At 39.1% G+C, this 576,716-nt stretch overlaps 2 protein-coding genes and 1 pseudogene across 7 annotated transcripts; all 3 read right to left on the reverse strand.

Annotated features, from left to right (window-relative positions):
• Window positions 1-3,594: 3,594 nt before the first annotated feature.
• On the reverse strand, window positions 3,595-4,277 carry LOC149252756 (uncharacterized; annotated as a pseudogene).
• A 125,769-nt stretch (window positions 4,278-130,046) lies between these two features.
• Window positions 130,047-460,539, reverse strand: LOC149252757 (P-loop containing nucleoside triphosphate hydrolases superfamily protein). Of its 6 annotated transcripts, none has more exons than XM_089459801.1 (6): window positions 460,177-460,539; window positions 459,326-459,446; window positions 336,369-336,453; window positions 335,654-335,696; window positions 263,478-263,557; window positions 130,047-130,903 (listed from the first exon to the last, which is right to left on the reverse strand). In XM_089459801.1, exons 4-6 carry the CDS (start codon window positions 335,692-335,694, stop codon window positions 130,401-130,403), a joined length of 624 nt encoding a protein of 207 aa, XP_089315927.1. In that variant the 5' UTR covers window positions 335,695-335,696; window positions 336,369-336,453; window positions 459,326-459,446; window positions 460,177-460,539; the 3' UTR covers window positions 130,047-130,400. The 6 variants fall into 6 exon arrangements, with proteins under 6 accessions (XP_089315927.1, XP_089315925.1, XP_089315926.1 ...); XM_089459799.1 differs by having other exon boundaries at window positions 335,633-335,696; XM_089459800.1 differs by lacking the exon at window positions 336,369-336,453.
• Window positions 460,540-523,245: 62,706 nt separating this feature from the next.
• On the reverse strand, window positions 523,246-524,037 carry LOC149252758 (peroxisomal fatty acid beta-oxidation multifunctional protein AIM1-like). Its single transcript, XM_089454267.1, has one exon. The coding sequence runs from the start codon at window positions 524,035-524,037 to the stop codon at window positions 523,246-523,248; it is 792 nt and encodes a 263-aa protein (XP_089310393.1).
• Window positions 524,038-576,716: the final 52,679 nt, after the last annotated feature.

Raw genomic sequence — 576,716 nt, forward strand, 5'->3', positions numbered from 1 at the left:
TCTGTTCTCGTTTCTTCAATAATGTAAACACTCACTGGAAATCATAATGTGCATAAGAAAGCCCTTTTGTAATATTAATGAAGCATGCCAACATTACGTATGAAGCAAAGTGCAACAAAGTATCATTGGAAAATAAATGTTGGTGAATGGTAAATGGAGTGATAGTGGTGAAGAAATGGAATCATGGTAGTGAATATGTAGTGAATATAGTTCTCCCCCCCCTCAACTGAATGGGTTGCATGTCCGCATGCAACTTAACATGGCTCATGAAAGGAAATGTAGCATGGTGAGGGAATTTTCCAAAATATTCAAGTTAGCATATAAGGAATTGCATGATTAAAGATTAGAAAACAACATACCTCTACTTACCCAAGAATGATGAACTATGCAATAGGAATGTAGCTGCTGCTGCTGCTGGATCAGGAAAATGTGACTGATGTAACCGGATCCTGGGAAATGAAGGAATCTGAACTGCTGATGCTGAATCATGGAAAAGATAAATGCTGAAAGTGGTACTGTGGTACTCTCATAGATCAGAATGCATGCTGTTGTAACTGCTGAGGGAGTCATGAAAAAGTGTATAGTCTTCACCTGCTACAAACCCGATGGTACAATTCTAAACATGCAAATGAATGTGTCGATGTCGAGCATGAATAGAAATCATTGGACTACCGGCCATTGATGTATGCCGTTAACCAATGCGAGGCAACTCACCATTGATGTCAATGAGTGCCAAGGTACCGGAGTACATCTTGCGAAGTGCGAATGGATGTGTCGAGGTCTAGCCACTTGCAAGATCTGAAGATCAAGGGACATTGATGTATTCCCATGATCGCCAGCGAGAGAGCTTGCCATTAAGGCATGCAAGCCTCTAGGTACTCAAAATGAACTCTAGTCTATTTCCCAGATAAGGTGTTGATGTCGACGAGGCAAGACTTGTTGAAAGGTGGGCCTTAAGGAATCCCACATCAGTCAACGCGAGTTTGTACAAAAAGATTTGGTAGGACTATAAATGGAAAGAACTCACGGACAAGCAGTGTGGATCAGCATGGCTAGGAAATCAAGGCAATGTAATCATGGAAAGGGAATGAGTTTTATTCAAAAGGAAAACTAGAAGGTAAAACTAAACTGAAAAGGATAAATGGATGTATGCGATTCAGAAAAATAGGCGTGCATGAAGTCATGAAAGATAAGGAAATGGAAGATGGGCTGCAACACAAGGATGGTCTAGGCGTTTGGAAGGAAAAAGGGGAGTAATCATGACGCAAAAGGATTTTTGTGTAGTGGAAAATGTCATGATATGTGCAGTGAAGAATTAGTTCCTTCAAGCGTCCAATGATGCATGTTTCATTGTGATTTCGAAAAATCACTTTGCAGACTCTGAAAAACTTAGCACCATTCCTACATAAAAATTGTCACCTTTGTGTTCCATCTCCATCGATCATTCCTGTATAAAGTGACTTCAAAAACAAATTAGCTCATTCTCAAGAATTTATGAAATGTCCATTTTTTTAATTATTTTCTGAAATTACTCTAATTGTGGATGAAAAAGGTGTCGCCTCGTAATGTTGAGCTTTCTGCATAAGCTTCTCGTTGTCCTACACATAACACCAATCTCATTTCACTTGTTAGTATATGCATCCTAACTTTTGCCCATAAATTCACAAAAATATCCAACATACTTTGATTTCCCCCCAACTAGAAATATTGCATGTCCCCATGCAATGTACTCATTGATTGTGCAATACTTTTTCAAAATGTTTTTAGTGGTTTGCAGGAAAATTAATTTAAAACATTTGAAAAGGCTGTTGTATTTCTGAGGGAACATGTAATTAGTTTATGAATGAATGAGGAAAAGTGATTTTGATTTTGATTTTTTTTTTTATATTTTTATATTTTATATATATATATATATATATATATATTTTTTTTTTTTTTTTTAATTTTTAATCTTTTTTATTTAAAATTTTTATTTATTTTTTTATTTTTTATTTTTTTATTTTTTTATTTATTTTTGTTTTTTTTTATTTTTTTTATTACAAACAAAACTAATAATAAAAAATTGACGCTGATTAAAACAAAATAAAAATATATATTAGAGCTTTGCCTTAGCTTTTCCCGCTCGGTGTTCACACCCTATGCTTTGTATATTTCATTTTCATTTCGTGGAGAACGCATCTTAAAACGACAACTTCAAATTAAAACTATTGGACGTTTGCAAACCGAAGTGATATGCTACATGATGATCGTTTGATGACTTGCAGTTCGCTGGCTAGGCTTTCCATGTGTCTTTGCATGCATCTGAATACAAGAAGCGCCGATCTATGGACTTTTACGCCTCAAATTTATGAAAATATTATTGAATGTGGCAAAGAAAGAAAGCACTGATCCGGACTACAGAACACACATATAGCCCAAAAACAAAAATTCCCAATTACAAACCACAGGAGGTCATTGGAAAGATGCAATTGAATAGGAGGCTCTGGAAGAGGAGAATTTTAGAAAGGCAGGGGATTGATACAGTCTTGACATTCCGATCACATGACTTCGGGTGAATTTTCAGTTGTTTTGGTTGAAATCCCAGTAATTGGAATGCTGCCAGCAGTGCCTGCTCATCGACGGTCTTATCTCAGAGCTGTCTCTTCAAATCATAGCTAGAATTCTTGGGCTGCTGGAAAGACAAGGCTGCCGTGCCTTTTGCTAATCGCAGAGCTGCAAGCAATCCAAGGACAAGACCTATAACCCTGTACCAGACAGACCAGAATGATAATGATCACCTCAATGAAGTTATACTGGAGGCACGGGAGCGATTGGAGAAGAGACTGAGGGCATCATCAACATCGAATAGGAGGGATAGGCGGGTTAATAATAGAGAACAGGTTTATGTTGGTGGTTTAATTGCTGAAGCAAGGGAACCATCGGAGCTTTGTGAAAGACCTGTCATCGGCGAAATGATGGGATTGGCCGAAAAGAACCGTGTGTTGTGCATGACTCTGGCAGGAGGTCGTGGGATCGAAGCCGTTCCAAGAAATCTTCCAAAGAAAATTATGACATGTTTTTATTTACAATTTGTACCATGCATAAGCAAAAGGATCAACACGTGGAAGGAGGATCCAGAGCCATAACAGTCGCAGTCAAAATATTTCCAGTCAAATCTTCATGGATATGTAACACAAACCAAAGGATACATGCTAATTATAATGATGTCGCGGGAAAGCATATAGAGATGCATACAAGTCAAAGAAATAACCTCTCGCTACTTTGCATTGCAGATATTTCGATGGAGGTCAGGAATTGTATCCCTGGATGATAATCAATTTGAAGATCCCGTGCAAGTGGTAGAGGCAATGGCATTCGGAAGAGCATGTGCTAGATTTGGCCTGGGCTTGTATCTATACCATGAAGATGGAGAGTACTATCTACACGGCGTGAGCAGCAGCAATGGAACCGGGCCAGCAAGGCTACAACAGGGGGCACTGGTATATTATTGCGCAATGCAAACAAAAGTAGGGAAGACCCTGCTATCAGTGTAGCTCAATCAAAACAGCAGCTAAACCAATTTTATAACGTTAATAACTCTCCTAAGTTGCCACATCAGAACTTCAACGACAACGACAATTCCTGCATATTGCGGCAGTGGGTGGCCAAAGACTGGAGAGCTAGGGTAATGTCGAAGGAAGGCTCAAGCTCGAGTGAAAACTTCAGAAGCGTCGGACAATTCTCACCTATTTTTATCAAACCAAACGGAGTAATTCCAAAATGACCCTTTAAACCCAATTCTTGGATATTCTCACAGTTTTTAAGGCTTTTCAGGGTATCATCAGACAAATAGCGTTAAGCTTATTACAAACTCTAGTCATGGCCTCCATACCTGAATCCTGCAAATTGCGTATGGAAGTCAAGGAAACATTCTCGAGCATGGTACAAGTTTTCACAAAACTCACAAACCCTACATTTGAAATGCATTCCTGTGGTTTGGCAGGGTTCCCTAATGATAATATACGTAGTTTTTTAAGGCATTTGGAGGCCATCTGGAGATCTTGATCGTGAAATTGATCAGTGCATCGAGAGAGATTCAGCTGCTTAACATGTTTGAAGCGAGGAAGAAGAGAAGGGAGGAGTACACGCGACCTGATTGTCAACCTCTGGGCTAATGATGTCGGCACCTCGTTCCAGTCTTTGCAGACCATGGAAGCCGAGAGCTGGTCCTGGGAGCATTCAATCCGCATTAACATGAGGGACAGCATTCCTTTGTCCCTGAGCGCGATCTCCATGCTGCTCTGTCTCGTCCGGAAAAATCAGACAACGTTGCTCCCGTGGGTAGGTCAAAACTCAGATACTCAGACACTGAACAGGGCTCGGTTTATCAGCGACTCAGCGTGGATTTGTTTGATGTTTTGTATATACAATGAATGATGCAGAGTTGTTTTTGATTTCGCTGGTTTTTTTTTTTATGTTTTGTGTTGTTTTGTTTTTATGAATGCGCTGGTTGGTTTTGTTTCTTTTTTTATTAAAAGTCTAAAAAAATGGAATTAATCCTATCTTTGAAAAACAAAAATGGTAATCCTATCTTTAAAAACAAAAAAATGGTTAGTTGTTAAAATTAATTTTTTTTTTTTTTTTTTTAATCAATGAAAAACTAAAGTTGAGAAAGAAACTAAACTTTCTCTTAATTTTTTTCTTTTTTAACAAATGGACATAATAATTTGCATATCGAAAGATGTTGGTGATGAAGCATATTGCAAAACATGAATTTATTCTTGAAATTAGTCTAAATCATCCCTATTTTATGATCCTCGAGATCGTACAAAGACGCAGGAGGAGAGCATACTTATTCTAGGTAAAAGAAAAACTGAAAATGAAAGCAAACGTTGAAAATGAAAGCCTAGCTACTCTATACTAATTAGAATTTACAAATTAGTTACGTGTAGGTAAACTTCCAATGAAGCCACTCACGTAGCAGTAACAACAATAGATTCAGTAGCAATTTGTCAGATGAAAAATGAAAATATTCAAGAGTGAATGAGTCTAGTTGCTGTAACTGCAAATTAACTAAAAAATTAAAAAATGAATCTAATCTAGTACTTACCTGGAACCATTGTTCGATGAAGCTTTGATAGGCACAGTTTCTCTCACTCAGATCATGTTGTAACTCCTGTTCTTCTTCGATCTGTTGTTCTTCTTCCTCGATCTCCTGTTCGAATGATTGTTCGCCATCAGATATGCAGGATTCTTCATATGTTGAATCTTCGTTTATTTCTTGGGGAGTAGTTGAACTTTCAATTTTTGTCAAGATCTCCTTTTCCAGGGAAGAGGGGATTATGACTTCTGCAAGGATCTGAGTGAGTAGTTCCAAGCTGACACTCATTATAAAACCATGTTGAAAGAGAAAAACAAATAAAAATCAGCACACTAAAAATTGAATTAAAAACAAAAGGACCACAAAAATAATCTTGAATTCAATACTCAATTAAACCCTCTTACAAGGACTGCTCATTAATTGAGTAATCGAATGCTTCAATTATAACCATGAACCATGAATTCATCAAACATTCTTCACAGTTGCAAAAATCAAACACACCTACAGAAATTGAAATTCACACTTGCATAAATGTAAACACACCCTACATGCCCTGATCCATAAGAGGTTGAGCCCGTTACGGTATCTCGAATGCCATGCGTAGGTTGTTCCCCACGTCTTACTGCCTTAACACCTCGGAGTTAGGAACATGTCTAAACACACTTGCATAAAAAATCAAACTAAACTTCAATCCATCGTGCCTCCCCAGCAACGGCGCCAAAATGTTTGGGTGAAACTATGTTCGTTTAATCCTGTTGTAGTACTTACCCAACTATTTAATTTGTCAATCCGAGGTCCGTAGACTTACGAGACACATGCACTATATATGCAGGACTGAAGTGGAACTAATCTAATCTAATCTAAATTACTGAAATCAAATTAATCTAAGAAAGCATTGAAACATTAACTATGAAAGCAGGAAGTTGCATAAAAGAAAAGCAATACAACATGTGAAGAAGTGAATGACAAACAACATATGTGAGATCACAACAATAAAACTATGTCAAATTACATTACAAGAACTAAATCACAAATCATGAAAGCATAACAATGAATCAAAGTTAATCTCCATTCTCTATTATTCCTTATTCATCCTTCCAATGAAGAGAGAGCACTCTCTTATATACATGAGGAAGATAACCTTTCCATAATTACATATCCAATATTCTCTCAAGCACTCTCAACTAGTTTCCCATTATTACAAGATATCATCGCACAAATCTCTCAAACATGATCCCACAAATCTCTCACATATCTTGGATAAGATATGCCTCCATGATTTTCTCCTTAGGATAAGATATGCCTCCATGATTTTCTCCTTAGGATAAGATATGTCTCCATGATTTTCTCCTTAGAAAAAGGCTTGCATAATTATCTCCTTGATATGGTGGAGGAGATATTAATTCTTCACATATTTCCTACACATCACAAAACTCACATATTCTTGAGATAAAAACATGTACATTTTCTAATAATTAATCATAAATTCACTTATAATACAAAAATGAATAAAATGGAAAATAAGAAGGTGAAACCCAAATGTATGTATGAAAATGATATGATAAAAGGTTAGTGGAATGATGAAATGTAAGGAATAGTGAAGAAAAAGGTGGATTAAAATATGACATTTCTGAGTCCCAACACAATCAATGCAAAGGTTGAAGGTCACTTGGATAGGCCTAAAACTCAGTCGAACACTACTCCTAGGGATGCTATAAGGGAGAAAATAAGAAGAGGAAAAGAGGCAGTGGGAAGAAGTAGAAAGGAAAGCAGGCTTCTATAAAAAAGAAGAAGAGACCACAACAGAAGCATGGGATGTAAGAGAGGATACCAGAGCCATGAAGGAAATGGACATTGACTAAGTTTCTCAAAGGATGAGCAACACTTTCAGTCGGGGGCTGATGGTGAGCCTCGTCATTGGGTACTTATATGGGCCTTCATTGGCCTTAATTCACCTCCTAGCTTAGTCAAACCAACTATTCTCACAACTTATTGCATACTTTTGATTATATTTTGTTTTATGAGATGAGTTAGAGTTGGATATTTTTCTTTGTGGTCTAATGTGCATGTAATGCAAGAATATAGGATAAAAGCAAGGAAAAATGCAGGAATAAAGGATAAAAGCAAGGAACTGTTGCAAAGACCTTGGTAAAAACTCAAATGGGACAAGGGAGAGGAATTATAGGAGGTAAATCTACCTCATTTACTACCCCTCCATTCGAATATTCCTCCATCAGCTTGGAGTGCAAACAACTAGATCATGAGGACTAGAAGGCAACCGACCAAGTGAAAGTGACAGAAACCAGTTTATCTTGAGTTGGGAGCCGAGCCTCCCTAAGGGGAAGGAACGTTGGAGACTTCAGATGTATAAGTAGAGAGGCTTAGGACCTCAATAGGATTCGGATTTTTGATTGAAAAACTCTAATTTATTTTTGAGCTGCAAGACTTGTGACAGTTTGTTATGTAATCTATTAGTGTCAGTGTTTGCATACTTCCATCAGGGATCAAATTTCCTCTTTGCATTTTCATTTTAGGGGTCCCATACTAAATTTTTTACATCATTTCATTAGGTCATGTCAAACTGATCCACTGGTGGTTCTCTTCAGAAAATATAATTTCTCCCTCATGAAGTATACTTGCTGACCCTTCTTCAGGTTGTCTTCAGTCATGGTTTCATGGTCAATTTGAAATCACATTTTCATTAGGTCATAGGGCATGTTTTCATTAGGTCTTAGGGTTTCATTTCCAAGGTCAAGGGCATGATTTAGAGGTGTAAATAAAGGGCAGAAAGGGTATGAGGATGATAAATAAATCCAGCATGATGGCTTGTAAGTCATAGTCACTATATAATTATCTTTTTAACTAATGTAATTTTCACCTCAAAAAACATGTTTTTGAGGTGAAAACAAAGTATTTTGAGTAAATTTTATTTCTTATGTAATTTTAAGTCACTTTAAGTAATAAATGATCCTGACTGCACCAATGCATCTCTCCTTTCTACAAGACAAAGAAACACTGCAAAAAATAGTTCAAGTTAAGCATCATCCACCTGAAAAGGAACAAAGAAGGGAAGGCATTAAAAACAGAGATTTGGAAAAGGTCAAGAAACATTAGAAAGTGGGTTTTTCTAGTGAAAACCAAAATCTACTCCTATATAAGGTGTCATATTTCATTTTCAAGTTCATCATTCTCATTTGGCAAAAGAGGAGTCAAAAAGTGAAGAAAAGAGGAGCGTTTGAGTGATTTTCGAGCCAAGGAGAAGTGGCTTTGTGCTTCTGGAGTTTGGTGCTGTGTGTTTCGGGCTAAGGAGAAGTGGCGGTGCAGTTTTGGAGTTTGTGTTGTGCGTTTCAGGCAGTGGAGGTGGTGCTACGCATTCATGGGTGGCGCTGCGCGTACAAGATGAGCGTTACGTGTAGGGCATTTTCAACAGTAAAAAATAACACTGCCTTGCGCGTGCAGGAGGGTGTTGTGCGCCTGTAGCATGGCGCTGTGCGTTGAGTAGCAAAGACCAAAAAAGCCTCCAACTTCATAAAAACTTCCCAAGGCACCCTCTCATCTCTCAAACAAGTAAGTTCCCTCACTATACCTCATCATTGAAGTTGCACTTGAAGTGTTTGAAGGAATTTACCATGACAAATGTGAAACCCTAGTTTCTCCCTCAATTACATTCTAGAAACCCTAATCCCCTCTACTTCTCCCACCACCTATCACTAAAACCCTAAACCCCTTCCCTATATCACTCCATAATATTCTATACCCCCTCATCCTTCATCCCACAATTTATATTTCAAAAGGACCCAAACCCCTCTCCCTCATTTTCATGATTCATATCCTCCACTTCATTTTCTAGCCCACTAAAATACCTCACAAGGTCATTTCCCATTCCCCCACTCCTAAATAAGTCTCACTCACTCCCTTCATCCATTTTCTAGGAGTGCACAGCCTCAAACTTTGTGAACATGGATAGAGAAGACAGAGACTATGAGGAGGAGGAAAACACCGACAGTGACAGTTCGACAGATAAACCTCGACATCAAAGAAGACCACACAAGGGAGGTAGAATTATCAGGGAAGAGCCATCAAACCTTAGAGAGTTGCAGGCCTCTCAGTTGGTTGTCACTTGTTTCAGACATTTAGGGTGCTATGAGTTCTATGAGCAGGTAGAGAGAGATTTTGATTTGACAGAGCATGACGAGCCGGAGCAACATTATACTCAAACAATTGACTTAGAGGCTCATGATGAAGAAACAATAAAGGACATCATCATACGGGAAAAGGAGGCTCAAGTCCAAGCATTGATGGACAATTTGGAGAGAGCCAAGTATGTCATCACATATTTGGAACAAGAAAACAAGCAGTTGAGTGACAAGTAGGTCTTCATGGAGTTGGAACTTCTCAAGGTAAAATGACAAGGTGACAAGGAGGCACCGGTCACTTTGTCTCCTATTGAGAAGGAAATTGAGGATGATAGAGATACTTGGCTTGAGAGAGTCAATTTTCACCTAGAGAAGCTATTGCAGAAGGCCAATAGGGACAACCAGATGATCAGGCACATGGCCTACCATTACAGGACCCGAAACAAAATTTGCAACATGAGGGTCAAAAAGATGAAAGCTAGGCTAAGGTGGGCTCTAAAGGGAAAAAAAGAGGAGGATAGGATTAGGTTGCTTGCTGAAGCTTCCTTGGCTCATCAATATGCTTGATGGTGGTGCTGCTCACCAATTTTGGTCAGGTTTGGAGGAGATTTTGCATTTTGGAAATTACACACACAGAAAATTCGGCTCAACGCGCAGCGCCACTGGTGCTACGCTTTTCCTAGGGGCATCGAATGGAAAAATGGCTTGAATTTTTAGATTCAAATCAATTATTACATGCACCCTGTGGATTTGCTAAGTCTTTGGGGCAGAACTGGTCCACCAAAAGGTCAAAAAACACCCTAAAAATTACCTTTCTACCACTTTTTGGACACACAGAAGCAGTCTTGGGAGAATCAACTTTTGAGTGGTCAAATGAGCTTCAAATGAAGAAATTCTAGATTTTTTCCAAAATTAGACTTGAAGACCTTTCCAATGAGCTATCATGAGCTTAATTTGGATGTCGGGAAGGCTTCCAAAACAGACCTGACCGTGGCGCTACACGTTGGGCCAGTGGCACTGCGCATAGGGAAAATTTTGCACAGGATGGCTATTTTTCTATGTTTTGATTATGTTCGTGGATTTTTTCTCATGGAGGATGTTTTACTGATGTAAATGATGACTTGGCTTGTAAATATGATAGATAATTAGTAGTGGATGGTAGATTCATTACATTAAAAGTCAATTTGAGCTCAAATGAATCGGTGTTTCACTTTTAGAGGCAAGTTGTTAAGATGCCTATATTCTCGTTTCTTGTTCATTGTTGGTTAGATTAGCTCCTCATCTTAGGGATTCGACCCCTGAGGATGGGAGGAGGTTGAAACAATCCCTATATCTTCTTCTTCTTTCTCATTGTAGAGGGTTGCACTCAGTTGGATGCTTATGCCTTGATTGTACATCATTTTGTAGCAGTTTAGCAGGAGATTAATAAAAATTGCAGCTATTTTTCTGGGATCCATGTGGTATGGAGTTTTAGTACGTTTTCTTCTCTTGTGGTCATATGTTAATAGGTTTTGTGTATTTCGTTAATCATTTCATTGCTTCTAAGTGAATGTTTTCAAGTTGATAGGCAGAATTCATTACATCACTTCTCTGCTTTGGGGAAATATTCACCATTATATGTTTTCTACAGTTTGGGAAGGATCCATGGTAATCACATGCTCTTCCTAGCCTCTCACCAATCTTAAAACATCTCACCCATCAAGCCCTAGAGTGCTAAACCTTATGCCTACCTTGCCCCATTGAACACCCTGCAATTTTGACCTAATTCCCTAGCCCTAAACTGTCTAGCTCCTCCTGATCTAGCAAAACCCCTTCAAAATCCAATCAAAACTTTGTGCTACTATACCTAGCCTAAAATCCTTTTCCTGATCCAGTCATCTTGGCTGAGATCCTTACAGAGAGAGCCCTCTCCCAACCTAGTAGGGCTAGCTACTTGGCTAAGAGTGGTTTGTGGTTACCCTGGCATTGCCTTCCTTCAACCTGAGGTTCAATCCAGGTGATAACATAGTGGCGACCATACTAGGGAATGAAAGATTAATGTGTTGGCATTATGATTTCTGGTTTGGCTCTATGGTTCATGTGTTGTACTTGATGGCAACTCATACAGGTGGCAAAACTCTGATCAGGCTCTCAAAATGATAAAAATTAAGAGGTCTGCATGTGCTCAGTGAAAAGCGTGCGTACCCACAGGTACACCGTGCAGGAAATGCGGTCATACTCGCAGGTTACCCGTTCAGAAGGTGCGGTCCCCCAGTTCACTCACTTCAAGGCAGAGAAGCGCGCTCATATGGGGTTTCTTATGTATGGCCCATAGTATTTAGCCTGTCGTTCATGACCCTATGGTTTTGGCCCGTGGTATAGGATCTAATTTAGCCCCGGTTTGGATCCCTTGTTTTGGTTATTTGATGGTTTTGTCCCATGGTGTGAATGAGGGCTTGACTATAAATAGGGAAGGAGATCACTTGGCCAATGTATCTTTTGCAAATTGAATATCTTAAGATCTGAAATATTGGGTTATCAGTTTAAAAGCTTGATCTATATAAAAGTGAAGTTGAAAGTGAATCTATGAAGTGTGATCTCTCGGGCGCATGATCAGATCTGGGCATCTGACTATCTGTGGCACACTGGTGGACTCCCAATTTGGCCCTAATCAGAGGTTCGCAGGTGATTAACGGTGCAAGTGCAGGGGTACGCATAGCAGAAGAAGGCACAGTGTGTGGGTATGCAGCGCGACAGAAGTCCAGGTGCGGTGGTTCGCAGTGAAGAGAAAGCAGAAGCGCGAAGGTACGCTGTGGACAGAAGCCGCAGGTGCGGGGACACAGTGAAAGTACGTGGCGCGATAGAAGAAGTAACTGCGGAGGCACAGTGAAAGTATGCGACGCGATAGAAGCAGTGACTGTGTAGGCACAATGAAAGTACGCGGCGCGATAGAAGCAGTGACTGCGTAGGCACAGTGAAAGTACGCGGCGCGATAGAAGTAGTGGGTGTGGGGGCATAGTATAGGTACGCGGCGAATTTAAAGGCACAGTGTGTGGATACGCAGTGTTGTTCAAGGCTCTATGTGGGGATACGCAGAGGTGCATGAGGTGAAGTGCGCAGCAACGCATGCCAGATAAAGAAAAACTGCGGATCTGTATTAAGGCATTTATTTGACTGACCTTTCTCTGTTGATAAGGTGTTCTGGATTTTGTTTACTGATCTTGTTACTGCAGTTGACTGGGTGATTTACTTGTACATGATGATCACTTGATGTTTATGGATCCAGTTTGAAAATTTATGAAAAGTGATCCTTGAAAGAAAATAAGTAGGGGGTTGTAGCTCCCTTCCAGGAGAGACTGGAAAACGAGAGAGAGTTGTAGCTCTCTGCAGGTTGTAGCCTGCGTACTGGTAAAGGACTGCACCAGTACAAAATCATTGTAAAAGGAGTTTCTAATTTGAAAGAAGATAGAGACATATTGCAGCAGGTGGTTTTCACCCACATTGGGTTTCCACCTTATATCTGGTGTTCTTTGGTGTGACTATCTGTTTTTCTTGTTCATGCTCATTATTTTATGGTACTGACATACAAAAATAATTCAAAGTATAAATAAGGAAGATTTATTAAAAGAACTTGATAATACTGATTCACCCCCCCTCTCAGTATTATTTCCAACAATTGGTATCAGAGCAGGTCCTTCAGAGAAGCTTGATCGCTTGAAGGAAGATCATTCATCATGAGCAACTACGAGAGGGAAGCATCAATCAGGCCACCAATTTTTGATGGGACAAACTTCAATTATTGGAAGGTAAGAGTTACTGCCTATCTTCAATCTCTTGGTACAGAAGTTTGGGATATCATAGATACAAGCTACACTTTTCCTTCAGCTACTCCTACAGATCCAGCCAAAAAGAAGAAATATGAAACAAATGCTAAAGCAGTCAATACTCTGTTGGGATGCTTATCTCAAACAGAATTCGTGAAGGTTATGCAATATAAATCCGCAAAAGAAATATGGGACAAGATTGTCTTGAGCTACGAAGGAGATGAACAGGTAAAGCGTGCTAAACTTCAAACCCTCAGGATTCAGTATGAGAATCTCAGAATGTATAATGATGAAAGTGTGGCTAACTATTTCCTTCGGGTAGACAAGATTGTTAATTGCATGAAAAACTTGGGTGAAGAAATAAAAGAGGCTATTGTGGTTGAAAAAGTTCTAAGATCATTGTCCCCCAAGTTTGAATCTAAAGTCTCTGCAATAGAAGAAAAGGAAAATCTACGAACTCTTACTATGTCTCAGCTACACGGAATTCTAACTGCTTATGAAATGAGAAAGGGAGGTCCATCAGACAGGAGAGAAGCTGCTTTCAAGGCTTCAGGCAAAGGAGACTACTATGAAGCAAGTCACGTGCCAGAAGAAGAAGAAGAATCAAATTTTGTCAGAAATCTTCAACGGGGTACTGGAAGGTTCAGAGGTAAGTTACCTTTTAAATGTTTTGCTTGTGGAAGAGTAGGTCATTATGCTGCGAAATGTCCTCATAAGGATAAGATTGACAAAGGAAAGGAACCTGCTAGATGGAACAAGAAACAGAATGCAAATAAGAAAAGCTACTACACTCATGAAGATAGTGATGGTCTATCAAATAGTGATGAAGATGAACGAGGTAATGACTATAAACTTTTAATGGCATTTGAAGATGATGATTACATGGATGCTATAGATGTGGATAGCTTTTATGAAGAAATTTCTAGACTCAAGACATGTATAGAAGAAAAGAATATGATCATTGATACTCTACAATTTCAAATTGATGAAAAAGAAAAATATCTTGAAAAGTTAGAAGGTGAAATTGTTGGTCTTAGAAAAGAGATTGAGAAAACAAAGGCTATTAATCTTAAGTTTGTCAAAGGATCTGAAACTTTGGATGAGATCATCAATGTACAACGTTCTCCTCTAAACAAGACAGGTCTGGGGTATAATGGAGAAACTTCTCAACCATCCACCTCAAAGAGTTATCTTGATGCAGCAAGAAGGAATGAGCAAAAGCACAATGGAGATCACCAGGTAAAACAGGGACGAATTACATCAAGAACAAACAAAGACTATCAGGTAAACCAGGGGCAATCCGTCTTAAGGATGAACAAAAGCTACAACCAGTCATAGGTAAAATCCTCTCAATTTGCTTCAAGAATGGATGACAATAGAAATTACAATCATTTGGCCGGAAGATTTGATAACCGCAGAAGTTTCTTCAATGGACAATGCTTCTCTTGCCATAACTTTGGTCACAAAGCAGCTCAATGTGTTGCATATAAAACAATCATGACTAGAGAAGCTCAAAAACAAAGAAGTATGACCGGGCTTACAAAAAGGACCTATAACAACTTTTCAGCTCTTGAAAATGAAGTTGAATGTTCTATTTGCAATAACTTTGGTCATGAAGATTCTGAATGCAGGAGCAGGTTTAAGCAGACAAAGGAACAAGCCTCAAGCACCAAAACATGGAGAATAAAGGAACCCCAAACAGAAAGATGTGGGATAGCATTTTATGCAGAGGGACAAGAAAATCTATGGTACATTGACAGTGGATGTCCAAAGAATATGACAGGCGATAAAGAAAAACTTGAATCATATTCTGCTTTAGAAAAGGGAAAGAAAGTTTCTTTTGGAAATGATACTCCTGCAGCTATAAAAGGAAAAGGCACTGCTCAGTTAAAAGAAAAGGTCAAATCTGGAAATGTTTTGTATGTTGATGGATTGAAGCATAATCTTCTGAGTATCAGCCAGATGTGTGATCAAGGAACCGAGGTGATATTTAGATCAAATGGATGTCTTGTTCATGATCTTGATACAGGTGAAACAGTGATCAAAGGTAAAAGAACTCCAAATAATATATACATATTTGAAGAAGGACAACAACAATGCTATTTGAGCAAGGATGATGAACACTGGTTATGGCACCGGAGGTTGGGGCATCTAAGCTTTTCACAAATAAGGAAAGCATGCAAATATCAGGCAATTCGTGGTCTTCCAGATATCAAAATTCCAGACAACACCATATGAAAATCATGTCAGTTTGGAAAGCAAACCAGAACTAACTTTCCGGAGAAGGAAGGATCAGCTAGCATGCCTCTTGAGCTAGTACATACAGATGTATGTGGTCCATTCAGGAAAAGGACACCTCGAGGAGAAGAATACTTGATATTATTCATTGACGATTTCTCCAAGTTTGTCTGGTTAGGACTTATGAAGCACAAAGATGAAGCATTCGAAAAATTCAAATCCTTTAAAGCCTTGGTTGAAAATGAATTAGGATACAAAATTAAGTGCCTCAGGTCCGACAAAGGTGGGGAGTTTACCTCAAATGAATTTTTCGATTTCTGTGAAGAACATGGGATAAGAAGAGAATTCTCTACAGCTAGAACTCCTCAGCAAAATGGAGTGGTGGAAAGAATGAACAGAACAGTCCAACAAATGGCTTGTGCTATGCTTGATGAGTCTGGAACTCCCGCAAATTTCTGGGGTGAAGCTGCATATGCTGCGGTTGTTATTCTCAACAAAACAAATGTCCGGGTGAATAGCACTCAAACTCCTCATGAGCTCTGGTATGGTGAGACTCCTATGGTAAAGCACTTCAAAATCTTTGGGAGCAAATGTTATATTAAGAATACTGATGAGCAACTTGGCAAACTTGAACCTAGAGCAGATGAAGGCATTCTTCTTGGTTATTCTCCACACAGCAAAGCATATAAGTGCTACAATAAAAGACTTGGAAGAATTGTTGACAGCATTGATGTAGTGGTTGATGAGAAGGGATACATTCCTAGGCAAGTAAATCATGAAAATATCGAAGAAGATGAAGACTACCCTCAAAGACAGAATGATAAAGAAGAAGAACCTCAAGAAGAACCAGAGGAGCAGATAAGGATAGAAGAGAAGACTCCATCCAGGTACGTTCAGAAGAATCATCCAGAATCTCAGATTTTGGGGCAAAAAGAAGCAGGTGTTCAAACAAGAAGAACAATTACAGAAGCTTCAAGCTATTTGGCATTACTCTCTTCCACTGAACCACAAAATGTGAAAGAGGCATGCAAAGATGAATGTTGGGTCAAAGCAATGGATGAAGAACTTGACCAGATCGAAAAGAACAACACTTGGGAGTTGGTTCCTAGACCAAAGGATAAGAATGTTATAGGGACAAAATGGGTCTTCAAAAATAAATTGAATGAAAATGGAGAAGTAATTAGAAACAAGGCCAGACTTGTTTGTAAAGGGTATGCGCAGCAAGAAGGGATAGATTTTGAAGAAACTTTTGCTCCTGTTGCAAGACTTGAGGCCATCCGAATGTTCCTTACTCTCTTAAGCTTTCAAAACTTCAAAGTATTTCAAATGGACGTGAAATCAGCCTTTCTAAATGGAGACTTGGAAGAAGAAGTATACATTGAGCAGCCAGATGGTTTCATTCTTGGAAATGATCCAAATCTTGTATGCAGATTGAAAAAGGCTCTCTATGGTCTCAAACAAGCTCCAAGGGCTTGGTACTATCGTTTGGACAAATATCTTCATCAACAAGGCTTTTCAAAAGGATCAGCAGATAGCAATCTTTATATAAAAGTTGAAAATGACAAATTGCTAATACTTGTTGTGTATGTAGATGACATTATCTTTGGCAGCAATGAAGAAGCTATGAGTCAAAGCTTTGCCTTGGTAATGCAGAAAGAATTTGAAATGTCCTTGCTAGGAGAACTGACATATTTTCTCGGTTTGCAAATCCAACAAAAAGAAGAAGAGATCTTCTTGTCTCAAACCAAGTATCTCAAGCAGATTTTGAAGAAATATGGCATGGAAGATGCGAAACCAGTATGTACACCCATGGTCACAGGATGTAGCCTCAGTGCAAATGATGAATCAGCAGCAGTGCATCAACCAACCTTCAGATCTATGATTGGAAGTCTACTTTATTTGACAGGTACCCAACCAGACATCATGCATGCAGTGGGAATAGTTGGAAGATTTCAGGCAAATCCAAAGGAAACTCATCTTCATGCAGTAAAGAGAATATTCAAATATCTTCAAGGAACTCAAAACTATGGCTTATGGTATCCTAGAGATACAGATCTCACACTTCATGCTTATACAGATGCAGATTGGGCCGGAAGCGTGGATGACAGGAAGAGCACAAGTGGTGGTGCATTCTTTATGGGTTCCAGATTAGTATCTTGGTTCAGCAAGAAACAGAGTTCGATTGCCTTGTCTACAACTGAAGCGGAATATGTTGCTGCTGCATCTTGCTGCACTCAACTCCTTTGGATGATGCAGACCTTGCAGGATTTTCAAATCACTTGTACACCACCTATCTCCATCTTATGTGATAATACAAGTGCAATCAGCATTTCAAAGAACCCAGTCATGCATTCAAAGACCAAGCACATACCAATCAAGTATCACTTTCTCCGGGAACAAGTGCTTGAACAAAAGGTCAAGTTGGAGTATGTTCCTTCTAAGGAACAGGTTGCTGATATACTCACCAAACCATTGCCCAGGGAGGCCTTTGAATACCTCAGGCAAAAGCTGGGGGTTGTTGATGCATCATCTTGTTGTTGAATCTCATCTGTTGTTGTATGTGAGGATCATATGGGGTATACATTTGATGGCACAGGTTCAGGGGGAGCATATAATGCATTGTTGGCATTATGGTAGAAGTACAAAAGGAGATCATGGATGCTGATCCAAATATCGTTGCAATATGTCTCTATCTCTTTCATGTTCATTTATGGTGTTTGGTGATCATTCTTTTGTAGATCTGGTCTATAATCAGGGGGAGCATGTTCTCAAGGGGAGTATAACCCTTTGCCCTTGATGTCAAAGGGGGAGAATGACATGGAGAATCTTGAGGTTGCCATCAAGTCCAAAGGGGGAGATTGTTGGCATTATGATTTCTGGTTTGGCTCTATGGTTCATGTGTTGTACTTGATGGCAACTCATACAGGTGGCAAAACTCTGATCAGGCTCTCAAAATGATAAAAATTAAGAGGTCTGCATGTGCTCAGTGAAAAGCGTGTGTACCCGCAGGTACGCCGTGCAGGAAATGCGGTCATACCCGCAGGTTACCCGTTCAGAAGGTGCGGTCCCCCAATTCACTCACTTCAAGGCAGAGAAGCGCGCTCATATGGGGTTTCTTATGTATGGCCTGTGGTATTTAGCCCATCGTTCATGACCCTATGGTTTTGGCCCGTGGTATAGGATCTAATTTAGCCCCGGTTTGGATCCCTTGTTTTGGTTATTTGATGGTTTTGTCCCATGGTGTGAATGAGGGCTTGACTATAAATAGGGAAGGAGATCACTTGGCCAATGTATCTTTTGCAAATTGAATATCTTAATATCTGAAATATTGGGTTATCGGTTTAAAAGCTTGATCTATATAAAAGTGAAGTTGAAAGTGAATCTATGAAGTTTGATCTCTCGGGCGCATGATCAGATCTGGGCATCTGACTATCTTTGGCACACTGGTGGACTGCCAATTTGGCCCTAATCAGAGGTTCGCAGGTGATTAACAGTGCAAGTGCGGGGGTACGCATAGCAGAAGAAGGCGCAGTGCGTGGGTACGCAGCGCGACAGAAGTCCAGGTGCGGTGGTTCGCAGTGAAGAGAAAGCAGAAGCGCGGAGGTACGCTGTGCGACAGAAGCCGCAGGTGCGGGGACACAGTGAAAGTACGCGGCGCGATAGAAGAAGTAACTGCGGAGGCACAGTGAAAGTACGCGGCGCGATAGAAGCAGTGACTGCGTAGGCACAGTGAAAGTACGCGGCGCGATAGAAGCAGTGACTGCGTAGGCACACTGAAAGTACGCGGCGCGATAGAAGCAGTGGGTGCGGGGGAACAGTATAGGTACGCGGTGAATTTAAAGGCACAGTGCGTGGATACGCAGTGCTGTTCAAGGCTCTATGCGGGGATACGTAGAGGTGCATGAGGTGAAGTGTGCAGCAACGCATGCCAGATAAAGAAAAACTGTGGATCTGTATTAAGGCATTTATTTGACTGGCCTTTCTCTGTTGATAAGGTGTTATGGATTTTGTTTACTGATCTTGTTACTACAGTTGACTGGGTGATTTACTTGTACATGATGATCACTTGATGTTTATGGATCCAGTTTGAAAATTTATGAAAAGTGATCCTTGAAAGAAAAGAAGTAGGGGGTTGTAGCTCCCTTCCAGGAGAGACTGGAAAACGAGAGAGACTTGTAGCTCTCTGCAGGTTGCAGCCTGTGTACTGGTAAAGGACTGCACCAGTACAAAATCATTGTAAAAGGAGTTTCTAATTTGAAAGAAGATAGAGACATATTGCAGCAGGTGGTTTTCACCCACATTGGGTTTCCACCTTATATCTGGTGTTCTTTGGTGTGACTATCTGTTTTTCTTGTTCATGCTCATTATTTTATGGTACTGACATACAAAAATAATTCAAAGTATAAATAAGGAAGATTTATTAAAAGAACTTGATAATACTGATTCACCCCCCCTCTCAGTATTATTTCCAACATAATGACCCTGGTAATATCTTTCATTTGAATTCTTAAACTTGTGGATGATGAGTTTTATAATTTATTAGGCCGAATTGGAAAGTTGTAAAGCAATATATAAAATTTCAAAATTTGAGCATACTGGCTTTGAGAAAGTACACCAGATCTAATCCAGATCCGAATCCTCCAGTCATTGTCAGTGATCCTAACAAAATTGGGTGGAAATCTAAGAAAGTTGAAGAGAAATTTAGTGTAGCAAAAGAACAATCAAGTGAAGTTTTCATTCCTCGTGCCCATTCACTCCCGGAAAGGTTAGACACTCTGCAAGATATTGAGTTTGATATTCATTTTGAGAAAAGTCTATTTCGCAGTAAGTCTTTGAGTTGGATTGATCAAATAGTTGTTGATTCTTCTGTATCTCTTGATAACCCCTTTGAAGACTTGTTTACCCAAAGTAAATCAGGGTCACAGCTTATTCATGCTCTCGATCAGTTACAAAATCTTACTTCAAACGTAGACATTTGGGCGAAAAATAGGCCATCTTTTGATTTTCGAAATATCTCTTTTACATCTACTGCAACTCAAAAAATCCCTTACCCACTGCGTTCATCTTCACAGATTGTTCATACTACTCCAGTTGTTGTTAATTCCCCTTTGAATATACCGAGTACCCCAATCCTTGCTTTAAATCCACCTCCCCCACCTTGAGTTATGGCTGCCCGATATGCACCCCTTGTTTTACCTCAAAATCTTGGTGCCATTCCCGTTGATTATCAAACCAAAATACCTTTCTTTGATGCCACTCAAACCATTATAGCTCAGCAACATGTAGATAAAATGAATGATTTCTTTGACCTCCATGAAGTAGAAATTGAAGATGTGACAATGAGGTTGTTTGTACAAAGCTTTGGAGGCGAAGTTCAGAAATGGTTCAGAGCCTTACCAACAGATTCTATCACCACTTTACCAATCCTCCATAGGCAGTTCCTAGATCGATGAGAGGTGAAGAAGAATCCACTTCAAATTTTGTCTAAGTATGAGAACATCAAAAGGAATGTCGATGAGAGTGTGCAGGACTATTGTGTGAGGTTTACAGTATACAATGATATTCCTACAAACATTAAACCACCGGAGGGATTGGCTTTTCTCAAGTTTCGAGATGGTTTCGATGCTGATATGGCATATTAGTGGTGGGAACACAATCCTACAACACTAGAAGACATGCAAAAGAATGTTGTGAGCATAGAAGCAAACTTGCTGGCCAAAAGAGCAAGAATGAGATCTGAGAAAAGAGTGACAATAAAAGAAGAAGCATCTACTTCAGATGCAAAGAGGGATACATTGATTCGAACAGTGGAAAGGATGGTTGACCAGTTATCCGTCACAGATAAACCTGAACCTCAAATCCGGAATCCAAATTTTAGAGTACAGCAACAACCCCAATTCCGAATCAAACAGAGAGAAAAAGAAGCACCAGAGCAACCAGCACAACAACAATAGATCAGAACTCCCTTACAACAAAAATATGTTTAAGGAATGGAAGAAGAAGATGAGGATGATCCAATAATTGAAACAAATCACTTTTTCACTGCTGATGGTATGCCCATATTTCTGACCGAAGATGAAGAATATGTAGAAGTTCCAGACATTCAAAGGGATGAGGATTACATCTTAGAAAATGATGTGGTTTTGGAGGCTAAATCTGATGATTATCAGCGTGGTTATATGAATTCTTTGACTGCACAGCAGAGGCAGTACTCTTTAAGGAGCAGAGATGTACCGTCAATCCCATTCAGAAAAGAAAGGATGTGCAATCAAAGAGTGATTCCTCAAACATTCAGAAGAAAGGCAAAGAGCTTGCTGATCTGAATCCCAGTAAGGTACCATCAACAAGTGTCACTGCAAACGAGAAGAACAATCAGCAAAAGGTAGTGCAACGAAAGAGCAAACAGATAAGAAGGACATTGGTGTCAAAGAGGTAGAAAAATTTTCATCCTTTAATTTAGAAAGTGAAATTGCTAAATTAAAAGTGTCCATTCCTTTGATTGAGCTTGTTAAGAATAGCAATTATAAACACCATGTATCTAGAATATTGCAAATAGATCCTTTGTCTGACATGGTGAATGTCGAGGATGATCATTCTAAACTCATTTTTGGTCCATCCATAGAAGGTCAGCTTGAAGATAGCGAAGATACTCCCTTTTATTCGAGTCTTAAACTGCACGAGTATGTTCTCCATAATGCCATGTTAGATTCCGGAGCTTCCCATAATTTGATGCCCAAAGCCATTATGGAAAAGTTGGGCTTGGATATCACCCAGAAATATCATGATTTGTAGTCATTTGACTCTAGTAGAGTTCGTTGCATTGGTCTCATAAAATATTTGGTGGTTTCTTTAGATCAAATCCCAGCCAAAAATGTCTTGATGGATGTGGTAGTTGTTGATATACCACCTCGATTTGGTATGCTCTTATCTAGATCGTGGGGTGCTAAACTCAAAGGCACTTTACAACTTGACTTCTCTTATGCTACCATCCCTGTTTTCGATCAATTGAGGAAGTTGTACCGAGAAAAGAAAATGAAGTATATGATCACTAGTAAAGAGAAGCATGTGAATCATCTGATAAATGTTGTACATACTGATTTAGAGTCTTTTGTTTTGTACTCTAATAGTGGATTGAATGATGTAGATATTTAGCTTGTAGAGGTAGATGATGTACCAGAAAATTCTGAGAATTTTAGGGCAATTCTTAATCAGGAAAAGAAAAATAGCAATTTCTTCTGAGCAGCTTACACAACAACAAAAGATCAGTGAAGAGCAGAAAAATCAAGTAATCAAAGAAGGTAAGGTTGAGCAAGAAATAGAATTCCAGCATCTAGAAGATGAAGCCGGCCTCTGGAGCATGGAATTTGATGCTGCTATGGGTAAAGACGGTGCTGGTATTGGAATTTGGATTCGAAGCCCTGCTTTCCAGCCTGCCAAAGTACCAAGTAATGTTAGAGTATGTTCCTACAAGTTATCTTTTGATTGCTATACTAATGAAGTGGAGTATGAAGCGTTGATTATAGGTCTGAAAATTTTGAAGAAACTGGGAGCGAAAAGAATTTCTGTTTGTGGTGATTCAGAGTTGGTGATTAAACAAGTAAAAGGAGAATATCAAGCAAAGAATCCACGGATGAGAGCCTATAGAAATGTAGTTCTGGATATTTTGAAGATGTTTTCGGAATACACCTTGATAGTGGTACCCCGGACCCAAAACATCATTGCAGATTCACTCACTACTGCGGCCAACAATTTGAAGATTCCAATGAATTCTAGCAAAAAATTTTAAATTCATGTCAAACATACACCTGTTGTTCCTGATAATTTGAGGTATTGGAAAGTTTTTTGGGATGACAATGAAATTAATGCCTTTTTGCAGAATGAAGGAAAGTTTAAGAATGCTTTCATTGATGATGTTTGTGATTCCGATGAACAAGATATTGAGGTAAATCAGATGGAGGTTTTACAGCTAAAGGATAATATTATTCCTAGAGGTCTCATACCTTTAGAGGAGCTCTTTGATCAGGATGATGTGGTGAGAAAACCAACCTTGGTTCCTACGGACAAAGGAGTTGAAGATGTAAATCTTGGAATAGCTGATCAGCCCAAGCTTGTAAAGTTATCAAAAACATTGTCTCCCGAAACAAATGCTAAGTATGTTAAGTTACTCTCTAAATTTTCTGATGTTTTTGCGTGGGATTATTCAAATTTGAAAGTGTATGACAAGAATATCATTCAACATACTATTCCTATCAAGCCGAATCAAAAACCTTTTAGACAGAAGTTGAGAAGAATTAATCCAAAGTTGTTTCCATCCATCGAGAAAGAGGTAAATAGATTGTTTAAAGTTGGCATTATTGTTCCAATTAGATTTTCTGATTGGATTTCAAATTTGGTCCCGATACAAAAGAAGACTGGAGAAATAAGGTTGTGCATAGATTTTTGGAACCTCAAAAAAGTGTCCTTAAAGGATAATTACCCTCTTCCTAAGATGGACCATATTCTGCAAAGAGTAGTTGGAGCATCACGGATGTCACTACTGGATGGCTACTCAGGCTATAATCAGATCTTGGTGCATGAAAGAGACCAAGACAAAACTACCTTCACAACACCATGGGCAACTTTTCAGTATGCCAAAATGCCATTCGAGTTGAAGAATGTCAGAGCCACTTTTTAGCGGGCGATGGACATAGCTTTTGCTAATGAGAAGGATGTTTTCTTGGTAGTCTATTTAGATGATTTGACGGTATTTTCTGGTTCTGATGATGAGCATTTGCACCACTTAAGGATTGTCTTTCAGAAATGTAGGAAGTTCGGGATTTCTCTAAACCCGAAAAAGAGTCTTTTTTCCATGGACGAAGGTAAAATCCTTGGTCATATAATTTCTAAAGATGGTATTCGCATTGATCCTTCAAGGGTGGAAGCAATCTAGCAAATAGACTTTCCGCACAACAAAAAGGAGATTCAAGCTTTCAATGGTAAGATGAATTTCTTACACAGATTTATACCAAATTTGGCTGAGCATTTATGTGAATTAACTAATATGTTGAAAAAGGACAGCACTGTGAAATGGACCGAGGATGCCATGAAATCGTTCAACTTGGTAAAGTTTGCTTTGACCACAGCCCCAGTTTTGATCAGTCCTGATTATACTCATGATTTTATTATATTTTCATTTGCATCTGAGCATACTATGGTTGCGGTGTTGATGCAAAAGAGGGATCAGGTGGAGCAACCCATTGCTTTTTTTAGTAGGACTATTAGAGATGCTGCCTTGCGTTACAATATCATTGAAAAACAAGCTCTGGCTCTTATTAAATCATTGAAGGATTTCAGAGTATACATTCTGCATTCACATACCATAGCATATGTTCCTAACATAGTTGTCAACGATGTTCTCATGCAAATTGATCCGGAGGGAAGAAGAGGTAAGTGGATAGCAATAATGTTGGAGTATGATCTTGAGATTAAGCCTACCAAACTGATCAAAGGACAAGGTTTGGAAAAACTAATGGCTGAATCAAATTTTCATGCTCTAGACATAAATCTCATTGCAGCAATGTCAGATGACGAAGATGGTGAATCACTCATTCAAGTGTCAGAAATGTTTCTCAAAACGCCTTGGTATTCCGATATAGTTTATGTTCTTAAACATCTTTCGCTACCTCCTGGAATGTCAAGAAGTAAAGGTAGATCACTAAAAATAAAGTCTGCAAAATTTTGCATTTTAAATAGTGCTCTCTATTGGAAAGATCCTGGAGGAGTTCTTCTTAATTGTTTGGTTGAAGATGAAGCTCAGCAGGTCATGAATGATTTTCATAGAGGTGATTGTGGTAGTCATTTGTTTTGGAAAACAACAGCTAACAAACTGTTGAGAGCAGGAAATTATTTGCCAACTTTGTTTTCATATTTATATAAGGCAGTTATGGGTTGCCATGAATGCCCAGTTTTTCAAGGAAAAAAGAAGTTTCTTCCTCTTCCTCTGAAGCCAGTTGAAGTAAATGCACCTTTCTAGAAGTGGAGACTTGACTTCATAGGAGAAAGCCATCCTACATCATCAGCACAACACAGATGGATTTTGACAGCTACCGACTACTTCACCAAGTGGATAGAGGCCATTCCGACAAGGCAAGCCACAGACACGGTAATTATCTAGTTTTTAGAATCTAATATCTTGTCTCATTTTGGTTTCCCTCACAAGATTATAACAAATAATGCAGCAACATTTAAGTCAAAAAGGATGGTCGAGTTTAGCAACAAGTACAATATTACATTGGGTCACTCCATGGCATACTACTCGTAGGGCAATGGATTGGTTGAGTCATCAAATAAATCCTTGGTGAACAATATCAAGAAAATGTTGGAGGCAAACAAGAAGAATTGGCATCGAAAGCTTGTTAATGCTTTGTGGGGCGACATAGTGAGTGGTGAGAAATCAATACGTATGTCACCTTTTCAGTTGGTTTATGGTACTGATACAGTATTTCCCACATAACTTGCAGTCCCGGTCATGAGATTATTATAGGAAGCTAGCAGCGAAGAGGATGATATTCAGCACATAATTAGTCAAATGATTCACCTTCAAAAAACAAAGGAAAAGGTTTCCCAAAACACTTTCCGGTTGCAGGAGAAGATAAAGAAAATTTATGACCACAAAGCCAAAGCAAAAAAATTTCAGCTGGAAGATGTAGTGCTGCGGTGGGATGCACGGAATGAAGAAAAAGGAAAGCATGGTAAGTTTGACAATCTATGGAAAGGACCGTATAAGATCTCAGCATATCGAGGACAGAATGCATTTTTGTTAAAGGAAATGGATGGTCAAGAGTGCTCAGGAGGACAAGTGAATGGTAGGCTCCTGAAACACTACTACTTTTGAGGTTGTTCCTTGAAGTTACTTCACCTTCATTGTATCAGTTACTTTTCCTTGCAAGATTTCAAGTACAATGTCATCTAAGCTTGGGGCCCGGAGTGAAGGCTATAAATCTTGAATGGTTTGTGTGGCGTTTGGTTGATTTGGTTTACGGTCAAGATTAGAGTCGGTTGTGAGTCAATTTTCAATTTGCATTGAGTCATTTTTCTTTAAAATTGTAAAAAAAGGGTTTTCCTTGTTTTAGTCTTCTGTTTATTTGACCGTATTATTCCAATTAGCTAGGCACTTGGTCTACGGTGTTCTTGTGTTATAGATCTAACCCGGAAATATTATAGATCTGATATGAAAATATAAGATAATGCAAATAAACCCAGAAATAATATGAAATGATTCTTTATTGATCAAACCCTTATGGTAGGGAAACACCATACATTCACTCCTTAAGGAAGGAGAACACTCCACAAGCCATATGCCTATTCATACAATAATCCTTCACTATATTTCTTGACTATCTTCTCCATGTGGAGTCTCTAGCCTCTATATAGGCCTCATACATACAATACCATGGATCATTACCATGGTTCCCTCATACCATCAAACTAATACCATGGGCCCATTACATTATTATTAACTACTTGTGGTCCCTTACATGATATGGGTTAACCACCTTATTTATTACTATGGCCCATCCCATTATTACATTATTACCTTGGGTACCTCCCTTGGTACCCCATATTATCCCCCTAGGTATATAACATTCCACCCCCCTAAGAATGTTTCATCCCCGAAACATGGGAAGAACACAAATAATAAGATCTACTCAAAAGAGTAGTCCACTGGTACCATGCACGTGCATCTAGCCATCCAAGAGAAAGGTGAACCCTCGATCTCGCTGGTGCCTCGCTCGCTTGAGATGGAAGTTGACCGTGGAAACTCTTCTGTGTTGATGTGTAGTAGGTGGATCTAGGCTCCTTGCTATCCATCATATGGGGGTTGTTGTCCTTGTGGCTAGTTGGTTGCCATCTTGGTGGTTGTTTTCTTGCGGGGTGATGTGGGTGATGATATGTTGAAGTTTTAACCCACGGTGTCTTTTTCTTTAATTCACTCTGTTGTGGTGCCTGTTGTCGTGTCTTCTTTTCCAATATGACTTCAACCAGTGAGCCCTCCTCTGATGTATCAGCACCTGTAACCTTTTCTGCTTCAGCCTCTGTTTGTGTTTGATTATCTATCATTACTAGCTCATCATCTAATATGTCAGACTCTGGAACATCTTCTGCTTCAGCCTCCTTGGACTCTACCTGTTTATTAATGGAAATATCCTATAATGTAATTTTCTTCTTTTTATACCAGAGCTTCAGGAATTTCTTCTGCACATTAATATTTATAGTACCCACTGATTCCATCCAAGGGTATCCCAAAACAACATCCATGTTATCCATATCTGAAGCATAAAAATCACCATGAAACACATACTTATCCATAGAAAGCTTCAAATCCTTATAAATTTGAACATCCTTATCATCAACCTGTGTATTTTCAATTTGTTTTGCTGGGACTTGCAATTTTTTTGCCAAGTTGACATTTATGAGATTTTGCTTGCAACTCGGATTTATAGACACAATGATTTTCTCCTTTTGAATCAATCCATGAACCTGCAGTAAGGAGACACCCGTAGAAATTAACCCCTTATGTGTCTCATTCTCCTTTTTTCTAGCCCGAGACCATTTGTCCAAAAAGACTTTTTCAAATTCTGCATCTGGAAGTTTGGTCAACTGCTTGTAGTCAAGTGATAAATTCCATTTTTGAGCCTCATCTCTCATATTAAGCACCACTGGAATCTTCCAATGTGTCCCATGTGTGGACTTGTATCTTTGTATGAATTCTTCAATAGTAGGACCATCATCTTTTCCTGTAAAATATAGAATCGCCATGAAGAGGGTTTGAGAAAAAATTCGCTTACTTGGCGAAAATTTGAAAGGGCCACAATTCCGTCAATATTGCTCAGAATCCTTATTATGACCTATTTTTGGAAATGGAACAACCATTCTGCAGCTGCCCATGTGATAGAAATCTTGATACAAGCACTATAATTTCAGATCTGCGCTGCAACTCTCCCGTCGTCACCAAAATTTCTGCAAAAAGAGCTGATTTTAAATCAGCGATATCTCCCTCATCCGGACTCCAATTCGACTGATTGTTTTTTTGAAATTAGGTATTTTTTTACAAAGATTCCAGATCTACAATTAGATTTTGCCGATCTTGCACCAGGACGTCCAGATCTGTGCCACAAACTCACTGCCCTGAAAAATTGTCTGCAACCCCACTAATTTTTAGATCAGCGATATCTCCTTCATCCGGACTCCGATTCAACCGATTTTTTTTTGAAATCGACTATTTTTTGACAAAAAATCCAGATCGGCAATTATATTTTGCATATATTGCACTAAAACATATAGATCTGATCTTCAAACTCGCCGCTCCTGAAATCCTGCAAAAAAAAAAAAAAAAACTAATCTTGTTATAGCTTCGATACCACTTGTTATAGCTCTGTTGGAAATAATATTGAGAGGGGGGGTGAATCAGTATTATTAAAACTTTTCAATATACCATCCAAACTTATTCTTTAGATATTGATGATTAACTTATGCATAATAATGAACAAGAACATGAAAAACAGATAGTCACACCATAGAACACCAGAATTAAGGTGGAAACCCAATGTGGGTGAAAACCACCTGCTGCAATATGTCTCTATCTTCTTTCAATTAGAAACTTCTTTTACAATGATTTTGTACTGGTGCAGTCCTTTACCAGTATGCAGGCTACAACTTGCGGAGAGCTACAACTCTCTCTAGTTTTCCAGTTTCTCCTGGAAGGGAGCTACAACCCCCTACTTCTTTTCATTCAAGGACCACTTTTCATTAATTTTCAGACTGGATCCAAGAACATCAAATAAACATCAAGTACATGTGAATCAACCAATCTCCTTATACAATCAAACCAATGAGCCACCCAAACTTCTCAGAATGTTGTAAACAGAAAACCAACACCAGTATCCTAAACCCAGAACACAGCAGCAAATAGAAAACAGGCAGCCAACAAATATTTCAAAACAGGTCCGCAACTTCACCAATATAAACCTGCGGATACCCGCACTTCACCTTCAGCTGTTCTGCGTATACCCGCACTTCGTCTTCTTTTGTACTGCGTACCCCGCACTGTGCCTTCAGCTGCTCTGCGTATACCCGCACTGTGACTTCCTCTGTACTGCGTACCCCGCACTGCGCCTTTAGCTGTGCTGCGTATACCCGCACTGCGCCTTCTTCTGTACTGCGTACCCCCACACTCTCGCTTTAGATCGCCTGCGAACCTCTGATTAGGGCCAAATTAACAGTCCTCCAATGTACTACAGACAGTCAGATCCACAGATCTGATCATGCGCCCGAGAGATCACGACTTGGCAAAGATTCGCCTTCAAATTTTACCTTGATTTAGATCTAGTTTTTAAAACTGATAACCCAAAATTCAGATCTTAAGATATTCAACTTTCAAAGATGCATTAGCCAAGTGATCTCCTTCCCTATTTATAGTCAAGCCCTTATTCACACCATGGGACAAAACCATCAATAACCAATACAAGGGATCCAAACCGGGGCTAAATTAGATCCTATACCACAGGCCAAAACCATAGAATCAAGAACGGTGGGCTAAATACCACGGGCCAAACATAAGAAACCCAACGTGAGCGCGCTTCTCTACCTTGAAGTAAGTGAACTGGGGGTCTGCACCTCATGAACGGGTAACTTGCGGATATGAACGCACTTCCTGGCCGGCGTACCTACGGGTCTGCACTTTTTGAACCATTCACCTGTGTACCTCTTAATTTCCAACATTTTGAGAGCCTGAACAGAGCATTGCCACTTGAGTGAGTTGCCATCAAGTACAACACCTGTAACATAGAGCCACACCAGAATCATAATGCAACCTTAAGATAACCAACGTCATTCTCCCCCTTTGACATCAAGGGCAAAGGGTGATGCTCCCCCTAAGAACATGCTCCCCCTGAATATAAACTAGATCTGCAAAGAAGCACCATAATCCACCAAACACCATAAATGACCATGAAAGAGATAGAGACATATTGCAGCAATATTCAGACCAGCATCCATGATCTCCTTCTGTACTTCCTCCATAATGCCAACAATGCATTATATGCTCCCCCTGAACCTATGCAATTCGATCTTCGACCAATCCGCAACCCAGCATATGTACGCATATACCCCAGATGAACCTTGCGTACAACCAACAATCAGAAGAGATTCAATCAACAAGATGATGCATCAACAACCCCCAGCTTTTGCCTGAGGTATTCAAAGGTCTCCCTGGGCAATGGTTTGGTGAGTATATTAGCAACTTGTTCCTTAGAAGGAACATACTCCAACTTGACCTTTTGTTCAAGTACTTGTTCCCGGAGAAAATGATACTTGATCGGTATGTGCTTGGTCTTTGAATGCATGACTGGGTTCTTTGAAATGCTGATTGCACTTGTATTATCACATAAGATGGAAATGGGTGGTATACAAGTGATTTGAAAATCCTGCAAGGTTTGCATCATCCAAAGGAGTTGAGTGCAGCAAGATGCAGCAGCAACATATTCTGCTTCAGCTGTAGACAAGGCAATCGAACTCTGTTTCTTGTTGAACCAAGATACTAATCTGGAACCCATAAAGAATGCACCACCACTTGTGCTCTTCCTGTCATCCACGCTTCCGGCCCAATCTGCATCTGTATAAGCATGAAGTGTGAGATCTGTATCTCTAGGATACCATAAGCCATAATTTTGAGTCCCTTGAAGATATTTGAAAATTCTCTTCACTGCCTAAAGATGAGTTTCCTTTGGATTTGCCTGAAATCTTCCAACTATTCCCACAGCATGCATGATGTCTGGTCGGGTACCTGTCAAATAAAATAGACTTCCAATCATAGACCTGTAGGTTGGTTGATGCACTGTTGCTGATTCATCATTTGCACTGAGGCTACATCCTGTGACCATGGGTGTACATACTGGTTTTGCATCTTCCATGCCATATTTCTTCAAAATCTGCTTGAGATACTTGGTTTGAGACAAGAAGATTCCTCCTTCCTTTTGTTGGATTTGCAAACCAAGAAAATATGTCAATTCTCCAAGCAAGGACATTTCGAATTCTTTCTGCATCACTGAAGCAAAGCTTTGACTCATAGATTCTTCATTGCTACCAAAGATAATGTCATCTACATACACAATAAGTATTAGCAATTTGTCATTTTCAATTTTTATATAAAGATTGCTATCTGTTGATCCTTTTGAAAAACCTTGTTGATGAAGATATTTGTCCAACTGATAGTACCAAGCCCTTGGAGCTTGTTTAAGACCATAGAGAGCCTTCTTCAGTCTGCATACAAGATTTGGATCATTTCCAAGAATGAAACCATCTAGCTGCTCAATGTATACTTCTTCTTCTAAGTCTCCATTCAGAAAGGCTGATTTCACGTCCATTTGAAATACTTTGAACTTTTGAAAGCTTGAGAGAGCGAGGAACATTCGGATGGCCTCAAGTCTTGCAATAGGAGCAAAAGTTTCTTCAAAATCTATTTCTTCTTGCTACGCATACCCTTTACAAACAAGTCTGGCCTTGTTTCTAATTACTTCCCCATTTTCATTCAACTTATTTTTGAAGACCCATTTTGTCCCTATAACATTCTTATCCTTTGGTCTAGGAACCAACTCCCAAGTGTTGTTCTTTTCGATCTGCTCAAGTTCTTCATCCATTACTTTGACCCAACATTCATTTTTGCATGCTTATTTCACATTTTGTAGTTCAGTAGAAGAGAGTAATGCCAGATAGCTTGAAGCTTCTGCAATTGTTCTTCTTGTTTGTACACCTGCTTCTTTCTCCCCCAAAATCTGAGATTCTGGATGATTCTTCTGAACATACCTGGATGGAGTCTTCTCTTCTATCCTTATATGTTCCTCTAGTGCTTCTTGAGGTTCTTCTTCTTCATCATTCTGTCTTTGAGGGTAGTTTTCATCTTCTTCGATATTTTCATGATTTACTTGCCTAGGAATGTATCCATTTTCATCAACCACTACATCAATGCTGTCAATAATTCTTCCAAGTCTTTTATTGTAGCACTTATATGCTTTGCTGTGTGGAGAATAACCAAGAAGAATGCCTTCATCTTCTCTAGGTTCAAGTTTGCCAAGTTGCTCATCAGTATTATTAATATAGCATTTGCTCCCAAAGATTTTGAAGTGCTTTACCGAAGGAGTCTCACCATACCAGAGCTCATGAGGAGTTTGAGTGCTGTTCACTCGGACATTTGTTTTGTTGAGAATAACAACCGCAGCATATGCAGCTTCACCCCAGAAAGTTGCGGGAGTTCCAGACTCATCAAGCATAGCACGAGCCATTTGTTGGACTGTTCTGTTCATCCTTTCCACCACTCCATTTTGCTGAGTTCTAGCTGTAGAGAATTCTCTTCTTATCTCATGTTCTTCACAGAAATCGAAGAATTCATTTGAGGTAAACTCCCCACCTCTGTTGGACCTGAGGCACTTAATTTTGTGACCTGATTCATTTTCAACCAAGGCTTTGAAGGATTTGAATTTTTCGAATGCTTCGTCTTTGTGCTTCATAAGTCCTAACCAAACAAACCTGGAGAAATCATCAATGAATAATATCAAGTATTCTTCTCCTCGAGGTGTCCTTTTCCTAAATGGACCACATACATCTGTATGGACTAGCTGAAGGGGCATGCTGGCTGATCCTTCCTTCTCCGGAAAGTTAGTTCTGGTTTGCTTTCCAAACTGACATGATTTGCATATGGTGTTATCTGGAATTTTGATATCTGGAAGACCACGAACTGCCTGATATTTGCATGCTTTCCTTATTTGTGAAAAGCTTAGATGCCCCAACCTCCGATGCCATAACCATTGTTCATCATCCTTGCTCAAATAGCATTGTTGTTGTCCTTCTTCAAATATGTATAGATTATTTGGAGTTCTTCTACCTTTGATCATTGTTTCACCTGTATTAAGATCACGAACACGACATCCATTTGATCTAAATATTACCTCGGTTCCTTGATCACACATTTGGCTGACACTCAGAAGATTATGCTTCAATCCATCAACATACAAAACATTTCCATCTTTGACCTTTTCTTTTAACTGAGCAGTGCCTTTTCCTTTTATAGCTGCAGGAGTATCATTTCCAAAAGAAACTTTCTTACCCTTTTCTAAAGCAGAATATGATTCAAGTTTTTCTTTATCACCTGTCATATGCTTCGAACATCCACTGTCGATGTACCATGGATTTTCTTGTCCCTCTGCATAAAATGTTATCCCACATCTTTCTGTTTGTGGTTCCTTTATTCTCCATGTTCTGGTGCTTGAGGCTTGTTCCTTTGTCTGCTGAAACCTGCTCCTGCATTCAGAATCTTCATGACCAAAGTTATTGCAAATAGAACATTCAACTTCATTTTCAAGAGCCGAAAAGTTGTTATAGGTCCTTTTTGTAAACCCGGTCATACTTCTTTGTTTTTGAGCTTCTCTAGTCATGATTGTTTTATATGCAACACATTGAGATGCTTTGTGACCAAATTTATGGCAAGAGAAACATTGTCCATTGAAGAAACTTCTGCAGGCTACCAGCCAAATGATTGTAATTTCTATTGTCATCCATTTTTGAAGCAAATTGAGAAGATTTTACCTGTGGCTGGTTGTAGCTTTTGTTCACCCTTAAGATGAATTGCCCCTGGTTTACCTGATAGTCTTTGTTTGTTCTCGATGTAATTCGTCCCTGCTTTACCTGGTGATCTCCATTGTGCTTTTGCTCATTCCTTCTTGCTGCATCAAGATAATTCTTTGAGGTGGATGCTTGAGATGTTTCTCCATTATATCCCAGACCTGTCTTGTTTAGTGGAGAACGCTGTACATTGATGATCTCATCCAGAGTTTCAGATCCTTTGACAAACTTAAGATTAATAGCCTTTGTTTTCTCAATTTCCTTTCTAAGGCCAACAATTTCACATTCTAACTTTTCAAGAAGTTTTTCTTTTTCATCAATTTGAAATTGTAGGGTATCAATTATCACATTCTTTTCTTCTATACATGTCTTGAGTCTAGAAATCTCTTCATAAAAGCTATCCACATCTATAGCATCCATGTAATCATCATCTTCAAATGCCATTAAAATTTTATAGTCATTACTTCGTTCATCTTCATCACTATTTGATAGACCATCACTGTCTTCATGAGTGTAGTAGCTTTTCTTATTTGCATTCTATTTCTTGTTCCATCTAGCAGGTTCCTTTCCTTTATCAATCTTATCCTTATGAGGACATTTGGCAGCATAATGACCTACTCTTCCACAAGCAAAACATTTAAAAGGTAACTTACCTCTGAACCTTCCAGTACCCCGTTGAAGATTTCTGACAAAATTTGATTCTTCTTCTTCTGGCACGTGACTTGCTTCATAGTAGTCTCCTTTGCCTGAAGCCTTAAAGGCAGCTTCTCTCCTGTCTGATGGACCTCCTTTTCTCATTTCATAGGTAGTTAGAATTCCGTGTAGCTGAGACATAGTAAGACTTCGTAGATTTTCCTTTTCTTCTATTGCAGACACTTTAGATTCAAACTTGGGGGATAATGATCTTAGAACTTTTTCAACCACAATAGCCTCTTTTATTTCTTCACCCAAGTTTTTCATGCAATTAACAATCTCGTCTACCCGAAGGAAATAGTTAGCCACACTTTCATCATTATACATTCTGAGATTCTCATACTGAATCCTGAGGGTTTGAATTTTAGCACGCTTTACCTGTTCATCTCCTTCGTAGCTCAAGACAATCTTGTCCCATATTTCTTTTGCGGATTTATATTGCATAACCTTCATGAATTCTGTTTGAGATAAGCATCCCAGCAGAGTATTGACTGCTTTAGCATTTGTTTCATATTTCTTCTTCTCGGCCGGATCTGTAGGAGTAGCTGAAGGAAAAGTGTAGCCTGTATCTATGATATCCCAAACTTCTGTACCAAGAGATTGAAGATAGGCAGTAACTCTTACCTTCCAATAATTGAAGTTTGTCCCATCAAAAATTGGTGGCCTGATTGATGCTTCCCTCTCATAGTTGCTCATGATGAATGATCTTCCTTCAAGCGATCAAGCTTCTCTGAAGGACCTGCTCTGATACCAATTGTTGGAAATAATACTGAGAGGGGGGGTGAATCAGTATTATTAAAACTTTTCAATATACCATCCAAACTTATTCTTCAGATATTGATGATTAACTTATGCATAATAATGAACAAGAACATGAAAAACAGATAGTCACACCATAGAACACCAGATATAAGGTGGAAACCCAATGTGGGTGAAAACCACCTGCTGCAATATGTCTCTATCTTCTTTCAATTAGAAACTTCTTTTACAATGATTTTGTACTGGTGCAGTCCTTTACCAGTACGCAGGCTACAACCTGCGGAGAGCTACAACTCTCTCTAGTTTTCCAGTTTCTCCTGGAAGGGAGCTACAACCCCCTACTTCTTTTCATTCAAGGACCACTTTTCATTAATTTTCAGACTGGATCCAAGAACATCAAATAAACATCAAGTACATGTGAATCAACCAATCTCCTTATACAATCAAACCAATGAGCCACCCAAACTTCTCAGAATGTTGTAAACAGAAAACCAACACCAGTATCCTAAACCCAGAACACAACAGCAAATAGAAAACAGGCAGCCAACAAATATTTCAAAACAGGTCCGCAACTTCACCAATATAAACCTGCGGATACCCGCACTTCACCTTTAGTTGTTCTGCATATACCCGCACTTCGTCTTCTTTTGTACTGCGTACCCCACATTGTGCCTTCAACTGCTCTGCGTATACCCGCACTGTGACTTCCTCTGTACTGCGTACCCCGCACTGCGCCTTTAGCTGTGCTGCGTATACCCGCATTGCGCCTTTAGTTGTGCTGCGTATACCCGCACTGCGCCTTCTTCTGTATTGCGTACCCCCGCACTCTCGCTTTAGATCGCCTGCAAACCTCTGATTAGGGCCAAATTAACAGTCCTCCAATGTACTACAGACAGTCAGATCCACAGATCTGATCATGCGCCCGAGAGATCACGACTTGGCAAAGATTCGCCTTCAAATTTTACCTTGATTTAGATCTAGTTTTTAAAACTGATAACCCAAAATTCAGATCTTAAGATATTCAACTTTCAAAGATACATTAGCCAAGTGATCTCCTTCCCTATTTATAGTCAAGCCCTTATTCACACCATGGGACAAAACCATCAATAACCAATACAAGGGATCCAAACCGGGGCTAAATTAGATCCTATACCACGGGCCAAAACCATAGAATCAAGAACGGCGGGCTAAATACCACGGGCCAAACATAAGAAACCCCATGTGAGCGCGCTTCTCTACCTTGAAGTGAGTGAACTGGGGGTCCGCACCTCATGAACGGGTAACCTACGGATATGAACGCACTTCCTAGCCGGCGTACCTGCGGGTCCGCACTTTTTGAACCATTCACCTGCGTACCTCTTAATTTCCAACATTTTGAGAGCCTGAACAGAGCATTGCCACTTGAGTGAGTTGCCATCAAGTACAACACCTGTAACATAGAGCCACACCAGAATCATAATACCAACAAGCTCTGATACCACTTGTTATAGATCTAACCTGGAAATATTATAGATCTGATATGAAAATATAAGACAATGCAAATAAACCCAGAAATAATATGAAATGATTCTTTATTGATCAAACCCTTATGGTAGGGCAACACCATACATTCACTCCTTAAGGAAGGAGAACACTCCACAAGCCATATGCCTGTTCATACAATAATCCTTCACTATATTTCTTGACTATCTTCTCCATGTGGAGTCTCTAGCCTCTATATAGGCCTCATACATACAATACCATGGATCATTACCATGGTTCCCTCATACCATCAAACTAATACCATGGGCCCATTACATTATTATTAACTACTTGTGGTCCCTTACATGATATGGGTTAACCACCTTATTTATTACTATGGCCCATCCCATTATTACATTATTACCTTGGGTACCTCCCTCGGTACCGCATATTATCCCCCCTAGGTATATAACATCTTGACATCTCCAAGGAGCTACCATCCCCAATAAGGCCAATGTTAATGTCAGTATTTGCATACTTCCATCAGGGATCAAATTTCCTCTTTACATTTTCATTTTAGGGGTCCCATACTGAAATTTTTACATCATTTCATTAGGTCATGTAAAACTGATCCACTGATGGTTGTCTTCTCTTCAGAAAATCTAATTTCTCCCTCATAAAGTATATTTGCTGACCCTTCTTCAGGTTGTCTTCATGTTGTGGGGGAAAGTATCCAACTCGGAATGACCCTAACCCACTCTAAGGGTGACAGTTCCTTAGCAACAGCTGAAAGCAAAGCTATCTAAAGTTTCTTCTTTATGACATGCAAGAGATAAAAGGGAGAGATCCACTTACCAATGTCTTGCGCAAATGGTCGATCCAATCTCCTTTGTTTGCCGCTTGCTCCCAGCTCCAAGTCTTTTCACGGGCCCAGCTACACGAGATCCTGCAAATAAGACAAGAAGAGGAAACTACAAGAAGCATGCATTCATAATCGATTCAAGGATTAGCATAAATCAAAAACGCAAGTAAGACAATTCACCATTGAAACACATGCGAATAGAAGAACCTCAAATGCTTTATTAATATATGGAAGTAAGGTTCAGGAGGTGATACAACCATGAGAGGTCCAATCTAGCATCACCTTCCCGACGGAGAGAAATCTCTTCTTCACCTCCCTCAAGCAATCACCCAATACTCTCAACTGTAAACCAACAGCAATTCTTTGCACAAAATTCCGGCCTCTAGATCCCATGGGATGAGATCCTTATATAGAGTTTTGGAGTGAAGATAAGTCAGCTTGATGTGTGACTTGTTGTCCTCTTCAACTCCAGTTGTTCTTCAGTTCTTCACTTGGAGTTTCTGTCTTCCACTTGGAGTTTTAGAAGCTCTTAACTCATCATTAGGCGAATCTTATGATCAAGTGTCTTTTTGGAAGCTTCCTGGGCACTGGCACATTGAGAAAAAGATTTCTCCACATGTCCAAGTACGCCCAACGCAGGTAGCCTTTGTTGCACTTGCTATGCAGCGCAGGTAGCCCTTGTTGCACTTGCTATGCAGCGCAGGTAGCCTTTGGAGCAGCTGCTTTGATCCAAAATTGACCTGTTTTTGAGTGTTTTTCAGTGGAGAACTGATTTGCAGTGCTGTGGTTTGCTGACCTTGTTCCTCTAAGGGTAAGAACAACATGTTTAGGGACTTTGGATCCCTTAGATTATTGACATTTCATGCTCTATGCTGTAAGGCACAAAAATGTCTATAACAGTTGCCCCCTAAAGTATGAGGTCGTTTATCGGGTGAAATGCTTTATTAGGAGGATCCGAAGTTCATTCAATCGTCGGGAGGTGACCTGTAACAAAAATACAATACAATACATTATCTTTTCATACTTTCTTTTCATGATCTAGCTGATGCGGGCATTTCCCATGCTCAGCTTTATAAATACATTTGCTGTACATAAACAGACGATCGTCTGATAATAGACTGATAATTCTCTGCTTCTAATTATCATCCTTTTAGTAGGATGCTCATCTGCTGCACATGTCTATGTTTTTATCTCCTGAATATATATCGCAGCTCGGATGGATGAAACTAGATCCGGGGTCTTCAAACTTGTCCGATCTTCACTTTAGTACAAGTCGATCCATGTGAGAATTTCTTGAAGTCGAACATGGAAAGACATCGCTTGATTACCAGTCAATAATGTAAACTGTTAACAAGCGCGAGAGGAATCACCGATAATGATGATGACCCTCAAGGTACTGCAGCACAATTCACGTGGTGTGAATATAGGATCTGACGTCGAACACCACGCAAAGTCTCCTGGTCGAAGGTCATTAATGTATACCTATCGCCGGAAGTGAGAAACTTGCCATTGAGGCATGCAAGCTTCAAAGTACTGAGGGGGTGTTCCTAGATCAACTTCTTGGATAATGAGCTGATGTCGACAAGAAGTGATCCGTCAAAGGCGGGCCTTAATGAATCCCACATCAGTGACACGGAACGGAGCTAGTGATGATGGTGAAAACGATCTGTGAAATATGATTCAGGGTGGCGGTCATGGAAGGATGAAAGATGATGTACGGTAGTGGATGGGACCCGGTTGACACTTTCTGAATGACATCTCTTGAACATATAACGACACTGATGTGATGGATCGGTAGCATTACCCCATGTATGGATGGTATGGCGAGACCATGGTGAAGGGACCGGTGAATGATAATAACCCAACCCGATATTTTTACGGAGGCAAAAGTGTCATGTTCAAGAGCGACTTGCTACCATTAAGCTTTGAGGTTCTTCCCAATTTTTCCCCAGTCATTTCTGACCAGTACCTCTTTATTTTTGTCAAGCTTGAGGAGGATAACATATGCTTGTTCTATAACCTGCCCTTCGAGCAAGCCCATCGCTATGTTTTAACGAGCCTAACGATAGGGAAACTCGTTCTCGTCTAAAGACAAGTTTGTCGCTATCTAATATTTTTAACGAGCCCAGCGACAAAGACAACTCGGTCCTTTTCATTTTTAGAGAGTCTGAAAAGGGTACATAAAGTGGACTCCAGGGGTCCTTTTTCGTCATCTAATCCCTTAAGTCCAAAAAAGTATAAAACAATACAGAAGGGATGAATGTTCGATATCTTTATCGAGCCGAACTAGACAAGCGCTCGATCTTTTTGTGCAATAATCCCTCAGGTCCAAAAAGATTAAAATCTAGAGGAGGGATAGCTCTTCCGGTCCTTTTAACGAGCTGGAAGGCCAAAACTCGGCAAACTTTTCATTTTTTACGAGTCAGTGAAAAGAGCTTAAAGAAGACTCGTATTTCGAGGAACGAGTGATAAACAGGGATAGTAGCAGATTCCAGGTACAGGTTGGAATTTTCCAATCACGGCAGTATTACAAGGATGGCTAGGTGGGATCACTCTTCGCAGCTGTTCCTCAAAATAGGTAAACAATCAAGTGGATGTGAATGATCGGCCAAATGAAAAGTGGAGGTGACGGTGCACAAACACGACCAAGGCTTTTATGGCTGATGAATTTACGGTCTCAAATGGTTATTTACCGGTTCATTTTTTCTGAATGAGCTTGAACTCTGGGGGGAAGCCTGCTCACAAGCTTATGTTTATTTTTTAACGAGCATGAATTTCCGCATTAAAACTGCTCGGATCTTGCGTTTATTTTTTAACGAGCATGAACTTTGCCAAAACTGCTCGTATCTTGCGTTTATTTTTTAACGAGCATGAACTTTGCCAAAACTGCTCGTTTTTACCAGTCATAAAGTAGGAAGGTCTCATGGAAGATTCCTATTTTTTAAGGAGCTTCATCTCCCTACGCTTTGCTCCATATCCTCTCTTCATGCAAGCTGGGTATCGGCCTATCCTACGGGTTAGAGGGGTTAGTCCTACCTAAAACTAAAAAGCCGCCCGCGCTTGCATTCCAAGAGGTTTGCATGCCCCCAGGTGTAAGTCTAATTTCAAGGCTGCCCCTACTTTTTCCGTCAAAAACCTTTGTTTTCAACAGGTGAGGCTTACCTCTTTCAGGTTACCCAAAGATTGTTCTGCTAATTCTTTCAAACAGAAACTTTCTTCGACGATGTCTATCATTAGGATACACAAAGATGGTTACAATTTGTTGCAGCAATTGAATCCCTTTCTTTGGAGGCTGCCCCTACTTATCCTCTAAAACATTTGTTTTAATGGGTGAGGCTTGCCTTTTATCCAAAGATGGTTACTACTTGCTGCTGCAAACGGATCCCCTTCTTTGGCAGAGCCTACTTATTTAGACAAAGGTGAGTAACGGGCCCCCGTCCTCCCACATAACTTTAACAAAAGAATCTTTTTCCAGAACAACCCCATTCCTAACAGCCCCTTCTTCCGCATGAGAGCTCTTCTCGGCTCTTCAGTTTTACGAAGAAGAAGGAGGGGACGGGGTACAGACTAGTCATATTCTCCCGCGGAAATTCTACTCTACACCCAAAGGTTTTTTCTGCCTCCAGAGCAGACCAGGATGCATGCCCCCTGGGTTCCAGCCTTCCTTTCCTGAATCACTCGTACTCATCGGGAAGAAGAACCGGAGGTAGAGACCTTTCTTGATCAAATAGACCATTCAGGATAGGTATGTGACTACTTGCGATGCGTGATCCCGGAAGTGAAAGTTGGTCTACGAGCTTGACCATTCTTCCTTCGTATGGAAAACACATTATTCGAAAGAGCGAGGAGACTATTGCTTCCATGCAATATATGTAGTCTCGTCCAAGGAGTAGGTTATAATCCAAGGGTCCTTGGACAACCATCAAATTCATCTTGACAGCCTTCCCTTTCAGTGTAATAGGCACATTAGGTAGAATCCCTAATGATCGACTGGTTCCTTTGTCAAAACCCGAGAGATGCCTTGTCTCGGGCAAAAGCGCCGGGCAACCCAGTGCTTTCCAAGCAATAGAGGACAGGATACTCACAGATGCCCCTTCATCAATGATAGTTCCAGCCATCACCATTTTGTATATTTGGACTATAATTCTAAACGGTATACTGGCTGGTAACCAGGGTCTGCCTAGTTGGTTCCAATCAAAGGACACAACTAGGTTGCTTGGTGGTGGGACCGAATATACGGCCGGATATGATCCTGACGACGCTCCTTCCTGCGATAAAGGAGTGGGCACATTGCCCTGATGTTCATCAGAATCGGTGTTGATGAAGAGAACCTGGACGGTGTCATCCTTACTCTCTTCGGTGAGGGTGTCAACTGAAGATGAATCCTCAGTGACTGTGGTATTTGAAGATGAAACTTCTGAAGGGAGAACCGGGTCAACTGCCGTTTCGACCTTTGGACTTTCGTCCGGTCCGGATTCAGTAGGTTCACTTTCAGTGACTGACACTTCAGCTGGCCCTATGAGCGGGGCAGCTGTATTTTCGACCAACGAAGGACTTGGCGCGAGTTTTTGGTATCCAGGAGGAAGTAGCAACGGTGCAACCGGTTGATCTTCCAAAACTCTCTTTGCTTCGTCTAAAAAGGGACAACGGCGAAGGGTGTGATTGCCTTCACACAGTTCGCAGGGGAATCTCATTCCCCTTCGTCGTCTGGAACCTTCACTTTCGCTGGTCGACGGTAAGCATTCAACCTGGTTGTCAGAGGTTGACGCTTCCGAACTGTGCAAACGAGGGGACCAGTCCCTTAGTATCCGGGGAATACTGGGACAATCACGGTGGAGGTGGTTCCCTCTACATATGACACATGGCGATTTGGGCCCGGTCCGTGCTGTGTGTGGGTTTTCGTTAGATACCTTTTGCTTGCCCCTAGGCGCCTTTGGCTCCTTCTGCTTCTTTTCTTTCTTCTTCTTTTCCTTCTTCTTTTCTATGGGAGCCGCGCTTTTGACGGCTTGACCTTTCGAAGAAGAAGGATCGGAGGAAGGCGTATAAGAAGTGGAAGGCTGGAGGGTAGCTCTAGACTGGTCTAACTGTTGACTCGACTGTTCAGGAACCGTGGTGGTCTGAACTACAGCGGTTGAGAATAGCCAAACTGGCAGGCCAATTGTCAGCCCTGGAAGCGACAATGTGGCCATGTGGGGCGCACCAACTTCTCCCCAAGAGGAGAAAGGGCTAGGGGTCCCATCATGTGGAATCTCTTTGTGGGTGTGTTCCATGTTCTCAACCTTAAGATCAACGCAGGAATCAGGGGTAATTATGTTCCGTTTAAGATGAATTTTATATGACGACGCTTTAGACACAACTTGCTTTTTCACTTTTTAAGAGTCGAGAAAAAGCTAAAGATGACTCTAGTCTCCTTCGATGTATTAACGAGCCCGAAGTGACAAATGCTCGGATGGACTTTTTCAGTTATAGAGTTTGAAAAAGGCCAAAAGAAACTACTCTGGAGTTCTAGGCAAGGGTGTGCCAAACCTTTCGCGAAACCACAGAATACGTTTTACGGTACGAGTGGTCGATCTTCGTGAATGCTGTGTTCACTGCATCGCGATCAGTAGGGCGGCCGACACGGCTTCCTATGGATAAAGGCTTTGTTCCTATAGGGATCCCCCAATATACGCGACGGTACGCGGGGGCACAAGTCCGTATTAGTGCTATCGTCCCTCAGGAGGAATCACCCACCTTCGTAGAGATCAACAGTCACTATGTTTAACGACGTCGGTTCACGTCTCTACCTAGACCTCTACTGTGTTTCGTTATGTTTCAAAGCGTTGTTAGATAAATTCAGTTCTTTTTAGGTTGATCTTGCTTAGCAGTTTGCCTTTATGGATCACCACGTGATGTATGATACAACTCCTAAATGCAGTCTAAGAATGATAAGCAAGCTTTTTCAATTCTTTCAACTTATGAAAACCTTAACTACTGAAGGAAAAGAAAGACATCATCTTTTCAAACAGATCATAGAGCACACACTGATGCACTTTTCCTAAATCGACATGCAAGCTGTCAAAATGCACATGCACAATGCAAGTATTTCTTTTCTTCTTCCTTAATGTTGATGTATTACAAAAAGAAAGCTGTTGTATAATTTCGAATTCAATTTCAAGCGAAAGCAAACAAGTTTTGTCCAATAATCAAAAGAACACCTTAAGATTCACTTGTTTCAACACAAGAAATAATGAAATTCGAACCATATAACGAAAGCAAATGCTCAAGCAGCTATGAACAGCAATAAACTAGCTCTTGGAATCACAACGACACTTTCTCACAGGTCTAGATCCAAGAGGTCATAGCAAGACTAGTTCACTTTCGCTACGGGAAACTGTGAATGACAGCAAGAAATACAATAAGAACAATCACGGTTTCTTCATACAACTGAGGAGGAATGAAGGCAAAGAGAAGTGGCTTTAGCTGGGTATACAGGTTGACAACAGGCTGCAAAAACAATACTGAAAACTGGGCAACAGACAGTGGGAAATCCCAGCTGCACAAGGCAAAACTGGATCAGCGCAGGTGCTGCACTGTCAATCTGAGATGCAGCGCAGGTAGCCCCTTTGGGACCTGCGTTGCAGTGCAGGTAGCCTTTGTTGCAGCTGCACTGATGAGACAACTCTCGTCTCTCTCAGATTCCGGCTCACAGTTTGCTCAAAAATCAATGGTTTTTGGCCAAATCAGAGGCTGTCAGTCAAGTATACACTAGAGGATGATTAAAGGAAGATGAACACTATCACAAAGAGCTAAGAAGAGTCCTTGTGGATCAGCTCTTCAAATCGTAAACATGCCCAGCACTGGGCTAGAGTAGCTGCCCTCTACTTTGCATTCGAAGGACTCGAATGCAGTTCGATTCGGTACTCTCTTTGTTTAAGAAATGAATAGCAATAAACACAAGCTACCAATAAGACACGCTCCCCAGTGGAGTCGCCAGTCTATTGTGGGGGAAAGTATCCAACTCGGAATGACCCTAACCCACTCTAAGGGTGACAGTTCCTTAGCAACAGCTGAAAGCAAAGCTATCTAAAGTTTCTTCTTTATGACATGCAAGAGATAAAAGGGAGAGATCCACTTACCGATGTCTTGCGCAAATGGTCGATCCAATCTCCTTTGTTTGCCGCTTGCTCCCAGCTCCAAGTCTTTTCACGGGCCCAACTACACGAGATCCTGCAAATAAGACAAGAAGAGGAAACTACAAGAAGCATGCATTCATAATCGATTCAAGGATTAGCATAAATCAAAAACGCAAGTAAGACAATTCACCATTGAAACACATGCGAATAGAATAACCTCAAATGCTTTATTAATATATGGAAGTAAGGTTCAGGCGGTGATACAACCATGAGAGGTCCAATCCAGCATCACCTTCCCGACGGAGAGAAATCTCTTCTTCACCTCCCTCAAGCAATCACCCAATACTCTCAACTGTAAACCAACAGCAATTCTTTGCACAAAATTCCGGCCTCTAGATCCCATGGGATGAGATCCTTATATAGAGTTTTGGAGTGAAGATAAGTCAGCTTGATGTGTGACTTGTTGTCCTCTTCAACTCCAGTTGTTCTTCAGTTCTTCACTTGGAGTTTCTATCTTCCACTTGGAGTTTTAGAAGCTCTTAACTCATCATTAGGCGAATCTTATGATCAAGTGTCTTTTTGGAAGCTTCCTGGGCACTGGCACATTGAGAAAACGATTCCTCCACATGTCCAAGTACGCCCAACGCATGTAGCCTTTGTTGCACTTGCTATGCAGCGCAGGTAGCCCTTGTTGCACTTGCTATGCAGTGCAGGTAGCCTTTGGAGCAGCTGCTTTGATCCAAAATTGACCTGTTTTTGAGTGTTTTTCAGTGGAGAACTGATTTGCAGTGCTGTGGTTTGCTGACCTTGTTCCTCTAAGGGTAAGAACAACATGTTTAGGGACTTTGGATCCCTTAGATTATTGACATTTCATGCTCTATGCTGTAAGGCACAAAAATGTCTATAACACTTCAGTCATGGTTTCATGGTCAATTTGCAATCATGTTTTCATTAGGACATAGGGCATGTTTTCATTAGGTCTTAGGGTTTCATTTCCAAGGTCAAGGGCATGATTTAGAGGTGTAAATAAAGGGCAGCAAGGGTATGAGGATGATAAATAAATTCAGCATGATGGCTTGTAAGTCATAGTCACTATATAATTATATTTTTAACTAATGTAATTTTCACCTCAAAAAACATGTTTTTGAGGTGAAAACAGAGTATTTTGAGTTAATTTGTATTTCTTATGTAATTTTAAGTCACTTTATGTAATAAATGATCCCAACTACACCAATGCATCTCTCCTTGCTACAAGACAAAGAAACACTGCAAAAAACAGTTCAAGTTGAGCATCATCCACTTGAAAAGGAACAAAGAAGGGTAGGCATTAAAAACAGAGATTTGAAAAAGGTCAAGAAACATTAGAAAGTGGGTTTTTCTAGTGAAAATCAAAATCTACTGCTATATAAGGTGTCACATTTCATTTTCAAGTTCATCATTCTCATTTGGAAAAGAAGGATTCAAAAGTGAAGAAAAGAGGAGCAGTTAAGTGAGTTTCGGGCCAAGGAAAAGTGGCGATGTGCTTATGGAGTTTGGCGCTGTGCTTATGGAGTTTGGCACTGCGCATTTCAGGCCAATGAGAAGTGGTGTTGCACTTTTGGAGTTTGCCCCTGCGTGTTTCGAGTAGTGGAGGTGGCGCTGCGCATTCAATGGATGGCGTTGCGCGTACAAGCTGAGCGCTGCGCATAGGGAATTTTCGACAGTGAAAAATAACACTACGTTGCACGTTCAGGAGGGCACTGCGCACGTGTAGCATGGCGCTGTGCGTTGAGCAGCAAAGACCAGAAAAGCCTCCAACTTCATAAAAAATTCCCAAGGCACCCTCTCATCTCTCAAACAAGTAAGTTCCGTCACTATACCTCATCATTGAAGTTGCACTTGAAGTGTTTGAAGGAGTTTACCATGGCAAATGTGAAACCATAGTTTCTCCCTCAATTATATTCTAGAAACCCCAATCCCCTCTACTTCTCCCACCACCTCTCACTAAAACCCTAAACCCCTTCCCTATATCACTCCATAACATTCTATACCCCCTCATCCTTCATCCCACAAGTTATATTTCAAAAGGACCCAAACCCCTCTCCCTCATTTTCATGATTCATACCCTCCCCTTCATTTTCTAGCCCACCAAAATACCTCACAAGGTCATTTCCCATTCCCCCACTCCTAAATCACTCTCACTCACTCCCTTCATCCATTTTCTAGGAGTTCACGGCCTCAAACTTTGCAAACATGGACAAAGAAGATAGAGACTATGAGGATGAGGAAAACACCGACAATGATAGTTTGACAGATAAACCTTGACAGCAAAGAAAACCACACAAGGGAGGCAGAATTATCAGGGAAGAGCCATCAAACCTTAGAGAGTTGCAGGCCTCTCAGTTGGTTGTCACTTGTTTCAGACATCTACGGTGCTATGAGTTCTGTGAGTAGGTAGAGAGAGATTTTGATTTGATAGAGCATGATGAGCCAGAGCAACATTATACTCAAACAATTGACTTCGAGGCTCAGGATGAAGAAACAGTAAAGGACATCATCATACGGGAAAAGGAGGCTCAAGTCCAAACATTGACAAACAATTTGGAGAGAGCCAAGTATGTCATCACATATTTGGAACAAGAAAACATTGAGCAGTTGAGTGACAAGCAGGTCTTCATGGAGTTGGAACTTCGCAAGGTAAAATGACAAGGTGACAAGGAGGCACCGGTCACTTTATCTCCTATTGAGAAGGAAATTGAGGATGATAGAGAGACTTGGATTGAGAGAGATAATTTTCACCTAGAGAAGTTGTTACATAAGGCCAATAGGGACAACTAGATGATCAGGCACATGGCCTACCATTACAGGACCCTGTTAGCGCTTGAAATTTCACCTCAGGCTGAGAAAGGTAAACCTCAAGGCAACATCAAACCACTTAGCCTCGTAGCTAGCCCTACGGGGCTGGAGAGGGCTCTCTCCGGTCTATCTCGGTGAAATCTTCAATGGATGAGATGACCAATAGGGTAACACTGATTTTAGGCTAGTAAACTGATCAAAAGGGTTGATTTGGAATTTTTAGGGTTTTTGGTGGCAAATTGAGGGGATGGCAATTTTGGGTGCGGGGATTGGACACAGTTTCTGCAGGGGGTTCTTTGGGGCGAGATAGGAGACAGTATTGATGCCTTAGATTGAGGTGAATGGATGAGAAATACAGGTGAGGAGCTAAGGAGAGCAAATAATAACTTTGAATTCTCCTTAAACAGTAGAAAACATTGAAATTAAACAAACTTAAAAGCAGAGCATGACAATCATGAATTCTACTTTAACACTTCATTTGTTTAATGTGCAGAAGGAAAAGAAAGGAAATGATTTCACATAACACACTTACAAGTACATAGAGAAACACACCATCAATACATGTAACCACAAGAATCCCAAAAAGGACTGCAAAACCCTGGTCTTCCTTAGCCAAAAATTGCAGAGATACAGTGAATAATACAATGATAGCTTATCCCTCAAGAGTCCAACCATGAAAATGAGCAAGAAAGTACATAATATAGATCATCTAACCTCTTTCCCTGCCTCCATGGGTCGAGCTCACTATCCTAGGAGCTGTTTCAACCACTTCTAAACTAAGCACTACAAACTAGGTAGTCAAAACAACTTGCCTCTATAAGCTAGGAAACCAATTCAATCATTTAATTTCACCTTTTTCATGAATGAATCTTCTAGAAAAGGTACATAAGAATAAAAGTGTCATAAAAGTACAATAATTACATCAAAGAGGATAATAATCCACCCCAAAAATTCAAACAGGGTCAAACTGCATTTTTCTGAGCTGTACAGTGAAATTTGGAGAAGTTTGCCTGACGGGTCGCGCGCCTCTGCCTGACGGGTCACGCGCCTTTGGGACCACATTTGGGGCACTTCCAGGTGGCCAAATTGAGCAAGAGTATGCTTTTTGTAAAGGTCTATGAGTATACTTTCTAACCCAACTGGAATTTCTGAATTTGGTGGTCATTTGCCCCTCCAAAAGTGCAATCTCCCAAGACTGCTTTCTGTGTCTCAAAAATGTGGCAGAAAGTCATTTTTTGCTCCTTTTTTGACTTTCTAGAGGCCCAAAACTTCATAAAATCTCAAGTCCATTTATGAGAATATGTAACTTCTCATGACAAATCTGAAAACGCTGAGTTTTTGCAAAATGGAGTTGCCAGGATGAAGGGTCGCGCGGGGGGTGAGACCCGTTAATGGAGAAAACCTGTAATTGCCTGAAAAAGCCAAAATTTACCCAAAATGCTCAAAATTTCTTGGGATTTGTGCTATGGCTAGGCTATTTAGTGCCTTGGTCCTTCAGTGAAGCCTCGGCCAAGATATGGAGGGGATCGGGCCTCTTTCTCCTTTTTTGTGCCTTGGGCAACCGCCTTTGGAACATCTTCATCTTTGCCTTGCACACGTGCATTCTCGCCCAATAATGGTTCTTCATGTTTCTTAACAATTTCTTCTCTTGGTTGGCCTTAGCCAACAACCTCTCCAAGTATGAATTTACCCAGATGAGCATGGACTCTCGCTCAGCGGGCAATGGATCACCGGGTCTTCTTCGATTCAAGTTGCGGTCACTACGAATCCTCCACAACTCATCAAGAGCTTGTTCATCCTCCAACTATTTGTTGCACTACTCCAGGTATGAGATTGTCCATTGTGCCCCCTCTAATCTCCTCTGCAAGGCATCAGTTTCAGCTCTAAGGTGCTGAATGATCTCCTTTGACTCTCGGCTAGGAGAACTGACATCAAGATCAATAAGCTCTATATCCGGAACACCTGATGGTCCCTCATCAATCTTGGGCTGTTTGCCCCTCCCTGGTACCTGTGCTACTGAAGAAAGCGAGGCCCCTTCCACCTGATGTGGAGATAACACTCGCTGAGCTGATGAAGAAGGCGAGACCCCTTCCACCTGCTGTGGAGAAAGTACTCGCCGAGCTGCTGCAAATAAGGCCCTCTGGCCTCTCTGATAAGTAACCAAAGGTGAGGAGCTGACATGTCTAGTGACAGGGATGTCATGCTGCTGTGATGGTCCTCTCTCCTCGTGAATAACCTCAGGATGTGGCAGTGGTGGTGCTGTGAAAAGCTCACGAGAGATGAACTCCTCCCATGAGATGCCCTGCTGAGCCAACTGATGTAATACCACAAGCTGAATCAAACCATAATGGTAAAGGCTCCTATACTGCTGTGCCGGGCTCTTCCTCTGCATCATGGACACCATCCTCTCAATGTTCTGATAGAAGAAAACATGGATGTTCATCATCCGTACCTGTGTGAAGTGCATCAAGAGGCAAATATGGTATGAATATACCTGTGAAAATCTGCCCTCACAGGTAAAATAGAGCATGATGAGCCTCATCATGGGAGCATACTCACTCCTGAGAAATCTGAAGGGAAACACTCCTGTCAAGTGCCTCATGAGTGCTGGTCTAACAAAAGGCTCAAAATGAACACTGTCCAGCACCTTGCGCTTATTCCATACCTCTCCGACATTAGGTATACCTGTGGCCTGTGAAATCACCTCGGGTGTCAATGTAAAGTCCACCCCGGCAAGGTTGACATGTCCATCATGCAAATGTAAAACAAATAAGAGAGCTAACTCTCTGTGATGCTGAATTCGAGAGATCCTCTCACAAAACTCATAGCAAGACATGTACTGGAAACATGAAACTGCCATGGGACAAGCCTGTAAATCTGCCAAAGAAGTAGGCTCCTCTCTCTTATGATGACCACCCTTTCCACCCTTATGAGGCCTCCTCTGTATCTCAATCTCTGAAGCTGATGCCTTGTCATCACTCTGCTCATAAGTTTCGGTTTCTGACATTGTTAAGGAGCAGAGTGGCTAAAATGTACTGCTGTTTCTGCCTTGTAAAATGCTGATTTATATGTTGTTTCAAGGGGACAAGGAGCACGGTGGAAATGTTAGGGGAGGGACACTTTTAAAGGGAAAATGGGAATAAATATATAAAACAGGGATTCAAAGGAAAAAACATTGCAAAAATCATTGCATATGCATCATTATATACATTGTTTACATGGGTAATGAGAGGTAGGGTTAAGGCTTAATTTTTCATTTTTTAGGGAAGAGGGGTAGGGTTTGGATTTTTCTTTACAAATAAAAGGGAAATTTATATAGAAAGACAAGGAAAATGACATGGGAAATGGGGAAAATGATTACAAGGGGAATACCTTTCAAACAGCATAAAACCCTAGGCATATTTTACAAATTTAAAATGCAGCAACATGGAGCTTTTCTCTTGCACATGGAGATCCTTTAAAAATGCAATTAAGATTCCCATTGACCATAACAAGCAACCATTCTTAAGTTGGAGAGCCTACCTTAGGCAATTTGGCGATTTCTGAGGGTCCTTGGATAAATTTGCAGTCGGTTTGGTAAGCAGGGCGCTGACGGGTCGCGCGCCTCACCCAACGGGTCGCGCGCCACTGACGGGTCGCGCGCCTCACCCAACGGGTCGCGCGCCACTGACGGGTCGCGCCCATTGAAAAATTACACTGCCGGAACGCGCTTGACGGGTCGCGCGCCTCTGACGGGTCGCGCACCTGGTCTGACGGGTCGCGCGCCTGTCCAGCTCTCAAATTCGCTCAAACACTCGCCCAATATCTCTTGCAAGTGAGTTAGATGCACAATGAGGGTGAATGGAGGGAGATTGGGCTTTTATAGCTTTGATTTGAAATAATTTCATGCCCAAACCCACTTTCTAATGTTTTTCTTTGACACTTTATAAAATTGACTTTTCTTGGTTTCCTTTGTCCTGAAATTGACTGATTTGATGCTTTTCTTTGATGCCTTTTGCAGAGATATCATCTGAGGGATCTTGGCAAGGGAGACAGGGTTACATGCTGTCCTTGGAAGCTTTTTGAAATTTCATCACTTTTTACAAAAATTTGAAAAATGACCTTGGCTTTAAAAACAGAGTTTTTAAATCCAAGGTGAAAAATCAACTGTACAAGATAGAAATTAGCGAAGAAACACCTTTTAAATCATCCCTCTAGCTTGCTGAGCAGTTATTGACCTTCAGAGACATGACCTTGTAAACAAACTTGACCAAAACCCTAGACCTAGGAATTTGACCTCAAGCTAAGACAAGACAAGCTTGAAAGTGACTAAGGACTGAAATGACTTGATTCAGCAATGCCAAGAGGGGGACAAATACACCAGCTCCTCCATCAGGGTTATGGCATGCCTAATGGGATTCAAAAATTGACACTGATGAGACACCTACTTATGCAAATGCAAAGAGCTTTGATCGCTGATGGAGGGCTAGAAGACCAACTCTAACATTGGCTCCAATGGGGATGGTAGCTCCTTGGAGGTACCAAGAACCTTAGACCTCTTGGAGAGCAGACCAGTGCTTTATCATCATTGGGCAATGGAGTCAATATTTACACATGTGACCCAAAGTTGGACAACTTTATTGACTTTGACAATTGACTGAAATTTGAACTAACTTTGACACAAACCGACTCACTTTATGCAGAAAATAGACTGACTGAAACAACTTGAAAAACTCACACCAACTAATCACCATCTTCAGAATTATAGCCTTCACCGCGGGCCCCAGACTAAAGGTGGAAGATCAGTTCACACTTGCTGCAGAATAAAAGTAAAGTGGTAATTACAATGAGAGTGATTAGAGCAGAAAATGCTCAAGCATGATACCTTTTGAGCAGCCGGCCATTCACCGACCCACCGAGACAATCATCACCGTTCATTTCTTTGAGAAGGAAGGCATTTGGACCACGGTATGCTGCAATTTTGTAGGGACCTTTCCACAAGTTGTCGAATTTTCCATGTTTCCCTTTGTCTTCATTTCGGGCATCCCATCTCAAAACAACATCATCTATCTGAAAATCATCTAGTTTGGCTTTTTTGTCATAGATTTTCTTTATGCGCTCCTGCAACTTAAGGGAATTTTGAAGAACCTCCTCTCGTGTCTGCTGTAAATGAATCATTTGACTAATCCGCCGTTGCATAGGATCCTCCTCGCCACCAGCTTCTTGAAGCAACTTTGCTACTGGAACACTAAGTGAAGTAGGAAACACTGCATCTACCCCATAAACCAGTTCAAAGGGTGACATACCAATTGACTTCTTTTGACTTACCCGATCAGCCCATAATGCATTTACTAACTTTTTGTGCCAGCTCTTCTTATTTATTTCCAGCAATTTCTTTATGATGTTCACTAGAGATTTGTTCGAAGATTCGGCCAGCCCATTACCTTGCGGATGGTAGGCGGTCGAATGCCCCAAGCTGATGTTATATTTGTAGCAAAAATCAACCATTTTCTTCGACTTAAAGGCTGCTGCATTATCTGTAATCAACTTATGTGGACAGCCGAAACGTGACAATATGTTATTCTCAAGAAAAGAAATAATTACCGAATCCGTGGCCTGCCGGGTGGGAATGGCTTCAATCCACTTCGTGAAGTAATCTGTGGCGGTCAAGATCCATCGATGCTGCCCAGAAGATGCTGGGTGGATTTCGCCAATAAAATCCAAGCCCCATTGTTGAAATGGTGCGCTGATTTCAATGGGCTTGAGAGGTAACGACTGTAATTTCTACTTTCCTTGAAAAATTTGGCATTCATGACAACTCTTAACTGCTTTATATACATCAGAAAATAAAGAAGGCCAATAGAAACCAGCTCTTAAGATCTTATTGGCCGTGGTCTTCCAAAACAAGTGACCCCCACAATCACCTTTGTGAAAATCCTCAACAGCTGTCTTAGCTTCTTCCTCAACTAAACAATTCAGCAATATGCCACCGGGGTCTTTCCAAAAAAGTGCAGATTTGATAATGCAAAATTTGGCAGCCTTTAATTTCAATGTTCTAGCTTTGTTTCTAGGCATCCCGGGGGGTGAAGACACATTTTGAAGCACATATACAATATCAGCATACCATGGAGAAGAAACAAAGATATCCGATACCTGTAGAGCTCAATTCTCTTCGTCTTCATCGGATAAGGCAGCAATCAAATTAATGTCAAGGACATGAAGATTTGTTTCAGCCATCAACTTAGCAAGTCCCTGACCTTTAATCAGCTTGGTAGGTTTAATTTCCACATCATACTCTAATAGTGCAGCAATCCACTTACCCCTTCTTCCTTCCGGTTCCGTTTGTACTAAAACATCCTTAACAGCTGCATTGGGAACATATGCCAAAATATGAGAATTCAGTATGTATACCCAAAAATCTTTCAAAGCTTTTATCAGCGCCAATGCTTGCTTCTCAATGATATTATAATTCAGCGCTCCGTCCCTTATGATGCGGCTGAAAAAAGCTATGGGCTTCTCAACTCCATCTCTCTTTTGCATCAACACGGCTGCCAACGTATGCTCAGAAGCAAATGAAAATAAAATAAAATCTTGTGTATAATCCGGGCTAATCAAAGTTGGGGCTGAAGATAAAATTAATTTTATCAAGTTGAAAGACTTTACCGCCTCTTCGGTCCATTTGAGTTCGCTGTCCTTTTTGAGCATGTTGGTTATCTCTCTAAGATGTTCGGCAAGATTGGGAATGAAGCGACGCAGAAAATTCAGTTTGCCATTGAAGGACTGAATTTCTTTCTTGCTTCGGGGCTGCTCTAACTGCTGAATTGCTTTCACCCGTGCAGGATCTATACGAATGCCATCTTTAGAAATAATATGGCCCAGCAGCTTGCCTTCGCTCATAGCAAAAAGGCTCTTCTTCGGATTCAACGAGATACCATACTTTCTGCACTTTTGAAACACCTTAGTCAAATGAAACAAATGCTCTTCATCAGATTTAGAAAACACGGTCAAATCATCAAGATAAACGACCAAAAAGACATCCTTCTCATTAGCAAAGGCCATGTCCATTGCCCGCTGAAATGTAGCCCCAGCGTTCTTCAATCCAAACGGAATCTTGGCATAATGAAATGTACCCCATGGAGTAGTGAATGCTGTCTTGTCTCGGTCATCTTCATGTACCAAAATCTGATTATACCCGGAATAACCGTCAAGCAATGACATCCTTGATGCCCCCACTACCCGCTGCAATATATGATCCATTTTGGGCAGCAGATAATTGTCCTTTAATGACACCTTGTTCAGATTTCTGAAGTCTATACACAAGCAAATCTCACCGGTCTTCTTTCTCACGGGTACCAAGTTGGAAATCCAATCAGAAAATCGGATTGGCACTATGATTCCAGACTTATATAACCTGTCGACTTCCTTCTCGATCAATGGCAACAATTTAGGATTAATCCTTCTCAACTTTTGTCGGAAAGGTTTTTGATTTGGCTTTATGGGAATGGTATGCTGAATGATACTTGTGTCATAAGTTTTCAAATCTGAATAGTCCCATGCAAAAACATTAGAAAACGAAGACAACAATCTGATATATTCTTTCTTTACCTTGGGCGACAATGCTTTCGAGAGCTTCACCATCTTTGGATTTTCGGCTGTCCTGAGATTCACATCTTCGACACCTTCTTCCGTTGGCCTCAAAGTTGGTTTGCGGGCCACATCATCTTGATCGAACAATTCTTCTAAAGGAATTAATCCTTTAGGAATGTAATTGTCCTTGAGCTGCAACACATCCATCTGATTTACTCCTTCAGCTTCCGTGTCTATTGAGATGTCTTCGAATTTACCCTCAATTTGCAGAAAATATTTGATTTCTTCGTCATCTTGGAAAACTTGCCAACACCTTTGATTATCTGGAACTGTAGGACGATGCTTTACATATATCTCAAACTTATTGCTGGAATTCATGGGTATTTTCAGATTACTTGTTGCCTTAGCCAATGCATCCGCAACACCATTTTGAATCCGGGGCACACATGTCAAAGTATGTTCTGAAAACAGTTTTAAGATATCTAGGACAGCATTCCGATATGCTCGCATACGAGGATGTTTGGCCTGAAATTCACCTTTCACTTGCTTGATAACCAACTCGGAGTCGCCATATATCGCTATCTTCTTTGCCTTCAACTTCCGAAGGATTTTCAGACCAGCAATAAGAGCCTCGTATTCCGCCTCATTATTTGAACAATCAAATGCCAATTTATATGAACATACCCGTACCTTGCTTGGAACTTGGTTTTGAACTGAAAATGGGCTTCGAATCCACACACCTGTACCAGCACCATCGCTGCCCACTGCGCCATCAAAATCCATGGTCCAAAGACCATCTTCATCGTCTTCTAAGTGTTGAAAATGTGATGTTGATGCATGCTCTGTTTGCTGCCCATTTGTTTCAGTTGTTGGCTTTATGATAGCAGACCTTTCTTCACTTTCCTTTCTCAAAACTTCTCTGAAATTTTCTGAAATGTCTGGTATATCTTCTGCTTGAACTAACTGACTATCTATCCCATTGAAATTATCCGCAAACAAAACAAAATATTCTAAATCTGTTTGTACATAATTTACAGGATGATTGACGGGCTTTTCCTTACTAGTGATCATGTATTTCATCTTTTGTTCCCAATATAACTTCCTCATCTGACCAAAAACTGGAATTGAAGCATAGGAAAAATCGAGCTGAAGTGTACCTTTGAGTTTGGCTCCCCATGACCTCGAAAGCAACATGCCAAATCGCGAAGGAATATCTGCCACCACCACGTCCATCAAAACATTCTTTGCCGGGATTTGATCTAGACTCACCACCAAGTCCTTGATCAAACCAATACATTTCACCCGGCTGGAATCAAACGAATACAAATCATGATACTTCCTTGTGATGTCAAGTCCCAGCCTTTCCATAATCGCTTTGGGCATCAAATTATGTGAAGCTCCCGAATCAAACATGGCATTGTGTAACACATACTCATGTAGTCGCAAACTGATATAGAACGGAGGAACATCACTCTCGGGAGACTCACCATCTAAAGCGGGCCCAAAAATCAGCTCAGGCCGATCATCTTCTACATTCACCGTGTCTAGCATTGGATTGAAATTCAGCAACTTGGAAATTTGGCCTCGGTAAGTGTTGTTCTTCATGATTTCCGTCAAGGGAATAGATACCTTCAACTTTGCAATCTCATTCTCTAAACTGAAAGCTGAAACCTTCTCACCTTCTTTGGCCGGATTATCTCTTTTTTCACCTCTATCTCTTGGTGCATTTGATGGCTGGTCTATTTTGCTTGCTGATAATGATTGGCCTGCTGGAGGATCGATTATTTCTTTCCCTTTTTTCTGCGGGACAGCAGAACCATTCTTTGCCGAAGCTTCTGTTCTCTTCTGGATGGGATTTATGGGAATCACTCGGTTTCTCAACTGCCTTTGCTGACCTTGCTGCGCTGATAAAGCATGCAAATATCCTCTTTGATACTCTTCGGATTCTTCTTGAAGTGCTGCATCATTTGACAAAATATAATGCTCATCTCGGGGAATGATGGAGTTACTCACCAACTCTTCCTCTTCTGTAATATAAGTGGGCAAATCATCAGGAGTGAAGAAGTGATTTTCCTCTCCAACATTATCACCTTCATCCTCTGATTCTTGGCTAACAAAATTCTGCTGAAAAGGAGGTTTCATTTGCTGCTGAACTGCTGCCTCTTGTGCCTTTGTTTCACGCTGCTTGATTCTATATTGTGGCTGCTGTGCACCTCTGAAATTAGGATTACGGATCTGCGGTTCCGGCTTGTCAAGACGAACATTTTCAAGTGCCCTCTTTATCTGTTCAACATCACGAAGTAGCTGATTTGAGGTGGATGCTTCCTCTTTGATTGTGACTCGCTTTTCTGCCTTCATTCTTGCTCTTTTATCATTCAAATTCGCTTCAACACTAACAGCAATTTTCTGCATATCCTCCAAGGTAGGTGGATCTCTGTCTCTCAATGAGTAGGCCATCTCCAGATCGAAACCATCCAGGAACTTAAGAAGTGTTGATTTTCTAGATGGCCTCAAATCATCAGGAATAGCATTATAAACTGTATTGAATCTGATTATGTAATCTTGAACGGACTCACCCGGATTACGCTTGAGGTTGTTGTATTCGGCATTAATCTGAAGCAGATCTTTTCTGATTTCCCATCGATCTAAAAACTGATTCTGAAGTGCTTCCAAGGTGGCAATGCTGTTAGCTGTCAACCCTCTGAACCACTTTCTAACTTCTCCCCCAAATGTTTGCATGAACAATCGCATGGTAACATCTTCTTCATCTATCTCATATAGATCGAAGAAAGTGATCATTTTGTCAATATGTTGCTGAGCAGAAATACTCTGTGGAGTACCATCAAACATAGGGATTTTACTTTGATAATCGGCTGGCATATCATGAATATTTTGGGGAAGAGCAAGTGGGGCAAATCGGGCAGCCATTGCTTTAGGAGGGGGAGTAGGATGAGTATGAGGAGGAGGAGTTGTGATAGCAGGGACTATAATAAGAGGAGCTGTAGTTTGTGGAGTTGGGGGAGTCGGAGGGGTAGGAGAAGTAGGAGGGGTATGGGGTGTAGAAGGAGAACCGACTGTGGATTCGGGATAGGTGATTATAGGCGAAACTGAAACATAAGGAGGATAAGATTCTTCGTGAGCCGTGATAGTGGATCCAATATGATCAGAGATATTCTCAACAAAATCAGCAAGGGTAGTAGCTTGAATATGCGTCTGGAGATGTCTCAAGATGAAATTTTCGACCAACTTGTTGTGTCTCTCAAATTCGATAGCAGCTGCAAAATCAGGGTCAATGACCAGAGAATCGAGCGCACTTTCAGACTTGGCTTTAAACAGAGACAACTCAAAGCTTTCGTCAAAATCAATATCTTCGAGATAATCAAAAATGGCTGGGCATGAATGAGATTTGAAAATGGGTCTAGGATCTGCAGCCAGCTTGTTTTTCTCAAAAAGACTAGGAAAGAAAAACCATTCAGCCTGTGAAAACTCTCAACCTATCATCAACGGCTCAGAGTTAACAATTATACTGGGATAAAGTGTCAATGAAGCGCTACGTTCACAAGCTCACAGAGATTGACTGAAGCAGCGTTTATCCACTAACGCTGATGTAAAACAAGAGCGTTTTCGAAGGCTACCTGGCGTAACTTCAGGCTCCGTCTAAGACTTATGAAATAACACATCAATGAGCAGACAATTAGTTTGTTCTCCCCAGTATGGTCGCCAGTACGTTAGCACTTGAAATTTCACCTCAGGCTGAGAAAGGTAAACCTCAAGGCAACATCAAACCACTTAGCCTCGTAGCTAGCCCTACGGGGCTGGAGAGGGCTCTCTCTGGTCTATCTCGATGAAATCTTCAATGGATGAGATGACCAATAGGGTAACACTGATTTTAGGCTACTAAACTGATCAAAAGGGTTGATTTGGAATTTTTAGGGTTTTTGGTGGCAAATTGAGGGGATGGCAATTTTGGATGCGGGGATTGGACACAGTTTCTGCAGGGGGTTCTTTGGGGCGAGATAGGAGACAGTATTGATGCCTTAGATTGAGGTGAATGGATGAGAAAGATAGGTGAGGAGCTAAGGAGAGCAAACAATAACTTTGAATTCTCCTTAAACAGTAGAAAACATTGAAATTAAACAAACTTAAAAGCAGAGCATGACAGTCATGAATTCTACTTTAACACTTCATTTGTTTAATGTGCAGAAGGAAAAGAAAGGAAATGATTTCACATAACACACTTACAAGTACATAGAGAAACACACCATCAATACATGTAACCACAAGAATCCCAAAAAGGACTGCAAAACCCTGGTCTTCCTTAGCCAAAAATTGCAGAGATACAGTGAATAATACAATGATAGCTTATCCCTCAAGAGTCCAACCATGAAAATGAGCAAGAAAGTACATAATATAGATCATCTAACCTCTTTCCCTGCCTCCATGGGTCGAGCTCACTATCCTAGGAGCTGTTTCAACCACTTCTAAACTAAGCACTACAAACTAGGCAGTCAAAACAACTTGCCTCTATAAGCTAGGAAACCAATTCATTCATTTAATTTTCACCTTTTTCATGAATGAATCTTCTAGAAGAGGTACATAAGAGTAAAAGTGTCATAAAAGTAAATTAATTACATCAAAGAGGATAATAATCCACCCCAAAAAGTCAAACAGGGTCAAACTGCGTTTTTCTGAGCTGTACAGTGAAATTTGGAGAAGTTTGCCTGACGGGTCGCGCGCCTTTGGGACCAAATTTGGGGCACTTCCAGGTGGCCAAATTGAGCAAGAGTAGGCTTGTTGGAAAGGTCTATGAGTCTACTTTCCAACCCAACTGGAATTTCTGAATTTGGTGGTCATTTGCCCCTCCAAGAGTGTAATCTCCCAAGACTGCTTTCTGTGTCTCAAAAATGTGGCAGAAAGTCATTTTTTGCTCCTTTTTTGACTTTCTAGAGACCCAAAACTTCATAAAATCTCAAGTCCATTGCTCAGCATATGTAACTTCTCATGAAAAATCTGAAAATGCTGAGTTTTTGCAAAATGGAGTTGCCAGGATGAAGGGTCGCGCGGGGGGTGAGACCCGTTAATGGAGAAAACCTGTAATTACCTGAAAAAACCAAAATTTACCCAAAATGCTCAAAATTTCTTGGGATTTGTGCTGTGGCTAGGCTATTTAGTGCCTTGGTCCTTCAGTGAAGCCTCGGCCAAGATATGGAGGGGATCGGGCCTCTTTCTCCTTTTTTGTGCCTTGGCCAACCGCCTTTGGAACATCTTCATCTTTGCCTTGCACACGTGCATTCTCGCCCAATAATGGTTCTTCATGTTTCTTAACAATTTCTTCTCTTGGTTGGCCTTAGCCAATAGCCTCTCCAAGTGTGCATTTACCCGGATGAGCATGGACTCTCGCTCAGCGGGCAATGGATCACCGGGTCTTCTTCGATTCAAGTTGCGGTCACTACGAATCCTCCACAACTCATCAAGAGCTTGTTCATCCTCCAACTGTTTGTTGCGCTGCTCCAGGTATGAGATTGTCCATTGTGCCCCCTCTAATCTCCTCTGCAAGGCATCATTTTCAGCTCTAAGGTGCTGAATGATCTCCTTTGACTCTTGGCTAGGAGAACTGACATCAAGATCAATAAGCTCTATATCCGGAACACCTGATGGTCCCTCATCAATCTTGGGTTGTTTGCCCCTCCCTGGTACCTGTGCTATTGAAGAAAGCGAGGCCCCTTCCACCTGATGTGGATATAACACTCGCTGAGCTGATGAAGAAGGCGAGACCCCTTCCACCTGCTGTGGAGAAAGTACTCGCCGAGCTGCTGCAAATAAGGTCCTCTGGCCTCTCTGATAAGTAACCAAAGGTGAGGAGCTGACATGTCTAGTGACAGGGATGTCATGCTGCTGTGATGGTCCTCCCTCCTCGTGAATAACCTCAGGATGTGGCGGTGGTGGTGCTGTGAAAAGCTCACGAGAGATGAACTCCTCCCATGAGATGCCCTGCTGAGCCAACTGATGTAATACCACAAGCTGAATCAAACCATAATGGTAAAGGCTCCTATACTGTTGTGCCGGGCTCTTCCTCTGCATCATGGACACCATCCTCTCAATGTTCTGATAGAAGAAAACAAGGATGTTCATCATCCGTACCCGTGTGAAGTGCATCAAGAGGCGAATATGGTATGAATATACCTGTGAAAATCTGCCCTCACAGGTAAAATAGAGCATGATGAGCCTCATCATGGGAGCATACTCACTCCTGAGAAATCTGAAGGGAAACACTCCTGTCAAGTGCCTCATGAGTGCTGGTCTAGCAAAAGGCTCAAAATGAACACTGTCCAGCACCTTGCGCTTATTCCATACCTCTCCGACATTAGGTATACCTGTGGCCTGTGAAATCACCTTGGGTGTCAATGTAAAGTCCACCCTGACAAGGTTGACATGTCCATCATGCAAATGTAAAACAAATAAGCGAGCTAACTCTCTGTGATGATGAATTCGAGAGATCCTCTCACAAAACTCATAGCAAGACATGTACTGGAAACATGAAACTGCCATGGGACAAGCCTGTAAATCTGCCAAAGAATTAGGCTCCTCTCTCTTATGATGACCACCCTTTCCACCCTTATGAGGCCTCCTCTGTATCTCAATCTCTGAAGCTGATGCCTGGTCATCACTCTGCTCATAAGTTTCGGTTTATGACATTGTTTAAGGAGCAGAGTGGCTAAAATGTACTGTTGTTTCTGCCTTGTAAAATGCTGATTTATATGCTGTTTCAAGGGGACAAGGAGCACGGGGGAAATGTTAGGGGAGGGACACTTTTAAAGGGAAAATGGGAATAAATATATAAAACAGGGATTCAAGGGAAAAAACATTGCAAAACTCATTGCATATGCATCATTATATACATTGTTTACATGGGTAATGAGAGGTAGGGTTAAGGCTTAATTTTTCATTTTTTAGGGAAGAGGGGTAGGGTTTGGATTTTTCTTTACAAATAAAAGGGAAATTTATATAGAAAGGCAAGGAAAATGACATGGGAAATAGGGAAAATGATTACAAGGGGAATACCTTTCAAACAGCATAAAACCCTAGGCATATTTTACAAATTTAAAATGCAGCAACATGGAGCTTTCTTCTTGCACATGGAGATCCTTTAAAAATGCAATTAAGATTCCCATTGACCATAACAAGCAACCATTCTTAAGTTGGAGAGCCTACCTTAGGCAATTTGGCGATTTCTGAGGGTCCTTGAATAAATTTGCAGTCGGTTTGGTAAGCAGGGCGCTGACGGGTCGCACGCCTCACCCAACGGGTCGCGTGCCACTGACGGGTCGCGCCCATTGAAAAATTACACTGCCGGAACGCGCTTGACGGGTCGCGCACCTGGTCTGACGGGTCGCACGCCTGTCCAGCTCTCAAATTCGCTCAAACACTCGCCCAATCTCTCTTGCAAGTGAATTAGATGCACAATGAGGGTCAATGGAGGGAGATTGGGCTTTTATAGCTTTGATTTGAAATAATTTCATGCCCAAACCCACTTTCTAATGTTTTTCTTTGACACTTTATAAAATTGACTTTTCTTGGTTTCCTTTGTCCTGAAATTGACTGATTTGATGCTTTTCTTTGATGCTTTTTGTAGGGATATCATCTGAGGGATCTTGGCAAGGGAGACAGGGTTACATGCTGTCCTTGGAAGCTTTTTGAAATTTCATCACTTTTTACAAAAATTTGAAAAATGACCTTGGCTTTAAAAACAGAGTTTTTAAATCCAAGGTGAAAAATCAACTGTACAAGATAGAAATTAGCGAAGAAACACCTTTTAAATCATCCCTCTGGCTTGCTGAGCAGTTATTGACCTTCAGAGACATGACCTTGTAAACAAACTTGACCAAAACCCTAGACCTAGGAATTTGACCTCAAGCCAAGACAAGACAAGCTTGAAAGTGACTAAGGACTGAAATGACTTGATTCAGCAATGCCAAGAGGGGGACAAATACACTAGCTCCTCCATCAGGGTTATGGCATGCCTAATGGGATTCAAAAATTGACACTGATGAGACACCTACTTATGCAAATGCAAAGAGATTTGATCGCTGATGGAGGGCTAGAAGACCGACTCTAACAGACCCGAAACAAAATTTGCAACATGAGGATCAAAAAGATGAAAGCTAGGCTAAGGCGGGCTCTAAAGGGCAAAAAAGAGGAGGATAGGCTTAGGTTGCTTGCTGAAGCTTCCTTGGCTCATCAAGATGCTTGATGGTGGTGCTGCTCACCAATTTTGGTCAGGTTTGGAGGAGATTTTGCTTTTTGCAAATTTTGGAAATTGCACACACAGAAAATCTGGCTCAATGCGTAGTGCCACTGGCGCTGCGCTTTTCCTAGGGGCATCCAATGGATAAATGGATTGCATTTTTGGATTTAGAGCGATGATTACATGCACCCTATGGATTTTCTAAGTTTTTGGGGCAGAACTAGTCCACCAAAAGGTCAAAAAACACCCTAAAAATGACCTTTCTGCCACTTTTTGGACACACAGAAGCAGTCTTGGGAGAATCAACTTTTGAGGGGTCAAATGAGCTTCAAATAACGAAATTCTAGGTGTTTTGGAAAGTAGACTTGAATACATTTCCAATGAGCTATCATTATCTCAAATTGGATGCAGGGAAGGCTTCCAAAATGGACCTGAAAGTGGCGTTGCGCGTTGGGCCAGTGGCACTGTCGTAGGGAAAATTTTGCACAGGATGGCTATTTTTCTATGTTTTGATTGTGTTCGTGGATTTTCTATCATGGAGGATGTTTTATTGATGTAAATGATGACTTGTCTTGTAAATATGATATATAATTAGTAGTAGAGGGTAGGTTCATTACATTAAAAGTTAATTTGAGCTCAAGTGAATCAATTTTTCACTTTTAGAGGCAACTTGTAAAGATGCTTATATTCCTGTTTCTTGTTCAGTTTTGGTTAGATTAGCTCCTCATTTTAGGGATTCTACCCCTGAGGATGGGAGGAGGTTGAAACACTGCCTATATCTTCTTCTTCTTTCTCATTGTAGAGGGTTGGACTCAGTTGGATGCTTATGCCTTGATTGTATATCATTTTGTAGCAGTTTAGCAAGAGATTAATAAAAATTGCAGCTATTTTTTTGGGATCCATGTGGTATGGAGTTTTAGTATATTTTCTTTTCTTATGATCATATGTCAATAGGTTTTGTGTATTTCGTTAATCATTTCATTGTTTCTAAGTGAACGTTTTCAATTTGATAGGAAAAATTCATTACATCACTACTCTACTTTGGGGAAATATTCACCATTATATGTTTTCTACATTTTGGGAATGATCCATGGTAATCACATGCTCTTCCTAGCCTCTCACCAGTCTTAAAACATCTCACCCATCAAGTCCTAGAGTGCTAAACCTTATGCCTACCTTGCCCCATTGAACGCCCTACAATTTTGACCTAATTCCCTAGCCCTAAACTGTCCAACTCCTCCTAATCCAGCAAAACCTCTTCAAAATCCAGTCAAAACTTTGTGCTACTACACCTAGCGTAGAATCCTTTTCCTGATCCAGTCATCTTGCCTGAGCTCCTTATGGAGAGAGCCCTCTCCTGGCCTAGTAGGGCTAGCTACTTGGCTAAGCGTGGTTTGTGGTTACCCTGGAACTACCTTCCTTCAACCTAAGGTTCAATCTAGGTGAAGACTTGTGACAATTTGTTATGTAATCCATGGTTTTGATAATAAGAATGAGTTTTTTTTTTAGCCAACATTGAGTTAACTCAGAGGGTTGAAGCTCTTGGGTTAGGGCCCAACCCGAGCAGCCAAAGCTCCTCTTTATTGTACATGTATGCTAGCATAAATTCCTCGTTTTTTGTTCATTTTCTTAAGTAGCTGCATTTCCATTACAGCAGTATAGCATAGATGATTCATGGTTTAACTATTCATTTGTTTAAGTAGTTGCATTTCCATTACAGCAGTATAGCATAGATGCTTCATGGTTTAATTGTTCATTTGCTTAAGTAGTTGCATTTCCATTACAGCAGTATAGCATAGATGATTCATGGTTTAATTGTTCATTTGCTTAAGTCGTTGCATTCCCATTACAGTAGTGTAGAGTAGATTGGTTGTGCTTTAGTTTACTTCCATTTATGCCTTCTTTCAATTAGCAACTTAGCTAGGAGAAGAAGATCACCATAAGGTTGTCCACAGGTGTCTTGGCCTCACCTCCTCCCTCTGGGATCATGACTTGAGGAAAAGACCCTTCAGCAACCCCAAAAACACAGGTCTCTAGTTCTCGCATGAGCTTTGGAGTTTTTTGTTTGATGCAGTTACTCGTTTTATTTCAATGTCATAGTTTTCCTTCACTCTCGGTCCACCTCACCCTCACTGGTTTTTCTATCGTTTTCATTGAAACCTCCTTCAGCATGTTCTTCATGCATAATTTCCTTACCGTTTGATCCAAAAAAAACCTGACCAATCACCGTCCGATTCATTAGTTTATCCAACGGTCGCCTCGTGTGAAGTCTTCCACCTACTTTATGCACTTTAAATCCCCGCTGTCGATCTGCCTTGCCTAATCCGACGGCTATCGCATCACCCACTCGCCAACTAGCTTGGCCAATCTCCATCGTTGATCTTCCTCGCCCTATTCGACGACTATCATGAAATCTCGTGCGGATTCTTGCAGAACCGTTATCTGACTGAGAGCACGCAAGAAAAGTGGTTTTCCCATGTTATGTGTTGCCCAGTTAGGCTAATCATGTAAAATTTAGAAATACAGTTTATAGCTTTGAGGGTGTGCGAGAAACTGCTTACCGCCTCCGAAAACCCGCTCCATCATTTTCGCACGTTTCTCCCATGATCAGATCTCTGTTGTCCATTCTCCATTAATCCTGTCCGTCCATCTATTAACTTAGTTCCCTACGATCAAATCTTCGTCATCCATTCTCCGTTAATCCTATCTGTCCATCTATTAACTTAGTTCCCTGCGATAATATCTATGTCGTTCATCTTGTTCGTTAACCCTATTCGTTCACCTATTCACTAAATCACCTGTGATAAGATCTTCGTCGTTCATCCAGTTCATTAACCCTCTTCATCCATCTATTCACTTAAGCCCCCGCTATAAGATCTCTGCCGTCCATCTTCTGTTCGTTGATCGATCCAACAGTCCCTATGCACTACTATGTCCTTACGTCCTCCTTTCACCAATTTCGATCTCCGACTACTTTTCTGCTTGAAAACCGATTTAGCTTAGTTTCCTTGCTTACACCTTCATCTAGTTTTGATGCTCTTTACTTCTGCAACTTAGATAGCAGCATTAGGTTAGTGATTGATTTAGCAATTCTACTTAGCATAGTTGTTTAATTGGTTAATTAGGTTATGGTGTGGGTTAGAATTACATGTTGTTTTCTTCAATACTGCAGTAGAGTAGCTCTCTCTTAGAATAGATTTGATCTTCTTCCATCAAAGAATTAAGCCTCTTCTCACCCTATATAAGTTTTTCTTGGAACCCTTGGGGTCTCTTTCCAGATGAGCAGTGACAACAGGCAGGACCTTCACTTTTACTTGTGCATATAGCACTATCACCTCCAAGTTTGTACGAACCTCTGGTTGATAAGTAAAGCTAGTAGCCCTGGGAGTTGCATAATTCTTGTTGCAATACCTAGGCTCATTACCCTTACCCTTAATGCTTGATGGGGCATTGTTGTTGAAAGTTACATTGTTCCCTATATCCTTCTATTTTAGAAACAAAAAAATTCTCTTATCCCCATTCATATTCTTGGAACAAACACTATCTGCATACCATATGTTTTCATGATTATGTGTTGATAGAGCAAGTCCACATTCCACGCTCTTTCCAAATTTTTGTTTACAACTCTTTTTATCTTTTCAAAAAGTTGACTTACAAGTGTTCTGAGACTTAGATGGGTACTCACTCCTGCTTCTGCACTTACTTGCCTTTTGCCCAAAATTATTAGATTTGAAACATTCAACGTCATCATTAGGGGAGAGAAGGCATTTTGATTTCTAAGAGAAGAGTTTTGAGATATAAAATTTTAATACATATTATATCTAAAATTTTCATTTCTTTCAACTTTGATCCTTTTACAATCAACAGCCTTATGTCCAAAGATGTGAAATTTATGACAATGATCATAAAATAAATGAGAGTACCTGAAGTTGGAAAGTTCATGAGGTTTTGCATGAAGGTACCTCTATTGTCTGGCTCATTGATTCATTCTCCATTGGTATGGTTCCTTGGGTAGATGGAGTTATTATTCTAGTGATGGGTTCCTCTCTAGCTTGCTACCTTTTTATCTTCATTGATACTTTCTTGATACATGTTTGCATAGCTCTAAGGTTACTAAAATCATGCGGACCTGAAGTTCATCTTTCCCATAGAAGATTCTTGTGGTCTAGAGTATCCCAGGCCTGTTTTGTTTCTTGAAGACCTTTGAATGTTTACAATTTGATCTATCTTTCTTGTTCCTTTTGTAAATTTTTCATTTATACCTTTCTTGATTTTCATTTTCTCAAGATCTGTTCTCAAAGAGATGACCTTTGCCTCGAGACTCTGAGGTTTGTCTTCCCATTCATGGATCAAATCTTGAAGAACTTATTCCCTTCATTTAACTTCTTCGAATTTGACTTTCTAGGAAAACATTTCCTCTTTCCATGTGTTTTAGATCGTTTCCTTCTTTGTCTTGAACAAATCTTGTTTTAAATTCTTGTTCTCTTTTTCTAGTTCCTTGCATGTTCCTTTTTTTTCTTCTAGTAAAGAGGCTAAACTATCTTTGCTTTTAATGGCTTCTTCAATTTTTTCTTTTTGATAAACAAACTCCTCATTGTCAGAGTAGTACATACCTTCTTCGGCATGTTGTAGCTATTTTTTTTGTTGCTTTTTCTTCCTCCTTGCCTTCTTTAACTCATCAAGAGCATTGATGAGTTCCCCTTCAAAGTCCACTACTACTACTTCTTCTTCTCCATCTTCTGATTCAATAATATTTTTTTTCTTGGACTCTGCTCCAAATGCCATGAGTAAATACTTATCTAAATCTTCTTTTGAAGAGTTATCACTATATGACTCTGGTGCTCAACTATCCTCTTTGGAGTAGAGCCCCTTTTTCTTATAAAACTTCTTCTTCTCATGTTTTTGAGATTTGTTTCTAAATTTTTTATCATCTTCCTTTTTTTTCCCTTTCTTTGTAAGGGAAATTTACATTCTCCTTGAAAGAGAAAATGGATATCAGAAAGAGCCTCCTACCCAAGATTAGAAAGAAGTCTACTATGAGAGAGTCTATTTAACCTTGCTCTAAAAACCCTTTCAGGCTCAGGAGTGGGGCTAACTAGACTACTTGGATTTCTCCTAATATAAATTCTTGTTGAATTTTATTCAAGTGGAGTCACCACTTGAGCAGGAATCTAATTCTATCCAATAATGTAAAAACCAAAAGTTAGTCAATTTCCAAGTACAAGATGACGTGTCCATGGCAACGACGCTAAAAATGTTGTTGTTGCCTAGCACATACACCTAAGTTGGTATGATAAAATCCCTTAACCCCACAAGGTGTGGTCTTGGTGGAAAAACTAAGAGATAGCGTTGTCACCTATTCCCAAATCTCTCCATTTAAGCTCTCTCCTAATTAAAGCTAAGGGGGGTGGTCTCTAATGGAAAGTTAATAAAGGAAATGTGAATTTTAAGATACTAAAGTTAGAGGGAGATGCTTATCAAAAATGACTTGACTCTAATATGTTAACAAGCATATAATATATGAGCATTATTCAATGATGTATTCAAAGTATAGACTAGTACCTTAAAGAAAATGGCAATTGCTTGCTCAAAATAAAAATGAAGATACAATGATAGATAATCCTACAAAATCAAATGTTAGACCAAGATGAGCATATAAAAATCAATTGCAACTATAAAGGAAATAATACTTGAAAGTAAATGCTCAAATGACAATATAATGACATAAATTACTCATGAGCTAAATCACCATCAGAGCAACAAGTATATGAAATAACTTGAAAATATAGTTGCACCAACAAAGGATATTCCAAGTACAAGAAAAAAAATAGTTGTAAAATTAAAACATCTAAATACTTTCAATATTAAGCCAATGCTTCTCGAGAAAAAGATGATATTTTCAAATAAAACTCAAATAATTTCAGGATAGAATATATAGGAGAGTTGTATTGCAAGTAAAGTAAAAATGTGATGTAGAGATGCTCTTGGTTTATTTTATTAGTTGTATTCTAACTCAAAGTTTTAATTGAACTCGGTCCCCAGACCTCATCCTCTCCCAGAAATCTAGATCTCACAATGAGGATTCAATAGGGGTGGACGGTCCCTAAATTCTATACAGCCAACTTAAGTTGGAGGTTAATTTTAGAAATTCCAATTAGCAATAAAATGTGCCTAACTGAGATTCATGTAAGTTACTTTCTCTTGAAATCTTGATAGCAATGCTTCCATAAATGAGGAAGTAACCAAAGTAAAATTACACCAATGACTTTAATGGAAAACAAAAAATGGTGCTTAATGTGAACAAGTGAATTAAAGTGATGCAAGTAAGTTGCTTGGAAAAGTAATTGTTTCAAGTAGGCAATGACAATATAAGGCTCCAAGGAAATATCAACATTACTTAAAATAACAATGTAGCAAAAGTTGACAAAAATGAAGCATGTAATCAAGTAGTCATGAAACAATTTACCAAACTTAATGGAAATGAATTAAATAACTAATTCAAGGCTTGCCAAGAATGTAAAGTTCTTGCATGTAAAGAAATATTTTCTCAAATTAAAGCGTTAACTTATAGCTCAAAGCAACAATAAAAACAAGGATGCAAAGCTCAAGTAAAAATGTAGAAAACTTAAATTAGTAAATGAAATGGAGTTTTGAGGTTCTATTAATTCCCAAAATTTACCATGTATGAATGAGTATTAACAAATGAAAAGTGCATTCAAGAGAAACTAAATTGCGAAAGTTAAGAATGCAAATCAATCCACCCACAAGTGTCCTCCTTCTAAATGAGGAGGTGGAATACCATCTATTGAATCCCAAGCTCCCTCAAGCACAAGAGGATTATTTTATTAGAGTTATTACAATGAGGAGAAGGCCTTAAAAGGCTGCCCAAAAGATGAAGGCGAAAGTTTTACGTAATCGGAAAATTTTGTAACCAATGTTAGTAATGATCTCCTTGAAATCTAAAAATTACAAGGGGAAAATCAGCCTTAAGAAGCCCACAGACCAGCTTTATGTGCAAATCTCAAATGAACTCGGCCTTGCAGAAAATGAGGGACTCCAAATTCTCACGAAATCCTTGGAAAAGCATCCAATCATGCACCAATGGATCCTACAAATACTTATTATGAGTTTTTAGAAAATTTCCCTCAAAAATTTGTTGCAAATGAGTTATCAAATCCTCCAAATATGGGTTGCAAAACAAGAAAAATGTTAGTGGAAAAATCAGCAAGATAAAATGTATATGTACAATTATAATTTACAAAAGGACTAAGCTAAATAGTTTGAGTATCTTTGATAATCCATCTTCAAGCTCTTAGATAGCAAATGAAAGCAATGAAGTACAATGTTTTAAAAGAGATTTAAATTTTGAAGTACTCAACTTATGTACAATCTATGTCCCAAAACCCCTGCAAAATCACTTTGTAAGATAAGACTATGAAGGCTCAAAGAACAAATGATAGCTCCTTTGATAATGTATCAAGAGTGGGTTAGTCTCTCCAAATATTCCCCTCACGCTTGATTCTTTGATCCCAACAAGATGTTCCCTCTACAAAACTTCAATCAAGAATTAGTTCCATATAGATTTAGCAAAAAACAATGATAAGAAACTCTAGAGATTTATTTGAAACCAACTAGAGCATTCTATACCTAGAGCATACTTATAAATCAAACGTTAACGCAAGATAGCTCTACATTGACAAATCTACAAGAGCATATGGAAACAAATTAGATCAAATCATGAGTAAAAGTAATTATACTAATGATCAAAAATTCATCACACTCCAAAAGGAAGAACACCTCATGAATGAAACCCCTATTGAAAAGTGTAACTAGTTTCAATTTTCATGATGACATGTGTAATCATGATTTTATGTAATTGATATATAGAAGAAAATAAATTTATTTTTTTAATGATTGAGTCATGGGCATGCTCAAGGAATTTTATTTTTGGTAGAAGCTCCCATTTAAAGCTATTAGGTTTGGTCATCATATCATAAAGTCTATAGAGTCAATGTCAAAGTTCAAAGACCCTTTTGGGCATATTACACATTGTAAAATGAAAACTTAATTATGTCACAAACCCTCCAAGACCTTGTCACAATCTCCTCCTCATGTTGGACTTCAAAATAAGAAAAGGATGCTCCTTGGAAGACAATTCGGCTTACCAATGGCACAAATTAGCTTATTTGATGAACAAAACACTATATATAGGTAGCTCAACTTTCGTTTGGAGAACATAATTTCGGTCAAGGAAATCTGAATGAGAAAAGGTGTGAAGATCACAAAAGAAGAATTTTTATCACCAAGTGAAGATAGAGGAACACAATCGAGTTCATTTGGATTTATTTTTGGGATAATACCTCCACACGTGCAAGAATATAGTGTTTTCATCTGTAGTAAGGGATGAGATATTAAAGTCATCTTGAGAATACAAGTCTAGGAGGAAATTAAGTGGATCCTCTAATCAAGTTAAGGATGAAATAGTCTCCATATCAAGAAAAAGAATTTGAGAGAATATTTCTCCCAAATACTGAAACTAGGGTTTCCAAAGAAGAATCCAAAGGTGCAGATATGACCCGAGCATTGACTTCTAAAGGTTAGCCGAAGCAGTGACAGGAGGGAAGGAGTTTGACTATCTCAAAGAAGAAGAAGAAGTTAATAAAGCCTTGTGACTTGGTCTTGGAAAAGTTTAGTGTCAAGTGTCTTGGTCATGGTCTTATTATTTTCCAATTGAAGTCTCTATAAGAAGAAGAATTCATTTGGGTTTTCCTCTCAAGTTGGAGAGGTTTTGGCCCTAGCTGATCACCTACATTTTGTGTCTCTTGTTTCTTTATTGTTCATGCATTGGTAGATATTTGATGAATAATAAAAATATAATAATATAAGTAAAGAGAAGATCATTATCTGAATAAGTAAAAAGAATTCACAAGCAGTTATCACTAGAAGTGAAATCACCTAATTGTTATTCCCTAGATTTCTCAACATGGTATCGGAGCTAAGGTGAAAAAATCACCGAAAGAGAATCTCATCAAGGTACACTCAAGCATTCAAGGACCAAATCTCGAGGAAGGAATCCAAGCGAATCTAGAAGCCCATCTTGAAGTCAATATATATAAAGAAGTATCAAAAACCTGGATCGAAGAAGAAGTATTCACCAAAATAAGTTATGGGATCCTCGCTCAAGTCATCATCAAAGAAAAGAACCTCAAAGACCCTATTTACAATCAAGAAAGGAAGGACTTGTCTCATCCAAGTGTAGCTATATCAATGTCATCATCAAAGATATCAAGGAAATATCCTTCTCTCTGAAGCAGAGGATTTCATCTCAAAAGAAAATCCTTATCCTTGAAGAAGATCATCCAAGAAGAATTAAGAAATTATCAAGAAGTCATCATTGATCATCATCAAAAAGGACATCACCATCAAAGAATCTAAAGTGATCTCCCTCTTTATGGAGTCAAAGATCATTCTTGAAGAGAACTATCTTCATCAAGTTGAAGTTATTTATTATCTATATCATCATCAAATTAAAGAGTCAACAAGTAGGCATTCAAAAAGTAAGTATATGCTCGACACCTAATCCTCTAAGGGTTGGTGTGGAAGCTGAACAGTTAATGTAAGGAAACTAGCTCACAAAAAGATAGAAAGATAGATCAACGCCTTAGAATTCAGCCTCTTCAAGGGGGAAAACTCCTTTACATTACACAAATGAACATTTCTTGGATGATACAAATGACTAAACCTCCCTTCTATATATAGGAGTCTAAGGGGTCACAATATAATCAAGCCGACATAACAGTAATAACATAAGGGCACAAAAATAACAATAGTGGGTTTCTATGAGGCATACTAATAAAAATATGGGGACAATAGGGGCACAATAATAACAATAAGGGATACAGTGACAATAGTAATGGGGGAATCACTAGTATTATAGGGGCCTAACATGCCCCTCTCCTTCTAAAAATCATTTTCCTCAAATCTTGAGTAGTTCTAGATGCTTCTATATAAAATTCTCATCCTCCCATGTGGAATCTTCAGCGGATAAGTTCTTCCACTTGATGAGATACTCCGAAATTGATCGATTTCGTAGTTGTTGAGTTCTTGTTTCTGTCACTGCTTCCAGTTCCAATATGATTTTTCCTTCCTCGTCAAGTTCTGGCAATATTGTTTGAACTGGAAGCTTGTCACCTATAACCTTCTTTAAACATGAAACATGGAAAACTAGGTGCACTTGGGAAGTTGCAAGAAGCTCCAATTTGTATGCCATGGTACCAATCTTTTGCAACACCTTGTATGAACCATAATACTTTGGTGATAATTTATTATCCTTCTTAGCTTGCTTGAGGGACATTTGTTTATATGGTTATAGCCGTAGGAATACACATTCACCTACATCAAAACTTCTTTCACTGCAATGTTGATCTGCCTATTGTTTCATTCTATTATGCGCCAATGTGAGGTTATCCTTTAAGAGTTGGAGAACTTGTTGTTGATGCTCGATGTGATGTTCCATTGCTTGAACCTTAGAATTTTCTCTTAAATATGATGTGATGGATGGTGGATGATATCCATAAAGTGTCGTAAATGGGATCATTTTTGCTGCAGTATGGAAGGAAGTGTTATACCACCATTCAGCCAGAGGCAACCATTTGACCCATTATCTCTGTTTATCAGATACAAAGCAATGAAGATATCCTTCCAAACATTTTTTTACTATCTCAGTTTGCCCATCAGATTGAGGATGATAAGATGAGCTATGAGCTAACTGAGTACAGTGAAAATGGGATCTCTATCGCTTACAATAATCTTTGGGTTTCTATGTAGCTTTTGAATTGTTTCCATAAATGTAGTAGAAACTATACTGGCTTTAAATGGATGTGATAATGCACAAAAGTGTGCATACTTGGTAAGTTTGTCAACTACTACCATGATGACACTCTTTCCTTCGGACTTGGGTAAACCTATGATAAAATCCATTGAAACCTCCTCCCAATGTTGGCTTGGAATGGATAAAGGTTGTAATAGACCTCGAGTCTTAATTGTTTCAACTTTATTTTGTTGGCAACCAAACATTCTGCCACAAACTTTTGAATGTCTGATTTAAGGCCATCCCAAAAAATTTCCTTCTTAACCCTGTGGTAAGTTTCTAAAAATCCTGAGTGCCCTCCTAAGGGAGAAGTGTGCAATTACATAAGAATATTTTGTTTTAGTTCGGAATTCTTACATAGGTATAAGCGATATTTGTACCATAACGAATCATTTTTCCAGCTAAATGTATTAGATGTACTGGGATCTTGTTGTAACTTTCGAATGAGTGCCCACACTTCTTCATCATTCTTCCATTCCTCCCTTTTTCCGTTTATACAATCTGGTTGGATAATAGAAATGGTGCACAACAATGCTTCCACATACTCATCCTTTCTTGAGAGTGCATCTGCCACAACATTTTGCTTCCCTTCTTTGTAGATGATTTCAAAGTCATAACCCAACATCTTTGTGACCCATTTTTGTTGCTCTTCAGAGGATAATATTTGCTCTAAAAAGTATTTAAGACTATCATGATCTGTTTTTACCTTGAAGTGTCTTCCCATTAGGTAGGGTCGCCATTTCTTAAGTGCATGTAGTATTGCCAACATTTCCTTCTCATAAATAGCTTTGTGTAAATACTTTCACTTGATTGGATGACTTTAGAAAGCAATGGGTCTTTCATCTTGCATTAAAACATCACCAATTCCATTTCCTGAAGCATCACATTCCACAATAAAGGTTTTTGTGAAGTCCAACATAGCCAAGACCAGTGCTTGGCACATTGCCTCTTTAATGTGTTCAAAGGCATTTGTTTCTTCTAAAGTCCATGAAAATGCATATTTCTCCAATAATGTTGTTAGAGGTGCTACTATTCTCCCATAATTATTAACAAACTTGTGATAAAACCTTGTCAACCCAAGAAATCATCATAGATGCTTTATGGATGTGGGGATTTTCCATTCCTTAATGGCTTTAATTTTGCTAGGGTCTACCTTAACACCTTCATGAGATACAATATGACCCAGATATTCCACCTCTTGTACTCGAAAGAAAAATTTGGAGCTTTTTCCATATAATTGTTTCTCCTCCAATAGTTTGAGCACCCTGTCATCATGTTCAACATGATACTTCCAAGACTTGTTGTAGATTAGTATATCATCAAAAAATACTAACACAAACTTTCTAAGGAAGGGTTTGAAAATGGAATTCATCAAGCCTTGAAATGTAGAAGGTGCATTGATAAGGCCAAAAGGCATGACAAAAAATTCATAATGACCCTCATGAGTTCTAAATGTTGTTTTCAGAATTTCTTCAGTCTTCATTATGATTTGATGATATCCTAAACGAAGATCCAACTTGGTGAAGTAAATTGATCCATGCAATTGATCCAATAATTAATCAATGACAGGAATGGGAAAATTATCTTTAATAGTGAGCTTGTTGGGCTCCTTATAATCTGGACACATGCACCATGATCCATCCTTCTTGTGCACCAATACTTGTGGAGTAGAGAAAGAACTTTGACTAGGTTGAATTATACCAGCCTCTAGCATTTCTGCAACCATACGTTCAATTTCACTCTTTTGGGCATAGGGATATCTATACGACCTGATGTTTGGAGGAACAGTTCATGTAATCAAATGAATAGCATGATCATGATCATGAATAGGTGGGATACCTTTGGGAGTCTCAAATACCTGGAATGATTGTCCAATACTTTTTGGAGATATGGAGAAATAGATGATTTCGATGTGGGAACCTCTAGTGAACATAAAATTACACCTTGTTGTTCCTTCTTTAAAAGTTGTCATACCATTAGAGTTGATTATCTTTCCCGGTTTCCCTACAATAACCCTTAATTCAACTTCCTTTCCTTCCGCACAAAATTTCATGAAAATTTCTTGAAAATTAAAAGCTATTGTACCCAAGGATTGTAGCCATTGAACTCCTAGTACAACATCAACACCACCCATTGGAATGGAAAGCATTGGGTTATTCAATACATATTCTCCCATGGATAGCTTCATATTATGGCACTTTCCAAAGAAATTTATGGTTCCTCCACTTGCAACCATCACTTGACACTCTGGTGTTGGATATAGGAAGCAATTCAATTCCTTTGCTATCATACAATGAATAAAATTATGGGTATTACCCGAATCAATCAACATTATTACCTTTTTCTTCTTAATATGTCCTTCTATCTTGATAGTTTGAGGAGTGGTAATTCCAGCCAATGCATTACAAGATATGGTCGGATTCATTTCTTCTTTATCTAGGGTTTGTTCCTGGAGTATATCCTCTTCTTTTGACATTTCTTGTTCCTTTTCTTCCTCCTCTTCACAATATATGTAGAATAATTTCTTCTCAACACAATTATGACCTTTAGTGTATTTGTCATCACAACTGTAACAAAGCCCTTTTGCTATTTTTTCTTCCAATTGTTGTGGTGTCAACCTTGTAGGTTGTGGAAGGCTAGGGACAACAACACTTCCATCTTTATAGTTGTGAATGGTAGGCTTCCTGGTTGCCATAATTTTTCTTTCCATTTTTCTTGCTAACCTAAATGCCTTCACCAATTAATCAGGTTCCCAACGGTGAACCTCATGTTGGATATTATCCTTTAAAGTCCCTATGAACACATCAATCGTATGCTCCTCTAGAATGTATTTTACCCTTATGTTCAATTTTTGGAAGTCCTCAATGTGCTCCATTATTGAACCCTTTTGTTTGAGATTTATCAATTGGCTAAAAAAGGTGTTGCTTTTTTTATCCTCATAATGTGCTATCATTTCTTCCGTAAAAATTGCCCAACTGAAAATTTATTTACAAGAGAAAAGCCATCGATACCATACAAACTGATTTGGTTTCAAATATAAAGTTTCAATACGTACCTTTTGTGTGTTTTGCACATTATGGAGATCAGAAAATTGCTCCATCTGTAGTATCCATGTTCCGGGATCCTTGCCATCAAACTTTCTCATATCGATTTTTGGAACATGGTGGGTCTTCAATCCAACATTAGAGTCTATAAAATCATGATTAACATTTATTTTGTTCTCATCATGAGTTTCCTTTACTACCCTTTCACCATTAGTGACCATTTCTTGTAGCAACTTATTAAAATTTATCTTCAATTTTTTCATCTTATCGTCCATGCCATTCATCTTAGCTTCCATGCCATCCATCTTAGCTTCCACTCCATCCATTTTAACTTGCATGCCATTCATATTAGCTTCCTGTTAAAATTCGCAACCAGGGAAAAACTTCATGTGGGTCATCTTATTCATGGCTGATAATATTTTTATTAGAGTCCTTTCGTCAAGAGGTGTAGGATTGATATAAATATCATCTGATTCCGATAAGTATTCATGGAGATATGAATTTATTTTGATTATGGAATTATTATCAAGCCGACTTACAACTCATGTAGGCTCAGAAGCCCAACAGTCGCATCTATTCACCCACCAACATTGTGTATAAATATAAGAGGACTTTTCCTCATTTGGTCTCACTCATCTCATCACATCTCTCTCTCTCTACTATGCAGATATGAGTCTCTTCTCTACTGTGCTGAAATGGGTCTCTCTCTCTCACACATGTGAAGTCGGAAGCTGTTGAATTTGAAGCTGCAACTGTAGAAGTAAAGATTGACTTGCGTGGCCTAGAAGATCTCATCATCTGAACTACGCTGTAGGTTCATCTGAACCTCCTTTGAAATCCGCAACTTTTGGTGGTGGAATGAAGTCAATCCGACGAACGGTTTGCAAGATATCGACTGCCCTAGTTTGAAGCCGGAAACTGCTGAAACTGAAGCTGCAACTGCAGAAGTAAAGATTGACTTGCGTGGCCTAGAAGATCTCATCATCTGAACTGTGCTATAGGTTCATCTGAACCTCCTCTGGAAGCGGAAACTTTTGGTGGTGGAATGAAGTTAATCCGACTGTCGGTTTGTGAGATATGGTCTGCCCTAGTTTGATAATGAAGCCGCTAATGTTGATGCTACTGATCTAGGGTTTGTTACTGCTGATATGAATCAGATTTATTGTACTATTTCTCTCTGCTGAATTATTGAAGATAAAAGAAGATTTGATCAAAGGGTTTCCCCACACATTGTGGGGTTTGTCCCTGGCTAGCCGCCACATCTTGTGTCTCTTGTCTTGGCTTGTTTTCTATCGATCGTTTAATGTTCTATCTGCACTTTACTCTATGTATATGTGATTGCTAATCTGTGGAATATAATAAGAAAAGAAGTAAATTGTCATAAGCATAGAACATACCATAATTTAACATGGTATCATAGCTGAGGTGAAGACAGAGCCCAAGCAAGAGCAAGAGCAATCATTGAAGAGAAGATTGGCAAGGCTATCCTAAAAGAACTATGGGGTCCTCAACACTCTTTCCTGCCGAAGACAAGCTCCGTGAGAAAGTTGACTATCACGGATGGAAGATGTCTATCGATCTAACCCTTGAAGATCAAGGAGTGATGGACCATGTAAGAGGCAATATTGTTGAGCCTTCATCAAATGCATCTGTTGCTGCCTGGAACAAATGGAAAAATGGAGAAGTCAAAACAAAGAAGATCATCCGGGACTCTATCGACAAGCGCTTGGTGGCCTACATCTCTGATCTAGACACTTCCAAGGAAATCTATGACAGACTCGTGAGTTTATTTAAAGTTAATGATGCAAATCAAGTTTTGTTTCTTAGAAATAAGTTGAGGGAAATCAAGAAGGGTAAAGATGAAAGTATGCAAGCATACTTCTTAAGAATCACCGAGATCAAGAACGATCTCCTATCTATTGGGGAAACCATTACTGACAGAGAAATGGCACTCACAACTCTCGGAGGATTACCATTTGAATGGTATGTGTTCAGGACTACTCTTCTGAACAATAATGTAATTCCTAGTTTCGAGGAATTAATGGCTAGATGCATTCAAGAACAAACAAGGGTAGAAGAGCAGGAAATGCCCTTGCCTAAAGGTCCTCCTGCTGCTTTTTCTTCTCATGCTAAGAAAAGGAATAATTCTGGGTCTAAAGAAAGGCTGGATTTAAGGGTGGAAGAAAAGGATGATGTTTCATTTGCAATAAAGCAGGTCACTATGCAAGGGAATGCCCTGATAGAAAGGACTCTCACCGTGACGATGATCAAAATCCCTCTCATGGCAAATCAAAGGAATGACAAATTCAACAGCAAAGGTAAGAGGAGAGCTAGGGATCGAGGAAGAGGACAACCATTCAAGAAGGCTAGAAAGTCCAGGATGTATTAAATGCACCTGACCTCAAAAAGAACCTAGCGTCCATCTCGGCAACGGAAGACAAAGGCTACAAGGTAACCTTTAATGATGGCAAGGTACGTATATGGAAAAATAATGTTAAAGATGCCTTTACTCTTGGGTTTAGTGTTGATTCATTATATCAGGTCGATGGAAGTCTGCTAGGTGTCATGTCTTATGACACATCTCTTCAGTCTGATCTTTGGCATTAGAGGTTTCCTCCCCTTCATTATAAAGCTATACTCGGTGTAAGACAAATGGTGACAGGGATGCCCGAATTCTGAGTAGAGAAAGAAGGTGTATGTCCAGGATGTGCTGAAGGAAAGCTCAAAAGGGGACCATTCCCCTCAAGCCAAAGCAAGACCTCTGATATATTACAATTGGTTCACTCAGGCATACCTGAGGTTGGCATTAAGAGGGAGACTACTACACCACATACTCCTGAGCAGAATGGTGTGGTGGGAAGGAAGAACCGCACGATGATGGAAGCTGTCCGGGCCATGATCAAAGACTTCTGAAGTTTCTATGGGCTGAAACTACAATCACCGTCGTATATGTACAAAATTGATGCCCTCATCAAGCATTGGGTTCCAAGACTCCTGAAGAAAAGTTCACCGCAAGGTGAACAATCTTCCGATTTTGAGGAGCTCTCAAGAAGCCGACACCAGGGAACCGAAAGAAAAGGATGATGAATCAATGCCTGATGTAGAAGAACCCATGGATCTGATTGATTCTCATCCACATGAGCCTTCCTCTTCTAGGAAGAGGCCTTCATGGCTTAGGGGGATACTTGATGATGCTGAAGGACATGCTGCACCCTGAGGAACCTTCCGTCAAAGTAAGAAACTTAACAGGTATCAGGGATACTTGACCATCATGAGCACAATCATACAAGATGAGCCTTCATCATTCTCAGATGTCATCAAGCATTAAGTATGGAAGGATGCTATGACCGAAGAATATGAGTCTATTATGGAGAATGATGTCTGGGAAGTAGTTCCCAGACCCTGGACAAGACAATTGTTACTTCAAAATGGCTTTACAAGATAAAGCATGCAGCAGATGGAAGTACGGAAAAGTATAAGGCTCGTTTTGTTGCTCGTGGAAGGAAGGTATAGACTATGATGAGATATTTGCACCTGTTGCCAGATATACGACCATCTGCTCGATCATAGACCTTGTGGCTTCACAAGAATGGAACCTACATCAGATGGATGTCAAGACCGCATTCTTGCATGGTTATATCAAAGAAGAGGTCTATGTGGAGCAACCTAAAGGATTTGAGATTTATGATTGAAAATCTCATGTATGCAGGTTGAAGAAGGCTCTATATGGGCTGAAGCAAGCACCCCGAGCATGGTATGAGAGGATCAATAGCTACTTGATGAAGTTGGATTCACTAGGAGTGAAGCCGATCCTATCCTTTACTTTAAGGTTGAAGATGACAAGCCTCTCATACTAGTGTTGTATGTGGATAACCTCTTTCTAACAAGTGCAGACCCTCTCAATCACAAATGTAAGAGGGAGCTGGCTTCTGAATTTGAAATGAAGGACCAAGGACTTGAAGTATGGCAGAAGCCAAGGGAAATTTTCCTATCTCAAGGGAAATATGTGGTAAAGATATTGGAAAGATTTGGTATGATGGACTGCAAGCCTGTGACTACCTCGAGGATCTTAACTTTTAGAAGTTATATGGTAGTGATGTCGGACCAGATTTGGGAAATGCCTCTGAGTTTCATAAACTCATTCGCATTGATGTTCCTGGTGAACCTCCGTTTTGCAGTTAGCACTATGAGCTCATATTTGGTTGAGCCTCACTGCATTGATGCCAGAAATCTTCTGAGATGTCTTCAGGACACAATCTCTCATGGATTAAGATACACTGCCAGGAGATGTGAGACTACTTGGATATACTAATGTTGATTGGGCAGGCAGTGTGGTGGACCGTAAGAGCACTTCCGAGTGCTGTTTCACCTTGGGATCTGCTTCGATATCCTGGATGAACAGGAAGCAGAAGTCGGTGACTTTGAGCACCGCCGAAGCAGGATATATTGTTGCTAGCATGACCTCATGTGAGGCAGTCTGGTTGCGAAAGCTCTTCAGTAAGCTGTTTGGATTTACATTGGATACCACTGTGATTCTCTATAACAACCAGAGGTGGGATTCGATTATTGAGGAATCCCGTATTCGTCGATTGCTCCAGCAGATAGACATCATCTGGGATATGGTAAGTTGATGAGCAAGGAGGCTCCATCGCATTAAGATGATGTACAGGTTGATACACCTTGTCAAAGCCCCGAGGAAAGATCTAATCTATGATTTTCCCAAACGACTTGGAGTCGGTAAGAAACCCTTGTACAAGGGTCCTGCATGTTGCATACATTGAACTCTGGGAGCTTTGAGGGCTTGCGGTTATTACTGGAGCAACATACGACCACAAGGTGACTCACCCTCCCCTGGTGGTGCACACTGGAACAAGATGATTCGCTCTCTTATGGGACAAGATGATTCGCTCTCTTGTGGAATAGGATGATTCGCTCTCCTGTGTAGCAGGATGATTAGTTCTCCTGTGAGGCCTGGATTGATGTGTTCTCCATGGCGATTGTAGCAGGATTGATGTGTTCTCCTGTGAGGCCTGGATTGATGTGTTCTCCATGGCGGCCTGGATTGATGTGTTCTCCATGGCGATTGTAGCAGGATTGATGTGTTCTCCTGTGAGGACAGGATTGATTAGTTCAGTTGTCGAGGCATCCTACCCATGCAGTCTGGGACTCATGGGAAGTACCTCTCATCTGATCAATGAGCAGGGAAATGAAGTTAGGGACCATAGTAGTACCGATGGACGCATCATTGTAACTACCATACTCCCTACGCTAGGATGACCTCCATTGATCTGGGATCAATGATACTGGTCTGGGACCAGTGGTAGGAGTTGTACCATACTATGACGTTGACTTCGGGTCGATTGAGACTGGTCCGGGATTAGTGGTACATACTCTGAGACTGACTTTGAGTCAGTATGATACATCCTCGATCATTTCTTCTTCTTCATAATTCGGACAAAAGCAGAGTAGAACAGAACAATGCAAGAGCAGAGCAGAACAGAACAAAACAGTACAGATCAGTGCAGGGCAGAACAAGACAAAGCAGAACAGGCAAAATAGAGCAGAGCAGGGCAAGGGTCAGGCTGTACAAGGCAGTGCATTTGATGGATGAATAGTAACGACCGATAGACAGATTGCAGATGAAGTTCTCCATGGTTGAGAGGGAGTGTTAAAATTGGAAACCAGGGAAAAACTTCATGTGGGTCATCTTATTCATGGCTGATAATATTTTTATTAGAGTCCTCTCGTCGAGAGGTGTAGGATTGATATAAAGATTATCCGATTCCGATAAGTATTCATGGAGATATGAATTTATTTTGATTATGGAATTATTATCAAGCCAACCTACAACTCATGTAGGCTCAGAAGCCCAACAGGCGCATCTATTCACCCACCAACGTTGTGTATAAATATAAGAGGAATTTTCCTCATTTGGTCTCACTCATCTCATCACATCTCTCTCTCTCTACTGCGCAGATATGAGTCTCTTCTCTACTGTGCTGAAATGGGTCTCTCTCTCTCACACATGTGAAGTCGGAAGCTGTTGAATTTGAAGCTGCAACTGCAGAAGTAAAGATTGACTTGCGTGGCCTAGAAGATCTCATCATCTGAACTGCGTTGTAGGTTCATTTGAACCTCCTTTGAAAGCCGCAACTTTTGGTGGTGGAATGAAGTCAATCCGACGAACGGTTTGCAAGATATCGACTGCCCTAGTTTGAAGCCGGAAACTGCTGAAACTGAAGCTGCAACTGCAGAAGTAAAGATTGACTTGCGTGGCCTAGAATATCTCATCATTTGAACTGCGCTGTAGGTTCATCTGAACCTCCTCTGGAAGCCAAAACTTTTGGTGGTGGAATGAAGTCAATCCGACTGTCGGTTTGTGAGATATGGTCTGCCCTAGTTTGATAATGAAGCCGCTAATGCTGATGCTACTGATCTAGGGTTTGTTACTGCTGATATGAATCAGATTTATTGTACTATTTCTCTCTGCTGAATTATTGAATATAAAAGAAGATTTGATCAAAGGGTTTCCCCACACATTGTGGGGTTTTTCCCTGGCTAGCCGCCACATGTTGTGTCTCTTATCTTGGCTTGTTTTCTATCGATCGTTTAATGTTCTATCTGCACTTTACTCTATGTATATGTGATTGCTAATCTGTGGAATATAATAAGAAAAGAAGTAAATTGTCATAAGCATAGAACATACCATAATTTAACACTTCCACGCTATTCATCTTGGCTTCATTTACCTTTAGTGAGAGTGAAATTTGTTGTACTTGGTCTTGTAATTTTGATATATCATGTTGCATTTCTTCCTCTTATTCGTAAGTCATGCTAGAGATTTCAGGTTGCTTACTAGGTGTTTCAATTTTCTTTCTTTGGGGCATCAATTAATTCTAATAATTCTTCATTATTCCCTTTGGATCCCTTCAAACTAATTTTTCAAACCAATCTTATGCAAAATTTTAAAAACTACACACCTTTTTTCCACTTTGTAAGAGCTCGATATTGAATCTATTGCATCTTTGTAACTGTGGATTTTTAATATCTGAAATATTGTCCTACGGTAGCCCTTTACGTCCTCTTTCTAACCCTACAAGTCTGATCAAGATTGGATTCTCCAAGGAAGCGTTATGCCAAATCTCCCACGGTGACCTGATTATAAACTAGTTCAGTAGAGTGAAATTGTACGACATGCCACGTGTCACTGTTTCAACCTTAGTACCCAAAACTTATACACAGAAAACTACAAGCCATCCTCTTTCCGAAACTTCTGACGAAATTTCAATCTGATGCTCAAAACAAAAGTTATGACAATTTTCCCTAGGTCACCTGTTTGAAATGTAATTTTGGAGTCTGCACAAACCCTAACTTCCTCAGATCATATCTCCGCAAATATAGTGTGACAAGCTCTGAAATTCGAATCTGAAGTTCAAAACGCTTTTGCCTCAAATGGGTTTTTTGTATAGCTTTTTAAATGTCGCAAAAAAGAAGTTATAGCAAAAATTCCACGATGACCTGTTTAGAGCAGCGAAACCCTAGAATCCAAAGCTCTGATACCAAATGTTAGGAAACCAGCTCACAAAAAGATAGAAAAGATAGATCAATGCCTTAGAATTCAGCCTCTTCGAGGGGGAAACCTCCTTTACATTACACAAATGAATAATTATTGGATGATACAAATGACTAAACCTCCTTTCTATATATAGGAGTCTAAGGGGTCACAATATAATCAAGCCGACATAACAGTAATAGCATAAAGGCACAAAAATAACAATAGTGGGTTTCTATGGGGCATACTAATAACAATATGGGGACAATAGGGGCACAATAATAACAATAAGGGATATAATGACAATAGTAATGGGGGAATCACTAGTATTATAGGGGCCTAACAATTAAAGGGAGTCCAAGAGACCACTTGGAATATGAAACCAAGGGTCACTCCAATGTATTATAAATATGTATCATTATGAATAATAACTCATTCAAGGTTGATATATCCTATCTTCTGTCCATTTCATGTGTCACTAACATGGTATCAGAGGATAGGTCTCAATTTAGCCAGTAACTCCTGATGTTTTCTGCCATATTCTCTATCTCCTATCTTAGTACAAGTCCCATTTATGTACTACTTCATAACTCTTGTGCCATTATATTGTATGCTTAGTCTGTTATTTTCATAATTGAATGCAATATTGTAACATATTGCTGGCTGTATTACTTGTCATATGCTCAACCCTGTCATTACTATGCACACTTTTCCATAACACATAAGTGATATCCTCAGCAACTTGTAATGCATGTAAGTGGTGTGTAAATGGTACATTGTTCATGCATTGGTGAAATGCCACGAGTTCATGTGCCCTCGTCCCCCATCGAGCCTGTGATGATTTTGGAGGAGCTATGTCTATCATGTGATGGTGTGAAGTTGCGATATGTTGCATAGGTGAGTAGGTGATCATTCAAAATGATTATTCATATGCAGGCTCTAATTTTCATCAAGTTCTTGAGTTCCTACCCCCTATTGAGAATTGGGGCGATATAGGTATATATGTTATGCTTTTAATTCTTTTATAAAAAAATTATGTATTTTTCAGTTTTTTAGATGTTTTTGGTGGTACAATGTACTAATATTTGACTATTTATTGACACGCATGTCATGCTTAGTAGAATCAAGGGAGAGCCTCCATACATTCATCGAGGAGAAACGAGAGAGGTTGAAGTTATGGCTGAGCAAGAGGAGGATTATAGCAAGGGGGGTGACCATAATGAGCTAAGGTAGGTGTATTAGAAGCTCCTTGAGGTCCTTACTATGGGTGTTCCATTTACACGTTTATAGGAGGTCTCGTGGCACATGTAGCATACCATTATAGGTGTGTCTAGTCAAATGGGTTTTCTTGTTCATTGAGTGGTCAGGATGTTTGTTTTTTATCGAAATCATCAAGATGTGGAACATGATTATTCATTTAGACTTCTAATCTTATTGTACTCCCTTACGGGAATTTTGGACATTAGTGCTTAGTTATGGGCCTATGACCTTGGGCCTGCATTCTTGATTTTTGACACTATACTAGATTTATATGTTGTTCATGATGACATATGTAAACTTATATTTCAGATATATGTATATGTGTTTCAACTATTATTTATGGTTGTTTGCAATGATTATGAAAATTTTCCCATGTGTTTATGTACATGCATGTTTGCTTATGATTATAAATGTGCTAGATGCCACTCTAACACATAGTTAGGTAATGTATTATCCAATGTATTAGAAATTATAGGGACATGTTAATAAATAATGTAGTCAGATTATTTCCCAAGAATATGTACCCTTACATAGTGATAAAGTAACAAAATTTGCTTGACATCGTAAATGTGATTCAACTGAGGTACCATGAGCTATGAGTACATATTACCACTAGTTGATGAAAAAGTTGAGATATTGCGTCATGTAAGAGTTTAATGATGACACTATATTCAACAACATTGTTAGTAGCAATGCCTATAAAGATTCCCCCTGAACTCACATATCCATCAACGAGTGAGAAGATCACCTAGACAATGGAAACAATGTTTCAGGAACTACGACTGGCGCCATCAACATATCCCATGTAATACAGTGAAATGAATTTTTACTAAGATGCATCCTTAGATAGAAATGAACATATGATACCTAACATGATAAATATGATTCAACTAAGATACCATGAGATTGTAATCTAGATTGACCATTAACTGACAAACCCCTAGAGCTATGGCCTCAAGTAAGAGTTTAATGATGAAATTGTATTCTAGAATGTTGTTAGTAGTGAGGCCTAGAAATATGCCCATGTTGGAATAAGGAATTTCTTGGGGGGGGGGGTGAATCAGTAATAATGGGGTTCTTAAAAATTGTAATGATAATTCTAATTCGTTTCTCTAATGTTAGTTATTTGTGAGAGTTTTCATACACAATACAAATGACCAACAAGAAGGCATTCACAAGAGTATCATACACATATTGGAATGGGTATTTTTACATGGAAACCCAAAGGGATAATACTACCAATATATTTGTTATTATGATGTAAATTAAGCACCTACTTAATTACATCAATTTTTTTGGTGAGCACCCACTCACAGGAGGCACCAACCCCCTTAAGATAGCAATCCCCTACTTTTCAAGAGGCACCAACCTCTTATGAATGTAGGCCACCACCTACTCTAGCCATTGTTCCACCTTTCATATAATTGTCAAAATGAAAACAGGGGTAAATACATATACAGAGAAATACAAATCTAATTCATTACAATATCATACTTCTACTCTCAACCCTCTACTATTCCCTGGCTCTTTCAGCCTAACACAACAGTAAATGCCCACTCAACACCTTTTCTCTACAACATAGGCACACACGACCTCTTTCTACATCATAGGCATAATTATCCTCTCCTTAGCAACACACTCATGCACACAACTCTCCACACTACTTTCTGGAAACAATGAAACTTCCCACACATTGTATAACTACTCTCCACAGTTTGTTCCTCCCCTGCATTATGATCAATGTTGTATTTGTTAGCCATCATTTCACCATTCACGCTGCCTGAGTGTACCTTTGCATGGATTCTCCATGCTATTGTTGCATCTCAATGCTTGAATTCTACTGCTACAACATTAAATCAAAGAATGGTCTTCGTTTAGTCACCAACTCTGGTTGCAGAATAATCAATGGGAAGAATGGGTCACTGTGTGATTCTCCATGCTGAGAATTAAATCTCAGTCAATATGTACTCCCATGAAGTTCTTCCATGATTATTAATTGCTCACAAATATTCAAACGAACTGTAGCATGGCTTCTTTGAACTTTGATCAGATGTCCAATCCCTTAGGCTTTGTTATTTAATTCAATGAAGCGTGCATAAGGGGATCAGAGCGGGCTTGTCTCAGCTTATGGAAGAATCCATTATTTCATCCTATGCAACCATGGTCCTATATATTCTTCGAGCTAGGATTTTCTATAGTTTCCATTATTCCAGCGACCAACTTCTTATGTGCACATTTACTCTTAGCTACCGACTCATTCATCCTTCATACACCTTTGTGCTGCAATTTTAGAGCCCAAAATATCGTAACTTTATTAAGGTGACGTTATGAAAACATGAGATTATGAAATTCTGATCTTGGCCTTTAGTCCTTTTTGTTCACCTCTTATTGTTTTTCCACCATAGGACTGGGTGTTGTGACTAGAGGTATATCACTTTCATGTTAAGCCCTTCAGGATCCTACCAAGGGCCTATCACCTTGTTTTCATGCTCTACACCCTTGGTTCTTTCGGATACATGACCAAGTGCCAACAATATCGGAATCTACCTATATCATAGATTTCTCAAATTTCAATTAGAGAGGAGTTACAAAAACTCCGACCTCTGAAATATAATTCCCACATGGCATCTCCATAGAAATTAGGTGTTAAGCCTTTCTCTACACCCTTGGTTCTTTGTGCTCCACAACCAAACACCGACAACATCGGAAGCTCCCTGTATCAGAGCTTTCTCAAATTGTAATTAGAGAGGAGTTACAAAAACTCCAGCCTCTAAAATATACTTCCCATGTGGCATCTCCATAGCACTTAGGTGCTAATACTTACTTTATGCCCTTGGTTTTTTGTGCTCCATGACCAAACACCAACAACATCAGAGCTCCCTCTATCAGAACTTTCTCAAAAATGTAATTACAGAGGATTTATGAAATCTATGATCTCTTATATACTTCTAGGGTGACATCATGCTTGTGTCATCAACCCCATGTGGAGTCTCCTTAGTGGTGACACATGTCACCAAGATTTTCCCCATTAGGCCACTCAATAATGTTGAAACTCACTACCACATGTCCTCCGTACAACCATGTCATGTTGATGTCATCTGCTACAGTCAACCCCTGAGGGCCAATAAATTGTTGCCATGTGTCCTGTCTGAGGAGAGATAAAAGGGTCCCTCGATCCTTAGTTTTTCAAACGATTTCCTTCGTAAATCCCTACTCCCTACAACCCTCAGTGCTTTTCAAAGAATTCAATTTGTAAGAAGTTATGAAATTCGGAAATTCTGAAGTTCCAAACTTTCTAGGCTCCAATATTCCTACCTTCCCTAGTTCCAAGGTTCTGAAGTTTGGGGTATGAAATTCGACCTGCTTCCTTAGTTCCATGTTATCTCTAGTTTCTTTTAAATAATATCCAAGGCTCTGATGTTCCAACCTTCTGATGTCCCGAAATTTCTACGTCCTGAAATTCCAACCTTTTGAGGTCCCGAGACTCCGACCCTCTGGAATTCTGAAGTTTTGAAATTTAGGGTTCTGATATTCGGCTTGCTTCCTTGGTTCTAAAATTTGACCTACTTCCCTGGTTCTAAGGTTCCAAAATTCTTCCTACTCTTAAGGACTTCAAGATCCTTACTTTTTATATCAATAACTTTTGATCTTGAGATCCATTTATGGACTTCCACATACCATTGGAAATATTTTTCAAAGCACTTTCCAGTGGAGAAGGTCTGATGCAGTCCTTGAGCCCATTTTCTACCTGAAACATGGCTGCAAACTCTCTACCATTCTTTTCACCTCAATGCTATTCCATTTGACATCAATTCCAACATATCAAGTGCCACCAATTAATCAAACAATGTTAATTATCCAACAATCTCCCCCTTTGGCATTAACCTCCCTGTGAAACTAGGCATGGTCTTCTTCATTATTGTTCTTCTCTGATGCACTAGTAAACTTCTCCCCATTTGGCATCAATGGCAAAGGATTCTCTTGAAAAATCCCCCTAAACCACTACAGCCTACTCTTCAATTGATCCCACATGCTGAGTAGCTGCCAACACACATTATAATTGAGTCATTTGGGAGGAGGAGTCATAACCCCTATTTGTTTCTTGATATATTCAAAATGTTCTCTTTCCAATGCCTTAGTAAATATGTCTTCAAGTTGGTCTTTAGTGGCTACATATTCAAGTAGAACAACACTAGTTGCAACTTGCTCTCTGAAGAAATGAAACTTGATATGGATGTGCTTGGTCTTTGAGTGCATGACAGGATTCTTAGATATACTAATGGAACTAGTATTATCACACATGATTGGAATGGGATAAGTCAACTCTACCTTAATTTCCTTTAGTGTTTGCTTCATCCATATAATTTTCAGCAACAAGTGGTAGCTGCAATATACTCTACTTCAACAATTGATAAAGAAATGGAGTTTTGTTTATTGTTGCCCCAGGACACTAAGCAGTTTCCAAAAAAGAATGTTGCACCAGAGGTGCTCTTCCTGTCATTAATATTTCCTGCCCAATCAACATCATTATAGGCCTTCAACTTAAACTCTCTGCTTTTAGCATACCACTATCCATAATTAGTTTCTCCTTGAGGATATTTGAAAATCCTTTTGACATCGATGACATGAATTTCATGAGGGAAAGATTGAAATATGGCCATAAGACCCATTGCTTGCATGATATCTCATCTCGAAGCAGTGAGATACAACAAGGTTCCTATCATTAATTTCTACTCAGTCTTATTTACCTACAGTGTCTCATATTTTTTGCACAATTTTCAGCTTGTAACCATAGGTGTGCTAACTGACTTGCAATATTCCAGCCCAAACTTCTTCAAAGTTTCTCGTAGGTACTTGGATTGGGAGATAAATACCCCATTTCTTTACTAAGAAATTTGAAATCCAAAGAATAAAAAAAATTCTCTGATCATGGACATCATGAACTTTGTCTGCATACATTTTGCAAATTGATGTCCCAATTGTTCCAGGTCGCTGCCAAAGATTATGTTGTCCACATACACTACTACAATTAGTAGATGATCATCTTCAGACTTTATGTATAGATTGTTGTCTACAATACCTTTCTTAAAGCCTTGTTGCTGAAGGTATTGATCGAGTCTTGCATACCAAGCTCTAGAAGCCTATTTGAGTCCATATAAGGCTTTTTTCAGTTTGCACACAAACCCTTCATTTTCGGTGAGTGTGAATCCTTCTGGATGCTCAATATAAAATTCTTCTTCGAGATCTCCATTGAGAAATGCCAACTTCACATCCATCTGATATACCTTGATTTTTTTATGACTGGAAAAGGCAAGAAACATTCTGATAGCTTCCAGTCTAGCTACTGGTGCAAAGGTTTCCTCAAAATCTATCCCCTCTATCTGGGCATACCCTTTGCAAACTAATCAAGCCTTGTTCCTAATTACTCAACCCTGCTCATTTAGCTTATTTTTGAAGACCCATTTTGTACCTATGACATTTTTCTCTTTGGGTCTTGGAACAAGCTCCCAAGTGTCATTCTTCTCAATTTGGTCAAGTTCTTCATTCATAGCTCTCACCCAAAACTTGTCCTCACTTGCCTAGCTGAGATTTTTAGGCTCAACCTAAGATAGCAGAGCAATATTTGCACAACTTGAACTTCCAACAAATTTCCTCCTGGTCTGAACACCAAGTCTTTGATCTCCAAGAATTTGATTCTCAGGGTGTTCTTTCTGTACATATCTGGAAGGTTTTTTGGGCCTTGAAGTTGTGCTCATTTCCACGTCTTCATTATCTGAATCTGTTTCATCTTGATTTGAGGGTCTAATGTCTGAACTCTCTTCTCCATATGAGTTCATGTTTCCTTTGGAGGACTCAGGTTGTGAAGCTATTTCATCTACTACTACATCAATGCAATCCTCAACCCTCTTTGTTCGTTTGTTGTAACACTTGTATCCTTTACTTCGAGCAGAGTACCCAAGTAATATACCCTCATCAGTGCATGAATCAAATTTTCTAATATTTTTATCATTCCTTTTGATAAAGCATTTTCTCCCAAACACCTTTTAGTTTTTAACTGATGCATGTCTTCCCTTCCACAACTCATATGGATTTTTATCACTATTAGGCCTGAGTTGTGTTCTATTTGATAGGTACACTGTTGCTTGTGCTACTTCTCCCTAGAAGATGTGAGGTACATCTGCTTCATCCATCATAGCTCTGGCCATTTCCTGGATTGTTTTTTTCTTTCTCTCAACTACTCAATTTTTTTGTGGAGTTCTAGCCACAAAATACTACCTCCTTATGCCATGCTCTTCACAGAATTCTTCAAACTCTCTTGAAGTGTATTCTCCTCCTTTGTATGATCTTAAGAATTTGATCTTTAGATCTTTCTCATTTTCTACTTGAGATTTAAATTTTTTTAAATGTTTAAATGCTTTTGATTTTTCCTTTAAGTGCACGATCCAAGTGGCCCTAGAAAAATCATCAATAATCAACATAAAATAACTTTCTCATCTTTGACTTTTTGCTCTAGTTGGGATGCAGATATCTGTGTGAATTAGCTCCAGTGGTCTAGATGAAGAGAACTCTTTTGTCTTGAAATGAGTCCTAGTCTGCTTACCAAATTGACATGACTTGTAGATTGAATTATCAGGCCTTGACAGTCTTGGAAAACCTCTCACAACTCCTATCTTTCTAACTCTTATCAGATTGTCAAAATTCATATGAACAAGCCTCCTATGCCATAACTGGGCTTCACTCAACTTTCTCAAATAGAAACTTACTCTGGAGTCATCAAACACATATACATTATTGTGAGTTCTGACTACTTTTCCCACCAACTTTCCATTTTCTTCATTTCAGATCTCACAATCCTTGGATCGAAAGGTCACATTATAGCCATTATCACACATCTTACTTACACTAAGAAATTTTTTCTTGAGACCTTCTACATACAATGCATTTTGGGCTTTATTCTTTTCATCAAGACTGACTATGCCCTTACGCTTAATTCTTGATGGGGAATTATTGCCGAAAGTGACATTGTTCCCTCTATCCTTTTATTTTAGCAACAAAAATTATATTATCCCCATTCATATTCTTGGAACAACCACTATCCACATACCATATGTTTTCTTGATTATGTGTTGATAGAGCAAGTCCACATTCCATGCTCTTTCTAAATTTTTGTTTCCAATTCTCCTTATCTTTTTGAAAAGTTGGCTTCCAAGTGTTCTGAGACTTAGATGGGTACTCAAACCTACTTCTACACTCACTTGCCTTGTGCCCAAAATTATTACATTTGAAACATTCAACATCACTCATTAGGGGAGAGAAGGCATTTCGATTTCTGAGAGGAGAGTTTTGAGATATAAAATTTTGATACTTATTATATCTAAAATTTTCATCTCTTTCAAATTTGATCCTTCTACAATCAACAACCTTATATCCAAAGATGTGAAATTTATGAAAATGACCATAAAATAAATGAGAGTACCTGAAGTTGGAAAGTTCATGAGTTTGTGCATGAAGGTACCTTTGTTGTCTGGCTGATTGATTCATTCTCCGCTGGTGTGGTTCCTTGGGGTAGATGGAGTTATTATTCCAGTGATGGGATCCTCTATAGCTTGCTACCTTTTTGTCTTCATTGATTCTTTCTTGATACATCTTTGCATAGCTCTAAGGTTACTCAAATCATGCGGACCTAAAGTTTAAAGAATATTCCTGTGGTCTAGAGTATCCCATTATTGTTTTGTTTCTTGAAGACCTTTGACGGTTTGGAATCTGATCTACCTTTCTTGTTCCTTTTGCAAATTTTTCATTTATACCTTTCTCGGTCTTCATTTTCTCAAGATCCGTTCTCAGAGAGATGACCTTTTCCTCAAGACTCTGACATTTCTCTTCCCATTCATGGATCAAATCTTGAAAAAAATATTCCTTTCGTTTAGCTTCTTCTAATCTGCTTACAAGGACAAAATTTCATCTTTTCATGTCTTTGAGCTCGTTTCCTTCTTTACCTTGAACAATTTTTTTTTAAATGCTTGTTCTCTTCTTCTAGTTTCTTGCATGTTCCTTGTTTTTCTTTTAGTAGAGAGGCTAAACTATCTCTGCTTTTAATGGTTTCTTCAAGTTTTTCTTTTTGATGAACAAACTCCTCATTGTCAAAGTTGTACATACCTTCTTCAGCACGTTGTAGTTTTATTTTTGCTATTTTTTCTTCCTCCTTGCCTTCTTTAACTCATCAAGAGCACTGATGAGTTCCCCTTCAAAGTCCACTACTCCTACTTCTTCTTCTCACCCTTCAGAGAGTAATATTTGGTTTCTTGGCTTCTATTTCAAATGCCATGAGTAAATACTTATCTGAATCTCCTTCTAAGGAGTTTTCGCTATCTAAATTTGGTGCTCAACTATCCTCTTTGGAGTAGAGCCCATTTTTCTTATAAAACTTCTTCTTCTCAGGTTTTTGAGATCTGTTTCTAAATTTTTTATCATCTTCATTTTTTTCCTTTCTTTGTAAGGGCACTTTCCATTATCCATGAAAGAGAAAATGGATATCAGAAAGAGCCTCCTACCCAAGATTAGCAAGAAGTCTACTATGAGAGAGCCTATTTAACCTCGGTCTAAAAACCTTTTCAGGCTCAGGAGTGGGGATAACTAGACTACTTGGATTTCTCCTAATATAAATTCTTGTTGAATTTTATTCAATTGAAGTCGCCACTTAGAGCATGAATCTAATTCTATAAATCCAATAATGTAAAAACAAAAAGTTAGTCAATTTACAGGTACAAGAGGACTTGTCCATAACAACGACACCAAAAATGTTGTTGTTGCCTAGCACATACACCTAAGTTGGTATGATAAAAGCCCTTAACCCCACAAGGTGTGGTCTTGGTGGAAAAACTAAGAGATGGGGTTCTCACATATTCCCAACTCTCTCCATTTAATCTCTCTCCTAATTAAAGCTAAGGGGGGTGGTACCTAATGGAAATTTAATAAAGGAAATGTGAATTTCTAAGAGACTAAAGTTAGAGGGAGATGCTTATCAAAAATAACTTGACTCCAAGATGTTAAGAAGCATATAAAATATGATCATAATTCAATGATATATTAAAAGTATAGACAAATACCTTAATGAAAATGGCAATTGCTTGCTCAAAATGAAAATCAAGATACAATGGAGAGTTTCGCACAGAGGACAAGGATACAATAGACGGTCGAAGAACAAGTTTTGATGTACTCGGATGAGTGCATCGGTGGGTAGGAGGATCACGGGACTGGTAAGATCTAGGGTTTATAGAAATAAATCAAGTGTTGGATGCCATGGAGGGGCGTAAGGGGGGAGCACCACTCCCTCCTACAGCCAAGCAGTCTCCAACAGCGGCAAGAAATCACTGGAGCAGAAAACGGTTTTTCAGGAGGAGGGAAAATGGACAACGAAGACTCACGGGAGAAGAATAATAGGAGGGAGGAAGCTAGAATAGAAAAAGGAGAAGAGAAAAATAATTAGGAAGCAGAAAACAAGAAAAAAAATGGTCCATGTAAGCCTAAAACCACTATCACACCCAGAGTGGTGTTAAGTGATCTAGCGCTGCAGGCGCATAGGTATCATATGACGACTTACGCAATCATTTGTGCCAACGGAGAGGGTGCTACAGGCACAGATTAAAAATCACTGGAAACCTAAAGGAGACATAGACCTACACCTTGGATCAAAGGGTTTCTTCACTGTAGTTCTCACTAACATTGAGGATAAAGACAGGGTGTTTGAAGGAGAGCCCTACTTCTATGCAGCTGCAAGCCTCTATATGCAGCCTTGGATGATGAATTTTGTCCCGGAACGCAAGAATTTCACTTAGGTCCCAGTTTGGGTACGAATCTACTCCTTACCACTAGATTACTGGCAACCAAAATCATTATCAGCAATAGGAAACAAACTAGGGTGTTTTGTTAAAATATCTGAGGAAACTAGAAGGGGAAAGTACACTTCCTTTTCCCGTATATGTGTGGAGATGGATCTCTTTGGAGCTCTACCGGATGAAGTGATCCTAGAAGTTTTTGATGAAGAATGGGTACAAGCAGTGGATTATGAACATGTTTCTTTTAGATGCCGCAAATGCCATGAAAATGGGCATCTATTCAAGGACTGCCCTCTCAACAATACAGAGAGCAGAAGTAAAGGTATAGTAGGGAAATAAACTGATAGCTTTCAGTAGGTGGGAAATAGAGGTAAAGAAGGGAAAAGGTTACAAAAAAAAAAAACAACAACGAGGAAAAGCAGACAAGCCAGAACAGGTACAAGGTACTAGAAGAAGAAGAGGAGTTAGAAAAGGCAAATCAGACCATGGAGGACAGCCCAGGGGAGAAGGAAAAGGAAGAAAATATGGAGGAGATATAGGATATTAACCAACAAAAGGAGACTATGTTGAGCAACATGGAACTTGAAATGGACCAAGAAATGACCCTGAGTGAGGTGGAAACGGAGGATCATGAACTGCAGGATATTCTTGAAAGAGAACATCTAGATCTGGAAAAATTCCTGAAACAGGGAACCACGGAAGGTATGGATTCATTACCTCAAGAGGAGTTTAATAGAGTGCAACAGCTGTTTCTATGGAGAACTCAGGCAAAAGGGTTGGGAGGTAAAAGAAACCTTGAGAGACAGGACAATGAAGGGGTGAAAACCTTGAAAACCACATCAGGACTCGCTCCCAGAAACCTAGGAAGGAAAAGGGGTAGAAAGAAACAAAACGAGTTACTGATAGAATGTGGAAAACTAATGATAGATTCAGGTAAGATGAAAGATCTAACCAGCTACTCTTTTACAAATCTTTCTTAATGAAGCTCACATCTTGGAATATTAGAGGTCTAGGAAGTAAAAGGAAGCAAAGGAATCTTAACAATAGAATGAAAGAAGAAACACTAGACATGATTTTCATCCAGGAAACTAAATGTTCAATTCAAAAAATAAGAGAAATACACAATAAATGGCTTAATAGATATGAATTTTTAGAAGTCAAAGCAGACAAAACAACAAGAGGTATTCTCACACTTTGGAACCCTCAAAGAATAGGCATAGTGGATGCTGAAGCATCTAGGAATTATTTATCAGTGGTTATTCAGCCTTTGGGAGACAGGGAAATTTATTTAATCACAAATGTTTATGGTCCACAGAAGCCTGATGATAAACTCAAATTGCTTACTTCTCTAGAGGATCTAAGAGATAGACATTCAGGAATACCATGGATTCTGGGAGGGGACTTTAACATGATCAAATCCTTGTCAGAAAAAAAGGGTGGGACTAGAACTCTAGGCAGAGACTCTATAGCATTTTAGAATTTTATAAACAACATGAAGCTAGTTGATACGGATACAAGTAATGGCCTCTTTACCTAGAACAACAAAAGAGGAGGAGAGTCTCAAGTAGCCTTAAGGCTAGACAGATTCATTATCTCAGAGGACCTTATGCTCACAGGCCTTGATATGACAGCAAGGATTCTCCCCTTTGGTGGCTTGGACCATTGGCCTGTTCAACTTGAGGCGTCCTGTATAGGAACCCCAAAAAATAGACCTTTTCGGTTTGAAAATATCTGGCTCACCCATCCAGACTTTATTAGCAACATTGAAAAATGGTGGAAAGAAGATTTGCAGATCCAGGGGACGAGAATGTTTATATTACACAAAAGATTGAAACATATCAAAATCAGGCTCAAAGATTGGAATAAGAATGATTTTGGCAATATATTTGAAGCTAAAAAAGTTGTTGAAAGGAAAATGCAGGAATTTAATCAGACCCTAATCACCGATGGCTTTGATGGCGAAAGAAATGAACAAGCTAACAAACATCAATAGGAATGGGAGGACTTATGCAAAAAAGAGGAAATATTTTAAAGACAAAAATCAAGAGTATAATGGCTAAAACAAGGGGATAGAAACACAAGGTTTTTCCACAGATCTACAATGGAGCACAGGTCTCGCAACAGAATCTCAACAATCAAGGATTCCAGAGGCAACCATCTCAATACCCACAAAGAAATAGAAGTTGTGTTGGTTCAACATTTTCAAGACATAGAAGGGGAACCTCTCTTAGATATATCACAATTTATCAGTGACTTCATAAAGCACAGTCCTAAGCTAGTAACAAGAGATGACAATTATAATCTTAATAGGCCGGTGAATGAAGAGGAGGTCAGTGAAGTCATCAAAGATATGCAGAATGGAAAAGCACCAGGCCCGGATGGTTTCAATGTAGATTTATTTAAAGCATGTTGGAGTATTGTCAAGCAAGATATACTGAATGTGGTGGAGGACTCCAAGAATAATAGAACAGTATTGAAGGCACTCAACACTTCCTTCATCTCCTTGATTCCAAAACAGGACAATGCTATGACACCGAACAGATTTAGACCTATAGCTTTATGCAATGTGGTGTATAAGATAATTTCCAAAATAATTGCCAACAGACTTAAACCCCTTCTTCCTACTCTGGTTTCTGTGGAGCAAACGGGATATGTGGAGGGCAGACAAATTCTCAATAATATCATTCAAGCTCATGAGGTGGTTCACTCAATGATAAGTAAAAGGTAGGTAGGAATGATTATGCAATTGGACCTAGAAAAGGCTTATGATAAGTTAAATTGGGCCTACATCAGGAAGGTCCTTCTAGCTTATGGATTTGACCACAACTAGGTAAGATGGGTAATGGCCCTGGTGACTACCTCTAGTTTTTCAATTCTGGTAAATGGTTCCCCATCAAAGACCTTTAATCCTTCAAGAGGCCTCAGGCAGGGAGATCCTCTCTCCCCCTTTCTCTTTATTCTTATGATGGAAGAACTAGGTCATGCTATCAAGTCCGCTAAAGAAGTGTAGGTTTTAACCCTGTACAGAAATTACCTGCATACGAATTCTTAAACAAAGAAAATAAACAATGCGAGAGCATAACCGATAAAACACATATGCACAGAGATTTTTCCCTGGATCCCAAAACCGGGACTACCAGCTTGATTTTTCATTATATTCCTTTCAATGTTACAATACATATTTATACATGCCGAAGCATCCAATACCATGGACCGAAAAACCATCGCGTCCAATACCATGTGCGAAAATCATGCACAAAACCATAGGTAGGTTCGCCCAACCTAATATAGGGTCCAAAAAAAAATTTCCCGGGGCGCTGCCCCGGACCCTGTAGAGGGGGGCTACCCGCCCCCCTCAAACCCCCCGGACAAGGGGGGCTACCGCCCCCCTCTAACCCCCCGTTTAACTACGTGGGTTAGTCGTGGAAAGAATATAACACAACCCAACAATCTCCCACTTGTTGTTTTCTTTCCACAGGGGGCCACAGGAGAGCTTAGTCATTTTTCCAGCCCTGAAACACCCATTGTTTCTCTACACCAAGAGAACTTCTCAGAGCTCACAGATTTTGTCAATGCATCTACAGTATTCTTCAAAGTGTCCACCTTTACCAGCAACACCTTTTTGTCTTCTATCATATCCCTCACAAAGTGATACTAAACATCAATGTGCTTTGTCTTTGAATGATAAGCAGGGTTCTTTGCCACGAAAATTGCACTTTGGCTGTCACAGTCTATTCTTATAGCTCCCTGTACTAACCCCATACTTGCACACAATCTCTGCAACCAAACTGCTTCCTTGCTTGCATGAGTGGCTGCCATGTATTCTGCCTCTGTAGTTGATAGTGCCACTACATATTGTTTCTTACTCATCCAACTGACTGCACCTCCAAATAGGTTAAACACATACCCACTTGTAGATCTTCTCTGATCCAGATCTCCAGCCCAGTCTGCATCAACAAAACCATGAATATCCAACACTCTGTCCAATCCTGGTCTTCCTTGGTAGCACAAACCATAATCACTAGTGCCACGCAAATACCTGAAAACCCGCTTCACTGCTATCCAGTGCTCCTTCCCAGGTTTTGACATAAACCTGCTCAATACTCCCACTGCATGTGCAATGTCTGGTCTAGTACAGACCATTGCATACATCAGACTACCGACTGCACTTGCATATGGAACACGGGACATGTCCTCTTCCTCTTCTTGTGTCTTGGGACACTGTTCAGCAGATAACCTCACACCTACAGGAATAGGAACCTTCACCGGTTTACTATCCTGCATATTGAACCTCTGCAGTATTGTCTCGACATACTTCCTCTGGTTTAACCAGAGCTTCCTCTTTGCCCGATCTCTTTTAATTTCCATGCCCAAAATATAGTTTGCAGCACCAAGATCTTTCATGTCAAATTTGGAGGACAATTGGGTCTTCAAATCCTGGATAATTTCTTTGTCATTTCCAACCAGCAACATATCATCCACATACAAGACCAGATAAATAACATGGTCACCAATTAATTTAAAATACACACAATGATCTGCTTTGCTTCTAGTGAAGCCAAGTCCCCGTATAAATGTATCAAATTTCTGATACCACATCCTTGGTGACTGTTTTAACCCATACAGAGACTTCTTTAACTTGCATACCAGTTCTTTCTTACCCTTCACCGCAAAGCCTTCAGGTTGCCTCATGTAGATTTCCTCTTCCAAATCCCCGTGAAGAAATGCTGTCTTCACATCCATCTGTTCTACCTCAAAATCAAAAGCAGCAGCAACAGATAAAAGTAATCTAATAGAAGCTACCTTGGCAACAAGAGAAAAAATATCACCAAAATCAATTCCCGGCACCTGGGAATAACCTTTTGCTACCAACCGAGCTTTGTATTTCTCCACCTTTCCTTCTGCATTAGTCTTCTTCTTGAACACCCATTTGCTGCCAATGGGTTTCCTTCCAGCTGGCAACTCTACCAGATCCCAAGCCTCATTTTTGTGCAAAGATGCCATTTCATCAACCATGGCCTCTTTCCAGAGTTTTCCATCCTCTGAATCCACTGCTTCCTTCACAGTTCTGGGATCATCATCAGTAACAAACAAAGCAAAATTTGAACTGAAAGCAGATGGACTATACCTTTCTGGCTGCCTTCTTTCTCGACCTGATCTTCTCACAGCCGGAGTTTGTGGCTCTTCATCTTCTGATTCCTCCTCTGCTGCAGAGTCTGATTCTTCCTCCTTTGGCTCAAACTCTATCTTCTCAGGTTCCTTTGGTTGGACTTCAGATTGAATAACATCTTTTACCTCTCTGAACACCACATCTCGGCTGTACACAACCTTCCGTGTGACTGGGTTCAAAAGCTTATAACCCTTTAAACCATCCTTATACCCAATAAAGATGCACTTTTCAGATTTACTATCCAACTTGGTTCGTTTCTCCTTTGGAACATGTACATATGCATCACATCCAAATACCCTCAGATGTGAAAGAGAGGGTTTCTTACCAGTCCATACTTCTTGTGGAGTCTTATCCTCCAACGCTGATGAGGGTGATCTGTTGATCAGGTAACGTGCAGTATCCACCGCCTCTGCCCAGAATTCCTGTCCTAACCCGGCACCACTGAGCATGCTTCTTGCCCTTTCCATCAACGTCTTGTTCATTCTTTCTGCGACTCCATTTTGCTGAGGTGTATATGGAGTAGTCTTCTGCCGTGCTATACCACACTTCTTACAAAATTCTTCAAATTCCTTGCTGCAAAATTCTCCACCATTATCTGTCCTCAACACCTTTATCTTCTTCTTTGTCTGATTTTCCACCAGAGCCTTAAATTCTTTAAACCTGTCAAAGACTTCAGATTTCTTCTTAAGGAAATATATCCATGTATTCCTTGAGAAGTCATCTATGAATGATACATAGTACACAGACTTACCCAGTGATGGAACCTTCACAGGTCCAAACACATCACTGTGCACAAGCTCTAATATATGTTTCGTCCTCTTACCACCAGAGGGGAAACTCACTCGATTCTGCTTCCCATACACACAATTTTCACAGAAATCAAAATCCAGAGAGCTATCATTCATACCTTCTACCATACCTTTACCATGAAGTATTCGAAGGCCCTTCTCTCCAATATGTCCAAGCCTTTGATGCCACAACATGGTCTTATCTCCAGAGACCACTAGATTTTCTACTCCATTTTCAGGAACCATAGAACTATTGCACCCATCAACAACAGTGCTACCTTGCAGCTTGTACAGATTTCCAATCCGAACTCCCCGCATCAATATCAGTGCTCCTCGAACCATCTTGCAGGTATCTTTCTCGAACACCGTCTTTACACCTGCATCATCCAACTTGCTTACAGAAATCAGATTTCTGGCCAATGCAGGAATATGTAGAACACCCGGAAGTGTTCTAACCCTTCCACCTTGCAACTTCAACTTTACTTTTCCCCGACCAATGATTCTAGCCTTCCTATCATCTCCTAAGAAGACATCACCACCATCGTATTTCTCATACTCATAGAACCACTCTCTATGGGGAGTGAAGTGAAAGGATGCACCTGAGTCAATCAACCATGCCTCATGATCTACATGTGTACTTGAAGAAGCCAAGTACACATCCCCACCTTCATCTGAGGTGGTTTTCGCCTCTGCAGAAGGAGCATCATCAGATCCCTTTCCTTTATCAGGAGCTTTAGATTTACAATCCCTTCTGAAGTGCCCTTCCTTTCCGCATTTCCAGCACACCACCTTTGTAGGTTTTCCTGGAGATTTAGATCTACCTCTAGATTTAGATCTCCCACTCGATGACTTATTTTTGTTTCTGTTCTGGGACCGTCCTCGTACAGACAAGGCATCACCATTCTGGTTGTCCATATTCTTCTGTCTCATCTCCTCCGTCAGCAAGGCTGAGACTATTTCATCAAACTACAAAGCAGTTGCATTGCTACCTATTGCAATAACCAGACTATCCCACGAATCTGGTAGAGAACACAATAGACTGATGCACTTATCTTCATCTGAAATTTTAATATCAACAGATAATAATTGACTTACCACAGTATTAAATGCATTCAGATGCTTTGTCACCGAGTCTCCATCTTTCATCCTCAGGTTATACAGCTTTTTCCGCAGGAACAGTTTATTCACCAGAGACTTAGATTGGTACAAAGTCCCTAACTTGACCCACAAAGCCTTTGCCGTAGCTTCCCCTGATACATTCAGCAATACTGAATCTGAGACACACAATCGTATTGTGCTCTTTGCCTTCTGATCCAATTTCTTCCATTCTTCATCGGTCACTCCCGATGGTTTAGTACCCGGATCTACCGCGATCCACTGATCTTTATCGACCAACAGATCCTCCATCTTGAGTTTCCACAACTCAAAACTCTGACCATTGAACTTCTCAATCTCGATCTTTCCACTGCTCGCCATCTTCTTTCACCACCAGAATCGATCTCGCAGATCTCCCACTGAACAGGGTCTACCACAGGCCCGAGCGAAACCCCTCAGCAACAAAGGCGTCCCCTTGAAGCCAAAACAGCTCTGATACCAAATGTAGGTTTTAACCCTGTACAGAAATTACCTGCATACGAATTCTTAAACAAAGAAAATAAACAATGCGAGAGCATAACCCATAAAACACATATGCACAGAGATTTTTCCCTGGATCCCAAAACTGGGACTACCAGCTTGATTTTTCATTATATTCCTTTCAATGTTACAATACATATTTATACATGCCGAAGCATCCAATACCATGGACCGAAAAACCATCGCGTCCAATACCATGTGCGAAAATCATGCACAAAACCATAGGTAGGTTCGCCCAACCTAATATAGGGTCCAAAAAAAAATTTCCCGGGGTGCTGCCCCGAACCCCGTAGAGGGGGGCTACCCGCCCCCCTCAAACCCCCCAGACAAGGGGGGCTGCCGCCCCCCCTGTGACCCCCCCGCTATGCAATCGGCGCAACGAAGGGGGGCTACCGCCCCCCTCTAACCCCCAGTTTCACTACGTGGGTTAGTCGTGGAAAGAATATAACACAACCCAACAAGAAGTAGGTAAGATCCAGGGTCTCAAACTATCCGGGAACGGACAGGCTTTAGCCCATCAACAATATGTAGATGACACCATGCTACAGGGCATTCCCACGGTCAAGGAAGCACTAGCTTACACACAAATCCTGTGAGACTTTGATATGGCAGCGGGTACAGAGGTAAGCCTCTCAAAACCAAAGGTTTTCTTTTCCAAGACCAACATTGCTATTTAGAGAAACATTTCTAGAATGTTGGGCTTTCAAAGAGATATGCTACCATCCAAATATTTGGGAGTACTACTCATAGAAAAACCTCTGAACATGATAGTATGGGAGCCTGTGATTAATAAGCTGCAGTACAAGACTCGGAAATGGACAAGTAGGTCTTGGAACCTGGCACGCAAGTTGGTGCTTACAAAAGTTGTCCTTCAATCAGTTCCCATCTTCATGTTTTTAGCTCTTCCAGCTCCAAAAGGAGTTATGCAAAAATGCAGAAATATCCAAAGAGATTTTCTTTGGGGAAAAGGGGAAGGAAAGAAGAAATGGGCTTTGGTAGCCTAGGAAAAAATATATAAACCTAAAACACATGGAGGTTTAGGATTGGATGATCCTGAAGTGCTAAACAAGGTTTTGGGGGATAAATTATGGTGGAGATAGATAAAAGACTCAGATGCTCCTTGGGCAAAAATTTGGATCCAGAAATATGCAAGTAATTGGCAAGACAATGACCATATAAGAATGTCTGGAATCATAAATGGCTCCCACATCTTGAATAAAGCTTGGGAGAATAGAGGCATAGTTTAGAAAAATAGCTTCTGGGAAATTACAGTTGGAGACCTTGCATGGTTTTGGGAGGATAAATGGCAACAAGAACCTAAGTTGTTAAGATAAGAATTTGTAGATCTCAAGCATGATACTGACACCAAAGGGTTACTCTGAGAAAATGAATTTTGGGAGTAGACAAATAGCGGAGGAAATGGAGAACTTGGAGAGAAATGGATTATAGGGATAATGGCCCTTTAAAAGCATAGGCTGATGCTCTAACAGCCATCCTGGATCAAAGAAAGATCCTAATATCAGCTGATTCTGACCAAGTAAGACGGGGCAATAACAATGAAGGCACCTTTAACCTTAAAGAGGAAAAATGCATAGCCCTTGAGCTTGATTCTACAAAACTGGATGGACTTTGGAAGAATCTTTGGAAGAACCAAGGATGGATGAAAACCAAACTGTTCATGTGGCTTGTGCATCACAAGAAAATTATGACCTATGAGAACATCCAGAAAAGGGGTGTTTCTGGCCCATCCAGATGCCAGCGATGTAAATCACAAGATGAAACTATGGAGCACCTTCTCAACCACTACATATTTACTTCCACGTTGTGGGATGGGATTGCCTCAATATTCAAATAAACAGATAGGGACAGAGGAAGCATTACCAATACCCTAAGGAATTGGAGGAGAAACTTCTCTGATTATGAAAGAGTCAACAAAGCTTGGGCTTTAGCTCCCAGCTTCCTAATTTGGGACGTCTGGAAAGAACGCAACAATATAATTTTCAAAAATAAAAAGAGTTCCTCCCAGAGTATCATGGAACAAATTTTAAAACAGCTCAAGGAGACGGTTGGGACTTTAATGCAAACACCCCCTCAGAACCTCCCTTCAAATGCTAATGTGCAGATACTACTTCAGTTGGGTATGCAGGGGCTTATTCCTCAGGGCAATAACAGATTGGTAAAGCAACCAGTCACTGAGAAAGATTTCTGGCATCCTCCCCCTCAAGGATATATGAAATGTAACATAGATGGGGCCTCAAAAGGAAATTCGGGCATGGCTGGTTATGGGGGAGTGATAAGGGATGATAAGGGCTGTATACAATACATTTTTCATTGTAATTTGGGAAGAGCCACAAACAATATGGCAAAGCTAATGGCCCTAGAACAATGTTTAGAAATCCTGAAGAATGACAATCTTCAGAACATCATAATTGAAGTAGACTCTGAGTTGATTATCAATTCGATCAAAAGAATCAGTTGTGGTTCGGCTCCGGAAAAAGTCTCAAGACATTGGGGGCTTCTTCAGGTCTATCAAAGAATCCATCTCCACCTTCAGAACATGAGAACAAAAAGGTTCACGCATGTGCGCAGGACTACCAATAAATTGGTGGATATACTTGCCAATAAAGGCACTCTCTGTGCTAAGAGCAGCAATAAGTATAGATGGCAAGAGGTTCCCCAAGGTAGATTGAGGGATGATTGTCTCAACCAAGTGAATGTGGACCGAGAAATCCATCAAAATAGAGGATGCTAGCAGATCACAGCAATTGGGTTTTAGTAGATACACAATCAACATGAAGCGATTTTCCTAGGGTAATTCTGAAAACGACATTCAGCCCTTTGTCAGCTATATCAGCCCAGAACAGCTCAGACCCAGGGTTCTAGGGTGGGTGATGATTTACAGCAAGAGGATTTATTTAAACTATCTTTCACCACAGATCAACTCAGCTTTGCGCTGCAGGGAGATGGGGTGGGGAGTTTCCACTCAGAAGGAATAGTGGAATTCCTACCATAGATATGGATATGTCGGCAATGGACGCAACGAATCAGCGATTTTATAATTCATACCACGACTATGATGGTTTTTGGTTTTTCAGAAAGCCTCATTACCTGAAGCGATTTTCTTAAGTTGAGCCCAATGCCACTTGCTGAATGACACTTGGCGCAGGAAGGAAAGAGAATATTGCCTTTATCAGATGGGTATTCCTCCTGCTTCTTTTCTATCCGATATCCCTCTCAACCATTGGATCAAACGATTGGGGATCAATGGCCGAGATTCAATGTGCATGTTGGTGGGTCTGGGTCAGTTTCTTAGCTTCCTCAGTGGACCCGAAATCTTCTAGATATAAGATCTAATTCATCTTTATGTCCGTCACTAATTATTCTTCACCGCCCTCAAGGTGGTTTTCGGTTTATCGAGTGCCCTCAACTCTGGAAGTGGTTTCCTAGAAATGATCTCGATGCCACTCATCACACAACACATGGCCCTAGCAGGAGAGAGAATACCACCCTCATCGGGCGGGTATTCTCACAACTTCTTGTCTACTCGATATGTATTTCAACCGTAGGATCTTGCAGTGGCGGATCAACGGCCCAGGATCACTGTGCATGTTGGGGGGTCCGGGTCAGATACTTGGTTCCCTTAGCAAGCCCGTTTTCTTTATTTTGTGGGCCATATCTCCTTTTTAAATACACTGCTATGCAGGAAGGGGACACGTACTTTTGTTTCATTTAGTTTCTAGCTCATTGGATCTGGGAGGACGAGTTGAGTAATTTAGTAGTCTCTTGGCTCAGGTCGCGAGCCGTTGGCTATTTTCCCAAGGTGCCTAGAGATAGTCTTATCTCTGGCCATTTTCTACCCTTGGGTTTTTGTATTTTTGTAATCTATTTTATACAGAGAAATGAAAAGAAGGTTAGACTCTTGCTTAAGCAAAAAAAGAAAATCAAGATACAATGATAGACAATCCTACAAAATCAAATGTTAGACCAATATGAGCATATAAGCATCAATTGAAACTATTAAGGAAATAGTACTTGAAAGTAAATGCTCAAATGAAAAGATAATGGCATCAATTACTCATTAGCTAAATCACCATTAGAGCAACAAGTATACAAAATAACTTGAAAATAGAGTTGCACCAACAAAGGATATTCCAAGTACAAGAAAGCAAATAGTTGCAAAAGTAAAACATCTAAATACTTGAAATATAAAGCAAATGATTCTCAAGAAAAAGATGATATTTGCAAGTAAAACTCAAATAATTTCAAGATAGCATATATAGGAGAGTTGTATTGCAAGTAAAGTGAAAATGTAATGTAGAGATGCTCTTGGTTTATTTTATTAGTTGTATTCTAAATCAAAGTTTCAGTTGAACTTCGGTCGCCAGATCTCATTCTCTACCGAAAACCAGATCTCACAATGAGGAGTCAATAGGGGTGGAGGGTCCCTAAATTATATAAAACCAACCTAAGTTGGAGGTTAATTTTATAAATTCCAATTAGCAATAAAATGTGCCTAAGTGAGATGCATGTAAGTTACTTTCTCTTGAAATATTGATAGCAATGCTTCCATAAATGAGGAAATACCCAAAGTAAAATTACACCAATGACTTTAAAGAAAAAAAATGGTAGGTTAATATGATCAAGTTAATTAAAGTGATGCAAGTAAGTTACTTGAAAAATTAATTGTTTCAAGTAGGCAATGACAAGATAATGCTCCAAGGAAATATCAACATTACTTAAAATAACATTGGAGCAAAAGTTGACAAAAATGAATCATTTAATCAAGTAGCCATGAAACAATTTACCAAACTTAATGGAAATAAATTAATAAGCTAAATCAAAGCTTGCCAAGGATGTAAAGTGCTTGCATGTAAAGAAATAGTTTCTCAAAGTAAAGCATTAACTTGTAGTTCAAAGCAACAATGAAATGAAGGCTGCAAAGGTCAAGTAAAAATGTAGAAAACTTAAATTAGTAAATGAAATGGAGTTTTGAGGTTGTGTTAATTCCCAAAATTTACCATGTGTGAATGAGTATTAGAAAATAGAAATTTCATGCAAGAGAAACTAAATTGTGAAAGTTAAGAATGCAAATCAATCCACCCACAAGAGTCATCCTTCTAAATGAGGATGTGGGATACCATGGGATAAATCCCAAGCTCCCTCAAGCCCAAGAAGATTATTTTATTAGAGGTATTACAATGAGGAGAAGGCCTTAAAAGGATGCCCAAAAGATAAAGGAGAAACTTTTACATAATCAAAACTATAGGAGCTAGATTCTCCTTCTTGTATTTTGTGAAAATTTGGCAACCAATGTAGGTAATGAGATCTCCTCGAAATCTCAAAATTACAAGGGGAAAATCAGTCTTAAGAAGCCCATGACCTAGCTTTATGCGCAACTCTCAAATGAACTCAAACTTGCAGAAAATGAGGGACACAAAATGCGCACTGCTTCCTTGGAAAATCATCCAATCGTGCACCAATGGATCCTGCAAACACATATTATGAGTTTGTAGAAAATGTCACTAAAAAATCTACAGAAAATGAGTTATCAAATCCTCCAAATATGGGTTGTAAAACAAGAAAATTATTAGTGGAAAAATCAGCAAGATAAAATGTATATGTACAATTATAATTTACAAAAGGACTAAATTAAAGAGTTTGAGTAAACTCTCCTCTTTTCTAATCCATCTTCAAGCTCTTAGATAGAAAATGAAACCAATGAAGTACAATGTTTTAAAAGAGATTTAAATTTTGAAGTACTCAGCTTGTGTACAATCTATGTCCCAAAACCCCTGCAAAATCACTTTGTAAGATAAGACTATGAAGGCTCAAAGAACAAATGAGAGCTCCTTTGAGAATTTATCAAGAGTGGGTTGGTCTCTCCAAAGACTTCCCCTTACGCTTGATTCTTTGATCCCAACAAGATGTTCCCTCTACAAAACTTCAATCAAGAATTAGTTCCATATAGATTTAACAATAAACAATGATAAGAAATTCTAGAGATTTATTTGAAACTATCTATAGCATTCTATACCTAGAGAATACTTCTAAATCAAACGTCAATGCAAGATAGCTCTACATTAACAAATCTACAAGAGAATATGGAAACAAATTAGATAAAATCATGAGTAAAAGGAATTATACCAATGATCAACAAGTCATAACATTCCAAAAGGAGGAACACCTCATGAATGAAACCCCTATTGAAAAGTGTAACTAGGTTCAGTTTTCATAATAACATGTGTAATCATGATTTTATGTAATTGATGTAAAGAATAAAATAAAATTATTTTTGTAATGCTTGAGTCATGGGTTTCATGCTCAAGGAATTTTATTTTTGGTAGAAGCTCCCATTAAGAGCTATCAGGTTTGGTTGTCATATCATAAAGTCTATAAAGTCAATGTCTTTGAAGACCCTTTTGGCCATGTCACACATTGTAAAAAGAAAATTTGATTGTCACAAACCCTCCAAGACCTTGTCACGAGCTCCTCCTCATGCCAGCCTTCAAACGAACAAAAGGATGCTCCTTAGAAGACAAGTCGGCTTACCAATGGCACAAATCGGCTTAGTTGATGAATAAAACACTATATATAGGCAACTCAACTTTCGTTTGGAGAACATAATTTTGGTCAAGGCAATCTGAATGAGAAAACGTGTGAAGATCACAAAAGAAGAAGTTTTATCACCAAGTGAAGAGAGAGGAACACAATCGAGTTCATTTGGATTTATTTTTGGGCTAATACCTTCACACGTGCGAGAATATAATGTTTTCATCTACAGTAAGGGTCGAGATATTAAAGTCATCTTGAGAAGACAAGTTTAGGAGGAAATCAAGTGGATCCTCTAACCGCGTTAAATAATAAATAGTCTCCATCTCAAGCAAAGGAAGTTGAGAGAGAATATTTCTCCCAAATAATGAAACTAGGGTTTTCCAAAGAAGAGTCCAAAGGTGCAAATATGAGTCGAGGACTGACTTTTGAAGGTTAGTCGAAGCAGTGAGAGGAGGGAAGGAGTTTGACTATCTCAAAGAGAAAGAAGAAGTTATGGAAGCCTTGTGACTTGGTCTTGGAAAGGTTCAGTGTCAAGGATCTTGGTCATGATCTTGGTATTTGTCAATTGAAGTCTCTATAAGAAGAAGAATCTATTTGGGTTTTCCTCTCAAGTTGGAGAGGTTTTGGCCTTGGCTGATCGCCTACATTTTTTGTCTTTTGTTTCTTTATTGTTTATGCATTGGTAGATCTTTGATGAAGAAGAACACTATAATAATCTAATTAAAGATTAGATCCTAATCTAAATAAGTTAAAATCTTTCACAAGCAATTATCACTATAAGAGAAATCACCTAATTGTTATGCCCTATATTTCTCAACATGGTATCAGAGCTACGGTGACAAAATCACAGAAAGAGAATTTCATCAAGTGAAACTCAAGCATTCAAGGACCAAATCTCGAGGAAGGAATCAAAGTGAATCTAGAAGATCATCTTGACATCAAGATCTACAAAGGAGTTTCAAAACCTTAGATCGAAGAAGAAGTCTTCACCAAAAGAAGTTATGGGATCCTCGCTCAAGTAATAATCAAAGAAAATGACCTAAAAGATCCTATTTCCAATCAAGAAAGGAAGGACTTGGCTCATCCAACGGTAGCTAGATCAAGGGCATTCTCATCATCAAAGATATCAAGGCAATATCCTTCTCTCTGAAACAAAGGATTTCATCTCAAAAGAAAATCCTTATCCTTGAAGAAGATCATCCAAGAAGAATTAAGACATTATCAAGAAGTCAGCATTGATCATCATCAACAAGGACATCACCGTCAAAGGATCTAAAGTGATCTCCCTTGTTGTGGAGTCAAGGATCATTCTTGAAGAGAACTATCTTCATCAAGGAAAAGTTCTTTATTATTTATATCATCATCAAATTCAAGGAGGAAGCAAGTGGACACCTTAGGTCAAAGTATTCAGGTGGATTGGTTAAGCGTTGTTAAGTGTTTCTTCCTCTTAGGGTCGACATATACACATAACTGGTGCAGTGAAAGAGGTATCATAAAAGTCATGGTTGATGTGATATTCACACTGGACGACAACGTTGCAGTTGAGAGGTTTTCAAGTCTCTGGTCTGGCAAGTGCCCATGCCGGAGCAATCGAATTTGGAGGTTGATTCCATATATATTACTAGTCTTTAGTTGAACACCAGTCCTCTGCCTGCATACCACAACCCTATGCCATTGGTCTATAATGTTTCGTTTTTAACTCTATTATAACGCTCCACCTTCCATACATTGTCATATGAATTTTTAATATTCTAGGCTTGAATGTTGCCTAAATGATGGCCACTACATTACCCCCATACCTCCTCTCCACACTGGCTTACGTTGGCTCCTCCATATCATGTCCAAACATCATACGTTAAACCTCCCACCACACCTTCGTTGAACTCTGGTCCCTCGGCTTACCACACTTGGCTTCGCCACCTCCCCGCATAGGGGACTCCTCACCTCTTTTATTAACATTTCCACTCCTTGCACCTCACCACCAACTTCTTGTTCTCGATTTTTGACTGGACGCACCCCATTGATTCAGCCTGCTTGCATTAAATGATGATCTTCTTTGCGTCTGGAATTTGTGGGAATCGAACTCCAAACCTTCTTCGCCTCTGTGCCTGGAGGAATCAAACTGATCCCTAAACCTTCTTTTCCTCTGTTCCCTATTGGAATCGATCTCATCTTCTAAGCCATATAGGCCTTTAAATGCCCTGTTCCATGTTATAACGCGCATTTCCTATTCTGAATGATTAATTGTTCCTTTATTATATGCGAAATTTTAGTGATAATGCAAGTGATTGGCTTCCAACATCTTTGAGACCTCATAACCACTCTCGGAAGCCGAAAGGAAGTGATCATAAAGTTCTACTAAGACCTTCAAGAGTTCCTTTCCACCGCCTTTAGCTTCCCCTCTGGTCGTGGTGGACTTTTCCGACATCTTGATGGGAAATCTTCAACGATTTTGGTTTGAGTGGTGTCTATCCAAGTGTCCTGTTAAAATTGTTAAATGCTAGTCATTCAGTTATACATAACGGAGGTGAGTGGGGGCCACTCCAAGAAACGAATATAAATTGGGGTCTCTTGTAGGGCTGTTAAAATTGCATTTGGCATCATATTCATAGCTAGAGTTGTTGTCATTATTCATTATTCTTGGAGATAATGTTTCTTGTTAAAGTTATCAATCTGCTACAACAAAGTCCTTTTGTAGCTTCAGTCTATTATTGAAGAATATTCGTCACCACTTTCTCATTTTATTTCTATGAAAATTATCATTTTGTACTGCAACAATTGGTGGTTGAAAATTATTGTTGATTGACATATTGTTTTGGTGCAGGTTTGCAACAACACTATGCACTTGGGTTCTTATCACTTTTCCCATTTGTTGAACATGAATTGTTTTCTAAATGGTTGGAATTATAGAGTTATTAAATTTTTTAGATACTCTCATACTCTCCACAACTGAGTCTAGTACAGTGAAAATCAACAAGGACACTCTTTTTGACATTCAAATCTGTTTGGAAAATTCACAAAAGAAAATAGAGTTTTTGCAGCTTGAATCATAGCTACAGCAAGATGAGTTACAGAAAAGACAACATTTTGAACCTATTTTTGTTCAAAACATTGAGGCAAACTCCAATCAGTAGCAAGACAATAATGTTGAAGTTCATTCAGATTCAGTACCCAATGAAGGATCAGAAATGCATGCAGATGCAAAAATTTAGCATACACTTCCCAAGACCATCGTCAAGAAGAGCTTGTCCATAACAAACATAGAACTGGTATTAGATATGACAAGGATGTGTTCTTTCATATTCCAGATTACTCAAAGCCCATCCAGTTTCAAAGTGTTGGATTTCTTTATGACAATTCATCTTCAATTGTTTCAGATTTTTCTCCTCTTCCACAGCAACAACAACGGAATGTCAAATGCCAACATTGTGACCGAGTTGGCGATATGAAAGATCAATGTTTTGATCTTCATCCATGTGAGCACTATCATAAAACCACTCATTCTTCACACAGATGCCTCAAAAACAAACCTCCTGCATGAACAAAGATTCATCTCGAATGGATCGCTTCTTAACAATGGGCTTCAACAACCAAAAACATATTTCAGTCATATGTTAGAATTTATTCTAAAGTATTAAACGGTCTTGCAACTAAGTTTTCTCCATCTTCTAACCTTGTATCTGACAAGGGGGGAAATGATGTTCATCTACAAGTTTCAAAAACTCATGAAGCAAGCTTGGGCCACAACCTGCCATACCAGATTCAGAGTTGTAGCCAGAGACAAAGATGCCCTTGAGCATGCCTTTGGTTGGTGGTGAACCTTAAAACATCTATGTGGGGTTGAGACCTCCCTTTTCAGTTTGAAGCTCTCCCTCTTCAAAGCATTAGGAGCACTTCCTCTAGTAGAATACTTTAGCTTCATGCCAGATTCGAAAGAGTTCCAAGAACTGCACTAAGCGTTCTAGTGTTGGTGGTCATCCTTAAACCACCACCTTATGCCAACTTTTTAGAGAGCACATTCAACCTAGTGTTGCCATGCATTTTTGTTGCCATTTTGTATTATAACTCTTTTCTTAGACTCATACATACCCCTTCGGATTAAGGGGGGAATGTGGGACACCTAATCCTCTAAGGGTTGGCGTGGAATTTGAATAGTTAAAGGGAGTCCAAGAGATCACCTGGAATATGAAACCAAGGGTCACTCCAATGTATTATAAATATGTATCATTGTGAATAATAATGCATTCAAGCCTAATATATCGTATCTTCTATCCATTGCATGTGTCACTAACAATATATTTATGGGGCTATTCCTCCTTATTTTTTTATCCTTAGCTTGTAGAGTTCTTGCCTTAGAGAGATAACTTCTCCTGTAGTGCTTATAGAAAACAACTCTACCAATTTTTCATATATTCTTTTGAGGTGTCGAGTTTAGATACATATGGAATGAGGGGATCCTTGATCGATTCTATGAGAATCCTTTGAGCCCTCACTTCCCCTTTCATAAACTTTGCAAGTGTTTGAGCATCTTCTTTCGAGGAGAAGTTATCTTTCTAAGGCAAGAACTCTACAAGCTAAGGATAACAAAAGAAGGAGGGGTTGAGACCTCCCTTTTCAGGTTGAAGCTCTCCCTCTTCAAAGCATTAGGAGCACTTCCTCTAGCAGAATACTTTAGCTTCATGCCAGATTCAGAAGAGTTCCAAGAACTGCACTGAGCGTTCTAGTGTTGGTGGTCATCCTTAAACCACCACCTTATGCCAACTTTTTAGAGAACACATTCAACCTAGTGTTGCCATGCATTTTTGTTGCCATTTTGTATTATAACTCTTTTCATAGACTCATACATACCCCTTCGGATTAAGGGGGGAATGTGGGACACCTAATCCTTTAAAGGTTGGTGTGGAATTTGAATAGTTAAAGGGAGTCCAAGAGGCCACCTGGAATATGAAACCAAGGGTCACTCCAATGTATTATAAATATGTATCATTGTGAATAATAATGCATTCAAGGCTAATATATCGTATCTTCTATCCATTGCATGTGTCACTAACAATATATTTATGTCTACATCTAAATCTGTCAAAATGCCTTTTTGCAAGGAAAGCAACAAATTGGTTGGAGCTTCAAACTATTTTGCATGGAAGAAGATGATGGATCTAAATCTCATTGAAAATGAGGTCATGGAACATGTAAAAGGCTCAATCACCAAACCATCGAAAGAAGATGCTCAAACACTTGCAAAGTTTATGAAAGGGGGAGTGAGGGCTCAAAGGATTCTCATAGAATCGATCAAGGATCCCCTCATTCCATATGTATCTAAACTCGAAAGAATATATGACAAATTGGTAGAGTTGTTTTCTATAAGCACTGCAGGAGAAGTTATCTCTCTAAGGCAAGAACTCTACAAGCTAAGGATAACAAAAGAAGGAGGAATAGCCTCATACTTTATGAGGATATCTGAAATATGGGATCAACTTCAAGATCTGGATGAAATCATGTTTGACAAAGAGATGACCATTGTAGTACTAAATGAACAACCAAAGGAGTGGGGCAACTTCACTTCAATTATTTATGGGAAGAAAGAAGCTACTCCATTTCAAGATATATGGTCTCTATGCAAAATTGAAGAAACCAGATTGAAGGCAAAGATTGATGTGGGACCAAGTGAGAAAAAACAAGCATATGTTGCTATGGCAAATAGAAGTGGAAAGCCTGGGAAATTTGGTCCTTATAAAAAGAAGAAGAACATGGCTAAAATTAAATGCTATGGATGTCAAGAATATGGGCACTACAAAATAGATGTCTTAAGATCAAGAAGGACAATAACAAAAGAGGAAGTGAAGAATCCCATATCACCGAAGAAGTGGAGGAAGTTGAAAGAAAAAGTCCAAGAAAGAGGAAGTAAAATATCTCTACTAAGACTAAGATAGTTTTCCTCACCTAGTTCTTTTCAAGTTTTATGTTGTAAGATATGGCTATCATGAGTCACTAAGGAAAATGATAGGATGCATCACGGCATCATAGAAGCATTAAAAGAAAGATCTCATGACATCATTATAGAGAAGCAAGAAAGATGGCTAAAATAGAAGTTTATGGAGGTCACCTATGGAAGGATATAGCTCTTGGTAACCTCATTAGAAGCATAAGTGGTACTTATGGGAAAAGGAAAAAGTTATCTAGTACAAAGATCATTATACATCAGTCAAAAGGGAACATTTGCTGGATGAGGATACTCAAGATCCTCTATTGGAATCTTCATTGGAAGGTTCACCAATCAAAAGGAAGCAAGGGTTTCGTCAAGAATTCCATCTTTTTGGAATTCATGGGATGATGGTATGATGACAAAATAGGTGAAGCAGATCAAGGGATTGAATTTCTTTCAACCAAGTAAGTCGTTGAAGGAAGTCTAGATGACCTACAGGAAAATGAGGTATATATGCTTGTATTTGATATTGTAGAGTCATGTCATATGATTACAGGGAACATGGATAAATGCTCTATCTCGAGAGCTTGGTCATAAGAAATGATCTCCTGCTTAAAGGATGTAGCAAGGCATGGGTCACACATTAACTAGAAAATCAGCGTAATATCTCCTCATATGAAATATGAGGTGGTTGACAATAATTGGTGGAACTATGATTAAAATTTCATGGGAAGAAAAATGTGTGAAGAAAGAAGGAAAGAGATCGTAGAATATGAAACCATGAAGAAGGCAACCAACATCCTAGAACTGGAAGATTTGACTAGGACATCTCCATGAAAGATATGAAGACTCTTGTGAAGTCTAAAAAGGAAAGAGACCCTTGACAGTATATATCTTTTGGAGATGTGTCAATATGTATTCCAAATGTTGATGCAAATAGAAAGATATCATGATGAAAGACCATCACAAAGGTAATTTTGATTTAATGTTCATTTCTTATTTTTGAACAATATTTGGATGGGCTTATGCAGGGCTTCCAAGGGAAGAGTTGTGGATGTCTTCCACCACTGATGACCATGTAGTTGGATGAAAGACCCTTAAGGAAACATGGCATGAAGAAGGCAGCAAAGCATGAAGGAGGACCAGATATGGACTAATGGATCATTTTCCAATGAAAGGAATAATGACATGACTAACTCATGGATGAAAGTGATGGATGGTCTATGCCATATGAGGAAATCCCCAAAGATGTAGACTCTATGACAAATAAGAAATTCATGACATCAAAGGAAGGAGTTCTACAAGTAGTTGGTTGTCCCATGATCTCCACCTGAAGAGTTGTTGAACGCAAGTCCCCTGTCAAGAGGGAGCTTGGTCAAGTCCCTATTTAAGAGGGATCTTGTGTACATTCCTTTTATAGGAATGATTCCATTCCTTTAGTGGAATGGGTATGTCCTCCCTAAGTTGAGTGGGAGAGATAGACACATCATTCTTGTCTTCACTTGGGAAGACAGAATGGAGGATTGGATTAAAAATATGGTATACGATACTCTTTGAGGATGAGTTAGGGCATCCAAGATAAGAGTAGTCATCGAGGATCGATATTCTTTGAGAACTAGGAATCCAAGGTAAGAATAGTGCTGGTGGAACATACTCTGAGAAAACCTGGGTGGGGTATGTTCTAAGAGAGACAATGATGAAGGTGTTTATACATTATTCGTCTCACCAACATTGTGCTTTGATTTTGTGGAGAGATAGAGTTGTTAATCAAGGCCTTATTATGTGACAATGTTGGTCAATATGATGTTATACAGATGGGTTACTAATCTGATTCTTATGAGAATTCTTCAAATTGAGAATGTCCAAGTACCTTGTATGGATAATGAATACCTCCCTAGTTAAGAGGGAGTGTTGAAAAGTGTAACTAGGATAGGTCTTCATAATGACATGTGTAATCATGATTTCATGTAATTGATGTAAAGAAGAAAATAAAATTATTTTGTAATGCTTGAGTCATGGGTTTCATGCTCAAGGAATTTTATTTTTTGTAGAATCTCCCATTGAGAGCTATTAGGTTTGGTCATCATATCATAAAGTTTATAGAGTCAATGTCAAAGTTTGAAAACCCTTTTGGGCATATTACACATTGTAAAAAGAAATTTTTATAATGTCACAAACCCTCCAAGACCTTGTCACAAGCTCCTCCTCATGTCGGCCTTCAAAACAAGAAAAGGATGCTCCTTGGAAGACAAGTCGGCTTACTAATAGCACGAGTCGGCTTATTTAATGGACAAAACACTATATATAGGCAACTTGACTTTCATTTGGATAACATAATTTTGGTCAAGTCAATCTGAATGAGAAAATTTGTCAAGATTACAACAGAAGTCTTATCACCAAGCGAAGAGAGAGGAAGACATCCTAGTTCATTTGGATCTGGTTTTGGGCTAATACCTCCACACGTGCAAGAATATAGTGTTGTCATCTACAGTAAGGGTCGAGATATTACAATCATCTTGAGAAGACAAGTTTAGGAGGAAATCAAGTGGATCCTCTAACCGAGTTAAGGAAGGAATAGTCTCCATCTCAAGCGAAGGAAGTTGAGAGATAATATTTCTCTCAAATATTGAAACTAGGGTTTCCAAAGAAGGGTCGAAAGGTGCAAATCTGAGCCGAGGACTGAATTCTGAAGGTTAGCCGAAGCAGTGAGAGGAGGAAAGGTGTTTGACTATCTCAAAGAAGAAGAAGAAGTTAAGGAATCCTTGTGACTTGGTCTTGGAAAGGTTCAGTGTCAAGGGTCTTGGTCATGGTCGTGGTATTCGTTAATTGAAGTCTCTATAAGAAGAAGAATTTGTTTGGGTTTTCCTCTCAAGTTGGAGAGCTTTTGGCCCTAGTTGATTGCCTACATTTTGTGTCTCTTGTTTCTTTATTTTTTATGCATTGGTGGTTGTTTGATGAAGAAGAACACTATAATAATGTAAATAAAGAGAAGATCCTAATCTAAAGAAGTAAAAAAAATTCAAAAGCAATTATCACTAGAAGATAAATCACCTAATTATTATGCCCTAGATTTCTCAACAACCCCAAAGTCTTTATTGATATTTCTAAAAATTTACAAGGCAACAACATTTCCGCAAGCACAATAGCTAGTAACATTGAATACATAGTGAGAGCCCATATATTTATTATATAGAAGTTTGGGATCCAATCCCAAGACAAATAGGTGACAATCTCAATGCTCCTTCATGCAATTTCGAATTTCCCAAGTGGCAACTTGATTTCTTCCTTAGAGGCCCACGCAATCCTTGATGAGGGAGCTTCAATTAGATGGGAGGACATGTGGGAGAGTGAAGTGGAGTGGTAGGAGATGACTCTCCACCTCACTCAAGTAAAATCTAATCCAATATCAAGTCAACTCATGATATCTCCTTGAATCTTGAGTTAACTTCCTCAAATCACAGATCTTATCACTGGAACTCATTGTCTTCTCCACAAAAAAATTGATTTGCTTGATTTGTGGCTTATGTGGAGTCCACATCATTTGGTAACTCAATTTTGACCTTTAGATGAATTTCCACATCATTTGAGCATGTGTGAATATTTATTTTTCTCCATTTATTTAATTGTTGGACTAATTTATTGCCACATTTTCTACAAATTTAGGAAAAGTGGGTTTTGAGGGTTCAGAACTTATTTTTTACCCCTCAAAGTGTGTCATAGTATAAATTTGAAGGTGAGAGGCGTAATTTTGAGCAAACATACCTAATACAACTTCTATAGACGTCACTTATTACATTTTACATTCAGATTTTATTCAAATTTCTGCCCTGAGGGAAATTTATAAAATTAAAAATTGATCCCTAAACCTAATCAAATTCCATGAAATTCTACGAGTGATCTATTATGGTAATATACACTTACTCTAGACACTAGGACTCACCTAAGGCCTTGTCATCAATCTGCACTCCGAATTTGGCGTTATACTTGGAGGAAAAACTCAATTAATTATTAAGTCCTTGTAAGCACCTAATAATTAACCAAGTAAAAAAAAATCACAGAGTAAACTCACTTGATAACAAGGTCCCAAGTTTCCTAGGCCTATTACATGACTCAACTCATCATACTATCATCACTTTACATCATCCTAGTAGGGCTTGTGAAATCTGAGTACAACAGAAGAAGAAATAGAGTTGAAAAACTATGATGATATAGTGAACTATGATGGTACATGAAGCCTTCTATACATCCTTGGGCTTGGAGTCTTAAAAAAAATTGGGTACACTTCGATAGTCAACAAGATCAAATGAGATATCCAAGACCAATAACCACAAAAATTTCCACCTCTAGATGCCAAGTCAAATCATTCTTCCTACCACCGGATTCACTAGTAAGAAACCAACAACAAGAGATGTACCAAAGCAGATCTTCTTCTAGACTTCGGCCTGCTTCATCTTCTCCATTTTCTCTACAATATTTCAGACCAAAACCATCCAAGTGTGTGTGTCCAAATGAGTTCCATCTACCCTCTATTTATATAGATTAGAGGGGGTGCGAATAGACACGTCCATTGGGGCGGAGCCGACTTGACATGTAGGCCAACTTGACATCTAGAGGGGTTTCTATTCCAAAATATACATTTAAAATTTTCTCTTTTTATTCTTTTACAATAGGTCCAAAATAGGACTTTGACTCTTTGACTCAAAAATCTAGAAGCATGAAGAACATGCTTATTTAGAAAAATAATAATAATTTTATTTTTCTTTCATTTTGTCCTTTTACATAAAAATGTATAATGGTACAAATTATGAGGAACAAAACTAGTTACATTCCCCAACAAGGAAGTGGGGCTCGAATTATATCCTCACTAGATCGAGTTGGACAACTTCTATTGTGGGGTCCGAATTATTTGTGGAGGCCAAGTAGCTGGATATCAGGGTTGAAATTGTGGATATTGCCAAGTTTTTACTAGGGGCCGAATTAATTGTTTCTCAAGGGGCCGAGTGTATACCAATTTTTTGTGAAGAGGTTGAATTCCTTGCTTAAATAGGGGCAAAGTTTGTATTTTTGGTGGTTGGTTAGTGCATAGTTCAAAGGGACGAATTTTCTTTGATTTGTGGAGGGCATGGTCATCATTTCCAGGAGGGTTGCATTGGATGCCATCTTAAGAAATTCATACCCAGGTTCTTCATTCTAAATTTGTAAAGAAACACTACCCATTTAATAGAATGAAAATGTTATTTTGGGAGCGAAATTTTTTGTGCAAGATTGTCCATTATATGTTTGTTAAAAATTATGAATATTTATGTTGTAGTAAATTTTTGAGTATGTTCAAGTGTGCATGCAAACTGTTTGTAAAATGTCTACTACAAGAAAAGATTAAAAATTGAAGAAAGATAGCATAGATTTGGGTGTTGGTACATTACATATTGTTTTAGGGTAAGTTAGGGTTTAATTACCACAAATAATTTATTTTAAGTATTCATTAGCTTGGATGTCATTGTCCTAGAGTTAGAATTGTTTTGAATATATTGGAACACAAAAGAGTCATTTGAAGTGTCTTTTTCATCCATAATTTAGCATTGATGTCTAGGGTTTTACTGTTGTTATATGCTCTTTTACCACCGAAAATTTGTTGTAATTAATTCTCTTATTTACTCTCATCATAGCCCTTGATTCTTCATTTCATTATCATAGATTGTGAGACTAATTTTGTTGTTGTTTTATGTTGAGAAATCTAGGGCATCAAGTATTAGGTGATTTCTCAGAGAGATAACTTCTTGTGAATGCTTTTTACTTCTTAGATTAGATTCTTCTCTTTAGATTATTATTGTGTTCTTTCATCAAATAGTTCCCAATGCATAAATAATAAAGAGACAAGAGACACATAATGTAGTCTATTCACCAAGGCCAAAACGTCTCCACTTGAGAGGAAAACCCGCACAAATTCTCCTTCTTATAGCCTCCAATTGACGAATACCAAGACCAAGACCAAGACCCTTGACCTATTCAACCTCTCCAAGACCAAGACACCTAGCTTCTTGATTTTGACCTCTACTTAGAGTCAAAGATAATCAACTGCCTGCTCCTTCTACTTATGCCTTAGCTTCCTTGTCTTTGCTTTAGACCTACATCTCCTCGGCCCCAATTCAGAGGCCTTAGTACATGTAGATGGCCTTCTTTTTCTCCTTGATTTCCTTCGCTTAGGGTAGATATCTTTCCTTTCTTAACTCGGCTTCTCCTTCTTCTGCAATTCAGCTAGATAGATGACTAGAGTATTTCGGTCCTTTTCCTGTAGCAAACAATCCTGCAATCTTGTGTGTGTAGGTAAGTTGGCCCATAAAACAGTCCCAAATCAACACAAAACACTTCGCTACTTTTTCTTCTTTCCTTGCTGGAAATTCAACTCCCTTGATGACCCTCGCACTTCAGATCTTGACCGAACTCATCTCTGAAATTTTGTGTTGGAATGGAGTACGAACAACCCTATTTATAGTTTTCTATCATCATAATAAGCCGACATGTTGGAGGATGAGACGACGTGTCATTTGTAGGAGAATTATCTTTCTTGAAGCCAACTTGATGAGGAGACTTAATCTTGGTCTTGGAAGGCTTTCTAACAAATTTAAGGACTTATATAAATATATAATATGCCCAAGAAGGACCCTTCACACATGACATTGACTCAATTTGACTTTATGACCTATCCTAAGGACTCACAATGGAACTCATACCAAAAATAATATCCCTTGTTCATGAAACCCATGAGACAAGCATTACAATAATAATTTTATTTTTCTTCTTTTCATCAATTACATAAAATCATAATTACACGTCATTATGAAGATCGAACCTAGTTAATTTTCAACACTCCCTCTTAAATATGAAGGCATTTATAATGGTACTTGGTCATTCTCAATCTAAATAATTTCTCATAAGAAGAGTCGGATTGGTAACCCATTTGTATAGCATCATATCAACTAGCATTGTCACATAACAAGGCCTTGATTAATAGCTTTATCTCTCCACAAGATCAGAGCACAATGTTGGCGAGACCAATGATGTATAGACACCCTCATCATTGTCTCTCTCGGGACATACCCCACTCGGGTTCTCAGGGTGTGTTCCACCAAGACTATTCTTGTTTTGGATTCCCAATCCTCAAAGAATATCGGTCCTCAACGACTACTCTTATCTTGGATGCCCTAATACATCCTCAAAGAGCATCAAATGCCAAATGTTTACCCAATCCTCCATTTTGTCTTCCCAAGTGAAGACAAAAATTATGTGTTTATCTCTCCCTCTTAATTAGGGAGGACATATCTATTCCAATAAAGGAATGTACTCATTCCTAAGGAAGGAATGTACCTAAGCTTCCTCTTGGCTTAGGAATTTCCAAGTTTCTTCCAAGAAAGAAATGTGTTTCCAGGCTCCCTCTTAATTAGGGACCTACAACAGCTCCTCAGATGGAGATAATGGGACAACCAACTACTTAAAGAACTCCTCCTCATGATGTCATGAACTTATTTTCGTTATCTAGGAGTCTTCATGTTTAGGACTTACATATGGCACCGACCATCCATCACATTCATCCATGAGTCAGTGACGTCATCATCAGAAAGTGATCCATCAGTCCATATTTGACCTTCCTTCATGCCATGTTGCTTTCTTCATGCCATGTTTACTTAAGGATCTTTCATCCTACTACATGTGCATCGGTGGTGGGAGACATCCATTGATCTTCCCTCGGTAGCCCTGCATAAACAAATCCATATATTTGTTTAAAAAATAAAGGAATGAACATTAAAAACAACATTACCTTTGTGATGGTCTTTCATCATGACATCTTTTAATTTGCATCAGCATCCCGCATACATATCGACACATCTCCCAAAGATATATATTGTTAAGGGTCTCTTTCTTTTTCAGACTCCATTAGAGTCTTTCCATGGAGATATCCTAGTCAAATCTTCTTGTTCTTTCAGATATTGATTTCCTTTACCATGGTTGCATATTCCATGATATCTTCCTTCATTTCTTCACACATTTCATTCCCAGGAGCTTCCAATCAAAGTTCCTCAATTGTAGTCAACCACCTCATTCTTCATATGAGGACATATTATATTTATCTAGTGAATGTGTGACCCATGCATGTTTGCATCCCTTTGATGGAGGAGAGCATTGATCCATGTTGCCTGCAACCATATGACATGACTTCCACAATATCAAATGTAAGCATACATACCTCATTTTTTCCTTTGGGTCATCCAGACTTCCTGCAACAACTTTCTTGATTGAAAGAGCTTCAATCCCTTGATCTTCACTTTTATGTCATCATACCATCATCCCATGAATTCCACAAGTTTGGAGTTCTTGATGAAACACTTGTTTCTCCTCATGATTGGTGAACCTTTCAATGAAGATTCCATCAAAGAATCTTGAGGATCTAAAGTATCCCCATCAACAGATGTTTCCTTTTGACAGATGTATGATGAACCTTGTACTAGATGACCTTTGCCACTTATGTTCCCAATGATATTCCCAAGAGCTATATCCTTGACTTCCATAGATTATATCCATTTTTCATGCTTCTCTATGATGATGTCTTGAGCTCTTTCTTTCAATGCTTCCATGATGGCTTGATGCATCCCATTTAGTGAATAGCCATATCTTACAGCAGAGGACTTGAAAAGTACTTAGGTGAGGAAGACTATCTGTTAAAATTGGCAACTAGGGCCAAACTCCATGTGGTTCATCTTATTTATGGTAGCTGATATTTTTATTGGATCCCTCTCATCGAAAGGTGTAGGATTGATCTAAAGATTATCCGATTCCGACAAGTATTCATGGAGTTATGAATTTATTTGTGTTATGAGACATATTGTCAAGTCGGCCAGCATCTTATGTAGGCTCAGAAGCCCAATAGACATGTCTATTCATCATCTACGTTTTAGTATAAATATAAGAGGACTTGAAGTCATTTTGACACACACTCTTCATGTGATCTCCTCCTCTCCATGTCTTTGGGTCTTTGGTGAAGGAGAGACACTAAGAGTACGTTGGGCTAATGATGCCCTAGTCACAGTGGCTGATGCCCTAGCCACTGGTCTAGAAGAGGCCCTAATACGCTGTCCAATAAGCCCTTATACGCAGTCAAATATGGAGGCCCTAATACACTTATACGCGGTCAAAGATGAAGGCCCTAATACACTTATACACAGTCAAAGATGGAGGCTCTAATACGCTGTCCAAGAGGCCCTTATACGCTGTCAAGGAGGAGCCTTAATACGCTGCCTATAGAAGCCTAAACGCAGTCCTATCACGCAGTCAATAGAGACCTATTCATGCAGCAAAGGAGACCTATTCACGCAGTCAAAGGAGACCTATTCATGCATGCAGACCAGATGTCATATGGCATGATAAAAATCATGCATCTCTGAAGTCTCAGCATAACACTTGATAAATGAGGACACAGCATATAGATGCAAGGATCTCGAATAGAGGTATATTCTCGACATACCTGTAGGTGCTAGATCTCGGTTGATATAGCAGAGAGGATCTTGGATGAGGTGGCATGAAGTCTGGACAATCTCGGCATAACAAGTAGTCTTGACATCAAGATCTTGATGGCACTCCTGTAGCAGACTAGTCATTGGACAACAATGATAGATCTACTCTCTCAGCTCGATGAAGATAATGTTATACGTTGTCTCTTCCATATATATATTACAGTCTTTCCATGACCTGATAATGAAACAAGGGTCCGATGAAGGAGGTTATATCATCACAGCATGAGGCAGTCTCATCATACTTCAATGAAGAGTGATAATGATCATAGTCTTGATCATGACTGTAATTATAAATCATGATCATACATAGATGTGATCTCATAGTCTCGGAGGAACTCAGTGCAGCAAGTGATCCTAGTGATACTACGGTAAAGGCCTCTATGTTGCAGCAGTGATGAAGATCATGGTGTTGCAATAGCGATAAAAATGCAGCATGATGGGCATGTTAGTAAAGACGCAGCATGATGGGCATGTTAGTAAAGATGCAGCATGATGGGCATGTTAGTAAGGAGCAGCATGATGATGGGGGCAGCAAAGTGACGCTGTATGATGGGAGCAACATAGTGATGGGAGCAGCTCAGTGACCAGGTGTAGCACAATGATGGGTGCAACATGAGTACGAGCTGCAACACTATGAAAGGTGAAGCAGTCACCTTGAAGAATCAGTTGAAGCAATATGTCTTCAACTGATCTCATGCAGATATCAAAAGTCAAAGTGTTGACTTCTATTGTAAATGTACTATCTCTCTCTCTCTTTCTTTGTTGAACTTTGAAGAACATAAAAGAAGAATTGATCAAGGGTTTCCCCACATTGGGGTTTGTCCCTGGCTAGCGCCACATCTTGTGTCCTCTTGTCTTGGCTTGTCTTCTGCAATTTATGTTTATGTTCTATCTGCAGTTTACTTTAATGCTGATGTGATTGCTAATATGGAAAAGATATTGTCCTAACTGAGAAAATTGAAATAAATTGCTCTAGCATAGAACATACCTAAAATTAACACTATCTCAGTGATAGAGATCTCTTACTTCCTCTTTCTTGGACTTCTTCTTTTCAGTGCTGTCTACTTCTTTGGCGATATGGGCTTCTTCTCTTCTTATTTTGTTGTCCTTGTTGACCTTAGGACAATCTCTTTTGTAGTGCCCATATTCCTAATACCCATAGCATTGAATTTTAGACATGTCCCTTTTCTTTTTCCAAGAACTAGACTTCCCAAATTTTCCCTTTCTTCTTGTCACTGTAGCATAAGCTTGATTTTGAACATCTGCTCCCACATCAGATTTGGCCTTTCATTTAGATTCTTCAATCTTGCATAGTGACCATAGATCCTGGAATGGAGTAGCTTCTTTCTTCCCATAAATACTTGAAGTAAAGTTACCCCACTCCTCCGGTAGTGCATTTAATACAATTGTAGTGATTTCTCTATCAGAGATTACTTCTCCCAGATCTTGTAGTTGATCTTGGATCTTGGATCTTGGATATCCTCATAGAGTATGAGGTTATTCCATCTTCCCTTGACATCTTCAGCTTGTAGAGTTCTTTCCTTAATGAGATGACTTCTCCAACAGTGCTTATGGAATATAACTCTACCAGTTTGTCATAGATTTCTTTTGAAGTTTCAAGTTTAGATACATATGGGATAAGGGGATCCTTGATGGCTTCTATGAGAATCCTTTGAGCCCTAACTTCCCCATTCATATACTTGGCAAGAGCTTGAGCATCTTCCTCTCTTGGTTTAGTGATAGAGCCTTTGACATGTTCCATAACCTCATTTTCGATGAGATTCAAATTTGTCCTTTTCTTCCATGCAAGATAACTTGAAGCCCTAAACAATTTGTTGTTTTCCTTGCAAATGACATTTTGACAGATTCAGATGTGGACATAAATATACTTACTTGATAGGATGCACCTTCTTCTTGTTGCTTCCTTGATGTTGATGATGATGTAGAGGATAGAAAACTTCTCCTTAATGAAGGTAGTTGATCCCACAGAGAGATGATACCGCCTTTAGTCTAAAACACTTTGACTTGAGTAGATGTAGGATTTTGTCCTTCTCCCTCTTGATGACGATCCCAATACTTCTTTGTAGACTTATTTGATCTAGGGTTATGATGCTTCCTTTGACTTCAAGATGATCTTCGTTGTGATGCCTTCCTTGAGATTTGATCTTTTTGTGTCTCTTGATAAGATGCCCTTCCTTGACTTAGTGACCTTAGCTCCGATACCATGTTGAGGAATCTAGGGCATCAAGTATTAGATGATTTCTCAGAGAGATAAATTCTTGTGAATGCTTTTTACTTCTTAGATTAGATTCTTCTCTTTAGATTATTATTGTGTTCTTCTTTCATCAAACAATTACCAATGCATAAACAATAAAGAGATAAGAGACACATAATGTAGGCTATTCGCCAGGGCCAAAACCTCTCCACTTGAGAGGAAAACCCGCACAAATTCTTCTTCTTATAGAGACTCCAATTGATGAATACCAAGACCAAGACCCTTGACCTATTCAACCTCTCCAAGACCAAGACACCTAGCTTCTTGATTTTGACCTCTATTTAGAGTCAAAGATAATCAACTGCCTGCTCCTTCTACTTCTGCCTCAACTTCCTTATAGATCTCGACTTCCTTGTCTTTGCTTCAGACCTGCAACTCCTCGGCCCTAATTTAGAGGCCTTAGTACATGTAGATGGCCTTCTTTTGCTCCTTGATTTCCTTCGCTTAGGGTAGAGACCTTTCCTTGCTTAACTCGGCTTCTCCTTCTTCTGCAATTCGGCTAGATAGATGACTGAAGTATTTCGGTCCTTTTCCTGTAGCAAACAATCTTGCAATCTTGTGTGTGTGGAGGTAAGTTGGCCCATAAAACAGTCCCAAATCAACACAAAACACTTCATTGCTTTTTCTTCTTTCCTCTCTGGAAATTTGGCTCCCTTGATGACCCTCGCACTTCAAATCTTGACCGAACTAATCTTTGAAATTTTGTGTTGGATGGAGTACAAACAACCCTATAAGCCGACATGTAGGAGGGTGAGCCGACGTGTCATTTGTAGGAGATATAATTATCTTTCTTGAAGCCAACTTGAGGAGGAGACTTAGTCTTGGTCTTGGAGGGCTTTCTAACTTATTTAAGGACTTATATAAATATATAATATGCCCAAGAAGGGTCCTTCATACATGACATTGACTCAATTTGACTTTATGACCTATCCTAAGGACTCACAATGGAAGTCATACCAAAAATAAAATTCCTTGCTCATGAAACCCATGAGGCAAGCATTACAATAATAATTCTATTTTTCTTCTTTTCATCAATTACATAAAATCACAATTACACGTCATTATGAAGACCGAACCTAGTTACTTTTCAACATTGTAAACTAGTGTATTGTTGCAATATCTGATTTTTCATGCTAATTTACTTCAGCCAAGTGTAATTTCTTGATTCCATGTGTTTGGGAACTTTTATTGAGCCTTTATTGGTTGACCTAAGTCTCTAGAAGGACTATAGGACCCTTTGAACTCAAATCTGGAAATTACCTTCAAAATCCACCATAAACCTAATTATTTGATCCTCTTAGTTAGTGGTATAAGAAGTATAAGCCTTAGGGGATTCTTGACTTGGTTTGACTAAGCCATTTGATCCCTAAGATCTACCAGGAGCCTCTATTGTGTTGGATTACTTAAATCACTAAAACTCTCCATGTTACTCATTGTCTTGATCATTTAGTGAAGCTTTGCACTAGAGTGCAAGATTTTGCTATTACATTTCCTATACTTCTTTCTTGATACAGCTCTTTTAGCACAAAAAGAAATCTAAACAAGTCAGTTTCAAGAGAAATTATGTCTATATATTAGATGCATCTCATTCTTTCAGGAAGGCGGCCTCATTACATTTACTATTTTGCATCATAGTTGCAAAATAGAACTATATATGCCAAAGACCAAAAATACACAGTGATAGCTATCTCTTTTGTTAAAAACTCAATGATATCACACATGTTGGCCAATTTTAAGACGAATGGCAATATATACTATATTGCAACAGGGGAAAAAAAAGATGACTTCAGGATTCTAGTAAAGTTAGAGGTAATTGAGGATGATTTGAACTTGTGATATTAAATGTTGTTTGAAGATTGTGATGTTCAGAAATATGCAAGGAATCTATCTAGCAGAACTCAAACAAAGAAAAACAGAAGGTTAACTAACAATTGAAGATAAACATGAAAATGCACGAAATGAATTTGTTTCTAAAATGTCGTTATGTTCGACTTTAAGTAGATGTGTTGAATAAGCATTCAAAGAGTGATTTTATCTGTCAAAGCAGTATAGGTTAGGCCAATCAAAATTTTTATGAATTAAAAGATATATCAGAAAATAGATAGAAGAAAAAGCATAAAAATCCGGCTGGCTGAGCATTTTTTTTCATTTAAGACACCCAAAATAAATACATATCTAGAGGATCAGCAATTAACTCTTTTCTGCTGTAAATTTATATTTGAATTGGTTCTAAGAGTATTCTTGGTAAGCAGACCCGAGATTGAAAATTATTGCAAACGCAATCAAGATTATGAAAGGGATAATTAATAGCATAGCTTCTGATGCTAGGAAAAGCTTACTCTCTCTGTACGTCTTTCTGTGCAATAAAGTTAGATAAATTGAGAAAGAGGAACATAAATATTCCTTGTCAGCAATAAGAATATTTTCTCTCCATACAGGAAAAAAACATATATTATGATAAGAGAATTTCATTGTCACTAATTCAAGATAGTATCTGACAGTCTGAAAGTTTCCGCTGGATATTCTCTACGATGAGATCAGGGTCCAAAGTAGCATCTATGCAAAAGACACCTTCTGCATCATCAATTTGTAACAAGTCCATCTGAGATTGCAGGAGAGCAGGAGACATAAAGTGGGCACCTTCTTTTGCCCTGCCTTCTAGACGTGATGCAATCAATTCTACCGGGGCTTGAAGACACAAGAATACAACCCTTTTTGAGAACAAGGCTTTTGCACAGTTTCCCACTTCAATAGACGTAGAGAATGAATTTCCATCTATTTTCTCACATGAAGTTCCATCAGAGGAAGCTGACTCATGCATTGGATCAGCAGTTCGAAGGATGTCTCTGTACTTTGGTTGTAGAGCAGAACAAGCTACAACGACAATCTTACCCTCTATTATATAATCTATCATAGCATCACGGACTGCCTCTAGCCATGGCAGACGATCTTCATCTGTCAAGGGAATTCCATTACGCATCTTTTCTGTAGAGTGAAAATTAAAGGAAAATCATAAATATGCTAAAGCGTTCTATCAATCATCAAAACAAAATTTCAGATATTTTTAGAAAAATTCAACTCTAAGAGTTGCTGGTAAAGAACAAGTAATTCCAAGCACAGAATGTTAATGAAAACATCAATTATGCCATTTCCAATAGAGGCACCATTGTATGTTATATACACAATACCGAATACAGAGATCAAGATTGCCCTATACAGCAGCCAACACCATCTGTAACTTGCACCTTAACTCAATAATCACTTACTAAATATTATGTATGTTAGACAGTAAATTTTTTGCAAACTGTCAATGCTTATTTCATTTGTTAAATGTGTGTATCAAACTAGGGGTCAATTAGCCAGTGCAGGTCATTTTGATGCATGTAATACGGATCAATGTTGCACGACTCATACTCGTATAAGACTTGTCACTCTATCGACTCGTCGACTCGTATAAGACTCGGGAACGACCCGTATAAGACTCGTCAAAATACAAAAAAAAAAAACGTTAAAATATAGTAAATTAAGCACAAAAAAGAAACTAATGACAATTCCAATCCTTGTAAGTTATAAAAACCACAATATATGCAATAATTCATAACATCATCTCATATCTATAAAAGTACAACATAACATATTCGATTTTTGCAAGCAAAACATTTAGATATTGAATAAGAAAAGGACTCATGATTCCATAATTAAAATAAAAAATGTCAGCAAGTTCAAAATTCAAATACATATGTCATAAATGATAAATGATTATCTCATAACAATCTTTAAAGCATTTGGGATCAGTGGCCATCTAAAAACCAGCAAACAAATCAATGTGAAAAGTGCCCAAAATGCTTTTGGAACACTCAAAATTGTTAGTATACAAAACCCAAAAAACACCAAGTGAAATGATAAAATGAAAAATATCAATTTCTACACTATGCAACTAAGGAAAAGCCAAAGTAACTTAACTTTTTCATCGCTGATTTTATTGTTGTTAGGACAACAACTAATTTAACCTTCAAATACTAAATTTAGCAATGAAAATCTCCAAAATCAAACCACGAGATATTGAAGAGAATTTTATGTGCAAGAAAAGAAGGAAATATCTTGGAGAGTTCTTCAAAGGATTGGAGGTGAAACTTGGTGCAAAGTGGGAATGAGCTTTTTTTCTATTTGAAGATGGGTACTCCAACCGAGGAGGATCCCAAGTCTTGAAATTTTGGGGCACTTGCTATTCCTTAAGATCTTTGCCAAGAAAAATTATTAGTAGATAGATGCCCCCTACACATGAAACCTTGGAAATAAGTCAGCCAACCGAGATGAACATATAATTTAGGATTTCGAAGTTAGAAAAAGAAATAGACTAATCAAATAACCAAGTTTGAAGAGTCTATTCTCACTGGGTGAAAACACCTCTTCAAAGGCCTATTACAACAATAATAAAGAATTCCTCATTTCCAAAAAAGAAAAAATAAAATAAAAAAATAAAAAAATAAAATTGCCTTTTGCGGGTCGACGGGTCTTATAAGGGTCCGATGCGGGTCTTATGGCAAACCTGCGGGTCTTATACGGGTAGTTGGGTTTAATAAAACACCCACCAAGTTCGGGTCTTAAGCGCGAGTTCTATGTGAGTGACCTCACTCATTATAGACCCCGCCAAGACCCACGGGTACTCGCGGGTCTTATACAAGTAGCAAGGTTTAATAAAACACCTGACGAGTCCAGGTCTTAAGCATGAGTTCTATGTGAGTGACTTGACTCGTTATAGACCTCGCCAAGACCTGCGAGTACTCGCGAGTCTTATACAAGTAGCTGGGTTTAATAAAACACCCGTCGAGTCTGGGTCTTAAGCACGAGTTCTATGTGAGTGACCTGACTCGTTATAGACCTTGCCAAGATCCGCGGGTACTCGCGGGTCTTATACGGGTGGTGCTTCACTGATAAGGATTAGCTAACCTGAAATTCAATTTTTTTAAACAAAATGACCTATATAGGGCCCTAAAATTTAAAGCCATGCTTGCCATTTAAGGTTGACAGTGAACATCCATCACGCTGGGCATCAACATCTTGTTTGAAATGGAGTTCTTGTGGGCCTCATGGAGACGGTATGAGAAAGCTCCATCCAGTTTTGCAATTGTCTAGCATGAGATTGAATACCAGAGAACAACCCCAAAAACGAGGACATCATCATCCCAGGTATGCCCAAACAGAGACAAGACGTTCCCAATTAAGGGACATCCTAGGAGGGATGGCTCACTGTCTCCAAACTGACATTTAAAGATGTACAACACATTTCTTATTTTTTTCTTGCATCGTGAATGTGTGCAACATGGGACTTGTTGACCATTGGAGTGGCACCTAAAGATTTTTTGAAGACTCCATGGCCCAATGATGTACCAAAGGCTACCTGTACAATCAGAGATCATCATATTACCAGAGTTTTTCAACTCTACTTCTTTTTCTTATCATTTTTTGTTGTACTCAGATTCCACAAGCCCTACAGGGATCATGTAAAGTGATGTTAGTATGATGATTTTGAGTTATGTAACAGGCCTAAGTAGCTTGGGACCTTATCATCAAGTGAGTATTACTCTGGGAGGTCTTTTTACTTAGGTAATTATCATCTCCTTACGAGGACTTAATAATTAATTGAGTTTTTTCCTCCAAACATAACCTCAGAGTCGAAGTACGGCTTGATGGTGAAGCCTTGGGTGAGTCCTAGTGTCTAGAGTCATTGTATATTACCATACTAGATTGCTCGTAAAGTTTCGTGGAGTTTGGTTAGGTCTAAGGGATCATTTTTTTATTTTTTAAATTTCCCGCAGGGCGGAAATTTGAATAAAATTTGTATTTGAAATGTAATAAGTGGAGTCTAGAGAAGTTGTATGGGGTATGAGTAATAAAAATTGCACCTCTCACCCTCAACTTTCGACAAAGACACACTTTGAGGGGTTAAAAATATGTTATGGACTCTCAAAACCCACTTTTCTTAAGTTTAGTGGAAAATGTGACAATAAATTATGCCAACGATTAAAAAAATGGAGAAAAATAAATATCCACACATGCTAAATGATGTGGAAATGAAGTGGAAAATCATGGAGGAAGGTGATGTGGACTCCTAATCAAGGAAAAGATGTGCTCCAAGAAAATCGAATCTTTGGAGGGAACCACGAGTTTCTCAAAGGGAAAACGCATTTATTGAGGAGAAGAATTCGAATTGTTGTAGTGAGTCATCATTTTGGTGGGTTTTGACTTGGAGTTTCATTGGAGATGAGTGGAGAGTGGTCTCCTACCACTCCACTCCCATATACACTTGTCCCTCTTCATACTACGAGTTAGCTCCTCTCAAGGATTGTGTGGGCCTCTCTGGGAATTTGAATTGCACGAGGGAGCTTTGGGATTGTCATCATCACACTTGGAATTTGGTTATACATTGGGATCTCCACTCATTCTCCTATATAATTGAGCCTTGGGCTCTCATATTGTATCTTTGCAACGAGCTATTGTGCTTGGGGAAACTTTGCTTCTATGTACTCTTGTTCTTCATTTGAAGAAAAAGACTTTGGGGTTCATTCGTGATTGTTATTCCATTGGAGCATGTGTTTGGTTCATTGATGGTATAATCCTCTCTACTTGTGCCTTTGATTTGTATTTCATTTTCGCATATGTTTTTATAGAATTGTAGATGTATAGCTATCTTACAATTACAATTGGTTTATGAGTATGCTCCACGTGTATACTACCTGCAGTTGTTTTCATATAAATTTCTAGAGTTATATCACTAATGTTTATTGATTTAATCCATACGAGTTAATATGTGTTGGAAGTTTTGTAGAGGATCATTGTTGAATCAATTAGTAAGCATAAGGGGAAGTCTTCAAGGGACCAACCCACTCTTGACATTGTTTTCAAGGAGCTCTAATCGTTATTTGAATTTCATAAGTCTAATCTTTAGAAGTACTTGTTCTTGCAAGGTTCTCTTTTTACATAGTTCATGCATAAGTTAAAATATCAAAAAATCTTTTATATTTTTTTATCTTGTGCTTTCATCTCTTTACTTAGCTAATAAAGAGCTTCTTAGAAGTTAGACAAGCGATGGGGTGTTTTCCCTTCACTTGATTTAGTTTTCGTATATTATTTTGTAGCGTTATCACCCACTTATATGCTCTCTTCTTCACACTAACTTTTGTTTTAGTTTTGTAGCTCTAACATTCTTTCTTGTAGGTCCTCTCAAGCTTCAAGTCTCATTCCAAGGAGGGCGTGGGCATTAGGAGAGTTTATGAAAGAGGCTAGAATGTGTATAATTTTGGAGCTTGTATTCTCTAATTGTGGAACCTCTTCATCTCTTTCGAGGCTCCCATATTTAAAGGAATTTCCTTGTTGTTTCAAGATCTCACATTGTATTTTCCCATCAATTCCTTGGGCATCCCTCTAAGAGGCTCTAACCATCATTGTAAACCATAATAATAAAATTTCTCTTTTGTGGGAGTGTGGATCCTACCCATTGGCATCCTTATCTCTCCATTTTAAGGAGAGAATTTGTGGTTGGATTGACTTGTTGGCTTTGACATTTCCATTTTCTTTCACATCACATTCATGCTTTAATTGGGAAGTAACACAAATCACATTTCCTTTTCTTCAAGTTTGCTACATGTTTTAAGCTTGAACCACTTATCATTGTTGCTACAAGTTTTAGGTTTAGATTTCCATTTGCAAAACAATTTACCCTTACTTTATGCAAGCATCTCTAAGATTTTTTAGCAAACTTTGATACATTTAGCTTGACACTTGTCTAAATAATTCATGCTTTATTGTTATGTCACATTTCCATTTTGAGTATATTGAAGCATTGTGTATTGGACAAGTTTATTTTCCAAAGCAACTATTTTCTTTCATGTCAAACTAATCTTCTTTTCTCAAGTTTAAAGTTTTTTTTGCAAAGCTATTGTGAGCATCAATCTTATCTCAATTCATTTTCAAAGCATTGCAATTTACATTAAGAAATTTTACATGTGTTTTATTTGCTCATTTTGCAAGCACATACATTTCAAGTTTCATTTTCTTTAGTTTGTTATTGGTTCATCATTTATCTTTAACAACTCACAATTTTAATTGTTCGTGAAGCTTATGCATCTTGTGTTTACTTGAACAACTATACAAGTGATCTTGTGGAGCATATTTACTTGAAGCAATTCTATCTTTTACATTGCACTTGCAACCTCACTTGCATATCATATTAGACATTCTAATTTAGTTGCATTTTAAGTAAATTCACCTCCAAGCATAAGCTTGGTTAACAAAAATCATAGGAAAAAGACTTTCTTGGAAAGTTTTTCCAATTGGTACAAAGTAAGGTAAATGCGTGTGACCATGCAGTTATGAATGTGGCTTGTCTTCTTGTAGAAACGAAGACACGCACTGACTAATAAGACTCAAGGGAAGAGTATCGTTAACAACACCATCATGTCCTCAACCCCTCTTTCTTACAGTCACCCAATTTTTACCCTTTGGGAAGAGCTCAAAAGGAAGATCTGTTATGAAATCAGCTCACAAAAAGATAGAAAAGATAAATCAACGCCTTAGAATTCAGCCTCTTCGAGGGGGCAACCTCCTTTACATTACATAAATGAACAATTCTTCGATGATACAAATGACAAAACCTCCTTTCTATATATAGGAGTCTAAGGAGTCACAATATAACCCAGCCGACCTAACAATAATAATATAAAGCCACAAAAATAACAATAGAGGGATTCTATGGGGCACAGTAATAACAATATGGGGACAATAGGGGCACAACAATATTAATAAGGGATACAACTACAATAGTAATGGGGTAATCACTAGCATTATAGGGACCTAACATGCCCCTCTCCTTCAAAAAAGTGTTGTCTTCAACGCTTGAGTAGTTCTTGATGCTTCTGTATAAAATTCTCATCCTCCCATGTGGAATCTTCAGCGGATAAGTTCTTCCAGTTGATGAGATACTCTGAAATTGATCGATTTCGTAGCTGTCGAGTTCTTGTCTCTATGACTGCTTCCGGTTCCAATATAATTTTTCCTTCCTCGTCAAGTTCTGGCAATATTGTTTGAACTGGGAGCTTGTCGCCTATAACCTTCTTTAAACATGAAACATGGAAAACTGGGTGCACTCGAGAAGCTGCAGGAAGCTCCAATTTGTATGCCATAGTACCAATCTTTTGCAACACCTTATACGGACCATAATACTTTGGTGATAATTTATTATCCTTCTTAGCTTGCTTCAGGGACATTTGTTTATATGGTTGTAGCTGTAGGAATACCCAATCACCTACATCAAAACTTCTTTCGCTACGATGTTGATCTGCCTGTTGTTTCATTCTATTCTCTGCCAACACGAGGTTATCCTTTAAGAGTTGGAGGACTTGTTGTTGATGTTCGATGTGTTGTTCCATTGCTTGAACCTTAGAATTTTCTCTTAAATATGATGTGATGGATGGTGGCTGATATCCATAAAGTGCCATAAATGGGGTCATTTTTGTTGCTATATGGAAGGATGTGTTATACCACCATTCAGCCAGAGGCAACCATTTGACCCATTGTGTCTGTTTATCAGAGACAAAGCAACGAAGATATCCTTCCAAACATTTGTTTACTATCTCAGTTTTCCCATCAGATTGAGGATGATAAGATGAGCTATGAGCTAACTGAGTACCAAGACAAGAAAATAATTATGTCCAAAAATTTCCAATGAAGATGGGATCTCTGTCACTTACAATAATCTTTGGATTTCCATGTAGCTTTTGAATTGTTTCCATAAATGCAGTAGAAACTGTACTGGCTTTAAATGGATGTGATAATGCACAAAAGTGTGCATACTTGGTAAGTTTGTCAACTACCACCATGATGACACTCTTTCCCTCAGACTTGGGTAAACCTGTGATAAAATCCATTGAAACCTCCTCCCAACGTTGGCTTGGAATGGATAAAGGTTGTAATAGACCCGAGGTCTTAATTGTTTCAACTTTATTTTGTTGGAAAACCAAACATTCCGCCACAAACTTTTGAATATCTGATTTAAGGCCATCTCAAAAATATTCCTTCTTAACCCTATGGTAAGTTTTTAAAAATCTTGAGTGCCCTCCTAAGGGAGAAGTGTGCAATTCCATAAGAATCTTTTGTTTGAGTTGGGAATTCTTACAGAGGTATAAGCGATCTTTGTACCATAACGTATCATTTTGCCAGCTAAATGTATCAGATGTACTAGAATCTTGTTGTAACTTTCGAATAAGTGCCCACACTTCTTCATCATTTTTCCATTCCTCCCTTGCTTCGTTTATCCAATCTGGTTGGATAATAGAAATGGCACACAACCATGCTTCCACATCCTCATCCTTTCTTGAGAGTGCATCTGCCACCACATTTTGCTTCTCTTTTTTGTAGATAATTTCAAAGTCATAACCCAACATCTTTGTGACCCACTTTTGTTGCTCTTCAGAGGATAATCTTTGTTCTCAAAAGTATTTAAGGCTATCATGATCCGTTTTTACCTTGAAGTGTCTTCCCATTAAGTAGGGTCGCCATTTCTTAAGTGCATGTGGTATTGCCAACATTTCCTTTTCATAAATAGCTTTGTGTAAAAACTTTCCCTTGATTGGACGACTTTCAAAAGCAATGGGTCTTTCATCTTGCATTAAAACAACACCAATTCCATTTCCTGAAGCATCACATTCCACAATAAAGGTTTTTGTGAAGTCCGGTGTAGCTAAGACCGGTGCTTGGCACATTGCCTCTTTAAGATGTTCGAAGGCCTTTGTTGCTTCTGGAGTCCATGAAAATGCATCTTTCTTCAATAATGTTGTTAGAGGTGCTTCTATTCTCCCATAATTCTTAACAAATTTGCGATAATACCCTGTCAACCCGAGAAATCCTCGCAGATGCTTTATGGATGTGGGGATTTTCCATTCCTTAATGGCTTTAATTTTGCTAGGGTCTACCTTAACTCCTTCATGAGATACAATATGACCCAGATATTCCACCTTTTGTACTCCAAAGAAACATTTGGATCTTTTTGCATATAATTGTTTCTCCTCCAATAGTTGTAGCACCCTGTCAACATGTTCAACATGATCCTTCCAAGACTTGTTGTAGATTAGTATATCATCAAAAAATACTAACACAAATTTTCTAAGGAAGGGTTTGAAAATGGAATTCATCAAACCTTGAAATGTAGAAGGTGCATTGGTAAGGCCAAAAGGCATGACCAAAATTCATAATGACCCTCATGAGTTCTAAATGCTGTTTTCGGAATGTCTTCAGTCTTCATTCTGATTTGATGATATCCTGAACGAAGATCCAACTTGGTGAAGTAAATTGATCCATGCAATTCATCCAGTAATTCATTAATGACAAGAATGGGAAACTTATCTTTAATAGTGAGCTTGTTGAGCTCCCTATAATCCGGACACATGTGCCATGATCCATCCTTCTTGTGCACCAATACTATTGGAGCAGAGAAAGAACTTTGACTAGGTTGAATTATACCAGCCTCTAGCATTTTTGCAACCATACGTTCAATTTCACTCTTTTGGGCATAGGGATATCTGTACAGCCCAATGTTTGGAGGAACACTTCCTGGAATAAGATGAATAGCATGATCATGATCACGAATAGGTGGGAGACCTTTGGGAGTCTCAAATACCTTGGAATGATTGTTCAAGACTTTTTGGAGATCTGGAGAAATATATGATTCCGATGTGGAAACATCTAGTGAACATAATTGTGCAATTACACCTCTTTGTTCCTTTTTTAGAAGCTTTGTCATACCGTTAGAGCTAATTATCTTTCCTGGTTTCCCTGCAATACCCCTTAATTCAACTTCCTTTCCTTCCGCATAAAATTTCATGAAAAGTTCTTGAAAATTAAAAGATATTGTACCCAAGGATTGTAGCCATTGGACTCCTAGTACAACATCAGCACCTTCCATTGGAATGGAAAGCATTGGGCTAGTCAATACATATTCTCCCATGGATAGCTTGATATTATGGCACTTTCCAGAGCAATTTATCGTTCCTCCAGTTGCAACCATCACTTGACACTCTAGTGCTGGATATAGGAAGCAATTCAATTCTTTTGCTACCTTACAATGAATAAAATTGTGGGTACTTCCTGAATCAATCAACACTATTACCTTTTTCTTCTTGATTTGTCCTTCTATCTTGATGGTTTGAGGAGTGGTAATTCCAGCCAATGCATTACAAGATATGGTCGGATTCATCTCTTCTTTATCTAGGCTTTGTTCCTGGAGTATATCCTCTTCTTTTGACCTTTCTTGCTCCTTTTCTTTTTCCTCTTCACAATCTATGTAGAATAATTTCTTCTCAGCACACTTATGACCTTTAGTGTATTTGCTATCACAATTGTAACAAAGCCCTTTTACTCTTTTTTCTTCCAATTGTTGTGGCGTCAACCTTATAGGTTGTGGAAGACTAGGGGCAACAACACTTTCATCTTTATAGTTGTGAGTGGTATGCTTCCTAGTTGCCATAATTTTGCTTTCCATTTTTCTTGCTAACCTGAATGCCTTCTCTAATGAATCAGGTTCCCAAAGGCAAACATCATGTTGGATATTATCCTTTAAAGTCCCTATGAACACATCAATCCTATGCTCCTCTGGAATATTTTTTACCCTTATGTTCAATTTTTGAAACTCCTCAATGTGCTCCATTATTGAACCCTTTGGTTTGAGACTTATCAATTGGCTAAAAAAAGTGTTGCTTTTTGTATCCTCATAATGTGCTATCAATTCTTCCGTAAAAATTGCCCAAGTGATAATTTGTTTACGAGAGCAAAGCCATTGATACCATACAAACTGATTTGGTTCCAAATATAAAGTTGCAATACGTACCTTTTGTGTGTTTTGCACATTATTGAAATAAAAAAATTGCTCTATCTGTAATATCCATGTTGCAGGATCCTTGCCATCAAACTTCCTCATGTCGATTTTTGGAATATGGTGGGTCTTTGATCCAACATTAGAGTCTATGAAATCTTGATTAGCATTTCTTTTGTTCTCATCATGAGTTTCCTTTACTACCTTTTCACCATTAGTAAGCATTTCTTGTAGAAACTTTGTCAAATCTGTCTTCAAATCTTCCATGCCTGTCTTCAAATCTTCCATGCTTGTCCTTAAACAATCCATCTTAGCTTCTACGTCTTTTTTTAAACCATCCATCTTAGCTTCTACATCTTTCTTCCTCTTCTTCATGAGTCATGCTAGAGCTTTCAGGTTGCCTACTAGGTGTTTGCATTTTCTTTCCTCGGGGCATCAATTACCAATAATAATGCTTTACTGTGCCCTTTGAATTCCTTCAAACTAATTTTTCAAACCAAGATTATGCAAAATTTTAAAAAAAAAACTACATGCCTTTTTTCACTTTGTAGGAGCTTGATATTGAATCTGATGTATCTCTGTAATTTCCGATCATCTAGTTTTGAAATTGCGACCTGCAATAGCCCTCTGCATCCTCTTTCCAATGCCACCAGTCTGATCCAAATTAGATTCTCCAAGGAAGAGTTATGCCAAATATCCCACAGTGACCTGATTATAGACTAGTTCAGTAGAGCGAACTTGTACGACGTGCCACGAGTCCCTGCTTCGACCTTTGGCTCTGAAGAATATATACAAGAAACTACAGTCCGTCCTCTTTCTGTATCTTTTTACGAAATTTCAATTCGATGCTCAGAGAGAAAGTTATGTCGATTTTCCCCAAGTCACCTATTTGGAATGTAATTCAGGAGTCTACACAAAGACCAACTTCCTCAGATCATATCTCTGCAAATATAGTGCGAAAAGCTCTGAAATTTGGACCCGAGGTTTAGTGCGATTTCGTCTCAAATGGGTTTTTTTTTTAGCTTCTGAAACGTCGCAGAAAAAAAGTTACAGCAAAAATGCCACGATGACCTATTTGGAGTAGCGAAACCCTAAAATCCAAAGCTCTGATACCAAATGTTATGAAACCAGCTCACAAAAAGATAGAAAAGATAGATCAACGCCTTAGAATTCAGCCTCTTCGAGGGGGCAACCTCCTTTACATTACATAAATGAACAATTCTTCGATGATACAAATGACAAAACCTCCTTTCTCTATATAGGAGTCTAAGGAGTCACAATATAACCCAACCGACCTAACAATAATAATATAAAGCCACAAAAATAACAATAGAGGGATTCTATGGGGCACAGTAATAACAATATGGGGACAATAGGGGCACAACAATATTAATAAGGGATACAACTACAATAGTAATGGGGTAATCACTAGTATTATAGGGACCTAAGAAGATCTCTCACCTAGATTAGGCATTTAGATTAAAAGTAACCAAGATAATTGCATCAAATTTTAGTTTAAGTTCATTTCATATTAACACATCTTATTGTTTTATTTGAAAATAATCATTACACTTGTCATTTATGAATATGTATTGAATTGGATACTTTGGGTAAGTATCATGTCATTGTGCAAGGAGAATTTTAATTGGTTTCCTTTGCAAGATATTCTTTCTTTGTATACTTTTGATTAATAAGTGATCATATATCTTGAAAGCATTTTAATATCTTGCATCGATATTTTATTTTGCTAACATCTTTTGTTTCTTTTTCAGGATTACTTGTGTTTCAGTTTCAAGCTCCTTATTTTATTTTGAGCAAGTATCATTCATTTTGAGCAATATTTTGAAGGAACTGGTTTTACATATGCTTATTATTATCTCATGTGTTGATGGTTATTGAAGTTGATTTTAACTCATATTTCTCTTATTATATTTGTTTGTAATCTCAAAAAAAGTAATCCATTTCACTCTAACATCTCTTAGAAACCTCACATCTTTTAACTTAGTTTTCCATTTAGGGACCAGCCCCTCCCGTTAGCTAACTTAGGAGATAAATTAAATGGAGAGAGTTGAGAATAGGTGATAGCCCCTTCTCTTAATTGTGCCACCAACCACACCTTGTGGGGTTAAAAAAAATTCTTGCTAACTAGTAGGTGTGTGTGATAGGCGGCAACAACATTCTTTTGTCACCGTTGTCGAGGACAAACCTTCTTCTACCTGGAAAATCGACTCACCTTTAGTTTTGGCATATTGGACTTTAAGATCAGATTCTTGCTCAAGTCGTGACTCCACTCTATTCAAATTTTGCAAGAGTTTCTACTAGGAGAAATCCAAGTGGTCTAGTTAGCCCCACTTTTGAACCTGAAAGGGGTTTTAGAGAGAGGTTAAATAGATTTTCTCATAGTAGAACGCTTGCTAATTTTGGGCGAGAGGCTATTTCCAATATTCATTTATTTTTTGAAGAACAAGTAAAGCTAAGCATCATGAATGATCTTTTTGCTCCTTGTAATTTTACTAACATAAATAGCTATCCTCACAATGTCCCTGACAAGGCTATTGAAAAGTTGTCTTCTTTTCAATGTAACAATGCCATTAGTGCTGCATCACATGTCAATAATTTCAATGTTTGCATTTTCAAGTGGTGTAACATTGTTAACTATGAGAATGTGAAGATGGGACTTTTTGTTCTCTCTCTTGAAGAGGATGTTCTTGATTGGTTCACTAAGCAACCTGCTAACTCTTATGACTCCTTGCAAGCAATCATCAATGCTTTCATAGGAAAATTAGGAGAAAAAATAAAATAGTCACTTGATCAATGCCATTAGCAACATGAAGAAAAATGAGAATGAAACCATGGAGGAGTTTAACAAGATATTTAATGAATTGGTGAAAAGCATGTCTGCTACTATTAAACCTCCAGATGAATTTCTTCTGTGCTCATATTTGGATGCTTTTAGTGTTGACACTGCTTATGGGTTGATAAGGAAAGAGTTTTCAAATTTGGGTCTAGCTCAAACTGAAGCCTTGAAGATGGAAAGGGCTAAAAAGAAATCAAGAAAATCTAAAATTCCTAGTTTCAATAGAGGGCCATCAAAATCTAATGATTTCAAAGAGAAGGCCAAGGAAGGGAGTACACATGATCCTATCAAAGAATTAACTCAACTCATTAAGACTATGGAAAAAAATCACACTAAAGAGATGCAAGCCATGCAAAATAGGTTGGTGGCCATGGAAAGATCACAAGTGCAAAGATTCCAACCTAGGCCAAATGATAGATGGCAAAAGAATAAAGGCCCTCCACAAGATTATAGGCCTCCAAATCCATTGGAATCCACCAACATGGTAGATCAAATTCCCCCTTTTTGTAGGCCATGTGATGAGTTTCATGAGGAGGCCACATGCCCATATGTGAAGAGAATCATGGAAAGTGGCATGTTAGGAGATGAACATGTAGGAACAAGTGGTCAAATCAATATGTTCTCCATGGAAGATCAAGTATACACCATTGAAAGAAATCAAGAGATTGACCATAGGCCTAATAATCTTGGGGTTGACAATATGATTGCAAATTTTGACAAAGTCACTAAGATTTTTGGGGAAAAGCCTACATTTGGACAAATTCTTGCTATGGAAAAACACAAAGGGATGACTTATCAGAGAAGGGATATTCAAAACCGGAATAATCACAAAAAAAATTCTCCTCCTACTTCAAAATTAAATTTTGACTTGGGAAATTGGGTGAATAATGCAAAGGTTTCTATCCCAGTGACAGAGCTTTTAAAGATACCATCTCAAAGGGAAAAGTTACTAAGTGCCATTTAAGTTACTCAAAGGAAATAAAAACCTAATGATGAACCAGAAGATGAAGAAATTATATTGAAAAGTATGAATTGTTATGTGGGGAACAAAGGTCATCTACCATTTTATGTTTCTTTGATAGTAAATGATCGTCTTTTACACAACTGCATGCTTGATTCAGGGGCTTCATCAAATGTCAAGAACAAGAAAGTCATGGAGCAACTGAATTTAGGGTATCTAGGCCCTATCACAACATATGTTCAATGGATTCTAAAAGAATTGAAGTGTGTGGGATAATTAAAGATTTACAGGTTTTCCTATCTACATACCCAGGCAGAATAATGATTATGGATATTGTTGTGATAAATGTTCCTGATTCAAGGGGAATGCTCCTATCAAGAAAATGGGAATCAAATTTAGGTGGTAGCCTTCAAATGGATCTATCATATGCCACCATCCCCATACCAGATAATACCTTTGTCAGACTTGATCAGTAGTTAGAGAAAAGATATCATGTTGAGGATCCAAGGAAACCCAGGGTCATACAAGCCAAGAAGTGATGCAGTGTTGACAAAATTTCTTCCCCCCCTAACAGAACAGATACAAAATGAAGAAATTAGGCATAGCTCAAAAATCTTGGGTACTTCAAATATTCCATCGGAAAATTTCCAAGACAAGGCGGTAGGATTAACAATCATTGCATCATCATCACCATCGCAGCTAACCAAGAAGAAAGAAAAAAGCAAAAAAAGATATAAAAAATGAATCACCAATTTTGAGCAGGATCAAGCCTCATCAAATCAATAGTCGAAAAGGGAAAAGGAAGAGGCTTGATATAATTGATGGCCACAAACAGGTTAATATTGGGGCAAGTCAAAGTCCAAGATAGTCAGGATTAGACAGGGCACATCAGAGAAAGAACCTATGGATTTGTATGTGAGTAGGCAGGTTCTCAAGATGGATTTCACCGAAGACATCTGATGCCACGGGGCATCTCTTGTGTTGTATTTCTAACCCTATCCTTTGTCATTTTGGTTAAGTAGTTTTATTTCATGAATAAATTGCCATTTATGCTCTTAGAATAAATTGTCATTTCTTCATTTCTGCACTTGATTTCATATGATGATATTTTGAATGGATACTGTTGATATATGTCTTTTGTTGATGGATGCAGATTCCCAGTTCTTGCACATATCACTTCCTATCTAGCGTGCATCCCCATATGGAACCAAATGCTGACCACTGGAGTGGAACTTGAAGACTTTTTGAAGACTCCATGGCCCAATGATGTACCAAACGCTGCTTGTACCATCAAAAATCATCATATTACCAGAGTTTTTCAGATCTACTTCTTTTTATCATTTTTTGTTGTACCTAGATTCCACAAGCCCTACAGGGATGATGTACAGTGATGTATGTATGATGAGTTTGAATCATGTAACTGACTTAGGTAACTTGGGACATTGTCATCAAGTGAGTATTACTCTGGGAAGTTTTCTTCACTTGGTTAATTATCATCTCCTTACGAGAACTTAATAATTAATTAAGTTTTTTCCTCTAAGCATAACCTCAAAGCCGCAGTCTGGTTTGATGGTGAGGCCTTGGGTGAGTCCTAGTGTCTAGAGTCATTGTATATTACCATACTAAATCACTCGTAAAGTTTCATGGAATTTAGTTAGGTCTCGGGAGTCAATTTTCATTTTATAAATTTCCCGCAGGGCGGAAATTGGAATAAAATTTGTATCTGAAATGTAAAAAGTGATGTCGAAAGAAGTTGTATGGGGTATGAGTAATAAAAATTGCACCTCTCACCCTCAACCTTCTACTAATACACACTTTGAGGAGTTAAATATATGTTTTGGACCCTCAAAACCCACTTTTCTTAAGTTCAATGGAAAATGTGGCAATAAATTAAGCCAACAATTAAAAAAATGGAGAAAAATAAATATCCACACATGCTAAATGATGTGGAAATGAGGTGGAAAATCATGGAGGAGTTAAAGTGAAGTCCTAAGGTGATGTAGACTTCTAAAATCAAGGAAAATACGTGCACCAAGAAAATCAAATTTTTTGAGGGGACCACGAATTTCTCAAAGGGAAAACACATTTATTGAAGAGAGGAATTTGAATTGTCTTAGTGAATCATCATTTTGGTGGGCTTTGATTTGGAGTTTCACTGGAGATGAGTGGAGAGTGGTCTCCTACCACTCCACTCCCATATACACTTGTCCCTCTTCATACTATGAGTTAGCTCCTCTCAAGGATTGCATGGGCCTCTCTAGGGAATTCGAATTGCATGAGGGAGCTTTGGGATTGTCATCATCACACTTGACATTTGGTTCTTCATTGGGATCTCCACCCATTCTCCTATATAATTGAGCCTTGGGCTCTCATATTGTATTTTTGCAACGAGCTATTGTGCTTGGGGAAGCTCTGCTTCTATGTACTCTTGTTCTTCATTTGAATAAAAAGACTTTGGGGTTCATTCATGATTGTTATTCCATTGGAGCATGTGCTTGGTTCATTGATGGTATAATCCTCTCTACTTGTGCCTTTGAGTTGTATTTCATTTGCTCATATGCTTTTATAGAATTGTAGATGTATAGCTATCTTACATTTACAATTGGTTTATGAATATGCTCTAGGTGTAGACTATCTCTAGTGGTTTTCATATAAATTTTTAGAGTTATCTCACCATTGTTTATTGATTTAATCCATATGAGCTAATGTGTGTTAGCAAGCGTGAAGGGAAGTCTTCAAAAGACTAGCCCATTGTTGACATTGTTTTCAAGGAACTCTCATCGTTATTTGAATTTCATAAGTCTAATCTTTATAAGTGCTTGTTTTTGCAGGGCTCTCTTTTTACATCGTTTATGTATAAGTTAAAACATCAAAAAATCCTTTATATCTTTTGATCTTGTGCTTTCATCTCTTTACTTAACTAATCAAGAGCTTCTTATAAGCTAGACAAGTAATAGGGTATTTTCCCATCACTTGATTTAATTTTTGTATATTATTTTGTAGCATTACACCCACTTACATGCTCTCTTTTTCACACTAACTTTTGTTTTAGTTTTGCAGCCCTAACATTCTTTCTTGTAAGTCCTCTCAAGCTTCAAGTTTCATTTCAAGGAAGTCGTGGGCATTAGGAGAGTTTGTGAAAGAAAGAGGCTAGGCCATGTATTATTTTGGAGCTTGTATTCTCTAATTGTAGAACCTCTTCATCTCTTTCGAGGCTCCCATACTTGAAGGCATTTCCTTGTTGTTTCAAGATCTCGCATTGTATTTTCCCAACAATTCCTTGGGCAGCCCTCTAAGAGGGTCTAACCATCATTGTAAACCATAATAATAAAAATTATCTTTTGTCGGAGCATGGGTCCTACCCATTGGCATCCCTATCTCTCCATTTTAGGGAGAGAATTTGCGGTTGGATTGACTTTTTGCCTTTGACATTTCGATTTTCATTCACATCGCATTCATGCTTTAATTGGGATGTAACACAAATTACATTTGTTATTCTTCAAGTTTGCTACATGCTTTAAGCTTTCACCACTTATCATTGTTGCTACAAGTTTCAAGTTTACATTTCCATTTGCAAAGCAATTTACTCTTACTTTACGCAAACATCTCTATTATTTTTTTAGCAAATTTTGATACATTTCGCTGGGCACTTGTCTAAATAATTCATGTTTTATTGTTATGCCACATTTCTATTTCAAGTATATTGAAGCATTGTGTATTGGACAAGTTTATTTTCCAAAGAAACTTTTACTTTCATGTCAAACTAATCTTTTTTTCTCAAGTTTAAAGTTCTTTTTGCAAAGCTATTGTGGGCATCAATGTTATCTCAATTCATTTTCAAAGCATTGCAATTTATATTGAAAATTTTTATATGCATTTTATTTTCTCATTTTGCAAGCACATACATTTCAAACTTCATTTGTTTTAGTTTGTTATTGGTTCATCATTTATCTTTAGCAACTCACAATTTTAATTGTTCATGAAGCTTATGCATCTTGTGTTTACTTGAGCAACTATACAAGTGATCTTGTGGAGCATATTTATTTGAAGCAATTCTATCTTTTACATAGCACTTGCAAACTCACTTGCATATCATATTAGGCATTCTAATTTAGTTGCATTTTAAACAAATTAACCTCCAAGCATAAGCTTGGTTGATAGAAATCATAGGAAAAAGACTTTCTTGGAAAGTTCTTCCAATTGGTACGAAGTAAGGTAAAGATGTGTAACCTTGTAGTTATGAAGGTGGTTTGTCCCCTTGTAGGAACGAAGACACACTGGCTAGTAAGACTCGGGGGAAGGGTATCGTTAACGACACCATCGTGTCCTTAGCCCCTCTTTCTTATAGTCACCTCAATTTTTACCTTTTGGGAAAAGCTCAAGAGAAATATCTTTCACCTAGATTAAGTATTTAGATTAAAAGTAACCAAGATAATTGCATACAATTTTAGTTTGGTGCATTTCATATTAACACATCTTATTGTTTTACTTGCAAATAATCATTACACTTGTCATTTATAATTATGAATGTGTTGAATTGGATACTTTGGGCAAGTATGATCTCATTGTGCAAGTAGAATTCTAATTGGTTTCCTTTGCAAGATATTTTTTCCTTGTATGCTTTGGATTAATAAGTGATCATATATCTTGAAAGCATTTTAATATCTTGCATCGATATTTTATTTTGCTAACATCTTTTGTTTCATTTTTAGGATTACTTGTGTTTCAGTTTGAAGCCCCTTATTTTATTTTGAGCAAGTATCATTCATTTTGAGCAATATTTTGAAGGCACTAGTTTTACATACGCTTATTATTATCTCATGTGTTGATGGTTATTGAAGTTGATTTTTAACTCATATTGTACATATTATATTTGTTTGTAATCTCAAAAAATGTAATCCATTTCACTCTAACATCTACCAGAAACCTAACATCTTTTAACTTAGTTTTCCATTTAGGGACAACACCACTTAACTAACCTAGGAGATAGCTTAAACGGAGAGAGTTGGGAATAGGTGACAACTCCTCTTAGTTGTGCCACCAACCAGATCTTGTGGGGTTAAAGGCTTTTCTCACTAACTAGTAGGTGCATGTGATAGGAGGCAGTAACAGCACTACATTTTTCAATTGTGGGTACTTGTGCACGGCAGATTTTGCTTGATGGCTTAAATTTTTTTTGTGTCGGACTACAGAAGTTTAAACCTTGGACAATTGTTCATTCTTGGGCAGTGATAGTTTTATTTTCTTTTCTGGACAGATATTTCGCAGTTGGGGGGAACTATTTCAAAGAGTGTGCAGCTAGGAAGACAATGTTTTACTGTGGGAAACATCTTGCACTTCTTAGAAGCTGTTTTGAATTGGAGGCGGTGACTTTTCTCCCATGGGTGGAGATTTTCAACTTTGGACAGCAATAGAGGCAATCAGAAACAACCACAAGTCCCCATAGTGAAAGGACTGCACAGTTTGGCATAAATAAGGGAAGAGGCATAAAGATTAAAAAGTGCAACATTTAACATGTGAATTGCAAAGAAATTATTTGAGAGTCAAGGCTCATAGCTAGATCTATGTGGTTATGGGACGTCTGTAGGTACTAAATCTAAAGCTGACCCTTCATATGAAGAAAACGGTATATGAACAATACTTTGTTGAAGGAACAAATTCTTCTTCTTAATAATCTTTATTGGTGCTGAAGATAATTTTACAACCACCCACACTGAGTCTTCTTAAAGTATGCAATCTCTTCCTAGTATTGCACAAAAAATAAAGACGATGTTAGCTGTTCTATGTTGTGCATGTCATTACAAATGAAACTATATTTGTATGTTGTGCAAGTCATTGCAGATGCAATTCCTCTTTGTAAAGTTGCAAGTTTGATTGTATAAAGAAGATACAAACATGTTTATCAGACATGTTGTTGTGTTCATCCTATGAACTGTAGAAATTTTCTGGTAATTGAGCATATGACACAACTTAGAAAATTTCACCTCTTTCCTAGAGGTTTCCACGAACTTAACCCTGTAAATTTTCAACCTTAGGGCTGTTATGAAATATAAATAAAACAGCAGCAACATCAGACAATATTTCACCTCTTAATAATCCCAATCCACTAGGCAATTCAAGAGAAAGATACCAAAGTGTAACCACAAGTTTCAGTGCTCTAGGCAGTCTTCACATGCATAACATGGTTCCGAAATTAACTTTATGACCGCTGTAAATACATCAACCAATCTGCCCTATCTACTTCAATATTAATGTTAATTAATAATTTCTACTCAAACTTGTGTCAAATCAGCAAGACATACAAGTGCTGGAAATTACAAAACCATGGAAAAATAGATGGCTGAAACTCATATCTGCAATAGAGACAATTTTGGACACTTGAAAACTTCATATATATGTATAAAGATGAAGTTCAAGTGCATACCATACCTTCATCTCAAGGCTAGTATGATTCTCTAGCTCTCCAAAACCCTAGCTAAAGAAAACAATGAAAACCCTATCACACACCATGTAGCTCTAACAAGCATCACACAAGCAAGTCCTCCAATGCAAGTCCTCTAAGTCTCCAAGGAATCAAACCCTAATCCTAGTATTCAAAATGCTTTAAAATCTCCAAGAAATCCTACTAACTCCAAGGCGAGAGATAAAGTACAAATGAATATGCACAAGAAAGAGGAAGACAAGGGTGCTCCTCTTAGTCACATCTACAAAATAATAAATGACCATAAGAATAATGAAAGGACTCTCTGCTTTCGTCATATATATGAAAGGTAAGGGAGGTCAACAAAACACAACGTTCCACGAGGATGTGTCCCCCAGGGTGGGGAGCGCTCCCCCACGCTCTTAGGACGGGGAAACTGCTTGGGAAACATTTCCCCATGTTTCCCTCTTAAGGGAAATTTATTAAAAAAAAATTGCAAAATCTTGCTTGAAATTTTCATGAGGTTCTAATCATTTAATCTTGTAGGCCGAAAACATTTTCAAGAGGAGCCGTGGGCTTGAAGAGCCTTTTTTTTCATCAAATTCTGAACGAGCAACATTTCTTTGAGGCTACAAAGCCCTCTTGGGGTTTATAATTTTCGTTATTTTTATTTTCATAAGCTAACCCCTGGTTTCTTGTAGTGATCACTGAACTATTCAAGGAAGATTTTATCATTAATTTTGCCATCGAATTTTTGTGAGTCGAAAAAATTTAAAAAGTTGATTTTTTGTGGTTGATCTAACTTTGTTTTACAGAGAGATCTGAGTTACTTTGAAAGAGGGTTTCTTCAAATGGATTTTGTGGAGGACGATGAGCCGTAAACCTTAAGAAGTTACCCTTAAATTAATTAAAATTTAACTCAAAATGTTTGTGATTAATTTTTAGCTAGGCCAAGAGTCTTAGCTGCTCCTAGATCACTGAATCCGTGAGCATTTGTTGATTGTCATTGCATCTCTTTGGATGCAATGAACCAAAAAGGCTTTGATCCTTTGTTTTGAAGGTTTCTAATTACATTGTTAATAGATCAACCTTGTAAGCTTGAGGAGAAAGTTCTTATTGAGTTCTCTTATCATTGTGAATCTCCTTAAGTTATATAAGTGTTGAATTGGGGTAGCATCGGCTGTGCTCTAGCCACGAAATTTGGTGGAGAGGTTGGGGCACATGAGATATCCAATACCCAGAAAGGGTTTGGGCAGATTCTAAACAGTTCAGGAGATATTAAAATAATTAATATTTTTAATGGAGTCCCTAAGTCTAAACTTAGGGAAATTAAAATATTAATGTGGATTAATATGAAACTTTATTAGAATGGTCCAAAAGACATGGATCAAGCCAGATTTAATCTTAGCCGTTGATTAGGGACTTAATCTCGGTCATTGATATGTGAACAGGAAAAGTATAAGAGGAGGCTTGAGGGTCACTTGGAGAATACACCAGATGATCAGTCATTCTATTCTCTAGAGCGGAGTTTGCTAAGAGAGATAGAATCAGTGATCGGGAGAGCAACTGAGGGGCATTGAGTACAGAGAAACAGAGAAGGCAGAGATTGTGCCGGGAGAGCAGCGTAGCAACCAAGGAGGGTGACGCAGAGCCAGCAAGGGCTCACGCAGGGCCACGCAGAGGCAGCCAAGTGCTGCGCAGAGCACCAGAGGGGCCAGCGCAACTGACGCAGAGGCTCCCAGAGCTGACGCAAGGCCTCCTGGGGCTTACGCAAGGCCAACGTGAGACAGAGAGGGGCTGACGCAATCCAGTTTGGGCAGACGATGGGGTTGCAAAGCAGTTTTGTGCTGAGGAGCTGCCGGAAGGGTTTTTCCGGGGTTTCAGCCAAGAGATTTCTCTCAAACTGTGAGATATAGCTGATAAGGAAATTCTCTGTTGGGTAGGCCAGTTTTGGCACCCAGATTGTACTCTGATATTGCTTAATAGGAAAACCCTCAGATAGTTGCACCGGTTTTCCCGCATTGGGTTTTTCTGGGGACATTGGTCCAAAAATAATGGTGTCATGTGGTGTGTTTGTTCTTGTCTCTTTTAGTTGTTGATCTGTAATATGTTGAGAATGCACTGGTGTTTATTTTCAGTATTTATTTTGTAAATAACTTGTTAAAGAAAAAAAATAACAAGTAGGTAGGAATAAATCAAGAAAAGTGCATGAAGGGTTTCTAAACTAAGTAAGTTTAGAAACTTCAACATGGTATCAGAGCGTGATTATAGATCACAGGAAGACTAAAAGACATCAGCTGAGCGGAGCAATAGCAGCAGAAAACAGCTTTCCTGAGTTGACAGAAGTTGTTTCTAGTAGCGCAGAAGCCAAGGAAGTGTGACGCAGAGCCAACCAGTGCCACGCAAAGGAAGTCGAGAGCTGAGCAGAGCCTCAGAGAGGCCAGCGTTGCTGACGCAGAAGGCCAGAGGGCTGACGCAGAGCATCCCAAGGCTAATGCAGACCCATCTGGGGTGACGCAGAGCCAGCGTGGGGCAGAGAGGGGCTAACGCAGTTCACAGAGAGGCAGTTGCTGGAGTCTAGAAGCCTGTAGAAATATTGCAGAGTGGAGCTGGTGAGGTACAGAACAGTACCTGACAGAGCAGGGCCAAAGAAGTTGTTACCGAGGGTTTCTAGCCGAGGAACCTGGATCAGCAGTGCAGTTGCACAAGACCGTCAAAGTAGGGGACATCTCGATAAGCGGCAGAAGGATTTCCAGGAGGAAAATCAGGACTCAGAGGGAGTCCACAAGAGAACTTCCATACGGGAAGTAGAGACTCAGAGGAGTCGAACCGAGAACTTCTAGGAGGGAAGTAGAGGAGCGTCATGGCACTACACGGGGTAAGAGACCAGGATAGACTGGATGGAGCATCGAACTTCGCAGTCTGGAAGGCCAGAATCTTATCAGTGCTTGACAGGAATCGTGTCAAGAACTTCGCCTTGAAGGTTATAGCTATCCTAGTTGACCCCAATGATAATGACAAGTATGAGGAGGCAATGGCGAGGGCCAAGTGCATTATCCTTGACGAGGTCAAGGATCATGTGGTACCACATATAGCCAAGAAGGAAATGACAGTTGAGATGTGGGAGGCTCTCAAGAACCTGTACCAGCATACTTCTGTGCAGAGAAGAATGCTGCTCGAGAACCAGATGAGGTCGTATCAGATGAAGAAGGGTCAATCGATTGACTCCTTCCTCGGAGGACTGAACGAGATCCGAGATCAGTTGACTGCTATAGGAGCGACACCGAATCAGGAGCTTATGGTGAGAACAACCCTGAATGTTGTCTCAGAAGAGTGGGAAGTGTTTGTCTAGAGCATCCTGGGCAAAGGGACTCTCCTACCTTGGGATGAGATGTGGGCAACTCTTCACCAGGAAGAGATCAAACGACAGTCAAAGACAGGTAGCAGCAGCAAAGGGATCAAGGTCAAGCAGGAGGAGGAGGATGTGGCCCTAGCATCTGAGGGAAAGCAGGAGAAGCGGAAGAAGAAAGATCTCTCCAAGATCAAGTGCTTCCACTATGGGGAGATGGGTCATTATGCAACCCAGTGCCCAAGGAAGAAGAGTAAGGGAGAGTCTTCCGAGACTAAGGCAATGCCAGCAAGGGCAGAGAAGGAAGTTTTGACAAATGATGACTGTGCCATGAGTGCACACGCACCACTTAAGCAGAAGTGGGGAGATATCGAGCTGTAGTCAGGCGGACTACAGGCAATGAGGGGCAGGATCCTTGAGGTACCCAGCCTCTTGGATTAGACCTTGCTACGGGAGCCCCGACGAGGAGTAGCGGGACTGGCTGAGTGGGTATAGATGAATGCAGATGGAGCGGCAGAGAGAGCTACAGTGCAGGAGTCCTGAGACAGCGCAGAGCTAGCAGGCTGCAGCAGTGCGAGAGGCACAGGAGTGTTGCACCAGTGTAGGAAGGCACAAAGAGGTGTGCAACGGTGCGAGATGCAGAGAGTTGTTGCAGCAGTGCAGAAGTCAGAGAGGGAGAACTTGTCAGTGGCAGAGGGAGCTTCAGCATCAGTGGGTGTCTCTAGCCCGACAGGGAGGTCAGATTGGGAGATCAATTACTTACTTCTCAGTAACTGAGTTGTAGTGCAGCAGTGGGCTGCACGATGCAACATGATAAGAGGAGGTGCAGTGCGGATGCAGTGTTGGGAGAAAGGACCAACAATAGCACAAATGCAGAGGGAGCTATCATATAGATGCAGCGGTGGCAGTGGCAGAACCATGGGCAGCAGTACAGGATGCAATAGTGCAGAGGATGTTGGGCAGGAAGGCCTAGCATCAGCACAGGTACTGATGTTGGATGATCAGAGTAATACTCAGTGAGGAGTATTGCTAGAGCACAGTCCTCGCTAAGAGGGAGTGTTGAATTGGGGTAGAATCATATGTGCTCTAGCCACGAAATTTGGTGGAGAGGTTGGGGCACATGAGATATCCAATACCCAGAAAGGGTTTGGGCAGATTCTAAACAATTCAGGAGATATTAAAATAATTACTATTTTTAATGGAGTCCCTAAGTCTAAACTTAAAGAAATTAAAATATTAATGTGGATTAATATGAAACTATGTTAGAATGGTCCAAAAGACATGGATCAAGCCAGATCTAATCTTAGTCGTTGATTAGGGACTTAATCTCGGCCGTTGATATGTCAACAGGAAAAGTATAAGAGGAGGCTTGAGGGTCACTTGGAGAATACACCAGATGATCAGTCATTCTATTCTCTAGAGCGGGGTTTGCTAAGAGAGATAGAATCAGTGATCGAGAGAGCAGCTGAGGGGCATTGAGTACAGAGAAACAGAGAAGGCAGAGATTGTGCCAGGAGAGCAGCGCAACAACCAAGGAGGGTGACGCAGAGCCAGCAAGGGCTCACGCAGGGCCACGCAGAGGCAGCCAAGTGCTGCGCAGAGCACCAGAGGGGCTAGCGCAGCTGACGCAGAGGCTCCCAGAGCTGACACAGGGCCTCCTGGGGCTGACGCAGGCCTAGAAAGGCTGACGCAGGGCTAGTGTGAGACAAAGAGGGGCTGATGCAGTCCAGTTTGGGGAAACGCTGGGGTTGCAGAGCAGTTTTGTGCTAAGGAGCTGCCGAAAGGTTTTTTCTGGGATTTCAGCCAAGAGATTTCTCTCAAACTGTGAGGTATAGCTGCTAAGGAAATTCTTTATTGGGTATGCCAGTTTCGGCACCTAGATTGTACTCTGATATTGCTTAATAAGAAAACCCTTAGATAGCTACACCGGTTTTCCTGCATTGGGTTTTTCCGGGGACATTGGTCCAAAAATAATGGTGTCATGTGGTGTGTTTGTTCTTGTCTCTTTTAGTTGTTGATCTGTAATATGTTGAGAATGCACTCATGTTTATTTTCAGTAATTACTTTGTAAATAACTTGTTAAAGAAAAAAAATAACAAGTAGGTAGGAATAAATCAGGAAAAGTGCATGAAGGGTTTCTAAACTAAGTAAATTTAGAAACTTCAACAATAAGAGTCCTTCCTTCTTGTCTTGAAGGACCTCTTTCATTTGTAATCATAATAATAAAAGCTAATCTTTTTCTTGAGGGGGCTTGGAATCTCATTCCAAGGCATCCTTTCTCCTTATTTAAAAGGGAGAAGTGACTAACTTGCTAACTCACTAACTTAGATCTAGTGACTAACCATTGCATATTGCATTGCATCCTAATCGCATCTATTAACTTGCATTTTTCTAAATCGCTACTTGATCAAATTGCATTGGAATATTTATTGTCTCGTTTCATTTGCTATTTATGATTTAAGTAGTCTCTCTAATCATTGTTGTTAGCAATCTCATCTGCCATCCTTAAGTTGTGTTTACATCATATAATTTTCACTTATTTCCTTGTCTAAAATAAGTGAAGATCATCTTAAATAAATACATCTAAAGCCATTGTGGGATTTTTCTATAACACCTAATTGTCATATCTAAACCTTGTTTCATTCAGAGTTTACTGTTGCTTCATTTATCATTGTCATAAGCTAATCATGCGCTCTTGGCATTTATTTCTTTAAAGTATTTTGATACCAATGTATCTCATTAAAGAATTGCATCTTGCATTTGCATTTTAGAGTTAGTTTTGCATCTTTAAAATCTACCTCCAAGCATAAACTTGGTTGAGTAGAAAGTTAGGCAAACCATCTCCACCATTCAATCTAAGAGCTAGACCCTTACTCAATAGTTAAACAGGGGACCTTGTAGTTCTCTTGTGGGAAATCCCTTGTAGGAACGAAAGCACTTGGATCATTAGAAGTCCTAGGTAATGAGGCCTTAGCCTCCTTTCCCGACACTTCTTTCTACAACCTTGTTTAAGACTAGTTTCTAACAATTGAGGAGAAGGCATTCACCTTAGATTAGGCATCTTAACTAAAATTGACCAAGATCTTTGCATCTCACTTAGTGTAATCTTGCATTCATCTAACTTTCATCTCATTTGAGCATATTGTTAATTGTGAGCATTATATTTTCGCTTGCAATATTACATTACTACTCTTGTACTTGTCATTTAATTTCCTTGCTCAATTTCCTTTGATAATGTCATATTTTATTTGAGCATCTCTTTGAAGTGAAGTACAAGTTTTCATTCATCATGCAAACTATATTTTTTGCTCATATTTCAATATCGTTCTATCTTTTGTACTAGCACTCGCCTTGCAGCATAGCTGTTATTGTAACTTGAAGGATTCATTTATTTGCAAGTATCTTGATTCCTATTTGAGCATTCTTTTAAGGCATTGGTCTACCATCTCTTCATCTTGCATTTGCCTTATTGATCTTAATTGAATCTATCTCATCTACTTTGCTCATAAATATTTACACTTTCTCTAATTAATAATCAGGTTACATTAATAATCATTGTCTGGGCCTCAAATCTCCTAGATTTGTTGTTACAACAAGCTTTCCTTCATTATTCATCCTTTAGGGACTACCCCCCTTAGCTTAACTAGGAGAGACCTTAAACAGAGTGAGTAGCAAATAGGTGATAGCCCCTGCTCTGAGCATTGCGCCATAAATATTACACCTTATGGGTGTTAATTTGGCATCTCAATGACAAATTCCCATCATTGGCCTAGATTCCTCTTTTCAAAAGGACCAAAATTGACCTTTGAAGCATTGAATTTGGATAAGGGAAAGTGTTATTTTGAAGTCAAGCCCACAATGATGCATTTGATCAAGTCGACCTAGAAGCTAAATGACCCCTCCTCCAACGCATATAAGTACAAGTGACCTCAAGCTCATTTGGACATCACATCACAACATATCTTCTTCTCTCTCATGTTTGATTGGCTCGTACAGGTCTGAGGTAGCTTCTATTCCACACGTGCGAGGGTCCTAGAAGGCATTTTTCTGCGTTGACTTTTTGTTGGAGGCTTTGACATCAATTTGACCGAGTTTGACTTCATCATTTGACTTGGTTTGACTAGGAAAATTCTGATTTCTTGAGGCTAAGTTGACTAGCACAAAAACTGAGGTGATCTGACCTATTTGACTAGTGTTGACTTCAGGGTTGACGCAAGAATAATTGCAGACTTTGACCGTAGAGTTTCTCTCTCATTTGATAGAGTGTGACTGGGTTTTCTATCACTGTTTTGGGTTGACTTTGACAATCTTTGGAGGTCAAATTCATGGACTATTGAACGAGCTCTTGGAAGGCTAAATTCACTGTTGACTTTGACTGGTTAGGGCACACTTTGACAGTTGTTCACTTGGACAAAATTGCAGGTTTTTTACAGTTGACCAAATTTGACTATTTCATCGTTGGCATATTGGTTTTTGGTTGGTTGATTTGTTGGTTAAGTCAAGGCTTTGAACTTGACTCTTGTTATTGAATTTGGATCATTGTACTCTCTACTGAACATTTGAAGACAATCTAATAGAAGAAGAATTTTCAAAGGGTTTTCCCCATGTGGAGTTTTTCCCCAATCTTTGACAAAATTGATGTCTCTTGTTGATGCTATTGATTGTCTCCTATTGTCATTGCATTTATTGTTCTATCTTCAATTACTGTTGATTATTGGAAGAATTAATTGTTATACTAGAAAGATTGCTTAATGAAAGATTGAACTGGGCTAAAGTAATTGACATAGCATAGAACAGTGCAAAATTAACATGGTTTTAGAGTTAAGGTGAAGGACAAAGCCCAAAGGAGACAAGCTAGACAAATCATCTTTGGATAAGTTGAAGGAATCTATCTAATCAAGTCAAGATGACTGCCTCATTCTTCAAGGAAGTTGATGTTGACACCTAATCCTCATGATTGGGTGAATATAATGTAAACAGATAAAAAAAGTAATATGAACAGTCATCGAGAGATGAACTGAATAGTCTCTCCCTCATGTATTTAATGAAGACTTACCTGAAGGAATAAACACGAATCAGTTTTGCTTTGAGGAGTTATTGCCTAGCCTGACATGGTATCAGAGCCAGCTCCCAAAATAGTTGTAACTCCCTTCTGCCTACTGCTCTATGTCCACTGTCCACTGCCCCTGTGCGCTCTGTCTGCCATAATTAACTCTGAATTCTCTGACCTAACAGCCTCAGACCTGAAAATCCTCTGAATCGCTGAGTTGAATGCCCTTGAGGCCGTGCTGCTGCATTGAATGGTCCGAGTAGCTATGCGGAGGAGCAGTGAAATGCTGCTGGTGCGTGAATCGACTCCATGACCATGTTCACTGCGTGAATCAAAGCCTCTATCTGCAAAAAAAAAAATCTGAAGATTTAGAGATCAGCTGGACGACTTGCAATCATGGTATTTACGCTGGTATGGCTATGCGTTGAAGTTTCTTTGGCAATCTGTTGAAGTTTCTGGCTATGCGTTGAAGTTTTTTGGCCATACGTTGGTATACAAGCGTGGTGTTCACTGGTTTATGAAGGGCAAACGTTGAAGTTAATGCCATAAGTTGAACGATTTTACCATTGTATTAACATTGTTTTAATATTGTATTAATGTTGTTGTATTAAGGCTGTTTGGTATGGTATTTACGCTGTTGTTAAATGTTGTAAGTTAACGCTGCCTCCATCGCATGAATTGCGTCTTCCTCCATCGAATGAACCTCTGATGCGTTGGTAAAACTTTGTAATGATGTGGCTGTGGGGTACGAGTGGCGTCGCTTGAGAGATCGAGCTGATTGGGAACGACGAGGAACGCTGCTCCAGTTATTGTGTCGGTATATACCTCTGCTATATACGTTGTTCTTGACACTGCTGTTCAGTTGCTTTTTGAAAACCGTGACGATCCTTCAAGATTTGTAATTATTTTTTATAAAGCCGTGTAAAGGACTATGACTGTTGTGATATATAGATGAAGTGCTAAAGTCTAATTTTATGACCTGGTGGCCTTTGTTAAATGATGGTATGCATTGAATACTAAAAGCGCTGTCCTTATTCCAAGTCGAGCAGTCAATGGTTTTTTTTGCAGTATTGAGCGTGTGGGCTGCTTAATCATTAATGCATTTACCCATCGATCATTTGTAGCTGTATTTCCTTGCAGGGATGACCAGGGTGGTAGGTAGGCAAAGAAATGTTCATCCATCTGCTTGCGAATAGAAGATATGTGGGTGCAGCGTTATCAAAATAGATAAATACTCTGTGTATTACGAAATGTATTCAAATATGGTATGGGTTTCTGTATACTTGTGTATATATTCATGCACATGGTATTGAATTGATATGCGGTGAATTTAAGTTGGGAGTACTGCGTGAAGGGCCACTATCACACTATTGGAACACTAATATAAACTTTGTTGTATGCGTTGTAAAGCTTTGTGTCCAGCGCTGCACAGTTTTTTATATATATTTATGGTATATTTAGGCTGCCATATATATATATACACAGTCACTCATATTTCTGCTGTCTCACCCATATATTCTATACTTTAACGCTGTCCAGATGAATGCCAATTGACATTTGAATTTGTTGTCCCGTCTTATTCTTTTCCCATTAAGAGTAAAAGTTTTGCAGCAGAAGTTTTTTGTTACAGTATGCATTCAATAGGAAGAGGTGGTCGAAGAGGAAGAGGAAGATATTTCAGAGGCAAGGGGGGCAGACACTCTCAAGGAGAAAAGGCAGATTTGCACTGCATACGCTGCAAGAGAAATGGATCACATGATGCCTCTACATGCAAGTTACCATGGGACACAATTGAGCAGCAAAGAAACCAACAAAAAGGTAAAACTGATGATATAGACAAAGGTAAAGCACCTGAATCCGCTCACTATGTTGTGGCACAATGTAACATTGGCGTAAATGAAGATTTATTTAATGCTTCACTTGCTTCTTGGAAAAATGATTGGTGCTTGATTCAGGAGCAACCTGCCACATGACTCATAGAAAAGATTTTTTTGAAGATTTCACTGACAATGTTGATGGAGCAGTATACTTTGCAAACCAATCAAAAACCAAGCCATCACGGCTTGGCACAATTAGGCTTAAACTGCCTGGTCTTCTAGACTTTCTTCTGCATCATGTTCTATATCTCCCACAACTCAAGAAAACTTCTTGTCCTTGGTTCACATCCACCAGCAAGGTCACTCCATTCATATGTTTGATGGCAAGCTTGAGGTAAGAAAAGCATCTAACCACTCACTTGTCATGAGGGGAATAGAAGAAGAAAGGCTTCTCAAGCTGCAAGGAACCTCTGCTCATGCACAACATTTCTCATACAATTCTCATCATGAAGAGGGTACACTTCCATCAAGTTTATTATGGCATGCTAGATTTGGACATTTGAACTATGACAGCCTTCGCTTGTTGAAGAAAAATGGTGTTGCTGGTTTGCCTACAATTCCTAGGAAACTTAAGCAATGTGATGCTTGCATTCTAGGAAAGCATAGCAAACAGTCTTTTCATGATTCACATTCAAGAGCACATAGAAAACTTGAACTCATTCATTCAGATTTATGTGGTCCAATCCCTGTTCCTTCTGCAAATGGAAACAAATATATAATGACATTTATTGATGACTACACCAGAATGTGTTGGGTTTATTTATTGAAGAACAAATCTGATGTTTTTCAAACATTCAAGAATTTTCATAAATGGATTGAAAATGATGCACAATCTCATATTGGGTCTATTCGCACTGATAATGGAAAAGAATACACATCAAATGAATTTGAAAACTATCTTCGCCAACATGGGATCAAACATCAAACAACTGTGCCTTATAATCCCCAACAGAATGGTGTAGCTGAAAGAATGAATAGGACAATCTTAAATATGGTACGATCCATGCTCTTCTTCAAAAATGTAAAGATAATGTTTTGGGCTGATGCTGTTCTATGTGCTGCATATATAAAGAATAGATGTCCATCTAATGCTATTAAAAACAAGACTCCTTATGAAATGTGGTATGGACATGTTCCTTCGGTAAAGCATCTCAGGGTCTTTGGTTCCATCTGTTATGCCTTGATACCAAAGGTACATAGAAACAAACTTGGTTCTAGAAGTCGTAAGTGTATCTTCTTGGGGTATTCAAACACCTCCAAAGCATACCGTCTCTATGATAAAGTAAATAAAAAGTTTGTTGTATCTAGAGATGTAATTTTTCTTGAATCATCCAAAACTGACAATGTTGTTGAGTGGCAACTTGATCGCTTAGATAGATTCGCAAAAGCAAAATCATTTCAAGAATTTGATAATCAAATTCCACATCTTGAAGGGGGGATTCCTATACTAGATCAACATGTGGAATCTTCTTCTGAATAACACTCTCCCCCGCATGAAACTCCAACAACAGATGATGCTTTAAGTGATGTGATTGATAGAATTGGGAGACTCAATCTTGATTCAGTCCCAACTCAATCAACGGAGTAGCCTGGACCATCTAAGAAAGGTCCCCCAAAGTGGCTGACAAAGACACTTGAAAGTGTTCATCCTGATGAGGTTGGAAAGACAAGAACTAGAAATTCAAACCGACAAAATGGAGGTGATGTGGATGACTCTAATTCACCTGTTGATATGGATGTTTCTTATGATTGTGAATTGAACTTGTCTACAGATTTTGAACCAACTTCCTTCAAAGAAGTTGCTTCTCATGATGAATGGAAAGAAGCAATGCAAAAGGAGTATGATGCCCTCATAAAGAACGGCACTTGGAAGCTGGTTGATCCTCCATTAGGAACCAAACCAATTGGCTGCAAGTGGGTCTACAAGAACAAGTATAAAGCTGATGGCTCACTTGACAAGCACAAAGCTAGGCTTGTGGCAAAAGGTTTTGCACAGAAGGAAGGGGTCGATTATGAGGAGACTTTTGCCCCCACAGCAAAATGGGCTACCATCCAGACACTCTTTGCACTAGCAGCTCAGAACGGTTGGAAAGTCCATCAAATGGATGTAAAAACTGCTTTCTTAAATGGAGATCTAAAAGAGAATGTTTTTATGTCTCAGCCTGAAGGATTTGCTGTGAAAGGACATGAACATAAAGTATGCAAACTTGTGAAGTCCTTGTATGGCCTCAAACAAGCACCGCGAGCCTGGTATGAAAAAATAACTGAGCATCTTCTGAAACTCAATTTCAAACATTATGATTTTGATGATGCAAATTTATTTGTCAAGAAAGTTGGAAAAACAGTGGTATATCTTGTGGTATATGTAGATGATCTTTTGATGACAGGGAACAATGAAAGCTACATTGCATCCATAAAGAAGGAATTGGGGAAAAGTTTTGAAATCACTGATTTGGGCTATGTTCATTACTATCTTGGCATTGAAGTAACCCAACATCCGAAGTCCATATTTCTTTCTCAAAAGAAATACATTGGAGATCTATTGAACAGGTTTGGCATGACAGAATGCAATCCTCTTACTACTCCAATGGAACAAAACTTAAAGCTCACATCTATTGAAGGAAAAGAATTTGAGGATGCAACAAAGTATAGATAGCTTGTAGGAAGTCTCAACTACCTAACTACTACCAGACCAGACATTTCATTTGATGTTGGAATCCTCTCCAGGTTTATGCAAAAGCCTTGTGAGGGACATTTGTCTGCTGCAAAAAGAGTTCTAAGGTACTTGAAGGGAACTCAAGACTTTGGAATCAAGTATACATAGGTGGATGACTTCAGCTTGATTGGATACTCTGATTCAGACTTTGATGGAGACAAAGAAACTAGGGTATCTACTTCAGGATATGCTATGAGTCTTGGATCAGGAGCTGTCTCCTGGAGATCACGCAAACAATCAATTTCAGCAGATTCCACAACAGAAGCAGAATACGTGGCAGCAGCTGAAGCAACAAAAGAAATTGTGTGGCTCAGGAAAATTCTTGAACATTTGTAGGTAAAACAAGTACAATCAACTCCACTCATGATTGACAATACCTCTGCAATAAAGTTGGCCAAGAACCCAAAGTTCCATGATCGAACGAAGCACATCAATACTAAATATCATCTGATTCGACATCATGTTGAGGCCAAAACAATCCATCTCTGTCGTTGTTCCACAAATGAGCAAGTTGCAGACATCTTCACCAAAGCACTTGGAAGAGAAAAGCTTGAATGATTCAGAATGATGCTTGGACTCACCAACATCCCTTCAGATTAAGGGGGGGAATGTTGACACCTAATCCTCATGATTGGGTGAATATAATGTAAATAGATAAAAAAAGTAATATGAATAGTCATCGGGAGATGAATTGAACAGTCTCTCCCTCATGTATTTAATGAAGACCTACCTGAACGAATAAACACGAATCAGTTTTGCTTTGAGGAGTTATTGCCTGACCTAACAGCTGAGAAGCTGAGAGACTCATCAAATTTTGTTGCTTGGAAGATTAGGTTGGAAATCATATCGGATGACAATGATGTCTTGGAGTACATACAAGGAAAAGTTCCTAAGCCCCCAGAAAATGCTCCCGCTGCTGCTAAGAACAAGTACAAGAAAGGTGAGTTAAAAGCAAAGAAAATTATTCCTGATGATTTACAAGATCATTTACTTGCCTATGTTTGAAATTTGAAGAAATCTAAGGATATGTATGATAAGTTGGTCGGCATGTATGAGGTCAACAATTTGAATGAAATCATCTCCTTGAAATATCAACTCAAAGATATGAAAATGAATAAAGGAGAATCTGTGCAATCCTATATCATGAGGATATCTTGTCTTAAAGATCAATTACAGAGGATTGGGGAAACTGTGCTTGACAGGGAGTTGGTGTTGGTAACACTTAAAGGTATTTCTATTCCTCCTATTTGGGAAACCTTCATTACCACCGTAAGCAATAACAACAGTTTCTCGCCATTTGACGAACTTGTTGGAAAACTCACTCAAGAAGAAACCAGGATGATTTCAAGAGGTAGGATACAAAAGCATGAAGAAGGAGAGCCCACTACTTTTGTTGCTCATAACAAGAAAAAGAAAGGAAAGGGAGGTTCATCAAGCTCAAAGAAAACCGTTCCCCAAAACTCTAATAGGTAGAATGGAAGGGAAAAGGAATTGTTGCACAATGAATGCTACATCTGTCACAAGAAAGGACATTATGCTCGAGATTGCCTTGAGAAGAACAATGCTCCAAGATACAACACTAGAAGTGACAATAGTAGGTTCAATAATTAAAGAGGGAGAGATGATCGAAGGAATGATTGTAATGGAAGAGATGGAAGAAGAAAAAGAGATGCTCTGAAGGATCACGAAGAAGACCACCATCATGAAAAGAAGTCAAGAAATTTCAGATATGAAAGTAATGTTGCTACTAGTCAATCTGAATATATCCTTATTTTGGTGACTTCTGCAATCTCCTTCCTGCAAGTCGTCCTGCCTCCCTCTATTGAAGAAAGTGTAACTAGGTTCGGTCTTCATAAATATGAAATGTACTTTTGATTCTTGTATTTTGTAAAAGAAAGAAAAATTATTATTATTATTATTATTATTATTGAGCTTGGGTTTCATGCCCAAGAAACTTGTTTTATAGGTCAAACACTAATTGAATGTGCTTCTAGGATTGCTTATTTTCCATGCAAGCACATATGAGTTCATTTACATGCTAAATTCTCAAAGTTTTACAAGCTATCTCATTTTTCATTTGTGAAACATTTGCATGTAAATATATTTTAATTGGGGGATTAACACAATCTACACTCTCATCTAAGCATTTTAATATAGGAAGGCCCCAAGCTTCATTAAAATTTTACCTCCAACATAATTTGGTCGAAGTAGACATCTTAGGGACTCTTTATTCCTCTATTGACTCTTCACTGTGAGATCCATATCATTGGGCGAGGGTGAGCCTTGGAGATTTAAGAGTTCAATTGCAATCTTGTTGTAGAAGTAGTTAATAAAATTAACCAAGAGCACCTTCCATCACATTTACTTTACTTGTCTCTTGATGTTTTGAGTTGTTCTATTGCAAAGTTTATTTTCAAAAAACATTTCAAAGCAAATATTGTGATTCTTGAAATTGACAACAAGTGCTTGCATTTCATGCTCAAATCTAATTCCATATTGACATCTTGATTTAGCATTTAGCATCTTACTATTTTACTTTTTTTTAAGTAAATTTTTTAATTGTTGAGTTTTTGCAAGATATATTTTGATTCATGAATTGATTTTATATCTTACAAATATCTTGTGCTAACATCTTTTGTTTGCATTTCAGGGTTACTTTGCTTTCATTATTTGGAAGCACTCCATCTTTACTTTGAGCAAATGTATCTTTTATTTTGTTGAGCAATTTATCTTCAGGAACTGGTTTTATGGTTTTATCATGTTAATGATTTTTAATGCTCATATCATATTTTGCTCATAATTCTTAAAAGTAATCCACTTTCATTTTAACATTTCTCCTAAAATTTCATATCACTTTTAACTTAATTTTTCATTAGGGACCACCTCCATTAGCTAACCTAGGAGATAGCTTAAACGAAGAGAGAAGGGATTTAGTGTGACAACCACTTTTCTGAGTTCCTTGCCACCAACCACACCTTGTGGAGTTGAAGGCTTTTCTCATTAACCTGTAGGTAGGTGTAGGCGGCAGGAGCAACATTTTTGGCATTGTTGTCGTGGACAAGCTTTCTTGTACCTAGGAAATTGACTAACTTTTGGTTTTAGCATATTTGAACTTTAGATCTAGATTCTTGCTCAAGTGGTGACTCCACTCAACCCAAATTTTGTAAGAGTCTCTACTAGGAGAAATTCAAGTGGTCTAGTTAGCCCCTCTCCTAATCCTAAAAGAGTTTTTAGAGAGAGGTTGAATAGACTTTCTCGTAGTAGAGCTCTTGCTAGTCTTGGGCAAGAGGCTATTTCTGATATTCTTTTTTTTTTTTTTCAAAAACGGGTAGAGCCTAGCATCATGAATGATATTTTTTCTCCTTGTGACTTCACTAACATAAATGGCTATCCTCACAATATCCCTAACAAGGCTATTGAAAATTTGTCTTCCTTTCAAGGTAACAATGCCATTAGTGTTACATCACATGTGAAAAACTTTAATGTTTGTATCTTTAAATGGTGTAACACTGCTAACTATGAGGATGTGAAGATGAGACTTTTTGTTTTATCTTTAGAAGAGGATACTCTTGATTGGCTCACTAAGCAACCTGCTAACTCATATAACTCTTTATAAGTCATTCTAGCTGCATTTTTAGATAAGCTTGGAGAGAAGAAGGAAAATAGGCATTTGATCAATGCCATTAGCAACATGAAGAAAAATGAGAACGAAACCATGGAGGAGTTTAACAAGAGATTCAATTAATTAGTAAAAAGCATGCTTGCTACTATTAAACCTCCTCATGAATTTCTTTTATGCTCATATCTAGATGCTTTTGGTGTTGACATTGCCTATGAGTTGAGGAGGAAGGAGCCTACGAATTTAAGTGTAGCTCAATCTGAAGCCTTGAAAATAGAAAGGGCTAGAAAGCAATCAGGAAAATCTGAAATTCCTAGCTTCAATAGAAGGCCATCAAAATCAAATGATTCCAAAGGCAAGGCCAAGGAAGAGACTACACATGATCCTAATAAAAAATTAACTCAACTCATCAAGAGCATGGAAGCAAATCACATTAAAGAAATGCAAGCCATGCAAAAATAGGTTGGTGTCCATGGAAAGATCACAAGTACAAAGATTCCAAACTAGGCCAAATGATAGATGGCAAAAGAATAAAGGCCCTTAATAGGATTATAGGCCTCCAAATCCATTGGAAACCACCAGCATGGTAGATCAGAATCCCCCTTTTTGTAGGCTATGTAATGAGTTCCATGAAGAGGCCACATGCCCATATGTAAAGATAATTATGGAAAGCAGCATGTTGGGAGATGAACATGTAGGAACAAGTGGTCAAATCAATATGTTTTCAATGGAAGATCAAATATACATCATTGAAAGAACACAAGAGATTAACCATAGGCCTAATAATTTTGGGGTTGACAATATGATTGAAAATTTTGACGAAGTCATTAAGATTTTTGGGGAAAAGCCTACATCTAGACAAATTCTTGCTATGGAAAAACACAAAGGCATGACTTATCAGAGAAGGTATATTCAAGACCAGAATAATCACAAAAAATTTCTCCTCCTACTTCACAATTAAATTTTGACTTGGGTTATTGGGTGAATAATGCAAAGGTCTCTATTCCAGTGACAAAACTTTTAATGATACCATCTCAAAGGGCCAAGTTACCAAGTGCCATTGAAGTTACTCAAAGGGAAGAAAAGCCTAATGATGAACCAGAAAGTGAGCAAATTGTATTGAAAAGTATGAACTGTTATGTGGGGAACGAAGATCAAATACCATTTTATGTTTCTTTGATAGTGAATGATTATCTTTTACACAATTGCATGCTTGAATCAGGGGCTTCATCAAATGTCATGACCAAGAAATTCATGGAGCAACCAAATTTAAGGGTATCTAGGCCCTATCACAACATATGTTCAATGGATTCTAAAAGAATTGAAGTGTGTGGGATAATTAAAGATTTACAGGTTTTCCTAGCTGCATACCCAGACAGAATAATGACTATGGATATTGTTGTGATAGATGTTCCTGATTCATGGGGAATTCTCTTGTCAAGAAAATGGGCAATAGAATTAGGTGGTAGCCTTCAAATGGACTTATCATATGCCACCATCTCCATGCCTAACAATACCTTTGTCAGACTTGATCAGGAGTTAGAGAAAAGGTATCATGTTGAGGATCCAAGGAAACCCAACAATGAGATTATCTATAGATCATGCCAAGCAGAAAGTGATGCAGTGTTGATAAATTTTCTTCCCCCCCCCTAACAGAACAGATTCAAAATGAAGAGATTAGGCATAGCTGAAAACGTTGGGGTACTTCAAATCTTCCATCAAAGCATGTTCAAGACAAGGCAGTATAGGATTGACAATAATTGCATCATCATCACCATCACAACTAACCAAGAAGAAAAGAAAAAAGCGAAAAAAGAAAAAAGATATGAAAAATGAATCACCAGTTTTGAGCAGGATCAAGCCTTTATGCATCAATAGTCGAAAAAGGAAAAGGGAGAGGTTTGGTATATCTGATGGCCACAAACAGGTTAACATTGGGGCAAGTCATAGTCCCAAGATAGTCAGAATTGGACAAGGCACATCAAAGAAATAACCTATGGATTTGCCTGTGAGTAGGCAGGTTCTCAAGATGGATTTCACTGAAGGCATTTGTTGCCATGGGGCATCTTTTTGTATCATATTTCTAACCTTATCCCTTGTAATTTTTGATTAAGTAGTTTTATTTCATGAATAAATTGGTATTTATGTTCCTAGAGTAACTTTTCATTTTTGTACTTGAAGATATTTTGAATGGATATTGTTGATATATGTATTTTGTCAATGCATGCAGATTCTAGGTTGTTGCACACTATCACTTTGTATCTAGCATGCATCCCCATATGGAGCCAAATGTTGACAACTAGAGTGGCACCTGATGATTATATGAAGACTCCATGCCCAAAGATGATTCAAAGGACACTTGTACCATCAAATATCATCAGATCACTAGAGTTTTCAAACTCTATTTCTATTTCTCATCATTTTTCTTATACCCAAATTCCACATTCTACGGGGAATTCTAATAAGTGTACAGTTCATCAGGAAGTTTGAGGCATATGCAGTTCATGGTAATGTTAAATTCTTAAAGTAAAAGGATGAAAATGAAAAATAAAGGAGAATATCACTTTTGCTTAAATTTTTAACATTACCATGAAATGACTCAGGATGTTTGAGAGTGGTTTCGCCCTCATTGGATTTCGGATGGAGAAAGTAGAATTTTAGATCTCACTCAAAATCCAACAGACTTATCTGTTTTTCAGGATTTCAGGATTGGGGGGATTGCAATGTTTCCAATGGATTTTATCATGTACTAGGGTATGGAACTTGTATTTAATCAAGAGAACCAAGCCCTCTATGCAGGGGAGACTCCCAATAATCAAGAGCATGTAGGGTACTAGGGTATGAAACTTGTATTTAATCAAGAGCACTAAGGTCATTCGGCTATGTAGTAGGAGACTCTCAATCAAGCACGAGACAAGAAATTAGAAATTTCTCGTGGCTAATTTCGGATATTTCTATTTTCATTATGTGATCATTCATGAGTAAATGTGATGTAAATTTAGATACTTATAGTTTATGCATTGACAATTGACAATTTTATCATAATGTAATAAATTAGAATGTATCATATATGCTCTATGATTGCACATATTTCTTAAATGTCCTTTTATATATATATATATATTCGTGTTTCCCCGTTTCCAAAATTTGGGGAGGTCGCGTTTCAAATCGGTTCCTGTTTCGAAAACTCGTAACCGTTTCCCCGTTTCGTGCAACCTTGCTATGGGCTCTCATATTGTATCATGTTATGATCTATTGGGCTTGAGGAGACTCTACCTATTTGTACTTGCATATTTTTAATATAATCAAGACTTCGGGGATACATGGATTATGTTTTCTTGGTGCTATGAGGTGAATTATTTTCATGCTATTGCTTTTATGTTCAATTCCTTTTGCATACTAAATGAATATTAGATTTTATTTTGCCATCTTATTTGGATTGGTGTGTGCAAGTTTTATTGCACACCCATTGATTTAGAATAATATTCTAGGAATAAGCTTTCTAAGTCATTTTCGGAGAAATGTTTGGTTATCCTGTTTATTATATTGCTCTAATCCATGTATGAACTAATATATCTTTCAAGTGTGTAGGAAAGATTTTTGTTTTGTGTGCAGGTATCCATCTGGAAGTAGGGGAAATCTTCACGAGATAAACCAACTCCTGGAGCCATAGCGACCCAAGACTTAGCCATCTTTCACTCCAAATTCTTCCATCCAATGAAGCAAGAGGGAGTTTATTTACTCTAAAATTATTGATCATCATTTAAATACTTATTTGATTCTATCTTTTTTCAAAGTCATATTTGTTATTCAAGAGCTATAATCAAAACTAGGCAAATATGGGGCTTAAATTTGTATTCTAGTTTGTTTGTTTTGATTTCTTTTCAACTAATTCTTGGTTTTCATTTTGCAGCCCATAAGCTTGAAGCATTGGACAACAAAGAACTTCGGGGAGGGACATTAAGAAACTACCTACTTGTGTGCATGCAAGACCCTCTCACACATTTCAATGATCGATTTTTCAAGGTAAGTCGTGAGCACTCAAGGTAGGCCGTGAGCATTTTAGGGGAAGCTGCAAGTTCATTTAGGTTGTGGGCCTTATTGAGCTTTGTAACTATCTTTTGAAAGGTCTTTGGAGCCTTGTAGCTTGTTGTTGTATATTCTTGAGAGAGAATCTAGTCTTAATAAATTTCTACACTTTGTAAAGATCTCTTTCATATTGTGGGCAACTCTTTAGAGGTATTTTAACCCATCTCAAGCGCTAGTAAAATAAAATTTATGTTTTGAGGGAGCTTGGGATTCTTCCCATGGCATCCTCCTTTCTCATTTCAGGAGGGAATTCTTATGGTTTGATTGATTTTTTGCTTCTAGTTTTCTTAACTTCTAAACACTTAACTTCATGCTTAAGAATTAACTCATTCCAATCCACATGCAATATTTCCTAATTTTAAATCTCTCACATGCATATCTAATTTTACAAGCTATCTCATTTTCCATTTGTAAAGCATTTGCATGTAATTATATTTTAATTGGGGAATTAACACAATCTACACTCACCTAGGACTTTTTGTTGATCAGTGGTTGACATTGATGTCAACCCAAGCAACACCACGGGCTACCCCGATCTTGCAAGGGAATTTTGACTTGACAACTTACTCTATTTTGAGTCAAGGATCTTCTAGATGGATTCTAATCGTTGAGATGTTTCTGTTGATATATGGCACGCCAAGTAATTCTTCACGGTTTGAGAGATATTCATGTTTGAAGTTAGTAACCCCAGTTAGTGGGTTGAAACCCAAAGGGGTTGTGGCATGACACTCATAATTGGTTGTGGTCATTGAATAGTGAATAATTAACAGTGTAACAGGAATCAGCGAGTACTCACGAGTACTCGTGATTCCCAATCTGATCGCCCGTGAAACAATCCGATCCGAAAGTCTGCGAGTCAAATCGCATTGACCGAGTTGAACTCGTGGTCAACGTGAGTTTGACTCGCAAGTCTGCCGATTTTTCCAATTTTCTCAATTTTCCTGATTTTGCCGAGTCCCACCAGTTTTGGGTTTAGGGTTTATCGGGTTTCGGATTGTCGCTTTATCGGATTGTTGCCATTCCACCATCGACGCCGCAGAGCCATTCCACCTTCGACGTCACAGAGCCATTCCACCGTCGACACCGCAAAGCCATTCCACCGTCCACGATGCCGCAAACTCGTAGAGAAGCCGACGGGAATTGGAAACGGGAATTGCAGAGATTAATCCTCCAATTGATGCCGTAATCAGAACAGGAATTCTTCCTTACCTCGTTAATTTCCTGCGAAGGGCAGACACACCGAAGCTTCAGGTAACGATTGTCCACGACTCCACAACACTTTCACAACTCTGATGCTTTTGACAGTTTCCTACAGAAAGCATGATAATGCTGACTCGATATCCCACCCTATTATTAACCATAAGGGTGCCTTATCCAAACTGATCCCTTTGTTTACAAGATGATCCACAACCCAATTATCTCTTCACACGTGAATCGTGATGCACTAAGTGAACCCTTAGACAATTTAGCAGTGAATAAATTCTCTTGAATATGGATTTTAATTTGAGATTCTGAGGGAAAGAGGCCAAATGGAGATGTCGAATTATATTATGAGAGTCACCCACAATTTTTATTCTATTTAGTTTGAGAGAAGTAACACAGAGAAGCCCTTGGAGGAGGGCATAGGCTTCCCAAGACTCCAATCTTGGTGGTTATATTTGGAATGCTTTCAGTATACTAAGAAGATAAAGCATTTCATGTATCAATCAATATGTTTTCCTGGTTTTATTGAAAGGCAACATTTCTATTTTTTTAGAATAACAGTGATCCCCAATACTGCTCCATAAGTTATAACTTATAACAGTGATCCTCACACCTATCTATCTCCTAGTACATTAGAATACTGCTCCATAACATTGATCCTCACTCACCTTTTGCATAGTCTCTATAATATATATGTTTACTGACATTTGTCTTCATTTAATTTTTTAGATTTCTAGCATATTTTAAATTTTTGGATCATTTTTAAATTTGATTTTTTATTGTCTTTCATAGGAGCCGCAAATTAAATAGAAGCCACGACTCCAAATCTTAACAGAAGCCACAAATTAAACACAAGTCCAAAACAACAACAATGCCGAGGGAGAAGGACTTTGCTTGGGCTTATTGTGACAAGATACCTGGAGACCCCAGGCTCCTTTGTAGATTTTGCAAAGTGAAATGTAATGGAGGCATTTAATAATTCAAGTTCCACCTTGCACAAATACTTAGCCATGATATAGGTCTTTGCAACAAGGTTGACGATAATGTCAAACACCAAGCAACCTTGGCCATTGATATGTTGAGTCAACATAATGCCAAGAAAGCAAAGCAAAATAGTGAAATAGGAACTCTTGGAGTTGATGGTTTTTCTACCACTAGCCCCTTGTCACCTCACTTTGTTGAATCCTCAATGTCGTTCCCAAGTTTCCCATACATGCCTCCAAGGCCAAGTCAAACTCAAGGCCAAACGAGTTCTTCCTTTAACACTGGAGGTGGAAACATAAACACCTTTTTTTCTCCCCACACAAAACCCGGTTCCCAACCTACCTTGGATGCCAATGGTTCGAAAGAAAATATCCATAGTCAGGCAAGGAAGGCCATTGCTAACTTTTGGTACTATTCTGACATACCTTTCCACTGTGCCAGAAGTCCTTATTGGCAAGCTATGATTGATGCAATTGCTATTGCATGTCCAGGGTTCAAAGCCCCTACATCAGATAGCCTTAGGACAGATATGTTGTTAGAGAGTGTTGAAGATGTCATGCTTGTGCTAGCTGAGTTTCGAGGGTGCACCATCATGAGTGATGGATGGACAAATCAGAGGAATAGAACTTTAATAAATTTCCTTGTATCTTGTCCCGCAGGCACCATGTTTCTCAAATCAGTGGATGCTTTAGACAAGGTTAAGACTGCCCAACTTATCTGTGAAATGATGGAGGAAGTCGTTCAAGAAGTGGGAGAAAACATGTTGTACAAATTGTCACCAATAATGCAGGCTGCAGCTAATTATATGGCTATTGGTAGACTTTTTGAGATTAGGCACCCCACTATTTTTTGGACCTCTTGTGCTGCCCATTGCATAGATTTAATGCTTGAGGACATTGGTAAGCTTCATTGGATACATGAGGTTGTGGAGAAGGCAAAATCCATAACCAAATACCTATACAACCACACTATTGTCCTAAACACGATGAGAAAATACACTGACGGTAAAGAAATTGTTTGACCTGCAGTGACTAGATTTGCAACAAATTTCATATCTTTGCAATCTGTGGTTGAGAAAAAGATAAATCTGAAGAGGATGTTCTTGGGACCTGAGTGGATGGCATCTAACCATTCCAAGACCCTTGAAGGCATCAAAATTGTTGTACTTGTGTTTAATGATGGTTTCTGGAAAGATGCAGAAGAGATTATTGCTGTGACGGAGTCCCTTGTTAGAGTTCTCAGGTACTTCAAGTTTTTTAACTTTTTCATTTTTTAAATTTCATTTCAAGCTTCTTTCTATTTACAATGTTTCATATTTCTTTAAATTTGAATGCTTGAACTTTCAAGATGGTTGATGGTGACAAACCCGCTATGGGTTACATTTATGAGGTGATGGATCTCACAAAGGAGGCCATCAAAAGAAGATATGGGGATGAGACAAAGTATATGCCTCTTTGGGACATTATAGATGCACGTTGGGGTAGGCAATTGCATTCCCCCTTACATGCTGCTGGGTACTTCTTAAACCCACAATATTTTTATGATAAGAGCAAATTTAATGAGGATGGGGAAGTTGGCAGAGGACTTATGACATGCATGGAAAGGTGCTTCCCTGATCCAGAACATCAAAGTCGTGTCTTTTCCCAACTACAAGATTATAGGGCGCCATCTAAATTGTTTGCCTATACCAGTGCTATAAGAGAAAGGTCTAAGATGTTGCCAAGTACCCAACTTGAAGGCTTCATCAATTCATTAAATTTGTTTAAACTTTATTTTGTATGTTAAATGTTTTATGAAATTTTCTTTTCATTTTAAGTTTTTACTATTTAGTACTACTCACAAACCCTTACCACTTGCTAGGTCTTTGGGGGCAAAACTTTGGTAGTGATATGCCAGATTTGAAGAGATTTTCCATTCGAATCTTAAACCAAGCATGCAGTGCTTCAGGTTGTGAACGCAACTGGAGCATGTTTGAGAAAATACATTCTAAGAAGCGCAACCGATCGACACAAAAACGCTTGAATGACCTTGTATTTTTCCATTACAATCTACAACTTCGCAACAAACAAATCCTAGGTGAGACTCGAGAGCTTGAATTTGAAGGTTTCATAATCTAGTTCGTACTTTAAAGTTCAAACTTCAAACTTCAAAGTGAAACTTTAATTCCCGTTTCAATGTCTCATGATAATGACAGGTATGGATCATTCACCAATCGACCTTGAAGAGATAGATTTGCAAACTACAAATGCGGCAGACTGGGTCCAATTAGAGGAGCCTCCTCTTTTAAGCCTTCATGACTTGGAGAACTTTGAAAATCAAGCAAGCGAAGGAGTGGAAGGAATCGCTTCTAGTTCTCACTCTTAAGAGTCTTAGACTCGTAGTTGCTGATTTTTTTTTGATTAGTATGTAGTTTTTTGTAAACTTTTAGAAGCATATGCTTCTAAGTTCTGGTTCTATGTACTATGTAGTCACTGGTTAGAACTTAGGACTCAGGGGTCAAGATTTAGTGCTTTGGATCATGTTTGGACTCATAACATATATGAGATACTTATTCATTCATGATATTTTGGACATCTATTGATATTATGCATTGTTTGGACATGCCTTTACCGAATATTAATGAAAAATGTTTTTTTTTTTTTTTAATTCAATATATGTGTATATTTTTATTTAATGAATTCAGCGATTTTTTGCTGATTTTTTCCTAATCCGATTAAAACTCTTTGCTCTTTTGCCTCGCCGATTTATTGTCGATTCCGAGTCTGGTAACATTGATAATTAATAAATATTTTTTTCTCCTAAAATCCCTCCAACGTTCACTTGTTGAGGACCCTCTCAACTCAAGACATTCATATAAATAATGACCCTCATATCCTCCTCTAGTAAGGATTTCGTGGCTTCAAACAGGGCATCGTGGCATTTTCGCTATAACTTTTTTATGCCAAGCTTCAGAAGCTGAAATTAAAACCCATTTGAGCCGAAAGCTTAATGAACCTCATGACCAAATTTCAAATCTTGGTTCGCTATATTTTCAGAGATACGATCTGAGGAAGTTAGGGTTTTTGCAGGCTCCAGAATTCCATGTCAAACATGTGATGTTGGGAAAATCGTCATAATTTTCTCTCTAAGCATTGGATTCAAATTTCGTAAATAGTCACAGAAAGAGGACGGATTGTAGTTTGTTGAGTAGTGTTTTCAGGACCTAAGGTCGCAACAATGACATGTGGCACTTCGTACAAGTTCGCTCTACTGAACTAGTCTATAATCAGGTCATCGTGGGAGATTGGGCATAACTCTTTCTTGAAGAATCCAATCTTGATCAGACCTGTGGGGTTGGAAAGAGGACTCAGAGGGCTACCACAAGACGAAATTTCAGACCCTGGAGATCCAAAATTACATAGATACAACAGATTCAATATCGAGCTCCTAGAAGGCAAGAAAAAACATGCATTCAAGGATCACTGCAGTAAGGACCACACATCAACAGTCAAGGGTAAGTCTCCTACAGCAAGGTATGTATGATTAGTGTTTACATTTGAATTTTGAGTATCATCTCTGACATGTTTTTGCAGGACAACGTAAGTATATACAGTGTCTCGGTTATATCTCTATGTCTCTATATGTCACAATTAGTTTTTCGAATGTCCTATTCTTGATACTACACATTTTTGCTACATATTCTTGATGCTACACCAAGTTTGGTAAATCTATATGATGTTGTAAGTTCATGTTACTTATCTTGTCATAGTTGATGGAATGGTATCTGTTGTTGTACTTATAACTTGGTCCATCACAAGTCTAGGGTCTATCATCAGTTTTTATTGTATATATCTTTAGGTCAGTTTTGGATATAGTCTTGCATAGAGTCCAGGCCTATATCAAGAGTAGGAGTCATTTTCTATTGTTGTAACAAGTCAACAACAAAAGTGACAAGCACACTTCAGGTACGCATTGTAATTTTAATTTGTATTTATTCATTATTATGCACTTACATGTGTTTTGCAAGAAGAGGTAAGTTGAAGGGTATTTTGTTTTGTTTTGGGATTGGTTTCGTTGGGCACATTTTGCATGCACGTAGAAGAAGATTCAAGTACAACTTCAAACAAGAATTCAAGAGCTAAAGTATCAAATCAAAGGAGGAATTGCAGCGGGACATCCTTTGAAGACATGACAACCATCTGCATATTGTGAATAAGTATCAAGGCCAAGAGTCAATGGGACATCCTTTGAAGACATGAAAGCCATCTGCATATTGTGAAGAAGTATCAAGGCCAAGAGTCATCATTGTAAAGTTGTAAAAGAGTCATTTGTGAAAGTGTCGTCATTGGAAGAGTCATTATTGTAAATGAGTCAATTTGCCTAGAGTCGAAAAGGCATTATTGGGAGGCATAGGAGTTTCTGTTGGGATGATGTCATGGTGGGGTTGCAGGTCATAGTGTGATTGGGTGTTCGGTCAAAATCATTGTAAATCATATTGTATCATGGATCGTTGTCCCTAGTGTGAATCCACACTCTTGTCTCATTTCATCATTATAGGATGGCAGGGAGGTGCTAGGCTGGTGCATGAAGTCACCTACAGGTTGGAGCTTGTGAACACTTCAGGGTGGTAGGTTGGTCTAGGATGTTGGGGCATCCATTCAGTTGACTACTGAAGAAACCAAGGCGTTGGGGCATCCTTCCAGTGGGAGCTGGAGAAGAATGTTTTTCTAGAATTCTAAGAAGTTGTTGCTTTCATTTCAGTTGGGGCTGAAGATTAAAGAATTTATTAGAAAAGCGTTCGGTGGTTTTTGACCCGGAGGGGGTTTTCCACCTAAAATTTTTGTGCCTACTACGTTCTTTTATTTATTGTTATTACTGCATAAAGATTAATAATAATTGGGAGTTAACTAATGCTCTAAAAATATTTAAAGTGATAATTGCTAAGGAATACTGATTCACCCCCGCCTCTCATTGTTTCCAACAATTGGTATCAGAGCCAAGTTCCTTCAATAGCAGTCTAACAACTGGAAGGAGATCATGGAGTATACTAAGAATAGAGTTCCTTTGTTCAATGGAAATAACTATGCACTTTGGAGTGGAAGAATGCAGGTTCATTTGCTAGCACAAGGATACGAAGTATGGGAAATCGTTGACAAAGGCTTCACACTAACCCAAGATGAACAAGGTAAGAAAAATATGGTATATGATGCAAAGGCTAAAGATCTTATTATCAGTGGTCTTATCGAATCTGTTTATCTTAAGGTATTGAGTTGCAAAACTGCTAAAGAGGTATGGGGCAAGCTTGAAAATATATATGCAAGTGATTCAATGGTGAAAGAAGCAAAGCTTCAAATTTTCAGGGCAAAATTTGAGCAACTCAAAATGAGGGAAGATGAAGATATTGTTGCATACTTTCAGCATGTTGATGAAAGAACAAATAAATTGGAAGGTTTGGGAGAACCTATTGAAACGAAAATTTTTGTTTGAAAGATCCTCAGAACCTTGCCAGCAAGATTTAACCCTAAGGTATCTGTCTTGGAAGATAGATTGAATATGACCAATCTCAACATAGATGAATTGCATGGAATTCTTACGGCATATGAAATGAGGATTGAAGAAGAGGATGGCACATCTCACTTAGAAACATCATTTGCCGCATCCAAGAAGAATAGTAAGGACAAGCAAACTCCGAAAGCAAAAACTTGCAATTGTAAGGATGAGGAAAAGGAAGAAGATGAAGAAGAATTCTCAGATAAAGAGTTTGCCTATTTCACGCGGAAAATAATAACAGGTACGGGAAAATTCAAAGGTAAACTTCCATTAATATGTTTTGATTGTGGTGAGGTTGGGCATTTTGCAGCGAAATATCCTCACAAAAATGAGGTTTGTTACGAAAGGAAAGAAAAGTCCTAGGAAGTTCAACAAGCAAGGCAAGAAGAAATGGTTTAAGAAAAGTTTCTTCTCCAAAGAAGATAGCTCCTCATCTGAAGAAGACAATGATAACGAAGAAGAATTCAACGAAAGAGTATTGTTTATGGAAAAATGGTTTAAGAAAAGTTTCTTCTCCAAAGAAGATAGCTCCTCATCTAAAGAAGACAATGATAACGAAGAAGAATTCAACGGAAGAGTATTGTTTATGGCCAAGCACAATAAGCAAGAGGCACCTGACGAAGAAGGAGACAAAGAAGAAGAAATGACTGAGGTTGAGTTTCAAAACAAAGTGATCAAGGTTATCAAAGGGCTCAATGCTAAGAAGAATCACGTCAACACTCTTGAAGACGAATTAAAGACAGAAAGGGAACATGTCCTAAATCTTAAAATCAAGGATGAAGAATACAAATGAATTGAAGAATCGCTCAGGAAAGAATTAAAGGAAACCAACAAGGAAAGAGAAGCATTGGAAGCTGAAATCGTTTCTTTACAAAAGAAAGTAAAAAATGGAAAAACTCTTCAAAACTACGCCAACAACTCAAAGACTTTGGACGAACTCATCAGCAACCAAGCGATCATGCAACGACAAGACTGGTCTTGGTTATAAAGAAAAATTTGAAAAGGAGTCAAGTCCTTCTATGACAACTAAAGAAGATTGATATGCAAAATCTACCAAGAAGGTAGATCTCCTGGCTAGATCGAGAGATCAAGACTCATAGGAAGAACCTTGGAAGACAATTCCTCGAAGAAGATTTCCTCTCAGGTACCAACCTATCTTTTATGGTCATTGTTATTCATGTGGAAGGTTTGGACATAGAGTTGCAGAATGTCGCATATATGTTTGGAATGAATACAATTCCAAGAGATCCTTCAGAAATGGATATGCCAGAACTCGGCATAATATCAACAAATTTGATCATTTGAGAGATGATGTCGAATGTTACAAATGTAACAATTTTGGACATATGGCTATGGATTGTGAAGTTCAACACAGGTACAACTATTATTGGCAAAACCCTAGAAGCAAATTTGCAGGGTCACGAGATAGACACTAAACGGAATCTTCTATGGATAACATTGAATGCTTCAAGTGTCATAACTATGGGCACATGGCTCGAGATTGCAGGAATAAGAAGGTCTAGAAAAGGAAACAGATATAGGAAGACCAAGCAGATAACAAGGTTTCAGCAGTTATGCTTTCAGGATTTGTAAAAAAAAAGGTCATGAGGAATTAGCAATTGCTTCAGATAATGACTCGAGTCACGATGACCCATCAGGTGACTTACAATTTTGAACAATCTGTCTTGTTGACTCCTTAATGTTTGTAGAGGAGGAGTCTATGCAGCAGTATATGGCACAAGTCTACGATTGATAGGAAGGTAGTTTGAACAAGATGGCAGTTTCATTACAGGTTTAGGGGGAGAAAAACAATTGAAGGATTACAGGTTACCAAGAATAAGGCAAGATTACTTTGCAATGGATATGCAAAAGTTGAAGGAATCGGTTTTGAAGAAAAATTTGCCCCTGTTGCCAGAATGGAAGCTATCAGGATGTTTCTCACTTATGCATGCTCGAGAAAAATCAAGGTCTACCAAATGGATGTCAAGTCAGCCTTTCTAAATGGTGAATTGGAAGAAGAAGTTTACATTGAACAACCCGAAGGCTTTCTACTCACTGACAAAGAAAACTACATTTGCAGATTAAAGAGGGCACTATATGGTCTCAAGCAAGCTCCTAGGGCTTGGTATGATCATCTTGATAGGTACCTACATCAACGAGGATTCAAGAAAGGAAGCGCTGACAACAATCTCTATGTGAAAGTGGATCTAGATAACCTAACGATTATCGAGATATATGTGGATGATATAAGCTTTGGAAGCAATGATGACAGATTAAGTAAAGACTTTGCCACAAAAATGCAAAGTGAGTTTGAAATGTCTATGCTTGGCGAGCTGACATAATTTTTGGGGCTTCAGATTTCTCAGCAAGATAAAGGAATATTCATATATCAAACCAAGTACATCAAAGAAATGCTCAAAAAATTCTAGATGGAAGATTACAAGCCAGTCCTTACCCCCATGATAACAAGTTGCAAGTTAAGCTTAGAAGATTCGTCAAAGGATGTGGACCAAAGATTGTATAGATCCATGATTGGTAGTCTCCTATATGTGACAGCCTCCCGGCCTGATGTGATGCAAACAGTTGCACAAGTAGCAAGATTCCAAGCAGCACCAAAAGAATCTCATATTATTGCCGTCAAAAGAATTCTTCGATATCTTAAGGGCACAGCGGAATATGGTCTATGGTATCCCAAAGGAAATGATCTGGTTATCCAAGCTTATACAAATGCAAATTGGGCAAGAAGTGTTGATGATTGTAAGAGTACCCGCGAGCAGCATTCTATCTAGGCGGTTGCTTGTTTCATGGTTAAGTAAAAAGCAATCTTCAATCTCGTTATCCATAGCAGAAGCAGAATATATCGCAGTAGCAGCTTGTTGTACACAAGTTCTCTGGATGAAGCAAACTTTGCAAGATCTTCAAGTCAAGTTTGATGAGCCTATTCCCATCTTTTGCGATAACACCAGCGCCATCAGTATCTCCAAGAATCATGTGATGCATTCCAAAATGAAGCACATTCCGATTAAATATCATTTCGTTAGAGAGCAGGTCACCGAAAGGAATATCAAGCTTGAATATGTTGGCACAAAGGAACAAATTGCTAACATCTTTACCAAACCATTACCTCGTGAAGCATTTGAGTATCTTCGCCAAAAGCTTGGGATTCTCCCAAGTTTTCATTAGACTCTTTCTCTTATCTACTCGAGTAGAAAGGGGGAGTGGAGGTGTGTATAGGTCCGCAGGATGGCTGTTTGTCAGAGGGAGTTACTGTTTGCCATTGATGACAAAGGGGGAGAGAAGGCAATAGGAAGAGGTGTCATGATCGCAGGGGGAGTACTTGTGTTGCCATCAATGCCAAAGGGGGAGATTGTTGATCAGTGGTTGTCATTGATGTCAACCCAAGCAGCACTAGGGGCTACCCCGATCTTGCAAGGGAATTTTGACTTGACAACTTACTCTATTTTGAGTCAAGGATCCTTTAGATGGATTCTACTCGTCAAGATGTTTTCGTTGATATATGGCACGGCAAATAATTCTTCACGATTTGAGAGATTCATGTTTGAAGTTAGTAACCCCATTTAGTGGGCTAAAACCCTATGAGGTTGTGGCATGGCACTCATAATTGATTGTGGTCATTGAATAGTCAATAATTAATAAATCTTTTTTGCCCCTAAAATCCCTCCAACTTTCACTTGTTGAGGACCCTCTCAACTCAAGACATTCATATAAATAATGACCCTCATATCCTCCTCTAGTAGGGATTTCGTGGCTTCAAACACGTCATCATGGAATTTTCGCTATAACTTTTTTTATGCGAAGCTTCAAAAGCTAAAATTTAAACCCATTTGAGGAGAAAGCTTGATGAACATCGTGACCGAATTTCAGATCTTGGTTCACTATATTTTCAGAGATATGATATGAGGAAGTTAGGGTTTTTGCAAGCTCCCAAATTCCATGTCAAACATGTGACGTTGGGAAAATCGTCATAACTATCTCTCTAAGCATTGGATTCAAATTTCGTAAATAGTCACAGAAAGAGGGTGGACTGTAGTTTGTTGAATAGCGTTTTTAGGACCTAAAATCGCAATAGTAACACGTGGCACTTCGTACAAGTTCGCTCTACTGAACCAGTGTATAATCAGGTCATTGCGGAAGATTGGGCATAACTCTTTCTTGAAGAATCCAATCTTGATCAAACCTGTGGGGTTGGAAAGAGGACTCAGAGGGCTACCATAGGACGAAATTTCAGAACCTGAAGATCCGAAATTACATAGATAAAACAAATTCAATATCGAGCTCCTAGAAGGCAAGAAAAAACATGCACTCAAGGATCACTGCAGTAAGGACCACACATCAATAGTTAAGGGTAAGTCTCCTACAGCAAGGTATGTATGCTTAGTGTTTACATTTGAATTTTGAGTATCATCTCTGACATATGTTTTTGTAGGACAACGTAAGTATATACAGTGTCTTGGTTATATCTCTATGTCTTTATATGTCACAATTAGTTTTTCGGATGTCCTATTATTGATACTACACATTTTATGCTACATATTCTTGATGCTACACCAAGTTTGCTAAATCTATATGATGTTGTAAGTTCATGTTACTTATCTTGTCATAGTTGATGGAATGGTCTCTGTTGTTGTACTTAGAACTTGGTCCATCACAAGTCTAGGGTCTATCATCAGTTTTTATTGTATATATCTTTAGGTCAGTTTTGGATATAGTCTTGCATAGAGTCCAGGCCTATATCAAGAGTGGGAGTCTTTTTCTACTGCTGCAACAAGTCAACAACAAAAGTGACAAGCACACTTCAGGTACGCATTGTAATTTTAATTTGTATTTATTCATTATTATGCACTTACATGTGTTTTGCAGGCAGAGGTGAGTTGAAAGGTATTTTGCTTTGTTTTGGGATTGGTTTTGCCGGGCAAATTTTGCATGCAGGTAGAAGAAGATTCAAGTACAAGTTCAAGCAAGAATTCAAAAGCCGAAGTATCAAATCAAAGGAGGCATTGCAACGGGACATCCTTTGAAGACATGACAACCATATGCATATTGTGAAGAAGTATCAAGGCCAAGAGTCAACGGGACATCCTTTGAAGACATGACAGCCATCTGCATATTGTGAAGAAGTGTTAAGGCTAAGAGTCATCATTATAAAGTTGTAAAAAAGTCATTTGTAAAAGTGTCATCATTGGAAGAGTCATTATTGTAAATGAGTTAATTTGCCTAGAGTCGAAAAGGCATTATTGGGAGGCATAGGAGTCTCTGTTGGGATGATGTCATGGTTGGGTTGCAGGTCATAGTGTGATTAGGTGTTCGGTCAAAATCATTGTAAATCATATTGTGTCGTGGATCGTTGTCACTAGTACGGGAATCCACACTTTTATCTCATTTCGTCATTATAGGGTGGCAGGGAGGTGCTGGGCTAGTGCATGAAGTCGCCTACAGGTTGGAGCCTGTGAACACTACAGAGTGGTAGGTTGGTCTAGGATGTTGGGGCATCAATTCAGTTGACTACTAAAGAAACCAGGGCGTTGGGGCATCCTTCTAGTGGGGGCTGGAGAAGAATGTTTTTCTCGAATTCTAGGAAGTTGTTGCTTTCATTTCAGTTGTGGCTGAAGATTAAAGAATTTATTAGAAAAGCATTTGGTGGTTTTTGACCCGGAGGGGGTTTTCCAACTAAAATTTTTGTGCCTACTGTGTTCTTTTATTTACTATTATAATTTATTACTACATAGACACTCATAATAATTGAGGATTAACTAATACTCTGAAAAGATTTAAAAGTGCTAATTGCTAAGGAATATTGATTCACCCCCCTTCTCAGTATTTCCAACACTTTTAGTATAGGAAGGCCCCAAAGCTCATTAAACTTTTACCTCCAACATAACTTGGTTGAAGCAGACATCTTAGGGACCCTCTATTCCTCTATTGACTCCTCACGGTGAGATCCATATCATTGGGCGAGGGTGAGCCCTGGGATTTAAGAGTTCAATTGCAATCTTGTTGTGGAAGTGGTTAATAAAACTAACCAAGAGCATCTTCCATCACATTTACTTTACCTGTCTCTTGATGTTTTGATTTGTTCTATTGCAAAAATAAATTTCACGAATCATTTCAAAGCAAGTATTGTGATTCTTCAAATTGGTAATAGTGCTTCATTTCATGCTCAAATCTAATTCCATATTGACATCTTGATTTAGCATTTAGCATCTCCTATTTTACTTTTTTTTTAAATCATTTTTTAATTGTTGAGTTTTGGCAAGATATGTTTTGATTCATGAATTGATTTTATATCTTACAAATATCTTGTGTTATCATCTTTTGTTTGCATTCCAAGGTTACTTTGCTTTCATTATTTGGAAGCACTCCATCTTTACTTTGAGAAAATGTATCTTTTATTTTGTTGAGCAATTTATCTGAAGGCATTGGTTTTATGGTTTTATCATGTTAATGATTTTTATTGCTCATATCATATTTTGTTCATAATTCTTAAAAGTAATCCACTTTCACTTTAACATTTCTCCTAGAACCTCATATAACTTTCAACCTAAATTTTCTTTAGGGACCACCCCCCTTAGCTAACCTAGGAGATAGCTTAAACGGAGAGAGAAGGGATTTAGTGTGACAACCCCTTTTCTGAGTTCCCTACCACTAACCACACCTTGTGGGTTGAAGGATTTTCTCACTAACCTGTAGGTAGGTGTAGGTGGCAAGAGCAACAAGAAGAAAGTGTATGTTAAACACCCAAGCTGGAAAAAGGTAACGCAGATTGGAGTTCGAAGTAACAAATTGTACCGGTTACATATCGATTCTCCAATGACATTAATAGGCAGTGACAGTAGCAGTGGGAAGGAGTTGACTGAATTATGGCATAGGAGAATGGGACATCTTCACCATGGAGCACTCAAGATGTTCAGGGAAACGGTAACAGGGTCTCCAAAACTTAGCACGGAACACGATGATGTGTGCAGAGAATGCGTACTTAGGAAGTATGCTAAGGCAACATTTTCAAGAAGTGACAGCAGAGTTAATGGCATGTTAGGACTTATACATTCAGATATTTGCGGCCCAATGTCCTCTAGAGCTCTCAGCAATGCCAAATATTTCGTCACCTTTATTGATGACCATTCTAATAAAACCTGGATCTATTTCTTGAAGACCAAAGATGAGGTCTTTGATCGTTTCAGAGTTTAAAGCTCTCATGGAGAATGTGATAGGGATGAAGATCAAGGTGTTTCACTAAAATAATGGTGGAGAATATATTGATAAAGAATTCGCAGATTTATGTGCGAAGGAAGGCATCAAGGGAGAATGGACAACTCCATATAATCCACGGAAGAATGGTGTAGTGGAGTGAAAAAACAAAAACATTGTTGGAGTTGCAAAGGCTATGTTATATGACCAGGATCTACCCAGATTTCTATGGGCAGAGGCATGTAACGCAACAGTATATATCCAGAACAGGAATCCTCATAGAGCATTGGGGAAGAAAAGCCAAAAGGACTCTTCACAGGGAAGAAACCAGAAGTTAGCCACTTCAAAATTTTTGGCAGCGTTTCTTATTGCCATGTGCCAGATGATAAACGTACCAAATTGGATTAGACCGCAGAGAAGGGGTTCTCATTGGGTATAGTGAAACCTCAAAGGCATACAAAATCTACACTCCTAGCAATAGGAAGATTGTAGTAAGGTGAGACATGAAGTTCAAGGAGGATCGAGCTTTCAGGAGATCTCGTGAGATGCCTGCAAGTGATCAGAATCAGTTAGCAGAAGCTCCTTTGGTCCAGCAGCAGGGGCAGCCAGTGGGACAGGCAGGAGGATAGTCACAAGGATCAAGTACTGTGACCAGTACCAGTATTTCCTCAGGTGTAGGAAATCCGGGGAGTTCTCAACAGATGGAGCAACAGAGGCAGAATGAGGAGGAGATGATTGAACCTCCCACAACTAGTGGTCGAGCTAATAGAGAGGTTCGTCAAACATTGAGAGATGCGGAGGAATTTATTAGAACTCCTAGAACGAACAAAAAACAACGTAGACAGCCTGACAGGTACCAAGCATTAGTAGCTCAAGTTCGAAAACCTTCCAGCTTTCAAGAGACCGCACAACATCAGGTATGGGTAGATGCCATGGTAGAAGAGTATTGTTCTATCATGACGAATGATGTTTTGGAGGTAGTGCCAAGCCTGGAAGACAGATCAATTGTAGGTTCTAGATGGATCTACAAGATCAAATATGCTGCAGATAGCAGTGTGGAGAAATACAAGGCTAGGTTCGTGGCAAAGGGGTATGCACAGAAAGAAGGGATAGATTATGAGGAGACCTTCGCCCCAGTTTCCAGATACACTTCTATCTGGTCAGTTATATCCCTAGCAGCTCAGATGGGATGGCAGATTCACCAGATGGACGTCAAGACAGCCTTCTTGAATTGGGTGATAGAGGAAGAAGTGTACAGAGAACAGTCAGACGGCTTCAAGACACGTGGGAGGCACACTCATGTCTGCAAACTGAAGAAATCTCTATACGAACTCAAGTAGGCTCCCACAGCATGGTATGGTAGGATTGACGGCTACTTGCAGCTGATGGGATTCGTCAAGAGCGATGCAGATCCAAACCTTTACTATTTGATGGTAGAGGGTGAGCGACTCATTCTAATTTTGTATGTGGATATCTCTTTTTGACAGGATCATCAGGGCTCATAGAAGACTGCAAGAGGAACCTAGCAGCAGAGTTTGACATGGAGGACTTGGGGTTGATGCACTATTTCTTAGGATTGGAAATATGGAAGAAGAATGGGGAGATCTTCTGGATAAGGAAGGTACACTACAGATATTCTGAAGAGGTTCAGAATGCAAGATTGCAGACGCATGTCTACACCCATGATCACCAACTGGAAGAAGAGAGATTCATCAAATGACAAGGATGTCGACCCCACCTTGTATAGACAACTTACTGGATCTCTCATGTATCTATTTAATACGAGGCCAAATATTTGCTTCGTAGTCAACACCTTAGTCAGTTCATGGTAGAACCAAAGAGGGTACAATGGGCAACAACGAGGCACATTCTGAGGTATGTGCATGGCACATTTGAGTATGGATTAAGATATATCCAATGAGATGATGTCAGATTATCTGAATTTACAGATGCAGATTGGGCAAGCAGTTCAGTGGACAGGAAAAGTACGTATGGGTACTGCTTTAGTGTTGGATCAGGAATGGTTTCTTGGTATAGCGGGAAGCAGAAGTCAGTGGCACTGAGCTCTGCAAGAGCAAAGTATATGGCAGCAAGCACAACTACTTGTGAAGCTATATGGCTTCGGAAGCTGCTAGTGAGCTTGTTCAGGCAGAAGATGGAGGCGACCAGTGTATACTATGATAATCATAGTTTCATAAAGTTCTCTGAGAATCCAATGTTTCATGACAGGCTGAAACACATAGATATTCGATGTCATTTCATCAGAGATTGTGTACAACGTGGAGCAGTCCAGCTACAGTGTGTTCCCATAGAAGTGCAGGTTGCAGATATACTCACGAAATCTCTAAGAAGAGATAAGTTCGTCTATTTCAGAGAGCATATGGATATGGTGGAGAACCCGTTTCAATAGCAGAGGCAGATTACCTTGGATGATTCTCAGTTGCAGCAGCAACAGATGAGAGGGAGCTATAGTGCAAATGCAATGTCGGTAGCAATATGGCACTGTCAGCAGCAGCACAGATGCAGCATATATCATTGTTGCACAGTGGTTGGTGGGAAGCAGCAATCAAACATCAGCAACGTGACAGGAGATGATGCAGAGACAGGGTGTGCATTAGCACAAGAACACATTCCTCGCTAAGAGGGAGTGTTAGTTTTTGTAGCATCCGATGTGTTCTAGCCATGAAATTTGGTGGAGAGGCTAGAATACATGAGATCTCCAAAACCTAGAAATCGATTTTGGAAATTCCGCCTAGAAATGACTTAATTAGATTATTAACTGTTATTTTAAATATTTCCTAAGTTTAAACTTAGGGAATATGGTTGATTAATCAATATTAATTAAGTCAAGGTGAGAATCATCTAGAAACTCACATGGATCAATTCAGAAATGATCCTAGCCATTGATTAAGTTTTAATCTTGGTCGTTGGTGCTCAAATAGTGGATTATAAGAGGAGATCGATGTGGTGATGGAGAATACACCAGTGCAGATACCCGGTTGCCTAGGCAGCTCGATTTTCTCAGTAGCAGTAGCTCAGCAGAGAAGATAAAGCCAGAGGGTGAGTAGCAGGTGGAAGAGGAGGGTAGGAGTATTTTGGGAGGAAGGTTTCCAGTGTCTGAAAGAGGCAAAGGAAGGAAGGTCGAAATTCTCAAGGGCTAGCGTAAGATTTGCGTAGACGCTGGGGAGGTAATTTCGGAGGCAGAAAATAGTTGTGGGATGACAGAAAACTCCTCACTAGATTTTGTCAGTATTTTCCTCAGATTAGATCGCCAGTTGGGAATCTAAATAATTGTACTCATACTTGTTGCTGAAGAATAATAATAAAACCCTCATTTGTTGCATCAGTTTTCCCACATTGGGTTTTCCCGGGGACAATTGTCCAAAAACAATTGTCTAAATTCTTGTGTGTGTGCTAGAATTTCTCAGTTTCCAGTATTTTATTTTCCGCGGTTATTTTTATGGTGAAAATTGCAATTGTGATTTTATTTGTTGTTTTCCATAGCAAATAAACTGCATAATTAAATTTTCAGTTAGAAGAATAATTTCCAGTAGCTGCAATAGATAAAATTTCACAAAGAATTCGATGGGCACTCGAAGAATACACTTGTGAGAACCACAGAGAGTTCAATTTCCTTGGAGAGTTCGATTTTCCAGAGAGCCAGTAGTGTTGGGAGAGTTTGAGCTTCAGTATGGAAGAAAAGACAGGGAGGGGTTGAAACAATGAGTCTAGAGGAAAGTTTTTCCAGATCTAGAGAGTCAGCTACAGGAGGTCGAGTTTCTCAGTGAGGTTGCACAGTCCCAGCACAGAAGTTTCAAAGGCAGAGTTCGATTTAGCCAGTCAGAGGGTCGATTCAGTTGCTAAAGGCCGAGAAGACTTCCGGAACGTATCAACGAGTCATTCTCAGAGGCTGGATTGGGCAGACGGCTTGATCAGTTGCAGTTCCACGCAGAGCGTTCTAGTGTCTATGTAGGTTGACGCAGAGGCTAACGCAGGGGTTTCGTGGAGCCCATTCAAAGCCAGTTTCGGAGCTAGATAAGTTTCGGGTGAGACAAAATTTGTCTCACTAATTTTTGTGGCCATTTTTCCTATAATGGATTGCCAGTTTGGGCATCTAGTTGTACTAAAAAAACTTCTCACTGCTGCATAATAATAAAACCCTGAGTTGTTGCACCGGTTTTCCCACATTGGGTTTTTTTGGGGACTTTTGTTCAAAAATAACTGTCATATTTTTCTGTGTGCTAGATTTTCTTAGTTTCCATCTCTATTTTCTTCCGCAATTTATTTGTGAAAATCACAATGTGAATTATTTGATATTTGTCGTAAAAGACAACAGATAAATTGTTAAATAAATTAACAATTGGAAAAATAATTTCCAGTCGCTGTGATAGATGAAATTTTCACATGGTATCAAAGCATGAGTGATCAGTTGGGAAACTTAGAAGCGGAGAAGGGAATTTCACAGTTCAGAGGCTACAGCCGACTGTAACTCAGAGGCTGTGCAATACCCAAATTGGCAGTTCGAATTTTTGGGTAAGGAAGTTCGTTTTCAGTTGCAGGCTTGCAGAAAATTTGGAGTTGCCCAGGATAGTGATTACAACAGTTAGAAGGAGTTGCAGTAGCTCATATTTTCGTTTTTCAAAAGTTCAATTTTTCCAAGCAAATTGGCAATAGCTGAGTGCAAATTTTCTCACTCCAGAAGGGAGTGCGTATAGCAAATCTAGCAACCAAGCAGAGGGAAGGAGGGAGTTTTCGACAGAATTAGAGATGGCCACAACAGGGCTCAGAGACCAAGATAGATTGGAGGGAGCCTCCAACTATGTCATTTGGAAGGCTAGGATGTTATTCCTTCTAGATGAATATGGTCTGAAGACCTATGCAGAAAGTGTGGTAGCAGTTCCCCAAGACCCCAATCAGCAGAAGGAGTACAAGAAGGAAATGGAGAAGGCCAAGAGGTTGATTCTGGATGGTGTCTGAGATCACCTAGTCTCACATGTGGCAGAGAAAGGGACAGCCAAGGAGATGTGGGATGCTTTGTCTGATCTATTTCAAAGTTCTTCCAAGTAGCGAAAGATGTATCTCTAGAAAAAGTTGAGGAACACTAGAATGTAGAAGGGCGAGAGCATAGATGCCTTTCTCACTTGATTTCAAGAAGTCCAAGATCAGCTGTCAGTTGTTGGGTCAGCACCTCAACCCATAGAGCTTGTACGATTGGCACTAAATAATGTCTCAAAGGATTGGCAAGTATTTTTCCAGAGTATCTTGGGCAGAGATACCTTGCCAAGGTGGGACAGGATGTGGTCCGATTTGTAACAGGAGGAATTGAGCTGGGCTCTGTTGAAGAGTACCATCAGCGGCAGCAGCGGCAACAACATGAAGAATGAGGAGGAAAATGTGGCCCTGGCATCTAAGGTTCCCATTCAAGGGCAGGGGGAGCAGAAGAAGAAGAAGAAGAGAAAGGCTTAACAAAGGTCAAATGCTTCAGGTGTAGTTTGGTCACTACAGCACACAGTGTCCTATTAGGAAGAAGAACAAGCCGGAGAAGCAGGACCAAGAGACAGCGCCAGCAGAGATTGACAAGTTGTCTTCTAGGTTGGAAGAAGATTTTTCCATGTTTGCTGCCATACCTCCAAGAGAGAGGTGGGGTGACTTGGACCTATAGTCCCAGAGATTGCATAGATTAGGCAGGGTCCATTGAGGAGTCCACCTCATGGATCATTACCGGGCTATGGGAGCCCACAGTATTCAGTAACAGGATGGATCAGTGTCAGAGATGCAGTCAGATTCCAAAGTGAAAGTTGCAAACTAGTAGCAGTCAGGTGTTGAGGAGCGCAGTGCAATGTTGGAAGCAGTTCAAAGTGGCACAGTTCAGAGTCAGCAGCAACGCAAATTCTTCAGTGACAGTGTAGGGCTAGTAGCAGTCAAATGCATCATATTGAACACAGTTGATTCAGTATTTTGGATGCTTCTCAGTTGCAGCAGCAACAGATCAAAGGAAGTTGTAGTGCAGATGCAGAGTTGGCAGCGATATGAAAGTGTCAGCGGCAACACGGATGCAGCATCAGAGTTGCGCAGTGGTTGGTGGGTTGTAGCAACCGGACATCAGCGACATGACAAAGGATGATTTAGAGACAGAGTGTTGTAGCAAGGTATGCAACACTAGAACACAGTCCTCGCTAAGAGGGAGTGCTAGTTTTTGTAGCATTGGATGTGTTCTAGTCATGAAAATTGGTGGAGAGGCTAGAATACATGAGATCTCCATAACTTAGAAATCGTTTCTGGAAATTGCACCTAGAGATGGCTTAATTAGATTATTAACCTATTTTTTTATTAATCAAAATTAATTAAGTCAAGGTGAAAATTCTCTAGAAACTCACACGGATCGACTCTGATATGATCCTTGCCCTTGATTTAGTTTTAATCTTGGTTGTTGGAGCTCCAACAGGGGATTATAAGAAGAAGTCGATGGGCACTTGGAGAATTCACTTGTGAGAACCACAAAGAGTTTGATTTCCTTGAAGAGCTTGATTTTCCAGAGATCTAGCAGTGCTGGGAGAGTTTGAGCTTCAGTAGGGAAGTAGAGACAAAGAGGGGCAGAGACATTGAATCTGGAGGAAAGATTTTCTAGATCTGGAGAGTCAGCTATAGGAGGTCGAGTTTCTCAGTGAGGCTGCGCAGTCCCAGCACAGAAGCTTCAGAGGCAGAGTTCGATTTAGCCAGACAGAGGATCGATTCAGTTGTTGGAGGCCAAGAAGATTTCCCGAAGGTATCAGCGAGTCAATCTCAAAGTCTGGATTGGGCAGACTTCTTGATTAGTTGCAGTTACGGGGAGAGAATTGTAGTGCTTGCGCAGGGTTGACGCAGGGGTTTCATGGATCCCATTCAGTGCTAGTTTAGAAGCTTGATCAGTGTTGGGTGAGAAAAAAATTGTCTCACTAATTTTTGTAGTCGGTTTTCTTGTAGTGGATTGCCAGTTTGGGCATCCAGTTGTACTCAGAAATTTTGCTCACAGCTGCATAATAATAAAACCCACAATTTTTGCACTGGTTTTCCCAAGTTGGGATTTTCCGAGCACTTTTGTCCAAAAATCACTGTCATATTTTTTATGTGTGTGCTAGATTTTCTTAGTTTCCATTGTTATTTCTTCCGTAGTTTATTTGTAAAAATCACAGTGTGAATTATTTGACATTTGTCGAAGCAGACAACAGATAAATTGTTAAATAAATTAACAATTACAAAAATAATTTCCAATCGTTGTGATAGATGAATTTTTCACATAGAGAAGTTGTCTGTCAAAGGGAAGGAAAAAGGAAACTCTCAAGAAGGCCCGAAGAAGAAGACCTATTGATCTAGGGTTTCCACATTCAATGAAGATCAAGTCTACATCAAGCTCGCATCACAAGACGATTTCAAGAAGGGTGTTGATCTCTCTCTGGAGGCAAACCTACTTGGAAGGCATCCTTGAAGGAAGCATCAAGGGAGTCTCCTCAAAGATCTTAAAGACATCGACATCAATAAGGTTGGAGATATCATCAAAGGGGGAATCTTGGTATTCAAGTAAGTATCATACTATTTCATATTGGCTAAATCTTCAAGTCATGTGAGTTCTTTCTACAAGGAGATCAATAAGCTCATTCAGGCATCAAACTATGTAGCATGGAAGAAGAGGATTGACTTGATACTGACAGAACAAAAAGTGATGGAATATGTCACTGGGCAAATTACTCAACATAGCAAATAAAGGACACAAGAACTAGCAAAGTACAAGAAAGGGGAAGTAAGGGCACAAAGGATCATAGTTGAATCAATCAAGGATTCTCTTGTTGCTTTTGTCGCAAACTTGAAGAATTCCAAGGCATTGTATGACAAGTTAGTGAATTTGTACTCTGTAAGTACAACAGGTCAAAAGATGTCTTTGCAGAACAAGCTATATAGAATGAAGAAATCGAAGGATGAGGACATGACATCCTCATGAGAGTCTCTCAGCTGAGAGATCATTTGCAAGGACTTGGAGAACCGATCACTGATTCAGAAGTGACCATATGTGTTCTAAATGCATGGCCACCAAAATGGAGCAACTTTGCAACAAGTACGTACTCCAAGAAGGATTCAACTCCCTTTGATGAGTTTTGGGCACAATGCATACTAGAAGGATCAAGGATCAAGGTCAAGGATGACAATGGATGAGATGAGCAATCTCATGCCTTTCTAGCCCAAGTCAAGAAGATGGCCAAGGGAAAGTTTGGCAAGTCCAAGAAGAAAGATATGTCTAAGGTTCAATGTTTAAAGTGCAATGAGTTTGGACATTACAGAAGGGACTGTCCAAATCAACAGAACAATAAGAGAAAGGATAGGAGTGAAGCTCATGTAGCCGAAGCAGTGGGAGAACCCGAGAAGAAGGCGAAGAAGGAAGAAGTGAAGGATCATTACTACGAAAAGAAGGTTCACTGACTTCTAGGTTCTTTATGAATGTTGGTTTTTCCTTTTAGATGATATGTTTTGCATAAGCATAATAAGATAGAAGCATATGATAGTAGCATGTCTGGAATTTATTGAGTTGGTTAGTCTAGACCATCTAAGATATGACAACATACCGTTTTGCATATTTTTCATCCAAGATGATATCTAACATTATCTTAAAGGTTGTCATCTTGCTGAAATGGGTCATCATGATCCAGGAAGGACCATCAGTTTGAATGTCCTTGGGAAAAGCATCATGACAAGGTTATTAGAGATTCCATGTAATGTGGAATCTATAAAGGGATGAAAGAATGCAATGGGTTAGGATGCAAACTTTTTTAAGATATGTGAATAGCTAGATGATTGAATGAAAGCATAAGAATGTATAGAAGAAAACTTTGGATAAGATTCACATGTACAAGAATCTTATGGAATGAAGTTGGTTATAAAGATATGCTTAAGTATTAATGATGCTAGAAGAGAATAAAATTTGAATTTTGACTTACTTAAGGATGTACAAAAGAATTTAAGACTTTCTCTAGAATACATGTACAATAATGATTAACATCCAGTATAGTCTTTGGAAGAAAAGTTGTAACTCGGTAATCAAGTTCAATCCTTGGGCACTCTTATGCATAAAGGAAGTATCAAGTGGAGATGCTCAATGAGGATGTTGATGGTATGAGCTCACCATGATGAGGTAATTCTATTTCATTTATGGTTTGGTTATCTGGCTAACATATTATTTTTGGCTACCAGGAAAAGGATGTTGCAGGAATACATAATGACAGTTGGGGCAAGGTCAACTGTATGAATGAAGAGTATTGAGGGAAGCTCAATATCTGGTACCTGGCAACTATGAAGTCAAGATGAGTCCATCTTGGAATTGAAAGGGTAGTTGTGTGAGAAGATAACTTGAAGGTCAAAGAAGATCACTTTCATGATCAGATTGAAGATTGGGAAGGCTAAATGCAATGGCTTCATGATTGAAGAAGAAAGTGATAAGCAAGGAAGAATGCTTGGATCTTGTCACAAGCTCGATACAAGAGATGCGAAGGAAAGAGAGAGCCATGTAGCTATGGAAAACTAGTAGCTGATACTTTGATGAAGACAAGTTATGAAGGCTTGTGGTGTTGGCTTCCATTATTGGAAGGAATCTCCTCTGGTTTGAGAGGGAGAAAAAGGAGTCTCCTTGAATAAGGAGCAAGGTTCTATTCTCAAGATTAAGGGAGAATAGGGATGTACTCTTTGGTTGAGAGGGAATGATGATGAACATCACATGTGCATTCTCCTCTTCAGGTGATGAAGAAAAGAATTTTGGAGGATTGGATACAAATTTGTGGTTTCCTTGAGGATACAACATCCAAGAAAGGAAAGGTGCCAACACTCTTTGAGGATGAGACATGAATCCAAGAGAAGAGTGTTCGAAGAGGACCGATATTCTTTGAGGACTCAAGTATGGAGATCCAAGATAAGAATAGTCCTAAAAGGACATACCTTGTGGACATCCAGATGGGTTATGTATCTTAGAGAGGTAGTTCAGTATCACACATAAAGCCTCCCAGCATAATGCTCTTGAATAAAGAAGATCTTGTCCCGTCCAAGAATTTGTCATTTTACTCAAAGAATGTGATATTTTTGCTTTTTCATGATTAAGTCCAATGGTTCTAGCCTTGTCATACCCAGGGCTCTTGAATCTTTAGGGGCATCAATTATGGCAGAAACCATTTCATCCCAATAAGGTGAGAGAAGAACATTGAATGGTATCCCACATGCATAGAGAAACCAGTAAAGTTTTGAATCCAAATCATTCCTACACCCTTCATCAAGGAAATCTGATATGGTTCTACGCCACAGAGAGATGTTTGGTGACCTTTTGCCTCCATATCCACTTCCATGGGAGGATGTTAAAGGAGTTCTTTTTGCATGTTGATGTGATTGTGAGCTTGGTTCAAAGAAACCCTTTGATTTTTGAGATTTGTATTGGGCTTCCTCCTCTTCCCTTATGTATTTGGCTCTATGTGTTGTTGACACACTTGTACAAGTTTTGATTCCTATTGCTTTATCTTCATCCCATGCCCTTTTCCCTCAGAGGTGCCTTCTAGCACGGGTGTATGAACCTGTGTATTTTTTGTTGCAATGGGGGCAGTCAAAGTTAGTGGTTCCACCCCTTTTCTCTGCTTCACGCCTAGAAACATATTTCCCCAATGGGGTTTGGTCTTGTTTAGTTTTTTAGGCTGAATCATGTTCACTCTCTTCCTCCTCACCAAGGTTCTCCTCTTTGAGGTTTTCATCAAATCCACCATAACCCACTTCATCCTCTTCTTCATGCTCAACCCTCCTCCTACTCTCCAACACCAGAATAACCAAAAAAGGAACCAAGAAGAAGAAAATGCCAAGCCCTATAACCATGATGTTTGAAATTTGAAGTTTTGAATCTGCAAAAAAATGGAGGAATGGGAATGGGACTAGAGAAATTTTATTTATTTATTTAGCAATGAACATAAAAAAAAGCTAGATCAAAGTGTAGATCCTACCTCTTTTGCCTTCAATCCCATGCTCCAATCTCCCCTTGCAAGATCCTCAAGCTCCTCTCTCACCAAGCTCCTCTCTCCAAGATTCAAATTCTCTCTTGCTCCAAGTTCAAACTCTCTTGCTCAAGCTCCCACTCTCTGTGGATGAAGTGAAAATGGGAGGGGAGAGGGTCTATTTATTTTTTCCCCTTTCCCTCCCTTTCCTCTCTCCTCTCCACCACCGACGTCGCCCTCCCTCTCCGTCGTGACCTTTTTTTCAGCTAGCCAGGAGCATTTTTCAGAGGGGGAGCTCTCGGGAGTGATCGCTCCCCGAACGCTCCCCCTCTAAAAAAACGCTCCCGGAGCGTATGCGAGTGGTCAAGCAGAGAACGATCCCGACTGCTCCCGAAAATGCTCCGGAAAACGCAGGAATTGTTTTTTTTCAAGGAGCGCGCTCCCCCCGCAACCCTAGCCAAAAGAGTCAACATCATGTTTATAAGACCCTTCCGGGCAATTTATAATTATAAAAATAATTATGTTTTAGTCTAGAAAAACCTAGAATCTCCAAGAGTAAAGTTGCCCCTAGGATCCTCAAGTTGGCCTAAAGGAGGGAATACAAACCCTTGAGAAGGCTATATAAAGAACAATTCAACTTCATTTGGAGACACACTCACTCAACAAGTTCAATCTACAAGAAAGAGTTCGATCTATAGCTAGGTAGGCGCAAGAAGGAGAGCGAATGTCAAGAAGGAAGAAGGATGAAATTTCATGGTTTTTGGGTTCTATCTCTCTCACATGTGCAAAATTCTAGGGTTTTTGGGTTGCAGGAAGAGGCTGAAGTTGCAAGACCTAGTTGTAGTAGTACGAAGTGCAACATCTTATAGCTGGGAGGAAGGAAACTCTATATATACCTTACTGACCTTAGGAAGAGTAGCCTTGCTCTTGGAAGGTCCCAGAAAGAGGTCAAGTGAGGGTTTCTTCAGGAGCTACAAGGCCGAAATTGCAAGGTCAAAGTTGCAGGTCCAGTAGCAGCGTTGTAGCTAGCAAATCAAAGCTGCAATGTGCAATAGTTTGGCATAGATTCAAGAAAGGACTTGAGGAAGGGTTGACTTGATACTAGGAGAAGGACTTGGTCTAGGGATTGGGTCTTTGTATCTCATTTGAAGCAAACTCTAAGAAGATAAGAGTTTTTGGGTTTCCCCTTGGAGGGGTTTTTCCCTAGCTGAAAGCCTATATCTGTGTCCTCTTTTGTTGCTATTTCTTGATATTGTTTGATGAAAAGATCTAACTAAAAGAACATAAAGAAGATAAAGATTCACAAGCAAGTATCAAGGTTAAAGAAAATAAGTTTAATAAGTTGCCACTTTATCATTTTCTAACATCACTGCTATATCATAATCAACATGCTCTCATTCCCCAAAGCTTCGGGCAGTAAAATAAAAGAAAAATCAACAAAAGGCAAAAGGAAAATGAAGAAGGGTGCAAAAAAAAAGGTTAGGGTAACTCATGTACCACAATTTCTCCCTCCTACATTCATACACCCAAAAATGTGGGCATCCCTTATCATTACCACCCCTGAGCCCATGGCATTTGGCCTTGAGACCCCTGTGTCCCAATCCACCTCATCATCATCCACATGACACCTACCACTTGAGGGATGTACCTTGGACATGTCTTTCCCTTTAGGGAATAGGAACACCTAATAAGGTTGTTTATTAACCACTCCTACCTAGGGAGGTAACACTGTTACATGCTCAAAGCCCCAAATTTGGAAGGGAACCCCATTATGAAGTATCATTTGTGCCCTTCACTAACAAGCTTGATTCACTTAGATGCACTAATGAATTATTGTACTTGAAGGTGAGGAGACGCATTGGATCTTATGCGTAATTTCCAAGTGGTTTCAACATGGGTTGGGCAACTTAACTGGGGCCCAAACCCACCAGAGGATCACATTGACACTTGTAGGGGATGCGTTCGGAGCCATGGGACTCTGTCATGTGATATAGCATTATCTCATCTTATGGGCGCTCTTAGCGTCTTTAGCATCTTCTTCATTGCCCCACATTATATGCGAGATGATGCACTTGGAACAATAGTGCCCCGAGCTGGCTTAGCAGTTTATATACGGTTTGGCATCTGATCTGAGGCCCAAAGGAGGTTTGTCTCATCCTTGAGACATGGGAGGGCAAGCACAATCTTTCGTTCCCTCATTTGGAGCAATCTACAAGCTTATTTTTCATCAGGAAACCCATGAGACCATTACTTATGCCCCAAAGCCACCTTGGAGCACAACATGATCATTTACTCAGATATTAAGGGGCCAACCCCTTGTCTATCATTCACAGAGCCCTCTCCTTCATTATGGCACCTTGAGGATGTTGAAGAAAGTGTAACTAGTTTAAGTCTTCCTAATGACATGATCTTTGTAAATGATGAAATAAAAGAAAAAAAATTATTTTTATATGCCTTGCTAGATGGATTTCATGAGAGAGAGGTTTACTTGTTAGTGGCTCCCATTGAAAGCCTTAGGATTTATTATTAAATCAAAGAGTCAATGTCATGTATGAAGAAGCTCTTTTTGAGCCTATGTTTAAATGTATACAAGTCTATAGAAATGTCTAGAAACCATCCAAAGACAAGCACAATCCCTCTTGAAGAAGTCGGCCTCAAAAAATAGTTAAAGTAGTCAAGTCGGCTCACATATGGAGACAGGCATGTTCAGCATGACAAGTTGGCTTATTTATGATGAGAAACCACTATATATATGCGGCTAGGGTCAACACAGAAAGACGGATTTCGGAAAAGCATCTTTGTGGTTTTCAGATGGGTACAGAGATGAAGTCTCGGCCTCCCTACAGTCTTGAAGATCTTTGTCTCAGCATACCAAATGTAGTCACAATCTTGGCTTATGTGTGATGTGGAGGATCTAGGTGATCTCACGGTGATACCCTCTCGGCATACACTCTAGGCACAGTCACAGTCTCGGTATGGTTGTGATGATGAGGATCTCGGTGTGGGATACATCCTAGACAAAGTCATGACCTCGACATAGTTGTAATCATGATCTCAGTCATGAACTTGATGAAGACATAAGTTACAAGGTCAAGATAATGATGATGACCTCGGTATAACTCTCATATATATATATATATATATATATATGGAGCAGTGATGAAGATCTCGGTGAAGGTGCGCAAGGGTGCAGTAGTGATGAAGATCTCAGTGAAGGTGGAACAAGGGTGCAATAGTAATAAAGATCTCGATGATGTAGTAGTAAAGGCCTCAGTGATACAGCAGTGATGACTTTAGTAGCAGTGATGATGACCTCAGCAATGACGAAGAAGAGGATTGGTGTCTTGGTCTTGGAGTGGCTACTAGGTCAAGGGTCTTGGTCTTGGTCTTGGTATTTGTCAATTGGAATCTCTATAAGAAGAATTTGTGAAGGTTTTCCTCTTAAAGGGTGAGAGGTTTTAGCCCTGGCAGAGAGCCAACATCTTGTGTTCTTGTCTCTTTTGTGTTTGGTAACTATTTGATGAAGTATACACACTCTAATAATAACAAGAGAAGATTGTCCTAATAAGAAAAGGTAAAAAGTACCTCACAAGTAGTTATCATCGTGAGAAGAATCTTATTAACTCAACTTGGCCTAGATTCTTCAACATGGTATCAGAGCTAAGGTGCTGAAGTCAAAGGAAGGGAAAAAAAGAGACATTCAAGGATCAAGTTTCAAGAAGGGCATCTAAGTTATGAGGATTGGTTCACAGTCTAGAATGAAGAACTGTCTCGAATGGATTTACCACAGAGATAACTGAGTCAATTTAGAATAAGCCATACAGCAGAACAACTCCAATAGATACTTGAAGTTCTCGGTTGGTGATATGACTACAATCTCGGGTTCCCGTCGGGTGACATACTACCCACAGTCCCGGTATCTTCCACAGATCATTCATGGCTCGGCTAGTTTACCTCAGGCTCAGATTCAGACTCCCTTCTTAAATCTTTAGATGGTGATTACAGACCTACAACTCGGGTATGATCACATTCTCCCACAGTTGGATAACTTATACTTAATCACAGTCAAAAGAAGAAAATGCAGTTTTCGGTACCTCTCACGGTCTCGGTGCTAATTCAGTCTTGAAATAACCACGGTGCTAGCAACAAATTTGGTTTCATTACAATCTCTGTCATACCACGATGATCTCAATAACTTATAGTTTGGAGTAGTTTCGGTGCTTGGTGCTAGATAGTGCAAAGGTCTCAAAGGAGATCTTTGGAAAGGGATTTTAGTTGTTCATGCTAGGCAACTCAAGCAAAGATCTACAAGTCAAAGTATCTAGGATTCTACACCAGCAAGGAGCATTATAACAAGACCACAAGGATCTACAATAAAATCACATCAACTCGAAGATCACTCAAAGGAAGCATCAGTGCATCTTCAACGTGATCAAGGTGAAGATTCTATCTTCTCTTGCCAAGTAAGTATCTTCATTATATAATCAAGTTTGGTTAAATGACTTCATGTTTGCAAGGAGATCTATAAATCTGTTGGATCATCGAAATTCCTTGCATAAGAAAGGAGGATAGATATAGTCCCCGGAAGAGAAATCATTGATGTCTATGGAAAAGCCTCTAAAGGTCAAGCATTGTTTGAATGCAAGTAAAAGGATCAAGGGACTCATAGGTTCTTCTAAAATCAATCAAAGTTCCTCTCATCCCTATGTAGCGGGAGAGGAGACATAAAAAGAGATATATGAAATGCTAGAAGATATATTCTCTGAAATGCAGTAAAGAAGGTCATATCACTTAGACCTGATCTACACAAAATTGAAGGTATCAAATAATGAAGGAATATATTCATGAGATCTCAATCGGGAGATCTAGGAGAGATGATAAGAAGATAATCATCATTGTTCTAATTGACAAGCAAGGTAACAAATGACATGAAAGTTACCTCATTCAACTTGTGGTCTCTATGCTAGATAGGAAAAGGCAAGTTGAGGGCAAAAGTGTTGAAGGTTAAAAGACTCAAACATTTGCAGAAAGGAAAGGGAAGTTTGGTCCTCAAACAAGACAAAACAATATAGCTAAGATTCAATGCTATAGAAATATTATGAAAAGAAAACTCATATCGCCAGAAAGATGGAGGAAGTTGAAGAAAAGGGCCAAGGAAAGAGGGAGTAACAGATCTCTATTATGATTGAGATGGTATCCCTCACAAAAGGGTCTTATCATAAGCTCCTCAATATTTTGATATGGCCATGACAATAAGATGCATCGTGGCATCATGGAAGCATTAGAAACAAGAGCTCATGACATCACCATGGGAATCATGAAGGACAAAATCCATGGCAATCAAACATGGAGGATATAGCTCTTGGGAACCTCATTGAACATTGAAGGAAAGGATGAAGTCATCTAGGACAAGGCTCATCATATATCAAGTCAAAAAGGAAACCTCTGCCAGATGGGGATATTCAAGATCCTCAAGATCCTCAAGATTCTCTGATGAAATCCTAATCAGAGGGTTCACTAATCTAGAGAGGAAGCAAGTGTTTCACCATGAACTCCAACGTATGGAATTCATGGGATGATGGTATGATGACATAAGAGATGAAGCAAATCAAGGGGTTGAAAACAATTCAATCAAGGACGCTATTGAAAGAGGCCTAGATGACCTGAAGGTAAAATGAGGTATGTATGCTTGTATTTAGTATTATAAAGTCATGTCGTATGGTTGCAAGTAACATGGATCACTACTTCTATCTTGAGAAGCATGATCAAGGGAAAAGTATGTCCTCCTCTGAAAGGATGCAGGAAGGCATAAGACATATTAGATGAAATCAACATAATATGTACTAATATGAAGTATGAGGTGGTTGACTACAATTAAGGAACTCTGATCGGAAGCTCCTGGGAATGGAATGTGTAAGAGGAAGAGATCATGAGATATGCAACCATGATAAAGGCGATCAACATCCAAAAGACCAAGAAGATTTGACTAGGAAATATCCCAGAAAGATAAGAAGACTCTGATGGAAGTCTGAAAAAGATGTAGACCCTTGACAATGGATATCTTTGGAAGATGTGTCAACATGTACGCAGGATGTTGATACCTACAAGAAGATGTCATGAAGAAGAGCCATCTCGTAAGGTACTATTTTAGTGTTATGTTTTGATTTCTTGAATAATATCTGGATGGGTTTATGCAAGGCTATTAGAACAAGAGTTGTAAGTGCAAGTACAACTAGCATTCATGTGGTGGATGGAAATTCCTGAAAGAAACATGATGAGGAAAAAGTAGCCAGATGACGAAGGTTCCAGATATGTATCAAGAAGGCCACTTTCCATGGAGAAAGGAATGACATGACGAACTAAGAAGGAAAGTGTTTGATGGCCGATGCCCTACAAAGAAGAAGCTCGAATGAATTTCATGACATCAAGGAAAGAAAGTGATCAAGCAACTGAAGGACCCACAAAGAAGAAGTTGTTGATGGAAAGGAGAGTCCCTAGTTGAGAGGGAGCTCTGACAAGTCCCTAATTAAGAGGGAGCTTGGGCAAGTTCCTGGTCAGAGGGAGCTTGGGTACATTCCTTCACAGGAATGGGAATATCTTCCCTAGTTGAGAGGGAGAGATAGACACAACATTCTTGTCTTCACTTGGGAAGAAAGAATGGAGGATTGGGTAATCATCTGGCATCCGATGCTCTTTGAGGATGTGTAGGGCATCCAAGATAAGAGTAAGAAAGAGGATCGATATTCTTTGAGAGTTGGGAACCCAAGATAAGAATATTCCTAGAAGGTCATACTCAGTGAACACCTGGGTGGTTATGCACCTTGAGAGACAATGATGAATGTGTCTATAATCATTGGTCTTGCCAACATTGTGCTCTAATTTGATGAGAGATAGAGTTGTCAATCAAGGCCTTGTTGTGGAAACAATGTTGGTTACTATGAAGCTATACAAATGGGTTACCAATCTGATTCTTCTTATGAGAAATTCTTCAGATTGAGAATGACCAAGTACCATTATGAATACCTCCCTAGTTAAGAGGAAGTGTTGAATAAAGTGTAACTAGGTTCGGTCTTCATAATGACATGATCATTGTAAATGATGAAATAAAAGAAATAAAATTATTTTTATATGCCTTGCTACATGGTTTTCATGAGCAAGAGGTTTATTTGTTAGTGGCTCCCATTGAAAGCCTTAGGATTTATGATTAAATCAAAGAGTTAATGTCATGTATGAAGAAGCTCTTCTTAAGCCTATGTTTAAATGTATACAAGCCTATAGAAATGTCTAGAAGCCCTCCAAAGACAAGCACAATCTCTCTTGAAGAAGTCGGCCTCAAAAATAGCTAAAGTAGTCAAGTCAGCTCACATATGGAGACACCCCTGTTCAGCATGACAAGTCGGCTTATTTATGATGAGCAACCACTATATATATTCGGCTAGGGTCACCACAGAAAGACGGATTTCGGACAAGCATCTTTGTGGTTTTCGGATGGGTACAAAGATGAGGTCTCGGCCTCCCTGCAGTCTTGAAGATCTCTGTCTCGGCATACCAAACACAGTCACAGCCTCGGCTTATGTGTGATGTGGAGTATCTAGGTGATACCCTCTCGGCATACACTCTAGACACAATCACAGTCTCGGTATAGTTGTGATGATGAGGATCTTGGTGTGGCATACATCCTAGACACAGTCATGACCTTGGCATAGTTGTAATCATGATCTCAGTCATGAACTTGATGAAGATGTAAGTTACAACGTCAAGATCATGATGAAGACCTCGATACAGCTCTCATATATATATAAGCCCCAAGGGTTAGCTCAACTGGTTGAGTCCTCGTTGTTAAGTACCTCAGTGATCGGAGGTCACAGGGTCAATTCTCCTCGACGCCCTTGGGGTTAGGCCCTGCTAGTTTGGCTGAAGGGCTTTAAAAGATTCCCTTCGAGGTTGATCTGCCCAGATTTTCCGTGGATGTAATGGCCACCTGTGAACCACCTATAAATATATATATATATATGGAGATCTCATTGTTGTGATGAAGATCATGGTGAAGATGTAGCAATGGTGCAACAATGATAAAGATCTCGGTGAAGGTGTAGCAAGGGTGCAACAGTAATAAAGATCTCAGTGGTGCAGTAGTAAAGGACTCGGTGATACAGCAATGATGACTTCAGTAGTAGTGATGATGATCTCAGCAATGACGAAGAAGAGGATTACTGTCTTGGTCTTGGAGTGGCTACTACGTCAAGGGTCTTGGTCTTGGTATTCGTCAACTAGAATCTCTATAAGAAGAATTTGTGCAGGTTTTCCTCTCAAAGAGTGAGAGGTTTTAGCCCTGGCAGAGAGCCAACATCTTGTGTTCTTGTCTCTTTTGTTTTTGGTAACTATTTGATGAAGTAAGTATACACACTCTAATAATAACAAGAGAAGATTGTGCTAATAAGAAAAGGTAAAAAGTACCTCACAAGTAGTTATCATCGTGAGAAGAATCTTATTAACTTAAGTTGCCCTAGATTCTTCAATAGAGGACTCAACTCAGCCTTCCAACGACCCTTTACACCATTATTTCATCATCTCGGCTCACTTATGGATGGCTTCATCAATTTATCAGCTACTTGGTGGGCTTGTCACCAAGGACTTGTTATTTGCACATTATTTTATAATTGTAGGGGCTATTAGGCTAATTCGAATTAGGAAAAGGATTGTATAAATAGAGATGACTCTCATTGTGAGAGATCATCATCATCATCACTTGGACTTATCTTGTAATAAAAATCTCGCACTTTTTCTTGGATGTTATTGGAGACTTCTATTGATGCATTTCGATATCTTTGGAGGCTGAAATTTCAATCTTTCTTGGAGCTACTTGTTCTTCTATGGTTGGATATATCTCTTGTCATCTTGTAAGTGCTAATTTTGTTGAAGATTTTTCTTGGAATAATGTCTAATGTGTGGAATTATTGCAACTAGCTAGATCTCTTATGCCCTAATTTATTGAATATCATTTTGAAGGATGGTTTCGTTGTAAATTGCACATGTTACTAATTGAATGACAATAGATGAATGTTCCTAGTGGATGGGATTTTGTTCTTTTTCCATGAAAAACCATAGATATTGAGTAGGTAATTGTTGAAGAGTGGTTGCTAGGGCATCATTCTTTGACCTCCTTGAAGACGAGTTTGGCAAATCTTTAATCATCATAGATTCCATAGCCCAAGAATTAGGCACTAGTCCAAGAAAGATCGGTGATCAGCCTTCCCTTTTCTCTCTTTTTCCTCTCTCCAAAATATTCAGCCCCTTTTCCTAGACAGTCATCTAGGGCAACCTACGAAATTCTTTAGAGGTGGAATTTTTCAGATCCGCTTGGTTAGAAACCTGTGTCGACGTCTCTAGAGGATCTCAAGGTTTGGTAGAATTCTCACGGTCGGATCTCTAGAAACCTTGTGCCCTAGGTGTGATCTTGAAAGGAAGCCTTGTTGGTTTTTCCTTGGATAAGGTGATCTTCATGAGGGCCTTATGAACATAGTATTCAAAGGAATAAATCTTACAAGACCCTTTCTTTTGTCTTATCTTGACCTAGTGAACAACTTAGGAATTTCTTCCCACGATTATTCATAAACCCTAGGTCTTGCGTCAGCCCTAATTGGGTCTCTCAAGGACAACGAAAGCTCATTTGAAGTGATAAATCGCCTTGCAAAGCTTCTTGAGGGGTCTTATCTCATCTTGAAAGTCTTGACTCTAGGCATACCTAATCTCATTGCATAGTTCAAGCCCTAGGTCTTTCTTGGAGAGCTTTACTTTCATCAAGCTTTAATTGAGCCTCTCCTTGAATGGGCATAATGGAATCACTTCACATAGATCATTGATCATTTCTTTTCAAGTGATTACTATCCTACTAGGACTCCTCCCATCGATGAAAGTCTGTAAAGAACAGGGGGCACTAACTAAGCTACCCATTGGGTCTTGGTCCAGTTGTCATTCGATCTAGTAGTTGTCCCATAGGTTCCCCTCCTTGGACCCCTGCTAGATTGCGTGGCAATAAGAACCACTCTCAAACATCCTGAAACAATTCACTTTTTCTTTAAGAATTTAATTACATAGAATTAGTAGGGCTTAGACAAATTCACTTGCCCAGCACTTGGAGTCCCTTCTAACACTACGAAATAACCCTTAGCTACACTCCAAATTTCCTAACACCTCCAACTTGCTAAGTGAAATGACAAAGAAAGAAGGTATTATGACCCAAGCACGAGAATTTTTAGTAAACCATGTGAAAAATCAGCAAAATTCAAAATTTTTCAGGCCAAATAATCAGTTGGCCGAAAAAATCATGATTTTTGGTGTATTGCTGAAAATTAGCAATGTTATCAACACTAATATCTATTATCAACATTAACTTAAATATTTCAACATCAAAAGTTAAAGTGAGAGCCAAATTTTAGGATGCTTGGGGATGGAACTATACCCATAGGACCTTACATGGATAAGATATAAATTAGCATGTTTTTCAGCTTATAACACAACAATTTTTTCAACATTTCAACATATATTCAACTCAAGACCTTGTATCCCTTCTTCCTACACCCCTCGAGTTGGGAATTGTGGGATTCTAAAGTTAAAACTTTGAAGAAGAATAAGATGCTTAATGTTGCCAATTGATTATGTTACCATATGGGGCCAATTGATTGAAAACATCAAATGGCAGCAGTTGTTGAAGCCATATGCCAATAGAAAGCAAACTTCAAAAAGGATTTGTCCCAGCCAGTTTAGTGAGCCTGAAAATTCAGATGAGCAAGGTATTCATTTGATTATAGTTAATGATTTTCGAACTCTAAAGGCCATTTAGAGCACTATGTTTTATGTATTTTCTCATATAGCTATATGTATTGTAGAACTTGCTGAAATTTGATGACTAAAAAAAGTTTCCAACAATCCCAACCCGGTTTTAATTTCACCTTATCACTCCCATTCAGTTAAACGCCCTTTCCCAAAAACATACATTCAACATATAGAATTCTGGAAATGAAATTTTTGGATTAAAACACATGGGACTGTCAACACATGCTGAAAATAAATATGGACATAACCAGACCAGAAACACACATAAAAATACACAGATTTTTGGTCAACTTAGACCCAAGCAAAACCCCTTCAATCTTATCTGGGGAAAACATGTTAGAGAGCTCTTCAAATTTATTTATCTTTCAAGTTCAGGAAAAATACATTTGCAGACAAAACAAAACAGCAAAATACAACTTATCTCTTCAACCCAAAACTCCTTGAAAATCGTGCCCACTTTGCCTCAATTTCCGTGCCCACTTGAAGCTGAAAATATGTACTGTACGGATACAATTGTACGAACTATACCATACGGACTGTACGGATTTCCATATCGCTGTATGGATTTTTTTTTTTTAAATCAAAAACTTCTCTCGAACGACATGCAGCTCAAAACATTCAATGTTGTTCACACTGTACCTTCTGTTGTCTTCTAAACCTTGATTTCCATGCCCATCTTTGCCCAAAAATCACTCCTTTAGATTGCTGCGACAAATTTCTCCTTCAAAACTTTACTCCAGCGCTTAGCCTCCTTTCTCCAATCTGCGCATGAAGAATGAACGCAGACTCTCTTTTCTTTTCCCCCTTTTGTTTCTCTAAATGACTTTTGGGCAACCCTAAGATCTAATGGCTCAGATTCATTTATATCAAGGGATGAGAATAAATGTGCATTTAATTCTCACTTTCTATTTTTTAACTCGCCCATTAAATAAAGTACCCACATTGTACTTTATGTCTAAAGTCACTTTTCACTTTATAATTTAACATTGACTTTACCACTTATAAAGTCACTTTCACTTTATAAAGTCACACTTAGGAAAATAATTATTTTGGACACTTTTCCCTAGGTAGAGACTAACCCATGGGAAACCACTTGTCTAAGGTACATTAAAAATCAACACTCCCTCTTACTGAGGAAAGTGTTTCTCACCACACCCATTTTGTCGCTAAAATGGACATGCTTGCCTCTTGGCAAGGGCTTCATGAGAGCATCAGCCACTTGCTCATCTGTTGATATATACTCTAGCTTCACTGCCCCCTTCTGAACATAGTCCCTGATGAAATGATATCTGATGTCAATGTGTTTTGACCTGTCATGAAACATTGGATTCTTCGTGAGTTTAATGCAACTCTGATTATCACAGTGAATAACCGTTGGTCTCAAACCCTGATCAAATAGGCCATACAACAACTTGCGAAGCCAAATGACCTCACAACTACCCTGGCTAGCAGCCATATACTCAGCCTTAGAAGAGCTCAAAGCAACTGACATTTTCTTTTGACTAAACCACGACAATACTGTCGAACCCAATCCGAAGCAACACCCTAAAGTGATTTTCCTGTCAAAAGCACAACCTGCCCAATCTGAATCTGTGTAACTTGCCAACCTCACTCCATCTCCCCGCCTATAGTCTAGACCATAATCAACAGTCCCCTGCACATAGTGAAGAATGTACTTTGCAGCTACCCAATGCACCTTCCTGGGCTCAACCATGAACTGGCTAAGTGTGTTTACTGCAAAGCATATATCTGGCCTAGTGTTGACCAGATACATCAAAGACCCAATAAATTGCTTATACAATGTGGAATCCACCAAACTAGAATCTGAAGCATGAAGCTTCTTCCAGTTGGTGATCATAGGTGTAGACATGGGTCTACAATGTGCCATGTGAAATCTTCTCAACACATCCACAGCATACTGCCCCTGCCCCAAAAAGATATGCCCCTCCTCCTGCCACACCTCAAGCCCCAAAAAGTAATGCATCAGCCCAATGTCCTTCATCTCGAACTCCATAGCAAGATCCTCCTTGCAACCACTAATCAGTCTCTTTGCCCCAGTAATGAACAAGTCATCAACATACAACACAAGAATGAGCAGATCATCCCCTACAACAATGTAGTATAGGTTCGGATCTGCATCACTCTTTGTGAAACCCATCTATTGCAAGTAAGTATCAATCCTTGAATACCAAGCTCTCGGAGCTTGCTTAAGTCCGTAGAGTGCTCGCCTCAACTGGCATACATGGGTCTCCCGCCCAAGTACCTCAAAGCCCTGTGGTTGCTCAACATACACCTCCTCCTCTATAACTCCGTTCAGAAATGCGGTCTTCACATCCATTTGATGGATTTGCCAACCCATTTCTGCAGCAATAGAAATAAGGGACCGGATAGAAGTGTACTGAGCTACAGGAGCGAAGGTCTCATCATAGTCAACTCCCTCTATCTGTGAGAACCCTCTAGCCACAAACCTCGCCTTGAACTTCTCAATGCTGCCATCCGCACCTCGCCTTGAAAATTCCATTACTGCAGCAACTGATTTATTTTACCTACTTATTTTCCAATAAGTTATTTATGAAATCCCTTCAGTAAATATTAAAATAAATTCTACTGCAGATATCACACCATAATACAGAAACAAAATATATGCACAAGAATCAAACACATCAACACAGATATTTTTGGACAATTGTCCTCGGAAAAACCCAATGCGGGAAAACTGGTGCAGTGAAGGAGGATTTTATTATTAAGCTTTTCTCAAGTACAACTACGGTGCCAAACTAGCTCACCCAACAGAGATAAATCCTTCGGCGCCTCCCCTAGGCTCAGCGTTTGTCCAACTAGCCTCTGCGCAGCTCCTAGACCCTCTGCGTTAGCATCTGCCTCACTACGTCAGCACTTGGCCTCTCTGCGTCACCCACGCAGGCCCTCCAGTGACTGCGCAGTCCAATTGCCTCTGCGTCTTCCTCTTCGAACTCTGTGTTGGTCCTCTAGCATTGTCCCTGCCTTTCTGTTACGTACTCGCTACCTCTTGCTGCAATCCAGACCTCTAGTTTGAATTTCTCAGCAAGCCCCGCTCCAAAAATCGAACTGACTAGTCTCCCTCGGTATATCTCCAACTGACCCTCAAGCCTTCTCTTATACTTTTCCTGTTGATGAATCAACGACCGAGATTAAGTCCCTAATCAATGGCTAAGATTAAAATAGACTTGATCTTCGTCTCTTAGAAGCTTCTCATTCTTATCTTTATTAATACCCATTAATATTTTTATTTTCCTAAGTTTAGACTTAGGAACTCATTAAAAATATTAATTATTTTAATAACTCTTCATCCGGATGGAATTTTCCAAAACAATCTCTGGGTCTTGGAGATATCATGTGCTTTAGCCTCTCCACCAATTTTCACAGCTAGAGCACATCCGATGCTACCCCAAATCAAAACTCCCTCTTAGCGAGGAATGTGCTCTAGTAATACTCCACAACTGAGCATCACCCTAATCATCCAGCATCGGTACCTGTTGTAATGACCCATTTATAGTAAATTAAAATTTATGAAATTAAATTAAAAATTAAAAATTAAATCATTAAAATAAATAAATAAACTTTATTTCAAATTAAGATATTCAAATAAAATCAAATCAGATTTTGTTTATAAAAATCAACACGTATCATAATTTGGACACGGAGATGGAGGAAGTCGGTAAATGGAGACTTATAAGAAGGAAGGGGCAGTTGGAGGCAAAAGGGGGGAGAAAGACGAGGAAAATTGATACAAAGAGTTTATGTGGAACGACTGAGCCTTGCTTGTTCTGAGGTTTCTGGGCACGGGGGAACAGTCTGCTTCAACTGAGAAGCTTACTAGACTGAGTAAACGAGGTTCTGCTCAGTTTAGCTGGGTGGTTTCGGTCTTTTGGTAACCGAAATAGGAGCAATTTGAGGTATCATAACTAATTCATTGACGGCCTTCCTTCATCAGTAAGTTAATTCAAAACCTTGTCCAATGATTCAAAACCATCGGCAGCAACTTCTGAGCATGGGTGCAATATGGTTAGATGACAATCTTCCTTTTTGTCATCCCTATTCCGCTTGGTGTTCACAAGTTGAACAGAACTTATACTTTCTTGACTGTAGAGTTTATCTTCTTGGATTCTTTACCTTCAATCTGAGCGTGTAAACATCACCTTCTTATAGACATCGGAGGTAACTTATGGGAGCGAACTCCATAGATGCTATCAGGCTCATTAATATTTGTGGTTGCTGCTATCAGCACCGCTATATGATCTGGTAACTGCTCTTTTCCTTTTCTTTATTTGCATCTCTGCCCTCTGAAATGCTTCTAAATTTTCATCCACTCTTCCATAGTTTTTGATTCTGTCACCCTTATTGATTTCTGTTTCCAGTATATATTAACTATAGTAGGTTACTATTTAAGCCTCTGCAAAAGCCTCTGTGGTCCCATACAACTCCTCGCAAGCAAAACATATTAACCAATTCCTGCATAAACAATCCCATTAATCCCTCACTCTTTCTACATCCATCATACTGATTCTTGATCTGCTCACTACGCCACTTGCTGTTTATAAAATTCAGAGAAGAAAAGCAGGACCATCACAATGGAGGAGAAGAGTGTAATGACACCATCAGATAGAGTCTTGCTGCAGAAATCCTCATTGATCTTTGGAAACGCGTCCAACTGCCGGAGCCTGTTGATTACTTGCATTTTTACCCCCTAAATTCCTTCAATTTATATTAGAAATCTGCCCAAATATTCCTAGAATGAGTATCCTATGTGCCCTATCAACCAGGGCACCTCAAACAATTAAACGTCAAATGATTTGTCGAAGAAAAGAGAATAAGCTTTCGTCACAGGTCTGCAGCTCCCTCATCTTGGATTCTTCTCCTGAATTTAATTATGTCCAAAGTGGTGGCTAAAGCAGCAGAAGGAATGATGACAGATCTCTTCCTGTTGCCATCATCATCAGAGCCGAAATGAAATTTCTCACCCAATTTATGGAATATAACAAAGTCTTGGGTGCGAGAGAGTTTCGCTGCACCGCGAGATTGCAAGATCACACGTTAGCTTCAATTACTCGCACCATTTTCCAAGCAATAAGGCAAAGTAGTGAAGGTGGATGTGTTATGCTTCTACAACAATGCGGGCCACCAAAAATTTACTGCGTACGGTGTCAAGTATCTAGTTAACAAACTAAGCGTTGAGCCACGGGGAAATATCATAAAACAACCAGACGCCAATCACCTCCGTAAAATATGCCAGCGTGTTATTATGTAGACACGCGTACCAAACTTGGGTCATCATGGCCGAGGAAATAATTTTATTAAGGTTCAGGTGTCAAATATATGTAAGTAACCACCGGGAATAAGAAATAAACGTTAACGTAGTGAAATTTCAAGGTATATCCAAGCCAACGATATACCATATCCAAACTTTAATACAAATCCATATCACATATATGTTATATATATATTATACGATGTTAAATGCGGAAGTGTCGGGTAATGTTATAAGCCATATATGATATATTATATCGTAAATATATCATACGATATATATCCAACCATATCCAGCATTAAACTTACCATATCAAAATATGCAAAATTTATGTCAAACCGTGTAGAAGGCGGAAGGGTCGGGCGAAGGTTTGAACCACCGACCTTCCAAATTTATTTTTTATATAAAACGTGCCACCTCCGCACTTGTGGCTCCGATGTTGGGGACATCTTAGCTATCACTCGGGTCAAAGCCACACATAGAAAAAAAAAGGGCCAATTTTCTGCAACAAGAAAGTGTGACCATACTGTAGAGGCTGAGCTGCGTAAATTGAGAGAAAGTCGAGTAAAACCCTAGCTGCGAGTCGTTTCAGAATTGATTCGCACACAAAGGGAACTGAATTTGTTAGTGAGTAGTAGAGATCCGCTAAAGGTGGAGGCTGTTGCATGAAAAAGGAGCCCATAGATATGAATTCTGGCCGCAGCCACTGGGAAAGGTATGTCGAATATAGTGAAGGAGCCGTCAGGTGGAAGAAAGCCACAGAGGGCTATGTCGAGCAGAGTGAGGGTCGTCGCAACATAGGAAGCCGTCAAAGTCTTTGAGCCAGTTCCCCGTGTGTAGAAGAAAGGTTATTCGTAAAACCCTAGCCAAGCCGTGCACAGAGGAGGCCGAGTTGTGACTTGTGGTTTTACCCCATTCTAAGGCCGTGTCGTCACATGCCATTCACATAGTGCCAAAATCTTAAATTTTTATTATTTACAGGAGATTCCGAGCCAAAATAAATCTGGCAGTGCTCATGGCTGCTTTGACTCTTCGTAAAAACTAATTATATTTGCTGGAACATTCCCATCTTGAATCAAGGACAAGAAAGTGTCGGTCTCCGAACATTCTAGACTGCAAAACTAATGCACAAATCAACTCCAAATCAAACTGCAATAACCCCTTGAAACCCAAATGAAAACCCATTCAGATTGTGATATGAATGCCAACAAAATGAACTTTACTTCAAAGACAACAAAACTGTAGCAACATAAATCCTGCTCCAGCCCAGAAACAAATGAATAAAAGAGAGCAGACTCAATATAAAGGAAATGGATTATTACCCAAAAAAGTTGAACTTTTTTGTCACCAGAGTTGAACCTGTAATAACCATATGGTTGAAAGTTCTATAGGTACTTGTTCATTGACCAAGTGGAGAAAACCATCCATATGCACACAAGTCCAAGGAGACATGGTGTGGAAGTCTGATGAGTCTGCAAGTGTGAATAGTGAAGCAAACATCTTCAATAAGTTTGCAATAGAATCCTCTGAAAATCCATTCTTCCCATAATTCAAGCCACTTTCTGTACTGCAATGGCCTGTATTCCTCACTCCATATGACAATATCCAGCACCAGGGCTGCTTCTAAATTCTAATCACTTGCAGCATGCTATTTGCTTCTTTCAATTTATTGAAGAGAAGAGTTTGTAATAGCTAGATCATTTCATTGTCCCCTCAGAAAACTGAGGTAGTAAATTGAACTTTCAGTCATAACCATAAACTTTGAAAACCTTCCAACATTCCACTTAATCAAGTGTACATGCTAATTACTAATGTAAACTCAGATGAAATGATCATAGGAGTGAAGATGGGCAACAAAGACAAATATTACCAGTCTTTGAAAATATAAAATAGAGGCTCCATTAGTACTCTCATATCATCACTTCGTTATGACTGGTGAGAAGCCTCACTGTTATACCAATAAGTATAGAATAGCATAATAATTCATGTCATCCCTGGGTTTTGGCATTCTTTGCACTAACAACCAGTGATACTGCTGTTGAAAAACTCCCGGAAACCATTACTTTTACACAACAACTCGTGGGTAACATCTAGCTCCTATTTGGGGACATGTGGTGCTTGAGCTGTGCATGAGAACCCCAAAATTTCTTAACCCCATCTCTCTTAGTTTTTGCTCAACATCTGAAATAGAACTACAGCAATTTGGAATAGCAAATATCAAGATAATAAAAAATAATAATAATAATAATAAATAATAAATTTAAACCATCCAATCAGTACCTACAGGCTACAAGTATGATTGAAACTGATACCAGAGTGTAACTGTTCATGGTGGTTTGAAGCTAATTATAAGGATAGTTTCTCAAAGGACACCAATGTCCATACAATCAGTTCAGCAGAAAGAAAATGCTACCCAGAGAACAATTTATACCTCAGATTACATAACGGATATTTCCCAGACATACTGGCATGGAAGGGAAGAGGGCCTTTGGCATGTAGATTTAGAATATTTAAAAAAAAAAAAAAAAAAAAAAAAAAAAATTATCAATCCATAAAGAAAACATAGCCTATAGTTATAACCACTAGGAAGCATGTACTTGCTGGTTTAGCTTCCGAACTCTCGGGTACCATTTCCTTATAAATTGATACATCCTTCTATAGAACTGCTCCTTACGAGTTCGCAGAAGTCCTTGGTTCGAGGTTATTGACTGGTCAACGTTATTTAGTTTAAAGTGTCAAATTCTGGAGAAGGTTGCATTAAGCATTCTCAATTACCAATTGATATTTTAAGTCCACCAAAAACCCTTTGAATTCTGCAATCTGTGATGTTATCTGATTTTCAATTTCATGGATTATTGCAATAAGTTTAAAGAGGCAATCCCTGTTACAGTGGATGTGTTCTTCATTACTTCTTAAATACTCTGTATTTTTGTCAAATTCTCGAATCCATAAGTTGCCCTGTAGAAATAACACCCTCAGCAAGTAAAATATACACTGTCAAGAGTAACTACCGCATTCCTTGTACCCTGTGAGCACTAAAATTAGGAAAAGACAATTTGGACTCTTCTAATATGAAAGTTAATGGACCTAGGAAGAATTTAAAATTTGCATGAAGGGAGGTGTTTCATATTATATTATATTTCGATTAAAAAAAAAACAAGGATGATATTGTACCTCTAAACTCTTTTAATCAAGCATTCAAGGAATCTTAGATTTCGTGAGCAGAAAATGGCCGAGCTGATATGAAGACACAGTTATCTACATGGACAGCACATAAATTAAAACAAAAGTGATATTCTGAGTTGAAAAATTCTAGTGATTTTGATTCAATGCGTGGTAGTTGAAGAGATGAAGATAGTGCTCCTGACATTTCTAGGGAGAGCAGATTATTGTCCCCTGTTAACACTCATAGAATTGAGATTTTTACAAAAAGTATTTTGGGGAAAGAATTGCAGAATGCACATTCTGATACTGAAGAATCTCTGAGCACTTCTGTAGAACTAGTGAGAGAAGACATTAATGATTCCTCAGTGTTTGAAGGCAATATTTTGGCAGATGAAGAAACACACTTGGATTTGCAGAACCAATATGTTGAAACTTTTTTTACCATGAATCTCAGGACATAGAGAGAGATTTCCTTAAAAGAATACTTCCAATTAAACTAAGTGGCTGGTATATCTTGAATAAAGAATAAAGATTGGGACTTAATGGATAATTTGTTTAAAATATAAAATAATATCGACATAGCAATATAATTGATTCCAATTAGTAGGTTATATACCTTATCCTCTGTTATGATAAAGTCTGAGAGCATTGACTTGATGAAAATGATGGGCAAACAGAAGTATACGGACAAGGGAGGCAAAGGTGCTTCTATAGCAAAGTGAGACATAAATCTAAAACACCCATGGAAATACATGTTGAATGTTATATTAGTAATATAGACACTAGAGGTACAATGGAAATGTACGATGGATCTAGTGAATTGGGCTCTTTAGAGGACATGGCAGGATCCAAATTCCACAATAATACCTATGAGCTAGTGAATTTGTAGAACAAATATTAAAGCTAGTACAAGTAGTCATAAGTGATATTATGGAAAAATAAGAAGCAAGAAAAGGTCATAAAGCTACATATTTTTTGTTGTAAACAAAACAAAAACATAGGAACTCAATTAAATTTAAGGACAGCTTATCATCCTGAAATTGATGGGCAAACAAAAAGAGTAAATCAAGTACTTGAAGATATGTTGAGGATGTATGTCATGGATCAGCTATTTGGGAAGATACGGAGATTATATGTCAAAATTACCCCAACTTGTGTCAACTTTGAAGAAACTTTAAACCATGTTTTGTATATATTTACCTTACTTTAATCAGAAACTCAGAACCATTTTAGAATGACCATATATAAGCATGAACTTTTATGACATGATATCTGTTTAATTCCACTAATACATGGATACTAAGAAGGAATATGTTATTGATCTTACTCAATTATAGTTATCTAGGTAAAGTTTAAATATTTGAGTAATTTTGATGCCGATGAAAATTAAGATATTATAATTTTGTTTCATTTATGCATATCAATATAATTTATGAGATAGAAATCAAAGAATGATTACATTTTAATATGAAAGCTAATGACATGAATAAAATATGGCAAAGTATGTTATACTGTAGTTGACATGTATGAATTATACATAAGCTATTTGTTTTGAATATGTTAATGCACATCTTATAAATGCATGGACAAGTGTTTATGATTGCAGATAATATCCGTTACCAAAATGACCACGTGATGACAGAAACTTCAGAACAATTAAGGCTCAAAGAGATTCCATGATAGGGTATTAACCCTGATTCTACTGGGAGGGGTGGAGGTATTGCCCACCGTTTATCCTCCGAATCCTAGAATCATGGGAGGACTGTGCGAGCCACGCTCCCCTAGACGTGTGATGATGACTGTCGGATGCCTACTAGGGATCAGGTCGGTATAGCCGACGCTGTCATCCTTGGAGCTTATGAATGGTTAGGTCAGTATAACTGACGCCATGGCATACTCCAGTAGAGGACGGATAGGATGGGAGTGGAAGAGATTAGGAAGGATAGGATGATTATAGAATAGCTGAAAACCAATTGAGGCAGAACATGGATATTATAGTTGTAAAATATTAAAAATATTAAAGAAAACAAATTCAATTTTGTAATATAAAGACCTATATACTCATAATAATCATTAATATATTTTAGAAACCCTAACTTCGGGACGAAGTTTTTGGAAGGAGGGATGTATGTAATGACCCACTTATAGTAAATTAAAATTTATGAAATTAAATAAAATTAATTAAATTAAAAATTAAAAATTAAATCATTAAAATAAATAAATAAACTTTATTTCAAATTAAGATATTCAAATAAAATAAAATCAGATTTTGTTTATAAAAATCAACACGTATCATAATTTGGACACGGAGATGGAGGAAGTCAGTAAATGGAGACTTATAAGAAGGAAGGGGCAGTTGGAGGCAAAAGGGGGGAGAAAGAGGAGGAAAATTGATACATAGAGTTTATGTGGAACGATCGAGCCTTGCTTGTTCTGAGGTTTCTGGGCACGAGGGAACAGTCTGCTTCAGCTGAGAAGCTTACTGGACTGAGTAAGCGAGGTTCTGCTCAGTTTGGCTGGGTGGTTTCGGTCTTTTGGTAACCGAAATAGGAGCAGTTTGAGGTATCATCAACCACAGGATTACAGGTAAGTACTCTCATCAGTTCTGTTAGTTAAATTTATAATTCAGGAAATTTTATCACAGGCTCATGATGTTTAATTTTAGAAGCCTTTACTGTTTTCTGCAATGTCTGTAAAATTCCGTACAAACCTTACATTAAAATCTTGAATAGCCCTTACATTTGGTATCAAAGCGAGATTCAAACTCTCGGATTTGTTTCTGTTAAGTCCGTTAAAGATATGGGTGCCTAATTTAAAAATCTCTTAAAAAAACAAAAAAAAACAAAACAAAGAATAAAGAGCCAAAAGTTTGTGGCAATATATTAAAGAAAATCAGAGTTCACTCGAAAAATATACAATCCTTACAGTCCTTAAAATGAAATCTCTCTAAAAGAAGAGTGCATTATTAATCAAGTTAGCTAGAAATTTGAATAGCCCTTACACCTGTGTTGATGTTTGGCCTTCCTACCCAACATCCTTTGCACTGTTGCATCATGTACTGCTGCCCATGGCTCTACCACTGCCACTGCTACATCTGTACTGCAACTCCCTCTGCATCCGTGTTGTTGCTGGTCCTTCCTCCCAACACTGCATCTGCACTGCAACTCCCTCTGCATCCGTGTTACTGCTAGTCCTTCCTCCCAACACTGCATCTACACTGCAACATCATACCCATTTCTGCTACTGAAATGGATTCTTTATCATCCCCATCTTCTCCCTGAAATAAGCAAACTTTGTTCTTCCAAGGGCCTTGGTAAGGATGTCTGCCACCTGTTCTCCTGTAGGAGTGTAGCTCAACTGTACAGCTCCTCATTGGACACAGTCTCTGACAAAGTGACACCGAATATCAATGTGCTTTGACCGATCATGAAATACTGGATTCTCAGAGAGCTTGATGCAACTCTGATTATCACACATGATCCTAGTCGCTTCCATCCTTCTTCTGAATAGGTTCACAAGCAGTTTTCTAAGCCATATGGCTTCACACGAAGCTGTGATAGCAGCCATATATTCTGCTTCAGCTGAGCTCAGAGCTACGAATTTTTGTTTCCTATTGCACCAGGAGGTCATTCCCGATCCAATGTTTAAACAGTACCCAAAGGTACTTTTTCGATCCACTGAACTTCCAGCCCAATCTGCATGAGTAAACCCACTCAATCTGATATCCTTACTTCTGGTGTACAAGAGTCCATAATCGACTTTTCCTTGTAAATATCTGAGAACATGCTTGGTTGCTGCCCAATGAGCCCTCTTGGGTTCCACCATGAACTGGCTGAGGGTGTTGACATCGTAACAAATGTCTGGCCTAGTATTGACTAGATACCTCAGGGACCCTATGAGCTGCCTGTATAAGGTGGGATCAACATCTTTGTCTTCTAATGCATCAATTTTCTTCCAGTTGGTGATCATTGGAGTAGCCATTGGCCTACAGTCCTGCATCCTGAATCTCTTCAGAATCTCTGTAGCATATCTCTCTTGTCCAAGGAATATTTTATCCTTCTACTGCCAAACTTCCAACCCTAGGAAATAATGCATCTGTCCCAAATCCTTCATGTCAAAATATGTGGCTAGATTCTTCTTGCAGTCCTCAATGAGCTTGGATGAAGATGTCAGAAAGAGATCATCCACATATAATACTAATATTAGAGGCTCACCTTCTACAACCAGATAGTAGAGATTTGGACCAACATCACTCTTGACGAACCCCATTTTTTGCAAGTAGCCATCAATTTGACCATACCATGCTCTAGGTGCTTGTTTGAGCCCATACAAGGCTTTCTTCAATCTGCATACATGAGACTTCTTCTCATGTGTCTCAAAGCCTTCTAGCTGTTGAATGTATACTTCCTCTTCTATTAGCCTGTTCAAGAATGTTGTTTTGACATCCATCTGATGAATCTCCCATCCCATCTGAGTTGCAAGAGATATCACGGTTCTAATAGATGTATACCTGGCTACTGGGGCGAAGGTCTCTTCATAGTCAATTCCTTCCTTCTAAGCATACCCCTTAGCCACAAACCTGGCTTTGTATTTTTCCACACTGCCATCTACAGCATATTTAATCTTGTAGATCCATCTCGAACCTACCACTAATCTGTCTTGAGGCCTAGGCACTACTTCCCAGACATCGTTCACCATTATAGAGTTGTATTCCTCTACCATCGCATCCATCCAAACTTGATGTTGAGCGGCCTCCTGAAAACTGGAAGGCTCCCCATCCTGAGCTACTAATGCCTGATATCTATCTGGTTGTTTTCGCTCCCTTTTATTGTTTCTTGGTGCACCGATGAAATCTTCTGCATCCCACAGAATCTGTCGAAGTTCCCGGCTCGTTCTTCCTCTGGTAGCAAGTGCATCTGTTAGCTCCTCCTCTTCCTGTGATTCTTCCTGTTCTGAGGAAGAATTCTTGGCTTCTGCTGGTTGAAGTGGCTTGACCAATGGCTCATCTTTTGACTGCTCCTCGGAAGGCATTTCTCGAGATTTTCTTAAGGCCCTGTTTTCCATGAACTTCACATCTTGTCGAACTACTACCTTCCTGCTCCTTGGAAGATAGATTCTATAAGCCTTAGCGTTCTCGCTATATCCCACTAGATATCCTTTCTCTGCAATTTGATCTAACTTCATCCTTTTCTCCTTGAGTATACGACAATATGCTAAACTCCCAAATATCCTGAAATGGCTGACTTCAGGAGTCTTCCCGGTGAAGACTTTCTCTGGAGTAATCTTGCCCAATGCCCTATGAGGAGTTCTATTCTGGACATAGACTGTCGTGTTGCATGCTTCTTCCCACAGGAATTTTGGCATATCCTGATCATACATCATGGCCCTAGCTGCTTCCACGATAGTCCTGTTCTTCCTTTCTACTACTCCATTCTGCTCCAGATTGTAAGGAGTTGTCCACTCTCTTCTGATGCCCTCCTTGGCACAAAAATCAGTGAAGTCCTTATCGACATATTCTCCACCATTATCTGAGCGCAAAACTTTTATTTTCTTCCTTGTCAAATTCTCCACCAGAGCCTTGAACTCTTTGAATCGACAGAAAACCTCGTCCTTGGTTTTCAGAAAATAAATCCAAGTTTTCCTGGAGTGGTCATCAATGAAGGTGACGAAGTATTTGGCACCACTAAGAGCTTTAGTGGACATTGGTTCGCAAATATCTGAGTGTATCAATCCTAGTACACTCTTGGCCCTGTTTTTACTTCTAGAAAATGTTGCTTTGGCATACTTGCCCAGAGCACATCCTCTACATACATCATCTCGTTCTGTACTAAGATCTGGAACTCTTGTTATAGTTTTTCTAAGAATTCTCAAAGCCCCATGGTACAAATGTCTCATTCTTTTGTGCCATAGTTCATTCAAATCCTTGTCTCCATTACTGCCTATCAGTGCCATTGGTGATTCTAGTTGTAACCTATACAACCTATTACTTCTGATTCCGATCTGCACTTTCTTTTTCCAGCTCGGGTGTTTGATGTATACTTTCTCCTTAATGAAGAAAATGTCATAGTCCTTGCCTTGAAGTTGCGATATGGAAAGTAATTTCATCCCCACTCCTGGCACATGTAGCACATTGGTAGCACAGAACCGCTCTCATGTTTCTGTTTGAAAAACTATGGTACCCTTCCCTACTGGAGTACACTTTGCCTTATTCCCCATGGTGATCTGAAATTTCATCCTTTCCTCCTGATAATCTGAGAAACATTCCTAGATTCCTGTCATATGCCAGGAGACTCCACTATCTATATACCATACCTCTGATGATGTAGAGATTGTCACACAAACAACTTCTTCTTCCAATCTGGAAGCTAGCATAGAGAAATTGAAATGACTATCTCTTGTGCACTTTTTTGAAAATCTGCGCTAGTCTCCTAATGTAGATGCCTCTGCATCATGATCTCGACCCATAAATGATTTTCCCTTCCTATCCCTGATTACTACCTCTGATACCATGTGAAAATTCTATTACTGCAGCAACTGATTTATTTTACCTACTTATTTTCCAATAAGTTATTTACGAAATCCCTTCAATAAATATTAAAATAAATTCTACTGCAGACATCACACCATAATACAGAAACAAAATATATGCACAAGAATCAAACACATCAACATAGATATTTTTGGACAATTGTCCCCGAAAAAACCCAATGCGGGAAAACCGGTGCAGCAAAGGAGGATTTTATTATTAAGTTTTTCTCGAGTACAACTAGGGTGCCAAACTGGCTCACCAAATAGAGATAAATCATTTGGTGCCTCCCCTAGGCTCAGCATCTGTCCAGCTAGCTTCTGCGTAGCTCCTAGACCCTATGCGTTCGCATCTTCCTCATTGCGTCAGCACTTGGCCTCTCTGCATCTCCCACGCAGGCCCTCCAGTGAGTGCACAGTTCAGCTGCCCCTGCATCTTCCTGAGTAGCTCTATGTATGCCTCTTTGAACTTTGTGTTGGTCCTCCAGCACTATCCCTGCTTCTCTATTATGTACTCGCTACCTCTTGCTGCAACCCAGACCTCTAGTTCGAATTTCTCCACAAGCCCCGATCCAGAAATCGAACTGATTGATCTCCCTGAATATATCTCCAACTGACCCTCATGCCTTCTCTTATATTTTTCCTGTTGATGAATCAACGACCGAGATTAAGTCCTTAATCAACAGCTAAGATTAAAATAGACTTGATCTTTGTCTCATAGAAGCTTCTCATCCTTATCTTTATTAATACCCATTAATATTTTTATTTTCCTAAGTTTAGACTAAGGAACTCATTAAAATAATTAATTATTTTAAAAACTCTTCATCCGGATGGAATTTTCCAAAACAATTTCTGGGTCTAGGAGATCACATGTGCTTTAGCCTCTCCACCAATTTTCATGGCTAGAGCACATCTGGTGCTACCCCAAATCAACAGGCACCACTTCACAGACATTGTTCTTAATGATAGAGGCATACTCCTCCACCATAGCCTCTCTCCATACCTCCTGGCTGGCAGCCTCCTCATAGCTAGTAGGCTCAGAGTCAACAATGCCAGTAGCCTTGGCTACATAATGTAGGAATTTACAGGGTACGTTCCTCAGATAGAACACTAAAGGACACCGCTCACAAATAGATCACAGATCAATACACCAGTATTCTTGACGTGGTTAAAACCCTCAAAGAGGGAAACAGTCCACGGCTTGAGCCAACGCGGCCACTTCAGGCAATTTATTAATAAAAGAATGATGATTTACATTAACTTCTCTAATGAACGGTTACCCTACAAATGACCCTCCATGCTCTTTAAACTGAGATCATGGACCAATCGGGTGTTAAGCCACGGATCAAGTGTCGGTAATACCGAGGAGAGAATGAACCATCAGATCACTTCATGTCTAGAACATATCGTGACCATTGGATTGTAAGTTACAAAAGTACATTGTAAAGAAACACACTTTACCTAACTCTACAGTAAACCAAGTTATACTTAACTATTTCCTATGTGTCGAAATATCCTAACATCCCCCCTTACGAACAACTTGGGATAGGATTGAAGGATGTACAAATATGACACAATAGGAGAAGGAAAGAGGCATTAGAGCCTATCCCCCCTTAGTGACAACTTCCTGAACTCCAACCATAAATCGAAGTTTAGTAAACTTCACCTCTATGAAAGCCTTTGTAAAGATGTCTGCAACTTGATCATTTGTTGAACAATATTGCACTTCAAGAACATGGTCATGAATGAGCTTTCTGATGAAGTGCATGTGCAGTTCAATGTGTTTGCTACGCTGATGTTGGACTGGATCTTTGCATAGTTGAATGGCACTTTCATTATCACACCAAAGTGTAATCGGATGCTGCTGCTGAAAGCCAAACTCTGACAGGATCTAACAAAGCCACAGGGCTTCCTTACTAGCTTCTACGGCACCACGATACTCTGCTTCTGCTAAAGAAAGAGAAATGGCACTTTGTTTCTTGCAAGCCCGTGTAATAGGTCCTGAACCAAGAGTGAACACATAACCTGCAGTAGACTTTCGATCATCAAGGTCACCAGCCCAATCAGAATCAGTGAAACCAACCAATAGAGGAGATGCTTCTGCACTATAATGAATCCCAAACTGATTTGTACCTCGAACATAACGAAGTATTCTTTTAGCTCCTTTCCAATGACTTTCATGTGGGTTTTGCATAAACCGAGCAATAAGGCCAGTAGCAAACGAAAGGTCAGGACGAGTATGGATCAGATGCAAAAGTTTTCCTACAAGTTGACGGTATAAGGTAGCATCAACTTCAGGGGAAGTACAAGTGACTGAAATTTTGGCTCTAGACTAAAAGGGAGAAGGGGCTGACTTACAATCTTCCATGTGAAAATGGTGTAGAAGATCACAGGCATACTTGGACTGGCAAAGGGAAATACCTTCCTTGGATTGCAAGACTTGAAGACCAAGAAAATAATGCAAGTGTGATAAGTTTGTCATTTCAAACTTCTTTTTAAGGTTGGACTTCACATGGTTTATAAGTTTGGGATCACTACCAGTAAGGATAAGATCATCAACATAAAGAACAAGAATGATAAGAGACTTGCCCAATTTCTTGGTGTAGAAAGTATTGTCAGAATGACACCTAGAAAAGTCAGTTTCTAAAAGAAAGCTATCCATTTTGGCATACCAAGCCCGAGGGGCTTGCTTTAAACCATAAAGGGATTTCTTAAGCCGACATACAAGGCTGGAGTCTATTTGTATAAAGCCAGTAGGTTGTTCCATATAGATTTCTTCATGCAAGTCCCCATGCAAGAAGCAGATTTAACATCCATCTGATGGACTTCCCATTTGAAAGACGCAGCAAGGGAAAGAACAAGACGGATAGAGTTCATTTTGGCAACAAGGAAGAAGGTTTCAGTATAGTCAATGCCTTCAACTTGTGAAAACCCCTTAGCAACAAGATGAGCTTTATGTTTATCAACTTTTTCATCTGGTCCATACTTGGTTATGTAAACCCATTTGAATCTAACAAGTTTTCGTCCCTTTGGAAGAGGAACAAGATCCCATGTATCATTTTCCAATAATGAACGATATTCTTCATTCATAGCTGCGTCCCAATCTGGATGGCCTGAAGCTTCTGCAAAGGTGTCAGGATCATAATTCGTTGCAACTTGAGCCAGTAAAGAAGAGGCTCTATCGAACTGAAAACGTGTACGTCGCTAATCTGTAGGATCACCGACAAGAGCACCCACTGCATCCCGAGTAGCACGGACCCATTTTGGAAGCTCAGCAGCTGAAGGAGGATCCTGAGAAGGTGGGGGAGGATTGTCATCCTCGTTGTCATCATCTGAAGAAGAAATATTTTTAGAAGTAGAAGGGATAGAGAGAGGTGGCACGTCCGTCGAACTAGGCTCGTAGGCCGATATATTTTCAGCAAACTTTACATCTCTTCTAATGATAACATTTTTGGACTTAAGTGGAATAAATCTATATCCTTTGACATCTTCAGAATATCCAACAGAAATACATTTTTCACTCTTAGGTTCTAAAGCTTTATGTTTCTCATCTGGAATATGGGCCCATGCTTCACTTCCAAAAACACGAAAGTGACTTACATCTGGTTTTATTGAGCTCCATGCTTCTTTTGGAGTGATATTCTTTAAAACCTTAGTAGGAGTGCAAAAGTTGATGAATTTATTGTTAACATATTCTCTGCCATTATCAGATCTTAGCTTAAGAATTTGATGTCTAGATTGTTTTTCAACAAAGGCCTTAAAAGCCAAGAACATGTTAAATACTTCTCTCTTGAGTTTTAAGAAGAATACCCAAGTGCGTCTGGAGAAATCATCAATGAAAGTTAGAAATACTTGTAGCCAGAGAATGAAACAACTGGAAGTGGACCACATAAATCACTATGCACAAGCTGTAAAGGGGTTGAGGCATGCCAAGAGGCACGTTTTTCAAAACTATCCCAATGATCTTTTCCGAGTACACATCCGGAACAAACACCATCTCTACAAGATACCATTGGAAGACCAGTCACCATATTTTTTTTACATAGATTATGAAGGGAGCGATAGTTCAAGTGACCAAATCGCTCATGCTAAAGTTTGCTCACTTCATCATTATGAGAAACAAATACCGAGGGAAGATTTGATGACCCAAAGTTGTTAAACTTATACAACCTTGTAGAATCATCAGCAATGCCAGTAGCTAAAATCTGTCTAGGATCTCTTAGGTCCTTAATTACAACATCGTGAGGTGAAAATTCAACGATTTACTTTCACCTGAATGAGTTATCTGATATACAGATAGAAGGTTGCAGGATAAGGCTGGAACAAATAATACATCATTAAATTGACCATCGTCTAGATGAACAGTTCCAGTCCCTACAACACTAAGAGATCTATCATCAGCAACATATATATTTTTGGTGTTACAATCATTTAAAGAAGAAAACATGGATTTTTTTTGGCCATGTGATAAGAAGCTCTAGAATCAATGAGCCACTCACGAGAATGAGAAGAAGAAGATACATTTAGTGCATAACTAGACCAAATGGATGTTATGCTTCTTCATTGTTGTTTCCAAGGCTTCCATCTTCTTAAAGCATTTGGATTCTAAGTGGCCATCTCGATTACAAAAGTGGCAATGTCTATCAGTCTTCTTCGCTTTGTTTTTATTTGCCTTATCATTTTGTTGAAATGATTTTTCATTTTGAGACTGAAATTGCTTAGGACCCTTGTTTGGTTTAGGACCATTCTTTTTCGGATACTGCTTCTTAGGATTCTTTGAATTTGGTTGTTGCTAGGTGGCTAAGGCTTTCTTAGAAGAGTTTCCAAGATTAAAAGACCAAGATATGAGAGCTTTTCTTGTTCTCTTATTAAAGAATCACAAAGGAATCAAAAGAGGGGGACTTGTAGTCTTCTCCTTGAGAAATAAAGGCTTCTCTAGTAGAATGGAAGGTGAAAACAAACACGGAGTAGGCTGGTCCCAACTTAGTAAGAATGGAATAGATAAGGCTACCATCTTCTTTCTTAACCTTAACACCTTCCAAGAGAAGTCTAAGGGTCTTGAACTCGGACAAAAAATCTTCAATAGAAGAAAAATTATTGGGGTCCAACGTAAGCAACTCATTTTCGAGTTGATGGGCTCTAATTTCATTTTTAATTCCAAAAACTTTAGTGAGTTGTTTCATTGCTTCAATAGGAGTATCAAGTTCTGCAATATGGAATCTAAGGTTTGGAGAAATAGACATCGCTATCAACCCACGTGCTTGATCTTGCCTATTTTCCCATTTGGCTGCCTTATCTTCATCTTGAGGTTTGGTTTCTTAGCCTGAGGCTATTCTGTAAAGACCTTTACTTCTAAGTAAATCCACAATGTAGGACCACCACTGGAAGTAATTGGTGTTGTCAAGAATAACTTGGCATGGACTTTCCATTTTAATAGAAATTAAAGCTATAGATGCTGAAACTAAGTGTTCCAATGGAAATATCTTGAAAAATTAGGCTGATTCAAAAAAAAGGGCTCTGAAAACGGCTTCCGGATGAAGAAGTTATGGCTTTTGAAGAAAAGTTGTTGAAGATGCCGACGAAGTGCATGAATGTGCGGAAATGAATGATAATTTTATATTTAAAAAAAATCCCCACCCCCTTTCCAAACTTAATCTAATTAGCTCACTTTAAAAAAAAAAGATTTTATGCAACTCACTTTTATAAATAAGTGAAAGTCACTTTTATGATGGTACTTTATGAGCTACCCACTAAATTGTAACTTAAATAAAAGATAAAGAGACTTTAGAATTATAAATGACTCACTTTTTATAATGGGTGAGAACACTTTTACATAAAGTAACTTTAAAACATAAGTTACATGTGCTTTTTGAAAAAATAACTCAACAAAAAGAAAGACTTGAAATCAAGACCTCTATTCTCATAAAGTAACTTTGGACCAAGTGAGCTAGTTTAAAAGATTAGTAATTTTTGGAAAAGAGGAAGGGGTTTTTTTTTCAGTCACTAAAGCTTTGGGTGCGTGCTTACTTGAAAAAGCTTTTTTTTGCCTACAAAACAAAAGCCACAAAACCCAACACGGACATACACAAAAAAACAAACCTTACGGCTTGAAGTTAGCTTTAGCCGAAAACTAAATATTGTCCCCAATGTTTCTGATTTTACGAGATCACACTAAGGCACGGCGGAAAAGAGTGTTGGCTTGTATGGGCCTGACGCAGGTTCAGAGGTGACTTAGCCAAGAAAACCCCGGTACTACTGGCCCTTTCAGCAACAGTCCGTGGAGCGCAGACTGAGGTCTCACCCGTAGTATGGGAGGGTGCTAAAACCAGGTTTTTGCACCCTTGGGATGTTTGAGGGGCTTCTGGAGGTCCGCGGTCTGACCTGTCGCTACGCGCACTTGCGATCCCTTCGCAACCTACGGTGCGGCTTCCACGCAGCCCTACTCGAGGCGCGACCCGTATAATACCCAAGTTCCTTGCTAATTAACCGATTACTTAACTTGTGTGCGTAAGATTTATGGTTATTACAGCATATTTAGCAATCATATCAGTGTGCGCAATACATAAACGAATACAAACATAAAGAAGATAATGCACAACAATTACACAGAAATAAGAATCAACTTCTCTTTTATTAATCTTCAACCTTGCTTACAAACTTGACACCGCCTTGCGCACTCAGCTGCAGGGGTCCGCGCACTCAGCTGCGGACTCTACTAGGCCTCTATGCACTCAACTGCAGAGGCTCTTCCTACTACTACGACCCAATACACTTAGAATCCTACTCTAAGCTCGAACCGTTCCTTCGCTACTCTCTATCATCAACTACTTTTACAACTTAGAGCCTTCCTCTATTTATACAATCCCATGGTCCACGGACTATGGGTAGGCCGACATGACTTTACATTACATTACATTACTCTAGGGCGGACAACCCTATGACTTAACCTCTACTTCGTGCTCCGCGCCCGCAATTTGCGGAGTTTTACAAAACCTTTGACCAAAACTTAGGCTTTGAGCCCCAAAACCTGCTATGGGGGGATTCCATGCCCAACAGGCCCCCAACACAATCATCATGACTCGTCCCGAGTCACTCTGCTGGTGCAGCGATCTTGGCACGGAGACCCTCCAACTGTTCCCACACTGCCCGGAGGTCTACGGTGCCCTATTCTGCTATTTGTTGGACCTGCTACATTCGTGCTTCTGAATCATCCGCGTTTGAATCGTGTCCTTTCTTTGGTACCGGCTTCTAGTGCATGTGTTTATAGTCCCGCGCCTTTATCCGGCTCCTTGGGTCGCGAAGACTGTGCTTTGGCCAGTTAGTCAGATAGCCGGCCCACCCGTGTAGGGCTTCAGGCGACTGTCGTTAACTTTTCTTGGGAAGGGTTCTCCATTGAGTTTGACTAGCTGGATCGCTCCTCCGTCTGTGACCTCTTTTACCACATATGGTCCCAGCCAGTGCATTCTGAATTTTCCCGGAAATTTTTCAAACTTACTGTCATACAGTAGCACTAAGTCGTTTACCTTGAAGGTGCGCAACTTGATATGGCGGTCGTGCCAGGCCTTTTCACGTTGCTTTTGTACCTGTTGATGAAATCCAGCCAGAAACCGTTCTTCCTCGAGTTCTTCTAATTGCACGAGCCTTTCTTCCAGAGCTTCGCGGTCTGTCATGCCTATGAGCGCTGCTATTCGCAAACTAGGTACGATGTATTCCATCGGCATGATAGCTTCCGTACCATAGACCAACCGGAAGGGTGTCTGTCCCGTCAATTTCTTGCACGTTGTCCTGTACGCCCATAACACAGTAGGTACGCGCAGGTCCCAGTCGTTCCACTGCGCATTACATACTTTGGTCAGCGCAGTCTCCAGTATTTTATTGAATGCCTCTACTGTGCCATTGGCCTGTGGGTGGTACAGTGTACTTTTCTAATGATACACCTGGAACTCTTCTGTGAGCGCGCTGATGGTTTCATTCAGGAAATGTGTTCCGCGATCGCTCATTAAGATTTTTGGACAGCCAAATCATGTCAACATGTTTTCGAACAAAAACTTTGCAGTCGTGGCGGTCGTGCAGTCCTTGACCGGCTGCGCTTCCGCCCATCGTGTCAAGTACTCCGTCGCGATGATGATGTAGTGCGCCCCTGTCTTTCCCTGAGGTTTGATCAGGCCCACAAAGTCAATTGCCCATTTCTCAAATGGTTGTAGTGTCATTTGGGGATTTAGTGGCATCTCATCCCTTCGTGATGGTTTCCCCGTCCTTTGACATATATCGCAGGCCTTACAGTGTGCTTTCGAATCCTGGTACAAAGTCGGCCACCATAACCCTGCGTGAAGAATTTTTTGTGCAGTAACGCGTCCTGCATAGTGTCCTCCTGCAGCGCCTGCCTATGCTTCCATGAGGATCTGACCTTGTTCAAATTCGGGTATGTATCTTCGCAATATCTCATCATTGCCCATCTTGTAAAGGTGCCCCGCGATGACAGAAAAGTCCGCCGCGCGCACCACCAATTCCTTCTTTTGTTGGATTGAGTAGTCCTTCGACGCAGTCCCTGTTGTTAGAAAATGGATTATATCTTCGAAGTGTCCGTCCATGACGCGTACTGCAAAGAGCTATGCATCAGGTAGTCCATCCTCCAAATTTGTTGGTTCCTCGCCCGTCTTAATTCGTGACAAGTGGTATGGTCCTTCGTTTAAGCGTCCCAGCTTGACTATGACCTCAAAATCATACTCTTGAAACAGTAAAAGCCATCTGTATATTCGCCCCCCCAACACAGGCTTGTTCACCAAGTATTTCAACGCAGAATGGTCAGTATACATCTCAAAATGTCCTCCAAGTAAATAGTGTCGGTATTTTTGGAGCGCGTACACCATTGCCAACCCCTCACGCTCGGTGGTAGAGTAGTTCTTTTCCGCTTTGGACAATCTTCAACTCGCAAACGCGATCGGGTGATCTACACCCTCCACGCCTTCCTGTGTGAGTACGGCTCCCAACGCGATACATGACACATCAACATGTACATGAAATTCCACGTCCCATTTCGGGAAGACCAGGATTGGCGTGGAGGCCAGTTTCCCCTTTAGGACATCCAAACTCTTCATGCAATCATCATTCCAGCAATATGTAACATCTTTTTTTAATAGCTTTTCCATTGGCGCGGTTATTTGGGCATAACTTTTGATGAACTTCCTATAGTATCCAGTGTGTCCCAAGGTAGCGCGCAGTTCTTTAACACTTCGTGATGCTTCCAAGTTTAGGATAACGACAATCTTCGCAGGGTCCATCATCAGTCCTTGTTTGCAGACCACATGTCCCAACAGGTTTCCAAAGGGAACGAGGAATGTGCACTTCTTCAGGTTCAGCGCAATCTAGTGCCGATGGCAAGTATCCAACATCAACGTAAGCTTGCTACAGTGTGCTTAACTAATCCAAAAACAGTCCAGTCATCCAGATAGAGCTCCAAAAACTTGTGGATGTATTCTTTGAACACGGCTACCACAATGCGCGAAAATATAGCTAGCGCGTTCTTCAATCCAAATGACATCACGGTGTATTGAAAGCAGCCCCATTCTATTGCGAAGGTCGTCTTGCTCCTATCTTCCGGTGCGATCTTGATCTAGTGGTACCCTGAGAACCCATCCATGAATGAGTATGTTTCCTAACCGCCAACATTCTCCAGTACTTCATCTGTAAATGGTGTTGGAAATGGATCATGTAAACAGGCGTCGTTCAGCTTCCTGAGGTCCACGCATATTCTTATTTCACCCTTCTGTTTTTTCTCTTGTACTACCATAGGACTCACCCAATCGGATTCTTCCACTGGTTCAATAATTCCCACTACGAGCATTTTGTCTAATTCGTCGCAGACCTTTTCTTTGTACTTCGTGTTCAAGTGGTATGGCCGCTGCTTAACTGGCTTTGTGTCGAGTTTCAGGATGATCTTCATCATCCCTAAATCGCCCACGATCCCTTTTAAGTCTATCATTTTTTTTGGGAACAAGTCTTGGTATTCACGGAATAATTCAGCGACTTTATCGACCGTGGCATCGTCCCAATAGTCCCCAAGCGTTGCGTACTTCGGCTTTGCCTCCATTCCAATGTTGACCTGCTTTGTCTTTAGCGGCGCGATGATGTCAGGGTCTTCAAGTGATGGTCTGCAAATCTCGCGAGAGCCTTCCATTTCTGAAATGTTAATGTTTCGTGGGTCCTCATCATCCTCTTCAACATTTACGTTATAACACTCCAGTGCGCCACTTAACTGTGTCGCCCAGTCTGGCTGAAGTACTCCCATTGGCTCCTATGGTATTTTGAAGATAGCGGCTTTTACTGCTTGTAGCACATTGTCAACAGTATCCGACCAACGATCTTCAAATGTGAATGTTAACAAAAATCCCTCGTGCAAGACATCCCATTCGCCCGTACCATGGCGTAGTTCCGTCTCAGTATACCAATTCATGGGTATGACGTCCAAGGTATGGTAGAATAAATGCACCCATTCAGGCTATGGCTCTTCCCCGTAGACCTTGGTCCATTTCGCAAGGTGCGTGCATGGATCATCTCATCCGTCATATTTGTCTACTAGTCATAATTATGGTTTTCCAAAATGCAGGCACATCATCCTTCTACATCCGCGCCAGTCCTCGAAATTTCCTTGATGCGTACCCCACCATCGTGCAGGTGTTGCGCGCAGTGCCCACTTCAGCGCATCAAACCGCTGCTGTTCTGGTACTGCACTTTCAAATTTGCTCAGAAATTCATCCACCGTTGTTAATCCATCATATGTCGGCAGCTCCCTTGCCTCTGTTGTCACGTAACGCAATGATCTAATCATCATGTTGCAATTAAGCATTGTTACTTCGTGCAGCTGATTCTGCCATCGCTCTATCTCTTCGTCTGAATCCGAAGTGCAGGAGCTTTCGCGCTCCCACGAAATCCTTCCATCTGCAGTCGGATTCACCCAATCCTCTCCTTGTGCAGTTATCTTGTAGATACAGTCGAGATCGTCATCACTATCGTTGTCGCGCACCGGTTCAGTGTATTGCGCTCCTTCGGCTGGATCCAACGGTACTACTATGCGTAGTGACTTTTTCTCAAAGATCATTTTGCGCTTCTTCAGATTTATGACCCTGTTCATATCGGTAGCCCAGTCTATTCCTAGTAGCGCGGGATAGGGATTACTGTCATCGACAATCTCTATCACTTCAAAATCCGCCTGCGCGCTCGCACCTTCAATATCGACTGTTACCCCTTGCAATCTTCCCATGGGAAAAATCTTTTGTTGGTTCGCCATTCGTAACTAAATAGGGGACCATTGTAACGCGGGTCTGCCCATGCGTTCCCATGTTTGCTTTGGTAGTACATTCGCGTCCGAACCCAGATCCAGGATTACCTGATCCATTTCGTACTTGCCTATTTGCACAGTCAACCTCATCTCCCTTCCTGTGCACAATGCATGCTTTCCAAGTTTTCGGACCACGCATGGTTCTCCTGACCCTGCGCACCTAGTAATAAGTTCCTGTAGCCCTTTGACTACCTTGTTGTCGCACAACAGTTTCATGCATGTCTCCAGAAAGGTAGTGAGCATTGAAGGATCCATCCTTGGTTCTAGTTGATCCTTACTACCTGAAGTGGAGGCCTCCGTGAAGCTCTTCTTAGCTTCCATGAATGTCTCCTTCGCGCGTTCTAAGTCAAACTCAGGTTCCTTTGTAGGAGCCTTGCGAACCCACGCATTGTCTTCTGGCTGCTTCCCTTTATCATCTCCCGTGGCCATACCATCCTTGAGCATCATGTTTACATTTGGGTCTTCTTCGCGCGGTTCAGACCTCATCATTTGTAAATTCTGGGTCGGAGGGGGCTGGAGTACCCCCTTTTCGCGCATCTTTGCTATCAGCGAAGGGCAATCTTCTGCCTCATGATCAAACTGATTACAGTACCAACATGATATCCTAGTTGGGTTTGTACAATCGCGGGCATAATGCCCTGGCCCTCCGCAATTGTAACAAATTATCTATCCGCGACCCCTTCCTGGTCCCATTCCACCTCGACCCTGACCGCGCCCCTGAAACCCAGTGCGTGCCATCCCTGCATTTGGGTCGAGGGCTCGTGTTTTAGTCTATACCCTGTAGGCAGGAGTCTGATCCATCATTAGTTCATAGCTTCGGCAAGTGCGTTCGTCATGGCCTACCGACCTACAGAAATTACAAAACAATTGCTGGGACGTCTGCGTATACTTCTGCAACAGATGACAATTATCCGTGGTATGTTTTCCTCCTATCTGGCAGATCACGCACCATAATGCAGACGCCGCGCTCGGCCCCGCCTGTGCCTCCGGTCTTAATGGCATTGGCCCTCCCCCTGCCAAGTAGTTCGCGAACACTGGACAGTGGTCCTTGTCGTGCCCTTGGCCTTTGCATTTTATGCACCATACTTCCTCGCGCACCTCTGGCCGAGTTGTCCTATCCTATTTCAAACTTTGCATCTCCAGACACAGATTCTGCAGTTGCGCATGGATTTGTTGGACTCCCAACCCAGGGTCTTGTATAGGGGTCTCATGCAATCTCATTTCCATCTCCAACGCTTCGGCCTGGGTGGAAAGTTTTTGTTGTGACAGCGTCGTCCTTAAGTGTGGCGTAAGTGAGGCCACAAACCATGCGCGATGCTGTGCATCTGTTAACATCATATTGGCTTCGCAGATCGTACTCTTCAGCCTTTGGTCCAGATCCCAGGGGGTCTCGCCCGGGAGCATCGCGATCTCCTTAAACCCGATGATTGATTGTGTCTCTGACTTTGGCCTGCTAAATTCCTTGTTCAACGCGGTCTGGATCTCTGCAATTCCTGCATTCGGGTGGTCATTAGAATGCTTGATATACCACGTTAATGCGCAATCCTGCAGCGCGCTCACCAACATAGCCTTTTTAATATTATCATCCACGACGCCCTGTGCTTCCCATACTGCTCTTACCACGAACCAGAATTGGTCCGGATCTTCATTCCCTACTCCTCTGAACACTGGTAGTTTGATCACACTTGCCATACTGAGCTACGGTGGTGGCGGAGGTGGAGTGGGTGGAGATGGAGGTGAGGAGGGTGGAAGGAGTGGTGGTGTGCGCAGGGGTGGTAAACGTGGAATTCTCTGTCTTATCAAACTGACCGCACTTCTCGGAGAGACTTTTGCGAGCTCCTCCTCACTTTCCCGCGAGGGTGAAATTAAGGGACTGTTTTCCAATTCCTCACTACTTCCGCTTCTGTAGATCTTTCCGCTCCGCGTAGTCCCAAACATTAATTTATTCGCATAACCCGCTTTTCACACAATAGCATCTTAATCCAAGTGTTCAAAGATTTAATATACTTACCTCGCGGTCCCTTGAGAAAACGTCGCTCTACCTCGCTATAGCTGACGGTCGTGTCTATCGCGAACTCAGTGATAAATCCTCCTATTATTCGGTCGAGCCAGTGGTCCACAGCTCACGCTATCTTATCTTCTGAGGCTTCTAGTTTGCGCACTAGTTCCGGAGTCCACACTATTGGTTTGTCGAGCCTACACCTTCCCTGGCTGTCTGCTAACTTTGCAATCCACTCATACAGCTCAAACGGAAAAGATGCAAAGAAAATTTCATGGATTTCAGTGTACAAGTAGCGATCCAACCATTGTTCCTTAGATACTCGCGGATTTCTATTTTCCTGCGCCGCGAACTCGTGAATCTTCTTGTCCAACCACTCTTCAATTTCTTTCTTTGTAGGATTCCAGTGGCACGACATCAGACATCCTTTATGCAGATCCCGGTCCCGGCAACGGAACCATTTGTTGGCTTGTATGGGCCTGACCTAGGTTCAGAGGTGATTTAGCCAAGCAAATCCCGGTACTACTGGCCCTTTCGGCAACAGTCTATAGAGCACAAACTGAGGTCTCACCCGAAGTAGTATGGGAGGGTGCTAGAACCAGGTTTCCGCACCCTTGGGATGTTTGAGGGGCTTCTGGAGGTCCGCGGTCTGACCTGTTGCTACGCGCACTTGCGATCCCTTCGCAACCTGTGGTGTGGCTTCTGCACAGCCCTACTTGGGGCGCGACCCATATAATACCCAAGTTCCTTACTAATTAACCGATTACTTAACTTGTGTGTGTAAGATTTATGGTTATTACAACATATTTAGCAATCATATCAGTGCACGCAATACATAAACGAATACAAACATAAAGAAGATAATGCACAACAATTACACAAAAATAGGAATCAACTTCTCTTTTATTAATCTTCAACCTTGCTTACAAACTCGACACCGCCCTGCGCACTCAGCTACAGGGGTCCACGCACTCAGCTGCGGACTCTACTAGGCCTCTGCGCACTCAACTGTAGAGCCTCTTTCTACTACTACGACCCAATACACTTAGAATCCTACTTTAAGCTCGAACCATTCCTTCGCTACTTTCTATCATCAACTACTTTTACAACTTAGAGCCTTGCTCTATTTATACAATCCCATGGTCCGTGGACCATGGGTAGGCCGGCATGACTTTACATTACATTACATTACTCTAGGGCGAACAACCCTATGACTTAACCTCTACCTCGAGCTCCATGCCCGCAATTCGTGGAGTTTTACAAAACCTTCGACCAAAATTTGGGCTTTGAACCCCAAAACCTGCTGTGGGGGGATTCCATGCCCAACAAAGAGCATACGCATGAGCAAAATCATTCCTTTCTGTTTTTTATTTGCCCAGATCGCACAGAGTCACGGGGCAAAGAGCATACACGGAAATGAAAGGTATAGTTCCGATAATAAAAAAAAGAGAGATAAATAAACCGAAATAAACAAAGAGATGAATAACTAGAACTGCAAATAAAGACTGTATACCTCCTGATCTTAAAAATGACTTAGCTAGGGCTACCGGAAACCTTTTTGCGTGAAACGAAAGGGGTTTATCACTAGAATAGATGCTCCTAACACAATACAGCAGTCCTGTTGGCCCAAAAGTAGTCAGAAACAATAGATCTAGGAAGCGATAGTCTGATGCAGTTGTACCGCCTTCAGATTTGGATCACCAACGGATGCGGCCCTCAAATAGCTCCGATACTATGTAGGAACTTACAGGGTAAGTTCCTTAGATAGAACACCAAAGGACAACGCTCACAAATAGATCACAAATCAACACACCAATATTCTTGACGTGGTTAAAACCCTCAAAGAGGGAAACAGTCCATGGCCTGAGCCAACGCGGCCACTTCAGGCAATTTACTAATAAAATAATGAAAATTCACATATGCTTCTCTCATGAATGTTTACCCTACAAATGACCCTCCATGCTCTTTAAATAGAGATCATGGACCAATCGGGTGTCAAGCCACGGAACAAGTGTCGGTAATACCGAGGAGAGAATGAACCATCAAATCACTTCATGTCTAGAACATACCGTGACCGTCGGATTGTAAGTTACAAAAGTACATAGTAAAGAAACACACTTTACCTAACTCTACACTAGACCAAGTTATACTTAACTATTTCCTATGTGTCGGAATATCCTAACACATAACTGCAAAACCGCTCAGGTGGCACACTCTCCTTGTTCACCCTCTTCGGAGGACCAACGGAATCTGCGTCCTTCGAGGTGTCTTGAAGCCACTTGGGCCTCCTCTTCCCTGAAGAAGCTTCCTCAAAGGGAACCTCATCCTCTACCCCCAGTCTGGTGAACTTGAAGGTTTGCTAACTGACCTTGGTGTGCTTGTACCAACACCTGTCCTCGAAGAACCTATACCAACACTAGTGCATGTGTCAGCTGAAGTGCCATGTGAACTCTGTACCAGTGGACTCCATAAAGAAGTGCTCAGTGAACTCGCCGCTTGTGCCCCAGATGTCACTGATACTGAAGTACCTCCTGTATTAGTTGATCTAGAACCCTGAGGTCCTATTCCCTATAACTGACCTCCCTGCTAAGGAGAAGTCTTTGACTCTCTCTCATCATACTCTCGTGATCTCCGATAGGCTCTCTTGTTAAAATTGGCAACTAGAGGCAAACTTCATGTAGGTCATCTTATTCATGGCTAATAATATGTTCATTAGATACCTCTCGTCGAGAGGTGTAGGATTGATCTAAAGATCATCTGATTCCAATAAGTATTCATGGAGATACGAATTTATTTTGATTATGGAATTATTATCAAGCCGACCTACAACTCATGTAGGCTCAGAAGCCCAACAGTCGCATCTATTCAAACATCAACAGTTGTGTATAAATACAGGAGGACTTTTCCTCATTTGCACTGACTCATCTCATCACATCTCTCTCTCTCCACTGCGCAGAAAAGAGTCCCTTCTCTACTGCGCAAAAAAGGGTCTCTCTCTCACACATGTGAAGCCAGAAGTTGCTGAAATTGAAACTGCAACTGCAGAAGTGAAGTTTGACCTGCGTGGACCAGAAGATCTCCTCATCTGAACTGCGCTGTAGGTTCATCTAAACCTCCTCTGAAGGCTGCAACTTTTGGTGGTGGAATCAAGTCGATCCGACGGACAGTTTGTGAGATATCGACTGCCCTAGTTTGAAGGAAGCTGCTAAAACTGACGCTGCAACTGCAGAAATGAAGTTTGACTTGCGTGGACCAGAAGATCTCCTCATCTGAACTGCGTTGTAGGTTCATCTAAACCTCATCTGAAGGCTGCAACTTTTGGTGGTGGAATTAAGCCAATCCAACGAACGATTTGTGAGATATCGACTGCCCTAGTTTTGATGATGAAGCCACTAATGTTGATGCTACTGATCTAGGGTTTGCTACTGCTGATATAAATCAGATTTATTTTACTATTTCTCTCTGCTGAATCATTGAAGATAAAAGAAGATTTGATCAAAGGGTTTCCCCACACATTGTGGGGTTTGTTCCTGGCTAGCCGCCACATCTTGTGTCTCTTGTCTTGGCTTGTTTTCTGTCGATAGTTTAATGTTCTATCTGCACTTTACTTTATGTACATGTGATTGCTAATCTGTGGAATATAATAAGAAAAAGAAGTAAACTGTTATAAGCATAGAACATACCATAACTTAAGATGGTATTAGTGTTGAGGTGAAGACAAAGCCCGAGCAAGAGCAAGAGCAATCACCAAAGAGAAGATTGGCAAGGTTATCCTAAAAGAACTATGGGGTCCTCATCACTCTTTCCTGTCGAGGACAAGCTCCGTGAGAAAGCTGACTATCACGGATGGAAAATGTCTATCGATCTAACCCTTGAAGATCAAGGAGTGTTGGACCATGTGAGAGGCAATATTGTTGAGCCTCCATCAAATGCATCCGCTACTGCCAAAAACAAATGGAAAACAGGAGAAATCAAAGCAAGAAGATCATCCGGGACTCGATTGACAAGCACTTGGTGGCCTACATCTTCGATTTGAACACCTCCAAGGAAATCTATGATAGGCTGCTCAGTTTATTTGAAGTTAATGATGCAAAACAAGTTTTGTTTCTTAGAAATAAGCTGAAGGAAATCAAGAAGGGTAAAGATGAGAGTATGCAAGCATACGTCTTAAGAATCACCGAGATCAGGAACGATCTCCTATCTTTTGGGGAGACTATTACTGATAGGGAAATGGCACTCACGACTCTTGGAGGACTACCATCCGAATGGTACGTGTTCAGGACTACTCTTCTGAATAATAATGTAATTCCTGGTTTCGAGGAATTAATGGCTAGATGCATTCAAGAAGAAGCAAGGATAGAAGAGCAAGAAATGCCCATGGCTAAAGGTCCTCCTGCTGCCTTTTCTTCTCATGCTAAGAAAAGAAATAATTCTGGGACTAAATCAAAAGAAAAGGCTGGACCTAAGGGTGGAAGAAAAGGACGATATTACATCTGCGATAAAGCAGGTCACTATGTAAGGGAGTGCCCTGATAGAAAGGACTCACACTGGGACGATGATCAAAATCTCTCTAATGGCAATCAAAGGAATGACAAATTCCATAGCAAAGGTAAGAGGAGAGTTGGGAATCAAGGAAGAGGACAACCATTCAAGAAGGCTAGAAATTCCAGGATGTATTAAATGCACCTGATCTCAAAAAAGAACCTGGTGTCCATCTCGTCAATGGAAGACAAAGGCTACAAGGTAACCTTCAGCGATGGCAAGGTACGTATATGGAAAAATAATGTTAAAGATGCCTTTACTCTTGGGTTTCGTGTTGATTCATTATATCAGGTCGATGGAAGTCCGCTAGGTGTCATGTCTTATGACACATCTCTTCAGTCCGAACTTTGGCATCGAAGGTTTGCCCCCCTTCATTATAAAGCTCTACTCGGTGTAAGACAAATGGTGACAGGGATGCCCGAATTCCGAGTAGAGAAAGAAGGTGTATGTCCAGGATGTGCCGAAGGAAAGCTCAAAAGGGGACCATTCCCCTCAAGCCAAAGCAAGACCTCCGATATATTACAGTTGGTTCACTCAAGCATATCTGAGGCTGGCATTAAGAGGGAGACTACTACACCACATACTCCTAAGCAGAATGGTGTGGCAGAAAGGAAGAACCGTACAATTGTGGAAGTTGTCTCTATGGGTAGATGATGTAACAATGCCTGATGTGGAGGAACCCATGGATCCTATTTATCCACCTAAGCCTTCATCTTCTAAGAAGAGGACTTCATGGCTTAGGGGGATACTTGATGATGTTGAAGGACATGTTGCACCCCGAGGAACCTTCCGTGAAAGTAAGAAACCTAACAGGTATCAAGGATACCTGACCATCATGAGCACGATCATACAAAATGAGCCTTCATCATTCTCAGATGTCGTCAAGCATCAAGTATGGAAGGATGCTATGACCAAAGAATATGAGTCTATTATGGAGAATGATGTCTGGGAAGTAGTTCCCAGACCCCAGGACAAGACAATTGTTACTTCAAAATGGCTTTACAAGATAAAGCTACAGCAGATGGAAGTACGGAATAGTATAAGGCTCGTTTTGTTGCTCGTGGTTTCTCCCAGAAGGAAGGTATAGACTATGATGTGATATTTGCACCTATTGCTAGATATACGACCATCCACTTGATCATAGCCCTTGTGGCTTCACAAGGATGGAACCTACATCAGATGGATGTCAAGACTGCGTTCTTGCACGGTTTGATCAAAGAAGAGGTCTATGTGGAGCAACCCGAAGGATTTGAGATTTATGATTGAAAATCTCATGTATGCAGGTTGAAGAAGGCTCTCTATGGGCTGAAGCAAGCACCCCGAGCATGGTATGAGAGGATCGATAGCTACTTGATGAAGCTGGGATTCACTAGGAGTGAAGTCGATCCTAACCTTTACCTTAAGGTTGAAGATGACAAGCCTCTCATACTAGTGTTGTATGTGGATGACCTCTTTCTAACAAGTGCATACCCTCTCATTCACAAATGTAAGAGGGAGTTGGCTTCTGAATTTGAAATGAAGAACCAAGGACTTGAAGTGTGGCAGAAGCCAAGGGAAATTTTCCTATCTCAAGGAAAATATGTGGTGAAGATTCTGAAAAGATTTGGTATGATGGACTGCAAGCCTGTGACTACCTCGAGGATCTTAACATTCAGAAGTTATGTGGTACTGATGTCGGACCAGATTTGGGAAATGCCTCTGAGTTTCAAAAACTCATTCGCGTTGATGTTCTTGGTGAACCTCCGTCCGAACATATGTTTTGCAGTTAGCATTGTGAGCTCATATTTGGTTGAGCCTCACTAGATTGGTGTCAAGAATCTTCTGAGATGTCTTCAGGACACAATCTCTCATGGATTGAGATACACTACCAAAAATATGAAACTGCGTGATTATTCGAATGTTGATTAGGTAGGTAGTGTGGAGGATCACTGGAGCACTTTTAGTGTTGTTTCTCTTTGGATTCTGCTTCGATATAATGGATGAGCAGGAAGCAGAAGTCGGTTGCCATAGGCACCGCCGAGACCAAATACATATCTATGAGTATGATCTCGTATGAAGCTGCCTGGTTGGGGAAGCTCTTCAATAAACTGTTTGAACACATACCACTATGATTCTCTATAACAACCAAAGGTGGGATTCGTTCATTGAGGAATCATGTATTCGTCGATTGCTCCAGCAGATAGACACCATCTAGGATATGGTAAGTCAATGAGCAAGGAGGCTCCATTTAATATGATGTACAGGTCGATACACCTTGTCAAAGCCCCGAGGAAAGATCTAATCTGTGATTTTCCCAAACGACTTGGAGTCGTCAAGAAACCCTTGTACAAGGGTCCTGCATGTTGCATACATTGAGCTCTGGGAGCTCTGAGGGCTTGCAGTTCTTACTGGAGCAACATACGACCACAGGGTGACTCACCCTCCCCTGGTGGTGCGCACTGGAACAAGATGATTCGCTCTCTTGTGGGACAAGATGATTCGCTCTCTTGTGGAACAGGATGATTCGCTCTCCTGTGTAGCAGGATTGATGTGTTCTCCTGTGAGGCCTGGATTGATGTGTTCTCCATGGTGATTGTAGCAGGATTGATGTGTTCTCCTGTGAGGCCTGGATTGATGTGTTCTCCATGGCGGCCTGGATTGATGTGTTCTCCATGGCGATTATAGCAGGATTGATGTGTTCTCCTATGAGTACGGGATTGATTAAGTTCTCCTGTTGAGACATCCTACCCATGTAGTCTGGGACTCATGGGAAGTACCTCTCATCTGATCAATGAGCAGGGAAATGAAGTTAGGGACCATAGTAGTACCGATGGACGCATCATTGTATCTACCGTACTCCCTACGCTAGGATGACCTCCATTGATCTGGGATCAATGATACTGGTCTAGGACCAGTGGTAGGAGTGGTACATTCTATGACACTGACTTCGGGTCGGTTGTTACTGGTCTGGGACCAGTGGTACACACTCTGAGACTGACTTTGAGTCAGTGGAGGATGTTACTGGTCTGGGACCAGTGGTAGGAGTTGTACTCACTATGACGCTGACTTCGGGTTGGTTGAGACTGGTCTAGGACCAGTGGTACATACTCTGAGACTAACTTTGAGTCAATATGATACATCCTCGATCATTTCTTCTTCTTCATAATTCGGACAAAAGCAGAGCAGAACAAAACAAAGCAGAGCAGAGCCGTATAGATCAGTACAGGGCAGAACAAGACAAAGCAGAACAGGCAGAATAGAGCAGAGCAGGGCAAGGGTCAGGCTGTATAGGGCAGTGCATTTGATGGATGAATAGTAGCGACCGACAGACAGATTGCAGATGAAGTTCTCCCTAGTTGAGAGGGAGTGTTAAAATTGGCAACTAGGGCCAAACTTCATGTGGGTCATCTTATTCATGGCTGATAATATGTTCATTAGATTCCTCTCGTCGAGAGGTGTAGGATTGATCTAAAGATCATCTGATTCCGATAAGTATTCATGGAGATATGAATTTATTTTGATTATGGAATTATTATCAAGCCAACCTACAACTCATGTAGGCTCAGAAGCCCAACAGTCGCATCTATTCAAACATCAACAGTTGTGTATAAATACAGGAGGACTTTTCCTCATTTGCACTCACTCATCTCATCACATCTCTCTCTCTCTACTGCGCAGAAAAGAGTCTCTTCTCTACTGCACAGAAAAGGGTCTCTCTCACACATGTGAAGCCGAAAGCTACTGAAACTGAAGCTGCAACTACAGAAGTGAAGTTTGACCTGCGTGGACCAGAAGATCTACTCATCTGAATTGCGTTGTAGGTTCATCTGAACCTCCTCTGAAGGCTGCAACTTTTGGTGGTGGAATCAAGTCAATCCGACGAACGGTTTGTGAGATATCGACTGCCCTAGTTTGAAGGAAGCTGCTGAAACTGAAGCTACAACTGCAGAAGTGAAGTTTGACCTACGTGGACCAGAAGATCTCCTCATCTGAACTGCGCAGTAGGTTCATCTGAACCTCCTCTGAAGGCTACAACTTTTGGTGGTGGAATCAAGCCAATCCGACGGACGGTTTGTGAGATATCGACTGCCCTAGTTTTGATGAAGCCGCTAATGCTGATGCTGCTGATCTAGGGCTGCTACTGCTGATATAAATCAGATTTATTGTACTATTTCTCTCTGTTGAATTATTGAAGATAAAAGAATATTTGATCAAAGGGTTTCCCCACACATTGTGGGGTTTGTCCCTAGCTAGCCGCCACATCTTGTGTCTCTTGTCTTGGCTTGTTTTCTGTCGATTGTTTAATGTTCTATCTGCACTTTACTTTATGTACATGTGATTGCTAATCTGTGGAATATAATAAGAAAAAGAAGTAAACTGTTATAAGCATATAACATACCATAACGTAACACCTCTCCTCCTCGAACTTCACATCCCTCCTAATCACCACTCTCCATTAAGAAGGAATGAAGATCTGATAGGCCTTCGAAGTCTCGTTGTAACCATAAAGATACCCTTCTCTGCCATGGGTTCCAGCGTTGCCCTTTGCACCTTGGGGATATAAGAATATGTGAGACATCCAAAGATACGAAGATGTCCCACATGAGGCTTCTCTCTAGTGAAAGCCTCCTCTGGAGTCATATTCCCCAATACTCTATGAGGACTCCTGTTTTGAAGATAAACATCAGTATTACAGGGTTCAGCCCACAAAAACAAAGACAACCCCTGATCATGAAGCATAGCTCTAGCAACCCCAACAATAGCTCTATTCTTCCTTTTAGACACCCCATTCTACTGAGGGTTGTAAGGAATCGCGAAATCTCTCCTAATGCCCTCCTGTGCACAAAGGTCAAAAAAACCCACCATCGGTGTACTCACCACCATTGTCTAACCTCAACACCTGAATATTCCTACCTGTCTGCTTTTCCACAAGAGCTTTGAACTCTTTAACGCGACTGAATCCATTCTAATCACCACTCTCCATTTAGAAGGAATGAAGATCTGATAGGCCTTCGAAGTCTCATTGTAACCCATAAAGATACCCTTCTCTGCCATTGGTTCTAGCTTCGTCCTTTGCTCCTTGGGGATATAAGAATATGTGAGACATCCAAAGATACGAAGATGTCCCACATGAGGCTTCTCTCCAGTGAAAGCCTCCTCCGGAGTCATATTCCCTAATACTCTGTGAAGACTCTTGTTCTGAAGATAAACAGCAGTATTACAGGCCTCAACCCACAAAAACAAAGACAACCCTTGATCATGAATCATTGCTCTAGCAACCCCAACCATAGCTTTGTTCATCCTTTCAGACACCCCATTCTGCTGAGGGTTGTAAGGAACTGCAAACTCTCTCCTAATGCCCTGCTATGCACAGAAGTCAGAAAACCCACCATCGGTGTACTCACCACCATTATCTAACCTCAAGACCCGAATCTTCCTACCTGTTTGCTTTTGCACAAGAGCTTTGAACTCTTTAAAGCGACTGAAGACCTCACCCTTGGTCTTCAGGAAATATATCCAAGTCCACCTAGAGTAGTCATCAATGAATATAACATATACTCATAACCACCCAAAGACACATGAGACATACGGCCACTAACATCAATATGAATAAAGTCTAGTATACCTGTAGATCTGTTGTCGCTCGCTGGGAATGGTAACTTGGTGTACTTACCCAAAGTACTCCCTCTACAAGCCTCATAATGCTCGACACTGAAATTACGAACTCCAGTAGTGATCTCCCTCAGTACTCTCAAAGCTCCATGATGCATATGCGCCATCCTCCAGTGCCATAACTCGCACAAGTCTCTACTGCTGGTGGTACTAGTGTGAATGCTACCAAACGTGCTACTCACCAATGCTCCTGCCGACTGAAAATTGAACCTGTATAGTTTCCCAGAGCAAACTCCAATCATTTTGGCCGAAGTGATGGAAGGTCCCCTGGGATGCATCAATACCTGCCCTCCTGAGAAAGTGATGTCAAACCCCTTCTCCTCCATAGCAAACACTGAAATCAAGTTCTTCTTCATCCCTGGAACATACAAAACATCAACGACCTTCAAAGGAGGCAAAGACTCTTGCTCAAAGGTCACAGTCCCCACACCAACAGTGCTCACAATGCGGTCATCTCCTAGTACAATCTCAATATCAAGTGCCCTCTCTACAAGCTCTGAAAAGAACTCCCGTGCACCTGTCATATGGCGGGAAGCCCTGCTGTCTATGTACCACACATCAGATGATGTACTCCTACTAGATGTAGAAGTAATAAATGCAAAGTCCTGGTCAAACTGTGAAGCAAACTGCTCCACCTCTGCTGAAGCTGTAGTACCCTTCTTCCCCTTGTTCTTCCTCTCAGGACACGTAGCAGCATAGTGTCCCATCTTCTGACATGCCCAACATTTGACTTTGAAAATATTTGTATATTTCTTCTTCTTCTTCTCCTTTCCCTTAGCTCCATCTGATGAGGCCCCTTTCTTGGCCTTCCCTTTGTTCTTCCCCCTGGCTGTCAAGGCTACATCCTCCTCATCTGCTATCTTCACCCCACCACTACCAGTCTTCTGTATCTCATGTTGCACACAATCATCCCAGAATCTGTCCCAATTGGGAAGATTCTCCCTAGAGGTAACAACGTCTCCAAAGACCTCCCAAGACTTAGGAAGTCCCGCTACAGCTATCCTAACTAACTTTGTGGGTGCAACTGTCTCACCAATAGCAGTGAAATCATCACGTACATGTTTGACCCTGCCAAGATAATGAACTGCATTTTCAGTCTTTGTCATCCTGATGTTCTTCAATTGTTCTTTGAGTACCATCTCCCTGCTCTCATTGGTACCCTAATAGAGAATGGCTAGAGTTGTCCACATCTGATATGCATATGTGTTTCCTCTCACCTAAGGAACCACATGATCCTTCATACTGTCCATCAAAATCCTTTTTTTTTCATTATTTTTTGTGAATTTAGCAAGTTCATCTGCAGTAGTAAGAGGTACAACCACTTGTCGCACTATGTCCCAAACTATTGCCTCCTCAAACACTGTCTGAATTATGTCCTTCCAAATGGCATAGTTGGATATCCCATCAAGTCTATCCTCTATCCTTAAGAACATGGCCATGACTGCTGTCCAAAATTTACAAAACCAAGAAAATGGAGAAATGAAATTTCCAGCACACCTTACTCTCCCAAAAGTTCAGTCTGTGTGAAATTCCACCTTGTTGTCCCAAAATATCAGTTTGTTGTCCAAAAGTTCAGTTTGTTGTCCAAACCACTATTTCCTGTCCCAAACTACTATCTATTATTCAAACAACAATTTTCAGCTTGTAGCTCTGATACCATGTTGAAATTTGATGACTAAAAAAAGTTTCCAACAATCCCAACCCAGTTTTAATTTCACCTTATCACTGCCATTCAGTGAAATTCCCTTTCCCATAAATATACATTTGACATATAGAATTCTGGAAATGAAATTTTCAGATTAAAACACATGGGACTGTCAACACATGCTGAAAATAAATATGGACATAACCAGACCAGCAACACACATAAAAATACACACATATTTTTGGTCAACTTAGACCCAGGCAAAACCCCTTCAATCTTCTCCGGGGAAAACCTGTTAGAGAGCTCTTCAAATTTATTTATCTTTCAAGTTCAGGAAAAATACATTTGCAGACAAAACAAAACAGCAAAATACAACTTATCTCTTCAGCCCAAAACTCCTTGAAAATTGTGCCCACTTGAAGCTGAAAATATGTATTGTACAGATACAACTGCATGGACTGTACTGATTTTCGTACCGTTGTATAGATTGTACGGTTTTTTTTTTTTTTTAAAACTTCTCTCGAACAGCATGCAACTCACAACATTCAATGTTGTTCGTATTGTACCTTTTGTTGTCTTCTAAACCTTGATTTCCATGCCCATCTTTGCCCAGAAATCACTCCTTCAGCTTGCTGCAATAAATTTCTCCTTCAGAACTTTTCTCCAGCTCTCAGCCTCCTTTCTCCAATCTGCTCATGAAGAACGAATGCAGTCTCTCTTTTCTTTTCCCCCTTTTTGTTTCCCTAAATGACTTTTGGGTAACCCTAAGATCTAATGGCTCAGATTCATTTAGATCAAGGGATGAGAATAAATGTGCATTTAATTCTCAACTTCTATTTTTTAACTCACCCATTAAATAAAGTACCCACATTGTACTTTATGTCTAAAGTCACTTTTCACTTTATAATTTAACATTGACTTTACCACTTATAAAGTCACTTTCACTTTATAAAGTCACACTTACGAAAATAATTATTTTGGACACTTAGGAGCTAGAGACTAACCCATGGGAAACCACTTGTCCAAGGTACATTAAAAATCAACAGAGCTTATATGATGATGTAACTCTATTTACACCCTCACATGCAATACAAATGAGCAAACTTTTCGCCTTTGGTGTCCAATGGTTAGGATTTACTTTGATGTACATGACTATATATATGTAGATTCTAACTATCTTTTATTTGACCAATTTAGTTTGTAATTTTGGAGTAACTCCATTTTGGTTTGGGTCATAATTTTGGGGCAAATCAATTCCAATCTGGTTCTGCTTATAATAACTTTGGCAAACATAACTTCTTAGAATTGAATTTAGATGATGGTCAACAAGCACTTGATGATGTAGAGCTTGAGAGTGATTGATTCCTTCGGGAAATAATGGATGAGGATGAGAACCTCAACTCTATAGACGATCAAGATAAATGGCCTTTGTATTCTATCTTCTTCTCTTCCGATCATTGTATTTTTGTTTCGACTAGTGAATTGTATACTGTAAAATTAATAATATTAAATTCAGTTTCTAATTTTATTTTAGACCTTGGCTCATAGTGTAGTACAAAATCAAGATACTTGGTTTTGTCTCATCAAATCAAATTAAATCATATATATATATATATATATATATATATATATATATATATCAGTGTAACAGGAATCGGCGAGTACTCGCGAGTTAAAATCTGATCTCTCATGAAACGAGCAGAGTCAAAACTCTGCGAGTCAAATCGCGTTGATCGAGTTTGACTCTTGGTCAACACGAGTTTGACTCGTGAGTCTGCAATTGGGCCGATTCTGCGTTTTTTTCCCGAGTCCCGCCAGTTTTGGGTTTAGGGTTTATCGGGTTTCGGATTGTCGTTTTATCAGATTGTTGTAAATCTAGTCACACTGCAGAGCCATTCCACTGTCGACGCCGCAGAGCCATCCCACCATCGACGCTGCAGAGCCATTCCACCATCCACGACGTCGAGGACTCGCAGAGAAGCCGACGGGAATATGAAACGCGCAGACCATGAGGATCACTGTATTAGCCTATATACATAATACAGTGATATACATCAGGCAGAAACCTTGATGTGACATACACCGCAGGTAGAACTATACACATTTGCAAGGTTCCAGGCAGTATTCTGCATGGTGCTTATTGCTCGCCCTTGTTCTCATGAATGGGTGTTGATATATTATAGTCATTAGAGACAATGGATTGGGTAATTCTTCAACCGTTTTAATATTCTATAAAAGAAAGTGTTTCAGGGGTTTCAGACTGCTGTCTTTGGCCACCTTTTTTGGATACGGGCAAACACTTTTTATTAGTAAGCTACACATTGTTGCCAATTGAGCTTTTAAATTGCCTTTATGATGGTTACTATTAGGAGATAGATAGAGTACTCAGTAAACATTGGTTTACTTAGTATTTTACTATTTTGGAGTTCTTTCTTTTCCAACGACACTGGGAGTGATATGACATGGAAGTCTACCTGTTAATTTTAGGTATGTTCTATGCTAGAGCAATTTATTTAATTTCTTTTCCATATAGCAATCACATCAGCATAAAGTAAACTGCAGATAGAACATAAATATAAATCGCAGAAGACATGCCAAGACAAGAGGACACAAGATGTGGCGCTAGCCAGGGACAAATCCCACAATGTGTGGGGAAACCCTTGATCAATTCTTCTTTTATGTTCTTCAAAGTTCAGCAGAGAAAGAGAGAGAGAGAGTACATTTACAACAGAAGTCAACACTTTGACTTATCTAGATCTAGCATAGATCGTTTCGTATAACGATGAGATCAATTGAAGACATTCTGCTTCAATCGATTCTCCAAGGTGACTCCTTCACCTATCATCGTGCTGCATCTCGTCCATTTGCTGCACCACTACATATGGCACCATGCTGTACTAATCATGATTATCATCATGTTGTCCATGCTACCCATGATCTCTTACATCATTCTGTTGTCCAATGCTCATATCATCATGCTGCTCATGATCACTGTGCTGCCCATACATCAAGTTGTCCATGACCGCATACTTCACGCTGCCCATGTGTCGTGCTGCTTCATGATTTCATCATACTGCCCATTTATCATGATCATGCTGCTCATAAGGCTGCCCATGTTTATCCTTCTGTTGCTTCATTATGAAGTTCATACACATATCAGCCTTCGCTGCTTGCTATGGCTTGCAGCGTAGCAAAGCAGCGAGGCTATATTATTTCCATATAGGGTAGGTTGTGTATCAGGGCTGCATATGTCCATGACTGCGTATGGATATGACCGTTCCATACATCATCAAGCATATATATATGATGGCGTCCCCATTCCATACACAATGTATATATATGACTGCGATGACTGTGTGGCCACTATAACTTCATTCCCATATGCGTATATGACTACGTGGTAATGCTGTGCATGACAGCGTATATACCATCCACACTGTGTTACAACGTATGAATGTTTGTGCGTATATAGCTTTATGACTGTGGCTGCTCCAAGCATTACGTTGAATGATCTGCGTGTTGACTGTCAGACCCACATATATGACGTGCCATGAATGCGTTGCATTGTTGCAGGTTCTATATCTGCGTTAACCTCAGCGTGTATCTTCTACGCTGCCAGATCCACATATATCACGTGCCATGAATGCGTTGCATTGCTGCGGGTTCTATATCTACATTAACCTCAACGTGTATTTTCTACGCTACTAGATCCACATATATCACGTGCCATGAATGCGTTGTATGTTGCTGCGGGTTCTATTAACCTCTGAGAACAGCGTGTATCTTCTACGCTGCCAGATCCACATATATCATGTGCCATGAATGCATTGTATGTTGTTGCGGGTTCTATTAACCTCTGAGAACAACTTGTATCTTCTACGCTACCAAATCCACATATCTCATCCACGTAGATTGTCTTTGCATGATCAAGCCTAGGCTATCTGCAGCATTTTCATCACGTTGACTGCTGCTTCAATCTTGACATTGCCAGGACTACATTTCACCATAATGCTACTACGTTCACCATAATTGCGTTTCACCATAATGCCATGGCTACCCAAATTACTCGCTTCCTGTTGTTCTACGCTGCCAGATCTATAAGGCAACGTAGGTTTCTTCTTGGACTGCGTTATGAGATCTTGAGCCTTCCTGTTGCTGCATATTTAGTGACAGCTTCTAGGGTTTCTTCCATAGCAGTGTTTAGATCTAGATCATTATGCTACTGCAGCTAGGACATCATAGCAAATACTCTTAGCGTTTTCTCCTTCTCCAAAAACCCAGACGTGGAGAAGAGATCACATGAAGAGTGTCAAAATGACTTCAAATCCTCTTCTATTTATACCAAAACGTATAGGTTGAATAGACATGACGTTTGGGCTTCTTGAGCCTACATATGTTGCTAGTTGGCTAGATAATAAATCCATAATCAAAATAAATTCATATCTCCATAAATATTTATCGGAATCGGATGATATTTAGATCAATCCTACACCTCTCGACGAGAGGGATCCAATAAAAATATCAGCTGTCATAAATACGCTGACCCACATGGAGTTTGGCCCTAGTTTCCAATTTAACACTCCCTCTCAACTAGGGAGAACTCCATCCGCTGATCCATAAGCTCGACTGTACTATCTCTGCCATCAGTGCCCTGCACTGCTCTGCCCAGCTTTTCCCACCTCTGCTCAGCTCTGTTGGCTCTGCTCTGCTCTGCTAGCTCTTGCTCTACTCTGCTCAACTCTGCTGGCTCTACTCTGCTCAACTTAGCTCTGCTGAAATATGAAGAAGAAGAATTGATCGAGAATGTCTCATACCATTCTCCATTGACCCGAAGTCAGTCTCAAAGTGCGTACCACTGGTCTCAGACAAGTCTCAACTGACCCAAGGTCAGCGTCATAGTGGGTACCACTCCTACCACTGGTCCCAGACCAATATCCCAGGCTCAGAGAGTGTACCACTGGTCCCAGACCAATCTCAACTGACCCGAAGTCAGCATCATAGTATGTACCACTCTCACTGGTCCCAGGCCAGTCCTGCACTGACACGAAGTCAGTCTCAGAGTATGTACCACTGGTCCCAAACTAGTCTCAACCGACCCGAAGTCAGCATCATAGTAGGTACAACTCCTACCACTGGTCCCAGACCAGTATCGCAGGCTCAGAGAGTGTACCACTGGTCCCAAACCAGTCTCAACCGACCCGAAGTCAGCGTCATAGTATGTACCACTCTCACTGGTCCCAAACCAGTCCTGCACTGACAGGAAGTTAGTCTCAAAGTATGTACCATTGGTCCCAGACCAGTCTCAACCGACCTGAAGTCAGCGTCATAGCAGGTACAACTCCTACCACTAGTCCCAGACCAGTATCATTGATCCCAGATCAAAGGTCATCCTAGCGTAGGGAGTACGGTAGATACAGCGATGCGTCCATCGGTACTACTATGGTCCCTATCTTCATTTCCCTACTCATTGATCAGATGAGAGGTACTTCCCATGAGTCCCAGACTGCATGGGTAGGATGCCTCGACAGGAGAACTTAATCAATCCCGTCCTCACAGGAGAACTAATCATCCTACTACAATTGTCATGGAGAACACATCATCCAGACCTCACAAGAGAACTAATCATCCTGCTACACAGGAGAGCGAATCATCCTGTCCCACAAGAGAGCGAATCACCTTGTTCACAGGAGAGCGAATCATCCTGTCCCAGTGTGCACCACTAGGGGAAGGTGAGTCACCTTGTGGTCGTATGTTGCTCCAGTAAGAACCGCAAGCCCTCAGAGCTCCCAGAGCTCAATGTATGCAACATGCAAGACCCTTGTACAAGGGTTTCTTGACAACTCTAAGTTGTTTGGGAAAATCACAGATTTGATCTTTCCCCGGGGCTTTAGCGACCTGTACATCATCTCAGTGCGATGGAGCCTCCTTGCTTATCGACTTACCATATCCTAGATAAGGTAGTATCTGATGTCTATCTGCTGGAGCAATCGTCAAATACGGGATTCCTCAATAATCGAATCCCACCTCTGGTTGTTACAGAGAATCACAGTGGTATTCATCATGTGTACAAACAACTCACTGATGAGCTTCCCCAACCAAGCAACTTCATACGAGATCATACTCGTAGATATATATCCGGTCTTGGCGGTGCTTACAACAACCGACTTCTGCTTCCTGCTTAGAAGCAGAATCCAAAGAGGAACAGCACTAAGAAGTGCTCCAGTGGTCCTCCACACTGCCTGCCCAATCAACATTCGAATAATCATGCAGTTTCATATTTCCGGCAGTGTATCTCAATCCATGAGAGGTTGTGCCCTTAAGACATCTCAGAAGATTCTTGGCACCAATCCAGTGAGGCTCAACCAAATATGAGCTCCCCGTGCTAACTGCAAAACATATGTCCAGAATCCAACTCCTCCTTACTTCTGCAAATGAGAGGGTCTGCAACTGTCAGAGATAGTTCGTCTGCATAAGGTGCCGGTATGAGAGGTCTATCATCCACAACCTTTGGATAATGGTTTTGATCGGTTTCACGCCTTAGTGAATCTTAGCTTCATCAAACAGCTATCAGTCCTCTCATACTACGCCCGGGGCATTTTGCTTCAAGCCATAGAGGGCTTTCTTCCACCTGTATACATGAGATTCCCGTTCATGAATCTCAAACTCCATGGGTTGTTTCAAACCTATGGACCTGCTACGTGAGGCGAATGGTCCCCTTGTAATATTTTCCTTCGGTACATCTCAGACATGTACTTTTATGCTCTTTTTGAATTCAGGCTTCCCTGTCACCATTTGACTCACAGACCTCCGGTGTTATGTGTCAATGGACATGGTCCCCAGTGGACTTCTGGTAACTTAATACAACCCTGAACTCAAAAGCATCTTAGAAAATTCTATTTTCAAACACATACCTTTCCATCGATGAATGCTACCTTAAAACCTTCGACTTCCATTCCTGGGGTTCCTTGCTTCCTTGAAGAGTCGGCCGTGTCCCTGATGACCTGCATCTCTGCTATTCGGACACTCCTTCGCATAAGGGCCGAACTTATGACCAAGACATCTGCCTATCCTTCCACCCTTAGATCCGAACTTCCCAATGAAGTGATCTTTAGGTAGGCCATCAGAAGTTCTGCAGCACCATTATGATAACATTCTCTGCTTCGACTTCACCCTGGGTGAATTGTGAGGATCCCATTGATCCTTTCGTCCTTGTCCCCACTGTTTTTGGTGATTGCTCTTTCACTCTTGCTTGGGAATTGTCTTCGCCTCAGCTCAGATACCATGTTAATTTTAGGTATGTTCTATGCTAGAGCAATTTATTTAATTTCTTTTCCATATAGCAATCACATCCGCATAAAGTAAACTGCAAATAGAACATAAATATAAATCGCATAAGACATACCAAGACAAGAGGACACAAGATGTGGCGCTAGCCAGGGACAAACCCCACAATGTGTGGGGAAACCCTTGATCAATTCTTCTTTTATGTTCTTCAAAGTTTAGCAGAGAAAGAGAGAGAGAGATAGTACGTTTACAACAGAAGTCAACACTTTGACTTATCTAGATCTAGCATAGATCATTTCGTATAACGATGAGATCAATTGAAGACATTCTGCTTCAACTGATTCTCCAAGGTGACTCCTTCACCTATCATCGTGTTGCATCTCGTCCATTTGTTGCACCACTGCATATGGCACCATGCTGTACTAATCATGATTATCATCACGTTGTCCATGCTACCCATGATCTCTTACATCATTCTGTTGTCCAATGCTCATATCATCATGCTGCTCATGATCACTGTGCTGCCCATACATCAAGTTGTCCATGACCGCATACTTCATGCAGCCCACGTGTCGTGCTGCTTCATGATTTCATCATACTTCCCATTTATCATGATCATGCTGCTCATAAGGCTTCCCATGATTATCCTTCTGTTGCTTCATTATGTAGTTCATACACATATCAGCCTTAGCTGCTTGCTATGGCTTGCAGCCTAGCAAAGCAGCTAAGCTATATTATTTCCGTATAGGGTAGGTTGTGTATCAGGGCTGCATATGTCCATGACTGCATATGGATATGACCGTTCCATACATCATCAAGCGTATATATATGATGGCGTCCCTATTCCATACACAATGTATATATATGACTGCGATGACTGTGTGGCCACTATAACTTCATTCCCATATGCGTATATGACTGCGTGGTAATGCTGTGCATGACAGCATATATACCATCCACGCTGTGTTACAACGTATGAGTGTTTGTGCGTATATAGCTTTATGACTGCGGCTGCTCCAGGCATTACGTTGAATGATCTGCGTGTTGACTGCCAGATCCACATATATCACGTGCCATGAATGCGTTGCATTGTTGTGGGTTCTATATCTGCGTTAACCTCAGCGTGTATCTTCTACGCTGCCAGATCCACATATATCACATGCCATGAATGCGTTGCATTGTTGCGGGTTCTATATCTGAGTTAAACTTAGCGTGTATCTTCTACGCTGCCAGATCCACATATATCACGTGCCATGAAAGCGTTGTATGTTGCTGCAGGTTCTATTAACCTCTGAGAACAGCGTGTATCTTCTACGCTGCCAGATCCACATATATCACGTGCCATGAATGCGTTGTATGTTGCTGTGGGTTCTATTAACCTCTGAGAACAGCGTGTATCTTCTACGCTGCCAGATCCACATATCTCATCCACGTAGGTTGTCTTTGCATGAACAGGCCTATGCTATCTGTGGCATTTTCATCACGTTGACTGTTGCTTCAATCTTGACATTGCCAGGACTGCTTTTCACCATAATGCTACTGCGTTCACCATAACTACGTTTCACCATAATGCCATGGCTACCCAGATTACTCGCTGCCTGTTGTTCTACGCTGCTAGATTTGTAAGGCAACGTAGGTTTCTTCTTGGACTGCGTTATGAGATCTTGAGCCTTCCTGTTGCTACGTATTTAGTGACAGCTTCTAGGGTTTCTTCCATAGCAGTGTTTAGATCTAGATCATTATGCTACTGCGGCTAGGGCATCATAGCAAATACTCTTAGCGTTTTCTCCTTCTCCAAAAACCCAGACGTGGAGAAGAGATCACATGAAGAGTGTCAAAATGACTTCAAATCCTCTTCTATTTATACCAAAACGTATAGGTTGAATAGACATGACGTTTGGGCTTCTTGAGCCTACATAAGTTGCTGGTCGGCTAGATAATAAATCCATAATCAAAATAAATTCATATCTCCATAAATACTTATCGGAATCGGATGATCTTTAGATCAATCCTACACCTCTCGACGAGAGGGATCCAATAAAAATATCAGCTGCCATAAATACGCTGACCCACATGGAGTTTGGCCCTAGTTGCCAATTTAACACTATCGTAGTAGTACTGAAAAAAGATCCCATATGAGTCCATGAACTATCCCATTCAAGTACAGATTCATGAAGGATCCCAGCCTTATCCAAGAAAGAACCAGATCTAGTGCATATCTGACTGTATCTAGTAATCTACAGAGAAAGGGGTAAGGATCTGGTAACATAGATAAAAGCCATAAAAAAATATTAGGATGGTATTCTGTCAAGTATGTAATTCATTTCTAATCAGCATCTCTCCAGCTACCAACAGAAATCCAGAAGAACAAAACGATGATAAACCTAGTCCATCCAAAAATCTGGAATACCTAGAGTGTTGGTATAACCATAGATGAAATGTAAGTATATAATTAAACTATATTTATTGTGCTTCCTAGAATTAGAAAAGGTTTCAAACAAACAACAATACTGCTCCATAACAGTGATCCTCACACCTATCTATCTCCTAGTACATTAGAATATTGCTCCATAACAGTGATCCTCACTCGCCTTTTGCATAGTCTCTATAATATATATGTTTACTGACATCTGTCTTCATTTAATTTTTTAGATTTCTAGCATATTTTAAATTTTTGGATCATTTTTAAATTTAATTTTTTATTGTCTTTCACAGGAACCACGACTCCAAATCTTAAGAGAAGCCACAAATTAAACACAAGTCCAAAACAACAACAATGCTGAGGGAGAAGGACTTTGCTTGGGCTTATTGCAACAAGATTCCCGAAGACCCCAAGCTCGTTTGTAAATTTTGCAAAGCGAAATGTAGTGGAGGCATTTATAGATTCAAGTTCCATCTTACACAAATACCTGGCCATGATATAGGTCTTTGCAACAAGGTTGACGATAATGTCAAACACCAAGCAACCTTGGCCATTGATATGTTGCGTCAGCATAATGCCAAGAAAGCAAAACAAAATAGTGAAATACGAACTCTTGGAGTTGATGGTTTTTCTACCACTACCCCCTTGTCACCTCGCTCTGTTGAATCCTCAATGTCGTTCCCAAGTTTCCCACACATGCCTCCAAGTCCAAGTCAAACTCAAGGCCAAATGAGTCCTTCCTTCAACATTGGAGGTGGAAACATAAACGCCTTTTTTGCTTCCCGCACAAAACCCGGTTCCCAACCTACCTTGGATGCCACTGGTTGGAAAAAAAATATCCATAGTTAGGGAAGGAAGGCCATTGCTAACTTTTGGTACTATTCTAACATACCTTTCCATTGTGCCAGAAGTCCTTATTGGCAAGCTCTGATTGATGAAGTTGCTATTACAGGTCCACGGTTCAAAGCCCCTACATAAGAGAGCCTTAGGACAGATTTGTTGTTAGAGAGTGTTGAAGATGTCATGCTTGTGCTAGCTGAGTTTCGTTCATCATGGGTAGAAACAGGGTGCAACATCATGAGTGATGGATGGATAGATCAGAGGAATAGAACTTTAATAAATTTCCTTGTATCTTGTCCCGTGGGCACAATGTTTCTCAAATCAGTGGATGCTTCAGACAAGGTTAAGACTGCCCAACTTATCTGTGAAATGATGGAGGAAGTCGTTCAAGAAGTGGGAGAAGAAAATGTTGTACAAATTGTCACCGATAATGCAGCTAATTATATGGCTACTGGTAGAATTTTTGAGATTAGGCACCCCACTATTTTTTGGACCTCTTGTGCTACCCATTGCATAGATTTAATGCTTGAGGACATTGGTAAACTTCATTGGATACATGAGGTTGTGGCGAAGGCAAAATCCATAACCAAATACCTATACAACCACACTATTTTCCTAACACGATGAGAAAATACACTGAAGGTAAAGAAATTGTTCGACCTATAGTGACTAGATTTGCAACAAATTTCATATTTTTGCAATCTGTGGTTGAGTAAAAGATAAATCTGAAGAGGATTTTCTTGGGACCTGAGTGGATGGCATCTAAACATTCCAAGACCCTTGAAGGCATTGAAATTGTTGCACTTGTGTTTAATGATGGTTTCTGGAAAGATGCCAAAGAGATTATTGCTATGACGGAGTGCCTTGTTAGAGTTCTCAGGTACTTCAAGTCTTTTAACTTTTTCATTTTTTAAATTTCATTTCAAGCTTCTTTTTATTTACAATGCTTCATATTTCTTTAAATTTGAATGCTTGAACTTTCAGGATGGTTGATGGTGACAAACCCGCGATGGGTTACATTTATGAGGCGATGGATCTCGCAAAGGAGGCCATCAAAAGAAGATATGGGGATGATGAGACAAAGCATATGCCTTTTTGGGACATTATAGATGCACGTTGGGATAGGCAATTGCATCCCCCCTTAGATGCTGCTGGGTACTTCTTAAACCCACAATATTTTTATGATAAGAGCAAATTTACTGAGGATGGGGAGGTTGGCAGAGGACTTATGATATGCATGGAAAGGTGCTTCCCTGATCCAGAATATCAAAATCGTGTCATTTCACAACTACAAGATTATAGGGCACCATCTAAATTGTTTGCCTATACTAGTGCTATAAGAGAAAGGTCTAAGATGTTGCCAGGTACCCAGCGTGAAGGCTTCATCAATTCATTAAATTTGTTTAAACTTTATTTTGTATGTTAAATGTTTTATTAAATTTTCTTGTCTTTTTAAGTTTTTACTATTTAGTACTTCTACTCACAAACCCTTGCCACTTGCTAGGTCTTTGGTGGCAAAACTTTGGTAGTGATATGCTAGATTTGAAGAGATTTTCCATTCGAATCTTAAACCAAGCATGCAGTGTTTCAGGTTGTGAACGCAACTGGAGCATGTTTGAGAAAATACATTCTAAGAAGCGCAACCAATTGACACAAAAACGCTTGAATGACCTTGTATTTGTCCATTACAATCTACGACTTTGCAACAAACAAATACTAGGTGAGACTCGAGAGCTTGAATTTGAAGGTTTCATAATCTAGTTCGTACTTTAAAGTTCAAACTTCAAACTTCAAAATGAAACTTTAATTCACATTTCAATGTCTCATGATAATGACAGGTTTGGATCATTCACCAATCAACCTTGAGGAGATAGATTTGCAAACTACAAATGCGGCAGACTGGGTCCAATTAGAGGAGGCTCCTCTTTTAAGCCTTCATGACTTGGAGAACTTTGAGAGTCAAGCAAGCGAAGGAGTGGAAGGAATCGCTTCTAGTTCTCACTCTTAAGAGTCTTAGACTCTTAGTTACTGATTTTTTTCTGATTAGTATGCAGTTTTTTGTAAACTTTTAGAAGCATATGCTTCTGGTTCTATGTACTATGTAGTCACTAGTTAGGACTCAGGGGTCAAGACTCAATGCTTTGGATCATGTTTGGACTCATAACATAAATGAGATACTTATTCATTCATGAGATTTTGGACATCTATTGATATTATGCATTGTTTGTTCATGCCTTTACCAAATATTAATGAAAAATGTTTTTTTTTAATTCAATATATGTGTATATTTTTATTTAATGAATTTAGCGATTTTTTCCCGATCCGATTAAAACTCTTCGCTCTTTTGCCTCGCCGATTTATTGCCGATTCCGAGTCTGGTAACACTGATATATATATATAGATATATTAACAAGTGCATATTTCCAAAGTAGAAAAAAGAAGTGGAAGGGTATATATAGTGGAGTACTACATCCTCTTCCTTGGCTCTACTAAAGTAGAAACAAAGTCGGAATATCCTAGGGCATCGTTAATTCTTTGGTGTCTATTTGCTGAACAGGTTCATGTAATCATAGCTTATATACCAGCGCCTCTTCCTCAAGTGAACTTTGGATTTTTTCTATAAAAATTATGTAATCAGACCTGGTGTAAGGGCAAATCAAGCATGGCTTGTAGGAAAGGACTGTATGTCCTGTCACACACTTAAACAGCACGCTAATTCCCCTGTTCGGCAGGTTGGTCTTAACTTGCAAGAGAACTGTAACTAAATTAGATAAGCACTTAATTCACCTAAAAGACTTATTTTCTGTTTTATGGTTCATGCTTCTTGTCAGTCATCATTAAACTCCGATCTGAAAGGAAATACAGGACTGCTCTAGTTTCAGTTTAGAGGCTTTAGTTCTGAGGCAAGTTACGTATCACTGTTGAAAGGTTTACTGAGGTTTCAAACAAGATTTTGACTATCATGTGATGTTTGATCTATCCACACATCTTTTCCAGCCTGAAAAAAGCATAGCGTCACATTGGGAAAATCAATATATTATAAATGGAGAAATACCTTTCCCTTCACATTGATGATTGGCCCTTCATAACTCATAGTGCATGAGCTTGATTTAGAGAAGCCCTCCTTTGGGTGATTTTCCATCATCTAAGTGTGGGAACTGGGAGCCTAGGTGACAATGATTCCCCTTTCCAAGTTTCCCTCAATTTGCCTCGTGTGTTGACCTTGTCTATCTAGCGTGACAAATCAAGCAGTAATAGACACTTAGACTGCAAGCTTCATGTTTCTCAAACAAAATACCAATGTTTCATATACCTTTTGTTTATCCTGGAACTCTTTTGGTTGCACTCCAATGTAGCATCTTTGATGAATTTTGAAATCTTGACAACATATTTACAACATGTTGTTCAATACATTTGTCGAGTGCAAGGTCAAGGAGAAAAAGGATCCTTAACAAGCATCTAATAATAATGCATCTTCTGTGAGCTAAATAGTTTTCATGAATATAAAGAACAGAACTAAACTTAAAAATAGGCATACCATATAGAGATTAGAAGTTGTGAGCCAGCCCCTAGAGTTAGCTCAAGTGGTGATTAGCCAAACATGAAATCTCTCCCCCAAGTTGGGGAGGTCACGGGTTTGACTCTGTTGAACCCATTGGGAATAGGTGCTTGGATTTAAGCACTGATTATTTACCCCTTTTACCATCCATGGATCACGGGGAAGTACTTGTAGGGTTTTCTGCAAGGTTTTCCTTGGAAGGAAAAAACTAGAAGTGCAAGCCATCAAACATAAAATTATCAATTCAAAGGGAAATTCAGTGTGTTGATAAAATAGTATGTGTACAAAATTTATCTCAGCATCAATATAAAGTTACATAGTATAAATCTTGACTTGAAAATCTTGTTCACTACCTTCTTTACCAAGTTTGACTGTAGAACAATAAATAAGATAGTTCTTTCCTAGCACATCCACTATTAAAAGAAACTATGAATGAGTACCCAAATAAACAAATCTCTCATCTAATTGCTAGAGTACCTTTACTAGAAGTGCAAGCCATCAAACATAAAATTATCAATTCAAAGGGAAATTCAGTGTGTTGATAAAATAGTATGTGTACAAAATTTTTCTCAGCATCAATATAAAGTTACATAGTATAAATCTTGACTTGAAAATCTTGTTCACTACCTTCTTTACCAAGTTTGACTGTAGAACAATAAATAAGATAGTTCTTTCCTAGCACATCCACTATTAAAAGAAACTATGAATGAGTACCCAAATAAACAAATCTCTCATCTAATTGCTAGAGTACCTTTATTCTCAAAACAATGAAAGTCATCAGCATCAATGAACATACAATGTATGCCTTTCGCAAGACGTGACCCAATTGTCCTGTTTGCACAAACAAGTGAAGAAAACAAAACGTGAAACTAAAGCCATATATATTTACAACATTTCCTAATACATAGAAAAGTTACTACTGATTTTAGGTTATAAATATGATGGAAAAATCAAATTGTCAATTCCATATATTGAAGTAATCGTTGGTAAAAGATGTTTGGATTTATTTGCATGGCAATCCTCAAAACAAAAGTTTGATGCAAAATAAAGTATTAATTTCCAATGAATGATCAGAAAAGTAGGTCAATGGGGTTGATGAAAAAAATACAATCAACAATAAGCACCTACAACAGTATCAAAGGTTCGTCCAAAAGCATAAAGTAAGCTCAATTAACAAATACATGAGGAATACATGAAAATGCATGATCAAGAAATGTCAAAATAAAGAAGGAAAAGTAGTAAGCGCTAGATATAACAGTGAGGCCCTATCTCAATATTAGCATCATATCCAGAAATACAAGTAGAGAAAAAGGGAGGGGAAGGGGATCCTTTGTCACCATTAGTCATTGAGAAGGGACAGATATGAAGCCTGACAATGTCATTTCAAGATTGCAGAGAAGACCAAAGGAGGGCAAGTTTTGAGATCTTAGGTGGACTCCCACCATATACTAAAACTTCCCTTATACTTGAAGTCATTGGAAAGAATCCAATGATGAAACAATAGTGGGAAATTCTCTATGAAGGCTGAGTCTGACTCTAGGGTCTCATAGAGCTAGGATGCATGTTGTTATAACCCTTTTTGCCACTTTATGTCAGTGAGAGGAACCTCATGACAACCTCCTTTAGTTGTTGGCCTGAATGTAGCCCTTCTCCTCCTTGTTTGAGATCAGTTATCAACCCATCACTGCCACAGCCTTGGCATCTTGTGTACCAATCACTCCCTTGCATGTGTGCATCCTATCAGCCAGTATACAGCTTGTCTTCTTCCTGGGAGCGATAGAGGTCAAAATTCTAGAAGTGGTCCTTCCTGAGGAGATCAGCTCGAGTTGTCTCATCCTAAGTTGGCTGGAGGTCAAAAATTGAAGAAGTTTCCTAACTTCTCTTGGCCCTAGGTGTCTACACTCTAGATACATCCTCCTAGATCTAGGAAAGACCTATCTAGTGAGACCTTCTCAAGGGTGAGAGAGGAATAAGAGTGAATTAGCTCAGTAATGCTGCTGAAATATCACCAGAATACTCTTCTTTTGCATCTCAAAGGAGCCCAATTTGTCTATATGTCAAGGGAAGAGGAGAACTGAGGGATTGGAGGAGAGAACATGCTACAACTGACGTATAATTCCTTATGTATTTTGCTATGATATGAATGCAAGCTGATTCCTTCTCCATTTCATGACTTTATATGTGAGAAATATGGTTTGTTGACTATATTAGTTCATACTGCATGCAAAATTGCCTGTTGCAGAGGCAAACCTTGTCCTTGTTTGTTTGTGCTTATAGTTATAATAGATGAGGATTACAACTCATAAGTAGGCAGCCTCGAACTTTGTGATTGTCTAGATACTCATAGTCTAACATTTCCCTCTCCCAACTGCAAGCCTGAGTAACTATACCAATAAGCAACCTGCAATGGTATCATCTGCAATCGAAAACCTTTGAATTGAGCATCAATGAAGATATGCCTAAAAAATGCCAATATGGATGTTGAATGGTTCATCTAAAATGAAATTTGAAAAAGAGTAGAATTTCTGAAGTGAATAGTTGTAGTGCCTGAACATTCCACTAGGAATTTGGTGAACAAAAAGGATAAACAAAATTCTCTATATTTAGAGACAATTAGGTGTGGATCAACATCCCAATGAATAATTGATTTGGATTACTATAGACAGTCTATTGAGGAGACCAGTTGCTATGCTAGAATTTCTAAATGCTAATTGAATTTTGATTGTGATAGAACTTCAAACCTTGAAGAAATCATCCCAATGAATAATTGATTTGGTTGATAGTAGATACTCTGTTGAGGAGAGTGGTTGCTATGCTGGAATTCCCAAATGTTGATTGAATTTTGATTGTAATAAGACTTTGAAACTTGGAGACTAACTATCATCATTGCTATTTGATATTCCCCCTGCAGTGTCAAGTGCAAGGTGAGAAGTTTGCTGAAGGGATCTGTTAACCCCCAGGTTTACCACTTTGCAAATCTAGAGCGTTAAGGGCAAGCACATTTCATTATGCTGGTATTCAAAGGTATTTCCAAAGACAACTTTGCATGCGCCAGGGGTGATACCATAGAATTTACGTATAAGATTAGTTTGGTGATGAGATCCTGTTGCATAGGATGTCCATCAAATTAGAGGGAGTTACAATATTTAGCAATGCTCCTACATTTTAGGAGATAAGGTTGGCATACTTGCATGTCAGTGATGATGGTATACTTGAGAGCCTTGCAAGTTCACAATTTTGATAAGCTATTTGTTGGAAATACTAATAGGGGGGTGAACCAATATTTCTTACCAATTAGTTTATTTTAATCTTCAGAACATTAAATTTGCATTAACAATAAAAACATATGAACAGTAAACAACACCATTCAACAATGCGCAAACAACAAGACAGTAGACAACAGAGATTTTTAGGTGGAAACCCTTCCGGGAGAAAAACCACCAAACACTTCTTAATATTTCTATTCAAAATATTTAAATCAAAGTTTTCAGCTCCAACTGAAGGAGGCTCCAATCCCTTGGTTTACAAGCTCCAACTTGAAGGATGCTCCAACACCTTGGTTTACTAGCTGCAACTGGAAGTATGCTCCAACACCCTGGTTTACAGGCTCCAACCTAAAGGATACTCCAACACTTTGTTTTCCAGTTGTAATCGGAAGGACGCTCTAACGCCCTATGTAGGCTCCAACCTGCCCTAGCACCACCCTGCCACTTATTGCTGCCTCACACACACACACACCTATGTTAGTGAGAAAAGTCGTTAACCCCACAAGGTGTGGTTGGTGGAAAATTTAAGAGATGGGGTTGTCACCTATTCCCAACTCTCTCTCCATTTAAGCTCTCTCCTAGGCGAGCTAGGGGGGTTGGTCCTTGAATGGAAAGCTAAGTTAAAAGTGATGTGAAGTTTCTAGGAGATGTTATGGTCAATTTGGAATACTTGAGATTATGAGCAAATATGATGAGCAATATGAAATAAAATATAATTCAATAACCATCAACACATAAATAAAAGATGAGCATGTAAAACCAATGCCTTCAATATTGCTTCAAAATAAATAATGCTTGCTCTAGAAATGAAATGTTTCAAAGTGAAACACAAGTAACCCTGTCAATCAAATAGATGTTAGAAAAAGATGATATCACTTGCAAGATTTAAAATTGCTCTTAAAGAAATGCTTTCAAATTATAACCATTCACAATTCTAAAGCATGTAAAGAAGTAATATAAAATAACTTGCAAAAATGAAAATAGGCTAAAACTTCAATTGCAAAATGAAAGATATGGTACTTTCCTAATGAGATATTACAAGATAATCAATTCAAGGCATTTTCATCATGACAAGCATATAAATAAATTGCAAGTAAAATAGCTTGAAAAAATAAAGTGAATTAATATGAAATGCACTTAACTAAGGTTAGATGCAATTATCTTAGTTAATTTTAAGCTAAATGCCTATTCTAAGTGAGAGAACTTCCTCTTGAACAATTGCCAAAGGGTAAAAATTGGGGTGACTATAAGAAAGAGGGGTTGAGAACACGACAATACCCTTCCCCTGAGTCTTACTAGCCATTATGAGCCTTCGTTCCTACAAGGGGACAAGCCACCTTTATCACTGCAGGGTCACACACTCTTTACCTTACTTCGTACCAATGTTGAAAATATCGGTATCAGCATAATATCGGCGAGGATCCAGAAAACATCTTATCGACAATATCGGCAAACATAAAAAAATGCATAACATATTCATTTTTTTTAGATTTTTAAACATATAAAGCAATAACAACATGAAATAAACACATTGGCACATAAATATGAAGAAAGCATTGATATATATGATGTAGTGGATGTAAAATAAAAATGATACATCAAAGGCGATACCAAATCTTGTTGATCCCTGATAATTGTCCAATCAAGGACTCAAATGTGGAGAACCAATACAAAATAACATCACATATATAAAAGTATCTCATCATCATGAGTTATATGTAGCAAAACAAATAAAACTAGCAGCTATCTATCTAAAATCAATGCCCTCTCCCCCTTTTACAGGAAAACATGATGGGTTGTTTTCCAGGCCTGCCCCTAGTAGTAGAAGGCCTTGCCCCTGCACCTAATGTCAAATAATGATTGTTGGGTATGGAGTTGTGCTCTCTTATATCTATAGCAAATGGTGCTGACACTGATGCTCCCACAGTCTCCTCCTACTCCTCCTCCTCCTCTTCCTCCTACTCCTCCTCCTCATGCTGCTTCTCCCCCGAGTCCTCCTCCTCTTACTGCCCCTGTTCTAATGGTTCCTCTGGATCTAACCATGCAAGTGACTCCTCCAAGATGGGCACCTCAGACTCCACCCTCCACTAAGACAATACATCAATATTGTCTAAGGAAATGGCATTTGGATCCATTGGTGTTTCTATTTGCTTCACTCGAAGTCGGATATTGTAATGCACATACACTAAATCATTGAGGCGTGAGAACTCTAACCTGTAAGAGTGTCAAAAAAACTAATGAGTCTTGAATCTTGACACTTGAGGGTCATAAATTAAAATTACAATAAATGTAATTGCTCAACTAAAGGTTGAAGTTCAAATTTTATACCTGTTGCACTTTTCTTAGTGTATTTTCTCAAATACACTCCAATTGTGCTCACACCCTAAAGAGCTACATGTTTAACTCTGGATTCTTATGGCAAATTTCTGCAAATTTGATGCCCTTGCACCATAGCTTCGCCACCAAATATATACAACAAAATAAAGAAATAAAAAAAGTCAAAAACTTAAAACATAATTGAACTTTCAAATAAAAGTTTGTCATGTCCCTTCCTAAATTATTTTGGAACAAGATTAATTTTTATATTATGAGAGCCAATTTTGGGGATAGTGGGTCCCATTCGATTTTATTAGAAGATTAGACTTAGGAAAAGTTATTTTTGTTGTGGTTAAGTTACACATGGGGGCCACCCACACTAGGGAAATACGCACTCCTTAGTTTGATTTGCATGGAGGTGCTTAAGTTTTGCATGGAGGTGGAGAAAGAATTGGAGGGAAAACTGCTCCACAAAATCTATATAGGGAAGGCAGCTCTGCTCATCTCATTCATCTTTTTCGCATATCGATTTCTCTTTGGTTGCTTGAACTGCTTAGCCAAGTCACTTATTGTTCAGCACGAGTTCTTCAAGCGAAGAGCTCACCCTTTCTTCGGGGGACTTCGAGTGCCACCCTAGGAAGGTTTTTCTTCATTCTTCAGGAGGAGGATCTCATTGTGATTTCCAGCAGTTGCATTCATCTCCAAGTGGTGCGTATTACTAGAGGATGCAGTGAAGAGGAGGCCGAGTTTGCTTGTGGCGTCTTGCAATGGAGTTTGGGTGAGAGATTTTCTAAAGAGGAGGCACAGGAGGATTGTTGCCATTTTGGAGAGTTTGGGAGCAGGAGGAGTGCGTTATCTTGCAAGGTGACTTTCGCACTTCTTGGGCCAGCGCAGAGGCAACACTTGGTGCTCACGTGGAGGGTAGAGTATTAGTCTCAAGGGAAATACTTGGAGAGGTGATTGCTTCATTTTCAGAGCTTGGAGTAGGATTTCGTTGGTGTTCCTTGCAGGTCATATTTCTTGAGCAGCTTGGAGGGCATAGGGCATATTGGAGCCTGAATTTAGGAGGTTGGATTCAGGCCAAACCCTTTTTGGGTTTTTGTGGGTTTGGGCCAAGGAGCTTGGGACTAAAGTTTCAGCATTTTCTAAGCACCAGAGATGGGGTTTCTTGCAGTTCCTTTCCAGCCAACAGTGCAATTTCTGAGGGACAGCGTAGAGCATTAGAGGAGCAATGATTTTCCAGCTTTGAGATTATTGTTTATCACTTGGGTTCTCTCAAGCTTGCCCTTGAAGCAAGTCCGGGTGCATTTCTCCATACTATTACACTTGCTCCATTTCATTAATAAAATGGTTCAATTGGTTCTCATTTCTGGAGTGTATTGAGCATTTGTTGATTGTTTGATTTGTTCTGTGTACAAATCGTTTTTGCTTTTGCATATCACTGTTTGTTTAAGTTTGGAACACTACAGTTGTATCAGAGCTTAGATTCTGGCTCAGTCGTGGGAAAACTTTTCTATGAGTGAGGAGGACCAGCAAAATATTACTTACAGGAGGCATAGGTATCGGAGCAGGGAAAGGGAGTTGGTGTTGATTTTTGGGTAGCGTCGGGTGTGCTCTAGTTCCGAAATTTTGTGGAGGGGCTAGAACACATGAGATCTTGAAGACCCAGAAATTGTTTGGAGAAATTCCACCTGAAGTGCATCTTATTCAAATAATTAATTATTTTTAATGGTGCCTAAGTTAAAACTTAGGAAATTAAAATAATTAAAGTGAATTAACATAAATATGGGTGAGAAGATTCTAAATGACGAGGATCAAGTTTAATTTAATCTTAGTCGTTGATTAGAGATTAGATCACGGTCGTTGATTTCTCAACAGGAAAAGTATAAAGGAAGGCTTGGGGTTAGTTGGAGAACACACACACACAGAGCAGCACTTGAGCTAGTTCGAAATTCTGGGGCGTGGTTTGTTGAGAATTTCAGAGTGAGTTTCTAGTGTAGAGAGGGGCAGTTCGGCAGAGGGACTTCAGTCCAAGGCCGAGAATACATAGCAAAGAGGCAGAGCAGCACCAGGAAGAGACAGCGCAACTCTAGAAAGGGTGACGGAGAGACTAGAGAAGCTAACACAGTCACTTAGAGGCAGCACTGGGGTTTCTGTCAGGCAGAGAGAGCAGTTCTGCAAATCGAATTCTGAGCCAGGAAGGCTCACTGGGAGGGTGATGCAGCTCCTAGAGGAGGTGATGCAGTTCCAGCGCGGAGCTTGGAGCAGCCATCGCTGCATAGCACTGGGGATAGCACAGTCACTTGTGGGGTTTGTTCATCTAGTTGATGGATTCGCCAAAATATGTCTCTGGATAGAGGTACTTCTGTCGGGTTTATTCTCTATTGGGTGAGCTGGATTTGGCACCCTAGTTGTCTTCAGAAATCTACTTAATAATAAAACCTTCATATCTGCTGCACCGGTTTTCCCGCCTTGGGTTTTTCTGGGGACGTTTAGTCCAAAAATAAGTGTGTCCGTCGTGTGATTTTCAGTACTTGATCTGTATATTGGTGTAGGTTGCAGTGTATTTGCATTAATATTTTCTAAATATTTCTGAAAAAACTTGTTAAAATAAAGAACACAAGTAGGTAATGCAAATCAGTTCACTGCAGTAGGATTTCTAGTTTGTTAGATTCAGAAATTTTCACAGTTGGAGATTACTCCAAACACAGAGGATCGTGAGAAGACTGTGGTAGTAGAAGATATGGATGAGCTTAAGAGTAGGGAAGAGATGGCCTTTGATAGTCTCTTGAAGGCTTTGAGTGATTTGGCAAAAAGGCAAAAGGAGATGCTGGATGAGATCAAGATGCAAAACCAGGATCGAAGCACTCACCGGGAGTTTGTAGTTGGAGAAACTTCAGGGGCCTCTCAACATTTCGATCACCTTTCACCTACTGCGCAGCAATCATCCTTGAGTGAGCCAACTCGAGCTACTTTGCACTCTTTTATACCTTTGGTGGAGGAGAGGATCCATCGTTGATGGGGGAGCATTTCTGTGAGTGGCAGTCCATGGGGGCAGACTTCCAAGGGTTTTAACTTTCAGAGGCTTTTGCAAGCTCAAACAAAATGAAAAGGGGAAGGGCTATGGCACGCAGAACTATGAGTTGCATCGTTCTATTGGGAAAATGTATTTTCCTACCTATGATGGCACTACCAAGTGCACAACACGTGCTTGGGTAGAGAAGTTAGACACATACTTCCATTTGAACCGGATGACAAAGGTAGAGGCCATCAAGATGGCCACATTGCACCTGGAGAGTGAGGCACACGATTGGTGGTTTCATGGTTTGCCCACTCTAGGGGCATGCCAGCGTGACCTCCTATGAGGATGTCACGCAGAGAGTAGTGGAGTTCTTTGATCGGAGGGATCCAGAGGCTCACTTCAGGGAGTTGACCCATCTTAGACAGACAGGGCATCCAGAGCATTATATCTCAAAGTTTTTGAGGGTCTCAATCATGGTACCTGATTTGTCAGATGCGAGGAGAGTATAGACATTTATGGAGGGGTTGACAGAGCCATTGCGGGGACTGGTGAAGTCACGCAAACCATCTACTCTTCTAGAGGCGGTATCTTGCACTCGAGATTTACAGGGGGTTATTCCCAAGACCTGAGCCCCATTTCCTTCACGCACTCCCTGCCCTCAAAAGGGAAGTGACACTAGAGCACCCACAACGCAGAGACTAGCCCAAGGGCAGGGTCAATTGGATGACGAGACCAGGAGAGACCTCAGGAGGAGGAAGTTGTGTTTTACATGCCGAGAGCCTTGGGCACTAGGCCATCGGTGCACAGTGGGAAAGGCCCATTACATCGAGGTCTTCTCAAACAGTGATCAGGAGGATGATGGGGAGTTGGAGCTTGGTGGAGGAGACAGCAAGGATCCAGCAGGGAGGGGACCACCACCACCACCACCATAGGGAGGAGCATATTTCGCACCAACCAGGGGAGTCATAGCTTCTTTGTGTGGGATTCCCAAATTTTTTACCATGAGGATCAGAGGTACAGTGCAGGGGTAGCATGTCTAAGTTTTAGTAGACAGTGGGGCCACCCACAATTTTATTAATGCCCAGATGGTCCAAAGGAGGGGCATAACCACTACAGAGTTTGAGGGGTTTTCAATCCTAATACCAAGAGATAGGATTATGCAATGCACTCGATATGTTCATGCTTTGACAGTGGCTATGGGGAACTATTCGATGACAGACCACTTTTTCGTGGTGGATGTACCAAACACCAATGTGGTACTGGGTGTCCAATGGTTGTATTCCCTTGACCAGGTTACCACCGATTGGAAGCAGCTTGTGATGGAGTTTGCTAGAACGGATGGGGCAAGCATTGTACCCCCCTCAGATAGTTTCGGCCCATAGGATGGAGGTCGATTTGAGGCATGGAGACGTAACATGGGCAATAGAGCTGATGATTTCAGAGTTTGGGGGGCAGGCCATGCCACCACATCCAGATATACAGGCAGCACTGGATAGATATCCGATAGTCTTTGGAGATAACCGTCGGGACAACCACCTGACACGGGGGTTCGAGCACACTATAGAGCTGGAGCCTAGTGTGCAGGCAGTCATTACTACACCCTATAGGCATCCCAAGGCCTATAAGGACGAGATCGAGAGGGCCATTAGGGAGTTATTGGCGTTGGCTCACATCAAACCAAGTTCCAGTCTGTTTTCTTCTTCAATTGTTTTGGTGAAGAAGAAGGACGGGACTCGCCGCATGTGTATCGACTACAAGGCCCTCAACAAGAAGACGTTGAAAAACAGGTATCCCATTATGTGCATTGATGAGTTTATGGACGAGCTTAGAGGAGCCAAGTACTTCTCTGAGATAGATTTGTGGTCAGGGTATCATCAGATTCGGGTGAGAGAGCAGGACATCCCGAAGACAGCTTTCAGATGTCATTATGGGCATTTCGAGCTCCTAGTCATGCTTTTTGGGTTGACCAATGCACCGGCTACTTTTCAACCGTGCATGAACCATGTGTTCAGAGGCCAGTTGAGGAGGTTTGTACTAGTATTCTTTGATGACATTATGATCTACAGCAGGACATGGGATGAGCACTTACAGCACTTACAGACAGTGTTACGTATATTGGAGGAGGAGCAGTTCTATGCCAAGATGTCCAAGTGCGAGTTTGGGCTGACAGAGATGCTTTACTTGTGACACATCATAGGTGCAAATGGGGTCAAGGTGCACGAGGAGAAGATTCGAGCCATTCGGGATTGGCTAGAGCCTCATGTGACAACGTTGAGAGGATTTTTTTGCATCTGTACCTATTATCGAAAGTTCGTGAAGGGCTTCTCACAGTTGGAAGCACCCCTTACTGATTTGACTAAGAAGGGGGCTTTTGCGTGGACAGAGGGAGCTCAGGCAGCATTTGATCGCCTCAAGGAGGTAATGAGTTGTTGCCTGGTATTGGCCCTTCTGGATTTTACTCAGCCTTTTAAATTGGGGTGTGATGCATTAGGTATGGGGTCAGGGTAGTGTTGTCCCAAGGAGGGCACCCCATTGCTTTCGAGAGCCGAAAGCTTCTACCTCATGAGATGTCGTATTCCATATTCGACAAGGAGACGTTAGCCATAATGCATGCATTGGCCAAGTTTAGACAGTACTTGGTGGGGAACCGATTTCGGGTGAAGACGAATCACAACAGTGTTTGCCATTTCATGGGGCAGCAGGGCCTCAATGATAGACAGCAGAGGTGGGTCAACAAGGTGCAGGCCTACGATTTTGATATTGAGTATGTGCGGGGAAAGCACAATGTGGTGGTGGATGCACTATCCAGGAGACCAGCAGGGCTTTCACTCATGAGCATTTGTCATGATTGGAAGGCTCAGTTATTGGTAGAGTACTCCAAGGATCGTTGGGCGTGAGAGATCTTGGAGAGAAGTTATGCAGATGAGCGCTACAGGGTGATGAATGAGATTATTTATTATAAGGGGCGCATATTTTTTGTTTCGAGATCCCAGTTGAGAGAGCGCGTCCTTCGAGCAGCTCATGATTCTCCTCTGTTTGGGCACCAGGCATTTAGAAAGACTTATATGGCAGTGAGAGAGCGCTTCACTTGAAAGGGCCTCAAATGGGACATGTTGAGGCATGTGCAGGAGTGCGAAGCTTGCCAGAGGAACAAAGGAGAGTTGACCCATCCAGCAGGATTGTTGCAGCCTCTTCCCATCCCTAAGGGGAAATGGGAGAGTATCTCTATGGATTTCATCACCGGACTTCCCTCGGTGCAAGGGAAAGATTGTATTTTTGTGGTGGTCGACCGACTGACCAAGTTTGCACACTTCTTTGCCATACCGACATGATATTCAGCTTCACAGGTGGCAGAGTTGTTCTTCAAGGAGGTCTTTCGTCTACACGAACTCCCTAAGACTATAGCCAGTGACCAAGATAGTCGATTCATGGGAGGATTTTGGTAGGAGCTTTTCAGGCTAGTCAACACCGAGCTCACCCCAAGCTCCAACTATCATCCACAAACCGATAGCCAGACAAAGAGGGTGAGCCAGTGGTTAGAGGGCTATCTCAGGAACTATGTGACAAGGCAGTAGAGGGCTTGGATTCAATGCTTGCATCTAGGAGGGTATTGTTACCAGTGTTGCACCAATCGCGATAAAATCGGATTATCGCGATTTTTTTAAATCGCCAATATTATCGGCCGATAAAATCGCAGTTTTTTTCCGGCAATTTTTATGAAAAAATCACGATTTTTTCATAAAAATCGCGATTCGATTTCAAAAAATCAGCGGACCCTCCGGCAGCGCGTTATATAGCCAAAAAAGTCGATTTTTATAATTCATTTGGACAGCAGAGAGAGGCACGCCGGCAGCGACGGTGGTTTGGAGACTTGGAGGAGAAAAACGGAGCTGAATCCGCTGATTGGAGGAGAAAAACGGAGTGAGAGCTATGGAGGAGACGAATTTTCTCCATCAAACCGGTATGGGCACCAACATTTTGTGTTTTCTAGCTTTGTTTTGGTTTTTTTCTATGTTTTTGGTTGGGTTTGGAATCTGGATAACCCATTTTTTCTCAAAAGAATTCAATGGGTTATCATTATCAAATATTTTTGAATTGATTTGAATCTTGATGGGGTTTTTGTCATTTGATTTTTCATTTTGTTTGTTAAAATTTCTTAAATTTTCAAAATTTTAAAATTCCATGTATGTAATTTTTTTTTAGTTTTTGTACAATGTAAATTGTAAGTTTGTAACGTGTAAATTGTAATCCTTATAGTTATTTTGCCATAGGTTCACCGAATCACCATTCGACTTCAAGTTCAAAGTTCAAAGTTCAAAGTCAAACATGCCAAGGAAATTGGACCCTTTGTGAGAATTTGGTGACCCTGATGGAGGGATTGATAGAATCAACTTGTCTTGCAAGTTGTGTGGGCAGCATATGTCAGGGGGGGTGTATAGATTGAAGTATCACCTTGCATAAATCCCTAGATTTGATGTAAGGCCTTGCTTAAATACAAATCTGGAAATCATTAGAAGAGCCATGAGATCATTGGAAAATTTAGAGCACACTAGAGAGACCAAAGCAGAAAAGAAGAAGCAACTAACAAAGTCAGGTGAACAAGGAAGTGGCACTGGTTCTACTTCAGCATCAACCAACCTGGTAGCTGCCTCATCACTTTTTATTCCTAGAACCATGCCTGGTTCACAACCATCTATCACTTCAATGATTAAAAAAACTGAGAAAGAACAAGCTAACAAGTTGTTGGCCAAATTTCTCCTTTGGAGTGATATTCCTTTCAGCATTATAAGGAATAATCCATTTTTCCAGCCTATTGTTGATGCTATTGCAACTGTTGGCCTAGGGTACAAAATCCCTTCTTATCATGACTTTAAAGGCCGGATTCTTCAAAATGAAAAGGTTGACTGCACCAAAAGATTGGAGGAGTTTAGGGCATCATGGGCACAAACAGGATGCACTGTGATGTCAGATGGTTGGACTGACCAAAAGGGGAGAACCCTTGTAAACTTCTTGGTTAGTTGTCCCAAGGGGACTATGGTTATGAAATCTGTTGATGCATCTACACATGTCAAAGATGCAAAATTTTTATGTGATTTGCTAGATGTGTTTATTTTGGAGGTGGGTGCAGAACATGTTGTCCAAGTCATAACAAACAATGCTACAAATTATGTTGTTGTTGGCAGGATGCTTATGGAGAGGCATCCTACTTTATTTTGGACACCTTGTGCTACACATTGTATTGATTTGATGTTGGAGGACATAGGAAAATTTCCTTTGTCAAAGATATTGTTGACTCATCAAAAAGCATTACAAAATTTATATATAATCATACATTCGTGCTTAGCTTGATGAGAAAATTCACCAACAACAAAGAGTTGGTGCGCCCCGCCATTACACGGTTTACCACCAGTTTCATATCTCTTCAATCCCTCTTGAATTCTATGTGGGATGTGAAGAGAATGTTTCTTTCAGAGGAGTGGTGTGCTTTGACAATGAGCCGCAAACCAGAGGGAGAGGCCATATGCAGACTAGTTTCATACCAAGAAGACTTCTGGGCGGAAGTGCAGGAGGTATGCACCGTTACTGAACCTTTGGTAAAGGTTCTTCGATTAGTTGATGGTGAGAAGCCCGCAATGGGCTATTTGTATGAGGCCATGGACAGGGCGAAAAAATCCATTCGAGCCTACTATGATGATAAGGGAGATGAGGGGTTTCAGAGACAACTCCTCCTATGGGGAGTGATTGATGAACAATGGAACAACACACTCCATCGCCACATTCATGCTGCAGGGCTCTACCTGAACCCCACATTTTCTTACGCATGTGGGTTTGTATTTGATGCTGAGATCATGGATGGATTCTTAACCTGTGTTCAGAGGATGGTGCGATCTCCAGCAAAACGTACTGAAATATCCAAAGAAATTGAGACATACAGGATGGTAGGTGGCACATTTGGCTTTGACATGGTTGTGACTGATAAGACGACTAAAATGCCAGGTATTTTTTAGTTTGCTTCAAATTTCATTGTCTCTTCAAGTTCATATCTTCATACTTTGATTCAACTTTCAAATTTCATTTTTTTCTTATGTTTATTTAAAATTTTATTTGTAATTTTGTTGTAGATGCATGGTGGAGATTGTATGGTGCCAAGGTACCCCTTTTGCAAAAACTTGCCATTCGAATCCTCAGCCAAACATGTAGCTCCTCGGGATGCGAGCACAACTGGAGTGTATTTGAAAAAATACACAACAAGAAGCGCAACAGGTTAACACTTAAAATATTGCAAATTTCCAAATAATTTTTTGAATTCATTAAACAATATTTTTTTTTATAATTATTATTTCATGATATTTGTACAGGTTGGACTCCCAGCGACTTAATGACATGGTCTACGTCTACTACAATCTTCGATTGTGGGTGAGGCAACTTGAGAGGACACCTGATATGGAGGCCATCTCATTGGATGGGATTGACACCACTGCTGCATGGAGGGTTGAGGCCGAGAGGCCTCTCATGGAGTCTGCTGATGATTGGTTAGTGCAGGAGGTAGTGGAGGGGGAGGAGGAGGAGGAGGAGGTGGAGCAACAGGAGGAGGAGGTGACACCACCTACCCAGGCTACCCCTGCCACCAGTAGAGGACGTGGTCTACCTCCTATAGCTCCTACTCCTAGTTCTTCAGCTTCTAGAGCACAGCAGAGTCCACTGCCAACTCCACCGGCATCTACATCTAGAGGGAAAGGGAAAGCTATTGCATTTTCTCGCAAGAGGGGCAGAGGAAATCAATAGTATTAGACTTTAGTTATTTGGTTCATTTCATTGTATATGACATTATGACTCATGATATGACTCATGAGATACATTATTATATTTTTTGTTGATATCATGAGTCAGGACTTACTATTCAGGACATGATTCACTGTTATGTGTGATGTAGCACTAGAAATGATATTAAACATCTTATATATTAGTTATTTTATCATATTTATGTGTCAATGTATTTATTTTATGTTGTAGATGCTTTAGATATTAAAAAAATTGAAAAAAAATGAATATTTTTGTATGTTACAATTTTTTCCCGATTTTTACCGATTTTTTCCCAATTTTTACGATTTTTTCCGATTTTTTCCCCGCGCCGATAATATCTCAATAATGATTAAAGCAACATTGATTGTTACAACACCACCCATCACATGTCCACTGGTATGACTCCTTTCCGCGCTTTATATGGTTATAATGCTTTGTCTTTTGCTGACATTGTTTTTGGAGACAGAAGGGCCCCAAAGGCTAAGGATTAGATCCTAGAGAACCAAGATATCTTCAAGGCTCTTAAGGAAAACTTACAGACAGTGCAGAACCAGTAGAAGATGTATGTTGATCAGCATCGAGTAGAGAGGCATTTCGAGGAGGGTGTTATGAAACCAGCTCACAAAAAGATAGAAAAGATAGATCAACGCCTTAGAAATAAGTTTCTTCGAGGGAGCAACCTCCTTTACATTACACAAATGAACAATTCTTGGATGATATGAATGACAAGACCTCATTTCTATATATAGGAGTCTAAGGGGTCATAATATAATCAGAGCCAACATAACAATAATAATGTAAGGGTGCAACAATAACAATAGTGGGCTTCTATGGGGCACAATAATAACAATATGGGGACTACATGGGCACAACAATATAATAAGGGGGTTGTACTAATAACAATAACGGGTTACACTAGTAGTATAGGGACCTAACAAAGAGGAACTTGGTCTACCTTTAATTGCAACCTTACCATCAATCCACGCTGAAGGACAAGGGGGCCGAGAAGCTGCAGCCAAGATTCTTTGGACCTTACAGAGTGATCAAGAGGGTTGGAGAGGTGGCTTACAAGTTGGAGCTACCACCGGGGAGCAGGATCCATAACATTTTCCATGTGTCATGCCTCAAGAGGGTGTTGGGGAAGCAGGTTACAGCAGCTGTGGAGTTGCCTTCACTTGATGATGAGGGGCATTTGATTTTAAAGCCAGAGGCCATCTTGGAGACCAGGGAGAGGAAGCTCAGAAGAAGGGTCATCAGAGAGTATTTGGTGTGTTGGAAGAGTTTACCAGATGAGGATGCCACTTGGGAAGGGGAGCACATACTTGAACATCCAGCATTGAAGTTGCTCGGGGACAAGCAAAATTTGGGAGGGGAGGACTGTCATGTCCCTTCCTAAATTATTTTGGAACAAGATTAATTTTTATATTATCGGGGCCAATTTTGGAGATAGTGGATCCCATTCGATTTTATTAGAGATTAGACTTAGTAAAAGTTATTTTTGTTGTGGTTAAATTACACATGGGGGCCACCCACAATAGGGAAATACCTATGTTACCCGATCCGTCAACCTTGGGGGCTGGATTCGCAGATCCCCAGATCTGATCCGGATCCGGATCCAGATTCGCTTGGATACGCCTAGGAACCGGTTTAAAAATGTTTCCTTCGCCATAACACGCATCCCAGTGTTTAAACTACAGTTCGTGTGATTTTTAGTTTTTTACAATACAAATAAAAGTTTTTCTCTGTTTGTTTTCGCTGAATTCCGGTCTTTTTGTTCACAGGGGAAATTCTTCCCCAATTAATACCTACCTTAAAACCTGGCTTGTAAATGGATCCGGTGTGTTGCTTGTACCCACCACTGGGGGCACCCTCGTTGGGTCCTACCGGCACCAATAGAACATATCAGTATTGGACAAAAAGAGTGTTAAAACTCTGGTTCAGGCTTCAACGCTATAACCCATCTTTGCTGATATCATGTTCATTGTATTAAACACATTCAACGCTATAACCCAACATTGATGTTTTCTTTCCATCGCACAACATAAGTTAGAAATATAGTCAAATACTATTTGTATAAAAAATCAGGGCCAAAAAATTAATGTTTTGGAGATTATTCACGCGGACAAATGTCGCAACTCAACTTCTAGGAATAGCAAAGAAGGGTAGTATTAATAACTATATAATTTATAAACATATTAAAATGATAGTATAGATATCCTATAAAAAATTAAATTTATAATACTATAGTTTATAGGATTATATAAAGCAAAATAGAATCTGCCTCTTTCCTGAGTTTGACCGAGAGTTAAATGACCCACCTAATATTCAACCCAGCTAAGACACAGCCATTAGCGCACCCAACAACAAATCACGTTTTTATTAATGGTTAAGATGGCGGGTGGAGAATGACTCCACATTAAGTCCACTGTGTTGTTTCATGGCTCGTGAACTCTCCCATTTGTTTTAGGCATCTCGCATGACCCCGCATTATATATATTAATTAAGCTTTATTATATTTTAAAGTTACTTTTTATATTTAGATATTAATTAAACTTTATTATATTTTAAAGTTACTTTTTATATTTATATATTAGTTAAACTTTATTATATTTTAAAGTTACTTTTTATATTTATATATTAATTAAACTTCATGATATTTTAAAGTTACTTTTTACATTTATATTTATACCGTTCAAAATTTATAATTTATAATTATTATAAACTTGTCTTTTAAAAATTATAATTTAAAATTAAGTTCTATTACTTATATTATAATTTGTGTTGCAGGATAAATAGAAATATTAAAATTTATATATTTATAAAATTAAATATATTAATTTATTGTATCATATATTTAAAATATATATTAAATATTATACAAGTTATACATTTAAAATTTTGTATTTTTACAAGTTGTAATTTTTTTGACTAGCTACTGTTTATCTTCTCCAAAAGTAAGTAAACATATTAATGGCTCAAGGTCTAGAGGCATCTTGCAAGTTTGCAAGTCACCCTTATTACAAACCACACACAACTTACAAATTATTTTTAGAGGTGGTCAATTTTGTCTACACATAATGATGTAGCGACATGTTGAGGTCTTCAGATTGTACCAATAGAGGTTAGACTAGTGACCATAAATATTGTAGCCTTTTACCTATCATGGAAAATATTTATATACTATATATACCTACCGTTTCCCCACCGTATCCAGATCCTGGCTTTTAAAAAATCTGACGGATCGTATCCAGATCCAAATCTTGGTAACTTAGGGAAATACACACTCCCTAGTTCAATTTGCATGGAGGTGGTTAAGTGAGGGCCACGATGGAGGAAGAATTGGAGGGAAAAGTGCTCCATGAAATCTATATAAGAAAGGCAGCTCTCCTCATCTCATTCATATTTTTGGCATATTGATTTCTCTTTGGTTGCTCAAGCTACTTAGCTGAGTCACTTGATGTTCAGCACGAGTTCTTCAAGCGAAGAGCTCACCCTTTCTTCCAGGGACTTCGAGTGCCACCCTAAGAAGGGTTTTTCTTCATTCTTCAGGAGGAGGATCTCATTGTGATTTCTAGCAGTTGCATTCAACTCCAGGTGGTGTGTATTACTGGAGGACGCAGTGAAGAGGAGGTCGAGTTTGCTGCTTGTGTCTGGTAGTGAAGTTCGGGTGAGAGATTTTCCGAAGAGGAGGCATAGGAGGATTGTTGGCATTTTGGAGAGTCTGGGAGCTAGAGGAGTGTGCTACCTTGCAAGGTGACTTTCATGTTGATTTTTGGTAGCATCGAATATGCTCCAAGTCTCAAAATTTGAGGGGAAGCTTGGACACATGCATTCTCCAATACCCAGAAATCGTTTTGGGAAATTCCACCTGGAGACAATTTTATTAAAATAATTAATTATTTTTAATGGGACCCTAAGTCTAAACTTAGGAAATTAAAATAATTAATGGGTATTAATCTAAATTGTGGGTGTAACTTCTAGAAGAAGATGAGGATCAAGTCAAAATGATCTAATCCATTGATTATAAGTTAATATGGTCTGTTGGTTGTCCAACAGGAAGATATAAGAAGAGGCTTGAGGGGCACTTGGAGAACACATAGAGAGAAGATCAGAAGTTCGATTTCCCGAAGCAAAGCAACTGTCGGAGAGATTTTCGATAGTAATCTTTTGCAGAGAGGGGCAGGGATAGTATCCGAAGAGAAATCTTTCCCGGTCGGAGAATACTCAGCAGAGAAGAGAGAGGGAGATCCAGTAGAGGCAACGCAAAGCCAAAATGTGTCAGTGTATACCATTTTTGCAATGGCTCTCTTGTCTTGTCTCCTGTTGTATCTACAATCATGCCACTCATCAGAAACAAACATTTGCTTCAACTCAAACTGGCATCGAAGCAAAGACTGAAGAGTAATAAAGTTGGTGGCAAAACGTGTGATTGCAGGATGCCGCAACTCCTTGTTTCTAGTGTATCTCCTCATGAGACTAAGAACAAAAGCATGGTTATATATAAACTTGGGGACGCTCCTAACCATATCAATCACCTCCTTGATGAAGAAGAGTTTCCCCATATCCTCAAGCAATAAATCGATACAATGTGTTGCACACGGAGTCTAGAACAATGTGCGGCGCCTCTCCATAAGCATCCTGTCGGTAGACAAAAAGGTAGTCGCATTATCTGTTATGACTTGCACCACATTTTGCACACCAATCTCTCGGATGAACCCATCTAACAACTCACATATCATTGTTGCATGTTTTATATGTGTTGATGCATCCACTAATTTAATAAACATGGTACGTTTACGACAATGTACCAAGAAATTTAGAAGGGTCCTACCCTTCCTAGCAATCCAACCATTAGACATCATTGTGCATCCAAAGACTTCCTATGTTTGTTTCAACTCTGCCAATCTAGAGTTGATGTCCTGCTTTTCTATTTGAAGGATTGGCCCCCGCAACTCCTCATATGTAGCACTTTTGTACCTGGGCCCACAAGAGCAATAGCATCACACACTGGCTACCAAAATGGATTGGCTGTGGTGATCCTGAGAGGTAAGTCGCTCCAAAAAAGACACCTCCCCATAACTCTATCTGCGTATTGCTTCTCCATTTTTTTAACAACTGATTTTATGGAAGGTTGTGCTCCATGTCCTGTTCGTGGAACAAAAAATGATGACCTCCCACTCCCAGTAACACTAGCACTAGCAGGTGACGTTGTGGAGCCCCTCCCACTATCCTCAGCCTCAAAATCAAAAGAAGATATCCCAAAAGATCTACCTACACGTTCAGCCTTGTTTCTTTCTTCCTCTTCCTTCTTTCTGTCTTTTTCATCAATTGCTTCAGGAGCTTTTTGTATAAGCTCTGCACTAGAAACCATACAAAGCCCAACATCATGTCATAGAAGTCTAGCCAGATAGTATTTCAATCGCGTAACACCTCCTATCACCTTGGTCCCACACAATTTGCATGATAGATATGCCCGATTTGTCCCACCATCAAGCTCCCCATACTCCAAAAAATGGGTCCAAGGCTTTTGGCATAGTTGTAGTGAGCTAATTTAAACCTAGGACACCAAAAAAACAAAAAATTGGCATTAAATACCCATACACAAAAAATAATAAGTAATAACTAGCTCATTTAAAAAAATATATTTTTTACTACATTATTTGCAATGTGAATGAAAAATGGCAATAAGACAGTGCATAAGAAAGTTAAAAAAAGAAATGAAGCTTGCTATCCAAATATGGAGAAAACCATTGCATTGGCTCATGGGCATGAAAATCATAGCAAATGGAAAAAAACAAAGAAGTAAAATGTTGGTAGGCAAAGAGGCAAGCAAGCATAACCCTAAATCTATGAAAAAAATCATTAACATAGGGGTTTTCAAAAACATACCCGTTAATGGAAGAAATGAATTTTGTCTCACTGTTCTTCAATCCTTGATCCATAAAAAATTCTTGGTTGGTGGTGATAATGATTGTTTGATCCTCAATCCCTCCTCGACAACCACCACAAAGCTCTTCCCCTTCCTTCTCCAAGACACAAAAAACCAAAATGAGTAAATGAAATTAACAAAATTGCTTTTTCTAGCGACGGCCTACCCTGCCTGGCGATTTTTTGGGTCGTTGCGCAATATTTTGCCAAAATATCGGCGATATTTCGAAAATATCGAAATATTTTCAGGCAAGGAAATATCACAATATTTTCTCAGCAATATTTCGGCTTGCCGAAAATATCACTATATTTCCAAATATCGCCGATATTTCGGCGATATTATCAACACTGCTTGGTACCAATTGGAAAATTTTTCCAACAAAATATTTTCCCTATCATGTCTATCAACCAAGCTTATGCTTGGAAGTTAATTGCATTAAAATTCAAACTATCCTAAAATGCCTAAATTTTATGCAAGTAAGTTTTCCCAAGAGAGATTTGCAATGCTTCAATATAATGGAAATGAGATAGTGCTCAAAGTAAATTGCAAATGTTACTTCAATGGGAAAAAGAAATTTGCTTGAAAATGAAATAAACTGATGCAAGGAAGTGTGCTTTGAAAAAGAGGAAATTCCTCAAGTAAATGAAAGTGCTCACAATGATATAACTTAAAAATTGTTGAAGACACAAGCATAATCTTCAAAAGAAAATGAAATTGTAAATTGCTCCAAGTAAATGCCGCAAACCATAAACTTATAGCAATGGGAAATGAGATGAAACTAAAAAGTGAATGCTTGCTTGTAAAGTATGCTTGGACAATAAATGAGAAAATTAACAAATGAGCTTATAGTGAGGAAATTGTATCCCAAAGAAAGGAAATTGTTAAGCAACTAAATTAAACTTGCCACATAACTCCAAATACTTGCATGTAAGAAATGAGTTGCTCTAAAGAAAAATATCAACTTGTATTTCAAAGTAAGAATGAAACGCAAAGCAGCAAATAAAAATTGTAGCAAAATTTAACTTAGAAATTGAAATGTAATGGTGAGGTTGTGTTAATTTTAAAGCATACAAAATGAGCTAAAAAGGAGAATTAGAAAAGACGCAAAATCAATCCATCCACACAAAATCCTCCTAAAAGAGAAGAAAGGATGCCTTGGGTAAAACCCAATCTCCCACAAGAAAAAGAGATATTTTATTAATTTGTTACAATGGAGTTAAAGCTTCTTAGATGGCTGCCCAAAAGATGAAGGGAGATAGTACAAGATTTGGAGCTAGAAATCGGCATAATATCCCTCCAGCAATAGCAACCCCAAGGGCCAATGAAGACTTGCTAAAATCTGAAAATTACAATCTCCACAAAGGCCCATGGCCTATCCTTATTTGCAGCTCCTTCTAGTGTCTACAGCCTCCTTGAAATAAAACTTGGATGCTTGAGAGGTCCTACAAAAAAAATAGTTAGAGTTCAATAGTCTTTCCCCAAGGCACTTGTGTGAAAACTCCAACTATGTGCAGCAAACTAAGACAAAATTAGTGTAAAAAAGCATGTAAGTATGATACAAAATAATATACAAAACCAAATCAAGTGATGGGAATGAACCCCATCACTTGTCTAGTTTGGGAAATGCTCTTAAATAGCTAAATAAATCAATGAAAGCACAATTTTATAAAGAGATTTAAACTATTAGGTATTTTCTTGTATACAAGCTATGTCAAAGAAAATCCCTGCAAAAAAATCACTTCGTAAGATAAACTATGGAATTCAAAGAACCAATGAAAGCTCCTTGGAAAATGTGTCAAGAGTGGGTTGGTCTGTCCAAAGAACAATTGCTCAATTATCAAATTCCTCTCAATAGATTCACTTTGACCATTACTCCTTTGTATATCCACCTTTGTGTTCGTTTTACCAAAAGGTCAAGAGCATCCCCCCTTTATGTCATCTTCTATTTTCTTATAACACCAATCCTTCCACCGTCATCCTTTCCACTGTCTCAGGGTCCTAATTAACAAAATGTTTTTCTTTCTAATTCTCTATCGATCACAGGTGGAACGAATCCCAACTTCCACACTGCTCTTTTATTTCCTAGAGGTGGTCATGTTTATAAAATTAAGAGTGATAGACTAAAGTACAATATTTATTTGATTCATGAGAATCATAGCTTTTAGCAATTTATTTTTTTAATGCTAAAATTTAAAATTAATTATTAAGGTTGTTTGGGAATGATTTATTGAAATGATAATGGCATATGTCCTTTCCAATAAATTTATTTAGTTTCTTTTTAGTGAATATAATATATATACAATTTCTTTTAGTTACTATAATTAAAATTTCCTTTTATTTTGTATAATCCATTGTATTAACTTTATTTTGGAATTATATATTATGATGATGGTACACATATCAAGTACCCCATTCGATATAATCATTATATTCTGGTGAGTTAGGTATTTACTTCAAAAATCAATTCATTACCCTATACTTAGTCATTTTTCAATATTAGCTAGTATGTATACTAGTGCAGTGCATGCGATGCATGCATATGTAGCAATCATATGTATACTAATATTTCTATGCCCCCCCATAATTCAAGATGGGTCATTACACTTTGTCAAAATAGAACTACCTATGGAGCTGGTATAATGTTACATTTATCCTTATCAGCGATTTATCGCTAGGGGTCCGAAATTTAAATTATCAACAATATCAAAGAAAATATCGGAAATTATTAGGAAACTTTAAAAAATACAAAAATAATCATTTTTTTAATTTTTTTAACTTCTAAAGCAACACCAACATCAAACAAACATGTTGCCACATAAATATGAAAATAAAATCGATATATAATATGTATAAGGTGTCAAGTGGTACATCATATATCGATATTGAAATATGCTATTTGTCTTGAGTCATAAGATTTGACAGAATGGTACAAAATCACATTAACACAAAAATCATTGCATCTCATGAGATGAATCATGTCAATTAAAACAACAGATTTCCCCTTGTTTCCTTGATAGAAATTGGTCACAACATCCTTGGCAATGTTATAACTGACCAAAACTAGACCACAAGATTGGTCTACCAAAAAAATACATAAAATAGTCAAATTTTGTGAAGAACATATAATTCTTGTGCATCCATATGTATCCAAACTATTATACACAAATATGTGAAGTTTCTCATGTGTATACTAAGGGTGTGTATAACCAAAATAGTGCCAAGTGTTATCCATCTTTAAATCAAAATACATCAACAAAGAAGCTCTAAAAGGCCTCTAGAGTCCCAAAAAAATCTTGCTACAACAAATAGCTACCTAACATCAAAATCATTACCTATATTTGTATCCTTCTCATCAAGATCACCCTCTAAATATTAAAATAAGATAATAAAAAACTTAGCATGCCTAATAAGTGATTTTGCATGAGTGAAGTGTACATTTTAATTAGGGTCATGACAGAGGAGTTCAACAATCAATGTCACTAACATTGAGGTACATAGAGGGCTTGATGCTCTTGATTAAATGTAAGTTGCATACCCTCATACATCAAAGAATCTAGTAGAAACATTGCAATCATGCCAACCCTAAAATCCTGAAAACTATGAAGTCTGTTGAATTTTGAATGGGATCTAAAATTGTCCTTACTCCATATGTAATCCAATGAGATTGGAACCACTCTCAAACATCCTAAAACCATTACTGGTAATATTAAAAATTTAAGTAAAAGAATAAAAATGAAAGAGAAAGGAGAATGTCACTTTTATTTATATCTCATGAGATGAATCATGGGAAATGAAAACAATAGATTTACCGTAGTTTGCCTAATCGAAAATAGCCACGGTATCCTTAGAGCTCAATCCCCTAACTCACTTTTAAAAAATGAGAATTAAATTTTGTTATAAGTTGAAAATCACAGAGATAGAGAAATAATGTCTAAATTATCACGATAATTACCTAAATTATTGTGATAAATTGAAATTATTGTGATAATTTCAAAAGGACAAATTATCGTGATAAATTGAAATTATTGTGATAATTTCAAAAGGCCAAATTATCGCAATAAATATTAATGACATTATTTCCGAGATTGGTTTGGGCAATATTATCATGATAAGTGCAACACTGGCTCTAAATACAAACACATGGGAGAATATTCCTCCAAGTGGCTCATGTATGCCCCATATGCTAGCAAGTATTCAATTGTTGATGTGAACACTCTATGATGATGTGGCATCCATGCTATCATGTATCTCAAGGTAGTGTGCATGGATCTTGAGGTACAAGGCATGAACTCTAGTGTGTAGCACCCAATCCTATCATAATGGATGAAACTCCAAACAAGATGTAAGGTGCAAGAACTTAGATAATCCGGGTTAGCAAAAATAACATGAGCTAGACATACCAACTTGAGTAAGTAAACCATGATCGTACAAAATCATCTCCTTCACATGTGTCTTAGGAATAGGATAGAGGGTATTTTCCTAAGTTTCTAAGCTAAAGTATGTAAGGGTGTTAAAATTTATGGAATGGGAGTAGGGAAAACTTATAGAATAACTTTTAAAGTTATGATGTGTTGAATTTGTATCTGGTCCAACTAGCCTCTTTTGACTAGGAATCTTCACTTATTGTTGCAAGCATTTGAGAGGGAGTCATTTTTATTAATTTTTTTAGTACTTTAGCATCTTTCTCTTCCCCTTTTTGAATATTATTTTTTTCCTTTTTGTAGTTCTTAGTCCTTTTTTCTTTAGATGGGCATTCGGATGTAGCACTTTAGGGGGTGGACCTTTTATTGAAGTAGTCGGACTTCTTTTATTTCCCTTTTTATGCTCTTTACCTCTCAGCCACTGTATTTTGGCTTGATTTGACTAAGGTTCACATGTTTTTAATATTTCCTACATTTTTCATTTGGACTCTTTTTAGTGACATTTGATAAGTTATTCGTAAGTTGAGGAATGTAAATTTTGTATGAATGAAATGGAAATCTAAAGGAAATCATGGACATATTTAAGTATGAAGGTGGCGTGATTAAGTTACCTACTTTGATACTTGTCAGTACCTAGTGGCTTAGTCTAAGAGACATTTGTCAAAGAACAATTATGCCTCCCATAGTTAGACGAAGCAAGAAGGTAAGACTTTTACCTAGATATTGATAATAATGCTTCATATATATGTTGCAACACACTTTACAAACAAGTCAGAATCATCATCACCATTCTAAACTAGAAAACAACACATGGAATTTTAACAATTGGAAACAATGATGATGGAGCTATGTCTACTAGTACATACAAACTGATGTATTTGGGAAGCAATAATTGATATACCACTATTGAATGAATCTAAAGCACAATTGCATGGAGTGTAGGAGAAAAGCAAGCTTGGAACGAAGGAGCTAGAACACAAACCTCGTACATGCAACAACATCACACTCGGCAAAGTGTCTCTAAGGTAGTTACCCTAAAGGAACACTTCACATCGCAATTTAACGTCAAGTTTCACTCTTAAGACATTGGCACAGATTTCACGAACTGTTGTCATTCACCCAAAAACCATTGAGTGTTGGGTTTGAGACTTCTCATAATCTTCTCTCATTTCTACTTCAACATGTCCCACTTGGACATCCTGGACTAGCAATATAGATCTTTTTGTGAGTTTGGAACTTAAAACTTTCCTTCACCTATGAAACCTTTGGGCTTTCACCTTTAAAAGTGAGTAAGTTAATTAAGTAAAGTCAACCTGAGATGAGCTTTCACCCTATACCCAAATGATTAGGCTTACGTTGACATAGGAATTGTGAGAAATCAATGCTTACAGGAATTAGGGTTTGATTCCTCTTTTTCGATAATTACTTGTGAATTATGTTAGCTTCTTTTACGTCTTTATTAGTTTATCTTTCATCAAGAAATTACCAAATTATGTGTATATGAAGACCACAAGAACAAGAGACACAAGATGTAGGCACTCAACCAAGGCAAAACCCCTTCAAGGGGAAAACCCAATCCAACTCTTCCACTAGTAGATTCAAATCAAGATGAGACAATCCAAGACCTTTTAGACCAAGACAAAGACCCCCTCCAATCACCAAGGCATCCCTTCCCTTCAATAGATGATCCCTTTCAAAGTCTCCAAGTGACATCTTTCCAGTAGCAGCTTCAATCCAGAATTCCGGCCCCCGACAACATATTTTTGGTCCCCAGCTAAAGAATTTCGGACCTACAGTAGACTCAAAATTTCAGCCCTAGCGAATGCCCAGAAACTTCACACATGTGAGAAATAGATAGCTCAAAAACTCGGATTAGGTCTTCCCAGCTTCTTTCGTCCTTCTCTAGCTACTTCGCTCTCTTTTTTGCTTCTCTTCCTTGAAGATCGAACTTGTTGAGTGAGTGTGACAAATAGGTCAAGTTGCCTCTCTATATATAGCTTTTTGTTGGGTCGAATTACCCTAATATAGGCCGACTTCATGGGGACAAGGCTGACTTGGTGTGCACGTGACAAATAACCTTTTTGACTCAAAAATAATTCCTTTTACATGATACAAAAGCCCAAGAAGGGTCTAATAAAAATGACAATGACCCTAATGACTCAAGACAAAACCTAGAAGCCTTAAATGGATGCTTTGACCTAGAAAACATTGACCCAAGCATGAAACCCATGCTTTAATAAGTCATTTTCTTTGATAATTAAATTTCTTTTGACAAGTACAATTATGAAGACAAATACTAGTTACATCCTTCAACACACCCTCTTAACTAGGGAGGTATTCATAATTACATATATATAAGAGTACATGGAAGATCTCAAAATGATATGAACTACGAAGACTTCTAGCACACGTAGTGCTACAGATTAGATACCTAACTAGGGTATTCTAATCGGTTGGGACTAAAGTGGACTCAAGCTTTAGCCACTATAGGTATCATCAGGCTTTTAAGCTATACCACCGACCCAGGGATCTAGGTGTGTATCCAAGGTTGGAGCTCCATGACTAACACCATCCTCCCTAGTTCGAGATCTAGACATCAATACATAGGCCTGCCAATGTCCTCCCATGCATCTTGCCATAAGATGCTTCATCTCTCCCTATCAACTAAATCTGTAACATCAACCAATCCAAGCATGCTTCTAAAATATTCAACCTTCTTATTCGAAATAGATTTCGTCAACACATCAGCTACCTATTCATCTATCGGAATATATTGTAGCTTCACAACCCCATCTTGTACTAAACTCCTAATGTAGTGGTACTTGTTGTCGATATGCTTCATCCTTGCATGGAATACAGGGTCTTCAGACATCTTGATGTTGCTTTGACTATCACAATTTGTGTTGATTTGGGGTAGCATCGAATGTGCTCTAGCCACGAAATTTGGAGAGGTTTGGGCACATGAGATCTCCGATACCCAAAAAGGGTTTGGGCAGATTCTAAACAGTTCAGGAGATATTAAAATAATTAATTTTTTAATGGAGTCCCTAAGTATAAACTTAGGGAAAATAAAATATTAATGTGTATTAATATGAAACTGTGTTAGAATGGTCCAAAAGACATGGATCAAGCCAGATCTAATCTTAGCCGTTGATTAGGGACTTAATCTCGGCCATTGATTTGTCAACGAGAAAAGTATAAGAGGAGGCTTGAGGATCACTTGGAGAACACATTGAGGGAGACCAGTCAGTTCAATTTCCGGAGTAGGGTTAGCTGAGAAATTGAACCAGTGGTCTGGAGAGCAGTCAGGAGGCAGCAAGTACGGAACAAAGAGACGGGAGATTAGCGCAGAGGCAAACGAGGCAAACGCAGGGCCAGAGGAAGCCACGCAGAGCCAGCAAGGCCAGCGTCATCCACGCAGAGGCTGCAGGAGTGACGCAGAAGGCCAGAGAGGTTGCGCAGAGCCTCAGTAGGCTGACGCAAAGGGTTTCAAGCCAACGCAGAGGTCAGTAGGGCCTACGCTGGGTTTAGAAGAAGTGATGGAAAATTTGTCTATCTGTAGGTAAGCCAGTTTGGCACCCTGTTGTACTACAAAATTGCTAAATAATAAAATCCCCCCTTGCTGCACTAGTTTTCCCACATTGGGTTTTTCCGGGGACATTAGTCCAAAATAACTATGTCAATGTGTTGATTCTTGTGCATATGTTTGTTTCTGTATTACGATGTGATATCTGCAGCAGTATTTATTTTAATGTTTGTTGAAGTAATTTCATGAATAACTTATGGTGAAATAAGTAGGAAAAGTAAATCAGTTGCTGCAGTGATAGAATTTTCACATGGTATCAGAGGAAGTAATCAGAGACAGAAAGGGAAAATCAGTTATGGGTCGAGACCACGATGTAGAGGCATCCACCTCAGGGGACTCACGCAAATTTTCAGAAGATTGCACAAGAGAAAGAGATTTCGACTTCTCTATGTTGGCTTCAAGATTGGAAGAAGAAGTGGCGTGCATGACTAGTGTTGCATCATCAGAAGTATGGTATATAGACAGTGGAGCCTCGTGGCATATGACGGGAATCAGGGAGTGTTTCTCAGAATATCGAGAAGAGAAGATGAAATTTCAGATCACCATGGGGAACAAGGCAAAGTGTACTCCAGTAGGAAAGGGTACCATAGTTTTTCAGACAGAATCGGGAGAGCGGTTCCGTGCCACAAATGTGCTGCATGTACCAGGATTGGGGATGAACTTACTTTCCGTGTCACAACTACAAGGCAAGGGCTATGACGTCTACTTCATCAAGGAAAAGGTATACGTCAAACACCCGAGCTAGAAAAAGAAAGTGCAGATTGGGATCAAAAGTAATCGGTTGTATAGATTACAACTAGAATCTCCAATGGCACTAATAGGCAGTCATGGGGACAAGGACTTGAACGAACTATGGCACAGAAGGATGGGTCACTTGCACCATGGAGCTCTGAGAATTCTCAGGAGCACTGTAACAGGAGTTCCGGATCTGAGTACGGAACGAGATGATGTATGCAGGGGATGCGCTCTAGGAAAGTATGCCAAGGCGGCATTTCCTAGGAGAAAACACAGGGCCAAGAGTGTACTAGGATTGATACACTTAGATATCTGCGGACCTATGTCCGTCAAAGCTCTCAGCGGTGCCAAGTATTTCCTTACCTTCATTGATGACCACTCGAGGAAAACTTGGATTTATTTTCTGAAAACCAAGGATGAGGTTTTCTGTCGATTCAAGGAGTTCAAGGCTCTAGTGGAGAATCTGACTGGTAAGAAAATAAAAGTTTTGCGCTCAGATAATGGTGGAGAGTATGTCAATAAGGACTTCACTGATTATTGCGCTAAGGAGGGCATCAGAAGAGAGTGGACAGCTCCCTACAATCTGGAGCAGAATGGGGTGGCAGAAAGGAAAAACAGGACTATTGTAGAAGCAACTAGGGCCATGTTGTATGATCAGGATATGCCAAAATTCCTGTGGGCGGAAGCATGCAACACAACTTTCTATGTTCAGAACAGGACTCCTCATCGGGCATTGGGCAAGATTACTCCAGAGAAATTCTTCACTAGGAAGATGCCTGAAGTCAGTCATTTCAGGATATTTGGGAGTTTAGCATATTATCGCATACCTGAAGAAAAGAGGAAGAAGCTAGATAAGACTACAGAAAAGGGGTATCTAGTGGGATATAGCGAGAACGCTAAGGCATACAGAATCTATCTTCTAGGGAGCAGGAAGGTAGTAGTACGACGAGATGTAAAGTTCATGGAGGACAGAGCTTTCAGACGATCTCACAAAATGCCTTTCGTGGAGCAGTCAAAAGAGGATCCGTTGGTCATGCCTCTTCAACCAATGGAAGTGAAGAATTCTTCCTCAAGTCAAGAAGATTCTCAGGATGAGGAGGAGGAGCAAACAGAAGCACCTGCTGGCAGAGGAAGAACTAGCAGAGAACTTCGTCAGATTCTGCGTGATGTAGAGAACTTCATCGGTGAGCCAAGGAACAGTAAGAGGGAGCGAAAACAGCCAGACAGGTATCAGGCGTTAGTAGCTCAGGATGGGGAGCCTGCCAGTTTCAAGGAGGCAGCTCAGCATCAGGTCTAGCTAGATGCGATGGTGGAGGAGTATAACTCCATAATGGTGAACGATGTCTGGGAGGTGGTGTCAAGGCCTCAAGACAGATTTGTGGTAGGTTCAAGATGGATCTACAAGATCAAATACGCTGCAGACAACAGTGTTGAGAAATACAAGGCCAGGTTTGTGGCTTAGGGGCATGCTCAAAAGGAAGGGATTGGCTGAGGAAACCTTCGCCCGCGTAGCCAGTTATACATCTATTAGGACCGTGATATCTCTTGCAGCCCAAATGGGATGGGAGATTCATCAGATGGATGTCAAGACAGCATTTCTGAACGGGGTAATAGAAGAAGTATACATTGAACAACCAGAGGGCTTTGAAACTCATGAGAAGAAGTCTCATGTATGCAAACTGAAGAAAGCCTTGTATGGGTTGACGCAGGCACCGAGTGCATGGTATGGTCGAATAGATGGCTACTTGCAGAAGATGGGGTTTGTCAAGAGTGACGCGGATCTGAATCTCTACTATCTGGTCGTAGAGAACGAGCCACTTATCTTAGTATTATATGTGGATGATCTCTTTCTGACAGGATCATCTAGACTCGTTGAAGATTGCAAGAAGAATCTAGCCACAAAGTTCGATATGAAGGATTTGGGATGAATGCACTACTTCCTAGGGTTGGAAGTTTGGCAGCAGAAAGGAGAAATCTTCCTTGGGCAAGGGAGGTATGCTACAGAGATCCTGAAAAGGTTCGGGATGGGAGACTGTAGACCTATGGACCTATGGCTACGTCAATGATCACCAACTAGAAGAAGATTGATGCATCAGAAGACAAGGATGTCGATCCCACCCTATACAGACGGCTCATAGGGTCCCTAATGTATCGATTCAATACCAGGCCAGATATTTGCTACGCTGTGAACACCCTCAGTCAATTCATGGTGGAACCAAAGAGGGCACACTGGGCAGTAGGCAAACACGTTCTCAGGTATTTATAGGGAACAGTTGATTATGGGCTCTTATACACCACGGGGAAGGATATCAAGTTGAGTCAATTTACTAATGCAGATTGGAAGGAAGTTCAATGGATCGGAAGAGTACCTTTGGGTACTGTTTCAACATTGGATCAGGAATGATCTCCTGGTGCAGTAGGAAACAGAAGTCTGTGGCTCTAAGCTCATCTGAGGCAGAATATATGCCAGCAAGCACAGCTTCGTGTGAGGCCATATGGCTTGGAAAACTGTTGGTGAACCTATTCAGAAGAAATATGGAGGCAACCAGGATCATGTGTGATAATCATAATTGCATCAAACTCTCTGAGAATCTAGTATTTCATGATAGGTCGAAGCATATTGATATCCGGTGTCACTTTGTCAGAGGCTATGTCCAACGAGGAGTTGTACAGTTGAGCTACACTCCTACAGGAGAACAAGTGGCAGATATCCTCACCAAGGCCCTTGGAAAGTCAAAATTTGACTACTTCAGGGAAAAGACAGGGATGGTAAAGAACCCCTTTCAGAAGTAGTGTGTTAGCAGCATGAATGAAGAGGGAGTTGCAGTGCAGATGCAGTGTTGGGAGAAAGGACCAGCAGCAACACAGATGCAGAGGGAGTTGCAGTGCGGATGCAATGTTGGGAGAAAGGACCAACAACGGCACGAATGCAGAGGGAGTTTTCATACAGATGCAGCAATGGCAGTAGCAAAGTCATGGGCAGCAGTACAGGATGCAGCAGTGCAGAGGACGTTGGGCAGGGGGGCTTAACATCAGCACAGGGACCAATGCCAGATGATCAGGGTGATACTCAGTAAGGAGTATTACTAGAGCACAGTCCTCACTATGAGGGAGTGTTGATTTGGGGTAGCATCGGATGTAATCTAGAAACGAAATTTGGTGAAGAGGTTGGGGCTCATGAGATCTCCAATACCCAAAAAGGGTTTGGGCAGATTCTAAACAATTCAGGATGTATTAAAATAATTAATATTTTTAATGGAGTCCCTAAATCTAAACTTAGGGAAGATAAAATATTAATGTGTATTAATATGAAATTGTGTTAGAATGGTCCAAAAGACATGGATCAAGCCAGATCTAATCTTAGTCGTTGATTAGGGACTTAATCTCGACCGTTGATTTGTCAACGAGAAAAGTATAAGAAGAGGCTTGAGGGTCACTTGGAGAACACACTGAGGGAGACCAATCAGTTCAATTTCTGGAGCGAGGTTAGCTAAGAAATTGAACCAGTGGTCTGGAGAGCAGTAAGGAGGCAGCAAGTACAGAACAGAGAGATGGGAGATCAGCGCAGAGGCAGACGAGGCAGACGTAGTGCCAGAGGAAGCCACGCATAGCCAGCAAGGCCTGCGTCATCCACGCAAAGGCTGCATGAGTGACGTAGAAGGCCAGAGAGGCTGCGTAAAGCCTCAATAGACTGACGCAGAGGGTTTCAGGCTGACGCGGAGGTCAATAGGGCCTACGTTGGGTTCAGAAGAAGTGCTGGAAAATTTGTCTATCTGTGGGTAAGCCAGTTTGGCACCCCGTTGTACTAGAAAATTGCTAAATAATAAAATCCTTCCTTGCTGCACCGATTTTCCCACATTGGGTTTTTCCGGGGACATTAGTCCAAAATCACTGTGTCAATGTGTTGATTCTTGTGCATATGTTTGTTTCTATATTACGGTGTGATATCTGCAGCAGTATTTATTTTAATGTTTGTTGAAGTAATTTCATGAATAACTTATGGTGAAATGACTAGGAAAAGTAAATCAGTTGCTGCAGTGATAGAATTTTCACAATTTGTCACCGTAGGATCCAGAGGCTTTCCAAACAAATCTTGCAAGAGTTTTCTTAGCCGAACAACTTCTTTTCCTACTTCACATGCAGCAACATATTCTGCTTCAACACTACTTAACGCAACAGGATCTAGTTTTCTACTCATCCATGAAATCATTACAGATCCCAAACTAAAACAACCACCGGTAGTGCTTCTTCCATCATTCTCACTGCCACCCCAATCGGAATTGGTAAACCTCTTAACTTGACTTCCTTTCCATCATATTTTAGACAGTGATCTATTGTGCCACGTAGATATCTCAAGATATGCTTCGCAACTATCCAATGGTCAAGACAAGGCTCCAACTAAAATTGACTAAGAACATTTACAGTAGAACATGTAATGGCCCACCTACAATTACAAACAAAATGCGAATATTAGTATACATATGAGGCAGCCATATGATAGCTACATATGCACGGACCTGCATGTATTGCACTAGTATACATACTGGCCAATACTGGGGAAATGTCTAAGTTTAGGTTAATGAATTGATTATCGAAGTAAATTCGTAACTCACCGGAATATAAAGAATATATCAAGTAGGGTATTTGATAGGTATGCCACTATATTATATATATATATATATATATATATATATAGATATATATATATATAATGCAATGGATTATAAATTAAATGCAATTAATTTATAATTTAGCTTAACTAAAGTATATAAAGTAATTTATTAACTTTTAATTAAAGTGATTTAATTAATTCACAAGTAAAGTAATTTAATCAAAACAAGATAATGATAAATTATAAATTAGAGAAAGAAATAACTATACCCAAACGAATAATTAAAATCCTATGCCCAAACACTCCATTTAAAAAATTCAACCGTCTCTACACAAAGGAAGACACTAACATCAAAGGATGGAAGGCGGTGGTTAATTTGGAGGTAGTGGACATCAAACGAATATAAAGAAACTAAGGGGGAGGGGCATGAAAGGGGGCATCTAAATTTCTGGTTTAACGGATGCAGGAGGAAGTGTTAAGAGAGTCACAAACAAATAGTAAATATTGAACCTTGATTGTTCTTGGGGTTTTGGGCATAGGGCCCAGAAGAGAGTCACAAACAAATAGTAAATACTGAACCTTGATTGTTCTTGGGGTTTTGGGCATAGGGCCCAGAAGACGAGTCTTCTAGATCTGGGAACCGGACAGGTTGATCCCAGATAGGCTGGGAGGAAAAGTCAGTTTGGTAGCAGGAGTGGGAATAGCAATAGCTCAAGAACATCTCCAAACGAAATTACAGGTAAGTACTTGCTAATGATTTATTAATATTTAGGAATGTCTAGTTGCTTCATTAATTTAGGACTTCATTTCTGGATGAATGATTAAATTAGGGTCTTCATTCTGCGATTGTGAATGTCGAATTTTATTCTCTGGTTAATCCATTAAATTTAGGGTATTACAAAACATATATCAAATCTCATATTTACCAAGTACATTAGAGAACCCACCAACTTACGATAGCTAGTAGGATCGATGAGACTAGAGTCGGAACTTCTCAAATTCTTGAGATTAGTGATCATGGGAGTAGTCATAGGCTTAGAATCCATCATACTGAACTTTTGTAACATCTTGATTATGTATTTACCATGACCCAGATATATTTCACCGAGTTTTTGCCAGACTTCCAAGCCCAAGTAATAATGCATGAGTCCCGGATATTTCATTTCGAATTTTGTTGCCAGCATTTTCTTGCATTATAGTATTTTGTGCTTCACACTTGTAATAAACTAATCATCCACATATAGTAGTATAATGATTGGTTCATTCTTCACCACCTTGATGTAGAGGTTTGCATCGGCAGAACTTTGGACAAACCCAATTCTTAAGACATATGCATCCATCCTTGCATACCATGCCTTAGGAGCTTGCTTCAAGCCATATATGGCTTTCTTGAGTTTGCAAACATGTGTATCTCTTCTATTTATTTCAAAGCCTTTTGGTTGTTCAATGTATACTTCTCCATCAATGGTTCCATTTAGAAATGTTGTTTTAACATCCATTTGATGGATATTTGTTAAAATTGGAAACTAGGGCCAAACTCCACATGGGTCGTCTTATTTATGACAGCTGATATTTTTCCTGATTCCTCTCTCCAAGAGGTGTAGGATTGATCTAAAGATCATCTAATTCCGACATGTACAAATGAAGTTATGAATTTATTTTGATTATGGTCAAATTATCAAGGCCGGCCTCTTCTATATGTCGGCTCACCTAATCCAATAGTCACATCTCTTGACCCCCACAAAGTAGTATATATAGAGGTGCTTTCTCCCTCACTCAACACACATCCAAAAAGGTAATATACCTCTGAAATTTTCGGTGGAGAGATGTGAGCCTAAGCCACAGCAAGGAGAGCCTAAGGACAGCGTGGAAGAGGGAAAAAAAGGACAGTGTACTTCTGTGATTGGGCCGCAGGAGTTGTAGGGACAGCGTGGCACATTTGAAGGGTTGTTTTGCTTGTGTTAAGGGTTGTTCTTAGGCTAGGTTTGCAGGACAGAATTGGAGCTAAACCGCAGACCTAAAGACAGCATGAAATAAGCCTTAGGGAAAACGTGGTTTCTCTGTTTGCTGTAGGTGATAGCGTGGAGGAGAAAGGACTATTTTAAGGTGTGAATAGGGTTGTCTTAAGTGCGGATTAGGGCCAGCGTGAAGGGTTGTCTAGGCCGAGGAAAATGGAAGGATAAACGCATTTGTTGAGGGCATTTATGTGGGTTTGTTGTGGAGACAAAAGCTACAGCAAGTTGCTGAGCTAGGCCGCAGGCCATAGCCAGCAACTTGAGGTTGTTCTAGGTGTTGCATTGAGGGTTATATAGCCAGCAAGGAGCAGCGTTGTGATGCCTGTGATGCAGCGAAGGAAGGAGGGTCTTGTGGAAGGAAAGTCGCAGTCCTCTAGGTGACTGTTGGAGCAGTTTTAGGGCTGACATATTTCTATGTTTATGCCCTAACCAGTATACAGAATTGCAGAATAGAAATATTCAGCCCTCGGTGCCAGAATTGCAATTTCATTGACTCAACTTCATGGTTAAGAACTTTGATGTCAGATCTCCTATTTGGCAAGTCAGTATTGACTTTAAATCATTGTACTCTATCTCTCTCTCTCTGTTGAACTATTGAAGAATATATAAGAAGAATTGATCAAGGGTTTCCCCACATTGGGGTTTGTCCTTGGCTGGTGCCACATCTTGTGTCCTCTTGTCTTGGCTTGTCATCTACTGTTTATGTTTATGTTTATGTTCTATCTGCATTTTACTATCATGTTGATGTGATTGCTAATATGGATATGGATATTGGGCTAATAGAGAAATTGAAGTAAAAATGCTCTAAAGCATAGAACATACCATTCTTTCCTAAATTTAACATGGTATCAAAGCTTAGGTGAGGACAAGCCCAAGCATAAGAGATTGCAATCACCAAGAAGCATCTGAGGAATTTCATTGACTTGAATTAAACCTTCAGCCCTCTGTGATAAGTCTAAGGTCAAGAATGACAAATCTGTGACATTCTCTTAAGATCATGGGCACCAATCTAGGAACTACTCGATCATCACGAGCAAAGGTTGGAAGTCATCAAGGTATGTTCCTGTATTCATAAGATGTGTTTTGAGTAATGTCAAGATATTTTCGGAGGATTATTTAGCAGTCCTAGCTTGAGACTGTATCATCATCATAAGCATATAGGAGGATATACTTAGAAATCGAAATCTTCTATGATCTCTGGAGATAGGGCCGAACCACTGTAGATCCTTGTTTGAAGTATTGCAACCCTCGCTTTAGAGGACTGTATCATTCCTAGAATCTGAGATTCTCGTATTTTAAGATCCATGGAACGTTTCAGATGACAGATATATCCATCTCATCCCTTTTTGGTTCATTGCATATCTCTGAGCATTTGAAGCTGAGTTGTTAAAGGGTATATTGAAGTCAATCCAGTTTGAGCATGAGCACTGGATCTTTGCTGAGAACAGTCATATACCCTTTGTAGAGTTCGTTGACAACTCTGAATATAAGTATCACCCTTGATTATCCTTTGCGACATACATTCTAGGAAATCTTTCAGATCAAGGAGCAATATTGGATCAATGACCGAATTTCTCTAACTATTGCAGCAGTCTCTTGGGGATATATGTATATCGACACATCTATCAGTCATAATCCGACAGTTGAGCAAAAGTCTGCGAAGGCACTATGGGAGATGTATTGATCGCTTGATATTTCAAGGCAATACATCCTTTCTTCTTAATACCAACTCTAAGGTTTTGAGTGACCTTGCCCTGAGCTTGATTTGAATCTTGATCTCTAATGATGATGTAATTCTGGTAATGTTTGATTGGTGGTCTTCAAGAAGGTATCTCGGCTCAGTAAACCCTGACAGTTATATACATCCGTCTGAAAAGAATTCTGGGCTATATTATTGTTGTTGGTAAGTAAGGCAGCCCATACTCTGTGCTAAGGGTTCAGTGCACTAATTTGAAGTTTAAAGTCAAGCACTCGGAATTTTCTATTTTGAAATGTGGCTCTTGGTTGATAGATCTATTTTGAAATACTGAAATCATTCAAAGCTCAGTTTATAATGAAACATCTATGTTCATTTTGGGTAGCATCGGATGTGCTCTATCCACAAAAATTGGTGGAGATCTCCAAGACCCAGAAATGGTCTGGGCAAGATCTAACCAGTTTTGGAGATATTAAAATAATTAATATTTTTAATGGAGTCCTTAAGTCTAAACTTCAGGAAAATAAAATATTAATGTGAATTAATATAGAACTGAGTTAGAATGGTCCAAAAGTCATGGATCAAGCCAGATCTAATCTTAGCCGTTAATTAGGGACTTAATCTCGGCCGTTGAATTGTCAATGTGAAAAGTATAAGAAGAGGCTTGAGGGTCACTTGGAGAACACATCGAGTTGATCAAGAATTCGATTTTCTGGAGTAGGGCTTGCTGAGGAAATCGAAGGAGTGATCAGAGTTGTAGCTGAGGAGCAGTGAATACAGTAGCAGAGAGGTAGAGATAGTACCGGGAGCATCAGCGCAAAAGTCGGGAGAGGGTTGACGCAGAGCCAGCTAGAGGCCACGCAGAGGCAGCCAAGAGTTGTGCAAAGCCTAAGGAGGGCCAACATGGGAGACGCAGAGGTTCCAAAGGCTAACGCAGAGCCCCAAGAGGCTAACGTTGGGCTGACACTGGGCCAGAGGGGTTGACGCAGACCCTAGAGGCTGATGCTGGGAGATTTCGTGGGGCAGATTGGGGCTGATATCTGTCACCGACTGAGAGGTACTACTGTTGAGGGCATTCTCTGTTGGGTGAGCCATTTCTAGCACCCAGATTGTATTTTGAAACTGCTTAAGAATAAAACCCTCTGATAGCTACACCGGTTTTCCCGCATTTGGTTTTTCCGAGGACATTAGTCCAAAAATAACGGTGTCACTTATGTGCTTGTTTTTCCTTCAGTTGATGATCTGTATGTGTTGAGACTTTACTTGTATTTATTTTCCATATTTACATGGTAAATAACTTGTTAATTAACAGAACAAGTAGGAAGAAATAAATCAGATAATGCAGGAAGAATTTCTAACAGATAGACTTAGAAATTCCAACATGGTATTAGAGGGTGGTTGCAGATCACAGGATAACTGAGGGCATCAGCCGAGCAGAGTAGTAGCAGTAAAAACAGTTGTCCCAAGTGACAGAAGTTGTTCCTAGAGGAAAAGCAGCAAGGAAGGGGTGACGCAATGCCTGCGTCATCAGTTCGAGCCGGGAAGAGGATCAACATAGTGGCAGAGAGGAGCAGACCTGACCTATGCAATGCCCGATCATTATTCGTAGTCAGGAAGGATTGACGCCCGTGGCCAGGAGGTGCGGATTTTGCTGATGCTAGGATTGCGCAAAGCCTGGAGGCTCTAACCTTCAATTTGTTGGGGCATAGGAGGTTGTGGGTAAGTTGCGGAGTGAAGCTGGTGATTATTGTGGTTAGAACAGTACCTAACAGGGCAAGACGAAGGAGGAAGGAGTTGCCGCTGAGGATTTCTAACCAAGAAATCCGGATAAGTAGTGCAGCTGCACTAACGATCGAAGTGGGGGCATCTCGACATTGGTAGAAGGGTTTCTAGGAGGGAAATCGAGGCTCAAAGGGAGCCACACCGATAACTTCTAGGAGGGAAGTAGAGAAACTTGGAAGAGTCGAAAAAGGAGCAGCGAAATGGCAGTGAATGGGGTAAGAGATCAGGAAAGATTGGACGAAGCCTCAAACTTCGTAGTCTGGAAGGCCAAGATCTTATCCTTTCTAGACAGGAATCGTCTCAAGCACTTTGCCTTGAACACGATAGCGATCCCAGTTGACCCGGCTAAGAACGAAAAGTACGAGGCAATGTCGAGGGCCAAGAGCATCATCCTAGACGGGGTCAAGGATCATGTAGTACCACATATTGCCGAAAAGCACACGGCAAATGCGATGTGGGAGGCCCTGACGAAATTGTATCAGCATACTTTCATGCAGAGGAAGATGCTACTAGAAAATCAGCTGCGGTCATACCAGATGCAGAAGGGAGAACAGATAGACACCTTCCTCGGCCGATTGAAGGAGATACGAGATCAACTGACTTCCATAGGGGCCACGCCGGATGAGGAGATGATGGTGAGGACCACATTGAATGCAGTCTCAGAGGATTGGGAGGTATTTGTCTAGAGCATACTGGGCAGGTTGACCCTTCCAGATTGGGAGGAATTGTGGGCGACTCTTCGTCAAGAAGAGATAAAAAGTCTAACCAAGGCTGGAAGCAGAGGTAAGGGGGTCAGAATCAAGAAGGAGGAAGAGGAGGATGCTGCCCTAGCATCTGAGGGAAAGCAAGAGAAACAGAAAAAGAAGGACCTCTCCAAGGTCGAATGCTTCCACTGTGGGGAACTGAGTCACTGTGCGAGCCAGTGTCCAAGGAAGAAAAGCAAGGGAGAGGCTTCTGAGACCAAGGCTGCACCAGCAAGGGCAGAGAAAGAAGTGGAGACAGATGATGATTGTGCCATGAGTGCTCATGCGCCACTTGAGAGGAAGTGGGGAGACATCGAGTTGTAGTTAGACGGACTACAGGCGATGAGGGGCAGGATCCTCGAGGTACCCAACCTCTTGGATTATACCTTGCTACAGGAGCCCCGAAGAGGAGTAGCAGGACTGGCAGATGTCGGTAGAGACAGATGCGGATGGAGCCACAAAGAGATCTTTAGCATCGGGAGTGTTTCTAACCTGACAGAGATGTCAGAGTTGGGAGATCAGTTACTTACTTCTCAGTAACTGAGTTGCAATGCGGCAGTTAGCAGTGGCAGTGCTATGGGCAGCACGATGCAGCATGATGAGAGGGGTTGCAGTGCAGAACAGTGGCAGTGGCAAGGCCATGGGCAGCAGGACGGATGCAGAGAGAGTTGCCATACAGATGCAGCGGTGGTAGTGGCAGGGCCATAGGTAGCAATACATGATGCAGCAGTGCAGAGGATGTTGGGCAGCAAGCCTAGTGTCAGCACAGGGACCGATGCCGAATGATTAGGGTGATACTCAGTGAAGAGTATTACTAGAGCACAGTCCTCGCTAAGAGGGAATGTTGATTTGCGGTAGCATTGGATGTGCTCTAGCCATGAAAATTGGTGGAGAGGCTAAAGCACATGAGATATCCAAGTCCCATAAATGGTTTGGGCAGAATCTAACTAGTTTGGGAGATACTAAAATAATTAATATTTTTAATGGAGTCCCTAGGTCTAAACTTAAGGAAAATAAAATATTAATGTGAATTAATATAAAACTGAGTTAGAATGGTCCAAAAGTCATGGATCAAGCCAGATCTAATCTTAGCCGTTGATTAGGGACTTAATCTCGGTCGTCGAATTGTCAATGAGAAAAGTATAAGAAGAGGCTTGAGGGTCACTTGGAGAACACACCAAGTTGATCAAGAATTCGATTTTCTAGGGCGGGGATTGCTAAGGAAATCGAAGGAGTGATCAGAGTTGTAGTTGAGGAGCAGTGAATACAGTAGCAGAGAGGCAGAGATAGTACAGGGTGCATCAACGCAGAAGCCGGGAGAGGGTTGACGCAAAGCCAGCTAGAGGCCACGCAAAGGCAGCCAAAGGCCACGCAGAGGTAGCCATGAGCTACGCAGAGCCTGAGGAGGGCCATCGTGGGAGATGCAGAGGCTCCAGAGGCTGACGCAGAGCTCTGAGAGGCTGACGTTGGGCCAAATAAGCTGACAGTGGGCCAGAGGGGCTGACACAGACCCTAGAGGCTGACACTGGGATATTCATGGGGCAGGTTGGGGCTGATATCTGTCTCCAACTAAGAGGTACTACTATCGAGGGCATTCTCTGTTGGGTGAGCCATTTCTGGCACCCATATTGTATTCTGAAACTGCTTAATAATAAAACCCTCTGATAGTTGCACCGGTTTTCCCACATTGGGTTTTTCCGGGGACATTAGTCCAAAAATAATAGTGTCACTTGTGTGCTTGTTTTTCCTTCAATTGATTATCTATATGTGTTGAGACTGCACTTGTATTTGTTTTTTGTATTTACATGGTAAATAACTTGTTAATTAACAGAACAAGTAGGAAGAAATAAATTAGATAGTGCAAGAAGAATTTCTAATGGATAGACTTAGAAATTCCAACAATCTCCATGAGCAAAGTTGAAGGGCAGAAGTATCAGCTTGATAGAAAGTCAGTTTGAAATCATCCTCTGAATTAAGCTGGAGATATAGATTTGGGTTGAAAATTGGCTACTTGCAGAAGTTGTCACAACAACATGATCACTTATATTAATAAGCAGAAAAGGCTCCCCTCTTGTTAAGTTGCATCACTGATACACATTATCGGCAGAATGTTGCAATGACCTTGTCAGAGGCTGTATCATTCAGATCAAGGATAGACCTTGCTTCACAGGTTAAACAAGAATAGGGCAATGTTACTAGAGATTCGTTATTTCTGGACATGTATTACTATTATCTGAGGGATAATGCTAAGAAGCCTTGTTTGTATGGACCATGATGATTACCTACCATATTGGGTAATGTTGGGGTCATCCTGAAAGTATGAAGATTTGTAGCTATCAAGGATAGTATCTTGTGCAGTAAAGTTTCTTGTTTATATATGATATCAGTGGCACTATCACAGCTCAACATCATTTATGTTCTCTTGTCAACCCAACATTTTGTATGATATCACTACAAGAATAGTAGCGACGGTGTCATATTATAGGCCCAGCATGTTGATGCATGTGCGATCATTGGAAAGACTATCCGTTGAATCATCATCTTCTATGAAGAGGCTATAGAGATATTCCAGTAATGAAACTGAATCACCTTTGACTCTGATAAGAGGTGCTGCATCTGAAGCTTTCATTCTTAAAGATCAGAATGGCCTTTGTTGAAATAATCTCAAAGAAAGATGTCTTCTCCTGCTTAAAGAAGAACCTTGTCAATTCTTCAGAATGTTCCTCTCTGACCTGGAACTTCCTTGACCCATATGGGAAGCTCAGAAGATTAATCAAAGCTAGGCTCCAGTGGGAGCTATAAAATCTCGGGATTTATAGCTGGCTGAAGACAGACTGATGAATACGATTTGAATTAGAGGGAGCTATGATACAACTATCGATAACATCTGTCCAACAGATGTTAACCCTCTCTTTTATCAAAGTAAGAGGGAGCTTTTCTTAAGGTTGAGACCCTCTCATTCAAATGTAAGAGGGAGTTGGCTTCTGAATTTGAGATGAAGGACCTAGGACCGATGCACTACTTCCTAGGGTTGGAGGTCTGGCAAAAGCCAGGCGAAATTTTCTATCTCAAGGAAAATATGTTGTGAAGATATTGGAAAGATCGGGGATGGTAGACTACAAGCCTGTGACTACCCCGATGGAACTTAACTTTAAGAAGTTATGTGGTAGTGTTGCCAGACCTGAATTTGGAAATGCTTTTGAGTATCATCAACTCCTAGGAGCGTTGATGTTCTTGATGAACTCTTGTCTAGACATATGTTTTGCAGTTAATACATTGAGCCAATATATGGTTGAGCCTCATCATATACATTGGATTGGTGCCAAGAATCTTCTGAGATATCTTCGGGGCACAATCACTCATGGACTGAGATACACTGTCGAAGATGTGAGGTTGCATGGCTATTCTGATGTTGATTGGGCTAGCAGCATGGTGGATCGCAAGAGCACTTCTGGATGTTGTTTTTCTTTGGGTTCTGCTTTGATATCCTAGATGAGAAGGAAGTAGAAATTGGTTGCCTTGAGCACCGCTAAGGCCAAATACATAGCTGCTAGTATGGCCTCCTATGAAGCTATCTAGTTGAGGAAGCTCTTCAATGAGTTGTTTGGACATGTGCTCGATACCACCGTGATCCTCTGTGACAACTAGGTTGGGATCCGATTATCAGAGAATCCCATGTTTCATGATCGCTCCAAGCATATAGATATCAGGTACCACTTTATCCGGGATATTGTACAACGAGGAACAATAAGACTCCATCACATTGAGTCTGATGACCAGGTCGCCGATATTCTGACAAAGCCCCTGGGGAAGGTCAAGTTCTTGGCCTTCTGAGAACGACTTGGAGTCGTGGAGAGACCCTCTTATAAGGGTCCTATATGATATGGACATTGAGCTTTGGGAGCTCCGGGGGGCTTGAGGTACTTCTTGAAGCAATGAGCAACCATAGGGTGAGTGGTTCAGCTTTCCCCTAGTGGTTTGCTGTAACAGGGTGAGTGGTTCAGCGTTCCCCTGGGATAACCCCTAGCAACATGTAGGCAAGATGAGTGCTTCATCCTTCTCCTATTGAGACATCCTACCCATGCAGTCTAGGACTCATGGGAAGTACCTCTCATCTGGCCAATGAGTAGGGAAATGAGAATAGGGACCATAGTACTACCGTTGGACACATCGTGTACTACCGTACTCCCTATGCTAAGATGACCGATATTGATCTGGGATCAATTGGAACTGACTTCGGGTCAGTAAGAGTGTTATGAGACACTCTCTTTTATCTGGTGTTAGCGCTTGAGATTTCACCCTAGGCTGAGGAAGGTAAACCTTCAAGGCTACATCAAACCATTTCACCTCGTAGCTAGCCCTACGAGGTATGAGAAGGCTCTCTCGGGTCAGATTTGATAGATCTTTCAATAGGATTAGGCTGACCAATTAATAATAAAGATTTTAGGCTAGTAAATTGATAAGGGGGTTGATTTAAAGATTTTTGGGGTTTTTGGTGGCAATTGGTGGAAGTGCAATTCAGGGTGCGGGGAATGAGCACAGTTTTTGCAGGGTGATCTTAGGGGCAAGGTAGGAGTGAGTGCTGATGCCTTAATCTGAGGTGGATGATCAGGAATGATAGAGGAGGAGCTAAAGAGGGAAAACAACCAATTTGAATCCTCTCTAGACAGTAGAAAACATAAATATTGAACAAACTAAAAAGCTGAGCATGTCAAAGCATGAATTCAAACTTTACCACTTCATCTGTCCAATTAGAAGCAAAAGAGAGATGTGGAATACATAAACAAAACTTACAAGAACATGTAGAGAACACACCATCAACACAACAATCCACAAGAATCCACAATGATGTCTGCAAAACCCTGGCCTTCCTTTTCCTTAAATTGCAGAGATAGATGTACAATATACAATGAAAGCTTTCTTCCTCAAGAGTCCAACCATGAAAATGAGAAGGAGAGAGCATAATATAGACCATCTAGACCATCTAACTCCTTTCCCCACCTCTAGGGGTCGAGCTCAGCTTCCTAGGAGCAGTTTGAACTAATTCTAAACTAAGAACTAGAAAATAGGCAGCCAAACAACTTGCCTCTATTACTTAGCTAACTCATCCATGCATTAATTTTTCACTTTTTACATCATGGAAGCTTCTAGAAGGGTAAAGAGAGATAAAATCTATCAAAATGCCATGAAAATATTACATTTATCCATCATCTACAAGTAAAAATGGTCAACCATAGTCAAAACAGTGTTTTTTGACTGAAAATGGCAATTCTGGCAAATCTGGAAGTTCTGGTCGCGCCCCTGGAAGTTCTGGTCGCGCCCCTTTACAGCTATTTTTGAGTGGGTTCCACTGGTCCAAATCAGGTGCAAGATGGCTCATTGGAAAGCTTGGCCTGTCTACTTTCCATCCCAAGTGGAATTTCGGAATTTGGTGTTGATTTGACCCCTCAAAAACCATTTCTCCCAAGATCACTTTCTGCAACTCAAAAAGTGGGCAGAAAGTCATTTTTTAGGTGTATTTTGAGCTTTTGGAGGCTCAAAACTCAAAATCAGGCTTCTCCCAAGTATTGGTAATTTTTCTTTTTGAATGCCCTTTCCAAAAATGCCAAGTTTGCAAAATTCCGAGCAGCCCTTCAAACTGGTCTCACCCGGGGTGAGACCAGTTCTTGGGAAAAACCTGTAATTGGCACAAAAAATTCACAAATGACAAAATTTTCTCCAAATTTCTTGAAATTTGGGCTGGGAGTCCCCAATCAAGTACCATGCTCAGTCAAAGAGGCTTTGGCCAAAATTTGGAGTGGATCGGGCGTTTTCCTTCATTTTTGTGCTTTGGCCAACCGTCCTTGGAGCACCTTCGTTCTCGCCGGTATTTTTGACATTTCTCTCAAACCATGACACCTGTGTAAAAAGTGAAAGAGGTTTTTCTTCCTTGGCATGTTGTGGACAAAAACCTCTCTCAGTTTTGCAAAATTCATCTTTGATTGCTCAGAAACAGCTTTTGAGTGAAACTTGTCCCGATGTGTGAAACAAGGGATTTTGTCGAAATGGAGCGAAATGAAGGGGATAGAGGGCTTCTAAATTCTTGGGGAAATTTTTGGGAGTGGGGAGGGATGTTAGGAAGCAGGGGAAAGTGGAATCTCAGAGATTGAGTGAGGGGAAGGGGTCGAAAAGGACAAAACACAGGCCAAACCTAGAAAATTGCCATGTTGTAGCTAGAAACTAGGGTTTGTGCAAAAATGAGGAATTTGGCGGATCTAAGGGATGGGAAGTGTTTGATAAGGTACTTTAAGGATAGGGAAAGGTGTATGAACATCAGGAAACAAGTTTTGCTGGTGATTTGACCATCCAAGTGAAATTGCCTTCAAAACCCTAGGAGAGGGAAATGACCTTGCCTAGGTGCAACTGAAGCATGAAAAAGGTGTGAAATGACTCATTAGACACTGACATGATAATGACAACCCTCTGAATGATGATAGGCTCAGCTGAATGATGACATGGACTAACATTTGGGCAAACCCTAGACCTAATGCCTAGTGACCAAATTTTGCTTGAAAACTCTTTGAAATGACAAAATTTGACCTTGACACTTTAAAATCACTTTGAAAGAGCATATTTGATCACTGGAGGAAGGCTGGAAAGACTGACACTAACATCTGGCACAAACATCGAGTCAGTAGAGAATGGTGTGATACATTCTCGATCACTTATTCTTCTTCATAGTTCAGCAGAGCAGAGCATAGCAGTGCAGAGCAGTGCATTGATGGCAAAGATAGTACCAACTTGCAAATGGATTAGTAGATGGAGTTCTCCCTAGTTAAGAGGGAGTGTTAAAATTGGCAACTAGGGCCAAACTCCACATGGGTCATCTTATTTATGACAGCTGATATTTTTATTGGGTTCCTCTCTCCGAAAGGTGTAGGATTGATCTAAAGATCATCCGATTCCGACATGTACAAATGAAGTCATGAATTTATTTTGATTATGGTCAAATTATCAAGGTCAACCTCTTCTATATGTCGGCTCACCTAATCCAATATTCACATCTCCTGACCCCCACCGAGTAGTATATATAGAGGTGCTTTCTCCCTCACTCAACACACATCCAAAAACATAATATACCTCTGAAATTGTCAGTGGAGAGATGTGAGCCTAAGACACAGCAAGGAGAGCCTAAGGACAGTGTGGAAGAGAGCAAAAAGGATATCGTACTTCTGTGATTGGGCCACAAGAGTTGTAGGGACAGCGTGGCACATTTGAAGGGTTGTTTTGCTTGTGTTAAGGGTTGTTCTTTAGCTGGGTTTGCAGAACAGAATTGGAGCTAAACCGCAAACCTAAAGACAGCATGAAAGAAGACTTAGGGACAACGTGGTTTCTCTGTTTGTTGTAGGTGACAGCGTGGAGGAGAAAGCATTGTGTTAAGGTGTGAATAGGGTTGTCTTGAGCGCAGATTAGGGCCAGCGTGAAGGGTTTTCTAGGCCGAGGAAAATGGAAGGATAAACATAGTTGTTGAGGGCATTTGTGTGGGTCTGTTGTGGAGACAAAAGCTACAGCAAGTTGCTAAGCTAGGTCGTAGGCCATAGCCAACAACTTGAGGTTGTTCTAGGTGTTGCGTTGAGTGTTATACAGCCAGCAAGGAGAAGCATGGTGATGCCTGTGATGCAGCGAAGGAAGGAGGGTCTTGTGGAAGGAAAGCCGCAGTCCTCTAGGTGACTGTTGGAGCAGTTTTAGGGCTGACATATTTCTGTGTTTATGCCCTAACCAGTATACAGAATTGCAGTATAGAAATCTTCAGCCCTTGGTGCCAGAATTGCAATTTCATTAAGTCAACTTCATGGTTAAGAACTTTGATGTCAGATCTCCTATTTGGCAAGTCAGTATTGACTTTAAATCATTGTACTCTATCTCTCTCTCTCTGCTGAACTATTGAAGAATATATAAGAAGAATTGATCAAGGGTTTCCCCACATTGGGGTTTGTCCCTGGCTAGTGCCACATCTTGTGTCCTCTTGTCTTGGCTTGTCTTCTACTGTTTATGTTTATGTTCTATCTGCATTTTACTATCATGTTGATGTGATTGCCAATCTGGATGTAGATACTGGGCTAATAGAGAAATTGAGGTAAAAATGCTCTAAAGCATAGAACATACCATTGTTTCCTAAATTTAACAATATTCCATCCCATAGTTGCAGCTAGCAAAACCAAAGATCTTATAGTAATATACCTAACAGTAGGAGGCTAGGAGCAAAGGTTTCTTCATAGTCTATTCCTTCCTTTTGTGAGAAACCCCTTGCGATGAATCTAGCTTTATATTTGTCTATGCTTCCATCCATGGCATGTTTGATTTTGTAAATCCATTTGGAGGTGACAATCAATTTGTCACTTGGTCTAGGAACTATTTCCCAAACCCCATTCTTCATGATGGATTGATATCTTCCTGCATCGACTTCTTCCAATCTTCCTAATGAGTGGCTTCTTCAAAAGTAGTTGGTTTTGCTTCTATTAATTTCGACATGTATGTTGCATACCCTGAATATCTCTTCGGTCTTTTGGTCTCTAAAAGATCCTTTAGTTGCTCCATGGCCTCCGGCATCTTCAAGTGTAGCTTTTAACCAATTTGGCCTCTTCTTCATTTCAGGAATGATTATAGGTTGAATAAGCTCACTTGGTCCTTCCTCTTCTTCTTCTCGGTTTGTAAGTGCCTTGTCATGATGCTCTTCTTCTTCAAATAGCAATACATCTTCTTCATCGGATTTGATTGGTATATTCTTGGATCCTTTGTAGGCATCGTTTTCATCAAATATAACATCCTCGCTAACTTCAATTTGTCTTCCTTCCTTGATGTAGATTCTATAAGCCTTTAACAAAAGGATATAGCCAACGAAGATACCTTTTATACTTGTAGAGTCCAACTTCTTTCGCTTGTCTTTTGGAACATGGATGTATGCAGGACACCCAAAGATTCGGAGATGGTCTACACATTTTCCCTGTGAACACTTGTTTCGGTGTCATGTTATCAAGGATTCTATGAGGACTTCTATTTTGTATATATATTGTTGTCATGGTTGCTTCTCCCCATAGAAATTTTGGTAGATCTTGATCAAATATCATAGTCCTTATGCATTCTTCAATGGTTCTATTCTTCCTTTCTGCAACTCCATTATGTTCGAGGTTGTAGGGAACAATGAGCTCCCTCTTAATACCTGCTTCTTTACAATATGCAATCAGCTCTTTTGAAGTGTATTCCCCTCCATTGTCGGATCTCAAAGTCTTTATCTTTCTTTCGGTTAAGGTCTCAACTTTGGATCTAAATTCCTTGAACTTTTCAAATACTTCGTCCTTTGTCTTGAGAAGATAGAGCCATGTCTTTCTAGAGTGATCATCAATGAAGGTCACATAGTAAAGATGGCCTCCAAGAGATTTATTAGACATTGACCCACACACATCAGAATGAATGAGGTCTAATATCTACTTAGACCTTGTATTATTGTTTATAAAAGGTTTCCTAGTATTTTTTCCCAAAGCACATCCCTTGCATACTCCTACATGATCTCCCTTGATGTTGGGGATGTCTTTACCATTTGACTAAGAGGGTATTATCTTGTAATGAATATGCCCATATCTTCTATGCCATAGTTCGATAGGGTTGATCTCCATGTGAACTAGGGCTTGAGGAGATGGTGTTATAACCCTATACAAACTCCAAAAACCTTTGCCTTTTCAATACTTGAATCCTTTCCCGAAACCAAAACTTTTCCATCTACAAAAGCAACCCTATCTCCTTTATCTTCTAAACAAAAAATGGAAAGTAAATTCTTTTTCAAACCTGGGACATAGAGTATGTTGTTGAGATGTAGCTTTGCTCCACTTTCTAGCTTCAATGATGTAGATCCAAGGCCCTTGACTGCATAACTGTTGTTGTCTCCTAGCTCCATTGCATGTGATGATGGTTCCCTTGATAGAGTATGAAGTTGTCCACTTTCTCTCGTCATATGTCTTGAGGCTCCACTATCAATGATCCATGCATTGTCATCATCAAGAGTACCTGTAAGTGCAGCCAAGAATCCTTCACTCTTGACTCTCCTAGATAGATTGTAGATGATCCTTCCAATCCAACTTCCTGAAATTTTCATGATATTGAGTCCCATCTTCAAGTAACTTGCCATAGAGGGAGTAACCTTTTCTTCCAAGACTGCTTTTCCCTTTTTCAAATGATAGCCAACAAAGTGATCTTCAACCTTCTTCCACCTTAGCTCTGATACCATGTTGAGAAATCAATGCTTATAGGAATTAGGGTTTGATTCCTCTTTCTTGATAATTACTTGTGAATTATGTTGGCTTCTTTTACTTCTTTATTAGTTTATCTTTCATCAAGCAATTACCAAATTATGTGAACATGAAGACCACAAGAACAAGAGATACAAGATGCAGGCACTCAGCTAGGGCAAAACCACTTCAAGGGGAAAACCCAATCCAACTCTTCCACTAGGAGATTCAAATCAAAATGAGACAATCCACAACCTTTTAGACCTAGATAAAGACCTCCTCCAATCACCAAGTCAGCCCTTCCCTTCAACATATGATCCCTTTGAAAGTCTCCAAGTGACAACTTCCCAGTGGCAGCTTCAATCCAGAATTCCGGCCCCTAGCAACAGATTTTCGGCCCCAACTACAGAATTTCGGACCTACAATAGACTCAAAATTTCGACCCCAGAAAATGCCTAGAAACTTTGCACACGTGAGAGATAGATAGCCCAAAAGCTCGAATTAGATCTTCACAGCTTCTTTCATCCTTCTCTAGCTACTTCGCTCTTTTTTCTGCTTCTCTTCCTTGAATATCAAACTTGTTGAGTGAGTGTGACAAATATGTCAAGCTGCCTCTTTGTAGATAGCCTTTCTTCTGGGTCGAATTGCCCTAATGTAGGCCGACTTCATGGGGACAGGGCTGACTTGGTGTGGAGGTGACAAATAACCTTTTTGACTCAAAAATAATTCCTTTTACATAATACAAAAGCCCAAGGAGGGTCTAATAAAAATGACAATGACTCTATTGACTCAAGACAAAACCTAGAAGCCTTCAATGGATGCTTTGACCTAGAAAACATTGCCCAAAGCATGAAACCCATGCTTTAATAAGTCATTTTCTTTAATAATAATATTTCTTTTGACAAGTACAATTATGAAGACTAATACTAGTTACATTCTTCAACAAGAATTCCTCCCAAGGCTAGGATTTTCCTTAGTCTAAAGAGTGGCGCAAATCACCAAAGTGGCAACGAGTAATTTGCTTTGTAGTACTCTTAGGCTCACCCTAAAAGAGGTTAGGACTTTTCCTTGTAGGGAGAGATTGAGAGATAACAAGATACTTTGCTATAATGTGGAAAATGCATGAGCTATGCAAAAGCAAAGGGATCCATATCCAACATGATCAATCGTAAACTCAACTACTAGTTAACCTTGTGATCCTAGTACATACTAGGCATGCCTATCTCATTTTCCTACTTGCCTTAATTTTAGCTATAACATATACATAAATTAACTATATCAATAACAATACCAAGTTTTGTCGGGTTTGTTGTTGGAATTTCTAAGTCTAACTGTTAGAAATCCTTCCTGTACTTTCTGATTTATTTCTTCCTACCTGTTATGTTAATTAACAAGTTATTTACCATGTAAATGCTGAAAATAAATACAAGTACAGTCTCAACACATACAGATCATCAACTGAAGGAAAAACAAGCACACAAGTGACACCGTTATTTTTGGACTAATGTCCCCGGAAAAAACCCAATGCGAGAAAACCGGTGCAGCTATCTAAGGGTTTCATTATTAAGCAGTTTCATAATACAATCTAGGTGCCAGAAATGGCTCACCCAACAGAAAATGCCCTCGGCAGTAGTACCTCTCAGTCGGAGACAGTTATCAGCCCTGTTGACCACTACATGTCAATGACCCATAGCAGTACACCCCCTTTTTCGCAAAAGGGATAGCACCTGATCGACGTGTTCCTGCCATCTAGCTATCATCGTCAGCCTAAGGATCATCTTATAATGTAAACCCAGTCTGCATGTGTATAATGTAAATAATCTCAGTAGATCCATGTCGTGTATGTAATCACCTAGGTAAACCTAGTTTTCTGGTAATGATCTACATTCCAAGAGGTTTTTTGTCTCACCGATCCATTCTCGAATGGTCGACAGAGTTTTCCTTCAGCCTACCCCAAAGCCGGAATGGATTTTGTCACTGGAATCTTAGGGGAGTCCTAGTGTTCTAGATCGAGTCTATGTAAAAGCGATTTGGGAATATTCCTAACTATTTGGTTAGGTTATTTTATTACAAATTGCTTGATCTGTTAGATTATATTTGTGTCGCAGAACTGGGTAGTCTGTGAGGGTCTTTTGCAAATGGGTTTTCCCCCTTGAGATGTAAAAATGTAAAAATCCATGATGTAAAGTGTCTTGAGGGTTAGAAAAATAATTTATCCCCTCATAGGTCCTAGGTCCTAGGTAAATTTAAGTTTTCCAGAGGTAAAATTCGTGGATCCTTTAAAAAATTAAATCTTAATAGGTCCAGGGACTAAGGTTAATTGATTATTTTGCTAAATTTTATGCCTTGGGTCCCTGGGGTTAAGTCAAAGTCAAAATTTTGAGGAAATAAATGCAAAGTTTTAATTTTTGAATTTATTAAATTGCATTTAATTGAAAAATTCGAAATTTCCTCAATATTTAAAATTTCGACAAATGAGATTAAAAGAAATTTTGATCCTCATCAACGGTCGAGATCACTTTGACAAGGATCACTCGAACTAGTTGTTGGAGGATTTATCTTTAAATAGGAGGTCATTTGTCAGTCAGTCACATCCGATCTTTTGATCGTGTACTAAGCGAAAAGCTCTTTTGTAATCTTTTTTATGAGCAATAAAGAAAGACTTTGGGGTTAATTTCTGTTGGTGTTACTCTTCATGGAAATGCTGTAAGATGTATTATTTTCATGCGTAATTTCTTTTTTGCCATTAATAATAGCTTCTGAAGAGCGATTTGAGTACAGGTATCTTGCTCAGTCGCTGGGGTTTGAATAATAATTTAAGTTTTGAATATAATGGCAGGTATCTCTATTAGATCTGAATTTTATTATTGTTTTCTCGCTCTATGTTGACAGTCGAATTGAGTTTTGCAGCAAAATCCTTGATTATTAGATCATCGTATGTTCGAGGAAGTTCTCGGCTGAACCAGCCAACTCCCGATCCGTGTTTTCTGAAGAGCCCAGTTTGAATTTGATCCTAGGCTTATCACAAGATATTTTTATGGGTGATGCATGAGGGTTTTGAGTTTAGTACCTTCTCTAAAATTCAAAAAAAAATAATTTTTCTGTGCTAAATTGCTAGATCTGGCTGTTAAGAGCCTTAGATCATCAGATCTGGGAGCGAAGTCGGACTCACATTCCCTAGATCTGCCATTTATGTGCATAGATCTGTAATTAATTTTAGTTTTCTGACTTTGGTTTTCAGGGTTTTAATGTTTTTTAGGTCATTGTGTATATCGTCTGAATGTTTTTTGTTGTATTGCAGCTGCAGATATGAAGCTGAAAGCTGTACAGAGTACAGATCTAGGCCCTGGAGGGTAAGATCTGGATCTCTGGAGGCCCATCAGCATAATTCTATAAAGAGATTATTTAATTAATTTTACAGTCTAAGGGTTTCAAGAGCTTCAAATCTGAAAATTTTTATAAGATCTGGGAATTTCGTAGCAAGTGAATTCAAAATTTTATTAAGTTTCCAGAAAGACTTCAAAGGGTTTCTGGGATTTGTTCCCTGGTTCTTTGGGTTTCATTGTGAAAATTCGAAATTTTTTAAAACCCTCTCAGCCATTGAACTCATGTCTGCTTTATCTCTTGACTATTCGTTGGCCATTCACGTTATCTGCTCCATTTCTCTGCTAACCCTTCTCACTGTTTTTCGCAGTTGCCCAAAAGCGACCTCACGCTTCTCCCTCATATAGATCTCTCCTCATGCGCAGCTTTTCCTCTTCCTCCGTCCAAACCTGCAACAAACCCTTGCTCCTTTCTCCATTGCTCTCACCAACCTATCCATCTTCCCTTCCACGTTGCCCACCATTAAACTTTCCGCTGCGTCCTCCTTTTCTGTTCATATACACTCCCTGCGGCTATCCTTTCCTTCCTTCGAAATACACAGCCATTGCCTCTCAAATCAGTTACCACCTGCGTGCTGCCCTTTGCATCTACGTGAAGCCTTCAACGAAGTTCGTTGTTTGTCACCTTTCCGAGCTTCCCCATTGTCCTGTAAACCCCTTCCACGCAGCCTTCCCTTCTCCTGCTTTGCGTGCTGCCTTCAGAACCCTCTCACGTGATTTCTCATCCTGTTGGACCTGCGTTGAAACCCTCTCCCCTCCGCGCAGCTGTATCCACCCTCTCATCGCAGCCTCCTTCCTCTCGACCTGCACACCTGCACTACAAGCAACAAACATAATACGCACAAGACTTTTTCATTTCATTTGCATTTTTGAATAGTTAGGGTTAGCGTATTATTTCATTTGATTTTTGACTTGGTGCGTTTTTGTCTTTTTATTATTTGTTTGTTTCATTTTTTTTGTTACATATTGCTATGAATTAGATTTATCTTTTATTTTTTTTAGTTTGGTTAGATTTCATTTCATTTTGATTTAATTTTTGTTAAAAATCCTAAAAACATCTAAAATATTTAAAATCCTAAACATTAAAAAAAATTCTATCTAAAAAAAATATAAAACTTCAAAGGTCTAAAAACATCTAAAATATTTAAAATCCAAAAACATTTAAAAAATATAAAATTAAAAAACTTTAAATCATAAATCTAAATTTGGTGACTAAGGATTTAAAATAAAATTCAGGGGTTTTTTCGCTTAAACTCTAGAATTTTTAATGTGGCCTATGGCCCATTAAAAATTTTGATTTTTTAACCCTTCGATTAAATTAAATTCCTAAGGAATAATTAAAAAATTTTAACCTAAAGTTCCTTAGTGTCATTTGGTCATTAAATGCAATTTTTATGATTTTCCTATGGTCAAAGTGCGATAAATATTTTTAATCATATTTGGCTGTTGAAGAAAATTTATTAAATCTAGATTTGGGCAGTTAATGAAAACCATTTAAAATCTAGAATATCTTGCGTGATAAAGTGTTCGGCATTTATATGGATTATTTATGATTGTCACTTTTCGTCACATATTGAAAATCATTCTGGGTAACTTGTTTTATTGATGGTTAATTCAAATAGGCACTGGTCTATAATTGTTTCTATCTTGTGGTCGTGTCTTGTTTACGTTGGTGTTTAATCTATCAATCTGATTTAATCATTTAGATTCATCAAGTTGTCCATCATTAAAATCTCCTAGAGCCCGTGATCCGCAGGCTTTCTCATCCATTTACCTTAGGGACTACCCCCCTTGACTTGCCTAGGAGAGAGTCTAAACGGAGTGAATAAGGATTAAGAGTGATAGCCCTTACTCTGAGCGTTGTCGTGTTGCCTAGACATTTTGTGCGACAACAAGCCCCAATCTGCCCCACCAAATCTCCCAACGTCAACCTCTAGGGTCTGCGTCAGCCTCTCTAGCCCAGCGTCTGCCCAGCGTCAGCCTCTCGGGGCTCTGCGTCAACCTCTAGAGCCTCTGCGTCTCCCACGCTGGCCCTCCTCAGGCTTCGCGCAACTCCTGGTTGCCTTTGCATGGCCTCTGGTTGCTTCTACGTGGCCTCTAGCTAGCTCTGCATCAACCCTTTCCCGACTTCTGCATTGATGCTCCCGATACTATCTTTGCCTCCCTACTACTGCATTCACTGCCCCTCAGTTGCAATTCTGATCATTGCTTCGATTTCCTCAGTAAGCCCTGCCACAGAAAATCGAATTCTTGATCGACTCGATGTATTCTCCAAGTGACCCTCAAGCCTCCTCTTATACTTTTCTCGTTGGCAATTCAACGGCCGAGACTAAGTCCCTAATCAACGGCAAAGATTAAATCTGGCTAGATCCAAGACTTTTGGACCATTCTAACTTAGTTTCATATTAATTCACATTAATAATTTATTTTCCCTAAGTTTGGACATAGGGACTGTTGACCACTGGAGTGGCACTTGATGATTATATGAAGACTCCATGCCCAAGGATGATCTAGAAGACACTTGTACCATTAGATATCGTCAGTCAACAGAGTTTTTTAACTCTACTTCTATCTTCTCATCATCTTTCTTGTACCCAGATTCCACACCCTACGGGGAATTGTAATAAGTGATACTAGTAATGATGAGTTTTGAGTCTGTAACAAGCCTAGGATGTTGGGACTCGATCAGCAAACGAGTACACCTTGGAGTGTTTTTTTTATCTAGTTAATTATCCCTTCTTTTTCAGAGGCGGATAATTTTCTAGGTTTTTTCACTCACGTTTTACCCCAAAGCCGGGGTGACGGTTTGAAGGTTGAGCCTCTGACACATCTTAGTGTCTAGAGTCGATGTATATTACCATACTAGATCACACAAAAAATTTCGTGGAATTTGGTTAGGTCTAGGTAGTCATTTTTTAATTTTTTAGATTTCCCGCAAGTCAAAAATTGCAAATAAAATTGTATTTAAATTGTAATAAGTGTAGTATAGAGAAGTTGTATGGGGTATGAGTAATCAAAATTACACCTCTCACCCTCAACTTTTTACTATGACACACTTTGAGGGGTTAATAATGTGTTTTGGACCCTCAAAACCCACTTTTCCTAAGTTTAGTGGGAAATCTGGCAATTAATTAAGCCAAAAATTAAATAAATGGAGAAAAATAAATATCCACACATGCTAAATGTTGTGGAAATGAGGTGGAAAATTATGGGGGAGTTAAAGTGAAGTCCCAAGGTGATGTGGACTCCTAAAATCAAGGAAAGGACATGTGCTCAAATAAAATCGAATTTCTGGCATTAAATGAAAAAACTGCTTGGAAATTCGAATTTGTGAAGTTAATGCACATTTGGGAGGATTTGGGAGAATATTTGGTGGAGATTTTTGTGGGAAATTGTCCCCACATGGGTTACCACCCATATACACTTGTCATTCCACCATAAAATTCGAATTTGGCACATAAGGGAAGAAGAAAATGATGTCCACTTGCCAGAATTCGATTTTTACACTTGGCATTGGAGCTCCATTCAACAAATTCGAATTTCTCTTTGGGATTGTCACCCAATGCCATTTGTCATTGTCATTCTTCATTGGGATTTGCTCCCAACTCTCTATATAATAGAGCCATGGGCTCTCACATTGATAATATTGTTACTAGCTATTGTGCTTGCGGAAGCGCTGCTGCCTTGTACACTTTCAGAAATATCAATAAAGACTTTGGGGTTTCATTCATGAGGTGTTCCTCCTTTTCGAGTGTGATGAATTGTTGAGCATTGGTATAATTCCTTTTACTCATGCTTTGATCTAATTTGCTTCCATATGCTCTTGTAGATTTGTTAATGTAGAGCTATCTTGCATTGACATTTGATTTAAAAGTATGCTCTAGGTATAGAATGCTCTAGTAGGTTTTAAATAAATCTCTAGAGTTTCTTATCATTGTTTATTGCTAAATCTACATGGAACTAATTCTTGATTAAAGTTTTGTAAAGGGAACATCTTGTTGGGATTACAGAATCAAGCGTGAGGGGAAGTCTTTAGAGAGACCAACCCACTCTTGATACATTCTTAAAGGATCTCTCATTTGTTCTTTGGACTTTCAGAGTCTTATCTTACAAAGTGGTTTTGCAGGGATTTTGGCACATAGCTTGTACACAAGACGAGAACTTCTAAATTTAATTCTCTTTTAAAAAAACGTTGTACTTCATTTCTTTCATTTGCTATCTAAGAGCTTGACGATGGCTAAGAAAAAACGAGAGTTTACTCTCACTCTTTAGCTTAGCCTTTTGTAAATTATAACTGTACATATACATTTTATCTTGCTGATTTTTCTTTTAATACTTAACTTATTTTGCAACCATTGTTTGGATTGTTTGCTAACTCTTGTGTGGCAAATTTTGAAGAGCAACTTCCCGCAACATCTAACAAGTGTTTGCAGGACCTTTGGCAAGTGTTGGGGGTTCGATTTCCAAGGATGTCGTGAGCCCTTTTGAGGCTTATTTTGGCCAAGTCGAGTTCACTAGAGGGCTGCCCATTTTTCTCTCTAAGCCGTGGGCATTTGGAGGAAACTCACACCTTGTTTCCCTTGCATAAGTTTTATGAGATCTTGTCACTACTTTCTCAAGAAAAGAGGTCTAGTGTCCAAGTTTCAAGCAATTATTGTGAGGACTCTCCTTGAAGTATAGTTGAGAACTTTGAAGGGCCCTCTTCTCATTGTAATATTAATAAAAGATCTAACTTGCTTGTGGGAGCTTGGGATTTCTCCCATGGTATCCTATCTCCCCATTTAGAGGGAGGCTTCTCTTGGGTGGATTGACATTTGCATGGTTTAAGCTTTCATACTTCATTCACTTACATGCATGCTTTAATTGGGAATTAACACAACCTCACTATCACATTTCATTAAGTTAAAGTTTGTTACAATTTCATTTGAGCTTTGCATTATCTATCTCATTGTTGCTTGAAGCTACAAGCTTACACTTTACTTTGGGCAATTCATCCTTTACATGCAAGCATTTTATATTCTTAACAAACTTTGATTCGTTTCCATTTACCTTGGTAAATTGTTTCATGAGCACTTGAATACATGCTTCAATTTTATGCTACATTGTTATCTTGAATATTGGAGCAATTTATTGTCATTGTCTATTTGAAACAAATTTTACTTTCAAGCAAATTACTTGTATCATTTTAATTCATTAATGAAACACATGCAACACTTGTAAGCTAATTTTATTCCTCCAGTTGAAGTTATAATTGCAACTTATGTTGAACACTATTTCATTCTCAAGCATTGCAAATCAATCTCTTTGACGCATTTGCATGTATCATTATTTTAATTTGGGGAATGAACACAATTTGCATTTCATCTTGGCATTTTAGTGTAGGAAGGCCTCAAGCCTCATTAAAATTTTACTTCCAACATAAGTTGGTTGAAGTAGCCATCTTAGGGATCCTCTACTCCTCTATTGACTCCTCACTGTGAGATCCATATCATTGGGCGAGGGTGAGGTCTGAGGATTGAAGAGTTAAATTGTAATCTTGTTGTGGAGCTAATTAATTAAATTAACCAAGATTACTTTCCATTACATTTACTTTACTTGTGTCTTGACGGTTTGAGTTTTGATATGCCAAGTCTATTCCAAAAGCAAGTATTGTAATCATTTCAAACAAGTGCTTTCTTTGTATGTTTCAAGTCTAATTGCATATTGATGTCTTGGTTTAGCACTTCCTTTCTTTTATATTTCCAAGTTAATTACTAATTTTTGGGTTTTGGCAAGACATGTTTCACATGTTTTGATTTATAAAGTTGATTATCTCAAAAACATTTTGTATCTTACATATCTTGTGCTAACAATTCTTATTACATTTCAGGGTTACTTTGTTTTCTCTTGTGAGAGCATTGCATTTTACTTTGAGCAAATATATCTATAAATTGTCGAGCAAATTCCTTATAAGGCACTGGTTTTATGGTTTTCTAATCATATTAATGATTGACATTGTTATTTCAAGTTGCTCACTTCATATTTGCTCATAAATCCTTAAAAGTAATCTATTTTCACTATAACACTCTCTTAGAACTCACATCTTTTAACTTAACTTTTCATTAGGGACCACCCCCCTTAGCTAACCTAGGAGATAGCTCAAACAGAGAGAGTCGGGATTAGTGTGACAGCCCCTTCTCTGAGTTCCCTGCCACCAACCACACCTTGTGGGGTTGAAGGCTTTTCTCACTGACTTGTAGGTAGGTGTAGGCGGCAGGGTCAACAGGGACTTCATTAAAAATATTAATTATTTTAATATTTCCCAAACTGGTTAGATTCTGCCCAAACCATTTCTGGGTATTGGAGATCTCATGTGCTTTAGCCTCTCCACCAATTTCCGTGGCTAGAGAACATCCAATGCTACCCCAAAACAACACTCCCTCTTAGCGAGGACTGTGCTCTAGTAATACTCCCCACTAAGCATCACCCTGATCATCTGGCATCGGTCCCTGTGCTAATGCTAGCCCTGTTGCCCAACATCCTCTGCACTGCTGCATCATGTACTGCTACCCATGGCCCTGCCACTGCCACTGCTGCATCTATACAACAGCTCCCTCTGCATCTGTGTTGTTGCCCATGGCCCTACCACTGTCACTCCTACATCTGCACTACAACCCCTCTCATCATGTTGCATCGTGCTGCCCATAGCACTGCCACTACTAACTGCTACACTGCAACTCAGTTACTGAGAAGTAAGTAACTGGTCTCCCAACTCTGACATCTCCGTCAGGCTAGAAACACTCCTGATGCTGAAGCTCCCTCTGTCATTGACAAGTGCTCCCTCTTTGACCTCTGCGTTGCTGCAACAACTTTGTGTATCTTGCATTGCTTCCTCACATTGTCCTGGGACTCCTGCACTATAGCTCCTTTTGTCGCTCCATCCGCATCTGTCTCTACCAACATCCGCCAGTCCTGCTACTCCTCTTCGAGGCTCCCATAGCAAGGTATAATCCAAGAGGTTGGGTACCTCGAGGATCCTGACCCTCATCACTTGTAATCCATCTGACTATAGCTTGATGTCTCCCCACTTCCTCTCAAGTGGCGTATGAGCACTCATGGCACAGTCATCATCTATCTCCACTTGTTTCCTCGCCCTTGCTGGCGTAGCCTTGGTCTCAGAAGCCTCTCCCTTGCTCTTCTTCGTCGGACACTGGCTCGCATAGTGACCCAGTTCCCCACAGTGGAAGCATTTGACCTTGGAGAGGTCCTTCTTCTTCCGTTTCTCCTGCTTTCCCTCAGATGCTAGGGCAACATCCTCCTCTTCCTCCTTCTTGATTCTAACCCCCTTGTCGCTGCTTCCCACCTTGGTTAGCCTTTTGATCTCTTCTTGACGAAGAGCCACCCACAGTTTATCCCAATCTGGAAGGGTTGACCTGCCCAGTATGCTCTGGAAAAATACCTCCCAATCCTCTAAGACTGCATTCAATGCGGTCCTCACCAACATCTCTTCATCTGGCATGGCCCCCATGGAAGTCAGCTGATCCAGGATCTCCTTCAGTCCACTGAGGAAGGTATCTATCTGTTCTCCCTTCTACATCTAGTATGACCGCATTCTAGTTTTCATTTTAAAATGAAGCAATTGTACCTCATAACTAAGTTGTCATGTGTTTATCTTGCATTCTTGTTTCACCTCCACAGCCTTCCAATCTTCAATTTTCATTCTTTTATGCCCTAACCATCATTATTTTCTAACATTGGCTCCACCATGGCCACGGTCTTTTTTTTTTTTTTTCCACTTCACTTCTTGTGGTTTTTTTATGGTCACAAATTTTGGTATTCAACTCACTAAAAGTCCCAACTTATTGAATTTTTGATAGACAGAAATTCAGCTGCCATTTTTCACATCTGTAAGGATCCTATTTGTAAGAAACAGTGAGCACTGGAAAAACTGGATCTATGGAAAAATGGATAAAAGCAGTCGATACTTTCATATTACAAAATTTGGCATTTTCAAAGCATTTGTAAATTCAAAATTTACAACACTCATTCACAGTGCGCTTATATATTGTATTTCTTCTTTAAATAATTCTCTGGTTTTCTTAATTGTTAAATTATTGTCTTGATTTATTATGTGCATTTTCCAGACTCTAGTCCTCAACCTAGATTTCTGCACAATGTTCACCATTATAAAGCTTTTATTGAGGTTTTCATAAGTCTCATATCCGAGTTGTCAGCATGTTCATCCCAAATAACTGCTAACTGCAAATATTTCTCCAAGAAAATGAACACTGAAGCCACCAATTAAATTAACCAATTATTGACTATTACTACTTGTCCAAACCCACTTTCTCAAGCCAAACAAATCTACTGAAACTCTTGCATGCTACTAATTCCCATTTTTTTTAACAGTATACAACACATTATCACCTCGTCTATTTTTCAGCATTTTAAGAGGCTGAATTTCCTGATTAAAACCAATCTCTGAAACATCAGTTGGCTGCCTGAACTCATTCCATTTATATTTGTAATAATTTTTTTTTTTTTTTTTTACAATGGATTAGTAATAGCAGCTTATGTTTTAAGAAGCATTTCTCTGCAATACATACATTGTTTTTTTTTTTTTAAATGAACTCGTAAACAACAGGTCATGGTTAATTGGTCAAGTGGATGGTGTTTCATACACCCAACCAATGTTCAAATCCACCCAACATACGATTGATAACTCACCTCATGGGCCATCTTGCTCGTGTAATTGGGCCATTTCATGCACTTAGTGGCAAATGGTGCAATGGTTGAGACCAGGTGAAAGACATGAGGGAATTTAGCAGAATATATAGTAAATTCTTGGTTGATGGAATCTCTGTAGAGTGATGTATACATCCCATCTATCTGGAGTATTGTATACATGGGGAAGTTTGCCAAACAGTGTCAATAGAGAGTATCTTGTCACAAATGAAGGAAAAAGAGGCAAATTTGCCACAGAGATAAGATGGGGTATCTTATTTAGAGATTAAATTTTTTAAGAAAAACAGATTACCAACTCAACATATAACATCAATATATTCCACTCATTAAAATTCCCACTGCCACCAGTGCTCGGATTCATGTAACGGGAATATTGGAAATATGAATGAATCTAAAACAAAGGCCCAAGGCCAAGCGAAAGAATCCATACTTTTCTGATACTGCCCTTGGATAAGGCGAAGTGGTTGTTATCACTACTATCCGCTCCTTCCCAAAACCCTCCGCCGCCTCCTCCTCCACCGCCCACCCATGGATCAGACACTTTGGAACCCCAATTTTCTCGGACTTTCCGCCAGAAGAAAAACCAGACAACAATTTTCTAGGGCTGCGATGGATTACGCTTCATTCCATTAATGCAAGTGCGCAGGACTTGGCCATAAAAGATGTCCATGGTTCCACTTCTGCGAAGCTTTCCATGTCTGAGTCGCCATGACCAGAAGCAGTGCTCCCTCTCTCATATTGACCAACGTAGCATCTTAGTGTTCGAAAAAGTCAGTTCCAGTCCATCTCCAGTCCGATCGAGACCAGTTCCGGGCTCTCACCAGACGGTTTCCGAGCCGAAAATCATGGATCCGGACACAATGGCGAAGGCTTTCGTGGAACACTACTACAACACATTCGATACCAGCAAAGCCAATCCAGTGACGCTGTGTCAGGAAACTTCCCTGATGACTTTTGAGGGGCAGAAGCATAAATACTGTGATGGTTGGGGTCTCCACTGCCACCTGTCTCTCGATGAACGCCCCGTGTGATGGTTGGGGTCTCCACTGCCACCTGTCTCTCGATGAACGCCCCGTCTGTAACCTTTCGAGCTCCAAGCGGTGAAGGCCCGGGAGCGTTCTATGTATCAACATCATACCACTGCATGTTCCATTATCCACCGTCATACCACCGCATGTTCCTTTATCCTCCGGTGGTTGACATACGTCAAAGGTTTAGACCATTAATTTCATCGTTTGACACTAAACGCCATCTAAGAATAAGTTTCAACGCGTCAGGTGTTTAAATCGATGTGTGAGCACCGTGGCTTTTATATGCATGCAGGGTCGTTAGTTTCAATCTAACAGGTGTAGTATTTGCGGAGAAGCATTTTTTTTTTGAAGACCCAAATGACCATCCTAGATATTAATAATACATATGTGTCCTCTGTTTTCTACAGTTAACTAACTAACAAACTCTCAGTGAAATTCCAGACGCAGAGCGAAATAGAAGCATTGCGGTGAAGGTGATCAATCTAGTTGAAAGACCAAGGTGAAGATGAAGGCGAAAGCGTACGTATACTGTTGTGCAGTGCAGTGAAGTGCAGCGGAGTTAGAATGGTTGACATTTTTTTGTTCCTAGGATGCATTAATCTTTTCTTCCAGAACCTCAGATTCAATTTGAAGCATCACACCATAAAATTTCGGAGTCGTCTACGGAATTGCTTGGATTGCCAAAGTGGCTGGCCTTCTTCCTGTAGGAAAAAGAGAGGTTGAATGTGCAAACCGGTGTTGTTTCTAGCTAAATTTTCTGAAGTTATTATCTATCATCAATACGAGTTTCTTTTGTGATAAACTTAGGCTGTCGTTGCAATCGTCGCTAATTTGTATGGTTTACCAAAAGGGTTTGTTCCTTTCAAATTCTGCTTGACAAAGCCATGGAATGGGAGAAATTGTGAACTATATGACGGTTGATGAGAATACAATGAGTCGGATGGTTCAAAGTGTTCATGACTTTGGTCAATGTCAATTCAGATATCAATTGCATTGCTTATTCTCCTTAGCATGATTCGATTTGCTGTGTTAGCCAGCCTGGCTACTATGGTAATTGTGATGGTTATGACTCTATTCTTAGCCTCTAAACAACAGAAATGCATATCACAAGTACTGTCTTCCAAAGATAACCATATGAAGGTTACTAATGAAACATTAAGCAACATGAAAATTATTAAATTACAGGCTTGGCAAGAATGGTTTCTAATATGTTTTCACTGTTTTGATTAACAGGTTATTATGATGTTTACATCGACTGGAAGCTTCTTGTTGTGACAGACAACAAATAATTAAAATTTTGTTTATGACAACTTCAGGATATAACAAAGAAGCAAGCACTGTAGTTGACCCAAAGCAGAGATTTTTATTTATCCTTATAGAAGATTCTTTATTGATGGAATATGATTGGTTTCTTCGCTACTGAGGGCTCGGATCTTATTTATATAGATGCCTAGATTCTTATGAATACAGACTACAGGCAATAACAACTTCCTTTCTGAGAATTGGTATTAAGTAGTCTTTTCGCTTGCTTCAAGAGCTGTCTCCAGTCCTTCTTAACTTAGAATTTTCGGTCATTTGTTTATGCATAGAACTATAAATGTTGGGATGACATTTTCGGATACATATTTTCAGCTACTATATCTTTGTCTACAAATCAGACTTTATATATGTGACTGTAACAGATCTTCCACAGTTCGGTCTTGGTCTTTTGTAACTGTAGCTTCAAGTTGATCTTTTTAACTATACTTACAGTGCCTCCAATCAACTCGGCACTAGGTCCTTTACTTACTAGCTGACTAGCCCTCAAATGTCTCTTTATTCCTTGATGTGACTATCCACAGAAAATGCATAGACTTTTGAAGATTTCGGATTACTAAGGTGACACAGTATTCTTAATTTGAAAGGTGATTTCAGATCTTAATATTTATGCCCAGAACTTCGCTCCTTTTACTAAAGGAGTCGACCTTGAATGGGCTATTAATCTAGCCTCTTGGTCCTTTTAAGAACAGTACTTCTATACTCTTCAAATTACTTCACTGTCTTGCTCAGGCTGCGGCCTAATCACAGGGTTATTTGTTTTGTAGTTATGCTCAGAATGTCAACTTCTTTGCCCAGTTATGACCTTCTAACTGCCCTTGTGCCAAAAGTTTTGAATATGTAAACTTAACACTTAGAGTTAAATAGGAGAACTCTCTTATGTTTATTGATTATAATTCCAGCTATATGATGGTAGCCACTAAGGTCCCAAGTGTTTGAACCTCGCTCTGATACCAAATGTAAAGACTGATATTAAATTTCAACAAGATTGACAGATTTCTTTTGTAAAATTCTATCAAATTAAATGCATTTGCGTACCTGATTCTCCCATCTGGTGTCGATCACATTGCTCCAAGTTTTTTGGTTCTGTTACCAAACCAATTGATTCCTCCCTGCCTATCTGGGATCAACCTCTGTGGTTCCCAGATCCAGAGAACTTCGAAATGGAAGTCCACTGGCCCCCGTGCCCAAAACTCCAAGAACAGTTGAAGATTTTCCAATTTTCAGTTCCAAAATCCAGCCCCTGGCTCATCCCTCCAACAAATTTATTTTTCCCATTCTCTGTATATTCCCCCCCCCCCTTCTCATGCTCGTCTTCTGTCTTTATGTATCATTTCTTGGCGGTCACTACTCCCTACATGGTAACACCTTACCTTGTAACGTGTAATTCTATCTGACCAAAGCTACAGGAATATTGACGAGTATTAGTTTATTTTTAGGATTAGTTTTCTTTAAATATCCTTAGTTTATAATATTTATTTTATTTTGATTTAAATTTCACATTTTAATAATTTATTAATTTAATATTATGCGATATATAAATATATAACCATATTTATAGATAACTTAAATTTTACATTTATTTCTTTATAACCAAATTTACTTTATACTTTTAAATTTATATTATTAAAATTATTTAGGGTATTTTCTCCTTAATTATAAGGCATTAAGCAATATATTTGGTGATGGGTGAGGGTGTAACTTCTATCTGAAGCAATGTCGATTTTCAACATTTATAATTAATTTAGAATATATATATAATAGTGCAATACATGTAATACATGCATATGTAGCTATCATATGCATGCATTGTATGCATGCTAATACTCTAGTGTTCTCTATATTAAAGATGGGTCATTACATAGAAGCAGATTTTGGCCTCGCCTTGGAGCTGTTTTTAAAGGCAAATCTAGATACCTCCTTGAAGCAGATTTCATCCAGACCTTGGTTGAAAGATTGAAAGCATAGTACTGGCATTATCTAGCAGACTTTGGTTGGAAGAGTGGAAGCAGATTCTAGGAGAATTGTCTTACAGATCTCATTAAAAGTCCTTATTCTAGACCTTGAAGACTGCCTGGAGTAGATCTATTGTGCATTCTTGAGGAAGACATTGTTTAAAGGCCTCATTAAGGCATCTCTAAGCATTGTTGAAGATCCCTTGGAGTTTGGTGTGCAGATTTATTAAAGAAGTTTTTGGAGCAGGCTTAGAGCAGCTCATTGAAGAAAATTGGAGTCATCTAGAAGCCTATTGGAGATCATGATGCATTGAAGCCATCATGAGGTGACATTGGAGAAATTGTTTGGGTACCATGAAGAACAGCGGAGACACCTTCATGTGAAGATCAAGGTTGTCATTGATGACGTGACGTGGAGACTAAGTGAAGGCATTGTTGAAGATTGACAAGGCTCGGTGAAGAAGACATTGGGAGCCGTGAAGTACAACTAAACATATCTTGACGAAGTAAAGCAAGGGTTGGAGCCCAAGAGGTTGGAGCCTTGAAAAGACAAGGTTGGTGCCTTGGAGGATAGGGTTGGAGCCCTAGAGGATCAGAGTCCTCAAGAAACCAGGTCAGAGCCTGAACCAGATATAGGGTTGGAGCCCTTGAGGTTGGTGCCTCTAAATTGACAAGGTTGGAGCCTTGGAAGTCCAAGTCGGTGCTTGGCACAATACAGGTTGGAGCCTGGGAGATTGAAGATCGGTGTCTTCATCTAGGGTTGGAGCCCTACATATATTGTACTTGATTTATTGTAAAGAAAAAATTAATAAAAGCATTTATTCTTATTGTTCATTTTGTGTTCTAAATATAAGTGATCTAACTGGTAAAAGTAATAATTGAAAAGAAACACTAATTCACCCCCCCCCAGTATTTCCAACATCTTTAGTGTATTAGGCTTACTTAAATGAGTTTTTAAGAGCAAGATGCCAACAATTACACTGTTGTAGCAATTATATCAGACCTTTGCAAACTCAGATCAGACTTCTGCAATATGTATCAGACTTTAGAAATGCATAGGACAGCCAACATAAATCAACTAGATTGATGAATTAAACCCTTATAATCAAAGTGTGATGTCTTATATGAGTTATTAGCTTATATTAGGGTTGCTTAGGCTTATATTTTGATTTATATGCCACTGAAATCCTAATGTTCAGATCTGATTGCTTGTGACAGTTAATAAAAGAGAGAGACTTAAGGAGAGAAAACCCTCAAGGCCTAGTAGCCTAGCGTCAATAGCAAGCTTGCCTAGTTGAGGCAAGCTTAGGGCACAAAATGAAGAGTATTGACAATGATTTGACCCTTGAATACCTGCAATCACCAATTGTTAGCTTGTAAACAAGGAAGAAGGTCACCAAAACCCCACGGCCAAGACAAGATGAGCCTCCTAGGCTAGCAGCTAGGGAAAATGACTTCAAAATGGTGAAGTGAGGCCTCCAACAAGTGTAATATTCCTGCAAAAACAATGATTAACCCTAAAAAAATAATTTGAATGACAAATTATGCAAATGGATAGGGTTTAGAGGCCCTTTAGGGCTGGGGCTAGGCTTAGAAGGCCTAGAAACCCTTGCGGCTAGGTCCAAAAGTGGCCTTGAGGCTAGCGGCTAGGCCTCCAAGGGCTGGAATGATGAATCAATTAAACTTTTGGCCCTTGAAACCCTTACTTGATGGATAATAAGCCTGCAAAACCAAGATTAGCTCACAAAATGGCAAAAATATGATAGAAAATCACAGCAAACCCTTGCCAAAATTCACTATAGGCCTACAAAACAAAGTATTAACCTTGAAATCACTTGCAAAAATTGAAATTAAGGCCTTCAAGGGCTGTTGCCCAGGATTAGATGCCTAATTAGGGCTGCGGCCCTCTTTGAGAGGCTAAAAATGGCAGGGGTTAGGTCTTTTAGCCCTCTAACCCCAACGGCTAGGCCAGAAATGGCCTCTAGGCCTTGCGGCTAGGCCAAATTAGCCTTTAAGCACCAAAATTTTCCTTCAAACTCAAGAATCCACTTACAACACAACTTCAAAAGATGATTTACCAAGAAAAACCCCAGTTGCAGTAGCAGAGCTGCAAAAAAGCCCTCTATGGCTAGCGGCTTCCTCTTCCAGGCCTAGCGTCCAAATTTGGGGACTTGGGTTGTGCAGATCTTGGTGTCCAAACCCTCGGTCTATCTTTCCCAGCCCAACGCACTTCCCAAAAAGGTTGGACGGCTTCTCTAAAAGCTGATGCTGGCCCTAAAAAGTAAAACCCCAGTAGTTTGGGATGAATAGTGTCTAGCTACTTCTGCTTCAAATTTTCCCTTTGAAATGGTGAGATCAAGTGCCTACAAGATGAATAAATAGAGCCCAAGACAAAATATCTAGAAAAATCTAAAATAAAACCCCAAATTATTATTTGTAAATGATAAAATAATTTATAAAGGTTAGAAATAATTTACAAAGTATTCACAAATTATTTACAATAATTTACAAGAGAAAATTAGCTTTATTAAGAAAATAAAACATTATTAGCCCAAGTAGATTTTTAAAATAATTTGATGGAGAAAATTTTAATTTACTGACCAAACCTTCCTGTCAAAAATAAATCTTTAGATTAAAGCTTATGCCCAAACAAGATCGATTTCTTCCCTCAGTCAGTGTACTTGGGATTTTCCCAAGGGGTGGAGCAACCTGTAACTCAATGCACTTCGAAAGAATAGATTATTAGATCAAAAGGGGTTTGATCCACACAAGAGATATAGAGATCTAGAGATACATGCCAAATCTACTAGACCTAGAGTGCTTACTCTAGCCCAACACCTAAAGCAAGATACTTGTGCTAATAAATGCTCCTGCTACTGGCAATTGTAATAACAATCATGCAATATAATAGTTCAAAGCATATAAAAATAAATCATCTAGCGCATACCACAGATTAGCGAGACAAAAACACCTTGAATTGAACCCCAAAGTCATTATTAATGCAAGATTCTAGCAGAGCTTAGCTCAATACAAAAATTTTCGATGCAGTTAGATCATGATTACAAGAGGAGCTTGAGAGCTTCCTTATATAGAAAAAATGAGAGGGAATAACCCCTCCAAGTGGAAATAACAGCTAGCTTGACTTGATCCTGGAGAATAACGGCTAGCTTGACTTGATCCTGGAGAATAACGGCTAGCTTGACTTGATCCTGGAGAATAACGGCTAGTTGCTTCTTCATCCATGCCATAATCAAATCTTGTCCCTCAATCTTGAAAAAAAATCGAATTTTTTTATGAAGGCCTTGATCCTGGCCCAAAAAATATTTTTTGCAAGCTTTTTTCCTTGAAAAATGATCTTTGAATCAACTATCATGGTCCAAAGATTTAATTTTTCTCAAAAAATTGACTTTTCCTTTATTGGAGAGCCTCATAAAATTATTTTCTTTTGGACCCACGAATTTCTTCTCCAAAATTTATTTTTTCCTCATGGAGGGTAATTAATTTTCTCTTCATTTTTTTTTTACTTTTTCTGGTTAATTTAATTTTTATTTTGGCTAGAAATTAAAATAAAAATAAAAAGACTCGAGGGGATTAATTATTTTTCCACCCTCTAAGTGTATCTAAAAATATTTTGGTAATGGTGTTCTAATTATAAGGAACCATTCACCAAAATATTTCTAAACATGTTTTTACATCAAAATATTACAATATCAACCCTTAGAAGGGGAAATACACATAAACATAGACTCTTGAGACTCAACAAAATTTTGAAACAAGACACATGATCTAGTATGAAAAATACATAGACTCAATAAACACTAGGACTCACCTAAAACATTGTCAATGAGTTCCACCCTAGCTTTGAGTTATATCTGGGAGAAAAACTCTGTCAATTATCCGTGTTTACAAACACACATAATTTGGGGAGGTTAAAAACTCCCTAGGATGAAACCCTTTGAGAAGAATCATAGGCTTACTTAGGTGTTGTTACATGGCTTAATAGTCATACTAGAATCATTTACAATAATTTTGCATAATTTGGGATTACAATGATGACATAGACTCAAAATTTTGTCTGTTGCTATATACTTTGCTTCTCAGACTGTTGACATGTACATGGTCAACAAGGTTCATGAGTGCAAATATGAGATCACTGAGGATACAGGTTTAGGTGAAGCATTTTTTGAAGTTAGGCTCTCTTAAACCTGTGCAAAAGCATAAAATTTAGAAGACAAAATCATAGAATAAAAAAGTACAAGGGAAAGAAAATTGGGAAACTTATAATTTAGATGGGTGTTCTAGTAACTATGTTACAGATCTTAGTAGTTACAACTTTATGCTCGTTTCATACACTCCTATGACTATTCATAGAATTGATAATGCATCCAATAACACTACAGACAGGGTACTGAGTGCAGCTCGTGCACCTTGAAATTGAATCCTAGTTCAAGAACCGCAGAGTTCATGTACTGGACCCCCCCTAGCACTAAATAATAATAATAAAATAGATCATGCTCCCAATACCTCTCCTTGATGCATCACCAATATCAGATGCTATATGTGAAGTATCATCGAATGTTATCAAAGTCAATGCACTACCTTATTAGATTGCTATTCAATAATAATATCTTACCTCTTCCATAACAGAAGAAAAAAGATGCACGCTACTTTAAATAGGTAGGATTAATCATAACAACGTACATAGAAATTTATATTTTTTCTCTCGTATGTAAGATTAATCATAACAAAGTACATAGAGTTATATTTTTCCTATTGTATGTCACAACATGATGGATTGTTTTATTTTCTTGTAACTACATAATCAAAAGCTAAACCACTTGCTAAGAGATCCATCAATGTCTGATTATTCATTAAAAGGTGAGCAAAGCTAACATGACGATGACAACTTGCCTATAATAAACCAATTTGATTTACCATGAAAAGCTTATCTATTATAAAACCTATTTTATTCCATAGTTAATGTACCATTAACATGACCATTGCATGATTGCTAGCTTGAGCGTAGATCCATGGATGTTTCTACAATTTGAAAGTCAAAGATCTGTAGCTTAAACTCGATTTGTTTGCTTTGAGTGAGAAGGAAGTAGAGAAAAAGAAAAAAATTGTTCGTTCATGAAAAGAAAATCAATTAAGACGGTTTCTTAAACATCATACTTTATGTAAACTTATCAACATACCCACAAGTAATACAATGCAAATAGAAAATTTAAACAAGGAATCCAACAATTTTAAAGCATTGTTTACATAATATGTTAAACTGCCTAATAATTTGGTAACTGTACACACTTAAAAGGGTGCAGCACATACGATTTTCCAGAACCTGTGACGCCCATGATAACAATAGCCATTCCTAAAACAAAGAAAGACCATTTTTAGTTTTTCGAACACCTCTCTCTCTCTCTCTCTCTCTCTCTCTCTCTCTCTATATATATATATATATATATATATATATATATTGATTGATTGCTAGAATACATATATCTCTATCAATTAAGAAAATATGCCTTTCCAAAAGTACCTATCCATGTAGAAACTACACTTTGGTGGTCTCTAAAATTTAAATCCTTCTCCTAAGTCATCCTTATCGTTGTTATCTTCGTATATTAAGACAAAAGCAATATCATTGGTAACTCATGGTTGTAGAGTAATGCAAGCTTTTTATGTCAAACTATGTGAATAAATGTAAATTATGCTGAAAATGAACTCATGTAATATGTTGTTAAAGTCTAAAGATTGTAGAAATTTCCATCCCTAGATCACTATTATCCTTATGATCTTAATTTATAAAAATAATTTGCTGATTTTAATTAATGTAGAAATTAATTCAGACCATAGCATCAACCACACAATAACTGAAAAATAAATAGTGGAAGCGTAAAATATTGTTAAAGTCTAAAGATTGTAGAAATTTCCATCCCTAGATCACTATTGCTGATTTTAATTAATGTAGAAATTAATTTCAGACCATAGCATTAACCACACAATAACTGAAAAATAAATAGTGGAAGCATAAAATACATACACGGTGATTTCTCCTTCAAATCAACTTTTCACTCCTTCGATAAAAACTCACAAGGAAACCTCCACATTCTCCTAAAAAGAAGCAGCTGCACAGTCAACAAACCACTCCAAACTGAGCTGTACAGCCTACTGGAAAACAGAAAACAACAAAAACCTATCATATGGCCTTGTTGTATGACTACACAAACTGTTCCATGCAACTGTATGAACTGTATGGATCTTCTGGCTCTTTCCTGAATCCCTGCTCTCTCTTTCTTGGTTGCTCAACCAGCCCAATTGTTCAACTGTATATAAATCCTCTATATTGACCTGTCTTTATACTTCTAGTTGAAACCCCAATCTACCAAAACCATAGTGTCTCCGTGAGATCTACAGTTGAGATTAATCCCTAGCCTAAGTCATAAATGCATGAAATACACTTCATTAGACTTAACAACTAAATATAAGATTTTTCAATTTCACTAAAGTGAATTGCAAAATAAGATTACTTTTTGAAATAACTTAAACTACTTCTAGCAAGTTCACACTGAACCTATGCAGAAGTCCCTATCGAAACTATATTTCTCAACAACCCCTCTTAGCAAGGAAAGAATTCTGCATCAATCCAAGTCTGTCTTTGAATGCCCCAAACTTCCTTTTTAACAAGGGCTTGGTTAAAATACTAGCTACCTGCTAATCTGTGAGAATATACTGGAGTTTCACTGCTCCCTTTTGAATCTTGTCTCATATGAAGTGATATTTGATATCTATGTGCTCGGACTTGTCATGAAGCATTGGACTCTCGTAGATTGATATAACTTTGATTATCATAGTAAGTGACTATGGGTTCCAACTATTGATCAAACAATCCTGCAAGTTTTCCATGTATTCTACCTCTGTTGAGCTAAGTGCTATCAAAAGTTGCTTCCTGCTGAACCAGATACCATCATTGATCCAAAGCTAAAGCAACATGCTAAGGTACTCTTCTTGTTTGTTGTACTTACTACAACCTATGCAATCACTTCACTATCTCCAAGATATCTAAAACTATACTCCATTATGCCTTTGAAATATCTAAGCACATGTTTTGTTGCTACCCAATGCTCCTGCCTTGGCTCCACCATGAACTGACTCAAGTTGACTGCAAAATATATATCTTGCCCAATGTTGACCAAATACATCAAGGAACCTATCAACTCAACTACCTGTACAACATGACATCCACAAAATTTTAATCTGAAGTTGTCACCTTCTTCAAATTGTGAAAATCCTACTGCAGTCACTGGTTTAACATCTCCTACTTGTTATTTCATTTAACAAGTTATTTAATTACATAAACAGTGATGTAAACACTACTGCAGACTACACTGACATACTGATCATAAACTGAAACGATAAATGAGACAAACACACAAGGGACACCGTTATTTTTGGACAACAAGTCCCCGAAAAAATCCAACTTGGGAAAATCGGTGCAGCAGATAGAGGGTTTGTATTATTAAGCAAGCAGAATCGGAGTACAACAGGTTATCTCTCACACCGACAAACCTTACAGAGAAATCACGGCAACAATAAATACATACGAGGGTTTTCCTTGCTCCCCAAGTCACAGCTGATCCAATAAGTGATCTGACACCCTCCCAGCAAACTCTGCACAGTCCCTATGCAATCACTGCTTGGGTTTGCGTCTTGTCTCTAGAGGACTACGTCACCCCTTTTGCTAGATCGATTTGCCGAGTGAAGTTTGTCGTTCAGCCCTCCCGGCTCAAAACCTTGCTTCCCCAACAAAATCTCGGACTACTGACGAATACTCTGCACTGCCACTGCAAGAGCCCCTCTTGGACTGTGTGAGCCCCTCCTGGGCTTCGTAGGCCTCTACGTTGTCTTCCTGCTCAAGTTGCCTCTCTGCCACGTACTCTTTGGCTCGGAACTTACTCTCTGATCCAAATCTCTGCTTCTGCCCCTCTCACTGCAACAGATCACTGGTTCGATTCTCTCAGCAAACCATGCCCCAGAAAATCGAACTGACTGATCAATATGCTCACTCGGTGTATCTCCAACTGACCCTCAAGCCTCCTCTTATACTTTTCCTGTTGATGAATCAATGGCCAAGATTAAGTCTCTAATCAATGGCTAAGATTAAATTAGACTTGATCCTCGTCTCTTAGAAGCTTCTCACCCATATTTTCATTAATACCCATTAATATTTTTATTTTCCTAAGTTTAGACTTAGGAACCCCATTAAAAATATTAATTATTTTAATAAAATACAATCCAGGTGGAATTTCACCAAATGATTTATGGGTCTTGGAGATCTCATGTGTTCTAGCCCCTCCACAAAATTTCGGAGCTAGAACACATCCGATGCTACCCAAAAATCAACACTCCCTCTTAGCGAGGAATGTGCTCTAGCAATACTTCCCAGTAGAAGTATCACATTGATCCACGGCATCGGTCCTCTGCGTTGTTGATGCTCGACCTACTACCCCTCATCCACTGCGCTACTACAACATGTATTGTTGCCCATGACACTGCCACTGTCACTGCTACATCTGTACTACAACTCCCTCTCAATATGCTGCATCATGTTGCCCATAGCACTGCCACTGCTAACTGTTGCACTACAACTCAATTGCTGAGAAGTAAGCAACTAAAAAGTCACCCAAAATCTGACATGCTGGTCAGTCTAGATACCCCGTGATGCTAAAGCTACCTCTGCTGCTAATTTGTGTTGACCCTTTGATGCTACTGCGTTGTTGTTGTATCTACTTTGTGCCTCCCGCACTGCTCAACACTCTACTGCGCTGCTTCAGACTTTGGCACTCTAGCTCTACCATTGTCGCTCCATCATCCCTTGCACCAACTGACTCCCGTCATTCTGCTACTGTCATTAAGGGCTCCCGTAGCCGTATGTGATCCAAGAGTTTGGGCACCTCAAGGATCCTACCCCTGTGTAGTCCTCTCGACTACAGCTCAATATTGCCCCACCTCTTCTCTAGAGGTGCATGAGCACTCATGGCACAATCCTCATCATCGTCCTCTTTGTCAGCTTTCGTTAGAGCAGCCTTTGAGTCAAACTTCTCTTCCTTGCCCTTCATCCGAGGGAACTGAGTGGCGAAATGACCTAGTTCGCCACATCTGAAGCATTTGACTTTGGACATATCTTCATTTTTCCTCTTTTGTTGCCCTTGTTGTCCCGCTGATGCGAGAGATGCATCCTCCTCTTCCTCCTTCTTGACTCTGATTCCTTTGCCACTACTTCCTGCCTTGGTTAACCGTATGATCTCTTCTTGTCGAAGAGTTGCCCACATCTCCTCCCAACTAGGGAGAGAAGCCCTGCCCAAGATGCTCTGGACAAAGGTCTCCCAATCTTTAGTGACTACATTCAGGGCAGTCCTGACCATGAATTCAGGATCTGGTGTAGACTAGTGTTTTTAAAACCGGAACCGGTGACCGGACTGGTCCACCTAATGAACCGGTTTACTGACCGGAACCGGTCTAACCGGGACTGGTTTGGTCTAAACGAACCGGTTTTTAAAAAATACATTAAATAATTAATTTTTAATGAAACAAAACTATTTTTAAGATGTAAAACCATGATTCCAAGCCAATAGAGACAAAATATGCAAAGTTTGCTCATTTATATACCATGCAAAGGTGAATATATCAAAATGGCACCGAGTGCAATACATATCATCGACAAAATAGCAAAATACATAAGAAATGAGGCTCTAAGTGGCCTATAAAGTCCAAAAACAATGCTGCAAGCTATGAGGCCATTGGCCTACTACAAGTCTACAGTGTACACATGATCAATCATCAAGTCCATCACCACTACTAGACACAGGATCATCATCAGGAGCTACATAGACATCATCTGGTTCAGAGTCTAAGGATGCCTCTGCCTCATCTGCAACATCAGTATCAATGCCACCAATGACAATAGAAGTGGACCTAATGGAAGCACGAGTTTTTCGACCTGCACGACTAGTGCCTTCCATTGGTTCCTTGCCTTTCCTTGATGCCGCTACTGATCCTGGTTCTGATGCCGCCACATAATCTGCCTCATCCTCCGCTAAAGCCATGTCGATATCAAAATCAGCCTCAAACACAGGATCTTCAGTCTCCTCCACCCATTCTGATGTTGGATCAATATCGTCCAACACAATGGGATCTAGATCAGGTGATTTGCTCATCATTTGGTTCCTCCTCAGTCGAAGGTTGTATTGCACAAAAACAAGATCATTTAACCGTTTTTGTTCCAAACGGTTTCTCTTCTTCGTGTGTGTGCGCTCAAAAACAGACCAATTGCGCTCACAACCCGAAGCACTGCAAGTTTGACTGAGGACTCTAATTGCAAACCTTTGCAATTGAGGACACTGGCCACCAAATGACTCCCACCAACGTGCTGCAAAGAAAAAGACAATAATTAGTAACTTAGTTTATAATTTGAATTGTAAAGAACGTAAACAATTTTAACTTGAAATGAAAAACAAAATGGAAATTGGAATTGCTTACCTGGTTGGTCCACATCTCTTGCCATCTTTGCCAAGTTTTTGCCAAAAGTACCACTTGCTTGATTGAAAATAGTAAGCTGTCTATGTATTTCCAACTGGTCTACATGGTTAGGGACCATGCGCTCCAAGAAATCAATCAATCCAGCTCTGACCTCCCCATCATGCTGATCTCCTAGCCGATTTTTATAGTGATACCTTGGGTTCAAAAAATACCCGGCTGCATGTATAGGACGATGGAGTTGATTGTTCCATCTGTTATCAATGATCTCCCATATACGGCCATATTTAGCTAACCTGTCATTGTAAGCTGCCCGTATATGCTCCTTTGCCTGATCCATAGCTTCATAAATGTAGCCCATGGCCAATCTTTCCCCATCCACCAACCTTAGCACCTTAACAAGGGGCTCGGTAATTTTCACAAGCTCTACAGACCTTTTCCAAAAATAAGTGTCTAACACTTTCTTTTTGGTGTCTTTTCCATCTGGTCTACGAGCCCACCGAGATTCAGACCATTCTTCAGAGGAAAACATTTTCTGCAAGTTTCTATGTTGACCATTGAGACATTGCAACGTGAGGAAGTGAGTTGCAAATCTCGTAATTGCAGGCCTAACAAGCTCTTTGCCTCCAGTGTGTTTCCTCATTAGGCTCAATACCCATGAGTGGTTGTAAATGTATTTTGTAATGCACTTGGCATGCTCTACAGTGTTTTTTACCCACTCCACCTTGCCTATATCCTCAAGCATGAGGTCTATGCAATGTGCAGCACATGGAGTCCAAAATATGGTCTTATATTTGGCCTCAAGCATCTTTCCAGCAAGAACATAGTTTGAGGCATTATCAGTGATGACCTGCACAACATGATGCTCCCCAACTTCCTGAATAATGTTATCCAAAAGCTCCAATAGAAGGCTTGCATCCTTTACCCTATCAGATGCATCAACTGATTTCAAAAACATGGTTCCTTGAGGGCAAGAAACAAGGAAATTAATGATAGTGCGGTTCTTTCCATCGGTCCATCCATCTGACATAATGGAACAACCTGTTTTGAGCCATGACTCTTTAAACTCAACCAAATACTCATCAATGGAAGATATCTCTTTTTGCAAAAGAGCTCCCCTCAAGTCATGCATACTAGGGCCTTTGAAGCCCTTTCCTGCAGCTATAACAGAGTCCCACATAGCTTGGTAATAAGGTGAGCGAGCAGCATTAAATGGGATATCTGAATCATACCACCATCTAGCAATGTATTGGTGAGAAGTTTCTTTGCATTGTTTTTTCCAATGTTGATCCAAAGTGGGTTGAGAACTTGGCTGGGAGGAAGTGGGATTAGATTTAGAAGAGGCAATGTTGGCAGAAGATGAGAAATAACTTTGGATGTTTGGTCTCTTTGTTCCTTTTGATGGTTGGCCAACTCCAACAGAAGGATGAACATAGTGAAAGGGGTCATTGGTGGAAGGGATAGAAGTGGAGTCTTGAATCTCATAATCATCATACCCACTATCTTTCATAAGATTCATGGCTTCCATTAATTCCCTCTTCCTTGCAATTTCATCTTGGATGGCCTTCTCCCTAGCCTTATCCTCATAAAATTTTTCAAGCTTGGCAATGTATTCTGCCCTAATAGGACCTAACAGTTCTTTTGGTGCATCACATGGCTTTACTTGGCCTCTTACCCCAGCCAAGTGTTGTTTCAACCTAAGAATACCCCCACCTCCAATAGATTTATGGCATAATTTGCATATCATTTTTCCCTCAATTACATCACAATGAACCCATGCACTGTCCTTTCCTTTTGGAGCCATGTTTGCTTGAAATAATAACAATTTGCAAAGAAATCTGCCATTTAAAAAAAAATTGCAGCTAAGCAAAATGGAAAACCAAAGATAAATGTAGGAAAACAAATGCACATGCAAGGCTCAAGCTACAAAATTTGATAGCATAGAGCTAGAGAGTTTATAGCATACATGATAGATCATAGAAGTGAGAAGTTTATAAGTATAACACATTAAAAAAAATTCATGGACAGCAGACTCAAATGAGGAATTATCAAGTGCAAATCCTTACCTGGAAATGCAAACTAGCTCCCTTAGCCTCCTCTTGAAGATGGCAACTCCACTGACAGCTACACACTATCTCCAAAATAGCTCCAACTCCAACTCCAAGATGACTACTTCAGCAAAAACTCCACACTCTCCAAGCTCACAAACACTCACAAACACTCCAAATCAGTTGTGTGAGACAAATGAGAGTGAGAGGGGTCTCTTATAGCAAGTGTGAGGGTGTTTTTGGAGGGAAAATACCTTTCCCTGCCCCCCAAAACCCCTAAACCACCCCTAAAACCAAAAACCGCTGCGCTTTTTGTTTTAACCGGCGGGCTGTCCATAAACCGGCCGGTTTAGGACGGAACCGGCCGGTTTGCTATAAACCGGCCGGTTCCGCCCTAAACCGGCCGGTTTTTACCGGTTAGGGCCGTTTTTTGGGCACACAAGGGTATAAACCGGGTTAGATAGGCCGGTTCGGACCGGCCAGGCCTCCAACCGGCCGGTTAGACCGGTTACTGGTTTTTGTGGCCGGTTTTTAAAACTATGGTGTAGACCCTATGGAAGTAAGTTGGTCTCGAATACCTTGCAACCTAAGAAGAAAGGGATCGATTTCTTTTCCCTTCTGCATCTGATACTGTCTCAACTGGTTCTCAAGCAACATCTTCCATTGAACGGAATTTCCCACATACAAAGTGGTCAAGGCCTCCCACATTTCCCTTGCTGTGTCCTTTTCAGCAATATGTGGGACCACATGATCCTTGACCTCGTCCAAGATCATGCACATTGCCTTTGCTTGAGCCTCCTCGTATTTCTTGAGAGGATCAGCATTGACCGAAACAGCAACCGTCCTCAAGGCATAATCCTTGATGCTATTTTTGTCCAAGACTGCCAGGATCATGGCCTTCCATATGACAAAGTTGGATGCTCCATCAAATCTGTCCTGATCCCCCAGTCCATTTACTGCCATCTCTGCTCAAATTAGTGTCGAACAGGTTGTCTTCTCCTTCTTTCGTTGATGCCCCAGCAAAACTTGGATCTAGATTTCTTTGGCGCTAGAAATCCAATAAGGAACAAGTTCCCTCTAGACTCCCTCCAATTATTGATTTCCTTCACGGAAATCCTTCTGCCAAATAATGTCGAATCACCCCTCTTCGATCCTCCTTTGTTGTTGCTCAGCAAACCGGATCTAGATTTCTTTGGCAAGAAATTTGTTAAGGAACTGACTCCCTCTACCTTGGTTCAGTGTCCTCAGACACTGTTCTGCATCAACAGCAACAGCATCCCACCAGCACCTCAAATCTAATATGCACTGCGTGAGCTAGATCAGCTCCTCCTGGCCACTGTGTCACTCCTTCCCGGTCCAGAAAGATGATGTGGCTCTGTGTGAGCCTGATCTACCCCTCTCTGCTTTTGTGTTGGCCCAGAGAGCTGACGTAGTCACTGTGTGGGCTCCTCCTAGTTACTGCGTCACCCTCTCCTGGCTTAGAATGCTGGCACAGGCACTGCATGAGCCTCTGCGTCACTTCTTTTGCACTGTGTCACCCTTCCTCTGCATTTCAGACTCTGGAACAACGCTGTCACTCGGGATAGCTGCCTCTCTGCAGCATATTTGTTGGATCTCCCGACTGATGGCTTCAATGTCCTATGATCTGCAATCGCTCTGATACCATGTGAAAATCCTACTGCAGTCACTGGTTTAACATCTCCTACTTGTTATTTCATTTAACAAGTTATTTAATTACATAAACAGTGATGTAAACACTACTGCAAACTACACTGACATACAGATCAAAAACTGAAATGATAAATGAGACAAACACACAAGGGACACCGTTATTTTTGGACAACACGTCCCCGGAAAAACCCAACTTGGGAAAACCGGTGCAGCAGATAGATGGTTTGTATTATTAAGCAAGTGGAATCTGATTACAAGAAGTTGTCTCTCACACCGACAAACTTTACAGAGAAATCACGGCAGCAAGAAATACATACGAGGGTTTACCTCGCTCCCCAAGTCACAGCTGATCCAATGAGTGATCTAACACCCTCCTAGCAAACACTGCGCAGTCCCTACGCAATCACTGCGTGGGCCTGTGTCTTGCCTCTAGAGGACTGCATCACCCCTTCTGCTGGATCGATTTGCCGAGTGAAGGCTGTCGTTCAGCCCTCCCGACTCAAAACCTTGCTTCCCCAACAAAAGCTCGGACTACTGACGAATACTCTGCACTGCCACTACAAGAGCCCCACCTAGACTGCGTCAGCTCTTCGTGAGCCACTCCCAGGCTGTGTAGGCCTCTGCGTTGTCTTCCTGCTCAAGCTGCCTCTCTGTCACGTACTCTTTGGCTCGAAACTTACTCTCTAATCCAAATCTATGCTTCTGCCCCTCTCACTGCAACAGATCACTGGTTCGATTCTCTCAGCAAACCACGCCCTAGAAAATCGAACTAACTAATCAATATGCTCACTCGGTGTATCTCCAACTGACCCTCAAGCCTCCTCTTATACTTTTCCTGTTGATGAATCAACAGCCGAGATTATGTCTCTAATCAACGACTAAGATTAAATTAGACTTGATCCTCGTCTCTTAGAAGCTTCTCACCCATAGTTTCATTAATACCCATTAATATTTTTATTTTCCTACGTTTAGACTTAGGAACCCCATTAAAAATATTAATTATTTTAATAAAATATAATACGGGTGGAATTTCTCCAAACGATTTTTGGGTCTTGGAGATCTCATGTGTTCTAGCCCCTCCACAAAATTTCGGAGCTAGAACACATCCAATCCTAAATTAGTGATGACAAGTGTGGCCATAGGTATGCAGTCCTCCATCCAAAACCTCTTCAATATCTCAACCACATACTTACCCTAACCAAGGAAAATCTCCCCTAGTCTTTGCCAAACCTCTAAACCCGGGCAGTAATTCATCATGCCAATATCCTTCATCTCAATCTTAACTACTAAGTCTACTTTACACCCTGTAATAAGCTTCTTTGTACCTGTAAGAAGCAAGGCATCTACATTCAGCGCCAAAACAAGCAGTTTGGTCCCAATAAAAAATGTACTATAAGTTAGGATCTGTTTTGCTTTTGATGAAGCCCATACTGCGTAGATATCCACCGATCCTGGAATAACATTCTCCCAAATCCTACTTGAGTCAATACAAGGATTTCTTAAGCCTACAAACATGTAACTCCTTCCTATTTACCATAAATCCCTAATGTTGCTATATGTACATTTCTTGCTCAATGATACCACAAACAAAAGTTGTCTTCACATTCATCTGATGTATCCTCCATCCCATAAATGAAACTAAAGACATGACTACTCTAATGAAGTGCACTTGGTGACTAGAGAAAATGTCTCCTCATAGTCCACTCCCTCTTTCTGGGAGCATCCTCTCACCACGAAACTCACTTTGAACTTCTCAATGTTACCGTAGCCTAGAAACTTCTTTAGAAGTTTTCTCTCTCGGAATGTGCACCTAGGAGTCTCAAAATACTCCTAAGCATCACTTAATGTTTGAGTGAACCATTGAGGTCTGCTGATAGAAGTAGAAGGGGCTACTGTCTCCCCCTCTTCACCTGAAGATTATTGTACTGCTTTGGAAGTCACCATTAACCTTGGCCCAACCTTTCAAGCTTCCTACTCATCTTCTATCATTGGAATAGGCTCATTAGACTTATCAGATGCAAATTCTTGCTCAAAAGTTGCATCCCAACTCACTAATGTATTCCTCTGCTCTGGAATAAGGACCGTATTACCCACCACCAGTGGGTGACCACATAGGTGAATTTTTCTCCTAAATTTGTCTTCAGTCGACAACCAACAGCCCCTGACAGCCACCAGTGTAGCCGATATTGTGGCAAATTTCTCTGCTCCCTGAGCTAGTCATATGTGCCCCCGCACATCTGTCGAGATCGTATGTTTGAAAGTGAGCCATCCAATCCTAAAGGTATGCTTTTTCATTATGCAATCAAGTGCTTATGCATGTTTTTCTTGGGCACACTTGGGTATGGATTTTTGGGTGACTTGGAAGGAGGAAGGATTTCGATTGTAGTCTTGTTCCCTCACCTTAATTGGGGGGCTTAATCCTCAACCCTAGTCCCATGGGATCTCCCCTACTAGCTTACAGCTTTATGATGGGCACTACTTGGGAAACCCCAATTTTGATAGCGCGGTGTCATTTTCCCATTCCATGTTTTTCACTCCCCTTTGCACATGACATGCCCTATTTCATCATCTTCCCTCTCGGGGTCCACATGACCACTAGGTCCACAAGGCTCTAGTACTCCCCTCCCCTTGTGCACATGTCTGGGTCAGGCCTGGAATGATGCCCCGAAAATTGATGCAGCTAAAAAAATGGGATAAAAGCATAATATGGCCACATACAAAAGGAAATAATACCACAAAATGCAAAAGATGGTCGAGACAATAAAATTTAGCATGTGGGCAAAAGCCAAACATGAGCTCTACCCCTTATCATTATGGCCATCACCCTGGTTCCTAGGGCCCCTATGAGTGCCCCCTGCATCATTAAGGAACCCATGTATGTCCCAACCCCTAGTGGGCGATGAACTGCCCCACCTTAAGGGGGTAATCATTGTTATATCATACACATCATGCTCTCATCCCCTGGAGCCCTAAGCAGTAAAATAAAAGAAAAATCAATAAAAGGCAAAAGGAAAATGAAGAAGGGTGGAAAAACAAAGGTCGAGGTAACTCATGTACCATGATTGCTCCCTCCTACATTCATACACCCAAATATGTGGACATCCCTCATCATTACCACCCTTGAGCCCATGGCATTTGGCCTTGAGACCCCTGTGTCCCAATCCACCTCATCATTATCCACATGACACCTACCACTTGAAGGATGTACCTTGGACATGTCCTTCCCTTTAGGGGTTGCGAACACCTAATAGGTTGTTTATTAACCATTCCTACCTCGAGAGGTAACACCATTACATGCTTAAAGCCCCAAATTTGAAAGGGAAACCCACTATGAAGTCTCATTTTTTCCCTTGACTAACAAGCTTATTCACTCAATTGCATTAATGAATTATTGCGTCTGAAGGTGAGGCGACGCATTGGATCTTATACAGGATTGGCAAGTAGTTTCATCATGGGTTGGGCAACTTAACTAGGGCCCAAGCATACGAGAGGATCATATTGACACTTATAGGGGAAGCGTCGAGAAACATGGGTTTCCATCAGTGTAGCACGACTCTTATAAGACCCACGAGTACACGCGAGTTACGAGTACACGCAGGTCTTGACAGGTTCTATAATAATACAGGTCACTCGCATAGGACCCGCGGTCTCTACCCGTACTTGTCCAAACCCGCATAGAACCCATCTACTCATATTGAACACGTGGACCCGCTCAAAATTCATATTTTCAAAAAAAAAAATCTCAAGATCATAATTTTTTTTTAACTTTTTTATGTATTTTGCCTAGTCTTATACCAGTCTTATATGGGTCGTTCCCAAGTCTTATACAAGTCATCGATTCAATAGCCAGACGAGTCTTATACGAGTATGAGTCATGCAACATTTATTTCCATCATGTGACTAAGCATTATCTCTTGCCATGGGCATCCTCAACCCTTAGCAGCTTGTTGATTGCCCACATTATATGAGAGATGATGCACTTGGACCAGCGGTCCCCCAGCCGATTTTATAGTATATACAGGGTTTGGCAGCTGATCCGAGGCCCAAAGGAGGTTTGTCTCACCTTGAGACATGGGAGGGAAAGCATCGTCTTTCATTCCCTCATTTGGAGCAATCTACAGGCTTATTCTTCATCAGGTGACCCATGAGACCACTACTTGTGCCCCAGAGCCACTTTGGAGCACCATATGATGTTTTGGTTATAGATCAAGGGGCAACCCCCCTAACCATCATTCATGGAACCCTCTTCTTCATCTTGGCACCTTGAGGAGATGAATAGGCCTTCCAATGGCCCTTCTACATCACCATTTTATCATTTTCGGCTCACTTGGGATGGCTTATTCTTCACTTTATGGGTTGCTTGGTGGGCTTGTCACCAAATATATGTTATTTTGCACATTAAAATAATTTTAGGGGCATCTTAGCCTAATTCAAATAGGATAGAGGATCATATATATTTAGATCTCTCCCATTGAGAGAGGTTATTATCATCAACACTTGGAACTTCTCTCTTAGAAGAATTTTTTACTTTTTCTTGGATGCTACTTGGAGATTCTATTGATGCATTTCGATATCATTGGAGGTTGAAGTTTCGATCTTTCTTGGAGCTACTTGTTTGTCTTTGGATGGATATATCTCTTGTCATCTTGTAGGTGATATTTTGTTGAAAATTTTTATTGGAATAATGTCTAATGTGTGGAATTATTGCAATTAACTAGATCTTGTGTGCCCTAATTTATTGAATTACCATTGTGAAGGATTTTTTATTGCAAATTGCGCATGTTACTCATTGCATGACATTAGATGAATGTTCCTAGTGGATGGGATTTGGCTCTTGTTCCATGAAAAGCCTCCTTGAAGACGATTTTGGTGAATCTTTAATCATCATAGACTCCATAGCCCATGGATTAGGCAATGATCCAAGTAAAATTGATGATCACCCTATTCTTCCCTTTCTTTTTCTCTCTCCAAAAAATTTCAGCCCCTTTCCTAGACAGCGAACTAGGGCTCCCTGTGAATTTCTTTAGAGAAGGGGTTTTGCAAAACCAATTGGATAGAAACATGTGCTGGTGTCTCCTCTATTTGACAAAGTTGGGTGAAATTCTCACAGTCAGTTTTCAAGAAAACTCGAGCCCTAGTTGCATCTTTGGAAGGCCATCCTGAACGTCTTGGGTTGGGGGTCTTATTGAGGGTCATTTGCACAGAGAATTTAAAGGAATTGATCATTCTTGACCCTTTCCCTATCCTATCTTGACCTAATGAGCACATTGGAGGAACTCCTCCCACAATTACTCACAAACCCTAGTTCTTGTATAGTTTTCTTCTAGGTCTCTCTCTAGTGAAGTAAAAACCCTTTTCAAGTGGAAAATCACCTTGCAAAGCTTCCAGAGAGGTCATATATCACATTGGAGATCTTGGGCTTAGGCATACTTATCATCATTGAATAACTTTAACCCTAGGTCTAGATCTTCCTCCTAGGTCTTTCTTGGAGAGCCTTTAGCTTCTTTTTGAAGCATTGAGCCTTAATTGAGTCTCTCCCTAAATGGGCCATGGGAATCACTTCATACATTAACATTGATCTCTTCATTACAAGTTATTTCCTCCTTATCGGGTCTCCTCCCATTGGTGAAATTCCATAAAATGTAGGGAACACTGACTGAGGTGATAGTGGCTCTTTGTCCCATTGTTGTCATTTGGTTTAGTAGTCATCCTGTAGGTTCCCCTCTTAGGACCCCTGTTAGAATGTGTGGCCACATTTTTGGCGTCGTTGTCGAGGAGGAAGCAAGTCTACCTCCTGGGTCTAATATTTGAAGAGGTGATTCCTTTAACGACAATATAGATCCTCTTCTAGCGACTCCATTGGAAGAACGAAGCCCTTGTTCTTCATTGTGCTTCAATGTTCAATGCTTGAAGGGTGAAGCAAGCATTTTCCAAGGCAATTTTCATTCACCCTAGCAACTCCCAAGTGATTAGTATACAGTAACCAACAACATGCTAATCCAAAATTTTCCCGCCTTAGATATACCATGTATCCCGCAATGGTCGGGTTTCAAAGACACAAGGGATATGCCAGAGTTCGATGGGGATCCAATTTCCGCAACCAATCATGTAATAAAATTTATAAGCTATATTGCAAAACACAATATAACTCAACTTCATGACATGATGGAATTGTTCATCCTATCTATTTTTCCAAATAGTGATTGGCTTAGATCATGTGAACCTAAGAGCATCTCCTCTTTCTCTATGTTACTTGTGTGTTTCTTATTGCATAAAGGATCTCAAACCATTGAAGAAGCATGTCAAACCTTGGACATAGTGTTTGAGACAACTTTTAGTGAACATGATCGAGATGAGGTCATTCATGGGGATCCCAAGGACCATACTAAAGAAGAAAATTATGAACTAGAAAGAATGTCCTCCAAATGTTGCAAGAAAGAATGGATGAATATAAGAAATCCTGCAAAAAGTTGATAGAAGAATGTAAAGGCAAGGATCTCCTCTTCCATTTTTGTGAGCAAGGAGGAAAGCTCTATGAGATGAAACGTGAATATGAAGAGAATCCTACAAACACCCTTCTCCTTGAACTTTATTACCAAAACTATGTAGTACACACTTTGTGTGATATAGTTCAAGAAAAAGAAAAGGAAGAGAAGCCTTTTTTGCCTGATCAAAAGGAAATAAATAAAGAATGGGATGATCCTGAGGCTACAAATGTAAAAGAGCATGATAGTAAAGTCGACAAAGATTATATAGATGAATTTTGGTCTAAAGGTTGGGGAATGGAGTATGATGATCAAGGAAAAGAGAATGTCATCCCCTTTTTGGCGGGTAATGTTGACCAAGATGAGGCACCTTCAGAGACACTAAGTCACAAAGTCCATCTTGATGAATGGAAGGGTTTCCTCTTTATGTTTCAAAGTGATGCCAATTCTACCGAAAGGGATGTTGCCATTGTTGAAGAAGAGTTTAGCAGCCCTAGTCTGGGTAGGATTGAGGAGGATCCTTCCCCCTATGATGTCATCGAAAAGGGATGGTTCTTCATGTTCAAGCAACATAACCCTCAACATATTATTGATGATGATAACCATGAAGTGGTGTGAAAATTCCCTTGAATAATAGCGAATTAATCACACTGCAATTTCTTCACCAAAATAAAAATACTGCAGAAGCAAAAATACGAACTAAGAAATGATAGCGCACACACATAAAGATGACACCGTTGTTTTTGGACAAAAGTCCCTAGAAAAACCCAATGTGGGAAAACCAGCGCAGTACCTAAGGGTTTATTTTATTATGAAACAGTGAATTCTGAGTACAATCTTTGGAAGCCCAGCTGGCTATCCAAATTGCAATATCTGACAAAAAATATTTAGAGAGAAAAGTTCTCTCCCACCACAAGCAAACCCCGGCCTCTATCTCCCTCTGAAAATTGGCCATCCAACCTTTGCGCAGACCCTTGCAGCTTCTGATATATTCACACAGTTGTGCTGGGAAAACCCGCGTGATCGTCGTGGTTGTACTAGGAAAACCCATGCGACTGTAACTACGACCCATCAGAAAATTTTGTGCACCCCTTGCGGCTGATTTGGGCTAGTTGCGCTGTGGAATACTTCAGTCCCTCGCTTTTTCCGCTTCCGGAACTGGAAATATTCCTTCGGATCATTGTCTCTACCCCTCTAACACTTGATACTTGGTCACCTAATCATTGAGTATCTGCAATAGTGTCTCACTCGTGTGTCCTTCTAACTCAAACTTCTTTCCCTTCCTTAATCTCTGCAACTGGGTAGCTTGATCTACCAAGGAACTCGCACGCTGAGTGTGTTCTCCATCCATCCATTGACCTATTCTTATAATCTTTAGTTGAGACTTCAACAGCCAAGATTAAATTTTAATCAATGGTTGATATTATCTCTAAGTCGATCCATGTGAGTTTCTAGATAATTTACACCTTTCTCAATTAATTTCTATTAATTAACCCCTTTTCCTAAGTTAGACTTAGGAAAAATTTTAATTATGGTCAATTAATTTAATTGAGCCATTTTTAGGTGGAATTTCCAGAAACGATTTATGGGTTTTGGAGAACTCATGTGTTTTTGCCTCTCCATAGTTTTGAGACTATAACACCTCTGATGCTACAAAAACTAACACTTCCTCTTAGCAAGGAGGATGTTCTAGTGTTGAGCTGCTCCAACACCCTATCTCTGCATCATCCTCCCATACACTCTTATGATATCTAGCCACTGTGATTGTCTGCCACTACCCACCAACCACTGCACAACTCTGATGTTGCATCTATGTTGTTGCTGACACTGTTATATTGTTGCCAACTCTGCATCTGCACTGCAACTCCCTCTCAACTGTTGTTGTTGCTACTGCAATTACTGCAACTAAGAAACATCTGAAATACTGAATCAATTGTGTCTTTGTGCTGCATTTGTCTCCTGAGCATTTGATTGCTACTAGCCTCTGCACTGTCCACTAAGGAATTTGTGTTGATGTTGATTCTGCTACTGAGCCTCCTGCTCTGCTGTCAACACTACTCTGCACTCCTCAGCACCTGACTGCAACTAGTATGCAATTGTCACTGTGGAATTTGACTGCATCACTGACACTAACCCATGCTGCTACTGAATATTGTGGGCCCCTGTAGTAAGGTAATGATCCATGAGGAAACACTATTTAATGCTCACCTCAATGAATCCTACCCAAATATCTATGCAGCTTTGGACTCTAATCTACTCGTACTGCTACTTCGACTACTCTGTTGCTATCTTTGCACTACTGTTGCATGTTGAATTTCCACGATCTTGGGTCCAGGATAGAATCTTAAAATCTCTGATGCTACCAAACCAAGAATCTTGGCGATACTACTTTGCACAGCAGAATATAAACAGCAATAAATCACACATGCACAGAATATAGACAACTTTTTACATTTTTCAACCCAACTTCATTATATTAAACAACATATAATACAACAGTCTATGGCTCTCGTACCAGGGATAATGGCCCTCATACATCCACTAGTACAAGATACAAAACTGGGGCTTGGTGTTAGCCCATCGACAACCAATCTACCCTCAATAAGATACTTAGACCATCTGGTTGTCACATGCTCCCCATCTCCTCTCGATCGTACCCTGTACCTCCCCGATCCTACGGCCCCCGATCTGTAGCACTGCCTCTATCAATGATCCAAGTCCATCTGGTCATTGAACCTTGGCTATCCAATCTGCTCACTAGTTGTGCCTCAGTCCATCAAGGGCACAACACATCGAGACTCCTATCGAGTTGTTCACAGCTCCACTTGTGAACAACTCTCAATCTGCACACTATTGCTCCTCATCTACTCAGGGACTTCAGCCCACTATGGTCTTCCTACGTTGCTCTGATGAAGACCAACATAGGGCACAGAGGGCTGCAAACTATCACTGCAAGATTTCCATCTCCCACAATGAACACGGGCTAGGAGGATTGCCCATCATCTGTTGTAGAAGTCCTTCTCCACAAACAAGTCTAGGGCCACTCAAACTGCTCCTGGATGATCAGACCCTTGAGCTCCAACAACTACCACCTAAGAAACAATCTAACTCCATGAAGATGGTGCACACCAGGCTCCAACTTGAGCACTATCATGCTATCCTCAAACAAACCATAAATGCCCAATCCAAGTTCACACTTGGTCCACTCTCACGCTGCCCTCCAACAGAGCACAAGAGACCAATCTTGTTGTAGCATCTACTCCTAGTTATGGCATCCAAACATCTAGGAAACCGCTCCACATGGCTACTAACAGGCTTCTCCAAGTGTCTAATACATCAATGAACAATAACTATAGAAACTGCCATTGGTTAGGGCATCTAACTACCAAGATTGCCCCTCCACTTTGGCTACTATAGGCTGCAATCAATTCCCATCCAAATTGATCCAAAACACGGATCCAACACCTACAAGAATGCACTGAAATACATACCTTAAGCTCATTATTTGAGGTTTGCTCCACTACTGCAATCTAGGCCTGATTAGGGCACAAAACATAGTCCCTTAGCCAGCATTAATTCTGCCCGAAATTGAACTTAAGGAGTATGGTTTCCCTTCCTTGAGGAACCGAGGAGGTTTGTTGCAAGTCTGGGTTGTTCTAGCCCTCAAACAACCCTCATCTCTCCTCCAAATCTCTGCGGTTGCTTCATATTTGCCCTCACAGGCCTGCAGAAGCCTAGTTTAGGGTCTGCCCACCCTCAAACAGCCCTCAAACAGTCCCTCCTTGCCTCGGCCCTCTAGCACAACTCCTCGACCCTCCAACAAACAACTCGGTCACCTGAAATGGGCCTCAAAACAGCCCTACGATGCCCTCTCCTCTTCGTTGTTCAACCTCCTTTTGATGCGGCCTAAACAAGGTCTCCTTTTCTCCTCAACGAGCTATTTTCTTGTGATGTGTTGCACAAATGGATGTAGAGAAATGAGGCCTACATGTGGGCTACATGTGGTGTCAACAAGTCTAATTTGGACACAAGCCAACCTGCTCTTTTCTCCCAAATTAATCCACAACCACATATATTAACTTCAAAAATTCATATCTCCATTTCTACAACTCAGAATCGGATGATCTTCGTTGCGTCGAATTCGTCTCAACGAGAGCTATCATCCTCATCCATCACATGTCGAAATGTGCTCATGGTTTTGTCCCAAATCATGATGGGTGCAAAACCCCAAGCTTGGGTTTCAAGCCCACAAGGCCACTTGTGGAGCTCCTTCCTCCAAACCCTCAATCCACAAGGCTTGGAGTACCTCCCAAGCTACAAAAATCAACACTGCAACTACTACAATAATGGGTCTAATCTCCTCAAATCCTAAAGCACTAGCTTCCATAGGGTTTCTCCCTCTGAAGCTAGACTCCCTCTAAGTCTCAATCTCCCTATGGGAAATCTCGTTGCTCCCTCCTGGCAACTCGCACTATCCTCCTGTATTGGAAACTGGACTAAGTAGCTCTGCGCTGGGAATCTTTTGGTTGGAACTGCAGCTGCATACTGTAACTAGGCAATTTGCACTGCTTATGTCACTGCAACTGTCTCCCAAGTACTAACTACAACTAGCTTTGCAACTATCTAATGACAGATTGCATCTGCTGACACTTCCTTCTACTAGGATGTTGTGGACCCCCGTAGCAAAGGGATGATCCTGCAATAACAACTAGAACTTATCTAACTAATCTCCTTGTTGTTACTGCGCTGGACTCTGCCCATCTGGCACACTGGAGTCTCATACTCCTCCACCTGGATCTGGTGTCGCACTATCTCCTTTCAAGCCTAGTCACTAGTTGGGACCCTTTGCAACTCACCTGGATAAATCATACTTCCTCCGGCGCCTGACTTCGGCAACTTGAAGTCGATTTGCTACCCAGATCGGTGTTCTGGATAACTCGCACAGACTGCTTTGGCAATCTCATATAGCCATCGCTGCAAAGTTGCAAAATCTGCAAAACTCAAAAACTGGGAAATAACCAGGAATCTCCTCCCTTTCCTGCTTGGCTTCCTACACTACTACTCGCACTCCCTTCTGAAATGCGCAGTTTTGCTAACTGTTATTGCTGCCTGCAACTAGAAAATTTGAATTTCTGAAGCTAGAAACCCTTTGAGAGAAAACTCCCTCTGTGTGTGCACTTTCTCTTCCTTCTGGCATTGAATCTGCTCTAGCACACTGCTGTAAACACTCTGTGCCCAGATAAGAATCTTCTCTGCTAAAAATCTAAGTTGCTTTTGTTCTGCCTATGCTGCACTCACGGCTTTTCCGTACTTGCATGGTTGTTCAATCTAAACTCGCGCAATCTACGCGTCTGTATAGGAAAATCTCGTGAGGTTCCTCGCAGCTGATCTGAGCTAACCCGTGCGGCCCTCTGAAAAATTCATTCTATTGTTTCTTCTGAGAAGCGAATTTTTCCTTTCCGCATCTAAGCCTCCTATCCGTCAGTTACGCTCTAATACCATGTGAAAATTCCCTTGAAATGCGGCAACTAGAATTAATTCTCCTCACTGATGAACTGTTTATTAATTTTCTGATTAATAGTGAATTAATCACACTGCAATTTCTTCACCAAGATAAAAATATTGCAGAAGCAAAAAAAGGAACTAAGAAATGCTAGCACACACAGATAAAGATGATATTGTTGTTTTTGGACAAAAGTCCCCAGAAAAACCCAATGTGGGAAAATCTATGCAGCAGTTGAGGGTTTATTTTATTAAGCGACAGTGACTTCTGAGTACAATTTTTGGAAGCCCAGTTGGCTATCCAAACAGCAAGATCTGACAAAATATTTAGAGAGAAAATTTCTCTCCCACCACAAGCAAACCACAGCCTCTGTCTCCCTCTGAAAATTGGTCGTCCAACCTCTATGCTGGCCCTCACAACTTCTGATATATCCACGCAGCTGTGCTAGGAAAACTCGCGCAATCCTCGCGGTTGTACTGAGAAAACCCGTGCGACCGTAACTGCAACCCGTCAGAAAATTTTGCACGACCCTTGCGGTTGATCTGGGCTAGCTATTGTTGTTGCTAACTCTTGCACCTGCAACACAAGTGCAACAGGAGGCAAGGAAAGCTCCCTAGAGACAGCCTATGGGTTGATTGTAGACCAGTGCCTAGGACATCTTAAATAGAGGAGTGCTTGTAAGGTTATATGTGAGGGGTTTGCAGCACTCCAATTGTCACGTAATGAAAGATAATGAGGGGGCTTGGTTCATTCCTCCAAAGGTATGAGTTATGGATTTCAGGTACTCCCTCACACACACAGTTCCCAGTAGTATCACATAGAACAGCAGAGGCCGATTACTTCAAAGGGGATTACAGCTTAATAGGCTTTGTTGAGTAAATGAAAGAGGATTAGGAGAAATCATAACTCATCATATAGAGCCCAAAACATCCAGAATTCTATGTTGAAAACATAGAGCCGCAAGCAATGGGAAATTCTACACTTGTTTGAGTTACAAGCAGAAATAATGGACCGAAGAGAGGATGGATGCTATGATTCTTATAAAGCATTTTAAAGATATACTTCAGCCCTTCATACAAGAATTATGCATTAATAAATCAACACACATGGATCTGTAAGGAAGCATGAAATAATTTCTAGCAGTTATTGTAGCACACATGCAGAGAAGAATATGAACATAATGGAATTAACAGAAGGAAAAACATATTGTAATGCTAAGAAGGAGGAATCACCACCATTTTTGTGATAGTCTGAAGATCTGCCTGTGTAAAGTAATACAATCTAAGATAACAGTCATTCACTTACAGAGTTATAACTATAAGCAAAAATGGTATCACAGAGTTTAGCCCTCTTGGGTGAGAAATTCTGGAACCTCTGTATAATATTGCTTCCCCCTATTTATAAGAGGAGGGGGAGATGGAATTACAGTCTACAAAATATCTGAGCCTGAGCCCCAGCTGTCATGCTAGACTAGCTGTCTCGGTCAGTGTTAGGCTCTGTTGCCCCAAAAAGATTACAATCGGGATCCAATCCCTTTCTTGGAAATAAACAGAAATAAAAGCACAGAGAAAGAAGATGGAGAGATGAAGGAGGAGGTGTCCCCTTACTGTTCCAGTGGAGGCCCCTGATCAAGCCACATCCCTACTGTCATCATGCTTCTCACTGCTGATGAGACGGTTCACTGCTACTCGGCCGGTTTCTGTCAATTCTGCCTTAACTGACTGAGTGACCTGCTCGGTGGGGTAGGAAGCAGAGTGGGAGAGTCGTGTGCCCGAGCGGTCGTTTTCTGTGTAACGGAGTGGAGCACCATGTCGTGCCATTAAGACTTCCTGAGTTCCCCCATACTGATCTGCAGCAGCGCCATGCTCCATTAAAGTCCTTAGCTGCCGGCCCATCCACCCATTTAAATCTCTGTGACAACACTCTCTGCGCAACACAGTCGCAGGCCTTTATCATTAAAAACAAACGAACAGGCGACGTTTTTAATTTCCCCTTTGGCCCCTATGCTTTCAGTTTATTCATTCATGTGATTGGGGGCCTGAACCAAGCACTTAAGGCCTTGACTTGTTGTGCGAGGGCCTTTTTCTTTATAACACATAAGTCCCTCATCGGTCGATTTCCCAGATGTGACAACTTTATGAAATGTGGCTTATGAAATATCGCATCTGGGGCCTTTTCCTTTGTTATCGATTTCTCCCACATATCAGCGCTTCAACTCTCTTTTGCCCAGTTCTATGCTTTTTCCTTGGCGCAGGCTGACAGTCCGAACATGAGGTCCTTATAGACCCTGCCCTAGTCATTTATTGCATCCGAAGGAGGAGTCCCGCATATTGCAATCACACTGCATTGTCACGTGACATCATTACTGCCACGTGTCACCCTTTGAGTGGTGACACGTGGCACCCGGAAGTGGTCCCATGTCACCCGTGAAAACACTAAAACCGAGTGACACATGTCCTCTGCCATGTCATCAACCGTACTACCACATCACTATTGATGTCAGCTGCCCTGTCAGCTCTGAAGACCAATCGCATGCTGCCACATGGCCCCCTGGAGGAGAGAGAAAAAGGCCTGCCCGGCCCTGTTTTGCAAGCCATTCCTTTGTTAATGAATTTCGGCCTTCCCCGACGATACAACACTTTATCGCAAATCGGACCCCGCACAGTCTTTGGAGTTTAGAACATCGCCAATCCGTCGATCACCGAACGCCAATACCACCGTACTGCCACGTGGAGAGAGAAGAGGGGCAGCCTGCTCCTGTTTTGCTCTACTTTCCTTTGTATTTTGTTTCCTCGGCCCCCAGCGGTGCACTACTTTATCGCATGGTTGGCGGTCTTACAGATCTTTAAGTTAAAATCCCGCCGATACGCCGATTGTCAATATCGTGGGACTGCGGGACTGCGATATTGGCATTCGGCGTCGAGAACCCCCGATAATCCTTAAGTGTGAGCCCTGGGACTCTGCCGATGGCCGATTGCAAATATACTCTGCCTGGACACGCCGACTACCGATATGCGATATCGGCAATCAGCAAAGTGTTGTTCCTAGCTCCATTAGTGCTCCTTACCCGCCTGAATGCCGATATGCGATATGTGATAAGCCTCCTGGGTCCCGATTGCGATTTTTCCCTCAGATTTAACCATTTTTTTACTTTCTGAGCTTTCCAAGGTAATCTTAAAATGCTTTAACTTTTGCTCCAAGAGTCCATTTTTGGACTTCCATATACCATTGGAAAGCTCTTTCCAAGCATTAGGCAATGCAGAGGGACCAATTAAGCTCTGATAGCTTCTACGATCCAAAAATTAGCATCAAACATCTCTTTTATTTGACCTTTTAAGCAACTAAAGACTGATGAAGCAGCGAGTGACAACAGCTGCACTGTGGAATAATTCAGTCACTCGCTTCTGCCTCTTTTGGAATTAGAAATCTTCCTCCAGATCACTATCTCTACCCCTCTAACACTTGCTACTCGATCACCTAATCACTGAATATCTGCAACAATGTCTCACTTGTGTGTCCTTCTAGCTCAAACTTCTTTCCCTTGCTTGATCTCTATAACTGGTGTTACAGATCCATTTGGGCACATCAAATCCCAACATTCAAATCAATGTTTTAGGGCTCATCAAACCCTAATTTCAGTTGCTTCATACCCTAAACAAGTCACCCCTTTGAATGCCTCGTTCCCAGACAGTTTCATGACTTGAAGACATCCAGAAGTAGTCTCTAGAGGGACCAGCGCACGTAAGCCCTTACGAAAGTGCGCTGTAGAGCAGTTAAATCCACTGCCAAGGTGCTCTGCAGAGCACTTAGGCTTCCTTTCACCTGCGCTGGGTGAGAATGAGCAAAATTCACATAGGGTTTGGAGAATATTCTTATCTTTTGGATTCATCTAGAAGTTTCCCTCACTTATCAACTCCTATGAGCTCGAAAATGGATGAGGAATGAGTTAAGGTGCATCCTATCCTCTCATCCCTTCCTCCATGGAACTAATTCTAAGTATGGAAGGCCATTCAATGCCACAATTAATGACAAAACCTCCTTCATCTTCCTATAAATTGACCACTCATCTAAGTGATCAGGGCCTAGACTATGTTGAATTATAAGGAGATAATGCTGCTATGAGATTTGGCTTTGAAGCAAGTATTGTGATGCTACAAGTTTGTCATGCTTTTGATGTGATGTGCATGGGATCCAAGCTGGAAGAATGGCTTTGAATTAGACACCAATGGTTGTAATTCCTTCTTCTATCTAATAAAGTGTTTGAAACTTTTTCCCATATGTTTGTATTGTTTCATAATGCTTATGTGTGTGAATTGTATCTGATTCATTTCACTTATATTCAATAGATCGTATGATTTGATCAGTTTTTTGTCTTCTGTTGTGTTCACAGGGTACTTCTCAAGTGGATTAAGTATGGCAAGGAGCGACAGAATCGATACAAGGGAGATGAAAGGAAAGCAGAACTACAGGTAGGCCTTCTATCTTCTCATCTTATCTATTGCTTATAAGAAAAGTCTAAAACACTTTACACTGTTGTTCTAGATACAGCGACTTATCTAGGGTATTAGTATTTATCCGTAGATGTTAAATTCTCCAAAACAAATTGGCGACTCCACTGGGGAAGAATCCTCTTTCCTAGTAGCTTATCCACCTCCTAAGACATCCTTGTAGACCTTATTTGTGTTCATAGATTGTAATTCAGCTGTTTACATTGAATTTTGGTCAAAAATTGAGGTTAGATGACTCTTGAGTGGCCTCTCAGAAATCAGCGCAGGCTTGGTCAAGGGACAGTGCTCTACAGAGCACCCTTGAGTAAGAGACAGTGCTCTGCAGCGCAGTTAGGCCCTCTTTGACCTGCGCTGATCAGCCTTAGGTCATTTCCCACCTTTGGAAAGTGTTTTTGCCAACTTTTCTCTGTTTGTTTGCTTGCTGATTGATCAATGTCTCAGAAAACAAATTTTTATCTCCTTTGCCAGCCTTACTTTGATTTGATTGATTAATGTTTCTTTAATGTTTTCTTTGTCATTATCAGTCTATAGTCAAAGTTAGAATATAGTTGATTAATCTTCATTCGAAAGAAAGTGTCGTAAAGTCTTCTTTTCCTTCGAAACAAAACTGTTGTAAAAGTCTTCGTTCTTGTTAAAGATTGATTGATTGTATGTGCATATTTCTTTTTGTTCATCATAACATTAAGAGATTCGAAAAGAAAAACTTGCATCGTTCATATTGTAGTTTGTGAATGCTTGAAAGGAATAGCTAGGGAAATTGCATTAGATGTGCTCTTTGATCTTTGTCAAAAATCTGATTGCTCTATCGCTACTAGCTAAGGATTTTCATTGCTAAATTGAATGAAAATAATGCTTATCATATTAGTTGCATCTTAGGAATTGCAAACATACATCACGTGGTGAACTTTGAAAGGCAAATTCTAAAGAAGATCACCTTAAAATTTATCTGAATTTACCTAATGGAGCATTGTCACTTAACGAAAAACATTTAGAGGTCTAGGCTAGAGACGTGTTCCGGCGTCGTAAAACAAAGCAGCTGTCGCTAACTTGTCTATAATACATCCCGAATGTGATACCTCATTCCACGTACGTGAGTATATCGTAGCTCGTCCACGTACCTTCGGGTATATAGGGCAGTGTTACAGTATGTAAAGTATATGGGAATGCTCTCACTGTGTGGTTTTGCATTAGAAAACGCTTATACGGATTAGGCCTCCACGTACTTTCAGGTATATATGGGAGGACAACACTAGGTTGCTATCCATCCTTAGGTAACCGAGTCGGCCGCCTTGTACATTGTGATACACCGAACACAGCATTCAGGGAGATTGCCTACCCATACTTCTTGGTTCGCCAGGAGGTATTCTGCAGTTCACAGTTGCTTGGTAAACCTTTTGCCTAGATTATCCCTCTTTTGTTTTGTTATGTTACTTTGATTAAAATAAAATTAATTGACCGCGGATAACATCCTCCACGCTCACTCCTTAGTTGATCTTAGGTTGAAACATATGGCGACAAATCCGGAGTCCACCAATCAAGGAATTCCTTTTGATGGGAATCCTAGTCCTTTTCCTCCATTTGGAAATATTGGTGCTCCATATATGGCTACATTGTCCCTTCCGGGATTTACCATTGGCTTGCCAGTATGGTTGTTTTCAACCTCCTTGGTTCAAAATGTTGTGATTTCTCCGCAATCAAGTACACCTCCAACTGGACAAAATCAACCTCCAGTTGATCCTAAAGTTGACCCTTTTCCTTCTTCTTTGGTTGTTTCTTCCTCCCCTTCTTCCTCTTCGCCTGCTGAAAGTATTTGTACTAGTAACCAGGTGGCTAAGAAGAAAAAGAAAGGGAAGAAGAAGAAGCAAATTCAGCAGAAGGGCAACCAAGAGACCATTGCTTTAAATGCAACATCTGATGAGAAACCGTCCGTCAAACCTCACAAAGTTCGATATCCATGCAAACTTTGTGCGGGAGACCATCTTCTTCGAAATTGTCCTGATATTCCTCAGATCTTAGAAAAATGGTCTTCTCGTTCACATCATCCTGTGTCATCAACTTCTGGAGATCATGCTGGTGACACACCATCAACTAGTGATAGTAAAGTTCATGGAAAGAAGGGTAAAGTTAAGTTTTCCTATAGGTTATGTGAAGGGAATCACCCCATTCACCTTTGTCCCTATCAGGATGAAGCCAAAAAGGTGTTGGATAACCGTCCTGCTTCACCGCAGCGACTTCCATCTGGTTAGAGGAAACTATCCCTTAATCCTTCACTAGTTGATAAAGTGACTGACCAAAATCAACCATTGGTCAAACCCACTCTCTCTAAAAGTGAATCCTATGAGTCTACACCCGACCCAAATCAACAGGTCGAGGAAACAGTTGACCCAATTTCACCTTCAGCTAATTGTACCTTTCCCGAAGAGAGTGAATATGATACCACTCAAGTTCTTTTTGTTTCTTCAAATTCTAATGAGCTTGGGGGCAATCCTCCTGTTCCATCAAGACAGGAGGAAAATCCTCCCGCTCTCGTAACTCAAGGGGTTAATTCTCCCGTTCTTACGGTACCCCCTCCAAGTAGTCTAGTCACTTCCTTTGATTGGAATCGACTGGCAGGATTCTGTCTTCCTTCTTATGTGCCTTTCCAGATCATAGTACAGGTTTGTAATATGATTGTATCAGGCACTATTATAGATGAAGGTGCATCTGTGAGTATCCTTTCCTCAACTGCTTGGCAAGCGCTCGGTTCGCCGCCGCTTGTGCCTGTTACCCAGAATCTGTTGGCTTTTAACAAAGGAACCAGTCAACCATTAGGGATCCTTCCTCAGTTGCCTATTACATTGGGAGGAAAAATCGTTTATCTGAACGTGATGGTAGTCCCAATCCCTTTAGATTACAATTTACTTCTAGGGCGCGGCTATGTTTATGACATGGGAGCTATTGTTTCCACACTCTTTCGAGTGATATGTTTCCCGCATGAAGGGAGAATTGTCATCGTTGACCAGCTTTCATTTCCCAGTCCAAATATGGCTTCCAGTGAACCATCTTCGCTAAATGGTCCTTTTGTACCAATGATATCATCCCCGCCATGGGTTAATTATGTAGCAACCAGTTCCTTGCCTACATCAACTAACGATCAATTCAGTGATGTTGTAGATCATGTACTGGGGGCATTGGAACCAGATCTTTCCTTCATGACCTCTTATGAGTTGTGATCGAAGCATGAGGATAGTTCTTTTACTGTGTCAACCTCATTAAAAAATGAAACAGGCCCTACGAGGATAGTTCCTTGTCTTGTGTCAACCTTGTTAAAAAATGAAACAAGAAATATGAGGATAGTTCCTTGTCTTGTGTCAACCTCGTTAAAAAATGAAACAAGGAGTATGAGGATAGTTCCTGGTCTTGTATCAACCTCGTTAAAAAATGAAACAAGGAATATGAGGATAGTTCCCTGTCTTGTGTCAACCTCATTAAAAAATGAAACCAAGGATATGAGGATAGTTCCTAGTCTTGTATCAACGTCGTTAAAAAATGAAGCAAGGAGTATGAGCATAGTTCCTTGTCTTATGTCAAGCTCGTTAAAAAATGAAACAAGGGTATGAGCATAGTTCCTTGTCTTGTGTCAAACTCATTAAAAAATGAAACAAGGAATCTGAACAGAGTTCCTTGTCTTGTGTCAAGCTCAATAAAAAATGAAACAAGGTCCCCTGGAGAAAAGTTCCAATTCGAGTCTTTGATTAGATCTCGTAAAATCCCAGTCGAGTCTTTCACTTGATCTCGTAAACAAACCTTCATTCCATCCACCTGATAGCCACGAGTAGTCTACTTAGGTGAATGTAATGAAGCTTGGGGGGCATGCACCTAGTGGTAAAGTTAAGTTTCCCTGTAGGTTATGTGAAGGGAATCACCCCATTCACCTTTGTCCCTATCTGGACGAAGCCAAAAAGGTGTTGGATAACCATCCTGCTTCACCGCAGCGACTTCCATCTGGTTATAGGAGACTCTCCCTTTCATCATGTTGGGGGCATGTAAACCAATTCTAAGCATAGTTTTTCGTTTCAAGCTTGTGTAAACATGAAACTGAACCCAAGCATAGTTCCCTATGGTTCAAGCTTGTGTAAAAATGAACCCGTTTTCCATTTTTAACCCTTGTGACTGCCATTCTATCAGCCTCTTTCTTTAGATGAGCCTTGGTTGTTTTCATCCCATCGGCACCATCTCTTTGGCCAATCATATGCTTTCACTTGGTTGTTTTACCTTTTTTGAGGAACAGTTGCAATGAGTGGTCTTATTAGCCAGCCTCTTCACATAAATCAACATGTTTTAAGAAGTTCCAACATCACCGGAACTAGTTGCTATCCTAGACACCACTCATTCCTCAAAGTGGAGTCCTCTTTAAGCTCTTTTCAGATTCTCTAAACATGAAAAGATTGTCGAGCGCTTGTCCTTTCCAACTCGTTAACGGATTGGAAATGATATCTCTCTTGTATTATTTTACGCTTTTTCGGGCTTGAGAGATTAATTTACGAAAAATAACTTGTGGAGTTTTCTTTTTGTCCCTTTTCAAACTCTCTAAACATGAAAAGGACCGAGTTATCTTTGTCGTTAAACTCGTTAAAACATCAAATAGCGACAAACTTTTCCATCTAGACAAGATCGAGTTTCACCTTCGCTAGACTTGTTAAAACATCAAATAGCGATGGATTCGCCCGAAGGGTGAAATTATACAACAAGCATATGTTATCCTCCTCAAGCTTGATAAAAATAAAGAGGTATTGGTTAGCAATGACTAGGGAAAATGGAAAAAAGGGGAAAACCACTTTATGGTAGTAGGTCACTCTTGAACATGACACTTTCACTTCATCTTCGTGACTATTTGGGTTGGGTTATCTGCTTGACGGTTATCATACTTATGGTCTATCACACCATCCATCACTTTTGTTTTGGGTCAATGTTGCCAATTCATTCAGACTATTTGGGTTGGGTTATCTGCTTGATGGTTATCATACCTATGGTCTATCACACCATCCATTACCTTGGTTTTGGGTCAATGCTGCCAATTCATTCAGTGTCGCCAATATGTTCAAGAGAAGTCATCCTTTACAATACCATAAACCTTCATTTTCATGACCGCCATTCCTGAACCTTGTGTCGTCAGTCAAATTCCATCTCTAAAATCACTACACTCGTTTCGTGTCATTGATGTGGGATACATCAAGGCCCTCCTGCGATGAGTCACTTCTTGTCGACATCAACACATTATCCAAGAAGTTGACTTAGAAACACCCATTCAGTACCTTGAAGCTTGCATGCATCAATGGCAGGTTTCTCGCTTCCGGCGATAGGCATACATCAATGGCCTTCGACTGAAAGACTTTGTATGGTGTTCGACATCAAATCATCTATTCACACCATGCAGAATGTACTGTAGTACCTTGAGGATCATTATCATTATCGATGATTTCTCTCGCATCTGTTAACAGCTTACATCATTGGCTGGTAATCAAATGGTATCATCCCATGTTCGACTTCAGATCACATGTTCACATGGTTAGACTCGTACTTGAGCGAACGATTGAACGAGATTGAAGACCCTGGATCTAGTTTCATCCATCCGGCTACGATTTCAGGAGTTCTAAATCATATGTACAATGGCTCTACATTTACGGTCATTCCGATCATGGGTCTATATCTGTAGACGATTGTTTATGTACATGTAATGAAAGTTTATAAGCTGAGCATGGGTATGCCTTCCCTCAGCAATTCATGTAAAATCAAATATCATGATATATGTATTGTAATTGATGCAGGTCACCTTCCACTTTGATACCTCCTCATCACATCGTAAAGAATTTCGTTCGACATTGGCATTTTTCCAACTTCATGCTTTAGGGGGCAGCTGTTACAGATCCATTTGGGCACATCAAATCCCAACATTCAGATCAGTGTTTTAGGGCTCATCAAACCCTAATTTCAGTTGCTTCATGCCCTAAACAAGTCACCCCTTTGAATGCCTCCTTCCCAGACAGTTTCATGACTTTAAGACATCCAGAAGTAGCCTCTAGAGGGACTAGCACACGTAAGCCCTTATGAAGGTGCGCTGCAGAGCAGTTAAGTCCACTGCCAGGGTGCTCTGCAGAGCACTTAGGCTTCCTTTCACCTGTGCTGGGCGAGAATGAGCGAAATTCACATAGGGTTTGGGGAATATTCTTATCTTTTGGATTCATATAGAAGTTTCCCTCACTTATCAACTCCTATGAGCTCGAAAATGGATGAGGAATGAGTTAAGGTGCATCCTATCCTCTCATCCCTTCCTCCATGGAACTAATTCTAAGTATGGAAGGCCATTCAATGCCACCATTAATGACAAAACCTCCTTCATCTTCCTATAAATTGACCACTCATCTAAGTGATCAGGGGCTGGACTATGTTGAATTGTAAGGAGATAATGCTGCTATGAGATTTGGCTTTGAAGCAAGTATTGTGATGCTACAAGTTTTTCATGCTTTTGATGTGATGTGGATGGGATCCAAGCTGGAAGAATGGCTTTGAATCAGACACCAATGGTTGTAATTCCTTCTTCTATCTAATAAAGTGTTTGAACCTTTTTCCCATATGTTTCTATTGTTTCATAATGCTTATATGTGTGAATTGTATCTGATTCCTTTCACTTATATTCAATAGATCGTATGCTTTGATCGGTTTTTTGTCTTCTGTTGTGTTCACAGGGTACTTCTCAAGCGGATTAAGTACGGGAAGGAGTGACGGAATCGATACAAGGGAGACGAGAGGAAAGCGGAACTACAGGTAGGCCTTCTATCTTCTCATCTTATTTATTGCTTATAGGAAAAGTCTAAAACACTTTAAACTGTTGTTCTAGATACAGCTACTTATATAGGGAATTAGTATTTATCCGTAGATGCTAAATTCTCCAAAACAACTAGGTAGCCTGATCTGCCAAGGAACTCGCACACTGAGTGTGTTCTCCATCTACCCATCGACCTCTTCTTATAATCTCTAGTTGAGACACGGCCAAGATTAAATCTTAATCAATGGTTGAGATTATCTCTAAGTCGATCCATGTGATTTTCTAGATAATTCACACCTTTCTCAATTAATTTCTATTAATTAACTCCTTTTCCTAAGGAAATTTTTAAATTATGGTCAATTAATTTAATGAAGCCATCTCTAGGTGGAATTTCCAGAAACGATTTCTAGGTTTTGGAGAACTCGTGTTTTAGCCTCTCCACAAATTTTTGAGACTAGAACACCTCTAATGCTACAAAAACTAACAAGTGGATGCATGCCCGGAGGCTCATTTCCCTAGTTTGAAAGAGGAGTTGATTTCTCCACTCAAAGGAGGGGAGTTGTGCTTTTTCCAGGATATGATGTAGCTACCAACAGGAAGAAGCTTGCTAGGCATATAAGCCCTTTTCAGTATGATTCTAGCAGGGACATACCTTGTTATAGTGATTCTTCTTTCCCCGACCCTTTTCAACATGAGCCTAGGAACATCAAGCAAAAAGATTTTAATATGAGATTGTTGGATTTGATCATTGACTTTGCCATATTTAGGGTTGAGGGAATGGCTCGATGGGTCTGGCCTTATTTGTGAAAATTCCAACAACTGAAATTTTTATTGCAACAATTGAAATTAATTCTTCTAATTGTTAACTAAATTAGCAGTTTATTGCTACGAAAACAAAGAATTAATCATACTGCAATCTTCACAAATAAAAATACTGTGAAAGATAAACTAGAAACTGAGAAAATATTGGCACAAACACAAAATTACGACACAGTTATTTTGGACTAAAGTCTCTAGAAAAACTCAACTTGGGAAAATCGGTGCAGCAGCTGGGTGTTTTTATTATTAAGCAACAGTGAGAAATTTTGAGTATAATAAATATCACCAAACTGGTGAATCTATCCAAGAGGAATATTGGCAAAAAATTATCTGAAGGAATTTACCCTCACTCCTAGCAATCCAGGCACTTGATTGCCTCTGAAAAGCTAGTCATCCAATCAGCTCTGCGCAGGCCCTGCATCACCCTAGCACAGACCCTCAAACGCCCTATTTGAATCAGCTGCCAATCTAGTCGTCATGCCTGCTACTGACTGGGAAAATGCCTCTCCGACCCTCTAGAAAACTTTCCTAGCCTCTAGAACTGAAAACGTCTTCCTCTTTAGCTAGATCGAATTGCCTTCTTAAGGCTCTGCATTGCCTCTATGCAGCCTCCTGGAGAAAATCTCGGCTTATGAAAACCAACTTCACCTCAGCAAAATCGAATTGCCTCTTGAGGCTTCTGCATTGCCATTGTGCAACCTTCGGGAGAAAATCTTGGCATCCTTTTTCTGACTCTTTGGAACTGGAAAACATTTCTCTAGTCTCAACTGTCTCTGTCCCTCTCTGAGACTGCTTCCCTTCTCTAGCTTGAACTCCTTCGGTCGTTGCTCTCTGGAAAGTCAAATTGCCCAAGGAAATCGATCTCGAGTGTATGTTCTCCATATACCCATTGACTTGTTCTTATAATCTCCAATTGGGACTCCAACGACCAAGATTAAAACTTAATCAATGGCTGAGATTATTCACTAGTCGATCCATGTGAGTTTCTAGATGATTCATACCTTTCTCAATTAATACTGATTAATTAACCCCCTTTCCTATGTTTAGACTTAGGAAATATTTAAAAATAGAGTAATAATTTGATTGAGACACTTCTAGGTGGAATTTCCAAAAATTATTTCTGGGTTATGGAGAACTTGGGATGGCTTATTCTTCACTTTATGAGCTATTTGGTGGGCTTGTCACCAAAGATATGTTATTTTGCACATTAAAATAATTTTAGGGGCATCTTAGGCTAATTTGAATAGGATAGAGTATCATATACATTTAGATCTCTCCCATTCAGAGAGATCATCATCATAAACACTTGGAACTTCTCTCTTAGAAGAATTTTGCACTTTTTCTTAGATGCTACTTGGAGATTCTATTGATGTATTTCAATATCTTTGGAGGCTGAAATTTCAGTGTTTCTTGGAGCTACTTATTTGTCTATGGATGGATATATCTCGTCATCTTGTAAGTTATATTTTGTTGAAGATTTTCATTGGAATAATGTCTAATGTGTGGAATTATTGCAATTAACTAGATCTTGTGTGCCCTAACTTATTGAAATATCATTGTGAAGGATTGTTTGATTGCAAATTGCACATGTTACTCATTGCATTACATTAGATGAATGTTCCTAGTGGATGGGATTTGGTTCTTGTTCCGTGAAAAGCCATAGATATTTAGTAGGTAATTGTTGAAAAGTGGTTGCCAGGGCATCACTTTTTGGCCTGCTTAAAGACGATTAATCATCATAAACTCCATAGCCCAAGGATTAGGCATTGATCCAAGTAAAATTGATGATCACCCTATTCTTCCCTTCCTTTTTCTCTCTCCAAAAATTTTTGGCCCCTTTCCTAGATAGCCAACTAGGGCTCCTTGAAAATTTCTTTAGAGGAGGAGTTTTGCAAAACCAATTGGATAGAAAATTGCGTTGGTATCTCCTCTAAAGATTCACAAAGTTTGGTGAAATTCTCACGGTCAGTTCTCAAGAAAACTCAAGCCCTAGTTGCATCTTTGGAATCCCATCTTCAACATCTTGGGTTGGTGGTCTTATTGAGGGTCATTTGCACATAGAATTCAAAGGAATTGATCATTCTTGACCCTTTCCCTATCCTATATTGACCTAGTGAGCACATTGGAGGAACTCCTCCCACAATTACTCACAAACCCTAGGTCTTGTATAGGTTTCTTCTAGGTCTCTCTCTAGAGAAGCAAAAACCCTTTCCAAGTGGCAAATCACCTTACAAATCCTCTAGAGAGGTCCTATATCATATTGGAGGTCTTGGGCTTAGGCATACTCATCATTATTGAATATCTCTAACCCTAGGTCTAGATCTTCCTCCTAGGCCTTTATTGGAGAGCCTTTAGCTTCTTTTTGAAGCATTGAGCCTTAATTGAGTCTATCCCTAAATGGACCTTGGGAATCACTTCATACCTTATCATATGATCTCTTCATTACAAGTGATTTTCTCCATACCGGGACTTCTCCCATCGATGAAATTCTGTAAAAAGCAAGGGGCACCACTAAGGTGTCAATGGGTCTTTGTCCCATTATTTTGATTTGTTCTAGTAGTTGTCCCGTAGGTTCCCCTCCTAGGACCCTGTTGACCACTGGAATGGCACTTGATGATTACATGAAGATTCCATGCCCAAGGATGATCTAGAGGACACTTGTACCATCAGATATCGTCAATCAACAGAGTTTTTAAACTCTACTTCTATCTTCTCATCATCTTTCTTGTACCCAGATTCCACACTGTTAATTTTAGGTATGTTCTATGCTTAGAGCAATTTATTTCAATTTTCACAGTTAGCTCCATACCTTTTCCAGATTAGCAATCACATCAGCATTAAAGTAAACTGCAGATAGAACATAAACATAAATCGCAGAAGACAAGCCAAGACAAGAGGACAAAAGATGTGGCGCTAGCCAAGGACAAACCCCAATGTGGGGAAACCCTTGATCAATTCTTCTTATATGTTCTTCAATAGTTCAGCAGAGAGAGAGAGAGAGATAGTACGTTTTCAACAAAAGTCAACACTTTGACTTATCTAGATAGGAGCATAGATCATCTATAAGAAGATGATACATGAGATCAATTGAAGACATGCTGCTTCAACTAATTCTCCAAGGTGACTCCTTCACCTATCATTGTGCTGCATTTCATCATCATGTTGCACCTCACCGCGCTGCACCATGCTGCACCCATCATCACTATGCTGCATCTCATCATGCTTCATTAATCATGACTGTACCCATTACTGTACTGCATTATGTGCCATTGTTGCACCATGTTGCCATCCTGACCTATGTGTTGGCTGCACCTTGCTTGCTTGTTGTCCCTTGCTTGCTTGTTGTCCCTAGCATGCTTGTTGTCCTTAGCATGCTTGTTGTTGCATGCTTGTTGTCCCTTGCATGCTAGCTGTAACATTGCATGCTTGGTGTATTTGCTGCTAGTACCATACAACTGTCCCAATGTTAGTTAGGTATCCCTTGCATGTTGCTCTCCTTCGGAGAGAGATGCTCCGGCTGTTTCGGCAGTTCCCGACAGTTCTGGCTGTTCCCGGCAGTTTCGGTTGTTCCCGACAGTTCTGGTTGTTGTCGGCAGTTCTGGTTGTTCTCGGCAGTTCCGACAGTCCCGGCAGTTCCAGCTTTTCCACTTTTTTGGCAGGTTCCGACATTTCCGGCAGTTCCGTCTTTTTCGGCAGTTCTAGCTTTTCCGGCAGTTCCGGCTTTTCCGACTTTTACGGCATTTCCAGCTTTTCCGGCTTTTCCGGCATTTCCAGCTTTTCCGTCTTTTCCGACAGTTCCGGCTTTTTCGGCAATTCCAGCTTTTTCGGCTTTTCCGACATTTCCGGCATTTCCGGCTTTTCTGGCTTTTTCGGCTTTTCCGACTTTTCCAGCTTTTCTGCCGTCTGGATCAGGGCAATGTTATTCCTTAGGATCTCTCCTCCTACTAAAACCCAAAGACAAGTAGAGAGAGGAAGAGATCCCAAGTGTGTTGAAATGACTTGAAGGCCACCTCTATTTATACTAAAACGTTGAGCACGTGGGGTTTATTTGGTTGTTGGCTGACCTTGACGAATTGTCTTATAACACAAATAAATTCATAACTCCATGAATACTTATCGGAATCGGATGATCTTTATATCAATCCTACACCTCTCGATGAGAGGGATCCAAGAAAAATACCCGCTGCCATAAATAAGATGACCCACATGGAGTTTGGCCCTAGTTGCCAATTTTAACACTCCCTGTCAACTAGGGAGAACTCCATCCATTGATCCATATGTCCGACTGTACTATCTCTGCCATCAGTGCCCTGCACTACTCTGCTCTGATCTGCTGAGCTTTGCTCTGCTCTACTTTGTTGAGCTCTGCTAAGCTCTCTACTCTGCTTTGATCTACTCTACTGAACCATGAAGAAGAAGAATTGATCGAGAATGTCTCATACCATTCTCTACTGACCCAAAGTCAATTTCATCTAAAGAGAGTGTGTCACATCACTCTTACTGACCCGAAGTCAGTTTTATTGATCCCATATCAATATCACAAGAGAGTGTCTCAAACCACGCATACTGATCCCAGATCAGTTTCATTGATCCCAAATCAATGTCACAAGAGAGTGTCTCAAATCACTCATACTGATCCAAGATCAGTTTCATTGATCCCAGATCAATGGAGGTCATCCTAGCATAGGGAGTACGGTAGATACAATGATGCATCCAACGATAGTACTACTATGGTCCCTATCCTCATTTCCCTGCTCATTGATCAAATGAGAGGTACTTCCTATGAGTCCCACACTGCATGGGTAGGATGCCTCGACAGGAGAACTAATCATCCTGTCTACAAGAGAACGAATCATCCTGTCAGTGGACGCCACGGAGAACTAATCATCCTAGCCCACAGGATAACTAATAATCCTGTTCCACAGTTGCCACGGAGAACAAATCATCCTGGCCCACAGGAGAACTAATCATCCTGTTCCATAGTCGCCACGGAGAACAAATCATCCTGGCCCACAGGAGAACTAATCACCCTGTTCCACAGTTGCCACAGGAAAACTAATCATCTCAGCTCACAGGAGAACTAATCATCCTGTTCCACAGTTGCCACGGGAGAACTAATCATCCTGTTCATAGCGCACCACCAGGGGAGGGTGAGTCGCCCTGTGGTCGTATGTTGCTCCAGTAAGTACCCCAAGTTCCCTAGAGCTTAATGCATGCAACATGCAGGACCCTTATAAGAAGGTCTCTCAACGACTCCAAGTCGTTCGGGAAAGTCACAGATTTGACCTTTCCCCGGGGCTTTGACAAAATGTCTGCAACCTGTACATCAGTCTCAATGCGATGGAGCCTCCTCGCTCATCGACTTACCATATCGCAGATAAGGCAGTGTCTGATGTCTATCTACTGGAGCAATCATCGAATACGGGATTCCTCAATAATCGAATCCCCCCTCTGGTTGTCACAGAGAATCACAGTGGTATTCATCATGTGTACAAACAACTCACTTAAGAGCTTCTGCAACCATGCAGCTTCACACGAGATCATACTCGTAGCTATGTATTCCATCTCGGTAGTGCTTATAGCAACCAACTTTTGCTTCCTGCTCATCCATGATATCGAAGCAGAATCCAAAGAGAACCAGCACTGAGAAGTGCTCTAGTGATCCTCCACACTGCCTGCCCAGTCAGCATTCGAATAATCATGCAGTTTCATATTTCCGGCAATGTATCTCAATCCATGAGAGATTGTGCCCCGAAGATATCTCAGAAGATTCTTGGCACCAATCCAATGAGGCTCAACCAAATATGAGCTCACCATGCTAACTGCAAAACATATGTCCGAATGGAAGTTCACCAAGAACATCAACGCGAATGAGTTTATGAAACTCAGAGGCATTTCCCAAATCTGGTCTGACATCACTACCATATAACTTCTGAAAGTTAAGATCCTTGAGGTGGTCACAGGCTTGCAGTTTATCATTCCACATCCGGAATCCAACTCCCTCTTACTTCTGCAAATGAGAGGGTCTGCACCTGTCAGCAATAGGTCGTCCTCATAAAGTGCCGGTATGAGAGGTCTATCATCCAAAAACCTTCGAGTAATGGTTTGGATCAGTGTTACTCCCAGTGAATCTCAGATTCATCAGACATCTATCAATCCTCTCATACTACACCCGAGGTGTTATGCTTCAAGCCATAGAGGGCTTTCTTCCACCTCTATACATCAGATTCCCCATCATGAATCTCAAACTCCTCGGGTTGTTCCAAACCTGTCGACCTATTGCATGAGGGGAATGGTCCCCCTATAAGATTTTCCTTCGGTACATCTCAGACATGTACCTTCATGCTCTACTTGAATTCAAACATCCCTATCACCATTTGACTCACATCAAGTAGGGCCCCATAGGTAGACCTCTGGTGTTATAGATGCGATATGTCAATTGACATGATCCCCAATGGACCATCCTGCAACTTGATACAAATTGCCAACCCTGAACCCATGAGAAAAAACATCTTTGAAAATTATATTTTTTAACACGTACCTTTCAATCGACGAATGCCACCCTGAAACCTTTGACTTCGATTTCCAAGATAGACACCAGGTTCTTCTTGAGATCAGGTACATAAAAGAGATTCTGTAAATGAATCGAGTTACCCTTATTCAATTGAGAGTTAACATTCCCTACACCCTTTCCGGGATAGGTGGCATCGGCTCCAAGTATAATCCCACGATTATTTCCATCTCTACCAAATTAGAGCGTGCACCTATCTATCCGATGAAGTGCCTTGAAGCACTCTAATCTATAAGCCAAATTCCCAAAGAATCTAAAGGAGAGGGCCAATACAAGATAATGCTTCTTTATCTTATCAGAAACAACATTTGATTCTTCATACCTGGGGTTCCTTGCTTTCTATGAAGAGTCGGCCATTTCCTTGATGACCTGCATTACCTGTCATTGAAGATGATACATGAGATCAGTTGAAGACATACTGCTTCAACTAATTCTCCAAGGTGACTCCTTCACCTATCGTTGTGTTGCATTTCGTCATCATGCCGCACCTCACCGCGCTGCACCATGTTGCACCCATCATCACTATGCTACATCTCATCACGCTTCATTAATCATGACTGTACCCATCACTGTACTGCATTATGTGCCATTGTTGCACCATGTTGCCATCCTGACCTATGTGTTGGTTGCACCTTCCTTGCTTGTTGTCCCTTGCTTGCTTGTTGTCCCTAGCATGCTTGTTGTCCTTAGCATGTTTGTTGTTGCATGCTAGTTGTCCCTTACATGCTAGTTGTAATATTGCATGTTTGGAGTATTTGCTGCTAAGTACCATACAACTGTCGCAATGTTAGTTAGTTGTCCCTTGCACGCTGCTCTCCTTCGGAGACAGATGCTCCGGCTTTTTTGGCAATTCCCGACAGTTCTGGCTGTTCCCGGCAGTTCTGATTGTTCCCGGCAATTCCGACAGTCACGGCAATTCCGACTTTTCCGGCAGTGCCGGCTTGTCTAGTTTTTCTAGCTTTTCCGGCTTTTCTAGCAGTTCCGACTTTTTCGGCTTTTCTAGCAGTTCCTGCTTTTCCGGCCTTTCCGACTTTTCCCGCAGTTCTATCTTTTCCGGCAGTTTCGGCTTTTCCGGCTTTTCAAGCATTTCCGACTTTTCTGGGAATTCCGGCTTTTCCGGTAGTTCCAGGTTTTCTGGCTTTTCTGGCAATTCCGGCTTTTCCGGTAGTTCCAGGTTTTCTAGCTTTTCCGGCAATTCTGTCTTTTCCGGCAGTTCCGGTTTTTCCGTCAGTTTCGGCTTGTTGTCGCACAGATTGTCACGACAACGCTCAGACCGGGGGCTGTCACCCTGATCCCCGATCTCTCCGTTTAAGCCTGTCTCCCGCGGCTAAGGGGGGTAGACCCTATGAGGTGATGGAGACCAACTGTCAACCAGTTGGGCTGGGAGACACGATATAACAAGCACTAAATGGATTTAGTTAAGTTAAAAGACCAGTGCCTCGTGGGTTTGATGTTTGTTTAAATGATTGTTTACTAAATTTTGCAAAGATGTAAACCATGCACAGCAATCATTTATCATCAAATAACTTGAACGATGCAAGATATCCAGTAAAACCACAAAGTTCTTATAATGACCAAAGCTCAATAACGATATCCAGTAATTAAAAATTTTGAAGAGATAAATGCTTTAAACAACCACGCAATTACGAACATTAACCAGATATCATAGTCATGCAGCTAATCTTCCAAATGATAAAAATTTCACATCAAGAGAGTTTGAATCTCAGTAGGAAAAAAAAAACGTGATAAATCGCCAAACCGAGACTGAATCTGGCAAAAATTTCCCACAATATTTTTTATGCTTTTATGATTTAGCAAAATTTTGAAAGAAATTCTTTTCCTCTTTTACTTATTTTTTTTTTTTTTTTTTGAACCCCAAAGTCTTCTTTTATTAACCAGAAATAGATTACAAGAGAGCTTCTTCAGCACAAGACTCACAGATCTTCTCTCAAATGACCCCTAGCACCCTATTTAAAGGAAAAGATCCCAACGGCTAGTTCGAGTGATCCATGTCGAAATGATCTCGACCATCGATGAGGATCAAGACATCTCTTAATCTCATCCGTCGAATTTGTTAATTCATTAAAAAATGAAATTTTGCATGTATTTACTCAAAATATTATTATTTTATTATTTTTTAGGGTTTTTGCTTTATTTTATAATTTTTTATTATTTTTTATTTTTTTTTTATTTTTTTTTTTTTATTTTTTTTATTTTTATTTATTTTTTTTTAATTTTTTTAATTTTTAATTCATTTTTAAATGGATCCTCGAACTTAGCCTTTGGAAAAATCACCTAGGACCTAGGACTTAGGATTCATGAGGGGATTTAAAACATTTTCCAACCCTCAAGACACTTTACATCATGACTTTTACAATTTTACATCTTAAGGGGAAAAACCCATTTAACATAGACCCTCATAAACCACCCAGTTCTGCGACACAACTATAATCTAGCAGATTAACACACTAGGATTCTCCTAAAATTCTAATGACAAAATCCATCCCGGCTTTGGGGTCAGGCTGAAGGAAAACTCTGCCGATCATGGATCGGTGAGACGAAAAACCTTCCGGAACGTAGATTATCACTAGAAAGTTAGGTCCACCCAGGCAATTTACATACACGACTCATATCTGCTAAGATTATTTACAATCTATACATGCAGACTGGGTTTACAATTAAATTGATCAAGCTGCTGATGACTGCAGAATGGCATGGACATGTCGATCAAGCGCTACCCCTTTTTGCGAAGAAAAGGGGGTGTACTGCTATGGGCAGTTGACCGGTAGTGGTCAACATCTGGCTCTACTTGGGGACACGTTGCTGCACTGTAGGAATGTGAGAATCCAGAATCTGCACCCATGCAACACACAACAAAATATAAGTAGCATCCATCCAAAATCATCATATACATTAAGCACAGGAAAGATAAAAGCTCTTCATTTAGTAACTAGTCTAGAAAAGCAAATCTAATCCTAAAACAGAGATGAAAATGCTGAAATGACAAGGAGTAAGGTTAGAAATACAATACAAAGGATGCCCCATGGCATCAGATGTGTTCAATATAGTGTATACTGAGCATTTGCCTGCTTTCAGGCAAATCTGTCGGCTGCTTGTCGGATGTGCCATGTCCAATTCTGCATATGGTAGGACTTTTTGCTATCCGAAAATCAAGCTGCTCGCGGTCGTCTGATGCATCAAATCTTCTTCTCATTCTCTTTCTCTTGCGCTTTTTCTTTGTGGCAGGCTGTATTACTGATGACATGGAACTTTCTGTTTCAAAGCTATCAGATGAAGTATGTAAGATATGCGTGACATGTCTTTCTTTATCCTGCATCTGATCTTTATCATTTTTAAGTCTATCTGGATCACCTTCAATTAACCATCTTTCAATCGAACCAATGACCTCCTCATAATAAGATGGAACTTGTTGCAACAAATGAGAAGGCTCATAATCTGTTGATGTCCCCTAGTTTCTCTCATCTTTTGACCATTGTTGAAACTTTTGAACCTGTATTTTAATGGCATCCATCTGACTAGAGTGTTCAACCTTTATAGCACTGATTTGCCTGGCATGGTCGTCTTCCATATCTTTTATTACTTTATCGTTCTTTTCCTTTATATTCATCAAGCAATACTGCATGGAGTTTATTTCTTCTTTATGATTTGCTTGTATGGCAGCCAACTGATTATTATGATCAAACGTCATGATAGTCATTTCTTCATCCATATTTAATAACTTGGTCTGCATAGAATTAATTTCCCTATCATGATCAGCTTTCATGGTCGTCATATTTTCCTCTAAGCCTGACATCTTGCTTTGCATGAATCTAATTTCTGTGTCATGATTAATCTTCATGGCTTCGATTTCCTTAGTATGCTGATTTTGCATAATCTCCATCTCCCTATTACGTTTTTCCAGGTGGGTGCATAAAGTTCTCACATCATTGGCATAATTAGTTTGATTTATCTCCATATTTCTTACCAGCAGCAATAGATCTTGTATAATTTGCTTATGATCTTCCTTTTCATTGTCAACACTACTATGATCTGCAATGGTACAAGTGGATGGCACATTCTGATATGAAGAATGGTCTTGGACAGATGGACCTTTTACAAGATTACTTTCATTTTGTTGCACAATTTTAGGGGCACAAGGCGAACTATTTGGATCACCATATCTCTCCTTAAAAGCATTGACAATGTCTTGCAAAGAAATGAAGGAATCTTCAGGAAAACTATTAAACCAGTTCAAAGCATCACCCTTTAAAGAATGGACAAATAGACGCATCTTGAAATCTTCATGATTATATTGAGGAAGTCTACAATATATGATCATTACACAAGTAAACCTGTTTAAATGCTGTCTAACAACGACCGAATCACCACCTGAGAACTTAAATAATTTAGAAATGGCCTCTTTTGGAAAATCATGGAGATTATCAGTAACATGACATGGTTTAAATGAATAATCCATGATGAATAATAAGGGATCAAATGGATGATAGAAAGAGATTTCTGCTCAAGAAAATTAAGAGATGAAAGAAGTGGAGTCGCCACTTGAACAATGAATCTAATTCTAAGATCCAAAAAGCAACCAACAAGTAGATATGAGGGAGGCTTCTTGTCTGGGAAAAATAAGAAAATGGAGTCGCCACCCAAACAAGAAACAAATCGAAGAGAAGTTGCTGATATGACAAAATGTAAGGTGATGAAAGAGATCCAAATGATGCCCAAAAATGTTGAATCTGCCAGCTCAAACGCGAGATGAGAAAGAATGATGAGAATGATGAAAAATGAGAAGATGAATATCGTTGAAACGCCAGGAACAGAAAAACTCTGTCCCCGGCAACGGCGCCAAAAAATGTTGGCGTTGTCGGGCCAGATGAAAAGATAAGAAATGAGAAGGATGATTGTCGTTGAAACGCCGAGAATAAAATGTCCCCAGCAACGGCGCCAAAAAATGTTGTCGCACAGATTGTCACGACAACGCTCAGACCGGGGGCTGTCACCCTGATCCCCGATCTCTCCGTTTAAGCCTGTCTCCCGCGGCTAAGGGGGGTAGACCCTATGAGGTGATGGAGACCAACTGTCGACCAGTTGGGTTGGGAGACACGATATAACAAGCACTAAATGGATTTAGTTAAGTTAAAAGACCAGTGCCTCGTGGGTTTGATGTTTGTTTAAATGATTGTTTACTAAATTTTGCAAAGATGTAAACCATGCACAACAATAATTTATCATCAAATAACTTGAACGATGCAAGATATCCAGTAAAACCACAAAGTTCTTATAATGACCAAAGCTCAATAACGATATCCAGTAATTAAAATTTTTGAAGAGATAAATGCTTTAAACAACCACGCAATTACGAACATTAACCAGATATCATAGTCATGTAGCTAATCTTCCAAATGATAAAAATTTCACATCAAGAGAGTTTGAATCTCAGCAGGAAAAAATAAAACGTGATAAATCGCCAAACCGAGACTGAATCTGGCAAAAATTTCCCACAATATTTTTTATGCTTTTATGATTTAGCAAAATTTTGAAAGAAATTCTTTTCCTCTTTTATTTATTTTTTTTTTTTTTTTGAACCCCAAAGTCTTCTTTTATTAACCAGAAATAGATTACAAGAGAGCTTCTTCAGCACAAGACTCACAGATCTTCTCTCAAATGACCCCTAGCACCCTATTTAAAGGAAAAGATCCCAACGGCTAGTTCGAGTGATCCATGTCGAAATGATCTCGACCGTCGATGAGGATCAAGACATCTCTTAATCTCATCCGTCGAATTTGTTAATTCATTAAAAAATGAAATTTTGCATGTATTTACTCAAAATATTATTATTTTATTATTTTTTAGGGTTTTTGCTTTATTTTATAATTTTTTATTTTTTTTATTTTTTTTATTTTTATTTTTATTTTTATTTTTTATTTTTTTATTTTTTATTTTTAATTTTTTTAATTTTTAATTCATTTTCAAATGGATCCTCGAACTTAGCCTTTGGAAAAATCACCTAGGACCTAGGACTTAGGATTCATGAGGGGATTTAAAACATTTTCCAACCCTCAAGACACTTTACATCATGACTTTTACAATTTTACATCTTAAGGAGAAAAACCCATTTAACATAGACCCTCATATACAATAAAATGAGGTCTAATCCTATTGATTTCCTCTGCCCCTCTTGCGAGAAAATGCCACAGCTTTCCCTTTCCCTCTAGATGTAGATGCTGGTGCCTGTGCTGGTGGAGATGGCAGTGGAGTCTGATGTGCTCTAGAAGCTGAAGAACTAGAAGTAGGAGCTATAGGAGGTAGACCACGTCCTCTACTGGTGGCAGGGGTAGCCCGAGCAGGTGGTGTCACCTGGAAACATTACAATCTCCCAATCCTGAAATCCTGAAAAACTGATAAGTCTGCTGGATTTTAAATGAAATCTAAAATTCTATTTTCTCCATATGAAATCCAATGAGGCTGGAACCACTCTCAAACATCCTGAGTCATTTCATGGTAATGTTAAAAATTTAAGTAAAAGGATGAAAATGAAGATTAAGGAGAATGTCACTTTTACTTTAAGAATTTAACATTACCATGAATAGCATATCCATACTAGGGCCTAGACTTGATCATTAAGCTGCCCCACTCAAAAATTATTTGTTTCTTTAAAAAAAAATTGCATGAAAAAACCCAAATGACCAAATGAAAAACCAAATTTTTTTTTATAAAATCGTGTTGTCCTGGCAACCCCGAGCTTTTTTCGGAAAAAAGCGGCAAAAAATAACCGCTTTTTTCGTGTAAAAAGCGCGATTAAATCGGCGCGGGGAAAAAAGCGCGATTTTTTCAAAAAAGCGCAATTTAATCGCGCTTTTCACAACACTGATGCAGACTGGGTTTACAAGTAAATTGATCAAGCTGCTGATGACTGCAGAATGGCACGGTCATGTCGATCAAGCGCTACCCTTTTTGCGAAGAAAAGGGGGTGTGCTGCTATGGCCAGTTGACCGGTAGTGGTCAACACGGCTTTTCCAGCAATTCCGGATTTTTCAGCAATTCTGGCAATTCCTGCTTTTTCGGCATTTCCAGCAGTTCTGGCTTTTCCGACTTTTCCGGATTTTTCGGCAGTTCCGGCTTTTCCAGCAGTTCTGACTTTTCCCGCTTTTTTGGCAGTTCCGGCTTTTCTACCCTCTGGATCAGGGCAACATTATTCCTTAGGATCTCTCCTCCTACTAAAACCCAAGACAAGTAAAGAGAGGAAGAGATCCCAAGTGTGCTGAAATGACTTGAAGGCCACCTCTATTTATACTAAAATGTTGAGGACATCTGGGGTTTATTTGGTTGCTGGCCAACCTTGACGAATTGTCTTATAACGCAAATAAATTCATAACTCCATGAATACTTATCGGAATCAGATGATCTTTAGATCAATCCTACACCTCTCGATGAGAAGGATCCAAGAAAAATATCCGCTGCCATAAATAAGATGACCCACATGGAGTTTGGCCCTAGTTGCCAATTTTAACACACACCCTATGGGGAATACTAATAAGTGATACTAGTAATGATGAATTTTGAGTCTGTAACAAGCCTAGGATGTTGGGACTCGATCAACAAACGAGTACACCTTGGAGTGTTTTTTTATCTGGTTAATTATCCCTTCTTTTTCAGAGGCGGATAATTTTCTGAGTTTTTTCACTCACGTTTTACCCCAAAGCCGAGGTGACGGTTTGAAGGTTGAGCCCCTGACACATCTTAGTGTCTAGAGTCGATGTATATTACCATACTAGATCACACAAAAAATTTCGTGGAATTTGGTTAGGTCTAGGTAGTCATTTTTTAATTTTTTAGATTTCTCGCAGGTCAAAAATTGCAAATAAAATTGTATTTAAATTGTAATAAATGTAGTCTAGAGAAGTTGTATGGGGTATGAGTAATCAAAATTACACCTCTCACCCTCAAATTTCTACTATAACACACTTTGAGGGGTTAATAATGTGTTTTGGACCCTCAAAACCCACTTTTCCTAAGTTTAGTGAGAAATCTGGCAATTAATTAAGCCAGAAATTAAATAAATGGAGAAAAATAAATATCCACACATGCTAAATGTTGTGGAAATGAGGTGGAAAATTATGGGGGAGTTAAAGTGAAGTCCCAAGGTGATGTGGACTCCTAAAATCAAGGAAAGGACATGTGCTCAAATAAAATTGAATTTTTGGCATTAAATGAACAAGTTGCTTGGAAATTCGAATTTGTGAAGTTAATGCACATTTGGGAGGATTTGGGAGAATATTTGGTGGAGATTTTTGTGGAAAATTGTCCCCACATGGGTTACCACCCATATACACTTGTCATTCCACCATAAAATTCGAATTTGGCACATAAGGAAAGAAGAAAATGATGTCCACTTGCCAGAATTCGATTTTTACACTTGGCATTAGAGCTCCATTCAACAAATTCGAATTTCTCTTTGGGATTGTCACCTCATGCCACTTGTTTAATCACTTATACATTGGGATTGGCTCCAATGCCATTTGTCATTGTCATTCTTCATTGGGATTTGCTCCCAACTCTCTATATAATAGAGCCATGGGCTCTCACATTGTATAATATTGTTACTAGCTATTGTGCTTGCGGAAGCGTTGTTGCCTTGTACACTTTCAGAAATATCAATAAAGACTTTCGGGTTTCATTCATAAGGTGTTGCTCCTTTTCGAATGTGATGAATTGTTAAGCATTGGTATAATTCCTTTTACTCATGCTTTGATCTAATTTGCTTCTATATGCTCTTGTAGGTTTGTTAATGTAGAGCTATCTTGCATTGACATTTGATTTAGAAGTATACTCTAGTATAGAATGCTCTAGTTGGTTTTAAATAAATCTCTAGAGTTTCTTATCATTGTTTATATCTAAATCTATATGGAACTAATTCTTGATTGAAGTTTTGTAGAGGGAACCATCTTGTTGAGATTACGGAATCAAACGTGAGGGGAAGTCTTTGGAGAGACCAACCCACTCTTGATACATTCCTAAAGGAGCTCTCGTTTGTTCTTTGAACCTTCATAGTCTTATCTTACAAAGTGGTTTTGCAGGGATTTCGGCACATAGCTTGTGCACAAGCCGACAACTTCTAAATTTAAATCTCTTTTAAAAAAACATTGTACTTCATTTCTTTCATTTGCTATCTAAGAGCTTGAAGATGGCTAAGCAAAGACGAGAGTTTACTCTCACTCTTTAGCTTAGCCTTTTGTAAATTATAATTGTACATATACATTTTATCTTGTTGATTTTTCCATTAATACTTAACTTATTTTGCAGCCATTGTTTGGATTGTTTGCTAACTCTTGTGTGGCAAATTTTGAAGAGCAACTTCCTGCAACATCTAACGATTGTTTGCAGGACCTTTGGCAAGTGTTGGGGTTCGATTTCCAAGGATGTCGTGAGCCCTTTTGAGGCTTATTTTGGCCAAGTCAAGTTCACTAGAGGGCTGCCCATTTTCCTCTTTAAGCCGTGGGCATTTGGAGGAAACTCACACCTTGTTTCCCTTGCATAAGTTTTGTGAGATCTTGTCACTATTTTCTCAAGAAAAGAGGTCTAGTGTCCAAATTTCAAGCAATTATTGTGAGGACTCTCCTTGAAGTATAGTTGAGAACTTTGAAGGGCCCTCTTCTCATTGTAATATAAATAAAAGATCAACTTGCTTGTGGGAGCTTGGGATTTCTCCCATGGTATCCCATCTCCCCATTTAGAGGGAGGCTTCTCTTGGGTGGATTGACATTTGCATGCTTTAAGCTTTCATACGTCATTCACTTGCATGCTTTAATTGGAAATTAACACAACCTCACTATCACATTTCAATAAGTTAAAGTTTGTTACAATTTCATTTGAGCTTTGCATTTTTTTTCTCATTGTTGCTTAGAGCTACAAGCTTACACTTTACTTTGGGCAATTCATCATTTACATGCAAGCATTTTATATTCTTAACAAACTTTGATTCGTTTCCATTTACCTTGGTAAATTGTTTCATCAACACTTGAATACATGCTTCAATTTTATGCTACATTGTTATCTTTAATATTGGAACAACTTATTGTCATTGTCTATTTGAAACAAATTTTATTTTCAAGCAAATTACTTGTATCATTTTAATTCATTGATGAAACACATGCAACACTTGTAAGCTAATTTTATTCCTCCAATTGAAGTTATAATTGCAACTTATGTTGAACACTTTCATTTTCAAGCATTGCAAATCAATCTTTTCGAAGCATTTGCATGTATCAATATTTGAATTTGGCGAATTAACACAGTTTGCATTTCATCTAGGCATTTTAGTGTAAGAAGGCCCCAAGCTTCATTAAAATTTTACCTCCAACATAAGTTGGTTGAAATAGACATCTTAGGGATCCTCTACTCCTCTATTGACTCCTCACTGTGAGATCCATATCATTGGGCGAAGGTGAGGTCTGAGGATTGAAGAGTTAAATTGTAATCTTGTTGTAGAGCTAATTAATAAAATTAACCACTTTACATTATATTTACTTTACTTGTCTCTTGATGGTTAGAGTTTTCATATGCAAAGTCTATTCCAAAAGCAATTATTGTAATCATTTCAAACAAGCATTTTTTTTTCATGTTTCAAGTCTAATTGCATATTGATGTCTTGGTTTAACACTTCCTTTCTTTTACATTTCCAAGTTAATTACTAATTTATGGCTTTTGGCAAGATATGTTTCACATGTTTTGATTTATAAAGCTGATTTTCTCCAAAGCATTTTGTATCTTACATATCTTGTGCTAACAATTCTTATTTACATTTCAGGGTTACTTTGTTTTCTCTTTTGAGAGCATTGTTGTATTTTACTTTGAGCAAATATATCTTTAAATTGTTGAGCAAATTCCTTATAAGGCATTGGTTTTATGGTTTTTAATCATATTAGATTGGCATTGTTATTTCAAGTTGCTCACTTCATATTTGCCCATAAATCCTTAAAAGTAATCCATTTTCACTATAACACTCTCCTAGAAACTCACATCTTTTGACTTAACTTTTCATTAGGGACCACCCCCCTTAGCTAACCTAGGAGATAGCTCAAACGGAGAGAGTCAAGATTAGTGTGATAACCCCTTCTCTTAGTTTCCTATCACCAACCACACATTGTGGGGTTGAAGGCTTTTCTCACTGACTTGTAAGTAGGTGTAGGCGGCAGGGTCAACAGACCCCTGCTAGATTGTGTGGCAACAGACCCTATAGCCCTCTAAAGTCTCATTATAACCCATAAATAAACCTTACCTATTGGAGGGTTCTAACTTGGTCCTCTTCTCTATTGATATATGGATATAAACTAGATAGCCAAAAATATGGAAATCACTCAACTCTGGTTTCACATCAAATGAATGCTTCCTTTCTTATCTTATCCCCCAACATCCTATGCGGACACTAGTTCTAGATGTAAATTGCTATGTTGCATGCCTCTACCCAAATAAACATTAGCAAGTTTTGGTCATGAACCATAGCTTTAGCAGCCCCTATGATGGATTTATTATTTTGTTATGCAACCCTATTCTTTTGTGGTTTGAATGGAACAACCAACTCCCTCTTCATTCTTGCCTCTTTGTTGAAACTCTCGAAATTCTTGGAGGTATACTCACTCCCATTGTCCAATCTCCAGGCTTTGATCTTCTTCCTTGTTTGGTTTTCAGCTTGAGCTTTGAACTCCTAAAACCTACTAAAGTCCTCATCCTTGATCTTTAGGAAGTAGATCCAAGTTTTATGAGAGAACTCATTGTTAGAATATTGTAGCTCAGACAGGTGTTCTAGTCTTGAGAGGTGTCATTGAGGCTAGGAACACGAAGGAATTAATTATCTCCAAGCCCATGTAATTTTTTCCTAAGGGAAATATCTTAATTGTCACTTAGTGATTTTTTTAATTATTTCCTAAGTTTAACTTAAGGAAAGCAAATAATTAATTGACAATAGTTGAGGGTAAGATCGATTTACCCCTAGAAGCTTGTAGAATGTTTCTAAGTTGATCTTAGCCATCGATTGGATCAAATGAACTTCTAATCGTGGCCATTCATGAATGAATGAGAGATTATAAAGGGAGATCGATCGGCAACACTAGAGACAGATCAGATCATATAGATCAATTCGAGTGGGTGATTTTCAGAGACACCAAGAGGGTTTCAGCAGCAGTGATTGGGAAGAAATCGTCGGAGTTTAATCTTCACAGAGATTTTCAATTTCTGAGTATCAGAAGGAGAGTGAATTATTTATGTAGAAGGAAGCCGAATTTGCCAATTTGTGTTTTCTAGTATACCAGTGCGATTTCCTAGAGCGAATTCCCAGAGGCAGTGCGAGTTTTCGGTAAATCGAGATCAAGATTTCTAGTGGCAGTGCGAATTGCAAGAAGAGCAGTGCGAATTGCAAGAAGAGCAGTACGATTGCAGAAAAGGGTAGTGCAAATTGCAAGAAAGGCAGATCAAATTTCTGGAGGCTACCAGATTGCCAGTGTGAATTGTTGGAGGTTGGCAGTGCGAGTTCCAAAGGAGGTGTGAATTGTAGGAAAGGGCCAAGTTAATTTGCAGAGGGAGATAGTGAAGTTTCCCGGATTGATTTGTTCTAAGGTGGAGATAAAAGTATTGTTGGAGGTTTTCCAATGGTAGGCAAGCAATTGTAATTTCTCAATAGCAATTTTTGTTCAAGATAAATAAAATCCCTCAGATTTGAAAATTGGTTTCCCCACATTGGGGTTTTTCCAGGGACGTTTTTGTCTAAAAATATTGGTGCAATTTGTGTGATTGGTTTCTCATATATTTCATCTAATTTTATTTTTGTGATTGGTGTTGTTCATGTTATTATTTATTACTTCCTGCAAAAGAATTAATCTGTAGTGAATAAGTAACTAGAAATAATTAACTAGGTTCATAACACCTTCTGGGTAGATAGAAATTTCACAGTCATTAATGAAGGAAATGTACGTGCTTCTTGTAATCGATGCTACTAACGTCAGTCCACAAGCATCTAAATGTAATAGGTCTAGAACCCCCTTATACTTATGATTGTTGCTTGGGAAAGCAGTCTTGGCATGCTTGCCTAGTGTGCACCCTCTGCATCCACCATGTTGCTCAATATTGAACTCTAGAAGACGTGACTAAATCCCTAAAAATAGAAATGCCCTATGATGCAGGTGCCTTATCATCTTGTGCCACAACTCACACAAGTTGTCATTGTTAGAAACTAGGGCTCAAGCAGGTTCACCCTACATGTAAAGATGACCTTCCCTAACCCCTATCCCTGAGTTGTATATGAGGTAGAATACGTCAAGCTAATGAGGACTTGCTAGTTCTTGAACTCAATTTCAAAGCTCTTACCGAAATTGAAAGCAAGTTCTTCTTGAGGCCTAGAACAAACAAGACATCGTCAAAATCTTAAGTGTTACCTAACTTGACTTAGAAGGGAATAATACCAACTCCCACTTTCAGGTTCTTAGCATCATCAGCAAGCTCAACTTGTATTCTTGAGTCCTACTTCTTTAGACTAGAAAATAGCTACTAGGCTTATGTCATATGACAAGATGCACCATTGTCCATATACCACACATTCCTCGAAACCAATTTTGTAGAAAAGCAAGATATCATCAAGAAATCCTTCTCGAACTTAGCAAGAAACTCATTGACCTTAGTTTCTACAAAGGTTGTTACCTACCTCTATCGTTGCTTCCCTTTACCATTCTACTTCTCTAGACATTGTAATGCATAATGACCATGCATGAGATAAATACAAAATTTCATTTTGCTCAAGTCCTTCTTTCCTAGCTATGACCCTGACTCGTCACTCTTTCCCTTACCCTTGTTAGGTTCTTTATCCTTGCTCTTATTTTTTTGACCAAATAGGGCTAAGTTCTCGTCATTACCCTTCTTGCTAACCATTAACTCCATCTAAGTTTCATCCTAAATATAGTCATCCCATAGTATTTCAAAGTTAAGAAGGTTCTCACAAGCACAAATACCTTTGACAAATGGTTACCATGAAGTCGTGAATCCTTTAAGTTTCATGTTCACTAGCTCTATATCTATAACCTTACCCCAACTATTGCAAGTTGATCACAAACTTGTATGAACTTCATAAGGTAAGTAGTGACTGAGTCTAATATGAACATCTCTATGGATCTAATTTTGTTTCGCAATATCATCTTCCTATTTATGTTCTCACTGTGGTATAGGATTACCAGGGTTTTGAGCATTTCCTTTGTCTTCTTCTTGGATATATGAAGGATCAAATGATCCTTTAGGGAAACTATAATCATTTTCTTGGCCTTCACTTCTTCTTGTGAACTGCCAACTATTATGGATTTGCAGGCAAAGGCACGACGTCATTGACAATATCCCAAAGATCATTCTCTTCCAATAACAGTGTAACCATAACTTTCTATGATAAAAAATTTGAGGCACCATCCAATATGTCCTCAAATTTGAGGCTAATTAACGCCATCTCTAAGATCTACCACACAAAATCCTAGATATAAAAATAAGTCTTTAAAAGAAAAGAAAATGAAACCCTTTAACGATTGGTCCTTGTTTCCAACAATTGATCTACCATTGTAAATCCATGAGAATCCCACTTAGAGAACTAGCATTGTCCATGAGAGGGGCTCCTAGGAATTTGGACGGAAGGGAGCTCTTTTGGAAACCAAGAAGTCTTGAGATATTGGCTTTGAATGGCCTAAGGGGTATTGAAGAAAAAGATTTGAGATTTAGCAAGATTGATTTCCATTCCAGATGTTGCTTGATAGTCATCTGTTATTTTTTTAAAGGCAAGAACTTCTTTAACTGAGAGATGTTCTATTAAAAAAAATACCATCAACAAATTGTTGATGAGAACAAGTTGTAGCTTGGTTATGGATTTTGAGACCTTTGATTCGTCTATTGCTAGCAGTTGAATTGATTGCTCTTCCTAGTCCTTCATCCAATACAATGAATAAAAAAGGAGAAAGGGGATCCCCTTACCTAATGCCCCTTGAGGCCATGAAGGTGATGCAGGGGAGCCATTCAAAAGAACAAAGAAGGAGGCTTTGGAGACTAAAGCGAGAATCCAATGGATCCATTTTTCAGCGAATCCAAAGGCTGAAAGCATATGGAATAGGTATTGCCAACATATGCGTTCAAAAGCTTTAGAAAGATCTAATTGATAATAATTCTAGGATTTTTAGAGATTTTGAACAAAAAGAAGAATTTCATGTGTGTTTCACACAATTTATCAAAGTTCCAGGGAAGCAGTTGTACCAAATTTTTCAAAGGATCAAGATCATCAACCATCAGTTTTTGAGTCATTGTAAACCCATTCTGCAAATTTGTAATGTAAATGATGCTAGTAAGACCGTGTATGTATGTAACAACCTAGGTAAGCCTATTATTTTGGCAATAAATTTCATCCTAGGAGGTTTTTCCTCTCATTGATTTATCTGTGTTTCTAAACACAGATGATCGGTAGAGATTTTCACTCCAGCCTACCCCCAAAGCTAGGGTGGAATTTATCGTTAAAGTCTTAAGTGAGTTCTAGTGTTTTAGTCGAATCTTTTGTAAAAGTGATTTGGGAATATTTTATGCTAAGTGGCTAAATTATTTTATTACAAGTCACTTGATCTACTAAATCATATTGTGTCGCAGAATTGGGTAAATTATTTGAGGGCCTATAACAAATGGGTATTTCCCCTTTGAAGGTTCAATTTTGTAAAATCTTATGTAAAAAAAAACACACACACACACACACATATATATTAGTGCATGGTCCCTCATACTTAGACACCATGGTTAAAATAATTAATTAATTATTTTTCTAGCAAAAATAAGAATAATGCCATCAAGTGTCAATTAATTAATTTTTCTAGCAAAAATAAGAATAATCCTAAGCCGCCCACAGGGATTTGGATTGACGGTGAATGGGTGCACTGTTAAGGCACTCCTTGCGATAGGTCACTGGTTCAAATCCCCCGTGGGTGCTTACCTACCAAAAAAAAAAAAATCCTAAGCCAAAAAATTAATTAATTAGAGACAAAAATTAAAATACTAGAGAAATTAAATTCTCCAAATCGAAAAATTTGTGGGTCTCGAAGAAATTAAGTTTTGGAGGTCCCCCTTCGAAATTTCAAGAAAAATTGGACCCTTGGACCTTGGTGGTTAAGTCAAATTCAATTTTTTTAGGAAATTAGCCCAAAATAATTATTTTTGAACTAATAAAAAATGGGTTTAATGAAAATTCGAAAATTCCTGAAAAATAATTATTTCAACAGTAGAGATTAAAAGATCATCAAAGATTTATAAATGGCCGCGATTATTTTGACGGGGATCAAACCAACTAGCCGTTATTTTCCACTTGGAGGATTTATCTATAAATTAGAGGTCATTTGTGTCTCAAGCTATCTGATATTTGGCTAGTGTAACTTTGTAAAAGTTGATGTAAAGTTATTGTCCCACTTGGGAACGTTTTGATAATCATAATAAAAGAATTTGAGGTGCAGTTCATGGTGTCTTTGTTCTACCGATTTGTGGTATGTGCTGGGTACGAGCATTCCTATACTTTACTTTAAAATTTTATTAAATCGTTATTTCATTGTAGATGATAGGAACATTCTATTGATAAGTTTTTGGCTTATCTTAGGTGATCCGTGTTGATTTGCGGTAGCATCGGATGTGCTCTAGCCACGAAAATTGGTGGAGAGACTAAAGCACATGAGATCTCCAAGACCCAGAAATGGTTTCGGCAGAATATAACCGGTTTGGGAGATATTAAAATAATTAATATTTTTAATGGAGTTCCTAAGTCTAATCGTAGTCGTTGATTGACCAACAAGAAAAGTATAAGAGGACGCTTGAGGGTCAGTTGGAGAACACACCAAGAGAGATTAAGAACTCGATTTTCTGGGGCAGGGTTTGCTGAGGAAATTGAGTTACGTGATCTGAGTTGTCGTTGAGGGGCAGTGAATACATAGCGGAGAGGCAGAGTAAGTACTGGGAGGATCAGCACAGAAGCCGGCAGAGGTTGACACAAATTCATGTAGAGGCCACGCAGAGGCAGCCAGAGGCCACGCAAAGGCAGCTAGGAGCTGCGCAGAGCCAGAGAGGGCCAGTGTGTGAGACGCAGAGGCTCCAGAGGCTGACGCAGAGCTCCAGAGGCTGACGCAGAGCTACGAGAGGCTGACCCTGGGCAAGAGAGGTTGATGCAAGCCCTAGAGGCAGCGCTAGGAGATTTTCGTGGGACAGATTAGAGCTGCAGAGCTGGATAGGGTGACGCAATCCCTATCAGGGTGACGCAGAGCAACATAAGTTGTATTGTTGTTGTGGGATCGTTCATCCGGTGATTTAGCTAGAATATTTGTCTCCGACTAAGAAGTACTATTGCCGAGGGCATTCTCTGTTGAGTAAGCCATTTCTGACACCCTGGTTGTATTCTGAAACTACATAATAATAAAACCCTCTGAATAGCTACACCGATTTTCCCACATTGGGTTTTTCGGGGACATTAGTCCTAAGACAACGATGTCACTTGTGTGCTTGTTTCTTTCAGTTGATGATCTGTATGTGTTGATACTGTACTTGTATTTATTTTTAGTATTTACATGGTAAATAACTTGTTAAGTAACTGAATAAGTAGGAAGAAATAAATTAGATAGTACAGGAAGAATTTCTAACGGTTAGACTTAGAAATTCCAACATGGTATCAGAGCGTGGTTGCAGATCACAAGATAACTGAAGGCATCAGCCGAGCAGAGCAGCAACAACAGAAATAGTTGTCCCAAGTGACAAAAGTTGTTCCTAGCAGAAAGCAGCAAGGAAGGGGTGACACAAAGAGCCTACGTCATCAGTTCGAGCCAGGAGGAGGATCAGCGCTGAGGCAGAGAGGTGCAGACCTGACCTACGCAGTGCTCAGTCATCTATCTCAATCAGGAAGGATCAATGTTGTGTCCAGGAGGTGCAAATTGTGTCGGTGTCGGGATTGCGCAAAGCCTAGAGGCTCTAACCTTCAGACTGTTGAGGCATAGGAGGCTGTGGGTAAGTTGCAGAGCGAAGCTGGTGGGGTATTGTGGTCAAAACAGTACCTAACAGGGCAAGACCAAGGAGGATGGATTTGCTGCCAAAGATTTCTAGCCAAGAAATCCAGATCAGTGGTGCAGCTGCACAAACAATCGAAGTGAGGCATCTCGACATTAGCAGAGGAGTTTCCAGAAGGGAAATCAAGGCTCAGAGGGAGTCAAACCGAGAACTTCCAGGCGGGAAGTTGAGAGACTCAGCAGGAGTCGATCAGAGGACTTCCAGGAGGGAAGTAGAGAGAGTCGAAAGAGGAGCAGCGAAATGGCAGTGAATGGGCTAAGAGATCAGGATAGACTAGAAGAAGCTTCAAAATTCGTAGTCTGGAAGCCAGGATCTTGTCCATTCTAGACAAGTATTGCATCAAACACTTCGCCTTGAAAACGAAAGCGATCCCAGTTGACCCCGCTGAAAATGAGAAGTACGAGGAGGCAATGGCCAAAGCTAAGTGCATGATTCTTGACGGGGTCAAGGATCATGTGATAACACATTGCCGAGAAAGGCATGACAAATGAGATGTGGGATGTCCTGAAGAAGTTGTATCAACATACTTCCGTGTAGAGGAAGATGCTTCTAGAAAATCAGCTGCGGTCGTACCAAATGAAGAAGGGAGAGCAGATAGATATCTTCCTCGGGCAATTGATAGAGATCCGGGACCAACCGACTTCCATAGGGGCCACGCCGGATGAGGAGATGTCGGTGAGGACCGCACTGAACGCAGTCTCAGAGGACTGGGAGATATTTGTCCAGAGCTTACTGGGCAGGTTGAACCTTCCGGATTGGGAGGGACTATGGGCGGCTCTTCGTCAAGAAGAGATCAGACAGCTAACCAAGGCAGGGAGTAGCGGTAAGGGGGTCAGAATCAAGAAAGAGGAAGAAGAGGATGCTGCTCTAGCATCTGCGAGAAAGCAGGAGAAACAGAAGGAGGAGAAACGGAAGAAGAAGGACCTCTCCAAGGTCAAGTGCTTCCACTGTGGGGAAATGGGTCACTATGCGAACCAATGTCCAAGGAAGAAGAGCAAGGGAGAGGCTTCTGAGACCAAGGCAGCGCCAGCGCAGGCGGAGAAAGAAGTGGAGACAGAGGATGACTATGCCATGAGTGCTCATGCGCCACTTGAGAGGAAGTGGGGAGACATCGAGCTGTAGTCAAACGGACTATAGACGATGAGGGGCAGGATCCTCGAGGTACCCAACCTCTTAGATTATACCAAGCTACGGGAGCCCCGAAGAGGAGTAGTGGAACTGGCGAATGTCAGTAGAGACGGATGCAGATGTAGCAACAGAGAGTGCTACAGTGCAGGAATCCCAGGATAGCGTGAGGCAGCAGTGCGAGACGCATGGAGTTGTTGCAGCAGCACAGAGGTCAGTAGAAGAAGCACTTGTCAGCGACAGAGGGAGCTTTAGCATCGTGAGTGTTTCTAGCCTGACAAAGATGTCAGAATTGGGAGGATCAGTTACTTACTTCTCAGTAATTGAATTGCAGTGCAACAGTTAGCAGTGGCAGTGCTATGGGCAGCACAATGCATAATGATGAGATGGGATGCAGAGCAGATGCAGCAGTGGCAGCGGCAGGGCCATGGGCAGCAGCACAGAGGTAGAGGGAGTTTCCGTACAGATGCAGCAGTGGCAGTGGCAGGGCCATGGGCAGCAGTATAGGATGCGGCAGTGCAGAGGATGTTGGTTGGGAAGGTCTAGCATTAGAACAGGGACCGATGCTAGATGATCAAGGTGATACTCAGTGAGGAGTATTACTAGAGCATAGTCCCCACTAAGAGGGAGCGTTGATTTGGGGTAGCATCGGATGTGCTCTAGCCACGAAAATTGGTGGAAAGGCTAAAGCACATGAGATCTCCAAAACCCAAAAATGGTTTGGGCAGAATCTAACTGGTTTGGGAGATATTAAAATAATTAATATTTTTAATGGAGTTCCTAAATCTAAACTTAGGAAAAATAAAATATTAATGGGTATTAATATAAAATTGGGTTAGAATGGTCCAAAAGTCATAGATCAAGCCAAATCTAGTCTTCGTCGTTGATTAGAGATTTAATCTCGTCCATTGATGGACCATCGAGAAAAGTATAAGAGGAGGCTTGAGGGGTCAGTTGGAGAACACACCAAGAGAGATCAAGAACTCGTTTTTCTGGGACACGGTTTGCTGAGGAAATTGAGTGAAGTGATCTGAGTTGCAGCTAAGGGGTAGTGAATACATAACAGAGAGGCAGAGTTAGAACCAGGAGGATCAGCACAAAAGCCGGGAGAGGTTGACGTAGAGGTAGCCAGGAGCTGCGCAGAGCCAAAGAGGTTCAGCGTGTGAGACGCAGAGGCTCCAGAGGCTGACGTGGAGCCCCGAGAGGTTGACACTGGGCCAAATAGGCTAACGCTAAGCCAGAGAGGCTGACGCAGGCCCTAGAGGCAACGCTGGGAGATTTTCGTGGGACAAATTGGAGCTAGAGAGCTGGATAGGGTGACGCAGTCCCTATCAGGGTGACGCAGAGCAGCAGAAGCTGTATTGTTGCTGTGGGATCGTTCATCTGGTGATTTAGCCAAAATATCTGTCTCCGACTAAGAGGTACTACTGCCGAGGGCATTCCTTGTTGGGTGAGCCATTTCTGGCACCCTAGTTGTATTCTGAAACTGCATAATAATAGAATCCTCTGAATAGCTGCAACGGTTTTCCCACATTAGGTTTTTCCTGGGACATGTCCAAAAACAACGGTGTTACTTGTGTGCTTGTTTCTTTCAGTCGATAATCTGTATGTGTTGATACTGTTACTTGTATTTATTTTCAGTATTTACATGGTAAATAACTTGTTAAGTAACTGAACAAGTAGGAAGAAATAAATCAAATAGTACAGGAAGAATTTCTAACGATTAGACTTAGAAATTCCAACAATCCGATTCATTGTTGTTCTAACTGTTTATTCTTGAGAAATTATATAGTGTTTGCAGGTTCCCTAGCGCTTGGGCTCCAAGTTCACAAACTATGGGCACAGGCTGACTATGTTTGGATCTTGAATATTTTATATGGTTTTCTAACTTCGCTAAGGCTGTGGTTTGGCATTTATTTTTCGAAATACATCTAGCCATTGTCAAAATCTACAAAAAAAAATATTTCTCAAAATTTCTCTAAGTATTGTACACTTGTATATTTTGCAAATATAATTTGTATAATATAATTGTAAATTATTTTATTTTCTAACCCTTGTTTTGCAATTGGGGTTTTCAGGGTTTTGAGATTTTGAAATTTTTGTATATATGGGGGTTTTGGGTTATTGTAAATTTATTTGTGCAAGTGAGATCAAAGGAAGAGAGCTGAATTAGAGCTAGATCTAGGCCCTTGAGGGTAAGATCTAGCCTCTAGAAATTTTTTGCAAGGCCAGCAACAGAAGAAATTTTGCAGAAATTGAAGATCTTAAGCAAAATAAATTTTTGAGCAAGCGTTTTAATTTTTTTAGGCCTCCTAGGCCCGGCTTTCTCCTCCAGGCCAACCGTCCAACCCCTAAGCCTTCAGCGCCAACCTTTTTCTAGCCTTAGAGGCTACCCGCAAGCCCCTAGAGGCCTCGACTTGTCCGTTTTACCCTTGTCGTGGTGTTTTTCAGCTTTCTTAGTCCTAGTCATGAGGCCTAGGGCCTTCGGCCCTCCTTTACCCTCGATTCCTTAGGTCATAGCCTTTTTGGGTTTGCGACAGCATCGTAGAGGCTCCCTTTAGGGTACCGTAGGCCATTAGGGCCTCAAAACCATATGTCGCAACCCCTCTAGGGCCTTTCGACCTCTCTTTATCCCAACGGCAGCCTTCTTTGGCTTGTCGTGAGGCCTATTAGGCCTCTAGACCCTACCCGCAGGCCTATTTATGCCTTTTCCCTTCTCTTTTGCCCTCTTCCTAGGCTTAACTTTCCCTAATCCATCCTCTGGTTGGTCATTCAATTTCTGGACTGAATATTGGTGGGTTTTGCAGGAGTATTTGGCATAAATTTTGACTCTCGCAGGTGTTCCAACCTTTGGAAAAATTTAGGCAAGTTTGGCAAAGTTCTTCTAGGCCTAGAGGCCAAGGGTTTGATCTCTAAACCCTATTCTCTCTCACTGTTTGCTACAGCTCTCGGAATACATTCATAACAGTGACTAAATTTAAATTTAAATGCTCTAAAAATCAGATATAAGTTGCCTAAATGCACTAAGAAATTCATGGTATAATTCTATTAGTCATTTTGAGAATTGGGAATTGTTTCTTGGGCATAGATCTAACTGATTTGTTGACTGAATATATATGCATAACAAGTGTGATCAGATCTAGGGTGGTAGGAGGGGGAGGGACTTTCATTAATCCCGAAGGAATCATAGAAGACAAATATGCTTGGGGTCTGGGAAGGAAGACAAATAACCAAGCTGAGGCCTATGGGTTGTTCCTTTGGCTTTCTCTGGCTCAAAAAAAGGGCATCAAGGAAATGCAAATTCTAGGTGACTCCATGTTGATAATAAAGCACATGAGATACAACTCAACAACACAAAACATGATCCTAAACCAAATTATAAAGCGCTCCCAAGGCATGATCCCTCTCTTTGATTGTGTTACATTTTTCCACATCCTAAGAGGGAATAATCAGGAAGTGGACAGGCAAGCAAATTTGGCCTGCCGGATGAATGAGGAAAGTAGTAATGTGAAGGGTATAAAGGAAACGATGTTCATTCCTTAATCATGGTTATGAATTTCAAAAATTTGATCGTGGAGTATACCCATAGTAGGATCAAGAATTTCGGTAAAAAGAGACATTTTGGTTTAATTTGGTTTGCTTATTTATCCCCCTACTCCCCCCTTGTTCCCTTCCTCCTTTCCACTCATCCCCTCGCCCACCACCCTTCTCCTCCTCCGTCACCCCCGTCTCCCTTCCCTTTCTCCCCTGTCGCCCTTCTCTCTCTCCCCGGTCATCCTTCTCCTCAGCCACCCTTGCCGCCACATTGCAACCTGCATTATCCCTTATCTCCCGGCCCCTATCCCATCACCCTTAATTTCTCCTGGCCCTTCCTCGTGCCTCATGACATCTTCTTCATCAGGATAAGGTTGCAGCGTGGCTGCTTTCATTATGTTCGTCCTACACTTGGATTCGGGAGGTCTCCCAGCGTGAGAACTCAGACTTCACCTACTCATACCAGTTGCAGTGGTCGGCGATTCAACAACGACACCATGCGAAATTTGGGAGAGGGTGAGAAGCATTTAATCCCTCTGCTCCGAAATGGTCAGTCTGCGCAAGGGATGAAGGCATGGGATAGGATGATGGATGCATCGAAGAGAAGAGAAATTATTGTGGAGCATTGGGATTTCAACATCATGAGTAGCCATAATCAATTCTGAATCAGAGTTCGAACCAACATCTCCTTTAAATTGAGTAACGGTATGATCTTTTGCTTCAGTATTTGGTTAGTCTCTGCTCGGGTGTTTTATGCTAAGGCCCAGTGGTTGTGGCAGAGGATCTTGGGCAGCCTACGTAGTGCCAATGCCAAAGTTTTCGGCACGGTGGAGTTGAATTGTATTGAGGGAAGTAGGGGGGAGGTGTTGGGCGTTGGGAATGGTGGCAACACAGTCGCTAAGCTCAGAGACTCGGCATGAGTTATTCTGGTCTGTAAGAAGCATAATTGGAGCATAATTGGGTCAGGAGTTCGCAGCATCTTTGTGGGTTGTCGCCGCATCTCTATGGGTTGTCGCAGCATCTCTGCGGGTTACCCTACAGTCAATATGAATATTATTAGCAATTCAGATGAAGAACGCTCGATGTCTGGTCAGGTGGGTCGCGGGGACGTTTGGCACGGGAGGTTTGCAGGCTCAAGCATACTTGCAAAAGCTGCAAGCAGGAGCATTTGGAAATCAAGGAGGGCCTGGCAATTGTGCAAAGACGCATCCACCAGCAGCAGAAGGAGGCACTGGAAATGCAAGAGCATTGAATCGAGAAGAATGAGCGCATTCGACAACCGGAGGATGAAGTAGACGCTCTAAGACAACAAATTGGGCAACTGAAGCTCAACATGGTCGAGAATAGCCCAAGGACTGTTAAAGAAGACACTGGAACTGATCTCAACAGTCCAGCGCCAATGAAAGAGTAAAATGTCCTTTCTCTCTGTTTCATGCATGTTTTTTATGGCAAAACTTTACCTATAAATATTTGCTAAACCAGTACTGCAGAATGTATAGCCATAGGCTAATAGCAAGGGGAATTTTTTTTGGTTTTTTGGGAAAAGATACTTTGGGAAGGGATGAAAAGCATGTTATTACAGAAGCCCTTAGCAGGCTCAGCGCTTTTATGTAATTTTCATGGTTTTTGGCCGCATACGGGTGCGGATTAATATATATCCACTACTCTTTCTGGTTAAAAAAAAACAAGTGTGATCAGATCTGATAATAACCTCATAAAGGGCTAAAGAATCTAAAATTTCAGTTTGATAAACTCGTTTTGGCATTTGGCAATTTTTTGACCCATTTTGGCATATATTCTCATATTCGTGGCTCACTATTATCACAATTTTCTTACTGCTGTCATAAGTGTATTGAAATCTGATATAACACTGAAAAAATACATCATAAGAAGGTTGGTTAGCTTATATTTTCACTTGGCAGGTCATTGGGTGTCTCATTGCTCACATTTGGTTCATATATGCTTGTCATTTTGGAGCAAAAGTAATTTTGTTTACTGCTGTCCTAAATCTATCTTAACAGTGAACTACAAGTGGTTTTCATTGTTTCATGCTCTAATAAGTTCATTGTGGAAAGGATTTGTTTTATTATGTTGTTGTGAAGAGGGTTTCTTAAAGATTGAGATCTAACATCTGCTTGTCTTGTGTTAGCTATAAGACCATTAACATTGCACTAAAATCACTCATAGAATGCTTACACATCTAAGCTTTAATCCTCTAATTTTGTTGAATGGTCTTTTGGCATCTAAATGGAATTATTGTGTTAAGCATCTAATTGGACATTAGGAATCAGTGGATAATTGCTCTAAACACATAGTCTTGTTCTCCCTTTTGTCATCATTGGTCTATTGTTATCCTTGGCTTATTGGCATATATTAAGAAGCTTTGATAATTTTATCGTCTATCTTAAACATTGGTATCTTGAGAATTAATTAGTTGTGAAATATCTATGGTGGTAAATCATTCTAAGTGAGCATCTCTTCATATTGATATAAGATCATCATTGGCATTTACTTTGGAAGATTTTAAATTGTCACAAGTAATTGTCATTATCGTTGAATCGGATAACTGTTCCAAATTGCTATCATTGGTTAAGCATCTTGTGTAAGATAAGTTTATCCCTGGATTGATTTATTGTTTAATATTGGCACTTGATAATTTGGCACATTCGTGGTGATAAGATTGCCTCTCCATTTATTGTTAAGTACTCTTGTAATAGACGTTAATCATAACTAAAGTACTTAAACATTAAGCAATCTTAACCTAAGAATCACTCATAATCCTTACACAAACATTCCAAGTCTAGTTGCATCAATAACGTACCTCCAAGCATAAGTTTGGTTGATAGACATTTAGGACCACCCTTTCTCAATTTAGCTTGAGGGATTCGGCACCTTTCTAGTGGTTAACACATTGACTTTCCAGTTGTCAGAGCCACAATCTCATACAACGCCGAAGGCATCAGGTGGTTGGAACACAGGGGGAGGTATCGTTAATCAAGCCTTTGCTTACTTCCCGTTGGCTTCCATCCACAACCTACTCTAAAGGTTGGTTCCAAAACAATTAGGAGGGAGGTCTTACTTAGAATAGGCATATAGCTAAAATTAACCAAGATTTTGCATTTTCACCTAGTTGATAGGATTTGTATTTCATTTAGGTTAGTGAAGCATTTAAGCAGCGATTGTCTATCAGGTTACTTGGCATATAACTGGTAATAAGTTTTGATTTGCAGTAGCATCGGATGCTCTAGCCATGAAAATTGGTGGAGAGGCTAAAGCACATGAGATCTCCAAGACCCAGAAATGGTTTGAGCAGATTCTACCCAGTTAAGGATATATTAAAATAATTAATATTTTTAATGGAGTTCCTAAGTCTAAACTTAGGAAAAATAAAATATTAATGAGTATTAATATAAAACTGGGTTAGAAGGTTCTAAATGACATGGATCAAGCCAAATCTAATCTTAGCTGTTGATTAGAGATGTAATCTCGGTCGTTGAAGGACCAACAAGAAAAGTATAAGAAGAGGTTTGAGGGTCAGTTGGAGAACACACCAAAGTGATCAGTCATTCGATTTTTTAGAGCAGGGTTTCCTAAGAGAAATCGAATCAGTGATCAGAGTTGCAGCAAGGGGCAGTGAGGAGAAGGTGTTGTCGCACAGAATGTCTAGGCACCGCGACAACGCTCAGATCGAGCGTTGTCACCCTGATCCCCAATCTCTCCATTTAAACTGTCACCCTACAGCAGGCTAAGGGGGGTAGACCCTATGGAAAATGGAATGAAGAAGAACTAGTTGGGAACCAACCAGTTCGGGAGACACAGCAAGCGATCAAGTACTTGATTAAGATTTAGCAAGACTTAGGATTTGATTAGATTTTAAACGATTAATACAAGTGCCTTATGGAGTCAATGATCTTGCTAGGAGAATGAAGACCAAGTAATCGATTAGCAACTACTGCTTAGATGAATGACTATCTTATATGAAATGCAGATCCTAAAACTTAATGTGAGATGCAGGAATCTTGGTTAATTTTAGTTAAATGCCTACTTAAATTGTGAATCCTTCAATCCTTTCTGTGTTGAGCCTGATTTCGTAGTAATTGGCAGAGAGAAGATAAGGAGAAGCACACTAAGGTGTGATTAACGATACCTCTCCTAAACTTCTAACATACCCGGTGCCTCTGGTGCTGCAGAGAGTTGTGGCTCTGACCACTGCAAGGTCACTGTTTTAAGTACTATTAAAACAGGTTCTCAAGAAAAGACGGATGGATATCTATCTGTCTATCGACCAAGCTTATGCTTGGAAGTAAATTTTATCTATGCAAAGCTAACTTATATGCAAATGCACCGGAAGATGAGATGAAGTTAGACTCGAGGATGGGAAAACACTTATGTCGCAAAAGCCCTCAATTACCCAAATGAAATGTTCGTTTTATTAGATGAAGACTTAAAAGATAAACTCTTGAAGATATTACAAGTAAAACACCAACTTATTTCAAATCTTCTTGATACAATTTTAGCTCAAAGAGAACAAAACTTTGCAATTTAATATTAATGTCAACAGATTTTCAAAACTATTCAGCTTAGGAAACAGAGATATGCAATCTATTATAATTCCACGACCGATTTCTTTAACAATCGTTTGAAAATATTCACGAAATGTCTAACATGTAACGAGCATTAAATAATTCAAGCAAATGACAATCAATTTCAATAGATGCACAATGTTCTAGCAATTAAATTTCTAGAGATCCAAATACTTTAAACAACCATGAAATTTAGATGCTAACCAATTTCGATCCTAGATTTAAAAGTTATCTTAATGACCCAAATCTAAGAAAAATTTCCTATAGTTAACCTTTCGATATAAAAATTTAAGCACATTTTAACTATAGAGAGATGAAAAATACTAATACCACAAAAGTTCACCTTTAGATTTTATCCATGACAGATTTGATTAGTCCTTAGGAGAACGTTTCTCAATATGCTAAGCAAGACTTAATGTGGTAAATGATTAATCAAAATCTTTTTTTTAAATGTGACCAAAACAAATCGAACTGACAAAATAATCTTTTAAAATTTTAATGGGCCGAAGGCCACATAAAAAATTTAAAAATCTTTAAGTATGAAAATTAATTTCGATCTATATCCTAGCCACATAGGATAAACTTTTTAGGCTTTTTTTTAGGGTTTTTTAAATATTTATATATTTTTAAGATTTTTTAAAATTAAAAAAATAATAATAATCAAAATCTAAATAAAACAATATAAAATGAAACAAATTAAATCAAAACCAAAATCTAATCCTTCTTTTTATGTTTTTAGATTTTTTTATTTTTTAGATTTTAATAATTTAAAATCATAAAAAGTAAAACAATCTCAAATGAAATCGAAAAAGAAAAATAAAAAGAACAAAATCGTTTTTTTTGTTTTTTATCTTTTTTTTTAATTTTCTTTTTTAATTAACTAACTTTGAAATGGAAACAAATAAAACTAAAAAAAAAAGTGAATGCACTAACCCTAAACCATACATAAAATAACAAAAAAAATCGAATTTTATTGTTTTATGGTGTGTGCAGGTGATGGCAGAAGCGTGGAAGAGAACAGGTCTGCGGAAGAAAGAAGGGTTTCGGATGAGGAAGAAAGGCAGCGAAAGGAAGATGTGACGGCTAGGAGGGTGATGAGAACGCTGTGGATGGCAGCGTAAGGTAGCTGCGGATTGATGAGGAGGTATGGCAACGAACAGCGTGGATGGGCAACGGATGAAGGGAGAAAAGGTCAAGCGGAGAGGAAGCTGCGACAGAGCTGGATGATATGCTGTGGATTGATGAGGAATGCTCGGGGCTAGGGAAAGAGAAGCGGTGTAGATGGATGAGGGAATGGAGTTGTGTGAGGAAAGATGGAGCAAGCAGCGTGAAAAGGATGTGGATATGAGGGTTAGACGGAGCAAGTAGATGGATGGAGACAATTTCGGACAGCAAGGGAGAAAAATAAAACCCAAGGCAAAAAAACCCTAAATATTTTGAAAATAAATTTGCTTGAAAATCCCCAGGCAGCAACCAAAATACCCAGAAGTTTCCCAAAAATTTATGTTTGAAATTTTCTTCAGAATTTTTTAGAAAAAATATGAAACCCTTCAGATGTAAAACCCCTATGGAATTTTTCCAGAGCTAGAATAAAAAATAAATAAATCCTTGGACTACAACAAATCTGGACAGTATCCCTCAGATTTGTCAATGAAACCCTTGCAAGATTATTCCCAGATTTAAAATATTTGAAAACCCTTGGACTGCAAAAACAATCCCCTTGCAAAAAGCTGGCTTTGAGGCCAGATCTTACCCTCCAGGGCCTAGATCTGGCTTCAAAATCAAACTTCACCTTCAGATCTGCAACCTGTACCTGAAAACACAAACACCCAGGACCTGGATATACAAAAATAAATGAAAACCCCAAAAACCCTAGTCAGAAAAATATTTATTTTTTTTACAGATTTATGCACAGGAAGAGCAGATCTACTTGCCTAGACATGTTGTGCGACAACAGGAGGCAAAGAGGCAGAGATAGTGTTGGAAGTCCAGCGCAAAGGCAGAGTTGCAGATGTTGAGCCAGAGGGAGCCACGCAAAGGCAGAAGAGACTGTGCAAAGGCCAGAAGAGCCTGTGTCATCCACGCAGAGGTTGTAGGAGTGACGCAAAGGGCCGTCGAGGCTACGCAGTGCCTCAGAGGGCTGACATAGAGGATTTTGGGCTAACACAGAGGCCAAGAGAGCTGATGCTGAGCTTTAGATTGTGCTGGAGAGGGTTTCGTGGGGCAGATTTTCTAAATATCTGCTTCCGAATAAAGAGGTAATATTGCCGGATTATTTTCTTTGTCGGGTGAGCCAGTTTGGCACCCAGTTGTACTGAGAAAGACTGCATAATAATATAACCCTCAGAATTGTTGCACCGGTTTTCCCAAGTTGGGTTTTCCCAAGGACGATTGTCCAAAAATAACGGTGTCACTTGTGTGTTTGTTCATTCTTTCAGTCGTTGATTTGTAGATATTTGAGACTGTATTGTGTTTATTTTAGTATTTATATGGTTAAATAACTTGTTAGTAATTAAACAAGCAGGTGAAATAAACCAAAGAATACAGATAAAATTTCTAACGGGTAATGCTTAGAAATTTCAACATGGTTTCAGAGCATTGCAGATCACAGGAGAGTTGAAGGCACCAGCCGAATCAGAGCATTTGCAGTGGAAACAGTTGTCCCGAGTGACAGAAGTTGTTCCTAGCAGAAAGCAGCAGAGAAGGGTTGACGCAGAGGGACTGTGTCATCAGTTCGGGCCAAAGAGAGGCCAGCGCAGAGGCTGAGGAGGGCAGAAGGGGCTCACAAAGAGCCACACAGAGACCAGGAGGGTTGATGCAGTTGGCTAGTGGAGCAATTCAGCCATTGTCGGGATTGCGCAGAACCTAGAGGCTCACTCCTTCAGTTGTTGGGGCATACAAAGCTGTGGGCAGATTGCAAGGAGTGAAGCTGGTGGCATGTTGTTGCTGCCGAGACAGAACAGTACCTAACGGGGCAAAACCAAGGTAGAGGGAGTTGCTAACTAGGCGTATTTCTAACCAAGAAATCCAGGTCAGTGTTGTAGGTGCATAGGAGATCAGAGAGGTGTGATTCAACGGTTGGCAAGTGGAAATCCAGGAGGGAAATCGAGACTCAGAGGGAGTCTAGAAGAGAACTTCCAGGCGGGAAGTAGAGACTCAAAGGGAGTCAAAGAGAGAATTTCCAGAGGGAAGTAGAGACTTGGAGGAGTCGAAAGGTAGAACAAAGAGATGGCCATGAATGGACTGAGGGATCAAGACAAGCTGGACGGGGCGTCCAACTTTGTCGTCTAGAAGGCCAGGATCCTGTCCATTCTAGATAGACATCGCATCAAGGCCTTCACCTTGAGAACCGTGGCTATCCCAGTTGACCCAGTTGACAATGAAAAGTATGAGGAAGCGATGGCCAAGGCGAAATGCATAATCCTTGATGGGGTCAAGGATCATGTGGTCCAGCATATTGCCGAGAAGGAGACGGCAAAGGAAATGTGGGACACCTTGAAGACATTGTATCAGCACACTTCCATGCAGAGGAAGATGCTACTTGAGAATCAGCTGCGATCATACCAGATGCAGAAGGGGGAGCAGATAAATCACTTCCTTGGCAGGTTGAAGGAAATTTGGGACCAACTAACTTCCATAGGGGCCACACCGGATCAGGTGTTGATGGTGAGGACTGCTCTAAACGCAGTCTTCGAAGAGTGGGAGACATTCGTCCAGAGTATTTTGGGCAGAGCGAATCTTTCAGATTAGGAAGAATTGTGCATAGCTCCTCACCAAGAAAAGATCAGAGGACTGACCAAGATGGGAAGTAGCAGCAAAGGAGTCCAGGTCAAGAAAGAGGAGGAAGAGGATGCAACTCTGGCATCTGCGGGGAAGTAGGAGAAGAGGAAGAAAAAGGACCTCTCCAAGATAAAGTGCTACAACTGTGGGGAATTATGGCATTATTCGAACCAATGTCCGAGGAAGAAGAATAAGGGAGAGGCGTCCGACTCCAAGGCAACGCCAGCGAAGGCAGAGAAGGAGGTAGAGGAGGATGACGATTGCGCCATGAGTGCTCATGTACCTCTAGAGAAGAGGTGGGGAGACATCGAGTTGTATTCAGGAAGACTGCAGGTGATGAGGGGCAAGATCCTTGAGGTACCCAAACTCTTGGATTATACCTGGCTACAGGAGCCCCGAAGTGAAAGTAGCATGATGGCGGATGTCGGTAGAAACGAATGTGAATGAAGTGGCAAAGGGTGCTAGAAGTGTAGCAGTCTCGGGCAGCGCAGAGAGGGCTGCAGCAGTGCGAGAGGCACAGAGGAGGTTGCAGCAGTGCAGGATGGCACAGAGAGGTTTGCAGTAATGCGAGAGGCAGGGAGCACATGATAGCGGCAAAGAGAGCTTCAACATCGAGAGTGTTTCTAGCCTGACAGGGATGTCAATAGTTGGATGGATCAGTTACTTACTTCTCCGTAACTAAGTTGCAATGCAGTAGCAGTTAGCAGTAGCACGATGCAGCATGATGAGAGGGGGTTGCAGTGCAGATGTAGTGTTGGGAGAAAGGACCAGCAGCAGCACGGATGCAGAGGGAGCTGCCGTACGGATGCAGCAGTGGCAGTGGCAGAGCCATGGGCAGTAGTACAGGATGCAGCAGTGCAAAGGATGTTGGGCGAGGAGGCCTAGCATCAACATAGGTACCAGTGTCGTATAATCAGGGTGATGCTCAGCGTGGATTATTACTAGAGCACAATCCTTGCTAAGAGGGAGTGTTGATTTGCGGTAGCATCGGATGTGCTCTAGCCATGAAAATTGGTGGAGAGGCTAAAGCACATGAGATCTCCAAGACCATGGTTTGGGTAGATTCTACTCAGTTAAGGAGATATTAAAATAATTAATATTTTTAATGGAGTTCCTAAGTCTAAACTTAGGAAAAATAAAATATTAATGGGTATTAATATAAAATTGGGTTAGAAGGTTCTAAATGACATGGATCAAGCCAAATCTAATCTTAGTCGTTGATTAGAGATGTAATCTCGATCATTGAAGGACCAACAGGAAAAGTATAAGAGGAGGCTTGAGGGTCAGTTGGACAACACACCAAAGTGATAAGTCATTCGATTTTCTAAAGCAGGGTTTGCTAAGAGAAATTGAATCAGTGATTAGAGTTGCAGTGAGGGGCAGTGAGTAAGAGGCATAGAGGCAGAGATAGTGTCGGAAGTCCAGCGTAGAGGCAAAGAGGCAGATGCTGAGCCAAAGGGAGCCACGCAGAGGCAGAAGAGACTGCGTAGAGGCCAAAAGGGACTGTGTCATCCATGCAGAGGCTGTAGGAGTGACACAGAGGGCCGTAGAGGTTGCACAGTGCCTCAGAGCGCTAATGCAGAGGGTTTCGGGCTGACACAAAGGCCAAGAGGGCTGATGCTAAGCTTCAGATTGTGCTGGAGAGGGTTTCGTGGGGCAAACTTTCTGAATATCTGCTTCCGAATAGAGAGGTATTACTACTAGATTATTTTTTTTGTCGGGTGAGCCAGTTTGGCACCCAATTGTACTCAGAAAGACTACATAATAATATAACCCTCATAATTGTTGCACCGATTTTCCCAAGTTGGGTTTTTCCGGGGACGATTGTCCAAAAATAACGGTGTCACTTGTGTGTTTGCTCATTTTTCAGTTGTTGATCTGTAGATGGTTGAGATTGTATTGTGTTTATTTCAGTATTTATTTGGTTAAATAACTTGTTAGTAATTAAACAAGTAGTTGAAATAAACCGGAGAATACAAATAAAATTTCTAATGCATAATACTTAGAATTTCAACAATAAGCAAGAAGTTGACTCCATAAGGCACTGTTCTCACATTCAAATCAAATCTAATCCTTAAGTCTTGCGTAGTTTAACCAAGTAGCTAGGCCACTCAATCGTGTCTCTCGGACTTGTTGGTTGCCAACTTGTCATTCGCCTTCACATTTCCATAGGAACTACCCCCCATAGCCTGTTGTTGGGAAACAGTTAGAACGGAGAGGTCGGGGATCAAGGTGACAGCCCCCGACCTAAGTCGTTGTCGCAATGCCTGTACAATCTGAGCGGCAACATTTTTTGGCATCGTTGTCGGAGACCATCTTGTTCTAGGCGCTTCAACGACATTCTTTCTTATCTTCTTCTCATTTTGATTTTCTTACAATATCATCTTGTGATCTTTCATCCTTCATTTTAGCCGGCAACTCCACAACATTTTCTAGCACTTTTCTTTCATCATTCTTGATAATTTCACCAACTTGTCTTTTTTCCTCTCACTAATCATTTCATCTTTTCTATCCACACCTTTAGCACCTAAACATTTCGATTGGTTTCCTGTTTGGGTGGCAACTCCACTTATTCATCCATTCACAAGAGCTTATTCTAGAAGGAATCCTAGTAGCTTGGTTAACCCCACTGCCGATCTTGAAAAGTTTCTAAGAGCCTGGTTAAACAAATTACATTCTAGAGAGCATTTAATATTTCTCGGACAGGAAGCCCTCCCTGATCTCCAATTGCTTTTCGTTAATCCCATAAATCAAGACTTCATGGTTAATTATTACAGGCCTTGTAACTTTACCAACATCCAAGGATATCCTCACAATCTTCCAGATGATTCTACCATGAACAAGTTTTTGATCTTTCAAGGAAATAATGCCAAAACTCATATAAAGAAGTTCAACGCTTTTGTTCAGAGATATGCTCATGCCGCTACTTACAACCATGAGGATGTTAGAATGACACTGTTTGTTCTTTCAATAGAACATAATGCACTTGACTGGTTTCATGACAAAGCAAATAATGCTTTTGATTCTTTAAGAGCCCTCACTGATGCATTCAGGGATAAATTTGGGGATAAAAGAGAAGGAAAATACTTGGTTAAAGAGTTTAATACTATTAAGAAGAGGGAAAATGAAACAGTTAATAAATTCAATCAAATATTTAATGGTCTTCTAAAGGATATGACTCAAGAGTACAAGCCTCCTAACAAGAGAGCGTTAGAATAGTATCTTGAAGCCTTCAATGTTGATACTCAATATGAGATTAGACATGCCAAGCCTGTTACTTTAGCCGCTGCCCAGAGTACAAGCTGAAGAATTAGAAAATGATAAGAAAGCTTCAAGTAAGTCAGAGATCCCAGGTTTTGAAAGAGGTCCAGTCAAGTCTAAAGGGAAAGAAATTAAGGAAGAAGAACATGACTCGATTAAAGAATTAACTCGAATAATTAAGTAAATGGAAATTGAGCATGCTAGAACGATAAGTGATATGCAAAATAAGCTAATTTAGATGGAAAGAAGTCAAATACAAAATATGCAGCCCATAAATAACAATAACAACAGGGGAAACAATAATCCATGGCCAAGAAAGAACCCTCCAAATGATCAAAGTCCTCCTACTCCTCTTGAATCTGCTAATGTTGTTGATGAGCCTATCCCTTTCTGCAAACCTTGTGAAAGTTTCCATGAAGAAAGTGCATGTGCCTTTGCTAGAAAAATATTAGAAGAAGGCAGAAATCAACAAATAAATAATGTGAGTCAATATTCTTCCCAAGAAAGTCATTGTGCAGACATGATTTCTTCATCCTTCGCCATTAATAACTTCAGTGATGAGAAGGACCCCATCACACAAGCATACGGTGAGAAACCATCACAAGAACAAATTCTGGAAATTGCTAGAAATAAGGGTTACACTTATCAAAGGAAGGGTAAAGAGAAGAGTAAAAATAAACAGGTTGCTTCCGAAACACATAAGTCAGGATTAAAGGTGGATTGGGCCACGTGGATTAATAGTATTAAGATGTCAGTCCCAGTTATAGAGCTTTTGAAGATCCCATCACAAAGAGCTTCGTTCTTCAAAGCTTTAGGCATGGCTCAACAAGAAAGGATTGACACACAACCTAAAGATGAAGAAATCAAGTTAAAAGATTTAAACTGCTACATGACTAATGAGGATCATCAGACGTTTTTCCTGACCTTGGATGTCAATGACCGCTTACTTCATAATTGCATGCTTGACTCTGGTGCCTCAACAAATGTTATGACTAAAAAGGTTATGGATCAACTAAATCTTACAATCTCAAGACCTTATCATAACATCTGTTCTATGGATTCGAAAAGGATTGAAGTCCTTGGTGTAGTTAAAGATTTACAAGTTTCATTGGCAAATTATCCATATAAAATCATCACCATGGATATAGCAATTATTGATGTGCCAGATGTGTGGGGAATGCTCTTGTCCAAAAAGTTTGCAGCTGACTTAGGTGGATCTATTCAGATGGATTTATCTTATGCCACTATTCCCGCAGCAACAGGTGGTATGGTCAGGTTATACAGGGAAGTAGAAAGAAGGTATCATGTCAAGTTTCCAAAGAGGCTGGAAAATGGTGAAGAGGTTATACCATAGGATCATCCACCGCACTATGAGACAGAGTTCATCGAGCCGGTCTATCACTTTTCTCATCTCCCATCATATTTTCCGCGCAGAAAGAGAAGCAAGTTTCAGTTTAACAGAGATATGCAGCATAGTGATGAACAGTTACACCGACCAAAGAGGGTCAAGTTTCAACAAGGGACATCTGATAAGTAGCCTATTGATCTACCTATCAGCAAGCAAATGTTCCAGATTGTGCCACACTGATGACATCTGATGCCATGGGGCATCCTTTGTATAGTATCTCTAACCCTACTCCTTTTCATTTATGTCGTTAGCTAGTTTTATTTCATGCATTTAAGTTATATGTTCTTTATATTTTCTAGTTTGTTAGAGTAGACTTTTTCTATTCCAGCGAATTTTCTATGTATGCATGATGATTTCGATTTTGAATGGATATCTATTTGATGGAATTTTGTTTGCTTGGATGCAGGATTTTGGGATTCTCACGTTACTTCATGGAAGCAATGTGTCCCCATATGGAGCCAGATGTTGCACACATTTTATCAAAGTTCCAAGGAAGCAGTTGTACCAAATTTTTCAAAGGATCAAGATCATCAGGCATCATCTTTTGAGTCATTGTAAACCCATTCTGCTAATTTGTAATATAAATAACGCTAACAAGACCGTGTATGTATGTAACAATCTCAGTACGTTTATTATTTTGACAATCAATTTCGTCCTAGGAGGTTTTTCGTCTCATTGATCTATCTGTGTTTCTAAACATGGATGATCAGCAGAGTTTTTCTGTAGAATTTTCTCTACAAATCAGCTAGCTCACTGATATCATGTAGAAATTTCACCTGTAGATCCAACTGATATATGCAATGTACTAAAGCATAATACTAGATCTACATCTACCATAAACTTAGCGGAAGCTAATCAACTATGAGCAACATCAAGCATGAACACATATAACTGATAAGAAGGAATCAATCACACATAACACAGAAAATATAACCTGGGGAAAGCACCAGCATAAAACCCCATCTCTGTATTATCAATCAAGTGGAAATCCTCAACAACATACAAAAAGAATCAACTCAAAAGCTATCCTACTCTCTCTGTACTCTAATGATGTAGCTCATGGACTACCTAGGCCTGAATATATAGGCTACACAAGTCCTCCAAGCTCCTATTTCCTTGCGCAGTTTTGGTTGGGGTCCAATTACAAAACACATGTAAATTGGCCTAATCATACCTGCTGTCAACCTCAGGTCCAACTACACAATACTTGAGGACAAAGATTCCTCCTGCATGCAAGGAATATTCACAAGGAATATCCAAGCATCTGATAGTACATTGTCCCACATCTGATCTCAACTGGGTCTCTGACAGAACTGACATGCATCAGTTATCCATGAGAAAATACTCAGTTATTTGAAATTGTTGACACCTAATCCGAAACGGATGGGTGAACTGAACAGTCATCTAGAAGATGAACTGATCCATCATATGTATGTATATAAATAATGTGTTAGCTAATGAATAAAATCAATCAGTTTTGTCTCTCGTTCAATGTGGAGTTACCCTGGCCTGACATGGTATCAGACCCCAGGTCCTAGTCCCTAAAATTAGCTGTAACTCCTGCCTCTGCACCCTCTGGCCTGAATACGCTGCCTCTGTCATGCGTTTCATTCTCTGCCAGTTTCTACCTCTGTACTACGTGTCAGTAGGTCTCTGCGCATCCGTTTTTACTCTCTGTCGTTGGCGTTGTGAAAGAGCACCCCATATTCTCGTTGGCGTTGTGCGTTTTCTCTGATTTCTTGCCTGCCTGACAACACTCAGCACCCCATATTCCAGTTTTCTGATTTGCCTCTCCAATAAGATGCTGAAGCCTTGAGACAAGCAAAGGCTTTCACATGAGACGTATTGGGGATGTGTGGCCCATGACAAAGATCTACGAGAGGTCCACATCTGTACACTGTTATTGTTTTATCCTCAGGCAGTTTCGTTATAATTTCAACCTTGAAAGGATTATCAGCGAACATTTCAAGAGCCTGCTGCCTTGATACTTCTATCCGTTCAAATGGTTGTTTTTTCCATAGCAGCTTTTGTAGCCTGAGCATGAATCTTTTTGAACTCGTCATCGTTCAAGGTAACATCGTCATAGAAGGCGTCGTAATAAAATCCCTCTCCTCGAGCTGTACAGGGTCCAATACATAGTTTGCAGCCATACTCCATTTCAAGAGACTCCCCAAGGATGTGAGCACCAGAATGCCAAAATGTATCACGTCCTCACCAATACTCTTTCCACCTCTTCCACGCTCCATTCAGTCATTTACGCTCCATTCATTCAGGTTTGCAACCTGCCGAAGCCGTAGGGGTCTGTCATGTATCTCCGTTCCGTGGAGGTCTACCTCTTATTTCCGCTATAAATACTTCAAGCCTTTATCGCACGAGACATTGTCTGTTTTCTCTGCTGCTTCCTCTTCTTCTGATCTGATTCGCATATCCAGTTTGCTTTAATTCATTCATTTTTGCCTTCGGCTTCGGTTTTACAGCAACCTCTGTGGCCCTCAAATGAGAGATTCTTACAACTCTGAGAAAAGAAGACACGGCAATCCTTTATTGATATACATGTGTCTGCTGATTAACGCCAGAACGTGACCTGTGAAGAATTGGGGGCAGATCTAGAGATCAGTGATTGGAAATTATTTAGGGTGTCTTTTCACTAACAAAATGGTGCTCAGTTCTTGATTTGTCTATTCGTGCCCGCCCAACCTATTAGCGCTCTACACAGAAACAATGTGTTTTAATTGCAGCTTTGTGTAAAAGCCGATCATATGTGTTTAAAAAAAAAAAAAAGATTGGTTTTTATACGTTGTTTTATGAAGTTATTGGGCGACTCAGAAAATTCCTTTACAAGCTGCCGAAGTCATCGGGATCACACTTCCAAATTTTAATTGAAATTGTGTTTGGAAATGAGATCCTTTTGCATCTCTGTTTGATTATGGTAAATGATTTGCGCAGTTTGACTATGCATATAACCAAATGACTTGCGCAGTTTGTTTATGTATATGACTTTAAACCTGATTCATCTCAAAAAGTTTGAGAATGACAAGAGAAATGATTTTAATGGCAGTATAATGTGTGCCGTTGATATGTATTTATGATGGCAGTTTTTGTATTGTAAGCAGTTTTTCAAAGGGGTTATATAAGCAGTTTCAAAAGCATTCAAAGTCATATCAGTCAGAACATTTGCACAGTTTGTTTTTATGCTGTATTGAAGCACAAAGTGTTATAATATTTCAATGAAATTCAGATGCCTTCAGTCACACATTAAAGGGATTTGAAGGCTGTAACGTAAGGAAAGTTTTTTTTTATCAGCAGAGATATTTTGTTACAGTATGCATTCAAGAGAAAGAAGAAGATATTTCAGAGGCAGGGGGGGCAGACACCCTCAAGAAGAAAAGGCAGACTTACATTGCATTCGCTGCAAACAAAATGGATCTCATGATGCTTCTACATGCAAGCTACCATGGGAAAAGATTGAGCAGAGAAGAAATCAGCAGAAAGGTAAAACTGATGACACAGACAAAGGTAAAGAACCTGAATCCGCTCACTATATTGAGGCACAATGTAACATTGGAGTAAATGAAGATCTGTTTAATGCTTCACTTACTTCTTCGAAAAATGACTGGTTGCTTGATTCAGGAGCAACCTGTCATATGACTCATAGGAAAGATTTTTTTGAAGATTTCACTGATAATGTTGATGGAGCAGTATACTTTGCAGATCAGTCAAAAATCAAGCCATCAGGGCTTGGCACAGTCAGGCTTAAATTGCCTGGTCTTCCAGACTTTCTTCTGGATCATGTTCTATATCTCCCACAGCTCAAGAGAAACTTGTTGTCCCTGGTCCACATCCGCCAGCAAGGTCACTCCATTCATATGTTTGATGGAAAGCTTGAGGTAAGAAAGGCATCTGACCATTCACTTGTCATGAGGGGTATAGAAGAAGAAAGACTTCTTAAACTGCAAGGAACCTCTGCTCATGCACAGCATTTTTCATATATTTCTCATCATGATGAAGGTACACTTCCATCAAGTTTATTATGGCATGCTAGATTTGGACATTTAAACTATGATAGTCTCCGCTTGTTGAAGAAAAATGGTGTTGCTGGTTTGCCTACAATTCCTAGAAAACATAAACAATGTGATGCTTGCATTCTAGGAAAGCATAGCAAACAGTCTTTTCATGATTCACATTCAAGAGCACATAGGAAGCTTGAACATATTCATTCAGATTTATGTGGTCCAATGCCTGTTCCTTCTGCAAATGGAAATAAGTATATCATGATTTATTGATGATTACACCAGAATGTGTTGGGTTTACTTATTGAAGAACAAATCTGATGCTTTTCAAACATTCAAGAATTTTCATAAATGGATTGAAAATGATGCACAATCTCATATTGGGTCTATTCGCACTGATAATGGAAAAGAATATACATCAAATGAATTTTAACACTATCTTCGCCAACATGGGATTAAACATCAAACCAGTGTTGATAATATCGCCGATATTTCGGCGATATTCGTAAATATCGCGCGATTTTGGTGAAAACGAAATTTCGGCTGGAAAATAGCGCGATATTTTCATGTTTTTAAATTCTCGCGAGATTTCCGAAATTTCGGCGATATTTTCATAAATATCGCGCTACGACTGTAAATATCGCGGGTTAGGTTTAATCGGGTTATAAAATGGTTATAGTGTTTTGCTTTTCCCGTCACTTTGTTAATGTTTTCGTGCGAGCTGGAGAGAGACGGAACCGGTGGCGGTCGGTGCTGCGAAGGAGGGTTTACCCGGTGCAATCGTCCGAGTCCCGACGTCTTCACTGTTCAATAATACAACCGTCAACGCAACGCTGCAGCCTGCAACACATTATATTGGTAATATGATATATCTATTGAGAAGCATAACCAGAACATACAAATAGCGTGGAGTTTTCTTTATCTTTTGAGTTACAAAGACCAATAATTTATTCTTGTTCATATATCTCTAATACTCTAAGACTATAAGTATGCCGAGACAGAGTGAGCTACTATAGGATCACCGAGATCCTTCTCACCACAATGATGCTTAGATTGTGACTGTCTATAGAGCATGTCGAGAGTGTATCACAAAGATCCTCATAATTATGCCAATGATGTGTGATGTTATTTTAATTTTTGTTTGAGTCCTTGATTGGACAATTATCAAGGATGTGTGATGTTATTTTAATTTTTGTTTGAGTCCTTGATTGGACAATTATCAATTTATCACTATCAGGGATCAGCAGGATTTGGTATCGCCTTTGAAGTTTGATGTATCATTTCTATTTGACATCATATATATCAGTGTTTTCTTCATATTTATGTGCCAATGTGTTTAGTTCATGTTGTTATTGCTTTATATGTTTAGAAATCTGAAAAAAAATGAATATATTATGCATTTTTTATGCTTGCCGATATTTGCCGATATTTTGCCGATATTTTCGCCGATATTTCCGATAAGATATTTTCCGGACCCTCGCCGATATTTTCCCGATACCGATATTATCAACACTGCATCAAACAACTGTGCCTTATAATCCTCAACAGAATGGTGTAGCTGAAAGAATGAACAGAACAATTTTGAATATGGTACGATCCATGCTTTTTTTCAAAAATGTAAAGACAATGTTTTGGGCTGATGCTGTTCTATGTGCTGCATATATAAAGAATAGATGTCCATCTAGTGCTATAAGAAACAAGACTCCTTATGAATTGTGGTATGGACATGTTCCTTCGGTAAAACATCTCAGGATATTTGGTTCCACCTGTTATGCTTTAATACCAAAGGTACATAGAAACAAACTTGGTGCTAGAAGTCGTAAGTGTATCTTCCTGGGGTATTCAAACACATCTAAAGCATACCGCCTTTATGATGAAGTAAATAAAAAGTTTGTTTTATCTAGAGATGTCATTTTTCTTGAATCATCCAAATCTGACAGTGTTGTTGAGCAGCAACTTGATCGCTTGGATAGATTCACAAAACCGAAATCATTCCAAGAGTTTGATAATCAGATTCCACATCTTGAAGGGGGGATTCTATACTACATCAACATGTGGAATCTTCTTCTGAAGAACAATCTCCCCTGCATGACACTCCAACAACGGATGATGCTTTAAGTGATGTAATTGATAGAATTGGGAGACTCAATCTTGATTCAGACCCAACTCAATCAACAGAACAGCCTGGACCATCTCAGAAAGGTCCCCCAAAGTGGCTGACAAAGACACTTGAAAGTGTTCATCCTGATGAAATTGGAAAAACAGGAACCAGAAATACAAACCGACAAGATGGAGGTGATGTAGATAACTCTAATTCACCTGTTGATATGGATGTTACTTATGATTGTGAATTGAACTTGTCTACAGATTTTGAACCAACTTCCTTCAAAGAAGCTGCTTCTCATGATGAATGGAAAGAAGTGATGCAGAAGGAGTATGATGCCCTCATAAAGAATGGCACTTGGAAGCTGGTTGATCCTCCATTTGGAACCAAACCAATTGGCTGCAAGTGGGTCTACAAGAACAAGTACAAAGCTGATGGCTCACTTGACAAGCACAAAGCTAGGCTTGTGGCAAAAGGTTTTGCACAGAAGGAAGGGGTCGATTATGAGGAAACTTTTGCTCCCACAGCAAAATGGGCCACCATCCGGACACTCTTTGCACTAGCTGCTCAGAACGGTTGGAAAGTCCATCAAATGGATGTAAAAACTGCATTCTTGAATGGAGATCTAAAAGAGAATGTTTTTATGTCCCAGCCTGAAGGATTTGCTGTGAAAGAACATGAACACAAAGTATGCAAACTCGTGAAGTCCTTGTATGGCCTCAAACAAGCACCACGAGCCTGGTATGAAAAACTAACTGAGCATCTTCTGAAACTCAACTTCAAACATTTTGATCTTGATGATGCAACTTTATTTGTCAAGAAAGTTGGCAAAACAGTTGTATATCTTGTGGTATATGTAGATGATCTTTTAATGACAGGGAACAATGAAAGCTATATTGCATCCATAAAGAAAGAATTAGGAAAATTTTTTGAAATGACTGATTTGGGCTATGTTCATTACTATCTTGGCATTGAAGTAACCCAACATCCAAAGTCCATATTTCTTTCTCAAAAGAAATACATTGGAGATTTGTTAAACAGATTTGGCATGACAGAGTGCAATCCCCTTTCTACTCCAATGGAACAAAACTTGAAGCTCACATCTATTGAAGGAAAGGAATTTGAGGATGCAACAAAGTATAGACAGCTTGTAGGAAGTCTCATCTACCTCACTACTACCAGACCAGACATTTCATTTGCTGTTGGAATCCTCTCTAGGTTTATGCAAAAGCCTTGTGAGGGACATTGGTCTGCTGCAAAAAGAGTTCTAAGGTACTTGAAGGGAACTCAAGACCTTGGAATCAAGTATACACAGGTGGACGACTTCAACTTGATTGGATACTCTGATTCAGACTTCGATGGAGACAAAGAAACTGGGGTATCTACTTCAGGATATGCTATGAGTCTTGGATCAGGAGCTGTCTCCTGGAGATCACGCAAACAATCAGTACCAGCAGATTCCACAACAGAAGCAGAATATGTGGCAGCAGCTGAAGCAACGAAAGAAATTGTGTGGCTCAGGAAAATTCTTGAAGATTTGCAGGTAAAACAAATACAATCAACTCCACTCATGATTGATAACACATCTGCAATAAAGTTGGCCAAGAACCCAAAGTTCCATGATCGTACTAAGCACATCAATACTAAATATCATCTGATCCGACATCATGTTGAGGCCAAAACAATCCATCTCCGTCATTGTTCCACAAACGAGCAAATTGCAGACATCTTCACCAAAGCGCTTGGAAGAGAAAAGCTTGAAAGATTCAGAATGATGCTTGGACTCACCAACATCCCTTCAGATTAAGGGGGGGAATGTTGACACCTAATCCGAAACGGATGGGTGAACTGGACAGTCATCTAGAAGATGAACTGATCCATCATATGTATGTATATAAATAATGTGTTAGCTAATGAATAAAATCAATCAGTTTTGTCTCTCGTTCAATGTGGAGTTACCCTGGCCTGACAGAAATAATAGTTGTCACATGCATGCAAGCATCAACAAACTATATTTCATTAATTTAACAACTTGTTAAATTAATCTAACTAAACTTGACTAAGTTAAACTAAGTCAACTGATCCTCTCAATATAGAACTCATCCTTAATTCCTCAATCGGTGGAGCAAATCAAGGACACATTCCCCAATCAGTGGAGAAATAATTGCATGTTCTCACAAAGACTTCAAGTTTGCTTTTCCTTAACTAATTAACTCATGGAGAATTAATTAATTAATATTCCAAACTGCTGGTAAGACCAAAATCGAATTTACTTCTTATAGATAGACCAGGGACTGCTACAATTAGGAAGGGACCCAGAAATGCTATTTTTAGGAGATGTTATTTTTAGCAGTTTCACCTCTCACCCAAGGTGGCCAAAATGCTCATTGGCCAAACTGCTATTTTGAGCAGTGTTTTTTTAGCACTTCTATTTTTAGCATTTCCTGTTGCACATTTTTCAACATTTTCCCTCCAGCGTCACCCCAAAGCTAAGGCAGCATTTATCGTTAAAGTCTTCGGTGAGTCCTAATGTTTTAGTCGAGTCCTCTGTAAAAGTGATTTGGGAATAGTTTAAGCTAATTCGCTAAATTCTTTTATTACAAGTCACTTGGTCTACTAAAATATAGTGTCACAGAATTGAGTAAATTATTTGAGAGCCTATAACAAACAGGTATTCCCCCTTTGGAGTTGAATTTTGTAAAATCTTATGTAAAACAAATATATATATTTTAGTGCATGGTCCCTCATACATAGACACTGTGGCTAAAATATTTGAGGGTGGAAAAATAATTAATCCCCTCAAGTGTCAATTAATTAATTTTTCTGGCAAAAACAAAATTAATCCTAAGCCAGAAAATTAATTAATTAGAGTCAAAAATTAAAATGCTAGAGAAATTAAATTCTCCAAATGGAAAAATTCGTGAGTCTCAATGAAATTAATTTTTGGAGGTCCCCCACCAAAGGAATATTGGAAATTTAAAAAAAAATTGAACCCTTGAACCTTGGTGGTTAAGTCAAAGTCAATTTTTTGAGTCTTAGCTAATAAAAAATGGGTTTAATGAGAAATTCGAAAATTCCTCAAAAAAATTTATTTCGACGACAGATATTAAAAAATCATCAAAGATTTATAAGCGTCGATGTTATTTTGATGGGATCAAGCCAACTAGCCGTTGTTTTCCACTTGGGGGATTTATCTATAAATTAGAGGTCATTTGTGTCTCAAGCCATCTGAAATTTCACTAGTGTAACTTTGTAAAAGTTGATGTAAAGTTATTGTCCCGCTGGGAACTTTATCATAATAAAAGCCTTTCGGGTGCAGTTCATGTTGTCTTTATTCTACTGATTTGTGGTATGTGTTGGGTACAAGCATTCCTATATTGTGCTTTAAAATTTTATCAAATCTTTATTTCATTGTAGATGATAGGAACATTCTATTGATAAGTTTTGAGTTTATCGTAGGTGATCTGATTCATTGTTGTTCTAACGGTTTATTCTTGAAAAATTATATAGTGTTTGCAGGTTCCCCAACCCTTGGGCTCCAAGTTCACAAACTATGGGTACATGCTAACTATGTTTGGGTCCTAAATATTTTATATGGTTTTCTAACTTTGTTAAGGCTATGGTTTGGTATTTATTTTTTGAAATACATTAGCCATTTTCAAAATCTACAAACAAATTATTTCTCAAAATTTCTCTAGGCATTGTACACTTGTATATTTTCTAAATATAATTTGTATAGTATACTTGTAAATTATTATATTTTCTAACCATTTTTTTGCAGCTGGGGTTTTGAGATTTTGAATTTTTTGTATATATTGGTGTTTTGGGTTATTGTACATTTATTTGTGCAAGTGATATCAAAAGAAGAGAGTTGGATTAGAGTTATATCTAGGCCCTTGAGGGTAAGATCTAGCCTCTACAAATTTTTTGCAAGGCCAGCCACTAAAGAAATTTTGTAGAAATTGAAGATTTGAAGCAAAATAATTTTTTGAGCAAGGGTTTCAATTTTTTTAGGCCTCTTAGGCGCGACTTTCTCCTCCATGCCAGTCATCCAGCGTCTAAGCCCTCAACATCAACTTTTTTCTAGCCTTAGGCTCCTAGAGGCCTCAGCCTGCCCCTTTCCCCCTTGTCGTGGTGTTTTTCGGCCTTCTTAGGCCTGCCCGTGAGGCCTAGGGCCTTCATCCCTCCTCCTTTGCCCTTGATTCCTTAGGTCACAACCCTTTTGGGCTTACGACAACCTCTTAGAGGTTCCCTTTAGGGTGTCGTAGGCCTTTAGGGCCTCAAAACCCTAGGTCGCAACCCCGACGACAGCCTTCTTTGGCTTGTCGTTAGGCATATTAGGCCTCTAGACCCTAGCCGCAACCCTATTTAGGATTTTTCCCTTCTCTTTTGGCCCTCATCCTAGCCTTAATTTGCCCTAATCCATCTTCTGGTTGGTCATTCAATTTCTGGACAGAATATTGGTGGGTTTTGCAGGAGTATTTGGCATAAATTTTGACTCTTGCAGGTGTTCCGGCCTTTGGAAAATTTTGGGCAAGTATGGCAAAGTTCTTCTAGGCCTAGAGGCCAAGGGTTTGATCTCTAAACCCTATTCTCTCTCATTGTTTGCTACAGCTCTCTGAATACATTCATAACAGTGACTAAATTTAAATGCTCTAAAAATCACATATAAGTTGCCTAAATGCACTAAGAAATTCATGGTATAATTCTACTAGTCATTTTGAGAATTGGGAATTGTTTCTTGGGCATAGTTCTAACTAATTTGTTGACTGAATATCTCTGCATAACAAGTGTGATCAGATCTGATAATAACATCATAAAAGGCTAAAGAATCTAAAATTTCAGTTTGATAAGCTCGTTTTGGCATTTGGCAATTGTTTGGCACATTTTGGCACATATTCTCATATTGGTGGCTCACTATTTTCACAATTTTCTTACTGTTGTCATAAGTGTATTGAAATCTGATATAACACTGAAAAAATACATCATAAGAAGGTTGGTTAGCTTATATTTTCACTTGGAAGGTCATTGGGTGTCTCATTGCTCACATTTGGTTCATGTATGCTTGTCATTTTGGAGCAAAAGTGATTTTGTTTACTGCTGTCCTAGATCTATCTTAACAGTGAAATACAAGTGGTTTTAATTATTTCGTGCTCTAATAAGCTCATTGTGGAAAAGATTTGTTGTATTATGTTGTTGTGAAGAGGTTTGCTTAAACGTTGAAATCTAACATTTGCTTGTGTTAAGTTATGGTATGTTCTATGCTTATAACACTTTACTTCTTTTTCTTATTATATTCCACCGATTAGCAATCACATGTACATAAAGTAAAGTGCAGATAGAACATTAAACGATCGACAGAAAACAAGCCAAGACAAGAGACACAAGATGTGGCGGCTAGCCAGGGACAAACCCCACAATGTGTGGGGAAACCCTTTGATCAAATCTTCTTTTATCTTCAATAATTCAGCAGAGAGAAATAGTACAATAAATCTGATTCATATCAGCAGTAGCAAACCCTAGATCAGTAGCATCAACATTAGCGGCTTCATTATCAAACTAGGGCAGACCATATCTCACAAACCGACAGTCGGATTGACTTCATTCCACCACCAAAAGTTTCGGCTTCCAGAGGAGGTTCTGATGAACCTACAGCGCAGTTCAGATGAGGAGATCTTCTAGGCCACGCAAGTCAATCTTTACTTCTGCAGTTGCAGCTTCAGTTTCAGCAGTTTCCGGCTTCAAACTAGGGCAGTCGATATCTTGCAAACCGTTCGTCGGATTGACTTCATTCCACCACCAAAAGTTGCGGCTTTCAAAGGAGGTTCAGATGAACCTACAACGCAGTTCCAAAGAGGAGATCTTCTAGACCACGCAAGTCAATCTTTACTTCTGTAGTTGCAGCTTCAGTTTCAGCAGTTTCCGGCTTCACATGTGAGAGAGAGAGAGACCCATTTCAGCGCAATAGAGAAGAGACTCATATCTGCGCAGTAGAGAGAGAGAGATGTGATGAGATGAGTGAGTCCAAATGAGGAAAAGTCCTCTTATATTTATACACAACGTTGGTAGGTGAATAGATGCGACTGTTGGGCTTCTGAGCCTACATGAGTTGTAGGTCGGCTTGATAATAATTCCATAATCAAAATAAATTCATATCTCCATGAATACTTATCGGAATTGGATGATCTTTATATCAATCCTACACCTCTCGATGAGAGGAATCTAATAAAAATATTATTAGCCATGAATAAGATGACCCACATGAAGTTTTGCCCTGGTTGCCAATTTTAACAGCTTGTCTTGTGTTAGCTCTAAGACCATTAACTTTGCACTAAAATCACTCATAAAACGCTTACAAATCTAAGCGCTAATCTTCTAATTTTGTTGAATGGTCTTTTGGGATCTAATTGACATTATTGTGTTATGCATCTAATTGGACATTAGGAATCATTGGATAATTGCTCTAAAGTAAACACATAGTCTTGTTCTCCCTTTGTCACCATTGGTCTATTGCTATCCTTGGCTTATTAGCATATCTTAAGAAGCTTTGATAATTTTATCGTGTATCTTAAACATTGGCATCTTGAGAATTAATTGGTTGTGAAATATTTGTGGTGGTAAATCATTCTAAGTGAGCATCTCTTGATATTGATATAAGATCATCATTGGCATTTACCTTGGAAGATTTTAAATTGTCGCAAGTAATTGTCATTATTATTGAATTGGATAAGTGTTCCAAATTGCTATCATTAGTTAAGGATCTTGTGGAAGATAACTTTATCCTTGAATTGATCTATTGTTTAATATTGGCACTTGATAATTTGGCACATTCTTGGTGATAAGATTGTCTCTCAATTTATTGTTAAGTACTCTTGTCATAGAAGTTGATCATAACTAAAGTAGTTAAACATTAAGCAATCTTAACCTAAGAATCACTTATAATCCTTGCACAAGCATTCTAAGTCTAGTTGCATCAATATCGTACCTCCAAGCATAAGCTTGGTTGATAGACATTTAGGACCACCCTTTCTCAATTTAGCTTCAGGGATCCAGCACCTTTATAGTGGTTAACACAGCGACCTTGGAGTCATCAAAGCCACAGTCTCTGCAGCACCGGATGCATCAGGTGGTTGGAACACAGGGGGAGGTATCGTTAATCAAGCCTTTTCTTGCTTCCCATTGGCTTCCATCCCACAACCTACTCTAAAGACTAGTTCCAAAACAATTAAGAGGAAAGTCTTACTAAGAATAGACATATAACTAAAATTAACCAAGATTTTTCATTTTCACCTAGTTGATAGGGTTTGCACTTCATTTAAGTTAGTGAAGCATTTAAGCAGCAATTGTCCATCCGGTTACTTGGTATATAATTGGTAATAAGCAAAGAGTTGACTCCATAAGGCACTGGTCTCACATTCAAATCAAATCTAATCCTTAAGTCTTGCTAAATTTAACCAAGTAGCTAGGCCACTCAATTGTGTCTCCCGAACTTGTTGGTTGCCAACTTGTCCTTCGCCTTCACATTTCCATAGAGACTACTGCCCATAGCCTGTTGTTGGTGTTGATTTTTGTAGCATCGGATGTGCTCTAGCCTTGAAACTTTGCAGAGAGGTTAAGGTACATGCCTTCTCCAAAACCCAGAAATCGTTTCTGGAAATTCCACCTAGAGATGATCTAATTAAAATAATTAATTTTTTTAAATGGTTCCCTAAGTCTAAACTTAGGAAATCTGGTTAATTAAAAGGTATTAATTAAATCAAGTGTGAATCTTCTAGAAAAAGACAAGGATCAACTCCAAGTTAATCTTATCCATCAATTATGTTTTAATCCTAGTCGTTGGAGCTCCAACGAGAGATTATAAGAAGGAGTTCGATGTGGTTGGAGAAAGACACTTGAGTAGTTCAATTTTGCTAGAGAATCGATTTCTTGAGTAGCAGTTGTGAGTTGCCAGAAGTGATTTAGTAAAGTCGAAGCAGTGAGAGAGGGGCAGGGATAGTAGACTAGAGGAAGTTTTCCAGATCCATGGAGTGCAAGGCAGAGAAGGTAGAGAGCAGTTTAGTGAGGCAGCGCAGTGCCACGCAGAGGCAGCGCAAAGCTTTAGAGGGAGTTCAAATTCAGTGGGAGATTTTTTTCACTAACTTTTGGCCAATATTTCTTCATATCGGATAGCCAGTTTGGGCATCCAACAATTTGTACTCAGATTTACTACTGCATAATAATTAAAACCCTCAGCTGCTGCATCGGTTTTCCCAAGTTGGGTTTTTCCAGGGACATTGTCCAAAAACAACTGTGTTGATGTGTGTGTTTATTTCTCTCCAGTGCAGTATTTAGTTTCCGCAATATTTTATTTTGTGTAGGCTGCAGTGTATGTATTTCAGTATTTGCCGTAGAAAACTACAAGTAACTTGTTCAAGTAATTTAACAAGTAGGTGAAATATTATCAGTTTGCTGCAATAGGAATCGGGTAACCGATTTTTCACATGGTATCAGAGCACAGATCGTGAGCAGGAGAGCTCAGAGTAGAAAGGAAGAGGGAGTTCGAAATTACTGCAGAGGCAACAATTCGAAACCCCAGAAGGCAGCGCAGTCCTTGGGCCAAAGAGGTCAAAGTTTTTGAGTGAGATCGATTTCTCTGAGTGAGTCGACAGAGAAATTCAATTCTCCAGATCAAAGCTTTCCAAAGGCAGAAGGGAGCAGTGTTGTTTCCTTGCAGAGCAAATCTTTAGCTAGGACGCAGATATTTTGCAGCAGTTGCTGACAGAATAGAGTCATAGGGAGAGAAGAGCACATACTGAGGGAATTTCTTCCTCACAGGACTTCCAGCCAAGAAGTTCGAATTTTTCTAGCAGAACAGTGGTAGTTGTGTGCGAGATTTCTCACTCCAGAAGGGAGTGCGAATAGCTGAGCAGCAGCTGCACAGAGAAGAAGAGGGAGCAGTTCAACTTTTTCAGAGAGATGGCATCAGTTGGGTTGAGAGAGCAAGATCGGTTGGACGGAGCCTCCAACTATGTGATCTAGAAGGCTAGGATCTCCTGCCTTTTAGATGAACATGATCTCTAGATGTATGTCAATAGTGTGGTAGTTGTACTTGCCGATGCAGATCCACTCAAGAAGTACAAGGCTGAGATGGCGAAGATTAAGAGGACCATTCTCTAAGGGGTTTGAGATCATGTAGTATCCCATATAGCCGGCAAATATACTGCCCGACAGATGTGGGAAGCCTTATCTACGCTATACGAAGGATCTTATGAGCAGGGGAAGATGTACTTAGAAGAGAAGTTGAGATGCACGAGGATGCAGAAAGGGGAGAGGATACCCCTTCCTTAAGAGGCTTTAGGAAGTCCGAGATCAGCTCGCTTAAGTAGGGTCAAGGCCCCAACCTACAGAGTTTGTTCAATTAGCGCTAAATAGCGTTTTTGAAGATTGGCAAGTGTTTGTCCAGAGCATCTTGGGCAAAGAACACCTGCCAGATTGGGAACGTGTATGGGTTGATCTGCAGCAAGAGGAGATGAGGCGTGATCTGGTGAAGGCCACAATCAATGGCAGTAGCAGCAATGGGACAAAGGTCGTGAAGGAAGAGGAGAGTGTGGCCCTTGCATCAAAGGGGCAGCAGGAGCGGCGCAGGAGGAAAAAAAGACGTTTCAAAGATCAAGTGCTTCAAGTGTTGTGACATGGGCCACTACAGAACTCAGTGTCCTCTCAGAAAGAGGGACAAGAAGGAGAAGCAGGATCGGCAAGCTGCACCCGCTGATATTAACAGGCTTTCCTCTAGGCTGGAGGAAGAGTTTGCCATGATTACCGAGATGCCTCCAGGGGTGAGGTGGGGTGATCTAGAGTTGTAGCCTTAGAGAGCTACAGGATGGGCAAGATCCTTAAGGAGTCCACCTCTTGGATCAAGACCTTGCTACGGGAGCCCATAGTCAATAGTAGCAGGATGGACCAGTGTTAGGTGGTGCAGTTAGGTGCCAGAGTGACAGATGCAGTGGCTAGTAGCGGTCAAATACTGAGCAACACAAAGCAGAGTTGGCAGTAGTGCAGTTGGCACAGAGCATAGTCAGGAGCAGACAGCGTAGAGTCTAGCAACAGTCAGAACTCGGACGACAGATGAATCATACTAAACACAGTTAGTTTAGGATTTTGGATGTTTTACATTGCAGATGTTGCAGTTGCAACAATAGAAGATGGAGAGAGGGTTGCAGTGCAAATGCAGTAGTTCACAGCAATTCAGCAAGGTTAGCAGCAGCACAGATGCAACTCATGTCAGAGTTACGCAGTAGTTGGTGGGCAGTAGAGCCAGACATCAGCAGTGTAGCAGGAGATGTTGCAGAGTCAAAGTGATGCTCTAGTGGGTTGCAGCACTAGAGCACATTCCTCGCTAAGAGGCAGTGTTGGTTTTTGTAGCATTGGATGTGCTCTAGCCTTGAAACTTTGCAGAGAGGCTAAGACACATGCATTCTCCAAAACCCAGAAATTGTTTCTGGAAATTCCACCTAAAGATGATCTAATTAAAATAATTAACTTTTTTAAATGGTTCCCTAAGTCTAAAGTTTAAACTTAGGAAATTTTGTTAATTAAAGGGTATTAATTAAATCACATGCGAATCTTCTAGAAGAAGACGAGGATCAACTCCAAGTTAATCTTAGCCATCAATTATGTTTTAATCCTGGCCATTGGAGCTCCAACGAGAGATTATAAGGAGTTCGATGTGGTTGGAGAAAGACACTTGAGCAGTTCAATTTTGCTAAAAAACGATTTCCTAAGTAGTATTTGTGAGTTGTCGAAAGTGATTCATTAAAGTCGAAGTAGTGAGAGAGGGGCAGGGATAGTAGATCGGAGGAAGTTTTCCAGATTCGGGGAGTGCAAAGCAGAGAAGGCAAAGAGAAGTTCAAAGAGGCAGCGCAGTGCCACGCAAAGGCAGCGCAGAGCTTCAAAGGGAGTTCGAATTCCAATTGGGAGAGACGAGATTCAATGCCAGAAGCCGGGGTGTGAGACCAGAGGGCCAGGAGGTCGAATTTCCAGACAGCAGGAGGTCAGCAGAGGGATTGACGCAGAGCCCAGCCAATGTGACACAGATCTGCATAGGCTTGGCGTAGAAACTGCGCAGAGGCAGTGTGGGGCCAGTCAGCAAGCCCCTAATTAGTGTCAGATCTCCCAGATCAATGTGAGATTTTTCTCACTAACTTTTTGCCAGTATTTCTCTGTATCGAATAGCCAGTTTGGGCATCCAACGATTTGTACTCAAATTTACTACTGCATAATAATTAAAACCCTCAACTGCTACACCAGTTTTCCCAAGTTGGGTTTTTTTGGGGACATTGTCCAAAAGCAACTGTGGTGATGTTTGTGTTTATTTCTCTCTAGTGCAGTATTTAGTTTCCGTAGTATTTTATTTTGTGTAGGTTGCAGTGTATGTATTTCAGTATTTGCCGTAGAAAACTGCAAGTAACTTGTTCAAGTAATTTAACAAGTAGGTGAAATATTATCAGTTTGTTGCAGTAGGAATCAAGTAACCAATTTTTCACAGTTGGGAGACAACTAGAACAGAGAGGTCAGGGATCAGGGTGGCAGCCCTCAACCTGAGTCGTTGTCGTAGTGCCTATACAAACTGAGCGACAACAATGTGCAAGGAGAATCCCATCAAGGATTTGTCTTCCATCTACATAACCAATTTGTTCAAGTGAGATAAAGGATGGTAGCAAAGGATTTATCTGATTAGCAATAACCTTCAAAATAATTTTATAAATAACACTGGAAAGAGATATAGGTCTAAAAGAAGATATTGAAGCTATTCTTCAAGCATTTTCCACCAAATCCACCACTTTTTTGTTGATGATTGACCAACATGATTGGAAGAATTCAATTGTGAATCCACCAGGACTAGGTGACTTTATCTATGGCATATCCATTACTTCTCTTTCAACTTTTGCGTGCTCAATCTCCCTTAGCAAAGTGTGGTTTTGTTTTGAAGTGATAAGTGAAGGTATATTTGAGTAATTCTTCTTCTTGCTCACTTGCAATCTCGTTGAGGCTCATTTAGAAGATTCTTAAAATAAGATACGAATTCTTGCTCTATATCTTGATGATTTTCAAGTTTTCCCCATAATTGAGATTTGATGTAGGAGATTCTATCTTTTTATGGTGTTGTATCATTGATTTATAAAGGAATTTGTTATTTCTTTCTCCTTCCTTCAACCAATGTACTTTGAATTTTTGCTTCCAAAGAATCTCTTCTTGGATAAGCCTTTCTTCCAATTTAGGTTGAGTGGTAGTTTCTTTGTGCATGAGTTACTCGATTCTCCTTGTCCTTATTAGTTGTTGTTGCACCTCCTCCATATCTTTTATCCATTTTGCTTTTTGCTTATGGACATTTCCAAATTCCCGTTTATTCCACTTCAGCTGATTTTTTGTGTTTTAACTTGAGGTTGAACTTGTACATGGGGGCTTCCTTCCACCAATTCTCAATGTGTTCCATGAATGAGGGATGACGTATCCAGAAATATTTGAATTTGAAGGTTACGTTTTTGGGGCCTCCTTTCCAGTCCATATTTAACACTATTAGCCAATGATCTAAGCCATAACTTGGAAGGACTAAAGTGCCCAATGAGATTCGAAAGAGGATTAGCAATTTTGACAATAGAAATTGATCCAAGCTAGAGGTGACTTGGGGTTCCCCCCCTATGATTGTTCCATGTGTAAACACCATTAGATGTTTCCTAGTCAACCGGTGTTAAATCATCTATCATTGCATTAAGCAGATAAAAATCTTCATCGAGTCATCTTAGGCCTCCCTTCTTTTCATCCAAATATTTTATTAAATTAAAATCTCCTCCTAATATCCAAGCAGAGTCCTTTATTAATTAATGAAGATTTTGCATATTGTTGATGAAGTTGAGTTTATCACTAGGGATGTTGGGTCCATAAACATTCATTATAAAACCAAAGCCAGTAGATTCTATTCTCTAATTGTTGTCAGGGTTCTTTGAGTAGCAGTCAAATCAAAGAGTGTGACTTCATACGAATTCCATAGAATGGCTAATCCTCCTGAAGCTCAACGTGCATCCACTGCCATCACTTGGCATCCTTTGCAAACTATATTTGCAACTCTATTCTATTCAAACCCCTCAAATTCTATGAGAGAATTTTCATTGATAACTTTGTAAGTAGGGTTGGAAGGATTCTATCGTTAGTGTTATCCTTCCAAAATTTACTAGAAACTCTCTCATTTCCTGTATTAATTGTTTATTGTTCTTTCATCCAACCTTTTTTTCTTTTTTACCTATTTTTGAGTTTTCCTTTTGATCAAATTTTTAACCCCAATGAAAAAGAACCACAATATGAGTTACCTTCGTAAGCTTGTGTCATGTCCCCAATTTTGATTTTCCACATTAGAGACGATTTTGGAAAGAGGGGACATTTTCGGCTTTGGGATTAAGGAGAAAAGGGGAAAATTGCAGCTTTAGTGGAATGTGAGGGCCACAAGAAAGAGAAATTTGACCCAAGGAGGGAACTCGCACTCTTGGAGGAGAGAGAAAAGAGAAGGAAGTGTGAATTAGGAGAGAGAGAGAGAGTGAGGACCAGAAGGGGAGAAAAGGCCAACGAATTATAAATAGAGCTTGAGGGCCTCACTTTTGGCATCTTTGGTCATTTTACAATTCAAATCTAGTTCGCTTGAGCTACTTAGCCAAGACAACCCATGTTGTTTAGCACAAGGAATTTCCAAGCGGGAATTCCACCCTCATTTCAGAGAACTTCGAGTGTCTCCCTAGTGAGGCAATTTGGGGAGCTCAATTCAAAGCTTCCATTGGACATCATTACAAGAGTTTACTCAGCAGTGCACATTTCTTGGGTGCAGAGGTATATTCATGGAGCACATTGTGGGAGCAAACGTGGGTTAGAGGATTCAGGTTTTTGCAGGGAATTCTCTTATTGTTAGACCGGAGTTTGGACATTGATTTTCCAGGCTGGATTGGAGGTTATTACCTGGGTCAATTTTTCTATATTTTGACAAGGGTATAGAAGCTATCTACCAAGTGTTGTGCAGGGGGTTTAGAGAAGTGGAGCTGGTAGAGATAAGGGCTGGAAATAGGTGTTTCTCAGTGGAGAATTTAGCTAGAGTTGGGAGAAATCTTTTGTGGTGGATTTGGGCATAATTCAGTAGTATCAATACTGTGGGGCGTTTTTCGGCTAGATTGGACAATTTGCACTTGTTGGGGGTCACCGGGGGTTAGTGGATTCATCCCAAACCCTTTTTGGGCTTTTGTGGGTTTATTGAGAGGAGTCTCCGACTAATTTTACATAATTTTCCAGGCGATTTTTGGGCCTAAAATCCTCATTGTTATAGCAGGGTGTATTGTTAGTTAGCTAGTAAATTTGCATCACTTTGTGGGTTCAGTTTTGGCTTGGAGTTGGGCCAAACCCTTTTTGGGTATTTCTGGGGGTTTGGGGGGGAGTCCATGATAGAAATTTCGAGGTGATCTAGGCATTCTTTAGAGAAAAATCTTCAGCCCCATTCTAGCAATAGCAACAATAATTTTCTAGGTAGTACACAGTACCAGTTTGGGCCAGTATTTCCTCCGGATCAAAGTTGTATCACCTGGGGTTTGCATAGCTTGCATAGCAAGCCCAGGTTCCATTGTTCTCACACTTGTACTCAATTTTTCCCCATATTAATAAAATGGCTTAGATTTTATGCTTCTATGGGTACTTTGATTTCATATTTTCTCTGTTGTTCTTAGCACATGTTTGGATATTACTATTAATTTTTCCATTATGAATATTACAGTGGTATCAGAGCATGATCTTGGCCAGCTGTGGGGAAGCTAGCAAGATCATGAAGGCGTTGGGCATGTATGCACAAGGACGGGTGAAACCATAGACAAATCCATGGCTCAAGGAAGATTTAGTATGCAGGAATTCTGGGGTGGAATCTGCTAGAACGATGAGAGGTTGGCCAAGTTGAGGAAGGTAGCGAACCAGATCCATGCTCATCCTTACAGCAGAGACACTAGAAGTGCGCAGCCCATGGGGGTGCAACCATTTACACCATTTGGGGAAAGTCGACAGAATCACCCACCAAACCTCCTCAAAACGAGTGGACAGTACAAGGGCAGTTAGAGGGTGAGACCAAGGGGTGCTTCTGTTGGTGGAGACCTAGATTTAGATATCATGGTCTTAGGGAGGAGGTTGAACATGAGGTAGAGAACACATAGGAGTGTGAGGAGCATGTGGATATACCCAGTGAGATGCGGGAGTCACCCTTGTTGGAGATCCCCTTGCTAGCTCTGGTTGACACCTTAGTGGAGGGAGTAGAGCATACACTCAGAGGGTCGTCTATTGAGGAGGTGCCACCCATGGATGAGGTACCCAGCATTGTGATCAAGGTTTCAGATGATGGCCGCCCACAGCAAATTGATGAGGTGCCTGGAGGCATATTCGTCATTGACGAGGTGCCAAAAGGCACAGAGGAGTCTACAGTTATGACCGAGTCTACAGATGATAGTCACCCACAGCAATTTCGTCAGTTCCAGGTCGGCCTTCTAACATTGAAAAATAAAGCCACAACAGTACAAGAGGCCATTTTGTAGTAGAACGAGGAGTTGGAGGGCATGAGAGCGGTTTGTGCCAAGTCAACGGCCAAATTGACTCTCATTGGGGAGCGGTTGGATTCCCTAATGTTACAGCTAGATTACGCATTGGAGCGTCGAAGCAGCCCTCTTCAGACATACATAGATGGGGCTTGTAGCACTAGTAGGTTGCCTTTGCACATTGAAGAGCGACAGGCAGAGTCACCTCGACATATTTTGTGTTGACCAGGATGGTGAGATGAGGCGACATGAGTTGCGCATGGTGCAGCATTCACAAGATGGAGGGCTTGTTCTGTGTATGGGAGTTTGTGCATTCGATCCCTCTCTTGGGGTTGGATGGCGAGAAATTCTGAGTTGGTACCCAATGGAGTGGGCTAGACTCATGGAGATGGTTGTAGTCCGGAGTGAAGCTCAGCGAAAGCTCTCAGACACTAAGGATACTATAGGCTCAGGTTGGCATTGGGATCCAAGTGGGCTTTCCTATCCGACTGAACGCATACATTCCTTAAGGGAGTTCCAATCAGGGCTAGTGGCTAGGCGGTTTGTGAGCAGACTCAATGGGTTGTTTTGGCATGTCGGTTGTGCTTGTGGTCGTAAGATGATTAGCATTCTCTAGCAGGAGTTGGTCAGAGGTGGCATGGGTAGGCTACCAAACTGGGCACTGTATGGAGACGATGCTCTCCCATTGATGTATTTGGCACAAGAGCCACCGAGGATCAGCACAGCAGCGATATTCCTTCTTCCAGGTGCGGAGTTAGGCCATTCGGGTCTACCAGGACAGATGAGGAGATATGACGTGTGTCATGGTGGGTTCACTAGCAGAGTGGCAAATATTTTGGCACATGCGGGATACCTTATGTTACAGGGTGGTATGACAATAGGTAGTGGTACCCAGGACTGCACCAAGTTATGTCAGAGAGTCCAATGTTATGCAGAGGGATGTGGCCTGATGCATACAAACCCAATTTTAGACCATAGCATCTAGTGGTGTATAGGGCTATGCAGCGAGGAGCAGTGGCTTGCAGAGGAGCATGGAGATGCATGGTGGTGTGTCGTAGAATGTCAGTTTGCGCTATGGAGTAGGAGTGGCTCACATCGCATTGAGTACACGCAGGGAGTATCAAGTACAGTGACACAGTAGGATACGAGACGACAAAAGATGGTATGGCAGTAGCAGAGGGCATCCAGTGGTGTACAAAGATAGGCCGCAGTGTACAGTGGCATGCCGAGGAGTACAGGGATACTCAATGGTATGAAGGGGCGTACAGTGTCGCACAATGGGGTCTTGGGATATTGCGTCCAAGGAGACTTATGGACGGGGACACCAAGCACATCTTTGGGTATAGTTCACCCAGGATCGATGAGGATGCAAATGAGCTACATTTGATGATATCCGCGGGGACTCACACGCCTGTCCCTCTTCTACATGACTTATAATGACAGATGATTTGGTTGTTGTCCTTTGACACTCTGGGCACGAGCAGCAAGGTATGGGGAGCTCACCTGAGAAATTTGGATGGGACTCAGCGCACCAAGGGAGAGACTTCTCAGTGATGGTATTAGGTAAGGGCACGAGATGACAAGTACTGGTTTGGGGAGTGCATGGTTTGCTGTGGAGGTAGTGTATGTTCTACCCTTGAGTTCACACTAAAGGGGATGCATAACACATTTTGGGCAAGGCACTCTGAGGTGTTATAGGAGCATATACAGCAGGTGGTTGACCTTTCTTATGAGCGGATGTTTAGTCATCGGGCAATAACAGGGTGCGCTTCCGGGAGACAGGATAGCAGATCCCGCAGTGTGGTATGGCAGGCGCAGCTCAGCTTTGCATGCACTAGATTGATTCATGACATGTGGAGTCTATATATCGATTGCATGCAGGGAGAAGAGTTGTGTACCAGGTGGATTCTAGTAGTCATCAAGACTATGCCGCAGCAGATCTGGTTATGGGATCCAGAGATTTAGTTGGCTGACAAGTTGCTCCATTTCGTGATGAGTAGGATTAGGGAAAAGGTGATCTAGCTCACTTTGGGGTTGACACATGGGGGATCGTTGAGGCCTCCATTGTATGGTGAGGCAGACTTTTCCTGTTGTTGCTTAGGATCGAGATTAGCGATGGATGGGCAGATATTGACATCATGGAAATGCCTGGGTAAGAAGAGCTTGGCCTTCATCGATATTACATCATTAAGTTTAAGGGGAGGACACAATGTGCGCACAATGGGCAGTCTGTTAGAGTCAAGTGGCACAACGACAACATGGTGGCACCCTTCTGAGACTAGCATGGGACCCGGGGATCCTAGTACTTGACAACTCAGCAACCTTTAAGGATGAGTTGGCTACTATAGGGGGAGATCACTCAGATCTTCCGTTGGGCTTTAGTGACTCGCTGATGGCATGGGGGACTTCATCAGCATGGCAAGTTGATCAACAGGAGGATATCAGGAGGAGCTCATGCGGAAGAGACTTCATCCCCACAGAGATTGGGTTGTATCTTCAGGAGTTTACTCTCGGTGTGCATGAGGTGGACTACTCGGTAAGGCAGCTTCAAGGGGAGTTGGACAAAGTCCTACATTTTCATGACGCTCTACTTATTGATAGTATGTAGAGGGTTTCTGGTACCTATACCTGGCTGGATAGTGAGTGGAGCAAGGGTGCTTCACATTCATTAGGGTGGCTTGGGATCCTGGTATTGAGAGATTCCTTCATGATAGGATAGTGAAGACATCAGGGATGACTCAGTGGCACGTTTGGGACCTTAGTATTATTGGCGGTGACAATGGTGATCAGCAGTCAGAGAGGGCACTTGTTTAGGCATTGCTTGAGTACAAGCAATTTTTGGCGAGGAGGACTGTCATGTCCCCAATTTTGATTTTTAGCATTAGAGACAATTTTGGAAAGAGGGGACATATCTAGCTTTGGGATTTAGGAGAAAAACGAAAAATTGCAGCTTTAGTGGAATATGGGGGCCACAAGAAAGAGAAATTTGACCCAAGGAGGGAACTCGCACTCGTAGAGGAGAGAGAATAGAGAAGGAAGTGTGAATTAGGAGAGAGAGAGAGAGTGGGGACCACAAGAGGAGAAGAGGCCAACAAATTATAAATAGAGCTTGAGGGCCTCACTTTTGGCATCTTTGGTCATTTTACAATTCAACTCTAGTTCTCTTGAGCTGCTTAGCCAAGACAATCCGTGTTGTTCAGCGCAAGGAATTTCCGAGAGATAATTCCACCCTCATTCTGGAGAACTTCGAGTGTCTCCCTAGTGAGGCAATTTGGGGAGCTCAATTCAGAGCTTCCATTAGAAATCATTGCAGGAGTTTACTCAACAGTGCGCATTTCTTGGGCGCAGAGGTATTTTCGTGGAGCACATTGTGGGAGCAAGCATGGGTTAGAGGATTTGGTTTTTTCCAGGGAATTCTCTTATTGTTAGACCAGAGTTTGGACAATGATTTGCCAAGCTAGATTGGAGGCTATTACCTAGGTTGATTTTTCTATCTTTTCACAGGGGCATAGAAGCTATTGACCAAGTGCTACACAAGGGGGTTAGAGAAGTGGAGCCGAGAGAGATAAGGTTTGGAAATAAGAGATATTTCTCAGTGGAGAATTTAGCCAAAGTTGGGAGAAATCTTTCGTGGTGGATTTGGGCATTATTCAATAGTATCAATATTGTGGGGCATTTTCTAGCTAGATTGAACAATTCGCAATTTTTGGGGGTCATTGGGGGTCAGTGGATTGAGCCCAAACCCTTTTTTGGTTTTTGTGGGTTTACTGAGAGGAGTCTCTGGCTAATTTTATAGAATTTTTTGGGCGATATTCAGGTCTGAAATCCTCATTCTTATAGCAGAGCGTATTGTTGGTTAGCTAGTAAATTTGCATCACTTTGTGGGTTCAGTTTTGGCTTGGAGTTGGACCAAACCCTTTCTGGGTATTTCTGCAGGTTTGGAGGGGAGTCTGTGGCTGAAATTTCAGGGTGATCTAGACATTCTTCAGTACCATTCTAGCAGCAGCAACAGTAATTTTCTAGGTAGTGCACAATACTAGTTTGGGGCAGTAGTTCCTCCGAATCAGAGTCGTAACACCTGGGGTTTGCTTAGCTTGCATCGCAAGCCCAGATTCCATTGTTCTCACACTTGTACTCAGATTTTCCCTATTAATAAAATGGCTCATATTTCATGCTTCTATTTACTAGTGTTCTAGGTTGGGTACTTTGATTTCATATTTTTCCTATTGTTCTTAGCACATGTTTGGATATTACTATTAATTTTTCCATTAGGAATATTACAGCTTGACGCAAGGCTGCCTGTGACTTGATATAATCATTTGAGATCAGTTCCACTTCTTTATCTGGGATAATTAAGGGATCTTTGGTTTTCTAGCCGATTGATATCAATTGTAGATCTATATTTTCTAACACCATATCCTTTGCTCCCCCTATTTCCTCTAGCTCTTCTTGATCTTTAATCATTTTCACATCGTTGATATTTTTATCATCTAGTGGGTCATGCTTCTTCCTCTGTTTGGTTGGATCGTTTTGAAGCTTGTAGTAGCTTCAGAAGGTCTTCCACATAGGATTGGTGTCTTAGCATGTGAAGATGATTTATTGCCTCTCTAGGTGCTTGCTTGGTGGAGTAAGTGATTTATGTCTTCTTTCCTAAGTCTAACTTAGGAAAAGTACAATAATTAAAGTCAATTAATTATTGTGGACTATTAAGTCATTTTCTAAGGATAAATAATTTAATTATTTATGTGACTTAGAAATAATCTCAACCATTGATCTCCAAGATCTTCTAGAAGGGATATTAGGGTTAGGGATTTGGGGTCAATGAAGATTATAAAAGAAGCCTAGCAAAGAAGTGAAGACACACAAGAACTCGAGAGCGATTCACAACAATAGAGAGTGAATTTCTCTATTGCGAGTGGCTCAATAGACTAAAGCGTAGAGGAGGAGAAGTATGGGAGAACTTGAGGGCAAATCGAGGAGGTCGAGTTGTGGAGATTGCAAGGATAAGTTGTTGGAGGGAAGTCGATTTTATTGGAGTAGCCAATGTAGAAATAACTCGAAATTTGTAGTTGCTAAAGAAATCACACTGAAATCAATAGACACAAATTTCTTTTACTAAATTTTGCGGAAGAAAAACTGACAATAGAAACACATGCAATCATTCAATCACAATGAATACAGTTTTTACTGGGGAACCCAACTGGGAAAAACCCCTCCTCTGTTTGTATTATATCATATGAGAACAATGATCTATTACAATGACAGCTTCAATGCTTGAAGCTCGATCTGCACTGTAATACTGATCTCCTCCTCCTGAGTCTGCTCTGGCAAATATTTAGCCAAAATAGGCCTCCAGCTTCTTCCTAATTCCTTGTGCAATTCCTACTCCTATAGAATAAGAAAAGCTCTTATTGCGTGTGCAAATCCAAGAGAATTAGCTCACATGCTACATGCAAACATTATACACTCACTAGTATACAATGATAATTACAATGTACCTTTTTCCTCCAACTTCACTAGGCAATTCAAATTGCATGCATGACTAGGGCTATTTTTAGTAAATTGACTAGTTAACTGAGAGTTAGTTGAGTTTACAACAGTTACAACTACTCAACTGAACTCATACTGACTCTATTCTAGACTAGAGCTCAGATAACGACTTTCACTAAAGATAACACCTCTAGATAGCTAGATCTTAGCCACCAACTTGCACACAACTCTACTTCTAGCCCACAAACTTGAATTGACTGACTTAACTGAGTGATTTGGCCATGTCACTCCTGCTAACTGCTTGAAAACTCATCCTACTGAAGTGGAAATTCAAATTTCTTCATTTGACTAAGGCACAAGTCAAATGAAGCCTTTTCTTGCTACAATTTAACAACCAATTTGTTGGAGATCGAATTTCCTAAGGCACAATAGCAGCCGTGGGAGTATGCAAGGTCGATTTGCTAGCAGATTGATTGGGTTGAATTTCTCCATGTTCATTTCCTTTAGAAGCCGATTTCCAAGTGGCTAAATTCCTTGGGCCAAATTCATCCTATGGCGTTCGAGTTACAGGTTCTAGTTATTGTATTTTTCCTTGTATCTTTGTGGGTCAAAAACCCAAATTTTCCAAAGTAATACATGATGGAGAATTGTTGTGGGTGAATTATTTTTACAATGCATGATTGATCTCTTTGATTTAAATTATGTTGCATATACATACATATATATATATATATATATATATATATATATATATATATTATGTTATATATATATATATATATATATAGATATAGATATAGATATAGATATATATATATATATATATATATATATATTTATATGCAACATAATATATATATATATTATGTTGCATATACATATATATATATATATAGAGAGAGAGAGAGAGAGATGTTAAAAATACCAAATATTTTCTTTTTCAGGAATTCAGTGTTTACTTTGCTAAATAAATAAATTGTTGGGAATAAAATTAATTGTCTAGAGAAAATAAATCTAGGTTGGCATTAAGAGATTTAACACAATATCAGAGCTTTTTAGATAACTTTGAAATAGAGATCTGAGATCACAAGGGTTTGCAGTAGTGAGTTTCTCTTGTTCACAGAAACGAAATTATTTTTAAATTTTGCAGTTGGGTTTTGTGGCTGTGGTCGATTTGTGAAGATGGCATCACTAAGCAGTTTGCGATATGAAGACAGGTTGGATGGGGCTGCTAATTTTAGTCCCTGGAAGGAGCGAATTACCATGATTCTGAAGATGAATGGTTTGTGGGATCTTGTGAACACAAACATTCAAGTTCCTTTAGATCCAAACCTTGTAGTGGAGAATAATCTTAAAGATATGAAAGAAAGGTGTATAATTTTGGATGGTGTGAGGGATCACATAATTCCTCACATATCACGAAAGGCTACCAAACATCATATGTGGGTAGCTCTGACCAGTGTTTATCAGAGCGCGAACGAAACATGGAGTGTGTAAAAGGTGTGTGCTTAGCAACATCAATCACAAGGTCCTCGTACTTTGCAACATTAATAAATTATTTTTCCAAGAAAACTTGGATCTACTTCCTAAAGACCAAGGATGAGGCCGTCGATCGGTTTTAGGAGTTCAAAGCTCCTATGCAGAACCAGATCTGGGAGAAGATTAAGGTGTTGAGATCAGATAATAGGGGAGAGTATACCTCCAACAAGTTCCAGGATTTTTGCAGGGAAGCAGGGATTAAAAAGGAGCTCATGGTGCCTTACAACCCTCAACAGAATGGGGTTGCCAAGAGGAAGAACAGGACCATAATGGAGGCAACGAGGGCAATGATCTATGATCAGGAATGGCCTATGTTTTTGTGAGTTGAGCCTGCAATACAGTTGTGTATGTGCAGAACAGGAGTCCTCACGGGGTATTGGAGGACATGTCTCCTAAGGATTTGTTTATAGGAGTGAAACAGGATGTGAGCCATTTGTGCATCTTCAATAGTACAGTTTATGTCCATGTTCCCATAGAGAAGAGGACTAAGTTGGAGCCCTTGTCAGAAAGGGGCGTATTTGCAGGCTGCAGTGAGGTCTCAAAGGCATATCGAGTCTACATTCTAGGATAGAGGAAAGAGGTCTTGAGTCAGGATGTTAGATTTGATGAGGGTAGGACATTTAGGAGATCTCATGAGAAAGATCCAATTGTTGTAGAGGATTGGTAGCGAGAAGCTCTTAAGGTTGAACGAGGACCAGCAATAGAAACACATTTAGTAGATCTGGAGGATGAGCTGGATATTCCTTCAAGCTCTACCAGGAGGAGGCCGAGATGGGCCGAGCAAACCTTGAGGGTTGAGGAGCATGTGGAGGCTCCTAGTAGCACCTTCAGGCAAAGTAGACCATCGACTAGATTTTCCAGTTATTTGGCATTATTGAGCAACGTCAGTGAGTCTAAGCCTTCCACCTTTGAGGAGGCTATAGATGAGCAGGTCTAGAGGGATACCATGGTGGAGGAGTATAACTTCATCATAAGCAATGATGTATGGGACATAGTGCCAAGACCATAAGGAAAGGTTGTGGTCACTTCTCGATGGATATATAACATCAAACATGTAGTTGATGGCAGCGTCGAGAAGTACAAAGCAAGGTTCATGGCAAGAGGGTTTTCCTAGGAGGGAGTGGATTATTAGGAAACATTTGCACATGTCGCCAGATATGCATCCATTAGAGCAATTATGTCCCTTGCTTTAGAGATGGGTTGGAGAATACATCAGATGGATGTGAAGACTATTTTCCTCAATGGGGTGATTGAGGAGGAGGTGTATATTAAGAAACCTTAGGGCTTTAAGGTGCATGGGAGAGAGTCTCATGTATGCAGGTTAAAGAAGACCCTTTATGAGTTAAAGCAGGCTCCACGTGCATGGTATGCCAGGATCAATGGATATCTTCTTAGTTTGGGCTTCACCAAGAGTGAGGTGGACTCCAACTTGTACTATGTACTTGTTGAGGGTGAGCCACTCATCTTGGTACTTTATGTGGATGATCTCTTCTTGACAGGATCAGAGAAGCTCATAGGGATGTGCAAGGAGGATCTTGCTTCAAAGTTCATGAAGGACATCAGCTTGATGCACTACTTTTTGGGATTGGAGGTGTGGCAACAGCCAGGAGAGATTTTCCTTGGACAGGGCAAGTATGCAGTTGAGATCTTGAGGAGGTTCAAGATGGAGGATTGCAGGCCTATGTCTACACCGATGATCACTAACTTGAAGAAGCTAAGTGCTTTTGAAGGCGAGTTGGTGGATCCCACATTGTACAAGCAGTTGATAGGTTCCTTGATGTATTTGGTCAACACTAGGCCGGATAAATGTTTTGTTGTGAACATTCAGCTAGTTCATGGTGGAGATGTTCACTGGGTGGCAATGAAGCATGTGTTGAGGTACCTGCGAAGTACAATAGACTTTGGAGTGAGATATGTCAGTTTTGGTGGAGTGGAGTTGCGGGGGTACACAGATTATGATTGGGCAGGGAGCATTGTCGATAGAAAATCCATGTATGGATGTTGCTTCTGCTTGGGATTAGCTATGATCTCATGGTACAACAGGAAGCAACAATTAGTGGCACTTAGTTCAACAGAGCCAAAGTACATGGCAGTGAGTATGGAGAGCTGTGAGGCAATTTGGCTTCACAAGATGCTTGCAAGACTATTTGATCTGCAGATGGGGCCAACAACGATTAATTGTGATAATCAGGATTGCATTAAGCTCTCTGAGAATCTTGTGTTTCATGATCGATCCAAGCACATCGAGATCAGATATCACTTCATCAGGGATAGGGTCCGAAGAGGTGTTGTGAGACTACAGTAAATTTCTACAGAGGCATAGGTGGCAGATATTCTCACTAAGCCTCTAGTGAAAGAAAAGTTTGTGAAGTATTGGGATAAGTTGGGGGTGGTGGAGAATCCCTTCCTTGCTAGGAGGGAGTGTTAAAGCTTGTAGTAGCTTCGAAAAGTCTTATGCATAGGCTTGGTGTCTTAGCATGTGAAAGATGATTTATTACCTCTGTAGGTGCTTGCTTGGTGGAGTAAGTGATTTATGTCTTCTTTCCTAAGTCTAACTTAGGAAAAGTACAATAATTATTGTGGACTATCAAGTCATTTTCCAAGGATAAATAATTTAATTATTTAAGTTACTTAGAAATAATCTCAACCATTGATCTCCAATATCTTCTAGAAGGGAGATTAGGGTTAGGGATTTGGGCTTAATGAAGATTATAAAAGAAGCCTAGCAAAGAGGTGAAGACACACAAGAACTCAAGAGAGCGAGTCACAACAAGAGAAAGTGATTTTCTCTAGTGCGAGTGGCTCAATAGACTAAAGCGCAGAGGAGGAGAAGTATGGGAGAATTTGAAGGCGAATCCAGGAGGCCAAGTTGTGGAGATTGCAAGCTGAGTTACTAGAGGGAGGTCAATTTTATTGGAGTAGCCGATTTGTTGGAGGTCGAATTTCCTATGGCGCAATAGCAGCTCGTGGGAGGATGTAGAGACAATTTGCAACAGATTGATTGGACCAAATTTCTCCAGGCCGATTTTCTTTAGAGGCTGATTGTCAGGTTGCAGAATTCCTTGGGCCGAATTCATCCTATGGGGGCCGAGTTACAAGTTCCAGTTATTGTATTTTTCCTTGTATCTTTGTGGGTCAAAAACCCAAATTTTCCAGATTAATAGATGACGGAGAATTGTTGTGGGTGAATTATTTTTGCAATGTGTGATTGATCTCTCTGATTTAAATTTTGTTGCATATATATATATTTCTAGATGTTAAAAATACCAGTTGTTATCCATGATAACTCACTAAAATAAATTTTAGTTTTATTAGTCAAGGTTTTCCACCACTGATCTTTATATCTATCTGTTGTTTTTCTGAAAGAGGTTGTTGTGCTTTGCATTTGAAGATTAAAGAAGGAAGGATAGGTATATTCTAATTGTTTTGGAGAAATTCCCATATTCTCTAAAACCCATTTCTCTAACTCATCCCATTTCATCTGCAGACCCATTTCCAACTCTAACCTTAACCCATTCTAATTCTAACCATAACCCATTCCAACTCTAGTCGTGTTTCCCCATTTCTAACTCTATCCGTATTCACTCTTTCCAAACTCCAGTCATGACCCATTCCCCTTTGAAATACTTTACATATGTCGCAGTCCTTTTTATAAAGCTGAGACCCGCAAAATACATCGCTATCGTCCCTTCCCTTTTTCCTTTGCACACATCTTCGCCCGTTCCCTTCCTGATTGCAATTGCGATATTGTATATCGCAATATCCCTTCCCGCCGATTATCATATCCAAATCTTCCTCCGTTGGCCAATTGTGTTATTATGTTCTTTGTCGATATCGCATATCGCTAAACTTTCCCGCCTATCGCAATAAAGTTCTTCCCCCCCCCCCCCACGCCAATTGCGATATCGCAATCCTTCGCCGATATCACATATTGCAAACCCTCTATTGATATAACATATAGCCACATCCCCCGCCAATTGTGATATTCCTCCTCTCCACCAATTGCGATAGCCCTTCTCCCACCGATTGCGATATCGCAATTGGCGATCGCATAGTCAAAGTTCCTGCTCCCCGAAATCCTTTCCGACTTGCGATTGCAATCTGTGAGAACCCTCCCCGAATGCGATTTTTTATGTGATGCGTTCTATAAACTGTCACATCTAGAAAATCGGGAAATTACTATGAATCAGTGTTAAGAGGACCCTCTCCCGTGTTGCGATTGCGATGTAAAAAAGGCCCGGATCAATGGCCCAGGTTAAATCAACTCGGATCAACGGCTCAAATCAACAAACGTTAAAGTATCTATTTCGCTTCCGCTCCGTGAGACAGCGAGGGTGTTTTTCAACATTTCTTCAGCAGCATGGTCATTAAACAGAGCGCGAAGAACACGGGGCAGCAAGACACAGAAGGCATCAAAACAAAGAGACAGCAAGACACAGAGACAGTGAGGCATTTTCAGCACGTTTCAACAGCAAACAACACAGCAAATTTCAAAGAGCCAGATGTTCGAGTTTCCATAAATACAGTGCCACGCTACAACAGTTTGATTTTCCTAAATAATTGTAATTGTTAGATAGGTTTTGTTCATACGACTCCCATTTGTATTCGAACTCTATTGTAACAGAAATTCCTATGAAGGCTCATGTTTTATTAATCAGATAGGATTAGATCTCATAGATATCGATTGAATCTAGCCCAAGTGGCAGATTATGTAAAGGGATATCTTCTCTATAAATAGGTAGATTTTCGACTTTCCACAAGGGGGGATCGATGTAGTGAGAAGACCATTGTTGTATTGTTTTCAATTAATAGAAAATACAGTTGAAGCAAAATATGTTTTGACCTGAAATTCATTCTGGTTTCAGTCCTATCCTATCATGCTCCTTTGTTATTAGTTTTCAGAGCTTATTTGATTACTTGGAATTCAATGTTGCGTTGCTCCAACTTCCTTCAATTTGTTGTGATTACTGTGATGCCCTTATCCACCTTAGTAAACCAAAGATGCCTCAACTTCCATAAACAGTGTTGTTGTTTTTTTTCTTTAATTGACTCCATGCCCAATGGTGGTTGTCCTCACACTCTTTCCCCTGAAAAATCACATAGAAAACCAGCATTAGCCATCTGTATTTTTTTTTAGATATTGAGAGAGCCCTCTCAAATTGGAAGGGCTAACTTCCAATCAAAATATGGTTTGAAATAGTTACGTTGGGTTGAAGGGTTGACACAGTCTAACCTGCTCCAGTCTGGTTGATAACATTTGGTGCGTCTGCCGGGAGCCGAAAAGCTCCTTTACCAGGATTCTCTTTGATTCTCTTCTTTCTGATTCTTGAGGGTAACAAGAAATCAGAAGTTCCAAAGGTTGTGATATTACCTTGGTGACTCCACTCTTAAAGAATTCTGAAGATCAAAGTTTCATGGTGACTCCACTGCTTGCAGATTAGTAGCTTGAATATTTTCAAGATGAGTTCTACCGCAAGTCTATTCCAGTCATCAGTGAAGGTGAAGTCTCTTCCATTTATCAGCTCAGGTGATGGATTCAATTTTATTTCTGAGTTGCCAATATATGATCCACTACTGATTTTGTTCAAGCACAGTTAAGAAGCCCAGGTGTTGGATTAGCTCTTTGTCTGGTTATACTGGAAATTTTATATCGCTTGAATTAAACAGGTGGATTTTCAGATGTTAGAATAGGACATAAATAAGCTTGTTGAACAAGCATTTCCTTCAGCTTTAGGTTATAGCTTGCAGTTTTCTTTTCAGTTGGGTTAAGTGGGTTTGAAAGTAGTCTTCAGATGGGATCAGCCCAGTGGTTAGGCAACCGGTCTGCTAGTTCTTTGTTGCACCACAGGGTCACAGCATCCCCATTGGAGCCAATGTTATCAATGACAACTCACTAAAATAAATTTTAGTTTTATTAGTTAAGATTTTCCACCACTGATCTTTATATTTATCTGTTGTTTTTTTAAAAAAGGTTGTTGTGCTTTGCATTTGAAGATTAAAGAAGGAAGGACAAGTCTATTCTAATTGTTTTGGAGAAATTCCCATATTCTCTAAAACCCATTTCTCTCACTCATCCCATTTCATCCGTAGACCCATTTCCAACTCTAATCGTAACCCATTCTAACTCTAACCATAACCCATTCCAACTCTAGTCGTGCTTCCCCATTTCTAACTCTAACCGCATTCACCCTTTCCAAACTCTAGTCGTGACCCATTCCCCTTTGAAATACTTTATATATGCCACAGTCCTTTTTATAAAACTGAGACCCGTAGAATACATCGCTATCGGCCCTTCCCTTTTTCCTTTGCATACATCTCTGCTCATTCCCTTCCCGATTGCGATTGCGATATTGTATATTGCAATATCCCTTCCCATCGATTATCATATCCAAATCCTCCTCCACTGGTCGATTGTGATATTACGTTCTCCGTCGATATCGCATATCGCAAAACTTTCTCGCCTGTCGCAATAAAGTTCTTCTCCCCCCCGTCGATTGTGATATCGTAGTTCTCCATCGATATCACATATCGCCACATCCCCTGCCGATTGCGATATTGTTCTGCCCGCCGATTGCAATATTCCTCCTCTCCACCAATTGCGATATCCCTTCTCCCGTCGATTGCGATATCGCAATCGGCGATCGCATAGTCAAAATTCCTGCTCCCCGAAATCCTTTCCGACTTGCGATTGCGATCTGCGAGAACCCTCCCCGGATGCGATTTTTTATGTGATGTGTTCTATAAACCATCACATCCGGAAAATCAAGAAATTACTATGAATCAGTGTTAAGAGGACCCTCTCCTGTGTTGCAATTGCGATGTAAAAAAGGCCTGGATCAACAGCCCAGGTTAAATCAACTCGAATCAACGGCCCAAATCAACGAATGTTAAAGTATCTATTCCGCTTCCGCTCTGTGAGACAGCAAGGGTGTTTTTCGGCATTTCTTCAACAACATGGTCATTAAACAGAGTGCGAAGAAGACAGGACAACAAGACATAGAAGGCAAGGAAACAAAGAGACAGCAAGACACAGAGACAGCGAGGCATTTTCAGCACATTTCAACAGCAAACAGCACAGCACATTTCGAAGAGCCAGATGTTTGATTTTCCACAAATACAGTGCCATGCTACAACAGTTTGATTTTCCTAAATAATTGTAACTATTAGATAGGTTCTGTTCATACGACTCCCATTTGTATTTGAACTATATTGTAATAGAAATTCCTATGAAGGCTCATGTTTTATTAATCAGATAGGATTAGATCTAAAAGATATCGATTGAATCTAGCCCAGGTGGCAGATTATGTAAAGGGATCTCTTCTCTATAAATAGGTATATTTTCAACTTTCCACAAGGGGGATCGATGTAGTGAAAAGACCACTGTTGTATTGCTTTCAATTAATAGAAAATATAGTTGCAACATACTCTGTTTTAACCTGAGAATCATTCCAGTTTCAGTCCTATCCTATCATGTTCCTTTGTTATTAGTTTTCAGAGCTTATTTGATTACTACGAATTCAATGTTGCATTGCTCCAACTTCCTTCAATTTGTTGTGATTACTGTGACGCCCTTATCCACCTTAATAAACCAAAGATGCCTCAGCTTCCATAAAACAGTGTTGTTTGTTGTTGTTTTTCTTTAATTGAATCCATGGACAATGGTGGCTGTCCTCACACTCTTTCACCTGAAAAATCACATAGAAAACCAGACTTAGCCATCTGTATTTTTTTTAAATATTGAGAGAGCCCTCTCAAATTGGAAGGGCTAACTTCCAATCAAAAGCTGGTTTGAAATAGTTACGCTGGGTTGAAGGGTTGACACAGCCTAACCTGCTCCAGCCTAGTTGATAACTCCAGTGATTTTATTTTTTGGTAATTCACTGTTTATTTTGCTAAATAAATAAATTGTCGGGAATAAAATTAATTACAATGAGAAAATAAATCTAGGTTGGTTTTAGGAGATTTCACAAATCCTTTGGGGTTGGATCTGGTTCCTAGCTTGAGGTGTCTTGTTCCTCCTTTTCAACTCATTATTTGTCGGATCTTGATCTGAATTTGAAAGGACAGCATAACAATTGCTTGTCTGGGAATTTTCCCATGGTGTTCCACCATTGGCCCTTCTGGTGGATCTTCTTCTACTTGTGACTTTTTGAGACCTAAGTTACCGGAAACATCCCTCCCAAACCCCAAAAACGTCGTTCGGCGTTTCGGAAATGGAAACAGGTACAATAACGGTTCAGTTTTTTGGAAACGCAGGATCCTAATTCTAAAGCATTTCTGTTTTTTTGGAAAGCAAGATCCTATTTCCGAAAAGTTTAGGGCATGTTTTAGGGTTTTGGATCCATTTCTAGAGTTTCCTGACATTGAATGCCATGTCTCATATCATTTTGTTTGATGAGGAGGCACCAATAATTGCATCTTAAAGTGGACATTGCAGCAATGCTCCCACTCATGGAAAGGATCCAAATGATGATGTGAATCTTAATTACATGGATGAAAACATATTTAATAATATGTAAATGTAATTTATGATGATGTTTTAAACTTTTGAACAATGGACATTGAATACCATAATATGTCATATGATAGTAGACTACCAGTCATAGTTCAATTTTGTAATTTGTACTATGCAGTGTGCATTTAACATTATTAATTTTGGTGATGATGTTGATGATTGAAATTGGAAATAGAAACTTGATGATACGCTGAATGTTATAATAATCTCTAATGATGATGACAATGTTTAAGCTGAACTGGTGATGATGATTTGTTTGTGTAGAATTCATGATGATGATTATGTATTTTTAAATATAGAATCTAGATTCTAAAAGATGAATGGTAATATGAAAGTTTTATTTTGCCATATATTTATATGTGTGTGTGTGTGTGTGTCGTTTCCTTGCCGTATCGTATCCGGATTTTTTGAAAATTCGTCGTATCCGTTCAAACCCTATTTCCGTATCCGTTCCCGTATTCATTTCAATGCAACTTAGTTTGAAACCCTCTTGATCTTTTTCTATTTGGGGTTTGGTCGATTGTGGCATTTGGTTGAGTGCACATCCCCTAAAAAAATGCCCATGCTCATGACATTTTCGGCATCTAAATGGAATGTGTTCGTGATCTATGAATTGATGCCAAATATTATCTTGGTAACTTAGATAAATACTAGCCGGAAATGGTTGACATACATTCATATACACGCATATCCGAGTATACGAGGTATATCTTCCTTGTTTGGTGGCTTCTGAGCACATTACAAAAATCCTATGGTGTTCCCTATTACTTCCAATATTTCTTGGTCCCATAATTTCTGGGGAAGTGAATATATCCCAATCCAAACCAGGGCCGTTGTGAAGTCCTCTTTGTCGGGACTAATCACTCCGTCCAAAATCTCATATATAATCCTGCAGAGTTGAAAAAATACAATCCCTTTCGAAATATTCTGTTTTGATCCTCCAGTTTGTTGAATATCGCTTTGAAAATCCCTTTGACCCTTGCTTCAGCTCTATATCTCCTTTGGATTGTCAGTTCTTCCAAATCCATATCAAGGCTCTTTCTATGGAACATAACCCCGTGAATTTACCGATTAAGGTGTGATCCTGCACATATTGCATTTGTTTTTGTAATGTGAGTTGAGGTGATTTCATATTTAGGGGCTTTCACTGCTTAAGGTATGCATATTCCATTTCTTTTCTGGTTTCCAGTGACTTGATTCGACGTCTGATGCCCTGTTGAATAAACGGCTGCACCAGGATTTTCATTGGGATTAGACTGTGGATTAGATCTGTGCCCTCTGCTTTGATGGGAATTGATGGGTCTGCAAGAATGGCTGTTTACTCCTCCTCTGGCAACAGCATTTTGATAGGAGGCTGCTCGCCCTCCTCCAGAGGGAGCCATTGCAGACTCTTAAAGCTGGTCTGCTTGCAGGTGGAAACCCTAGCTCTGTTCTCAACTCAAAACAGAATTTATTTAAAGGCAGAAAAATAAATTTTTGAACATGGCATCAATCACAGAACAACTAGAAAATGAACAACAAAAGAAATAACATTTTTCAATCCTTTGATCAAAGCTTACAACGCAACCTCTGCAACCTGCTTTCAACTAGAAGTTGTATGGTCATTCAACCTCCTAGATCTAAAGTGAATGGCCTGTGTAAAGGAAAAAACTACAACAGTATGACCTGCTCTTTTCAACCTGTTGTGAACAACAAATTCCTCTTCCCTCCTTCCCAACACTGAACTGAACTGTACTTAAGCAATCACAGAGACTGTATAGCTAGATCTAAGGGTGTACAGCCCGTGCATAAGGAAAGGATAGCTACAGCAGTGGTATGGCCTCTACAGCCTGCTGTACTCACTGGTAACTTCAGCAATCTGCTCCTTTTCTTCTACTTGAATGCACTTTTTCCTCTTCCAACTCTGTTTCTCTCTTCTCATGTGTGTTCAAATTCTCCTATCTCGTCCTCTTTATGCTTTAAGAGAAAATAACAATCTCCTCAATCCTAGCTGCCACCTATCTCAATCATAAGATGTACAGCTAGGATTAAATCCTAACCTAAGTCACTAATGTTCTAGAACTTCTAGAACATTTCATTTAGATTCCTAAGACTAATTCACTTCAAAACATAAGACTTTCACCTTTTCTTTTATTTTTCAAGTGAAATTACAAGATGGAAATATTTCCCACTTTTCCTAAGTGGTCACTAAAAGTCTAAAAGAAATGTCTCAAACCACTTATTGCAGTTCACACTAAACATGTACAAGGAAGTTCCTCCTAAAACTAGATTTGTCAACACAACCTCCTTCATCAACATCCGAAACCTGCACTTCCAAGAAGTGAAGTTGGAAGCGCCTATCTGATCACACTCTCTAAGACCAGACATCTCAAAGTTAGCCAATCCTACAATTCACTGAAAACGCTCTAAACAAACAGATCAGTCAGAAAACATGTCAGCAACCTCTCACAGGTTCAAATTGCCTCTCATAAGCATAAACCAACACTCCAATTACTAGAGTTTATTGGGCATCTCACCCATAAACCCATCACAACTCTTTAGGCTTATCTCAGGCATAGATCACTACAATCTGGAGATTCCTAAAGCATCACGCCCACTGAAATCCTCCAATAACAGCTACCTTTCACATGCAACAAACTCCTCCATGCATTGAAGGGAATATTTCAGATGTACAGCTCTGAAACCATGTTAAATTTTCAGTACATGATAAATGAATCTGAACTTCAACGAATTAATCCTACAGCTGAAACTGAGATGTTAGGAAAACACCTATCAAAACTTCAAATCTGCAACTATGAAAACATAGGATTGATAACTCAAAAAGTACAGCCACTGAATATCACGAGATTAGATCAATCCGGCACTAAACAAAATATTTTATCTAAAAATATATATCTACAAATTCAGGAAAGCATGCTAAATTGTGCAGCAGCAATCACATATCTCTCTATTATATCGGAAAGAATAAACTACAGCAGCTTGTATAAACCACAGGCTGCACACACACCAAGCTCTCACAACAATAAAAAGCTTCACACACTAACTCATCTAACTAGTGCACCCTCCTCTCATTTCTATATCAGGAGAAGAAGAGGTTACAAACAAGCTAAGAAAAGCCTCAGAGTGGTGTGCCTCGCAGGCTTATGCATGTAAAGGAATCTTTCCTAAGTGTTTCACATGCATGGAATGAATGGGCCATTCATAAGGGAATCTTCTCACACCACATGCAAGAGTGGAACTCCTAGAGTATGCACCATGGATAAGGGAATCTCTCACTGACTAATGCACCACATTCAAGAGGTAACTGCCCTAAGAAATGCACCTTGCATACCTAGTTAAATGCATCCTACCAAAAATAAAACAAGGAGGTGCACACAGACAACTTTCCTACATGAGAAGCTCGTCCACAAGTGCCTACAGCAAAGGTTGAGTACTCTACCAGCAACAGGAGAACATGCTCAGAGAAAAAAGGTAAACTAACAATTATTTCATCCAATATTGTTCACTTTGTAATTGTATCTTCCAAAGAGTTCTATGAGAGGTTCCACTATCAAGGAGATCAGATGCGATGAGATCCCGAAATGGTTTGGGAGACCACTTTAAATAGGATGAGATACCAGCCTGCTTTCACAGACAAACCGACTCATAGAGGACGACACAAGATTCGCAAAACAAGTTGCATTCTAACACAAAAGAGGTACCTAAGATTACCCTGAACAAAAATGTTAATTTTAGGCAACAATGCTATGTTCTATGCTTTAGAGCAATTTTACTTCGATTTCTTTATGAGCCCAATATCAATTTCATTTTAGCAATCACATAAACATGTAAGTAAAACACTGATAGAAGTTTAGAACATAAACATAAATAGTAGAAGACAAACCAAGACAAGAGGACACAAGATGTGGCACCAGCCAAGGACAAACCCCAATGTGGGGAAACCCTTGATCAAATCTTCTTTTAGTCTTCAATAGTTCAGCAGAGAGAGATAGTACAATTTACAAATTCTGATAATTTATAACAGCAGCAAAAGAGCCCTAACCAGAAAAGTCAACGCTGGTCAACAGGGCAGATTTGACCCTCAAAGATTCAGTCAACTTCGGCCTCCAAACAGCAAGATGAAACAACCCTCAAAACAGTTGAATTCTGCCCAGTCAAAGTCTGGTCAAACAGTCAACCTGCGGTCAGCCCTAACCACAGTCAACGCTGGTCAAAACTCCTCGATTTTCATGCCTAGAATTGCGGCCTGCTTAGACAGAGATTCCTCACCCAAACCGAAGTCAAAACAGGTCAACGCAATCAAATAGCCTCCCAGCAGCTTGGTCAATGCTGGTCAATGCGGCAAACAAAAACCCTAGTTCACACGTGTGGAGAGAGAAGACTACATCCGATAGTGTGCCCAATCACAAGAGGAGAGAGAGATATGTGTGATTAGATGATGGTGAAAATGACTTGAGGTCTCCTTTTTATATTCAATGTTGAGGATGAATTGGGGGCTTGTGTGCCTGTTTTGCTTGCTGGCCGACCTTGACAATTTGTCCATAATATAAATAAATTCATATCTTTATTTGTACATGTTAGAATTGGATGATCTTTAGATCAATCCTACACCTCTTCGAGAGAGGAATCTAATAAAAATATCAGCTGTCATAAATAAGATGACTCATGTGGAGTTTGGCCCTAGTTGCCAATTTTAACACTCCCTCTCAACTAGGGAGAACTCCACCTGCTAATCCATATGCCAATCTGTACCATCTCTGTCATCCATGCACTGCTCTGCTCTTCTCTACTGAACTATGAAGAAGAAGAAGTGATCGAGAATGTATCATACCATTCTCTACTGACCCGAAGTCAGTCCCAATCAAAAGAGAGTGTCTCATACCACTCTTACTGACCCGAAGTCAATTCCCATTGATCCTAGATCAATATCGGACATCCTAGCATAGGGAGTACGGTAGTACACAATGCATCCATCAGTAGTACTATGGTCCCTATCCTCATTTCCCTACTCATTGGCCAGATGAGAGGTACTTCCCATGAGTCCCAGACTGCATGGGTAGGATGTCTCGGTAGGAGAAGGATGAACCACTCGTCCTGCTCACATGTCGCCAAGGGGTATCACAGGGGAAGGATGAACCACTCACCCTGTACACAAAAAACCACTAGGGGAAGGCTGAACCACTCACCCTATGGTTGGTCACCGCTCCAAGAAGTACCCCAAGCCCCCCAGAGCTCCCAGAGGTCAATGTTCATCTCATACAAGGCCCTCATAAAATGGTCTCTCCACGACTCCAAGTCGTTCTCGGAAGGCCAAGAATTTGACCTTCCCCAAGGGCTTTGTCAAAATATCGGTGACCTGCTCATCAATCCCAATGTGATGGAGCTTTATTGCTCCTTGTTGTACCATATCCCGAATAAAGTGGTACCTGATATCTATATGCTTGGAGCGATCATGAAACACAGGATTCTCTGATAATCGAATCCCACTCTGGTTGTCGCAGAAGATCATGTGGTATCCAGCAGATATCCAAATAGCTCACTGAAGAGCTTCCTCAATCAAACAGCTTCACAAGAGGCCATACTAGCAGCTATGTATTCGGCGTCGGTGGTGTTCAAGGCAACCGATTTCTGCTTCCTGCTCATCCAGGATATCGAAGCAGAACCCAACGCAAAACAGCATCTAGAAGTGCTCTTGCAATCCACCACACTGCCAGCCCAATCAACATCAAAATAACCATGCAGCGTCACATTTCTAGCAGTGTATCTCAATCCATGAGTGATTGTGCCCCGAAGATATCTTAGAAGATTCTTGACAGCAATCCAATGTATATGATGAGGCTCAACCATTTATTGGGTCAATGTGTTAACTGCAAAACATATGTCCGGACGGGAGTTCACCAAGAACATCAGTGCTCCTATGAGTTGACGATACTCGGAAGCATTTCCCAATTTAGGTCCAACAGCACTACCAAATAACTTCTTAAAGTTAAATTCCATCGGAGTAGTCACAGGCTTGCAGTCCACCATCCCAAATTTTCCAATATCTTCGCAACATATTTTCCTTGAGAGAGGAAAATTTCACCTGGCTTTTGCCAGACCTCCAACCCTAGGAAATAGTGCATCGATCCTAGGTCCTTCATCTCAAATTCAGAAGCCAACTCCCTCTTAAATTTGAGAATGAGAGGGTTTGCACCTATCAAAAAGAGGTCGTCCACATAAAGTACTAGAATGAGAGGTTTATCATTTTAAATCTTAAAATAACGGTTCGGATCAGCTTCACTTCTAGTGAATCCCAGCTTCATCAGATAGCTATCGATCCTCTCATACCAAGCCCGAGGTGCTTGCTTCAATCCATAGAGAGCTTTCTTCAACCTGCATACATGAGATTCTTGATCATGAACTTCAAACCCCTCAGGTTGTTCCACATAGACTTCCTCTTTGATTGAACCGTGCAAGAAGGCGGTCTTGACATCCATCTGATGCAGTTTCCATCCTTGTGAGGCAGCGAGGGCTCTGATCGAGCAGATGGTGGTGTATCGGGCAACAGGTGCAAATATCTCATTGTAATCTACACCTTCCTTTTGAGAGAAGCCTCGAGCAACAAAGTGAGCCTTGAACTTTTCTGCACTTCCATCAGCTCCATGCTTGATTTTGTAGAGCCACTTAGAAGTGACAACCGATTTGTCCCGAGGTCTAGGGACCACATCGCAGACATCATGCTTCTTAATTGACCCGTATTCTTCATTCATAGCATCCTTCCATACTTGTTGCTTCACGGCTTCTTCGAATGATGAAGGCTCATTTTGAATGATAGTGCTCATGGCGGTCAAATATCCTTGGTACATGTTCGGCTTCTTGCTTTCACGGAAAGTCCCCCTTGGTGCAATGTGCCTCTCAGCATCTTCGAGAGTCTCCCTAAGCCATGAGGGTCTCCTCTTGGAGGAGGAAGGCTCATGAGGGAGTGGATCAATAAGATCCATAGGTTCATCAACATCAGGCATCATTTCGTCCTCTTTTTCACCCTGATTTCCTGTGTTAGCTTCTTTGTCCTTCCTTAGGACAAGAAGGTTGTTGATCTTCTTGAGGGCCATATCGTCGTCAAAGGTGACATCATGAATTATCTCAACCTCCTTTTGACCAACCACATAAATTCTATATCCCTTAGAATTTTCACTATAGCCCACAAAGATTCTTTTCTTCCCAGATGCACCTAATTTGCTTCTTTTCTCTTTTGGCACATGAAAATATACAGTGCTTCCAAAAATTCTAAAATGAGACATCGGGTTTCTTACCAGTGAACATTTCTTCGGGAGTCTTGGAGCCCGATGCTTAATGAGGGAATCGGTTTTGAACATACATGGCGGTATTTGCAGCTTCACCCCATAGAAACTTCGGAAGGCCTTGATCATGAAGCATGGCACAGACAGCTTCTACAATAGAGCGATTCTTCCTTTCAGCCACACCATTCTGCTCAGGAGTGTATGGCGTTGTAGTCTCCCTCTTAATGCCAGCTTCTCTATAATAATCTTGGAATTCATTGGATTCATACTCAGTCCCATTATCAGTCCTCAATATCTTGATTTTCTTCCCGGATTGGTTTTCGATCAAGGCTTTGAAATGTCGGAACCAGGTGAACACTTCATCCTTCTTCTTCAAGAAGTAGATCCAGGTCTTGCGAGAATAATCATCCACAAAGGTGAGATAATATAAGTATCCTCCCAAGGAGTTTACAGGAATCATACCATATATGTCGGAGTGGATTAATTGCAATATGTATGTGGTCTTGCTATTACCTGAGGGGAATGGTCCCCCTGTAAGTTTTCCTTCAGTGCATCCCGGACATACACCTTCATGCTCTACTTTGAACTCGGGCATACCTATCACCATCTGTCTCACATCGGGTAGGGCCTTATAATGAAGATGGGCGAACCTCCGGTGCCATAGTTCAGATTGTAGAGATGTGTCACAAGACATGGCTCCCAATGGACTTCCTCCAACTTGATACAAACTGTCAACCTTGAACCCAAGAGTAAAAGCATCCTTGAAATTTCTTTTCCAAACACGTACCTTTCCATCGATAAAAGCCACCTTGAATCCTTTATCTTCCATTGTTGAAATGGACACCAGGTTCTTCTTGAGATCGGGTACATATAGTACTTCTTGCAAATGAATAGTGTTACCTTGATTCAATTGAAGGGTAACATTCCCTACTCCCTTCACGGGATAGGTGGCATCGTCTCCAAGGATGATCTCCAAGTTTGTCTCATTTTCTATCAAGTTAGAGAGGGCTTCCTTGTATCCGGTGAAGTGCCTTGAGGCACCACTATCAATCAGCCAATTTCCCAAAGTGTCCGAAGGAGAGGCAGTGGAGAGGGCCGATATAAGATAGTACTCTTTTTGCTTATTGTTAACAACATTGGATTCATCATACTTGGAGTTCCTTGATTTCTTGGAGGGTCGACCATTTCCTTGATGTCCCACATTACTTTTTCCTTTGCCATTGGACTTGTCATTCCTTTAATCGTTGTTGTTGTTGTTGTTGTTGATTAAGTTGCCCCTGGAGTTGTTATGATAGTCATCATCTCGAGGTGTATCCCTTTTATTAGGACACTCCCTTGTATAGTGGCCAAACTTATTGCAATAAAAGCACCTGCCCTTCCTTCCTCCCTTAAATCCAAGCTTTCCATGGAAATGACCTTTAGACCGTGCATTATTCCTCCTTTTGGCATGAGCGGAGAATGCAGTAGGGTTGATTCTATTAGAAGGCATTTCTTGCTCTACCATTCTTGTTTCTTCTTGAATGCATCTCGACATCAATTCTTCCAGATGCTTGTCAATGGAATCCCTGATAATCTTCTTCACTTTGACTTCAGCCTTATTGTACTTCGTCTTCACAGCAGACAGTGCATTTGAAGGAGGCTTAGGGATTTTACCCTGCACATAATCCATCACCTCCTTCTCTTCCAAGGTCAAATCAACAGACATCTTCCATCCATGATAGTCTGATTTATCATGGAGCTTGTCTTCAACTGGGAAGTAGGATGAGGAACCCATTGAGTCTTTTGTCCTTGTCCAACTGTCTTTGGTGATTTCTCTTTCACTCTTGCTTGGGGCTTTATTTTCACCTCAGCTCCGATACCATGTTAATTTTAGGCAACAATGGTATGTTCTATGCTTTAGAGCAATTTTACTTCAATTTCTTTATGAGCCCAATATCAATTTCAGTTTAGCAATCACATAAACATGTAAGTAAAATGTTGATAGAACATAAACATAAACAGTAGAAGACAAGCCAAGACAAGAGGACACAAGATGTGGCACCAGCCAGGGACAAACCCCAACATGGGGAACCCTTGATCAAATATTCTTTTAGTCTTCAATAGTTCAGCAGAGAGAGAGAGTACAATTTACAAATTCTGATAATTTATAACAGCAGCAAAAGAGCCCTAACCAGAAAAGTCAACGCTGGTCAACAAGGCAGATTTGACCCTCAAAGATTCAGAGAACTTCAGTCAACTTCGACCTCCAAACAGCAAGATGAAATAGCCCTCAAAACAGTCGAATTCTGGCCAGTCAAAGTCTGGTCAAATAGTCAACTTGTGGTAAGCCCTAACCACAGTGAACGCTGGTCAAAACTCCTCGATTTTCGTGCCCAAAATTGTGGCCTGCTTAGACAGAGATTCCTCACCCAAACCGAAGTCAAAACAGGTCAACGCATCAAGTCAACACAGTCAAACAGCCTCCCAGCAGCTCGGTCAACGCAGCAAACAGAAACCCTAGTTCACACGTGTGGAGAGAGAGAAGACTGCCTCGGATAGTGTGCCCAATCACAAGAGGAGATATGTGTGATGAGATGATGGTGAAAATGACTTAAGGTCTCCTTCTTTTTATATGCAACATTGATGATGAATTGGGGGCTTGTGTGCCTATTTTGCTTGCTGGCCGACCTTGACAATTTGTCCATAATATAAATAAATTCATATCTTCATTTGTACATGTCAGAATTGGATGATCTTTAGATCAATCCTACACCTCTCCGAGAGAGGAATCTAATAAAAATATCAGCTGTCATAAATAAGATGACCCATGTGGAGTTTGGCCCTAGTTGCCAATTTGCACCACATTCAAGAGGTAACTGTCCTAAGAAATGCACCTTGCATACCTAGTTAAATGCATCCTACCAAAAATAAAACGAGGTGCACACAGACAACTTTCCTACATGAGAAGCTCGTCCACAAGTGCCTACAGCAAAGGTTGAGTACTCTTCCAGCAACAGGAGAACATGCTCAGAACAAAAAGGTAAACTAACAATTATTTCATGCAATATTGTTCACTCTGTAATTGTATCTTCCAAAGAGTTCTATGAGAGGTTCCACTATCAAGGAGATCAGATGCGATGAGACCCCGAATTGGTTTGGGAGACCACTTTAAATAGGATGAGGTACCAGCCTGCTTTCACTGGCAAACCGACTCATAGAGGACGACACAAGGTTCGCAAAACAAGTTGCATTCTAACACAAAAGAGGTACCTAAAATTACCCTGAACCAAAATGATCTGAGGAATTGCAAAACTTCAAAGATACCAATGGGTAGATAAATCTCCCTAGGAAGTTATATGCAATCCTTTCCCTTAATATATCAGTAAATAAGACGCACTCTGAAGTCAAGCATCTTAATAGAATAAAATGTCAGATGTTTGTGCAAAATTATTTCCTACTGCGTGCCAGTGTGAATTAACCTTGAATTCTAACAGTATTAATATACCCGTAAGAGCGTATCAGATTTTTGTTTTGAAGAGGACTTCTTGAATATTAGAGTCCCATCTTTAGATGATTAAAATCATGGCAATTAAGTAATTAATTTCACAGTGCTTCTGATATCAAGCATTCTGCAGGAAAAGGTTGAATCAACACAACTTATCACTACTCAAAACAAATATATATAAAGAAATAGCTCAATGTTATAGCTAATCTGGCCTTGAAATGGTTATGTGCATGGGATTATGGAACATACCTTTCATTGCGTATTTTCAATCTCTGTTTTGGGACTTACTCCTACTTTCTTTTTTCTTCTGACGCCCAATGTCGCCAACGTAATGCTCAGCATGAATCACACAGGAAAGTATACAGTGTCCCTAAAATAAGAATATGCGCCAAGGTACATTTAGTGAATTTTCAAATTTTGCAATTAAAATAGTCTGTGCATTTCAGTGCCTTTGAAAAAAAGAGCTCATTTTTTATGTAAGGATTTGGATAATAAAAAGGGCAGTTTGCTAAAGCGGGCCTCTGTCATAAAAGGAAATTTCAAGAACTATATAGCATTTTGGGATCACAACCAGCCATGTACTTTACTGTCATATTCGAGTAGCGACAAAATCAAACAGCATGTCTAAACAATCAAAACTGCATACAGGGAGACCATCAATTAATTAGGCATACTTTATAGCAATAATGAGGAAATGCATTCTAACAATTTGCGCTGTGGTTTTGGGCTAGACTGGTGGGAGCTTTCCACGACTAATTTAGATTAAATTCTCAGCTTATTACTTTATACGTTGAGTGAGTTTACTAAAGCAACGCATCTAAAATATTTCCTGAAATGGGGTGGTTTCGGTTTCAAGAAATGCATTACACCGTGCTATATCTGCCAGCGAACAAGTCTATCTTTCATGGTTAGCTTTATGTCACTATTCATTACCGTGTTATTCGTACCGTGTTTGGGGTTCAGGTCAAGCACAATTCTTAGGTAACTTCAGTACTAACTGTAAAGACCAGCTGTCTATATGTGATGATGCAACATGACTGGAAAGAAAACAACTAAAAATAGTAACAACAATTTGTAAAGGCCAGTGTCTAAAATCAAACCAGAGAAGCAGGTCTCGTTTTCTTTTGATCTGCGCCCGCTTATAACCTGTAAACTCCTACACAGGCAAGAAAGAAAATACCAACCGACGGCACAGAGCAGAGAGGAACGAAGTAAATAAGCGGATGGATTCGGTGGTGACTGGGGAGGTGGCTTTCAACAGGTTTTGCGCCAGTGTTGATCGGAACGGCGGGGAGGCTCACGACCGGGGGGTTGGTCAGCGCAGGCTCCTCTGTCACGCTGGTCTTGATTAGGTGAGTCAGCTCGACGACTTTTTCGGGGAATCCAAAAGTTGTATATCACCCGAAATTTCAGTGGTTAAATTCGACGGGTTTTATGTGTATGCGCTATGTCACATGGAGAGATCTCTATAACTAATATTTAAACAAAAATAAATAACATTAAGTGTAAATATGTTTAAAATTTCCTAATTGAATGGGTTTATCAGTGACCATAAATATTATTTTAATATTTAAGATAATCATATTCATTCAACTAGAAAACAGATAAAACCATAAATCATTGCAAAATGGTCTATTCTAAAAGTACAAAGTAGCAATCACTTCAAACCCCCACTCAATACTAAAGTTATAGAGTCCAAATAAATATCCATTTTGCACCATAATTGCTACGTTGTTTAACATTTAAACTCACTATGTTCGATAAATGACACCCAAACCAATAACATGTAAACCTGATGCGTTTAATAAATGACACACAACCCAATAACTTCAATAAATGACACCCAACCCATTTTATTTCTCATTAAAACAGCTCAAAACACATGGATCAACAAATAACGAATTTTCAGTCATTGGATCGCATCCAATTAATGTTAGGATATTCCGACACATAGGATATAGTTAAGTTCAACTTGGTCTAGTGTAGAGTTAGGTAAAGTGTGTTTCTTTACCGTTGTACATTTTGTAACTTACAATCCGACGGTCACGATATGTAGTGATCCGACGGTTCATTCTCTCCTCGGTATTACCGACACTTGATCCGTGGCTTGACACCCGATTGGTCCATGAGTTCTATTTAAAGCGCATGGAGGGTCATTGTTCGGGTAATCCGTGCATGAGAGAAGCTTATGTAAATTTTCATTCTTTGATTAATAAATTGCCTGTAGTACCCACGTTGGGACAGGCCGTGGACTGTTTCCCTCTTTGAGGGTTTTAACCACGTCAAAATACTGGTGTATTGATCTGTGATCTGGTTGTGAGCGGTGTCCTTTTGGTATTCTTTCTGAGGAACTTACCCTGTAAATTCCTACATGGTATCAGAGCTATTTGAGGGCCGCGTTCGTTGGTGATCCAAATCTGAAGCCGGTAGAACTGCATGCGGCTGTCGTTTCCTAGATCTGTTGTTTCTGACTGCTTTCGGGCCGAGAGAACTGCTCTGTTGCGTTCGGAGCATCTGTTCCAGTGAGGAACCCCTTTCGTTTCACGCGAAAAGGTTTCCGGTAGCCCTCGCTGCGTCATTTTTCAGATCGGGAGGTATACAGTGTTTTTTGCAGTTTACTGTTATTTTCTCTCTGCTTATTTCGGTTTCGGTTTATTCAGCCTTTTTTTTTTAACCGGATCTATACCTTTCATTTCTACGTATTCTCTTTGCCCTACGACTCTGTGCGATCTGGGCAAATCAGAAACAGAAAGGAAGGATTTTTCTCATGCGTATGCTCTTTTCCCTGCACCTTAGTGTGATCTCGGAAAATCAGAAACATTGAGAAAAATATTTAGTTTTTCGGCTAAAGCTAACTTTGATATTTTTTTTAAAAATTTCTAGTTTTTTTGGCTAAAGCTAACTTCGAGCCGCAAGGTTCGTTTTTCTTTGCATATTCGTGTTGGGTTTTGTGTTTTGTGTTTTGTAGGGAAAAAGAGCTTTCTCAAGGCAAGCACGCAAACCAAGACCCCCCCCCCCCCTCTCTCTCTCTCTCTCTCAAATTTTTTGTATAGATCAATTGGTTCAAAGCTATTTTAAGAAAGTAGAGGTCTTGGGTTCAAGTCTCCATTTTGTGGGGGCGGATTTTTTCATTCCCGCACATTCGCGCACTTTGCCGGCAACGTCAACAATTTTTTTTCAAAAAGCCATAACTTCTTCATCTGGAAGCCTTTTTCAGAGCCGTTTTTTTAAAACCGCCTATTTTTTCGAGATCTATCCATTGGAACACTTACTTTCAGCATCTTCAGCTTCAGTTTTTTTTTAAAAAATGGAAAGTCCATGCCAAGTCATTCTTGACAGCACTAACTACTTCCAATGGGTAGCCTACATGGAAGATTTACTTAGAAGTAAAGGTATCTTCAGAATAGCCACAGACCAAGAGAAGAAACCAAAAGATGAAGACAAGGCTGCAAAATGGGAAAATAGACAAGATCAAGCACGTGGTTTGATAGGGATGTCTATTTCTCCTGATCTTAGATTCCACATTGCAGAACTTGAGACTCCTCATGAAGCATTAGAAAAACTCGTTAAAGTTTTTGGGATTAAAAATGAAATTAGAGCCCATCAACTTGAAAATGAGTTGCTTACTTTGGATCCTAATAATTTTTCTTGCATTGAAGATTTCTTGTCCAAATTCAAGACCCTTAGATATCTCTTGGAAGGTGTTAAAGTTAAGAAAGAAGATGGTAACCTTATTTATTCCATCCTTACTAAGTTGGGACCAGCCTACTCTGTATTTGTTTCCACTTTCCATTCTACAAGGGAAGCTTTCATTTGTCAAGGAAAAGACTACAAGGCCCCTTCCTTTGACTCCTTTTGTGATTCCTTAATAAGAGAACAAGAAAAACTCTTACACCTTGGTCTTCTTAATCTTGGAAACTCTTCCACGAAAGCGTTAGCCGCCCAGCAGCAACCAAATTCAAAGAATCCTAAGAAGTCATATCCTCAAAAGAATGGTCTTAAACCAACTCAGCCTCAAAATGAAAGATCATTTCAGCAAAATGATAAGACCAATAAAAACAAATGGAAGAAGACTGATAGACATTGTAACTTTTGTAATCGAGATGGCCACTTAGAATCTAAATGCTTTAAGAAGATGGAAGCCTTGGAAGCCGCAATGAAGAAACATAACATCCATGTGGAGCCTACTTCAACTTCAACTTCCGGAATGGCACTTTCTGCATGTCGTTGTCAATCATCTCAGTCTGGTTATGCATTAAATGTATCTTCTTCTTCTTCTCATTCTCATGAGTGGCTCATTGATTCTGGAGCCTCTTATCACATGGCCAAAAACCAAGCCATGTTTTCTTCTTTAAATGATTGTAACACCAAAAATATATATGTTGGTGATGATAGATCTCTTAATGTTGTAGGGACTGGAACTGTTCATCTAGACAATGGTCAGTTTAATGATGTATTATGTGTTCCAACCTTATCCTGCAACTTTCTATCTGTCTATCAGATAACTCATTCAGGTGAAGGTAAAATTGTTGAATTTTCACCTCATGATGTTGTAATCAAGGATCTAAAAGATCCTAAACAGATTCTAGCTACTGGTCTTGCTGATGATTCCACAAGGTTGTATAAGTTTCACAACTTTGGGTCATCAAATCTTCCCTCAGTATTTGTTGCTCATAATGATGAAGTGAGCAAACTTTGGCATGAGCGATTTGGTCACTTAAACTATCGCTCCCTTCAGCATCTATGTAAAGAAAATATGGTGACAGGTCTTCCTATGGTATCTTGCAGAGATGGTGTTTGTTCCGGATGTGTACTCGGAAAACATCATCGGGACAGTTTTGACAAACGTGCCTCTTGGCACGCCTCAGCCCCTTTACAGCTTGTGCACAGTGATTTATGTGGTCCTCTTCCTGTTGCTTCATTCTCTGGCTGCAAGTACTTCTTAACTTTCATTGATGATTTTTCCAGACGCACTTGGGTATACTTCTTAAAACTCAAGAGCGAAGTATTTAACACATTTTTGGCCTTCAAAGCCTTTGTTGAAAAACAATCTGGACATCAAATTCTTAAGCTAAGAACTGATAATGGTGGAGAATATGTTAAAAACACATTCATCAACTTTTGCACCGAAAATGGAATTCAAATGCAACATACTGTTCCATACACTCCACAACAAAATGGTGTAGCTGAAAGGAAAAATCGCACCTTAAAGGAAATGGCTAATTGTATGCTGCAATCTAAAGGACTCAGTCTTAGTTTTTGGGTCGAAGCAATTAATTGTGCAAATTATATAATCAATCGCACTCCTACTAAGGTTCTAGAGAATATCACTCCAGAAGAAGCTTGGAGTTCCATTAAACCAGATGTAAGTCACTTTCGTGTGTTTGGAAGTGAAGCATGGGCCCATATTCCAGATGAAAAGCATAAAGCTTTAGAACCTAAGAGTGAGAAATGTACTTTTGTTGGATATTCTGAAGATGTAAAAGGTTATAGACTTATTCCATTTAAGTCCAAAAATGTTATCATTAGAAGAGATGTAAAATTTGATGAAAATAAATCGGCCTGCGAGCCTAGTCCGGCGGATGTGCCACCTCTTCCTATCTCTTCTACTTTTGAAAACATTTCTTCTTCAGATGATGAAAGCGAGGATGATAATCCTCCCCCACCTTCTCAGGATCCTCAACTTCCAAGATGGGTCCGTGCTACTCGGGATGCAGCAGGTGATCTTGCCGGTGATCCTACAGATCAGCGACGTACACGTTCTCAGTTTGAAAGAGCCTCTTCTTTACTGGCTCAAGCTCCAGTAAATCATGATCCTGACACTTTTGCAGAAGCTTCAGGCCATCCACATTGGGAAGCAGCTATGAATGAAGAATATCATTCATTGATGACAAATGATACATGGGATCTTGTTCCTCTACCAAAGGGACGCAAACTTGTTAGATGTAAATGGGTTTACAGAACCAAGTATGGACCAGATGGGAAAGTTGATAAACATAAAGCTCGTCTCGTTGCTAAGGGCTTTTCACAGGTTGAAGGCATTGACTACACTGAAACCTTCTCCCCTGTTGCCAAAATGAACTCTATCCGCCTTGTTCTTTCCCTTGCTGCCTCTTTAAAATGGGAAGTCCATCAGATGGATGTTAAATCTGCCTTCTTGCATGGGGACTTGCAGGAAGAAATCTATATGGAACAACCCATTGGCTTCATACAAACAGACTCCAGCCTTGTTTGTCGACTTAAGAAATCCCTTTATGGCCTCAAGCAAGCTCCTCGGGCTTGGTATGCCAAAATGGATAGCTTTCTTTTAGAATCTGGCTTTTCTAGGTGTCATTCTGACAATACTGTCTACACCAAGAAAGTGGGCAACTCTCTTATCATCCTTGTTCTTTATGTTGATGATCTTATTCTTACTGGTAGTGATCCCAACCTTATAAACCATGTGAAGTCCAGCCTTAAAAAGAAATTTGAAATGACAGACTTAGGACACTTACACTATTTTCTCGGTCTTCAAGTCTTGCAATCCAAGGAGGGTATTTTCCTTTCCCAGTCCAAGTATGCTTGTGATATTCTTCGTCATTTTCACATGGAAGACTGTAAGCCAGCCCCTTCTCCCTTTCAGTCTGGAGTCAAACTTTCAGTCTCTTGTACTTCTCCTGAAGTTGATGCTACCTTATACCGTCAACTTGTAGGAAAACTCTTGTATTTAACCCATACTCGTCCTGATCTTTCCTTTGCTGTTGGCCTTGTTGCTCGTTTTATGCAAAACCCCCGTGAAAGTCATTGGAAAGCAGCTAAAAGAATACTTCGTTATGTTCGAGGTACAGTACAGTTTGGGATTCATTACAGTGCCAAAGCAGCTCCTCTGTTAGTTGGTTTCACTGATTCTGATTGGGCTGGTGACCCTGATGATCGGAAGTCTACTGCCGGTTATGTCTTCACTCTTGGTTCAGGACCTATTACATGGGCTTGTAAGAAACAGGCTGCCATTTCTCTTTCGTCAGCAGAAGCAGAGTATCGTGGTGCCGTGGAAGCTAGTAAGGAAGCCTTGTGGCTTCGTCAGATCCTATCAGAGTTTGGCTTTGAGCAGCAGCATCCAACCACACTTTGGTGTGATAATCAAAGTGCCATTCAGCTATGCAAAGATCCAGTCCAGCATCAGCGCAGCAAACACATTGAACTACACATGCACTTCATCAGAAAGCTCATTCATGACCATGTTCTTGAAGTGCAATATTGTCCAACAGATGATCAGGTTGCAGACATCTTCACAAAGGCTCTCACAGAGGCGAAGTTCACTAAACTTCGATATATGCTTGGAGTTCAGGAAGTTGTCACTAAGGGGGGATAGGCTCTAGTGCCTCCTTCCTTCTCCTATTGTGTCATATTTGTAAATCCTTCAATCCTATCCCAAGTTGTTCTTAAGGGGGGATGTTAGGATATTCCGACACATAAGATATAGTTAAGTTCAACTTGGTCTAGTGTAGAGTTAGGTATAGAGTTAGGTAAAGTGTGTTTCTTTACCGTTGTACATTTTGTAACTTACAATCCAACGGTCACGATATGTAGTGATCTGACGGTTCATTCTCTCCTCGGTATTACCGACACTTGATCCGTGGCTTGACACCCGATTGGTCCATGAGTTCTATTTAAAGCGCATGGAGGGTCATTGTTCGGGTAATCCGTGCATGAGAGAAGCTTATGTAAATTTTCATTCTTTGATTAATAAATTGCCTGTAGTACCCACGTTGGGACAGGCCGTGGACTGTTTCCCTCTTTGAGGGTTTTAACCACATCAAAATACTGGTGTATTGATCTGTGATCTGGTTGTGAGCGGTGTCCTTTTGGTATTCTTTCTGAGGAACTTACCCTGTAAATTCCTACAATTAAATCCAGATCACACATTCAAAATGAAGTCATTGCAATCCATGTCCATCCTTACCACAAATTAAATTCAAGTGCCAAAAACTATAAAAGAAGTTCAACCACTGCTGAAGTTGCATGTTTAACATTCAAACTATTCACCGGCCTTGGAGACAAACCATCAATAACATTTGAAAGTGTATTCAAGTTAGTTATTTCAATTACAACACATTTTTCTTACAGTTTTATTTTCATTTCTCACAGTTTTTATTTCAGTTTTTACAGTTCCACTTTCATGAAAATATATATTTTTTCTATTTTTCTATATTTTGAATCATTTTAAAGTTGATTGGAAAATATGACACAACCATAATGAAGAGTATTGGCTAGTATGGCTAGCTACAGATGAAAAAGAACAGAACAACTCCGCCTAAGCAACAATAATCTTAGTGGAAGTATTCTAACTTCTCTAAGCAACTGCACTTCTCTCCAGGTGTTGTCCATTGGATACAATGATCTCACTGGTCCAATCCCCTCTCTACCCTAAATCTGGCTGAAAATAGCATGATGGGTACCATACCTGAAGCTATTGGCAATTTGATTGGGCTCATCTACCTAAATCTTGCTCAAAATAACTTTACTGATAGCATACCTCAAGCCATAACAAAATTGAGATAGCTGGCCACCTTAAATTTAGGGGCAAACAATCTAACTGGCAAAATACTGGAGGGCATTGCCACTTTGAACCATCTTCAACAATTTTTTCTAAACGACAATCATTTTACATCTACAATTGCAAAAAGCATAGGAAAAGTTCATTCTCTTACAAAATTATTTTTGAATTCAAACAATATTTCTGGGAGCATTCCTGAAAGTATTGGTGATTTGGTTTCACTACAACAATTAGATATATCTGAAAACAATCTAGAATCCCATATCATATTGGCCAATGTGTAGGATTAGAAATATTAGATTTGTCCAAAAACAAGTTGAATGGAAATATTCCTTCCTAGGTTGTCTGAGTGTCTCCAAAAGTGTTAGACTTTACAGTTTTCAGCATTTAAGGATTAAATTTAATTGAAACAACAGTAAGCCAATGCACTTTATAACTAGGTCCAAGAACACAGTTAAGGCTACCCTCAACAAGCAAACAACTTGCAAAATTACCATCTCTTCCCAATCCAAACCTAGGATGTTTGTGGTCACTATGAATAACAATAATGACAAACATGAGTCTAAACAAATTAATTCAAACAATAGTAACTACTAGATCAACATCTTAACCAGAAAAGGAACCGGGTGACACTTTTTATAGTTGAAATTCCTCTTAGAGCTTCCTTCATGTCTAAAGAGTGTTAGCTATAGGAATAACAACAGTATTGACATAAGGTCTCTAAGTTGACAAATAACACAAATGAAAATTCAAGGATAGCCCCAAAGAAAACAAGAAATGCAGAAGTACCTGAAGCAATACAGTCAACAGTAAGTAGAGGGGTTTGCTCATAGTACCAGAAGAAGGTGGAAACCTAGGGAAAACAAGCAATGCAGAAGTTTATGAAGCATTACAAGCAACAATAACTAGTTGGGTCTTCTCAGATGACAAGAATGTAGAAACCCAAACGATCTTTTGGGAAATTCAATACTAAAGGCATGCAAATATGTGATTAGAGGCAGACATGGTACTTAGAGACCTAATGAAACTAAACAATATTGACAAACATGAGGCTAAACAATTTAATTTAAATAACAGTTTATAAAAAAGAACTAAACTAATTGTTTATAAAATAACAGTTGAAATTCCTAGGATGTTTGTGAGTGTCTCCAAAAGTGTCAGACTTTACATTTTTCAACATTTAAGGATTAAATTTAATTGAAAAAATAGTAAGCCAATGCACTTTATAACTAGGTCCAAGAACACAGCTAAGGCTACCCTCAGCAGCCAAACAACTTGCAGAATTACCATGTCTTCCCAATCCAAACCTAGGATGTTTGTGGTCACTATGAATAACAATAAACACAAACATGAGGCTAAACAAATTAATTCAAACAACAATAACTACCAGATCAACATCTTAACCAAAAAAGGAACCAGGATAGCACCAATAGAAAACAAGCCTCACTCAGAAGTTTATGAAGCATTAGAGTCAACAATAAGTAGAGGGGTCTTCTCATAGTACCAGAAGAAGGTGGAAACCGACAGTATTTTTCCAAGTACAAATACAGTCATGGTATTTTAAGTGTAAAAATAAGTTATCAAAACAACAATCACTGATAATTTTGAAGACATACAACAAATTCATTTTGTAGATTTGATTTTTCAAGGATACTAACATACATGTTGATAATTGCCTGTAATAAAGCAAAAGTATTTTTTCCTTGTATGAAAACATAATTTTCAAATATTCTTAACTAAATGCATGCAATAATTCTGCAGGTTGTTGCATCTATGGCAAGAGTTAGTTATGTTGCTCGTACAAGGAGAAGTGGCAGGAGAGTGACAAGGGGTGCCCAGTTGCGATGCCCATCGTCAAATGAGGACAGGACAGGTGATGTGAATGTCAACAATGCCCCAAGAAACGTTGTTGAGGATGACCATGCGACTGAAGTTGATGTTGTCACACCATCACCCACAGAGCCACTGTCAACAATAGTCCAAGGGGAAAGTTCAACTAAAAAGATCAGCGCTATAAGAGGATGGAAAAAAGAAGAAATGTTAGTTGCAATTGACGACATAGAGTTTAATGGATACTCAATTCAGGCATCTGCAAAAAAACATGGTATTCCTCCCTCATCAATACATTATTGGATAAATGGAATGACTCATACAAAACGTAGAGGACCTCTTACAGTTATGACTAAAGAGGAGGAGGCCGAGGTGGTTGAGTGGTGTAAAGAGATGGCCCAATTAGGACATGGGCTAAAGTTGATACAACTCAAATCCACAGTTGCTCAAATCTGTCAAGGGAGGCCAAACCCATTCAAAGATGGGTTTCTTGGTAAATAATGGTGCTTTGGGTTTAAAAAAAGGCATCCATGCCTTGTATTGCGTACAACTAAGGGGCTTGACAGAGACAAAGCATTAATTTGCACCCTGCAGTTGTATGTAAGTTCTATGACTTCTTTCTAGTGCTTACAATAAACATTCTTATGGTGCATACCATATATGGAACTGTGATGAAACATGTTTACAGACAGGGAGGAATTATGGCATGCTGGTAATTTCCAAGAGAGGGAGCCGAAATGTGCCAAATATTTTTCCTAAGAGCAGGGAGTGGATAACTATTTTATGTTGTGTCAATGACATTGGTACTTCAATCCCAGAATTTTATCCATTCAAAGGTAAAAATCAACTGAAAATCTATATACAACACTGTGAACCAGGTGCATGCATGGCTACACACCCCCATGCATGGATGAATAAATAATTGTTTTAAAATTGGCTTTGTCACTTTGTTGCATCTGTACCAGGTGACGTCTCACCTAATAATAGACACCTATTGATATTAGATGGCCATGGAATCCATATGGATGTACAAACAATTGAGGAAGCAAACAATTTTGGCATCGACCTGTTGACATTGCCCGATCATACCACTCACAGATTGCAACCCCTTGATGTTAGTGTGTTTCGCCCTTTCAAAAACTATTTCAATTCAAAGCATGTTGCATGGATGGCAAAGAATCCAGGGGTTGAGGTGAAAGCGTTCGAGCTAGAAGAGCTTGCAAGTAAAGCATTTAAAAGGGCTCTGACACCATCAAATATCAAGGCTAGCTTTAGGAGGATAGGAATCTGGCCACTGAATTATGATGCTCTTATGCATGATATTGGTTGTAGCCAGGCATTTCATGTGGATGGTCAGGAAGAAGGGCATGTCCAAACAGGTGTTGAAGTGTAAGAAGTAGATGAACAAGATGATGTGGTTGCAGCTAGTAATATGATTTCCCTCTCTCAAGGACACTTATATGATGAAGATGATGAAATTGTATGTGAAACACAGTATAATCATGAACAAATTCGTAGTAACATGGAGGTTGTTCTACCAACTCAAGAACATGAAACTTATGTTGTTGATATTGTTAATGACATTGTTGAACATGCAGTTGACAATGACCAATTGACATTGCCAAGCCAAGTAACCCCACTGTCATGGATGGTAGAAGCCTCGATTAATATGATTGAACATAGTGTCTCAACAAGCAATGAAAAAATCATGAACATGCCCTCACAACCAGCAAAATTGAATAGTGAAATTGTTCATTTTCTTGTGGACAATAGATCAATGGAAAAAGATGAAGCACATAATGAGGCATCAAATGAAGATAACAATATAGTTCAATCAATTTCCTCAGATACTGAAAGGGAAGTACCAAGCAATGACATGCAAGTGGGAGGGGTGGAGAAGATACTTGGCCGATTCCTAAAACTACCAGTAGAGAGAGTATCAATGAAAAAAAAAACAAGGTACACCGGGTAGTATTTGTTTGGGCTGAAGTTCACAATTACTCACCTCAGAAGACTATATAAACCTGTTAGTTGAGTCCGAAAAAAAAGAAATTTGAAATGCAGGAATTAAAACAGAAAAAGAATGATCTATACAAGGACCAACAAAAACAAATGGCAAGAGAAGGACTAACAAAAACAAATGGCAAAACAGGAAAAGGAATCAAGAAAGGCACAACAAATGCTTGAAAAGGAACAAGGGATGATCAATATGGTTGACAATGATGCAAGCATAGATGATGAAACCAAGATTATGTCAAACACATTAGACAATATTGCAGATAATACACCATTATTCCAAGACCTCATAAACATTCAAGTGCCTCATTATCAAAATGAGGGTTTACCCACTTGCCTTATTCCTACCAAAAGAGGTGTCAATTCTATGTATGCTCGTCACACACCTCCACTTAATGCAAGGGTTAGTAGTGCAAATGTGAGGTATGGGTACTCAATTCCTCCATGGTTGGAAGGTGCAAATTGGACTCGATCATATGGTAGCAATCAGCCATTTCCTAATCAACCCTTTTTAGATAGGCCAACCTACCTGGCTCAAGCAGGCAACTCGGGGATTTTTGGCACTCAAGATTCTCAAGGCCATAAAGAATAGGAGTGTCATTTATTTTTGGTTGTAACCACATTATGATATGGATTATGGATGGATTGTCTCTTTTTCTTGTCACAAAAAGATTTTGGCTTACAACCTAGGTTGTTTTATTTCATACTGTTTGCGACATTGTAACCAAAATCCATTTTAGAAGGAACATCTATAGTCTATTATAATGTAGAAATCTTACCTGAGAATGCAAATGGGATTTTATGTTATGCCTCTACACACCAAATGATTTACAATGCATTTATAAATATGATGAAAAACGAGTGAATAATGAAATCTTGAACAAGTCACTTATTTTAATATGAAAATTCCATAAAACGGTGACAACAAAAGTACCTAACCTCACACCATATATGAAAATTTGAAACTTTGGCACTTTAATATAGAAAAGTTACATAGCTATTAGTTTGATATTCACAAAGAACCTAGCATTCCATACATCAACAAATATGTCAAAGAACCTAACATTCCATACATCAACAAATATGGAGACAGAGCAATAAAGAAGCTCCTCAAGATGGCAAGTTACAAAAGGACAACTTACTTCCAATTAAAACATAATACAAATGGGTAATGCACTCTCGGCATTGAATTTCCCTTATAACCCAATTTACTTCGAATCCAAACACAATGCAAAGTTGCTCTTATAAATCAATTTACCTCCAATTCTGCCAACTATGGACATTGAATTACTCTTATAAATGAATATACAATGAAAATGGGTTGGTAGACCAGCCCACTATGAGCATCAAATTACCTTTATAAATCAATGCACTTCCAATTAAAACACAATACAAATGGGCAATGCACTCTGGGCATTGAATTTCCCTTATAAACCAATTTACTTGAATCCAAACACAATGCAAAGTTTCTCTTATAAATCAATTTACCTCCAATTGAAACACAATCAATTGGGTTGTCAACTATGGACATTGAATTACTCTTATAAATGAATATACTACACATCAAATGCAATGCAAACACTTGACTTGATGGCAAAAAAATTCCCATATTCATAACTTTACTTTTACGCAAATGTAGAGCAGAAAGATTTGTCCAAGTTGACAATGATTTTTCCATATTCATTGCTTTAACATAATGCAATAATACATAAATTGCAGTCCTTCTACTGGCCACTGCATATGTTACCAAATTTTGGGACAAATTAAAATCCCTTAGAGTTAATGACTACAATGATCATGGAGAAAAAAAATTGACAAAGAGGAATCCGCTCCAACAAGCTCAAAAAACTTGTAATGTAATTAAAAGAAGCATTGAACATTTTAGGAATAAGTTCAATAATATGAGAGAAATGGTTATACCAACTTGTGGATTTTTCTCTTTTTATAAATTGTAGCACTTGAAATTCATTAATATAGAAAAGTTACATAGCTATTAGTTTCATATTCACAAAGAACCTAGCATTCCATACATCAACAAATATGTCAAAGAACCTAACATTCCATACATCAACAAATATGGAGACAGAGAAATAAAGAAGCTCCTCAAGATGGCAAGTTACAAAAGGACAACTTAGATCCATCTGATATAAACTCAATAAGACAACAAACTAAATCTGACCAGAACCAAAACCATTTCCAAAATGACATAAAATCCAGATTTCTCCACAAACCAGATGCCACAAAGGAATGAAACAACAATACACAAGTACATTCATTCCAACCCAAACATCTTTTAACTGTACATTCGTTCCAACCCAAACATTAAGTGAAATTACATCTTTTAATTGTAAGTGTTATAGAAGAAGGAATCGGAAAATGAATTTCACATATTAATGCAGTCACTACATTTAAAGTATCTGTCTAAGAAGTTCAAATGTGAAATCTCTACATATTATCGCAAACTCTATTCCAAACAATACATAAATGAATTAAAACACAATGCAAATGGGTTGGTCTGCCCACTATGAGCATCAAAATACCTTTATAAATCAATGTACTTCCAATTAAAACATAATACAAATGGGTAATGCACTCTTGGCATTGAATTTCCCTTATAACCCAATTTACTTCGAATCCAAACACAATGCAAAGTTTCTCTTATAAATCAATTTACCTCCAAAAAAACATTTGGCAATAAAAACAATCTTCCATCTCACACTGATTAGGTTGGGTAATTAGTTGTGTGATTTTTTTAGGACCTCCATTGGATACCATAGAAAGTAAACTCCACCATATACAATGTATAATTCCCAAGCTTCCAAATACAATCTGAAATGCACCAAATCACAACCTCCTGCCAACGATGCTATGAGAAACAACATAGGCAATACTATAGGCATTTGAGCATTTATCTGAAGTGTTGGTAAGGTAGTTGTTAGGCTATTTGGGACTTCAGGCCATGATCAAATCATACCAAGAGAGGAAAAGGAGTTGTAACGTGGCAGGCTGCAGGCCTTACTGTAAAAGATGGTTAACTTTCTAATCCCAGAAATTTAGCCAATTACTCCTTATCCGATTTCTTTGATGTAACAATTAATTTATGTGTGGAACCATTGAATAAAATATTTCCTCACCAGAAGAGGGAGGAAACTAACGTGATACCCTTCAGAAAGGGTTTTAGGAAGCAAGGTCACCTATCTAGGATATGTACAGAGTCATTACCATGAAGAGAAATCCACGCTAAGGTGGATAAAATGCACACCAATTGGTATTGGGGAAACATTGAAGAATGTCATTGAGCGCTTGTTACAAACTCAGAGGGCTTGCTAAAACTCATGAGAGACCAAGCTACTGATCAAAACATGCATATCAATAATAGAAAAGGAAGATGAAGACATAAATGATGTTTCTTTCTGACAATATCGCCTTACTTTACCTACAAGCAAAGCAATTCGCTTAGTGGTTGACAAAAGGGGATTTCTTCAAAATCCTCTCAAATTCAATTGCCCGCATAAAATTTCACTACAAAGATGATCCAACAATCTGTAAACAACGATTGCCCGCTTGAAATTTGAAGCCCAAAATGGTCTAAAAGACCCAAATCATATAACCCTTATAACAGTTCAATCCAAATATCCAAAAAACACCACAGAGATGATTTCCGCGTCAAAATCCATTACAGAGCTAATCAGACCATAGAAAAAACAATTGCTTGCATCAGATTTGAAGGCAAAGAAGGTCTAAACAGTACAAGTCAAATGAACCACAGAGCATTTCAATCCCAAAACAGACCATAGGGTCGAGATATGATTACCCCAGGGATGGACTGATTAGCACATTCAAATACAAAACTTTAACAGGCACAACCCAAATTATTTTAGACTCAAAAAATCACTTAAGATTTAGTGGGTATAGAGGCTAAATCTAGGGTAAAATTAAATCAAACACTGCACCCAAAAAAATAGGAAAACAACTCACCTACAGAGGACAGGAGTGTGGATTCAGTAGTTGAACCATAAAATCATTCCATGACATATATATCAATTTATCGTTCAGGGGAGGGTAACAGAGCAAGAAGAATCATAACAAAGAAAACAAAAATCATAACAGAGCAAGCAGAAATCAGAAGAAAATGCAGAAAACATGCAATAAGAGCTAATTTCCCAGCAAATTCAAGTGTTGAAAAACACAATAGTGCAACAAGAGCAAAATTACAAAAATCCCAACAACAATTTTAAGTGTTGAAAAACACAGTGGCTGGTAGGATTTAGAATCCTACCGGATAGACGCAGAAGCCACCACCGTGTCCAAACGTCCCCTAGACCTCGCCATACCTTTTCTGCAACAACCACACAAATTACCTGCAACCAAAACTTGTAAACACATGAAAAAATTAGCAGTTGGGAAAAAACCTACAAACAAATTACAACAAATTTGAAAAAAAAACCCATGAATTTACAAATTTACCTTCATGGACCTCGAACTGGTTAGAATTTCGCACTAGCTCCTTCCCAAACAACAGGCCACGAGGATGAAACAACAACCAAGGTATTTGTAAACCCTCGATGGTGCAAAACGAACAACAACAACGACATTTGTAAACCATTGACGGTGTAGAACGAACAACAACAACGACAAAGTTAAACCCCCTCGAAACATGTAAAGCAACAAAACCCTAAACCCTGAATGAGAAATGAACGTGTGAAAATAGTAATGCCAAGCACAATTAAGCAACCACACCATAAACCCTAAATGGTTAACGAACCACTGCAAGCAACCTCGCCCGATGAGCAGCTCTAGAATGGCGGACAAGGTGAACCAGTATTGGAGTCGTCCCAATCCATCTTCGGTGGAGTGCATCGCCCACACACCGAACCCGAACGAAACAACACAAGGCAGAGAAGACATGCCACAAAACACGTGGAATGAAACCCTAAACGGCAAAGTAACTGCTATCTTAAATGCCCCCACCCACCACAACACGTGGCAGGAGCTACTTGGAAGGTGTCGTACAAATTTGCATGTGTCTCCACATCGGCAATTGAGGTGGATGGGCGGGCGCACAGGTAATGGCGTCCCTCCCCTAGTCTAACCAGTCTGTTTTTTTGCTCTTGGAAATTCTGGTAAGATTTTAATAAAATCCTGCGAGGATTTTGTAAATCTAGGTTATCGTTGTCAAACTTCAAGATTTTGGGTGCCCTAGAGATTTTTTATGGTGTTGAATCTATTTCCACCATCAATAATAAAATCCTACTAGAATTTTTGTAAATACAAGTTATAACCGTCAAACTTCAAGATTCAAGATTTTGGGTGCCCAGAGATTTTTGATGGTGCTAAATCTATTTCCACCATCAAAAACATGATTGCAAGATTTCTTGAATTTTTTTACCCAGATTCCGACCACTTTTGACGAGCAATTCCTAAACCACAACTTCTCAAATATCGATTTGATAACATTTTTCTATAATAAATCTTTTTTTCATCTAAGGATCAAATATTTAATAACATTTACTTTACTTTTGAAACCATCTATTTAATATATGAATTAAAAATATACCTTATCCTTTATATATATAATTTAAAAATGTACCTTATCCTTTATATATATATATATATATGATAAATAACATCTTAAAATTAATAAAAAAGTGTTTCTGTTTGAGAATTTAAATAAGAATTACACTATATAACATCCACGGTACTAAAATTTTAAAATGAAAAATAAATATATAATGTCTTCATAATTTTAAAACTTTAAGATAAGCATAGACTCATCTATCATATGTCTTTCAACTTGTTAAAAAAATATTTTGTTGATCTCCATTTAAGAATCCTGCAACGTGTACAATTAAGTGTAAATTCTGAACATTGAGGTTGAACCTTAAAGGTTGAGACTAGTGCAACATGCAAATCTTATTTTGATCTCTATTCATATCATTTAATCCTGCACTGTGTACAATTAAGTGTAAATCTTGAGCATTAAGATTGAACCTTAAAAACTAGTGCAACATGCAAATCTTATTTTGATCTCTATTCATATCATGTAATCCTGCAATGTGTACAATTAAGTGTAAATTTTGAGCATTAAGATTGAACTTTAAAGTTGAGACTAGTGTAGCATGCTTGTATCTATGTGCTATTGGTATGTTATATAAAACAGTAATTTAGGAGGATAGAGTAATCAAATTGAAGGGTTTTTTAGTTGTCCAATGGAAATAATAAAATTGATTTGTTTTGTTTATATGGGTTAACACACAGATGATAGATCTAGGTTTTTATAAAATGGATCTATTTATTAGCTTCGTTAGGAAACACATATATTTCATGGTTGGATATGGAATCTCAAATGTATGGTTACCAATGCTATGATGTGTCAGATACACTCATATTTTGACATGAATGCAATGGGGTTTGGGCCTTTTAAATGTCAGGGGGTCACTAGGAGAGTTCAATCCTTCTTATTTATCTAAAGATTATGAATTTATTCAAAATCTGTGATCTATATAGTATATTGCTTGAAATGTTAGAATTCTACCAAATTCCTATTTAAAAGCAGGTTCAAACTTGTTGGATTATTTATAAGGTCCTTGTTTAGTCCAAGTCAACATGTCTAAAGTTGGTATCGATTGTTCATTTTCAAAATTGTTATAGTTAATGGGTTTGACCGAGCTACTTAAAAACTTTAAAAAAATGGTTTAGCACTATTAGTAAAATATTTGAAATTACATAATAATGATTGTACATGATTTCAAAATCATTGGTTAGTTTTGAAATAGGAATGAAAATGATTGAATATGTTTAATCTTTTTTAAATAATGCAAATCATATAAGTCTATAACATTACTTGATTGAGACATATTTTATGGTCAAGTTAGAACTAAAAAATCTTCGACATCACACAAAACTTACACTAAGAAAAAAATGTTTTAATACTATGTTGAGCCTCCAAAATTGGCCTTTTTTTAGAATTTATCTCTTATCTTTCACTTAGTTTATATCTTATCTTCATATCACCATACCTATATTTTGAGTTAAAAGCCATTAGAGCCATACAAATGCAATAATAAGGTAAAAGTCCATTATTGTCTCAAATCTATATGTTTTTCTTTATGAAATTGACTTGATTAGGCATAAGCTACTGAATCTTGCATATTTCGCAACTCCACTAACATTTTGCAGCTAATTCGAAGGTTCTATAAGATTCCATAAGCTATAAATCAATCAAAGCATATAGGAAGTTTCCAAATGATGTTGATATCGTGATCCACCTATCAGCCACAGGTGGAAGTCCATGGATCAACCGCAACACTAAAGTCAAACTCTCGGTCAAAGCAATACCTGACGCATCTTTAGAAGGCAAAATATCAAGCAAGCAAGATTTGATGATTTGAAGAAGGCACAATATATTAAAGTTGATGATGTGTTCCTTTCACGATTTGCTTCTCCGATAGTGAATCGTGAAAAGGAAGAACTCGGTTAGGAATACAAAACTGAGATGTTGCTTGATGTAACTAGCTTTTAGCCCATACATAATTGTTATAAATTGCTTCGCTTTGAAGCAGATAGATAGTCTTGATAGTTGATTTGAATTCCAGACTTATTATTTTGCAAAAATATGTGTACGCACTTCCAGTAATATAATCTCAGTTATGTCACTTTTATAAAGTATTGGTGGTTGATTTAAGTTTGTGATATGAGTTTTACAACTACTTGTGCATCTTAGGAGGGCTCCTTGCAAAAGTATGAGCTATATTAGTTCCATTTCCATTCATAATTCATTTCATTACCAATGTTCTATTTGTTTAAAATTGTAGATTCAATGCCTTGTTTTATTTAGTCAAATTTTCTCTATCTTTTACTTACTTGTTTATGTCATCTTTCTATAGGTCAATTGCTTGAGTAAAATTATAAAAAAAATGTTTGTTTTGTTTTCAATTTTGCATTCACTCTTCATAAGAATAGATGTTAAGTTTGCATATGAATGAACTCTAATCGATGTACACACACACGAGATTTACAAAGTTTTAGTCTATTCTTTTAACGATTTCCGCAAATAGTTAATTGTCATTTCCAATTGCTCTCAGAATAGAAGTTTGGTTGTCTTTCTCCTAGAATAGAATTTCATTGCATTCTTAGAAACAACGTTTAATTACTTTTTAGAATAGAATTATCAATTGAATTTCATAGAGTAAACTTCATGGTTTTTCATGGAAAAGATTTATTTTTATGTTCATTAGAAAAGAATTTAGAATAAGAACTCAGAACTTTAAAAAGCTTTCATAGAATTAGTTTCATAAAAATCACATTTATTTTTCCTAGAATAGAACTGTCATTTCAATTCAATAGATTAAATATTCCATTGCCTTCCATAGATTAAACCTTATTGGAGTTTTGTCTTGCTTTAAACAAAGTTGTGTGTATTGATTATAGATATAATTTCATAGATAGGACTTTATTTTAGGCTATGCAATTCCTTTCAATAGAGTAGACCAAAAGTTAATTCCCTACCATGTACACTGCAATTGTGCTTCACAAGAATACGAACCATGGATTGACATTTAATGCAAGTAATTTAAGAGATAATTAAATTACCCAACAGTTTTGGCATTGTTGTTGGGGAAGCATACATCGATAACTTTTTAATGTTATTTTATTTACACAACTCTATTTAGGATGAGTGGTAAGAACCTATGCATCACGATTGTGGGGTTATTCCTAACCAGAGTTGTTGCAATTGCATCTCATATTAGTTGCATTCATTCTTATATGCATAATTAAAAACTCATATTAAAATAATTTAGGATGCATGTATAGGAAATGAGATTATAGGGGTATATTTATTAGAGGATGTAGTTTAATTCCATCATCACCAACAACCCCCACTAGACCACGTGGTGTTTTAAGAGCCACACCACCTTCCATATCATGCATTCCATATTTTGCAAGTAGAATAAGACTTCCTGAGGTACAAAGATCATAAATTCTACCTAGAGAAGAACCAAATTCATCTACAGAAGCAGTTGTAGAAGAACCTACATCTACAACAGAAGGAGTTATCTTCCTTTCTTCAACAGGTGAACAACTCATTGGACAAGAGTTAGAATTACCTAATGAGGAAAGAAAAACTTTTCTTGAAGAACCATTGATAGAGGAACTAGAGGAAGACAATCTAGTTGATGAACCTTACATAAACTTTGAAGAATCAACCATGGAAGAAGGAGAAGGAGAGATACATGATGAAAGCATTGTATGAGGAGAAGAAAATCCACTAATTAGTGGTGGTAGAGGAGGTAGGAGACCTCCTGGAGGATATAGAGGAGGTAGAGGTGGTAGAGGTGGAAGAGGAGGAAGAGGAAATGATGGATATTATCATGAAGAGGAAGATCCTTTTGGATTTCCTATTCAAGATACTAATACTATTGTTACTATGAAGAACATTTCTCCATCCATTCTTCCTAACTTCCATGGTATGAGGATTGAGGATCCGAAAACATTTCTCTTTGAATTTGAAGTATTATGTAGATCTTATGATTATTTGCTTGATGCTCAAAAGTTGAAATTGTTTCCAACCACATTGAAATATGGGGCTCTCAAATGGTTTATGGGTTTAGGAACTAATTCTATAAGGACATGGGATGATATGAAAATATTATTCTTAGAGAAATATAAAGATTATTGCATACATCATGACCTTAGAGAATATTTTTTTAAAATGAATCAAAAATAAGATGAAAGCCTTGAAGATTTAGTAGAGAGATTTGCATATAATGTTAAAAGAGCTAAATTGCATAATTTAGGACTTGATACATTAAAAAATCTCTTACTAAGGGCTATAAGGGATGAATGGATTGATCTTCTTAACCTTATGGGTAAAGGAGATGTGTCTCAACTATCATTTGAAGAGATTTGTGAATTGTGCAAACATATTTCAAGAGGAAAGACAAAATATGGCAGGAATATGAGAGATCCAATTATGTCAAGAGTAAGTAAATCTGCATTGGGAATGATAAGTCAAGCAAAACTTGGTAATTTGCTTGATAAATTTAAAACTGGTATTCTTGGTAATCTTAGTGAGTAAATTGATATGTTGAGAATGCAAAACAAACAAAAAATTGAAAATGTTGCTTTGTCTATATTGTCCTAGATGTAGAAAGAAACATGCATTAAGAGAATGTCCTCTTGATAATGTTGAAATTTGTGTTATTTGTGCAGAGACTCATGCTATAAAGGATTTCCCTTTAATACCAGGATTAAAGGTTGTTTACCAAGAAGAAGTTGGGACAAGTCAAACTCCAAAACAACTTTGTTATGTTGCTCCTAGAATACCTTGGCAACATCGTCAAACAAGTATGGCACAATATCCTAATGCACAATTTCAATATTATGCACAACTTCAAAGTAATTGGAACAAATCCCTACCATGACAAACTTGACAACCTCAACCTCAAAATTCATCTTGGTCACAAGGATGGCAAGGTTCCTATGGTAGAAATCCATAACACCTTAATATTTTCAATAATATTCTCAACACCAACCTTAATATTATTCTCCACCCCAACCTCCATAACCTTCCCAACCATAATTCCAACCTCAATTGACTACAAGTCAACCCCTTCCATTACCATCTACTTCATTTCCTCAAAAACCAAATCAGTTGCCTACACAACCACTCCCCAATCCCAATAATAAAGCACCTTAGCAACCCATTTACAATGTTGAAGTCCAAAATTTTCAAGCTTACATGATAACTCCTCTAGATTTAAATGATATCCGTCTTAGGTATGGGCGAGTTTTATGAAAGACAACACCTCCTATTGTCATTTAGGAATATAAAGAGGATAAAACTCCTGAAAAGGAGGAAAATCCTCAAAAGGAAAAGACTCCTCAAAAGGAATACATTCCCACACAAACACATGACAATGAAATAAGACCAACTCCTACAACTCCTTTAGTTGAGCAACCCTTTATGTTTTTACATAATCCTCCTTTTCTAGAGAGATTACAAATTGATAAAGAATTAGAGAAGAAAATAGTTTTATTAGATTATGATATGTTAGATGAGTTGAAAAATATTTGCATTAAAATCCCTTTGCTTCAAGAAATAAAGGAAATTCCTATTTTTGCAAAAACAATAAAGAATTTGTGTATTAAAAACCTAGAAAGAAAAAGAAAAAGATACAAAGAGTGCAACTCATAGAAAAAATTGCAGACATTATGATGGGAAAAACAACAATTGAAAAATATTTAGATCTAGGGAGTCCCATTATAAAGATCCACATCAATAATATCGAAATTCCAAACACATTGATTGGCTTAGGTGCAACTATAAATGTGATGACAAGGAATACTATGGATAAATTAAAATTAACCAATCTTCAATATACTCCTTCTTTATTACAAATAACAGATAGGAATGTTATCAAACTAGAGGGTATATTAGAGGATGTATCAGTATCCCTAAATTCATGGGAGTATCCAGTTGATTTCATGATATTAACTCCCAAAAATAATCTAGGAGGTCATCCATTGATTCTTAGTAGGCCATGGTTAGCCATAGTTGATGCATTTATTAGTTGTAGATATGATGACATGTTTCTTTCTAATGGTAATACCACTAAAACGTTCACATTATATCCACCAACAAGAGCAATAACTGAAATAGAGAATAAAAAATGGTTTGAAGATGATTATGAAGACATTCAACCAGTTTTAACTATCTCCCAAAATGATGAGGAAGATCAATTAATGAATTTGATGAATAATCATGTTTTTCTTCATATCGTTAACAAAATTATTATGTGCGTAGGTTAGACCAAAGTTTTCAAGAAGATTGTAGTATTGAATACTTTTCATCTTAACAATCCAAAATATCATTAAACTCAATGGAAAATTTTGGCAATTCTCTTATAGAGATTAATCTAGGAAAAACATTAAATATCAATAATAACTTGGAGGAATTTCAAAAAGAACAATTGATTAAGATGTTACAAAAACATTCCTTTGTATTTGCATGGGAATATACAAACATGAAAGGAATCAATCCAAATACATGTATGCATCATATTTATATACAAGAGAATGTCAAACTTGTAAGACAACCCTAGAGAAGGATGAATCCTAATCTAAGTGAACTTGTAAAATGAGAATTACAGAAATTGCTCAATATGAATTTTATTTATCCAATCTTAGATAGCCAATGGGTCTCACCCTTGGTTATTGTGCCTAAGAAAAAAGAAAAGTGGAGAGTATGCATACATTATTGAGAATTCAATAAAGCAACTTTGAAAGGTCAATTCCCATTATCCTCCATTGGTCAAGTTTTAGATACACTACTAGGAAAAAAATATTTCTCTTTTCTTAATGGTTTCAATGGATACAACCAAATTCAAATTGCACCTGAGGATCGAGATAAGACAAATTTTAGATGTTTGTGTGGTACGTATACTTATAGAGTACTTCCCTTTGGTTTATGCAATGCACCTGTTGTATTTCAAAGAGTAGTATTAGTTATATTTTTTGACTTGATCCATGATTGTGTAGAAGTGTATATGGATGATTTTATTGTTTATGGGAATACTTTTGAAGAAGCTATAGAAAAATTGGAAAAAATCCTTGTTATATGTAAAGAAGCTAATCTTTCATTAAGTAATAAAAATTGATCTATGATGTTTAACGAAGGAATTGTTTTGGGTCATCATATTTCAAGTGTTGAAATCATCTCCAAGATTTCAGTGCCTATATGTCAAAGGGATGTTTGAAGTTTTTTTGGATTCTCAGGTTATTACATAAGGTTTATAGAAAACTTCACAAAACTTGCTTCACCACTTTTCAAATTACTCACTAAAGATTGTGAATTTCATTCGAATTTTGATTATCAGAAAGCTTTTGAATTGTTGAAACAAAATTTTTATGAGACGTCTATTCTAAGAGGGCCAAATTGGTCCCTTCCATTTCATATTTTAACTAATGCCTTAGATAAAACTTTAGGGGTTGTGTTAGGACAAAAAAAATTAACTCCTTATGTTATATATTATACAAGTAAAAATTTAACTCTTATAAAGTTGAATTATATAGTCAGAAAAATGGAATTTTTAGAAGTTGTTCATGCTATCAACGCTTTTAGACACTATATCACTGGGTATGAGACCGTTATTCACACAAATCATTCTTCCATTAGATATCTTATGAATAAACCAATAACTAATGGTAGGATTACTAGATGGATTTTACTATTGCAAGAATTCAATATTACCATTTTATATAGGCCAGGAAAAGAAAACATAGTTGTTGATTTCCTTTCTAGGATGCAAAATGATAATACTAATACTCATGTAGTAGATAATTTTCATGATGAATATATTTTTGCAATATCTACTAAAACTCATTGGTTTGTAGATACCACTATTTTTTTGGCTACAGGAAAGTTTCTTCCTCGGTTATCAGCGAAAGAAAGACAAAGAGTCATCAAATCCAATGCACCTTATTCTTGGATAGAAGGATAACTATACCGAACAGGAGCTGATCTGATCATTAGAAGATGTGTTTGAGAAGATGAAGTACTTGAGATACTTAAAGCATGTCATGATGAACCTTGTGGAGGACATTTTGTCGACAGACAAACTGCATATAAAGTACTTCTTTTGGGATATTATTGGCTTTCCCTTTTCAAGGATGCCAAAGAATATGTCAAAAGATGTGATAACTATCAAATAATGTGGAAACCTATTTAATCTAATGAGATACCTTGACAACTATAGGTACTAGTACAACCTTTTGAGAAATGGGCTCCAGATTTTGTTGGACCCATTAATCCTCCATCTAAACAAAAGAGGTACATACTTGTTTGCATTAATTATGTTACTAAATGGGTAGAGGCTAAACCACTAAATTTTGCTACTAAAAATGATGTTGTTACATTTCTTTTTGAGGATATTTTCACTCATTTTGGTGTACCAAGAGAAATTGTGACATATTAGGGTGCACAATTTACATCCAAGTTAGTGCAAAAGATCATGGAGCAATACAAGATCAAACATCACAAATCCACTCCATATCATCCACAATCCAACAGACAAGTGGAATCCACAAACAAATTTATTGAAGCCATACTGACCAAGAATGTGCATCTACATAGAAGAGATTGGATAGGCAGACTTCTAGAAGCACTTCGAGCATACCAAACCACATGGATAAATACCACTGGACATACTCCTTATTATCTTGTCTATGGGAATCAATTTTTACTTCCTATTGAAATCCAAGTGGAGACCTACAAGAAAACAACAAAATTGGGGCTAGATCTCTTTGAGACTCAAAAACAAATATTGGCTTAGCCGAATGAATTGGACAAGATCATACAAGATTTCCATTCAAAGGACAAGCATAATCCAACAACAAAGGACAAAATGGCATGAAAATTTTGTCAAAGTCAAAAAGTTAAAACTAGGTGATTGGGCCCTCCTCTTTGATTCCAAATCTAAAGATTTTCAAGGGAATTTAAAACACATTGGTTAGGCCCCTATGAGATAGAAATTGTTTTCGACAATGGAGAAGTAAGGATTAAGACCATTGATGAAGAAGGGATCACTTTTCTCATTAATGGGCATAGATTAAAGTTCTATCACAAGCCCTTAACAAGAGAAGAATTTTTTCAAAGTCTGCAAGAAAGTTTTGATTTGAAATTGGTAGAAAAAGGAGATTATTCTCCTCTACTACCAAAAGAAGTTTGATTTCTTTTCTACATAAATAAAATAAAATAATAATAATAATAATAATAATAATAATAATAAATGCATATTTATGAAAACTAGCATTGTTGGCATAAACTATGTAGAAAATCCTAATTGAAAACCAAAGTCTTTTGGCAACTTCGATTTTAGTCTTTTTCCCTTCCTCTTTGCAAATACATTTTTAGTTCAAACTAATTAGTTTGAAGAATTTGTTTCTCTTTTAATTAGATCGTATCAACATGATCAATATCATCAATATTCATCAGTATCATCACCATCAACAATAACAAGTATTCTAAAAGAACTTGAAGCAAATTTCTAAAGACTAGTAACATTATGTAGCCAGTTGGACATTTCGTAGTTGATTCATCATAAAATACTTTGGACCTGCAAGAAAATCAATTTCAAATCAAAAATGTGAGGTAATTCAAGAAGGTAACATTATGTATAGTAAATCAATTTTATTGAAGTATAAACTATAGAAATTTGAGTTAATATATGGACTAGTTTGTAAAGATTTAAAAGGCTCATATAAAACCATGTATTTCAATGATGGCACAATATAACCTTATTTCCTACCATTTCATCCATCATATCCTAAATATCTCCTTATCCTATTTGGAAAACACAAAGCTTTGAATCATATCTCACAAATAAAGGATTGTATTAAAGAAATTAATATGCAATATTGATTTTAAAAGGAGAGTCCTATCATAATACCACCACGAAGCCTCCCATTTCCATTAAAACCATTATCCCTCACTAATTTCATTATGCCATCCATTCTCCACTGATCTCTGTGATAGATTGTAAAATAAGTAATTTGAATGCAAGGTTTCCTTCGTAGTGATGGGAGTCATATTCGACATAAACTTGTAGGGGTAAAGTTCTTGGTTGCCTACCCAAAAGTTAGAAAACAACTGTAGAAAGTAGGTTTGTTGAAGTTTTTTGAAAAATTTGAAGGATGTGAGACAGAGGTAACAAGGGTGTTTTCACGAGCATTTGACAAGGTCGAGGCAAAGATTGGAGCATCAAGTTGAAGTTCACTGAGTCATTTCTAGTAGAAGCAACAAAGCTCCCTTGAAATGGTGAAAGTTAGTTTAAAAATCAAAAGTTGAAGGATGAAACATGGAAATATTTATTGCACAATCGAGGTATCGATATCTCAACATATAAAAAAGGCATTCCAATTTTTGTGTTGAAAAGAAAATGGTGTAATATACTATATGTTCTTAAAAAATTCCTTACTTGTGAGGGAAGATATGGAATCTTGTTATTTTACCATGTCCAGTTAGTGATGCATTTCATAAAAGGGAAGGAATTAAACTTACCATATCATCTACTCTATAGTTTAAATAAAATGGATTTTAATATTCAACGAGATTCAAGGAATATCGACAGTGCTTGTATCATCAAGGGTTACTCAAAATACTCATCGAAGTAGAATTAAAGGCTAACTATGATAATTGGAAATATTTCTTAGTGAGAAATCACTTTATTGACAACTCAAATGTAGAGAAGGTCCAAAAGACAAGAAGAAGCTTAAGAAGGGTTTCCTCAAACCCTAACCCTAAGCAAGAAGTCAAAGAAAGTGAAGATTTGGAGTAAGATATTACACTGAAGGAACTAGTAACTCAAGTAAAACCCTCAAGAAGAATACCTAGAAAGAAACAAGGTGATTAAGAGCAGAAGGAAAATGAACTAGAGGATGTTAGAAGAAAGAAAGCCAGTGAAACAAAAGAGCAAGAGGAGTTGTTGAAGATAGACATTAGTAAACCTCATAGACGGAGTATCAAAAGAAGAAATGTGCATATAATAGAGGAACATGAAGAACTAGGAGAAATAATGGAAGAATCACAAGAAGTATGGCAAATAAAATCAGTGCAAGTCGACGTGAAACCGTATAGATTGAGAAAACATAGTTTCCACCAAAGTATTTTGCAACAAAGAGTCTAGAAATTGATGTTATCGAACAACAAGCATATGATTATTTTGATTCGTTAGAGAAGGAGGCACAACAAGAAGAGGTAAAATATCCCTTTGAACAAGATTTATATGATGATATTCCAATTTTTTATAAGCTTGAACCATAAGTAAATATTTCTTATCATACATAACAAGAAGTTATTAGAGCACTAAAGGAGCAAATATTTGAGCTTGATTTGCTAAATAATCATATCAATGATGAAAATTAGCTGATCAAGGCACATAATGAAACAATGCTCATACACATGTGTTACTGGTACAAAAAGAATGAAAAGATCAAGAAAACTTGATACTTCAACAAAGAATCAAACGACTGAAAGCTAAGTTATTAATGAGAAAACTAAGATGGTCGGTAAATGTGCAGAATAAATGAGTTCAAACTAATTTGGACATCATGGTCCAGGCTTCAAAAGCAGTTCTCTCAAAAAACAACAACAATTTTGAAATTTTTTCAACCACAAGTGCATGAGGACATGCAAAACCATGAGCATGAGGGAATGTCAAGCCTCCAAAATTGCCTTTTTTTGACTGTTTGTCTCTTTTCTTTCACTCAATTTATCTCTTATGTTCATATCACCATACCTCTACTTTGAGTTAAAAGCTATCAAAGCCATACAAATGCAGTGATAAGGTAAAAGTCCATTATTGTATCAAATATATATGTTTTTATTTATGAAATTGACTTGATTAGGCATAAACTACTGAATCTTGCATATTCCGCAAGTCCACTAACATTTTGTAGCTAATTCGAAGGTTCTCTAAGACTCGAAAAGCTATAAATCAACCGAAGCGATATGAAGTTGCAAAAATATGTCGAGATCATGATCCACCTATCATACACAAGTGGAAGTCCATGGATCAATTGCAACACTAAAGTCAACTCTTAGTCAAAGCAATACGTGGCGCATCTTTAGAAGGAAGAATATCAAGTGAGCAAGATTCATGTTAAGTGAGCGAGATTTGATGATTTGAAGAAGGCACAATATATCAAAGTTGATTAAGTGTTCCTTTCATGATTCACTTCTCCAGGGGAAAATCATGAAAAGGAAGAACTTTGTTAGGAATAAAATATTGAGATGTCACTTGATGTAATAAATTTTTAGACCATAGACTCTCATAATTGTTATAAATTGCTTCACTTGGAAGCGAATAGATAGTATTGATAGTTGATTTGAATTCCAAACTTATTATTATTTTGCAAAACTATGTGTACACACTTCTAATAATATAAACCGAGTTATGGAACTTTTATAAAGTATTCGTGGTTGATTTAAGTTTGTGATATGAGTTTTACAAGTACTCATGCATCTCTGGAGGACCCCTTGCAGAAGTACAAACTAGATTAGTTCGATTTACATTCATAATTCATTTCATTTATGATGCTTTGTGTTGTTTAAATATGTAGATTTAGTGATATATTTTATTTAGTCAAATTTTCTCCGTCTTTTACTTATTTTTGTCATCTTTCTACGGGTCAAGCACTTGAGTAAAATTACAAAAAAAAACAATAAAGCATTTGTTTTTTTTTCCAATTTTGCATTGAATCTTCATAATAATAGATGGTAAGTTTGCATATGAACGAACTCTAATTGATGTACACACACACACACATGATTTACAAAGTTTTAGTCCAATATTTTAATGATTTTCGCAAATAGTTAACTGTCATTTTCAATTGATCTTAGAATAGAAGTTTGGTTGTCTTTCTCTTAGAATAGAATTTCATTGCATTCTTAGAAACAAAGTTTCATTGTTTTCTAGAATATAATTGTCAATTGAATTTCATAGAGTAATATTTATGGTTTTTCGTAGAATAGATTTATGCTTATGTTCATTAGAATAGAATTTAGAATAAGAACTCATAATTTTAAAAAGGTTGCATAGCGTAGAATTAGTTTCATAAAAATTACATTTATTTTTCCTTGAATACAACTTTCATTTCAATTCAATAGATTAAAAATTTCATTGCTTTCTAATTCAAAATTTACCGCCTTCCATAGATTAAACCTTATTGGAGTTTTGTCTTTCTTTAGACAAAGTAGTGTGTACTGATTTTAGATATCATTTCATAGATAGGAATTTATTTTAGGCTCTACAATTCCTTTCAATAGATTAGATCAAAAGTTAATTCCCTATCATATACAATGCAAGTGTGCTTCACAAGAATATGAACCCTGGATTGACATTTAATGCAAGTAATTTAAGGGATAATTAAATCATCCAAAATGTTCATGACAAAAAAATAACAAAAATACATATAATAAATTGTTTAAATGATGGCTAGAAAAAAATATTAAACCTCATGGGAAGGGAAGTTTTAAAAATAAAACAGCATCATAAAAAAAAAAATTATTAGACGGATCAAACTACCCTTCAAATTTAATCCCTGACCTAAAGTGCTAAATGAAAGTTTTATGTTATGAAATAATGGAATGGTGTCAAATTCAATTAAAATCCTCACATAAAATGGTTAATTAATAGCAAAGAAAAGGAAGTGGAATAAAAATTTCTTGTTTTATGTAGGAAAGGAAAATGGAAAAGTTGAATAAGGATGTTTATATCACCATTTACATGTCTATAGTGGATATCTATTGGCATCTCAAATTCCTCTTGGGCACAGTCTTGGAAGATTGCAATGGCCTCAAGAATTATGTTATTCTATCTTTGAATCAAATTAAACATTTCCTCAAGGCAATGGATTGTAGATTCGTAAGAGTTAAATGGAAATTAGGATCTCCTCCTGATCCTAGTTACTCCCTTGTTAGTAACAAGGAGCCCATACATGTTGAGGCCATAGAATCCAAAAAAGATATGCATGTGCAATTGCCTTTTTAATTTTAATTTTCTTGTATCTTCTTTTATTTGAGTAACATGTTGAAGAAAGGTCGTAATGGCCAACTAGACTATTGAATTAATTTCTATTTTGCAGTCAAAAAAAATTTCTAGCCTCCCTATTTGCAAGTGAACACATACTTCACATGTCTAGGATGCAAATCTCTGTTATAAGGTGATACAAAACTTTACTTCAAAAATAAATAAATAAATAAAACATTGGAACCCTATTTAAGGAATGTTTTGTCCTCAAAGCATAGTGGACATGATTATCTCTAGTTAAGCATGTAATGATGGTTATTTATTTTTAGGGATTTGACTTCATTCATGCTTTGAGTTTTGATGAGGTTCATTTGTAGCCGTTTGCATCATAGTTTGAATTCTTTTGACATAATTGTTTAACTTGAAATCTTTCTACTTCTTGACGATATATTTCTCTTACTTTCATTTTTGTATGTTTGACTATTTTTCTTACCATTTTTTTGTTTTTTGTAATTGGTTCTTCTTGAGAATGGAACCTTCAACACCATATGACTTACAATGTTGACCTTGTCAACTAAATTCCATGAATTATTATTTAAGGTCTGTGGCATCACTTTCCAACTGCATCAATCATTGTACACCTAGCATCATATCCATTTATTTGAGCAGTAGAGTGTAGAATCCTATTTATAGTTCTAGTTCTTGTATTTGAATTGAAACTTTGTGACATCTTCCTACTTCTTTGAACTTTTATCCATTAGCAATCATAATGGTGAGGTCCCTATTGAGCTACACAAAAAGGTCTAGTTGTTTACAAAAAACAATTGTTATTCAATTATGAGTACTACTGGAGTCTGAGTATTGTGATATTTCCATATTTTATGATTCCTTTTAGTTTCAGGGTTTTAGGTTGTGGTTTCCTTATCATGGTTGACAATGGAACTATATGTTTTATTTCTTCTTTTCTTGGTGATTGGATTTTCTCCTTTCTGAGATGTGGTGGAACATATTTCACAATTGGCAATGGTATTTGGTCTTTTGGAATAATTATCTTTCTTTGAAGTTCATTTTTTTTTCATTTGTATTTTTCTCAGCACATGAGATTGAAGCTAGCGATGATTTTTGTAGTGCTTCATCATAGTTTGACTATGAGATGTACTGTATAGTTATTTCATCATTTGGTTTCTATAATTTTACTTGCTTATCATCCATTATTCTATGGTAGTGTAAAGACATATCTTCACATCTATGTCATGGTTTCTAATTTTTTCCACACAACAATTGTTTTTCATCTTTTTCTCTCTCTAATTCACTAATGAATGTGTATGACTCCTTCTCTACTTTGCAAGTTTATAATTTTTTCTATTGTTTCATCTATGGAATCAAGTTTTGACTATTATTCTTGAGTCAAGAAATTTCTTCCTTCTTATATGCAATAATTTTGTTAATTTCTTTTTACAATTGACCTTTGATTTTCTTGAAGGATTACCTTTGAGTCATATTTAAGGTCTTTGATGAAGGTACTATAGATTCTAAGTTTATAGTAATGTTATGAAATGTCATCCTCTTCTTATAGTAAAAGTCCAAAAAAAACTATCATGTTTAAGATGAAGGTACTAGTTTTTCAAACAAGGGTAAACCAAGAATTATGTCAAATTCTTCCTTATACATAGTTGTAACTTTGAATTGAGATATATATTCATATCATTAATTGTGACTTGCAAATATTTAGTTTCTTATTCTTCCCTACAAAAAATATCTTTGTTTTTTATTGTATTTGGCTCTAGAATTAATAATTGATTGGCTAGACCAATATTAATATGATTTTCCTTATCATTCATTTTAATGATGATGTTAATCTTTTTTCATTGAATACTTCCCTTTAATGTATAGAATCGATAACATGAAAAATATTCCTTCCTTCATCTTATTAGTCCTTGCCCCTTCAGGGCTATAGGGACTATTGTAACCATTTTTTCTGGTGCTATGAGTTGACGCGAGAACTAAGGAAGTCATTTTATTTTTTAAGCAAAGTTTTTTACCATATTTGGATGAATATTCCTTCCCATCCAATTAAGCATTTTTCCATCTTATATGGATTCATATCGAGGCAATACTTATGATACTTATGATACATATGATATATTTCATGATATGATCTTGAACATAAAGGTAATGCTAGCATTAATTATTAAGCATTTAATGTTTAAGATATCTCATTTTGTGGAGACAAGCATATATCCCTATATCAACCATGTAAAAAAGTGGCTCATGCAGGGTTTTCCTATATCGAGGATGAAAATAAGTGCCTCATGCCAGTGAAAATAAGTGGCCTGCATGAGGATGCAAGTGGCAAGGGGAGGTCTTTGGTTATCAGGCATATTGTGGCTCCCATGGCAAGTCGTTGAAAATCAATCTCGTTGTCGAGGGCAAATGAAGCTTCAATCTTTATAGTCCTCTCCTTAAGATACATAGAGACATGCAAATGCACATCTGGAGTGATGTTTTATGCTTCTCTTGCAACTGGTGATGCTACACTGGTTGGTGTGCCTGAAAGCAGTGATTTTTCTATGCTTATCCTGCAACTGGGGATGCTACACAGTTGGTGTTCTTGAAAGCATAGGCTCTACCTTCGGAGGAAATCTGTGTGTACATGGCAGATCTGAACGAAGCTCGCTTGAAGATATTCTAACTAAGATATTCTAAATTGAGTTATTGTGTTCCAAGTCTTTAAGATGACTGTCATTATTGACACGCCTGATATAAGTGTCAGAGGTCTTAGTGCCTGGGCCGATCCTTCTCTGGCGGAGAAATGTCGCCAAGCTCTGCCCAACATCAAGTCAAAGTTATGCGAAAAATTGAAAGTCATCGCCTCTCTTTCATGTTCGCTAGGCATGGATGAGGTTCATTGGGAGTCTGCATAAGTAAGTCCTGCTTACTGTGTCAATATATTACTATCTACAATGTTTCAAATGTTTGTCTTAGCATTTATATATTACTATCTACAATGTTTCAAATGTTTGTCTTAGTAGTTATTGATGTGAATTCAAGTAAAGATGGAAGCTCAGACCAGGAAAGACACAGAAAAGATAAAGATTCCCTACCTTTACTTCAGTAGGAAAGACTCTTGTGCCACAGGAAATACCATTAATATTTACCTCAGTAGGAAAGACACTTATGCCACAGGAAATACAATTAATCTTTACCTCAGTAGGAAAGACTCTTGTGCCATAGGAAATGCCATTAATATGGAGCACGACCTTTGAAGGAAGGCTTCTTTACTCTTCCTATCCCTCGCTATATGGGATATTGGCAGTATATCACCATAGGCTCTATCCTATCTATCCAACAAATATATCTATGAAGGAATTAATTTGTTTGATGCTTTAGATTCTTTAGTGGTATGCTCATGATCTTCCTCATGGTGCCAAGTGATATCTGACAGCATTATACGCTCCGATCGTGGGAAATGAGACATCACAGTATTCTAGAAGAAATAGAGAAACTATCATCTACACTTTTCAAGCTTGACCTTTCTAATAATAACTTACAGGTACATTATTTCAACAATATTATTTATTAGCTTCGGCCGAAATCTCTCACCTAAAATTAACATTGATTTAATTGTTTATTGTGGATTTTACTTGATTTTATGAAGTCTCTTGAATATTACCCATTTGGACTCTCTCACTCAACCTTACGATTTACAAACCGTCTTTCTCCGTCAATATTACCTTCCTATAGGCATTCTTGTAACCCTTGGGGATGCATCTCTGGTTCTTAATCGTCTCCTTCTCCTCTAACAACTCCCAAAATCGACTGACTCTACTCCTGCTTTGACTTGTGCTTAAATCGTTGCTTGAATCCTTGCAGAGCTAAATATATAAAATCCTTAAAAGGAACTGTTAGCCCTGAGGTGCAGCGCTGATGTTTTCAAGCCTGCAGGAAGGACACGGTTTACTTTGCTGTCCAAAAGAAGGCCCCACACGGGCCATTACCCCACTGTCCTCACTCTTCCACTTACATTTCATTTTGTTCGTTTCCTAACCTGACCCTTACATCCCGACGAAACCCTCTTTCGCCTAAGCAAATTAACCCAAAACCACCACAAAACCTTACCTTTCTGCCATACGCACCATCTACACATTCCCCGAGGACGTCCCATGCCTCCGTGTCCCTCCACCATTGATCTTCCCCCCCGCCGATCCAATGGCCCACGTTTCACCCGATCACTGAAACGTGCCCGATCTTTCCCCGCCGTTAGATCACCCCCGCGAGATCTAACGACTCTTACTCATATCGCATGGACAACTAGCGCGAAAAGTACCCGCTTGATGAGGGCGGTTTCTCTCTCTCCTCCACCGCTACGTGTCGTCCATTCAATGGAATCGGGTGGACTCCGTCATTTACCACTTACCACCCGATGCCCTTCCAATAGTAACCACAACCGCCCAAACAAAACCACCCCCGGGTGTTATTGTCCGCGTGCCTCTTCCACCCGATAACCGTCCGATTTGTCCACATGAGATCTAACGGTCTGGACATGTCCCGATCTCACCACGACCTCAAATCCCCTGCACACAATCTCCACCGTGCATTTCCCCGATCCGACGACCCTCATTCATGGTCGCTCCTGATCATCCGCCACCTCTATGTCACTTCTTTGTCTGACCGATTTGGCACGTCCGTCCATCCATGCACCTTATACTCCACTTCCTACCTGCTATCCGAGGAAGAAGGTGGTCGACCCTGTCAGTCTGATGACAGTCAGACCGCTGAACTGAATTAACAAAAAGGCATGGCCGAAGGAAGAAGGACACAGCACGATCCAGCAAACAGAATTAAACAGTCATGGAGCTCCACTTCCATAATCAAGCTAACTACCTAGCAGGACAACACAATACCATAATTGATTGATGTTTTCGTGATGGAAAGGGAATTGCGTCCTGGAACGCAATCAGACAATTAATGCTAGTAGGTGGTCAATTAAGACATCTACAACCCTAAACGGCTAAGGATCATTGTAAAAGTAAACTATAAATAGCCGAAAGCAAGATGTAATCAGGGTTGTTGTTGTTCAGTTCAACTTCTGGAGACTGTAGATACTCTGTTCCTTGCAGTGTCTCATCTTCATTTTCAGTAATACAAGCTTCTTTTTTGTTATATGTTCAATGTCCATTTCCCTTCTATTCTAAACTTGCACCTGGATTGGTTTATTCACGCTTTCTCCTATGTCTAATGCTAGATAACTGTCATCTTATATTGGCATTGGTGAATTGGATCTACAGTTGAATAGGTCATATATGTTTCTTCTATATCTAACGCTAGATAATTGTCATCTTATCTCCGTTTAGATAGATTAGATTTACAAGTTCATCCACTGGCTGCAACTGGCCATCATACGTTGTGTATGCATCTGCTGGTGTGGTTAGTATTCTTCATTCATTCACTTAATCTGCAAACTATTGAGCATTAGTGGTCTAAAGCCTTGTAGGCTAAGGGTGTTCATGCATGTCTGGAGTGACACAGAGTTGAAGTGGTTATCTGGCCTGAACCAAACCATCATCCATTCCAATAGTTCCTAGAACAATATTGAAGATTCTATGTTACCAGGCATCTCTGAGCTACAACCTAAGAGAGTTTCCTGGAGTGATAACATAATTGGCGCCATTGACGGGGATCAAAGATTGAAGCTCAGCTTCCCTGGGAGATGACACAGATCCAACTTTGATGATAGACAAAGTCTGGACACATTTTTGGTTGTAATCATCTATCTGGCGACTCTACTGGAGGCCGAACCTCTTGGTGACTCCACTTCATAGTTCTGGCTTAGTTTGTGAGGCACACTCGGAGGAATCCTCAGAAGTAATCAACTGACCCAGTACCTGAGCCTGAAAAGATCATCAAAGAAAGAAAGATATCATAGAAAGGAGCATCAGGATTAGGGAAATCTAAACAATCCTCTATATCTCTGCAAGAAAGGCTAGTGATAGAGCAAATACATGTTGAGAGTGTAGCCTCTAACACTAGCAGCGAAGAAAAGCTTTCAGAGGTTCATAAAGCTCCTTATCCTTTAGGTTCTCCTCCTGCTTTAAGCCCAAAGGAAACCTCACCCCCTACCCATCATATTCCTTTAGTCCTGTCAGTCACTCCTCAATTCCCTACCTTTTAGACTGCCAGTACTCTTGTATCTACCACAGCCATGGCAGGTCCACAAGCACTCACCAAAATGGAAAGAATTGTAGCTGCTAGATATGGACCTTTAGTACTGCCCACTCCTTTGAATGCAATGCCTACTGGAGAATATCAGAAATACATGCCTAAGTTCATTGGGACTGAAGGAGTTACAACTGAAGAAAATCTTGAGTCCTTTTATAGATATGCAGATAATCTAGACATTAGTGAAGATGATGTGTGGATGAGGGTTTTTGTCCAAAGCCTAGATGGAGAGGCAAGAAAATGGTTCCGAGAATTGACCCCTAGATCTATAACTGATATTGAGGCTTTGGATGATGTATTTCTAAAGCATTGGGGGAATAAGAAAGATCTGCTCTATTATCACACCGAGTTTGGGAACCTGAAAAGTGAAAATGGGGAGTCACTTTCTGATTTCAATAAAAGGCCACCTCTGCTAAGCTTACCTATGCCAATGCCTTTGATTCTGATTTTTGTCTACTATGGAGGGAGAGAAGATGTGCTTCTTTGGCTGAAATGTAGGATGCAGCCTTGGAAGTAGAGTCCAATATCATGGCTGCAAAGAATCTCAAGGGACATGTTGATTGAAGGAGATAGAGGGGTGAATCTTTCTCATCTTCAGACCCCAAGATAGATAAGATGACCAAGATGATAGAGTCACTAGCCTCTGAAATCTCCAAATTAAAAGTTGAGCATCACCCAGGGAAAGGAAGAGTTCCTAATACCTTTGCTCCTAGAAATCTGAATCCATATAGAAGATCAAATGAGTAGTTGCAGATCATGCAAAGGAGCAAAGATGCCAGTGAAGACCAAAGAGTGAAGACCCCTTTCCAGAATGTAGTCATGGAAGAGGAGCAGTTTGAAGAGGATGATGAGATCCATTATATGGAAGACAAAGGCAGTGCTTCCTTTTTGACCTTGGCTGCCTATGAAGAGTCATTACTCAGAGACCAAACCAGCCAAGAGTGGGATGGTGGGGTTGTTTTGCAAACCGAAGAACAACAAATATACAATTTGAGGTTGAAGATGAACAATGCCAAGGAAACCCATGTTCAAATAACTGTTGTTCCTGCAATACAACAAGCTAACAAGCAAAAATGACCAGAAGCTAATCCCATCATTCTCAAAACTCTAGCTCAAGAGGTAAGAGGTCATGATAGGTTCCCTTCTCCTTTTATTTTTGAATCAGAAATCCAGAAGCGTAAAATATCTGTACCTCTGGTAGAACTAGTGAAGAATGAAGCCTTTAAAAGACCCATCCTTGAGGTCCTTGAGCTTAAGGCCACATAGGCATCAAACGACTATGTGAATTGACAAGATGACAAACCAGCAATCGTTCTTAGCCCAATGACTGAACCTTCTGATGACAATTCCCCATCATTCTATGTCTCCTTGACTATTCATGACAAAATCCTTCACAAATGTCTGCTGGACACAGGTGCCAGCCATAATCTAATGCCAAAGGCTGTCATGGATGAGTTGGGCGTTGACATCACTAGGCCTTATCATGAATTATTTTCTTTTGACTCTAGGAAGGTGAAATGCTTGGGGCTAATCAAATATCTAGCCATCACTTTGTCCCAGTTTCCCAAGAAGAGCATGATGATGGATATAGTAGTAGCAAATGTTCCCCCTAAGTTTGGCATGCTTCTTTCCAGGGGATGGATTAAAAGATTGGGTGGAACGTTACAAAATGATATGTCCTAAGCTACTGTCCCAGTTTTTGGAGGTGAAAGTAGGAGATTATACAGGGAAGCTCAGTTAGCTTATATCATCAGTGATGAGAAGAATCCCATCAATCACCCCATCTATGTTGTTGACACTGATTTTGGAGCCTGTATCCTTCAAATTGAAGAATCTCAGTTGGCCTCCATGCAGCTCAGGAGATCAGTTTGTCAGATCACAGAAGAAGAAGGCCCACAAATTTGGGACATGTTCTTTGATGGAGATTGCTCTAAGGAAACTACAGGAGCAGGTGTAGTTCTCGTATCTCCCTCACAAGAATGCATACATTTATCTTTCAAACTAACTTTTCAAGTCACAAATAATATAGCAGAATATGAGGCTTTGATCTTAGGTTTGAATGCAGCTAAAGAAATGGGCATCAAATATGTGAGGGTGTTTAGAGATGCAAACCTTATTATTCAACAGGTGAATCAGACAGTCCAGGCGAGGCACCCCAGGCTGAAAGCATACATAGAGGAGGTATGGAAGCTCAAGGATTCATTCAATAGTTTTAGTATTTCATACATCCCAAGGGATAAGAATCAACTTGCTGATTCCCTTGCTGTGTCTGCTAGTATGTTTGTTCCTCCTTTACCTCCTAGATTGACTTATGAAATCCAAGTAAAATACAGACTGTGATTGCCTGATAATGTTAAGTATTGGAAAGTATTTGAATATGATGATGAGGTCAATAGGTTTCTACAAGTCATTGATTAATTCTCTGAAATGCAAATTGATCAAGAGAATGAAGCCATGGAAGAATGCCATCGGTCCCAGTTGAGAAACAAAATTGGTTAAGACAACATTGTACAACTGCCTAGTAACCATATACCCAAAGGGCTGGTGCCTCTAGAGAAGTTGTTTGATCATAATGATGTACCTTATAAGCCTACCCAGAAAGAAAATGAGTCTGCAGTCCATAGACACAATATAGGGAGGTTGGATCATCCAAAGTACATAAACCTGTCCACCCACTTGTCTGTTGCCCAAAGTTCTGAATATTGCACCCTGATGAAGCGATTTGCTGATGTCTTTGCCTGGGAATACAATGACCTTAAGAATTATGACAAAAACATCATCCAGCATAAGATTCCACTAGAGAAAGACACCATCCCTTTTAAGCAGAAGCTAAGGCCTATCAGCCCTCTATTACTACCCTTGATTGAAAAAGAAATCAAGAAATTGTTGGATGCCAAGATCATAGTTCCCCTAAGGTATTCAAAATGGATAGCTAACTTGTTGGTACTAAGAAAGAAAAATGGGGAAATCAGGCTTTGTGTTGACTTCAGAAATCTGAATAAGTGCTCTAATAAAGACAACTACCCCCTGCCCAAGATGGAATATTTGCTGCAAAAAGATTCAGGGGCTAGAGTCATGTCTTTCTTAGACGGTTTCTCAGGTTACAATCAGGTCGTTGTACACTCGGAGGATCAAGAGAAGACTGCCTTCACTACTCCTTGGGGCACTTTCAGGTACTCCAAGATGCCTTTTGGACTAATGAATGCTGGGGATACTTTTCAAAGGGCCATGGACATAGCCTTTGTGGGAGAGAAGGACAAGTTTGTCCTTATTTACCTTGATGACATAACAGTTTTCTCCAGCAGTCACGAGGATCATTTACAGCATTTGAGGAAGGTGTTCCTTAAGTGCAGAAGGTTTGGGATCTTAGTAAATCCCAAGAAGTCACAGTTTTCTCTAGAAGAAGGCAAACTTTTAGGACATATTGTTTCTGCTGCAGGTGTCAAGATTGATCCAGAAAGGGTTCAAGCAATACAAACATTGTCCATCCCAAGGTCGAAAAAGGACATTCAATCTTTTCTGGGTAAGATCAACTTTGTGAGGAGGTTTATTCCAAATTTTGCAGAATTGGTGAAGCACATCACTTCCATGTTAAAGAAGGGGTCAGAGATAAAATGGACAGAGGCTGCAAGAAGATCTTTCAAAGCCATCAAAAGAGCTATCATGGAGGCTCCCACCTTAGTCAGCCCAGACTACACGAAGGAGTTTTATATTTTCTCTTTTGCTTCTTATGATACACTTGCAGCAGTCTTATTGTAGAAGAACGATGAAGGTATAGAACACCCAGTGGCCTTCTTCAGCAAAACTTTGAGGGACGCTGAATTGAGGTACGACATCATCGAAAAGCAGGCCTATGCTCTCATAAAGTCTTTAAAGGCATTCTGAATTTACATTATGAACTCCAAAGTGGTTGCCTATGTACCTTCAGCTTCAGTAAAGGATGTCCTAACCCAACCGGATGTTGATGGAAGAAGGGCCAAATGGATTGCAAAACTCATAAAAGTTCAGCATATAGGTAAAGCCCACCAAGCTTGTCAAAGGCCAGGGCCTGGCTAAGCTTATGGCCGAGGAAAATTGCAGTCTGTTGGACATAAATTGCATAGGTGCAGATGCAGAGGTTGAACAAGCAGAGGAGGCAACAAAAGAACGAAAGCAAAACCAGTCATTGGCTGAGAATTTGGCTACTTGTGAATGGTATTCCAGTATAGCTCATTTCTTGTTGCAGCTAGAAGTCCCTCTAGGGCTCAGTTCAAGCCAGGCTAGGACCATCAAGCTTAGAGCAACCAAATTTTGTATTATTAAGAACCTGCTTTATTGGAGGGACCCATCTGGAATCCTCTTGAGATGCCTAGACAAGGAACAATCTATGGAAGTTATGCACCAGTTTCATTCCAGCATTTGTGGAGGGCATCATTATTGGAAAACTACAGCCCACAAGATCCTAAGGGCTAGATATTATTGGCCTACTCTATTCTCTGATGTGTTCTCATTTGTAAAGTCTTGTGACAAATGCTAGAGGTTTGCAGGAAGACAACAACTGAAATCTTTGCCCTTGAAGCCAATACATGCCAATGATCCCTTTAAGCAGTGGGGTTTAGATTTCATAGGGGAGATTAATCCACATTCCAGTGGCCAACATAGGTGGATTTTGGTAGCCACTAACTATTTTACCAAATGGATTAAGGCCATTCCCACTAAGAAGGCTGATCACCAAGTTGTCATGAAGTTCTTAACTGAGAATATTTTCACTAGATTTGGATGCCCAACCAAGATAGTCACTGATAATGCAACAACTTTTAGAGCAAAGGAATTAGTGGACATGTGTGAATCAATGGGCATTAAATTAGTGCATTCTACCTCATATTATCCTCAAGGAAATGGCTTGGCAGAATCATCAAATAAGAGCTTGGTAAGGATAATCAAAAAGCTGTTGGAAGACAACAAACGGAACTGGGATTCCAAGCTGAAGTTTGCATTGTGGGCTGACAGAGTTACCACTAAGAAATCCATTGGGAACTCTCCATTCAAGCTGGTATATGGTACTGAGGCTATTTTTCCAATCCAATTGACCCTCCCTGTGGCCAAATTCTTGCAAGAAGAGCAGGATGAGGAAAGTGACATGGCAAGAAGAATGAGTGACTTAGTTGAAGTTCACTAGATTAGAGGTCAACTGATTGAGAAATCAGTAGTGCATCAAAAGAAGATCAAGGAGGTCTTTGATAAAAAAAGCAAAGATGGACAGTTTTCAGGTTGGTGATTGGGTTCTCAAATGGGATGCATTGAAGGAAAAGAAGGGAACCATGGTAAATTTGACGCCTTATGGACATGACCGTTTATCATTGCTCAAGCTCAGATGAACAACACTTTCACTCTGCAAAATTTAGAGGGAGAAGATGTTTTTGATGGCCTAGTCAATGGGCGGTTTTTGAAACTTTATTTCATTTAAGGCTTTAAAGCCTTAGTTTTGTAAATATGTTTTTCAGTTTTATTTCAGACTAGTTAGACTCCATGCCCAATGGAACACTATGTAGTAGATTTAACCTTATTGTTTATTGGAAAGGCAGTGGTATACCGTTCTTGAAACCTCACAGGGAGGCTTTCATCCCCAGAAGGAGCCAGTGTTAGCCCTGAGGTGCAGCGCTGACGTTTTGAAGGCTGAAGGAAGGACACGGTCTGCTTTGCTGTCCAAAAGAAGGCCCCACATGGGCCATTACCCCACTTTCCTCACTCTTCCACTTACATTTCATTTCGCTTGTTTCCTAACCCGACCCTTACATCCCGACAAAACCCTCTTTCGCCTAAGAAAATTAACTCAAAACCACCACAAAACCTTACCTTTCCACCATACGCAGCATCTACACATTCCCCTAGGATGTCCCGTGCCTCCATGTCCCTCCGCCATTGATCTTCCCTCTCCGCCGATCCAATGGCCCGCGTTTCACCCGATCACTGAAACATGCTCGATCTTTCCCCGCCGTTAGATCACCCCCGCTAGATCTAACAACTCTTACTCATATCACATGGACAACTAGCGTGAAAAGTACCTGCCCAATGAGGGCGGTTTCTCTCTCTCCTCTGCCCCTACGTGTCGTCCATTTAATGGAATCAGGCGGACTCTGTCATTTACCACTTACCGCCCGATGCCCTTCCGATAGAAACCACAATCGCCCAAACAAAACCACCCCATGGTGTTATTGTCCACGCGCCTCTTCCACCCGATAACCATTCGATCTGTCCACTTGAGATCTAACGGCCCGGACATGTCCTGCTCTCACCACGACCTCAAATCCCCTGCGCACGATCTCCACCTTGCATTTCCCTGATCCGATGACCCTCGTTCACGGTCGCTCCCGACTGTCTGCCACTTCTCTGTCACTTCTCTGTCCAACCGATTTGGCACATCCATCCATCTATGCACCTTATACTCCACTCCCTACCTGTTATTCAAGGAAGAAGGTGGCCGACCCTATCAGTTTGATGACAGTCAGACCACTGAACCGAATTAACAAAAAGGCATGGCTGAAGGAAGAAGGACACAACATGATCCATCAAATATAATTAAACAGTCATGGAGCTCCACTGCCATAATCAAACCAACTACCTAGCAGGACAGCACAGTACCATAATTGATTGATGTTTTCGTGATGGAAAGGAATTTCGTCCTGGAACGCAATCAAACAATTAATGCCAGTAGGTGGTCAATTAAGACATCTCCAACCCTAAACGACTAAGGATCATTGTAAAAGTAAACTATAAATAGCCGAAAGCAAGATGTAATTAGGGTTGTTGTTGTTCGATTCAATTTCTGGAGACTGTAGATACTCTGTTCCTTTCAGCGTCTCATCTTAATTTTCAGTAATACAAGCTTCTTTTGCTGTTATATGTTCAATGTCCATTTCCCTTTTGTTCTAAACTTGCACCTGGATTGGTTTATTCATGCTTTCTTCTATGTCTAATGCTAGATAACTGTCATCTTATCTTCGCATTGGTGAATTGAATCTGCTGTTGAATAGGTCATCTATGTTTCTTTTGTATCTAACATTAGATAACTGTCATCTTATCTCTGTTTAGATAGATTAGATTTACAAGTTCATCCACTGGCTGCAGCTGGCCATCATACGTTGTGTATGCATCTGCTGGTGTGGTTAGTATTCTTCATTCATTCACTTAATCTACAAACTATTGAGCATTAGTGGTCTAAAACCTTGTAGGATGAGGGTGTTCATGCATGTCTAGAGTGACATAGAGTTGAAGTGGTTATCTGGCTTGAACCAAACCATCATCCATTCTAATAGTTCCTAGAACAATATTGAAGATTATATGTTACCACGCATCTCCGAGCTACAACCTAGGAGAGTTTCCTGGAGTGATAATAGGAACTACAATTATCTTCAATAAAATGCTTCGTGCAGGTCTACTCGATATCTCACTGGCAACATGATGAGGAGGTGGCTCACTGGTTGTGCTTGTTAGGATTAAGATTCTATCAAACATTGCATGGATCAACAAAAGTAGGAGGTCGGCTAGTGGTCTAACTGTGGAAGGTTTATTCCCCTGTAAGCATGTGAGGGGGTGGAGGGCTCATACACGTCTGTAGCAGACTTAAGAAAGCAAACTGAAGCAACAAAACTTATAACTTGTTGGCTTTAATGTAAAAATACAGAAAAGGTATTTGTAAAAAAAATAAAAAATAAAAAATAATATATATATATATATATATATAGAATGTACAAGTGATGGTGAATGGTACAATGAGTACGCGCATATATACCTAAGTAGGTGTCCTTTCGTGACTGGGCATGTCTTTTAGACATGCCTTTTCACTTAACTAATGACTATTTAAAATAATCATTACTTGATTATTTAGTATTCACATTTATTTATATTTATTTTATTTTATACAATTTATGTTTGTGACATTTCCTCTTCCTTCAAAAGCTTTGTCCTCAAAGCTTTATCGTCGGCAATTTTCTTCACGCTGGAGTTAGTCGTCTTGCATGTATAATTTTTTCAATGATACCCCCTTGGAATTAGGGTTTATATATATATATATATATATATATATATATATATATATATATATATAAGTTATATAAATTAATTAATTTATTTATAATGTTGATGACAACAACAATAACTTTTAGGTAGTTTATGCTTCTTAAGAGTCCACAGTCATCCTCTAAAGATACGTAAACGATATTTTCCGTGTAAGCCATGGAGTGTGAATGCTTCAGACCATCAAATTTCTGTGCGCAAAGATTTAGAAACAATAGTGTATTGATACAGGTAGGTGTGGTATCAATGGAAGAAGCCTATTAGGTCCCTATAATACTAGTGATTCCCTCATTACTATTGTCATTGTAGCTCTTATTCTTATTGTTGTGCCCCTATTGTCTCCATATTGTTATTATTGTGCCCCATAAAAGCCCACTATTGTTGTTGTTGTGCCCTTATATTATTATTGTTATGTCGTCTTTGATTATATTGTGATCCCTTAGACTCCTATATATAGAAATGAGGTTTTGTCATTTGTTTCATCCAAGCATTGTTCATTTGTGTAATGTAAAAGAGGTTGCCCCCTCGAAGAGGCTGATTTTGAAGTCATTGATCTATATTTTCTTCTATTTTGTGAGCTGGTTACATAACATTTGGTATCAGAGCTTTGGATTCTAAGGTTTCATTGCTCCAAACAGGTCATCGTGAAATTTTTGTTATAACTTGTTTTCTACGATGTTTCAGAAGTTGAAATTAAAACCCATTTGGAATGAAATTTCGATGAACCTTGGGTCTGAATTTCAAATCTTTTATCGCTATGTTTTCGGATATAGGATACAAGGAAGTTAGGGTTTTTGCAGGCTCCCGAATTATATCTCAAACAGGTGACCTGGGGAAAATCGTCATAAATTTCTCTTTGAGCATCAGATTGAAATTTCGTAAACATTTACATAAATATGACGTCCTTTAGTTTTCTTTGTACCGGTTTTAGATCCTAAGGTCGAAACAATGACACGTGGCACTTCATACAAGTTCGCTCTACTGAACCAATCTATAATCAGGTCATCGTGGGAGAATTGGTATATCTATTCCTTGGAGAATCCAATCTTGATCAGACTTGTGGGGTTAGAAAGAGGACTTAGAGGGCTACCACAAGACACAATTTTAGACCTTGAAGATCTGAAATTACATAGATGCATTAGATTCATTATCTAGCTCCTACAAAGTGAAAAAAGGTGTGTAGTTTTTTTTTTTAAATTTTGCATAAGTTTGGTTTGAAAAAATAGTTTGAAGGAATTCAAAGGGCATAATGAAGCATTATTATCATTAATTGGTGCCCTGAAGAAAGAAAATGGTAACACCTAGTAAGCAACCTGAAAGCTCTAACATGACTCATGAAGAAGAGGAATATACGCAACATAATATATCAAAATTACGAGACCAAGTGCAACAAATTTCACTCTCACAAAAAGTAACAGAAGCTAAGATGGATGGTTTAAAGAAAGGCATGGAAGCTAAGATAGATGGTATGAAATACAACATTGAAGATTGGAAGAAATACATGGAAGGTTGGAAGGACGGTTTGACAAAGTTGTTACAAGAAAGGATTCCTAATGGCGAAAAAGTAGTAGAGGAAACTCATAATGAGAACAAAACAAATGTTAATCATGATTCGAAGAATGACAACATTGAACATTTGAAGAAAGACATAGAAGATTTGAAGGAAGGTTTGACAAAGTTTCTATAACAAAGGCTTCCTAATGGCAAAAATATAGTAGAGGAAACTCATGATGAGAACAAAAGAAATGTTAATCATGATTTCATAGACTCTAACATTGGAACAAAGACCCACTGCGTTCCAAAGATCGATATGAGGAAGTTTGATGGCAAGGATCCCGTAACATGGATACTACAAATGGAACAATATTTCGATCTCCATAATGTGAAAAACACACAAAAGGTATGCATTGCAACTTTATATTTGGAACCAAATCAATTTGTATCGTATCAATGGCTTTGATATTATAAAAAAATTGCCACATGGGCAATTTTTATGGAATAAATGATAACACATTATGAGGATACAAAAAGAAACACCTTTTTTAGCCAATTGATAAATCTCAAACAAAAGGGTTCAATGATGGAGCACATTGGGGACTTCCAAAAATTGAATATAAGGGTTAAATATATTCTAGAGGAGCATATGATTGATGTGTTCATAGGGACTTTAAAGGATAACATCCAACATGAGGTTCGCCTTTGGGAACCTAATTCATTGGACAAGGCATTCAGGTTGGCAATAAAAATGGAAAGCAAAATTATGGAAACAAGGAAGCCTACCACTCACAACTATAAATATGCAAGTGTTATTACCCCTAGCCTTCCACAATTACAAGGTTGACACCACAACAATTGGAAGAAAAAAGAGAAAAAGGACTTTGTTACAGTTGTGATAGAAAATAAATTAAAGGTCATAAGTGTGATGAGAAGAAATTATTTTACATAGATTGTGAAGAGGAGGAAGAAAAGGAACAGGAAACGTCAAAAGAAGAGGATATACACCAGGAACAAAGCCTAGAGAAAGAAGAAATGAATCTGACCATATCTTGTAATGAATTGGCTGGAATTACCACTCAAACTATCAAGATAGAAGGACATATCAAGAAGAAAAAGGTAATAGTGTTGATTGATTCGGGTAGTACCTATAATTTTATTCATTGTAATATAGTCAAGGAATTGAACTGCTTCCTATATCCATCACCAGAGTTTCAAGTGGTGGTTGCAAGTGGAGGAACCATAAATTGTTTTGGAAAGTGCCATAATATCAAGCTATCCATAGGAGAATATGTATTGAATAGCCCAATGCTTTCCATTCTAATGGGTGGTGCTGATGTTGTATTAGGAGTCCAATGGCTACAATCCTTGGTTACAATAACTTTTAATTTTCAAGAACTTTTCATAATTTTTTTTTTTTTGGAAAGGAAGTTGAATTAAGGGGTATCGCAGGGAAACTGGGAAAGATAATTAGATCTAACGGAATGACAAAGCTTCTAAATAAATAAAAACGAGGTGTAATTGCACAATTATGTTTGCTAGAGGTTCTCACATCGAAATCATATATTTCTCCAGATCTCCAAAAAGTCTTGGACAATCATTCTAAGGTATTTGAGACTCCCAAAGGCCTCCCACCTATTCGTGATCATGATCATGCTATTCATTTGATTATAGGAAGTGTTCCTTCAAACATCAGGCCTTACAGATATCCCTATGCCCAAAAGAGTGAAATTGAACTTATGGTTGCAGAAATGCTAGAGGCTGGTATAATTCAACCTAGTCAAAGTTCTTTCTTTGCTCTAGTAGTATTGGTGCACAAGAAGGATGGGTCATGATGCATGTGTCCGAATTATAGGGAGCTCAACAAGATCAATATTAAAGATAAATTTCCCATTACTGTGATTGATGAATTATTGGATGAATTGCATGGATCAATTTACTTCACCGAGTTGGATCTTCATTCAGGATATCATCAAATTAGAATGAAGATTGAAGACATTCTGAAAACAACATTTAGAACTCATGAGGGTCATTATGAACTTTTAGTCATGCCTTTTGGCCTTACCAATTCACCTTCACATTTCAAGGTTTGACGAATTCCATTTTCAAACCCTTCCTTAGAAAATTTGTGTTAGTATTTTTTGATGATATACTAATCTACAACAAGTCTTGGAAGGATCGTGTTCAACATGTTGACAGGGTGCTCGAACTATTGGAGGAGACAATTATATGCAAAAAGCTCCAAATGTTTCTTTGGAGTACAAGAGGTGGAATATCTGGGTCATATTATATCTCATGAAGGTGTTAAGGTAGACCCTAGCAAAATTAAAGGCATTAAGGAATTGAAAATCCCCATATCCATCAAGCATCTATGAGGATTTCTCGGGTTGACATGGTATTATTGCAAGTTTGTTAAGAATTATTATAGAATAGCAGCACCTCTAACAACATTATTGAAGAAAGATGCATTTTCATGGACTCCAGAAGCAACAAAAGCCTTTGAACATCTTAAAGAGGCAATGTGCCAAGCACCAGTCTTAGCTACGCCGGACTTCACAAAAACCTTTATTGTGGAATGTGATGCCTCAAGAAATGGAATTGGTGATGTTTTAATGCAAGAAGAAAGACCCATTGCTTTCGAATTTATCCAATCAAAGGAAAGTATTTACACAAAGCTATTTATGAGAAGGAAATTTTGGCAATACTACATGCACTTAAGAAATGGCGACCCTACCTAACGGGAAGACACTTAAAGGTAAAAATGGATCATGATAGTCTTAAATACTTTATAGAACAAAATTATTTTCAAAATAGCAGCAAAAATGGGTCACAAAGATGTTGGGTTATGACTTTGAAATCATCTACAAAAAAGGAAAGAAAAATGTTGTGGCAGATGCAGTCTCAAGAAAGGATGAGGATGTGGAAGCATTGCTTTGCACCATTTCTATTATCCAACCAGATTGTATAAACAAAGCAAGGGATGAATGGAAGAATGACGAAGAAGTGTGGGCACTCATTCAAAAGTTACAGCAGGATCCCAATACATCTGATACATTTAGCTGGAAAAATCATTCGTTATAGTACAAAGATCACTTATACCTATGTAAGAATTCCCAACTCAAAAAAAAGATTCTTATGGAATTGCACACCTCTCCCTTAGGAGGGCACTCAGGATTTTAAAAAACTTACCATAGGGTTAAGAAGGAATTTTTTTTGGATGGCCTTAAATTGGATATTCAAAAGTTTTTGGCGGAATGTTTGGTTTGCCAACAAAATAAAGTTAAAACAATTAAGATCCCAGGTCTATTACAACCTTTATCCATTCCAAGCCAACGTTGGGAGGATGTTTCAATGGATTTTATCACAGGTTTACCCTATTCTGAAGGAAATAGTGTCATCATGGTGGTAGTTGACAGACATACCAAGTATGCACACTTTTGTGCATTATTGCATCCATTTAAAGCAAGTACAATTTCTACTACATTTATGGAAACAATTCAAAAGCTACATGGAAACCCAAAGATTACTGTAAGCGACAGAGATCCCATTTTCACTGGAAATTTTTGGACAAAATTATTTTCTTTTATTGGTACTCAGTTAGCTCATAGCTCATCTTATCATCCTCAATCTAATGGAAAAATTGAGATAGTAAACAAATGTTTGGAAGGATATTTTTGTTTCTTTGTATATGATAAACAAACACAATGTGTCAAATGGTTGCCTCTGGCTGAATGGTGGTATAACACTTCCTTCCATACTGCAGCAAAAATGACCCCATTTATGGCACTTTATGGATATCATCCACCGTCCATCACATCATATTTAAGAGAAAATTCTAAGGTTCAAGCAGTGGAAGATCACATTGAGCATCAACAACATGTTCTCCAACTCTTAAAGGATAACCTCACTTTGGCACAGAATAGAATGAAATAACAAGCAAATCAACATTGCAGTGAAAGAAGTTTTGATGTAGGTGACTGGGTATTCCTATGGCTAGAACCATATAAACAAATGTCCCTGAAGAAAGCTAAGAAGGATAATAAATTATCACCTAAGTATTATGGCCCGTACAAGGTGTTGTAAAAGATTGGTATTATGACATACAAATTGGAGCTTCCTATAGCTTCTCGGGTGCACTAAGTTTTCCATGTTTCAATATTAAAGAAGGCTATAGTTGAAAAACTCCCAGTTCAAACAATATTGCCAGAAATTGACGAGGAAGGAAAAATAATATTGGAACCTGAAGCAGTCATAGAAAAAAGAACTCGACAACTACGAAATTGATCAATTTCGGAGTATCTCATCAAGCGGAAGAATTTACCCATTGAAGATTCCACATGGGAGGGTGATAATTTTATACAGAAGCATCCAAAACTACTCAAGCATTGAGGACAATACTTTTTTGAAGGAGAGGGGCATGTTAGGTCCCTATAATACTAGTGATTCCCCCATTACTATTGTCATTATAGCCCTTATTCTTATTGTTGTGCCCCATATTGTCCCCATATTGTTATTATTGTGCCCCATAGAAGCCCATTATTGTTATTTTTGTGCCCTTATATTATTATTGTTATGTCAGCGTTGATTATATTGTGACCCCTTAGACTCCTATATATAGAAAGGAGGTTTTGTCATTTGTATCATCCAAGAATTGTTCTTTTGTGTAATGTAAAGGAGGTTGCCCCCTCGAAGAGGCTGATTTTGAAGTAGTTGATCTATCTTTTCTTCTATTTTGTGAGTTGGTTACATAACAAAGCCTTTGCATCTCTGGATCTCCTTTCGGATATAATATAATTCAAATGGTAACTAATATATACCGAACCAGGTTTTGAACAACTTAATGTGTATATCGAACACCTTAATGTATCGACCCGTTTTTTTCTTTTCGAGCACGATATATTGAATGGAATATATGTATCGATCAGGGATGAACTGGCGTATTGAGCTCGCTGTATATACGTAGCCCACGACGTATACATTGTTTACGTTCTTGGTGTTTTTGACCACGAATACTCCGCTGTATTGACCAATACCATATATCTAGACCAAACCATTTATGAAACGACGTATGAACTGATGCCGGATCCACCTCATGTTCGTTGATCCTTGGACCAACTACGATGCTTGATGGTAGATGACACTGTCTTTTAACAGTTATGTAGATTCTATGTTGGAAGTGGGGACAGTGAACATGGTTTGTGACTCCCTTGTCACTGGTGGAACAGTGGTCCGGTGTGATGCGTAAGCTATACTCTGCAGGCGCGATGGAGAGCGATGTCAATATGGTGGTAGGAAGCAACGTACAGAGGATCAGTTGACAACAAAAGTTCAAACAAGGGAAGCCAGTATGCACACCACGCTATTTGTGGAATATATGCAGGCCAAGACATAGTTCTTTATTATGTTCCAAATAAATTTTAAATGAAATTCCACTTGATCTTCCATTGAAATACATCACTATGTACATATTTCCTCGACTTTGAAAATACCAATCTATTTTTCTTTCAACTTGTATGGTGGATATCTCATTATATTCTTTCAAATCAGAAATTTCAACACTCTCAGCTCTTCATTGTAAATTATGCCCCTACAATTTGGAATATCTAAATCCCAAGTAATCGTGTCCACTTCACCTGCATAAATCTCTATGCCTTTGTTAGTTCGTCCTGCTTTTATAAATGCTATTTCCACGCTTAAAATCTTGAGGTAGGGAAAAAATTCATCCGGTTCTGTCATGTAGTTCTCTGTAAAACAAGTGTCCAACTCAAGCCAAGCATCCTTAATCTCATCTCCAATAGCTAAAGTAGAGTCAGTTGTATGATCACTTTCACTGTTGTTCCTATTCTCATTCTCAGAGTAATGATCTTTATCTTGAATAACATAATCTCCAATAGTTGAAATTGCATGGCCATTCTCGTCTCCAATAGTTAAGGGTGAATCAATTGTATCACCACTTTCACTATTGGGACTTCTTCCTTTCCCCTCTTCTGGTTGGATAATAGAGGCGCCCTCAGCAGAGGTTGATTATGTGTTTCCTACATTTTCTTCTTCCTCTTCCTCATAATCCACATTTTCTTTTGCAAATATGTCATCTTCATATTTATCTTCAAAAATATCTTCTTGTTTTGCTTCTTCCATGTCTTCCTCTTCATCATCAATGTCTTCTTCCTCATTGTTATGATATTGTTCATCTTCCTGTTTCTCAAGATAGTCCTCATCCACATCATCTTCATCTGGATCATCATCTTGATCGATATCATTCTCATATTCATCATTATCTATTATATTTTCATTTTCATTATCATCATTTTGATCAACATCTTCTTTTCCTGCTTCACCTTGTTTCATTTCTTCACTATTGCTATTATCTTCCTTATTATCAATTTCCTTTCGACATGCTTTAACTTCTGCAAATGATTTTTCTAAACGCTAAAATGCTTCTTGAATTTTACTAAACTGCTCCATGAATTCAGGACGTGAACGTAATGGCATATTGTGCGGCAGACAACATTCAAAGATTTTCATGGTTATATTATGCAGCATGGCCTTGATACCACTGAAGCAACAAAACTTATAGCTTGTTGGATTTAATGTAAAAATACACAAAAGGTAGTGTATATATATATATAATGTACAAGTGATGGTGAATGTTACAATGAGGACCCACATATATACTTAAGCAGGTGTCCTTTCATGATTGGGCATGTCTTTTAGACATGCCTTTTCACTTAACTAATGACTATTTAACATAATCATTACTTGATTATTTAGTATTTACATTTATTTTATTTTATACAACTTATGTTCATAACACAGAAATCCATCATACAAACTTAAGAAATTCGACATTAACTTAAAGCAAACCAACCTTGTTATAGAGCCCTGGTAAAGAGAAAGAAGAGCAGCTGACCCCCCCCATTATCAGTCATCCTATTTTTTTCATACATTGGGCATTCTGCATGGGCATTTACACAACTACCACCATTTCATTATGACCAAGGGTATTGCACAGAGAGATCTCAAAATGCTTCTTTGACCTTGCTGACATGCTAGGTTCTGCATCTGGATCTATTCCACTAAACCCTGACCCCCTTTGCTTGATTTAGTAGTGCATTGCTTTGCCCCACTTCGCTCGATTTAGTATTGCATTGCTTTTCTTCATATCAATTCATATATCAGACAAGAGGTTGGGTATTGAACGAGGAAGGGTCTTAAAGGTTACAAAGAATATTATCGCAACATCTTAGGTTGGTTCATTAAATGATAGGTTAATAGGACGTAAAGAGGAATGTGTCATACATGCAGGTGGGTCACACATATGGCACTGTGCATGGTGATAATGGCGACAAGTAAAATGGGGCCTATGTATTGGACAAGTGAAATATATTATGGCGACAAATAAAATGGGGGCTCCACCAAGTTAATACGTTCCAAAAATGTTGTGATATTGATGGGTGAACTTCAATTCACTTTAGAATTATGCATCACATTCCATGGAAGATTTGGTACTTTTGAGATTTTTCATCTTCATAGAAACTATCGAAGGGAACTTTGTCTTAAGGAAGCTGCTGCTATATATGGTGTTTGTTGGGTGATTTATTTGTGAGTTAAATCCCCGTCATTAATTGTCAACCCAGGTTTGTAGAACTGATTATACCCGTACTATATGTACTAGGTGGTTATTTATTAGAATAGATTAATCTAATGCAATTAAAACTAATTTACAAAACAAATTAAATCAAACCAAACATAAAGAAATTTAAATCACACTTGCATAAAGGAAATCACACTTACTTGAAATTGAAATCACACTTGCAGAATTGAAATCACACCACACTTGCATAAATGAAATCACACTTGCTGAATTGACATCACACCACACTTGCATAATTTAAATCACACTTGTTGAATTAAAATCACACCCACACCTGCTGAAATGAAATCATACTTGCTAAAAGGAAAAACACACTTGCATAAAATTAAAACACACTTGTTGAAAATAAATTAAATAAAACAAATACACTATGTTACCAATATGCACAAATGTGTGCAGACTGTGGTTGATGGGGGCCCTCCATTCCTCAGCAAGCACAATGAACAACTATCACATCTTGGAGATCAAAGTGGAAATATGTATTTCATAAAATGAGTTACAAGATATTACAATATTTTTCTATCCTCACTTTACAAATCACATCTAGAACTTGGAACCTCCAACTACCAACTACAAACTAACACTAACACTCACAACCTCTAACTTGCATCTAACCACTAGCTACTAACACTTGAAAACCCTTTGTATGAAGGGTGCACTCCTATTTATACAAAAATTAAGAATAACCATACAATAAATATAGATCCTTAGATCTCTCCTAAATCCACATTTATCTCTTGTGGTTACAACCAATCACCTAAAAATGTAAGATACAAATCCTCTCATCCATGATTCTTCTGCTTTGAACGTACATAGTTAATGATCCACATCTTCTACAATTATTCCACAAATATTCATGACTTAGAATTTGAAATTCGAATTTATGGTTGGGTGGCCAAGTAGGACCCTTCTAGGATCTCCATGTAGGCCTACAATATCACAAAACTCATAACACTTTTAGATATATATGAAAACATGTTAATTTATTAATATTTAATCACAAATTCACTTAAAATAGTTAAAATCAATGACTTGGAAAATAATAATGATAAACCCACGTGATTATGGAAATGGTTACTTAATGTAGGGTATGGGGTTATAGAGGTACGAAATGAGGGTGAAATTATGGAAATGTCAGTGAAAATGGATGACATTTTGGAGACTTAACATACCCCCCAACTGAGGATGTTGCATGTCATCATGCAACTATTCCATTGATTCCCTTAATCATAAGTTGATCTTCTTGAAATGTTTTGCTTCTTTATGAGCTTTGGATTTGTATTGATTCTCTTTTAACTTTGCATAATCATATCATTTGACAATTTTATTCTTTTTGCAAAGTTTAGTTTGAAATACATTTGATTGCAACATATCTTTTATGGTTGGTTCTTTTTTGACAACCAAAATTTTACGAGTATTGGTTCTTGTGTAACAATACTTTTCTTATTTTTGTTGCATCAAAACACTAAACATTGATAATTCCCATAGTAGTTGCGAGTCATTTAATGTGCTCATCAATTGATCAATGAAAAACATACAAACTTTTGGAATTAAAATGCAATAATAGTTGATTGGGAAAATATGTTGGTTAGGATGAAATGAAATGTAACACGTGGCATGAAATGTGAATATCCCTTCCCCCCAACTTAAGGTGTTTTCAGTTTTTGCAAATGAGAAAGGGAATATGAATGTGGTGAGGGATTTTCCAAAATCATAATTTTAGCATTTAAGGAATTACATGATTAAAAATTAGAAAATTACATACCTTCACCTACCTGAAAAGTGGACAAGCTATGTATATCGAAGAGTGTGGCTGCTGCTGCTGGATCATGGAATGTGAAGTAAAAGAATCTGATCTTGATTCTTATTTCTCTTGGTTGTATGAATTGAGGATGAGATTGGAATCTTTATTGCTATGGCTGCTGAATTGAGTCCTGCTGTAAACTGCTGAAATCATGTAGTCTTCATTTGTTCCCACTCGGTGGCATAATTCTTATCTATGTGAATAGATGTGTTGATGTCGAACATAGAAAAGAAATTGTTGGATTACTGGCCATTAATGAATGCCATTAACCAACATGAGACTACTCACCATTGATGTCAATGAGAGTCAAGATGCCTAAGTACATCTTACTAGGTATGAATAGATGTGTCATAGTTGAGTCACCTAGAAGATCTGACAAACAGGGGACATTGATGTATTCCCACTGTTTATTGGCGAGAGAAATTGTCATTAAGGCATGCAAGCCTCAAGGTACTTGAAAGATCTCTAGTCTTGATCCCAGATGATGTGTCAGAGTCGATGGGTCAAAACTTGTTAGAAGGGAGGCCTTAATGAATCCTCCATCATCTAACACGAGTATGAAATAATAATTTGAAGGACTATAGATGGAAAATTTGCATTGAAGCAAGGTTTATTTGACAGAAAGGAAAAGGAAAATGGGGTGACTCAACTTTGTAAGGGAGTTGAATGAATTTATTTTTGGGTTAAGGGTGAGTGAAAATGAGGCAGGAAAATATGAAGATTGCAAAGGGAAATGAGTTTTTGGTAGTAGGGAGATGGAAAGTTTGTGGATCGACTGTAGGATTAAAATGAGCAGCAACGGTGTAGTGGATCTGATTTTACATTGAATGATCATGCTCCTATGAAAGAAACTTGGTCTTTAAAAAGGTACTCGTGCATATAGTGTTCTTCTTTCATCGTCCCGGAACCTGTGAAAACTTAGCAATTGTTTTGCAATAAAATGGAAGACTGTCAAAAGAGAGAGATGATTAGTCCTTCTTCATTTGATATACACACAAAAAACTCAGAAATAATACTAATAAAACAAATTCAAGAACGAAAAATTAAATGCACTTTTACTTGATCAGTACCATGGATCACCTATTATTGTTTTGTTGGTGACTTCTTTATTATGTTTCTAACCAATTTTGAGCTTGAGACCTCTTCTCCACACACTTAATGCTTCATAAATAGACCATAAACCAAATTTTCATAAGCTACTGAATTGTGTCGATTCTGCAGCTACCAAAAATATGGATCGTTGCATTGCCTTGCCGCCTTTACAACTTGCATTTAGACTCAGATGGTGGTTTGTCAATTATTGTAGTTGGGTTTTTAAATATTTGCAGTTTTTTATGAAAGTCTAAGTCTGTAACATTGTTTGTTCTTTTTCTCTAGCGCTCCACCCTTGTCCATGATCCCATGGATCAAGAAAATTCTCAAAATTAAAAATTCATGGATTAGCTTGAAACTAATGGCAAAACATAGATATCGTCACTCTAAATCTAACGCATTTCATTTCACTGAAATTTGACTTCGGATGCTCCCAAAATTGCGTTCTGATCATTTTGTGAAACAACTAAAAAAATGAATTTTGTGTTGCAGGAATGCCTAGTCAGCAGTTTGTACGTTGACTGGGTCATGACACTTGGCACTGTGACTGGTCTTTAATTGGCCAATGAGCGATTGGCACTTGTCACAAGTTGATTGGTTGGCACCTGTTAATTTTTTATTGGTTTATTGGTCGCTGTGGTGGGCCAACGAGGAAGTGCCACATGGACCAACCATTGGGTTCCATGTGGCATCCTCATGTTGGACTAAAACTTTATGAGGGAAAAAACCCCCCCATGATTCAAACCCACAACCTCTTCACTAACAAGAAATCCCTTTACCAACTTGACTACATTACTCCTCATTTAACATAGCTCTCGAATATGTATTTAACATTTGATGGGCACACGTTTTGGAAAGGGGTCAAGGTTAAGCCATAGCCCCTGGCCCTCCAACACCATAGGACCACAGAAGGGGGTCGAGAGCTAGGCCTTAACCCGACCCACGGTCTCATGCATACCGCAATATGACCAACGCTTAAACTTAAAGGTGCCAGCGGAGAATGGGGCTAGCCTAGGGTCGTATGGCCCTCCATATGACCACACCGACAGAAAAAAGGGCTAAGTACAAATTTTAAGCGTCCTACAATTTCAACCGCGGATCAGGAATATAGGCCAGGTTTGCGTGCAGTTTCCGCATTCAGGGCGCACAGGCTGGGTTTTGTTCGAATTGTAGGATTATTAACAGCAGAATTGGGTAGAAACTTAAAACAATGATATCATACTCAATTTTTAGCCAAATGAGGTGAAAAAAGAGTCAAAACAGGGGTTTTTGATAGTTCTGGATCCATTGGAGGCATTAGTTTTTATGTTTGAGCTTTCTAAAATTATGTAATTATACTTTTGATTATGAATTTAGATCTCTTATCCAATTTTTATTGCAAAATTTTAAAAATAACTTGGTTCAATTTTGTTTTCTGATCTTCCAGGTCACAAAGAGTGCAATAAGAGAGCATACTCATCAATATTGAAACTCTTTATTCAAAAAAAAATAAAAATGATTCTATTTCTAACTTCAAATTGTGGCTCTCAAAACTCTATTTGTCTCATTCTTCTCAAATATTCCTTTTCTTTCTACATCTTCTTGCAAATGATTAGTGAGATAGGTGGCTCTTACTGCACCACCAATAAATTAAATTTCAAATAAAACTAAATCTAACTTAAAAACTCTTAAAATAAAAACACAACACCAAACTTGGTTTTTTTATTCATTGATTCTACCCTACTCTACTCTACTGGAAATAGAAAATTTGTTTCAAGTGTATGCATATTTCCAGTGTAACCATGTGCGTAACAAAAGTAAAAATATATTCATGCTTAGTTCTGAAAAATATGCATTAAAACACATCAAAGCATGAAAAACCAATTGTTTTGATAATGCAATTAAGAAATAAGGTGATTTGATCCTTGATTGGAACCATCTTTCAATAAGGCCATGAAATTCTTGATTCATTTCTTGGTTTAAATCACTTTGAATATCCTCCTTTATTATGCATTCCTCAAATTCTAGTAGTTTCTCCCCATCAACAATATTGCATGATTCTTCAGTCTCTTCAACAAATTGACAAGAGGAATCAAAAGAGACTTGAAGATCTTCTTGTGGAGGTGGAGAGACAGATAAATTTTTGAATGCAGTTAAAATATACTCTTCCTGAGAAGCAGATATCCCAGTTGTTGCTAGGATTCAAGAGAGTTCTTGGAAGGACATTCTTCAAACTCCTTAATTGTCTGTGAATTACTCCAACTGGTTGATAATTCCTATCGTGCACACAGATTAGTACGAAGTTTTGAAAATTTATTAAAATCTAAAATGCAAAATGATTTTAACATGCTTTTAACCATGCATCTAAAAATGAATGCAACTATAATTAGTTATATGAACTTCAAAATAAAGACCTATGTATACCTACCAGGTAACGACGCCAAAATGTTGGGTGATTTAATTGTGAGTTAAATCCCTGTCATTAATTGTCAACATGAGGTTCGTAGAACTGACGAGGTATACCTCTACGATATGAACTAGGTGGTTATTTATTAGAATAGATTAATCTAATGCAATTAAAACTAATTTACAAAACAAATTAAATCAATCTAATCCAAATCAAAGCAAAGATAAAGCAATTGAAATAACACTTGCATAAATGAAATCACACTTGCTTGAAATTGAAATCACACTTGTAGAATTGAAATCACACCACACTTGCATAATGAAATCACACTTGCAGAATTGAAATCACGTGACACTTGCATAAAATAAATCACACCACACTTGGATAAATGAAATCACACTTGCTGAATTGAAATCACACCACACTTGCATAATTGAAATCACTCTTGCTGAATTTAAATCATACTCACACCTGCTGAAATGAAATCACACTTGCTGAAAGGAAAAGTGCACTTGCATAAAATGAAAACACGCTTGTTGAAAATAAATGAAATAAAACAACTACACTATATTATCAATATGTACAAATGTGTGCAAACTGTGGTTGATGGGGGGCCCTCCATTCCTCAGCAAGCACACTGAACAACTATCACATCTTGGAGATCAAAGTGGCAATATGTATTTCATAAAATGAGTTAAAAGATATTACAAGAACTCTCTATCCTCACTTTACAAATCATATCTAGAACTTGGAACCTCCAACTAGCAACTAACAACTAACACTAACACTCACAACCTCTAACTTGCATCTAACCACTAGCTACTAACACTTTACAACCCTTTGTATGAAGGGTGCACTCCTATTTATACAAAAATTAAGGATGAATATACAATAAATATAGATCCTTAGATATCTACTAAATTCACATTTATCTCTTGTGGTTACATCCAATCACCTAAAAATGTAATACAAATCCTCTCATCCATGATTCTTCTCCTTTGAATGTGCATAGTTAATGATCCACATCTTCTACAATTATTCCACAAATCTTCATGAGTTGGAATTTGAAATTCGAATTTGTGGTTGGGTGGCCAAGTAGGACCCTTCTAGAATCTCCAAGTAGGCCTACAATATCACAAAACTCATAACACTTTTAGATATATATGAAAACATGTTAATTTCCTAATATTTAATCACAAATTCACTTAAAATACTTAAAATCAATGACTTGGAAAATAATAATGATTAACCCATGTGATTATGAAAATGGTTACTTAATGCAGGGTTATGGGGTTATAGAGTTACTGAATGAAGGTGAAATGATGGAAATGTGGGTAAAAATGGATGACATTTGGGAGACTCAACAATGTTCTTAGCCTACCTTCAAAACATAAAAGCAACAGGAGGTTCCATACTTATGATTTAAATTCAAACCTATTATTACTAGCAAGGATTGCTATGGGGAATGCCACTTGTCAACGATGTTAACCTCTTTCTAGTTCACCTCTTTGTCACAAAGTAGAAGGGAAGGGTTTGGGAGAATAAATTTCTGTTTATGTGGATGCTTTATATCCCTGGAATTTTGTAATCTTAACTTTCATGGTCTAGTTGACTAGATGAAGTTTATAATAATTCATGGTTCACATGATCTTTAAATTACAGGAATGTCCCTTTACAAGTTGTCTGTGTGGGTCATGGATTCCTCTGACAACAATCTTTCTAGTTTTGATAACGGACCTATTGGACTGGTCTCTTTGACTTCTAACAATTTTTGGGTCCTTTGTCTTTTGAATGATTGAGTAGTAGCTAGAGATCCAACCAGGTCAATACTAATATATTTGACTATGATCATACAATATCATAAAATAGAGGAAACTATTAAATTGTTCTATTTATTGATGGTACTGTATATCCATATATATGGTTTTTTTTAGTATGATCAATGGTAACAAAACATAGCTATCTACCAATCATTCAATGTCAATGCATAGAATAAATGTTTGTGGGCACTTGGGGGACGAATGATCAAAGAAAAATCCCCATCAGAATATTCGTGAAATCCTTTGGCATCCAAAGCAGACATAGTTACCAACTTCAAGGGATCTACCTTTGTAACTTGAGGTACCTTGGGATTCTTAGAAATTGAGTAACCGGGTCCCTTCACATTCTCTTCATTCTCTAGCACTGATTTTTTGGATTTCTCTTTTTCCATCATAATGTCCTTATCTTACTTGGAAACTCGAAGATATCTTTTCCTTTGTACATATTTTAATAGGCCTGGTAGTGTATTTGTGCATATTGTTCTCACATGTGCCTCCTCTACATTAACAACAATATATTTACCAAGAAATGGGTCTAGTAATGCTTCTCTCAACAACGTGCCATCAATCATGAATTTGATCCTGGTGGCTTCAGATGTTGCTTCTTCCCAAGTCAGCAAGAATTGTGGCAATTGGGTTGTCTTCTCAACCACGACAAGTATGTCACACTTCCCTACTTCTTCCACTAGCCCTTCTTAGCCTTTGTTTTAGTATCCTTTGCTTCCCATGTGAAGCATTAGTGTATACAGAAATTCAAGAATTCATTTGTCCACATGTTGCTTCTTTATACTATTCCTGCTTGTGAACACCATATAAGTGCAAAAGCTTGGGAATGAAATTAACAGTAGCTTGACTAAGGATAAATTCCCTAACATTGTACAATTTTTGTGGCCTGATACAAATCCCAATGAAATTCTATAAATTATTATGTCGAAATTTAGTAATTTCCTGAAAGCTAAAGCAGTCACTAATCCAGAACCCATGAGAGAATCTTTAACTATGGTATCTTTTTTAATTAGACGAGGAATCAGTCCTTGGTCTATAGTTCCAAGAAAATTAGGAGATGATAATCGAGCAAAAATAACATGTACGAGTCCTTTTGCTTCAAAAGTTCTAATCAAATCTTGGCATGCCCCCAACCTAACTCTCGCAACAACACCATTCACTAGCCCCTCCTTGATTACATCCAACAATAGTGAAGGATTAGAAACATTAGTATATGCCTTATTTACTTTAGCTCTGGTAGTGTATTTGTGCGTATTGTTCTCACATGTGCCTCCTCTATATTAACAACAATATATTTACCAAGAAATGGGTCTAGTCATTGTTCTCTCAACAACATGCCATCAATCATGAATTTGATCCTGGTGGCTTTGGATGTTTCTTCTTCCCAAGTAAGCAAGAGATGTGGTAATTGGGTTGTCTTATCAACCAAGACTATTATGTCATGCTTCCTAGCTTCTTCCACTAGCCTTTCTTAGGAAAAACAATGGGTAAAGAATGCCTTTGTTTTAGGATCCTTTGCTTCCTATGTGAAGCATTAGTGTATGCATAAATTCAAGAATTCATTTGTCCACATGGTGCTTCTTTATACTGTTCCTGCATATGAACACCATATAAGTGTAGAAGCTTGGGAATGAAATTAACAGTAGCTTGACTAAGGATAAATTCCCTGACAATGTACAATTTTGGTGGCCTGATACAAATCCCAATGAACTGCTCTAAATTATTATGTCAGAATTTACTGAAAGCCAGAGCAGTCACTATTCCAGAACCCATGAGAGCATCTTTAACTATGGTGGCTTTTCTAATTGGATGAGGAATCAATCCTTGGTCTGTAGTTCCAAGAACCTTAGGAGATGAGCATTGAGAAAAAATAACATGTATGAGTCCTTTTGCTTTAGAAGTTCTGATCAAATCTTGGCATGCCCCCAACCTAACTCCTACAACAACACCATTCACTAGCCCCTCCTTGATTACATCCAACAATACTGAAGGATCAAAAACATTAGTATATGCCTTATTTACTTTAGCTCTGGCATTCTCTAAAACATCCAGCGCTTTTGGTAAAGAACCTAGCTTATCTATTCTTTGGAGAGACTTTTTCCAAGGAGGATGATCTTCATGAATGTCTAGTGTTGCAAGAAGGTTTGAATGAGCCACGACATCATCTACAAGTCCAACTTTAAGTGCCTCTTTGGAATCCAAGGTCTTTGAGGTCAGTAACATGTCAATCACACATTGAAGTCCAACCAATCGAGGAAATTGTTGTGTGCCTGCCCTGAAACCATCAATCAGAAAATGTTCATCTAAATCCAAACACTTTATTGTTGCTCCTAGGCCTATGCACTCTTCAGATTTGTTTTTCAAAGCTTCTTGATCTTCAGTTGCCTCCAAGTCTTCCTCTTCAACTGCCTTTTCAGTTCTGCTTGTTTTCTCAACTTCCTTTTTATCTTCTGCTTCAGGGTCTTGAGTTTTAAGTTTGTAATTTCTCTTATCTTTCTTTGATAATAGCCACACTTCCATTTTCTCTAACATGTTTGCAAAGTCTCAGTCGTAATCTTCAAATTTATGATTTGGAAGCATTTTACCTACAACCTTCAATTCTAGTCCTCTCCTTGATATCACCCAACTGACCAAATTCATGCTCTAATACCAGTGTAATATACCTGGTTAGGTTTCCAACTTATTTAGAGAAAATTACAGTTTTCATCAAGCAAATGTTTCCAAAAATATTTACAAATTTCTCTGACAATTTTCTATGAACAGTTGATGTGCAAATTAGGAAAAATACATTTCAAGGAAACATGCAATCTGTCAATCAATTTAGCACACAAAATGGTAGAGACAATTTCTGATCTTCATTAGAGAAATTTTTAGAGATTAGAACTTGGAGAAAGGACACCTGGGAGAGCCTTCCAATCTGAAGATGAATACAAGCAATTACTCCTAGAGTATTTGGCCTTCTCAATAGATCAACTGTTGAAGAACAAGTCTCGGTCCAATGATGTTTCCTGAGTTTACCAGTGATGAATCACACCAAAAAATGCACACGACTTCCCTTCTAAAGGCATACCACTTTCTAAACAAATAATTGAAGGCCACTTTTCATATTAGGATAGTAAACTACAACCAAGCTAGGTATTTGGTCTCTTCTGAAAATCAAAGTGTTGGAAATGAGTATGAGATAGGTAATTTAGAGATTCGATCCTTCTCCTATAGATAGAACTAGAAATGAATGATTTGATCCCTCTCTGATTTGATCAGTTCACTACAACTATAGAATTTCATCCCAATGGGAATTAAACTTGGAACCTAGCTGACTCCATTCTATTTACGTTGACTTAAAATCAGGCACATGTTACGTGGAAAGAATAGGTAAAATATCTTGTAATCATTTGGTATCTGGAAGTAGAGGGGTTTTTTTGTTATGATTATTTCACAAAGTAACAATGTCCATACCAAATTATAGTATTCATTCTTGATCTGTTCACTATGTTCTTAGTGATGACTACTATGGTTTCTGGGATGATTTTTGGGGATGGAAGAATCTTTGTCCTTTATATTGTTGTTCCTTTCACTAGAGGCACTTCCTTGTATAGGGATTCATTAAATGTACTTTCTTTTGTAGGTACTTCTTTACCAAGTTTATCCAAGTCTACTAGCTATTGGAAGTAATTAATAAATGTGAGGTCTTCCTTGGGATTCATATGTTTATGTTGTAAATTGTAATTTCTTATTTTTCTTGTGAGTCGTTCTTTTAAATTGACTTTGATCACTTGAATGTTAGGTGCTTTGTAGATCGGTTTGGTCTGTAAACTACTATATTACTATGAACATGTAAGCAAGAAACTATCATCCTAGTAAACAATCAAACAATTATTACATGTCAATAGACCAAGTTAACTTAATGGTTCATGTATCCACGAGTAAAGTAATACAACAGAGCATTAATAATTCTAACATGCTAGTTGCATACTTACTTTTAGTATTATTTTAGATCCAAGGATGATAGTTAGTGATCCCTTAGTAAGTAAGCACGACTTTGATGGATTCATGATAACTTGTAGTAGGAAAATGACTTTATTCAACGACTTACAACAATATGTAACTAGTAGAACATGGATTTAAGCCTGATTGACAAAGAGTCATAGAAAAGAGTGAAGTGAAGGCTTTGCCACTGGGATCTTAAACTAGTGTTTGATCTAATTTTGGAAAATATGTATTTGCCCCTAGAATTTGATTTTCATCCTATAAAGGATTTTCTTGGACTAATGCAGGACAACTAATCCAATCAAGCCCTGCAAGATTTTCCTACATTCTTATGAAATTTTCTTGGATTAATGTAGGAGAACTGATTCGATCAAGCCCTGCTCAAGGCAAGGTCTTGCTTCTCTGCAACCTCCCTTGTTAAAAATAATAATTGAATCTCAAGTAATTAAAGACTGAAAAAACTTTATAATGTTGCTCCACACACAAAGATATATGTGATACTCTTTAAAGAGGTTTAATACCATTCATCATTTTTTTACTTATATATATATATACTCTTTAAAGAGGCTTACTACCATTCATCCTTTTTATACTTATAAAAGGTATCTTTATATTTAGTCATTTTTTTCTTACAAGTATCTTATTTTTTTATTGAACTAGAAATGCATAAATAAGACTAGCCCCTTTATAGCTTTGAATTATGTTGGGAGCAATATATATAACCTTCCAATTTCCATTTATATGTTGTTGAGTTTATTTTGATAGCTTCATGAGTTTTTTTTTTAAATTATTGTATCAGTTAGCTTGTTTATGATAAAAAAATCATTTGAAAACAAACTAGAATCATTCATCCGAAAGGGAGCATCAAAGTTTTCAAATTAAAAATTAAAGTTGAGAAAAAGGGAATATATACGCATTTTGTTAATATCAAGGTTCTAGAAAATGTCAATTTAGTTGAAGTAAAAATATATGTGGATGATGAAACACAAAAAATAAAATCCAAGTGAAGATCTAACAACCAACCAAGCAACATCATTACATGAAGAAAATCATATACCAAAAATAAACTAAGAAAATGCTACAAATATGATAAGGGAAAATCATCTTAGAAGAACTCATTATCCACATCCAAATCAGAAGAGAATATATCTTATCCAATCAATTTATTAATATCACTTAGGATAGAAACAACTAAGTTATATTCTGAAAAATATTGATGTGAGTGCACAATCAAGTCTCATGATAAAAAATCATCATGAAAGTGCAACATTTCACAAAGGATTGAATTAGGATAATCAAATCATTTTACAAATCGACAATTTTGCTTGACACTAAAAGGTTCACATCATCCCATATCATCAACTACGACAACTCCAAGAACAACTAATTAAAGAAAACTAAAGTACGTGAATATTAATGAAAAGCCACTCCATCTTAGATATCTATAAGGGGCCCTTATTGTACTATTGCCATATCATTTTCTCACACATTTATTCAATATGTTATTATTTTATCTTAAATGGATTTCTTTATATGCCAAGTATATTGGATATTTAATTTTTGCTCCATATTGATAGTCACAAGTATTCTCTATGACCTTTTCCATATAAATCCTTTGATTAAATGCTCATCTTCAAGAAAAACAAGATTTTTTTCATAATTAAAACCTAGTATATTAATAAAAGGACACTTTTACTCCATCCTAGGACTTTGATAATAACAATATATTTCCACTCCAACCACTCTTCATTTGAAAGTTCTAAGGGTCCTTCCATTGATAGATCCTTTTATTGTCAATCACCTCTCCTCGTATTTTTCTATCACGCATAAGGAATCTTCACTTGTTAAAAATATCTATATTGGTAGAAAGATCACTTCTAAGGCCCATTACATCTCTCTCCACATTTAAGGAAACATCTTACCACCTTTTTCAAATTCTCTTCAACATAGAAGTGTCCTCATTGTCAAAGTCCCTAAACATATGATGATATGAATATTTGAAGATCCCTTAATTTTGTTTTATTAGTCCCTGCCTCGCTAGGGACTATAAAACTAACTTCACGATCAAATTCCATTGACTCTCAATTACTTTCCAAGTTTTTGCAAACTTAACTAGAGTTTTGGGAAAATAATAAATATTTATATTTGCCTGTAAATTAAAAATAATTTTCTAATTTCTCAAAATCTTATTTTTAATTTTCTATTGGCTAAGTGAGCCTTGATGTGACATAATTCCCCTTGTGGAGGGAAATTTATTTTTGGTATTTGTCAGCGTCTGATAGACCATTTTAAGATAAAAAGGGCTAATTTTGTGAGTTTCCATTCCGTCGATGAGTGCTCTGAGAGGGTATTTACATAAGCGAGAGAAGGGGGGGGGGGGATGGTTTCGTCGGTGAGTGTTTTGACACTACCACTATCATAGGGATTGCTAGTGCATTTACCTATTATTTCATTTTAACATTTTACATATTTAGATGTGTAGGAGAACAGGTGCATGGAGCCGTGAATTTGTGCGGAATGAAGGATGTGTGGGAGAGGGGGTATGTGTTGGAGAACAATGGTGCTTTCATTCACAATTTTCTGCATCTCCACATACATTTCCCCTTTGCACACTTCTTCTTCATACATTTTGGCTTAAGGTGGGTGATTACCTCTCTTCATTATTATGTGTTTTAGTATATATCACGTTGTAAAGGAGTTGTGGCAAAATTGTTTTGTTGATGATTTGATGAGCAGTTTTCAAAACTATGTTCGACGACTTTGATAATTTAAAAACTAGAAACATTGAATCTTAGTATTCACGGTTTCGAAATACTATGTGCATTTGCGATTTCACATCTTTGAATTGAATACTTATTATGCAATATTAAATGAAATGTCTTTTTAATGTTTGTGAATAAGAAGTGTTGTGTGGGAGAATAGATGTGTGGAGCAAAGAACATAAACTTTCTTCCACAATGTTTCGTACCTTTGCATATATTCCTACCTACCTCCCTCCGCACAACACTACATATTAATCAATTAATCATTATCGTTTTTTGCTTATTAAAGATTGGGGCATGAAAAGATTGAGTTACGTGTATCTTAGGTGTGAAATAAGGGTGGGTGATTAACTGTCCCCACTACTGTGTCTACATGGGCTTGTTTTATTTGATCATCCCAAATACTAGTTGTGATTTTACATTTGTGAATTAAGTATTTATTATCCAATATTAATTGAAGTGTCTTTTTAATGCTTTTGAGGAAGAAGTGTTATGTGGGAGAACGGGTGTTCGTACCTCCGCATGAATTTCCCACCCACACAATTTTTTCGAAATAAGGGTGGGCGATTAACTCTTCGTACTACTATGACAACGTGGGCACGTTTTATTTGATATTGGGGTGCATAGGAGCCTTGGAAAAATTTCTTTGCGGGTGGTCCCATGTCTGGTTCTCAAAACTATTTGTGGTGGCTCAAAGTGTGGAGGTGCAATTATGCACAAATGCAGAAGAAGCCAAATGAAAGTTTCTTTTACATCTTTTCACTCCACATAACTTTAAACCATTAAAACATATAACATATTTCGAACTTTATAGTTAAAATAACTATAAAAGTTTGGGGCATGAAAAGTCCGGGTTATGTGTATATTAGGTGCGAAATAGAGGTGTGCAATTAGTTGTCCCCACTATTGTGTCTACGTGGGTTCATTTTATTTGAGCTTCACAAATACTAAGTGTGTTTCACATTTGTGAATTAAGTGCTTATTATCTAATATTAAATGAAGTGTCTTTTTAATGCGTGTGAGGAAGGAGTGTTTTGCAGGAGAACGGGTGTGCAGAACAAACAACAAAAAATTTCATCTGCAATGTTTGTACCTCCACATAAATTCCCTTCCCCCCACACAGTTCTTTCAAAATAAGGGTGGGTTATTAATTATGCACACTACTATGTCAATGTGGGCTTGTTTTTTATATCGGGATGCAAAAGAGCTCTGGTGAAATTTCTTTGTGGGTGGCCCAATGTTGGGTTCTCAAAACTATGTTTGATTACTCTGAGTGTGGAGATGTGATTGCGCGTAGGTGTAGGTGAAGCATAATGAAATATTCTTCCGTACCTCCACACTCTGCATAACTTTAAAATATTTAAACATATAACATCTTTCGAACTTTATAGTAAAAATAACTACAAATCTTTGATGATGAAAATAATAAAAGTTGGCTATGCTCTTGTTTCCCTTCCCTCGTGGGTACTAGGGATTACTAAATTTTGGGGCATGGAATTTTTGGTTTATGTGTATATTTGGTGCGAAATACAGGTGGGCTCATTTTATTTGATATCAGGATGGAAAAGGAGTTTTGGCAAATCTGCTTTGTCGATGATCTAATGTGTGGTTTTCAAAATTGTATTCGATGATTTGATCATTTATAAACTAGAAATAGCATGGTTCCCAAATATAGTATTGTGTGGAAGGGAAGTGTGCGGAAGAAATGTGTGGAGGGGGAATGCATGCGGAAGTGTGGAATATTACGAAAGAAAGTTTGTGTTCCTTATTATGCTCTCGTAGAAAACACTTCTTCCTCAGAGGGATTAAAAACACACTTCGTTTAATATTGGAAAATAAATGTTCAATTCACAAATGCTCAAAGAAATCAAAGTTTTATGAAGCTTTCTTCTTTTACAACTATGCAATATACACAATGTATCAACAACTATATGCATGATTGCTACAATATCCAACTATACTTATAGATGAACAAAAATCCAAATTTGTTCAAATTATAAGATAAGCAAAATGTACCTTCTTATTCAATTAATCAAACTCCAACTATATTAAATATGCAAATTTATAATTAACATGAACTTACTAATTTCATATATATTAAATATCCAAATCTATAATTAACGCAAACTCAAAGTTTTGTATATCAAATTTATTACAACAATGCTAGAGAAGAATTATTGTGTAGGAGAACGGGTGTGCGGAGAAAACAACAAAAACTTTCTATGAAATGTTCGTACCTTCGCATAATCCCCTGCCTCAGCATTGTTCTTTCTAAATAAGGGAGTGAAATTAACTATGTGCACTACTATGTTATGTTGGCACATATTATTTTCTATCAAGGTGCAAAAGATCTCTGGCGAAATTGATTTGTAGGTGGTCCGATGTCCGACTCTCAAAACTATGTTTGGAAGCCCTGAGAGTGGAGGTGCGGTTGTGTGCAGGTGCGAAAGAAGCAAAATGAAAGCTTCTTCTGCACCTCATCACTCCGAATAACTTTAAACAATTAAAACATATAACATATTTTGAACTTTATAGTAAAAAAAACTACACAAGTTTGGGGCATCAAAAGTTTAGGTTACTTGTATATTGGGTAAAAAATAAGGGTGGGTGATTAACTGTGCCCATTATTATGTCTATGTGAGCTCATTTTATTTGAGATTCTCGAATACTAAGTGTGATTTTACATTTGTGAATTAAGTGCTTATTATCCAATACTAAATGAAGTGTACTTTTAATGTGTGTCAGGAAGAATTATTGTGCAGGAGAACGAGTGTGTGGAACAAACAACAAAAAATTTCATCCACAATGTATGTACCTCCACATAATCCCCCCCGCATAGTTCTTTCAAAATAAGGGTGGGATATTAACTGTGCACACGACTATGTCGACATGGGCTTGTTTTATTTGATATCAGGATGCAAAAGAGATCTAGAAAAATTATTTCGTGGGTGGTTTGATTCTCAAAACTATGTTCGGCGGCTCTGAGTGCGAAGGTGCAGTTGTCCATAGGTATAAAAGAAGCACAATGAGAGCTTCTTCCATACCTCCGCACTCTGCATAACTTTAAAAGATTAAAGAATATAACATCTTTCAAACTTTATAATGAAAATAACTACAAAGCTGTGATAATGAAAATAATAAAAGTTGGCTCTACTCTCATTTACCTTCCCTCAAGGGTACCGGGGCTTATTAAATTTTGGGGCATGAAATTTTTGGTTTACGTGTATATCGGGTGAAAAAAAAGGGTGGGCTCCTTTTATTTGATATTGTGATGCAAAGGATCTATGGAAAATCTGCTTTGTCGATGATTTGAAATGCGGTTTTCAAAACTATGTTCACTGGCTTTAATTGTTTAAAAACTGGAAATAACATGGTTCCTAAATATAGTATTGTGTGGAAGGGAAGTGTGCGGAAGAACTATGCAGAGTGAGAATGCATGCGGAAGTGTGAAACATTGAAAAATAAATGTTGTGTTCCTTATTCCACACACCCTATCTCCCATAGAAAACTTCTTCCTCACAAGTGTTAGAAACACTTGCACAATAAGTGTTCAATTCACAAATGATCAAAGAAATCTAATTTTTATGAAGATTTTTTCTGGTTTGGAGACTTCTGTGGTTGAGTTTTGAAGAATAATATTTCAAAATTGATTCCACAGGTGTCATTTTTGAGGTCTACGTTTCGAGTCACAAATTGGACTCCGCACTCTACCCTCTGCACAATATATCAACAACTATAAGCATGATTGCTATAGTATCCAACTATATTTATGGATGAACAAAAATCTAAATTTGTTCAACTTCCGAGACAAGCAAAATGTAACTTCTTATTTAATTAATCAAATTCCAACTATATTAAATATGCAAATTTATAATTAACACAAACCTACTATATTTATAATATCCAAATCTATAAATAACATAAACTCGAAGTTCCGCATATCAAATCTATTAAAACAATGCCTTTGTGCTTTACATTCATGTCGTTGTGTTGTGCTTTATGTAAAAGTTTGGGTTACGTGCATATTAGGTGGGAAATAAGGGTGGGTGATTAACTATCTCCACTATTGTATCTACGTGGGATCATTTTATTTGAGCTTCCCGAATACTAAGTACATTTGAGATTTCACATTTTTCAATGAAATGGTTATTATCCAATATTAAGTGAATTGACTTTTTAATGCGTATGAGGAAGAAGTGTTGTGTTGTAGAACATATGTTTGGAACAAAGAAAATGAACTTCCATCTGCAATGTTTGTATTCTCCGCACAAGTTGTTTTTTTATTTTTATTTTTCGCAATTTTCCATACATCCGCATATATTCACCTTTTGCAGACTTCCTCTACACACCTCCTAGCCACACAACAACACATATTAATCAATTAATTATCAATTTTAACCTATTAAAATTTTTGGCATGAAAAGTTTGGTTTGTGCATATATCAGGTGTGAAAGAAGGGTGGACAATTAACTATGCCCTCTACTATGTCAACACGGGCTCATTTTATTTGGTATCGACGTGCAATAGTGGTGTGAGCCAAACCATGTACATATCAATCTTTAACTATATGCGTGTATTTGTATATTTATGGCTTATTTAGTGGTGGAAATACAATAAAAATGAATGTGATGTGTTGAATAAATGACAAAAAGACTTAGATTTATCATTAGCAATGTCAATTTCAATTGTATGGTAAGCTATTTCTCTGCATAAGGATATGGAGAAGTGGGGCATGTACAAGAGACCCTTTATTCCCCCATGTCTACACCCATGCACAAATTTCTCTTTCGTACAGTTCTCACACATATTTCTATTCTCCACAACACTTATGAATGCTAATTTTCACGTTAATTTACATTGATATTATGATCGTGGAATATGAGTAATTAGAATAACATAGAGAAGCTAACAAATTTTTAAAAGTAACGTGTTCGTAGTTGCATTGGTTAGGTGTTCATCATGAATTTTTTTGGCATGCACATTGCCAATGCATATTCGATTAGTTCCCGAAGGGGCTTATTATGGATGGTTTTCTCCAAAGTGATTTGCGACATGCTCTGCTAGGTTGTCATTTTCCTAGTTTTCAGAATGAGCAGTAAGAAATGTTATGATACTTGTTGTGCACTTTGGTTGTTAACGTAAGAAATATGTAGAGAAGTTGTTTTTGAAGAAAGGGACAAACTCTACGATATTTTTATTAGGTACATTGTGGTTCCTTTGTTTTGAATACGAGTCCTTAGAGCGTTTACATTGTATTCATAGGAGTAAGCAAAGTTTATGAGATCCATGATTTAGTTTTTTACAATTAAATTCTTCCAAATTTGATTGTCGAGTATGTGAAGACCAAAGGAAAAATTGTACATGTATAGAATGAATGGAAATTCCTTTTGAATGGATTGAAAAATTATGTTGAGTAATGTAGGTTTATAGGGAATATGAGTAATTGTGGTAATTGTTAATTCATTTACCTTGTGAGAAGTTTGAGCCCTGCAACTTTAATCTAATTAAAACAATATAACAAAAGAGTTTTACCATTTTTTTAAAGTAAATTTGCATCGTCGATGTGGATATATGCATATGTTATTAATGTGTATATTCTTTGTTATATTATGGCTTTATGGTGCATAGTCGTATCTTGTTGTTCATTTACCTAAATGTTCTTTATTGCTAATTTGTTGTGTCATAGGTATTGAAGTTGCATAGATAGTTAAACAGTGAATCTGGAAAGCATTAAATTCTTCAAGACTAATTACTAAATCCAAAATGTTTAGTTTCTGAAGAGTAGTTATGTTGTGCTTATCGTGGAGCGATAGCTCATAGTAAATTAAGAACATGTTTGAAGTGTGATTACTAAGGCATCCATGGAGAAATATTTGTTTTCTATAAAAAGAGCGCATGGATGAAATTCTAAGCCAACATAATCTATCATTCAAACAATTTTGCATATGCTATAGGGGATTGCCTATTTGATGTTATGTGAATTATACTGTGTTTTAGATACACGTTAATAGAATTGCAAGAAGAAACGATAGAACATCTCATAAATTATTAGAATGGGCGGAACACTAAAGCAATATTATCTTATCAACATGAATTCAACATAGATGCATGGTATAAATAACCCAAATGTTTATTTGGAAAGGATGACAAAATCAACTTCAACTTCTATAATTGTGGAAGAATGAGGACTATGGGGGGACATATTTTGTATACATTGGTTATCGAATTGGCCAAAAATTATGATAAGACTTTGATTAAAGACAAGAATGAAAATCTATTTGCATTTTAATTCAAATTTATGTGAAGAAAGTTATGACATATTGTTCCATGGGAAAATCCAATTGCTAGACATTTTGAACCACTTTGTGCAAGAAAAAAGGTTTAATAGGATTTGATTGTGAACATATGATGAATATAATAAAATAAAAATAAGCATAACATGAATGGATTCAACTAGAGGAAATCATGAGCAAACATAGGTTTGAGAGATTGTTTGGGTTCAAGAGTAGTAATGGTGAAATCTATTTTGAAAAAATATGCCAATTAATGCAGAATGAATATGATGTGTCATGTTTACGATGCATAATTGCATAGACTTTTTGCAATTCAATCATGCATAATGATTTGTTTGTATTAAAGTGCACATAAAACCACATGAACGAAAATGAAATTATGCAATTCCCTGGAATAGTAGATTGGAAAGGACACATTATATAATTGGCATTGCCATATGAAAAAGAGAATATAGATGGTGGCCTTTTTATTTATGATTAGATACAATATATCTTGAATATAACTATATACATATGGTCTGTTGATATGTTGACTGTTGTAGATGAATTTTTCTCTTTCAAGGAATACACAACAATATTGCATGTTATCCAATTTCAAATGAATATAAATCATTTGCATTTTGAACCTCTGCAAGAAATAGTACAAGAGAAAAACATTTTACGTGGTATTGAAGCAATTAACAAAGAGAAATATAAATAATAATCCTATAAAAACATAATGGGGATAATGCAAATGGCTTTAAAAACATGAACATAGATAAAGATATCGTAGAAATTAACAAGGACATTATCGAAACTAGTCTAGTTAGAAAACCATCGAAGTGATTAAATTTTCGTATGAAATTTAATTATTTGCATTCCAGAATTTTGAAAGAAACATAAAGAGAAAATAAAACATTTTACATGATATTGAAGCAACTAAGTAAAAGCAATATGTATAATAACCCTATAAAAAACATAATGGGCATAATGCAAATAGATTTAAAAACATGAACATAGATGAAATGCCATGGAACTTAATACATAACTAATCAATGGAAACAAGAGAGAATGTTTGTCATTGCATCAACTCAAAAAACATATAAAACAAGTCTAATTAGAAAACCGTTGAAGTGATAAAAATCAAAACATAATATGATATTTTCAAATAAACATAAGGAATCGTTACAAATATTCAATTATACATTTGAAACAATGTCTAAACAACAATATTTAAAAAAACTACAAGATGTCCCTATTTATGATTGTGCATTATGCAATCAAACTTGGTTCAAAAATGATGTTATAGAAAAACAATAAACCAATGTGTCCAAAATAAGTGTGTGTGCAAAAAATGTAAAAAGCATTAGACAATGACAAAAATATCAAACTTGTAGTTCTAGAGCGGATTAGGTGGAATAAACAAATATCCTTAGTAAAGAACTCTATGAATTGGAAGAAAGACTAATATCACTATGATTACCATTTTTGCAAATATGGAAACTTGGGAAACATTTTATAAAACCACAATGGAATTGATTTGTGGACTAAACAATGTACCTACCAACACATCTCGAATGAAAATTGCACTAATTCGTACAAAAATGAATGTAGTACAGTGGTTTTGGAAATTAAAAGACGTTTAGTGTTTAAAATCATATTTGTTGCTGGATGAATACATGTTCATAAAGTTATGAAGGTATTGAAATGATTGTGTAAAACTATGATTTATAAACTAGAGAATGTCAAAATAAACGAAGACTGAAAACAAGACTTTGATCAGAACAAGCACGCATATGCATGTGAGATAGATACATAAAGTAATGATGATAATGATGGATATGATGAAGAGCCAGTCACAAAAAATCTATTACATGGATTTAGTTATTCGTATAGTATTTATGATCTTTGTAATAATCAAATAAACATTTCTCTTAGTGAAGGCTATAGGCCTTTGGGCACATTTAGAGATAGACATTTGAAAGAGATGAGTTTTCCAACATTGTTCTACTAGAAAAAGTGATCAGACAATGTTACAAAGAACTTTACATACCACGATATTGCTTGATGGGAAGTTTTGCATCAAGATCATGATTTTGCGTATCATATAACGAATTTGTTTTACAAAACAATGTGAATTATCCTCAGTCAAGTATTCAATTATATTTGGATTCAAATAAGAAAAGGATAGTTAAAAGGAAAAAAGCTAACAACTAAAGATGTTAGAACAAAAGCAAACTTGAAATGCATTCTGACATCGAACATTGGGTATATTGATATTAGACAAATGCGAACATCGCTAGACTATTTTTTGCATTTGCATAAGAAATTACATGCAATAATCCGATAATTGGGTCCACCAACTTTCTTTGTTTCATTGAGAAGTGTTGAACATTTTTGAGAGCCTTTAGTAAAGGATTTTCAACAAATAAATCAAGAGAACAAATTGTCAACTAAAATCCGAGTAGAGGAAGATGATATTGGTATGTTGATTAGAAATGACCTTATTACTTGCGTACGATATTATAGAAGAAAAATGAATGATCTACATAGGTGAATTTTACATAAATTCAAGTACTTTGGTAACATTATTGACTATTTCTTTGTAACAGAATTTGAAAATCAAGGAAGCCAACATGAACACAGATTGTTATGGATTAAAAACACTCCTATCTATGGAACAAGTACAAGCATTGAAATTTAAATTTCATTGACAAGCAATTGTATTGTGATTCAATTTAACTACCTGCAAATTTGAAAACTATTAAACACCATCATCATACAAAAACTTGTAGGAAAGGGAAATAAATGCATTGCAAGTTCAATTTTCCAATTGTACCAATTCGAAAAACATAAATACTTGAGCCTATGTAATTCAACAATGCAAGAACAAAAGTGAATGCAATGATTATATTTGATGCACTAGAAAATATGGAACATGATGAGACATATGCATTTGATACTTTTATTTGGAAATTAGGTATAACCGAATGTGACTACATCCATGCAATTCATTGTACTTTGAAACGAAGAACAATTCTATTGAAAGAAAAGGGAGCCAATAAACATATGTACTAATAGCTTTGCTCGACATATCCCACTAATCCAAGGTGCAAACACTGATGCTTAATTTGTTCTTGACTCATATGCTACAACTACTTATTGTAGTTCATATATGACAAAGCTAGATAAAACAATGATGTTGATGTTTAAACATATACAAAATGTATGTCAAAAAATTAATGGTGATATCATAGAAATAATACAAGACTTGGAAAAAGTTTATTGAACTTGCAGCAAATGTTTGAACAACAAGTTGTATATATAGTGTTGTCATTGCCATTGAACACTAGTTCAAGAAAATGTATATTTATTAATACTTCAACAATAGATGATTGAACACTTTTACTAAGAAAACCAAAAGTGTTGGAGCATGAACTAGATGATTCATAAAACATAACATGTTTATCAGTTATTGATTACTATGTACAACGAACAGAAAACATTGAACATGTATGCTTGACGGAATTTGCATCATGTTATACACTAAAAGGAAAGAAGAAAGGAGGCGCAAAGAAACCATACGTTATAAGATACGTCAAGTATAATAAACATATTGATTTTGATAACTATTACAAAGAGTGATTGATGTTATATGTCCCATATCGTATTGACACGAGAAGTTTTAAAGAACAATATTCAACTTGGAAAAATGCATATATATTATTTAAAGAAATCATGAAATGTAATGAACAAAAGTCCATGTAAAAAATGATGACAATGTTGACTGATATTAACAACATAATAGTTGATCTTGAAAACAAAGAGAGTGAATTGTTTGAAAGAGATATACCTACATATCAAGAAATAGATAACAAAAAACATCATAAAAAATAGAATATTGAATCAAATTTTGAATATTTGCAAAAGGTCAGAAATGCAAAATTAATAGTTGAGAGACCTTGTCAAGTTGTAAAACAACCACATATATTAGAAGGAACATAATTCTATAAAATCATGTGAATGCTCAATAGAAAGAAATAAAAAACAATGAAAGAAATATTGACAGAAAAAGAAAAAAAACCAGATTGGCCATTGTACGTATTTGTAATAGGTGATGTGGGCATTGGAAAAACATTTATTGCAATAACATTATTCCAATCTCTAATTCGCATGTACAACAACATATTGGAATATGACCTAGATCAACTAAAAGGAATCATGACAATATATATAGGGAAGAGAATGTTCAATGCAGGTGGTATAACATTGCATTCTACATTTCATTTGCCATTTAAAAACTCATAATATCTTTCGCTTAAAGGTGAAAAGTTAGACACATTAACAAAACATTGTGAACAACTTCGTGTGATGCTTATTGATGAAGAAGCTTTGATAGGTGCAACATTATTAGACTAAGTTGACAAACATTTATGAGAAATAAAGAATAGTCCATTGGTTTATTTTGGAAATATTGACATAATATTTTCGGTTGACTTATTCCAAGCGCAACCGATCAAAGATTCTCTAATTTTTGAGCAATCAATTTTAGCAAAGGAAAAAACAACATACGATTTTTGGAAGGAAAAAGTAAAATGCTATGAATTACATATCATAATGTGTAAAAAATACAAAAAAAATCATTGAAATCCTTAACAAAATGTGAGTTAATCAACATTCAGATGAAGACAAAATATATAAACAATAAGTGTTATAGACTTGCTCCACTAGATCCATTATTTCAATATCTATTTTATAGGAACAAGGATGTACAAAAACATAACGAGAAAATGCTGTTACATGTAAAGGAAGAACTAATAGTTCTTGATGCAATTGACAAATATGACAGTAAGGAAATAAGTTATGTACCATATGAGAAAAAACTGAGATTACCACCAAAAATTCTTATCAAATGCAATGTTCTCATTGAGCTATATGCAAGAAACTATAATACAGAGGATGGCCTTGTTAATGGCACGGATAAAATATGCAAAAAATACACACAAAATAGGAAAAATGTTGATGTAATATGCATAGATTTTGTAAATCCAGAAATTGGTACACTGGAAAGAAAGAAGTATCATGTACTATATGATGAAATAATTTCATCAAATTGGACTCCAATATTACGTGTCAAAACCATTGGCCTGTCATAGTAAGAGCTCTAAAACTATAGTACATAAACAATTTCCGATATAGTTAGCTTGTGCTAGAATAATACATCGATCACAAGGCTTAACGTTGGATGGGTTTGCATTTGATCTAAGTGGTATATCAACACATGGACTAGTGTACACAACATTGTCACATGTTAGAACCATGGAATCATTGTATCTTCTTCATAAACTAACACAAAAGAACTTTTGTGTGAATAAGAAAATATTAGAAGAAACAAAATGCTTAAGAACTCAAGTGTCGTGGAAACTAGAATACATACACATGCTAATAGCAAATGCAATTACTTTAACGATTGCAACCTTGAATACACATAGTCAAGATGTTCATGTCAATGAAATTATATGTGATGAAGATCTAATGCGTTCTATGATTCTTTGTATCCAAGAAACACATCTAAACTTTCTGCCATTAAATAATGAATTTTGCAAATTTAATTTCAACATATCAATTTGTCTTTATGGAGTACTTACTTACATAGAAGGAAACATAGAGATCATGTCAACCAAGAATGCTTGCAATAACATAATTGAACTTATTTTGTCAAAGTTATCTTTCCAATACCGAATATGCATAATAAATGTATATCTTGCGCCACTTATATTTGTTTCAATAGTTATTGAAGCAATTGCAATAACAAAACCAAAATTCATGCATAATGATTGAAATTTTGATCATTATTGGAGATTTCAATATTGACATCAATTCAGATAGCAAACAAAGTAAACAGTTATTAGAGTACATGCACTCTAAACGATTACAAGAAGTAACAAGAAATTTTATCCTCGAGAATAAAATGATTATTGATCACATTTGGACAAATTCTTCTGTTCAACAATGTCATGTCCATATTTCACTTTCATACTGGAGTGATCATGATGTGGTTCATGCTTTGCTACACTTTATGTGATTCTAATGTTGCATAAGCTATGAATTTTGTTTTGAAGCGGTAAACATCACTAACAATTATTAATGTTATATAACAAGTTTTTGTAAAACTTATCTATTTCATATAGGCTAGAATGGTACATTTGTTTGTTCTTTCTGATCCAAATTCAAGATTGGATAAGTAATTAATTTAGCTGCAACAATGCAATAAGGAGTGTAGATTATAGGAAAAACGAGAATTAAGGAGCTAATAAGTTTAGTTACCATGAATCTTTTTGAGGTATGAGTATTCTTAAATGTTTAAGAATTTGCTTTTTTGTTTTTGTTTTCAATGTTTGATGATTCGGATTTGTCGATTGTGTTATCATAACTTAAGCTAATTCTTGGTTGCATTCTAGCGAGTGTTGGGCATCTTCATTGTGACGTTACCGAAATATGCTGAACGTGCATAAGTGTTATGCGAAAGATACATAAATGCAAGTGTCTCTTTTGCATCTTGCTTGATCCACACATATTGCTTCGCACATTCCTTCCATACAATTCCAACTCTTAGAACACTTCTTCCACACACTCACGAATCCCTTTTTAATGTGACCATTTTTTCATTTTAAAATTTATTTAGGGGTAAGTAACGTTGAGCAAGTCAGTAGTAGATTTTGTATTTCTAAGCAAGAGTGAAATATGGTTGACATGTAAGAGAGCGAAACAATTTTCAAATTTCATAGTATATACAATCTTAGGATTTCTGTTAGCAAAATCTAACACCCGTTTTCTTGTTCAAAGTTCCATCCCAACTCTTCATTTTTCCCAATTAAATTCCCATGTTTCCATAAATTTGTTATCCAATGTATATCATATATATTAAAGCTTTTCTTGCTAGTTTTTCTTGCAAGCTTGTAGAGATAGAGTTATTATTAATAGTTTGTCCATGAAGTGTCATGATCACAAAGATTTTAGATTTATTTTACTTTGTAAATTTTGCTACTTAGGGTACGATTAAAGTTAAATAATGTATTAATATATAATAAGTATGAATTAAAGTCTAGTCATACAATTAACAAAAAACACTTTTGAGGGGAAATATAAGTCTTCTCAACATTTAATTCAACGAATTCAACCAAGATCAAGTCATGAGTTTACAGGTTGTTCATATTGCTTGAGTGTTAAATTTCATTTATTGTGAAACATTATCAAATGATGGCTAGTTTTTGAAATTATCAATAAGCATTATAATTATAAACTAGATTAGTAATTTTGTACTTTTGTTTTTCATGTACTCAGGTTTGAAGCCCTTCAAGATTTTTTGAGACTCTATGTATTTATGAAAATACAGGTGAACTAGGACTTATTAGCATACGAAATGTTAAACATAAAGCTATTGGGATAAACTATTAATTCACTGTTGATTGAAAATAATTATGTAAGTGCATGGAGGTAGAGATAAATTAGGGTTACATATTTTCAATAATAAATGTAATCAGGGAATCTTCAGTGTATCACAATAACTTTTTGTTTAACATTTCATATCTTGATGACTGTCAATTATATTCAGAGATAAGAGAATGAAGCAATTTGCAACGATTGATGAATGCTACATGTGTCTCTGAGCTTTCTCTTTGCATCGACATTTACAGAGTTTCTAGTATGTACAATTCTACCATTTATGTTACAAAGTACAAAATATTAAACATAAAGATAAGTTATTAATTCATCGTTGATGGAAAATCATTATGCAGGTGCCAAGAGGTGCCAGACACAAACTAGGATTTAGGATTTTCAATAATAAATGTAGTCATGGAATACTTCATTGATTCATGGTAATTTTTTGTTTAGTATTTTGTATTTTGATCAATGTCAATTATTGTCTATGTTCAAAAAATTGTGTCTTTGGGTTCCTTGCATATGATGTTCCTTATTACCAACAGTTAAGACATGTTGGAGATGCCATTGAGGCTTAATTGCAAATCGAGGATGCACTTTTCAAGAAATCATGAATGTAAAAAACAATGAACGCTTCTATAATTGTGGTTCTTACTTTCATATGTTGCGAGTATTCTTGAATATTAAAGCATTTGTTTTTTTTTTTTCCCTTTTTAGTGTTTTATAATTCATGTTTGTTGATTGTGTTACCATGACTTAAGCCGATTTTTAGTTACAATCTTGGCAAATGCGGAGCACCTTCCTTGTTTCATTAGTAGGAGATGCAAAAGATGCATAAGTGTTGTGCGAAAGGTGTGGAAGTGTAGGTGTCTATTCCACATCTTCCTTCCTCCATACATATTTACTGCTTCGTACAATTCCATCTAACACAACACTTATTCCATGCATTCATGAATTATTTTTAATGGTATTAATTTTTCAAGTAAACTTTATTTAGGGGTAACTAGCATTGAGAAAATTGGTAGTAGATTACATATTTTCGAACAAAGACAAAATATGGTTAACAAATAAGAGAGCGAAACAATTTGCAATGACTAGCAAAACTTGTGTGCGTCTCTATTTTTTTTTTGATCGCGTGTCAGGTTATTCGTAAATCAAAATTGACAATGACATAGTAGTGGGGACTAGCCTAGTGATTAAGTTTCTTCGTAAAATAGGTAATTGACCATGTCTATGCAAAATTTTTATTTGCGGTTGTCCTTACACACTTTTTAATTGAAAATTATTATTGACAATCTGGAAGCTAATTTTCATCATCACAAAGAACTCATATTTATTTTACATCATAAAATTATGTCACATAGGGCATGCATATCAACAACATTAAAGGAGGAGCAAAGTGCAGAGTAAATGGATGAGACGGTTTTGAATTTCGAAATTAATTTACACTACTTTTCGTAAACGCTAACTTTGGTACCTTCAACTTCTATTTATTGAGAATGTCCTATATAACAAATTTCACACTTGCAATAGTAACAACTAGTGATTATATAGGGAACTGAAAATTGTGTAGTTAAATGACATTGAGAACGTTATTGATTGAGAGAGTATTTTCAAGTACAAAGTGGAAATGTTTAGCAGAGGAAGGAAAGAAGCTATTTTCACTGATACGATTAACTCACTTGCTTGTATTGATGAGAAATTTCATTGGTTGACTGCACATGAGCAGTATGTGAATCTGCAAACAGAAGAGAAGAAGAACAACAAGATTTGGACTAGCGGATTGGCGAATGTTGCATGTGTTCCAGAAGTCTTTGATTTCAGAGAAATTGTTCATTTGTGTGCAAACAATTTTGATTCAAGAACAAGAATAATTATGCTATTAAATTTTCCATGACACTCAAGAATATGGTTTGGGTCTTAGAATCTCAAACACAAACTGACTCAAATGCCATAATAATACTAGTTTACACACTGGAAAACAATAGCATTGAATCAACACATACACAATACACAATTTTCAACCCAACTTCATTGTATTAACAATATTTAATACAATATTCTAGGGTTCCCATAGCAGGGATCATGACCCTCTACAATATGCACTAATACAAGAGAACTGGGGTTAGGTATCAACAATAACTACGATAACCAATCTACCCTCAACAAAGTATAACCGACCTACTTGTTGATGTAGCGTGCTCCACAACTCCTTTTAGTCCACATAAATTGAACACATATAGCCATAATTTTCCTTCCAATATGCAACTACTAAATCTTCCTCTATCAGTAAACAAAACTCCTTTAGGTCACTAAACTTAGTCCCAAATAACTCTACCCTCTAGTTTCTCCTTCGCCCTTCAAAGAGTCCAACTCATAGGGTCTTCCACAATGCTACCCACTTCTGTCACATTGGATCTGGACTTATGTAGCAACGAAACAAAATACAAATATAAACTAAACATAGAGATGCAGTAGAAACAAATCTTCATTTCATTAATATCAAAGAAATGAAAGATTCCTACATATAGAACAAAAATAAACTAGCTCGGGCGATGGTAGCTTATATCTGAGAAGAGATGTGCTGGCTACATGCCTCAGAACTATCTCACATTGAGGTTGAAGGGCCTTTTTATTATTGAACAACAAAGGGAAACCCTAAACAACCAAAACCCTAACCCTAAGAGATGGAATGCCTAGAGTTTGTGGGCCCCATTGGGGTTAGTTGGGTAGCCAACTTCCCTAGGTCTTAACTTGGTCATATGATCTTTGTTTGGTCTATACAAGACCTTGCTAGAAAGGCCTCTTTGAGTACTACAAGATTTGTGATAGCCCCCTACCTACGACCATGAGATGGAAAAAAAATTCCCACTATTATGAGCCTGCTGCGGACCTCAAAAAAATGCCTTTTAGGGGGTCAAAACAACTCTAGAAGTTCAGGAACCAAAAAACTGCTAAAAATAGTAAATTGTGCTATAATTAAGGAGACTTATGAAACCGACTGGAGGTCCAGGTGGAATAGTTGGGTAGCCACAAATATCCATTTGGATTAGTCCTCCTCACTTAGGAATAAATGGTCCCCATTGCGTGTAGAGCCTCCATGAGGTGAGGAATTTTCTGTTGAACCTGGTCCCTGGTGAGCCACTTTCCTGGGTGAAGGAGTTAGCCTGCTTTGACAACTTGATATAGTTGGATCCTCTGTTGGTGAGTGTTATTGATTTATGTGTCCATGATATTATTAGTTGTGTCATGTTCGATACAACTTGGGTAGATCTCTATTGGTGTCAATTGCTCAACAACATCAGATGTGGCTAGCAATGGGGGAAAGTATGGTCACAACTAGTCCACATTGAATACTGGGTGCAGGCCAAGGAAGGGTGGAATGTTGAGCTCAAAATCATTGTCACCTACAACCTTAGTGACGGTGTAAGTGTAACACCCTCCTCCCACATCTACCCAAGCAACCGACCAGCTGGGGTAAACATGCGATGAGAGGCCACTATGATATGATTCGACCTCCAAAGTCACGTTAAGGAAGTGGAACCGATGGAAATACACCATACAGAAATTCAACATCAACTTCAGGACGTTCAGGAACCAATCCAATACTTTAGACAACTTTCCCTTGGGTCCCACTGAGCTTTTGGACAACTTAAGCCTCATTTTATCTCATGCTATGGGCATGACAACATCCAGAAACCCAAAGTCGCTCTCACAGGCTTGCCTGCCAGTGTCCAGAGACTAAATTTACTAGTGTTATGCCAGTGTCCCTAGGATCTGAGCCACTTTTTCAGGCCCAAAGCCCAGGTCACTGCCCAAAATTAAACCATCTCTTCAAAATAGTAAATTAACATGGCAATGACAATACTAAAGCAAATACTTGTTTAAGACCTTGAATGTAACCCTACTAGCCATGACAGGAATTTTGTCAAACATATCATGAATATGTAATCTACAGGTGTAAATAACATTTCTGAGCATAGGGGTCTCATACTTAGTTGAGAATCGTTGAGAACCATTAATGCCTCAATACAACAACTGCCATTCCATCCATTAGGTAATAGATACATTGATTGTTCAATCACAAGTAAAAGCATGATCAAATCCATACATGGTTGTTGTCATAAAACACATACATAATCAACATAATAGCAACATAAATACTCATGAAAGTACAACCATATATACCACATATAATCCATCAAAATGCTCATAGAACTACTAGGGGAAATAACCTTTCATTAATGATGCAAAATCCAAACACGGGATGGGACTTCCATGTTCCACTCAATCGTAGAATGGTTGAGCCAAATCTCTCTTCAGCCATTCACACCCATGCCATATTCCAAGCATGAATGTGGGATCTCATAGGACACATCAATAAAAACTCATACAGGGCTTCTAGAGGCCATCCACCTCAACCCATCAAACAATGATTCCACCTCACGGCTAGACATCACAAAACCATCATCAGATTGGTCTCCATCCAAGCCTTTCAGGGCTTCTAGATCATTTTTTCCAACCAAGGATTCCAGGACTAGTAACTCAACTGACAACTACCGCCAGGCTTCTAGAGTGTTTGTCCAACCAAGGCTTCCAGGACTAGTAACTCAACCCAAGCTATTACAGGGCTTCCAGAGCGTTTGTCCAACCAGGGCTTCCAAGAACTAATAACTCAACACAAGATAAGGAAACATGAGAACCAACAAAAAAACAATGAAAGTAAACCCACAATCACCATGGATATCCAAGAAATGGCAAGGCTAGGAAAATCCACTCTGAATCTAAGAAATCCTCCTTGCTAGTGACAGATCATAACTGAGAAACCACATGCATATGCCATGCATGCTAAAACTAGTGAGGAAAACATACATACAACTTGACACCTGCAAGAAAAACTACTGTAGCTGCTAATCCCGATGCCCTCTTACGCTTTCTTTCTCTTCCTTTGCCTTCTTTCTCCAAAAATCCAAGTATGCCACTCCCTTGAGGAGTGCTCCAAGAAAACTCTAAGTCTCTAAGAATATGAGAGAGAGAGAGAATAATGAGAGAGCTCCAAAAATGAACTGACAAAAGGTTACCAACTGATCCTCAGAATCCTTTTTATGAATGAGGCCTCCATTTTCTTCATTTTCCATTATTTTCCTTCAATTTCCTCCTCACATGCAACCTGTGACCTTTCACCTCTTTTTTCTCCTATTTTCCATTATTTTCATAAATAAATGTGCCAAAAATGCCATTTTGCCTTTCCAAAGGCTTAAACATTGCCTTTTCCAATTTCCTTAACCATAGCCAATCACAAGTGATCCCCATCAATAGGATTTTTCCCAACATTCAACTTGGAATAAGTGTCCCACCATTTGTCGTTATTATTTTTCCTTTATTTACTTTTATTACATGGATGTTTCACTAGGGCTATTACAGAACCCTCCCTCTTGGGGGAACACCATCCTTAGTGTTCAACAACACCTATAACCACAAAAATACTGTAATGAAAATATACTGCTGATGGAGCTTTATAACTTAGCTTGTTGCAATATTTACAATGATCAACCCGCTGAGAAGCAAACCAATATGAAACATGACAACATAACATCGTAATGACATGACACCCATACTGCTTATTGGAGCTTTATAACATAGCTCATGGTGGTATTTACATCCATATACATATGTACATATACCAAACATCACCGAAACATATATCAAAACATATACCAAAGCATATAACAAAACACCATGCCAAAAATGCTTTGACTCAACCTGAAAACAAGGAAGGATACATAACCCGCATCTAATCCACCATCTCCCATGTAGCTTCGTCGAGCCAAAAGTGACTTCACTGCACCTTAACTTGCTCGATTGCTCGTTTCCGAAGCATGAGCATCTTTTTCTGCAATATACACTGAGGCTCTGACTGGAATTCTCCATTTGGTTCCACCTACAATACAAACCATTCAATCACATGATAAACACATTTAACATACTTCTTAAGTAATGTCACATGGAAAACATCATGGACTTTCACTGTCGGAGGCAGTGCAAGTTGATAGGCTACTGACCCAATCCTCTCAACAATGTTGAAGTGTTCACAAAACCGTGGTGCCGTCTTGGCACATGATCCAATCCACAAGGAGCTCTTCTTTGACTTGATGTGCAAATACACCTATTCCCCAACCTATAACTCCTTGAACAACCTGTTCCGATCTGTATAGCTTTTCTGCTTATCTTGTGTTGCCTCTAGATTTTTCTTTATAACCTAGATTTCCTGTACCATGTCTGCCAACATGTATGGTCCAATAAGTACCCTTTTAACTGAATCACTCCAACTGATAAGAGTATTGCAACTCCACCCATACAATGCTTTAAAAGGACTCATCCTCAAAGATTCCTGATACCCATTGTTGTATGCAAACTATACCAGTGGAAGATATTCTTCCCACTTTCGCTACTGATGCATCACATACATCCTCAACATGTCCTCCAATATCCTGTTGACCCTCTTTATCTTTCCATCTATCTGCGGATGATAAGTTTTACTGAAGGCCAACTCTGTGCCCAAACCTGTAAATAACTCCTTCCAAAACTTGGAAATGAACTTCGCATCCCTATCTAACACAATCTTCTTCGAAACAACATGCAATCTGACCACATCTCAGATGAACACTTGTGCTACATCGCTAGCTGAGAATATAGACTTCACTGGAATGAAATGTGCAACCTTTGTCAATTTGTCCACAATAACCATGATGGAATTGTGCTATCTCACTCTCTTTGTCAATCTTGTGATGAAGTCCATGGAAATGAATTCCCATTTCCACTCTGGATTTACAATCGGTTGTAGCAGTCCACCTAGATGTTTATGCTCTGCCTTCACTCATTGACAATAAAAACACCTAGCCACAAACTCTGCTACATACCTCTTCAAATTCAGCCAATAGTAAAATCTCTTCACTACAGTCAATGTCTTTTGATAACCTAGGTGACCTGAATAAGGTTTAACATGAAACTCGCTCAAGATCATCTTCTTGAGCTCACTGCTATTCAACACATATATCCTATCTCTGAATTGGATGAATCCATCTGTCATAAGACAATTATCCATATCCTATGCACCTGCACCTATACCACTACTTGTACCTATACTTGTACACGTTCTTGTACTTGTACTCTACCGTTATGAAACCAACTCACAAAAAATAGAAAAGATAGATGAACGCCTTAGAAATACGCCTCTTCGAGGGGGCAACCTCCTTTACATTACATAAATGAACCATTCTTAGATGATACAAATTACAAGACCTCCTTTCTGTATATAGGAGTCTAAGGGGTCATAATATAATTAGAGCCGACATAACAATAATAATCTAAGGGCACAATAATAACATTAGTGGGCTTCTATGGAGCACACTAATAATAATATGGAGAATACATGGGCACAACAATATAATAAGGGGGTTGTAATAATAACAATAAGGGGTTACACTAGTAGTATAGGGACCTAACATGCCCCTCTCCTTCAAAAAGTGTTGTCCTCAACGCTTGAGTAGTTGTCGATGCTTCTGTATAAAATTATTGTACTCCCATGTGGAATATTCAGTGGGTAAGTTCTTCCACTTGATGAGATACTCTGAAATTGATCAATTTCGTAACTATTGGGTTCTTGATTCTGTAAATTCTTCACGTTCCAATATGCTTTTTCCTTCCTTGTCAAGTTCTGGCAATATTGTTGGAACTGGGATATTCGACAACTTTTGAATGAGTTCCCACCCTGCTTCGCCATTCTTCCATTCATACCTCCCTTTGTTTATCAAATTTGGTTGGATAATTGTACCAACCTCTACCATTCTGCAACCATATGTTCAATTTCACTCCTTTGGGCATATGGATATCTATAAGGCTTGACGTTTGGAGCAAGACATCCTGGAATAAAATGAATAGCATGATCATGATCACGAATATGTGGGAGACCTTTTGGAGTCTCAAATACCTTGGAATGATTGTCCAAGACTTTTTGGAGATCTGGAGAAATACATGATTTCAATATGCGAACAGTTAGCGAATATAATTGTGCAATTACGCCTTGTTGTTCTTTCTTTAGAAGCTTTGTCATTCTGTCAGAGTTGATTATCTTTCCTGGTTTCCCTGTGATACCCCTTAATTCAACTTCCTTTCCTTCCAAGGAAAATTTCATAAAAAGTTCTTGAAAATTAAAAGCTATTGTACCCAAGGATTGTAGCCATTAGACTCCTAGTACAACATCAACACCACCCATTGGGATGGAAAACATTGGGCTATTCAATACATATTCTCCCATGGATAGTTGGATATTATGGCACTTTCCAGAGAAATTTATGGTTCCTCCACTTACAAATGTCACTTGACACTCTGGTGTTGGATCTAGGAAGTAATTCAAGTCCTTGGATATCTTACAATTAATAAAATTATGAGTATTACCCAAATCAATCAACACTATTACCTTTTTCTTCTTGATATGTCCTTCTATCTTTACCGTTTGAGAAGTGGTAATTCCGACAAATGCATTACAAGATATGGTCGGATTCATTTTTCTTTCTCTGGGGTTGGTTCCTGGTGAGTATCCTTTTCTTTTGATGTTTCGTGATACTTTTCTTCCTGATATTTCACTGTTTGAACCTTCTTCTTCTTGATATGTCCTTCTATCTTGAGAGTTTGGGGAGTGGTAATTTCTTCCAATGCTTTACAAGATCTGGTTGGATTCCTTTCTTGATGCTCGATGTGATCTTTCACTTTTTGAACATTTTTCTTCTTGATATGTCCTTCTATATTGATAGTTTGAGGAGTGGTAATTCTGGCCAATGCATTACAAGATATGGTTGGATTCATTTCTTCTTTCTCGATGTGATATTTCACTTCTTGAACCTTTTTCTTCTTGATATGTCCTTCTATCTTGAGAGTTTGAGGAGTGGTAATTCTTGCCAATGCTTTACAAGATATGGTCAGATTCATTTCTTCTTTCTCTAGGGTTTTTTCCTGGCGCATATCCTCTTCTTTTGATGTTTCTTGATCCTTTTCTTCCTCCTCTTCATACTCTATGTAAAATAATTTCTTCTCAGCACACTTATGACCTTTTGTGCATTTTATATCACAATTGTAACAAAGCCCTTTTTTTCTTTGTTCTTCCAATTATTGTGGTGTAACCCTTGTAGGTTGTGGAAGGCTAGGAGAAACAACACTTCCATTATTATAGTTGTGAGGGGTAGACTTCCTTGTTGCCATAATTTTACTTTCCACTTTGTAACAAAGCCCTTTTACTCTTTCCAATTGTTGTGGTGTTGCTCTAAAGAAGGGTTTTCTCTTTGTATCCTCATAATGTGCTATCATTTCCTCCGTGAAAATTGACCACGTAACAAGTTGTTTACGAGAACAAAGCCCTTTATACCATAAAAATTGATCTGGTTCTAAATATGAAGATGCAATACATACCTTTTGTAACAGTGGTACACCATGTAGATCAAAATATTGCTCCATCTGAAGTATCCAATTTACCGGATCCTTGCCATCAAACTTCCTCATATCGCCTTTTCTTGATTTTAGGAGCTCGATCTTGAAACCACTATAACTCTGTAATTTCAGTTCTTCTAATTTTGAAATTGCGAACTACAGTATCCCTCTGCGTCCTCTTTCCAATGCCACCAGTCTGATCGAATTTATATTCTCCAAGAAAGAGTTATGCACAATCTCCTAATATGACCTGATTATATACTTTTTCAGAAGAGCGAACTTGTATGAAGTGCCAGGTGTCACTGTGTTAACCTTAGGATCTGAAAAATATACATAGGAAACTACAATTAGTCTTCTCTCTGTAACTTATGAAATTTCAATCTGATGCTCAAAACAAAAGTTATGACGATTTTCCCTAGGTCACCTGTTTGGAATGTAATTTGGGAGTCTGCAAAAAGGCTAACTTCCTTAGGGCACATCTTCGCAAATATAGTGTGAAAATCTCTAAAATTTGGACCCGAGGTTTAGAACGATTTCAAGCCAAATGGGTTTTTTTTTAGCATCTTAAACGTCGCAGAAATTTTTTTATAGCGCAAATGCCACGATGACTTGTTTGGAGCAGCGAAACCCTAGAATCCAAAGCTCTGATACCATATGTTATGAAACCAGCTCACAAAAAGATAGAAAAGATATATGAACGCCTTAGAAATAAGCCTCTTTGAGGGGGAAACCTCCTTTACATTACACAAATGAACAATTCTTAGATGATACAAATGACAAGACCTCCTTTCTATATATAGGAGTCTAAGGGGTCATAATATAATCAGAGCCGACATAACAATAATAATCTAAGGGCACAATAATAACATTAGTGGGCTTCTATGGGGCACACTAATAACAATATGGGGACTACATGGGCACAACAATATAATAAGGGGGTTCTACTAATAGCAATAAGGGGTTACACTAGTAGTATAGGGACCTAACATCTACTGCAACCTGTGAAAAATATCCATATATCTGACATCCTACCGATCTGTCTACAAGATCTTATCCTGTAGATATGTCCCATATGAACTCATTGTTGCTAAGTGATTTACCTGTATCTGCCTGCTAAGTGCATATGTCACTCTGTTCTCTTTACCTTTGATATATCTGATCTTGAAATCAAACTCACTGATCATATCCAACCACTGAGCCTGCCTACCATTCATATTCAGTTGGTCAAATAGATATCATAAACTGCTCTGATCACTCATCAACATAAACCTCCTGCCCGTAAGATAGTGTCTCCACATCTTCAATACATGTATAATCACTGCCAACTCAAGATCATGCGTGGGATAGTTCTGCTCGTGCTTATTCAACTTTCGCGACTCATAGCATACCACTTATCCATCTTGCATAAGGACTCCACCAATTCCTCTCTTGCAATCATCTGTGCATATTACAAACTCTTTGTCTAGATCTGCAATCTTTAGCACTGGTGCATGTGTCAACAACTACTTGAGTTGCTCAAAACTAGCCTAACACTCCTCTGTCCATTCGAACTTCTTACCTTTCCTCTACAACGATGTGATAGGATAAGCAATTTGTGAGAAGTTCCTGATGAACCTTGTGTAATAGCCTACCAAACCCATGAATGATCTCACCTCATCCAGATTCTTAGGAGCTACCCATTCCATGATGACTCTCATCTTTTCAGGATCTACTGCAATTCCCTCCTTGGAGACAACATGCCCCAAGTAATTTAGCCCAGTCTGAAAGAAACTACACTTGTGAGCATAGCATACAATTGATTCTCTCTAAACAATCTCAACACTGCTGCTAAATGTTCGGCATGATCCTCCTCATTTTTAGAATATACTAGTATAGCATCAATGAACAAACAAAGAAACTTATCCAAATACAGATGCAACACACTGTTCATAGGGCACATAAATATAGCTGGAGGATTAGTTAAGCCAAATGGAACTACAACAAACTCATAATGCCCATACCTTGTCTGGAAAGTAATCTTGTAAATGTCTTCCTCTTTGATGCATACCTGATGGTATCCCGATCTCAAGTCAATCTTCGAGAACACTGCTGCTCCCTTCAACTGATCGAACAAGTCATCAATCCTCGGTAAAGGGATACATGTTCTTGATGGTCACTTTGTTCAACTGCATGTAGTCAATGCATAATCTGAGTGTACCATCTTTCTTCTTTACAAACAATACTGGTGCACCCCATGGTGATACACTTGGCCTAATGTACCCCTTGTCCAACATTTCCTTCAACTACAACTTTAACTCAACCAACTCAGGTGTTCTTGTATTGTAAGGTGCTTTGATGCTGGAGCTGCCCCTAGCACCAACTCGATAGAAAAGTCTACCTCCCTTTGAGGTGGCAACTTTGTAACGTCCCCATGAAATACATCCTTGAACTGTTGTAAAACTGGGTACCTTCTCAACACATCTGCATCCTCAACTTCCTTACTCTTATCACTAGAAATGTGTACTACAAATATCTTGCACCCTTTGTTGTGGCTACACTTTGCTTGCATAATTGTCACCATCCCAATTGATGTAGCTCTTTTCTTACCCTGTAAGACTCTTGGTTATTCATTGTCATCAACATACTCAATGACTTTGTCATCACATTCTACCTTGGTTGTATGAAGATACAACCAATCCATTCCCAACAACATATTGTATGAACCCAATAGTAATACATTCAAATGTGTTGCGGTAGGCATACCATTCAAATCAAATGCACAAGCTCTTACCTAGTGATGAACTCACTTCTTCGTACATGTAGCCAAATGCACTAACCAAGACTCTGTATGAAATTCCTTACTCAAACCACACTTATCCACCAAGTTAGGACTAAAATAGCTATAATTAGATCCGGGGTCAATCAAAATAGAAATAAATTGATCACAAAGCTTATTGCCCATCTCAATGATAGATGCCTGATGCTCTACCTGTTTGTTATCCAATGCTGCATAAATACGTGGAATACTCTGACCAACATCCCCAACAGTCTGTGCCTCTGGCGCACTGTATATCTGAGGTCTACCACCCTGATTTTGTAGGCAATCTCTTGTGTGATGATTTTTGCCACAAATCCAACACTTTATAGGCTTCCAGCTTGTCTCCTCATTCTGTTCTCCTGATCAAAATCCTTCTCCTCTATTTGATGCATTGAAATTATTAGGTGGTGCAACAATCTCTTTGTTACCTGTATCTTGAGGCCTTTCTCGCTTTCTATCCCATCTTCCTTTGTTCTTCACATTACCTCTCCAGTCTGGTTTAGTCTCAGTTCTGCGCTTCGATTGTTCATAGAAATGCCTTATTTTCTGAATGACCTCCTCCAATGATCTAGGCTCATCAAACTCAATTATATCTTTAGATGCAACCGATAATCCACTAATGAACCTATGAATCTTGGCCTTTTCTTCTATGAGATAAGGCAAATACCTCAGCAACTCCAAGAATCTGCTAATGTACTCATCACCTATCATGGAACCCATCTTTAGCTCATAAAATTCTTTTGCTCTATCATCCAAGTATCTCTCTTAAAAATACTTCTTCTTAAATAGCCGCTCAAACTCACTCCAAGTCAAATCCTCTTCATGAATAAATCTGACATTATTCACATCTTCCCACCAATTGTCTGCTTTACCTTTGAGATTGAATGTAGCCACTCTAGCTTTCATGTTCTCTAAATAGTCATGTAACCTGAAGAATTTCCGCATGCCAAAAAACCATGCCTCTGCATCCCGTGGTTTCTTCATCTCTCCATCAAATGTTGGTGCCTTTGATTTCTTAAACTCATCTGGCAAATATCCCCTATCACTTCTCTTGTAAGGATGATAATGATGACGATCATGATTCCTATCTGAATCAAAACTAGAATAATACCTATGTTTATCCCCTCTCCTATCCAGAGTGTCCAACAATCTGCCATCTCTAATTGTGTCATCTCTATTTGACTTATGACCACCATGCGCTCGACTACCATATGCCCCATTAGTTCTACCCTCCTTCTCATAGTTGATCCGATGTGGTCCCTGTCACTGCAAATCCGACAAACTCTGTAGTATCAATGCATTTACCTCTGCTTGTTTCTCCTGTGCCTACATGATTATGTCATTATCTACCTTACAACTCCTTATTTCTCCCTTTAGGTTTCTCAGTGTAACTTCCAAATCAGAAGAGTTCCTAACACCATACTGCTCTTCGGATTCATAGGGAGAGTCTTTGTAGTCAACCATCTTGCTAGCCATTTGATATTTCTTCCTGCAAGGTATATCATGTCAACTAAACCAAATCACAATAAATAATGTACCTTAGGATAGCTCGGGGAGGATACCTTGTCTACAAGGTCAACAAATCAACATGATACATGTATAACATAATCATGGCATCATATAGAAACTTAATACATAAGCATAAGACCATGCAACCGTCATTCTAGTTAGGGTCCAGTCATCAATGCATGACCTTAACAACAACACACATCACGACCTCATGCATGAAAACAACCACTACATCGCTGTACGCTTGACCACATGCAAACATGAACATGCATAAGCAATATGTAACCAACTACACATATGCATAAGCACACATGATTTAGCATGAATGAACAATACATGAAATCAAACCTGCAAGAATGATAAATGCAACCAAACATACAAGAATGTAACCAATCATACGACAATGATGCATGTAAGTGACATAAATCGACATGTAACCAGTCTTACACTCATGACGCTGCATTCCACCACAACAACCTCAAGTTTCACATGACAACATCACTACCACCCTGAACAACATCATGCAAATGCAACAAGCACATGGAATGCAAGTGTGAGAGACACACATGCAACTGAGATGCATGCATGACCAACACATAGCCCATCCAGTCCAACGCGTGAACCATGCTCTGACACCACTCTGTAACACCGTCCTCCCACATCTACCCAAGCAACCATCCAACTGGGGTAAACATGTGATGAGAGGCCACTATGATATGATTCGACCTCCTAAGTCACGTTAGGGAAGTGGAATTGACAGAAACACACCATATAAACATTCAACATCAGCTTAATGACCTTCAAGAACCAATCCAACACTTTAGACAACTTGCCCTAGGGTCCCAATGATCTTTTTGACAACTTAAGCCTTAGTCGTTCTCATGCTATAGGCATGACAACTTCCGTAAACCTAAAGTCACTATCGCATGCTTTCCTGCCAGCATCCAGAGACTAAATTTGTTAGTGCCCTTGGGATTTGAGCCACTTTTTTAGGATCAGAGCCCAGGTCACTTCCCAGAATTGAACCATCTCTTCAGAACAATAAAATAACATGGAAATGACATTACTAAAGAAAATACTTGTTTAAGACCTTGACTGGACCCCTATTAGCATGAAAGACATTTCATCAAACATATCACGAATATGTAGTGTATAGGTGTAAATAATAGTTATGTGCATAAGGGTCTCATACTTAGCTAAGAATCAGTAAGAACCATTGATGCCTCAATACATCAACTGCCATTCCATCCATTAGGTCATAGATACATTGATCATTCAATTACAAGTAAAAAGATGATGAAATCCATACATGGCTCCTGTCATAATGTAATATCCCTCCCCTTAATAATAAATAATAAATAATAAAAACAATAAATAAGAAATAATAAAAAATAAATAATAATAATATGAATAATAATTAATAAATCACTTAATAATAAATAATAAAATAATAAATCATAAATGTTAAATAATAAATGATATTTAAAATACAAGAAAATAAATAAAAATAAAAATAGTAATAACTATACTAAAGCTCTAAATAAGAATAAAAAGAAATAAAACAAAGAAAACAATAAAAAAATCAGTAAAGCTATGAAAAAGAAGAAAATAAAACAAGAAAGCTAAAAATCAAAGTCGCATGTAGACACATGGAGTGTGTGCATGTGGTTCCCATCCAATGTTTGTTCTATTTAATAGATGGTGAGGAAGATGAGAGGCATGCCTGCATTCCATCTTTTCGAGATTCTATCTTTCATTCTCTTGGGAGAATGGTGTTTTTAGACATAGGAGTCACTGGCAGTAGTACGTTGATTGAGGGCTCGGGGGTGGCCAGTTGTAGCGAATTCTTGCACAATTGAGCCTATGGTTGGGTGGAGAGTCGTCCCCAAAACCTTGTTGCGGTAAGCCTACTTCTACCACAGGTAAGCACTATTCATAGTTGAATTTAGTTTATTAATTACATGTTTATTTGGCTAGGTAAGTGCCACTCTGATTTAAATTTAATGTTAATTAGTAAAGTTAATTAGATATTTATGTTGGATTGTTGATTAGGGGAATCTTATGGATGAAGAGGATCTCGAGGACGATTTCGATCCTGTGGAATATGATCAGAAGATGAGGGAGGCATTTGGAGATGAGTACTACAGGGCCAAAGATCCGGATGAGGAGTTTCAGGGGCATGATGTGGATTACTTGGAGAAGCCCAATTTTGATGCAGAGGACGAGTTGTGGGGTTTGCCCAAAGGTTGGGATGGGCGGAACGCTGACGGGTTTGAGGCTGCAAGGAAGAAGGCGAAAGTAGGGCGGATATCAAATCCAAAATCAGTCGAAGATAGGACAGGGGAAGATGAAGGTGATGAAGATGAAGATGCAGACGAGGGGGCAGAGGAAGATGAAGTTAATGAGGACGAACATGAAGGGGCAGAGCAAGATGAAGCTGATGAAGATGAAGATGACGAGGATTTTGTAGGAGATCTTTGCACTCAATTCAAGTACAAGGAAGTGCTATCCAATAGCTATTTAGGTTGGTCCTCGCTATCGTGTCACCAAATATTTATTGCCATTCTTAGACAGACCCATAAGTAATTAATAGTTATTTAAGTTGGTCCTCGCTATCGTGATGGTCATTACTGCAACCCTGTAAGAAGAGGGCATGAGTTCAATTCACCACAGGAGTAGATGCGATAAGAGAAGAGAAGCAGCGGTACTTATAGTACCCAACCGCACTTGATTCTTCATAAAAGTTAAGGCCAACTGGTGGCACCGAGTGATTTGCAGAGGAATAACATTAAATCCTGACATTTAGGTTAACATCAAGTTCTTGGATCTCGCGGCATTAAACTAAAGTAGATTGTTTCCAAGATTCATCAAACGCGTTTTTAAATATTTTTCTTTATGATAGTGACGTTGGTAATTCTTTAAAATAAATAAATAAATATTGGAGTGTGTTGAACGAATTAAGAAACCATCACAAATTTTATATAATAATGTAATTTTTAAAAAATATGTATTTAATTTTGTTATGTTTTAGCATTAAAACAATATGGAAAAGGAAAATTATAAATAAATTTTAAAATTTATTGTTTTTATTAAATTTTAAAATGTTATTTTGAAAGTATTTAATTATTATAATTAATTATTAATTAAGAGAAAATAAAGGGGACCAATTTAATATTATTTAAGAAAAATTTAAGTCTTGTGTATATTAATGTGTTTTCATCACAGTTTATAATGTTATTAGTTATTTTTGAATTTCTAAACCAACCTACAAGTAATTATAAAACTGTCAAATGAAGAAAATTTTAATGTAATATGGTTGAATATATAGATGATAAAATATTAGTATATGGTTGAACGATGTAATGTAGATTCACAATAGGATAGATCCTTTTAGTGAAAAATATAACATTGGGATGTTGATGAATATGAGAAAATTTTAAAAGCTAAAGTAGTGGACTGGTGAGATGGTATTGAAGTGCTTTAATATAGAACATAAATATCACATGTGAATAGATTGATTCGGGTCCATAATATGAGAAACTTTCCAAGTTCATTAATATGGAGTAGATTGCAGGTTTTGCTAAATGTCGATTACTAAATGATAATCCACTAAGAGTGATGTAAATTGGAAATTAGAAATTATTATTGAAGGGTAGTTGATATCTTGATGGATTCACACTAATAGTAGTAATGAGATAGCCTAGATCATAGATGGATGTTGAATAATATGATTTCATAGTTGGTATTCATTATTTATACAAGGAACATAAATTGTTTTTGATGAATCATGATAAAAATAATTATAATGTATTATTGCTTTATATTTGATACGTATTGCAATGATTCTCATAATTATGGTGATATGATATGGGGTTATTGACATGTGATTCATATATTATGTAAAGTCATGATATATCTTTGATGCAATATGTTCATATCATAATTTAAAATGGTGAAGCATGTAATAGTTGCATACAAATGACATGCATGAGCACACAGTTTGTTATTTTGTGATTAACAATGATAAATATTCTCATGACGACATGCAAGACTTGGCATGTGGATTATTTTCTATGATACTATGGTGGTATAGCAAATGCATTGTTGTAATGATCAATAGGACTACACATTGGGCCATGGGGCCGGTTTATTTGATGATCTCGTGCGAGCCCATACGCATGAGGGAGAATAAGTAACACCATATGGGCTGGGGACAAAACTCAATCAACACTACATATGCCAGTGGTTCCTTTGTCTTATGTATAGCTCTTGATGGCTAGCTTTAGAAGAGCTATGGGACCATATTGAGGAGACCAAGTCCCTGATGTTCTAGGCTAGGTGCTTGTTATTGGATTGGGATGCCGAAGTCTGGAAGGGATGTAAACGACTTCAATGCCTGGGACTATGCGCCTTAGTAGTTGTTGAGGGAGTGGGCCAGCCTTGTGAGATGCCCAGGGTCATTGAGTACCGGACCGGATGCCTGCCTTGGGGCAGATGAGGTCTGAGTCAGGCGCGAGCCTTGGGGCCAGCCTTGGATTAGGATACAGACCGGGTCAGGCTTATCCTGGTTCCGAAAGTGGGAAAAAGGACAGAGATTCCTTGAGATTTCCCGGGGTGTTGGGGACTTTCGATGCCTACTGGTTATACTAGTTGAGCGGAGGGTGTTGGCAACATGAAGTAAATAAAATAATAAATAATAAATAATAATAAATAATACATAATTCAACATAACTTCGGGACGAAGTTCCTTAAAGTGGGAGAGTATGTAATATCCCTCCCCTTAATAATAAATAATAATATAATAATAAAAATAATAAATAATAAATAATACAAAATAAATAATAATAATATAAATAATAAATAATAAATCACTTAATAATAAATAATAAAATAATAAATAATAAATGTTAAACAATAAATGATATTTTAAAATACAAGAAAATAAATAAAAATAATAAAAATAAAAATAGTAATAACTATACTAAAGCTAAACTAATGGATTTTTTCACGATCGCGCTGGTGATGGAGCTCTTCCGCCGCTGTAAACCCTGATCGCTCCCGCTCGAGCTTGGCAGCCCTGCTGCCGGGCTTGCAGGCCCCCTCGGGCTCCCCTTGCTGTGCCCTCCTTGCTCGTTGCTTCCTGGGCCTCCTGCCCGTCCCTGGCCCTTCGTGCTGCCCTGAGGGCAGCTCTCTTCTGCCGCTATTTCCTTCCCTGGGCCTCCTGCCCCCCTCCCCCTTGCCCTTCGAGGTTCGTCCCAACCCGATGGATTCTCATTCTTCTCAACAGACCGATTTTGAGAAAGCCTTTGCATCTCTAGTTCCTGAGAATAACTCTGAAAAGATCCGTCCTGCTGCCTCCAAATTTATTAAAAAACTTGATGAAATCCCGGAAATCCCTCTTCCTCTCTCTCTTCCAAGGAGATCGGCTGTAGCCTTAGCTGAACGTGGATTGGTTGGCCAGTTCACGGGGCTATGGCCCTCCCCTCGAACTGTTCAACGTTGGGTAGAACGAAATTGGAACGCCATGGTCCAAGGAAAAATTGCCATAAGGTTCTGTGGAAGAGGCTTCTTCACCTTCCTTTTCGAGTCAGTGGAGGATCGCAATCTAATTTTCAGGAATGGCCCATACTTCATGGACACAAGAGGCCTTTACCTCAACCGCTGGACTCCGGATTTCGATCCAGAAATGGATGTACCCAATGCAGTCCCTGTCTGGGTTCGTCTTCCGCATCTGCCGCTCCATTGCTGGGCTGATGAAACTGTTCGAGCGATTGGGAATGCGATAGGCAAATACGTGGACAGATCTGAACCAAAGGAAAATATGTATGCATGTGCGAGGATCTGTGTGGATGTAGACTTGGGCAAAGGCCTTCCAGAGGCAGTCAAACTCAGAGTGGACCAGTGGACGCATATTCAACAGGTGGACTATGAACAACTTCCCTTCAAGTGTAAGGTATGTCATGAGTACGGTCATTTTGCCAATAGGTGTCCTAAATCTAATTCAGAAGTCGCCAATAATAATTCTGAATCTCATGAGGAAGCATGGGAAATAGTAAGGAAAAAGAAGAAATCAAACCCTCCTCCTGAGCCTGAGGTACCTCACTCCGGAACTCCTCCCTCACCCCCTGTCTTTCCCTCGTCCTCCAACCCCTTTGGATCCCTTGCTTCAGAGGACCTCCCATCTCCCCCTCCCTCCCCCAAAGGCCCCAGAATCCCCTCCTCTTCCCCCCTCCAAGCATCCCCTCCTCACTCAGTGGAAAGGAACTTATCCAAAGACAAATCGAAAGTGTCTGATGATGGCCCACATCCTGATCAACCAGTTCTAATCCGCGCTGATCCTCCTTTGATCTCTTCGACTCCATCTCAGCCAGTCCTCGGATCACAGCCCATCAGGGCTACCAGAAGTTCCTCCAAGGACCTTGGTGCATCTGGCGAAATCCACAAGAAACCTGGACCAGGTAGAAAATCAGCCAAGCAACATCGGGAAGAAAGTACGCAAAAGGACATAGCACTAGGGATACAAACTCCTATGGACTCCTTCATCACAGGTTCTCAAGAGAATGACACAGTAGCTAAGGAACTTGAGAGGCGAGCACCTCTCCGTTCGAAAGTCTTATGATGAAGCTTTTATCTTGGAACAGCAGGGGTATGGGGCACCCCTCTAAATCAGCTGCCCTAAAAGACCTCCTCCTTTCAGAAAGGCCTGAAATTGTTCTTATTTAGGAGACCAAGCAAAATCAGAATGATATGCAGTTAATTATAGAAGCGCAAAAATCCTTCACAGGGACCAGTAGCAATTCCAGAGGAGCCTCTGGAGGAATCACAACTATGTGGAATAAGCAGAAGTGGAACTCCAAATTCTCTGTCCTCAATCCAAACTGGATCAGGACCAATCTCGTCAACAAGGAAGAAAGCTGTGACTTAATTATTTACAATGTTTATATCCCCAACCATTTCCGGGAAAAGGAACAATGTTGGAAAGAATTAAAGGAAGAAATTGATAAGGAGCAGAATTCAAATATTATTCTTGCTGGAGATCTCAATTTAATTCTCCACGCAAATGAGAAAAGGGGGGGTACCTTCACACCTGACCCCTTTAGAAGGCAGCTGGAAATTATCATGGCTGAACACGAATTGATGGACATCATTCCAAAAAATAGAAAATACACTTGGAACAATAGACGCCTGGGTCCAGGTAACATTATGGAAAGGTTGGACAGAATTATGGTTAATGTTTCCCTGCTTTCCTCCTATGCAGCAGGCCACACCAAAATCCTTAGTGCCACAGCCTCAGATCATTTCCCCATCTTATTAGAGCTGGACACCCACGCTAATTTGGGACCCATTCCATTCAGATACAATCCATTGTGGAGAGACAGCCTTGAGGCCGAATCAATTATAGAAAATACATGGAAGAATCACGTGGAAGGCTCCCCAAACCACATTTGGGAAACCAAACTACGAAACACAAGGAAAGCAATCAAGGATTGGGCAAAACTCAGCTACCAAGAACCAGAAAAAATAAAAGGAAAAGTGCAGCAGAAATTGGAAGAGATACATAAACAAATAGAAGAACATGGATTCACTAATCAGCTAAAAAGTAAGGAGTGGGAAGTGCAGGGACAGCTAACACAAATTAAGAGGGCGGAAGAAATCAAATGGAGGCTCAAATCACGAGAGATATGGCTGAAGGAAGGTGATAAAAATACGGCATATTTCCATAAGCAGGCCACAGTAAAAAAATCAAGGAACATTGTTACTACTATCACAGACAGTCAAGGTAGCCAGCATGATGACCAGGATTCTATTAAAAGAGCAGCCTTCCTCCATTACAAGTGCCTTCTCACTGAAACTCAAGGCGCCATGGACTATACGGCTTTTCTTCGACACCTTCCAGGAAAAATCTCAGCTGAGGAGAATGAGAAGCTGAATAGTGAAATAACAGAGGAAGAGATAAGAAAAGCTATCTGGACTCTTCAACCAGATAAATCTCCAGGCCCAGACGGTTTCTCTATTAATTTTTACAGGGGCCATTGGCACTTGATAAAAAAAGATTTCGTAAAAATGATGAAAGGAATCCAAAGAAAAAAGAAAATGGGAGGTTTCACAAATTCAACCTTTCTTGCTCTCATTCCTAAGGAAACCAGGCCCACTTCCTTTTCCAGATTCAGGCCTATCTCTCTGTGCAACACTTCTTATAAGATTTTTGCAAAAATCATAGCAGCTAGACATCAGCCCTTGCTCCCTTCCATCATATCTGAAAATCAGGGGGGCTTCATGGCTAACAGGCAAATACATGATTCCATATCCTTGGTCCAAGAAGCTATCCACTCTAGCACCTCTAGACAAGAGAAAGGTTTCGTCCTCAAGCTTGACTTAGCCAACGCTTTCAATCGAGTAAGACACTCTTTCTTGTATGCTGTTATGGGAAAAATGGGCTTTAACCCTGAATTCATAAGCACCATTGCTGCATGCATCTCTGGGCCCTGGATCTCGCCTCTCATTAATGGCCGCCCCTGTGAAGCTTTTCAATCTTCAAGAGGACTAAGGCAAGGATGTCCTCTCTCTCCCTATCTTTTCATATTGATGGCAGAATCCTTCAGCAGCAACCTCGACCACTGTCGAAGAGTCGGCCTCATCTCTGGTATCAAGTTCGGGAATGGAGTTAAAAACATTAATCATTCGCAATTTGCTGATGATACCCTGCTTATTGGTGGGGCTTCCACCACAATTGCAAAGCGTTTCAAAACTCTTCTTGATCAATTTATGGAGTGTTCTGGAGGAGAAGTTAACATTCAGAAAAGCTGCATATATGGCTGGAATATCTCCAAACAAACAGCTCATAATATTGCTAATATCTTTGGAGTAGCATACAAAGAAACTTGGGATCACTTCTCCTATCTTGGGATGCCGGTCACCTTGGGTGCTCTAAAAGCGGCTACCTGGAATGAAATAATTGACAAAGTCAAAAGAAAGGTTCAGCAATGGGGGACTCAATGGCTTAACCCAGCGGGCAGACTAATCCTTCTTAAATCAGGTATTTCCTCCTTACCTTTATATCGCTTCACTCTTTACCAAGCTCCTGCTTCGTTCCACAACAAGCTAGAAATTATCCTCCGGAATTTTTTATGGCAAGGAGGAAAAAAAGAAAAAAATAGATATAATTTGGTCAACTGGAAAAGTGTAATTCAATCTCCAGACAGAGGTGGATTAGGAATCAGAATGCCCAAAATTCTAAACCTAGCCTTTGGGATCAAAATGGCTTGGAGACTCATTAGTGAACCAAAAGCCTGGTGGAAACAGGTCATGGAATGCAAATATCTCTCGGATCATAGACAAAGACTCCTTGAATCTGATATCCCTTTAAGAAACTCCACCAAAATCTGGCAACTATGCAAGAAAGCAATTCCCAATCTTATTCAAAACACCTCAAAGATTCCGGGAGATGGAAGCAGTATCAATTATGCCACTGACAAAATCATGGGCCTCCAACCCTTAAACACTGTCGATGAAGCCATTCCCATCATACATTACCTTCACAACAAAGGTATCAAAAGGCTGGATCAAATCTCAAAATGGGACGCTGAATGCGGTGCTTGGCTTAGCTGGGAATTCCCAGCTATTCCCCCAAATCTGGAATCTAGTTATCAAGCCCTTCTCAAAAATCTTCAAAACAGAGCCCCTATCAAAAAAGGAGCTTTAGATGGGCTTAGATGGGATCCCACGGGCTCAGGTTACACCATTAAATCGGGCTACCAATTCATCTGCAACAATACATATCAGGCCCCGGTCTGGAATCAATGGAGAATAATTTGGAAGTCTGAGGCCATCCCAAAGGTCAAATTCTTCATTTGGCTGCTGCTTAAGGGCAGAATTCTCACTTCGGAAAATCTGAGAAAGAGAGGGATACATGGTCCTTCAATTTGCCCTAACTGCTGCTCTGAGGAGGAAACCATCCACCATCTATTCCTTGATTGCGCCTTTGCGAAGAAATGCTGGACTATCATGGCCAACCTGGGCAACATAACTTGGCAGCCTCAACAAAACATTGCTGAGACAATCCAGGATTGGAGGAGGAACTGCCCCTGGAAAGACAAGCGGAGCAAGATTGTTAAAAGAACCTGGGACATCATCCCCCACAACCTCCTTTGGAAAATCTGGCTAACTAGAAACAAGAAAATATTCCAAAATAAAGAAGGCAATGTCTGGAAAACAAGTAGCAGTGCCCATCTACTGGCTCAGGAGACGATGGCTGTCAAAATTTCGGGGACAATTAAAGCAACAGATTACACAATTGAAGAGAGGCTCATGATCAGGTATATTCTAGGCAGTCCAGGTCAACACAATGGCATTCATAGGAAAGCCATTAAACCTCAGCATAAGATCAAAGATTGGGAAATAAGGCTTACTTCTCAGGAACTCAAAAGATGGCTAAGGAGCAATAATTGTCCAATCCTATTTTTTGACGGAGCCTCCAAGTCCAATCCAGGACCAGCAGGCGCAGGAGGTATCATTCTAGATGAATCAGGAGAGGAAATATGCAGCTATGAATGGAGTTTAGGGGAAAACACAAATAATAATGCTGAGGCCCTTGCTCTGTATCAAGGATTACTGCAATTAAAAAATAAGGGAATTAAAAACGCTCTTGTCCTAGGAGATTCCTCAGTCATCATTGGCCATATGAATCATTACAGGACCTCTGCAAACAGTAGTCTTCAGCAGCACCTACAACGCATCAAACTTCTCATTGAAAACTTTGAAAAAATTCGATTCTGCCATATCCTCCGCACTCACAATGGGGAAGCGGATAATCATGCTAATAATGCAGTCGGGCGCCAGGAAGGGGCATTGAGGCACAGTCAACAAGCCTTCTTCCAACCTCTGCCATGAATCAAGTCAATACTGACAATCCTCAAGCGCGCAAATACAGTAAGCGTGTGAGGGGTATGGTAAATTCTGCTCCAGGGTACAGCTTGAAATGCGTATACAGTCACACCCAGGATCCGCCTTTCAGATCAGCTGAAATCCCAAGTAAAACTCATAATCACAGCTACATGAAGTGCTCAAGCCGTCACGCTCAGGATGCGATCTTCAAGACAGTAGATATCCTAAGCAAAAATCTTAACCACAGCGAGAGATGGAGGACGGATCCTGCTGTCACAGTGAATCGTTCTGGAGAAATAAAAAAAAATCTAATAATCACAGAGAATCCGATCTATGATAAGAAACCAGGGCGCTGTAGATGGCTTCGATCTATAAATTTGAATCCAGGAAGGCATCCTAATGACATTCAGTGCTTCGATCAAGAACAGCCCCGTGGAAGCGAAGAAGGCGCTTTGGATCAGTCAACAAGGAGATTCCTTGCTCTGGTATCGGTTCTTTTCTCTCTGTATACTCTTACTTTAACCAAGCTTGCGGTTTTTTTCAGGATCAGATACGTAGGGAAGCCAAGAGCCTTGGAGCCCCTCCTTCTCCAACTTCTGCTTCTCGCTAAGTGCCCTTGCTGGCTGTTACCCTGCCTCCCATCTTGCCCTTCCAGTTTGCATCTATCTGGCTCACCCCCCCTTCTTCCTTATCTTCTTCTTCGGATCGATCATATTCAGACCCTTCCCTCTTATCGTTCCTCCCTCTTGTAAGAGCGTTCGGTGGGTTTGACCTGCTTTAAACCTGCCCCTTTCAATTCTGTCATCCTCCCGCGCCTCCCTTTACGGCCCCTCCCCTTCTTATCCTGCAGACAAAAGGAGTCTATTGAACATCTCTGTGAACCCGTCCTTCTTAGAAACCACCTCATTTTTAATATGGCTCGATCTGAGCAATGCTTTCATTGCCGCGACCTTCAGGCGGAATTTGATGAGGTCAGAGCCCAGCAACGAATTCTAGAAGATCAAGTGCGCAATATGGAAGGTAGGCATGTCGAGCAGATTCGAAGTCTGGAAGCAAAATTCGAGGAGCAGTTCAGAAATCTCCATACCAAATACCGCACAGAAATGAATTTGTTTCTCCACAAGGTTCACTCTCTTCAGGAACAGTTTAATGGGCTCAGCAACAGATGTATCCATGCTGAGGAATCGCTGGCAATCCTAAGGGAAATTTTGGAAGCAAAACAGAAAGAAAAATCAACATCTTCAAGTGCAAAGCCGATGGAAGCAGATCAGCACCCCGAGGACTCCACAGCGAGAAATATCAGCCATATCTCCATTGACTGATTATGTATTGCAAATGCAAATTTTTGTGTCACCAATTTGTCTGGATTTATAGTAGTATTAGTTCTTTAGTAGTCAGAATTTTCAGAAATCAATTTCAGGATAGGGAACCCAAGCAGTGTCTTTGGAATTGTAACGCTCTTGAAGCATCCTATGTACGGCTTTATGCCTTATCTCTTTTTTCAATCAATACATAGCATCCGACCTTGTTATAAAAAAAAAAAAAACTATACTAAAGCTAAACTAAATGAGAATAAAAAGAAATAAAAGAAAGAAAACAATAAAAAAATCAGTAAAGCTATGAAAAAGAAGAAAATAAAACAAGAAAGCTAAAAATCAAAGTCACATGTAGACACATGGAGTGTGTGCATGTGGTTCCCATCCATTGTTTGTTCTATTTAATAGATGGTGAGGAAGATGAGAGGCATGCCTGCATTCCATCTTTCCCAGATTTTATCTTTCATTCTCTTGGGAGAATGGTGTTTTTAGACATAGGAGTCACTAGCAGTAGTACGTTGATTGAGGGCTCGGGGGTGGCCAGTTGTAGCGAATTCTTGCACAATTGAGCCTATGGTTGGGTGGAGAGTCGTCCCCAAAACCTTGTTGCGGTAAGCCTACTTCTACCATAGGTAAGCACTATTCATAGTTGAATTTAGTTTATTAATTACATGTTTATTTGGCTAGGTAAGTTCCACTCTGATTTAAATTTAATGTTAATTAGTAAAGTTAATTAGATATTTATGTTGGACTGTTACAATAAAACACATACATAACCAACATAACAGTAACATAAATACTCATGAAAGTACAACGATCTAGACCACATATAATCCATAAAAATGCTCAGATAAATACAAGGGGAAATAACCTTTTATTAATGATGCAAAATCCAAACCCGTGATGGGACTTCCACATTCCATCCGACCGTAGAATGACTGATCCAAATCTCTCTTCAGCCATTCACCCCCATGCCATATTCCAAGCATGAATGTGGGATATCATAGAACACACCAATCAAAACTCATCCAAGTCTTCCATAGGCCATCCACCTAAACCCATCAAACAGTGATTCCACCTCATGGTCAAACATCACAAAACCATCATCAGAGTGGTCTCCATCCAAACCTTCCAGGTCTTCCAGAGCATTTGTTCCAACCAAGGCTTCCAGGGGTAGTAACTCAACCCATAGCTTTCGTCGGGTTTCCAGAGAATTTGTCCAACCAAGGTTTCCAGGACTAGCAACTCAACCCACCATGGGCTTCCAAAGAAGTTTTCCAACCAAGGATTTCAGGACTAGTAAGTCAACCCAAGCTGTTGTAGGGCTTCCAAAGCATTTTTCCAACCAAGGCTTCCAGGAATTAATAACTCAACCCAATCTAAGGAAACGTGAGAACCAACCAAAACAAACAATGAAAGTAAAACCACAATCACCATGGCTATCCAGGAAATGGAAAGGCTAGGCAAATCCATAGTCAATCTAGGCAATCCTCCATGCTAGTGACAGATCATAACCAAGAAACCACATGCATGCCAAAACTAGTGAGGAAAACATATGTTATCACTGAAAAAGTTTTCTAAAATTTTGGGCAACCCGCATGGTTCCATAGTTTTTGTGTTAGACATAGTTAATTCATTTTTATGTTTCTTAAAGTCTAAATCATAGAGTGGAGTCTTGTTCCCATTATCAAATAAGGTCAACAATCTTGTTTTACCTATCATTGATCCCACATTACTTCAAAAGTGTCATGTGTTAAGGCTGTTTCAAAATTGACATGCGCTACGAAATTGCCTAGGAGTTTTCGTAGAAAAAAACTTAGAAAATACACTATATGCGCTACGAAATTGGGGATTCGTAGTTAGGAGTTTTCGTAGCGCAAAACCCAGAATTCGCACTAGATGCGCTACAAAATTGCTGTAGTTTCCAGTTTTGTTTTTTGTGGATCTATTTCGAAAGGAAAAGGAGATTATTTTGGAAAGAGTGCTGCTGCAGAGGTGTAAGAATATCACTTGAGAATTTTTGAGCCCTAAGCAAAAGTTAAATTCAAGAAATGAAGACATATACACATACCAAACCTTGCACTATGAAATCACTGAAGCAACCTTTTTTCAGTAGAAAAACTGTTTTAAGTAGTCAACTTCCAGCAGGTCTCTTGAGCAACTGAAAGCATATTTTGGAAAACTGAAAGAAGTTTTTATTCCTAACATAGTTAGCTACAAAAACCTCTTTCAGTTCCTTTAAATTAATTATGATATGGGAGAAATTGATGACTCAAATTCGCTACGAAATTGCTGTAGGAGCAGTTTTTTTAGAAATCATAATTTCCAGTTTACACTTGATATTCAAAGATAGTTTCTTGGCAATAGGAAAGGTATGGTAAAAAACCAAGAGAGGTTTTTATTCAGCACAGAGTGGTCTACAAAAGCCTCCTTCTGTTTTCAAAATACATTTTTGATGATGATAAAAAAGGTCTGTCCCAACACCTATTTTTCAGCCATAACAGAGCAGGGGACAGTTTCCTAGTTTTTCGGGTAGATGAAGGGGAAGCTATTGGAGGCTAGCTGGGGGGTTATGGACATCACCAAGTTTGAAGTTAAGAAGGATCAGCTTTCAAAAATTGAATTTATTTCATAGTCAAGGTTGTTGCCAACATAATAATGAGTTACACTCCTAGTTGTATCAGGTCTCTAGGACTGTTAGTTAACAACTAGTTGTAATTAATAGTTTATTTAAGTATCAATAGGTGTCAGGTCAAGTAAAATTCAAATTCCCCTCATGCCGGAGGAAGGAATCCAAGATTGTCATGAACTCTATATATGACAAGAGATGTAATGCACCAGGGGTTGGAAATTTTTGTGAAAAAACACTCATATTGCATCATTGTAGAAGACTATGTTTTTATGAAATACAGAGTTTGGCTTTACTTCTCAGGATTCATAAAGAGTTCAATGCTTGCTTGTTTTTATGATTGTCTCTCATTTCCTCATTTGCAGTAGTATGAATGTATGTTACTTAGAACTCATTGGCAATGCTCTAACTTCATGCATTTGTAGACTGTGTTTCCTACATGTTCTTATGTGTTAATTGATATATTGAACTCTTGATGCCCTGACTTCCATGTTAAGCTAATATTGTTGTCATACTAAACATTTTATGACTCCATAAGCCCAATGGATGTTTATTGACTGTGTTTCGACCATTCAAACTCCATTTGTTTACAGAGTTAGCCATCTAATCTTTTACTAAAATCTTTAACCTAGTGGGAGAGCCCTCTCAGGCTGGGGAGGCTAAGCCTCAGCCATAAGTTTGTTTGAAACAGTTACTCAAGGTCTTCTTGATTAGCAGCCTATCAAGGTTAGGATTTGTGATAACATTTTGGTGCGTTTGCCAGGAGCCTGAAGATTATTCATTCTTGAAATCAAGAAAGTTGAACTTATGAAGGTAGCAGGAGTTCAGAAAGTTTTCGAGACTGCAATCTACCTTAGCGACTCCACACATCAAATAACAAATTGGAAGGTGACTCCACTACTAGAAGATCAACAGCTTGATGAAGTTTCAAGATGAGTACCATTGCAAGAATGAATGCCAGGTATGCCCCTATGAATCGGTCTCACATCCCTGGTTTTCCAAATCCTATGCCAAAGGTTGATTGGTTAGATGATCTTCCAATATTGAAAGATGAAAAGAAAGACAATCCTGCTCTTCATTTGGTTAGGTTCCATATGCATGTACGCAGTATTAAGGTTCATTTCCCTGAAGATTGTCTCATGAAGATGTTTATGACAACTTTAGAAGGAAAAGCATGGTCTTGGTATAAAAGTTTGGAAAATGGTTCAATATATTCGCTTGCTAATTTTCATGATGAATTCTATGAGATGTATAAAGAATGTCATCCTTCCTTATTGCTGGTCAAAGATTGTTGTAAACATTCTTTGAGTCTTATTCAGTATTTGGAGGATTGTTATGATGATGATGAATTTATGGATGAAGAAATTTTAGAGGCTCTTCATAACAATACATTTCAACAACTAGAAGAAAGGATAACATCCCATGACATGCAACATAGAAATCAGCAAGAGTATACCTATGAAAATCATATTACATCCTCTGAGATTGATGTAGAGATGCAGCAGACTTGTCAGTCTTCGAATCATAATGAAGATGAAAATAATTGCAAACACCAAGAAGAAGTACTGGAAGATAGCTTTTATAACCCTTAGGCAGAGGAAAAGGTTTATTTTTTATGTCATACTTTGCAACAACTTACGTCAATGAATGATCTTAATAATGAGGAAAATTACATTGTTTGTGGGAATCATTCAGAAAAGTAGTTGGATAGCATATCAAAGAAATCATGTGTGGCTGAGAATTAGTTGTCTAAAGATGTAGAATGTTATGATGATCATCAAAATAACCATGTCCTATTTGACCCTATAAATGAATACATGGCAAAGCTTTGCACACCAATATTTCATTTTCATTTGCATTATGAAGATTAGGTACATTATAAGTTGATTTAGTCATCTCACTATCGTGGTTATTTTGAGGTCGAATGTAGTCAAGAGCCTCAAATATCAAAAAAGGCAATTGATTGGCCTTATTGGAAATATCATGTTGTCTGACCTAACGTGGAAATTGTAGCTGATAGGGTAGGTAGGAATGTGCAAATAAGCTCAGGGTAGGTTGACTGAGCATTTTTTTTTTTTTTTTTAAGTAGGTGCAGGTTTAATCCCTCTTGCAGAAATCATTAAAGCTTGGAGAGCAGATTGGGCAGCATTTCAAAATTCTATTCTAAAGGATGGATAGCAGCACTGGAACTGCAGGTTCTTAGTGTACCACAAGGGCACACTATCCCAAGTGGAGCCATTGTTATCACTGAAAAAGTTTTCAAAAATTTTGGACAACCCGCATGGTTCCAAAGTTCCCATTATCAAATAAGGTCAACAATCTTGTTTTACCTATCATTGATCCCACATTATTTCAAAAGTGTCATGTGTTAACGCTGTTTCAAAATTGACATGCGCTACAAAATTGCCTAGGAGTTTTCATAGCGCAAAACTTAGAAAATACACTATATGCGCTACGAAATCGGGGATTCGTAGTTAGGAGTTTTCGTAGCGCAAAACCCAGAATTTGCACTGGATGCGCTATGAAATTGCTGTAGCTGCCAGTTTTGTTTTTTGTGGATCTATTTCGAAAGGAAAAGGAGATTATTTTGGAAAGGGTGCTGCTGCAGAGGTGTAATAATATCACTTGAGAAGTTTTGAGCCCTAAGCAAAAGGTAAATTCAAGAAATGAAGACATATACACATACCAAACCTTGCGCTACGAAATCAGTGAAGCAACCTTTTTCAGCAAAAAAACTGTTTTAAGTAGTCAACTTCCAGGAGGTTTCTTGAGCAACTGAAAGCATATTTTGGAAAACTGAAAGAGGTTTGTATTCATAACATACTGAAATACCAAAACCTCTTTCATTTTCTTCAAATTAATTATGAGTTGGGAGAAATTGATGACTCAAATTTCGCTACGAAACTGCTATAGGAGCAGTTTTTTAGAAATCACAATTTCTAGTTTACACCTGATATTCAAAGATAGTTTCTTGGCAGTAGGAAAGGTATTGCAAAAAACCAAGAGAGGTTTTTGTTCAGCACATAGTGGTCTACAAAATCCTCCAGTTTTGTAAAATACATTTTTGATGATGAGAAAAAATCTCTGTCCTAACACCTATTTTTCAGCCAGAACAAAGCAGGGGATAGTGTCCTAGTTTTCAGGGCAGATGAAGAAGAAGCTATTGGAGGCCAGCTGGGGGGTTATGGACATCACCAAGTTCGAAGTTAAGAAGGAGCAGCTGTCAAAAACCGAATTTATTTCACAGTCAAGGTTGTTGCCAGCATAATAAGGAGTTACACTCCTAGTTGTATTAGGTCTCTAGGACTGTTAGTTAACAGCTAGTTGTAATTAATAGTTTGTTTAAGTATCAATAGGTGTCAGGTCAAGTAAAATTCGAATTCCCCTCATGCTGGAGGAAGGAATCCAAGATTGTAATGAACTCTATATATGACAAGAGATGTAATGCACCAGGGGTTGGAAATTTTTGTGAAAAAACACTCATATTGTGTCATTGTAGAAGACTATGTTTTTATGAAATACAGAGTTTGGCTTTACTTCTCAGGATTCAGAAAGAGTTCAATGCTTGCTTGTTTTTATGATTGTCTCTCATTTCCTCATTTGCAGTAGTATGAATGTATGTTACTTAGAACTCATTGGCAATTCTCTAACTTCCTTCATGCATTTGTAGACTGTGTTTCCTACATGTTCTTATGTGTTAACTGATATATTGAACTCTTGATGCCCTGATTTCCATGTTAAGCTAATATTGTTGTCATACTAAACATTTTATGACTCCATAAGCCCAATGGATGTTTATTGACTGTGTTTCAACCATTCACACTCCTTCATTTGTTTATAGAGTTAGCCATCTAATCTTTTACTAAAATCTTTAACCTAGTGAGAGAGCCCTCTCAGGTTGAGGAGGCTAAGCCTCAACCATAAGTTGGTTTGAAAAAGTTACTCAAGGTCTTCCTGATCAACAACCTATCAGGGTTAGGTTTTGTGATAACAACATACATGCAACTTGGTATCTATAAGAAAAACTACTGCAGTTGTTGATCCCGATGCCCTATTATGCTTTCCTACTCTTCCTTTTCCTTCTTGCTCTAAGAATCCAAGTATGCCACACCCTCCAAGAGTTCTCCAAGAAAAATCTAAGTCTCCAAGAATATGAGAGAGAGAGAGAATAATGAGAGAGCTACAAAAATGAACTGACAAAAGGTTACCAACTGATCCTCAGAAGCCTTTTTATGAATTAGGCCTCTATTTTCTTCATTTTCCATTATTTTCCTTCAATTTCCTCCTCACATGCAACATGTGACCTTTCACCTCATTTTTCTCCTAATTTCCATTATTTTCATAAACAAATGTGCCAAAAAATTCCATTTTTCCTTTCCAAAGCCTTAGCCATTTCCTTTGCCAATTTCCTTAACCATAACCAATCACAAGTGATCCCCATCATTAGGATTTTTCCCAACATTCAGCTTGGAATAAGTGTCCCATCATTCATGCTTATTATTTTGACTTTATTTACTTTTATTACATGGAATTTTCACCATGTTTGTTACAGTAAGGCCCATATCGGAGCAAGCGAAGCTTGCGGTGGGCCCCAGCGAGGCACTCCTTCTGCAAATGTAACCAAACTTTATCGCCCACCTGGAACTTGTGTGGCACTCAATGTTGATCATGATGTTGTTTGCAATTAACATTTACTCTATCATATATGTCATGGACCTACTGGCATATGTGTTAAATGCGCTCAATAAAGTTTTTAGCTATGTCAGCTTCAAATTGGACATGAGTCAAATCTACCTTAGTAGCTACAAGTGGTATGGTAACATCAATGGGACATAGTGGCTGGAATTCCAATCCGACCTAAAAGGGGATGTGGTCAGTTGAGCTATGGAGAGATTTGTTGTAGTTGTGTTGGGCATAGCGGAGGGTTTTATCCCATTTATGTGGATGCTTCGAGTTGTACATGTGCAGGATGTGCACGATCATCTTGTTGACGACCTCTATCTAGCCATATGTTTATGGGTGGAAGGTCGTGGACTTAGTGAGATCGATATCCAACAACGACCAAAGGATTGACTAGAATGTACTTCAAAACCTGTTATCCCGATATGAGATAATGGACTGTGGGATTCCAAAGTTTACCCACACTTGTTCAAAGAAGAGTTTTCCATTGGCTTCTGTTGTGATGCTCTTCTTGCAGTCCACAAAAATGTTGATCTTAAAGAACCTATTGACGACCATGAAAACACAGTCATTGACATGCTTGGTAGAAGGAAGACCTGACATGTAATCCATGGAGATGGATTCCCAGGTTCGGATAAGAGTAGGCAGAGGAGTATACATGCCTTGCTTCTTGGTTGTAGGTTTGGGAATGTCACATGCAATGCGAGATCTAATATACTTCCCAACATCTCGTCGAAGGTTCAACCAATAAAAATACTTCTGCAACACTCCCACTATCTTTTTTACCCAAAAATGTCCAACGACCCGATTGTAGTATGCCTCCAAAATCATCTTGGCATGCTCGCTTGAAGGAACATAGAGGTGTACTAGGTGGCATAATAGTGTGTCTTAGAGGTGAAAGTATGGAAATTGCTTACCTTATAAGAGCATCTGGTATGTGGTGTCGAATTCCAGATCAACCTTGTAAAGACATGGTCATCCCAAAGTCTTGTGTCCACAAGAGTCAATAACAATTGTTAGCACCATAATTGGTGGTCAGTTGAGGCAGTTTGCAACATTACTGGTGCTTCCATTCTTGTACTTAATGTTCAAATGGAACTGTTGTAGATATGTGGACCATTTCTGATGGTTATCGTTCTGCAACTTTCCTTGTGTCTGTATGAACTAGAGGGGTCAATGGTCTATGTGTATGATTGTTTCCTTCCCCATAATGTAATGCTTTCATTATCAATAGGCCTACAAAATGGAATACATCTCTTTGTCATAGGTGGGATACTTGTGAACTGTATCTAAAAGTGTCTTGCTGTGATATGCCACTAGATGCCCCTATTTTGAGCCTTGAATATGCCCATTTTTCCATCATACAAAACCGCCATTTATAACCTAAATTCTGACACCAACATACTCATTTCACGTCATAATTCCATCATTTATCGC

This window comes from Pinus tabuliformis, chromosome 7 (assembly GCF_031772625.1).
Source record: "Pinus tabuliformis cultivar Carrire ecotype Pingquan chromosome 7, CPIR1, whole genome shotgun sequence".
Lineage (NCBI taxonomy): Eukaryota > Viridiplantae > Streptophyta > Pinopsida > Pinales > Pinaceae > Pinus > Pinus tabuliformis.

What these genes read in the sequence shown, in the direction of transcription:
- LOC149252757 (XM_089459798.1), bottom strand. An exon ending in TATGTGCTGCACCCTTTTAA is followed by an intron (nt 263,558 to 335,632) that starts GTGTGTACAGTT and finishes TTGTGCAAACAG; the next exon opens with GACAATTGGGTCACGTCTTG. An exon ending in TCATTGTTTTGAGAATAAAG is followed by an intron (nt 130,904 to 263,477) that starts GTACTCTAGCAA and finishes TTCACTCTACAG; the next exon opens with AAAAGATGCGTAATGGAATT.
- LOC149252758 (XM_089454267.1), bottom strand. Translation starts at nt 524,037, where the DNA reads ATGGAAGTGTGGCTATTATCAAAGAAAGATAAGAGAAATTACAAACTT.